The 471,107-nt window shown below is 41.5% G+C and overlaps 25 protein-coding genes, 5 long non-coding RNA genes and 2 other non-coding genes across 55 annotated transcripts; 11 read left to right on the forward strand and 21 right to left on the reverse strand.

Annotated features, from left to right (window-relative positions):
* Nucleotides 1-242: 242 nt before the first annotated feature.
* LOC105736923 (uncharacterized) lies at nt 243-1,942 on the reverse strand. Its single transcript, XM_012493721.3, has 3 exons — nt 1,830-1,942; nt 975-1,440; nt 243-841 (listed from the first exon to the last, which is right to left on the reverse strand). The coding sequence occupies exons 1-3, from the start codon at nt 1,839-1,841 to the stop codon at nt 543-545; spliced, it is 777 nt and encodes a 258-aa protein (XP_012349175.2). The 5' UTR covers nt 1,842-1,942; the 3' UTR covers nt 243-542.
* A 1,770-nt stretch (nt 1,943-3,712) lies between these two features.
* LOC100870489 (uncharacterized) lies at nt 3,713-6,266 on the reverse strand. Its single transcript, XM_012493732.3, has 4 exons — nt 6,200-6,266; nt 5,630-5,703; nt 5,358-5,563; nt 3,713-4,358 (listed from the first exon to the last, which is right to left on the reverse strand). The coding sequence occupies exons 1-4, from the start codon at nt 6,215-6,217 to the stop codon at nt 4,042-4,044; spliced, it is 615 nt and encodes a 204-aa protein (XP_012349186.2). The 5' UTR covers nt 6,218-6,266; the 3' UTR covers nt 3,713-4,041.
* A 2,087-nt stretch (nt 6,267-8,353) lies between these two features.
* Nucleotides 8,354-9,797, reverse strand: LOC105736391 (uncharacterized). 2 transcript variants are annotated; one of them, XM_086905206.1, is made up of 5 exons: nt 9,723-9,797; nt 9,410-9,649; nt 9,157-9,281; nt 8,684-8,921; nt 8,354-8,607 (listed from the first exon to the last, which is right to left on the reverse strand). In XM_086905206.1, the coding sequence occupies exons 1-5, from the start codon at nt 9,738-9,740 to the stop codon at nt 8,512-8,514; spliced, it is 717 nt and encodes a 238-aa protein (XP_086761332.1). In that variant the 5' UTR covers nt 9,741-9,797; the 3' UTR covers nt 8,354-8,511. The 2 variants fall into 2 exon arrangements, with proteins under 2 accessions (XP_086761332.1, XP_012346255.2); XM_012490801.3 differs by having other exon boundaries at nt 9,157-9,353.
* Nucleotides 9,798-10,273: 476 nt separating this feature from the next.
* Nucleotides 10,274-12,255, reverse strand: LOC105736162 (uncharacterized). The gene is made up of 5 exons (XM_086904925.1): nt 12,250-12,255; nt 11,745-12,159; nt 11,034-11,594; nt 10,535-10,963; nt 10,274-10,467 (listed from the first exon to the last, which is right to left on the reverse strand). The coding sequence occupies exons 1-5, from the start codon at nt 12,253-12,255 to the stop codon at nt 10,274-10,276; spliced, it is 1,605 nt and encodes a 534-aa protein (XP_086761051.1).
* A 1,306-nt stretch (nt 12,256-13,561) lies between these two features.
* On the reverse strand, nt 13,562-20,947 carry LOC105736937 (uncharacterized). 3 transcript variants are annotated; one of them, XM_086903510.1, is made up of 3 exons: nt 20,832-20,947; nt 20,706-20,754; nt 13,562-18,075 (listed from the first exon to the last, which is right to left on the reverse strand). In XM_086903510.1, the coding sequence occupies exons 2-3, from the start codon at nt 20,730-20,732 to the stop codon at nt 13,891-13,893; spliced, it is 4,212 nt and encodes a 1,403-aa protein (XP_086759636.1). In that variant the 5' UTR covers nt 20,733-20,754; nt 20,832-20,947; the 3' UTR covers nt 13,562-13,890. The 3 variants fall into 3 exon arrangements, with proteins under 3 accessions (XP_086759636.1, XP_012349240.2, XP_086759642.1); XM_012493786.3 differs by having other exon boundaries at nt 20,829-20,904; XM_086903516.1 differs by having other exon boundaries at nt 13,562-15,735; nt 15,814-18,075; nt 20,706-20,874.
* A 1,423-nt stretch (nt 20,948-22,370) lies between these two features.
* Nucleotides 22,371-27,009, reverse strand: LOC105736164 (uncharacterized). The gene is made up of 2 exons (XM_012489662.3): nt 26,896-27,009; nt 22,371-25,001 (listed from the first exon to the last, which is right to left on the reverse strand). Exons 1-2 carry the CDS (start codon nt 26,977-26,979, stop codon nt 22,776-22,778), a joined length of 2,310 nt encoding a protein of 769 aa, XP_012345116.2. The 5' UTR covers nt 26,980-27,009; the 3' UTR covers nt 22,371-22,775.
* An 812-nt stretch (nt 27,010-27,821) lies between these two features.
* On the reverse strand, nt 27,822-31,635 carry LOC100870602 (uncharacterized). The gene is made up of 7 exons (XM_012493663.2): nt 31,568-31,635; nt 30,611-30,850; nt 30,279-30,528; nt 29,944-30,182; nt 29,361-29,747; nt 28,459-28,661; nt 27,822-28,374 (listed from the first exon to the last, which is right to left on the reverse strand). The coding sequence occupies exons 1-7, from the start codon at nt 31,568-31,570 to the stop codon at nt 28,290-28,292; spliced, it is 1,407 nt and encodes a 468-aa protein (XP_012349117.1). The 5' UTR covers nt 31,571-31,635; the 3' UTR covers nt 27,822-28,289.
* Nucleotides 31,636-34,929: 3,294 nt separating this feature from the next.
* Nucleotides 34,930-37,036, reverse strand: LOC105736915 (uncharacterized). Its single transcript, XM_012493658.3, has 2 exons — nt 36,832-37,036; nt 34,930-36,719 (listed from the first exon to the last, which is right to left on the reverse strand). Exons 1-2 carry the CDS (start codon nt 36,841-36,843, stop codon nt 35,304-35,306), a joined length of 1,428 nt encoding a protein of 475 aa, XP_012349112.2. The 5' UTR covers nt 36,844-37,036; the 3' UTR covers nt 34,930-35,303.
* A 2,119-nt stretch (nt 37,037-39,155) lies between these two features.
* On the reverse strand, nt 39,156-41,326 carry LOC116414959 (uncharacterized). The gene is made up of 2 exons (XM_031918673.2): nt 41,187-41,326; nt 39,156-41,051 (listed from the first exon to the last, which is right to left on the reverse strand). The coding sequence occupies exons 1-2, from the start codon at nt 41,196-41,198 to the stop codon at nt 39,789-39,791; spliced, it is 1,275 nt and encodes a 424-aa protein (XP_031774533.2). The 5' UTR covers nt 41,199-41,326; the 3' UTR covers nt 39,156-39,788.
* A 3,513-nt stretch (nt 41,327-44,839) lies between these two features.
* Nucleotides 44,840-47,706, reverse strand: LOC105736167 (uncharacterized). Its single transcript, XM_031918818.2, has 2 exons — nt 47,528-47,706; nt 44,840-47,375 (listed from the first exon to the last, which is right to left on the reverse strand). The coding sequence occupies exons 1-2, from the start codon at nt 47,540-47,542 to the stop codon at nt 45,522-45,524; spliced, it is 1,869 nt and encodes a 622-aa protein (XP_031774678.2). The 5' UTR covers nt 47,543-47,706; the 3' UTR covers nt 44,840-45,521.
* A 1,325-nt stretch (nt 47,707-49,031) lies between these two features.
* LOC100867914 (uncharacterized) lies at nt 49,032-50,004 on the reverse strand. Its single transcript, XR_001112901.3, has 2 exons — nt 49,933-50,004; nt 49,032-49,581 (listed from the first exon to the last, which is right to left on the reverse strand). It is a non-coding gene; the product is annotated as an uncharacterized LOC100867914 (long non-coding RNA).
* A 1,873-nt stretch (nt 50,005-51,877) lies between these two features.
* Nucleotides 51,878-55,282, reverse strand: LOC100867791 (tRNA N(3)-cytidine methyltransferase METTL6). 4 transcript variants are annotated; one of them, XM_086903553.1, is made up of 8 exons: nt 54,179-55,282; nt 53,959-54,104; nt 53,728-53,871; nt 53,492-53,656; nt 52,973-53,024; nt 52,537-52,590; nt 52,200-52,252; nt 51,878-52,005 (listed from the first exon to the last, which is right to left on the reverse strand). In XM_086903553.1, the coding sequence occupies exons 1-4, from the start codon at nt 54,548-54,550 to the stop codon at nt 53,500-53,502; spliced, it is 819 nt and encodes a 272-aa protein (XP_086759679.1). In that variant the 5' UTR covers nt 54,551-55,282; the 3' UTR covers nt 51,878-52,005; nt 52,200-52,252; nt 52,537-52,590; nt 52,973-53,024; nt 53,492-53,499. The 4 variants fall into 4 exon arrangements, with proteins under 4 accessions (XP_086759679.1, XP_086759687.1, XP_012349037.1 ...); XM_086903561.1 differs by having other exon boundaries at nt 53,492-53,639; nt 54,179-54,751; XM_012493583.3 differs by lacking the exon at nt 52,537-52,590 and having other exon boundaries at nt 54,179-54,754.
* On the reverse strand, nt 52,665-52,750 carry LOC116415390 (small nucleolar RNA snR60/Z15/Z230/Z193/J17). The gene has a single exon (XR_004226010.1). It is a non-coding gene; the product is annotated as a small nucleolar RNA snR60/Z15/Z230/Z193/J17 (small nucleolar RNA).
* LOC116415391 (small nucleolar RNA snR60/Z15/Z230/Z193/J17) lies at nt 53,100-53,183 on the reverse strand. Its single transcript, XR_004226011.1, has one exon. It is a non-coding gene; the product is annotated as a small nucleolar RNA snR60/Z15/Z230/Z193/J17 (small nucleolar RNA).
* Nucleotides 55,283-55,834: 552 nt separating the features above from the next.
* LOC100868033 (D-beta-hydroxybutyrate dehydrogenase, mitochondrial) lies at nt 55,835-67,528 on the forward strand. Of its 3 annotated transcripts, XM_031919019.2 has the most exons (7): nt 55,835-55,907; nt 56,407-57,085; nt 63,853-64,080; nt 64,457-64,685; nt 66,340-66,492; nt 66,599-66,806; nt 67,120-67,528. In XM_031919019.2, the coding sequence occupies exons 3-7, from the start codon at nt 63,874-63,876 to the stop codon at nt 67,274-67,276; spliced, it is 954 nt and encodes a 317-aa protein (XP_031774879.1). In that variant the 5' UTR covers nt 55,835-55,907; nt 56,407-57,085; nt 63,853-63,873; the 3' UTR covers nt 67,277-67,528. The 3 variants fall into 3 exon arrangements, with proteins under 3 accessions (XP_031774879.1, XP_086759674.1, XP_031774882.1); XM_086903548.1 differs by lacking the exon at nt 55,835-55,907 and having other exon boundaries at nt 56,598-57,085; nt 66,599-66,835; XM_031919022.2 differs by lacking the exons at nt 55,835-55,907; nt 56,407-57,085 and adding an exon at nt 60,178-60,277.
* Nucleotides 67,529-68,240: 712 nt separating this feature from the next.
* CPR11 (cuticular protein 11) lies at nt 68,241-70,765 on the forward strand. Its single transcript, XM_031919451.2, has 4 exons — nt 68,241-69,245; nt 69,804-69,879; nt 70,017-70,244; nt 70,447-70,765. Exons 1-4 carry the CDS (start codon nt 69,231-69,233, stop codon nt 70,605-70,607), a joined length of 480 nt encoding a protein of 159 aa, XP_031775311.2. The 5' UTR covers nt 68,241-69,230; the 3' UTR covers nt 70,608-70,765.
* A 52,309-nt stretch (nt 70,766-123,074) lies between these two features.
* LOC116415098 (uncharacterized) lies at nt 123,075-334,559 on the reverse strand. 3 transcript variants are annotated; one of them, XR_015290817.1, is made up of 3 exons: nt 334,239-334,559; nt 332,866-333,012; nt 123,075-125,267 (listed from the first exon to the last, which is right to left on the reverse strand). It is a non-coding gene; the product is annotated as an uncharacterized LOC116415098 (long non-coding RNA). The 3 variants fall into 3 exon arrangements; XR_015290818.1 differs by lacking the exon at nt 123,075-125,267 and adding an exon at nt 231,645-232,034; XR_015290819.1 differs by lacking the exon at nt 123,075-125,267 and adding an exon at nt 286,433-286,820.
* On the forward strand, nt 152,653-155,679 carry LOC100870933 (uncharacterized). The gene is made up of 3 exons (XM_003690395.4): nt 152,653-152,718; nt 154,286-154,637; nt 155,254-155,679. The coding sequence occupies exons 1-3, from the start codon at nt 152,653-152,655 to the stop codon at nt 155,487-155,489; spliced, it is 654 nt and encodes a 217-aa protein (XP_003690443.2). The 3' UTR covers nt 155,490-155,679.
* On the forward strand, nt 215,101-316,459 carry LOC100870138 (cuticle protein 8-like). Of its 6 annotated transcripts, none has more exons than XM_086903592.1 (7): nt 215,101-216,238; nt 228,292-228,500; nt 232,472-232,700; nt 233,308-233,607; nt 242,336-242,460; nt 312,961-313,204; nt 314,803-316,459. In XM_086903592.1, the coding sequence occupies exons 1-7, from the start codon at nt 216,094-216,096 to the stop codon at nt 314,943-314,945; spliced, it is 1,395 nt and encodes a 464-aa protein (XP_086759718.1). In that variant the 5' UTR covers nt 215,101-216,093; the 3' UTR covers nt 314,946-316,459. The 6 variants fall into 6 exon arrangements, with proteins under 6 accessions (XP_086759718.1, XP_086759735.1, XP_086759727.1 ...); XM_086903601.1 differs by lacking the exon at nt 215,101-216,238 and adding an exon at nt 219,673-219,789; XM_086903609.1 differs by lacking the exons at nt 242,336-242,460; nt 312,961-313,204; nt 314,803-316,459 and adding an exon at nt 236,125-240,368.
* Nucleotides 329,018-333,080, forward strand: LOC147658823 (uncharacterized). Its single transcript, XR_015290812.1, has 3 exons — nt 329,018-329,202; nt 331,215-331,327; nt 331,748-333,080. It is a non-coding gene; the product is annotated as an uncharacterized LOC147658823 (long non-coding RNA).
* Nucleotides 334,560-334,730: 171 nt separating the features above from the next.
* On the reverse strand, nt 334,731-347,883 carry LOC147658824 (uncharacterized). Of its 2 annotated transcripts, none has more exons than XR_015291226.1 (3): nt 347,759-347,883; nt 346,756-347,527; nt 334,731-335,139 (listed from the first exon to the last, which is right to left on the reverse strand). It is a non-coding gene; the product is annotated as an uncharacterized LOC147658824 (long non-coding RNA). The 2 variants fall into 2 exon arrangements; XR_015291227.1 differs by lacking the exon at nt 334,731-335,139 and adding an exon at nt 344,526-344,642 and having other exon boundaries at nt 346,749-347,527.
* LOC100871173 (odorant receptor 49b-like) lies at nt 343,378-346,295 on the forward strand. The gene is made up of 6 exons (XM_031919639.2): nt 343,378-344,222; nt 344,301-344,707; nt 345,159-345,258; nt 345,364-345,465; nt 345,625-345,783; nt 345,871-346,295. The coding sequence occupies exons 1-6, from the start codon at nt 343,941-343,943 to the stop codon at nt 345,925-345,927; spliced, it is 1,107 nt and encodes a 368-aa protein (XP_031775499.2). The 5' UTR covers nt 343,378-343,940; the 3' UTR covers nt 345,928-346,295.
* On the forward strand, nt 347,148-349,580 carry LOC147658825 (odorant receptor 10-like). Of its 3 annotated transcripts, XM_012492633.3 has the most exons (6): nt 347,148-347,555; nt 347,635-348,041; nt 348,521-348,620; nt 348,926-349,027; nt 349,189-349,347; nt 349,454-349,580. In XM_012492633.3, the coding sequence occupies exons 1-6, from the start codon at nt 347,148-347,150 to the stop codon at nt 349,508-349,510; spliced, it is 1,233 nt and encodes a 410-aa protein (XP_012348087.2). In that variant the 3' UTR covers nt 349,511-349,580. The 3 variants fall into 3 exon arrangements, with proteins under 3 accessions (XP_012348087.2, XP_086761142.1, XP_031775506.2); XM_086905016.1 differs by lacking the exon at nt 348,926-349,027; XM_031919646.2 differs by lacking the exon at nt 349,454-349,580 and having other exon boundaries at nt 348,926-349,073; nt 349,189-349,277.
* A 3-nt stretch (nt 349,581-349,583) lies between these two features.
* On the forward strand, nt 349,584-352,418 carry LOC100871290 (uncharacterized). 2 transcript variants are annotated; one of them, XM_086905027.1, is made up of 7 exons: nt 349,584-349,711; nt 350,486-350,653; nt 350,728-351,134; nt 351,206-351,305; nt 351,644-351,745; nt 351,818-351,973; nt 352,049-352,418. In XM_086905027.1, the coding sequence occupies exons 2-7, from the start codon at nt 350,510-350,512 to the stop codon at nt 352,112-352,114; spliced, it is 975 nt and encodes a 324-aa protein (XP_086761153.1). In that variant the 5' UTR covers nt 349,584-349,711; nt 350,486-350,509; the 3' UTR covers nt 352,115-352,418. The 2 variants fall into 2 exon arrangements, with proteins under 2 accessions (XP_086761153.1, XP_012348118.2); XM_012492664.3 differs by lacking the exon at nt 349,584-349,711 and having other exon boundaries at nt 349,721-350,653.
* On the reverse strand, nt 350,974-352,780 carry LOC116415215 (uncharacterized). The gene is made up of 3 exons (XR_004225798.2): nt 352,645-352,780; nt 352,041-352,178; nt 350,974-351,104 (listed from the first exon to the last, which is right to left on the reverse strand). It is a non-coding gene; the product is annotated as an uncharacterized LOC116415215 (long non-coding RNA).
* LOC105736721 (uncharacterized) lies at nt 352,713-355,021 on the forward strand. 2 transcript variants are annotated; one of them, XM_012492655.3, is made up of 6 exons: nt 352,959-353,472; nt 353,537-353,943; nt 354,211-354,310; nt 354,378-354,479; nt 354,550-354,705; nt 354,773-355,021. In XM_012492655.3, exons 1-6 carry the CDS (start codon nt 353,179-353,181, stop codon nt 354,836-354,838), a joined length of 1,125 nt encoding a protein of 374 aa, XP_012348109.1. In that variant the 5' UTR covers nt 352,959-353,178; the 3' UTR covers nt 354,839-355,021. The 2 variants fall into 2 exon arrangements, with proteins under 2 accessions (XP_086761161.1, XP_012348109.1); XM_086905035.1 differs by lacking the exon at nt 354,378-354,479 and having other exon boundaries at nt 352,713-353,472.
* A 61-nt stretch (nt 355,022-355,082) lies between these two features.
* On the reverse strand, nt 355,083-357,992 carry LOC100871403 (putative cytochrome P450 12a5, mitochondrial). Its single transcript, XM_086905080.1, has 11 exons — nt 357,816-357,992; nt 357,473-357,751; nt 357,033-357,144; nt 356,831-356,953; nt 356,604-356,745; nt 356,274-356,524; nt 356,015-356,195; nt 355,774-355,943; nt 355,603-355,681; nt 355,333-355,533; nt 355,083-355,267 (listed from the first exon to the last, which is right to left on the reverse strand). Exons 1-11 carry the CDS (start codon nt 357,937-357,939, stop codon nt 355,157-355,159), a joined length of 1,773 nt encoding a protein of 590 aa, XP_086761206.1. The 5' UTR covers nt 357,940-357,992; the 3' UTR covers nt 355,083-355,156.
* Nucleotides 357,993-358,105: 113 nt separating this feature from the next.
* On the reverse strand, nt 358,106-360,479 carry LOC100871598 (H2.0-like homeobox protein). The gene is made up of 4 exons (XM_031919666.2): nt 359,958-360,479; nt 359,634-359,840; nt 358,472-358,665; nt 358,106-358,383 (listed from the first exon to the last, which is right to left on the reverse strand). The coding sequence occupies exons 1-4, from the start codon at nt 360,061-360,063 to the stop codon at nt 358,201-358,203; spliced, it is 690 nt and encodes a 229-aa protein (XP_031775526.2). The 5' UTR covers nt 360,064-360,479; the 3' UTR covers nt 358,106-358,200.
* Nucleotides 360,480-360,771: 292 nt separating this feature from the next.
* LOC116415210 (uncharacterized) lies at nt 360,772-362,578 on the reverse strand. Its single transcript, XM_031919669.2, has 3 exons — nt 362,155-362,578; nt 361,773-362,047; nt 360,772-361,658 (listed from the first exon to the last, which is right to left on the reverse strand). The coding sequence occupies exons 1-3, from the start codon at nt 362,309-362,311 to the stop codon at nt 361,515-361,517; spliced, it is 576 nt and encodes a 191-aa protein (XP_031775529.2). The 5' UTR covers nt 362,312-362,578; the 3' UTR covers nt 360,772-361,514.
* Nucleotides 361,501-363,830, forward strand: LOC116415207 (uncharacterized). Of its 2 annotated transcripts, none has more exons than XM_031919664.2 (4): nt 361,501-362,668; nt 362,758-363,011; nt 363,090-363,200; nt 363,259-363,830. In XM_031919664.2, exons 1-4 carry the CDS (start codon nt 362,593-362,595, stop codon nt 363,517-363,519), a joined length of 702 nt encoding a protein of 233 aa, XP_031775524.1. In that variant the 5' UTR covers nt 361,501-362,592; the 3' UTR covers nt 363,520-363,830. The 2 variants fall into 2 exon arrangements, with proteins under 2 accessions (XP_031775524.1, XP_086761178.1); XM_086905052.1 differs by having other exon boundaries at nt 362,413-362,668; nt 363,069-363,200.
* Nucleotides 363,831-363,901: 71 nt separating this feature from the next.
* Nucleotides 363,902-379,281, reverse strand: Cep164 (centrosomal protein 164). 2 transcript variants are annotated; one of them, XM_031919621.2, is made up of 11 exons: nt 378,933-379,281; nt 376,235-376,501; nt 371,806-372,558; nt 370,860-371,734; nt 370,344-370,763; nt 369,323-369,648; nt 368,244-368,680; nt 367,610-367,782; nt 367,287-367,518; nt 366,896-367,186; nt 363,902-366,767 (listed from the first exon to the last, which is right to left on the reverse strand). In XM_031919621.2, the coding sequence occupies exons 1-11, from the start codon at nt 379,009-379,011 to the stop codon at nt 366,385-366,387; spliced, it is 4,236 nt and encodes a 1,411-aa protein (XP_031775481.2). In that variant the 5' UTR covers nt 379,012-379,281; the 3' UTR covers nt 363,902-366,384. The 2 variants fall into 2 exon arrangements, with proteins under 2 accessions (XP_031775481.2, XP_031775490.2); XM_031919630.2 differs by lacking the exons at nt 376,235-376,501; nt 378,933-379,281 and adding an exon at nt 373,762-374,522.
* A 38,924-nt stretch (nt 379,282-418,205) lies between these two features.
* Nucleotides 418,206-468,283, forward strand: LOC100868741 (uncharacterized). Of its 2 annotated transcripts, none has more exons than XM_086905266.1 (7): nt 418,206-419,510; nt 430,709-430,750; nt 449,435-449,525; nt 450,708-450,831; nt 466,852-467,026; nt 467,345-467,596; nt 467,812-468,283. In XM_086905266.1, exons 1-7 carry the CDS (start codon nt 419,045-419,047, stop codon nt 467,973-467,975), a joined length of 1,314 nt encoding a protein of 437 aa, XP_086761392.1. In that variant the 5' UTR covers nt 418,206-419,044; the 3' UTR covers nt 467,976-468,283. The 2 variants fall into 2 exon arrangements, with proteins under 2 accessions (XP_086761392.1, XP_086761398.1); XM_086905272.1 differs by having other exon boundaries at nt 449,435-449,524; nt 450,701-450,831.
* Nucleotides 468,284-471,107: the final 2,824 nt, after the last annotated feature.

Raw genomic sequence — 471,107 nt, forward strand, 5'->3', positions numbered from 1 at the left:
ACGAGTGGAAAGCGTTCCTTCAATTCGACTTATCCGATTTCTCTTATATATTCGCAATCTTGACGAAATACGAAGCGAATCTCTCACAGATCGAGTACATAAAGTGCAATTATTCCACTCTATATAATTTCATCTTTGAAGATCGAAACATTGGAGGAGCGCAGGATGTGCCAATCGCGTACACGATAATTACGAAATTGTCTTGAAATCACAGGTGGTCGATCAACAGAGTATAAACAATCTTTTTTCCCAAATGTTTTTTTCTTTCTTTTTATTGAAAACATGAAGCAATAAAACAATAACATTTATATAAAATTATATAAAAAACGTACAACAATGATAACAATGTTTCACATATATACTATATACACGAAGAAGAAGGAAATAAAAAGGAAAGCCTCAAAGTTTCAAAAATTCATCGCATATCGATATACGGAGATCGTTCAATATGGAATCGAAATCCTTGAGAAAGCGATAAGAGGATGCGTGTACAACAGCCGTATCAGTCGTATTATTTTAAACAATTTAACAAATCTTAAATATTAATGCTTCTTCGCGTGGTGGTAGATCGTCTTGTACACGGGTATTTTGATGGGATACGGTTTGATAACCGGCACAGGCACGTGTTTCTCGATCGTGATAGGGATCGGCTTCTCGACAGGCACTGGAATATGTTTCTCAACTGGGAAAGGGACCTTCTTCTCCACAGGGACAGCCACCGTCTTCACCACTTGTACAGGGACCAATTTCGGAACGGGATGCGCTACCGGATACTGTTGAGGAACACCGACTGGCACCGGATGGGGTACACCTATCTTCAAGATTTGAGGAACTGGTACCCCTAAAGAACAAAAATTCAGTTTAAAAATACACGCGCGATCACAACAACGAAAAAACAATATCAATCAATCGAAATAGAAGAGTTACGATCGCAAGAAAGAAAAGAGAAGAATTCGGAGGAATGAAAGGCTCACCGATGTGCTTGACCACTTTGACGGGCACAGGCTTGGTCACCTCGACGTGCTCAGACACTGGAACGCTTTGCACTACACTGTGATGACCTCCGTCGAGGGAGACTCCACCCTCGTCTCCACCTTCCAGGCCTCCGCCACCTCCTCCAAGGGACGAGTAATCCGAATGGTCACCGCCAACCTCCAAGTGTCCTCCTGACGATCCCTCGAAGCCTCCGCCGTGGCCCCCGCCAAATTCGGCTTCGTGGCCCCCGCCGAAATCCCCCCCTCCGTAACCACCGCCGTATTCACCCGCGCCACCGTAGTCACCTCCGCCCCCGTAACCACCGCCCGTCGACGTGCCCAGACCCTCCTGGTCAGACCTTTCCACAGGGTGGAAACCACCGTGAAGCTGTGGCTGGAAGTGTTGGTGGTGGTCTTGCACGATCACTGGCGCGCTCGCGGCCAAGGACAGCAGGGAAAGTAGCACCTGCGTGAAGGTAAAGTTCAAGTTGGCGAATGGCGAGCGTGTTTGAATCGAGCGTTAGTTTGGAAAAACTACGTAATTCGAACTTCGATCGTTCGCTTCGTCTCGTCCAAAGGAATTGGAAATTTGTTAGATTCGGAGAGGAAAGAATTCTTTCGTTCGTTCCGAGAAAACGTTGTATGGTATCGTAAATTTCGAAGCAGGGAATTATGGGTATAAATTATGGTTATTCGATTTTGGAGCTTTCATCTGGTTATTCTCGATGCTTGGATCGTAAAGAAGAATCTTTTACGTTTGTACAGATACAGATGGTAGGAGTTTTCTAGTCGATTAGTTTATTCGTCGAGCCTAAGAATGGTGTGAATGTGATTATACTCGTATTGTTTACTCACGATCTTGTTCATGTTTAGAGTTAGTAGTTCGACCGTACACCTGGCTACTAGAAGTTTGCAGAAGTTTCTTCAACGACTGATACATCTTTGCTCATTGCTCGTCTTAATATACCATCGGGCCTTTCACTGTCGGCGATTTAGTTTAGTCCGTTTGCTCGTTGCGATAAATCGGTGTTCCCCCTGGCATCGGTTCGGCGAACACGTCGTAAGTATTGGCCATTCTTACCGCCGTACGAATTAGATATTTTCCTATTCGTAGGTGAGTGGCCCACAATACGTACGTTCACAATTTTCATCACCGCCTGTCACTCATAGCATCGTCGACCCGATCGATTCTTTATTCAAATCCTCTCGAGCACGAATTCGCTCGCTTTGATTTCGATGTGTTGGGTGCGTGTGCTCGTAGTTCGTTTCCTTTCCCGATTTATTCCATATTAAATTTATTAAATTTTCAATTGAATTTGAGAGCAAGAAGATTTTCTTCTATTGAATAATTAAGACCACTTCCCTTCACAGAGAGAATAATATGGTTTAGCGAATTTCCAATACGCCATGTCGCACGTGTGAAAATTTCTAATGGTTGAACACGTTTCGTGTGTTCCACATGGTAATACACGTGACATCCGATTTCCTGTAGTGCATGCAAATATAAAATGGAAAATGAAAAGAATATACTGAAAAAAAAACTAAATAAATAAAATAACCAAAAAATAAAGTAAATGGATAAAAAAAAATAAAAAAAGCAAGTTTAAAAAAATTGGAAAAAATAACCTAAAAATCTAATTTTAAAAATATATAAAAATCAACCCAAAAAAAAAAACAATTTGAAAATTTAAAAAAAACGAAAGACAAACTAAAAACAACTTTAAAACATATTTTTGAAAAACAAACTGAAATTCTAAATTCATATGGGAGCAATCTTTCGGTCAATTTTATCTCGAAAAATCAAAAAATTAATAGAATCTATATTTGTTAATAAAATATTCGTCACATTATATTATTATTACAGATCTTTGTAATTATATCGAAGAACATTATCTTTAAATTAAATTAAAAAGTTGCAAGCTTTATTAACTTCTTAATTCAATTTCTCTCATTTAAAATATTTCCAAATTGTATATTGTATTACAATAATACAATACTATTATTATTTTTTTTCTTTATTGTTACACTATCTCGTTACAAAGAATCTGACAAAAGTCGTTTCTGTTATTTGTTCAATCTCTTAATCGTCAGATGACAATCTTACGTACCAAGATCTAAGACACCTATAATCTAGTCCACTTATTTGTTTTTGAATTTAACCGAGCTTGTGGAGAGAGCATAACGAAGATTCACGAGACACGAACGCAGTTAGAGGAACGAAACGCGCTATTCTGCTCTGAGAAAATTATGATAATTACGAGACGTATAAAATGTATAATAGAAGGTGTCGTGACTCGAATCCCTTCGCAACGATTCTCTCTCGGAAATCAACACGATTTAATCAAACGGCTATCTCTTATATAAAAATGCAAGAATTATTATGCCTGGCAATTTGCACAGACGTAAATAAACCTTCGTATGCGCAAATATAGTTACGAACAACTTTCGATTATTCATCGCGTATCGAGTGCATGGAGGCAGCCAACTCTTAATTATATAATTTCTACTCTGCAACGATCGTGACACACTGCCATCACTCGTGGAGATCAATCAACGAGGAAAATAAATGAATCCTTCCTCTCGTTTCGAGACACCGGTAACAATTATCTGTTATTTTTTTTTTTTAATTCTGACGGATGGCTGTGGCTCTTCATCCAGAGAAAGAGGCTCGCCACGCGCGTAATCGATCAAGCAGCGGTGACTCTGTTACACAGAGGGGGGAAAATGAATAAACAGTCTCTCGATTAATAATCGATCTTTTATTTGGTACAACAAGGTAACAAGACAAACGGTCATAAATAGATAAACGATACCATGATGAACGAACGAATAAAACAGCTTCGAAAACGCTGTTTCATTCCCTCTTGCGCGTTGCGAATCTCATCTGGTCGCATCCCTTTACACTCGTCGATTTACACTCGAGCAAAGCGTCCAAAACGAAACTCGTTATCGTCGTCGAAGGAAGACGATCTATTCTTCTCTCGTAGCATCGAGACGCGAGTATATACGCTCTCGTTCTCCGTTCACGCGTAATATCCTTTTAAAAGATAAAGTCGGGACGTTTTATTTAATGGCTCCACCCGTAACCATGAGACTTGACCCGATGGAACACGTGTTTGTACACAGGCACGTGAATGGGATAAGGCTTTTCCACGGGGACCGGTATGTGCTTCTCCACCGTTATGGGCACGTGTTTCTCCACCGGGACAGGTATCACCTTCTCCACGGGGAACGGGACCTTTTTCTCCACTGGAATCGCCACAGTCTTCACCACGGGGATCGCCACCGGCTTCGCGACCGGTACGTGAACTGGAAAAGGCTGTGGTACTCCTACGGCGACCGGATGTGGAACTCCTATCGCCACTGGTTGAGCAACTGGCACACCTGTGGTCGCATAGAAAGTCCTAATTGAGCTGCTATTCGAGGAATTTTTATCGCGATCGCGCTCGAGACATCCGTTGCTCGTCGAGTTTCGATCATTTGAGAAATAAAAGAGAGATTTTGTTCAATTAAGCGTGTGATTAAGCATATAATCAACACGTTTGAAAACTGTGTACGTTTCGTACGACACGAGACAATCGTCAAACGAAGAGTACAATTATTTAATTTCTGTCACGGATTAGGTATACCCGATCCTTTCGACTAATCAACGAATTTACCGATATTTTTAACAACCGGTTTCGACACAAGGCAATTCCCAAATATGGAGTACAATTATTTAATTTCTATCAAAGGATTAGTTTCCCGATCCTTTCGATTAAGAATCAGGAAATCTGTACGATCGATCAGAAATTAAATCGAAGCATAGAACAAATTCACACGAGGCAATCTCGATTAACGAGTCAAAATTATAATCAACGAATTCACCGACATTTTTAACAACCGGTTTCGACACAAGGCAATTCCCAAATATGGAGTACAATTATTTAATTTCTATCAAAGGATTAGTTTCTCGATCCTTTCGATTAAGAATCAGGAAATCTGTACGATCGATCAGAAATTAAATCGAAACATAGAACAAATTCACACGAGGCAATCTCGATTAACGAGTCAAAATTATAATCAACGAATTCACCGACATTTTTAACAACCGGTTTCGTCGCAAATCCCCAAATGTGGAGTACAATCTTCTTTCGACTAAATAAATCATAACGAGTGAGAATTATAATCAACGAATTTACCGATATTTTTAACAACCGGTTTCGACACAAGGCAATCCTCGAATATAGAGTTACAATTATTTAATTTCTATCGAATTAGATACCCGATTCTTTCGACTAAGAATCATAAACTCGAAGTCTTTACGATCGATCAGAAATTAAATCAAGAAGAAATTGACGCGAGGCAGTTTCGATCAACGAGTCGGAATTATAATCAACTTACCGACATTTTTAACAACGGGTACAGGCACAGGTTTGGTAATCTCCACGTGCTGGCTGACGGGTATCGCCGGCGCGTAATGATGCTGGACGTGTCCCTCGTACAACCCGTGACCGATCCCACCACCGCCCCCATACGAGCCGTAACCGGACAACCCGTGCCCGACCAATTCCACCCCGTGCCCCGTTCCGTAGTCGCTACCCGATATCCTGTTGATTGAAAATCGAAAATGTAGAATGAATGCTCTCGACTCGAGCAACCGAACGACCTCTTACCCCTGCCAACCTCCGGAATTACTCTCAATGCTGCCTACCACGGATCGCGATGCGAGCAGAACCGCGACCAATACCTGGAATAATTTATTCAATTATTTCGCGAAAGGAGTCGCCATCGAGGTTAAACAAAAGACGTTTTCTTTATCGAACGAGGGTAGGACGGAGACGAGAGATAGAGAGAGAAAGAGAGAGAGAGAGAAATTCGAAATTTCAATCAATCAGCTGCCACTTTCTAAACTCGGTCAACTGATACCTCGCACTATATGGTCCACGCACGATCTCGTTAACTTCGAGTATGGAAAAAAACCGAGTATGGAAGCCGCACGATGAATCGCAAATAAAATACTGCCGCAAATAAATGGAGACCGAGGGAAATGGAGGGAAGGGTATTCGTAGATACTGCTGCTTCGACGGTCACTCTTTTCCACCGTATCGTTCGTGGCTGAATTCGAAAGATGCGCCAAACATTCACGATTCCCTCCCTCTCTCTCTCTCTCTCTCTCTCAGGATCCTCATACGCGATGTAATATCCATATTATTACGATGTTATCCCTTCCTCGATTTACTTACAGGGGAGCAAGGAAGCATGTTTTCGAAATGAAACAGTGGGTGTAGAAACGTATGTACGGATACTGCGAGAGCTCGTCCATGGACCGATCCTTTTTATACGCTTTCTCCCTACCCGGGAGGCGCGGATGATCTCTCTCCTTGGAAACCGGACTTGCATGCTCGTATATACTAAGAAACGTAAGAAACGTTTACGAGTCCGTATCGATATGGGTCGAAACTCGAAACGCGCTCCTTAGGCAACAAATACGTTACTTTACTTTCCGTGTCACGGGATTCGAAACCGCGACCGACCCGCAAGGAAATCGCAAGTTACGATCGATCGTTGTAACGCGCACACGGAGTTTCATTCAGTTTCTTTCCAAGCTTTCCAAGCTGCTCCTAACTAACGTAATTTCGTTTTTTTCTTTTTTTTTTTTCTTTTTTCGTAGCAAGAAACGATCTATACTATTTTCACTTTCCCTTGAATCAATATGTTATGACCAGGCGCAGGCAGAGGAGGAATTCCGTTGAAATGTATCGTCTGGTTTTCTAACGAACGCCCATGCGAATGCCAATCCTGATCCTGAATCCGCTCGTTCGGATCGATTTCTTTTCCTATTCGTAGATCTCCTCTCTTCCGTTTTCCCTTATTTGGCAAATGAAATTCTCTCTCTCTCTCTCTCTCTCTCTCTCTCTCTCGCATGGGAGCAACACGTGTCGAGCTGTGAACGGAATGAAAAACAAGAGGGTACGGAAATATCGCGCTATATATATATATATTTTCAATGTCATTTTTCTCTTTGTGGAAAAACGATAAAGCCTTAACGACTCCTTAACTTTTTGAAACGATAATACAATAGAAGATGGGACGCTTTCGTGACACCGATTATTAAAAAATTCGAGTTACGGCTCGAGTTTCACCGGTGGCGATCTTACGCCAAATAAAAAAAAAAAGAAAGGAAAGCAGAATTAAAACTAGGCGAGGTAAAAGGTATAAAAAAGCGAGTAAATTCCTCCTCCCCAAAAAAAAGCTGAATCGATGAAAGCATCGATCAGTTGAAAAAAGAAGCGCCTCGTTATATAGTAGTCGTGTTTATACCAATAGTTATTCCAATTTCTTTTTTTTTTTCTTTTTTGATGAAGCACGATAATTTTACAAGCTTAGTTATTATTATTCAGCACGCTCTCGTCGTCCGTTCCACGAATCTTTACTCGACGAGAACGAAAAATTTCTAATATTATCGATACAAGACCATATTATTAATCCATAAAATTTTAAGTTCCCTCTTTTTATTTCGACTCGAAACTAGTAAGAAAACAAGTTCTTTTTATTCGAAGATGTAAACTCGTTACATTACTCGTTTTACGTTCCAAACGCATGGCAAAGCGCAAAAATCCTTCGAAATGATTACGCGAAATGAATGGACGTCTCTCTCTCTCTCTCTCTGCGGTGACGCAGAGAATGAAGGTCCATTATCCGGATGAACGGTCAACGAGCAAATACGTATAAGACGCCCAAAGCCGGGAAAGAGTGACTTTGATCGAACGTTACTTTCTTCCCACGTAATTACTCGTGGAAGGCTGGAAGCGTCGTGGAGCGGTGAGAGAGGCGTGTTACGGGGGATATTGGAGAAAGAGAGGCGGGTGAAAGGAAATTTCCGATACCGTTCGTAGATTGGACGACGGGCGGTGACTTTGAGGGGAAAAAAAAATCGGATCGTTGTTCTCGATCGTGTGTCGGCTCGATCCGCGCGCCTCGACCGACGCACACCGACGTCGCATTCTTTGGTCAAAGAAACGAATCACCCCGCTTCCCGTCACTTTCACTCCCATTTCCGCGCGACAAACCCGATTGTCGATACCATTGTCTCACGCCAGGAGGAAATCTCGACTCGATGAACTCGAAACTCGGCCTCTCTCACCTCTGGCCCCCGCCGTTTGACCGCAACCTCTGAAAGGAAAGGAAGATCGCTGACCGATCTAATTCGCCGATCTCGCAAGTGTGTCACGATCGAACGTCGTTGAGTAATCTCTCGAGGAAACGAAATTCGAGGAAGGGTTTGAATAAGGTCAAACGGGTCGAACGGGTAATGGCTGCGAACAATGGTCGGTGCACAGATTTTTTTACGATTTTTCTCTATAGTTTAGCGGTGGATGATTAAATCAATCGATCGATTTTCTTTTATGTTATAACGAAATGTTTATTTTGCAACAAGTGTAAAAAAAGATTCCAAGAACGAACCATCACCGTTAACGTAACGAGGGAGTATCGAGGTGGTGTCTTATTGAAAGAAGAAAATTGGAGGAAAAAACAAAAAAGGGGGAGAGAGAATTTATCGACCCCAAGGGTGATGCGATGATTTTTGCAACGCCGCGAGTTGCACTGCATTCGCAACGGCGTTCTCCTTGGCCGCTATTATATCTTTCTCCTGCAAATAAAAAAGTTCTCGGTCGGCCTTTTGTCCACTCCAAAACTCAACGCGATTGTGAATATGTATATCGTACCTTCGCTTCTTGCTCGCTTCGGCTAATCTGCTTGTCGACATCCTGTTTTTGCAACTCGGCAGCCGTTGCAGCGGCGTTCCTCTGAATGGCGGCAGCTGCAGCCGCTTCCCTCGCGGCGGCCACTCGTTGGGCAGCTGCGACCGCATCTTTCAACGACGCCAATCTTTGTTGCAGGGCGACCAATTGTTTTGCGCTCGCTCTTGCCTCGGCCTCGGCAGCTGACGAAATTTCTTCCGACCTATAGAAACGACAATGGATTTTCAATTTCCTTGATATTTCGTTTCGAGTGGTCTCGGATCCTAGTTCGGTCCAACTCTCGAGAGATGGCGCTTCGGTACCGTTATTCGGGATACACCGCGTATATCATATATTGCTTAACGTATCGATAACGTTTCTTCTTTTCATTTAAACTAAAAAAAAAAAAGTATTATTTCTCGTTTCCAAATAAAGATTAAAAATTGAGGATCGAATACCTTGCCGCAGCCTCCCTCGCAGCAGCTTCTTTAGCAAGAGCGAGTTTCTGCTGAATAATAGTAGTCTGTTTTGCCTCTGCCACCTTTTGTTGCGCCCAATTTACGTTCCGATTTGCCTCCTTCGCCTGTTGAATAGCTCTCAATACATCTGGAGGATAGGCGACACTAGGGGTCCCGTCAACCGGATCCTTCAACGCCTGGATTCGACCGAGAGGAATTAAGAAAAAAACACGCTTCGATCGTTGATCCTTACCTGGATAGCGACGTCGTGTGTGGCTTGGACCTGAACTTGCGTCAAAGGTATGTCCGGTATCCCTGAAGGGTTCCAGGGAGCGGATCCAAACCCGGTGGGCGACCATGACCCGGTGGAGAAGATTGGCGCCACCCCAAAAAAGTCGTAGCCAGATGGCCCCACTACAGCCACGCTTCTTTTCCCCCTTTTCGATATCAATTTTGGCCTCGCGATACTGGCCAAAGCCAACACAAGGACGATCTGAAAGAAAGTTTTTTTCTTCAATTATCACCAAAGAAAGGATTTTTATTTTTGAGAAACTGAGACCGATTACCTTGTAGGTGATCTTCATATTGGAAGAATCGCGTGGAATCGTGTTATCGATGATACTGAATTGTCCGGCTCGAGGATTCAGTATATATAGGGATTCTCGTTTGTGAGTGAACGCTCGAACGATCGATTCGAACGTAACGGGAAGATTAATTAAGGCTATTAAGAGTGAATGTAAAAATAGGAGTGTCGCGACAAAGTTATATTTATTGACTAATGACAATAGCTTCGTGGTACAATTACGCGGCACGGAAGACTGTTACTGTTGAACGAGAAACTCGTAGAAATTTAATTAATCTCGAATACTTCCGGCCGGCCATATTCTTAAATCGAATATCGTTCGACGGATTATCGAAATTTCTTCGAATTGAAAAGGTATTCGCTTCACCGTGGAAATGCAAATGATCGAATGAAGATGAAATCGTTTATATTGTTATAACAGTAGATTTATGCGATATAGAAACAAACATAACGATATAATAAATAACATAACAAAATTGGAACAGTTATAATTGTAATAAGTATTAACGTACATCTTGATGAATCGTAGATTTATTAAAATACCGTGCGTCTTCCGATTATTTTATATCCAAAACCTCCTTCGTATATATTCGTTTCAGGTACTGAGCTATACCCTTCGGCATCTCGTGAATCTTTGTAATACCTGAAATTCCTTTGACTTCCTTCGCCCGAAGGATCTTCGACCTCGTAGATATTCCTCCCTCCTTTCAACGACCCGTATTTCACTTCTTGAATTTTACGATTTATTCACGTTACAAACCAATAACTAACTTGGATAAAAAGGAAGACGCTTACTTTGTTTCGGTAATTTCGCTTTATGCGACCCCTCCTCGTCGAATTCCTCGTCGAAATTTTTAGCCGCATTCTCATCGTCCGACGTTCCCTCGGTCTTCCGTCTCTCATACGACTTGTCCACGTCATCGTATCCACCTTCTTCCTCCTCTTGCCGATCGTGGAAAGCTTTCGAGGAGGAGGCCTCCGACCGATACTTGGTCGAAGGCTCATCGTCATCGTCGCTCGAATAATTACGATTCCTCGGAACCGACTTCTCATCCTTATCACGATTCGAATATCTGCCAAACTTCTCGTCGTATTGCTTGAATGGAAACGACGTGGAAGGCTTAAAATCGCCTTCCACCGACGGCGCCTTGAAACTCTTAGGCTCGTAATCGTCGTTGTCATCCTGTGAACTTGCCTCGTGCTGTCTCTCGGGAGGAGCGTAGCCTGAAACGAAATCAATTTTCTCGTCTCGTCGAAATTTTCTGAAGATCGATTAATAAATCGATCAACGAACCTTCGTCGTCATCGGTCTCGTCGCCGCCATCGTCATCGCCGCTAGGCGGAGGTGCAGGTTTCTTTTTGTCGATTATCTCCACGTCCGATCGAATTTCCTCGGATGGGCTGGGAGGGCGGCCCGAGTTGTCAACAGGTTGGACGTTTCCGTGGCCAAATTGGAATTGTTGCTGTGGCTGGAGGGGTTGATAAGCCGTGGTTGAAAACCCGCCCACGGTCGGATAAACCTCGATCGCCGCGCCTTTGTAGCGCGGAAACGGCGCGTTGTTGGCCAGCGTGGAAATAGGGACCACTTGGCCTTGGAAACTGGAAAGCGGCGACAGAAAATGCGAGCCCAATTGTTGAACCTTGCCCGTTCCCGCTCCGAAATCGAACCGATTCTCTTCCATTGTTGGCTTCAAAACGAGCTGGTTCTGAAAATTCGATAAGTACGAGGGAAACTGTTTTTGCTCTTGGAGAACCGGAAACGATGCTTTCCCGTTTGGAGGGAAAACTGGCGCGTACGTCTCGCCGCCTTTTGGTGGATAGTTAGTCTTGTACACTGGAATTTGTAACTTCGTACCTGTGAAAGAAGAAGGGATTAATCACGAAGAATCGACTCTTGGTTCAGATTAAATACGATGATTAAATACGACGAGGTCAAACATGAAAATATCTTCCATACGGGAAAGCTTTAAAGCAAATTTAATTTATCGTTAATTGGAAACTTTACCTGCAGCCACGTTCTGGTTGTATATCTTTGCTTGGTTTACCGGTTTGCCAAAATTGTCGTTTGCAATTTTGTAGCCGGCGGATATGGTAAATAAATTATCGGAATATGGGAGGAATGGCACGTTCCGAGTCTCGAACGGTGGAATAATATACGGTGATGATTGTTTAAATATATCACCGTACATTGGCGGAACATCGGTAGCATCAATTGGAGGAGGCTCCTTTACAATTTTGACATTTTTGTAGCTCGACGAGGATCTTGGACTACTTTTCTCCATTGATCGAGGTTTGTCGTCTCGAGAATCATCGTGACTCGTTTCGACGACCCCTCTTCTCGGTCTCGCGAAACTTGGAGCGAAAAATTCAACCCCTGTAGCAGAGTTGAGCGCCGATACGAGTAGAACGGCGAAAATAATCTGGAATTTAATCGAATGATTAGTATAATCACGGAATAATCGCTTTAAACGATTATTAATTATTTCGAATGAAATAGAAGAGAAACGTACCAACATGGCACCGCCAACACGATAGATTGTCGCCAATGTTACTTGTTAAATGGTTGCGACGCACTATCCCCGAGATCTTTTATATTCGGCGTTTAGCGATGCGAGACAACCGAATGGGTTTGGCTTTTCTATAATTGACAAAAAACCTTGTCGAGAAAAACCGAGTTAAATCTCGCGCTACTCTCCCTGATTCTCGGTGTTTAACCGGCGATGTCAACGACCCAGCTCCTCGTTAATTTATATTTCCTCGATTGCATACCTGGTGAGCAGTCGACGATTGTCACCCGTGACTCTCGATTTTTCGAAGAGGAAAGCGAGTCACAGCGTATCCTCTGACAATTTAGATTAAAATTACGTCCAAGTAGTTCGTTCGCTTCGTTTCAAATTCTTCTTTCTTTTCTTTTTTTTTTTTTTTTTTTTGTATTTCGTCTTTAGTAATCGTATCTCGACATTTAAGATTTTCAAAGAGCGAACAAAAATTATCGAAAGTTTTTCGACACTTTTAAAACTTGTTAAGATTTTTTCCAAGAGGTTTATAAAGTTTTGTTATTCAAGAAATTTAACGAGAGTTTCGAGCGACTGAATTTCAAGAGAAATAACGAGACGAACAAGCGTATCGAGAGCGTTGTTCGAAGGGATTTGTATTCGCGAGAAGAAGAAACTAGAAACTATTATCCTCTTTTGAAATTCGTCCTCGAAGGGATAAAGAATTTAGAGAAATCAAGATAAGCCAAAGTAACGATCAAGTTCACCGGAAGTACAATTAACCGATCGTTCGTTCCTTCTCAAGAAATTGCTCGACCATATTATTCTCAGCCGTGTCGCAGCCCGAAAAGAAAAAAGTTTCTAATTGCTTTCCAACTATAATTTCTAGTGAAAGTTATTGCAACGGATATATTCCAATGCGTGGTCTCTGTTTCAAATTGAATCCATCACGGTTGGCGCAACGTGCGCAGGAAATTGAAAGAAGAATCAGCGCGTCGATAATTCGCAAAAAACGGGAGCGTTAAAGATGGCGTCGATTACGTCATAGGGATTTATTTTCCTTTTTTCAGCAGAAAGTTGGCAGATCTTCGTTGAATGCGATCAATGGTGCGAAATCGTCGTTTTTTTTTTTTTTTTTTTTACAGATTACACGTTTCAACTTAATTAATCTAAGTGGAAAATATTTGTAACATTTTCTTACGTTCTTTTAGTATTGCGAAAGTTTCGAAAAACTTCTCGCACTTTGTTCCGATTCGAAGAGAAAAGTAAAAGTAAACCGAAGGTCGGAAAAAAGGAAGGTAAGATCGAATGTAAAGAAGAATAAAAGTAAACTCACATTTCTCGTTTATAGTAAGTAATATATACAACAAACGATAGCACCTTAAAAGTAAACAATTGCAACTTTTCTTTCAGTCTCAATTTAAAACTCTCTTAACTCCAATATTGCAATGATCTCTGACAAAAAGTAAATTTCATGTCGTTCGTTTCTTTCTCTCGATTCAATTTAACAATGAATAGAATACAAAAGAAAAATAATGGACAGACTTATTTCGTATCAAATTTTTGCGTATTTCATTATCTTACCAATTTCTACGATTAAAAAAGTACATTTACTCTACGACAAAAAAATTCTTTAGAATATTCCTTTGTACAAATTCAAACTTTCCTCTTCTCCGACGAAGATATCCGAGAATTGGAGTATCCCAAATCTGACATCTTTTTAAAATAATCCCTCAAAGCATCGTCGTAAAACTTTTGCTGCATTCGTTGCTTCTCCGTCTCGAAGAACTGCTTCAACTGATCCTTGTCCCGAAAATAGTTGGGGGTATCGCCGCCAGGCAGCTGCTTGTTCTTCATCAACATTCCGTAAAAATTATGCATCTTGGGATTGTTGTACGCGTTCTCCTTGCCCTCCAACCCTTTCAAACCAGTTTTGGAAAAATGGGAAATTTTCTCGCGGGACAAGGGCGAAGTGGAACCGAGGCGAGAATCGAACGACGAACCCTTTCTGAACTGTCTCGACTCGTGGACATTTCCATATTTGGAAAGCCCGTCGACGCGTACCGGCTCGATACTCGACCCAGAAGCCTCGATACCTCCCGCCTTGGAACTACTCCTCGGATGCGATCTTGGCATCCCATGATGATGATTGTGGTGATGATGATGATTGTGGTGATGATTATGATGATTGTGATTCTTGTATCTGCTCGGTCCAGGCCGTTTCTTTCCTGGTTTCTCGGTTTGGTGGAAATGATTTTTCCCCCGATGAGAATTGAACTGGGGCGGTGTCAAAAACTCCTTGGCAAACTTGGTGTCTCTGAGATCACCCGTCGCAACCCCCAAACCGTAATTGTCCTGTTCGTTAGGCCTGCGATGTCGATGAGGTTTGCTCGCACCTCCGTTAAAATTGTGCAAAGGATCGGCCGGGCTCTTCTTCAGCATCTGTTCCAACGCGGCCATCAGAGATTCGTCCGGCTTCAATCCGTTGAACAACTCCGTCGTCCTCACCTTGGTCTCGCTATGATCGGCATCGCCATGATTCTTCTTCTTCCTGGAATCCAACGAGGCCTTCAATCGTTGCAACTCGTTCCTCAACTTCGCTATATCGGAATCGGTGATGTTGTACCGATTGTAGCCCGCCTTCCTGTCGTTGTTCCACTTCTGAGTGTTGTAAATGGTCTTTAGAGACTCCTTGAACATCTGCTCCGCGTACGCCTGCAGATCCGAGGTGAGTTTCGGCTTCGTGAGAAGCTCGTTCTGGGCCGTGAAGCTTGGCTTGAAGAAGTTGCCACCCGGCAACAACGGAACGAGGTTCAGATTCTGTTGCAGAGGTTCGACCGCGTGCAGCTTACCGTTCAGGGCGTTCTGACTTTTCACCACGTCCACGTTGGGCACGAAGTTGAGCGGGTTGTACACAGACCTGGGCTTCGTCGGATCGTCGACAGGGCGCACCTCGGTGGTCGCGGTCGCCGCGTTGATCGGCTCGATGGTGGAGGACAAGAGGGCGGGTCTGGCCGTGACGAAGCTGGTCGTGGCGAACATGGGTATCGAGGTGGTCAGAACCGCAGCCGGATAATGCATCGTCTCGTAGGAATTGACGATCGAGGCGTCCGGTTTCATGTTCGGATTCACGATTTCCACGTTCCTGGTCCCCACGTGCGGTAGATGGCCATTGATCCCTGGCAAACCGTTCACCGTGTTGATATTGTCGGTGCTGTGACTGCCCGCGCTATCGATCATTTGATACGCGAGAGACGGGAATTTCACGTTTCTCAAATTTGACGCGGAACCGCCGTTATCCCCGACACCGCCCTGGTTCGGAAATCGTTGGCCCTGATCCCCGCCCGTGTTCCCTAGGAACGGTTGAGAAGTGGTGGACAGGCTGGTGTAGGTTGGCACAGGTTGCAACACCGCCGGCAACAAATTGGTCGTTTGAACGTAGGTTTTCGTTCTCGGTGGTGGAACGTTGAGCGCGTGGTGGTAGAAGCCTGCCAGGGGCACCTGAGGAGGTGGTTGCTTATTAACTATTTGCTGGCCGTTCGAGTTTCCCAGATAATAAGAATTGTCGTTCGATGGTACTTGGCCTTGATCGTTGTGGCCGACCGCCAGGCTGGCCGTGGCCAAGAAATTGGTGTCCGTGTCCGGAAGCAGGGCGTTCTTGCTTTGCGATTCAGACGTTATCAGATTGATCTTCGTAATCGGTATAGCGTGCGCCACGGTTGGGGTAATGGTGGGCATCGTTGGAAGCGGTTGCACCTGCAAATTACCATGACTAATAGGATTCTGGCCGTGCATCCCGTGAGGATTCACCTGGATATAATCGGCGGCCGCCGTGACAGGCGTTTGCACCAGCGTCGAGAGAGTTTGAAGGGTCGGCTGTGGAAGTATCAGCCGTGGCGGTTGGTGGTTGTTGGCCGACATCTGATTCGAGGGATCGATGCTCGTACGAGTCGTGTCCTGCGCCTCCTGGATCTGCACGTTCTGGAAATTGGGGTTAGGGCTGACCGTGAAAACGGGGGCTATCGTGGTAGACAGGTACTGGGGTTTAAGATTCTGGGGGGAGAATCTATTGCTCTGCTGGCCGTTCGTTTGCGGAAGTACCGCGTGCATCGAATTGCGAAAGTTGCCCTGGCCGACGATAATGTCCGGAAGGGTGGGCGTGGACACCCTTATCTTCCCCTCGTTCTCGCCAGAATTTATCGAGGCAGCCGTGTTGGAAACGATATTGCGCAAAATTGCGTTCGACACGTCGAATCCTTGACTGCTTCCAATCGCCGTTGCGTGGTCGAAGCTCGTAGGCACCAGGTTCACTTTGACGGGAACGATCAGCTTAGGTTTCTCGAGTTGATCGATCTCGATACCGCTCGAGTGCGAGATCTCCAGATTCGGGGATATCTGGTTCCAGCTGGTGCTCGGCCTGAACTTGGCGTGCCTCGTCTCCGACAATCTACCGTCGTATCTAACGTCCTCGTAGCTGTCCTCCTGCTCTCGATGCCTGTCTTCGTCCGACCACGAGCTCCCTCTCGTTCTTTGCCGATGAGCCTGCCTCGATCTCGACGAGTGATGCTTCGTTTTCCCCTTGTGCTCCTCCGCGCTGTCCTCCACCGAGCCTCGATGCTCCTTCGGCAGCCTCTTCGAGTTGCCGTTGGGCCGCCTCCTACTTTTCTGCTGCACCTTTCTCGGCCTCTCCGTGTATTCCACGTAATCGCTGTCGTCGGACGTGTCCCTCGAGTCCTCGTCGTTCTCGAACCTTCCATCCCTGTTGTTCATCGTGTAACGATGCGACGCCTCCGAACCTTCGATGATCCTCGAAGTTTGGTAATCGTCGAGATCCGATATTCCGGACGGTTGATCGAACTTGTTGTAACTTGTCGGTTCGGCGACCACGACGGGCCTGGAAAATTTGTGGCTGTTCGTGAGTTGAGAGGAGGAGGAGGAGGAGGATGGTGTCCCGTCGTTCTTGACGTTGGTCTTCAGAAAAACACCCTGGTTCAGGCTTGGAAAGGACGAGGCGGATGGCTCGTTCTGGCCGCCGTATCCCGTGACGTATCGCTGTTGATAATTGCCACCCACTTTCTCCCTGTCGTGACTCCTCCTTCTTTCTTTATCCTCGGCCGGGTCGGCAGAATAGTAAAAGCTGTACGAATTGCCCTCGTTATTTCCCGAGGAAGGCGAAACGACCATCCCGTAATTTCCCACGTAACCTTCTGTCTTTTGATCCTTCGTTTCACCTCGTTTCGACGATTGCTTGTCGAGAATATTGCCTCCGCTCGGCTCTTCGTACAAATTCGGATAATTGGCTATCTCCGGTGTATCGTTCCTAACTTTCAACAGATCGAAATCGTTATGATTGGCTTGATACTCGAACGATCTACGATTCGAGTTCAAATTAGAAAAGTTGAGCAGTATCCTCGCCTCGGTCGAGTATATGGGATCGTTTACGAAGTCGTCGCTCTCCCTCGTTTCCTTCGCCTCGTTCTTCCCGCCGTCGTCGATTCTGCTCGAATTTTCATTTTCGTTCAACGAATTGTTCAAAGTAACGTTGATCGTTTCTTGATCGTCCTTTTTCAAAGCGGAACCACCGAGTTGTTGGCGCGGGTCGAACGGCGGCGGGGACGAGGACACCAATATAGGCACGAATCCGTTCGAATTCTCGTAGTGGACGGTCGTGTCTATTATAGATGTTATCAACTGGTCTCGAAAATTATCCCGCCTCTGTTCCACCTTCTCCCCCACGTTTTGCGCCACGTTCTCGGACGCGGTTGCGATCTGATCGAACGCCGCTTCCTTCTTGTTCCCTGCGCCTGTTACGCGTGGCCAGCTCAAACATAAGAGAACGACCTGCGTCGAACACGAAATATTTGTTAATCGATCTTATTTAATCAAACAGTTTAACGAATGATAGAAACGAATGGTATAGATAAAAGTATAAAGTTTGATATTAAAGTATTATTAGAGGAGCATAGATTGAAATCAGATTTGTGAAAATTCTTGAAATGGCCAACTCAAAAATCGAGATTGATGCTATTTAATCAAACAGTTTAACGAATGATAGAAACTCAATATGGATAAAAGTATAAAGTTCAATATTAAAATATTATTGGGAGAGCATAAATTGAAATCAGATTTGTGAAAATTCTTGAAATGGCCGGCTCAAAAATAACAGAACGAAATATTTGCATCGAAATATCTGTTAATCGATTCTATTTAATCAAACGGTTTAACGAATGATAGAAACTCGATACAGATGGAAGTATAAAGTTTAATTTGTATTATTAGGAAAGCATGAATTGATAGAAACTCGATATGAATGAAAGTATAAAGCTTAAGTTAAGGTATTATTGGGGAAGCATAAATTGAAACGAGATTTGTGAAAATTTTTGAAATGGCCAGCTCAAAAATAAGAGAACGATCGAAATATTTGTTAATCGAGATCGATCCTATTTAATCAAACAGTTTAACGAATGATAGAAACTCAATACGGATAAAAGTATAAAGTTCAATATTAAAATATTATTAGGAGAGCATAGATTGAAATCAAATTTGTGAAAATTCTTGAAATGGTCGGCTCAAAAGTAACAGAACGACCTGCATTGAAATATTTGTTAACCGATTCTATTTAATCAAACAGTTTAACGAATGATAGAAACTCGATACAGATGGAAGTATAAAGTTCGGTTTGTATTATTGGGGGAGCATAGATTGAACCACCATATTTGTGGAAATTTTTGAAATAATATATACATATATCGGTTGGAAATCATAGTGTATCGAGTAACGTGTTATTTGAGTTGATACCCGAAATAATTTCGAATATCGTGATTTTTGTTTGGAATTATTTCGACGATTATTCCTTCCCGTTAAATATGGAATTTGTTAATTAAAGTCCTCAACGTTTGAAACGTCGTAATTTTTCCGAGCCGGGAGATTATTATTTCGACGATCGTCTGTTTCGTTGGTTCGGTTTCGTTGGAAAACGAGCGAGTAACAAAATCGCTCGTTAGTTGAAAATAAATTATTCCATGCAAATTAATATTCCATATATTTTCCGAATATTGAGAACACAGGTCGAAATATTATTTCGCATAATTGTTCCTCGTTTAAATTTCAAATCGAATTGCCTCGGATCTGATTAAATCGTAGATGATGATCGCATATCTCGAATTTTATATCCCGGCCGGCCAACACGACACGTTTATTTATCGCGTGAACGTCGATTATTCGTTGAATCCCGATTTAATCAAAATTATACGAGATATTTGTGAAATAATTATCCGAGATTCCTATTAAACGATCGTTACGCTCGAGGAGAGAAATTTTTAAATTTCCCGCTCGCCTACCCCTTCGCCTGCCCCGAATTTCGAACTGGAAGAATTACCGGATGATCACGGCGTTTAATTGCACGCGTTTTCTATTAAACGCGTCCTCGTAAAACTCGAGCTCGTTCGTCGTTGCAAGGACGCGCAACGATCCTCGAGAGAAGAAAGCGCTAAACCGATAATTGGGAATTTAAGGTAATACGAAACCGCTAAACGGAATGATCGGTGAAAATAAGTGGCAGCCAAGGGGACTGACCTAGAAAAAAACGGGCAGGCTGGGAAAAGTAAAATGCATGCGTGTACTATTATGACAATCAAGGACTGAATGTGCACGGGAGCAAATCCATAGAAACTTTCTCACCGATTTGGAAAAACAATTTAATCGAATCTTTTCCCATTTGGAAAAACGAATCATTCAACGAACGAAGATTTCGTTATACAACGAAAATTGTCGCGTATATGATCGAATTTAAAATCAACGATTGGTGAACAATATCGTTGTTGTTTTCTCTAGTCAATGATAAAAATAGGAGGAGATAGGATTTAATCGTCGAGAAATGAAGGGAAATTGGTTTTTTAAACCAATCTTAAGGATTTTCAACCGTTCTGTTCCACTTTCGAGGAAAATGGTCTCCTCGATATGCGCGAGATTTCAGCCATCGATTCAGCCGAAAGAAAGTAAGATCTTTTTCCTCTGATTGGCAGACTCGAGAGTACGCGAGCACCAAATTAGGGAAGATTCTGTCGAAATGCGAAGAGAGAAAGAAAGTGCTCCAATTACATACGATCTACGTGTCTGTTATTTGGACACACTCTATAAATTTTATCGATGTTTAATTTTTCGGGTAAATATTAAACAGCGTTACGTACTACTTTTTTATTAAAATTCCTTCGACGTGTTAATTATTTCCCCGCGTGTGTGTGTTTCTTTTATTCGAGAAAATAACAGAGCGAAACAATTGGAGTTGAATAAAAGAAGCGTGATTTATTAATTGCAATTCGAACGAATTCAAAAGAAAAAGAAAAAAAATAAGGCACAATTTTTAGAAAAAAAATCTTCTAACCATTCCGATCACAATCGTCACGCGAGATCGATAGATTTTACATACACTTGTACTCAAAAATTTTATGCATAACCAACGCGCTACTTACGAGATGAAAGAACATTTTCCTATCCATGGTAGGAGCACCGTTTGCCCCCCTAAAACAGAAAACCACGATTAAGATGGGCCGAATTTCACTGAGCTTCGCGTAGAGCACATCGATGATCGCGACCACGATATTTTACTCCGATCCCCTGTGTCAAGTAATCCGAAAAAGACGTTGCGAGGTGGATCTCCACGCGAGAACTGAGCCACATAGTAGACACGCGATTTTCTTTATACACTCTGGTAGCCAAGAGTGAAAAATATCGTTCTAAATATTATCCTGTACTCCACCATCAAGAGGATACTTTCATTCGCGACACGCGACCACCGTTGGAAAATTCTTGTCCATTTTTCTGCTCAGCATTTTATGCTACCGTCCATCGTTAACGCGCCAGCCATTCACCTAAAGAAAAGGAAGAAGAAGAGAAAGAAAATTTACGTGGCTCGATCGCACGATCCACGCGTTTGAAATTCGACAAAAAAACAAAAAGAAAAATTACCAATTAACCGGATCAAAACGATCTCCGCATACAAATCGATCCATCTCGTTACACGTGCCCTGCTCATCAAAGTTTATCGTGCCATTTAATCGCACGGATATTTCGGGCAATAATAATAATAATTTTTCAACGAGCGGAATCGATGCCATCAGATATAAGGAGAATCGTAATTGGATAAAGATTCGCCTCGGATGTGGTCAGTAGTTTCTCGACTGCGTTCTATGCGCTCTGAAACACACGCATTATGCGCCACCTCCTCCTAGATGCAACCGGGCTGCCACGATGGAAATGGCCTACGCCGATGATAGACCGAGCATTCTGCTCCTGCTTCTCTGCGTTCGCGACGGGCCGCTCACAATCGTCACAGTTTAATGCCTCGCCTCTAATTGCTCCTCGCTCCGGTGTATACAGCGGGAGATATTATCGTCGCCTTTCATTGTGAAAACGTGGAATTAAGCTCGCCCTACGCGACCATCCCAGCTTGCTTAACGGATTAACGGATAATTAAATGCTAATTGCCTTCCTTTCGCGAATATTTCAACAACGTCCCATCTATTTTCTTCTTCCTTCGACCGTTAACTGTCTTAAAGAGTTGGGGAATAATTTTTCTTTATCGCGTTTGAGATTTAGATTTAGATTTGTTTGTGCGTGTTTATGCATCGAGACAAGTTTGTTGTTGCTTCGATGTCGATCTTGATGCGAACGAGTTTCGAAGTCGTCGTTTATTTAGCCACATTACGAGCCTGCCTTTTTCCACAATGAGAAAATATGTAAGCGAGATATATGGGTGTTTTCATATTAGAAATTAGACGCGAGTTTTTACTTTTCTCGAATATTTTAGATCGACCGCTTTCAGGTTAATTAGATGAGCATGCTGAACGTCTATTAATCACAGAGATATATTGGGTGTTATCGAAGAAATTTCGATGGAGGTTGGGAATTGAAAGTGACGAAAAAGAAAAAAAAGAAAAGAAAAAAAAAATGATCTTTATCGTTTGGAATTCGCGACGAACGATGGACTCTTTTTTTTTTTTTTTTTTTTTTTTTTAGATAAAATGAATTCCGAATCAAAAGAGAAACTTCTTTCTTTAATTTTCATGGAATTGGTGAAAATATCGCAAGAAATATAACGTCGATCCAGATTTTAAAGGAGATAATAAAGGTACATATTTGATGAGAACGTTTATTCGATCGAAAGATAGGAATGTATACAAAAGCGTAAATCGTTTAGTACCAGATCCTTAATAGCTAAGTTTATAAGGTACCTTATTGAAGTGAGAAATTTGGTCGATCAGCGGCAACGATGCGCCAACTCTTCGAAATTTCGAAGGTCCAACTTTATTATTATTGCACAATCCCGAAATAATCATAAATACCATCAAACAACTATCCTTAAACCATATATAATATATATGTGTGTGTGTATATCAATTACATCTCGTTCTTCTCAATTTCAACAACGCAAAGGCTCCTTACAAAATAATAGATACATCACTCTCAGGTACATCTAGATTTTACATCTCTTTGCATCCAGAAATATTTTTCAAATTTCTTTTTTTCTTTTCTTTTTTTAATTAATTTCGTAATCTCGCGAATCTTGGATCGTCGATTATCTCAACGTTCTTCATCTTCTGCCTTCCCCGTGAACCTTCCACGTAACGACCGTTGACAAAGTTTTTCGATTCCTGCAAATTACTCGTCTCGTAGCTCGATTTCCCCACGTACGAGTTGTAAGTGGACGAGTGACGCGCGTCATCCTCGGTCAATCGGATCGGATCGAGGGCACGATTTTTCTCAAACCCGTCGAACGTGGGCCGTTTGGCGAGCGATCGTTCCGTCGTTCCAAAATTATAGGTGGAAGGTTCGGCCAGCTGTTGAATGCTCTTCGCGTACTGGACCAGGTATCGTTGCAGCAGAGCCTTCAGATTAATGTTCTCCGTGGCCTTGGTCTGGATCGGAGACGCCCCGTCCACCCTCAGTATGATGACCGGTATCAAAGAGTTTCCGGCCTGCACGAAAGTCGGTCTCACGTTCAATATGGACGAGGGATTCCTTATGTACTCCGATATGGACGGGTTGTAATTCAACAGATCCGAATATCGTAGATTGGAGTAGCTGCTCAAATCGTTGTTATCGAAACTTTGCCTCGACTCTTCGTTCAATACCTTGTCCAGGTAACCCTGCACCTTACTTGGCACGTACTTGGACGTCACGGAAGTGACAGAGTTGGAGGACGACGCGAAGAAAGGCGTGGTGGCGTTGGTAACGCTGGCCTCGGTCGTGTAACCGCTAGTGTATTCGGGATTCGGGCTGTCCACCATGTATCTCGACAAATTTTGCCGATAACTCTTCGAGTCGGGCCTTCGAGAAGGCTTGCTCTTGGCCAACGACGACGACGAGGAGGAGGAGGAAGAGAGAGAGTAGGACGAGGATGCCGCGTTGGCCTTGTGCCGTTGCGCGATCTGCGATCTCTGGCTAACCAGATTCTGATAACTCAGCCGGTACACTTGTTGCTGCGGCAAACTCGTGGACAAGGATTCCGCGGAGATGTACGGGTTTGGCTCTCGCCCGGTTTCCTCGGATATCGAGGGGAATTGCACCGGCCCCTGCGAGAGAACGCTGTTCTCCGCCGCCCGTTCTCCGTTCTCGTAAATCGAGCGCGAGTCCTGCGATTTCACGGGCTCCTCCGACTCGCGGGGATACTCGCGAGGGTAAGTGGTCTCGACGTAGGTGGCCGGTGGCACGTCCGACACCCTGCCGTCCGGATATTTCCAGAACACTTTGTTCTCGTAACGCACCCCGTTCTCCACCGTGTACTTCGGCTGGACGCTGCTGCCTTCATTCTGCTGCTGGAACGAAGAAGGGTTGTAGGTGAACGGGGAGGCGGTGGAGGAGGAGGCCGCGTTTTGGGCGAAGCCGTGAGAATTGATTGAATCGGATTGAACGTGATTCTGCCGGCCGACGTAAGTTTCCCCGCTGCGGAACAACGGGGGATCCTGTGTGGCGTAGGTGAACTGGTTCCTGGCGAAGTTGGCCGAGCTGGGGGTCACGTATCGCGCCGTGGTCGCCGCCCCATTGTCCCTCGTATACCCCGAATTTTGAATTCCCAACGAGCTTAGGGAGGCCGGTTTCGCCGTTGTGAAGAAGCTTTGGTAGTTCTCGTTCGTGTTTTGAGGCTTCGTGCGTAATCCGAACACGGGCTGGGGTTTCGCCGACCGATGGACATTCAGATAGGCGAAGTTGTGCCCGCTCCTTTGAGAGTTTATCTCGGAGAAAGTGGTGGACGTGGCGAAAGAGTTGTGGCGAAGCGCGTTGATCTGATGCGACGTTTTCTGTGGATCTGTTTGATGATTGTCGGGCACCCTCTCGATTATCGTTTTGGGTAGGAAAGGGCTGATCGATTCCTCGATGCTCACCGTCGTCCCACTCTTCCCGGCCGGGAAATAATAATTGTACCTTTTCGTCTGAACGTTGTTTAGGCCGTAACCGAGACCACTGTCCACGGTTCGTTTCGATTTTTCCTCGTAGCTGGTGTTCCCGTTCTCGGTGTCGTTCGCGAAGTCGAGCAGAATTATCGGCGGCAAAATCGGCATTTTATCTCGCATCCGATCCTCCGCTTTCGTCCCGTCCTCCAATTTCACCGTGTCGTCCAATTGGGAAATGGTGGTGGTGGTGGTGGTGGTGGTGGTGACGGTGGTGGCGGCCGACTCCTGCACATCCTCGTCCTCGTCGTCGTCAACGGTCAAAGGCTTCCCAGAGACGTTGGGCAGGGAGCAGCAGAGAGCAATTATGAGAGGAATCTGAAAGTGACGAGGCACGTGTGAGAGAACTCGTTTAACGCGTTATAACAACGTGTATAAGTTGATTCGACCGATCTTACTGGCTCGATGCTCCACTAATGTTAATGTCTTTCGCTTTCACTTCCCTTCCCTTTTGCCTTCTCACGCTACCCTTCTTAATTAATTCTAAAACTTGATTATCAACGAACGTTTAATGTTGCCATTATCGAGGGAGGAAGGAAGAGAGGAGGAGGGGAAAAAATCGTGCTTTCTCGTTGCGAGAGTTTTATCATTATTGGCGACCTTGGCAGGGAAAGAGTGGTGAATTTCTACAAGGTCGCAGCTGAGGCCAAACACCCGAGTACGACGAGTCAGGGGAATAACGAGTTTCTTGCCTCTCTTCTCCGATTTTCACCGCTTTCTTCGACAAATATACGCGCCTCGGGACACGTTTCGCGTTTAAAATTTATTTCCATGCGAGGAGACGATATATTCATTACGAATTCTTGTAATATTTCCCGTCACGTTCTTTCTTTCGTTTTTAATTTTTCTCGAGGACGAACAATTTCGAGGAAATTGTTTTGCAAATACGTGAAAGTAGTTTCGCGAACGAACATTCCGCCATTCTTCTTCTCCGACGGATTACCATAGTAATTGATTTTTGAAATCGTCCGACTCCTATATATATATATATATATATATACACGATTAATATCTGTGAAGGAATGCTGGTTTCGCGCCATTTTCATTCTTTCGATCGAGGAAATCGAACGGTTACCTAATAATAAACCGAACAGATTTTACGAGCAGATCTCGAGAGTTGCTGTTCCTCGAATACCTTCAAGGACTTTCACTGACTCGTCCAAGAGCATCTGCCGTGTTGTTACTCTCCGCCGGCCTCGCGTGGACGAATGAAAATAAGAAACACTTTCTCCATAATGACCGGAGAGCGAGAAGAGTCTGGTTTATCTCGTCGGATTCAGCTCTACCGGTGAAAATAACGGATCGTACATTTGTTTTAATCCAGCCGACATGAAACGAGGAATAAAGACGATTGTAAATGATATTATTTAATCGGTCGTTTAATTTTATTAATTTTAAGCGTTTAATTATTATTGAATATTATTAATGCAATTTATCCGCGAAGATAAGAAGCAGCGTTAAGAATTAGCAGCAGCTGTATCTCTCGCGAGATCTTCGCGCGAAATGGGGCGAGATAAGTTGAAGAAGGTGCACGAAGAACGCATACAAATAACAGTACTATTATCGTGAACGTTCGGAGCAACTAATAGGGATGATCCTTCATAAACGAGATAAGGGAGAGGCCATAGTTCCCGCGCACGTGAAACCATTATTCCTTTCCACGATTCGATGATTCGCGTCTTCTGAAAAGTGAATCTACGTGGATGTCGTTGATCCATCGGCGAAATAAAAAAGAAAATGAATAAACAAATAAATAACTAATGCGCGTTATATTTCAAATATATAAAAAAATATAAAATATATATTGGATGGATAGTGGCAAGTACGACACGTTCAATTTTGCAAACTGCAAAATGCACGAATGAATTTACATAAATTTACATTTATCGCATAAATAAGATCGCTGGTTTATTATGAAATCTGTATAGAAATATCGAGTTAATCGTCATCAGCCGCCACGTTACGTTTAAATGAAAAAAAAAAAAAAAAAAAAAAAAAAAGAAAAATGTTAGAAGAATATTTGTTTTAAGGTAAAAACGTTAAATTCCCATAGATTTAAAAAAAATAAATGACGAATGTTGATTTAGAAAATTGATTGTCAAAACAATTGTGACAAGTTGAATTTTCATTTCGGATGGAAACGTTAATAGCAAGTATTTATTTCAAAAATCAAAAAGAAAATGTCGAAAGGAGGAGAAATTCTGGTACTTACGTGTATCACGAGCATCTTCATAATGGCGGCCGACCTTAAACTTCTCGCGTTTATTTGGAACTGATGAAGCAGTGGCGGCAACATCCCACCTTATATGCCTTCGCTTGAACCGCGAGAGGGACACCACGATTATAGTTTCACCGGTGTAACACACTGACATTCCACGCTCGATACATATGGAAAGACACCTGCCACTAGCGTAGAGACGCACACGTGTGCTCATCCTCGGCCAATATTTCGTCACGAAGAAAGTTGGAGGTCACGATAATACCTCGCGATTAATCATCGTTGCTTTTTGCTTTGCATATCCTTGCCGATTAATTTCGTTCATCTAATTACCCTACGAGATTATGCTAGACAAGATCTTTGGGATTACGAAAATAATTGTGATATTGCGTCATTTGCGTGTCGACAAAATGGGAATATAAAAGATAAATTGTTTACTATTTCATATCTTTCGTTATCTTTTGGCTGATTATTTATTTTTTTATTCATTTCGGTGAAAATTATTTCTGGACAAGTAATTTTTCGAAAGCCTACACCATTGGACCGCTTCTTCAGCATCCGCTTTCTCATTTTGGTTTATGCGTAAACAAGTGTGCCTGCTATCTTATGTCAGAGAATCTCTATTAGAAGAAGCGATATCGATATTGTGACTAATTTCGTAATCGAGGAACTGAACTAATGAATTAATTAACGTCAAAGAAAGAGAAGACACGATTTGGATTAAAAACTTCTTAAATATTTCTACAATTATTAAATTGTATCGATTAATCGAATACTTAATACTCGATCTTTAATCTTATTTCTTCTGATATATAACCTTTTTAAAAATTTAATTTTTACGTACAATAATTTCATTCAAATTATCGTTCGACGATAAAACTTGCTACAGTATCAGAATTTGATGAGATATAGGACACGGGTTAGTTTAATAAGAATTTATTATTAAAAAAATGATATATAAAAGGTACACTCATAGGTATATGGAAAAGTGAAAAGAATAACAAAGTTAAACATAAGAAATAACGCTGATTTAACGATCTTCGATAAAAGACTAGATGCGACCACGCCTTGTACATATATAATATAATTAATGGCATGACTTCACTCGCTTATTAATTGTTTTAAATGTCGATGCCCCATGAAGAGGCTCGACGTAGAAAGATACGATATGTCATCTATTGTCATTTAAGTTTAGTCGTGCAATTAGGCAGATTTACATTTCTAATCGTGCAGCACGATCTTGAAAGTAGAAAGATACATCGAAATTAAGGTTGAGAAATCTTGAGAACATCGTGTTGCTCGTTCGCATCGAAGCTAACGGTATCGCTCATTTTACTGACCATCGTGCTCGTCGATTAGATAAAGAAGAAAATTCCGATGATTTTTTTTTACTCGATTTTACGCTTCTTGTAGAGAAAATTTTCTTTCGATGGAAGGAAGCCTCTTTCCAATTGTATGGGCCTTTCTTGATATCTGTAATAAAGATGAAGGATTTCTTGAAGTTTTTTTTAAAAATGAAAGATGTTGAATTATTATTTTTTGAAATTAATCTCGTACCTGGAAGAGTCGTGAGCTGCTATCAATTTGCTCGGAATGTACGAATCCAACAAAGATCTGGGCTCAGACGAGCCTACTTGATTCTGTTCAGGAATAGATTCTTCGTCTTGCGCAGGGACAGGAGACAGAGGTGTGGCGCCAAATTTGAAATCCTGCGGAGGCACCTGAGGTGGCACCAAGTCAGTGTTTGGTCCTTCCGAATCCTTTTAAATGCATATTTGTAAGTAAATCTTTTCGTCCAAGAGGAAATTTGCATATATTCAATATTTGTAGTTGAATAAAAGAAATGTATCAAATTCTATTTAAATTTAACCCTTTCGATAGTAAATTATCTCAAAATATAAGATTCGTATTCAGATTTATCTTATGAATAATATTTTCCTCGTTCAAAATTTTCATTTACACAACTAATTACCGATTACAGCATACTCGAAACGATCTGTAAACCTATTCTTTCAATAGATTTATTTTATAAATAATATTCTCTTCGTTCAAGATTCACATTTACATAACTAATTACCAATTCAAGAAAATAATATCTGCAAGATTCATACTTGAAATAATCCATACATAAATACAGTTTCTAGTAGAAAATGATTTTAAATGATAAATATTCATCTCCAAATTTATTAATACGAATAAATTTTCTTCGTTCAAGATTCGCATTTACCACAACCAATTTTCAATTCAAGTAAATAATATCTGCATGATCCGTAAATGTATTCTTTCAAGCGTGTACTTAATACCAAATTACATTAAACGATACACGCACGCTCTCGTCTCCAGAATGACGGATAATTTCTTCGTTCAAAATTCACGTTCACTGTTAATTAATTACTCGATTCATCTGGATAATTCACCTTCTCTCCATTCCATTTGATATTCAAGTATCGACTACGAACCTTGACGTAATTCCTAGTCACGGTATGGCTGCTTTGCTGCCCGAGAACTTGATTCGACAGGTCATCGACAACAGGCGTATGCTCGATCGGCGCTGCGTATTTCCCTTGCAAAGAATTATCCTGATCGTAGCCAGGTAGACGCGCGTAAACGTCGGTGTAAACCGGCGCGGCTTGCATGTAAATCGTGGCCGGTTGAGCGTACACTAGCTGAGAAACGTACTGAGACGGCTGAGACGGAGCAATGTACGCCTGTGTGTACAAAAGCTGTCTTCCTTGGGCGTACGATTGATCTACCGGCGGGGCGTAAGCTGAGGCCACGTTCAATACCTGGGAGCCGGTGAATTTCTTTGAAGAAACGGGTGCCGAGTAGACCGCGTTCTTCGTCACCTGAAATGCATAAAGAATATTAGGATGATTGGAAATCTTGGAAAATACTGCGACGAAATTCCAGAAAACTCGAAACACTTTTGCAATTTTCGCGAAAAATAATTTGCGATCTCATAGTGGACGAAAAATAGTATTCGAGAATTTAGAAATTCTTTTTTCTTCTTCTTTTCTTGATACTGTTTCGTTAGATATTGACCTTGGTTGAAGAAGCAGCAGGCACGGCGTTGTATTTCGGGGCGTACTGAATTTGATAAGTTTGCTTTACAGGAGTTGCCTTTTGACTTATGGTTGTTGCGTAGAGCGGAATGGAAATATGATTGGTCGCCGTTGTGGTCAATTGGGGTAGCAAGAAACCACTGTTTTTACCAGAATTCACGTCCAAATTCGGATAGTAAGTCAAAAGATGCATGGTTGGAATGTCGACGTATATCGGTTCTGCAAAATACAATTGATCGATCAAAGAGAAATTAAATTAAACCTTAGGATGTTAGGATATTACGATATATTGTACGAATATTTACGTATAATTACCTTTATTCACATTTTTCGCGAATTTTGCCGTGACCGTTTTTTGCTGAATCGCCTGCAATTGGTTTCCAACGTTCACTTCCTGTTGATAAGCCAATTGTTGCGATTCATAAATGTTCGGCGCGACTCCTTTCGAAGGTAATGACGATTGTTGTTGGTATTCGTTGTAATACCGCTGCGATGATTCGGGTAAAATATTACTTTGCTGCTGATACACTTGAGTATCCTTTGTGGCGTACGTGTTCGAGGGAAGCTGAACAAATACAAATCGTGCACGTTACTGGCAAATACATGTATAAATTGCGATATCTCTCTCATAAAAATCCCCTTTTTACATTTTGCACCGAGGATGGTGTTACGTATGTGAGTGGTGCACCGCTCGGTCCACGATACGATATTTGATACCGTTGCTGGCCAATTTCCGGCTTCGTGGGATACTTTGCCTCTTCAACCCGTGCAACACCGGTCTTCGATATACCCTCCACTCTCAAATTATCCCTCTCAATATCCTCCAAGTTGATCTTGTTCTCGCCTCTCACGCCGATGCACAGAAGACCGAGTATCAAGTAAACTTTCTGGAAAATAAACGGAACTCGTGTAGCAATCTGTAAATGTGTTTTTTATGTATCGCTTTGAAAAAATCGCTTAAAGATGTTTGAAATTAAAAAAATTTCATGCGAGTCGCGATCAAAATCATCAAATCAAGCTCGATCGTGTATTCGCTTCTTAACCATTATTGGTAAAAAAATGATCTTGAATCTTGAGATGTACTTTCACTGCTCGCCAAGTTCTGGGTCAAACATCCGGCAACGAGCACTCTTTTATACGCTCTACCTGAATGCTTATGGGGAGTGGTCCTCCCTGCAGGTAAGTATCTCATCACCGAGAGTACCAAAAGTAAAAGTTTCTCTTCCTGGTTCTCGTATTGATCGACGTTCAATTTTCAAACTTAATCTTAAAATCTTATCGAAAAAAACTTGATTCAAAAATCATCAAATCGGTATTCAAACGAGTATATAACTTTTTACCATCACGATTTCTCATAGAATTGTACTATATCAAAGAATAAAAGAATAAATTAAATCAGAATAAAAGGAATTATGCATAAAGTTTTTTTTAATTAATTTAAAAAAAAAATCCAGATCATCATCAACGGACGACGTCCTCTCTTATATCTTCTATTATCACAGTTTCTCAAAGAACTCTAGTATTCTCTAAATTTTCTAAAATATAATTAGGTCAGGATAGAGCAGTCGCGCAAAGTATGATTAACTGTTAAAAGGCACACTTACCATGTTGCCTTAATTTCAGAAGATATGACCGCGACCCGAAGATTCTAGCTCTACTACAAAGCCAAAGTAGATTCACCTTCTCTTATATAGCCTTTACCCCTACCCGGACTGTGTATGTATATCTTGATGGGGCACATTTCACTCGTGGATCATAGCGTCTTTCGTGGCCCTCGTGAACTACTAGGAACTACAGGAAGAATTCAGAATACGAGTGAAGGATACCGTCATCCCTTTCAGGATTAGAAGTCGTACAACACGAATACATTTGTATGGAAGGAGAAAGGAAAATAAAGTCTAAGAAATATGTGAAATTGCGAATTTTTACAATTTTATCAAATATTTTCTTTTTAACTGTTGTATGTAACCATCGATGTTTTATTAATTAATAAATATTAATCGTAAACTCTTCGAATAGAAGAAAATATTTATAATTTTCGAAAGGGGAAATGCATCGATACAATTTCGAGAGATATCGAATTTCTAGTTTCCCTCGTATAATAAAACGATATGCAATTCTCACGATACCGGCCACGATAATTACCGGCCATTAATCCGTGGAAAACAAGCTACGATCGTTTGCCTGTGAGAACGTGTCGCGAAAAGTGAATAGAAAGAAGGAGAGATCGGAAGTTGTTCATTAAACGGATCTTTCCATCCGGATTGATCCATTTCGAACGCATTGTCGAACGAAAAAACGTCTTAGAATCGATATTCTTATAAATCGTTATATCAAAGTTGTGTAATTAATTATTTCCGTCGATCGATCCGTCCATTAGTCTGATAAAGAAGTGATTTCGTTCCCGGCTCGTATTTTATTCGGCAGATTTTGCAAAGCACCACGATAAATATATATAAAACGCTGAGACATATAGACTTGTTTGACCCTGTTTCGCAAATATCGCGTGGATATGTAAATGAAGAGAGATGGACATTTATACGAGAATTTACGAATGAAAAATATAATTCGTTATATTTATAGCTACGCGAATAAACAAAACATGGATGGAAATATTATATACGGATGAATTTATGAATGAATGAAAAATATGGCGTTTTATTTATTTTTCACGTAAAATCGTAAGTTAAGACGCAATTGCGAGGGCAGAGCGTTTACTTTCCTCGAACAATTGAAGGGACGGTAAATGTATTCGCCAAGATTCTATTCAAGAAGGGATCGTAACGATCGTTGGAAAACTTAATGATGGCCGAGGTTGACTCCATTGTTTCGTGCATCATCGCATCAGTAAGAGGATTTCAACGAGACATTTACCATGAAATATTAAATTTGAAATTTTATTATTCTTTCGCGAACAATGTTACATTAAATTGATAATTTTATCAATCATTAGATCAATTAAATGATGAATATATTGCACGAAACGAACAGTTAGATTTTACACGAATGTATCGATAATAAAAGATTGATCATCCACGACGTTAATGCGCACGAAATTAAGAAAGGAAGGCGAGACGAAACGCATCGACTCGCGCAACAAGAAAGGCTTGCTTTTCGCCGTTCGAAACAACGCTTTTGAAAAATTTGTAAGCAATTAACGAAGGGAAAGGAGATCTCGGAGTGGAGTCCATCAATCTCTTTGTCAATCCCATCCCACCTGTACCGAACTCGCCATTGAAACTCGCGCGTTTCCGCAAACCCTTTCCATCACACGCGAACCAGCAACCGGTGTCCCAAGCAACGAGAGAGAGAGAGAGAGAAAAAAAACACTTTCTATCCGCATTCTGGGTGTGGAAGCAAAGAGAATGATCTAATAAACGATGACCGGCTCGCTTGTAAAATTATCCTCAATTAAGTCAAGGAACTTTCTCGTGCAACTGATGATGTCTGCTCAGTTTGACGATTTTTAGCATCTCTGTTTTGTGAACAATGCTCTGTAAGACTTTGCTTAAATTTACACCTCTCTCTCTCTCTCTCTCTCTCTCTTTCTGTATACTTGGAGTTCGCTTAAAAATTGCTGTACATCTCAATAACAATTTGTGTAAATTCTAGCTTCATCGTTTCGTACAATTATTTCTATGAGATCGCTAAGAAGTTGTACCGTGGCCGATGGGACACGAGAAAAATGAAACGAAACGATACGAACGAAGGGAGGAGGATGGACGAAATTTGGTGTTAAATTGAAAGGATGGGGGAGCGGGATTTCGAGGGAACAAACGGAATCGAGAATGTCCCCTTTCAAAGGTAAAAGTAATTAAAGGTGTAACGTTGAAAAGTTGGGGCACGGAATTAGTGTAAAAAGCAGAGAGGTGGGATGCGGGTAGGTAAGCAGGTAATGGCGTGGAGCTTTCGAGAGCGATCGTGTATATAAGGGATCGAGATCCGAAATCCGGCGACGAGAAAGTAAAAGGCTCGTCCGATTTTATTTATTTTTCGACCATCGTGCACTCTCGCACACTCACGCGGGAAAAATAAAGCAAAACTCTCGAACGCGCCACTCTCTCTCACCTGCCACGACGTATGAGCGATTCCTGCTGAATCGCGATCTCACTTCCCCTTTCCATTTACCGCGCCCAAACGATCCACCGGACGTTCTCCGGATCCGCGTCGTTCCCTTTCATTCGATTCGTTTCTCTTTCTTTCCTCGTGTGCACGTGTGTGTGTGTGTGTACATCCTCGAAACGAATCGAAAACGCGTTCGCCGTAAGTGCGACGACCTTCGAACGAACTTGTACGAGGAAGTTTCGATTATTGGAATAAATCGACGAAGAAAATCGAATCGATGTGCATTAAACGATGTGGATTATAAATACCAATGGCGTTCGAATGGAATAAGAAAAATATATGATGTCATCGTGGTTGATTATTGAAATGGAAAAGGTTGTTTATCGGTAATAAAAATGAGACAAAATTATTGTTGGTAAGGAAAAATCGATACACTTGATCGAATTGCAATGGAAGAAAATTTTTGTGCTATCAAATTGAGAATTGAATCGATATGCATTTATTCGAATGGAGCAAATTTTGGTATCATCGCTAATTATTTAGAAAGTGACAGTTTTGTGGCGAAATTGTTATTGACAATGAAAAATCGATTCATCTCGAGAGATCTTGAGTACGATCGTAATCTGTGATTGATTATTTAAGTAGAAAGGATATTAATTAACATTTGGCAAAATTATTATCGGTAATAAAAAATTTGTAATAAATTGGTACGTGTTCGTTTATCGTAGAATCGAATATGATCGCGATAGGAGGAGTATGAATATTACCATCATGTTCGAGACTAGTTGGTATTTAAATGGAAAGGAAATTAAAATAAATCGACATTTGACAAAATTATTATCGGCAATGAAATTCGATGCTGACTATAGGATATATAAGGAGAGAGAGAACGAAAATTCCATAAGAAACAACAACAAGATATTTTATTATCAACAAAATGAATACAGAATTTGCATTATGCGTAGGATGTAAAAGTGTGTGATACGTGTCGAAAAATATCATCGTCGCGATGTGTCGTAGGTTAGAGAAATATCGCTTGAGAATTGACAAACGACAAACAAATTAAAAACATCGTGTCAAGTATAATAAGAGGTATTTCGTGTGATAACACGTGTCTCTAAAAAAGAGTAACAACGATAAAAGAATATAAATATCCTCTCTGTCAACGTAACAATCTTATTCAACTAAGATTATAAAAAAAAAAAAAAAAAGAAAAACAGAAATAACAATTGTACCCATCGTACAAAACTTCCTTTCCATCTATCCGAAAATCCATCACGCCTTTTTCGTCTTGGCGCCAAAATTCACGCTATCTGGATTACTTTTGTACTGCTGCGTTTGTCTCTGAGCGATCGTCTGCGGTTGACTGTAACTGGTATACTGATAACCGCTATACCGAGGCGTTGCGGTTTGCGTAACGTAATTTTGATTCTGATAAGGCTGTTCCTCGTCGTAACTTTGCTGCTTCTCGGCCAGCGAGCTGTCGTAATCCTGATTATCCTGCGAGGACGAGCTCTCGTAATTCTCGTACTCGTTCGATTCACCTTGATCCTTGTCAGGCTTCTCGATCGTTGCGTACACGGTCGGATACTTGACGCTCTTCAACCGGGTCTTCTGACCCATGTTCCTTTGCCCAGCGTTCACCTTTTGCCTAAGCACGCTAGGATTCACCACGTAAGCGAGGCCAGTCTTGGCGATCGGGCTCGAAACAGGCACGTATCTCGTCTCCTTCCCCTCCTCGTTTTGACTATCATTATCATTATTCGCCGCGACCACACTTTTCCCCTCGTACTCGGGCCTCAAATTCTTCGCCAACACCTTCACCCATGAATCGTGGCTTCCCCTCGCGATCTCGTCCAATTGCTGAGCTTTCACGTAGGACGGTGGCAATGGGTAATCAGGGCCCACCGGTTGCCCGCCAACGCTGATCACCCTGTACGTGGTTCTCGGCAACGGGATAGGAAAATATTTCATCGTCGTCTGCGCGTTCCCCGTTGCTTGTTCCAACTGATTCTTGTACGTGGTCGGTTGCCCGTCCAGATCCTTCGAACTCGCCGATATGTAATTCGCCCCGTCGACGAACTGATGATGATGGTGATCCTTGCCCTCGCCCTGCTTCTTCTCCTTCTCTCCGCTGCCCTCCAACTCGGAGTATCCAGCAGCGTCGCCGGGTGTCTGATAATCGGCGACAGGCGGGGGGAGGGGTGGCGGTGGGAACAGAGGCTGGTTGTAGTAATTGGGATGATAATAATAGGGGGATTGGTAGTAATAATTCGGATAGGAGGAGGAGTAGGGAATAGGGGGTGAGTAAGAGGGCGATGGGGGGTAGGGGGGCATCGAGTAAGGATTGTAAGCGTAAGGATCGTTGGGATGGTATGGAAGAGATCCGTAGAACGCGTAACCGGGCGACGAGGGGAGTAGTTTTGAGTAGGGGTTGTAATTAGGGTTGTAGTAAGAATCTCGGGGATGATCGGCGCTGTAGCTGGCGCTGTACGAGTCCTTCGCGTCGACTTTCGGCGCGTATAACTCCGCGGATAATTGCGCCACGGCCTCCTTCTCCGTCCCCCTTTTAATTAATTTAGGGCTGTAAGGGTATACCGGGTATATCGGTAGAAAGGGCTCGTCGTTCGGGTCGCTGCTTTTCCCGTACCCTTGGACGAGAACCGCGGACGATGCTAGAAGAAACAGTAGCTGAAATTTTAAACGAATTTTTAACCTCTTTTCGTAACGCGCGAACACATTTTGCAATCTCGTGGTGAAGAAAAATGAAAACAGAGTACGCTTGTTGGCCACGAATACTGACCAAAAAATCCATCTCGAGTGGAGGATCCGTCTCTCATTCACCGCTCCTCGCTCACGTCTCGCCGTCTCTCGCTCGGGAAGATCGAATCGGCGCGCCGCCGCGACGTCTAATGATGCATCGGCCGACATTGAATTTCTCCTTTATACTCGGCCGGTTGAAAAATCGCGAGAACTAGTTTAACGTTTCTCTCGTTCTTATATGTAGATAGCAGCCGAGCCGAGTGCACGCCCGGTTCAGTGAAACCTGCCCGCCGCTAAAACACCTCTCCTTCGGCAAAAGATACCGAGACTGGTCTCCAAGGTGAAGGTGGGCGGTGATAGAACAGCGAAATAAATAGACGCGTGAAAGCTCGAACGAGATAACGAATAATTAACGACGTTTCAATATAATTCGGATCACGAAGAATGTAATGGAGGAGAGGTCGTGAGGAGGGTTTGACACGCGATCGACACTGGACAATTGGACAACAATTGGGCCTCGTCTCCTTTTGTTCGAGAGGCGGGGAGGAAAAAAGTGGAGAGAGCCGTTCGAAGAAACGCGACGGGATCACGGAAGTAAAACGACGAGGATGTCTGGTTCCGGTCGTGGTACGCCTTTCGAAGCGGACGTTCGTCCGAATCGGTCCACTCGCGCGTCCATCGGCTTTACTTTCACCATCCGTTCGACTTCCATGTTGCCGCGAATATTTGCCACGCCGGGCGGGGACCACGCCCTCGATCGCCACGCCGAATCGGCGCCGATCGATGAATACAGGGAGACATCTCTCGAGCAGTCGTGAATCTCGTTTCTCTTCGCACGAATTTACCTGCGGTTATTTACGGTGAAATTTTAATTGTGTAACGCGTAAAATTGCACGTTTCGAAATTCCAGATTTTCTTTTCTTTTCTTTTTTTTAAGAGATCCGAAGAGTAATCCGAAAGTAGCTTGCAATTTTTGAAACGTATCAAATTTAGGGAAAGTTTGACGAATATTTTTATTGATTCTGAAAAGATGTGTCTATAATTATTGAAACAGAAATTACTGAAGGATGAATTATTAATTAGGGACGCAAGGATATCGACACGATAATCGACCGTGTGTAAGATATATCTTGGGAAAGCGATCTTTCCAATATACTCCAACAGACTCGTCGGATGAAAGGAAACGCGTGTCGTAAATCTGATTTTCATTTTTATTACCCACCACGTTTATCACGTGGTGGAAATTTCTTCGCGCTAGAAATTGCACGAAATATTACAGAGATAGCGGTTGTTAAAGATGAGAGAGGAGTAAGAGGCGGGTTTTCCCTGTTTTCGCTCCAGGCACGTGTTCGATCGGCGTAAGAGTGAATCGCAAGTATGTCACTCGTCGAACCAGTCGGAAAATAGTGAAATGTAAACTTTCTTGCGATCTAGCCCGCTTCCAGATCGAACGCTTTTTTAATCGGACGATCCCCCCCTCCCTCGAGTCTCGAGTTGCTCGAGCTTGTTCCTCCGTTTTTTCGTTTTCTCGACGAGGATGCATGTTTGTCCATCGACCATCGTTGCGCACGTGCGATCGTTGAAAAGTGGGTCGTTCTTCCACGTTCGAGAACGATGTCCGCCACTTTCTTCTGCGGGGGTGTTGTTTTTACGCCACTCGTGAACAGGTTTAGCGCTACTCGTCGACAAAGGATATTATTAAGCTCGTAATCAATTTTATCGAAAATAATAATCGAGTATTTTAATAAATTTTGAAGAGACAAGTATTTATTGGAAAGTGAAGCGTTCATCCGAAAGATCGTATGAAACGATAACGAAAAGGGAGTCGCAGAAATCAAACGAGTGATAAGGGATTTTTTTCGAACAATTTTATTATTCACTTTCTCAAAGCTTTACGAGCGAGCAAAGTTTCTCCTCCGCTTACAAGTTTCTTGGATGCGCGTTTTCTTTTTCGAGAAGAATATTCTGATGGATTCAGGATCGAAACGGAATTACATTAAATTCTCTCACCAATTTAAATTTCATTTTTAAAGAAGAAAGCAACAAATTATTCCTCTCCGAGGCGAAACGAAAAGCAATTTGTTCTTTGCTCGAGTATTTTTTTTCTTTTTTTTTTTTTTTTGTAAATTCAAATTTTCTTTCTTTTTTTCTTGGAATGAAAATATCGCAGCCTAAATACCGTTGTCGCTGTTGTCATAGAAATAAGGGCAGATGGAAAAGAACAGTTTCCTCGTGAATCGTGTTAAACCGGTCCACAGTGGCTTTCAGTAGTACACGACTCGTCCGATACTTTCCCAAAAAGAACAAAAGTTTAGAAAGGAATTCGCTCATTTCGCTGGAGCAGGATTTAGAGTAAAAGTGATCTTTCTTTTTCTTCTTCCTCTTCTTCTTTTTCGTCATCTTTATTATATGAAATGATCATTCTTTTCTCGCGAGAAATAACTTTCACGGCGAACGAATAAAAAAGAACCTTTTAACGGCGACATTTTGTACAGCCATTGATAAAATTAATGATCAAAAAAGTATTAACAAACGTATTATAATTTTAAAAATTTATACGTGTATTACATCCTGTCGAGGATGTTTTCGATCGATTCGGAACGAAATCGATAATCAAAATTGTGAAAGCCGATGAATACACGTTTATACACGCTCGATTATTCTTGAAAGGAGTATACATACATATATACGGTATATAATGAAACGGTTACAAAAAGGAATCGCTTTATTACAAACAAGAGTATACGTATAAAACTATGGAACAAAAGCATCGATATAACAACGAAGGAATATCGACGGAACTCGTACAAATTAATTCGTAGGAATATAAATACGCAATACTCGGCGTTTTAAATAAAATAATTAATTCTAATAAACGCAAATATATAAATTAGCACACGTATATCCTATATCCATCCATGGATTCTACCTCTCACGGATTCGCCTAAGATTCGTCAAGTCGCGTTCAAAATTCCGCGTCTCTCGATCGATGCGACATTAATATTTCCCACTTGGACTCGAATACGAGATAGTGTCGTATTTGTTGCTCGACGAATCTTCGTAGCTCTTCGATACCCCGGGATACTCCACGTATCTGGGGCTCAGACTCGAGTACGAGCCGTGAGACTCTATCGGAGTACCGTACGACGTGGAAGGGGCCGAATAGGTGGGTGAATAGCTGCTCGATGCGCTGGAATAACCGGAGCCGGAATAGGACGAGGTTGGGCTCGAGTAACTGGAGACAGATCCGGAATAACCGGAAGCGGGAACGGAATAGCTGGAGGATGGACTCGAGTAGCTGGAACTTCCCGAAGAGTAGGAGGATGAGGATGAAGAGGAAGAGGAGGAGGAGGAGGAGGAGGTGTCGGACGAAACTGGTATGTAGGAGTGCGAGGTGGAGACAGACGAGGCGGGAAGGGAGTAGCTGTCCGAGGATCCGCCAGAAAGGCCTATGTGGCTCCCTATCGAGGATCCGGAGGAGACTGGCAGAGAGTAGCCACCCGTGGAACCGGAGTGAAGGGCAGAAATTCCGGAATGAGAGCTCGAGGATATCGGAAGAGCGTAGCTGGAGGAGCTGCCGGTGGACGAGCCTCCGTGAGAGGAGGAGAGGGTGTAGCTCGAGGATCCTTTTCCAAGAGAGCTGGAATCGATTACCAAACCCCCGCTGGCCGCGTAACCCGGCGAGATGGAATGGATGGACGACATGCCGTGACCCGTGGACGAAGCTGGTAGGCCGTAGCCGGATCCTAGCATCGACGAAAGGCTGATCCCGGTCTGAGAAGAGCCGCCGCCGTACAGTCCTGTCGCGTAGATCGGAGCCGAGGACGAGCCTCCACCTCCGCCGTGGATGCCAAAGGTGACCGGTCCATTTTTGGACGGCGGGCCGAACAGAGCTCCTCCGCCGCCGAGAGAGGCGAGACCTGGCGAGGAGTAGCCTCCGAAGTGTTGCCCTCCCAACGTGATCCCTTGAACGGCGAAATTGTGGCCCAGTCCAGAGCTCAGACCCAGTCCTCCGGATCCCAGGGTGTATCCCATCGAACCGCCCCCTAAACTTTGGATACCCGACGAGGAATGGCCCAACGAGTATCCGCCGCTGTATCCAGAGCTTATGAGAGGCGAGTTGTAAGACGACGATCCTCCGGAGTACTCGACGATGCCACGCTTCCCTTTAGACGGGACCAGTCTCAACGATCGTTTCCCTCCCTTCGCCTCTCTGCACGAGACGCTGGAAATGGCCACGGCTACGAGGATCAAAATCACCTACGAACAGTCAAAATCGGATAAGTATCGTTGGAGAATTTCGTTTAGAATCGGGATTCGAGAATCTTTCTCTCCGATCCTTTCTATTCGACGTAATTGTTAAGCTCGTATGTATGTATACGATAGATGACTTACTAACGATCTCATGTTGATTCTAAACAAAGTGTCTGTCTCGATAGGCTACTCGTGTCGTGTCGGTCAAGTGAGGAACGGGTATGTGAGTGAAATTGTGGTTCTCTGATGCGTTTGCTACCCAGAAGAGAGCTTTTATATACAAATCCCCCCTTACATGGTGAAAGAAAGGTCTAGGTGAAGGTGAATCTCCCCGCGTCGGCACTAGTGCACCACCACCTTCGCAACCAAATGTATTCGTTCGGGATACATTCGAGGTCTAATCCATCTGATCTCGACGTAAAATTTGCAAACGAGAGTGTCCCGGTAAAAGTGGTTAACTCGATCATATCTATCGAGCATTGTGCTCCTCGAGTAAACACGTTTCCTCATAACGAACTCGATCGTTTTTTTGAAAGAAGGAAGAAAACGATTATTGCTTCGAGATCGAGTCGGTGATAACGATACAACGTTAATTACCGTACGTATACACACTTTTCGGGAGATTATGAAACGAAAGAAAAATTGTATCGAAACTCGTGTATCCTCGTTAGACCGGCAAATTCTCCATTTGCTTAAAATGTCATCGTTTTCATTAATTTTTGCGAAATACACGGTCATCTTGAAAATATACGCACCTTCTTAAATATATCATGCTTCCTATTAATTAACTCTGAGATAACTCGCTACCAACGCGCGCGGATCTTGTTAATTAAAACTTCTTCTTGACAGATAATTAACCAACGTCGAGGAGACAACTATCACTGTGTTCCTCGAAAATTTATTAAGTCATCTCGTCCTTCGTCTTTATACTCTTTATGCATATATTATATATAAATGTATCGTAAATGTATTTATCGAAACATTTTTGCTTTTCCAAAACGCGACTGTGAAATACATTTCTTCTTCTTCGTTGGCAGGAAAATTCTGTGTCTGAAGTAATAGCTTATCATTAAATTTTCCATTTGTTATAATATTGTAATATCACATAAGAGAGAGAAAGAGAGATTTTCTGCGGAACGAAACGAAATTTCGTTTCCCGGAAAATGTTTCTTCGCGCAAGGAACAACAGTTTTTCAATAGTGTTTTGTTTTGTTGAAAGGAGCAGTGAAGGTGTGGTTGATTTCGCGAGCGTTCTCCTCCTCGTCGAAGCCACTGAGAGCCGATAATTTCGATGGTGGAAAGTGAAATAAGGACAAGAAAGGAAAAAAAAAAATGGCGAAGATTTAAATATCGTCGCGCTCTTTTCGGAGAATGAAGAAATCGAGCGAAAAAGAAATTACGAGAAGGCGAAATATACGATAAAATGTACGACGCCTTCCATCCGGTGTGTGTCCACTGTCTATCCAACAGCTGAAAACTCCGATTGATTTCGTTTTACTTTCACTCGTGGGACGAAGGAAGGAAGTTCGCCATCGTAATTCCCTGTAGGCGAACGAAAAAGAAAAAAGAGGAGGCGAATTCTTTGCCGATTCTCGAGCACCCGACCGGAGAAGAAACCAGAGCGAATTACGATTCGGGGGGGGAGAGAAAAAACTCGAAATAAAACCTCGAGTTTTTTGTGGAAAAAGCGATTATCGAAAAAACACGTATCGCGAAAGACACGTATTAATGAATACGTGTCGTAAATAATATAAATGATTAAATGGTCTGTGAATCATTTGAAACACGAGATAATAAATAATCCTTCACGAAAGTCGTTGAAGATATATAGATATATTCGACGGTAACTTGATTAAATGTACGAATGAATTTTGTAGCTTCAATTTTCTTTAGAGGAGACCGCATGGAAATGGTGGTGGTTGGAACGAAAAACATGAGACGCTTTCCCGGAATGGTACACAACCTACATGGAGTAACATTGTTTGCATGAAAAGTAAACGTGCTTAATAACCTGAAGGTAAATTTTCTGTCAACATTTTGCAAACGTGTACATGTGTTATTATTTAAATAACGTTTATTCGAGAAAGCTCGGTTGTCTATGGAAAAAAAAAAAAAAAGAAAGAAAAAAGAAAAGTTAGATACACCTTCGCACTATACTCGTAGTATACTTTCGTTGTACCAGATGATAATTTATTAACGAAATCGGGCAAAAAGCGTACGATATTCTTCTCTTCGTTTCTTTGCATTAAATACAACACGTACGTAGAAAGAATTCACAATTTCAAATCGTGTAACGTTAAATTACCGGCTTATTGTTCGAGTCACAATCGTTAACAAGATATTAAACTTGTTTACTATTTGTTCCGCTCATCTAGTTTCTAGATTTCTCGAGATATAAATCGTTTCTTTCTTTCTTTCTTTCTTTCTTTCTTTTTTTTTATATATATATATATAAGAATAATAATTCCCCCAGAACTGGATTGGACTCGTCCAAGTTGAAACGGTAAATGTGCAGGAAACGAGTGTAGTGCACTAAAACGAAAAGTAAATTGAGATTCGGGTCAGTGGCGGAAAGTGAGTTGACACCTGTGTGAATCGTAAAGCAGCCGCTACTCTATTCCACGTTTCTTCGTGACTCGTGCCCCTTTTTCCTTTGCCGGATTACGGAAAATGAAACGGCTACTTCGTAGGCAATTACACTTGTTCTATATTTGTAGAAATCTGGTACGTTTAGCGGTATAATCGTGTAACCGACCGACACACGATTCTTCGACAGACTTTGTGCCTGCATTGCGCCACAACCGTTTACCTTTTTTACCCTTTTACCGGGATAATATTTATTTATAGTTGCACGGGTCAACAAACCAGTCAGCCTCTAAATCGTAAACCCACAAACCCGTAAGCCTTTGCGAAATGAAAAATATAAACAAACAAACAAACAAATGCGCAATTGCGTTAAATGCGTTATATGCGTATGAATGTAAACGCAATCTTAGAGAAAATTAATGGTTATATTTTAACCACCAATTCCGTTTGAACTTTAAAAATAATATATGCGTACGGCAATTTTAAAATTAATATTTTATAATTACGCTGAGAAATGTGGTTAGTTAATCTTGGCGTAATATCGTTACAACTCGAATCACGTTGTTTACGTTAAACAATCGATCTCGAGTTAATCAAAAATCTCTGACGCGAAGAAAAATTTTAATCCGAAAGTCAAAATTGACTAGAGATTAGAATTATCGGATAACGAAAATCGAAAAATCTGGGATGTAATATTTTAATATTACAATGATTCGATTTAAGGTCAGTTCGATCGATCGTCCAAATAAAATTTGCCTAAATATAAACGCAACTCTGTACAAAATTAAAAGAGAAAATGAATTGTATTGATCGTAATACGTGGCCGGGTGAACTCATTATGCATGCCCGGAATAATCCGATTAATCTGGTCGAGAAATATATCGATCGTGATTAGAATGATCGAGCGACTTTTGAGGTCACGATCAAGCAGATCGATTGGACGCCCATTAAACTCTTCGGTGAGAGTTCTTTGGTGTAGGTTTACGGGCCGGAAATGGAGACAGTTGCTTTTCTAGGGTGTACTTTCTTTACCGGCGAAACGAGCACGCCGCCTGCAATTGAGTTTTTTTTCTCTCTCTCTCTCTCTTTTTTTCGATTAAAAGAATCACTCGACTCGCGACCAAATCTTTTATAAAATTAGTTTCTTTTTTTTTTTCTTCTTTTTCTTCTTTTTTCACCAACGAGCGTTAAAAAACAAAACTACTCGGTCAAGTAAAAAAATATTTATTCGATACAATAAATAAAATTTGGGTATGTACAAAGTTTAATCGAGAAATCGTACGCAATTAAGGTGGAAGCATCAAACGCATCGAAAATCGATACGACGTGTTAATTCGACATGTGTCGAACACGCGAAACATTACGCATTAACCTATATATATATATATATAAATAAAAGAAACACGAATAGTTTCCCGTTTATCCCATCTTCGTGCGAAAACCCTGTCTCTAATTATCCCTTACGTACCAAAACCTCGTACCAATAAGAATCGATAAAAGATATTCCTGATACTTCACATATATATATATATATATATATCTATATATACTATCTACTTATCCAAAAAAAAAAAAAAAAAAGAAAAAACAAAAAAACGCAGCGTATACGAATAAAAGAACGAAAGAGATTAAAATTTCAACCACGACGATAATAACGAGACCTGTCCTCTCTCTCTCTCTCTCTCTCTCTCTCTCGCGTTATCCGCGCGCGACCCAACAACGTTACCGCGAGTCGCCGGCCGCACAGTGCCACACTTTACTTTCTTCCTCCACAATCTCTCGGGTTCCCTTTTTCCGCGTGGGTAAACAGTCAGTCTCGGAAGACGAGGGGAGGCGAGGTACGCGCGATCGCAACCAGGGGCGAAGAGAAATGCGGGATGCGCGCGTCATTTACCATATTTGGGTCGGTTTCGCCTGGGTCGCGTAGGTCGGCGCGTAGCTCCACGGATAAGTGGGCAACGCCGGCTTCGGTACCTGATACGCGACGTTCTGGTAATAGTAGAACGGATAGACCGGTTTGATGGGCTTGTACAGGAGAGGAGGATTGATTACCGCCGTTTGCAATCCGTAGCCGGGATGCGTGGTCGGTGGGGGATGCGCGTGTGTCGCAGGAGGGAGCACCGGGTGAAGGGGTGTGACGGGGTGGAGGGGCGCGGGGTGAAGGGGAGGGGACGATGAAGGAGTGGTGGAGGAGGTGGGTGGTGCGGGGGTATGCCCGGCGGCGGGTTTGTGGTCCGTTGGTATGGGGAGGCCGAAGTGCGTGGGCGAGGAGGAGGGGGAGGGGGTGTGGATGGGTGTGAGGGGGGAGGCGGGTGCAAGGAACGCGGGTCCGTAGGAGGGGACGAAAGCGGCGGCGGCGGGCAGGAAGGGGACGAGTCCCCCGTAGACTTGGGGGACTTGGGGTAGGGAAGAGCCGAGTTGAGAGGTTCCATCGGGTTTGGCCGGCCGAGGGGGTTGCACGGTGGTGCTGGTTGTTGCGGCGGTGGTGGTGGTTGTCGCCGCGGTGGTGGTCGAGGGCCGAACGGTGGTGGACGGTCCGTAGCTAAGCGGAAACCCCGGACCGATCGTTGTCGTCCCTGGCAAAAAAGGTGATTGATTGAAAGCTGTATTTCCGGAAGCGAAGTTCACGGTGCCCGCCGCGTTTAGACCGTGAATCTTCGTGATTCGCTGCCCGATCGAAGCCAGAAGGTCTTGATTCTGGACGAAGCCCGGCTGATTTTCAGCGTACCTTCCAGCTACGTTTTGCGCCTGGGCCTGGGCCTGGGTGGCGAGCAACTGGCGCTGCAATTGGGCGATCAGCCTATCCTTTTCCAGCGATTGTATCTGTTCTAGGGTCTCTTGGGCGGTGAGGGTTCCAGACGCGTAAGACGGCAACGGTCCTGGGAAGTTTTGCGGGCTTTGAGACGTGGCCTCGAAGCTGGCTTGCAACTGGCTGTTCGGACTTTGCACTTGATTGTGCGCGTGGCCTAGGAATTGGTCGGCGTTCGGCGCGAAATCCTGCTCGTTCGGAGGGGCGCCGTAAAGCTGTTGTATGGCTTGAGCGTTTTGAGAGAGGAAAAGGGCCGCGTCTGATATCTGTCCTTGCGGCTGGCCGACGTCCCCATTTTGAAAATTTGCCAACTGTTGTTGCCCCTGGTGGACGGGCGCGAAGATCTGCGGCGTGGAAGGGCCGGGCAACTTTTGATTGTGGGGTGGCAAGTAATTGGCCGAATGGGCGGCGAACGGTTCGTCGTTTTGACTGGATATTGGATTCGGTTCGACGAAATCGACCTGTCTAATCGGGCTGGGCACCTCCTGCTCGAACGGCCCACCTGGACGGCCATCCAAGTTGCTCGAATGTTGATGTTGCCCGTGGAATTGCAATTTGTCTCGATGCTGTTGACCGTGCAACGAGGTCACCCTCGTCGGGGACGAGTTGTGATAACCTGGAGGACCGTATTTCGTAACGGGTCTATTTATTTGCGCGGGATGTCTATTAACTATGCGCCCTCCGGATTGTCCAACTTGGAAACGAGCTCTCGAGGCTAAAGCGTGGTGGGCCGGTCTCCTGTACGAGTATCCCGAATCCCTCTTTTTCTGAACTTCTTCCCCGTCTTTGGTATCGACGTCGCCCTCGCCCTCGCCGAGATCAACCACCTCCAACTTTGTAATCTCCGGCTTCTCCTCGGCATTCTCCTCGATTTCGGTTTTCGCGGTGACGGATGATGATAATAATAATAAGCTCGTAACCAGTAGACAAGCGAGCTAAAAAAAAAAAAAATAAAAACGAATCGCTTTTCATCTTGCTAGTAGCTCTTGAAACTTGTCAACTCGTAAAATTGCAAAGTTGTTGAGACGCTTCGTTAACGCGGATAGGAAGATTGAATCGCTTAATTTTCGAATCGTGGTACACTTACCAAGAGGAACTTCATGGTTTGTAATCCAATCGCACTGTATCACCGCACTAATCGGGTATTCCCTGAGCTAACCTAGTAACTGGTCTACAGGTTCCTCGAGGATCATGGAATCAGGGCAGTTGGGTTGGGGAAAAAAAAAACTAATTTCCTCAAGGATGGACAGGCTCGCACCGACTAAGACCACGGCCATACCTGCACATGTATAAATACAGTCGGGTCGCGACCATCCACGAATTACAATAGACTTTCTTGCTGGCTTTCATCGATCACACTTGGGCAATGCTGTTACGGATCGATGTTACACATATCGATGTAGAGTATCGTCCTCTCGTGACTCTTCGAATATATTAATCGGTTTCCAAAAATAAATTTCAATTCGATAAAAAAAGGAAAAGGAGAGGGAAGTGCGTAAGTTACTCGTATCGATCGTTAACACGAAAGTCTCTGAGAAAGACGCATAGCTTCCGTCCTAGCTTGAGATCGTCGATAAGGATACGAATACAATCGTACCCTTTTTCCCTTCGTCCCCCTCCTTCCTTCGTACTTTCTTAACGTAAATTACTTTTTCTCCTCGACGAAAGAAGCAAAGAGAAGCAAACGGAGAACAATTTCCGTCGTTTATGAAAAACGTCTCTGGTTATTAACTGGTTTCGTATTTCGTATTTCGAGCTATACGAAGTTAGGATACCATTCCCATCACGTATTTATCCTCCAAAGCCTTCAAAGTCTTCAGAACCTCAGTGAAAGTGGTTAAACTCATCAAGCCCCGAAGAAGAATACTGAACAAGAGTTCATTTATAGTAATATATTCCTGTTGTGTAATTCCCATTTACACGTAAGTCACGCGTGCTCGAATTCTCTGATGTCGTTTTTCAAATGTCCCCCTGTTCGTTACGCATTTTGACTCGTTAAAAGGATCCTCTGTTACATAATTACACCACCGTGACTTAGGTTGAGAGCGCGTCGAATTGGCGACTCGAACGAAACGCGAGAAATTTTATAAGATTTTTGCCATTTTGCATAATATCGGATCGTTGATCACGTTGCCTGTTCGTGCACACGTTTTATAAAAGCAGAAACAATGGGCCAATAGCCGACACATAGCAGGGCATAGCTTCTATTCCGATGACTTCATGCCAGCCTAAATGATCGAATTACAACGCGAAACTGCATCCGATGATGTCATCGTCGTGTCTCCGCTCACATCGCCATTCAACAGGAAGTCTAATGCGCGACAATGCACCAACGACAACAACGTAAGACCACGCTCGTATTAAAGATGGAACATTAGATGCATGTTTAATAATCTAATCATGAATAAGATACGTGAAATTTGCATGGTAGATAGACACCCTTAGATAGATACGTGATAAAATACTACCTTTCCTACAAATATTAGTAAATAGTTTTAAGTAGTAAGTTCTTCTTTCTCTTTGGTTTTGTATCGTGGGAAAAAACGTGGACATTGGACGGGGGAAGTGATATCATTTTGGACAGAAAGAAGTATGAGCTTAATCAATTTCTGTATTTAACATCGTGAGATACAACGGAACGGTGTATTAAGATTTGTTGAAAAAGTTGAGTTGATCTTCGATATATAATAAGTGCGAACAATAATTTGAGCAATTATAAACAATTTATAGAGAAATTTCATCCGGTTGCTATCGTTCTAAATTTACTTAAACTAAAGTAGTAGTCGATTAAACGACTCGGTCGAAAATCCTTCCAATTGCCGTATAATCATTTCCCTAGTCGTGATCACAAAGGTCCCTCGGTGTTATCCCTAATACCCCCTAAAATTAACCCAGATACGTGTAGCTGGGGTATGCGCGGTAGGCGTATGGCAGAGCGTAGCTAATTGGGGCTGCCGGGGCGACGTAAGAAGAGTACGCAATTGGTGCTGGTGCTAATGCTGCCGGTGCAGTGTAGGAAGCTAGTAACAGGCCTCTCTTATCTCTCAATGCCTCTCCTTCCACGGATGGTTCCTGATCGGGTTGGACAGGCTTGGGTGCCTGAGCGAAGGCTACAGCGAAGAGGCCGAAGAGAGCGACAAGCTGGAAATAAATAGCAATGGTCAGCTAGTATTTTTTCTTTTCATTTACACGAGTGCGATCTTGATATGGGAACAAGATGGAATGAAATAGAATGAAGGTGGTAAGTAAGCAAGAAATAATGTAAAATTTTTACCAATTGTCTTATTCGCTTCTTTTAGTGAAAAATTATTGCATAGGGTAGAGATTTAAGTAGAAAGCGAATTGTTATGAAACGAGTAATAGTAAGGTTGCAATAACAATTGTACAATTAATTGTAAGTATAGAGTTTGGTAAATAATGGTACAATTAGAATATAGGCGAAAGATTCGAGCAAAGATCGAACGTTAGCAAGAGATCGTAACGAGTACTTACAACGATGCACTTCATGGTTGATAGGTTTCGTAGATCTTTGGAGATCAGCTCGTGTGTTGAACTGGAGGTGAATGATGCTCTGGCTTTTTGGTGGATACCTTTATATACCTGGCGAGTAGATCCTCCTATGCGCGTCACTGGCCGATCAATGCACGAGGACACGCGTGTGGTGCGTGTAACGATTGCGTGTGTGCGTGAGCTGGTGGATGTTGCACGGGGTTGTTGCACGTCCTATTGCTTTACCGGAGACCATATACGCCTGTGTAAGTACGTGTGCCATCGAAGCTTTCAGGGACGACGGGGTCTGCTAAGCAATCTCGTTCAGGTATTCCTGAAGCAGATCCGTGTATAACCTCCAATGCATGGCACGCGGGTGAAGCAAGGGACCTTGGCAATCGGCCAAATACGAACGAAAGTGTTTTACCTCGTACGACGTTGTAACAAGTTCTCTGAACCTTAATGATCGTAATATATCGTTATTTTTTGATGAAAAACCATGAATTAAACAACGATTTTTCTATAAATATTGAGAATATTAGATGTCTCGATCGGGACGTGTCCGGGTCAGCAAGATATCGGTTGCTTTTATTCATAGATTTCGAGAGAAAATATCTTTCAGAGAGTACTTTCTGGAACATCCGGTTAAAACCAACCGCACCACCTGTGCTATAAAAGAAAAAGCAACTGAATATTTTATGGCGCTTAATCATCGTGACCTTGCGGGTATCAAGGAATGTTCTGGTTACGATTTTGCTCGTATTGTGATAGATCCAATTAATTGGAATTGCTAATTTTTACCATTTCTGCAAGGAATACATATAAATTTTGTATGCATGATTGTGGAGTGGAATTTCGCGTGAGTTTATATATAGTGTAGTAAAAAGCTAAATTTCGATCTAAGAATAAGATTAAAAAATATATTTTTCGCGATGATATAAGATGATCGATTATCTTCCATCGTAAACAAATCGATCGAATTTAAAATGGCTACGGTTCTGACGATTTGAATTTAAATTTTTTGGGAAATTTTGGCCATTACCTAACAATCCTATTCGACGCATGCGTATTGTCTGATTTTCGTCAATTACATACGATTCCATTCGTATTCCGAATTCGTTTAAATTTTCAACAAATAGTTTTTTATTTGGTATTTTTTTTTTTAATCTGTTTACACTCAAATCTAATGAAAATTCGATAAGAATCCAAATCAGCAAAAAATATCGCGTCCTTACAAGGTCAGTTTTCTAATTGTGCTGTTTGGATATATGGACGAACGATGAAATTTAACACTTTCCGATTGAATGAAAAAAATGTTTTGTGTATGTATTTTATCGGTTGACCACAATTTAAAACATCGGTGTAGTGGTCAGAAAAATTGAAATGACCTTCATCACCTCTTACTATTTATCTTTTAAGGAAATCGAAACCTGTATATTTTTTTCGATTTTAATTGGATCAAATGTTATATTTAAAAAAATGATTTTTGTCTACATTCAAAATTAATGTAATTTATTCGATCAGATTAGTGATAATAATTATTCATATATTAATTATGCATATGCATATATTTAATTCGATGCTTTTCATAGTAAAATCGTATTTTATGAATTTTACAAACATGTGTTAATATCTTGCAACTAGTCTGCTTAAATATATGTATCGATATTTTTATAATTATTAAAGAGTTAAAAAACATTGCAATCTATTTTTTAGATTTATCGTATATTTAGATATTGCGCTTATACAAAATAAATTAGAACGTAGTATATTCTTGCCTAATTAATAATCTCAATGTAATTTATTCGTGTTTGCGGCTTCGCTTTCAAATCCTTCTTAGGAACATGATATCTATACACGATATAATATTTTCTAAATTTTAATCTAACGAGTTTTTATTTTATTCATATAAAAGAAGTATAAAAATGGGTAAAAATGAAGATGATAATTAAATTGTTTCAAATTTTATTTATTATTAAAAATCACAACATCATAAATTATACTATACTATTATATTAATAATAATAAAATATATTTTCCATACACATTTTATATGGCAAAATTCTTCTTTATAATCTGGAACAGAAAAATGCATTGTTCAGCACTTATCTTTTTCTATTTTGTGAATAGAAAAACATTTAACTTTCAGATAGAGCTAATGGAAGGTAATCATTGAGTCATTGCAAATGTTTTACATCATTATGATAGAATAATTTAAATATATTTTTTAATAACAATACGTGATCTTTTAAAATGAAATAGTTATTTACCTATGATTGGAGATTTATATTTAATTTTTCGTATTTAAAATATTCAGTTCTTCCTGCAAAAAGATAACAATATTGTTTTTTACTGATATAAAGAATATCAAAATTTTGAAATATTATTTTATTTCTCAGCGGTAGTGACGAAATTCAATATGTATACATATCATGAAAAATCAAACATATTTACAGAAATACATCACTGATTTTGAAAATTCAATATTGACTAATAATCAATTAGTTACATATTTCAAAAAATAAAATTTGTAACGAGAAAAAAAAATTTTTTTTCAAAAATAAACGTAAATTTAATCATATATAAGCGTAATTAAAAAATGCTTACTTGTACCAGTATCCTTCAACTATTATTATAGTTTTAAATCCAGTGTTTAGCTTTCTATAATGAAAAAAAGAAAAAAAAAAGAAGGTAAAATAAAAAGTATAATATTTAAACAATATATTTGAGATTAAAAAAAAATTCAGATAGGAGCGAAAGACATTTTTGATGTATACCTCATTAAAAATCGGTTGAACTATGAATTCATCATAAACTTTTATTCTGAATCAAATTAGCTTCTTAATTTTCTATATTTTATGAATTGATAAAATATAACAAGATCGCAATTTTCGTTAAAAAATTTTTGTAATTCGAGATAAAATTTATGTGTACATGTTCGATGTTTAATTTTTATCTTTTTTAAAAATATATTTACTTGAACGACGAATAAATTTTAAGATCATGTTATATTTTTTTCCAGAAAAAAGAAAAAAATACCTACTAATTAAATAGCTGCAATAATACTTCAATTACTCCGATCCATGGAACCTTTTCTGAAACATCAAATACATATATTTTTATATGAAAAATCTTTTTGTATTTAATACAATTACATATTATTATTATTATTATTTTATCAGATAGGAGCGAAAGACATTTTTTAATATTCTTCACTACGAATCAATTGAACTATGTTTTCATCATTATATGCATCAAAAATAAAAAAAAAAAAATAGTAAAAATGATAGTAAGATCGAAAACATTAAGATAATATCGATTGATGGAGCCATTATAGTATACACTGCAGAAAATATAATATACGTATTCATTCAGCCTGTGGTCGTAACTATATATACACATATATATAAACTTAAAGGAGAGCTCAGAGTTCCTTATCTCTCCTAAAACGTCTCAAGTTACATGTTCTATCTTAAAACATAAATTCCTAACGCCTGACCGATTTTACGATCTTGTAATATTACTTCCGAGTTTTTTTTTTTTATTTTTTATGAATACGTACCGTTATTACTAGAATTTTGCAAATTTTCCTTGAACAAAAATTCTGGGCACGTCAATTTTTTCTTTGAAGTTTATAGTTCGTCTTTGTACATAATTACACGTTAGTACTTTAAAGCCAACTGATTGAAATAAATTTGACACTTCTTTCTCTGAAAAATAATATGTCCTGAAATAAAATATTAGTGTGATTTTGTACATATTAATTATAATAAAAAAAAAAAAATAAAGAAATCTTACCTGGTACCATCCTGCCTCATATAGAGATTTTCACTGATCTTGTGACCAGGTTTAAATCTTAGTTGAGCCATATCGTATAAACCATAATCTCTAAAAAGTACAATTCCTCCTTTATCGAGAATATTGTATAAATTCTCTACGACTCTGAAATATTACAGATCTTGATAATGGATTGCAAATCATTATTAAAAAAAATTATTCTAAAAAAAAAAAATATAAAAAATAACTTACTTCCCAAACTTTTTCGGATGAATAGCCGATAAAACGAATATTAACGTTGCGATGTTCACCGGGCAATCTACCTCCAAAAAACAATTTTCTGTCGTAATATCCGTTTGAAAAATTTTCATCTTCTCTGGATCGTACAACGAATGATTCTGCAAAGAATATAATTATACATATGACACACATGATAGCGTATAATTATATCAATAAGTAAGAAAATATATACCTTCGTTAATTCCACGGCTCTAGAAGAGAGATCGCACGCGAATATCATTTTAAATTTCAATCCATCCTCGATCAAGGGATATACAAAATTTCCAACACCGCAACCGACTTCGAAAAGGATATTTTGTTCATTTTTCATAGTCAAATCCAATAATTCGTTAAACTCTCTGGTAGTCCAATGTCTGTCCTTAAAGAATCTAGTATCGTTTCGTTTGTAAAATAGATCCCAATGTTTTTTCGCGTCCTTTTCCAATTGATTGGCTCGAAATTCGGGAACTAATCGCGAATTTTGCGCTTCCATCTTTACAATTTCTTCTTCGGTAAGTTGCTTCGCCACGTGGCTTGCGTATTCACTCTTTATTGATTCAGCCATTTTCTCGTATTACGTTGTTGTAATGAAAATTTAGCGAATCGCGGAATAAAGCAGGCGATTTAACGACCTTATCGAATATATAAAATTGTTTTATCGTAATTAATCGAAACATTTACGCGAGTACGAAGCAACGATCGTTAAGTATAAACCGAGAACTACGTTACAGACCAACCTCCCACCTTCGAGTTCCAAACGGAAATGGACGAGAGGAACATGCGTAACATGGACGCCGCCCCACCACGGCATGCACTATAGCAATGTAACTAGACTAGTGACATCAGGCTGCCACTGTATACCTATTAAAATCACTATTGATATTTCTATACTAAAATTTAAGCGTACGATAATATTTTAATACGTCCTGCAATCATAGAATAAGGAGAAACGCAGATATCGTACAATCTTTGCTTAAAATTATTTCTGTACGCTCTACATATATTTAATTTTAAATTTATATTTAACATCGTATATTATATTATATGGAGTACAAGTACTGATACCGAGCTATTTAAAATGCAATCACGCGATGTTTCATTTAGATAATACTTTTTAATTAGCATACCATTCAATCTCGGTAATTTAATTTCTTCAGGTTAATTTAATTTTGTAAGACACCGAATGTATCAGTATGAATTCCACGCATGAACTTATTCGATAAATTAATATTCGGCTCCCGTTCAAAACGAATATTTTCTGTCTGCGTACGGCATTGTCACACGATGACACAGTACTGAAAGGGGTTAGTCGTGACTGAAATTTTATTCAATGTTAGTTACTACTTTAGTTAAGATTCGCAATTAATATCTATAAAGTTGAATAATTCGAAAACGAAGATTCGTATTCGCAATCATTATTTACAATTATTTATATGTATGTATGTATGTATGCGTATATATATATATATATATAAATTGTGCAAATTTAATTGTCTATAAATAGCATCAAGCATGATAATAAAACGTTTCGTTAACATTAATATTGCTTACCAAGTATTTAAGTACCAATTGTTAATTTTCATAAAATTAATAATGAATTCTCTAATATTCCGTTGTTTAACTCGATAATTTAGATCTTCCATTATCACGTTTCCCACGTTTGTTTTATCGTATTTATCGTATTATAATTTATAACCAACCTCGTAATTTGCAAAAAGAAACGGGGTCAAAGTGAAATTAATCGATCAAGTAGTATGTAGGTCATTGCGGACTAGAATTTTGTAGAGGGCTTGACGGAAGATACGACGATAGATTAACTGAATGAAATGAAAAACACGTTTCGCAAGTTGCAGTCGTTAGTGTTTCTTCGAATAACGCATTTGGTGGCTTCTACGTCGTCATGGAACTTGCACAATTTAAAAGTGATCGATTCTCTTTTCCTTCTCTCTCTCTCTCTCTCTCTCTCTCTCTCTCTCTCTCTCTCTCTCTCAAGAGAATATTGTTAAAAACTTCAACGTTATTATCACATTTTCGTTTGAAAAAAAAAAAAAAAAAAAACGATTAAAGAAAAATTATATTTCGCTATAAAAGAGATCAAAGTATTGTGCGAATCTTTTCCATCTTTACAGCATATTACAACTTAAAGCTTAAAGCTTCCCCTATTATACGTAATTTCAAATCCTTTCGACGTTCTCATTAAGACTTAGCGAACCATCGTCTTTCTTCTCGTGAAATTGATCGCGAATTCATTTTGTCCGATTCCGCGCAAGAGAACGATTCCCGCCATACGTTCTCGTGCGGATAAAAGAAAAGAGGGAGGGGAGGGGGAAGGTCGGCCACACCTGTTCAACCTTATTATTACCTAAGTTTAACCTAAACCAAATTAAAGAAAATTAATATTTTCCCGGACATTTTTTACAGACAAAAATCTACAACTTTTATCACCAAGGGCTGCTGCATATTTCAACGTTTCAACCGTAACAAATGATTCCACGTGATACCTTCGCGCCAGCCACCACAGGCCCGAGAAATATCTTCCATAGTTCGTCGTTTCGTTCCATAACGGAGAGGGGGAGGAGGAGAGGGGGAGGTCGCATTTGGCCGCGTAATAATTTGGCCATTTGGGAGCTAATTCGAGCGACTCGCGATCTATCCGTAAAAGAATTCGAGGCACGTTAAACATTCACGTTCTTTAGAAATTAACCCGTGGGCATAGGCGTAGGCCAGCAGGGAACAGAAGAGGATCGTGGAGAGCAATAGACAAACGGGGAGCGTAATTGTAGGCGCGGCGAAGATGCTTCGGCCGTGCCTTTTCCATTTGTCGAGGCAGCAAGCGTCGAAGCATCTTATACCGTTCGTCCTCGTAGGCATTCCAACCGGGAATTCTCGAAAGCCAGTTGTGCCGTAGAAACACGCGTCGCGGCCTGCCGCTCGCCGCTACTTTCCAAGTGTGCTCGTAAAATCGCCGTTTCCCTCGCTTTGTGTCCACCCGTTTTCGTGTCCACCCGAATTTTTCTTTCCTCCAGGGACCGTTCATCGAATACCAAAGTGCTTCACCGTCCACTCGTCCCGAAACACTTCCGAATCAGCAATAATTCTCGTGAGTAATCCTTGTCTATCATCCTCGCGATCGACGCTTTAACTTTTTTTTTTTCTTCTTCTTTATTATCAACGATTTTCACATTATTCAACTTATCTTCTTTTTCTTTTTCCTTTTTTTTTTTTTTTTATAATAATAGTATCGTACGTACGTAGTTTTATTTATTATGAACCGTGGCCTAATGTAAATATAAAATCACGTTTGCGAGATGGAAGAGACGAGTGTAGTTTCGAGTGTATAAGGAATGAAATTTACGAATTAAGGAAGGGAAATTTTGCAGTAAAGGAACAGAAGTTGGACGAGAGTCACGCGAATTATCTTTTGTTTATGGCAAGAGTGAATTTTTACAATTGACAATTGGAATTCTTTTTTTTAACGATCGTCATTTCTAACAACACTCGGACGAGCAAACATATCGCCAGATAGGCTATTAAATTTTAGATTTAAATTACGATTAGTCGTGAATTATTATTTAAAATGATGCGAAAACGATGCGCTAATAGAAGAATTTCGCGATTAACATTAAGCTTATCGCATCGGTAATTGCAATGAAGCGATAAGTTAATTAAGGATGAATTAGAGCGTGGATCGAGAGAAGCTGAGTAATAGTGTAACGTATAAAAAGAAAAAAAAAAAAAAGAAAAATTACACGCCGAAACATGAATATTGAACGATATTGATTCGTTAGCAGATTCTTTACAGATTCGTATAGAATATTTTAATCGATTTAATTAATTACCTATCGAATAAAGTCGAGAAAGAAATTCTTGTTTTATATGCATATAACTCCTTTTCCAAATATATTCTTTAATCGAACCTCGCCAGAAATGGAAAATGGGAAGACAATCATCTCGATGGATAATTTTTAAACGCTGTTAAATATTTTACAACGTCGATCGATCGAGAATTTTATTCGACTATCTCATTCTATTGACACGGTTCGCCAGCAACGATAATCGGAAAGTTTCGAAGCGGAAGCGACGATCCTCGTTTAACAGCTAATCGAAGCAAACGAGTCGTTCGTGCAACGATACTTCCTTTCGCGAAAGCTCACACGATGCCTACAAAGTTAAGATCTTGCAAAACGTTAATTGCAAATTCAAGATAAGAAAAAATCTTGGAATTTTATTAATGGAAAAAAAAATCCGCAAGATTCAATCCAAACAAGATTAATCAATTCATTTAATCCGTGTAAACCTGCCTCTTACTTCGTAAAATCGTTCGATTGTTGCAAATTTCATGCAAGAAGAAGAAGAAGAAGAAGAAAAAAAAGAATCTAATTCAACGAAACAAATCGTACTCAACTTTCCAGTTAACTGAAAGTACTTGGCAACTTTCTAAGTACGTATCGGTAATATATGGACGAGATATCTGCGCGAACTCTAAAACTAAAATCGAGTCCAAGGATTCGCGTCAGTTATATAATATCGCGAGCGAAATCGTTCCTCTTCGCCTATCAATTACTTGCGTAACGATATCCCCCCCCCTCCGAATTCGTCACGATTTTTCGATCATCATTCCCGCTTCGAGGATTGTTTCGAATCGAAAAGATAAATTTTACGAACAAATATCCAAAATCTCGAATTTTGTTAAGCGCATGTTCGAGAATATTAATCCATTTATGCGAGGTTTCGCGGGGCAAAGCGCAACAGGAACATTCAGGGCGATAATTATCGTACGAAAACATTAATGGACGATATCCAGGAACCGCAAAGTATTTAACTTTTCCACACGGTCACTCGCGGTCAACGTGGAGTACCGTTGCACGTTTACTGTTGTGTTACTCGACGTAGTTGTATCTACGCAGTTGTTAGCCGCTGCTAACACAACAAGCAACGATTTCCACGATCCATGTGAGCGTTCGAACCGGAGTCAGAAATATCTCTGACAATTAAGACGATGAAGAAACGCGCCGAGAGGAAAGCTCCGTTAAATTTGCGCGCCGACCCATCCTCCTTGCTTTCCTTCGAACAATCATCGTTCGAAGATGGACTCGGTTAATTCTCTAGCGGGATTCAACCGGCTGCATAAAAAGTAGCGGAAGCCTCGATGCGTGTTAATTTGAATGTTTCGCGGTTGAAGGACGGGATAATAATTGCATCCGTCATCGCCGAGATTTTTTAATTGCGGACGATCGTTCAGATGTATAGTTTACAAAAAAAAAAAAGGAAAGAAAAGAATTTCTCGATGTTTTCTCGCGTTTTTAAAAAGATTTAAGAGCATTTGTGCGTTTCGTTCCGGATTAGTAATTAGTATATTATCAGACGTCTTATTATTATTATTATTTTTTTTTTTACTACGAATTGTTTACGTGTTATGAGAGCGATAAAATTCCTCTACGATGACGATCGAGTATCAATTAATAAATATTAGGATATACAGTCGCGTATGCACGATCGCGAATCTCGAACGAGTTGTATTAATCCTTCTTAACTCGTTAAGAATTAGGCGAGGTTGCTTAGAAACTGGAATAAGTCTATATTTTCCAAAAGGAGAAATGATATGAAACGAGCGAAAATTATTCTTATATTCTTGAAAAGAATATCGAAAATCGCGAATGATCCTAATCTTTCGATCGGTGTACAAGAGTTTTCATCCAGAATTATTTTAGTCGAATTTCAAAGTCGAGAGGACGATACTTTCGTTCCCCCAAAGATTTTCTCAAATTAATATACGATCAGTCGATTTTCAACGAGGATTACTTTAATCAGATCTGTGTCGGTCAGGTAATGGAACGTTGCAATGTTCCATCGCGCGGGCGCAGCCAGAGGCTGGGATTGTTGGGCAAGATTCTGGATCAGAAGGAGCGCACAGAGGAGAGGCCAAGCCTCTCCTAATCGATATTTCTACATTCCCGGTTGAAATTAGCACGGGCAAATAAACTCCCGCAATTCGATAATGCGACCAGGATACGTGATTCGTCCGCGCATACCGAAAGGAGGGCCGATAATATTACGATCGTCGCCGATACACATGCGGTTGGGCCACGTGTGTGTTACCTGCACGTATATGTAATCCGTGTAACTTCTAGCATGACAGCTGGTGCATGCCTCACGATGATTGGGTATTAGCGATTAATAGACATGACACAGGTAGTTGCTCATTGCTATGGAATCGCGATTACTGTTGTTTGATGGAGGAGGTAGCAAAGGACAGTCCTTTGTGCGATCCTGAAACTGTCCACGTTTATTTGTAAGTAATATCGTACGATGAATTAATTTTCCTCGACCTGTGTCTGCGCGATTAAAATATGTAGAAATAAAAATAAAATTGAAAAAGTGAAAATCTGAATGTAATAGTTGTAAAGTTAAGTTTCGATGTATTTCTTTTTTTTATTTTTTTTTTCTTTTTCCAAATTCCGTTTAAAATTCGTATCGATTTTTCTTCATAACGAAAGTCTTTCGTGGATTTGCGAAACGAGCTAGTTTTGCAAATAAATGTCAACACGACTCGCCTTTTACTCCGTTTCGCACGAATGGAATTGCAAGGGTGTAGCGTTATTAATGATATCTGGATTTATTATTTAAGGGAAAATAAATTGGATAATTTATTTCGCGCGCTTTCAGTTTTACTCTTAAAAAAAAAAAAGAAAAAAAACCTTTCTAAAACGAAAGATGTTCAAAGCTTCGCCTCTGCGCGTTTCTATCAATCGCAACACGATTAAAATAATTAAACCGTGCTTTCTCTCTCTTAATTTGGCGATATCTTGTAAGTTAATTTCATCAGCAAGTTTCCTTTCGTTTGAAAAGTTTTAAGATATTACGTATAAGAGAAAAAAAGAAAAATCTCTTGCTCTTAAATAAAAACAACGATCGAGATAATTATCGAACAATTATCGTGTAATGAATTAAATGTTAATTAATCGTCGTGAAACGCGATTTCAAAAAATAAATAAACGAGATTAACGACGAGCGTTTCGTCTTGGAGATTAGATCGAGAAGAAAAACGTTGTAAGTATTCGCGAGATCTCTTGGATAAGCTTCCATAATTTTGTGCCACCTGTCCGTCAGCTTGGTTTCTTTCTCTGCCTGCATTCCAGAGAAAGTTAACCGCCATGATTTGGCACGCAATCGAGACACGCGCACAATTATTCGTAGATACACACTCATACACGCGTGTTTACATTTGAAAACGCTTTCGACCGTTGCGCGTATCTATAAATAAAAAAAAAAAGAAAGAAAGAAAGAAAGAAAGAAAATCTTTCTCTAGCTCCTTTGCCGTAACGTAAAATTTATTGTAAGTCGTTATGTAAAATTTAATAATAAATTTTATTACGAATAATAAGTTTTATTCGTTGATTATTCGAAGAGATGGAATTTTCTCTCCGAAGAAAATGTTAAAATTCTGGAAATATCGATATTCCAATTAAGACAAAACACGAAATCAATTTTGCAAAAATATTTATATACTTTCTAATAAATGCATACGATAAGGAAAATCTAAAACTCGTCATTTTGAATGAAATGATTGGAGGTAATCGGTTATGAAATATAATGATTGGAGAAAAAAATTAAATCCATTTAAAGTTTTTATCGCGGTAATGTAATAAGTATACGTAACCGAGTGTCAAAGGTTTCGCATCAATTGCAGTCAATGGTACGGATGAAAGCGTTGAAACGATCACACGGTATTCCTTCTTGCGTTCAAACGGCAAGAACGTAATTTATCATTCGCGGACTTTCCTTGAATAATTTATATCAGGTCGTTGAATTCTCGTTTGAAATCGAAGTCTAACTCTTCGATTGAAAACAAAATCCTCGATTGCGACGAGCATCAACTCGATGTAATTTTCGATGACACGCTTTCCAAATGTATCGTTCGAAATAGGTGAAATCACTCGAGCAAAAGTAAGATTTTTTTTCGAATATTGTACCAAATACGTGTCGCGCTTCGTGATTAATTTCAATCATCGAACAAAAATCGAACGACACCCCGATCGATTTAAACGAAATTTATTTTCAAATTATTCCTATTTTCAAGACGAAAATTACGATTATCGTCGCGTAAAGTTTTTTCCAACTTTTACCGACCTTTCACTGCTCTCGCTTATTGCGGTTTCCAAACATTTGTTCAAATATCTTTGAGAAAAATCGATGATTCTTGGTAAAATCGTGAATATATAGTCTCTGTGCGATATTCGCGACAACGATGATGATCGATATCGGCCAGTTGCGAAGAAACAGAAACGGCCACGCCTCGCTGAGCCCAGATACAGTTTAGAAAGGCGAGCCGTTGCGAAAACCTTTCCATCACCCTTCACTTTTCGCGGGAAAAACAGAGTTTGCGATGCGTTGCGATACATTCGCGCGGCCGTGCCTCCAACCTTGCCAATTATCCAACGTTATCTCAATTAATCGGATTCGAGCCAACACTTTTCCATTCTTCGAAATTTCTTTCGAAACGTTCTTAAAATTGGAAATTCACCAAGGCAGGGAGGAATATCTCTCCACGGATGAATAATTTGGACGGGAAAACTCGTTTGTAAATTAGTTATCGGAATCGTTTAACGGTAAACGGATGAAAACTTGTTTCCCATCTTGGATTATTACATATTGAATAATCACACTCGATAATTTAATTCCGCTCAATTTATTCCCGCAACTTAGTTTCGAAGTGTTATTCCAGGTGCAGAAAACTTTAGGAAATTTTACGACGAGGCGAAATAAAGTTTGATACAAGAGCTTCTTCATTTAATTTTTGAAGGTATCGTTATCTTGCTCGTTACTGTCAAGGAGTTTAATTATAGGAAAATGTGGGGCAAACCTGAGTGTTTCATAGCTACATTTTCTTTTTTGTGGTTAAAAGAAAAAAAAAAAAAAAGAAACGAGAAAATATAAAGTTATAAAATAAGGCGATGAGAAAAATTGGGGAGCGAAAGATATTTTGTTTGAACGTATTCTATTTTTTTTTTTTTTTTTTTTTGCTTCCATATCATTATTGCTATACGACGATCGATCCAATACACGAATGTGTATTCATAATTTTTTATTGAACGAAATAACGCGATTCTGTGAAATACGTATGTGAAAGTGGTTGATTTGTTGTATCAACTATTTCGCAACAATTTCGTCGTCTAGGTTAAATATACTATATGCCTTATGGCATTATTATTGATTGATCGGCTGTCAACAGCATTCGTGCACAGAATTACGCTTCGTGGCGGATTTATACGAGTCGCGTGCTACCATTCAAACCTTGATACAAATAATATCGGCCGAGGACCGGGTAAATTCGTAGAAGAGCATTGTGCAATGAAATTGAAATTCTATTATCATAAAATCACGAAAATATCGGAGCGAATTATCGTATAAATTTTACAAAATTTGGGTGTCGTTCAGAATTTCGTATCGGAACGACCTACTAACTGAAAAGCTTTGACGCGCAAATAAATTTCACGAGTGTGCGTAAAATTTACTCACGATTAATTAATTCTCCGATGTAATAATTGTCCCCCGAAGAAAAGTTATTCGAGTATCTCGAGGCTAACGCGGGTCTTTTAAAAAAACACTTTTCAAATAAATAAATTTCGCGGAAGGAATATATCGAATATCGGAATATAATAATTTGAGAAGGAATAGTTAACAGTACAGGGTTCGAGTATGTATAAACGTATCAGCGCGCGAATTGAAATTTCGTAGCCGAAATTTAGTAGCAAGTTGTATCGTGACGGCGAGAAACCGTTTCAGCGCATTGCGGAAGTGGAGGAGTCGTCGTACGGTCTCGGTTGAATTGTGCCATAACAGAGAGATGTAACTTGTGCTTTGCAGATTGAATATTACCCAGGCAGGATGGATGCTGAAACTGGGGCCATTTTGGCCCTACAAATATTGGCCCTTTGTTCGATAGTCGCAGCCCTGTTGGCTTACCTAATGCGCCAATCGAGGAATGCCAACGACGAATACGAGACACGTACCAAGCGTCATGTACTGGTGACCAGCTGCGATACCTCGCTGGGCCTACAGATCGCTCTTGCGCTCTACGAGGCTGGTTACAAGGTATTGTTATTATTATCAACTCTCTTATGTCATTTCGTTCTCACGCTCTTCCTTTCTATATTATTCCATCGAATAAACCGAAGGCGCGCTTCTTTTTCTTTTCTTTTTTTTTTTTACAACAGTAAAAAAAAAAGACTCTCGTTCAATTGTCAATCTCTCTAAAAGGAATAATAACGAATTGAACCTTCGAATAAATAAACTTTTTGCAACGTGACGCGCACGATATTCCAGCATATATACGTTTCAATCGTGTTACAATCAGTGATAAGAGTCACGTTACTTTGAGATCGCTTTGAAAATTTGTTTCTCCTTTAAAATAGAAAATATTATGGAAACGTGTTGTGATCGGTTAAAGAAGAGATAAGTTGTGGTTCAGGTATTCGTCGGTCTGCTGGATCCTTGCGGGAATTCACCGTCGACGAAAATTTTGAGGGCGATAGAGCAGCAGAAAGAAAGGGAGGAGGATCCGGTTCAGAGGAAGCCGCAGGATCCGGAAGTACGTGCTCGCGGCCAAATCGTGCCATTGGAGCTGGACTCGACGAGGGAGGACAGTTTACGCGCTTGTTTGGATGCAGTTCGGGCGAAACTTCCGGCCGGCGAAGATGGCAAGCAATATCCCTTTTAATGCTACACCGGCCAAGATTGAACCATCCCGTTCCGTTCATTTTCCCCATCTTTTCTACCATTCTCTCCGTTCCAATTTCAATTACGAGATGCACGAATTTATAGCGAGCGTTCATCGAAGGCTTGAATTTTATAAAGAAGGGAGAAGGTTGAAGGCCCTTTTAACGAGCATCTCTGGGCGGATATCGAGCGAAGGGATGAGTTGCCTTATTTGAACCAAAAAACCGTGTTCCTCCCCAGGAGGAACGTTAATTAAGTTTTCGTTCCAGGTGTACTCGCACACTCTCCTTTCCATCAATGAAGAAAACTCAACGAGGCCCATTCATTTCGATTTTTAACTCTCGTTATCGCGTCTTTTATCTCTCGTCTTTAATTAATTATATACCAAATGTCTAAAGGCGCGTGGGAAATTTTCCAAAGAGCGAATGATCCGAAGAAAGAATTCGCGTAAGAAAGCGAACGAACGTCATCGATTCACGGATCGATAATTGGTTTTTGGCGATAATTCCGGCTAGTTGGTGGATACGAAGCAACGAGTTTCATAAGGGAAGAGAAGAAAAGGGAATAAGGGTTTCCCCGATACGTTCCCCGCAAAGATTCATAGCCGTGAAAACATTTTCGGTTTTCTGGGAATAGTTCGGTTAAAAGAAACAATTCCATCGTATTCGGTCGTTGATAACTGTTCGCCGAATGAAATGAATTTACTTTTATCGATATTTCTCGTTGTTTCCCGTATACCCGCACCAATCTGCACGTCCCTACGGTTTATAACGTAATCGTATTAAACTCGATAGTCGGCTATAAATTGTTTTCGCTTTCTCAATTTCGCTTTCTCAATTTCTCTCAAATCGAGGTAAAAAAAAAAAAAAAAAAAAAGAAAGAAAAGAAAATTTCAATTTCTATATAATTAAAAAACGCGTACAAATATTATATCAATATGTATGAATACATACTTTAGTATGAAATACCGAATTGCTAAATTGTAAATGTTCTTAAAAAGAAAAAATTAAAAATTTTGTCGTCAAAATCCACTCAGAAAATAGAGAAAATCGTGCCATTGAAAATCCATCCCGACATCTCGATCGGTTGCCTCGAAGTATTCTCCAGGTGTTAAAAAACAGTACAAAGATAATGAATGGGATCGCGCAGATCAATGACCTGCATATTTCCTGGAAACGTGTATTTGTGTCGTTCAGAAATCGCACGCTGTATTTTTCCAAGAATTACGTCTGTCATTCTTGTGGGTTAAGTCGATGGGAGGAGGGCGCGAGCGAGAGAGATTCGGGTAAGAAACAAGGATAGAGACGTTAAACGCGATTAAAAATTACGCTTTTCTTTAAACGACGATATCTCGGGAACCGGAAGTCGTATCGAGATAAACGAAAAACCGTTTCAAAGGTCAAGATTCCGTGCCTCTAACGGTCTTACATCCATTAACATGGAATCGCTATCCTCCAAGGTTTATACAGGTTTAAATTTTTCTTAATTTTAATAGAGTTCGCCATCTCTCCTTTACGAGATAATACAATCGTAAAAATTTCACGCAAGCCACATCCTCGTATCCATCACGTTATCCAAAAGCGACCACTTAAAGCACGCTTCGAAGTATCAAAGTTTCAACTTTGCTAACTGCAGGTCTCTGGGCAATCGTGTACACTGGCGGGCTGGCGTTACCCGGTGCCATAGAGAGACAATCGAGTTCGGCGTGGGAATCCATGTTGCGACACAACTTGGTGGCGCCACTTAGGACCGTCAGAATGTTCATTCCCCTTTTACGCGTGAAAAGAGGTCTGGTTTCAATATTGAAATTACATTGCATTTTTATTCGAGTAGCCGAACTGAATCGTGTTTCACGAAAAATTTTCTTTCTTCTTTTTTTTTTTTTTTTTCGTAGGTCGCATAATCTTTTTGGGCGATTCCACGACGAGTTACGGTAGCAAAAATGGAACAGGATTGGTGGCGTACAGCGCGTCGAGAAAAGCCGTAGAGGGAGCTGCGGAAGCATTAAAAAGTGAACTACAATCCTCCGGGGTCGATGTCGTTCTTCTTAGACCTCCACCAGTGAATCCTCTCGTTCTTTATAATTCGCCCGTTCTCAAGACGTAAGGCCTCATAACGTTACGCCACAATAGTAATTCTTTAGTTTTTATCTAAGGAGGGAAACACCTGGACACAAATATGCTGTGTAAATCTGGAAAACAATCGCTGGAATATCGCCATAGCTTATTGCGTCGAGCTGATAATCTACCGAATCGAATAGGCTGAATTTCTATATAGCGAAACTCTTGGGATATATAACGTTTCCAGCGGTCGTAATCCAGTCTGCACTGGATAGATGGTAGCTTTATATCGAGAAAATTTCGTTCGACGATCGATACTTTTGAATTTAACATGAGAAATCACGGTTATTTTCAGGTCTGACGTGGAGTCTGGAATAGTATCCTCGGAAGGGACGTGGACCGCGCCTGTATCTACGAATGCCATTCAAAATTCGTTAATCCCAGCGCTCACCTCACCCTGCCCTCACGTTTCTTACGACATGGTTGCTAAAACCAGACTTTTCTGTAGATAAAAATCAGATTCGAAAGAGTATTAGAATTAATTAATTAATTAATTAATTAATTAATTACGTTTGAGAATCGGTTATTCCTCGTTAGGCTAATGATGGTTAATTTTATAACGAATTAATACCAATACTAAAATGCGTTTAAATCTTTCTTCCTTAATCAATCTTAATTAGACGCATCAACACACGACGAGAGGCTTAACTTCCAATGATAATAAAATGTACAGTTTTCTAATTAATACAAATGTTAACCAAAAAGATTCGCCTTGTTATCCCTCGTCGTATCCCTACTTCAAGGAATCGCATTAATCGTTCGAACGAAGTTTCCACGAATCGGCGAACCAAGTCCGGCTTAACTTCTGTTCAACGAACTGTTCTGTTCAATGCACTTTACCGTTCCTATCGTAAATTATTTAGTTCCCCTGTTATATAGTTGGTAATCATCGGAAACTATGTATATTAGTTTCGGTATCCACGATGGTATCCATCGCGCGAGTTTCACCGTGTAATTCGAAAGCATTTGAATTAATAACGAATTTGCTTGTAAACCGATACGGAATTTCGCCGATTACAACTGGAGGAATTCGCGCGAACCTCGAATAAATATCGACACCCGTTTCTCGAATGGACAATTCGCTTTGTCAACCCGTGCGAATTAATCCCACGAAATCCGTCCGAGATTTCTCTCGCTTCTCCCGCTTGCACAACTCGAAGCGATGAAAAAGAAGATTGCTCAATTCCTTTCCACGACACTTTGTTTCAAAAAGTTGTGTCGCCGTTGAAAGGCGCGCGGACACGCGTGGAAACAATTTTAAAGGTATTATCATCGCGCAAAAACCTTATTCTAATTAATCATCGGACCGTGGATAATCTTTTTCCAATAGCTTGAACGAGAAACAGACGCGAGAAGTTGGACGGAATCGGGGAAAGCCCAAGTTTCACGAGTGATAAAGCAATGTAATTTACATAATGGGGGGGGGGGAGAAAAGTTTGTCACGTAATAAACGTTAATACAACGTTCTACGATAAATCCGTTAATAATTCACGAGGCAATCCGTCAAAAATATTTCATATTATCCGTTAGCAACGTGCAGTTCGCAGATATTATCATCGAATCAAAGAGATATATTTCTGGAGAGTGGATGGAGAAGGGAGAGATACGAGAGAGAGAGAGAGAGAGGGACGAATTGGTTGGGCGAAGAAAGAGAAGAGTGTTTGACTTTCCATCGAATCGATAGATTACAATTCAACCAGGAATGAATGTATCATGCGAGCGAGCGGCACGCGGAAATGCAATAAATTCAACAATAAACTGTATCGCCACACTGGGATGCGGCTATTCAGGCGACGTATTGACACTCGTTCGCTCTATCGTCGAAAACGCGCAATTTATTGCTCATTAATCTTGACGGTCTAATTTACAGTTACAGATCGTACATATGATAGGGACGGTTTCTTTAATGGAATCGAGCGGAACCCGACATGGGAATAATTGTAGCCCTATTACTCCCGAATTATCGCTAGATATTCACCCTGATTAAAACTGCTAAAGCATCGTTTCGCGCGTATACAAGCATATCTCGATAATTTCGGATGAATGAAATTAAAATCCTCCATTCGTATATATCTATAGGATACTTTGTTGTTGCGACAGATTTCGAAACCCTAAACTTCTCGGTTCCAATCGATTTTTGTCAACGATTTTACGTGCAATATTACCGATCAATAGGCTCGGCGAAAATTAGACCCAGTTCCGACGAAGAAGTTTGAAACGAAGTTGAAACGTTCGGTCGACCGAGCACCACCGCCTCTCTCTCACCACCTGCTCTCGAAATCGGTGACAAGCAATGACGGACAAATTAATGCTTTAACGAGCATTGTTTCGGTGGAACGCTGTTATAAAATAGGATTCTCGCGATCCGGCACAACAGTCCATCGGCGATCCTTGGCGGAAGAAGAGATGGAGTCGGCGAAGGTAAGGAAGAACCGAGGATCGAGTTATTTTTCTCGAAAGTATTGGACCTCTCCGTGAAAGGCGGTGTCGAAAGACTGGTTGGTTTGATCGATACGAGATTCGTCAAGAAACAATTAAACGAGGATTACAACCCTCGTGGAAAACCGTTCGCACGTTTCGAGGAAAACGGGAGAGCGTGCACGATCGATCGTTCCAATTTCGTGTCTCACGTGTTATTGATTAAAGAGGTGTGGGGTGGCCCACCTTCCCTAAAACGGATCCGTGACAAAGTATTACAAAGTCGTAATCGTAAAGCAAGAAGGGAGTGTGCTCGAGAGATCTTTATGCGATCGGGCAAAGCGATCCCCCTAACGTTCCGTTCTAACGACAAAGAATAATGGTCGTCCTGCAATTTCAACTCGAAGCCAACCCCGAGTCAACCCCACCGTCCATGATTGAAATTTCTATCGGCCCACTCCATCCTTCGTTTCGATTAATTCTCGCGAATATATTAATTATCGCGTTCCATTATAAGATTCTTCTCTTATTTTTCTCCTTTTTTTTATTATTCGATTTCAGAGCCTGCTTGTTTTTGCTGCTGTCTTGCTGCTCGTCCTCGTGATTGACGCGCAACCAACCAGCTATCAGGAATTGGGTATAAGATCATTATAATTATAATAATAATTATAATGTTTCGTGATAATAGAGTCTCGTTACCTTAAATTCTATCTGTGAAAAGGATTCTAAAACGATCTCACAATTTTCGATCGTAAAAATGATATCGATTTGTAGACAACGAAGATGCTGGCAGTGAACACGGACACGAAGGAGGTGGTGGTCACGCTCATTCCTTCCATCACTTCTCTGGGCCAGTGGTGGGCCATCACGAAGAGATCACCTGGAAGGACAAACACGGGCACCTTCATCACGACTACAGGGCCCATCCCAAATACAAGTTCGCGTATGGCGTGGATGACAAACACACGAAGGATCACCATGGGCAGAAAGAGCATCGAGATGGTACGTATAACAATTATACGAAACATTGAGAGCGAGATTTCGTGTTCTTCAATTAGAATTTCGAACAATTATAATTGGACAACAAAGCTTCCTCTTAATTACAACCACGAAGTTTAATTGTCAAAGTTTTTGCTTCCTTTCATCGAGACGAGAGAATATTTTAGTTTGGAATTTTTGGAAAATTGGTTCTCCGAAATTGCAGGAAAAGAAGTCGAAGGGGAGTATCATCTTCACGAGCCTGGGGGCAACGTGAGAAGCGTTAAATACCATTCGGATCCTCATGGAGGTTTCTTCGCGGAAGTTCACAATTATGGAGGAAATGATCATTCAGGTGGCACTTACGGTGGACATAAACACAGATAAACGACAAAACGTTTATTTGCTTCGAGATTATTGTTCTATCCGATTTATATCGTTGTTGAACTCGTATGTTTTATAATTAGATCGAAGTTATTGTTTTTATTGTTGTTGTTGTTGTTGTTGTTAAAAATAAAGCAGCCTATATCGGAAAGCCAATAAAATTTGATTTGATTAACTGACAAACACCGATAAAAAAAATATATTAAAATTCAAAACAAAGAGTTAAAATCGAATGTTCTCCGTTGATCTATTTTATTAATTTCAAATAAACTTCGATAAATTTAGAATCAAATTTGCGCGATGAATAACGTCTCGATCCGACACAACTTTTTACGATCTCTAAATTCTTCACGAAAATTGGAACAACAATAAAGAAAGATTTTCTCCTTCGTGTAATTAAAACGTTTTCGAATACTCTCTTTGTTGCGAGAAATTTTTCTTCCAAAGTTCAAATTTCGAATGAATTTTTCGTAAGGTGAGACGGGGGCAAGTTTTATAATTAATTAACTAAATTTATCCACAGCGAGTTATCGCGAAGTTTCTTTTTGCCGAGCATCGTTAAAAATGGAGGATTCGCGTTATAACGACGATAAAATTTCACGAGCAGCTCGTTCCTCGAGAATATAAACGCATAATTCCGCCTCCAAAGCCAAGATACACGTTAAAACTTATCCCTTATTCAAAATATGATATGTAGAACGCGTGCATGGATTCCCCACGTTCAACACACGTCGTATGCTTTCGCCTCGCCGATTCTTGCCACGATTAAATGTCACTCGAAGCTCGTTAAAATATAATTAGCTTATAGAAATTCGCCATCCTTACGCCATCATTCGCGTTTCGTCTGGATAATTATTTTACCTCTGTTCTGAGCTCACCCAGTTTGAAGGAGCAAGATAATAATAATTTTCTTAGTTCAATATTTGCAATGAAACTGGCAAGCGAAAATTGTTCGCTTTTCATATTTGTTATTACACTGCGTTTATTACAGTGGCGGTAATTTTAAAACATTTTTCAAATGATCGGGAACAAAAGAAGATATTTGTGTTGTGTAAAAACAAATACGTTATTAATAAATTGGTAAATAAAGAAACAAGATCTGCAACGAGGTAATTATTCCAAGAATCGTGTCGATTAATTTCCGCCATATCCTAATTACGTCATTGTTTTTCTCACTTTACACGAGATGTATGGGTTCGTTCCGTTGTGATGGAAACCGAATTCTCGAGAAACAAAAATATTATATTTACAGAACGTAGGTAATACAAGAACAGGCGACACATACATTTCGAATCGAACGAGAGACGATAATTTGTCCGATTTCGTCGAATCGGTGTCGAGAAATGCTTATTAGTTTGCCCTGTTATTGTGTTAAACGAGAAAGTTAACTGTTCGAGATAAATATTTCAATAAGGGGAACGTGTAAACGTGGGACGTGTGTAGTCCAGATATCCATTGGGTACACGATACGAGTCCACGCGCAAATGACGCGTATCCATCCCGTGTACGAATGCGCGCTGCAACGCGCAGCGCGGATCGATACAATCCTTACCGAAGTAAACGGATGGATTACGAGTCGACTACGCGAAATAACCTTTCCTCGGGAAAGAAATATGCCAAGGAAGTGGATGGAGTTGGTTGCTTGCTCCAACTCTACACGATCTCCCCTCTCGTCCACTATCCTCCTCCACACTTTCACACTCGAACGAATACACTTACCACAGATAAATATTTATCGAGAGAATACTTATTTTAATGAACTTTCTATTAATCTTCTGCATCCTCTTTTCTTTTTCTTCTTCTTCTTTTTTTTTTTTTTTTTGTATTAATGAAAAACGTTCTTTGCTTTCTAAATTGTAAATTTGCCTTTGTTGATTTAATTTTTGAAATTTTATTGGAAAATTATATAACCAAGAAAGTACGTATAACAATTTAATAAGATTGATAAAATTGGAATGCAGAGGATAAGATTTTTAACATTCTTCGAAGCAGACTATAATAGAAATTACGGCATCTTTATGCATTTCACACGTATACGTATAAGGTGATGAACGTGATGGTTTGAAACGTCTTCCTTTTTCGAGTTTCACTTCGAGTTTTAATTATTCAATTCTCGGTTAGTAACGACGATTTTACTTGCACGTATACGTGCTCGTATACGTTCAATATTTCAAACGAAACTTTTTACTTCGACGTATGAATAAGTAAAAAGCGATCCAATGAATAAACTTTCGTTTCTCACTTTGACAATTTCAAACTTGATTAAACGTTGCCTGAAACGTTGCGACGTTTGTACACATCAAGCTTTATGAATGCTCGATATTCTTGATATTCTTCTCTTTCGATTCTTATATCGTTGAATAATTTTAAATATTATACGCTCGAAATAGAATTTGCGTTTTATTGAATAATCTGCAACAGATGCATTGAATAAAATGCAGCGAGTGTTGATTTATTTCCCTAATTAAGAAATGCCATGGAAATTCTATTAAAATTCGCGAGAGTTTTCATCGGCTAAATGAATAAATAATTTCGCTAATACTGAAAACGAAGATAATGAGATTTGGAACGAATGATTCTCGGTACAATTTATATTGTTGGCGCGTTCGATCAATTGCCGCTATTTCACATCATCCATTTTCATTATGCTCCATGGAACAAACAATGAACCATGCAAGACCATGTTCGATCGAGAATCAATAGGATCGATTGTTGTTTCAATGATACATTCCGATAAATGGAAGATCAGAAGTGCATCATATTTTGCATAAAAAAAAAAAAAAATTGATCGATTTCTCATCATATCTCTTGAAATCACGTATCACAATCATGTCGTGTGCATCTCTATTTTAACATTCAATCGAAGATATTCTCATAATTGTGAAAATTTTTCTTAATTTTGACATCGATTTTTTAACAAATCAATACGGATAAAGTTGAAATTAGTAAATAATAGTATATTTTTACGTTAGACTTTTTTAATGCATTGTAAACATTGTATTAGTTTGTACACGAATTAGTTTGCATTAATTTCGATGATAGCTATTGCACATAGTGCAAAATGCATTATCAAGGCTCTCTTGCACAATAATTTACTAATTAATGATATTAATGAATTGACACGATCAAAGCGTGGGTAATAAACTTCTCTCTTATGATATTACAATTTCGACGTCAAATGGATATTATGGGTAATTAGATGGCACGTAATCTGTAAAATTCCAACGTTATAAAAATTTTTTGATTTCCAATTCCAGTTCCAATAATGAAGTCTTTTTCATTTTTCGCGAAAAGAGGACAAAAAAAAAAAAGAACGAAATTTCGCGCAAAAATTTTTCCAACAATAGGACTTATACAATATTATTAATACAAATAATATTCACAATGCAGTACAATATTTCCATTTTTTTTTTTTTAATCACTTCATTCAACATGGATTCAACTTTTCATTGATTTTCATTTTTAAATAAATTTGAATCAAACAGTTTAAAAAAAACAGATTTATTCGTTATAAAAATTGTAGCGGGATATAATGCAGAAATTTTATCGATTTTTATAAAATAAATTTTAATCAAATGGATAAAGGAATAAAAATAGTGAAATCATGGTGAACGAGTACATCGTTATAGAGCCAGGGAGCGAAGAAGAGGAGGATAACATAAAAATAAAATTGTGAAATATGACGCTCGTCTTCACGATAGATTTTTCGCCTACGTTGGCAATTCTGATGGTAATAATCATAGCGACGAGACTTATGGCGGGTATGATATTCACTAGATGGCTAGAGAAGCTGAACAGGTTCTGTGAAAAAAGTTTCGCTCGGACTAAAATTTAAATACTTTACAAGTGATTTGAAAATCAAAGAAAATCCATTTTCTTTCCTTCTTTTTTCTTTTTTTTTTTTCTTTAATTAAAATAGAAATTCATTCGTATTCACGCGTATTAATCTGTTTTTAATCAATCGAATATTTACGAATGACACGTTGAAACCAAATAAATTTGGAATTGATACTCTTATTACTCTCAAATTATCCTCTTGTCCTCGTTCTTGTTATTATAACTTTCGAATAATATATATATATATATATATTGTACACGCAATAAACTTTCGTCTCTGTTTTACTCCTCCCCTCGGTACTGTCAATGTATTTCTCGAATAGCGGCTTTTACGACCGGGAGAATTTCCAGCTGAAACTGAACAACCGAATCTACAGGTATGCATTGGTATGGTACGTACGCCCGTGAAAATATGAAAGTCGTAACAATCACGGTATCGCCGCAATAAAGTTATCTTCCAGTCATAGAAATATATAGGATTCGCGATATTTTTATTGACTTCCTGCGTGCACGTGTAAATTGTCTAATACGCCATTCCATTCGAAATTCCACCGCTAGTTTGTCACCAGGCCCCTCGTTATGAGAAATTTCTCTCGAAATTTTTTTTTTTTTCTCTTTCTCTTTTTTCTTTACAATCGAAATTCCAAAGTGAGAGATTCGCGCGCTGCTAGAATTCGATCGAGCTTGTGTGTACCCTTCGGGAAAAATAAATTCTGAAAAAAACGATAATCACAGGAACTGAATATACTCTATGGTAAATTGATCGAACTGCTTGTTCGAGAGACTTTAAATCCCATTAACCTAAAAAGGAGAAAGACAGAGAGCGAGAGCGAGAGCGAGAAGAGAGAGAGAGAGAGAGAGAGAGAGAGAGAGAGAGAGAGGGAGGGAGGAAGGAAATGAAGTTTTAATAAATGCGATTTGCCTGGTTTCTTTCCATTAATACTTAATGGTAATATTTAATGAATCTCGGGCAGAAGGGTGGAGGGGGGGGAGGGGGAGAGTTAAAAATTCTACGATACCGAGCCGTGAAAGGCTCAACCCTCTAATCGAGTTAAACGTTCTCATTGTAACAGGAAAGTGCATGTAATTCGTGTCGTTGCCGCATAATCCCCGGAACAAGTTCGTCATTATCGTTAATCCGACTTTGAATACTCGAACGACACAATTACTTATAGAGATATGAGGGGGGTTGGAGGGGTGTCACGCCGGATGTATAAATGGATGGATTGCGTGTAAGTGAAGTTAACTTGATAAAGGGAAGGAGCCTTGTTCTAAGCCTGGCTCTACACATCGGGTCACGTATTTTCAAGTCGATGCGCGGATGCTGTGACGATTTCTGTCCACGAGCAAGGGCTATATATATATATATATATATATTTATATTATATTAATTTTCATTCGTTCGTGATTGATCTTTTTTCCTCGCCGCGCGGAAAAAGGATCACGTTGCATTTCGAGATCAGAAATATATACCTTCCTAAATTCCATTATGGTGTCGTTGGTAGGATTTAATGGGATATTAAAACGATTCCAAGACGGGAATTGGTGCGTCTATTCTTGGATAAGATAAGATTTAAATTGAAATCTCCGAGAAAGATGCTGTAACGTCCGTTAATCTCTTATCGGATTACGTATTAAATTTTCGAATTACTCTATCTTCTGTGATGAGGAGGGGCTGGCTCGCGGACTTTCTAGATTAGAGATATTAATCGAGTAATTGCTTCCCGAGTTTAGAGATATTTAACGCTGGTATTGATGCAAACTTCTGCACAGGATTTAATACAAATGTTCGCATTGCTTAATTAAGTTCAGACGGCACTTAATCCGCTACTTATTTAACTGAGAATAATTCTCGAACACGAATTCGAGTTGCTTCTTACCTTTAAACGAACTTTCTATAAATCATTTCAATCGAAGAATAGACGGAATACGATTTAATTTAACTCAACTAAAATACTTAACGGAGCATTGTGCGAACGTCTCTTCTATCTTATGGAGAACAAAATTTTCCAAATTCCATGATTTTCGCAATTTACCGTGTAATACTACGTATAATTAAATCTCGCTTCGATCACCTCGAGCAGAAATTCACGATTCACAAATTTTTCCGGATATAGCATATCCACGTAACTCGAAACGCTCTACTCTGGGAGCACCCCATTTCTTCGGATAGTTGGCTCGTTTGTCAGCTAGTCGCGCCATTAAAGGAATTGTGGCGAACTTATGAACAGTTCACCCCGAAACTTTTCTTGTCCAACTCCTCGTTCACTCCTCCCCCACCCCTGCTGATAAACGAAATCGTCCAAACCTTTTCTTCTTTCACAGAACAGAAACAGACAATTTCCCAACCGATGCCGTACCGAGAAGGTAATTTCATCGAGGAGGAGGGATACATACGTTCCTCCTCTCCCTTTCTTCCAAGGAATATATAGGTGTGTGTATATATATATATATATATCTGGGAGACACGAACACCCTTGTACACCAAAGGCAACACCTACAGACCTAACCCTTGGTCTGTCAAGCGTGGCCACAATCAGGCGTAGGCGTGGAGAGGGGGGGTGGGCAGCACCGGTTGTCGGAAACAGGCGGCGGCAATAATGCGCGATGGACGTGATAGGGTGCGATCGATTTTCTCGATCTCGAGAGAATGGAGTCCTTATTATTCCGGCGAGGAGGCCGTGGAGGGTTCAGCTCGGTTATTCGATTCGAGGAGAGGTCTTCGCCTCCTGCTCCCTTTCATTCTCGTCCCTATTCCTCTTCTCTTTCTCTCTCTCTCGTCTCTCAGCCTGGTTCGTTGTTGGTAAAAATCCAATTCGTGGCTGCGCATCGCATGGAAAATAAGAAGAAGAGGCCGTTGAATTGGCGCTACGTAATGGCCGCTACCTAACGAAGCTGTTCGCGCCCCGGGCTGGAGGATGGCTTGGTTTTTTAAGCGGAAGGGGATAGTGGAGACGCGTGAGACGCTTTCTCGAGATCGTGAGATATCGCGCGCAAGCGATTAGACGACGTTTGCTAATTTCGAAACGTTGGAATCCAAGTGAATTCGTAATAAATTACTTTTCACAATTTTGAAGAAGATTGTTTATATTTTATTTGATCGGTGATAGATCTGTGTATTTAAAATTTATTTTTAGATCAGAATCATCGAGAATTATGTGGTGGAAGATTCGGTTGAAAGGAAAGCACGTTTGCGATAATTCGATGCGATGATATCGTATTCGAAGAATCGATACGGTCGATCGATCCCCGATCGATTGAAAATTACTCGAGCGATCGGGTGCTGTACGAGCCGTGGCTACGTTAATTCTTAACGATCGCTTTATCGTGTCTTATTTAATTCAACGTTCCATTTCGCTTTACTTAGGGGCGAAGATGGCCGGCCCCTGGGGATAATTAAAGTTTAGAGTATTTCGAAATGGTTGTACGAATATTAATGGAATTTGTAATGCTTTTTGTACGACCGGTTCCAGTCCACTTCGTAATCCAGTTTTCTTCTTTTATCTTTTCTCGATCCTTCCTGCCAGATTTAAAGATCCGTTTATCTTAAAAAAAAATCGGATCAAAGAACATAGAACATCTGCTGCCAAACTGCTTTTTGTGTTTTTATGGAATTGGGCGAAATATATATATATATATACACACACACGTAGGTTGAAAAATAAATCTCCACGCGAGAAGAAAGCTCAAAAGCTCGTTGACCGATCGTTATCTTTGACAATAGAACAAAGTGTATCCGTGACGCAAAAGGAAGAGTTCGAAAAGCTTTCTCTCTGGTAAACATATTTACATGGAAGAACCACGGTGAAAGCGGAGTCGCGATTCTCTCGCTTTTCTATTCTCCTCTGACAGGGTAGATTTACGACTCACGGGTTGTCAAATATTTTCGACGGGGGATAATTCAAGTATTTCGTTCTACTCTCTGATCAACGTCAAAATTATTCGATAAACGTTTGAGAAACCGCGACCGACGTGTTACCACCCGATTCCACGTAACGATTATTGTTTCAGGGAAGTTAGATTACACGCGACCGCCTTCCCGCCAACTTGCTCGTAATTTTATTTGCGGGGGAATGTCTGAACCGTAATTAATAATAACGTGAATGGAGTAATATTCCGGATATATGGCCACCGATCGCGATCGATCTTAACCGTGTTACCTTAAACTTTGTCCAAATCTAATCTAAACTGCTTGGAATCGTTTTTTAATAACGTTTTTTAATTAATAGTGAAGTATAATAGTGTAATGGTAAAGTGTAATAACAAAAAATATAATAACGGTAAATAATAGTAAAGAAATATGAACGAAATTAAATATTTTTTTCTTGCTTCGATAATTGAATAATAAAAAGAAATTATCATTAATTGCAGACAATCCAAACTTTGCGACGAATAAAATTACGTTTTTCTTTTTTTTGTTTTTTTGTTTCAATAATTCAACGATGAGAGAAAAAAAATATGATGGAAATATACTAAATTCCTAATTGTCCCGAATCTAACTGTCTCGTTTTTATACCTATTTTCATAAGATTTCCACGAGTACAATGGCGTGTCATTATCGACATGATTCAGGAAGCGGGCGAGCTTATCGCCTGTTGCCAGCCTAACTCATTCTCATTTAACTTTCGCAATACTGGTCGTCTAGCCGGGCGGAAGTGTGTCTCACGAACTTGCCGATCGTCCGCCAACTTTTCGTGAACCGTAACTGACTTGGCCTACAATTTCTCTTAATATTACCATTCGCTCCCTCGAATTTGAATATCCTCTCTAAAATCGACCGCCAGCCTCATTAACTATCTATTATTCCCTGATAATTTCCCTGAACTTCCGCCGTTCAAACTAACTCCTTCTGCGCATGTGTGTGTCTTTGGATCGACCGTTTGTCGTTTTTTAATGGAACTGGAACACACACACACACACACACACATACACACACGCACATCCACTTCCATTCGAGTCGAATACCGATAGAAATCGAATCTAAACATCGCTTCCTTCTCTTTCAACACTCCAACCGAGCTCGTGTATTAGCCCAATATTTAGTCCGACAATTTAGTCCAGGATAGCTCGAATAACGAAACGAAGCAGAACCGAGAAAAATTCTTTCGAGACGAAATCGACGAATCTGTCCCCTCCCCCCTTCTTTTTATCTCGCGATAAAAAGATCGTTCGAATCATTCTGTTCGTTCAATTATTCCGGTGAGCCGGATGAAGGATCGCGCGTGACAGTTTCTTCCATCCTCTGTTGCTCTTTTTCGCGGGAGAAAAATGACCGATTCGCGTGAGACGATTCAGAGTCATGGTAAAACTTTTTCGAAAGCAGTCTGGTAAGGGGCAGACGATAAAATAATGGAATTGAAGGCGAGGGGAGAGAAACATTCCGGGTTTAGACGTCGTGAAAGTCTTATACTATTGTCGTGAAAGGGAATGCTCACGGTGAAATTTAAATGGAGAAGGAAGACGGGGTTTATGGTGGTCGCTTCGTTTATTTAATTGCAGTGTCCCTCGGTGGCATTCCGCCGGTATTTCACAATGGAACGAACGATCAACGTACGAACGAAAGAATGCTAGGTCGGAGTATAAAATAATAATTGTTAGGAGGTTAAAACTCGACCCAGATTGAGGGGGTCAGCATATTCGCGGAGAAATATTTACCGTTAGATTAGATTAAAAATTGTAGCATGCAGCTCGTAAAATTGGATCGAAACACGAGAAATACCGATTTTATTTTCTCCAGATTTTTACTTTTTTCATTCTCACGATTTCCCTTTCACAACTATACGATCATTTCGTTAATAATAGAAGACTCTCCGTCTACACGAATCTGGATAAATCTGGAATAATACTCCCTTATAAATATAAATCTCAAATCACTCGTAATCTTGTATACATAATTATTCAAAAACGAAAAACGAATCTAGCTTTATCAACAAGTCGTATCATTCCTTCCAAACGATTCCAAAGGAAAAGAAACGGAGAGAAAGAAAGGGAAGAAGAAGAAGGAAAGGGGAAGGAAAAAAAACGGGAGGAAAAAAAAAGAAAAACTTCCTTTTCTCTGTCTGACAGCAAGTTAGGCGCTTGGCAGGCCGCTGTTAAGCAGTAAATTCTTGAGTAACGATAATTTCGCGATACCTTACTTGCCGTTCATCTACAACCGGTTCTCCTCGTTGCCGGATAACATTAGAGCTTTGGTACCGTGCCAAGATACATCTGCCAGCACTCAACGAACCTACGTACACGCTCGCCGTCTATATATATCCCTGGAAGCACGCTACTATTACTCAGAACTCCATGTTTCCAGCCCTAAAACCAAAACCCATTCGGGTCGTTCGTCCTAAACTTCCCTTCCTCCTCCTCCTCCTCCTCCTCCTCTTCTTCTTTTATTTCGTCCCTCCATTTCGACCATTGTGCTTCTAATTCGCGGAACGTCGCCCACCGACCGATCGATCGATCGTCCAACGATCTCGAGTCGTGATTTCCCGAGGCTTTGGGGCGTCTACGCCCCCCTTTCGTCGCGTTATTTGCACAATCGGCGCTCGTGTATCGTCGAAATTAAATTCTGCCGCGCCTCCCGCGGCTGGATATTCCTCAAAGGCCGTATTTACCGGCTCACAAGCTTTCCCTCGGAAACCTTCAATCTCGACGACCGTGTCGCGGATTTTTCACGGTTCAAACTCGCCTCGCGTTCGTTCTTCACTTTGTTACCCCTCCGAGATGGGTGGTTTATTTTCGACGAGGTTCGTTTCGCGCTAAAAGAAGAAGGGAGAAGGAATTGGTGAAATTGGTAAAATTATAAAGTTGGCAGAATAATAGAGATCGGTAATGGGAACGAGTAAATGAGTTTGTTTGACAGGAGATGTGATCCTGTGATTCGAATTATAAAAGGATAAATTTAGGCAATTATGAACATATCGATCAGTCAATGTATAATATTTAGCAGAATTATCATTCCGGTAATTTTAGATGAATAAAAATAATTCGATCGATAATTAAATAAAGAGAAACGATATTAACGATATCGTAATAATGAATTTGATACTGAAAAATTATTCCCTCGTTATCGTATCGGAATCGGGATATTTAACCAGAATTGTAATTCCGGTGAAATAACAAGTTTTTCAGATGTGAGAATAGATATAAATTTGTGAGAATTGTTGATCGATGATCTTAAATATCCCGATTTTTTATGAATCTAATATCGAACGATGGATTACGCGATCGCGTGAATGGGATTAAAAATAGGATTTTCAATGGAAGTAAATCCGCGTTTCAGAGTTTAATCAATGCGTATAAAACAGGAGATAGGAATGCAGGGACATATTCGACCCATTTTCAATGCGACTATTGTCAAACGATTTTGTTATTACGCAATAATACCAACGCTGCTACACTACATGGAGTCGCGATTTTAAACGAGTCCGATTTCAGGTAATAATGAAATTCCATTTTCACCTTTGTACACACTTTTAAACGATAATACGATGTACGCTTTTTTTCTTTTGTTTTTTCTCTTTCTTCTTTCTTTCTTTCGACACGACTTTCGACGATCCAGAATGAAAATTCATTTACCGCCGACTTCTGAAGTATAATTCATGCACGGGGAGGGAGAGGGAAGGATTATATGACCGGATATGAATTAGTAAAATGTTCGACTTATTTTTATCCCTACCTTAACGCTTTTTCACCGATTACAAAAGCTTCTCGCGCTTAAGCTCGGCTTAACGATGCATTAATTTTATAGTCGAAACGACTCTACCATTTTGTTTCGTTTTTCGAGTTCGCAGACTTTAATGTCTCTATCCGATTATGATGTTTTTTTTCTTTTTATTTCCAATAAATTTCTTCTATATATATATTTACTTCGATACGTAGATCCTCTTTCTCTAGAGTGCCCTGTAATAAAAATTTTTGTATCAAAATTCTAAACATATCCATATTTTGAAATGGAAAGATAAGAAATTTCAAATTTCACTTTACTTGGATCATCGAACGTTTACGAAGAATTTAACGGAGGATTCTAATTTCGAATACTTCTGGGAAGAAATTTAAATAAAGGTGATTAAAGTGGCGCGATAATTGTTCCAAAAAAAAAAAAAACATGGGGAACGAGAAACGCGAAGACGTCTAGCCGCGGAATCGATCGCGCTGACTCCGTTGATCGGTATCGACGATGATACTCGAGGAGAAGAGACGCGGCGGTATGATTAACGTGATGAAAACGCCGCTCTTTTTCTTCTTTTTTTTTTTTTCACCGACCGAATGAACCAAGTTCCCGAATGTGTTCGTGCCTTTTTCATCCTTCGCCTCTTTCTCTCTCCTTCCTTCTCGCGCCTTCATTCTCATCATCCTCTTCCTCGCTCTCGAGAAGGGCGAGCGGAAAAGTGAATAGCGGGAAATGTGATTCGTGAACTAGGACCGCGGCAGTGTAGAGCTTTGCATTACCATTTTGGCCGCCGGCCAACCCTCCCCTGCTAGCCTCTGAACCTGAGGAATCCCCGATAGAAGATAAGGCCTCGCCTCCTGTTCGCTTCGATTCGAGCGGGTGCACACCCGCTAGATAAACACACCCGTGGGAGGGAGGGTGTAACCGATTCCTGTCCGTGCTGAAATTCCCACAGATTTGCAGGATCCAATTCCTTCGTAATCGATCCTGTTATTATTAAACGTGAAATCTCCATCCACGAGAAATTTAAGAAAAATATGAATCGAAATATATATATATATATAAAAATTGTCGTTCCCTCGCAAGGATCTCGAGTCTCTTCTTAATTGGAAATATCGTGCGATCGAAGAAAGGCGGATGTTGACGTTGTTGTCAATCAAAACAGAGAGCGGAAGAGAAAATTGAACGGAGGTGGAAGAAGAATCAACTGGTGAGTCATCCTAACTCGACCAGATTACCCGATATCGGCTTGTCGACACGCGCGGGAATAAATTCGATTTCATTTCGTGGATCTTGGAAAGATCAACAGAATCACCTTCAACGTTTCATCATTATTATGCACGCCCGGGTGTATGAGGGGACACGAGCGAGGGAATGAAGCAGTGATCTCTATTATCGTAACCACCAGATTATCCCATCAGCTTGTCGACACGTTCCAATAAACGATTTCATCGATAATTTCGTGGATAATGTTGGAAAGACCAACAGAATCCACGATCACCTTCTCCGTATAATCCGAATAAGCTTCCCCTCCCCTCGAAGAAAGGCTATTAATCAAACGGGGCGCGCTAAAAGCGTTCTCTCCGAAAGGGAGGGGCCACGGGGAGGGCCAGGGCGGAAATCTCGAACGCGACGCGAATCCACGATTTCCCTTATTCTTCCCACCGAAGAAGCAAACAACCGAGAGTATTCTTACGATTTGCATACCGTTTCTACCCTGCCTCTCGTTGCACAATGTGTTCTCTGTGGCTGTGCGAGAGACCCGTGGGAGAGCAAAGATATCCGCCCGATTTTTAGGGGAGGGGGGGGGGAAGGGGATGGATCTTTGCACCCCGGCCACGATCGGGCCCGTGTCTTCCCACACGTGTCTATCAAATTCTCTCGCCTACGAAACTTTGTGTACGGGTACGTAGACACTCTTCTCGTCTGTGGAACGAGTTTACACCGAGTTTACTCGAAAAAGAGATAGTTTCGTATCGGTCTCCCCTCCCCTTCCTTCCTTCCTTTCGTCTCGTGAAAACTTTTCTCACGAGACGTATCTTGTTAGATTCGTGGCGAATCCGAAATCGCTTCGAATCCCGAAATCCTTATCCTCGTCGTCTTCCTTCTGTCTGCTCCAATCTGAAAGGAACAGAGAAATAGTTTTTTTAATTAGGATTTTGCCATTCGTCCGAGTTAACCGCAAATATTTAATATCAAGCTTGTTTTTTTTTTTTTTTTCAATGAAGGGATGACAGGTGAACGCAGAGTTCTTTCCCCTTCTTTTTCTTCAACTTCTTCTTCTTCTTCTTCTTCTTCTTCTTCTTCTTCTTCAAGGAGGAGCGAACCGGGTGAATAACGGTCCCAGAGAAAACTTGGTTGATTTCTAATTTATAAAGAGGTTTCAATTTTTGAGGATGTTATCTTTTCGCGCAATTTCGGGATAAATAAAGTTGGTCGCAACGGCGTCTCCGTTGTATCGTTCCATCGGTAGGGAGAGGAGGCCCTAGAGAAAATCGTGCAAACACGTTCTTCTCTTCCTCCTCCTCCTCCTCCTCCTCTATTCTCGCTCGTATTTCGAAAGTTACGCTTTCGAGAGAAAGATGAAGATGCGTCGTTCCGATTCGTATTCTCGGAATCGTGTCTCGAAATCTGTGTCAACCGTACGTAACGATGACGAAATACGCAAAACGATATACAAATCGTAAAGATTTATTCTTTATTCACCTTCCTTTGTCTTCGTTCCTCGCGAACTTATATATTTGTTGTATCGAGGAAAGAAAACTTTTCGAAAGAATTTTCTCTTTTTTGCAAAATTTTATCTTCAATCGAAGAATTCGTTGGACAGAAAAGTAAGCGGGGGGTCGAAAATTGAATGCTACGTGGCTGATCAATGCACCGACTCTCCCTCGAGGGAGTGTCACCGTCGTTCCGGGAACGTTCAAAGCTCGTGTGAAATTTAAATACGATTTGAACCCGACGTCAAATTATTTCCCTCCTAGTAGACTTGATCCTTCGCAAACACAGCGTCCCTCGCCGCTATGAAACTTGGAATCGTAACGAAAGTTTCTCGGTCCATCGAAACCTTTTCGTTAGTGGATAGATCGATAGCAGCACGATGCGTCTCTTGGATAATTAAGACAAAAGTTTTATTAATCGCATAGACGATTACACGTTTATTCAACGACTGATTCATCGCTACCCCTTCTTTGTCCGATCGGTGATTAATTGCTCGAAATATAATAACATCTTCAAGCAGAACACGTTTCCAAGAGAAAATTAACCCTTTCATCTCGACATCGATTCGATAACCGCATTCTAATTAATAAACTCTCCAATTCGTAAACTTTCAATCGATAATATCTAAAAATTACGTCGCAACGTAATCCGACCGATTTCCGTTCCCCAACGAAAGACAAAGGCAGACAATTCTCGATTCCACTTCCCCGTTGCACGAAAAACAATATTTTACGGAAGAAATGAATAGCGTTTGTCTTCCGTAAATTACGTTTTTGAAATAAATATCGCGGGGATGGTGGTGCGTTTATTATCGCTCCGTGTAACAATTCCCCGCGATAGTCGAGAAATAACGGATAGCTATCATACCCTATCTTTTCTTTTTATTATTATTATTATTTTCTCCCTCTCTCTCTCTCTCTCTCTCTCTCTCTCTCTCTCTCTCTCTCTCTCTCCCCCTGTAAATATTCCATTACGTCTCGACGCGGTCTCCTCGCGCGAAACAATCTTTGTGTTTCGTTCGTTCGTTCCCTGCTCGAGCTTAAAATATATAGGGACGACTTCCGTTCCTCCTCGACATCAGGATGCTTGTACGGCTTTGTTACCGTAAGATTAACGAGATCTCTCGCGGACCGTTTGTTTGTTCGTTGCACGCGAGCTTAATGGTAGCGTAACGAGATGCGTTGGCTGGCTCCGCTCGCGTAAGAGCCCCGCGCGGGGAATGCAAATTGCTGTAACGATTCGTCGAGGGCGCGTCAATTTGGCTAAATTGGGCGAAGGAGGAGACGCGTATAGCCGGGGAATAAATATATTTTGTCCTCTCGCCGATTCTCGCGGGAAATATGGAAATTGTCCAGCTGGAATTATATCTGGGATTATATCTTTTTTTTTTTTGATACGAATTCTAAACTACACGGTTCGTGACGTGAAAAATAATATAATATCTATCTGTGCGAGTGATTCGATCTTGGAGAATTGTTCGGAGGAATTTTTCATTCTCATTTTCATTGGATGTTATTTCAAGGTCATTTCGAGATCAATTCGTTTAATTTTTTCAACGATGATCGATATTTATTCATGCTTGATTTTTTTGAAATATCGCTTCGTGAATAGATTTCTAACCTCTTTACGTATAATCTTATGAAATGTAGAATAATCTACTATTAAAAGTTTTGTGATAATGAAATTAGTACAAGTGAAGATGAGTTTGATTATAAGAAATAACGAAATTATTTCTATTCGTTAAGGAATTGACGATAGAGAGAAAGGAAATAGAGATGTAAGAGAAGATGAAAAATAAGAATGGTAGACAGTGAACGCGAGAGCACGTTATTGGATCGAAAGCTTTGTGACGACATTTTATCGCGATACTTGGTAATTACTTTATTATTAAAATATCACACAATAATATAGACTTTAATATTCGATAAATTTTCCTTCTTTGTACGTAAAGATACGCAAAACATTAAAATATAAAAGTTTTATGCGTTAATTTTATTTGTGAAATTATCAATTACCTGAAGAAATTCACGAAAAGAAAATGGGGAAATCGTGTGGAGTTCGAGAAACGCCTCGAGTGGAAAGAGCAATTAATTCATCGATACGTTACAGTCTCTCGAAAACGATACGATTCGTTAATTCGCAATTATCCGCCGTCTCCTTATCCAAACTCTGTCATCCAAACTCGCTCAACTCGTTCGATCCGTCGATCGATTATTCAAGAAGCTTAGAAGTCGTCGCGGATCGTTTACATAATAAAATGCCCGAAATATCTTTTTCATTTCCCGAGTCGACGGGGCCACACGGCCGCTTAAATTCGCAGCTTGAGCATAATAAAATGCAAACGAGGCACGAAGCGCAATGTAACTAGACGCTACACTTTCAGAATCAGCCCGTTAGCATGGCCCTGTTATGGCCCTGTTACACCGTTTCGCACGCTCGTATGCACACCGATACGTATTCGGGCATGGCTGGCATCACGGCCCGTGTCATTTCTCCTCCCGCCGTATATCGGGAAAAATTATCATATCATGCAAATCCGTGGCGCACGGCCGGTAACACTTCCGGCCAAAGGTTCCCGTATGACGGCACCCGGTATCTCTGGGGGGAAAAAAAGGGGAGCGGAAAAGCGGACTCTCGAAACCAGAGATCCGCTCGAGCGTGACGCATCTGCGACGCATCCGACACGTAACTCGATGGAATATCATCACCGATACGCGGAGAAACGCGCGTCATCGTCGTCTTTGGTCGTTCGAGACATTAATTGATTGCGTGGAAAATTGAAAAAAAAAAGTTCGTAAAAGGGATGTTTACACGAAACGTAGATCCAAGGGAATCGAAAAAGGTATTGTTCTCGGCGAAAATATCTCAAATATCTTTCATAAGATGTGAAAAAAATATTCGGCAAGCTGAAAAATCGATATACGAAAATTTGCTCCAAATTTAATCGAAACATTCGTTCAAAATTAAAGAAAGAAAAAAAAATTCGTAAAAGGGATGTTTGTACGAAACGTAGATCTAACTAAGGGAATCGAAAAAGGTATTGTTCTCGGCGAAAATATCTCAAATATCTTTCATAAGATGTGAAAAAAACATTCGGTAAGCTGAAAAATCGACATCCCTTGCGAAAATTTGCTCCAAATCTAATCGAAACATTCAAAATTAAAGAAAAAAAGAATTCGTAAAAGGGACGTTTGTACGAAACAGATTAGATCTAACTAAGAGAATCGAAGTTTTTTTGGTTGTCTCTTAGAATCTTCTTAACGAGAAAAGGTATTGTGCTCGGCATCAAATATCTTTCATAAAAATGCGAAAAGAGCATTTGGCAAGCTGAAAAATGCGACATCGTCGCCTCCCTTACGAAAATTTGTTCGAGCCCCGATCGAAACGCTCGTTCATTCAATTTCACGAATCATTCCGCACACAGCGATACTTGTTACAAGATCCGACGCGGAAAATGAAAACGCGACGACACCGTAGCGAGAGAATTCGAAACATTTTTCACGCGCGTATTCTTCGCGCGTTTTTCTTAAATTATCTTTGCTCGACTTAAGCGGCCAAGTTTCATCAAAGTTCCATTATCCTGGAATCTCCGATTCCTCCCCTCCCGAGGAAAGACTACAAGGTGGTTGCTCGACGAGGAGAGAGAGAGAGAGAGAGAGAGAGAGAGAGAGAGAGAGAGAGAGAGAGAGAGAGAGAAAGCAAGGGGTAAAAAGGGTAACCGTATACCTGTGGAAGGGCGGAAACGTTGTTCCGCAAATTTGAAGCATCTCGGTGAATCGCTGCGCTTCCCCTGTGTGTGAACCATCATCCACATTCTCCGCGTTCTTATACCCGAATACCGTTCGTTCTAAGCGAACAGCCTTGTGTCCGCCGTATTTTGGAAATCTGCCAGAGAGAGAGAAGAGAGAGAGAGAGAGAGAGACATAGGAGAGAGTCACGGAAGAAATTTAATTGTTCGAGACTTGGGATTACCGTTCTCTCTCAAGCTGGTAATCCGATTACGGGTTCTCTCCCCCTGCTTCAATTATCCGCTCTCGGTCGGTGTAATTGTATCAAAGTCTATCGTCCATTATAATTTTCCGTCAGACCGGATGAAGTCGTTTTCGAAACGAGTCAAAGGCCACAATTTCGGGACGGACGATGAAATTTATTTTCATTCCGGTAAACGGAAATTCGCTTTTCATCGTTCCCCGTCAAAGGTACGACACAGTTGGAATATTCGATTATTTCGTTCGAATGGACGTTTCAAATAAATAATAAAATCGAAAAAATAATGCTGGATTCCGTGGAAACTCCATTTCCATCTCTTTTCGCTTTTTAATATCCAAACTTGCTTGACTCTGTTCTAAAAATGTCGTATGAAAAAAATTGTACAATTACGATATAACACGATAATTAAAAAAGGAAACGAGATTCGCGCGATAATTCCGTTCCAATTCCATTCAAAAGGGAATTTAGAAGATCGATGAACAAAGAGGCAACAATATCTTGAGAGAATGGAATTATTTCTCCTCGAATTATTTCGTATCCCGTCCGAAGAGAATGGAGAACGATTTCCCAACAAGTTCATCAGGTTATACCGGATAGGATGGCATGCGGGATACCAACTGTGTATCTGACATTAACGCCCTCGATCGACACCAACAGTTCGCAGACAGGGGCTCTAGATTCATGCAGATTGGCCGAATTGAATATCGGGATTAAATCCGGCCACGGTTCCCTCAATAAGAGAAGTCCCAGGAATTTCCACCGAAATCTCAACGGCTCGCAGCCAACCGAAGAGTCGGGTAATGAATTTACGCTATCCCACACGAATCTTGCGTGTCGCTACGCTTTCGCCTCTCTTATTACGCATTACTACACCGCTCTAAGCGCTAATTTGGCCGGAATCAGAGATAGCTAAGATGCACGATGATTAAATTTACCTCGGTCATCCCCGCTTTTTCGTGAAACTTCGTTTTGTTTGCGACACCTCACAGCTCTTCACTTTTAACGAATTGGGACAAAAGGTTTTATTTAATTACGCGTCTTATTCTTATGCTCTTTATATATATATATATTTTTCTCACTGTGAAAAACGAACGAAAGAAGACGCGAAAATAGCGCGCCACGTTTCAACCACGAAGAGCGTAAACAATAACCGGACGAGGGAAAGGGGAGAGATCTGGGAGAGGAGGAGGGCAGATTTTTAGTAGAATGGAAACTCGAACTGGCGCCATTTTTCTAATGGCCGTGCCGGCTTTTCCACGTGTTTGTCGAGGTGTGTGACCGCGAGTAAGATGATGAAGGGTGTCGTCTCTCTCTCTCTCTCTCTCTTTCTCGTAAAAGTTTCAAGTTTGGAAACTCGGGAAAAAGAGTAAACGGTGAGGGTGGCATTCGCGAAACACCGTCTCGCGGCTCGCGCCTTACCCTTAAAACTTGCCAACTATGGCTTTTAAGAATTTCAGCCGGCGTCACCTTCTTTCGACGGCACGCCAAAAATTCGAGGCTCGGTCTTAAAATACACGGAGGTGGGAGGGCTGCGTTAGTCAGGTTTAGAATTGTGGTTGAAAAGTTTTTTAATCAACATTCGTTTCCTTCCCGGGAAATCGAACGTTTCGCGTCGAGATTTAAGGGTGGCGGGGGGGAGGGGAATCGTTCATACAGCAGAACATGGAACATTTCACTGGTTTAAAATTTAAACCTATAATTAGTTTTATCCATCGATCGAGAAATATCGAGACTAAGCTAAAGTAACGAATAAAATCTCTAATAAAAATCGAACGTTTTAATTTGCTCGTTGTAAATTAATGAAAATAACTATGCTCGCGATCTTTATCTTACTTTATCTTATTGGAGAAATAGATGAGAAAAACGTACAACAAGTTGGAGAAGACGGGATATTATATGTATATAGATAGTTCGAATGAAGAAGTAAACCGTAGTGAAATGCCGAGGAACGAGGTTTTCTCAGGGATATGGAACTGATTTGATTCGGGGTTGATGCATAAAAGGAGGAGAGATAGAGATATCGAGGCAGTTGGACGAGAAGATCGCGGTTAAGTTCCAACAGGTATCCCCGAACCACGATTTAAAAGCAATCGCTATCGTCACGGGTCATCAAATTTTTCTTCCTGCTTGATTTAACCTCGTATGTTCGAATCATAGTTACGAATACTAAAAAGAAAAGGAGGAAGAAAAAAAATCTCTAATATCGATCGATCATATTCGCGCCCCTACATAATCCGATGACAAATCGTGTTCGAGTTGCTTTTTCGCGACGTTAAAGTTCGATATCATTTCGTACGATGTCACGAACGTATCAACATGTTTCTTGTTCGCGTTATGTTTCAACGTTCCAAGGTGGATAACGAATGATATCCACCTACGTTGTTGGCACATTCGATATAAAATTCTCCGGATAGCGTAACACCGAGCTATTCGCACAACTTGAAATATGTATGCTCGTGTGTTGGCCGTTCGAATCGAGCATCTGTCAATACGTTATAGAGCTTCGTTCGCGAATATCTAGTTCCAATATTAGAGTTGGTTCTTCGGAAGAAGAAGAAGGAAAACTCGCTTCTTTTTCGTTTTCTTCTTCTTCTTCTTCTTCTAATTTCTTGCCTAATTCACCAATTTCGACCAATATTCGAAATAATATCGATGGACGCGTCGACAACGCAACGCAATAATCATAAATAACATAAACTTTGAATATTTGAATATGTCCAAGGTTTCGTAGTAAACTCGAATTTCGCGTGACCCGACGCCATATTATATTTAAGCAGTTTTAACCACCCTTTCAAACTAACAGGAAGTCGTAACAATTTCCCCAAGCCTTGATGTTAGGTTAGGTTTAAATTAGCGTCCCTGCCGTATCTACCGTGTCAGCATTTAATGACGCATGACTGAATGGTTATTTTTCAACACGATGCATCTCACTTCTTTTCTACTTATTCTCTTTTCCATATAAATTTTCAAATCGTGCAACGAATTACGTAATTTTCGCGACCACAAATTTCCAATAAGGTTAGAGTCCGAACTTCTATTCCCTGCTGGGCAAAAGAACTTGTTGTCGTTCTCCTTTCAGAGACAGAAATCGTATCTCGATGAATCTAAGCGGTGTTCCAAGCATAGGATAAGACAGGTAACGAATATAGCTGAATCGAGATAAAAATATGGAGATGAAATTTTAGTGGAAAATAAAATTACCGCGAGTGCTATTTTATATCGATTCTTGTCAACCTCGTCCCACGTGAAACACGAGCGTAAATGTATCCACGAATTTTACGTTTCTTCTTTCTTTTCTTTCCTGTTTTACAATTTACAATCGTCGCACGAGCGGAAAATGCAGGAAGGAGATCAAGCGAGTCCGAAGCAAATGACTGGAAAAAAAAAAGAAAGAAAGAAACACGGAATCGGTGAAGAATGAACGGAAAGAAGGAAGCGTAGCGTAGTCGAAGCGATATTTGTCTCGAAAGCGTTGACAAAGCGTGCCACCTCTCCGCTGCATAGTTTAATTATACGAGTCGATACCTTTTTTCCTTTTCCTCGGCGAATCTTTCAACCGGCGGGGAGAACGAATGTATTTCTCTCCAAAGTTCACTCGGGTACAACGGTTCGCATTAACGCCGTTGAAGTCGGCGAAGATATCTTCCCGTCGCAAAGAGTAAGAAACGAGTAAAGGGAACGAAGGCTGAAAGGTATCGCGCTTCGAACAACTCGTTTCGCCAACTTCTATTTGTAAACCAGAGAGAAATTCTCGACGCGTTGTTAACCCGATGCTGTCATAACGAGACGACTGTTGCATAGTGAAAACGATGGTACATACAATAAGGTGGGAAGGGAAGAGTGGAGGGACTTAATGATGCAAAACGGTAATAGCAGCGCGACGAAGAAGCTTCGTTTCGAGGAAACGATTCGCTTGAAACGATCCGATCGCTCCTCGAACGTTCTTCGGTTTTCCATTTCGAAAATTTCCCATTTCGATCGACGGAGAGAAATATCCGTGAACGTGGCGGCAAAGGGAAGGGAGCGACGCGACGTGTGGATAAAGGAAGGGAGAGTGGAGGACGATTTCTCCGTGTCAGAAGGTCTCGTTTTACAAGTCTCGCGTAGCCTCCGCAAAATAAAGATTTGGAGGGCCATTCAGCGACAGGCAAGTGGCCCGTGTATTAAGGGAGTGTTGACAGGTGTGTCGAGGGGGAAAAAAGGCCGAGACCGGGAAAGAGCGTCGTGGAACTACAAGCGGAAGAACACAAAAGAGAGACGCGAACACCCTCGTGGCAAACTCTTGGTCGAGACGCGAAAAACGAGTCGATGCGTTCCCATCGTCTCGATTACTGTCGAGCCTCGTTAACCACGATACATTACGAAGGAAAATAGGAAAGGTTAAAATTAATTTTTAATATACAGACCTTCTATTATCCCCGTAATGGTTATATACAACAAAATTTAAATGTAATAAATACTTTCCTGTGTACGATCGGTTAAACGTAATCGTGTCGATCGAGTGTGAAGCAGAGAACGGTATCACAATGGCAAGTACAAACAAAAACGTGTAGTTTTAACTATCGAAGAGAAATACAAACAAAGTGATTAAAGTGGCGAAAGTGCAACGAGATTAGCTCACGATAAAAAATTTATGCGGCTGAAAAGATGCGAGACCCTTAAATAATTGGAGTTTAATAATCGTTCGGATACGAGACTCTCTCTCTACTGCACACACCTTTCACCTACTAACTGATAAAGCAATTGCAAAACGTCATTTAACGCAATTAAAAATTCTATCCACTGCGACAAACTCGATCTCACCTGCTTAAGCGATTCTTCCACCATCCAGATGGAGAAGAGATTCTTATTCGCAGATTTTTCTTCCCCCAAACGTTGGAGAGATAATCGCATCGGAGGAAGGAATAGCCGAAGGGGTTGGCGGGGAGTTGCGTATCGTTAGCGAGTTGGCTGGCTTATTCACAGCGCCTTTTCATCGGGACGCGGTGATTGATGAGGGCCCGTCGCGGCGCGATATTATTTCGAGTCGGCGCACACCTAACCTCGACCAGGCGAATCCCCCTCCGTTATCTATCGGCCCTTTGCTTCCTCCTCCACGCCAGGCAGACATCATCATCATCCTCGCCTCTCCTACTGCTCGAGCCCAACCCCTTTTGTTCCCGCGGCCTGTCGACGCTAATGGAAAGCACTTTTAACCGATGCTAATGGAAACGCGCCACCCCTCTGTCCGCCAGACTCTTCGGATCGCGGCCGAAAAAATTATCTCGCGGACCCCTGTTCTCGCGCGCGCAATTTTTTCAAGGCGAGCCCAGCGCGGAGATTGATGATCGCGATTATTTTTCCTTCGCCTCCTCTCTCTCGAGGGCCGATATAACCGATCGATTAATCGCCGCTTCCCAATTATTCTTCTCACTTTACTCGCCTCGAATCTACGATTGTTTTTTGCGACTAAAAGGATGCTCGAGTCCAATTTTTTTGTTATCATCTTGCGAAATAATGTTTAAATTTAATTTTAAAATGATTTAGACTTCACGGCTGCAATAATAAAATAAAATAAAAAATATTGTGTAATATTGTGTGGAATGGACGTGAAATGCTGTTCGACAAATGTTGTAACAAATAATGTACTTCTTAAAGATGTGATCATTATGAGACTCTCTTTTACAAATGAAGCTCGTGCCCTCGAAAAATCCCTGTCTAGTTTAATTGAGAGAATTTCAATTTCTCAATGGTCACGATAATAACCAGTAACATCAGTGCCTGACACTCTCAAGTTAGAGGAAAATTCTTCGAACTAATGAATGATATTGGTTCCCATTAAGTCGTCCGTATATCATCCTTGGAGATCCGCTCCAGCCATGCTGAACCAAAAAAATTAACCAAAAGCGACAGTCTTCTCGGATAACATCATTCTTTGTTTAAGCTTAATAGCGAGCGATAACAAAGGAAAAGAATTTCTAAGCATCGTTTGTCATCTGATAGACAACGTCCTGATCGATGTCATCCTGGTGATAAACTTTCCTTACGAACGATACGTAAAATATTCGAACGTAATCGCGAGAAGAGAAGTCTGGAAATAATCCTGGTTAAGAAGCGAATTCACGTCGCAATAGAGTGTTCACGCCGCATCAGTCTTTGTCTCGACGAATTTTCGCCTGTGCCTCGCTCGCCCCCTTAGCTTCGAAAATTTGTTTCCGTCTTATCTTAACGTCACGCCGCCTCCCGAACGAGCGCCGCACCTCCATAAATTCCTATCTCGTTCAAAGACAAACAGAGTGGAATTGATCCATTCCCTCTCGCGTCGAGCACGAGCGAAAAGAGAGAGAAAGGATCCGTGCAATCTGCGTTTTCCTTTCGGTTATCCAGCGACGACCTTCAACGATCTCCCCTCGAAAACGATTTATCTTCATCGCGCGATCTCCGTTGGATATCAAACGAAGGATCAAACATCCTTGGTGGTCGTCCAAAGATTCAAGAACAAGTCTTCCATTCGTCCGTTCAAACTTTTCACTTAAGAATGGAGGGGAGGATGTTTATCCGGTGAAATATCGAAAGATATACTCGAAAGGATGTAGACTTGGTCCAAACGACGTGCTCTCGACGTATCCAGAAATGGAAATCACGTTTTCCTTTCTAATATCGGATTTCCTAACAGTTTTTCGATCCTAATTATATATATGTAGAATCAGAAAATTTGCGTGAGTCTCTTTTAATTGGCTATCCTCCATCATCGGATAACGAAGATATCGATGCCTCTCAGACGTGAAAGAGAATAGAAGGGAATTTGAATTTAGCTCGAATTTTCACCCGGTTCGCATTGTACCATCCACAAAAAACGAGGTATACCTTTGATAGATTAAAATCGAATGCTTTTCTTCTACGATATCAGAGAAATTTGCACGAAAATTTATATAGTATATCGGTATAATTTTTTTTTTCAATTCATGAAAATTGAATAAAATTCTCAAAATAAAATATATATATATTCAATTCTCTCTTTTTAACGATTTTAATCGTTTTTTTTTTTTCTGCAAATATTCCGCTATTTAGGAACAGATGTGCGCATTATGCAGATCGTTGCTCGCTTACAATTCGTATATTCCAACATACACAATGGCTTTGCTCATCCATCATCCGATCATTCGTCATCCGCACGAAAAGAATTCCATCACTGTTCACATTATTAATTTCTATTCACTCGGTATATCAACTATTATATATCCTGACTCGTTAATGGGAGCTTTCGTCCAACATGGCTCAATTAATTTCTCAATTGCTCGATATATATATATATAGAAAACGAATCCGAGCTCTGCGCACGATGCACAGAGTAATCCTTATCGATGTAGATTTTTCGTGGGTAATCGACCGAATCTCCATCCCTCTCCACGACTCAATTGGATTCCCTTACATGGATCGATCGTGTCTCTATTCCTTTTAAACATATATAAACAACGGAAAAAATTGAGAGAAAAAAAAAAAGAAATTGAAAAGAAAAGATTCGCAGCATCGCTTCGAAGGAACGGAAGAATGGAGAATTTTCCTGCGTCCATCGAGGAGAAAAGCGGTTTCATATGACGAAGCGTTGTCCGATTAGTTTCGTTTCGAATGGAACCCGGAAGCATCGGGGATGGCCGAAGTTTTTTTCGTGACCCTGTTGCCCGTTCGGCTCGCCACCGTGAAACAAGTACGGATTGTAAATCCGGCGTGAGTTATCGCCGCGTTTCGATCAAAACTGTGAAACTGCAGTTTCAGCCAGGAGAACGTTAAATTTTTCACTGGCAAGTTCTTCCGGTTACATCGGTTCGCTGTTCCGTGAAAAATAGTTCCATTTTGTGGATGTCGTTCACCCACGGCTTTCTGCTACATATGTATCGAATGCGTTTCGATTACATCTCATCCGCATCAAGTAGACAGCTCGAAAAAAAATACGAAGACGACTTCTTTTCTTCTTCTTCCTCGACGAGTGGATTCTTAGATTATTGGTTCATTGGTAGGTGATATGCGGAATTTATTTAAAAATGTTCGATTTGTTATTAAATATATATACACGTCGTAGGAGAAATTTCGATTCCTACCGGTAGATGTCGTTGCGTTGTTACGACGTGGACGAGATTGGAAACTTGATCCTCGTTTAAATTAATTGAACGAAGAATTCGATTCGAATTAATTAAATGATTCGTTCGAGAAATTTGAATTCGAGCTAACGAAGGTTTAAAAGGGTTTAAAGAATGTCTTTCTCTAATCCAGAAATTTTAAGAAACACCGATTCATCGAAAAGATTCGACTGGCATTCATCATGTTCCTTACTTGACGATAAAAATGAGGAAACAAACTATTTAATTGGAATTTTATTTACGATTATTTCTTACCCTCTAATATTCATACTTTCTTTAATAAATATTTTTTCAAATATTTATTCGTATACTTAAAGATCAAGTAAAATATGAAGAAATCTGCGAATGATTGCCTCTTAATTTTTGTAAATGTATAAACAATTTACCTATGAAACGTCACTTCTTACAAATAATCAACAAGCCTTTCCATACTTTAATATCGATTGAACGAATATCAGTTGACGGATAGACGTTACATTTTTTTTCCCCCCGATCGAGGGTCATCGTTCTAAACGTGGCGAGCTGGATCGATGGTAATATTTCTTCGCGATATTCATGACAACAGTGTGTCATTCGAAGATACGGAACGGCGACAATGAAGGATACTCTGGATATGGGTTCGACGATAAGCTCGCGCGACGATTTTTCACGATGGCGACACCCGCGTAGAAGTCGAAGAGCTCTTAACGCGTCCACGTGGAAGTGGAAGCGTGTCCAGCGGGTCTGGAAAAGCCTGGAAAAGTCTCGAAGCATCGAGCGGAAAGTATATGAGATTTACGAATGGTTCTTAACGTGATGATGGTAGTGGTGCCACGACCGGAACTTCTTCTTCTTCTTCTTCTTCTCTCGGAAGCGAAGTGAGGGCGTGTCTCGTCGAATTCGCGACTTCCTCCATCTTTTCAACTTTTTCCAACCTCTTTCTTCTTATATTTATTCGTATACCATTTTCATATAACGCGATATTTCTGCCTTGTCTCGTGAACAGATATCTTTTATATTTTAATGATATTTGGTTGCACGCTTCTGATAATTGTTCCATTCTTCTTCGATTCATTCGATTCGAGGAGGATTTCAATTGTGATTATTCACGCGGAAAATTTCGGAAACGCGCATCCTTTATTTATTCGAATTGAGGTATAGAGACGCAACGGATGGAAGCGATTTAAAATACTGGAAAATATTAAAAATTCGCAAAAGCGACGCGCGTGTTAAACATTTTTACACAATCTTCATAATTTCCTACTTTAATATTTTATTACAATTTTTACCGATCCTGAAGAATTCATTCCCTAAAAAAAAAAAAAAAAAAAAAAAGTAACGTTACATTTGTTTTATCAATATCGCGTATATTTGTATTTCAACTTTGCTCGAATCTAAAGAAACTAAAGAAAAATTCTTAACAGTAAATTATTTTCATCTTAATAATCTGAAAATCTTGAATAACAAAGGAAAGAACTTTACAAGGAAATATCGAAGAATCCACGTTAACAGTTTATTATCGTGCATCTTCTTTCTTTCTTTCTTTCTTTTCTTTTTTTTTTTTTTTTTTTTCTCATCTTTCTGATATGAATATCAGAATGAGAATCGATACAGCATAACCGCGTTAATCTTGCCAACTTTTGCAGTCGGCCAAACGGGGCGCAAAATCTCCGCCACGGTTTATATCCGTAGTTTGCGCAGTCGAGACGAGGCGGGCCCGCAGGATATAAAAATTGTACAAAAACGTGGCTCTCGTATGCGCGCGTGTATCCCGCGCTTTTTGTTTTCTCGGGATGCACACATGCACCCCTCCGTTATAACTCGAATTATACCGGGGGAATTTTTAAGAGGATTTTCGTGCACCGCGTTCGCAAGTATACGCGGCTATAAACCTGCCGTTCCTCTTTTTCCTCCTCCCCCCTCCCCCCGCCGAAATACGTCGAAAGAAAGAGTTATTTCGGACAAACTCGCCGTTCTTTGTGCCAAGCGTCTGGTTAACGGTAAGAATACCCCGTATGATAATTTCGTTTGAAAATTTCGAAAAAATTCCTCCCCTCTCGTCTTGCGTTTTCTCGATTATCTAGACAATTCTGTACAATTCGTTCCTGAAATTCTTAGAATTCTTATTTCTCCAATTTTACGTGCCGTCCCCTTCGAATTCTCGCTCATCACTATCTATTTCTGAATTCTTTATTTTCTCATTCGTTGCTCGTATCGAAATCCTCGACCGAATAATCGACAACGAATTCCTGGAAATCGCTCGTTCCCTGTTTTCTGAATCTTTTATTTCATTATTACGAAATTCTCCGCGACCATGGAAATAATTGGTAACGAATTCCGTGAATATTTGCGTGAAATTTTTTTTTTTTCCTGCGAAAAATCTTTATGTGAGAAAGACAGACTTTGAAATTATAATTTTATCCGAATGTTAACTTTTAACTTCGTTCTTCGTCCATTTCCTCAAGGCGAAAAAGTTTTTATTCCTCGATCGATGTTCTGCATATCTGAGAACTCGTGAGAATTGAAGGCACAAGAATTAATTATAACTCCGTACAAAAATTGTACGATAACCCATCCTTCCTGGACGATCGATGCTTTATCTCGAGTAACGAGAGCTGGCAACGACTTCATCGCGAATATTGCTCAATAAGATATATATATATAAAGTACAGTTTACAGTTTCTTATGAATTTTAGATCGTACTTAACATCTTGATCATCCATTCTCTCAGAATCGATTGCTAACTCTTATCTATCCTCGTTACAAATTTATGCAACGAAATTGTTATACGATACAATTTTTGTTATCCATGCACTTTTATAATTCGATTATCCACGCACACTCTCTTTTCTGAAGAAAATCTAAAATGGGAAAAGATTAAATTTCGATTCTCGGGGAGAAATTTAAAAAAGATTCGTTGTAAGAAGGAATACATTCCTTTGGTGGAATAAACTACGATCCGCCACGCGATGCAAGATGATTATTTTCCAAAAAGGGATGCATTTTCAATTACCCTTCCCCCGATACGTACATCTCAAAGGGGTAAAAAAGAAAGGGCTGAACAATTACGAAATGGAAGGGAGAGGGAAAATTTTAATAGAATTTATCCACGCGACGTGGATGCTTGTGCAGGACAACTCGATTCCCAATTCGTTGTCGCGCCACCTTCGTTGAAATTCCAACGAAACCGATTCTTGCTCGACACTTACTCGCGAACATCGGCCGAACGAACGTGTTAATTGCCGTTAATTACCGTCCAAGTGGACACAGAGCTGCCCTATTTCATTATAGGCAATAGTCGTGCAGTTTTACAGCGCCGACAGGGAGGCTGGGAGGGGCGGGGTTGGAAAAGGGAGGGTTGAAAAAGTGCAGGGTAGCCGATAGGGCGAAAAGTCAATCAGAAATCGGTCGGAGGTTGTCGGCAACGCTGGATTAACTCCAATAATCCGTCGATTGGAAAGAAAAAGGGGCACCGCATCGGTGGAGGAGGGGGCGAAAGGGTGGATAGATAGGCGAATGATTTTGAAGCGGTTAGCGGAGAAATTTGGCACAGAGGCTGCCGTCTGGTGTTCGCTTCGCTCGCTAATCGGACGAAAGCAATTAAAAATGTTTAATCGAACGTGAGATGACGAACTCGAGCTTTCCGTTCTGTGAACGCTCGTTCCGTTCCTTTCAACAGTGGAATATTCGATCGAATTTGATTTAACGATTGATTCCATGTTGTATCTCGATTCTTCGCGATCTTTCAGAAAAATATGTGGATTCGAGTTATAAACGAATATTTTCCAGAAATAAAATGATATTTTATTTTATATTTCTATGGCGCGCGCGCGCGTGTGTGTGGTAACTCGAGTTCATATTTGGTAAAAAATTTCAGTTTAATATCTTCTGGAAATGGGAGCGGAGAGGATTTAAGTTTTGACATTTTAAAATAGGTTATTTATCAAATGATGTCAGAACATGTCTACGTGTATTTGAAGAAAGGAACTTGTAGATCAAATGCATCCAACAATATTGCTGCGCAATAAGTATTTTATAAATTTAATTTCTTTTCTTTCTTTTTTGTTAATTACCTTTTCATTTTTTTCAAATATTCATTTTTATTATATATAAACAATAATTTTCTTCGTTTCAAGAAAATTACACATAATTGCATGTTTTAATAATTTATTTTACGATTGAATTCGTTTCGATTGAATTTTATGATTTTTATAAGATAAATATTCACTTTTCATCGTAAAAAATATTGATTAAGGATAAGAAAACATGGCTTCACTTATATTTACTGCACACTCTACGAACCGTTATAAAAATCTCCTCTAAAATTTAGGTCAAAATAAATTCGCGTTTTGGAACCGACACAAAATTTGCCGTATTATTTTGGAGGGTAAAAAAAATTCTGTAAAAAAAAAAAAAAAGTTCTTTTTAATATTTATTATTCGCAAAAATTATGAATTTTTTTAAAAAGATTTTCCTTTTTTTTCCACGTTTCCGTTTTCAACAACAAAAAAAGAAACAACAACAACAACACAGAAATTTATTAAAATCTTCTTGTTGTTACGAAAATAATATAATATTCTTTCTGTCTTACGTTTATCGAACAAAAGAGTAAAAAATTTGAGAGATTTGTAAATCTTTTTTTGAAATAGCAAGATCAAAGAAGAATTTACTTTGTAAAGCAATTTGATAAATCGAATCAACCTTAAACGACAATAGGGGTTTGAGCGCCACTGTTAGCTGGTGCTTGTCGCACGAACCTCCAAGGGTTGTTTGCATTGTCCGCGAAAACAATGCTGTTCAGTAGGTAATTCGGCGTGGGTGTTGTACAACGAGATGTACGCAGAAAGCACGTTTTCATATAAAGGCCAAGCCGATTTGTCCAATCTTGTTTTACCCATTTTCGGCCGATCAGTATTTGTATTTGATGTAGTTACATGCACATACATTTACATTTTATACTGTCTATCGTGTTAATCGATGACGACAACCAACGGGTTAAATAATATCTCCCAATATCTTCTAACGTAAACTCGAAAACGGATATATATATTTATTTTATGCAATATGTCTCGTGTTTATCTTGATGAAATTTGTTCGAGAGAATATTAATTTATTTTCCATTCTATACAGTTTTATAGCCATTCTCTCGTATTTTTTTAAAATATTATTCCATTTAATTGTCGCGACTTTTTTCAATTCCTGCAAATTCTGATGTATGAAAATAAAGATGAGAGAAGTTTCGTCGTGTTTCGTCTAATAAAAATATTAATTTCAAAATAAAAACTTTGTTTTTTCCCCTCGACGCGGATAGTTTCTATTCCGAAGAAGCTGAAACAACGATCGCAAGTACTGTTGCCTCAAGTCTCGAAGTTTGCAACTCGAGAGCCTCGAGAAATAGCCATTAAGCTTAATTACAATCCGAAATTATTAACTGCTCAAAAATTTGGTTTCTTGTTTCTTGTTCACGCGAAGCAGCGTTTTACAATATTCTTTCGAAAGAAACTGTTTGACTGGTATATTAATCCGTTTCTGGCAGAAGAAAACCGTGAATAACAATAAAATACGATTTAATTATCAATGATTGTTATCATGAGATGTATTTCCAATAATTCTGTAGCCTCCATGTCGATTAATTTAAGTTAATTTAACTCCGAATAATTCATAAATAAGGAAATAATTCATTTAATTTCCCTTCCCTACATCTTTTTAATCTTTGTCAGATAACCATTTCTCGTTTAAACCAGATTTACGTTTCAAAACAATGAACATTTAATATCGTTGATATTCCTCTTTAATACCTCGACTTTTGCAAAAAAAAAAAAAAAAATATTCCTCCCCCTAAACATCGATCGTTTATCAAAAGAACAATTCCGACAAAATTATCATTCCTCGGAAACATTTTGCACTCCCCAACCAACAATTGTTCTTTACTCGTCATTACGATCCTCTTTATCCTCTTTCATCCTCTCTCCCTCTCGTTTTTAATAAATTCGATGATAATTTCGCGTGCAAGAAATTCGCGATACGCTGCCCCTTTTCTTTCTTCCATTCTTTCTTTTCCTTTTTCTTTTCTTTTCCTCGTCTTTTCCGCGCCTTTTATTATCTCGGTACGGAATGCTGGTGTCGGATTCCAACAATTTTCAACAGTCGGATCACGTGCGCGATGCAATCGGATAAAGAGACCTTCCTTTTTTTTTTCCTCCTCTCCTTTTTTTCTGGTATTATCAATACGTTGTCGCGTTCCCTCGGCCAACCCTTCCAATCGTGATAAACTAAACTTCTCGTTTCCTCTCGCTTCCTTCGAGATCGAGCTCGTTCGATAAAACTCGATCGTCGCATCCCTCCTCCCCTCCCACCAGGGTATTCATTCGATAAAGATGGTTATTAACGATGCATTTATCGAGTCCTTGAGACTCGAGGCTGGTCGAGAAGATCATTCGAGGCCAACTTGGGAACTCGGATTCGAAGCTATGAAGCGTAATTTCACACCGTATGACGCCAGTTGCACGGAGGGACGTGACGATGTCGCGACGCCGAGAGAATTTGAAACGTGGAGAACGTTAGAGAGCGCATGATTATCGGCCGTGCACGGATTGTCTTTGTTTCGCTTTGCGCCGCTTGGCCGAGTATTGCACGCTATAATAATAATAATATCAAGCATTCTGCTCGTTATCGAGTTAATCGTTTCCAACTCCCTGAAACTCCTGCTAATCTCTGAGATCAAGAAAGAGGATGCGAGTAGTGGAGCGAGATAGAATAGAGAGAGAGAGAGAGAGAAATAAAATTTCTCTGCAAACTCTGAAAAACTCTTTGAAGAGAAAGAGTAATGGAAATTTTCTTTTTTTCTTTTTTGAGAATTTTTCGAATTTCTGGCGATAAGGAATGATAGAAATCAAGAAAGAGAACGGAAATATTGGTGTGAAGATGAGGAAGAGAAGAAATGTTAAAATTGCTCTAAAAAAGAAATCTTTGAAATTCTGGTGATAATCATTGAAACCAGGAAAGAAAGTGAAAGTAATGCAGGATGAAGAAGAGAAAAAGAAGATTTCTCTGAGAACTCTTTGAAATTCTGGCGATAGTCATTGAGATCAACAAAGAGAGTGGAAACACTGGAGCGGATGAAAAATTTCTTTGAGAACTTTTTGAAATTCTGGCGATAGTCATTGAGATCAACAAAGAGAAATATTGGAACGAAAAAAGAAAGAAGAAAAAAAAATAATAAAATTTCTTTGAAAACTATGGAATTCTTCGAAGATCAAGAAAGAGAAGGAAAATATTGAAGCGAGGATGAGGAAGAGAAAAATTTCTTTGAGAACTTTTTGAAATTCTGCTGATAGTCATTGAGATCAACAAAGAGAGGAAATATTGGAGTGGGATAATAAATAAATATTGGAGAAAGATAATAAAATTTCTTTGAAAGCTATGTAATTCCCAGAAGAAAAAGAATATGGAAATATTGGAGTGAGAAGGAAAAAGGGAAAAAATAACAGAGTTTCTGAAGAGTATGTCAATCGACGCATTATCTCAAACAAACTGGAGAAGAAAGAAGAAGAAAAAGAAGAAAAAAAAAAGGAAGAGCTTATTTCGTGAGAGCAAGACCAACACGGCGGCACTGCTGGTCTGACAACCGAACGATCGGGAAAATAGCGGAGGATCGTGGATGGGAGGTGGGTTGGAAAAACATGGACAAGCGTGAAGGAAGGGAAGGAAGCGATGGTCGGTGGAGAGGCGTGATTGAGTTGAAATCGATTGGAAAGATTAGAGATTACGAGAAAATAAAAGCTTCAAAGCAGACGCGAGAAGAGGAAACCAATTTCGAATTAAAGTAGCCTCGATGGATTTTCTTCTTTATCCCCCTTTTGCACTTGTTTGCTTATTTCCTCGTTCCAATCGTGGATTTTCTTCAGGAAAAAAAAATTCATAAGAACGAATGGAAAGACGAACGATAAGAGAATAATTGATTTTTATATTTACAGAAAATAGATAAAAATATGGAGAGAATGCGAGTGAATCACATTTTCGTTCAAATCTTTCCCTCGCATTTACAAAAATATGGATTTCCATTAATATCTGTGATCATCGTTATTAATCATCCCTAATCATCGATAATAATAATAATTATTAAAGATTGTAGAGATTTTGAATTAGTTAAAAATTAACAAACTCAAACTCGATTTCGACGAATAATCACCGTTGACAGAAATAAATTTCGTAGAGAAAAAAAAAAAAAAGTAGAAGAATTTTCGCAAATTTTTCGGAAATTTTTTGCCTATGTAAATTCGCCTCGATCGTCGTATAAAGTCGCGTAAAATTTATTCAATGACGGTAAGGGTTGCGTCGTTTGCGAGAAGTAGTGTGTAATCACCAATTAGCCACGATCATAACGATTGAAAACGAGCATAAAATACCAGATCTTGCGAGCGATGTGGAAAGGTTGGGTCGTGAAATAATAGCTCGTAAATCCGTGTGCTGTCGGTACACAAAAGTTCCAATTAGTCACCGAAATATACGCCAAGAAATCTAGTCTTGTTTTTATCGCGCGTTAAACGTTTCTTAGAGAGATCGAACGAAAATGAACAGAACATTAAAAAGATAAATTCTTTAAACATCGTGATTCTCTTTTTTCTTTTTTTCAAAGAAAAATAAAAGAGAGGGACTAAATAAAAGATTTGCATTTACAAATCTTAAGATAAGACGATAAAGAACGGTGTCTATAAAGTTTTCCTTTATACCGATTTTACTGTGCCTTTTTCACTTACCTTGGAAATTTATCCAAAAGAATTGTGCATGCAGAAGGAAAGGGGAATCGTAACACCTTCTCCAAGATACGTATCTTATCTTGTCAAGTTTTACGAGCGGCTTCGAGTTTTAAGGGTTCGCTCATATGCATAGAGAACGATCCTTTTTTTTTTAACACTGGATGGGTTTAAACAGTTGATAAGCAAGCTTGGGGCACGTCAGCAACGTGGCGGTAACCCCATCTCAATTTAAAATTTTTTGATTAGTTTGTTCAATCCATAGCTATCAAATTAGGGCGGGCGAAAATTTTTTAACACTTTTTTTTTTTAGAAAAACTCGAAGGATTTGAACAAACACAGCAAAATTGGTCAATTATCAAGGTATTATTAAAAAGGTAAAATTTGAAGCGAAATTTGCCAACACTACGTCAAAGATGGTAAATTAATTAATTTTTTAAAAATATTTTATATCCAATTTGACATATTATGACGGATTATGTCGTAAACATAATAATAGTGGATTTAATAATGTCTAATAAAGAATCTCATATATATATATTTATATGCCAAGCATCGCGAAAATTTTCCAATTAATAAAGATCATTTACATATCATGATTACGAATTGATCGATGCTCCAAATTATCAGCAGCTTTTATTTATTACCTTTGGACAGGTTTTCACTATGCGCACTCGTTCTGCAAGATAAACACGACCGTGTCCCGATTCTTGGATCGTCAACACGTTTAAGATCCCATCCCATTGCGAAATTCGAAATGGCGCGAAATTTGAATAATACACGCAACCAATTGTATTTCATAATTACACAATTAATCGCATTTATAATTACATTCTTATCATTAATCACGCTCGCAATCTATCAGGAATTTTTATTTTTATGACAAAATAATAAATCGTTTCATCCGGGCGAGGGAATATTTTTGAATTATTGCCTGCAATTTCTAAATTACCGAGACGAGTATTCGGTAATTTTCTCGCGGGGAACGTAAGGGGATGGCCCGTTATTAATTGTAGAACCGAAGTAAGTAGACGAGAGAGATATGGCAAGTGGGAGAATAATGAGAACGAAGCGGCATGCTAAGTGAAAAATGACGTACTATCCCGATCTACCGCATAAACAATGCGAGCTTTCTCCGCTATCTCGTACAGGGCATGTGCAGCGGAGGACGTCGTTGAATTTTACATCGCTACTTACAAGTATGTATTAGACGCATTTGTCTCTTCGCCAGACCATTTTCTATGAACTCGGTTCTCCTTTTCATATTGTTTCTCCCTTTACGGAAGATATTAATCCTCCTCTATCCTGTTCCACGCACAACTTTTCCAATATATTATAGCGGCGCGTTCCTATAAATTTTTTCAAGTTTAATTTTAACGAATGTCGAAGTCAGCGAGGAAATGAATGTGGAAAAAAAAAAAAGTCTTCGAGACATTTGAGGAATTATGATTTAATTAGGGGAACCAAACGGGGCGAACATTTCACGACGCAACGTTAAAGGAATCGATACGTCGTTATTTTTCAACGCATCGATTCATCAAAGGGATAAAATAAAATTTTAAAACGATTTCTCATTTAATTTGCTAATAAATTTTTTCGATTCGACGAAAGCGTGTATCCGATGCGAATACTTTTCGACACAGCAGAACCGTCGTTTCTTAATTATCTTGTAAATTGGAAGAGAGCGCTGGCAGGCGTTCGTTTGCACACTTAGACAGCATCGCGTCTGAGCGATAAAAGGGTAGGAAGTCCTGTTCCCCTGAATCTCAACAAATCCTTCTGAACTTTTGAATAGAAATTGCCTTTGGAACAATAAGCATCGTCCGCTGAACGTTGAACGGAAATCGCGCTGTTTCCGCGCCAGCTACGGTACACGGGGAAGAAAAGTAGTTCTTTGGGCGTTGTAATTGCTTAATTATCGCGTATAAACAATCTTGTGATATTGCGACATTCACAAACAATTACAATCTTTCCGTCGATAAGTTTAAATCTTCGCGACAACAGATTATTTGCGAAGTCACGAGTGAAACTTCTCTTTTAAATTTTTCATACATATAAAAAGAATACGAGGAAAAAGTAAAAAATATCGTTATCCGAATAGTAGTTAGAACGTACGAGGAAATCGTGCCATTGAAAATGCTTTTTGATTCATTCCGATATCTTAATCGGTTGCCGAGATACGAGGATTCCAAGTTTCCGCGAAGCGGTTAAGACGGCGCGTAGATCGTGAATGGGATCCGGTGACCCGTATTTTTTTCCTGGAAACGTGTACTGTGTCCTTCCAGGACGTTGCATGCTACGCTTTTCCAAGAATTGCGTCTGTCACTCGTCTCGAGTTGGGATAGGTCGGTGAGAGAAGGCGCGAGCGAGAGTAAGAGATAAAGATATTAAACGATTAAAAAATTACACTTTTCTTTACACGACGATATCTCGGGAACCGGAAGTCGTATCGAGATAAATGAAAAAACGTTTCAAAGTGGAAGGTTCGACGTTTCTAACGATCGTTCATTTATTCTTTGAAAGTTAGTATCTTTGGAGTTATAGCGATTCAAAGTTTTTCTAATTTTAATAGAGTTTAATCGGGTTTAAATGATGATTAAAAATCTTTTTCTTTACGGGATGATATCTCGGGAACCGGAAGTCGTATCGAGATAAATGAAAAAGCGTTTCAAAGAGGAAGGTTCGGTGTTTCTAACGATCGTTCACCCGTTCTCCGGAAGTTAGTATCTTTGAAGTTATAGCGGTTCAAAGTTTTCCTAATTTTAATAGGATTTAATCGAACATTAAGATGAATTGCGGAATAAATATATTCATTTCTGGAAAAATACTGCTTACATCCATCTCATTAATGATATATCGAATTGATTTAAAAATCATCTCGAATCCTTTCTTCGAATAAAGTTGATCTGAATCATTATTTCCTTTATATTATTCGTTCTATTTTAATACCAATTAATATTCCTCTACTAATACTATTATTAATTTTATTTAATTTCTATGACTTCCTAAAAAAAAAAAAAAAAAAAAAACGAACGAAACGTATCATCTTAAACGAGGCTTGTCAGTCGAAGCTTGACGTTGCTTTACGATCTTCCTATATCGTAATTCTAAGCCAACGCACGAACGACGAAAATTCCTTTCCTACTGGAAAGATTGGCCAATTCGAAAGGTTCGTCAAACGTTTCTCTATCCGAGTTTATTTCCCTCGATCGAAGGAAATCGAAGTGGAACAAAGGAACGCGAAACATCTGCCACGAAGCAGGCGAAGTCGATCCGCCATTTGTTTGCCATTGCAACGTTACATATCCGACGTGTGGATTCGCGATCGAGCGATCGAACGCATAGGCGTAGCAGAGCAGGGGCGGAGTCCTCCCGGGAGTATCGACCTTCCTCCCCCACAGATTGGATAATGTCCGTGCCACTGGTTTCCCCATGGTGGTGGAGGGTAAGATTATAACGTAATAAAAGGGCAAAGACTCTCTCGTCCCTCCCGCTGGCCAACCATCTAGCCGCAGTCTTCCAGCAATTTTCCACGACGTTCTGGGTCATCCTCCTCTTCGAGATTTCGCCTTTCAATTTCCTTCGAACCGAAACTCGATTTAAGGCCGGGTATCGTCGCTTCGGAACCAGCCAGACCCTCGAACGCTCCTCGCCGCTCGTTACAGCTCAAGTACATGAACGTTCCTACGCTCCACAGATTGAAGAAAAAGTGTGGAATCGTCGATGTACGAAATTATTAATTCGACGATGCGACGCTTATATTTTTATGTGCCATCCACTTTTCGATTTTCCTCTCTATCGAGTCCCTATCGGGACAAGTCGCTTGCTCGTCGCGCTTCTCGCACAAAGAGAATTTTCTGTAACGTTCCAATTTTTTCTTTCTTCTCTTTTTCTTTATTTCTTTCTTTCTTTTTTCTTTTTTTTTGTTTTGTTTTATAACCCCTTCAACAATAACCAAACGTTACATCGTTTCACTTGCATATTTTTAACACAGAGATAAAGTAAATACGATATTATTTTTAGATCCGATTTTAAAGATTTTAAAGAAATAATAAAAAAAAATCGTGATAAAATATAAGAATAGTGAAAATAATATAAAAATACGTTCAAAACGTATATAAATATACACCGAACCTTTAACATTTTTCCGTGTAATAACATCAAAATGAAAATTGTTGCACACTTCTCGTTGCAACGTTACAACAATCGTTCGTTTTCCTTGCTGCTCAACAATTAATGTCCGTTGTTATTCCCGTAGTGAAAAGTATTTTTAAACTCTTTCGTCCGACAGAGATATTTACCTACTTTATTTCGATTTACAAAAGATTTAAAAGAGCGACATGGCTTATAATAACTGCAGTGTTACAATATCAATGATTTGCATTACAGCGTCATTTTTCTCGATATATTAAAAAATAAAATTCTATATTGTTACGACAATAGAAATTTATATATAACGCAGAACGAACAAAGATGTATTGCGCGCGAATATTTTTTTGCATCACAAGTTTTATTCTTCCACCGGTCGGTCTCTCGATTCTTTTATCATGAGATTTTTGATCGAATTTACGAACTTTCACGGGGAAAAAGCGTCGATTCCGAGCAAATCTTGATATCTTCGTAAAATAAGTGAACTTTGAAAACGCAAGCCAATTCTAAGCACTTTTTGATATTTGATTATAAAAGGCAGATAGTATACTTAGCAGAGAAGGAAATTTCTTCTCTATATTGTTTGGATATTTTTATTGCTTATAAAACGAGAATTCTCCTTACGAGAAGATCAGATAACGTTCCTTGTAGGTATAGTTTTTCAAAAGCAATTAAATTACGGTTACTTCACATGTGAAATCGAAGAGAATTCACCCAGTATATCGATGGTAAGCTAAATTAAAGTTTCTTGTGCGAGAATCTCGACGATTAAGGAAAGAAAAATGTAGGACGAAGAAATTGAACGATCAATTCTTGTTGGCCGATAAAAGGGACGAAATTATATTTGGCAAACTGTACATTAATCACGTACTTCCGTTTACGTTTATTTAATTCTCCAATTCATTTGTTCAACATATTATTGCGTTAATTATTGTAGATAATTAACGATTGCACAAATTCATGTTCATCCCCCCCCCCTTTTTTTTTTAAGTCTCATAAATGTAATTCGCATTAACATGATCAACAAGTTAATCATTTTAATAGGTAACGATTAAACATGCTATTTCGAATAATTTCTCGTATCCATTTGTCAATGTTTCGACGATATCCCGAGAAGAGCAAGCAATAAAATTGCAAAAGAGTGATTTTTTTTTTTTTTAGGAGATGGAGAAAATTATTATATTTCATTTAATCGAATCACTCGTAATCGAATGAAGAAGAAAATATTTGTTTGCGAGGAGAATGAATATAAAAGAATTCTCATTACGTTTTAATTATTTTCAATTTGGATTAATCACGAACAGATTGCATAATTAGAATTGCGATTGCAATTAGTATGCATTTTATCTTTCTTTCTCATTCTATTAAAAACTTGCTCGCTTAGGATTAACCGTTTAATTAATCCAACTAAAGTTGATCGTTGATTAATAAAACAAGTTCACAAAGGAATCTTGTGATCAAGTTGCACGATTTGCAAGTTTCGAAGCAATCCTTTTCAAACCTCTTCTCTAGATTCTATCATTTTCTAAATTTCACTCAACCTCGGAATTACAAATTACTTAGACGATCCATCGATCGCGCGTCAAGATATTGGCGTGTAGTGGATATCAATTTAAAAACCGATGCTGCGGTTCGACCCAGTTTCGCCCGGGGGAATCGGTGTATCAGAAACATTGGTGTCGCGAAAATAGTCCGATAGAACGATATCGAGTCGTCCTTTAGGACGATGCAGGTTCAAGCAGAGGGGGAGGATTTAATAATAATTTCATCCCCTTTGTACGGTGGGACACGGTTGCGCACGGAGGCCACGCCAAGATAATGTATGGTAATTGGCCATTAAAGAGCGGATTATACCGTTTAACACGCTCGAAGCGGTGTTCATAGTTTCGCAAACAATGTATTTTTGTTTCCTTCCCTCTCTCCCTCCCCCTCTCCCTCCACCACGCACAAACTAACAACAGTTGTGCGGTATTAAAGAGAGGCTGCGCTTTAAACTACTACACCCTCGGATTAAATTTGCATAATAAGAACGCCGGCATCTCGAGATTTCTTCGTTCAAAGCGTTCGAGCGCGCGACGAAACTCGAATGCGTTCGACTCGAGATTCGAACTACGATTTCGATTAGGCTGTTTTCGAGAGATCGAAGAGAGAGAGAGAGAGAGATTAGTTTTATAGAGTTTTATTACGTATTTTATATCGAGATTCGATTTTGATAATCTCGTTTGAATCGAGAAGAATTTTTTTCATGCAAATTTGGGAGAAGAGAAATTTGAAAGAGTTCTGCTCTCTTCGCCGAGGGGGAGGGGAGAGGACCAAACTCGCGACACAACACGCCGTTTTCCACCGATTTTCTTCGAAACGATCGCCTTAAATCCCATCGATTTAGGAGTAATTGCGGATAAATCACTCTGGCCTGGTCCACCGATAAACTCTAAACTTGAAAAAACTGTGTGTACACGTGAAATGGTGTTGTAACTTATCGTAATATCCCCGCGTGGGATAAAATGAAAATATATGTAAGGATCAAAAATATATATATATGTGTATTAATCGAATTGAAAACAACCAAAGCGCGAGCACAATTTATTAAGAATAAAATTATATAGTATTGTCGAACAACGACACGTCAGATTTTCTCCTATACGTTTTATACATTCGGGTGTATAAGAGGATGCCTCTAAGCTCTTAATCCCGTGGGAGTGGATCGGTCGGAATTCGACGGCGAATAAAGACGATAAATAAAGATAAAGCTTGGTGAAATACGAGGTTGGCCTGGTAAACACAGATGATGATCGGAAAAAAAGCATTCGAGTTTTTAATACCCCACACACGTGTCTATAAACCCACACGGGGGTTGAAACGAGTTGTATTCAATAAACGATCCTCAATTTTGACGAAGGTTCAAGATAAGCGTAAGATTTTCCCGATATCGGGGGGGGTGGTGGTGGTGGAAAAATATCTCGTTTCCACGGATATTCTTATTTTCTGAGATAAAGATATAGAGGATGGAAGAAAGTCGATGAACGATACTCGAGATATCCTAATCCTTGTTAGGCGGCCGATAACGCTCTGGTCACGAAGATCGATTCGTTGTACCAACGCTTCGGCTGACTCGAGCTTTGGGTATTATCTACGAGGTAATCGATGCCGACCAATTGTAAACAGCTCGATATCGTTTCATGACGAACGATCCTCCTTTGCTTCCCGATGAAAACACGATACTTGTTTGTCGATCGACTAAAATCGTCGATAGTTTAAATTGTTTCACGATGTTTACTTTGCCCGTCTTGACAATCTCGTTCGAATTTATTAAAATTGCAAGTAACTCGCAATATCTAAAACTTAGAAAACCAAAAAAAAAAAAAAGTAAAAACCTTAACCTGGAAAATTAAAATTTCTTTCTCGAAGAATCTTTGTTGATAAATAATTCGATGGAAATATTTTTATTTTTATAATAAAATTGTCAAATCAAGGTACAGAGAGATCAGATTAATGATCATTAATGGCTTTATATGTAATGGGCCAAAAACGATAATAAATGAGTTTTCTCTCGAGATTTGTGAGACTAAATTAATGATAGATTGGAACGTATTATCGTGGTCGATAAGAAAGTTAGAAAGCAAGGCGTTGCAACCTTCTACGAGTAGGAATTTCCTCTTCTCCTGGGGGCGTTACAGTTTAACCGGAAGATTCTATCTCCTGAGAACTATCTAGCTGCAGACGTGATAAGGCACGATCGGGTGTTTCGAATTTGTTTGAAATTTTCCTACTTACGAGGAAGAAAGTTCTAACGAGAAGTTCGTAACAGACACCGTTTGTATTCTTGTCTCCTCCAAATTGTCCCAATGTTGCCGAACCAACTAAACATCTACAAGCATCTATAAGCATACTTTCCCATGTAATCATCACTATTCATTCACTAAGAAATCAAAATTTTTGCTTCTTTCCTTCCTTCTTATCAAAATTTTTTAAAATCGTTTACACCTCGAACCACTATTTCAAAGTTTTACATATGGATACGTTCATTGACGAATTTTTACAATTCCATTTTTCCAAGGTTCATGCTTCGAAACGTCAACATCCAATCCACCCTGAAATCTCTTAAAATTCGCACCTTTTACCTGTATTACCATTATTTCAGAGTTTTACATGTGGATAGATTTACTGACGAATTTTTCGTACGGTCGAATTGTCGTTTTCAGAGGAAATCGAAATACTTCTACTTTTCTTCTACTTTTAAATTTCATTTTTCCAAATATTTCGAAACGTTAGCATCCAATCCACCCTCAAATCTCTTAAAATTCGCACTTTTACATACCTATACAATTTCCCACGCATTCTTCTATATCCCATTTCTCTTTTTCAATTCGTATTCCGAGATCTGAATGTCCCTTAAAATTCGCAAGCCACCTTAAAGCCCCCCTTCGTTTCTACATGTTTTCGGCGCAGTGAAGCGGGAAACGAGGATCGGTGGACACGATAAAACGGGTCAAGCAAGTCTGGGCTGGTTTTTTGTAAGTAGTTAACGCGGTTTTTTCCATAAGTGGGCAGCAATGGCCGGCGCATAGGGAAATCGTTCACGCGCGAATGTTCCGTTTGACGACAGTTCCGAGAGGGGAGGGTCGAGAGGTCGTCGGCTATCGACAGAAAAGCTGGAAAAGAGAGAGAGAGAGAGAGAGAGGAAAAAACGTAGAAAAACGGATTTTTCGCGGAGAGAAGAGTCGTTCAGTTCGAATTGAACCAGGCTGGAGCGTGGCGATGAAGGGAACCCTGAAACGAAACCGAGTCGCAGACCACCCTGCGAACTTTTATGACCATACTCGATTCTGGAGCCAGGCCACCTATAACTTTCGAAATCCGGTCCGCGAATTACCTCCGCCAAAGAGCGAGCGTGTACGAGATTTTAATACGTAGGCTGCCCTGTCGCGCCTCAAGCTGGCTCCTGAATTTCTGAAACCAACGTTTCATCCCAATGAGGGAGGAAAAAAATTCAGGAGCGCACGGATCCGTTCGATCGAATTTCTCCAGTCGTTTTATAACGAATTATAAGGATTTATATATGTTTAGAGAAAATATCGGAGCGTGTACGATTTTTGGATTCTTCTTTGGTGTCTTTTTATCTTTTATTTCAAAAGCTTCGTTTTATAGGATTAATCGCCCCGAGTCTTTTCGCTGCACTACGTCCAATCAATTCGTTGTTTGCAGAATTGTGTTTCCGAGCTTTCGACGATTTCTTGGAAAAGTTGTGACCAAGTTTTGCGAACTGAAGTTTATCGTAATGCGGAAAAGGGCAATGCTCAGGGATCTCGAACGCGATAATAAACGAATTTCTCTGTTGACCGTGTCCATTTTTTCCTCCCCTTCCCGCTATATTATTAAGCATCATTAGAGCGAACGCTTAACTCGTAATATACGTTACTTCCTCCCCCTCTTCCTTTTTCTTCTTCTACAGAAAAGAAGCCTGCGATATTGTGCACTCGAGACTCATTAAACTCGATCGCTCGTTTATTTCAAACGGCCTTATTCGAGCAAAACCGTTTCCAACGTGGAATCTCCTCCACGAGCGTGAAGGGAAGAAAGTTTTTTTTAAACGTTCGAGTCAGGGACGTTCGTCGTGCGTGTGTCGTCGCTTCGTATATATAAATTTAATATCTCGTCGAAACGGATCGAAACGAAGTATTACGCGTAGTACATACATATACTTCAGAAACACGTAGGCGAGCAGCAGCAAGTGTACTTCCCTCGCGGTGTGTAATACCGTCGAAATGAAAGTCATGCAGAGCCCCAACGTTTTCTTCCTTCTCGAACGTATATCAGTGGAAAAGGTTGCGTCTGACGTTCGATAAGCGAGCGTGTGTATACCCCGGTCTCCAATAATGAAAACGTCCACGTCGAAGCGTGGCGTGAGAACGCGTTGAACAAACGCGTTAAGGTCGTCGCCCATTTAAATAGCGCGTATCGTGTATTTTAATAGAGGTGTATCCACTTGACGGAACGGAAGTCGATATAAGGTCTCCTCTCGCCTGGATACCTCTACTTTTACAGGTATTGTCATCGAGCGTGATGATACGGACGATGAACAACGGGATGGATATACTGAACAGAACAACGATATCGGAGGAATTTTCGCACGGAGGAAAATAAACGCGACGATTTTTCCTTTCTCGAGAATTTTTGTTCGAAAGCGAAACGAATTTCGAAACGTTTTCGAATCTTGAAACGAATCTCTTTGTTCCAGAGGGAAAGGGAAGTGGCGAGACACAGTGGAAGGGAACAAAAGCGTAAGCAGTTTAGCAGCACCCCGGTTTGGTGTCGCTTTCTTAATCAGACTGCAGTGGGTATAATTTCATTTGTAAATATAATTAGAAAGGCCGCTACGGTGTAAAGCGGTCTTCCCAGCATTACTCACCAGAGACATCTGTGCGCTATTTCTTTAATTCCGCGAGGTTAATTGCGCCGAGTTTCCGGACACGCAACGCGTTTTGATGTATATTTAATTACAACGCTCGGTGTATCGTCCCTATTTCGCCAAGGTTAAAAATACCACGGTGAATCGGTGAAGTACAATTAAAGAGATTGGCGAGGATATATACTCTTTCTTAAACTTATCGAAATTAGTTGTTTCCCTCGTATTTATATTTCAATTTCCATTTCAATACGATATTTTAAAGAGGAAAATTTAGCTTCAAATATTTGGAGATTTATGGAGGTGATTAAAATTGGTGATCGGTAGAAAGTAAAAAAGATAATTGGATATCGTATAGATCAGGGAAGCACACGTATATCCGATTAACTCGAAACGTTTTCGAAAGAGACGATGTACACGATGCTTTTTCGCCGAACGTATAACTGATAAATCTACTTCTTGGATAGCCATTCGATGTTTTTCCACGTTTCTCGCCGGTGTATCCTCGTTTTCTTTCCGTTATCCTGGAAACGTTTGGTGGGTCGGTACGTTTGGAAAAAGCGCGCCACGACAGTAGTTCATCCTTTTCGAGATTGATGATACATGTTGTGGAAATCTCTGCCCCGATTCTTTGTTTGTTTTTCGAGTCGCATCTGTTTGTTATCAAGACTTACTTCGTATAGTTATGAATGAAAATGTCATTCGTATCTGCCATCTCGGTAACTTATACCGAAATTCGTCCCTTCTCGGCGGTGTGCGAAAGAAAATTGGCAGGGAAAAAAGATGGTGAAAGGAAAGTGGTCCCGAGGAAGCGTATATATATATATATATACGAACGGGTGGAAAGGTGATGCGTCACTGTCGAAAACGCATTCAACAATGATTCACGCGTGTATATATTTGATATAGTACGTTCACGTCCCCATCGACAAATGTCGAAATTTGCTGGCTACTATTGCTCGAATATCTCGGATTCGGATGCGCTAAGTATTATTTATGCGAACATCCGTGAATTCACTAACTCGATTGTCCATGCATCGGGGAAAAATAAAATTTTCAAACCATATTTATGTGTTTACCGTGGAAAAATGTTATTTCATATTTGTTTGTGCGACACGAGCCATCCGACTGAGAAGAGATATCGTATTCTATATATATAAACTGTAATAACGAGTGCATTTTCAAAATATCTATGATCTATCGAAAAAGAATGTGTTGAAAATTTTCTACTCTCTCGCTTGTATTTATTTTTTTATCGCGATTCAATACAAATTACAAATCGAAACAATTGGAATATCTCTAAAGATTTTGTAATTTTTTGATCATAAATTCTTAATAACATCCTCCAAATGTGTACACTGCATCCTACAATGTAATCTTAAGATGATCAAGTATATCTTGTATATCTATCAAAAAGTTCATCTACGAAATGACGTGCAAAAAAAAAAAAAAGAAGAAAAAAAGAAGCAAAAGTCGAGGATGATTAATAGGTGAAGTAGAAACTATTTTAAAAGAAAGCAATCATCCCGTCGACGTGTTGTTTGTCGTAACAGACGATGATGTCGTAATTATTTCGTGACACGCCACGACAAACTGACCTCTCAACGACGATACGATACGAACTCGAACAATTGGAAAAAAAAAAGAAAAAAAAATAAAAAAAGGAAAAGAGGTTTTCGCGAGAGAAACGTTCCGCACACGAAACATCGGTCGTTTCAATTTAGAAATGGGAATAGCCCTTACGATACCTGTGGCGGGCGAAAGGGAAGGAAACGGGGCGCAATATCGTGCGATGCTTTTCGAATCGTACCAGTTTGCGGTCGTTAGGAAACGAGTGACGAATTTACAGAGACCGCAAAACGTACGCCGATGGTCGACTCGTGCGGTCAACCCGAAACTGCGGAGTTTGGGACGACGTCGGGCCGCGACGAGGATCCGCCTCGTGTGCGGCTTTTCATTGAAATTCATCGAGGAGAAAGAAACAGTCGGCCTAACCGCCGACATTCTACGCGCTCCGTGCGAATGCGAGAGAAATTTACGAGAAAATCTTCCGAGATACTTCGATCTTTGGTTGCTTCGATATGTCTTCGTTTCTCGAAACATTTCTCAACCGTTTTGATATCCTTGGAATTTATTAATTTTTATCCATTGTTCTCGAATAGTATGCTTTAACAGATCGAAAATGGCTGGCATATTGAGCTGACAATTGTATCGACTGTGTATAAAAATCGGAGAAGATTTCTTAGAAAATTTTTTCCCTATTTTTCTCTCTTCTTTTGGAGAAGCTCGTGATTGTATTCGTCGATCCCCGTGAAAATCTCAATCGACGTTGCATCGGCGATTTCGTTAACCGGGAAAATTAGCATGGAACGGACGATGTCGCGAATAAAGATGTGGTTGATTGAGATACGAAAGAAAATTGATATATCAATTCGATTGAACAGAGTTCGAGGCCGAGATTCTTCTCTCTAAAGTAGTAGTTTCAAAGATTGGCGTATATACGTGCCTGGTGCAATGCGACAAAATAATGATTGCCGAGTCTTCCTTCTCAGGGTAATCTGTCCTTCTCAAATATTTACGGTGAAAATTCGTGCAGCCTCCTCCTCCTCCCCCTCCTCCTCTTCAGAGAGAGAGAGAGAGAGAGAGAGAGAGAGAGGATTCCTCCTCCGTGGATAGAGCTAAGCATCGCTTTGACGAAAAGCTGCCGCGCGCAAAGCTCGTTAACACGGAAACTCCACCGGTTTTCCATCGGTTTTTATCCCCTATTTTTTTATTTTTCTATTTTTTGCGAACGGCCCAAGATATCGTGTCGTCAGACACGTTCGTAAATCGTTTAAATCGTGCTCGGCCGTGTTTCTTTTTTTCCACACGTCCTCGCTTTTGTTCCTCGCCATCTATATATATAACGGGAGGATCGATAGGATCGATATTTCGAGGACGAGTTTCAAGAAGAATATCCATTGGAAATTCTTTTCCAACCACCCTCCTCTGGCCGTGGTAACAGTCCACCCTCTCGTCGTTATTCCGGCGAGCAGGTAATCCGAAACCGGGGCGGCGATAGAGTCAGCCATTTTCCTATCAGACATTGGAAAAACGTGTCTATCGAATCGGAATATATAACGCGGCCCGTGCTCCACAGGAGATCCGGAGGAAGGATACGATTCTACATGGTGATTTGCACGTATCATCTTCCCTCCCGTGCACACCGCCATCCTCCTGCAAATTTCCATTCTTCTTGTTTGTTTCTCTGCGTGTATCGATGCCGGAGAGAAAGGATACGAGTCGTTGTTTACGCTCGAGAACACCGCACTAAGGGACCGACAATTTTTGCGAAATGTGTTATACCTGGCGTTTTGCTTATAACTTGCAATGACGTGCCACTGTTAACTAGATAGGATACCGATTAACTGCCTATCAAGTGTTGTACGAAGCATCGTGATTGAATATTGGCACGTTTATATTAATTGCATATATATTTTAACGGCGCTCGTTCAAACATCGATATAGCATCGCTCAAATTGTTGCGCCAATATCGCTATATTAAGTGGAGTACAATAAGTTGGAGTCGCTAATCCCAAGAATAATATATAGTTATCAATCACTAATTGAAATATCGTCGAGTGGACAGCCTTGTTATCCACAAATCCTTCTTATTCCGACACGATCGGAATGATACTCGATTCCACAGTCAAGAGAATAGATGTTCGATCGAGTAGATTCGATGGAGAAGCGAGATCTTCTCTTTTCCATCGTCCCTTTCTTGACTAATTAGTTTGTCGCTGTTGGCACGAAACCGTCCTTTTAAATCACTCTTGTCTCCGTTTCAAAAATACGATTCTTCTTCGGCCGGGAAGGAGACGCCGGAATACGCGCTCAAGTTTCTCCCATTTTCTCTTCTCTCTCTCTCTCTATCCTTCTCCTTCTTTTCCTCTTTCTGCCCTCGTCTTTCTTGTCCGGGGCTAACTTTGATGAGACGACTGAAATTTGCGAAAAACTTTTATTAATCGGAATACTTATCATCCAACTTTACGCTCGCTTTTTATCTTATTACAAGTTTTTAAGCGCCATGCTGGCCGCAAGACGATACTTTCCCGTAATCTGCCTCGACAAACAGGGGGCTTCTGGCCTGTTAAGGTGTCTACTTTTTCTTTGGATAATCGTTATTTCTTACGTTAAAGAGGGAACGTAATCGTCGTTTTGATTAGACGCTATTTCACTTCTACATTATGAATTTGGACGATTGCGTTGTTTTTCGCATAACCTTGGAAGTTATGTTCGAAGCGAGACAAAAGTTTTCGAGTCGAACGAAATCTTTATAAAGTACTTTTTCGTCGTAAAACTTCTTTTCAATATATTTAAAAGATATAGAAAATTTAGTTGGAAATTAATCTGGAAAGACAGCTGGAAGAAGTAGGACAAAAACATACGTCGTAGAAAACAATAAAATGAATTTAAATGAAGTAGAAGAAAAATACGATCGAGAGGAAAATTTCTGAAACGAGTTTCTCCATCGTAATAAATATAAACACGAGTGCCAACGTTGGATATCGATCGGTCATTACATCCAATTTAATTTAGTTCGCGTTAAAAAAAAAAAATAAAAATCGATCGTCCATTTTAAATTCAATCGTTAACGTCAAAGTGACAACACGTTCCATTTTTCCGGACCTCAGAAAAATTTAAAAATCATCGAAATAATAAATTCTATACACCGTATATATATATATTTTATCCCACGCATCCATATATCCTTCAAACCTCTTTCTTCTTTTTTTTTTTTTCAAATTTCTGATTTCAGATTAATCTTGCCGGAAACAAAATTCGAGTAAACCGAAAGTATCACCGACTCATCGTTTCCTCCTTCCGAAGATACAATCTCTCAAACCATCCTTTTCAAATAAAATTCATAAACCGACGTCATCACCCCATTCCACCCACGACATTTCTAAAGAAATAATCTCGGCATCGTACATCTCGCGTGTCACGGAATTTCGCGTCTCGTACACGCGATATATTAGCTTCCACGTTCGAATAAAATATTTCCTTTCATCGGAGGAGGAGGAGGAGGAGGAGGAAGATCGCAATAACACACCGTTCCGCACACGCAGAGCAGAGCTACTTACTTACTTACCCGTCCCCCGCTCGAGGGGCGGCCGATCCCTTTGACAGAGAAGGATTTACAGCGCCTGATCCCGAATTTTTTCCCCCGATCGGGCACGGACAATCGGCCAAGATGCAACGCGACGTGCATTGATTGCACCCCTCCACCCGTCAGATTATGCGATCGATCCTTCCTCCCCCTCCGTGTGTTAGCAGCGGGTCACTAGCTCGAGTAATTCCCCGCGTGTCGACCCGTATCAGGCCCCGTTGTGTCCAGAGGAGGAGTCCTGTCCCCGCTTCCTCTGTCGTCGCGATTAGTCAGAGTGGAGAATAGTTGGTTGGACAAGGAATGTTTGGACGGAAAGCGTGTTACGCCAACTATCGTGACTCGACAAACGTTCCGCTACTGGAATTAATCGGTTTGCCGAACGCTGACAACCAGATGTGTAGTAATAATGGCTCTGGAGAACTTCTTGGCGTGTATGGATTTTACTTACTTGTTCGCCCGACTTTTAACCGTCCCGTGCCGACCGGTTATCGGTAGTTGATCATCTCTACGCGTGTTTTCAGAAGAAAATAAGAGGGGGAGGGGTGGGGGGGGAGGGAGATATTTTTGAGGAGAGACGTCTATCCTAGTTTATTTATAAATTTAATCTTCGTTTTACGTGGGTGAATGATGACTTTTTATTTTTACAAACGGCAGATTCTTGGAAGAAAATTTTTGTCAAGATAAGCTTTTATTATTCCAGCTTCCAGATTATTCTAATCTTATTAAGCGTTACAAATTTATAAATTTATATTTTTGTAAACTTACGATATATGGATGTGTTATAATAGAGATTTCGAAATGGATTGTGAAATATAAAAAATGACTGAGAGAGAGTATCAAAAATAATTAATGAATATTCCTCCCTCAAAATTCGAGAATATTCTGACGAATCGATGATAAATAATGGAGGGAATGCAGAAATGTTTTCTTTGATATGCGTTCCTCTTAAATAATGCGTTTCCCCGTTTACATTTATCCAAAATGTTTTCACAGCGGCGTGTGGACCACGTTGAAAATTTAATCAATTCGAAATAGCCTTCGATTGCGTCCTTTATTCTAGTAGCAGACCGCAGGGCTTTTTACGGGGGATGGTATTTTTCGAGCAAGAGGTATATGCGATATGTCGCGGTTAACCATGAAAAATATGGTGCTGTTTAAATGAAAAATATTTCCATTCCCAATAATGCATTGCTTTTTCAATTTCTTTTTCCTGTTTTTTCCCCTCTCCCCCTCCCCTCTCCGTGAACCGAAAATAAAAACAAATTTATCGAATCCACGATATAAAATGACTGATTGGGATGACGTTTCGAAACTGGATAAATCTTGAAACGTCGAACGAGTAAACTTTACCTCACGCCCGAGATAACGATCTCTTGCTTGGATGCAAAACGTTGTTACTACTTTTCTACAGATATTGACGAATTATCAACGTTTATTTCAATCGACCTACTCAAGAAGCATCGCTTGTAAGCTGTTTATTCTCTATCACGGGAGTGAAAATCAAGAAATTCTTGATGGACAATTAATACACTTATTGACGATATTCTTCTGATCGCCATTTAATCGAGACTACCGTTTCCTGTGTAACAGGTCATCAACATTGATCAACCAGTGCTCGATGTGTCTCTGATAAAACTATATACTATATAATAAATGATCGTGATAATTCAAATTTTGCCAAACATATTAATATTACACCGACACAGTTTCCATAAATTATTCCATTTCGTATATTTCGAAACAATTCGTGTAAACAAAAAAACAATTACTCAATCACGATCACCGCTCACATTCTAAATTGCACACACTGCAAGGAAGAGGAGGGTCGGTTTCCAAGCACGAAACAGCATGGCGCGCCCGTTAATAAATACTGGACGTGTATCTCGAATTACGAATCGAGCCCGTTTGCACGATGCATACGCGGAACGCGATAACGACTCGGTCCAGTGGTGGCGTTAAGGTTGGTTTACAAACTTGAGCGTTTGTAAAATACACAAGTATTATATCGCAAGACGGCCGCTCTCCCTTCAACTTTTGTTCCTGCATTATTCATGAACCCGCCATTTATAAACCGCGTATTATTGCGTGCGTCTTCCACCCTTCTCTCGAGGGAAGAAACGAGGCGGTCGAAAAATCCCAACCGTAACGAAAACTTTATCTGAACGGAGTCACGCGGTTAAGCTCGAATCCGGCTTTCCTGCTTCCGGGTATCGGCTTTGCGATGGCTGCTTGGCTACTTCCACCGCCCCTGTTCGACCGCTGTTCGACAAAGATTACGCGCTTACCAAGGATCGCTTAAATGGGACTGCACTTCGTTCTGCCCGCTCCGTAAGAAGTTCGGTTACGAAGGGAATCTTGGATTTCCTTGAAGCCTGTCGTCGAATCACGTTGACGATTTATATAAAATTCATTCACACGATGTTCATACGGTAGAATAATTACGATTAGTCGAACGGTTATTTGGTTTATATTTTATATTTCCCTTGGACAGGCATAATATCGACTTGTTCAAAATTGAAAATTGAACGGATGCTTCGTAGATGGAAATTGGTAGGTGAGAAAATTAGGCTGATCTTGGATTTCCCTGAAGCCTGTTCGACTTGCGTGATCGAATCGTTTCGTCGAATCACGTTGATGACTCGCATAAAATTCATTCACACGATGTTCATACGGTGGAATAATTACAATTAATCCTCAAAGAGGCATAATATCGATTTCTTCAAAATTAAACGGACGCTTCTTTTTCGTAGATGGAAATTGGTAGGTGAGAAAATTAGGCTCGATTAGGCTGATCTTGGATTTTCCTGAAGCCTGTTCGACTTGCGTGATCGAATCGTTTCGTCGAATCACGTTGATGACTCGCATAAAATTCATTCACACGATGTTCATACGATGGAATAATTACAATTAATCCTCAAAGAGGCATAATATCGATTTCTTCAAAATTGAAAATTGAACGGACGCTTCTTTTTCGTAGCCTGTCGTCGAATCACGTTGACGACTTATATAAAATTCATTCACACGATGTTCATACGGTAGAATAATTACGATTAGTCGAACGGTTATTTGGTTTATATTTTATATTTCCCTTGGACAGGCATAATATCGACTTCTTCAAAATTGAAAATTGAACGGATGCTTCGTAGATGGAAATTGGTAGGTGAGAAAATTAGGCTCGATTAGGCTGATCGATAATTCCTTTCATAAATGTCGCGCGATAAGGGACGGAATAACGGATTCGAATGAGTCGGTATTAACCCCGCAGCGGGGTGAAGTTGCACGACTTGCAAGAATCGAAAGTCGATGCGACGCGCGAATGATTCATATCGGATAATTCTCACCATTTGTCGAGAAAGTATGATATAGAGATTTCACCTGACATAATAATCGAGTCGTATTTCTCGTGTCTCGGGCGCAATTTTCTCGATCACGAGCGTGGACGATATTTCTCGTCGTTTCAAGGAACATTTCAAGTAAAATTTAACGTATCATATTAAGTTATTAATTGTGATTAAGCTTGAGAAACGATCTCCTCGATGCGTTTTTGTCAAATATATATGCAGCCGAGTATCGCGTTGACAATCGAGATTCCTTACCTCTATATCTTGCCTTTACGAAGCGGGTAATGCAAAACCAATGTAAGCAAATCTTGTGGCGTAGCGAACGAAAAATAAAAAGTGTCGCCCGACTTTCCAACGCCGAGTTTACGACGTGGTTCGTATATTAGATGTTCTATATCCGTCCCGCGGTGGATAACTTTTTACCCTCGTTTAGTCACTTTGAATATCGTTTCACTCATCTTTTAAGACGCTCGAGTACGCCGACCTCCGATTCTTGAATAAACCCAATTCACGAATTAATCATCCAATTCCTTCTTCGCGTATTTAAATTTCTTCTTTCTAAAAAATCGTATATACAATTATTTCTCGTAGATTCTTTTCCAGAGGAAAGAAAAATTTGAAAAAAATTATTATTTGATAAATTTCAGGAAGATATCCTAGAAGATGTTGCATTTTTTTTTTTTTTTTAAATTGGAAAATATCGAACGACTAGAAAATTGTGTCATTCAAAAAAGAAAATTCAAAGTCGTCGCGATAAGGAAGATACGAGGGGGGGAAAAAATGACGAGACGTGGAAGTACATTTCCTCGGTGGCGATTTCTTAGGATGCAGCCGAGCGCGCTCGCCAAGCAATTGCAAACATTTGCTTTGTTTATAAACGAAACAATGGCGCTTTCCTCGAATGCTGTACAAATAGCGAGAGGCTAGCTTCCTTTGAGCAAACGACGACGCGAAGATGTTGATTTACGGGGGAAAAGAGGCGGAAGCAGAACGTTACCTCGTTTATTAATACTCTCCTAGGAAGACAATCATTTGTCACGCGTACACGCTCCATCGCTTTTAACTTTGTAGAAATCCCGGCTGGAAAGTATCGAAATGCTCACGTACACGTGTAATAACTCGGCCACCGGTCTCTCAAAATTGTAGAAACGTGATTCGAATTACCACCGTCCAATATTACCTTTTCGAATTATTTAGTTCGTTCTGAAGGGAACTCCGTTCGTTCTACATTCATACTGGGGGATCTGTATACCCGCAGACCACCGTCATATTTAAATTAGTTCGGGTAATTTAATGGAAAAATGTTTGAAAGGAAAAATATTCTGGCGGGGAAAAAAAAAAAAAGAAAGAAAGAAAGAGCATTCGAAAAAAAATCGTACGTTTTTCAAACGGTGTTGTACATGTTTTTCTTCTTTTTATATTCGTCGAGTATAAAATAACGAATCATTTTAATTGGCAGATCGCGAAATACTTTTTATTTATTTGTTGTGACGTATAATCCAATATTAAACGGTATACACAGGCGATCAATCGTTTAATTATACGTCACAAATAAATAAAAATTAATTCAAGATTCGGGCAATTAAAACCATACGTATATACGTAATATAGCGTGCATTGGTTTTTTTTTTTTTTCCTTTCGTGTATCGTACGTCACAAATAAATGAAATTATTTCAATACGATACATGATATTGTCCACTCGAAACGGTTCCCTTCGAATTCGCGTATTTAATATTATCGCAATTTGAAAAAAGGAAAAAGGAACGAAATTTTCGAGGAATGATATTTACCGATCAACTTTATTTCCGTATAATATTCGTCTACTTCGTTCGTGTGTATTTAACAAAATGAAATAACAATAACACAATTATATCTCCTACAATCGCTGTACAATTAATTTACAAATATAAACGAACGAACGATTCGATCGGTATAAAATTTTCCTCCACGTTGGAGAGTCACAAGGAGGAATAATTTGAAGAACGGTAAGAAAAAGTAACGCGTTTCGATTCAACCAGTGTTAGATAAAAAAAAAAAAAAAAAAACAGAAAAGAAAAAAAAACAGAAAAGCGTGTTTAAAGCGTTATTCGCTTTATGCACGCATCTCGCCTTTTTTATTTTTTCTATTCTTTTTCTCTCTCCATCCCCACTCGTCTCCATTTTGCATCGCGAAGCGCGCCGCTCTACTTGCTTTAATATTCATACTATTAAATATGCAGATTCGCACATATGCTCACAACCGTATATCACCTTCGTGGCTGGGATAACTCGAGGAGAGAAGATCGATTTAACCGTACACACCTGGAACAAGACTCTCCATAAGTACATTTATATTCCTTCATTCGTATTCAGATTGTTTCGAATTAGATTTCAGTTAGAATTCCGCACAGTTTTGCATTTTCTACTTCATTTAATCGCGTTTCATGAAGCTTTCCCGCCTGATTTTACCGATAATTCAATTTCGCCAATGCTACGTTCTCGCCGTGTAATCCATATACAAGTAGTTTGACAAATATTCACAAAAATGTTATTATTCGAATAATCCAAGATAACTCTCCCTCATTTTCTTTCCAATTTATTATAAACATCTTATCGCGTTATCGCAGTGCGTTGTTCGCGGAAGCGACAATTCTTCCAAATTCCAAGAATCAAGAAAAATGCGGGAATGCGGACGAGAGGGATTCCGTCTCTCCTGCCTCGTTCGACTCGAATCGAGAAATGGTTGTGCGGTCGAGGGAAAGCGCCTTCGACGAACGAAAGCGAGGCGAGGCGAGTCGTTTTATTTGCAAACAGATATCGTCGCGAACGTTCGTTCCACGATTTATTTACGGTATTCGGTGTTCGAAAGTGCGCATCTCGACTCGCTATATACGTTTAAATTTCGTTAATTCGAAAGTATTGGAAAGAGAGGGGAGAAAAAATGCGATCTTTTATGCGTGCAACAACGATGCGACAACGCATTTTCACGTTGCTTCGGCAAAAAGTTATTGGTCGATCAATTTTCTCTGAATTTTTTCTGAAGCGGATAGACAAAATCATCACCTGTAGGATTCTTTTCCGTTTAATCGTGTGACGATTGATAAAACGAAACGGATCTCTTCGTTTTTCACTCGCGCTTTTTCAGAGATACGAGAGCAAAATTAGACTGTTCAAACTTTATTAATCATCTCAGCGTATCGAGGAGCAGAGGAACAACGAAGAGAATCTCGGCAGGGCTCGGGGGAGAACAATTGCAAATTAGGCTCGTCTTCACGACGAGCGGGTGATCCTCTGAACGTAGCGGCAAGAAAGTTGGGCGATGCGTGTAGCGCGCTGTAAACGCTCGAAATTGTTAGCCGCGCGATTAGCCGGCGAAAAACGAGCGCGAACAGCGGTGGCTGGCTGCTTCTATGCAAACCCATCATAGGTGTTGCGGCTGCGACTGACAAGCGGTTCGAGACGGTTGAAAGGATCGACTATCTCTGAATAGTCTACCTCGGGAGGAATATAGCCCCCCGGCCTGAATGCCGGAGTCCAAACAATGCGCGCACGTTTTTTGCGCCGAGAATGGATCCTGGATTCTCTCGCTTGTGGGTCACCGTCCTTTTCAGATTGCTGCCATTATTTTTAATTTAACTTTTATTCCTTTTCCCGCGAGAGAAATTTCACCCCCCTCCCTCCTTTATTCATTATTCTAATATCGTCGCATCGAACCGTATCATCGATCGGTTAATTCGCGAAATTTCTGCGAACTTCTTTTACAATTTTTCTCCGGATTATTCGTGAAAAAATCGTAGCGTTTTCCTTTTCACTGTACAAGCGAAGGAGGATAAATTCGGTCCATTCAACTCTCCACTATGGCGGAGAAGAAGAGGGTCATAAAACACGGTGGAACGGAGCGAATTGAAGGAACGGAGAAGGCACGGGGAAAAGCGCGAAAATCGAGACAAAGTAGCTCGAAACTCCCACAATTGCACGTGCACCCTAATAACGATACTTACATTTTTATAGAGCGAGAAAGAGAGAGAGAGAGAGAGAGTGGAAAAGATTTTCTCGATGCGAGATCACGCGGGGTGGTAAAAAAGAGGACGAGCAATTTCAAGTGTAACACAGGTACGCGGTGAATTAGCAGCTCGTCCAAAGGGGAGAGATGTTTGAAGATGTTTCTCTCCGCAAGAAAGAAAGGGGACAAGAGGATGAGGAAGGATTGCGTGTCCGCTTTGCAGGGAAGAGGAGGGGAGGAAGAAGAGGCGATAAAAAGGGGCGAGTAAAAGTTGGATTCGCGGTGGCTGGAATTCTCGTCGTCGTTATCCTTCGAGTTGCGAGTGGATAACGAAAAGTTTCTTTTAAAAAAGTAGCCAAGTTCAACGCCCCCGTAGTTGCTCGATATCATCCCGCGTGATGCTGTTGTCAGCCGTTCTTAATGACAGCCATTCACGATCCCTATTAGCCGACTAGTCTTTCTTTTTTTCCTTCTTCTTCTTCTTTTTCCTCCTCTTCTTCTCTTCTTTATACCGCGATGATATAAGTTTCGCGCACAGGGGAATCGGTTGATAAATACTGTAAAAGCTTTTCGAGGATGGCCTCGAGGGACTGGGTGGCTACTGGTAAGATGTTAAGCCATGGCTAAGCTGTTTGGACTATTTGCGTCGAGAGTGGCGGAAAATGGAGGAAATCTGGCTAGCTTCTGCGTCTAAATGTTAATAGGTACGCTCTAAGGTGCGTGGATATTAGAAAAAAATGATGCTTTGCAGGTAATTGTGTCACGTGAAAGCGCAATTATCGCATGCAGAAATTTAAATATTGGATAATTATATGGGCGCTTAGTTGTTCGAATCTTTCTGATTAAAAAAACTTTATCGAACAACTGTAATTCTGACCTGTAACGACGCTTTCAGAAGCAACCATAATTAATCTCTATCATGCGATTCGGGATAGATGGGTTACATGTACGCATTTCGGTAATGATGGACTGCTCACAGACAATGCTAACGCTGATACTGTGTCAAGTTTGAAAGTTAATATCCCGTTTAGAGTGACTTATGGAAAAGGTACAAATAATTAGTGTAGTGTAAATTGATAAACTTCGTTGTCATACGAATACATTATATAACAATTACAGATTTCTAATTTAAAATTTCTCTTTACTTCTGCCAATATTAAAATAAATTTCATCGAAGATTCTGTTTCTTTCTACTTTCACAAATTATTTATAGATACTAGATTTCGATTTTTTACGATGAATTTATTGCACAAATTGACGAGAACAGAATTCAATATCTAAATTTCAAATATTCAATTTCGAGTTGTCTACTTTGGAATTACCTTTTGCGATTTCTTTTACCCTTTTTTTTTTTTTTTTTTTTGTATTTGCAATTTCTCTCTGAACAACTAGAATTCCATATTGGCGAAACGCATATGGACATATTGGTATCGATGGCAGCAGAAGAGTATGCATTGTTCTGAATGTCGAGATGAAAGAGCTCCGAAATATATATATATATATATAAAACAATTGAAACTCAAAATATATCGTGTGTGCAACTGTGCTGACCATATGTCCTATTTCGCAGAAAGGGAAAATCGTGGAAGAGTTTCTTGAATAAGATCGGACTCCATCGAACTGTGAAATAATTAGAAGGATCGATACACGATGAGAAATCGTCCGGTTCCAAATTGGATATCGACGAAAGGAGAGAGAGAGAGAGAGAGAGAGAGGTATTTTACGTACGCGGTTGATCAAGATATTTACGTTGATCGAAGCGTCACAAGGATGAATTAATATGCAAGTGACTGCACAGGTGTGTTGTGCAAGAGTAAATTCGTGCTACGCCGTAAATCGATCGATAAATCAATTAATCGGGATCGATTAATCGGAGAATTCGATGCATGCTTGTTAAACGTCCGAGTTTCTCGTTATCGGTATATCTTGATAAGATTCTGTACTGTAACATGGAAAATTTTCTCGGTTAATTTCGCAGAGGAAGTCATTGGGTTTGATCCGCGTTCAGGGAAAATGTTTCAAAAAGTTCAAAGTTGTGTAACGAAACTGTTTGAAAACAGGTGGAATAGTTTATTAATCTTCGATCGAGAAAGATGAATGCACAGCTTGGAATTTCGACCAGGTATTCGAAATTCATGTGCAAACTTGTTGACAAAATCTGTATACGTAAGCCGTTATTATTAACTCGATACACCTTTATATTTTCACCGTTTCTAACACCGACCATTAAAAATGAAACGTCAACGTCAAAATCGCAAACCCTCGAAGCCACTTTCACGTAAGTGCACCTTCGAAGATGTTTCATTTAAATCGATCTCCTTTGAAACTGTTGAAATTATTCCAAACGTTGGGTCAACGAATTGGTTCAACTCGGTGCGAATAGATTTTCTCTCTGCGTCATAGAGGTCGCTCTCGTTTCGATCTCGAAACTGTTGCAAAATTGAATCGTCCACAGACGAGAGATTTTACGTTAAAAAAAAAAAAAAAAAAAGAAGAAAAAAAGACAAATTTATCGGAGTCTCGCGAAATTTAAAAATCAGCGATCTAATTTCGACCTAATTTTTTTATCATCGATAATTTGCTCGCTCGAACGGAACGACAATCCCCGCATAATTTCGCGGACGATCGTGAAAAATATTATTCCTCGTAATATCACTTTTCTAACGAGGGAACAACGAGAAACGAATACGTAATCGGGAATACTGCAGAGTCGTTAAGCGTAAGTAAAACACGGCGAAAGCGTGACGAGGGGAGGGGAGGGGATAATCCCATAAGCGACGCACCAAAATGGAAATGACAAGCACGGCTGTACAAATAGAGGAGTGGAACCGATGGATGCCGGTGTATCCTCGACGTGTGCGTGTGTATGTTCACTTCGCGTGCATTCGCACGCGTGTACACCGCCAAGTGTGCGGTGTGAGAGGGGGAGAGAGAGAGAGGGGGGGGAAGAGAGAGGGGCTTTAGAGTTCCTGTCGGTGTCCCAGGAACACGGTCCAGAACGGGAGACAAGGCTTTCGGTCTGTATCGTACATTTATAGAAGTACTTGGAAGGCAGCTACTAGCACGGCAGACCACCCGTGTTTCCACAGTTGTCGCTACAACGAATCGTTCGACCATCCATGTTCGTTACAAACATCATCCAACCCATTGGACGGAAGAGCTTCCCTTTACTTTATATTGTTCGCCTCGCGCTTTAAGCTCGGAGGATGTTTCCTTTTCCTCCCAAATAGTATTTTCAAGAGGATCGACGAGTTTTACGTTCTGTTATTTAATCTCTAGTTATATATATTGATGCATGTATTGGTACATCGATGGAGAGAAATTCGAGGATACTTTTATGCAAAATTTCTGGAGAAGAAAATTTGGTTTCGATGGATTTCGTTTGTAGATTGTACATTTCTCTTATCAATAATTCAAACTTTTCAATTTTTATATTTGTTTCGACCTCTCGTTTCGAAGAAAGATAAAAAAAGATTCTCACGAATTTATTCTCTATAAATTATTCATATTTGTCGATTTACACGACATTTATTAGAAGCTACATCGAAAAAAAGGTGTCGATAGGCGACGACCCCTTTTCATCGGGAGCAATAATAATACGTTGATTGCCTTTTGTTCTTCTTTTCCATACGATTCCGCGATAACAATGCGCGTCATTTCTCGTATTACCTTCCCTCCACACTTTCCATTTAGCAAACGATATTTGCCGGATCCTTGAAGAGAAGAATCGTACTAAAAATTGTGAAATCGTGAACACACAGACGATGATAAAACGTAATGGACTACTATTATTTATCGCGTTTCAAAATGAGAGGAGACGAATCAACGAATCGACGCTTTCGAGAGAGAAGAATGATCAAGAGGGAACGAAAGAATCGATCTTCGTACTCGCGTTGATCGAGAACGAATATATATATATATATATATATAGGGAAGATTATCGACTTCTCATTTCCGGGGTTTAAACGTTTCTCGGACGTAAAAGGTCACGGTTCTCGAATCACGGTGAGCGAGACTAGTCGGGGGATTCTTAAGAATTCCGTCAAGGTACGAATCAAAGGGACGGGGGAAGAGAGGATGATGAGAAGGGGGAGGGGGGAAGGAGGAGGGAAGAAAAAGATTTCACGAAATTGCGTGGGTCATCCTTTCCCCTTCTCCCGATTCTCCACGTCGTGGAGAATTGTAACGAGGCGGAGACACCTACCCCCTCGTCTTTCTCGCCTAAAAGGAGCAAGGAGGGGTGGTTAAATTAACCATACAACATCCGCCGTTAATATTCACCGTGACTCGTCCACGCTCGCCTCCTTCGATTCTCATTTTCTGCCGTGTTATGCAATTTTTAGTTTTATTTTTTCTTTTTCTTTTCTTTTTTTTTTTTTTCCCCTTTTTTCTTAAGACCCGCTTCTTACTCCATCTTAAATTTCCTCCACGTTAAATAAGAGAAACGTGCGGAGAAAACGTGCGGACGGGAGGAATCCAAAGGTTTCTTTGTACCGTTACAGGGACGTGGAAAAACTTGAAGTGAGTTTAAGAATGTGTCTTGTGAAGAGAAGTCCAGGCAGAAAGGAGCATGGAGGGAGGGGTAAAGAGATCGTGAAGATTCACGAAAATCGTGTCCAACGGCCACTGTATGGTCCATATAAGGTATTTAAATACCAGTGATGTTGTAAATATTTTTTCCCTACAGCTTTACAATTTTAAACAGAATTTTTGAAACATTTAGTAATTTTAATCCTTTGCGCTTTTTTTCGAATCAACAACTCGAGACGATTTTTCCGTATGTTCTAGTGAATTTCTTAACTTAAAATGATTTCGCGCACAAATTATAATACGATTGTAACAAAACTTTTATACTTTAATATTTTATGTATCTTTACATATAAAGAAAGAGAATTTGTCGAATATTAAATTCTTGTATTGTTGTTTTATGCGGTATTTTATCAAGCATTTTAAATATATCATCGAATAAAATGTTTTTTATCTTTCTTATTTCGTTGAGAGCAAACCTTATAATCCTTTTTAATCCCTATTAACATAATATGCTCTCACATTCACTTTATTTTTACACCTCTTACTTCGTCTATATCTTAATCATTATTTTCCTTCTCTTTATCATTATAATAAATAGAAGTAATTTCGTCAAATTCAATAACGAAAAATCAAACTTATATTTGAAATTATTATCACAAAAACTCAAAGACTTTAAAAATATTATTCCTATTCTAATTTAAAATAAGAAAATCTATCTATTTGACATTGCATTATTCTACACTTCACAAGATTATAACGAGCTTATCTGAATCTATTCATCAAGCGATACTCTTCTAGAAAAATCAATCAATGAATAAATATTGTCACCGTTCGAAAACAATTGGTGCTTGAGAATCGCCATTCGAGTGCAAAATTAATATATTCCTCGATCAAACTTTCGCTCGAAAACTGCAAAAAATTTTTTCTCAGAAATATTTATACGATACATCAAAGATCCATGGAAATTGTTACCAACTAGTTACGGATTCTAGTGTACCCTAGATAGAAGCCAAGTATATGCCGTCCAAGATACAGTGGTCAACTTTACGATTTCCGTCGGTTAACGTATTCGAGGCGTTACGACTCGTTGTTATCAACACGAGGATAACAGGATTAATCTCCTCCCCCTTCTTTATCGAATTAAGACGCCTGGTTTTATCGCGTCGCGATAAGGTGTCGTTGCATTGTTGATAAGGTTTCGAGCATTCTTCGAAACTCGATACAGAGAACAACGTGTAATTAGAAGAAGGAAGAGGATAAAAATAAGAAGGGAAAGAAGGTGAACGCGAAAGCAGACACGGTCGAGAGCAAATTTGTTCGATGGGTCGTTTTGCATAGAAGCGGGGAATTTGCATGCAACAAAGACGATACGGGGAGTGGAAGAATCGATTGGATGGAATTCTCTTCTACTACGAGGCTGGACCTGCCTATCTACCTACCTGTTCCGAGTCGATTCGAACTCGCTACTCGAGTTCCTTTAGAACCAATCTTCCGTTGTCCTCCTTTCGCGCTTTAATCCAGCAAATTCAGATAAACGAAGAGAAGGAACACCGACGCTTGCGAAACCTAATCGATTCGACGTCGCATAGACGGTACGAGAGCAAGCCAATCGAGAAAATTTCCGTTCCGAGAACACCAATTGGATACTTGCGAGGAAATGAGCGTGAAAAGAGCGAGGAAGAGAGAAAAAAAGGAAAGGAGGAGAGTGAAAATCTTGTGCCTATCGAAGAGATGGAGGAGGAGAAAGATTATTAAAATTAATCGCGCTGGAAGATACTTTCTTGTTTCAGCGGAAAGCAGAGGCGAGAGAAAAATTAGTGGCCCTTCTCCAACCGTGGTTAATTGGTCGACAAGAAGTTATTTATTAACAAGGAGCGATCCGTGCAACGTAATCAAACCTGTTCGCCCATTATCCCTGGTAATGCCGGGGAAACATTTTGGCATCGCTCGTGAATCGGCGCGATTCGGCGAGCAGAGTTAGCGGTTGTTTAGCATGCGCGCTCTTCTGATGCGATGCGTCATTAGCACGGTTGTACGCGTATCCACGCGATCGCTGCTTTGCGGTCTGCATCCATTAAGTCAGCGACTTTTCACGCCGGGATAAACTTCGGCCGCCAGGCAGATATTTCGGCGAATGTGCTCGCATTTGCTCGTGTTAGCAGGGGAGAAATAGTCCTCTCTTTCGCAGAGAATAATACAGCGTTTCACGGTTCTTCTAGAATCGCGAAATTGTTAAACCTCGCCTTCTCACCCCTCTGAAAAAAGTTTCCAGCCAAGTTGGCCACCTCTTTCAAAGCCACGCCTTCTCAAGCTTCCCTTTGCTTCGACTCGAACAAGATTAAAACAACGAAGCTACTTCCAATCACGACACACACATATGTCGCTTACTTATATTCCAATTTTTATCCTTTTTTTGATTCTTCTTTTCGTGATCTTTTCGTTAACAATTTCGATTCGTGCGAGGAATTCACGAGTAGATGGTTTAACTTTCTTTTTCTTAAAAAAATAAGATTTTAACTATTTATATTTGTATTTAAGAAATATTTTCAATCAAATAAGAAGAGCCCTCTAGAATGTTATATTATATTACATATAATTATATTATATAAAATATAATCGTATTATACGTATATTTATTAACGTAAATATATGTATAATAATAAAATATAGGATAGCGATTATATGGTGACATATAAATGCAAAGGGTTAACGATAATAGCGAAATAGCAAAGTGGTATCGTCGAAGAAGAGCGAGTCGATCCTTGACATCACGTCGTATTTCGAACGCGACGACGCCTTTCGCCTTACCCGGGGTAATCGATTGACCGAATGCATTCGGCGAGGTTACCTGGCGGGACGCATCGTGCCGGTTTATTGTTCGAGCCGCATGAATATTTCAATAGGGTTCGCGCACGCCGGATAAATGGACAGTTAGCCAGCTTTATTTTCGTTGGGACGCGATAATTTAACAGGATGGAACAAAGAAGCAACGCGAGGAAAAAAAAAAAGAGGAAAAAATTAGGTCTCCAGAATTTCCACACACGATTCGTCACGTTCATCGTCGCCTTTCTTCGCGCTCCTCGCTTTCCTCCCCTCCTTTCCTTCCGTTTGTTCCCGGCACGGTGGAAATAAGTCGGTGGAAACTCGGCTGATCGATATCGAACACATCCCATAATAACGGATCGCGCGATAAAAACGGCGGAATAATGAATAATGAAAGAGAGTGGGTCGACGCATATTGAAAAGGGCGACGTAACGATACACGTGCTCGTGACGAATACAGCGAGCGAAGTGTAATACGACAACGTGGCTGGCACGCAAACCCTTCGTGTCCCGTGAGCCCGGCAACGAAGAGACATTCGCGACGAGTGCGTTTCCGTTCGAGAAGCGTGCGAGCACACGAAGCGTCCTTGGTCGTTTAATTCGATAAAGTTTTTTTATACCAACTGAATTGTATTCCGTTTGGAGAAAGTGTGTGGGGAAAAAATTGTTTGAAACGTGTTTCTGCAAAATATCTTTGAAAATATATTTCTGGAAATATACCGTACCTTTCACCGTTTAATTTTTATATTGACTTTTTTGGGTTTTATATTAAAAGAAAAAAAAAAAAGGAAAAAAAGAAAATATTCGAAAAATATTAATTTCGGTGGATATTTCTTTTGCGAAGGATCGGATGAAAATTTTCGTTTTATTAGAGGGGAACGGTTCGTCCCACGTTGGTGCGAAACCGAAGCAATTTCTCGACCCTCGCCACGAGTTTCTTTCGTCCCTCGATGCGAAAGAGGGACTTGATCCGACGCACACCTTACAATGAACCGTAAAGAAGATGTACGATGCTGTTATTTTGCGAACGTTGTTGTATAACAATAATTAAATCAATCCCAACTACGGTCTTTATTGGAACGTATGGAACAATCTTTTCAGAAACTTTTCGTCTGATGGAAATTAATCCGAAGAGTGTTAACATATTGGAGTGATATTGGATGAAACGTATATTGAGAATCGTTGAGAATCGATACAAATTGATGAAAAAAATACGTACGTACATGACATATAAAATATAATTGCGAAAGAATATTCTTGCGAAAATATTCTTTCATTGTCGAGTTATCACACAGTCGTAAGTCATTTCCAGACATAATTTTCCATTGGAAAATTTATGGAACGAAGTAAAAAGCAAAGAATTATAAAAACGATGATAATCTCGAATGAAATTTCGTAACAAGAAAGGAACACCGGAATATAAAGCACGGAATATTTAACACAAATAATTCGCGCTATATTCCGCTATGAATGAAACGTTAAATCGATATTTGCATATGAAGATTAAAATTAAAAAAAAAAAAGAAAATTATCAAAATTATCGAAAACTAGTACGAATAATTTTAATAAAATAAAAAAAATCATCCCTTGCCTTGTTTTAAACAAGAATAATTACGATATATACTTTTCTACCAACCAAGCATAGAATTATACCGTAATAAAGGTATAAAAATCGCGTAACATTCGTCTATTAAAGTTACTTTTACATTTTACGACCACGATTTTACGATTTTGTCTCCCGGATCGTAACGTGGCCGCCAATTTCGTGCACGCTTCCGGGAGCTTTCATCGATCAGTCGAGGAACTCATTAAGATCGAATCTAATTATCGCCCCTGCGATTTACGTGGTTAATGCATGTCTGGGTACCCTCGTAAGCCTCGTCTGAGTCGACGTTTCATAGACCGCGAGGATTATTAAAGGATTATTACTTACAAGGAGGAGAAGCTACGAGCGAAGAAAAGAGAGACGACGACTTAATAGTCGCTTTGAACAATAGGAGGTGCAAAGGAATCGATTATCGATCTTCGAAATCGTATCGAATCCCATTATAACAAACCAAGAAATCGTTAACGAGTCATTTATTTTTAACCATCTTTTAATTTTTGCTTCTAGTTGCTGATGATGAATGAAAATAGAGGAATCGGTTCAAAGCTTCCAGAGATCTGCCAATTTTATTTAAAGTATCGAAATAATTTGTTGGTGTCGTTTTTTTATTAACACTATTGCAAATGAAAATCAATTCTAAAGTTTAAAATTTGGGATTAAAATTTGGAAAATTGGGAAGAAACGTTTGGTGAGAAATATAAAACTTGAACAGAAATTTTTATGAATAAAAATCCAGATTTTATAAGTATAATTATAGGATTGAGAAATTTGCGTGCTGGATGCAGGATTATCAGTGTTTTTACCGGGTTTAAATTAAGCATATTTTAATTGGTTAAGTTGATAAAGAGTAATTATAATATAAGTAATGGCATGTTTGGAAAACGTGTCACGAAATGGCACGACGATTTTTCTTCGAAGCAAAAAGAATTATCGCTGATAAGTATTTTCCCTCTTTCCTTATCCAAGATCAACGACTGACTCGAACCTCGGCCATTTTCATTCTTGAATATTGAATAATTAACGAAAATTAAAATCCATAATCAAATGAAAGCTCGAACGACGAATCGAGACTTTCGTATTCCTCTTCAGAAAGATTTACAAAATTGTTCGTTCTCGATCGACGAAGTAAAATATATAAATTTAGGCGAATTCCATTCGTAGAATCGTTTAATAATACACTAAGCCAGCTCGCAGGTACGAGAACTAGAGGTTGCGTTTCGCAGTAATGACAATGCAGCAACGTCAGGGACTAGACTATTGTTTCCAACCGTGAAAACGTAACACGAAATTAAGCTGAATACAATTACGGTATAATGAATGGTCGTAATAGCCCAATTGTGTCACATTCTCAGAAATGTACAAGAGTGTGTGGATTGCGCGGTAAGCCAAGAATTGCTCGCACGCTGTTGTAATTCATGAGGCGACAACTTCTAATTACGCCATCACGATACATCATCGTGACAAATTAGTAATCCTGACCGAGTCGATCCATCTGACGATTCGATTCCACTAGTCTCTACTAATTTCTCGTTAAACCCGACAATTATTACCCGACGATCGATTAAAATAAAAAAAAAGAAATTATTCGATCGAGTCGAAAGTGGAAAGTGGAACGTCGAGTATTTTCGTTCGTTCACTTTACATTGCAAACATTGCGCGAGACATTGTCGTCGGTGTTTAAATAAATCTTCCTGACCTTTTTTTCTCTGGAGAGAGAGAGAGAGAGAGAGAGAGAAAAGTGGAGAGAAAGGTTCTCCTCTTCTTTGAAATAGAAGAAATTTCGGGGACGTTCATTGTCCAACGATATAACGTATCTTCTTCGGCCATCCGAAAGTTTTCCGGATCTTCCTATTCAAGAAACAGGAACAGGGGGAGACGAATGCCGCTGTAATTTCACGGAATCTTGAAAGGTTGGTCCGGAAGCGAAGAGCGACCAACGAGATAACTTCTCGTTTCCATGGTTAAAAATTCTAACCGCACACGTTTTTCCACGCGAAATTTCGACTCATTCGGGACATTTGCGGTTGAAATCGTTGTTGACGAGAGAAAATTATTTATTCCGCCACTCGACGGGCACATGTATAATTCATACGTTTTAATATATACTCGAGAATATTTTGAATATTTTAACGGAACGATAAATTAGAGATAATCGTCACGATTTAATCGATACGATTTATATATTTTGTTATTCAATCCTCCACGCAAGATGGCGCCACAAGATACGCGTTAAAATAATCTCTTTTATTTGGTATATTCATGGAGTCAAAAATTCTGCGATTTGTGCTTTAAACTTTTTCGAAAATAAGTCCAAAAGATGTCCAAAACTACTAAAAAACTTCGATGCGTTTCCTTTGATTGATCGAGCTCCTCGAGGCTTTGGAAACTTGTTTGTGGCGCCACAAGATCGGCGATACGTGTTAAAATAAAAATCTCGTGTCGCACATTTGATGTATTCATGAGATAAAAAAATTCATCGATTTACGCGAATAATTTTTAAAACAAAACTATTTCGAAAAATAACAAATGGTCCTCCGTCCTATCACCGAGGAATAACCGAGAGATGTCCAACATCGGCAAAATTAAAAAACTTCGATACGTTTCCTTTGGTTAATCAAGGCTTTGGAAACTTGTTTGTCATTCCTTGGCAAAACATCGCGATCCTCTTCGATAAAAGTTTTTGCGCAGAAGTGGTAGAATAATTAAGGAAAGAAGAGCGACGTGATGGAACGAAGGCGAAGTTTTATTATATCGTGGAAGGAAGTCGGACTCCGGTGGCGCGCTCCACAAGCGAATAAGCCAGCCAGAAAAATGTAACGAACTCGTAAATTTTTCCTTCCGATAGAGACCGAATAGGAAAGTAATAAACGTAGACCTCGTTGCAACCTATCCCCTCGATTTATGATAATGTTTCGTGCCCGTGTGTGGCCACCGTGTATACTCGATATAAATTTTAAAATGACGGGTACAACGGCGCGGAAACTTTTTCCTCCTCGTGCTCGCTTACGATAATTACTTTCCAACTGCCGCTAGTACAAGATTCGAGATCTGGTTGCAATTCTTCGGTGAAAGGGCCGGTTCCATCAATCCTCGATTTCCAGAGTTTCGATTGCAGCCGACCGATTGACCGATTATCGATGGCACGATTATTCTTTCGAAGAATAAAAGTTTCTTCTTTACGTGTGGTATGATTTGGCAAAGAATTGGGATCGTTCGATTCTTTTTTTTTCTTTTTTTTTAACGTAGCGATGTATTTTTTCTTTCGACACGGGGAAAAAGTACGATGTAATGTTTTTTCGTTTGAACGTTCGTTGCTATAAAATATTGGTTAAATAATGTATTAGTCACGTTATCAGAAGAACGTAACGAAGATATTTTTCATATCTGGGTATGAAAAATATATATATATATATAAAAAAAAAAATGTTCAAGTATATTGCAGAAAAATATACATAATACGGTTGGAAATGTTTTTATATATTTTAAAATTTAATATCGCTGATCATATCGGTATCTGCATTTGCGTTTGATATGAAAACTAAACTAAATTTATCCGTAGTGGAGATAAAAGTAACAGAAAACAGTTTGGAAAAGTGGAAAATGGCGATAATGAAAATTATAAATTTGGTAAAAAAGGATATTCATTTGCGGTTTTAATGATAAAAAAATTTTAAAAAAAAGGAACAGAAAACGTAAGAATTATAATGATTTCGCATAATCGACTTAGGAATACACCATCGCTATGAGAACAATAGGGGGAATGTGTGATGAGAACGCAGATGGCCACACAATGGATAATAAAGATAATAATGAATACAATAACAAGCGCATACTATGACTATAATGAAAGTGATGATCGCGTATTATCGTTATAGATATACTCGAAGCCGATGGTAATTATGCTAAAGATTATTCTAGTTTCGCAAGTGATCACCATTACTATCATCGTAAAGTAGATCATGATTACGTCGACCGCCATCGCGGGTTAGTTTGACAATAAATAATAATAGAAAATAATAGAATAGCTACTATATCGCAATTACATAGAGTTTCAAAATCTCTCGAGACTAGTAATTAATTAAAGCAAGTTTATAAATATGAAACTGAGGCAGAGTATGCTTTCAGAATTAACGTGTATTTGATTTATATAAAAGTGTATCTGCATATAACGTAACAACCGAAAACTTTTTCACTCGTAATTCTATAAAAACTCTCATTAAACAGAGAGTTGCGCGTTACGTAAAATAGAGAAAAGGAAATTGTGTCGTTCGTTACACGGATATGACACGAGCGTCCTTGTATTTTGATCATTTTTTTTTTCTTTTTCTATTTGTAATATTCTAATTACACGTGAACGTATAAAACATTCGAAAAGAACGAATAAAATGATAGAATCAAGATATCGGATACGTAGACGGATTACATTTTTTAAAAAAAAAAAAATCTTTGATCAATGAAGAAGAACGATACATCGAACGAATTATAGAAAATTGGATAGATGCTTTCAACTGTTTCTAATCCAGCTAACAATTTCACGTGAGATCGACTACCGATCAAGAGTAACGAAAAGGTACGTTCATCCGCGGCGGAATCCATTATATTCCTTTGAATCCGTCCCGACATAATTTCCGCTGACGACTAACTTTTAACTTGACACGAACTATTTCCGCATAAATACAAGTTGAAGAGAATCGAGAAGAGAAGCAAGATTGAAGAAGCATCGAGGGATGGATAATCAAAAATTGATGCTATCATCCGCCGCGGTTCGTCCAATATCAGTCAGACAGGGTGATTGATCGGAGCATACGAACCTTTCATAGATAAAAACCGTCTAAAAATTCGCAAGGTTATGACGTTACGTGCGCGCATGCAAAAAAAAAAAAAAGAGAGAGAGAGAGAGAGAGAAAAGGGAGAATTGGAGCATAAAACGCTCTTTTCCTTTCGCTCCTATTTTTTCTCCCCCTCCCATTTTTTAAAACGATAAAGTTTAAAACGATATTTGTCGAAACAAATCGATACGCTCGCTTATTATCTCCTCTCTCGTTACCCACGGTTAAGAACAGTTATAGAACGAAACCGAAACGCGGGCTGCGTCGCGTCGGTGCATTAAACCAACGCGTTGATTAATTAAAACGTCGGCTTGGAATAATCGATTTCGCGGGAGGGGAGAAAGTGGCAAACATATTCCGCGATAATTAAAATCGAACCGATATCGAGAACGTTATTAACGCTCTTTCTTCCTCTCTCTCTCTCTTTTTTTCCCTCCTTTTTCTTTCTTTCTTTCTTTCTTTCTTTCTTTCTCTCGTTACGATTCCTCTCGCGCGATTTTGCATTATTCCAACGCGGTATTTATTCAACGATAAGTCGAAAACAATATCCGAGGCAATTTCAATCGGCGAATCGAGAATTTGCGCGAAAATTCTTTCTTTCTTTCTTTTCCTTTTTTTTTTATTCTCTTTCTTCTTTTCTTTTTTTTTTCTTCCCTTCCCTGAATTTTGACACCGCGCTTATATTCCGTAATAAATTAACGATCTCTAACGATGGGCGTGCTTGGCATCTCCATTATATCCCGCCGTGTCGAGCTGACCGAACCTATCCGAAATTTAATTAGACTCGGAATTTCTGCTCGTATCCGGGACATGGTCGAGTTCCTACGCGGTCCACCTGCTCGCAAATTGATTACCTTTTTACCCTCCAGTATCGTAATAACGGTCAACAACAATCGTTAATTGGAGGTTTAACGCGATGATCTATGAACCGGTGGCAATTTCGATTGTTCCAAGATTCCCGATTGCGATTCCCAGCCAAGATAGCATTGACCCTGTTTCGATTATGTATAGGGAATTTTTCGAATATTGCCAATTCGAATTGGAACCTCGCGCTTTTGTACAGAGAAAAACAGTTTTCCGTTCTAAAATATTCTCTATCTTCTAATTTCGCTGAAAATTTCACGATGATTCCTTTATCTTTCTTTATAAAAAAATATTAATATATATATATAAAAGGTTTGAGAAAATGAAAAGACGAGATGAGGAAGGGAAAGAAAAAAAGGAAGAAACGAAATTGAGAATTCTTGAGGTTATTGCATCGCTTCATTTACCATCGCTCGTTATTAAATACAATTTTAATAAACATCCCATTATGACCGAATTATGTTCTCGCGATCCAATATTCTCTCTTCTCGAGCAAGGGAGGGGATTTCGAGATATTTTCGAAACGAATGGAAGAGAAAACACCGTTTTCGATAGAAAAATCTGTCAAAAGATTTAATCAACGTCGTATCTCGATTCGAATAGAAATATCCCCCCCCCCTCTCTCTCTCTCTCTCTCTTTGAAGAAGAAAATCTTTCCGCCACCCGTGATTATTCCCAGTTTGATGATTAGATACGTCGCGTTCGGTGGATCGTCACCAATCAGAAGTTTAATTAAATGGGGAACTCGGCGGGTGGCCTTTGGGCGATACATCACGTAGCTTCGTACAAGAGGGTTGATATCACGAGGAACTAATATTACAACTTGCTTGTAATACGTGTACTTTCACGTACGCTCGAGTTGGTCATAATTCGAACCGGTTCGCGTGTACGTCACTATTCATTTATAACCGTGTGCTTTACCGTTTAATTCGAGCTGCGAGATACATATTATAATGCATATTCGAGATGCTATGGGACGGGAATAATCGCTCCAAGCTACTCTTTGATCAATGTTCCCTCCTTTGCGATATTAAACTCGGCAATATCGGGAAGAACGGTGTTATTTCTTTCTAAGTTCTTTTCGAAGAGGATCGAATTGGACGCCCTTCACGAATCGCGATCTTAAGTAGAACGATGGATGGAACGCACGAATTTGAATAAATTCTCCTCGATCGGATAAATTATCGCGAAGAGAAAAAATTTCTTCTGTACACAATTTCCTTTTTCCAACGAAAAAGGAATACGATGATGATCGTCGAGGAGGATACGGCTCGAGTACGATCGATCCTTCGTTGAAAAATATTTTCAATTATTTAGAATTGAAGAGCTCTAAAAAAAAAGAAAAAGTGCAAAGGAGGAGCAAATGCTCGACGATGGATAGTCCTCGAGAACGCTTTATATTAAAGCGTTATTTATTGTACAAGCATGGAGTAGACAATATAACATCGATTAAAAGGATCGATGAAAAAGGATCTTTCTTTTTTTCAATCTATTTGAATCTAATCGGATGAAATTAAGATTGACTCGAGCGTTCGATCGAAAATGGTCCGGTTGGTAGCTGTTTTCGTGGGCAACAATTTCACGGGGATTTCAATAGGCGAAATTCGGTGTGCAACACGCATCCACACGCGACAGATTCGAAGCAGTTTCACCGTGCGTCCTATAGAATTACAAAGGCTTTGATCCCCGACTTCGACAGAGTGCTTAACCGTTGCTGCTAGGATTACCGCAAGCGCAATGGCCGATAGGTAATGCGAGTCACTCGAGTGCATTAAGTCTCTCTCCGAGATATGCCTCGTGTTTACTCGAAATTTAACGATGCATCTTTGTCTTCCGACGTTGGACGGGTCGGAAAGCCTGGCCAATTTTCCTTCGTGACGCGACACGTTAGATTTAATCCGACCTATACGTTTAATCAGAGTTCATACAAGAAATTCTCGATCGGAGAGCAGATCGGCGGAAGAGAAGCAGTCCTCTTAATTGCAAATCGACGATTTTCAACGTTTTCCACTTAATTAAACGCGATATCGAAAATCTTTCGCTCGTTATCGATCAATATGATCGGTATAAAAATTTTAATTCACTCGTGGATGAAACACGTTCTGTCGAGATGATCCTTTTAACCTAGATTTTCCTTTTGCATCTAATTCCTTCTTTTTTCTTCCTTCTTTCTTCTGGTAGCAAAAGAAATTCTCAACCAATAATTTTTAATAATTAACTTCACTTCGTTTCAACGCTTCATCAGACATTAAATATATTTTTATATATCCATTAATCTATCGATCTTACGAAATTTACTTTAAAACGCGCCATTTTATTATCGTCGAAAATGCGCTTCGCCTCGTTAAGGAAAGAAGATAAAGAAGAGAGAGAGAGAGAGAGAGAGAGAGAGAGAAATGGTTAAAAAGTTTACGGAGAGAACGGTTGGACCTTTCGGTTCGTTAACGACACGTTCTGAAAACTTGTTCCTCCTTGATGAACGCATAATGGCCAATCCACGTCACACGTGTTATCCAGCTGGTAGCACGGGTTCAAGGATTAGTTAAGCGGCAGCAAATTGACATACGTGTGTCCGGGCGCGTGTGCACGTAGCCACGGAACGCGTGCACGACATTGTCGAGGGGCGGCCGATTGTGCCCGATCAACAGGTCTTAAGATCGAGAAGCGTGGCGAAAGTGTCGCGCTTGGCCAGGCAACCGTGGTTGGATCTAAATTGGTATCTTGAGCTTCGATTCAGGATGCACGCGTGAATCCATCCTTGGCGTTAATCTTCCATCGTGACGATTCAATATTTGCAGAACCGACCACGGCGTCCGAGATCGTGAATCATCGTCCACGGGAATGGAAAAGTTGGTTGGTGTGGACCAGCAAAGATTTCTCTTCCAACGATTGTCCGAGGAAAAACCGATTTCGACTCCGTTGCATTCGCTTGGAAACACGATTTATGCAACGATACCTGGCAACGACGCTCCACTTTATTACTTTATTATTCGCTCGGGAGAAACGACGAGGAACGAAGACGTCGAAGATCGTTTATGTCGCGATGAAAACGAAAATATGCCATGCGAAGAAAGAAAAAAAAGAAGCGAGGAAACTCTTTTCATCTTCTCGTGGAAGGAAGGAAGGAAGGATCAAGGATTATTAAGAGAATCGAGATCCGAGTTGGAAGGAAAAAAATATCGATGGATACGAAAGGAGGAAGAGAAGAAAGATTATCGGAGATGGAGAATGGGCAATATGAAGCAGGCAGCATGGGCATCCATGCCGTAATTGGCATCGAACCACGCTCGAATGGAATAGGAAATGATCGTTGGCAGACACCGGCCACTTCCGTATTTTAATAATAGAAATAGTAGCAGCGTGGATGCAAATGGATTCCGTATCCGTGCCGCATTGACCCTTAATAGCCCGAGCATTTTTTAACGTTTCATTGGTTTGCCGGCGAGTCACGGGGCGGGAAGCGGCTGACACAACCGCAATAACGCGAAAAGAATGGTCGGAATTGCGTTTCCTTATCGTTGCCCGGTTATTTTAACCTTTTCTTGGCTAACTGTTTCCCCGGGAAAAAAATTGCTCGGCGAAATTCCGTTTGTCGCACGGCCTCGCGGATGGCCGCCAGCTAGTGTTTCGGGGTAAATGAGAAATTTCACTGAGAATTTTAATTGAGCCACCCGACAACCCGAGGGCAATGAGCGTTCAACGTTATTTCGCCTCACCCGGCTCTCACCTTTCTTCCTTCTTATTCTCCTCTTATTTTTATTTTCAAGAGGTAAAACCGCGTGCAATCGTTGAATTCGAAATTGGGTTTATAAATAAATTTATAGAGGGATATTTCATATCGGATTGTTGAAATTTTCTTTTTTTCTTTTCTCCCTCTTTGAAATCGAAGGAAGAAAATTTTAGCTTTCCTTTCGCTTATAAATAAAAAATGAAGATGTACCTTTGCAGCCGAGTAAGAATAAACTTCTCAAAGTTGTATATTCATCTACTGAAATAATACATTTCCATCTAATTTTTGTAATTTCTATTCGTGAAAATCTATTCAATCTTTTTCTCGAAAATCCGCTATATTTAATAAACAACTTGGTTCATTTATAACAATGTTCGCCAATGTATTTTCGAAATTAAAGGAACGCTAGAAAGACTAGAATATCCGCGATGGGGTGAAGTTGAACGAAGAGATGACATCTCGCGTTTTATTTTCATGAATTCGGATCGAATCAGAAATGAGTGCAGCGTTGGTAAAAATATATTTGTAATACAACTTTAGAAATAAATCTTTCTCGCCTTACGACCCGATCAACACAATTTTACTAAATATATTTAAACTCGATATATTTTCCATCGTCATCAGCCACGCTTATATCCTTTCTGTTTCTAGTAAAATGAATACTCGCGGATACGAAGTATTGCACGCGTTCTTTCGGCTCGTATGTCACGAGGAACGAAACGTTTGTGCAACGTCAAACTCGGGAAAGAAACTCGAGGCACGCTGTCACCGGACCACACGTTGCTCCCCCCCTCCAACTTGGCGCATTCGTTTAATCGCGGAAAAAAGTACGACCAGTACCAGTTACCATCGGCTTGACCCAGATCACCTGTCCGCCGCAATTCGTACCCGATGCGCTTCGCCCGTGTAGCTTGGTATCGAGTATGAAAGCGGAAGAAAGTGGCATCGAAGGAATCCGCCCAGTCATCTTTTCTCTCTCTCTCTCTCTCTCATACCTCGGCACGACTATGTCAATTACTATGTCTTGGCTCTCTGGAATCTCGTTCGTTTCGAAATTCGTCGAACGAAGGAGGAAATATATTTTGTTTCGAGAGAGACCGGAAGAGAAATTGGAAAACGTTTCTTCGTTGGAAGAAAATGATAATTGGAATTTTATTATAGTTCTATTCCGCGTAAGAGAGAACAATCCTCATTCGAGTATCGAGATTCGATGAAAAATTATTTAAATCGTCTTCAATTATACGAAATTTAACGCAATCGTTTGTTGTTCGTCCCGTCTAACATTATCAGTTACGATTTTACAATGGCACGATTTAATTATTTAGTCACGAGATAAGACCAATTATACATTCCGGGTATCGGTATCAATAATTGCAATATTACTATATTATATGCTAGTTGCGAAACTACGATCCGTTATAAATCATATCCGTCGATTAATTCGCTCGGATTACTATCGCATTCGATATTTCATCACGTTTGTTTCTTGATTCGAGCGGATCCCGTGTACCCTTTACGAATATTTAATAAAGAGCGGGCATTTGCTACCGCTATATCAAGGGATCTGTTCCTTATCCCACCGTGGAATTTCCCTAGGAAAATCCTGGCCAAGAACGAGACTCGTTCCTCGTGATTAAAGAATTAAATTTCAGTGTGTAGCGGGGATAAAGATTGAAACAATCAAACCGCGTTATATGAAAAGCGAGTTAACAGCGGCCGCTGTGAAATTTTAACAACGGTCCGAATGAAAGAAAATATGTTGGAAAATATCGACGAGCCACTTTTTCCATTTCCATTTATTTATTTCGTCGTATTCTAAATTTTATCGCGGTTACGCGATCCGTTATATTATTTTCATCCCGTTATATTATTATCCTCTATAAAGGATCAGATAAAAAGATCCCGCGCTTTTAACGATACGGTGTTTCAGATATAAGGAGAAAAAAAACGTGACCGTGGTTTATATTAATGCATTTTTTTTCTTTCTTTTTTTCTTTCTTTCTTTCCTGCGAGCAGTAAAAGAGAACGGTTCGCTCGAGAGATAATACAATGTTTCAGATTGTCTGTAACTGTAGAACAACGTCAATTATTGAAACGAATTGCTTAATAATCGAAACATCGGTTATCTAAAGATCAAGTTTGTTTTAAATTTTAAATGCATAAGGGAAGAGAAGAAACAAAAAAAAAAAAAAAAAAGGAAAGAAACGAAGAATTCCTTCGGAACGGATTTCATTCTTCCAGATCAATTATTCGAAAAAGTTAACGGAACAAGTTCATTTCGTTGCTAGTTCGCAAAGTCAACATCTCGCTGTATCTTTCATTCGCGAAAGCTTATGCAAACTTCTCTTTCATCTTCGAATAAAATTTTCAATCCTTTCTTCCTTTCTTCCTTTCTCGACCAATCCTCTTGAAAACAGAAGAAAAGAGGGAAAAAACGAATACGATGTGTCACAAAGCCATACATACGTTTGCTCGAACGATCGTTGCATTGTTTATCGTCATTGCACCACGTTCATGCAGCAATTTCGCGTCAAAGATCCTCCCTGAAACGACTCGAGCGTAGACATTAATCCGTCAAAGAGAATTCTTTCTTTGACAAGGAGGGAAAGTTTGGCCGTGTTTTCGTGTCGTGCATTCCGAGCCACTCGAATCACATCTCAATTAGCGCTCTCGGTATTGCGAGCGTCGAAACCTCGTATCGAAACGCAAGGATATAATTGCCCCGGGCAAAGGTTTAATTCGAAGGAAAGACAGGTGTTGTAATTGGTCTCCTGAAGATGGAGTCTCTCTCTCTCTCTCTCTCTCTACGTGGTGGATCGTGAGGAATAATTTACGGTGGATGGAGGAAATGCAAATAGTCTTGGGTATACAGAATGCGGAACAAACGATCGTTTGATGCGAGAACGTCGACGAGTCACCCCTCCTCTCTGATGACATGTCGGTCTAATTGACTATGTTAAATCGTGCAGAAAAATCGTTCCAATTCTCCCTCCTTGCAGTCTATACAAGATGATCTGTAATACAGGAGATTTGGATATCGTAAAACATTTGTATTTTTTAATACGTCCTAACTCTTACGATTTGCTTTCAATTTATTTCGGTAAATTTCAAATACCAAAGATCGATTCGTTCCAAATTTAAACATTTTCGCTTCGTTCGAGAAGAGATTGAGAAATTTTCGTTTCGCAGGATTATTCTCAATTAACGCTTTAACTTCGTTATCATTTTCCAGTTTCGAGTTTCTCGATCAAACTTCTCGAGCGGTTTGACAAGATAAAATATCCTCCCTTTATCCCATTTACCGTTCCAATAATAATTAGTTTCCCTTTATCATTTCGAAGATCATTAAACGTCAGGATAAACAATAATCGTTTCGAATCCACGTTGTGCTGTTTGCAAAGTAAATCAATTAACGATAACGAGTAACGGGGGACCTTTTACCTTTGTATCGAGAAAAGTCGATGCTTTCTTTGTGTTGTTAATTTACAAAAAAATTTGGTTATTTGAATTAACGAGATAAAGGAAGAACAACATCCTTTAGTTCGACTGACTAGCGATCGATGACCACCGCCATATGTAAAAAACCGATTCAAAACCGATTTTCATTCGTCAACGAAAATACTGTGGAGAGAGGAAAGATTTCCATCGAATGGCGGCCAACTTCCGGTTGGCTTCGTTTCGTGAAAACGGAATCTTTTATGTACTTTACCTGGATTTTATCGAACGGTCCTCTTTATCGAATCCTTGGCATCGATCGGTCGTGCACGCTTTGTCCTGCGGAATAATTGAAAGCAAAGTCAGGGCTTTCGCTAAATGCCAACCTTATTCTACAAATTAATCTCCAGCGACAAGACAATGGCGGAATTCTCTTCTCGATTTTCCTTCCCACCTTCCTTCGACGCTCTCGACCGCTCGAGAGTTCTCTTCTCGATTTCGATCGAAATTGCAATTCGATTGCTTACCGTTGAAGAAACGCATACAATGAGACGGAATCAAAACGCGGTGGTCAAATTTGGATCGAGATCGAGGTAAATTGTAACGACGAGATAACGACGAAACCTTGATCGACGAAAAATCGGTATTGCTAGATATATTTTGTCAGGAAGCGGAAAGCAAAAACGATGAATTTAAATTAATAAATTGGAAACAAAAACGAGACATAAGAAAAAGAGAGAGAGAGAGAGAGAGAAATTGAATGGCGATAACGAGGGGATATTTATCGTCGCTTCAAAGTCGAGCAAACATCCGTATATATACGATTCTCTAACTTTAGTATCTCTTCTCGCGTCTACCTGTTAAATATTACTACTACTACTCTAGGAAATCAAGGCTTTTGATGTTACGACTTTGAAACAGGCCGCGAAACGAAAGAGCTCGGCCGAATTATATATTTCCGTAAATGGAAGTTTGAAAAAGGTTTCGTTGGAACTGGAATAATCGAGATGGCCCTGATTAAGAGGTGCAATCTCGTAGATCGAGGAGAAGCGGAGGATTGGGGAGATTAGCGCAATGGCAGTTTAAAAGACGCGAGTTGGTCGCTCGAGCACGACAAGGTATTCGAAAGTGGAACAAACAGCCCAATAAAGGAATTAAACTGCGCTATTAAATGAACGAGGGACAGAGGGAGGAAGATTCTCAAGAGGGGAGATAGAGAGAGAGAGAGAGAGAGAGAGAGAGAGAGAGAGAGGGAAAGAGAAGAAGAAAAAAATTGTCGGAGATCGAGGCATTTAAAGTGGATCCGACACGATTCAATCCAAACGCCCAAGGGTCTCCGGACGGGGTTAAGAATCCAAATAAATCCTGGCACGAACGGAGTAAGCGGATTATTCGACCCTGATGTCGTCCAGGCTTCTTCTTCGTTCGTCGAAAGGATGGAAGCCGGTCGATGCCGCCTTCTCTGAAAAGTAAGGAAGCCACCGTGACCAAGATTGGTCGATAATACTCGAGGGTACGATCTGCTAATAACTGCTTACGCGCCATTGGAATCGAGCGTTATCGGAGCGAGGTTGAGATTCACGAGGATACAACGTGAAACCCTGAATCGTTCTTTGTGCTATAAAAGTGGAAAGAAATTGGAAAAACCGATGATTTCAACGCATACGAGCTTCGTCGCGCGAATTCTACGTTCGTGCAACGGGGTCGACGCACGGTTCAATGCTACGGGGTTCACCGAGCTATCGACACGGATAACGTTGCGTCTTAAGGCCACTTGCTCGTACGTTAAAGTCAATTTTTAACGAATTTGATCGTCTTTGAAAAATAATCAAAAAAAAAAAAATCTTTTGGAAGATAGCTTCGAACTCTGCTCTAATTCAGACAGGAGAGAAACAATGTCAACACGAGTGAAATCATGAGAAGCTGGCAACGACAATCGGTTCCGTTGTAGCGGTTCCGAACGTGAAAGGTCGTTGCATCGGAGGCGAAGAGGAGAGGAGAGGAGAGGAGAGGCCCAGACCGGCCATGTCCAAGCGAAATTCACCAACTTGCACGCACGCGATGGCCAACTGGCAGATTCACGTATGTTTACGAACGACGTGTTTACAGAGTGCGTCGCGACGGTATAAAAGGCTAGGGACACATGCTGGAAAGTTGCAGTTCTCACTTGGTCGGCTTAAATACCGTGATGGGAAACACGAAGATCAAGGTAGAGTATCGAGGAAGAGATATTATCGGGGAAACGAATTTAAGAGAATCGCGGGTCGGAGAAAGGAGAAGAGAAAGGGGGAAGAGACGAGGAGAGAAGAAGGGAGGAGCGAGAGAAAGTGGCTATCGGAATTATCGCGGTTTATTTTCGAAAGCGTGTGCGAGGGAAAAATTGGAGAAAACTGTACGAAATGATGGGAGCCAACTTCTCTAAATAACATCGTTGTCATTCTTGGTAATTTGTTAATCGATATCCAAACGGATGAGCAGGTTAAAAGAAGCGTCATACAATAAAGGGAGTTCGAGATCGATAATCGCAAATTGTTGTTCAATTAAATAATTGGTATAATTACTCTTTCTTTTTTTCTTTTTTTTTTTTATATAAGAATATAGAGAAATGTAAAAAATTTTACAAATGGGTGAAATTGGTTCAATTAGTCTCGTTTAATTCCGATTGATTTATCCCTTTGGGCAAAAATAATGTAGCAATTTGATGAAACGAATTAATCATAAACACGTACAATGTACACGATGTTAACCGTTTCCTTAATGGGAATAAAATAAAAATGATCGCAACATTTCGATCGATCGAATAAATAACTACGAGGGAATCAAAGATGGCGGAGTACACGGTGCAACGATTTTGGAGAAACGTGTAACGGTCGTGTCGCGTATGGAAACACACCCGTCGAGTGCTTGTTATTCTGGACTTGTGTCGCGTAATTAAAACCAACTGCTATTCTTTTTTAACGTGATTTCTCTGCCTCGTGTTTGACACGTTCCAACAGTTGTTACTTCGTTACAAATGAGACGGTAATTGAAACCTGCGAATTACTACGGTTAAATCATGGGCAAAAATTACACGAGATTCGCGCGACCCATTTGCATTCCCGTTTTCATTTTTTATCTACATTTGTACGGTACTTTGGCTCGATATATTTTACGGTGAAGCCGTATTCAATAATTGCGTTTGCCACGGTAAACGAGCAAACAAAGCGAAACGCGTACAAAAGAAACGATGAGAATCGAATTTCAATCCATGATGAAACGCGAAACTTTTATTGCCTCGTATAATCGACCAGCTAGAGTCTGTTTTCGATACGATATGGTAAACGCTTGTGACAATAGACGCAATTGAAAATGGAACATCTCAGATTCGTGTTGTTTTCGTCCCTCCTTACCATCCCTATCTCAGATTCCATGTGTCGCTATATAAGTGCCCTAAACCATTGCTTCGATCATTATCCAACACGCTTTCTCACGATTTTCACATCAAATTATACACGAATAATTGAATTCAATTTTTTCGAAACACCTAGAAGTTACACGTGTTAATTATCCCCTTCTCTCCTCCTCCCTTCCCAAAAAAATAATAGAATCATCAGAGAAATCACGGGATCGTTGGAAACTCGATCCATTTTAAACGTCGCCTTTTTCCACCGGTCGATCGCCACCGGTAAATCTTTGGACGACGATTGATCTTCCGGAGATCTGGGCGGAGAGAAACGTCAGGTTACGAGGTAGTTTCAAAGCTGGCTTTTTCCTTTTTTTTTGCGCACGTGAAACAGGTCGGTATCGCCTTGACCATCGCGCTGGCTCTCGGCCATCGATCACGAGGCGGCGTGATATCCCTGGACGGAGAGGATTTCCACGAACAACGGGATCCTGAGCAGCATGATTCACCGGCAACCTCGTACCTGCAGTTTCACGGGCCTGTCGAGGGGCCCGTGTACCAAGTGAAAGTACCGTACTCGGTACTGAATCACGGGGACAACTCGAACGATTTGCACGGCCACGAACAACAGGGGGAGCAACACGGCTACTCGTTCGACTACGTGGCTCATCCCAAGTACGAGTTCTCGTACAGCGTGGAGGATCATCGGACGGGCGATTTTCACGGGCAGAAGGAGAGACGAGACGGTGAGCCGAGATTAGACGTCTCTCTCTCTCTCTCTTTTTTCCACCATCATCCTCAACCAGAAACGTCCATTTCGCGCTGTAAGGACGTTTCAGCTTCCCCTTTGAGACCGCGTTTCGTCTCGAATTTTGTCTCTGGCGCGATAGAAGCATCGCGGTTGGGAAACGGAGGCAACTCGACCGCAAAGCGTAATTCACGTGGTAATTCGCGTATCGCGAATACGTGGCCGAGGGATAAATAATTAAGGATCGTGATCTTTGATCCAGTATTCTCGCGAGTTGTGTAATCATCGATTGCCTACGAAACTTGCCTCGAGAGTCTTATTAGTGAAATTTTATTCGAGCAATTATAAATTGATCGTCATTATATAAATTCGATTCGACTGGTTTTGACAGAGAAAATAATAGTTTCGAATAAGCTCGATGTCGTTTCACTCGACTCGCTTTGTTCACCCAAGATCTTCGAGATAGTCCATCAGGATCGCTGAAATTACCAAAATTAATTAAGATCAAGAGAAACGCGGACACATTTACAACTCGGTCTTTTCGATACAATAATAAATAGAAACTGAAGGATCGATCTCATCGTTTCTGTCCATTCTGTGTTTTCTGTTTGCAGGGAGCAGCGTGTCCGGCCAATACAGCGTGAAGGAACCGAACGGTAGCGTCCGGGTGGTCAGTTATCGGGCGGACAAGGATGGATTTCACGCCGTGGTGCACAGTTGCGGGAAAAACGAGCACATCGGGCCCAGTCAAGGCCAGCCGAGGGTTCACGATCATAGCCAAGATGAGGCGCAACAGGAACAACACGTCCAAGATTACGTCTCCCCTTACTCGGCCGAGGACGGATATTGATCGTTGCCCGATCGATCGATCGGCCATCGTTTCGTCACCTGTTTATAAACACCTTATCGTTCGCCCGGCTTCTCCTCCTCTCCGTACCAAAGCCTTCCGTTGTCGCTTATCACATCGGAAATTGCGGTCAAGAACGTTTTATACATGTAAATATCGAATATGTTTTCTCAATAAACCGCAACGAGCGAGGCAAATATTTTGATACACATTCTTCCTCCGCATTTTATCACGGTATTTTCTCATCTTATAAGATGTCTTTCTCAACGATCCCTATTTTGCTTCCCTATTCTCTTTCTCACCTCAAGCTTCTTCTATCCACCTTCTACCTTTTATCGTCGATTAACCGATCGAGTTGGAAACCGACGCGTTTCGGAGATAGAAGTCATCTGGAAGAAGGGACATTTCCATCCTACCACGTTCGAAGCGAGGATAAAAAAAAGTCGAAAAAATTCGCGGGCGATTCGTTTCACCGAGCGTTGAACCCGCGGGATAAGATCTCGCGTAAGAAAACGCGAAGTGTTTTTCGGTTTTTCGAAGTGGTTGGCGGTGGTTGGACGGAGAGATGAAGCGCCACGTCATAATTACTCGCGATCGAAGTGAGGGGAGGAGGGAGGAGGTTGGACACGAAAGGAGGTCGATCGTGAATGAAGCGAAGCTTGGCTACACCCCGGGCACAGTCACACGCGGCACGTCGTTAAAGCGCGTCTCGTCTGATCAATTTGATACCAACGGAACGTCGTTATCACGAGTGGATAAAGACAAAAGGGGGAAAGGAGAGAAATGGGGAGGGGGAACGGAGCAGGAGGGAATAACAGGAGGGAAGATAAAAGGAAGGCTCGGCCGCGCGCTAACAATGCCTCGAATGCATGCCTCGATAAAAGAAGAGGAAAGTGGAAACAAAAAGAACAACGAGCGGGTTGGCGAGCAGATAAGGACTGGTATATAAGAGGGGCCCCTTCCCTACACCCCCCCTCGCGACCACGTTACGTCGTTAAATCGCTAACGATCGAATTGACTCGAGCTCTTCGAGGTGGAATATTCGAGGCGAGAATCGAGAGGACGCGCGAGACACGTCGTGTTTCATTACGTTTGGAGGATCCATTTCTAGAGAAACAAAATATCTTCTAGAAGGAGGAGCTGTTGTATTAAAAGGATACGTGTTCATTCTCGAACAGAGATGTGTTTGTTCCACGCAAGTATCGGGAGTGTGCATTCGAACGTGTTTATTTAAGGTACGCAATGCAAGCGTGATCGAACAAAAGCTAATAAATTATTCCAAGATTTAGGGATGAAGAAGGGTAGATTAGGAAAAGAAGAAACGTTAAATCGAATTATCGGCGTGAATTATCCGAAGCAAAACTTAAATATCAATATTTTTGTGCTTGTTTTCGCCTTAGAAAGGTGTACAGCGAATATACAGTGTATCGACACGTATCATACATAATTGTACGTAGATCGTTCGAGTCGCGTTAACTACTGTGTGGTACAAGATCTGATGATACTCCGGAAAACGATGTAATTTCCCTAGACAGGGTACTAATTACCCACGATATCGCAGCGCAATTACTCGATGATTCGATGGGCAGGTGATCAAACGTCGTTTCACGATTTCATCTGGGGAGCAAAATACCGGCTTTCCTTTGCTTTCGTGTTAACAACTGCTCGCGTGTTTCCCATCGATGCGGTTAATGAAGTGTCGATGAAGGAGGAAGGCGATCCTTTGCCTCGATCCCCTTCGGCCGAAACAAAACGTGTCGTCATCGTTAACGATGATTTTTTTCCACGAGGAAATCGAGGAAATCTCGGCCGATCACGTTCCAAGCGCCGATTTCAATCGAAGCTGCTTGAAATTTTACAACGCGCAATCCGTTTTTCGAATATATAATAATTTTAACAGCCAATCGTAATTCGGCGACATATTGATATCGAGTCGTTTACGTATCGATTAATTATAGAAGTGGACACGCGTGGAATCGTTGCACAAAGTTCATTATTCCGTGTCATTGTTCCGCGGAGAAAATTGGCGAGCGGGCAAATCGATAATCGCGCGCGTCAGTCGTATATTTGCAGAGTCTCGATTAACGCGAAGCCTCGTTTTTTTTTTTTTTTTTTTTTTTTTGATCGAGGAGACGCGACCGACAAAGTGTCTCGAAATTTAACGAAATTCAACGAACGAGATTGCGTTCTCGTAATGGGCGAATTCACCGTGGGGGCAGGGCATCTGACGATGAACCGTGTCGGTATCGTTGCGCGCAAATATTCGTCGAAACGCGAAATATCGGTCGCCCGATATTTCGAGAGAGAGAGAGAAATTTGACACCGCGTGTTTAATCAAAGGGAGAGATGTGGGTCACCGCGCGCGAGTTAAAATCGCAGGGGGCGGCGAGGAAAAATCGCGTCGCGTAAACACATTGTTCGTAAGTATTCATTAACGCGGATATCGATCGGTTAAATTAATAATGGAAAAGAGAAGGAACCGCAGAAATCGACGCGTTACGACGTTCCATCCGTTGAATATACCTTTGGATGTTTGGTATCAGGGAATAATTAGTTGAACGATATTCAATCGCGAATAACGATGATGATCCGGTAATGATATTCATCACGCGTGGCCCGACACGCGCGTGTCTCCGCGTTACGATTCCTCGCAATTGCGCGCGTTTTCGATAAATATTTTAACCGATCGGGACAATCGGCTTTGTGCCTCGTTCAATCAACGAGGATTGAAATTACAACGGATTCAACGTTCGATTGATTCGACGACACTTCGTTAACCTTGCCCTTAAATCAACCGAGCAAGATCACAGACTCATCGACGTTTTTAATAATCCAACGTTAAACGGTAAGCCACGCCAACGGATTGTCCGCGCCAAATATTCGCCCGTTTATTCATTTACTCATTCGCGTTCGTGAGAAATAATGGAACGATTGATAATTGGCCAGCCGAAACGGAAGCACCGTTTAAAAGCACCCCATATTCCCCGAAATCGAGAAATCGACAAATATTCCGAGAAACGAAACGAAATTAAAAAAAAAAAAAGAAAACAGAGAAAGAAGGGGGATTGAGGATGGAAAGAAAATGACGCGAAGCGGGACGATAATAGTTGTAAAGCGGAGCCGTTGCTCGAACAAGCGCGGCGTGAACAACCAACCGGCCGCCCATTTCGTCGCTGCAATTATAATGAATCAGCTAGCAAATGGACAGCGCGGTAGGAACGCGAGCGGATAATCAATAGGTTTGCTGCTATTGGAAGCGTGGAAACGGTCGTACGGGTGAGTGGCGTATTTCAATCGAGCGGAAACGTTAGGAAGCCATGGGCTGCGGCAATTTTGCGTTTTCTCCCCTCCGCGCCCACCCGACACCGTTAATTTGTTAACCGTTAATTTGACCCGTTCATCCCCCAATCGTATTTCGCCCGCGAAAACTTTTTTTTCCCTTCTCCAACGCCGCTCTCTCTTCTTCCTTTTTTTTTTTTTTTTTTCGTTATTTCAGCCGCAATAACGCCAATTATTTTTACACGGCCTCTCGTTTTCCCGCCCCTCTCTCCGGATAAATTTACCGTCCGGCCACGCGATTGCCTCCTACGCTCGCCGCGAGGAAATAACACGTTAATTCCTCGGTTATCGCCCGTGCCGTTGGCTCGCGTTTAACTTTTCATGCCTGCTTCGACCGATGCTCGCGGCGATTTATTAAATCTGGAAATGTACGAAACAACGTTGGAAGATTCGTTGATCGATATTTGCTGGAACAAAAATTTGATCGTTGGTTACGTATTCGTAAGTGGGTAAGGCGAGAGAGGAAGATGCGAAAGAAGTTAGTTGGCGCTCTCGGTTGCGGACTCGTTTCCAATCCCCATGAATGCAAATCGCTATCAACTTCAACTTTGGTGAAAGTTTAAAGTTTCGGAAGGGGTGCACGATTGCGGGAATGTAAATTTGTAACATTTGTAATATTTGGCGAGATACGAAGGGATTAATTCCTTATTCTCGGGATGCAAATCGCGATACCGGCGATTCATGAATGTTTAGAAGAAGGAACGCAAGATAGATGAATAAATTTTACTCTGCCGCTGTTTTCTTCTTCTTCTTCTTCTTCCTTTTCACGCGAATTTTCGAAACGAGGCAGATTATTCGGAAGAAGCGGAGAAGACCTCGTGGTTCCTTTCGTTTCTCTCGTTCGGCAAGTATCGAGAAGACGGAGGGTTTGTGAACAACAGTTTCGGGTTATAATTAAAGGAGAAAAACAGGGAGTGGAGTGGAGAAGGGGCGCCCGGGGGAAACGTCAAAGTGAGAATAACGTCAAAAGGAAGTAGGAACGATGAATATTGCCTGGAGTCACGTTCAAAAGAGGATCGCACTTGTGAGACTAATCGCAACTTTCTCCCGCGACAAAAGAGACATCGAAAGAGGATGGATTCGGAGTGTCGGACGCCTGAAAGCATCCCTCCTTTCCCTCTGTCGCCCGGAGGGGAATAGCTTCGTCGATCTTTGTCTTCACCTTTGTCTGCTAAACTCGTTATCGCTACGTGATTTTTCGGATCGAGGCTACTCCATGTCTCGAATGTTATAACACTAGTAGAAACAGGGAAGAGAGGAAATTGAATTACGCGAACACAACGATTCGATCTGATCGATGAAATATACGAAAGGATACGTACGTACGACAGGAATACGCGTCACATGATGTACTCGTGTTTGTTCGTCCTAGCGCTAAGGGTCAATCCTGTCATAAAACGATATGGGGGTCAAAAAGGGGGCGACGACTCGGAGTCGTTCCGGTTTATCGCGGCGCGTTAGAAAGCTCTCGACAATTTGCTAAAATTCGCGGTGAAATACGTAATTCCAGGGCGTATACAAGCAATCCGATAGGATCGGATCCGTGGAATTTATTTATGAAAAATGCATATGTGCGGACAACGAGCGCGCCGCAACCGAGTGTCGATGCAATAATATACCGTATACCTTCCACTCGTGGAACGGGGGAGGGGAAGGAAGACGATGAGAGGGCGAGCAGAGAGAGAGAGAGAGGAGGAAGGGATCGTGGTATGACCTATATTTTGGCCTACGGGTCGCAGGGTAGAGCTATTGATTCAGTTCGCTCTTAAACACAGCCTCCGTTTCATTTCATTCCCGACTCCACCATTTCGCGATTACCTTTCTTCTTTCTCCTCTCGCCACTCCTCGATCCAACCCCTTCGTTTTCGTTTCGAGTTTATTTATCGAGAAGCCTTGTTTCGACCATGCCCCGCCGTTTCTTTCCAAACCCTAATCCGCGAAAACTACTCGAGAGCGGTCCAAATAATCCGGAAGACGGAGCGACGGATTAAACACGAAGAAATCAATTCACAGAGTTGTTTCGAGTACAACGCGCCACTTGTTGTAAACAGTTTGCGTTATCTCGACCAATTACGATTTAATCGCGGCGAATTTAACTGGAATTAGCGAAAGTGTTTGTAATTCGTATGAAGGAATTCGTCGTGAGAGGGAAAGGATAAAAAAATTTGCCCTCCCCGAAATTTCTATGTACGTACAATGATCGATAGTTTATAAATTTTGCGAGTTTTCCTAGTTCCAGAGATAAATCACGCTTTTCTTTATACCCGTGTGGTGATTAACAGCCATACGAGTCTCAACGGATTAGTCGAAACTTCGCAAACTGGCTTAGCTGCGGAATGATAAACAAAATGAATTGCACCTACACTTTACACTTGCCGACGTTACGTCTCTCTCTCTCCCTCCCTCTCCTTTCGCCTCCGGATTGTATCATTTGTATTACACTCGGCTAAATTTCGTTCCGTTGAACTTGTGAAACTTCTCGACGCGATATTCTCCCTTCTAATTATTGTCTAACGAATATTTTCAACTTGGAATTCGTACAACTCGGAGAAGAGATCAAACTCACGAATTCGAGGTGTAATATTTCTCCGCGAATTCGAGAAAGGAAGGGGAATAAATAAATCCCGGAAACGCGTCTAACGTGTTCCCGTCTCTCCCTGGTGGAATTCGATTCGACGATTTGATAATATAGTCGGCACGTGACCACGCATATTCATCCACAATCCAGCCTTCACTTTCCATTCTTTTCGTCCTTTTTCTCTCTCTCTCTCTCTCTTCACCTCATTACCATTTTCTACCTTTCTCCATCGAGAATTTATCTACATAATCTTTGGATACGCGTCGAATCTTACCCTTGTGGACCCTTGTGTTATTCGGACATTTTATCGGATCGACCGTTTGAAGAAAACTGTGCGGAGAAACTTTGCGGGTATATGTATATACGTATACAGTCACCTTTTGAATAAGACTCGATTCTAAACTTAAACGTAAATCAAAACTCGATACGAACCCAAACCTAATTTGAACTCGCGTTCACGATCCCCAAATTCAAACCACCCTAGCTCAAACCTAATCGAACTCCTTAAATTCAAACAGAAGGTTAACCCAGACTCTTAACCCGATTCTGAATCCAATACACAAACTTCGATCAAAGTTTAAAACTAAGTTTTCGATTCAGGTTAGGTTTTAAAATTCCAATTTGTGATTATGTTTAGCTTTGTGTTTCAAGGATCGAATTTAGATCTGATACAAATTTTGCTTGCTTGTTTGTTTGTTTGTTTGTTTGTTTGTTTGTTCGTTTTAGATTAAATCTTACAACAAGAGTATCATCTCAACGAGTATCATTTTGCGATATAAGAATAAATTCGTGGTATTGCTAACACAACACCATTTTTTCCCCTCCAATTTTATTAAGCGTATCTCGGTGACTAATTTCACGGAACACGCGATAAAATTTATTGAAATTTATATTTACTCCTCGGTTGTTGTTGTTGTTGTTTTTTTTTCTTTTCAATTTTTATATACAAATTGACGGTGGATGATATCGAATTTCAGAGTATAACCTGTACGAGCCCCATCGATTCGGGCCAATTTCGTTTATTTACCAATGTCGAGTAAATTAATACCTCACCTTTTCAATCGATAAAACTATATAGATATATAGAAGAAAAAAAGGAGAGGAGGGGGGAGTGGGAGGGGGGGGGAGGGGAGGGGGAGGGGGAGATATAGAAACACGCGAGCTTTATCATAACGATGCAACATGCTAATATACAAATACGGATTGAAACGATTATCATAATAATAATAATAATAATAATAATAAATCATCGAAGAGAAGTGTATACGCGAACGAAACAAACGAAACGAGGAACGAATTCATTGGGAGAATTAATAATGCTGCTAGCAATCGTCTCCCCTCCCCAAAAAAATGGAAAAAAAAAAAAAAAATTGTGGGAGAGAAGCAAAATCCTGGTAGCATTCGTCCCCTTCGACTTGGAAATCGGCCAACCTGTGCCCGCTCCAGATAGGTGAGACACCGTAGGTATTCTCCTTTTTCCAGAAGCAATTGAATTTTTATATCCGTCGAGTGAGAAGCGGCTTGTAAAAAATGTCGAATGATTCCGAGAGTGGATTGGAGGAGGCGGAATAAGACGTAGCCGTGTCACGCGTTTTGCACGCTTTGCGACGCTTTACGATGAAAATTCCTCCTCCTCCCCCCTGCCTTGCTCGTATTCCGTCGGTCCATTCCGCTGCTGGCCTCTGCGTAAAAATGCAAAAAAAAAAAAAAAAAAAGAAAGGGAAAAAAGGAGAAGGAAGGAAAGAAGAGGGGAAAAAGGGAAAAAAAGGGAGAAATGTAATAAAATCGGGAAGCGTAAAGTAGAAAGAATCGCGGTAGTCGCGAAGAGGTCGGTTTCTCTTTTGCTGCCCGCGTTTGCTTAATTAATCTCGTCTCCCCCGAGTATTTTTCATTGTAACATAAACAATTCAACAGGCCAGAAGATTATTTACCAAATGGAAAAATGGGTCTTCCGGCATGAGAAAACTTGAAATATTCAATTGTAACGCGGACGGATAATGAATTTTAAAATGGGAAACGGGCACAAAAGCGACATTGTTGGATTACAATTATTAATGGGATGTAAAAGTAACACCTGTCTCATAAACCTGGTCATTCGAAAAAAAGAGAGGAGAAGAAAAAAAAAAGAAAAGAAAAGAAAAAAAGAAAAAGAATTTCGCGCACCTTACACGTCCTCGCTTTCTCGCTCCACCTTCCTCTGCTCACCTTCCTCGTATAGTCGTATATTTTCCCGAGCGAACAATTATTGCGAAAGGCCATTTATCAAAGCGTCTCCGGACTTGAGGATATTACGGGAAAATTTTCGCTGTTTTAACCATGCGTTGCAACCTCATCGTCACTTTTCACCGTCCTCGATTCGTTTTTTTATTTATTTTCGTCGGGAGATCGACGCTTCGAATCATATATAATTGGGTACACGACACGATCGTCGATTGCTATTTTACAGCGAGGGTTCACGGCGCTCGAGGAACAACGAGCCGAAGAAAAAAAAGAAAAGAAAAAAGGAAAAAATCATTCGAGCTTGCTACGGGATTCGAGGGTGGTTCTTTAAATAAATATTATTCCTATCTGGATGAAGAAGAAGATTCCGCAGAGGAATTAAATCTTTCCCTTCTTTTCGAGATCGAATTCGAATCCAACAAAATGATGGATCGAGGCGAATCTTCCCTGTTACGAATTATTAAGAAAGAGCGTTTATCGGCGTTTGCAAAACCGGTTTAATATTTTATATCCTTGAATTAATATTATTAATTTTAAGTATTGGAGTTTATTCCATTTTATTTGTTTGAAGGGTGAATATTATGCAATTATAATAGCTTCAATACGATTTAGTACCAACAATAACTTCATTTGAAATTAATTCTTAATTTTTAAGAATTTACTCTTCCTAAGAATTTAATAATTATCAAAATAATAAGTTTATTAATCGAATATAAATCAAAATTTGATTCGATCGAAGGTGAATCAGACTTAGTTCAAACTTCTGAATTTAATATCGATTATTATAGAAGAATGTTTCCTAGTCCACAGTGTTACAGCTCAACTTTATCCTTACGTGCAGTAAAGCGGCGAATCTTCGAGTAAATAAATTAGAAACTTGGGGTCAACAGATGCTTAACTCCCGTGTTTAAATAGGTGGTGGCGCGGCTGATGATAGCTCGAGGTACGCGCCGCCTCTAAACCCGATCTTATCCGTTCGCAAATGAATTGTATGCCTCGTACCTCGCGAGTGCCTCGATCGATCGCCACAGTTGATAGCCGATCGTCGAGTTACGGTCATCGTTCTTCGTCGGGAGCGCGGACGATTAATCGACGGAAACAACGAACCAGATTTCGTGCCGCGATATCGTTCATTGCTCGAAATGGAGATATGGGTTTGTTGATCGGGGTGTATCTATATATAAACACCGTTGTTACAAATTGCACTCGAATCGCCGATTCTCGTCGAAACGTATCCTCGATAACTTTCGCTCTCGAAGATCCGAGAGGATTTTAGCGATAAATTCGTTACGAAACTCTTATTTATCGCGGTAAACATCGGATAAGTTTCTAAGAAATCGTAGGAAGCGTGCACCATGCTCATCTCTCTCTCTCTCTCTCTCTCTTCGAGGAGAGAATTTTCCTCGACATTGACCTTCGCTCCACTTTCTTTTTCATTTACCGTATCCGATAAGATACAAAAGGCATCCCTCGACGAGACGAGGTTGGAAACTACTACTTTGTGAAACGGTTCGCGTCGAGATTAAATTTCCAATTCGATTCCATAAATACGCGGCTCGAATTCGCGATTTTCGAAAGATCCGAAATTTACATTCTACAGCTTCTACACACAAAGGCTCGAGAGCACAAAGATCGTTTCTGAGTTTACAATCGTGCCACGTCTGCATCGCCCTCAACAGTGGTGGTATCGCGATACGATTTCGACAACCGAATCATTATCGTATTCGACATGGTGGAGCACAATGTCGCGATTCTACCGCGTTTTGCCGCATCACGTTTCCCGAGTTACACAGGTTTTCGGCAAGCCAGCCCCCGTCGTCGCACTGTGAAAATCCACATCCACGAAGCAAGGTTGAATAAAGGACAGGGAAGACGGAAAACGATTCGGTGTGTATTCTCGTCGTAGTACGTACGTGATACGAAGAAGAGAGGATGCACGCGCGTCCTTTCGAGGGAGGGAGAGAGATTCGAGGAATTCCTAATCCAGTAACGAGTTAGCTGGATATGGTATATAGTTGCACCGATCCAAATTCAATCGTTAGGAGACGTACACGCAACACGGTTGAAGCAGGATGACTGAATCAACGCAGACAGACGTTGCAAATTTGCCGTATCGGGAATTGAAACGTAGCCGGTGTAACGAGGCCAATTTTCTCGCCTACGAAAGCTGACTTTACTGGGCGAGGAGGGATGAATAAAAGGGACGATGGAAGGGCTCGTAATTTATTCTCAGGGGTAGGAAAAGGGGGAAGATGAAACGTGTTCGACGTTGTTTCTTTCGTCTATCGTCGTCTAGCGAGGGAAATCGGGGAAAAATTATTATCGATAAAGCGCCTCTTCCTCTTATCGTGCGAATGCTCGTTAACCCTTCGCTCGGCATAAGATGCCGCGTATCGTACGATATCTTTCTCTGGAAACGTAGCATCGATATTCTGTTTTTATCATCAACTTTTTTTTCAATAAACACCGTCGAAGCAACTCAAATTGTAAACGCTGACGATATTTCTCGTGCATATTTCTGAGAAGTGGTTCGTAGCGATAGGGTTAATTCGAGATTTTTATCTCGAAATTTTGATCCTTTTTTTGAAAATTGCGCACAACTCGTTGGTAAAATATCCGAGATATCGCTTGCCGAACGATTATTTTACGACTTTCTCTCCTATCTCTAATTTGACCGACCGCGATTAATTATCCCGTGGCTGTATCTATCTCGCGATCTCTGCCCATGTAAAGTGCTTCGCTATCTTCGTTTCCCCACCCCGTTTCGAATTCAGTTTCGCGAAGCGAGGCCGGATATATATATATATAACTCCGTGTCGGTCAGGGAAGCAAAGTTAAATATTTCTTTTCCCGCGCGCGGTTTTGCATCTCATTGCGGGTTATATTATGAGATAACGATCGGGCGCCGTTCATTACGCGGCCGTTTATACGGTGGCGTTGCAAAATATCAGATCACGTGAAATATGGCACGCGATTGTTGTTCCCTTGATAAGCAGGAATTAATTTGTAGCGAAATGCACACTCGACGTAAGTACGAGAAGAGGGGAATTTGTCGAATCGATAAACAACGCGTGCGTTGATTTTCCTTCGATCGCATTGTGCATTTCTCTCCTCCAATCATGTCTCATCCTGTATTATTACGTACGCTAGCTCGTTTCGATTTTCTTTCGGATAATCGTATTTATTTTCAGGGACGAATTATCACCGTTATTCGTTTCGTTTTAGTTTCCTTCTCGAACGACGAAAATTGCGTTAGGTAATATATTTGAACAACGACTTCTCCTCTAAACTAATAACGGGGGATCGAGATAAATTTGAAACTCGAAAGAAAACGTGGAAAATGCGATGCTCCAAGTTTCTCGTCGCGCAGGCGAAGGTTTTTCAAGGTGATGTTCGAAGCGATTCGAAAATTTACGTAACCCTTTTGTTATTCGGAGGGAGAACGAGGTTACAGGAAACGGCGTCGAAGCAACGGTGCCGATCGGGCACAATGTAAAGCACACTGGACGATAATAATTTGGCGCGGTACCAAAGTTGGGGATTCTGTTAGCGGGCCGCCGCTGTGTGTCGTGGAAAAAATACGGTCGCCAAACATACGAGGAAATCCGAACGTCGCGCCACCCGCTATTCACTGCAACATTCCACCCCCTTCCTCTCGTGTTTTCGTATTGGAGGCTGGATTTTTCTCCCCACTCCTTCCCTTTCTTCTTCAAAAGTTTGTGCGAATTTTCGCCTCGAATAGAGCGCGACGATAAGGAATCGCGATCGTTAGAACGAAAACTTGAGTGCCAGCGATAGATTATCGTGAGATTTCTTCTTCTTTCGATCGATCGTTCGCGAAATGCGTGCATTTTAAATTAATTATTCCCCCCCGATTCATATTTCGATTTCTAGAGATTACTTGGAATCTCGAATTCGATTCTTCCACGATCGACGTTTAACGATGTCGAAATATCCTTTCTTCTTTCTCGATAAACGTTTCCTTTGACATCGCTGTCGATCTCGTTGTTGTCAGATATTCACAAATAACGTAACATCAAAGGAATCCAGTCGAGTTATTTACTACTGGCTTAGTTTATATCAAAGGAGAGCAGCCGTGTATACAAGGAGAGAGAGACACGTGCGCGAAAGGAGAAACGAAATATCGTCTACTAAATCTATCCAATAAAGTGTCCGTACATCTCCACGTGCTACGAATCAGGATAAAAACGAATATTTTTAAAGTCGGCGAGATATCTGATAACAGACTCTCATCGAATATGAAAAATACTTAACAGAAAGTGGAAACGGAGATGAACACAGTGGGCTGGGTACGAATCCGTGTAATCCTCCGTAAGGATGGTATGCAGAATAGTAGCTATCCCCCTTAGAGGATGGCCTTTAGGGGAGGACATTGGTTTTAGGCAAAGGGATTTTCGTTATCGGTGTAACGGCCCTCGAGTTCGACCCTCGAACTAGGGTTATCTTACCCCAAAGCTTCCACCAGCCAATTCTTGCGTCTCCGCCATATCGCTCGAATCGAAATCGCGGTTAATGCGCGCGATGATGGAAATTGCGCGATGGTATGAAATTAACCGATGGCAAATATATGGAATTTTCGAAACACCGAACCGGATACCGATATCAATAATATTTTCTTCGCGACTGTCATTTCGCAAATATAGCGCGAACTCTCTCTCTCTCTCTCTTTTTCTCTCTTCCTCGATATTTTCGAAAAACATTCGGTAGGCGATGTGTATTTAAAAAAATAATCGGTTTCCATCCGGTTTGCGAGCCAGAAAAACCGTTCGAAAATTCATGGGGGATGTTTCATCTTTATACGATAATATTGCCTCGCAGAGGAAAAAAAAAAAGAAAAAAACGTCGATCGCGTGTTATAACGTAAACAAACGTTGAAAAACATTGCCGATCAATGAAGTATTAATCACGAACGATGTAAAATGATGGTTTGGGGGGGTTATTTTTTTTATTTTTTCCTCTCTCTCTCTCTCTCTCTATTTTACACACCACCAATTTCTATACGAGTCGCGTCGTTCGATTTGTCGCGTTATTTTTCCCCCGCAAGGGGCTCTCTTATTTTTTTTTTTTTTTTTTCCCTCGCGCGTAGAATACCAGATGCATACACGGGGAGAGGAGGAGGAGGAGGGTTTAAACTGTTATAAAAAGCCGCGCTTGTCATGGGCGCGCGCATGCATATCTCGTGGCCGCGAATGGGAACATGCGAACATGCAAATACGGTTCACAAATATCACAGAGACACACCGTGACCGAGTACGGTGGTAACCGAGTCCACCAGTATTTAAATTCGACCTGACAATATTCGATACATTCCACTTTCTAACTAACATTTTATATCGAGAATTGAGCGTTTAAAGGAAAATTACCGGCTGCTAAGAAGTGGAGAGGCTGCTAACGTTCGGACTTAGCAGCCATAAAAATTTTCACGTTCGACGCTAAAACGCGAATATATGTATATGTTATATATATATAACTAACAAAAGAATATTGGAAGGGAAATTATGATCGTCCTGGCCAACCTCCGTAAAACGCGTGCAACTTTACCACGCCTGTGCGACACGGCGCTTATTCACGACGATGCATAAACCGTCTCCGCTCGTAAAGAATGCGTCTACCCGTAATATACGAACCCCCTGTAGCGGGCCAACTTTTCTACCCGCCGGAAATGAAATCATACCCCATTATGCGCACGGATGAAATACACTCTTTCGCATTCAAAACTATTTCCTCGCTTTCAATTATTCCTCGCCTTTGACGTGCGTGCTCCGCGATTCGAAAGCGACCTTCTATAGCGGAATAAATTGCGCCATCCGTACGTGGTATTATTAATAAAAAAAAAAAAAAAAAAAGAAAGAAAGAAAAGAAGGAAAAGAAAGAAGTTGGGACGACACAGTTCATCTAAGGCGCGAAGTTGGTGGAAGGGAAGTACGGAAACGGTAGGTCGATTTAAAGTGAGGGATAATATCGGTCGGAGGTTGAAGGTGGAATTGGAGTTGCCGAGTATGCCGGAGCGGATTCCAACGAACCGTCGCGGCATGACGGCACGCCCGCAATGTCTAATCAGTGCCAACTCAATTTCCAGCCGCGTCTATTGTCACTTGATTCCACGCGCGTCTCATTGCCCTTTGTGTGCGTGCGTATGTGTCGCCACCCCATTGTCGACCCGTGCACCCAAAACGCCTCGAATCGTTTCTCGCATACTCGGCGGCCAAGATCCATCAAATTCGAACTTCAATTTTTCGCCAGAGATTAAAGATTCGTCACGATCGATTCTTCCAATTTCGATTTTCTTAAATGTCTCTCTCTCTCTCTCTCTCTCTTTTCGAACGAGAGATATGTCCTCCAAGTTCGTCGAAATTTCTCTTCACGAGCGTTTAAGTATGCTCGAATCGGAAAGACGGTATAATACGCGTTCAAACTTGGAATCGAACAAGATCTAGTATTTATTAATACCGCGTGTCCCCACTAGTACCCTTCCAACTAAGTTTTCCGAGTCATCTTACGGGCAAAGTCTCGGAGAATGCGGCAAGTTCGAAGCGAATGCACGAACTTGCGTCAAGTACCGTATTCATTTAGACTGTTAAACCGATGGATTCACGGATGGTCGAGATTCTTGAACACGCGTGCTCCCAACTTATTCGTCGTAATGTATTACTTGACGAGTTTCGAAGCTACGTATCGAAAGATTAGTCGAAAGCCGACTCGGTTTAGAAATCGGTTTATAATTGTAAATACGATACGATTAGTGAATTTTTATGGAAATCGCGATGTATTTTCAATTCGTTTCAACAGAAGCTTATCCGATGGATTAATTAAGGTAAAATGCAAAGGGATGAGTAGTTTTCCTTTCAAAGTCGAATTACGATTATAATCTTCTCTAAAAAAGAAAAATCTTTAATTCGTGACTCGAGTTGTCTTCCACGTCGACTCTTCTCATCTCGTTCTATTTTTATTTACATCGCTCGCATAAATAAAAAATCGATATTCGAAATAACTATTGGATATTGGAAATTGGGAAAAAATTTACAATTCGTCGTCCCTCTTTATCGTTCTCGTAACGTTTCGTTACTTCCGATTCAATTTCACGCCAAGACACGCATAACCTTTAATCAGTTCAGACTCGATTTCACCGGTATGCGTTCTATTGGCCGATTTTCCACGCGGAAGTTTCCACGATGTGCGTGCGCGGAGGTGTTTGCGCCTCCACGAGAGAGGATATCGAGGACTAACTCGGTCGTTTCTAGCCAGCGAGGCTCTTGAATCGCGTTACGACGCCATCTAATATCTTTGAAAAGCTATCTGGCCGCGGGAAAAGGTTCACTGGATTACGCGTGCCATCAGTTATTTACGATTCCAAGAGGAATGCTCGTCCCTTCCGCTCTCTCTCTCTCTCTCTCTCTTCCACCAAGATTTCTAGAACTCGTTTTTGGTTGGTTCGTCCTTTACGACGAGTTATATGAAATTTCAAATCTCCTGCGAGCCACCTAATCTCGGGGATGACAATAAAAGTCCCATTTCTTTCACTAAATCATGGAATAAAATTCGAGATTTTTCCGAACTCAAGAGAAAAGATCTCCACACAGTGTTCTAGGTGGAACATTGAAATTCTCGAATTGAAATTTCTTCTCTCCGATCATCTCCAAGATTCCACGTAACGTAGGAAATTTCCCCTGATAAAAATTTCCATCTTTGGTAATTCTCCTCCAATTTTGCCCAAGGATCGAAATTACAGTTTTCGATCGCCTCTTTTAACCAGTCTTGTCAGTATCGTTTCAAAAATTATATCGCGATCAAAGTTTGTTTCCAGAGTTTGGGGAAATAATACAGGGACGTTAAGAGAGGAGAGGAACGAATTTCGGCATCTCGAAGTGCATCTCGTGGATTGATAAAAAACACGGTAATTTTAAACAAAGGATCAAGATGGCCAAGGATCGACGGTGGAAAGTCGAGAGCGAGAGAAACGAGATCGCCGAGATTACTTTTGACCACTCGTCCTCCTCCTTTTCCTCCTCCTCCTTCTCTTCGCATTCTATCAAAGCTACACCAAAACCTATCTGTGCAATATCGTGTCGAAAATAAGCCCGATATCCACGCGTAATTTTCGCGAGCGAAGAATCACCGTGTCTATAAGGTGCGAGGAGCGAGTTTTATCGATGACATTCTCTTGTTTTTATCGATAATATAGAACAATCTCTCGTTTACGACGCGAAAAGGAAAGTTAATACCCGCAACAGCTTACGTTGTTCCACGAGTATGCTCGACAAACTTAATCGGGTGTGCGTCCTCCATACGGCGTCGACCATAAATTCCAATGGCAGTAGCACGTCGTGGCGGCTGATCCACATCGTTAAATCGATACGCAACCCCCGCTCGTGATGCGGAACTCGTATCGGGAGGCTAGTCACCTGCCTCGAGACCCCTGTGTAAAAATTCCGCTTACAATTTTCGTTATCTACGCCGGATGGATTATCGATCTACCACCGAACAACGACTAGCAGAGAAATGTAACCTCCGCTGAGTTTCCTTCTTTTCGAGAGATGATTAACATAATTTGGCTTTCGAACGAGCCCAAGTGACTTTCCATGTACGTATTCACCAAATTATCCCAATTTTTCTTTAAATTCTCTTTGCCCTAGAATCCTTCCTTCCCCGAGATTCTTCACTTTTCGGACGGAAGTGAATATTTTTCAACGAAAAAATCGATTTCCAGGTGTATATCCATAAAAAAGGACAACTTCTGAGAAGGAGGAGGATCGATCGAAGGTTGCTCGCAAAAGCTAGGAAAAAGATAATCGTTATCGAGTTCGTTCGAAAATAACGACGTATGTTCGTTCATCAACGTCAGAAACGACGAGAGGCAGAAGAATGTATGACAAACGCGTTTCGACGAAGGAAGCGCGAAATTACGGCAAATTACCCAATATTACCGGGGAACACGCCAACCGTGCTGACACACCACCTAGGCCAGGTGTGTGCCTAACACCCAAGTGTTTTCCTGCGTGGTCGGAAGCGCGCGGTCTTAAATCAGCGCGATTATCTCGTATAGGATATATCCCATGGCCTGCCCTGCTACGTCCATTCGTCCATCCGTTGAGAGAAGCGAGGAAGTCGGTCATTATCGTTATCGGGGAACCGAGGAAGGATAGAAAAAGTTGGAAGTCGATTCTTTTTCTCGCATCAGATCCCGATATCGGGTGATCGCTTCGTTATCGATCACACCAATCATTTGTTACATTCGCGTAGGATCCCTCATCCTTCGATCTATACATCTCCCTCGAAATAGGACTGTTATAGAGTATAAAGTTCACTGAAATTTTGTCTATAATTTTATTATCGAACGTTGCTAGCAGTGTTACTATTCTGTAGTTGGTACCCTTTTGTTTGTCTTCGATACACGATCTTCAGTTGTTATTTTGTAGATCGACACTCACCAAAATATATCCATTCAGCTAAATCCGTATATTTCTTATTTATTGTTCACCACTGCATAACCAACCAACAGGGACGAATGGAAGTTAATCGTGGCACACAGTTTTCTTCTCTAGAATGGTTCTTTGTCGAATTGTCACGATTGTCTTTTCGAGTCGGTCGGAGTTGAAAATATCACTTCTCCGTCGAGCAGTAATATATCAAAGAAGTGTATAAGCAGCGGGGAGAAGGTTGAAAAGGGGACGATAATTGTAGCTCTCCTTCCGATGAAATATGTCCCCGGGATAATTGTTGACGTCGAGATTTAATTGACTCCGCTTTCTTCGATCAAGATTTTCTCTAAGGGAAGTGGATGAAATCCCTTTGGACAACGTGATCCTCGATTGAAAAGAATCGAGAGAGAGGGGGAGAGGAGGAGAGTGTAAATACCGTTGCGGGAATGGATTTTTGTTAACTAACTCGATCTCGATTCTGTCGCGTGTATCATCGTCCCGTGTCTTCGTGTATCGATATTTCCCGTGAAAAGACAAGGGATTCCACGAGGCGGCACGAGTTGTCCGTCCGGTGCGAGCAAACTTCCGTTTTCTCTGACGAGTACTGCTCGAACGAAAACGTGTTTGGTTTGCCGTCCTTTGGTTGAAGAACTTGTCAAGATTGCCGGAGACAAATCTCGTAGGACAACACGATATCAATTCTCGTTTATTTACAGATCGTTGCGTTACGATTGTTTGGAAACTGGAACTGGAAAATAAAGCGGAAGGTGTCGCCTTGTTACACGGGCGAATGGATTTTGAGAGGATTTCGAGAGAGATGGTAACGAAGATGGTTTCAGTTTGAGGAGGAGTGCAAAAAAGCGATAGTTCGAACTTTTATTCGAACGTACGTGGTATTTCGAGTTGTTGAATAATCGTATATCGACGTATCGTTGAAACGTACGAGATTCTATAAAATGATGTGATTCCAAAAGAAAAAAAAAAAAAAAAGAAAAATTTAGCCAAATCGGTTCACTTGTTGATGAATAACGCAAACACGAAACGCATCCGATGAATACGATGAGGTTTGCCTTTTATTAACGCCGGTTCAATTATTCATCATTCGGATGTTCATGCATTTATGGAGAATTCGAGTGCGCAAAAATATACAGGATGCAAATGGTATGCAAATATAGCAGAAAATATATCCAAAAGTAAAGTACACGCTCGTTATGAAATTTAGAGGATGAAACAAATCTCTGTTTAGACTTCGCCCCTCCCCGTCTATTTATAAAAAAAAAAAAAAATATATATATATATATAAATTCGCGTGGACCACGCGACGGTGGTCTACTCCACGATCATAAATTATGCATTCCTCTTGACAACAAGTATTCTTACCGTTCCAAATTTAGCACAATTAGCATTTCAAACAATCTTAGAAACATAATATTATTCACAAGCGTAACGAGTTAATAACAAGTCTCAACAGTCTGAAGGCATACGTAACACGTAATCCTTCGAGTAACAGTAATTAGATGCAATTCAAACTTGTATAGCCCGTAGATTAGTTGCCAGTCTGAAGTTTAAATGAATCCTTCCTCTAATGTTTAATTTATTTCTGCCCTCGCTACCGCGCTTCCCTGAAAATTCTCCCTCTTCGCGATACTTAACAACGTATAAAAAATACGTGATCAAGAAACGTTTATAAAAATCTTGATAATTTTATTCTCAACTATTTTCGAACGATATATAATTAAAAACGTACCTCGAGAAGGAAACTCTAGAAAAATCGCGCTAAATTACGCTACGTGTCGAGCGAAAAATTGAAACTCGAAAAAAAAAAGAAAAAAAAAGGATTTCGATATACGGCAGCGGTAGTATTTAAATCCCAGTGTCGAAACTCTGGAACACGTTGTTGCACTCGTTGTAAAAATATTTAACGGCTTTCTTTTATCTCTCGATAAAGCTTTTTTTGCAATCCAGCCAGAACTTTTGGGACGAGCGGGATACACGCGTACGTGTACGCGCTAATTTCAGGATTCGCGGACACTTTTTAACCGAAGGAAGCATCCTGTGCAGTTAACGGTTACAGTTTGGACTGCTCGTCGGTTCTTGTTCAACGCGGTGGAGCTCGAAAAACAGGAAATTGTAGCGCCCCGTGAGAAGCAGCTCGTTTCACGGGGCGCGTGTCCGCCAGGTGTGTATCAGCGGACAGGAAAATTCGAAATTCTTTCGCCATTCTCGACGGCCACGAGGCACGGCTGCCGCGCTAACTGCGAATCGAGTGCATCCACGTTTCATTTTCATCCACGCTACGGGGAAAAAAAAATGTGAGTTTTCAACCGTTGCAACGAAAAATTAAATTTTTCGACGGTCTTTTTTGAGCCGCGAAAGAACGCAGCTTTGCAAATTAAAAACTTCTCGAATATAACTTTTTTCTTATACGTAAAATTGAATTATAAGTATTTAAGATTCTTTTATTTAGGGATAGAATGAAATTTCTTTCACTCGTTCTTCTTTTCCTCTTCTTTTTTTTTTTTTTACATTACAGTAAAAACTATAAAAGCTGATTAATATTTTCGTTCCAATCACTTTATCCAATGCCATATTTAGCATAATTTCATACCTCTACGAAATTACGTAGAGGTATGAGATTCTTACCTCTACCCTATATATAACAACAAACCTTCACGGTATTCGAAGCCATAACCTCTGACCGGAAGCCAAAATTCTTCGCCCCCTCTCCGCCAACGATCCCTCCTTTCCTTCATTTTGTTATTATAGAACGAAAATTCTTCCGTTCTCGCTGTTTAATTTCGAAACGAGGAGGTGAAATCAATTAAGCTTCGCCCTTCTCTACATCCTGAACTATGTAGAGAGATGGATTCTACAAGATCAGACGTCCGCATCGTCTTTTCTCATCACCGTTTCGCAGAACGAGCGCGTTCGAACAGCGATGCGGCGAACCTCGCGTGCACAACGGGTGGCGCTTTTGTTGATCGTAGTTGCCGAACTGACGTCTAGTGGCTAGGCATACGGCAGATGTTGCGTTGTTACGTCGTTACGAAACGTCCACGCTGATTAATCGCGAACGACGAGGGCCCTTTGCGTCCGTAACTGTCGGCTGCAATCGGTTCTACACGCTCGTTGTCACAGACGCGGTCGTCGTGGTCCCACCGATAAATTGAACGATCGTGCTTCGCTGTTTCGTACCTCGAGTCCAATCTTTCCAAGCTTTTAACATTTCTTTGATATTCGTGAATCGATAATGGCGAAACGTGGATACGCATAGCTCTTTTCGTATAGCGAATTTGGCGTCTTTCGGAATATTAAAATTGATATTAACGAGCTCGCGATTTCAGATTAGCGAGAAATTAATGAAACTCGCGAACGATAATCAGAGATAATAATTCGAGCCACAAAGTCGATTTAATATTTCAAAAACTGGATACCTTTCGCAAACAAGCCGGTAACCCGATGAATTTTAATTTACATCAAAAGGATACCGAAGGTACCCTTCCTCTCTTTATGCTAATGCCGATGAATGCACAAAAGAATTATTCATACCAAGAGCAAGTGTTATCGTCTATCGAGACTAAGTCAGAATAGTTCGAATAGTTTATTAACTTTGGACGGAGAGAGAGAGAGAGAGAGAGAGATGCAAATAAGAGAGATACACGTAGATAGCAAATTCAGAACAATCTCACCTATTCTCCGCGTATTTATTGTTTGCTCGTCGATATATTTCACCCCGAAACATGTAAACGCCATTGAAGAGAAATCGTTTCAAGGAGAAAATGCGAGGTCTGTATTTTCTTCCCTTGCTCTCTCGATCAATTTTTACAATTCATCAACAATCTTGAACGCACCGCGACGCGAAATAGAGAATATCTCCCTCACCTCGACTTCCACCGCCAATATATCTCTTTCCATTCTTCCGAAGAATGGCCAAGAATCAAATAAGACAGATAAAGTGATTCGTGGAAACACTTTCCCGAGAGAAGTACGACGTATCTCTGGCGAGAATAACGCTCTCGAATTCCTCGATATCCTCCCCCAATCGTTTCTCAGCGTTAAACGAATAAACGAACCGATATAAATCATCGGCTTTAATCGTCCCTATCCCGCGAACACGAAAATACTTGAGAAAAGAAAGGAAACCGAGCCGCGTAACTGCGGATGTTCCGGCGGAATATGGATGGATGGGGGCCGGTATCGCAAGACGGTAAAGTTGATATACTGGCCGAGGTCCGACCGGTGGCTCGCGTTACAAAGGATAACACGAAGCCGGACAAAAGTTTTGGGAAAAGTGCTCGGGGAAAAATTATGGCTCTGTTTGTTCTCCAGACGCGTGCTGCCGTTTTCCTCGCGAAATGATAATTCAACCGGAAGAGGGGCAAAGAGAGAGAGAGAAAAAAATTCTCCTTCGCCCCGTTGAAAAAACTTTCCTCGACACAAATGAGCGGAATGAAGTTGCTATCGTGGCGAACTCTTTCCTGTTTCACGCGTAAAAGTGTGTAGAGCGGCGCACACGTATAAAGAGAGGATGTTACTCGACGATTTATCACGACTATTCTCTCGAGATTATTCCTCTCGAGATCTGGAGGGTGTAAAAAAAAAAAAAAAAGGGCGGTGGACGAGGAGGGTTTAAAACGCCACGTAAACACGGCCCAATCAAAGGTTATGGGCCATTAGGCAAGAGAGAAAATTGCGCTGCGTATGCAAGCGCATGCGTCCGTTTGCTAATCGGCCGCGCGAGCCCGCTCGCCCGACCGTGTAATCTTTTCGCGTCATTGGTCGCTGAACGCGTATAAATCACCGGCGTTGGTCGTCGACAGCGCTTTCCACTAAGTTACCTGGGAATTACACGGATCGTTTCCACGGTGTATCGCGACGGTGGATGGCGCCGTAGCCCGTCGGAAAAAAATGCCAAACACCCTGGAAAATGTAGCGGATAGGCTGCCGTCCCGGAGGGAAAGGGTTCCACTCCTTCCTAGTGCTACGTCGTTACTTCCTTTCCTACGTCGAAACGCTTCCCGTCCAATCGTGGAGGAATCTTTCTCGAATTTTATTCTGCTACTGTTTCCGGCAATGGAAAATTTGTCGCTAGGAACGAGAAGTGGATCGAAGTCTAGAATCATCGAAATAGTTTCGCGAGACATGAAACTGACTAAGATATTTTAAAATAGAACGAATCCGAGAGAGATTCGAGATATTAGAAAATCGAAAGAGATAGAGTTATCCAGGCCGTTCGCATGAAACGCGGGTATTCATCGCGACTCTATAATAATTCTCCCTATTTATTACCTCCCTATTATTATTGGATAAAGTTTCAAATTGTGTCATGGCTGTTTAACAACGCTCTCATTAACTAACGTGGAAAAAGTTTCTTTCCCTCACGATCGGGATACTTGTGTTGTGTTCCAACCGATTCCTTCCACTCGTATAACGATATATCCGAAACGGAGGAGATTGGTAGCCGATAATAATGAAGATAGAAAAAGAAGAGGGGAAAGAAAGAGGGAAAAAATTGGAAAGAAATCGTCTCGCAGACAATCTCCATGAGGAAGGAAGACTCGCGAAAAAATAGACTCAGGAATCAGAAGAGAAACTTTGTTACCTCCTAGTTCCCTTCCTTTCCTTTCTTCTCTTTGGTTAAACAACGACCCGCCATCTCCTCCCCTTCGTCTCCCTGTTAACAGGGACCCGCTCCCATCACCCGCTGGGGAACTTGTTAGCCGTGCATTCTGCACTCGGAACTTTGCACTTGGTGGCGGCAACGTGCACGACCTATATCAGCATCCTCGAAACTTTTCGCGATGAATCGATAAACAACAACAATGGGCAATGGGCAACTTTCGAGGTTGAAGATCAACTTTCAATTATCGCGAAAATTTCGAATCGGTAAAAATTCTTCTACTTCTACGGCAACTCCTAGTGGAAGTTGAAGTGACTCTTCGAGGAACACTTTGCGAAGAGAAGTTTTCGAGGGAGGACGAGGAAGGCCTACGTCGTCAAATTTTTCCCCCGAACTTTTATCGCGGATCCGCTTCGAATCGTCGAATATTTCGAAAGGAGTGATTCATATCGCGTTAAACATTCGTTCGATTCGTTCCGAATAATAACCGAGCCCGAAAATTGCGAATTCTAGTCTTTCGAAAGGTTAACGCTTGTTCCAAAACCAGGGACGAAGCGGCGAGGAAATTGTCGCGAACATCCAGGGCCATTATCTCAGACCTGATCGAGGAGCGGAAGCGTGAGCTTCACGCGCGTCCAATTAAGGAACGGTGGACGACGAGCGGGATAAATAAACGAGGATCGAAGGGTGGAGAAGGACGAGGATCGTGTATTTACAGGATTTCATACGGCCATTAAATTCCCATTATAACCATCGATCGCGCTACTTTCTGCCGCGGAACCATAATTTGCGCCCCAACCTTGCATCCGCCCAACCCTATATATATATATATATCCGTGTCGACAACGGCGCCGACAATCCTTGGAATCGCGTTAATTGAATTATCACCGGCAAGATTGCATTTCTGCAGACTATCTGCGACTATTACCCGCATCACCAGAAAAGATTTCCGCTATCTCTCTCGCTCTATTACCCGCGCAACGAATCGCGTGTCGTTGAAAATTGATGGGGATCAATCTGGGAGGGGGAATTTTTTCGGCACAGTCGTGGCTAGACGATTTAACAATGGCCACGTTAACGCCTTCCAAGCGCAGATGGATTATTATAAATTGGAAAAGTACGCTTGCCAACCAACTAAAGCGCCATTCTAACTTCCTATAAGTGGTTGGAACGAACCTAGAAGATGGCAAGCAGAAAAGTATCATTGCCGCCACCATTGTTTAATATCTCCTGCCTTCCATACGTACTTTTAATTGATCGTATTTATTATCGAATCAAGAAACGCTTGGAAGCATTCGTGTTCAACTTGGAACGATAACCAGAGTGTTAACTATCGATAAAATGTATCCCTATAATTCACAAGAATTCTCTACGCGCGCATGTCGTGCTAAACACGCTCCTTCTGCCATCTCGTTTCGAACGAGATATATATACTCTTCGCTCTAATTATACGCAGATTACAAATAAAATGACACGATATTCTCGCCGATTTTAATCCGTGTCATTGGAATCACGCGAAATCGCACGACAGAGAATACAATACTTACGGTTTTGCACCGTCGATATACGCGTAATTATTGTAACGTCAAGATTGCTGATAAACGCGACGCGTTTATTTTCGTGATCGACGAGGCTTGCGCGGCAATAGCGAGAAATAATCAAATCTCATTTATAGCAGATCGCTGTGAAATCGTCCATCATACCGGTCGCGCCCCACCATTAAATCGAAATTCGGGTTATAATCGTAAATACAGGCCGCGCACGGTTACGGATGTGAAATCGTGTTTACGCCAGTCCGCTTGGAATTTCCTTCGTCCGATATTATTCGGAGCGAGCGCGAATGCAAGAGTCTTCCCTCCTTCGTTTACCTTCACGAATTTCTATATCCCGTAAAATAGAAGCAAGTCCGTGTTGCACGATTTCGAACTTTGTACTCGAATTTGTTCAAATTTTATCGATTGCGCGGAACGGATATAGAGTGACATTAAAACGAAATTAGAAGAGGAATAAATAATTCAAGATAAAATTAATATACTTTCTTTCGAATTAATTCGATACCATTTATTTATGCAACTTTACGAATAATTATATTTTCAAAATTATATCGAATTCCGTCCTCTAAATAATTTATCGTGCCAACAATAATATCGCGGTCGCCCGATTGTGTGTGTGGGAGAAAACGAGAGAAGAGAAGGGGGAAAAAAAGAGAGATAATTCATTTGGTGCAAACAACGTTCGTGCCGTACAAACAGAAATTCAAACCAATTCGAATTGTCCAATCAATTTCCAGCTAGGAATGAAATACGCGGATGATAGTTGGGGTGGAGGTGTATTGGTACGATTAGATGGCCGGTGTGTGTACGGTGAAAAGGGTCGAAACGGTTGGAAAACACGAGCGATAGTGGTGGATACGAAGTGGGTGGGCATCGTGTAAAATATGGTCGGAGGGGTTTGTAAGTGGGGGAGAAGGTTTGGGAGAAGGGTGGCGTGGAGGGCCAGCCAGGAGTTACGCCGTTTTGACAGCTGCCACTCCGCAGTTAATCGAGTTTTCATGTTAATGGTCGGCGAACGGAGTAACGAAACGAGGCCGATTTTCAACGGTGAAAATACCGATACAATGGGAGGCGAAAGGCTATGTAAGCAGATAGATATGCATCGTAACCGTGCAAAAACCCAGATGGAATATTAAGTATTTTATATTAAGTATATATATATATACACACACGTAAGAGACTAGAGGTTCTGTGAATGAATAATGGCAAATGCGATCTTACCCATTCAAGCGGTGGCGACTGGTCGAAACGACCGCTTCAATTAAGGACTCGAATGTTTATAAGGAGGCAACCCCTCGAGCACGTAGGAGGGTTGTATCAGGATGCGCGTAATCCCCGTTGTCGGGCCAAGAGTTTCGGGATCGCGCGCGTTTCGATTGGGTGGATCGATCGTTCGTTTCGATACCCGAGGATACGATAACGCACAATGGATATTACGCGCGACGACGTAATCACCGTCTATCGCTAATGAATTAATCGGATTATCGGCGAGGCGGAGACGCGTGGTGGGAGAGGACGTGGCGCGTTGAGATGTCGTCGGATGGACGTAGAGCCTCAGCTCTCATCCCTGATTACAATCACGGCCGAGGATCGCCAAATGGCTCGTGTTCCCCGGATAATTTCTCTCCCTGCCTACCGCATATTTGTCGCAAATGGGATTTTGCCGGGATTGCTTATTGCCTGTGACCGGCCGTGCTTTATCGTCCAGGGATATCGGTAACGCGAGGGTGGACAGATTTAAGACGCAATCGTGATTTAATAATCACGTTATTATTACTCAACCAACTAAATTTCGCACGAGTAAAAAAATTGCAGAATCTCATGCGAACTTTATTTTGCTCGTGACCTTTACCACGCTTTCTATTCATCATAATTATTAGCAGGGTAAAAGGAAGTTGTGTCTATAATTAGGAGCGAAGTAAAGGGAAGAAAAAAGAAGAGGAAAATACCGGCGACGCGATACAAAAGCGAGCGCGGACACGCATACTTGTTTCGCGCGCTATCGATCGGCGCAATTTATAAATATCCTCGTAAAGCACGTGGCGCGCGTTAGCATGCGAACAACCCCCTTGTTTCCACGCTGCATGGGAATCTGCAATGTAAAAATATCCTCTCTCCGCGGCGTTTCGTTGTTCCTTGCTTTCCGCCCCGGCCGCTTTAACAATTATGTTTCAAAGTATGCAAACGAAGACGTCGCGAATTATACCACTTTGTCGTGGTATAATTTCCTCGCATTTTCGTGTTTCGGAAATAAGGAAGGTTATATACAGTCGATAGTCTTAAACCGTTGAGTTTCGATGTTCAAGGAGAGGATATTGAATATTCAAGAGAAAACAAGGTTGTTGGAAACTTAATAGCTTTTCAATTATTTCACTTTTATTTTCCGCCCGTTATTGCTGCTCTCTATGAATCGCTCAAATACGAAGCGGAGAGACGCTTGTATCGTGCTCGACAAACGATAAACAATGATTAAATCGACGTTCTTTGGAAATCGAAACCAAGATTCCTCTCTTTAAAAATTGAAAGAAAAGAAAAGGGAAATAAGATTTAGAAATCCGTTTCGGCGCGGAACCTCTCGAAAATTCTGCAAGGACGAGAAATCAAGAAAATTAAACCACACGTAAAAACTTCACTTCTGAAAAAAAGTCAGAAGAAAGAAACAAGCTTACTCGAAGTAAAGTTTCGAATTCTCGCTGTGACGATGCACGTGTTTCACCGTCAAAGAGGAGAGAGAGAGAGAGAGAGAGAGAGAGCTCGTACGTGACCGATCACAGTCTCTCCTAATAGTACGCGCACCTGCACATGTCAGACTGGTCTCGAACAGGAGTGTATCAATTCGATGCACTGACCAGATGCCACTTAGCGTTTACGCGGTCAGTCGCCGCCACACCAAGTTACCGCTCGCTACGTTCGATGCACTCCGGCGCGAAGCCAGCCCGAAATAATTGCGCGCGTCTATTAATTATGTCGCGGTCTTTAAATGACCCGGCCAGAAACTTATCTCCACGCGTTCTCTTCCCCATAACGCGCCACTCGATCGCCATATCGCCATATCGGCGTCGTTGTTCCACGACGGGGAACAAGATCGGTCATTTTCGGTTCGTTTTCTCCTCGTACAACTTTTATCATTTTTCATGCTCGCGTTTTATGGAAATCCATTAAAAGGGTAGAAATTGGATGGATATACGCGATGCGTGCACGAGCTCGAATCGATTCTTCGCGAATTTTTTTTTCCTTTTTCGCGTGCAACATTCGAGCGTGATTTCTCTTCTTTTTTTTTTTCCAAGTGAAAAAGGAAAAAAAAAAAGGTTTACTTGGAATTCGTCCTTGCGTTCATTCACGTGTTCCTTCGCTCTTAAATTCTCGCTCGAATGTGTCTGGCACACGTCAGGGCTTATCGCGACCGAGTCAGGAGCAGAGCGATGGAAAATCCACAGATGTACGTTTTTTTTTTTTATTTTTTTTTATTTTTTTTTTTTTTTTTTTCCTTTTTGCCCCGGTTGCGAGAGCAATAGCCTGCAAGGCTGCGATTAGGACTTTTAATTTACACGCTTTGTTCTTGCTGACAAATGGCGAGTAAACAAAGTACGTTGCTCGCCCCGCTGTATTGATAAAAGTTCAGAGAGCGCGCCGCCCGATCCGGAACTTCGTTCTTCATGGTTCGCGTATTTAATCTGCAACGCGAATGCCGCTTCGAAATCAAGTACAAACCTGTACTTCGCAGCAGAGTGTCAAATTAATATCGTGAAATTAACGTTGAATGGTTAAATTCCTCGTTGTGTCGCGAAACAACTTTGTGCGAAATTTTCCTAACATCGATGAAAGTTAAATAGAAAAAAAATTATAACGCGTTAATTATCGCGTAACGTTAAATTCGACGATATTCGATAATTCGAGTATTCAATTTTATTAAAAATGAATTAAATCTTCGTTCTCACTGTCGCCCGAAAAAGCCTCCAATTAAATCTTACCATCCGACACATTTGTACAAATGTTTTTGCCAGTACAATAATTACGAGCGGAAGAAAATTTCCGTGGGCGGCGAGAGTGTGATTCGGTCGATGCATCACCGTGCGAGGGTTCAATAAAGGGTGTCGTGCGTCTGGCTGATCCGAGCCATTCACCGAGGCAAATTCGTCTCAAAGCGTGATCCCGGCCGATTCGTCTCGTTGATCGTGACTATTATCTATTTCCGTGGCGGTGTTCCGTGCAAACCACGGAATCGCTCGAATTCACCCATCCACGGGCGCGAGCGTGCTACCACTTTCCAGCGAGACCCCCCCGCATAAATAGTTTTCCTCCACCAAATTGCGCGATTTCGGCGAATCCTCGATTTCGTTTCCTTCCTTCAACAACGCCGTTTGCGACGCATCTGACTCGAGGGGAATAATTTCGCATAATTCATCGTTGGAGAACAATAATGATGGAACGGTTTGATCCTCGCTGCGGGGGAAGTGCCCCTTAAATAATCCGACAAATTTGCCCTTCATCGAGATTGGACCTGTTGAGGGATGGACGCAAAGATACAATGGTGTATAGAATGTGTGTACGGGTCACTGTTGAAAAGAAGTCTCGCGGGACGGCGCAGGAGTAAAAGGGACGCTTCGCTAGAACCGTCTTATCTTCACTTTGACAACATTGTTGACGTCATACGCTACGTGGAAGAGTTATAATTTGAATATTCAAATATATCGTAAAAATTATTTTTATTTGTTAGGATAATCGTTTAAGAAACTATTAATTATTTTGATATGATATTAATATAGATGTATGTTATATATACAATTATTATCTCAATTACTCGAGTACAAAATTACATGTATAAATTAAACTATCGTTACGAATCGTAACTAGCATATTATGAGACATAAAAGAATTTTTATATTCTATTATAGCTGTACTAATGCATCCACAAATCGCCATTTTGAATTAGCGTATGTGACAAGTATTATCTGTGCAGTGCTTCTCTTTAATATTTCTGAATGTATCTTAAATTTAAACGAATCTTTTTTTTTTCTCGAATCAAGATTACAGATTTATTTTAATTGAAAAATGTTTAAGAGAGAGCGCGGTTCTTTGAATCTATACTCGTATTTATCGTATAATAGGATAAGGAAAAAAAACTAAGAATTTTCTCGTCAAAATCCATTCATAAAAATAGAGGAAACTCTAATGCCATTTGAAAATGCTTTTTCATTCATCTCGATATCTCGACCGGGACTCGAAGTTTATATAATGCTAAGACGGTGAGAAGATTATGAATGGGATCGTGACACAGTGGCCTACATATTTTTTTCCACCCTTGAAATCCCGTCTGCCACTTGTCTGGATAGGTCAGTGAGACGAGGGAGAAGCCCGAATAAACGAGGAAGATGGTAAACGAAAATTACCCCTCCCCTCTCCTTTTAGAATTCACGCGACGATATCTCGCATAGGGAATCGGAATGCATTTTAAAAGACAAGATTCCACGGTTCTAACGATCGTTCATTCGAATCATTAACTTCGAAATTATAGCGAATTAAAAATTTTTTCCTAATTTTAACAAGGCTCGATGAAGTTTTAAATAAATTGCGCGATAGATACATTTATTTCTCGAAAAATATCGCTTGTATCAATCTTATTAATATATACGTTAAAGACTTTAAGTCGAAAAGTCTTTTGATCGATCAATCGATTCGATAAGAGAATTTTTCCAGAATTTTTCTCGACGAACCCCCTTCCTCAGAATTTGTAAGCTTAACCCTCACGGCGAAGATCGCGAGTACGAGTTCGAGAGGAAGAGGGGAGGGAAGGGGGGGAGAGAGAGAGAGAGAAGGAGAGAAAAGAACTTTCGCCAGAGGCGAGTGTACGATATCGTGCCGTTTATTGAAACTTGGTAAAAAAAAAAAAAGAAAAAAAAAAGAAAAAAGAAAAAAGAAAAAATACCAAAGTTTGTTCCCTTCCCTGAAGCGGAAGTTACGTAAATGGATTCGCATTTATTTCAACGACGTCAAGTTGATAATTACCCGAGATAATCGTTACCGTTTCCAGATCGTATCGAACCGTTATCGCGACCGCTGGTAAAATCGATTTTACACGCGTGCCAACCCATACCTATTCTATTTTTGAGAATAGTAACGATCTTGTTTCTAGCAGTTTAAAGTTTGCGGCCAGCTTTCGATGTCGAAAATTTATTTAATATTTAATTCCCTCTCTATAATTATTAATTATAATTAGTTTTTGACGTAAAATTGATTTATCGATTTATCGACTCCCGCATAAATTTCGAATATATCGAAACGAGCTAACGTTTCGAATTCTATGGATATTTCGTGACACCCTTCCATAAATAATCGTAGGGTTAATATTCATATAGGATCTCGGAGACAATAATTTATGAAAGAATTCATTCGTTCTCTTTATTCATGCACGCTCTGATCGATATACCGTCCTTATTTTATTTCTCGTTCCACTATTGGCTCCCTCTCCCTCTCTCTTTTTCTCCCTATTCAACGATTCTCCGTCTGGCGCATAATTCACCGATACGAATCGTTAATAAAACATAGACGATCGAAAATGATGGTCGCAATGATTCCACTAGAAATCGAATGAATATCGCGCGTTTAATGGAAACGATTAATACGCAAGCATCTCGATACGCAGAAATCGTTATCAATGGTTGGTGGCATAAAGTCCCTAGGTAAAATTCAATGTTTGATACAGGCCGACGAGGCAGGCTCGACACGGCCAGCACACGCTCGTGTAATTTGGTTTTTATGCAAATTCACTTGACGTGTATAGTTAATGGGATATGGAACATTATTGGTCACCGGGACGGTAAAAATACGCGACAACCGCGGAATCTCTAATAATGCGGAGAGCCATTTTCATGGTCATGCGAGGGGAACTGTATTAACTCGCCGTTTTCATGGCGTATTATTCAACCGAATATAATAATAATAATATCGAGATAATCTCGCCGCTATTCAACAGAGATTATTTTAAAACGTTAATATCGGTAAAAAGAGCGATTTTTAATATTAAAATCCTTTATCACTTTCGAATCCTATAGGAATCTATTAAAGAATTTCTCTTTTCATTTTCATTCCATTCCATTTTTCCCCTCTTCACTTTTCTCATATTTATTCATACTTTTAATATCCTATTTTTTCCCCCCACTTCCAATTAGCAAAACTTAGTATTATTTAATTCATAATATTAATTTAAATATTAATTTCTCCAAAAATTTTTCACTCTAAAATTCATCGTTTATTTAATTCGTTTTGTACTCCTTCCTCCCTCCATTTTTTCCTTTCTCGAGCACGCGACTTTTGATCAAAACAACGTCGAAGAAGAAGTTTACTTTACAACGAAGATGCGTGAGTTCAACTCGAAGAGTATAATCAATGATAATAATCGAAGTTCCTTTTAAACCCGTCCATATTAATGCATTCAAAGCGTGGTTCGGCAAATTCAACAAGGCAAAATTTTCATTCTCTTATGGAACCCCACAAGATCCATCGTCGATACTTAAACTTCGACAAACGAAATACATATATATATATACGTATAGTATATCAATCTATCATTTTAATTGGCACGTCGGTAGGAATGTTTAATCAACGATCCCCAAACTTTCTCTATCGAGGATCAATATTATTTTTAATAATGCTTCGAAGAATGTTTTAATTTCGCTCTTTCGCCTGTTCATCGAATGGAATTTGATTAATTCGAATGAAATCGATAAATTCAATTTTATCCCCGCCTAAATAAATTCCACCTTCGGAAAGAGAGACGGGGGGAAAAAAAAGAAAAGAAAAAAAAGAAAAGGAGAAACATTCGTTTCGAAGTTTCTAATCCATTCGCGGTATAACGAACGATTGGCAAACAAGCAGAAGAAGTCTCGTCTCCTCTCGAACAGGTGGAAAGCTCGACGCGGCAGTCGACGCCTGGGGCGTGGAAATTCGAACGTGGAACAAGGCACGAATTCGAGGAAATTTGCCTAATACGCGGAAAGAAGGAAAAGTGGTTGTAGGATGGAGTGGTGGCAGAGATAGACGAGGAGGGAGGCAGACGGACAGCCAGACGGAGCGAGGAGGGGCCGAGAGGGAAAAGCGGGAAAAGCCGCGGTGGCCCCGCTCGAGATTTGCAATGCTAACCAGGGACTGCATTAAACGGGAATTAATTTCTTGCTAACCGTCTGGAGTAGCTGCAGGGCCTCGCTTCCCCCTCCCCTCCCACCCCTCTTTCTCTTTTCTTCTCGTCCCCAGTTCGAACGAAGCTCATCGCGACCGCACCACTCTGCCACTGGATAATCCTGCCACGTTTACCGAACTCCCTCGGGTGACCATGGTTGGAAAACCAAGGAACGGATTCGTGCGGCTCCTTTCGCCCGCCAGAATCATCCAGATACCTCGAGGGAGATACGACACATTCGCACGCGACCGATCGCCCTATCCTCTTTTCCTTTGAGAACTCCTTTGTCAATTTATTTTATATCGCTGTACACCTCGGTCATTTCGCTGCAACGAAATTCTTTTTTATTATGGTACTTTTTTCGATTCACAATGTTTCGTTATATGGCCAAAAAAAAAAAAAAATTATGTTATTTTATACGAAAGATTGAAACAGATCCAATTGAATTTGTATGGATTTGTATCAAAATAATTGATTCGGCCAACTTTTCCAGAAGATTATGTAAGAATCGAGGTATGAGTGTACCTGGCTATTACCATTCTCACGTCTCGATGTATTCTCGAGTGTGAAGGGGAGAAGAAACGGGATGGTCCACGGGCTTTCCACGATAAAGATTTAGATCCTCGATTTAAAGGTTAATCGAGAACATAGCTTTCTCGAGTTGGCCGTGTTTCACCGCCTCCGTGGAGGACGATCGCTTTTTAATCGAAGGATTTCAACATTTCAATTTTTTCGCTACTATAGTCGCTTTGCATAAAATATCGTATATTGTACGATATGACGAGCGATGGAGCGATTACTGCACATCGAGTTGCTCTGGAAACGTAGCATCGATATTTTGTTTTTATCGTCAATTTTTTTTTTTTTATTCAATAAACGCCGTCAAAGACTCGAATTGTAAACGCGATCGCTGACGATCTTTTTCGAGCGCCGTGTATATTTTTGCTGTAACGGAGATATTCCGCTATTAAAAGGTGTTTCTCAGCGTCCGTTCGTTGACCGTTCGTTCGAAGCGCGAATTCACCGTGTGAATCAAATTGAAGAATAAGTTTCCATTGATTGACTTGACCTGATCTAATAAATTCGCTTCTTATATGAATTTATGGATATTTAATTGATTCTAGGAAAGAAGAAATACCATAGTTCGAGATCAAGATGAATATGATGGCGAACGATGGAAAGGATGGCGCGTGTTGGAAAGGAGTTAAGCGCTCGTTCCTGAGCGCAACGAGACTTGTACAACGATCGACGCGTAATTACAGTGGTGGAGACAAATTGAAGACTGATTAACGCTCGACTGCCGCTGACAATCGTTTCACGCGCGAGGCAAGGGGGTGGCTCGACGAATGCAATTCATCCACGTATCGAACTTCGATACTTCGCGTCAAGGAGTTGAATCGACGAAGAAAGAGAGGCTTTCGTTACGCTTACGTTTTAGTCCAATAACTTTTACGCGCTCGTTTATCTCTCTGCCTATTTGGGAATATCGCAACGTACCTGTCTCTGGAATTGGAAGGAAATACTTTCCATGATCCTCTTCTCACCGTTTGAGGTGCAAAATTTAATATCGCGACAGGTAAAACTGGATACGCGCAACAAGTAAAAAAAGAAGTAATCGAAAGAGAGATTTCTAAACTCATCTTCTTTAAATTATGTATTATTCCGAACATCGAGGAGGATACGATTTTTAGAAGATCAAAGTAATAAAATTGAGAAACGTTTGATTTTACAGAGCCCTCGAAGCGGAAGATTACGTTAATGCGTAAAATATTTTAATCGGTCCCGTTACCGGTGATGAAAAGCGTTCATTAATTCCGGGGAATTCATTTAATTAACGCAAATTAGTCGAAGCACCACGATACGAAAGCCAATCGATGAAACAATCAATTGATTCGATCGAATTGCCAATTAAACGGCTGTTTAACATGAATTAATTAAAAGTATCACGCGCGAAATTAACAACCTGCGCCAATGCCAATACCGATCGCTATATAACGCGTTGTTAAATCACGATCTTAAACCGGTACAGAATAATCCTCGAATACCAGGCTTTATTATTTCCAACTCCACTTCTCTCTCTCTCTCTTTCTCTCTCTCGAAAATTTAACGTTTTATTTCGAGATCCGGGAGAAAGCTTGCGCTTCGAGATTTATGCTACGTCGTCCGTAGAAAAGTAACTTGACAATAACGGATCTCCGAGAATCGTAGCACGCAACACTTCATTTGTTCAAACCTATCCTCGCCTATCCCCCGATTCCATCCTGTTATCCTGGAAACAAGCATTTGCAAAAGAAGCTTTCCACAGCCTCGTACCGTGACACTGCCATCCACCTAGCTTCCGATTTAGCCAGAAAAGTTTCGAACCTCTCGATAGTTCGTTAAAACTGGCAGTGTATCGATATTATTGTTATAAACTTTCGTTCCACGACCTCGTATCATTTCACGTGAAACGTATTTCAACAAATACGGCTGTGTATATACACAAAGCGATCAGTGTTATCGATAATCTTCGGGGAGGAAAGGAGAGGAAAATATTATTGACGAACGCGGAGCGAGCGTTCGTCGATCTACGCCGCGTGGACAGACGCGTAGTATCAGTCGCGGCGGCTTTGGGAGAAGAACGATGTAAATACGCGGTGAACGAGCAAGGAATATCGGTGCGGAGAATGGAGCGAGGGGTGGGGCGAGGTGTGCAGTGCGTCTTGTGCAGATCCACCCCCGTGAAGCCCCTGGTGGTCGATACGTGGGTCAGCAACATGCTTCACTGACAGTGCCAATGAGCCAGTTTGCGAAATCCTCGAACGGTACAATCCGACTACGAAGTATCGCCAGGTGTCGGCGATACCGGTGTATCAAGATCTCGACAACGAGGATAATTAATAACGGTTATCGATTTTCGTGGAGAAGATAATCGAGTGGCCGGCTCACATTCCTGCGAATTATATTATCCGAAATTCGGATGATATGTCGATTTGGAGAAAATCTGGTTCGAGGCCCCTCGATGGACCCGTTTCCTTCGGAAAGGAGAGCTCGATGGAAACTACGCGTGAAAGGAAATATCGAGGTGATTACTCTTGAATTCTGATTCTATACTCACTGTGCGAAAACGCGCGTTGAGAAAATTTGCGTTATAGAATTATAGACTCGTTCGAATCGAATGTCGAATAATTGTTATACGTATTCGTGAGAAATGTGCGAGTGAATTTTTTATTAATTGGAACAATTTCCCTGAACGAACGCGCGACATTTATTGTATTGAAAAATTGAGCCGCGATCCGTGCAATGTTCCCAAATATGTCTCTATAATAACAGGCGAACAATTGCAATTAATTAATCCGCGAATCAATCGGTTTGTTATACATTTATGGGACGAATGCTTTTGCTCGAAACGGTACTATTGCTCGCACGCTACTTGCCTCCGTAATCCACAATCGGATCTTAGGATTCATCCGACTTTACCGTTCGACAACATCGATCCATCGAAGCCATCCCGGGATGAAACGTGATACGGTTTGTCATTATTAATAACCGCTACGTCGCTCCCCTATTATTCAAGGCATGATCGTAATTCACCCAAGTGTTTGCCTGTCCGTTTTAATAGCCAGTGTACCAATCTCGACGTTTCGGGATCCCTCTGTTCGAAACAATACGCGACCACGGTAAATCTTCTTAAAATGGAATCTCGATTTTAGAAGGAAGATCTGAAAGGGTGGAAAGGGCGGTGGTACTTTCGAAAAATTGCAGTCCAGGCAATTTCGAAATCCCGTGGAAAATCGAAATTCTTCTCGATTCCCTCGAATCTTCTCCCCGCTATTCTTAACCCTGAAGCTATCTCGTCCATTTTCTTCCGGTTTGAAAACCAGACACAGCAATATCTACCCATTTCCTTCCTATCGTTTATTCGATTAGCCAACAGGGGATCCCGATCTGTTCAGCGGGAAGTGTATTACGCCAATTTCGAGGTTAAATAGAAGCTTGCTTTGGAAACAGACAATTTTTTCTCCCTTTTTTTTTTTTTTTTTCCCTCTCGTACGTCCGCGATATTTGCACGAACGAGTGTACGATCGAGCCATCGAATCCATTAGACAGATTGCAGTTCTGCATTTTTAAAAAATCTCGCGCTGCTTGTTCCAATCTATTCCTCGCGCCCCTTTCGTTTCGTTGTTTCGCGTATCTATCTGTTTTGAAACTCGACGCGTATCGTTTATTTGCGTTTCATTCTGTAACTATTTTTCTTTCCACTTATTTCCCTTTCCTTTTTTCTCTTTATTTTCTTTTTCTATTTTTTTATTTTACTTTTTGTTTTCATGTATTGAACGTAACCTGTTAGACAAAGCTCGTAAAAAAGATATTTAAGATTTTCGTCTCATCGATCGATTAATTTTTTTTCCTCGAATATTTCGAACGAAGACGCAAACGTTGATGCTCTTTAAATAAGTGAAGTAATTCGACACGGTTTTGATTTTATTTGAGGAAAGAAAAATTCGAATGAATCAATAGGTGGCGTTAATGGAAAGATTTAAATCCAAGTTTTTTTTTTTATCGCCGAACGTAAATATTTGCGTTAATTGGTTGCTTCAAAGCTACTCTTTTTCTTTTTTTTTTTTTTTTTTTTTTTGCGACATGGAAAAGTCAGCCGCTTCTCCGCTACTTTAACCGTTTCGTTTTGTTTGCAATACACTCGACGCGGAGTTGGCCTCTGTTAAAACTGTAGTCAATCTCGGTTAATTCAAAAGATACTCGAAACGCTACTCGAATATGTTTGACCAATCGACGATAATAAATACCGACCCTTCCAATTCTTCGTTTCCACCTCGCGACTTTGAAAACGGGAGAATTTTCAGAATTTCGAAGTAACATCTGTTTCCTCGCCGCGATAATTGTTAAGAAAGTTAGCTCTTAGTCCATTAGAAAGATTGAAACTCGCGTTACCACGGAGGAGTTCCACGGAGATCCACTTTTGTCGAATTCTTTAAGCGCGATGTTACTTTCCCCATTTTTCACTTTGCCACTTCGTCAAAGCTTCTTATCTTCTTTCCTCCCCTTCTTCCTCTACCTCATCCATCCCGCTCTACCATCTTATCTCTCCTTCGCCCCTTCGAATCTACCGGCCCGCTCTCCTCCTCCTCCTCCTCCTCCTCTTCGAATCGGAGCGGAGGAATGATGAAAAGAATCCCAACCACGAAATCGACTTTCTCGATACATAAAATTGCAATGGATACCCCCCCCCCTCCCCTCCTCCCTTCCTATACAGTTTATCGATGTCCTCGAGAAAAATATACAATCTTTGTATCTTTGAAATATCCACCCTATTGCGATGATAGGTCTGTATCGAGATTGTATTTCGATTCTTACGAAATACAAGAGATATTACGTGATCGATTCATTCGTTCCTTCGTCGAGACTTTGGTGCACGATCTCAATCCGAAAATCTTTCGTGATTCGACGACACGCTTATGTCGATCCAATTAATCGATAAAAAAAAACGTATACATATTTTAGGATTTGGGACGAGAAATAGGGTTGAAAATTGGGATCTTCTCAACGTCGTGTGTCCCGTTTATTCAATTGGCCAAATAATTCTGTAGAAATAATGGGCATAAGAAAAGTCTGTTGGATTTATTACCACCTATATAGAGAAAGGAAAGAGGGAGAAGAGAGATCTCGTTAATCTTAATTAATTCTTCTTTCCGAGGATTAAGTTCACTTTGCGCATCGTCGTCTAACAACTCGAAGATTGATGCGCTCGAACCGGCCACTTTTACGTTCTTCTTCCATTCGAAAGCAAACGCGATTCTCCCCGAAACGTAGTCCCCCTCCACGTCCCTTTCATTCGGCCGCGCTCGTTCCGCCTCGATGAATTTTGCCTGTACATTTCCGGAAAACTTTTATCGTATCGCGATTCGAGCCGTGTGTAAAAAATTCTCAAATTTTCGATTGGAAAACGCGAGGACACGGTTTTTCGAACGTTGCCGGATCTTGGAATATTTAAGCGCGAGAAGAAAGCCCGAGGCCGGAGCCCCGTCCATTTTCCCGTTTTTCGACTCTCGGCAAATCTCCTCTCCTCCTCCTCCTCCTCCTTTTCTGCGCTTGCTGTCCCATCTTATCTGGTTCGTGCCGAGTCAACAGCGGGGATTCTGGCCGCGGGCGATCGGAAATCGATTCCCGACGCGAAAGTAATTCGTAAGGAGACACCCAGTTCCGGTTCCGGGCGAATAAACGTCCCTTTGTCTCGTTACAAACGGCCTCGCTGAAAGCCCACTTCCACTTTTCCCCTCACTTATTCTGAAATGGAAACTGTTGCCGCACTCCTGGGACCGGATGTGTGTTCCAATGCGCCCGAATAAAGATCGGTTTTCCGCTGAAAGCTCCCGCTTATTTTCCAGTTTCGCATTCGCTTCTTGAGAAAGGAGCGGGGAAAAAGAAGAAAAAACAGAGAGAGAGAAAGAGAGAGAGAGAGAGAGAGAGAGGTTTAAAAAAGGTAGCAACGTTATTCCGGACGATTTCGAGGATTAGCAATTCGGCCAAGCGAGGGAAGGATTTCTTCTCCCCTCCCCCTCCCCTCCTCGTCTATTTCGGTATTTAATTCTGCTCGATCTCAAAGTCGAGTTTATTTCGCGGGGTTAAACCAGACGCGTTTAAAAAGAAAAATTCAGAGGAATCTTTACCGAGTCCGAGATAAGGAATTTCACGAGTGAAAATCTTTATTCTCTCCCTCCTCCTCACCCCCTCTCCCCCATCAACTCCGTTTCCGAAAGAGTCTTCTTCATCTAGCTCGATGTAATTTCATAAGAAGGGTTGTCGTTTCGCTGGAAAGCTAATGCCAGATTGCGGGAAGGAATTCTGCAGTCTGCTCCGGCTATTCGCCGTCTTCCCTCGATTCCCTTGTAAATTATTTTTATGCCTCGCCGGTTTTTTCGTCGGAAAAAACCCGTAAAACGAGACTCGCTCGTTCCTCTCGTTTCCCTTTCTTTCTTTTTTTCTTTCTTTTTTTTTCTTCTCTCCAAACTTTCTCGACGAATCCGAAACCGAAGTTGCATCTCGCGAACAGAGAAAGAGAGAGAGAGAGAGAGTTAATCAGAAGTTTAACCATCGATAATCTGACGTTTGATCGATCGAGGATCGATCTTCTTTCCCTTCCGCGCGCCATTCTCTCGCGCACGATATCGTTCATTGTGGCTATAAGCGTTGGGGCTGCGCTAGTTTCAACATCCCAGTTGCAACTACCTAACCCGCTCAACGGATGGATACCGGTGCCTAGAAACCATTGTACGTGTTTCTGGTACAGCTGCGAATACAATGGGGTTTCACGGCGAATGAACGTCGCTGCCCTTCACGGAAGATGTACACGGAAAATAAAGATAGATCTGCGCGATGTGGCTATGGAAAACGAACGGAACCGCAATGTTTTTACCCTCTTCCCTCCTTGCGTTTCGAAACGCACGACGATAAGTGTATCGAATCGCGAGAAAACGCGGTGATTGCGCATAAAAAGGAACGATGTTTCTCGAAATTTTAAGTATACATGGAGCAACAAACCGAACCAGCCTATTATATCGTGTTACAGAAAGAAACTATTTTCCTTTGACAAATATTTTTCTTTTTCCTCCCTCCCTCTTTACTTTTGAAGGGTAAATTTTCAAAAGTTTCTCCCGTTTTTGTAAATCTTTAAAAAAAAAAAAAAAAAAAAAGGAAAGAAAAAAAAATACTGTAACTTTTATTCAAATGATGGAAGATTTAAATAGAAGAGACGATTCTAAAGATCCTTCTTTTTTTACGCATATCTTTTTGCGAGTCACGGGTTCGAAGGTTGAGAATAATTAAGAGAAATTAAGGTTAATTCGAAAGCATGGAATTTTGTTTCCCTTTTCATGCGAAATGGCTCGTGGAGCGTAGATATTATTTCACTGTTCGCGTGTCTGATTACATACGTACGCTCATTCCACTTTCGAGCTCGCCATTATTCCTATCCTCTATAAACGTTACGATTCTCCACATTTCGCCAACCATCTCCAACCAACAACAGTTTCCTCTTAAAAATTGATCCCCTTTTCAATTACAACGTCAAATGTTTCTCGCGCCTCGAAAAAGTTCGAAATTGAAATACTATTTTAATACTAAATTTTATCATCCCTTTTCTCCACCTTTATCTTCGCTTGTACACCACCGTCTTTGAAACGCCATTGTATACAATACGACCCTGTTTCTAATCTAAATTCGATTACAGCTGGATAATAGCTGTTGATTACCGCTCGTTTGAATGAAGTGCAAATAGAATTAATTCTCGCTTAACATTAGGAAAATTTCGCAATCTGTTCTCGGTTAATGAAAAAAGAAAAAAAAGAAAAAAAAAGGAAACAATTTCGTGAGAAAATAATTAAAATTGTCTCTCTGACCGTGAACGAAGCCATCTGTTCCCCGATGTTAGAATTTTTCGTTACGAATAAACGTTTACAAGATTCATTAAAATCCGTTTATCGCGTTAATAACAGGCGGATAATTTGGAAGCGAGCAGTTTTATACGATTTTAGAGAGAGAGAGAGAGAGAGAGAGAGAGAGTAACTGCTACCGCTTCTTTTCAACGTACCTTCCCTTAAACTTTTTCTCTTAAACCTCTGTTTACTTTGAGCCCCGCTGTTAATAGCAACTTTCAAAAACAACCCGGGGGCAACGCGCGCGCAACCTTGTTCCATGAATAAATTTACGTGCACGTTAACGTTCGTAATTATTAAACGAAATTTGAAAAACGAATTCGGAATTATCATTTAAATTATTATGCATTTTATTAACGTGTTTTTTAATTGGGCAACGAAATTTCGCAATTAAAAATAAAGAAACGCGTCGAATTAAATCTTTGAGCATAAATAACGAGATATACTCAATAGAATTATATTATAAAATCACAAGATAAATAGATTCCTTACCATTCTAATGATTAAAAACTCTCTAATCTTTTCGTTACAATTTTTCTTTCTTTTTCTTACGAATATCCCAATATCCGTAAACGTGAGGATATATCCACACGCTCTCCATCGATCTTCTCCCTCCCTCCATTACGCCTTTCCCGTTTCATGATTCCCAAGTTGAAAAACTTTCCTCGTTGCAAAGTACCTTCTCTCCTCCACGTATTCGTCCGCAAACGTTTGCACGCATCCATTTTCGATTGTTCGTTGTTTCGTTCGGCCACTAATTCGAACGAAATTAGGGCGTCTAACCGCGTTGCTAAATCGTGTCAAGATGCAGCCCGGTGGAACGACGCGGTATTTCGTCCCATGGAACGTGTCACGAGTGTGCACAATGCCATTGTAAAACACGAGATTCGTCAACCTAAATTATCAAAATGCACCGTGTTCGTCAACCGTGATTCGAGCGACCTGGATTATTAAAATCGCTATATAATATTATCGAGTGAAAAATCGCGAGCTGTATATGCATAGAACGAGTCGACTTCCCCCCCCTCCTCTTTTTTCTTCCTTTTTTTTTTTCGCGGATCACGAGATTCGACGAAAAGCATCGTATTTTCGCGTTCGCATTCATTCGATCCGCGCAGTCCCCTTTTATACCCGCGGCCATAAATTTTATTACTTTCAATTAGCGACGGTTAATAGACTAGTGGGCAAATTGCAGCGTGTGTATATACATATGCAAGGGGGACCTTGACTGCGCGGTTTATCGATAATTAGCGATAAATTTATCGGTAACAGAGGATAACCAATATATTTCAATCGCGATTCGGATATCAACGATTCGCTCGTTATTACAGGGTCCTATCCGTTGTGCCATTCGTGGCCGATTCGCCACGATTTCGTGCAAATTATAACGTATTAGATAGAATTGGACGCGTGTGCCGGTCACCGAAAAGAAATGTGACGTCCATGGTCAACTAGCATGGGGAGGGGAGAAGGGGAGGACGGAGAGACGAGACTGATGAAAATTTCAGCGCCGGCGAAAGGTAGCCGCACCAGTTTCCCTGAATATGGGGCAAACATCGAAACGCGATCAAAGACTAATGGCTCGCTTCGAAGCGACATCCTTCGGGCTGAATTTTTATTCGACGCGGAATATTCACCCGTATATCAGCCGCGGTGGTGTACATCCAGCCGAGGAAAAGCTCCCTAAAGGGATTAAACCGTGATAAAGATTTTACGATCGACGAGATGGCCGCGGCGAGATGTCAGTTGACGTGGAATATTTTTTCCTCGAAGGATCGCGAAGTAAGGAACGGAGGAAGTAGTTGGTCGAGGAGATACGTAACCGGATAGGACAAAGGTGTTTCAAAAGATAACCGGTTCTGAAATACGCCTTTCGAATATCTTTCTCGTCTTACGAAAATTTACTTCCGCGAGACGTTCCATTCGTTCAAGATTCATCTTTCATCTCTCCCCGAGAATTTTTCTAAAAATTATCGAGTGTGGCCGCGAAACGTATTTCCCAAGACACCGCAGTTAAACGAGAATTATAAAGCGGTGATCGAGTTAGGCAAGTTTGAGTCCGGACGCGAGGCAAAGGGATTCGGTCGATTATAAGTTCCGGTAAATTGCGATTCGAGGTATGCGGACCGGTAGAATTAATCCACTCTCCCGGTAATCTCGCAATCGGCATCAGCGTGTTTCGAATCTCCTCCTTCGGCCACCCCTTCTCGTCCAGATTCTCGAGAACTTGGAGGACGACAAGAGAGAACGACGATGCGAAACGTATCGGCCGTGAAACAAAAATAAAAATTCTTGTTGGTTGGTTATGCAGTGGTGAACAATAAATAAGAAATATACGGATTTATGGATATATATTTTGGCTATACGTGAGCGCACGTGTCGGGTTACAGAACAACAACTGAACAACTGAAGATCGAAGATGGACAAAAGGATGCCAAGAATAGTAACACTGCTAGCAAAACGTTCAATAATAATATTATAGATAAAATTTCAGTGATCTTTATACTCTATAAAAATTCCACTCGCTCCTTCGAGTTCCAGAACGATAATTGCCTCTTGGAGGAAGAGATCGAAGCCGGCGAAACGAAAACATCCTCCGGAGAACAATGCGGTTGCGCGCAGGTTGGACGAGTTAGCACCGGTTTACAAGCGTAGCTTTAACTTTCGGTTGTAAAACCGTTTACGAGTGTATTATATATATACCTGGTTGGGTGTATCGCGTCACGATCCTTGTTCCGCGGAAGGAGAAATATGAATACGCGTTTTATATAGGAGCCTCATAAACGATCCGCTCGGATAATGCCTGTGGAGATCGGCGGATAAGCCCGGCCGCGATATCCGTCTTTTACAGCCCTGATTCCACGCAATGGCATCTCTCATATTACGCTTTTATTTCGCCGCGCAGCGATCGAAAATCGACCGATAATCGACGCTCCAGGAATTTTCTATCCGGCTGTGGGAACCGAGCCTGTGGGGCAAATATTCTTGCTGCAATCTTTCCTCCATCTTTTCTCCCTTCTACTCTCCGAATTATTTCGCGACGGCGATATATTGAATTAGCGATCTTACGATCGCATTTGACGGGTAATCGCGTAAATATGTGCTCGCCTTCCTCGTGATCACTTTTAAACGATCGCATTTATAAGAGATCGTTTTATAAGATAAACACGAGGTGGGGATTGACAAAGCTCGTTACATAAGTCGATACGGATTAGATGCTCGAGAATAAGAAGAAGAAGAAGAAGGGAATATTCCTTTTCGCGGCTATAAAGTTATAATCGTTTTTTAATATATATATACTCGAGATCTTTTAATTTGTAAATTGGAAAATATTCGAAATAACGAGGAGTTTGGAAATTTTTTTACGGGACGACGATAAAAAAGTTTCAAGCGTTAAGGATACTTGGCTATAGTATAGTATATCGATGGAAGGATTAATCGAGCTTCAAAACTCGATATCTTAAAGTTAAACCAAATTATCGCGAATATTTTCCTCGGCCCCCTAGTAAAAATTACCTCTCGACGAGAGAGAGAGAGAGAGAGAGAGAGAGAGAGACGATTCTTTCAAACGCCTCCAAATTTATTCACTCCTCTCCCCCCTCGCGGTGTTTTTAAAACAGAATAGTCCGACTGCGTTATAGTTACGGACTCTCATCCCCTCCTGGGAAATCTCAATTTAGGTCAGCCTTCTTCCCCCCTCGTAAAAAGCATCGGTGTCGATTCAACCAACGCCGAAACAACTTGATCTCGTAATCGTATTCCGCTTCTCTGACATATACGATTCGATTATTCCTCTCCCTCGTTCCATATCCTCGTGTTTTTTAGACTTCGGCGCGAGACAAAAGGGGAGCTTAGCCGAGATGAAATTCGCGAGGTTTAACCGCGAAACACGCGTCGAGGAGCGAGTTTCACCCGATCTCGATCGATTCTTTTCGATAAATAGCAGTGGGTGGGTGGAGTGGAGTGGTATGGGAAAAAGCAGGACGGCGAGATAAAACGCGGTTAAAGAACGCGGGCAAGGAAGCGGAACGAGTGTTAACTTTCAACTGCAGCCAACCCACTCTCTCTCTCTCTCTCTCTCTCTCTCTCTCTTTGTTCCTCTCCTCTCGGTCAACGAGATTTATATGTTTACGCGCTACCATGGCAACTTTCTATTTTCTCCGAGTCGCGACTACCCTCGTTTTATTTTATCCACCGCTTCCGTCCGCGCGCGTCTTCCGCGATCGTTTTCGGGCCGGCTTGCACGCGGCGCGAGAGAGGTTCAATTGGCGAACGGCCAACGCCGGTCCAAACTGTTTTCGACAGAGCCACCTAAACGATATTTTCCCGTTTCTAACGCGCGTTATCGTTCTTCCACCCCTCGTTTCGAGTGCGTGTCTCCGTTCCAATATTTTTTTCTTCTTCTTCTTCTTCTTCGTTCCAGAAATTTTCAATCGAGTTCAACCCGTTCACGACTCGCGTGAATTGTGGTTCGAAGTTGTGGTGAAGCGTGTGAAACGAGGTTCGATTTATTTATTTTGCGATTCGGCTCGAGAAATTTTGGGATCAAATTAACATTCTCCACCACAAATAAGTTTCTAGACGTTCTTGGATGGAGAAGAAAACGCCTCTGGTCCGGTAACGTTATGCTCCGAATAGGAAAAGGGGAGGGGAAAGAAAGAAAAGAGAAACCAACGTGTGTAAACTAAACCGCGCTGACTGCACAACTCATTCAAGCCTCCTCTCTCTTCCAAGTTGAAGCACCCACTGAGACTCCTCGTTTCTCCCGTGACCTATCCCCTTTCCGTTCCTCCAGGATCCTCGAAAGCGTCTTAAACCGTCTCGAAGAGGCTGAACCCGCCGTTATTCGAAGCTCCCCCCCTCTAATCGAAACGCAATAAATTCCAGACCGACCTGCATCCTATGATCCAGGAGAGAAGAACCGTTTTGCGCGCCATTTACACCGATTTCCCCATGACGACCACGATGACGAGGCATTGCACCCTCGAGTGGTATTTAGCGCGAACCCGGTTTCCATTTTTCCACTCGTTCGCCCGAGTTAACGTGAGCGTGGCGGGTTAATAACCATCCTGCGATTTCGCTGACATCCGTGAACACGAAGGGCCACGATTTAATACCGGATTCGATGGGGACGACTCCTCGATCCGAGTTCGCGCCAAGTTTGAGTTTCGGGGTTTCGTGGTGGACGAGCGTTAATTCACGCATTGGGAAGAGCATTCGAAACGGTGAGTGAAATTGAACGCCATTCTCGACAGTTTCTCGATTTATCGATACACGTTTATTGGATATGTATATATACAGTGGCGATCATTTATTACAAATCGTATATTAATTTGAGAATGGAATGTAGCTTGAAAACGTATCTAACTTGTGTTTTCACGCGAAAAACCGACGCAGGAACCGATCGCATTATCCATAGCTTATCAGATTTAAAACAGGTGCGAAAATTTATAAAGAAATAACGCCAAATTTTGACAAAAATATCAGTGTAAGAACGGTTGATTAAATGAATTTGGATTGAAAGGAAGGACTGCCTGCTGTTCAACATGAAATATTTATAAATTTGTTAAATTGTTGAAATAAATGAAAACTTCTCGAATATGTGATAGATTAAGACTTTGAGAAAAGATGATTTTTACTGTCTTTTCAAGAGACTACAGATGGATTAATCATCAAAATACTACGTGCACGTAAATATATGACTGCCACAGTATATATATATACACAGTGGAAGGTCCTCTCGATACCGTCATTGGATTTCTCGCAAAGATTTCGAGGATGATTCTTCTCGAACAATTTTCTCGTTTATAAGAACAATCCTTTTCGATTGTGAGGCGTTGATTCCTCGCGAGAAGAATTCGAAATAAAAGCGAAAAATAAGGGAAGTAGTATAAGGGAAGGGAGAAAACTCGACTTATGAAGCTTTGCAAACCAACTTTTCGTCCGATACTTTCCAAGAGTTGACATTAGGAAAGGTTGGTAGGTAACAAGTGTAACGTTACATCGGTGTTCCCAACTCTCCAACTCTCGAAGGTTGGCCATTGATAAATCGTATTGCCGCGATGAAACCAATCGTTTGAAAGGGGGAGGCTTCGTCGATTGCCTTTTGAACGAAGAAAAAAAAAAGGGAGGGGAAATCAATCGACCAATTGCCCGAGCCTATATTCACGTCCCATTATTTTTTTTTTACAGAAGAATGCAAGCTGCATTCGGATCGAATCAACCGTACGAACTCGCGCGCATCAAACGAACGCTTTCCTTTTTATTCCTCCTGCTGCTATATTTTCCAAAACACCACCAGAGGAGGAGACGAGGTTCCGTTCGATTCGAAATAGAAAACCGTGTATAACCCTATCGACGAGATCGCATAATTTTCTCCCAACTGTCGCGCAATTACCGCGTCTCATGCGTGTGCACGCGCCACTCCTGCGCGCTACGTCCATTGAAATTTCGGCCGCGCAATTCTCCCTTTGAACGCACAAAGCGAAATGGGCGGGAATTCAAAGCGTACTTGCGCACGCAAATTTTCGAGACTGTTTTGTCCGCAGGACTGTAGCCGGGCAGCGGCACCCGTGTCGAGGGTGACGACCAGGAGAGGAGAAGAGAGAGAGAAAAAAGGAAGGAACGGTTGAAAGGAGAAAGAGAGGAGGAAGAGAGGAGGAAAGAAGAACCGGTCTCTGTTTTGTTCCGTGTAATTGCGACACGTACGGAAGCGTCAAAGGGTTTTGTACTCCGGTTCCACAGTTGGGTAGCGTTACGTGGATTGCTCTTCTCTGCTCTTTTCTGCGCGAGCTTTTTCTTAATTGATGGCCGCGTGAATCGATCCTGCTACCTCCTCTCGAAAACGCGTGTCGCCTCCGTTCCTCCACTTCCGCCCAGCGCGACACGCGGCCAATTTAACGTTACTGGCGTTAACGTCGATGAGAAGGCGTCGTTTTTCCCTCTTCCTTCTTTTTTTTTTCCTCTTCTTTCCTTCCTTCCCTTTTTTTTCTTTTTTTTTTTTCCCCCTCTTTAGACTCTCCACTCTGTCATCTCCAGTGACTGGAAGTGGATGCGGGAGGGGGGGAAGAGGGCATTTAGCGAGCGAGGAATATTCCCATCGGTGGAGCCGTGTGTGTAACCCGTGTATCCTCGCTTCTTGTCGAGTTATGCTAAACATCGCGGGCCGCTGTTCCGTGGAATTTCCCGTGGCACTTCTCGTTGCTTAGACCCCCACCGCCACGCGTTTATTTTTGCCAGCTTGCATACAATTCTACGTAATTTTGCCCCACTATGTATATTTTGTTCGACGCGGCTCTCCTTTCCTCGGAATAATTGAGAAGGGGAAGAAGAAGAAAAAGTTAATTGCATAAATTGCAAGTTTTAATTCCCGCTCTAATTCCCGAACGCGTTTATTATTATAAAAATAAAGGGAACTCGAACGAGAAACGAACTCGCGACTCGGATTTCGCGTAATTTTAAAATATCGAGCCGTTACTCTCGTTAATTCGTGCACAGAGAAATTATTGTTACGATTGTTGCGACGAAATTTCGGGGATAATAAAAGCGAACGAAAAGAAAGAAGGAGATAAAATTTGGATCGATTCTCGCGATTCACCGTCTTTCGCAAACGATTCGTAATTGTTGGACGAGTAAAATAAAAGCTGGATGATTTCCAGCAAAACGAATACAACGGGCGTAACAATAATTTGCAAGCAAGCTGTTGGATCCAATCATCGGATCGATGCGTCGGTGGTTGAACGATGTTTGGTTTATCGATATTCTTTATTAATTATTAACCCATCCTCGAGGATGCACGCATCGATCGAGAAGTTTTTAATTGTTTGCGCGATGCTTGCGCCTACCTCGCGTCGGTCAATCGATTTATCGCGACAGAGCAAACAACGTCAACGTTTCGTTACTTTAGCCGCAATTGTGTTTGCAGAAAATTTTACCCCATCCCCGACGATTAAGGAAATTAAGGATTTCCACGCTCGTCCTCGATATATAAAATGTATTTGTCTTTGGTTGGAACGAATCTAACGATTAAAAGAAGGAAGAAGGAGGAATCGAGGAAGAAGGAGATTGGAAAAGTGTGCTCGGTCGCGTAAATACGAGGCGAGGGAGAGGAGCGAAACAGGAGCAATATTCCGCGATGGAGCGTGGAGGGAAAAGAGAGATAAGAGATAAAGTCGGTGGAAGAAAACTGGGAGCGCATAGAGAGGGAGTGTAAATGCGCGTATCATAGAGAGAGAGAGAGAGAGTGAAACTCTTTCGAAGGCGTTGCGCAGATTCTTTTATGTCGCTGCATTTCCCGTGTCTCTGTCCGTGTGGCCAAATAATAAGGGAATTACGTTGTAAAAATCTCTACTCTAGTTTCAGGAAGCTATACCGTGGAAATACGATTCCCCCGAGAATTTACGAAAATACGGGCCGCGAAACAATGATGCGAGCCGACTTTTCACAAGATTCGGCAAACGTTTGGAAATTATTAAGTATACGTATCGCCGTGGACTGATTGCCGCGCTCGTTGACAATCGGTGTTTATCGGCGGTTAATCGATCCTCGAAACGAACTTGGGATGAAATTGCATCCTCGGTTACTTTGGAGTATCGTGTTCTAATTACTCGCTTCGTCGTAATTGCATTTTCGGTATTTCCAGGATCAAGCGAATGCATCACTGATTACATCTCGTGTATCGTGGGGGAACAATTAGCGATTAGGCTTGTTTCGGGTAAACTTTATCGAATATCCTTCTATTACCAGACACCAGAATTCCAATTTCGACGCAAGCTCAAAGGCTTGCTTCGAACCCGCCTCGTCTTCATTAAATCGCGGCGGAATATACAGGTTTTGATTGCCTTTTGACCTTGTTTCCACCACACGATCAATCATTTTTTTCGCGGATAAATAAAGTATCTGAAAGATACTTTCAATTACTTTTATGATCCTTTAAAAAAAACCTGTCGACGTACATCCCTGTAACAAAACGCACGAAAGACGGTGTCGCATTGTAATCCCTTAAGCAGCGTTACAAATCTCCACGATTAAATCTCCACGAGCGCAAAGAAACGAAGACGAGACTAGATTCGAGTCTCTGCTACTACTACTACCCTTCTCGTTATGCGATCCGCATTCGTTGACAATCCTGCCTTCCCCGCTTGTTTTGTCTCTCTTTTTTTTTTTTTCCTCCTCGTACGCCGGAAATTCCAGCCGCAAGATCGATAAACCAACATCGAGAAGCCTCGGCGAAGCGGTGATCTCGAGCAATGGAAAATCGGATTATTCAACGGAGCGGAGGAGGAGTCGAAGCGAGGCGGGAGAATCGCGAGAGCACGGGCGAGAACAAGGATTCGTTTCCCTTCCCTTCGTTTGTCACGCGTTCCCCTCTTTTGTTTTCCGTTGTTACGTTCCCTCTCGTTTCCGGCATCGCGCGTAATTCTATCATTAAGCGGGGCCGTTGAGTGCCGTCCCTTGGACCAGACGGCATATTAATTCAATTTTGCTTACGTAAGGCACCACCAGCCTTCCTTCCTCCGCCGAAGACACTAATTGCGATTTTTAATTAAGGCACTGATTCAATTACCGTCCCTTTATCCGCTCTAATTATTAATACCGGCACACGGTAAGCGAGCCTACCCCTTCCTCCCTCCCCTTCAGGCGACTGATGAATGGGCCACAATTTTCAGATGCGAAGGAAGGGTGGTGTTGTGCCCTTCGTGTAATCTCGTTCGCGCGGAATTAATCGATCCCGCCTTCCGTTTCTCTTCCTTCCCGATTTTTCAGAGGAAAATTTTGCAAGTATTTATCCAACTTATTATCGATTATTTCAAGATTTTGCTCCTTCGATCTTGGATATTTGACGATATAAGATAACCGAGAACACTCTCCTCGAGATTCGATGCACTAGAATTTATGTGAGATGGATTCTCCAATTTTTTTTTTTATTGTAATTTTATTATATATAAATGCATCGATCGTGGTGCAGAGACTCGATGTTTCAATTCGAACGAGAATTCTTCTGTTCTTCCTCTCGTGTAAAATGGGATAAATTGGGGTGGCCAATGAATTGGAAAATAATTTGAAGGCAAACGTATCTTTCTTGTCAGGGGATCTAAGAGGTTAGGGTAGGATGGGTGGATATTCGGGAGAAAACCTTCCCTAGAAATGTCGAGGCGGAAGCAGGACGAGAAGCGATAAATAAGTGTTCGTCGAAACAAGTGGCGAAACGAAACGAGACGAGACGAGGAAAAGAGGAGGACAGATCGACGAATAAATTTGTCTGGAAATCGTCTCGGTAATCGTCAAGAATTCGACTCGCGTCCGATTCACACTTTTCTCGCGCGCGATGTAATTTATTTTTCTATTCGAAAAAAAAAAAAAAAAGGAAAGGAAAAAAATTTAAGATCGAAGAAATAATGATAGAATGTATCGTTTGCCTCGATGGTGAATCAAAGTTGTGTCACATCAACGACAATCGAGCGTGACAGAGTCTCAACAATTCTCTCCCGCCGTATCGGGAAAGCAAAAGTAGGAAGATGGGATTAAAAGGGGTGGGAGGAAGTAAATTCGTAAAATGATAAATTCACAAGAAGGGGTGAGTGGGGGAGAGAGAGAGAGAGCAGAGCGAGGAGAAACGCGGCAGAGGAAGAAAAATGCGGCCGCGGTCGAGGGAGTTGTGGGTGACGGATATATTTGTCGTGTTCCAGTGGATCCAGATGCCTGTAGAAAATTAATCAAAGGATGCGCGACTTTAGGCAAAGGAAGAAAGGAATGTTGTACATCTCTGACTGGAGATTTTTCAACGAGGTCGCGAGAAGATAAGGAAACGTTTCCATTTACGAGAAAAATTGCACAAACGTTCCTTAGAGAAACGAATGCAGTGCTGCTTGCTGATCATTGTACCGTTTAAAGAGATTCTTTCGTTCCGCCGATGCCTCTTAAAGCGTATTGTTTCAAGTATGGACCGTTTCGCGAATCAAAAGAAGAGAGAAAAAAAGAAGAAAAGAAAAGGGAAGAAGAGGAAGAAGATTTTTAGCAACTAACGATTCTTCCGCGTTAAATGATTTCGCATTAAAAACGCGTAACCTTGTCTCGATTCGAGACAAAGAGTGGTCGAAAAACTGGTGGAACGATGAAAATTTCCACACTGTGGAGGGAGAAGTAACATTGGGAATAAAGCAAACTCGAGCACTTGATCTGCGATAAACACGGTCACGAGAGAGGAGGGTTGAAACGATGATCGAAGGAAGAAAGACGTAACGGAATAATGCAGTTTGTTTACGCAATTTGTTGAGAATTTGAAAACTTGGTTAATCGTGGCGATTTTCGCTCGTTCGGGAACGAGCGTCGTATTAGCTCGAATCGCGCGTAGAAATTGCGACGAATTAATATAGACGCGAGTTCATTAGCATCGTGGATTATATTGACATTGGGAACAATATACACGCTCGTCCTGCGACAACTTTATGATTAATAGTTTACGCGAACACGGTGTTTCGTGGCGAATGTCGATACGCCGCATTGTACGAGTGTATGGAATACTTTGCGCTACGTCCAATGAGAATCGATCAACGGTAGCGCCCGCGTTACATGTTTGTGGATTCCCGTAAATTTGCACCGCGTCATCGCGTTACGCGATCGCGGCCGGATCGAATAAACGATCCGGTTCGCGAGATGAACGATCTTCCCCTCCCCACCCAAAAAAAAAAAGAAAAACCATTTCAAAATAATTGAACTCGTTGAAATGATTTTACACGATATTAAAAAAAATATATATGCGCGTTTAATTTAAACTTCACGTTTCACCGATGCGTTTCACCAAATTCACGTAGCAAAGTTTTATATTCGATGAGTGAAAAAAGCGTTCCGAAATTCTCGGAAATGCATGTGGAAACGGCGGTATATCGGAAGAGTTTTTCCAAAATATCTGCCGTGCGTCGTTCTCGAGATTCGCGACACGGAAGTAAAGTCTTTTTCCGGGTTGGCGAGGACGATTTATGCGGGTATTCGAGAAATATCGATTCGTCAGAGTTTCGAAAGCTCGTTACGTTTCTCGAACGAAACGATAAGCTCGCTCGCTCGCTCGCACGGGATGAGCTATTCGCCGTGAACTTCGGGCAAACTTTATCTTCGCGAGGCGGTTATCACGAATCCGGTGGAAATTGTTCGAGAACTTGAAACCTGAAACAATTTCACCGCGTTTAAACCGGGTTCAACTTTGCGCTGTGCACAGCCAACAGGTGTGATGATAATTCGTTAATTCTCGAAAACTCCCATTCAACGAGGGAGAGGAAATTATTTCCCGTTTATTCATCCCTCTTTGTCGCGTCGAACTTTAAGTAAAGCCTCCCTCTCTCTCTCTCTCTCTCTCTCCCCCTTTGTCCCGTCGCCTTCGATTATTCTCGCGAGAGTTCTCCTGCAAAGCCGAAGATACCGCTTCGTTTTTCGTGCTTTCGATGTCGAAGGAAACTCTCCGAGATGTTGAACGCCGGAAAGAATGAACGGTGGAATTTCACGGAAGAGAAATATCGCAGGAGTCGGAATTGCAAAAATCGAGATAGGATGTTATCCGGGCAACCGAACGTTCCAAATCTATGCGTAACGATCCTTCTCCTCCCCAACCCCCTTACGTAAATTCAACCTTTAAAGATTTCCACGTTAATTTTCAGTTAGCTTGCCGCGGCCGCCTCGAGTGCTCGACGACGAGCATCACGACGAGCCGCCCCATCCAAGAGCCAAGTACCATCCATGTCGGAATGCAACGGCACAGGGTTGTTAAGTCGAATCTTAAACTTTAACCCAAGTGCATTATCTTTTTAGAGGAGCGTGAACAGATAAAAAATTATTACTTTTTTTTTACATACCCTTTGGTATCGTCTTCTCTTTTCCTTTGTTTCTTTGCAGATAATTTACCATCCACTTGGTTGGAACGTGATTTTTCGCCCACCCCTTCTCTTCACCCCACGAAATTACGAGAGTATAGCGCGCCTAGTATCCAGCGTTATCCAAACTGCCGGTGTATTATTAACTCCGTGGAAACTAGAGTGCGATTGGATCGGGCAGCTCTGGTCCCGAGTTTGCCGAGGTCGGGAGAAGTTTCGTATCGAAACGTTTTCCGTTTGCACTTCCTGTCAGCGGCCGGATGAAAATCTTTCGAGGGAAAAGCCTCGCTTTTCGAAACCTATCGAGGGAGGGGAACTTTGGATACTTAAAAGTTGGCCGACTCTTGGTTAATAGAATTCCCGTGTTTAAAGCGAACGACGAATGGGGCGGTTACACGAAGTAACCGGGCAGATAAACTTTTCGATTTCGAGAGAAATCGTGGTAGTCGGATTGATTCGATGTGGCCGGCCAACCCTTTGGACAATGTCCAAAAACCTGGGAGGGGAAACCTTGGATGCGCGTAACCCGAAAATTTCCATCCATGTTTTGTAACGTAGGAATCTCCATATTGAGCAAGATGCATTCTCTTATGCAAAGATTCATGGAAAAGTGAATAATAGAGTAGGGGAGCGGGGGAGAAACTGATCGTCGAAAAACACGGGAGCCGAATTCGAATTTCTCCGGATGAAATTTTTAAACTGGTGGATTTTCGTACATCCGCGTAAACGCGAATTCCTTCTCCTCTTTTCCTCGCCGCGAAGACAAATTTCATTTTGACGGACTATTTTCTACGCGTGGATATAATAATTCGGTTAACCGAATGGCGTTAAAGAATATTACCTCTGCCGCGAATAAATTTAAAACTCGAAGGGGTTGAAAAATACACACACACACACACGCAAGTTCGTTTACGAGTCACGCGAGATCATGAATTTTGTATGAGAATATTTGTTCCAACTTGCTTAAGATAAATATACAACGATTTCCCTCCCAACAGCTTTTTAACTCGAGAATTAATAGAAAAAAATAAATAAATAAAATAACCGACGAATTCGAATCGAGTTCTACAATTCAGCAGAAAGGAATAATTCGGATCAAATACGATGGAATCGCGAGGGGAAAAAGCGGGAGGAGGTCAATGATCCGGATAGAACGAATTTAGGTGGACCGTTTGCAAAGTTCTCCGCTCGGTTAACAAACTGAATACCACCGGCAGCCTTTTTGAGTCCGGTCGAGGGAGACCGAAAATCGAAGGGACGACGAAAACTGTTGGCCGATATCGGCGATCCTTACAACCTGCGTATTTTACAACCACGCGAATATATACGAATATGTACGTGCACGTGTATACACGGAACGAATCTATCGGAATGCAACTTTGCCATCAATCGAGGCCTCGCGCTCCGCCGCGAGCCGCTCTTTCATTTCGAGTCGCTCGGTTGATTAACAAGAACTCGCCTCGCCCTCCATCGACCCCGTTTCCGCGCGAGACGTACTTGGTTTGGCGGCGGGATTACAGTCTCCGGTTTCGGAGATGCGAGCGGAACGCAAGACGAAAGGGAAAAGTTGCGATTGCTGCGCCGTCGACTGAAGTTTCGAACGAGTATCGATGAAAATTATAAGGTGAACGAGCCTCGTGGAAGAAAACATTTATAATAGCCGATTGGAGCGTGGCCAACGCTAGTTTAAGTATCGTATCATACTCACAAATTTTCTCTAGGAATTTTCATCGCCGTTTTTAAAAATTCCACTTTGCATTTTCTTGGTTATTTCCTTCGGGATTAATAGGACAAGAAGCAAGTAGACCAGCTTTGGAAACCAGTTGCGAGCGATGAATCAAACGTATACTCGAGTTCGATTTTATCCTCGTTCCCCTTCCACGATCGATTATTATCAGGGAATTAATTGCACCGTGGGTGGAAAGAAAGGCAGGAAACAAGTTTACTTTCGTTTCTTCCTATTCAATTTCCTGGCAAAGTGTCGAAGGGATGCCGTTCCGCTGACAAACACCGCGCCCTCCACTCGGAAAAAATCATTTAAAAGCGACGAGACGAGATCGAATGCGAACCATGTCGTTGAAGAATTCGCGCGGGTAACGTGAACCCAGCTGCGCCAGCCAGGCGTGTTTTTCAATTTCGTGCGGAAATGTTCGTGCGTCGCGCCGATAAAATAACGCGAGAGAACTCTCGCGAGGAGAGAGCTTGTTATCGGCATCAATTTCGAAATATCGAAAATCTTGGCGTGTAAAAAAAACAAGGTCGAACACTTTTTTTCCACCGTGGAGACAAACGTTCGCCTCGACAGGCCGCTAATCCGCCTCCTCCTCGCTTCCTCCGGATTTCGCGTGTACACACCAGGCCACCAGCTTCGTTATCGCCCGGTTCATCGAACCTCGTTCTCCCTGAAACTTATGCACGACCCTCGTTTCCGCAATTTGCCTTAATCGTCGCTCGCGACGGCGCACGCGCGTTCGAAATTAGGAGTGTCTTCTCGCTAGGGAAGGGAGGAGGAGAGGGAGGATCACGGGATCGCCTACTTTCCGAATAAATAACTCTCTCTCTCTCGGTCGAATTTTATCGGGGGCGAATTTTATCGTCCCGTTAATTTGCGATGCGTGGCCTCGATCCGGTGGTGACCGACCGAAATGGAATGGGATTGGGGATGGGAACGGGTCGGGGCGAAGGTTTACACCCGTGTTTACGGCCGTTGGACCATTCGTGGAAAACGCGATAAAAGTCGCGGGACGTTATGTAGGGAATTGTGAAAATCTTTGACGAAGAGGAGGATGATTAAATCGATTAGGTGTCGTGCGTGATGTTTAATCGCGAGAACGGAGAGGACAGAGATCGAGATGAAGTTACACACCGATGTTTGTCGATGAATGTCGAGGGAAAAATTGGACAGAGATTGGATAGAGAGAGAGAGAGAGAGAAAGAGAGATAAAGGTAGGAAGAGGGAGTTTTTTTGTACGACAATTAAGAACGTAAAAGGGATCGATCGACCAAGCTTCGTTTCGTTTTGTTTACTTTCCATTTATTTCCCGTAACTGGCAACTGGTAGACCCCTCCCCCTTCCGAAACCGATGGAACGGATCGAGAATCGACGAGATTCGGCGACGAGGCGACTGATTCGCGGTTACGTTCGTCAGGCAGCCCCTTTCATCGACCGATCGAGTCTGCCTCCGGTAGGGCGTCGTTATCGGCGAGCTCACGTGCGAGGCGTTGCTGATGAATGGTCCCGCGTCTGCAAAGGCACGCTCGTCACGCAAAACGTTATTTATAACTTTGGCTTGTACGTCGCCGAGATTTCCTTCGCTTTTTCCTTTTTCTATTTTCTTTTTATTCTTCGAACGAACGCCTCGCGATACGAATTTTATTAATCTCGAATTATATTACACGTTATAGGTTTGAAAACACGATATCTTCTCTTTCTTATATTCCAACGATCCATTCCAAAAATCTTGTCCTCCCCTCAACGATCATTTCTACTCGAAAAATTTCGACAGAATTAAAGTTGATCAACTCGATCAAAGAGAAGAAGGAATCCTTCTCGGAAACGAAATTTCGATCGTCCGAATGAATTACAGATCGACATCGGTTCACGATTCTCCTCGTGAACGTACGTATTCATCGCGTGGAAAGCAAAAGTTATTACGTCCCATCGCAAAATTCCCGTGGAAATATTTCACAAAGCGGTGGATCACGAAGTAAATTCCATCAAACTTTAGATGGTCGTTAAGCTCGAGACACGCACGAGATAATGTCATTCCATCTTTGTCGACGAAACGTTACACCCGCGAGGATGTATACTTGCACCGTTCCACGATGCGTGGGGATAAACCGCGCCTCGACCGATATCCGATCGCGCGGAAAATTAGAAGATGCAGATTTCTTTCTTTTTTTTTTTTTTTTTTTCTTTTTACCTACCTCCTTTCGTTATCACCTTCGTTTCAACCTTGAAAAATCGGCCAAGTAAAAGAGAAACTCGAACGGGTTGAGCGGGTTCGCTCTCGATCTTCGACCCGCTCACAGATGAGATTCTGCGCGTGACGTCTAACCGACGCACACGCGGTAATATTCATCGATCTTACGATGATCGATCAGCAAATTGGATTCGACAATAAAGCGTACACCGTTTCGCTTTATCTACCCGTGAAATTATTTTTACGACAAATAGATAGTCGAGCGCGGCTAATCACCGGTATCGCGTGTAATTCCTATCCACTCGCGTGTTCCGAGTTCGTATACCCGCCCTAATGACATGCATTAATAACGTGCTCGATGATCGGCCGCCACGGAAGATTTATGCGATCGAAAAACCGGGGAAAACACCCTCCACGTTGAAAAATATCGCCGTCCCTGTCCCTCCTTCCTTGCCTTCCCGCTGTTTCGACCGTTTTTTTCCTGCCCTCCCCCTCCCCCCTCTCCCTCAAGTAATCAATCTCGATGTCGAGGATGGAAAACTTGGAACGAGTTGGTTAAAAACGGTTCCGAGTATTTCTAAACGAAAGAAAGGAAGCATTTACGAGACTTTCGGTCTTCCTCTCGGGAGGGAGGTCACTATTCTCGTCGCAAACGAAAATAAAAGAGCGAGACACGCGGAAGAAAGTTGGACACGCCAACAATTAAACCGGTTTACTTATTGTCCCTAACATTATCCTATATATATATATGTATATACAACGAAGCGCATTAGCATATCGTGATAGCGATGGCGGTGATGGTGTATAGAAGGGAGGGGAAGGATGGAGAGCAAGAGAAGTTGGACACGCGAGCGAATCTTCAGAGCCTGTCTTCTTCTTCCTCTCGTTCCTCTCCTCTTCCCTACTCGAAAGGAGTATCGTAGAGAGATTTGCACGATTTTCGCTGGTAGCAGCACGCCCTGCCACACACTTTCCGCCCGTGACACACAGTGGCGGCGTACGTCGCGACGCGTCGTGGCCGACGCGAGCTACCCCTTAACACTACACCCACGTTGACCCGGCCTCGTGTCGGTGAGCGAGCGTTGGTGCATGTGCCACGCTCCGTGTGTCGCGAGACGACGGTTGTACGTGTGCGCGGACCCTGTCCGTGGACCCTCTGCGCGTTTCCACCATCACAGGAGGTGGATCGGAAGCGCGCATGCTCCCACGGCCAAGAATCACCCCAGTCAGGGTGAATCTGCCACCGAATCAAGACGTGGTGCGTGTCGTGTCGTCCTATATAACATGTCGCGCACATAGACGCCAAGGTTTCTTCCTCCTCTTCTTCTTCTTCTTCTTCTTCTTCTTCTTGTTCTTCTTTTTTTTTTCCCTTCCCGCCCCTCCTCCTCCCCCCCTCCCTCCCTCCTCGCGGAGGAAATTCGCTCGCTCGCTCGCGAAATATCATCCCTCGGCGCGGCGAAATGAGGCGAGACGGAGAGAGAAGGATCGTACGTGGAACGTTCCCTCAGACTCGGCCCTCGTCGTGTGAATAGTGCTCGTGTGTTCGTTGTCGATCGGAGGATCGAGGGGGAAAAAAGGGGATCTGGATCGCGGATGGAACGATCGTGGAACAGATATGGAACACGTGCGACGACGATGTTGAAATTGTTCCACGACGGGAAGTTGTTGCGCCGCGTTCCACGACGGTTGATCCGTTAGGCCCTAAACGGAGGGGGCCCAATACGGGGCGAACGAGGAAGAGAATCTTTTCACTTTCGACCGATTGAGCGATTCGGGAAGCTTCGGCGAGTCGTCCAACTTTCAACATGCAACGATATCGAGAGGAGGAAGGTCTGGAACCATGGTTAACGACGTTCTTCCCGTCCACGCTCGGTGCGATGAACGGCGCCCTCGTTTGATCGTAGCGCGTCCCTTGAAAGGAATTACGAAATACCTCGACTTGTCTCCGACATGGAGTAAAAATTGTCGCCCTTCCACCGTAAATTTCGCCGCCACCCTGCTCCACCGAAAGTGGAGGAGGTGAACGATTTTCAAGGATCGATACTCCCGATTGGAACTCGGTGCCAGTTACCAGGCGGTAAGAAGAGATCGGCGGATCGTTGGATCGGAAGAACGTTCGTTCGTTTCCGACCCGCCTTTTCCTCTCGCGCCTCTCGAGAAACTTGACTCGCCGTCGACCGTCGATCCGCGGCGCGTCCTCCTCCGTTTCTCCTTCCGTTTATTAATCTCGCGGCCACGTTTCTCATCCCACCCATCGAGCGGGATGCAATTTTACGGGAAACGTAAGCGAGGACGAGAGGCGTGATTCGAAGGGCGGCGATTGAAACGGAACTCGAATAATCCGCGCCGGTGTGCCCGTGTTCATCGTGGACAGTGTTGTTGTTGTTGTGGACCGATTTTCCCGCGATGTCGACGCGACCGCGATAAGGATTACCCATCGCGGTATCGACACGTCGACGGTGTATGCACGACGTGGTGTCGTCCGACGAAGAGGATGTGAATCGCGCACTGTATCAAAGTGAACGCGCTTATCAAACAATCGCGGACATGGCTTTGAGGTGGCAGGCCAGGCTTTCCATTGCTGCCATACTCTTCATGTGTACGGAAGGTAATTATGAAATAGCAATCGAAAATCGAATCTAATCGAAGGTGGAGAATACCCGCCCGGAGCTATTGGCTCGAGATTTAACCGGCCGATCTAACGGCCGGCTAGAAGTTATTCGATTGAAAACGTAACATCAATCGGGCTGCTAATGGAATTACCGGCGTGCACGGGTGCGTGCGACTCGAATTCATCGTATGCATTATTCATAAGTCAGCTGTCTGTGTTGGCCCTAGCTTGTTGGGCAACGGTGGACAGGGAGAGAGAGAGAGAGAGAGAGAGAGAAGTACAAGTTTTGCTTCTCGATGGAAAACGAGACACGATGATGGTGGTCGTCGACTCGCATGGTGGTCGAGTCCCCCGTTAATATCGATCACGTTAAACTAATTACGCGAAGTGGCGCGACGTGGTGCGCCTCAGATACGTATACGGAGAAGCCAAGCGCGATCCTCCTCCTCCTCCTCCTCTCCGGAATGAAGCGCGACCGCTATTCCTCTCTCGACGCCCCCCGACTTCCACCGACTCGACTTCCACCACTCTACGTTTCACACACCCCGTTTACGTTATTGTCGACGGTTCACACGCGTTCACATGGCTGGATATTGTTCCAAGTTTGATCTTGGAGGATCGTCGCGTCGTGACTGTGGTGTTTTCGCAACAGTGTTTTCGCTCGCGTGTTTCGTATTTGAAGAAGGATCGTTGGAAAGAAAGTATATTTCGTCGAACGCGATTCTGCACTCGAGTCGATCGTGTCGTAAGAATTGCGGCCCCCCCTCCCCCACAATTTTTACAATTCGAAATCGTGGAAGAATCGGTTAAGCTTTACAACTTTACTCCTTCGTAATCATTGAATTGGGGATTTGTGTTACGTTGTAACAACCGGAACGAAACGAGTTAGCCGGAAATACGGAACCGGCGTTAATCCGCTGGGTATTAATACGTGTGAAAATGGTTGAAATTAAGCCGCGCGCATTCTCGGTTATGAAACGGCTCCGCGGAGGGTAACAAGTTTTCTCGATTAGTCCTTTCGTTCAGTTTGTCTTCCTTGCCTCGTGAACGAGCCCGCCACGTTTCCACGACGCTAATTTCCATCGTAGGAAATCCTCCCTTATACACATCCCGATTTTAATACGCGAACGTGCCTCGCCTCGAATGCATTCGCCGAAAACGCGAATACATTTTGCGAAAGATTACACGCGTAACGGGTAATTATAACGCGAGTCTTTCTTTCTTTCTTTCTTTCTTTCTTTCCTTTTTTTTTTTTTTTAATCCAAAAACGATTAATAGAGACGAGATCTCGACGTCATTGTCACCTTTATCAAAGTAAAAACTCATTAAACTAATCCCTTTCCTCCCCCTCCTTCTCCCTCTCTTCACCCCTCCCCCCCCTCCCCCCTCGTTCCGTTAATTCGATTACTTTGCGGGTTCATTGACACGTTCATGATCGCGATTTGATTAAATTCACAGTCGAGTTCGTTTTACACGGTTGGCTTTAATTACAATTAAAACGAAATATTATAGCGGCAAACTTGCTTGTTAATTACGCCCGGTTATCTCATTTTACCGTATTTTACCGTATTTGACGAGGATCAACTATCGTTATTACAAAGTTGTTGCAACTAGTTGTCTCGTCTTATTATCGTCGGGATCGGTTCTCGGCTAAGATCGTACGAGGTGGTGATTTGAAATAAAGCTAATAATCCGCGTGCTCGGATTCGATGCATTTTAACGCGTCCCGTTATTTTTACGCGCCGATTTCGAGCGGAATCCATCCGTAACCGGATAACGGAACGGCATTACGCGCAAGGAAAAAAATTTTTTCCATCGGTGTGATGAGAGGGGAGACAGAGAGAAAGAGAGAGAAACAAAAAATCCTATTTTCAAAATTATATTTCCGGAATAGAATCGTAGTAGAATGCGAAACGTGATTTCGAAAATAAGAGAGAGAGAGAGAGAGAGAGAGAGAGAGAGAGAGAGAGAGAGAAAGGGAATAACGGATAATAACATTTTTCGCCAGGAGAATCAGCTTGATGTTTTTTCCAGTAAAAACTAAAAGCTGCAAAGTACTAGAGTTTCGCAATAATTGGAAGCAACACGAGAGCAAATTGAAAACTGAAGTTCGATAAGCAGATTTCCTGGATAATTTTGCGTGGAAAATCATCAAGTCTGTGTGTTCGTTGTAGAGAAGCTTGACCTTTCGTGCAAATAAAATTTTGTATTCCGCGTTCCGCTTTGAAAAGTAACGAAACGGTAAAAGAGTAGAACGTGTGTAGGAACGTGTGTGCGTGTACACGTATATATTATATATACATCTCGACGGAAAAAAAAAAAGATTTTTTTTAATTCACTTTTCTAAAAGTTTCCGCTGTCAACGTTTTTGTATTTACTCGCCAACTCTTCTCATCTCCATGCGACGACTTCCGCTCTGACTATTTCCTTTTTACACGGATCCTTCACCCTCCTCTACGAGCGTATATAACTTTTGGAAATCTTATCTTATTGTCTCGCTTCGTCGCCGCCGAGTTTTCTAGGTTTCGAAGCGGCGCGATATCGAACTCGGGAAAAGAAACCCATTGTGATTTCTTTATCTGGATGATAAATTGGCCTATCCTCCGATATTCTTTGCTCGACCGTTCTTCTAAGGATACCGATCGTCACCGTCGTATCGCGCGACCACCAATATCTCGATTCAATTTTTGAGTTCGAGTCGAAGGAAAATTCATTTACGAAACGGAATCTCGCGCGTCGAGTCTTCTGTTCGAAAGGATAAGAAGAGAAATCGCAACGCGTATCGCGAATTTCTCGCGTGTTAAAAACTCGACGGAACACGACGAGACTCTTTCTTCTTCCGATCGCTCGATGGAATAAACATTTTTCAACGAGGAAAAAAAAGTAGGGAAACTGAGAAAAACAGAACTGGTGGAGAGGGAATTACACGAAACGCTCGACACTGTGGACTCGTGACGCGTAAAATTATATACGCGGTTCACTTTTCTCCAGCGACAAAATTATAAATTCGTTAGCGGAAAAGTTGGAACGTGTCGAACACCGGGAGACCGAGAGAGAGGACGAAAAATAGTCGCCACACGAACTTTCCTCTTTCGACGTTCATTTTCGACGCGTGTGCTCCGGCTACTTCTCATTATCGGCATAATTTCACCATCCGTGCCGAGCCGAAACTTTTGAACCGGGCCGCTCGATCGCGTGTCATTATTTTAAAATAACCTCTCCTCTCCAATCTTTCTTCATCCAAGAACCTTGTCTATTCCATCACCCGAATCCCGCCCGTAAAGAGAAACTTCGTTTCCTTGGGATCCTTCCTCTATTTTTTTTTTTTCTTTTCTTTCTTTTTTATTTTTATCTCGCCCAACTACTCTCGAAACCCGGAAAGTACGACGAACCTTGAAATAACTTTTCGCAATAATAAAACGCCGCTTCCTCGGACGGAAGTTTGGGGAGTCTCGAGTCCCTAGCTCGGGGCGGTGCTCGTTACTCTTACCGGATCTTCTCTTCCCTCCGAAGGAACGTGACCGACCAATAAAGGAATAAAGTAGCTGGTAATTATTTTCACGCCTCGAGAGAGTTTTCGTTCGACCCTCGTAATTCCAGAACAGGGAACCGCCAACCATCTCTCTTCCTTCGAATCGTTTCTTCCTTCCTCTTCCCTCCTCGCGCGTAATATAAACGTGGCGTATTTAGTTTAGAGAGCCGTCAGAATTTGAAGGAAGGCCTCCTCTGCCTTGGGGGGAGTTTGGCGATAGCATAGTGCGCGCGGCACCTTGGCGGGGGAGGGCTTGTTAATTCGAAGCCCTCGTAGAGTAGGAAACATTAAGTTCCTAGGCGCGTTTTAATTACGAGGCTAAGCGCGAGCACCCTCGACCCGTTTAAGCGTGGGATTCTGGGTGCTGCTGCTGCTGCATTTCCGCGTCACGTGACGATAAACTCACAAAATCATGGCCGTTCCATTATTCCGCGACGTGGCCCACTTGTCCCATAATGGATACGTCGCGTCGTGTCGCGTCCCGTCGCGTCAGCTCGCCTCGAAACAGCACGGACCTGGAATCGACCCTTTGCGCACCTTTCGATTTAATACGGAGAAAGGAAGGAAGGAAAAAGAGCGAGAAACATAGAGCGAGTCTCTGGGCGTAGAGGAGGGAGAGGGGAAAAAACGGGACGTTTCGAGACTTAATTAATTGCTTTTATCATTGGCTACTCCGTTCGAACCTTCTTTATCCCCCCCTTGTATTTTATTCTACGCTTTCCCTCCCTTTTTTTTGTCTTCGAGCAAGAAGTGTAAAAGTATATATATATATATACAGGTATGGAAGAGCAAGGGGTCGCAGTAACTCGTTCCGACGGAATGAAGTAATGAAATCTGATCTGACATCGTTAACAGGTCTAATAGGGCTGATATGGCGAAGCTTATACGTCGATAAATTGCAAGGGTGTGTGCATTGGGACGCTCACCAACTTTGCCTTGCCTGTCTTTGCACCGATGCTGCAATTTATCGTTCCGAGTGCTCTTTAAAAACAGATTCTTCTCTTTTTGTTTTCTCGTGCCGCGTATATTCTTACGCTTCCCGTACAATGAGAATTTCGTTCTCTCGCTAATCTAAACTAATCGAGTCGAGAATTCGAGACAGCAAATTTAAACATTGGAAAGCGTAAATCCTCGTTTGTTATTCGTTTTGGGAATAATAATTAAAAAAAAAAAAAAAAAAAAAAAAAAAATAGCTGGTAAAATTTGAAATCGTAACGCGATACATTGTTGCTTCATGAATCGGGCTTATATATTTTTGTCTCCGATATTTTTTTTTTTTTTTTCTTTTTAAAGTAGCCACGCAACAACATCGTTGCATAACGGTGAATTTGTTTATTCGTTGGAGCTATAATTGCCCCGGCCAACGGAAGTTTAAAAATGTCAACGAAACAAATATCGTGGTTAGAAATTGCGTAGTGATGGTTCACCCATATAAATTAAAAAAAAAAAAAAAAAAGAAAAAATATCGCGTCATTGTTATTTAAATTTTTTCCAGTTGATTTTTCCTTTCCATTCGCGAAACGGATGGATTTTGTACGAACGTATATATATATATACGTTCGTATAATTTTTATTACTGCGATATAAATACACGATCATCCTCAGATTTGTAAAATTCATTTTCCCATTTGATATTATACATTCTTTTTTTTTTTTTTTTGTAAATCTTCGTGAGCTTTATCAAAGATACGTCTCAACGATTTAACATTTCCTCTCGCAATATTAAAGTTCATTATGTATCGGGAATATCACAATGGCTTTCCGTTGGCCCGAGGCAATTTTACAGAGCAAGCATACGTGTTTTCCATCGAACGTATAATCATTTTAGCAATGAGAGCCGAACACCTGTGATAACTCCGAACAACGTTATTTATATATATATATATATTCATAATCGGCGAAAATAAATTTAAATCGGGTTTCATTTTATAATACGTTTCAATACGCGCGATTTAAATTTTATTAAATAATAATAACTCTTAACGATCGATCGAGAATTCATCGTTAGATTCATGCCTCGAGAGATTGCCACTCGTTTCGAAGAGACGACAAAAATTCCCATTCTCTGGATGCCAAAAAAGTCGAAGTTTATCGCATTCTAATTTTCTTTTCTTCCTTCAAAATATCTCGATATTCCGTGATAAATCTAAAATTTCCAAGGAATTTCTCGCGACGATTCCTTTCCACGATATATTATTTCTTCAAGACTTTTCACTCTCTCCACGCTTTCCCACGCCACGGTGATGACTCACGTGTTCTCTCATCACGGGGAGGAATAAAACCTCGACACAATGGAAGGAGAAGAAACGACGAGCCGTTAAAGAGGCCGGGGAGGGGGGAAAAAAGCACACGGTTCTTGCGGCAAAAGAACTCGAACACAATTATTAGCCGCGAGATGGCGTTATCGCGGGGAGGGGGAAAAAAAAATTACAATCCGTGGCAAAAATCTCGATCAACGCGGTTAACAACGTTAACAAATCAGCCGGTTGGTAAACGAGTCTCGTTCGAGCGAGCGGCCGCCGACTTATCGCGTCGCATATATCAATATTCCGCTCGTTTTGCCCGCGTCTTGTGTGCCCACCCACAAATCATCCCCACGCCGGTGCACGAAAGTTATGCCGGCGTGCCACGTACGCGTACACCGGGCTATTTATTTCTCGCAATCTGTGGCGACCAGGAAAAACAGAAGAAGAAAGAAAAAAGAGAGAGGGAGGGAGAGAGAGAGAGAGAAAAGGAGAAAATAAAATGAAATAACACCACCGCTCGACCACCCCGTTCTTACGACGGTTGGTCGTAGAGACAAATCCGTGACATGGTCACGCGACCGACCGACCTCTCTCCCCTCCCCTTCCCCCCTCCCCCGCCTGATTAAATTACATTGCCTATTTAAAAGATAAGGAGAACTCCGTTATCGAACTTATTTATCGGATCCTGGCCAGGTTTACGGCCAGTTAGTCGGAACGAGACCGATGTGTCACCCAACCGGTTACACCCAACCCCATTTAATTCCCTGATTTACATTAAATACGCACGTGAGCCGTCGGGATAATTAACAGCGCCCTGAAAAGAACAAGCTTGTATTCATTTTTCGCGCGAGAGAGCGTATCCCGCGCGCGGTTGATCAGGCGCCAGTTTTTTTTTTTTCTCTTTCTTCTTTTTTGTTCTCTCTCCCCCCTTCTCTTTTTCCCCCCCTCCCCCATTGTATAGATTAATTAAATCCGAACAGAGAGAAAACTCTTTCGCCCGTGGAGAATGGAAGAGGGATGGAATTCGAAGCGAAATTGCATCGAATGAATTTTTTCCTGGAGATTTTTTTCCAGGGAATCAAAGCGAGACTGGAAGCGTACAATATGTTTCGACAGAGATCCCTTTGCTTTCGGAGAACGCCACTTTCATAGCCACGGGCATTTTCTTTCTATTGTCTTTTTTATATATATATATATATATTCCTCGATAATCAGTCGACAAATTTTTTTTAGATTTAAACCGCTCGTTTTTCGTCGTAAATATTACTTATTTTCGTACCTCGAAAGAAGGTAACCGAAGTTGAAAGAATAGAAAAGTACACGGCTCCCATCCAAAGTTTTATGCAATCTCACGGTACACGATATATGTGTCGCTCATTTAATTCCTGGAGGAGCTAGTCGACAACGTATATTCAGAAAGTACAAGTTGCAAGAGCTCGAGATATGATCATAACTCTTAGGAAAACGATCTCTCCCTCGAGAGGACAGACCTAAATATTCAGATCGCCGCCCCAAAGACGAAATCCTCTCTTTCCGCCTGGAAATTGCGGCAAAATGCGAACAGATTAAATGCCTTAATCTCGCCGATCCTTTTGGTGCCAAGGTGCCAACGTTGCTCGGATCAAGAATCTCAAAAACAGAATCGATCTCATTATCTTCTCTTATCCGAGTGAAGTAAAACGTTCTTTCTGAAGGGGAGAAAAAAGAAAAAAAAAAAAAAGAAACGATAAAACGTTTTATCAAATTTATCACCGAAACCTCGATATACTATACTACTGCTCGAGAATAGGTTTGCATTTCAATTACGTGTGATTGAAGATCTCGCTCCGGGGAACCAATTCTCCTAGAGTTCTCCATCCTCCTCACTGTGCATGCACAATGATATTAACATTTTAACTCGCAAACAGGCCACGTTTGAAGTTCACGCCAGACTATAATAGGTCTTGCAAAGTTAATTCTGTCAACTTGTGCATGAAATTAATCGAGTCGCGCCGAGGCATACCCTTAAACTCTCCCTGACACAGCGCAGTCGTTACGCCGTATTTTTCCAACGACTTTCCGCATTAAGTTATCGCGAATGGTATATCGAAGATGGATACGAAGGAACGATAAAGCCTATTCGATCCGCGAGGTTTCAATATCCAGAGAAATATCATTATACGCTTTCTCTCTCTCTCTCTCTCTGTTTCTATCTACCGGTACATTTTACGATACTGCAATAATCGCTATGCAATATCCATCCATCCATCCATTTTCTCGTCAACCATTTCCAACCACTACGCGGCCGTTCCTTTTTCCCCTCGAAAACGGAGGATTCTCGTTTCTCTTTGAGACGGATAGCGAACACTTTTCTTTCTCGTCTGCGCGACTTACTCGACTAATTAGAACGCTCGAATTCCTAGGCATCTTCGCGACGACCGTCGTAATGGCCGTTTTTCCTGTGCAAGCGCTTAGCTTCCTCTTGCTAAAAAGTGACTACGTTGGTCATCCAACGTTGGGCTTCCATCTAAAAAGTGGTTGGTTAAGTGAAGAACCTGTTCAGACAATTCCCCGCTCACTCCCATTCACTTTCTCGCGGCGACAGAAATCCTTTGGGGAGGCCGAGCGATGCGCGTGAAAGAAATGGATTCGAATTTTGGATAGATAGATAGATAGATATTCTCGTTCAAAATCGATACGTGTTCAAAATCGTAGCCAAACCTTTCTATTGTGCTCTCGTTGCTTCAATCGATGATACAATTCTCCCTGATAGTGTTGATTCGCGTAATCGCCGATTACGACAGCGAACGAAACTTTATCCATCTCGATCCATCGACACACGATCCTTCTCGCGCACAATTATTCTTCATTCTTCGTTATTAACTTTGTCGCGCGATCGGCGCGACATATCGGGATAACAGCGTCGTCATAACGAGTGCCACCGACCACATGAAACGGCGCGGCGGTTTGTGACGCCGAGCTCCAATTACCAGAAGTTAGAGAGAAAAGAGAGAGAGAGAGAGAGAGAGAGAGAGAGAGAGAGAGAGAGAGAAAGAGAGTGGTCGGGAACAAGCGCGACCGGTCGAATCCCGGTTTTTTCTCACCTGGGTGAAAATGAATGGGTCGCAATTTGTCGCACTCGTCCATAAGTCATTGAAAAATTGTCATTGCAATTTATCACGAATCCGCCGGGTGTAATTTTATTTTCAACGGATGGAACTTCCAACGAGATCCGCCGTTATTTTCCATTAGGCGCGATTTACCGGTGATAAGGAATGCTAACCGCGTTCAATCATTCTGGCAATTACGGCCATCCCGCCTCGACTCGCCGCGAACTTTCCTCGTCGAAGGGAGGGGGAGAGAGAGAGAGAGAGAGAGAGAGAGAGAGAGGAAATAACTGTGAACTTTACTCGTCCCAGTGTGAAATATATCTTTACAAGATATAAATCCCCGTATTATTCGTACGTCGGATATTCACCGAGTCGCGTGAATCACGAGTACGACAAATCGATTTGAACAAAGGTGAATACATCAGGTATTCGTGTCGATGATTCTTTTTTTTCTTTTTTTTTTTTTTTGGTAAATCTTATTTGCCAAAATTCTCCAAGATTTGATTACCGATTTTTAATAATTCAAAAAATAAAGGAGGGAAATTTTTTCACCTTTCCTTTACTTTCGTCCGCTTCTGCGCGAGAAATTTCTATTGAAATCGATTGCTATCCGCGACGCGTGAATCGATATTACGATTCTCTCCCCATAAAACGTACGGACATTTGTTTGCGTTATGGTCTGAATTTTATAAACTGATACACTCGGATGGGGATAGAGAGAGAGAGAGAGAGAGGTCATAACATTATATGGCTGTCATACGTCAATAAATATTCATGAGGTTCTGAAATAAAGTCCGGCCATCACGCGTTCATCAAGATAAATGGAAGTATCGGCAGTAAATCGTACGTGTCGCGAAGAAAGCCCGCGTCCTTTGTCCGCGACCTGAAAACTCTCGAACGAGATTCCGTGTTATTCCATGAATACTGATCGTTCCGAGCATCCGAGAAACTTGACCGGGTCGACGAAATTTTCATCGTTCTTAATTTATTTTGCCTCCCTTCCTCCCCGTAGAGAGAGAGCTCCAACCACGACCAAGAAGAAGGGATGAGGCGATAGTTAGCCTCGTAATACGTGTTAGCGCCACATTGCCAGAAAATTCGAAACTGGATTCTGGTAGGGTAAAGCGTAAAGCGAGAGGCGGAAGAAAGATCGTGGAAAGAGAAGAAAAGCCAGAGAAAGAGAGAGAGAGGAGAGAGAGAGATTGCAGGAACGAGCGGAAAAGCTCGTTATAAACTCTCGCAGGTTGGTCGTTGCTACAGAATTAATTAAAGCGGAAGCGTGGCAAAGCACATATAAAATATCAAGAAGTGTCGACGACGGGGAAGGATTTTGTTATTTTGTTATTCCATTGATCACGCTCGATGCGCTTAAATTCCATACCTCGTTTGCCGATAATCCGCTATCCTTCTTGCGTAAAGAGTCGTAATTGAACCTAGCAAAATTGAAAATTAATTATTTGCTTTCCGAGAGGGTGAGTGAGACGCGTAACGTAACGCTTTGACGTTATATGAAAATCGGGAATTTTCATAAAAGCGACGTTGATCGAGCCTTGGGCTTTCGAGCAGCCCAATTAAAGGTTAGATCAACATGCAAATTGCGATGCAGTTGCTTTGATACGGTGAAGGGGAAGGGAGAACAAAAGTCGCGGCGTTAAGGAAGAACAAGGCGAGCAAGGGTCTTGGTTTCTCCTGCTCGATTGAAAAAGTTACTTTACTCCAAGGGGAATGCACGTCGAGGAATTAGCATAGTTGGAACGGTGGGTGGACTCGTGGCTCCTGTTTTATTCATGTATATTAATAAGTAAGCTTATCGCATACGCGTCGGACCACTGTATCGGACCGACGACGATTTCTTTCTTTTCTCCTTGATGGATTGCGAGAAAAACAACGATACAACCCCTTCCTGGTGGGTGGGGGGAGGAGAGACGTTTCTCTGCCAACTCATTCCACGTCTAATTCACTCTTAAGCCGAAACGTAACGAGCTCTGATCTAATCTAATTCCATCTAATCTCTTCTTCCCCGGCTATACTACCCCAGCCTGGCCTACCCCAGCCTATTATGTTTCTCCGAGCTATAGAAATCTTCTATACCCTTTTTTCCCTATTGAACCTTGTGCACCCTGTTCTTAAAGCTTTCCCTTCTCCCGGACAACTTATTTAACGACTTGCACAAAAGTTATCCCCCTTCTGTTATCTCTTTCCAAATATTTTCTCTTTCTCGAGGGTAATAACTGGATAAATAACGGATAACACGTATACGTAATAGTAATTCACAAACATTCGCATTTATTGTGTTGTTGAGAATAGGAGAAAAGAGGAAATTCTGTTTTTTTTTTTTTTTTTTAAATTAGGTTGAACCGAGACGATAAGTTCGTCCGCATCTTCGTCATTCCTCTTTCATTCGTATCCAATTCCGGTCGATTTTCTTTAACTTTCGAGACACGACGATATTTCAGCTAAAAATTACGAACTTTTAAGGATGCACGCGCGCGCCAATTCGAGGTAACGATTACCATGCGAATGGAACGTGAAATAAAGGAACATTAATATTCGATGTATGCGATAATAAAAGAGTTACGATTCACCACCGATGTTTGAATTTTTGGGGGGGAGGAAAATTGAGGACGCGGTAACTCGCGTTTTCATAAACATCCTCGGCCAACGGTATTGAAAGAACAAGCAAATTTAATACGCGAGTCGAATACGAAATCTGATTTCCGACTACCGCGCAATAACGTGACAATTTAACCCGTCACTCCCCCCTCCCCCTCTTCCCATCCCGTAAAACTAAACGGAAATACACGTACGTACGTTCGTTCGTTCGTTCGTTCGATGCCCGAATTTAAAATCAATTATTCGTGGAAACTCGTGGACGAATTTTCACGTGCGCCAAGGGCAAAAATTATTTTTCGACGCATTCCATTTATTTCACGGCCCCTATTATGAAAAAACATCCATTCGTTCAATTTCGAACGCGTATTTGAATCGCTTTGAGAACGAAAGGAAAGAAGATAAAGAGAAAAGGAAAAAAAAAAAAAAGGAAAGAAAAGAAAATCGTGCACGCTGTCGCGTATATATTTCTATTTACGAAAATTGTTTTCCCTTCGATCGAGGAGACGATCGAGGTAACGTTGTTGGTTATTCGACTAACCGATTTTTTCCCCCCTCCCCTCGTTGTTGCAGATACGCTGAGCTTAGGAGATCGACAGACGATGGACAACATGGATCGACACGGCGGTCAGGGTAGACCACGGAACCAGATGCTCGATCCTCCCAACATGAAACTGAAGGTGGAGCCTACGTTCGACTACTCGCAGAACACGAACGTGACAGCGCTGATAGGGAAGACCGCTTATCTCACGTGTAGGGTTCGCAACTTGGGCGACAAAAGCGTAAGATCCTTCATTTCCTTCATCGTTCGTCGTCCCACTTCACGCCACTTTTCCTCTCTCCTTGGACGCAGACCTCCCACACTACTTCCTCGAACATTTGTTTCTATTCGAGACCTGTTTCCGAGTTGGAATACGGATATTGCTCCGGGATAACGCGGAAAATTGTTCGAGACAGGTTAATGTCCCAGAAAAATGGTTACCTACCTCTATATATATATATATATATACTAGACTTCTCTCCATCCAGTTGCTCCATGGGGTTTCGACAAATTTGTGGCAGGAAGGTAATCACGACAAAGGCCTGGTACACCGTTGACTGAACAAGAGAGCCCGATCTTCGCAAAGACGTTAGGAAAGCGATTTGCAGGAAATAATCGAGTTGCTCGAGCTCGATTGGACGTTAATCGACCTTCGAGGCAACTGAAAACTCAATTTTATAGCAGCTCGCGGTCCCGATGTTAGGTTATAGGTATATATTCCGAGGTAGCGGGTGGGATAGTACTCGAGTAGTACCTTGACGGAGTTATAAGCGATCGTGGTTCCGGCATATCTTGACTTGATCCGGCCATCTTCTCTTTCGCCAACGATTTTCTCTCGGCCGCAACACACGTAATGTGTTAAGAGGATTCGGGACGTGGTTCGTTAGTATCTTAGCCTCTTACGTCGAGATTTCGTATTTTGGTAGAGCATACGGTGCCAAGCGTGATGATATTTTGAGATCGTCAGAAGAAATACGAGATGGACGACGAAATAGAAGACCGAATAATTTAAATATCATCGATTTTCAGAATCGAGAATTAGATTAGACAGGTTAAGATTTCCAACAGGTCGAGAAAATCCAGATAAATCCAGTTGAATCTATTTTTCGGTCAGATTTCGGTCCGCCTCCCTTTGAAATAAAATTAGTACTACTTTATCGTTCTTGAATCTCTTTCCTGCCAAGTTCCGTGTCGGCGAATATCTCTTCTCTAGACGAAAACACGGGTTTGATTAATATCTTGGTGGAAATAAAGTTGGAGCGAAAGAAGGGAGGGGGGGGGGCCGAAACAAAGATCGCGCAACGAGATTGTTGATGCGGATACGGGGATGGAAACAAGGCCGTTCAATTTCAGTATTTCCCAGTGTGTAAACCGTATTAAGTAAATTCATTATACGGTGGAGGGCCGACGTACCTTAATTTCATTCGTTGTTCCGCGTCACCCGTGAAATTCCATTTGCTCCACGTCCGAATTGCTAGGTCATACGGATTTCCTCGATACGTGATTCTCGCCGCTTTCCACTCTATCCGGGCGGACTTGGCTTCTTTCGTCAGCGTAATATTCATCAGCGAAACGAAACCCTGGCTCTCGTATTCATCGTTTCATAGAAAGATCAAAAGATCGATAAACTATAACCGCGCAAATACGATTACTTGAGAGTAACTCTTTTCTTTAAGAAACGTATAATTTTTCCAGAAAAATTACTTTCCGCGCGATTCTTCGCGTGCAAATTCGAAGAGAAAAAGAAAAGAAAAAGGAAATTAAGAATTGATTTACGATACAATCGAGGAACGAATTTTCAACGCTTGGTGTAACAACTTGGAATTTTAGCCTCAAAGGTATTCGCACGTTCCCAGACGAGCAAACAAGGACTCATTTGCAGTTACGTTGCTCGCAAACGTTGCTCAACGTTCGACATTCATCGTTTCGCGGAAGCTCGGTCGACTCCCTCGGCGAACCGTTGCCTCGTTTCGATTGCCAACCTCCCCGAGAACGAACTCGTCGCGCAGGGCGGAGACGTAAACTTCTTCGAGTAAATACGCTAAGTAGCGCCAACACTCGAGCCGCTCGAGCAGCTTCGCCTGGATTCGAAGTTGGAGGAAACAGCTGCCTTTTCCGGTTTACATCGAGAGATGAATTGCGGAGGATATATCGGAGAGAAGATTCACAAGCTTTTGGCGAGCTTTCTCGCGCAAATGACCCAACCCTTTTGTGCACCAACTTCCAACCACCGATTATTAATGTCTTGTTGCGACACCTATTGTACACCCGTTTTGTCGGGAGTCAAGCGCGGGTCGACGAACCAATAAAACTCGTTGTTTATGCCCGCGCGTGATACCACCACCTTTTACGACTCCAATTTTATCGCGGACATATACTTTTCAGAAACTACAAGCGTCCCGATAAGGCCACCTATTCTTTTCTTCTTCTCTTTCTTTCTTTTCCTCCTTTTTTCCCGCAAAATTAACCCTTCGCGAACTCGATTGGCCGAGAAATATATTATGCAAATTACCAACACTCTTTGCGTAGCTGTGGAAAGAAGCAAGTCCGATAACGTTAACGCGATGAGCTACGACTCGTACACATTTTTTTCCCCCCTTGTCACGATATATATACATATATATTACGTTTTTATATCAAATCTTTTTTTATCGAAATAACTTATCCGTTAATAAAATTTTCGTGATACAATATTTATATTATTTATAAGAAGGAATTATTCACCACCTCCTCGTTCGAGATGCAATTTAAAAGAATTTCGAAATCGAGGCCGACGATAGAAAAATAAATTTTATTAATGTTCGATCGAACGCGAAAATCGAAGCAACGGCTGAGAGCAACCGATTTTCGTCGACCGATTCAGATTGGCCAGCCCAGAGCCGGATCAGAGCCCCGGTCATCCGATTACCCTTCCCCTCTTCGCGCTCCTAATAGCCCTCTCGACGGGAAACTTCATTTTTCGCGCCAATAGGCTACAAAATAATTTCTCCCTCCGATTACGATTTATCTAAACGAGCTGTCTCTCTCTCTCTCTCTCTCTCTCTCTCTCTCTCTGTCTGGACGAAGCGGCCGGTTCAAGATTTCCCCCGGAATTATCCTCGCGAAAAAAAGACACAAGCTCGATCTCTCGAAAATAGAACGAAAAAAGGCGCATGCTTCGAATCGTTCCCTGAGCAGCATTACTCCGAGAACGAGGTTGAATCGAATCCCTAGCGAGGAAAGGAGCATCGCTAGATTGAATCGTTCCATTTTCGAAAGGAGTTTGTTCGTATACTCGGCGTGCATTTTTGAAAATTGCCATTATTTTTACTTGCCATTACTTACTCCCTGCTGTTCCCTCCCCCCCCCCTTTTTTTCTCGCGATCATTGTCCTCTGCCCCCTCCTTCGAAGAGAAGAGACAAAGTTCGCGCGTGGAAAGAAGAGGGGAAGGTTCGATTCGGTTTTTCGGGGATTTCGTAGCGCGAAGCAAGTTTCTTTCGGCCAAAGAGATGGACTCGATGGTCGGAGTTTTGCTAGAATTGCTTTCTCGTTTCCCCGCAAGAGGCCGTAGGCGAGCACATGTACCCGCCGGTCTGACGAAATTACCGCCGTCCCCGAAGAACGCGAAACTTCACCTCGACTTCACCCCGAACTTTAAATGTCCCCATCGAATTATGTATTATACGCTGTGGCGCGGAAACGCCGCTGTTCTCTGTTTCCTCCGCTCCTTTTCTTGGCCTTGTTCTTCTTCTTCTTCTTCACGAAATATTTATCTCACGCCACGACGATACGAATCTGAAATATTGATCGGCCGTGATTTTTCGAGAATTTTTTTTTTTTAGAAAATTTTCCAAATTTTTTGGATGTTAAAGTAAACATTTTGACGTTTAAGAGTATTTTCTTCCCTTTCGTATTTTATATTTTTTTCCTTGTCTAGATTATCGAGGAAAAATTCGAAATAAAGTTGGTAAAAATTTTGCACGAAGAGGCATAATCACTTAAATGGATCGTCGGTTAAATTTTCAAATACCGGCGACGAACCCTTTCCTCCCCGTTTACCGAATCTGCATAAAAGTCTGGAGGATAAATGGTTTAAAGTCAGGTGGGAATCGTACGTCATTATCAACGAAATTCAGTCAATGATCGCGTCTATTCAAACCCCTTTCCCCTACTACTATTCGATCTCTCTCGATTACCATCATTGACCCCACTTTGAAATTCCGTTTGCAAAGGTATCCTGGGTGAGGCACAGAGATATTCACATTTTAACGGCGGGGGCGTATACCTACACGAGCGATCAGCGATTCCAAGCGCTTCACAGACAAAATACAGGCCAAAATAGCGAGTGGTCTGAATGGACTCTTTGCATAAAATGGGCGCAGGAGAGAGACCAGGGACTCTACGAATGTCAGATCTCAACCATCCCCGTCAAGTCGCATCAATTCCGCTTAAACGTCGTCAGTAAGTCTCCATCATCACGTTATTATATATATATACTCTCTATACAAACAACCGACAAACAACCGAGTTAACACAATTTTTTGTACGAACAAAATCAAACTCGAAAAAAAAAAGAAAAAATTCGAAGGAAAATTTGTTTGAAAAATTTCTTGAAACTCGCTCGATTCTCTCTATTCTCACGACGCGGAAGAGCGTCGAGTGCCTACCGGTCGTCACCTTGAAACCAAACCCCCAACCGCTCACTTTCTCGCGTAACAAACTAACTCCCTTGTTGTGCGTCGATCGTACTCGAAACCGTTTCGCAAATTAACGATCCGAATGTATTATCCGGATCGACCGGCCGCGTTCGAGGGAAGGCTCGTTGAACCTAATTTTGGAGAGCGCGAGAACGAAGCCGGGCCTCGTTATTTCAATCATTCGATGGCCTTGGCTCTCGATGAAGAAAAGTTTCGGCTCGTTAGTTGGCGCGAGATCCGGTAAAGCACTCCTCTTCTCGAGAGGTTTCTTCGGCCTCGAACGAAATTTCCCTGCGACCTTTTTCCACGCGCACGTGGATACTTTTGGGAGAGGAAGGAAAGGAGAAAGAAAGTGGTTGTTTTTATCGCAGTACCGACAGCGACGATACTCGGAGGTCCAGATTTGTACGTTGGCGCGGGAAGCACGATAAATTTGACGTGCGCCATACACTTCAGCTCGGAGCCACCAGCTTACATCTTTTGGTACTACAACGACCATGTTTTGAGCTACGACAGTCCCAGGGGCGGTGTCTCGGTGATAACCGAAAAGGGTGGCGACGTCACCACGTCTTGGCTCCTTATCCAGACGGCGCAACCCTCGGACTCCGGGGAGTACAGCTGCAAACCGAGCAACGCCAATACGGCGTCCATCAAAGTTCATGTTCTAAATGGTGAGTGTTTACAACGCGCGTAATCTTACAACGCCGATCATCTCTCGATCATGGATATAACCTTCTCGCTTTGCGAAACGTAGATGGAGTTCAAAAAAAAAAGAAAGAAAAGAAAAGAGAGAGAGGAAAAATGGAAATAAACACGCGTAATAAGTGGGACAAAATATGAAAGCGTATAACATTCGCGTCCGCAATAACGAATTTTTCCCTCGATCGAATATTTATACCGATTCTCCGTAAAAAAAAAAAAAAAAAAGAAAAAAAAAAGAAAAAAACAGAGCAACATTTTTCAAACAAACGGGTGGTTCGACTTTTATAACACGCGGGGTTATTTATGGCCCCGCACATAGGCTCGAGCTACGAGTACGAAATTGCGCGCGATTTTTGCAAGCGAGTCGCTAGGAAAAAAAAAAAAAAAAAAAAAAAAGTGAAACCAAATAATTTCGCCGTTGAAATCATCGTCGACGTTAAGCAAAATTTGTCGTTGAACGAGTTTTACGATCACCGCGGATTAAATAAAAAAAAAAAAAAAAAAAGAGAAAAGGATCGTCAAGTTTCGATGACGATATTCGAAATCCCCGCGAAACGGGGGGACGTTTCGTTTTTGCATAAACCGTGCACGCATCCGCTTTACCTCTTAATTTTCTCGTGGAACCTCGTATATATTAATTCGCGCGTTTGTTTCGGTTCGGCTGGCAGCTGGAAAATTTGGCCTCGTATCTCGCGCACCTGTCCTCTCCCAGATTCGAGCCGGCATCTGGGTCCTCTCGCAATCAGCCTATCAGAACTTGGCAATTACGCGGCCGCCAAGTTTTGCATGTTTATTCACCGATCCTCGCCACGGAGCAAACGAGTTTCACTGTGGCGAGAATGTTTGCCTCCCGTACCCTCTCCTCCCTCCTTCCCAACAGGATAGGCCAGGAGAAAATACTTTCGCCTTAACGCGAGTTCGGAAAACAACATTTTTTTTCGGAATTTTCATTAAATCCGTCCTCCTCCCTTTTTAAGTATTTTTAATAAAAACTCGGTTTCGATCGGTCGTAGCTTTCGTTTTTCCTTTTTTCCTTTTTCTTTTCGTCCTCTCTCTTCTTTGTTTTCTCTGTTCGCTCGAAAAATTTTTATTCGGGCGTAAGAGCGAATATTTACTTTGGTCTCGAACGAGATTATTATCGATATTAAAAATTCTTGGTGGAGTCGTAAGTCGAGAAGAACGTATGGGGGATAACGGGAAGGATGTCTGAGCGCGTATGCAAATGACGAGAGAATTTCGACGGATCGTTGGAAGAAATTTCTGCGGAACGAAATCGAGCGGAAATTGGATCTCGGCAAAAGTGTACAGTTGTATCTTTCCATTAGCATTCGCACGAGGAGGAGGAAGGAAGCGAGCGAGGAGATAGATTTTTGTTTTTCGAAACTGCGTTGTTGGTCGAAGTATCGTTTGCGAGAAAAAAAAAAAAAAAAAAAAACGAGAAAAAGATATTTCCACGACATCGTTTCTCGACTCGAACTATTAAAAGTACTCGTCCTCCTCCCCTTCCCTTCATTTTCGTCTCGTCTCTTTTCGAACGCTTCTCAAGCTTCGAATTCGAAAACGTCGCGATACAATTCTATCGGGTGGAATGAATAATTCGGATTATTCTTCTTTCGAAATATACCTTTGCTCCACGAGGAACGCGAACAAGTCTCGCCAACTTTTATTCCCTGTGAAAGTGACGCCGTGAAAATCTTTTTTCCTTCCCTGAAAGCTTCCTCAAAGTCGGCCGACCGAGGCGTATTGAAAATTTCCGTGAATAGAAATTATATCGAGGAGAAAGGGGAGGAGGGGAAAGAAAAAAAAGAAAGAAAAAAGAAAGAAAGAAACCGTATGATTTATTTATTAGATCGGCGCACGTGAAATGTCAATGTTTTCTCGAACGGCGTACTTTAACGGCGCGTACAATCTTCTTTGAATTATACCGTGCAACGATAAAAATAACTTTCTCTACGCCGTTTTCCTTTCCTAACGAGTTTCATTGTATCCGAAACGTGGAAAACAAAGGATCAAGAGGGATAAAATTGAATTTAAACTTGAGAAAAGTATTTCCACGAGAGAATATTTTATAATAACTCGCGCTAATTAACGCGATATTTCGTTATTATCAACAAATATCCCGAAATAAACTTACTTTTAATTCGGATTGAATCAATAATTCTAAACGAAACTGCGTGCGCAACAAATCAGAAAAGAAAGAAAAATTTCGATCCAATATCGAAAGTGAATTTAATCCAACGATACGTGATACGTTTAACCCTTGATTCGCCGCGAGCTGACTTCCAGGAATTCCAGAAACTTGCGATATTAATTTAATATCAAGGGCGTCGCGAGAGAAGATCGAGACAAAGCGTGACTGCTACTGCTTTCAATACAATAGCTATATACATAGCTCGGCTAATAATAATAAATAAAAAGGGTTGGATTTGACGAAAGAGGATGGCGAGTACGGAGCGGATGAGAACGAGATGGCTTGTTTGTTGCAGGCGAGCGACCAGAAGCGATGCAGACCGGAACGGCGGGACCTATTTTATCCTCGAGCTGTCTTTTGGTGTCTCTGATCATTTTGTACATATCCTCCTCGGTGTAAACGTGGAACGCGGTGTAACGAATCGTCGCTGTGACGCCTTATTTTCTTAGAGACGGGCCACCGACCGGGTCCGTCGCGAGAATCGCGCGAACAACCAACGAGGTTGGAGGGAATCGACCTCGAGTCGAGGCCACGCACATCTCCGCGAGAACGAATTACGTACATACTGCCCAAAACTCAACGGTAAAAAGGAATTACACATTTACGCTACGATCGAATCGTGTATACATATTCGTACCTGCCAGTGAGCTCCGATGTTCGCGAATTAATCTCGATGAACGATGCAGTTTCGTTCTCGCGAAACGAAACAGATTCGACGAGATTGGGCGTCGAATGGAAAAACAAAAAATATGGTGCGCGTGTTTCGTCTCGTTGGATGAGCCATTGGAAGAGAAACGCGCAGACGAACGATTCGTCCGAGAATCGAGATCGATGTGTGTGCATGTGAGAGCGTACCGGAAGGTATCGCGTCTCGGTCGAGGAAAAGGAGAGAGGAGAGGAAAAGAAAAAAAAAGGAAACGTTTAAAGTTAAGGGAACGTCGACGCTAATACCGAAGATGGGTCAGAAATTTCTGGTTGGAGAGGAAGGAGGGGTGGTTCGATAATCCGTAGCGAGAGGAACCGATTTACGAGAGGCGTAAAAGCGAGAAACAACCGTCTCGCGGTACGTTTTACGATCGGTCGAATCTTGGAAATGGGGGATGCGCGCGAGACAACGGGAAATAAAACGTGACTCGACTCGTAGAAGGATCCTCCTCGAGCTTTCTTGGAGGATGCACACCCAAGTTGGTTAACCAAAGAGAAAGATCGGTTCCGTTGGTCGATTAATCGGCGAGAAAAATCCTTCGACCGATTTTCATCGAGCGCGAAAACGTGGACGCCGTGCGTCACGTGTCGCGATACGAATGTTAAATATTGCGTTACGGCGACCACCAACCACCAGCACGGTCGGGCGTGCATCATTGTCGAAAAACGGTCGCGGCAAATCCCTTCCACCCGATTAACACTCAGAAATGCAAACAGAAATTTCACCGATTGAAAACGATTACGGGAAATTATTGTTGGCGAAAATAATCGGTCGCCCTACGACCGGCCGGGATTCCCGCGCTCTAATTTTCCGAATGTTTACGATCGTTCCGTTTATCAAGCTTATCGATTCCAACAGGGCAACGGAGGGGGGCAAATATTCGACGAATTTCATGATTTTTAGCTGCCCGGATTGGTTTCGTGATTGGCTTTCATACAAATTCGTTCGCGTGATATCGCGATATATATCATCGATCGAGCGATTTAAAGCCGCGGTCGAAAGCCGAATTACTCTAATCGTCGCGAAAATTCAGGGGTAAGGTGGAAAACTGGCGCACACCACATCGCGTAGATATTCATTTTTCTACATCGTTACGTTTATTCGTTCCATAACCATAGCGCGTACGGCGTATTCACTTGTATAAAATCGTGCATACATTTACACCGTGAAAAACGCTTCCTGTAAACGATGCAGCCACGTTCTCCACCTCGCGCGCGCGCGACTCTTCGTCTTGCGCGACGATTCGAAAAAAAGGAAAAAAAAAAAAAGAATGGAATCGAGAAGTTAGAGGACGTTGGCAAAGGCGGTCGAAAGCTAAACGCTAATTGGGCTGACGTTGGCGCGCCACAGATCTGTCCGAGCGGGTATTAGCGTCGACGGCCAAACACGGGAACCTGTACATAGCGTCTGTATTATAAATTGTGGCCGGGTGATGATAGTTACACGCCGTGTAATGCGCGGCGCTCCAACTCTCTCACACCTGAACACCTGATGTGCGCTGGATCTAGTAATCGCGTTTGCCGCGTGGAAATGGAGTTTCGCGGGCGGAGTAGCATCATCCCAACGATCCCTTCGACGCGGATCGATAATCGAGCGCCGGATCATGGCCGATTCTGAACGAGGCACCGGTCGTGGAAGGCGATGATCCCGCTTCGAGCCAAGCCTCGTACAAACTCGCCGTTCCTCCTGTTCGATGATCCGCGAACCGTGTACGAACGCCAAACCTTTTCGGGGCTGTCCTTTCTCGAAAACGAAACCTCCTCCTTTTTACTACGTATCTCTCCTCCTTCCTTCTCGAAATCGCTTCCCATTCTCTCTCCACAGTTTCTCTTCTTTTCTTTTCTTCTTCAAACGGCGTGTCGAGGTTCGCCGATCATCGCGCTGGATCCACCCCGTCCGCGGAATTGAAAACGACGACGAGTTTTCACTTTCTATTTGTGTGTGTGTGTGTTTCGATGTGATCATCCTCGCAGACATCCCCGCGAAAGTATCGATCACGCGTCCGATCGAATCCTACCACTCCCCACTCCCCTCCGTCACAACACACTCTTGCGTTCCTATCCATCCGTGGCGGTTCTTTCTTCCAACTTTCCGCTTGGATCACGCGGGCGCGAACAACGGTCGAAAGGGATCCAGAGAGTGGCAGAGGAAAAGGAAGAGAAAGAGGAGGAGGAGGAGGAGGAGAGAAAAGTAGCGTATAACCTCGAAACTCGAGCCAGTCAACGTTTCTCGGCGCAAGTTTCTCGAGGATGTTGAAACGAAGTTGAAGGAAGTCGAGTCGCACACGCGCGGCCGGAACGGTGGGCAACGACTCGCGCCACGGCTCGAGAGAGAGAGAATAATCGGAGGGGAAAAAGTTTCGGGGATTTTTCGATTCGTGAAAACTGCGCGAAACGTGGATAGGTCGTGGTCCATTAAGCGGAGGGATCCCCCGTTACGGATTCGCCTCGAGGATCGCTATTTCTGCGTTCGCGCCGATACACGATTACGTTTTTTTTCGTTCCTTTTTCATCCGTCACCGATCGAGTAGAGGCGGTTTTCCAAGCTAACTCGAATCCCGTTACCGAGCTCGTTCGATAAATCTTTCGAAAACGAAGAGAATGCATCGATTTTCCTCCGCTCCCGGTAAAGTTGCGACGAGATCGGTCGAGGTTAATAGAAAAGGAAAGGAAAAAAAAAAAAGAATAGCACACATTCCCACTGCCGAAACGGAAGTTTAAGATAAGTAGGACGAAATAAAGTATAATATAGGACAATAGTTTCTCTCGCGCGATAATAAGATTGAAATCGAGGATTTTTACAAACCGTTTTTCCTACAAACGAACAATTTACGATAAGTCCCGCGTTATTTATCGAATAAAATCGTTTTCGAAAGCAATCGTAAACGCGAAACGAAAAGAATAAAAAAGATCGTCAAAGGCGAACGGCGCGCATCGACGTTTCTCGGATCCGTTTCTCGTTCGTGGAACGCGTGAGAGAAAGGAAAAGAGGCGCGTCGAGCGAAACTCTGGATTTCGTTCGTTCCGGGCGGACAACAACCTCGTCGCGAATCGAATTCCGGGGCTGCGAATAGAATTCGATTCGGGTCTTGTCACAGTCCGGTGGCCGGCTTCGATTTTGAATCCTTCGACCGTGCACGAATCGCTTTGCCCTTCGTTATTCGTGGTCTTTTCTGCTCCTCCCCGAAAGAGAAAGTGATATCCTGGCCGCGAAAAATCGTAGGAAAGAAAGACGAATAAGAAAAAATAAGAGAAAAAAAAAAGAAGGGGAGAAAAAGCGATCGATTCATTTTTCTCCTGGCTCTCTTTCGACGTTCGTTCGTTTCGCTTCGGTTTCGACGAACGACGCCATGTTCCTCCTGCCGCGTCGTCGACACGCAACAGACTGGATAAATAAACGGAAAGTTCAAATGTCACGGTACAGCGGAAACGGAAACATCGAGCGGTGCGAGCGATTACCAAGAGAACAAATGCGCGAAGAAGAGTAGGAAGAGATTAAATACGAAAATGGCTCGTCGTATTCACACGCACGCACACACACGCACGCACACATACACACACGCGTACACAACACACACACACTCGGAAGTCTGTAACTCCTTTAATCGACGATGCCAAGCGAAAGAGAGAAAAAAAAAAAAAGAAAGCATTCACCACGCAATCGAACGAATCGACGAGAGGGAGAAGAAATAAAAAAAAAAAAAAAAAAAAACGAAAACCATGGAAGAATCTGTAATCGCAGTGATATCGTTAGATTAGATAGGTATATTATTGTACATACTATAACATATTACGATGTTTAATAAATAAAAAGAAACGTTGAAAGGAAGGATAGAATGGAGAGTGTGTGTTTCGAGGCTTTTTTAACGAAGCTACCAACGACGTTACCAGCTGCCCGTGTTCCCTCGCTTTCAGATATAGATTCTTCGACGCTCTCTCTCTCTCTCTTTCTCTCTCATTCTCTCTCTCTCTCTCTCTCTTTCTCTCTCTCTTTCTCTCTGTGTGTTCCTTTGCCGCAATTTTCTATCTTTCAGGTCGGTTCGGTGAAAACGAGCGGATCCCGGAAGACAGACGGTAGCTTTTTCAACGCGTTTCCTTCCCGGCCTGCCTTCTTTATTCGTACTTACCTCGAGGTCTGTGATGATCCTTTATCGCGGCCACCCTCCTCCCTTTGGATAAGTAACTAACGAGCGTCAAAGGACCTGGTTGACACCCTTTCGCATTAATGCCACCCCGATGCATCCCTCTCTTGTTAACGGCCTCGGTAATCAGAAACGGGTCGAGACGAGTATCGAGACGAGCCAACAACGCTTCCTCGAAATTAACGCGTTTCAATTACGCGATTATTCCTCGACCTCCACTTTTCTTTCTCCCTTCGTTTACCCAACGCGGTCGTCCTAGCAATCCGAGGAAGGGCCAGTAAAGGTCGGTAAATTTTATCGATCGCGTCCCTCGTTAACTGGAAACTTTTAAAACGGTTGGAAAAACTTGGGACTTTCATTAGCCCGCTGGTTACGCTACGACTAACTCGTGTGGCTCCCCAATCAACCACTCGACCGTTTCAACGAAGGAACGCGCGTAACGTTTATAATCACTCCGATTAACCATTGGTCGACACGATTTTTTTTTTTTTCTTTTAACGCGCAAACGTTATCTCTCGAAAACGATATTGTTAGTTTAAACAAAGTCAGTCGAATCGAATCGGAGTAGAAAATACGAAATCGTATCACGTAAGAAACGTTGGTATGAAGATTGAACGAAATATATTTAGAAGGACGTGCACATACTTTTTAAAATTGTTTATTATCGAACATATTGGACAAACGTCAGAGACAAAGGGATATTTCGATATTTTCATTTGTATATTCGTGATATCATTTTTGGTAGTCACGTTGTCGAAGGAAGGACACGGAGAGAATTGAAAGTTTAAACGGTCCGCGATATGATCCGTCGGTTCTTAATAACCGTGAACTGGCCGCGCTCCAAATTAAAGCTAACTGGCCGCGGACAAGACATCTTTTCCCAAGTTTTACCACGCTTGAAATTCACTGCTCTCGGCATTCCTGTTCTCAACGGGGATAGAGGATGGTGAAAAACCAGGGGAAACTGTGTTTCCGGGCCAATTCGAGCAAGGAAGTGGGATCACGAACAAAAGAAATGGTAAGTATTAACGAGCTACCGAAGTTAACGCGCATCGTTCGAATTGAATCGAAGGAGAGAGAAAAAAGCAAAAAAAAAAAAAAAAAGAAAAAAAAAGAAGAAAAAAATTTCGCGACGCGAGTTTCGACAAACTTTTGTTCCAAATTTTTTTACCAACGATTTCCTCGACCACGTGTCAAAACGCTCGTTCACGTCGTATACATTCGAGCGTCCAATTCTAAACTTTGACTCCCCTGTTAGGGGTTTTTGTTTCACGCGTATAAATCGCACCTCGATCCCTGAAACTTTTAGTACAGGGACGCTCGAGCGCTCACGAGTGTCTATTACGCTCTTGTGTGTACACGTGTATTTTCGCGTGTATATATTTTCACCTTTTTTCGATCTCATCCCCGACGCAAGAATCGATTAAAAATTTCGCAATTTCGTTGCTCGTTCAATGCGTGAAACGAGAAGAATTTAATCTCTCTCTCGAAAAAAAAAAGTAAAATCGCGAAGAAGGAAGAAAGAGGGGAAAAAATGTGAATAAATAAATATCCGCAGAATTTCGAATAAATTTCGCGAGAATTAATTGCCACTCCCGTCGTTCCATTATCAATCTCGAGTACTGCATTTGTAATACCGCATCTTTTTTTTCTCTTAAGAAAAGGTGAAGAAAACGAGAGAGAGCCGAGGGAGAAGGGAACCTGTGTGCGTGCACTCTCGTGCTCGTATTGACCAGGTTTGCGAGAAGCCGACATGCAAACGCATGGGGCGACCAGCTTCTAAGGTAGGTTTAATACGAGCCATCGCCATCAACGATGGATACACGACCGCCCTTCCCGTCTAACTGTAAACCAACGAACCAAGCTTGCTCGTGGAGTTGCCATTCTGTCTGCCATAGATATACCACGATCCGAGGTAAGTGGTATACGATACGATGTCTCTCGTACTTGTCCATTATCACCACAAATAACGAAATTTCATCCACTCCTCTCAACACCAAGCGACGTCGCACACGTCGTTCTATTCTTCGTTCCAACTCGTTCGAGAAGTTAGAGTGTTTTCGTTCCGATTGAAATTTTCTTTTTCTTCTTTCTTTTTTTTTTTTTTTTTTATATAGATCGTTCTAGATTATCACGAACGTATCACGATACTCGTTCGATATTCTCCGTGTTAATCGTTTCGAATTTGAGTTCCAACTTAGATCGTTTGACGTGAAATAACAACGATACATTCGAGGCGGAACGTGAAGAAGGGACGCGAAAATAACGCGCCTCTGACAAATTCTCGAAATGTGAAAAATATTTCGCTCCAGGTGAAAAACGTTTTATATATAAAAATTCCCCTGTATTTTTTTACTCCTCTCTTTTTCTTCTCGTAGGTTGAACACGACTGGAAACGTCACTTCTATTTTCCCCGGGAAAAATAAAATCTAAACCGGTTGCTTTAAATTCCATTTCGAAAACGAGACTCCGCGCCGAACATCGATGATCGTTAATTGCTACACGACGCGGACGTCGCTCGCTCCCTCTCTTTCGAGAGAGAGAGAAAGAAAAAAAAAAGAAAAACACGTATTAAATTTCGGAAGAATTTCAGACGAGCGTTGCCAGGTCTCGATACAACGCAACGATTCATCTCCATCGGCGTCCCGTGGAAAATTACCTTATCGGTTCAATTATCGTATCATTCTGATCGACGTAGAACGTGCAACGAAGGTTGGAACGACACGCGTGTTTCAGTCCTCCGGTTAAATGGAATTTCCGACCCGATGACAACATCTCGTGACCAACAAGCGTTCTCTCCGAACGTATCTCCCGTTTGCACTTCGGACCTTTACTCGGTTACACACGAGGCGACGAAGGGTGAAAACCGCCAAAGTGGTGGAAGGGACGTGATGGAGGGAGAGAGAGAAAAAAGCACAGCATGGCTCGGCGTTATTGTGAAACGAGCACACACAGGTGTGGATGCAGGTTGAAAAGGAGGAGACAAAGAGGGAGAAGGAGAGGGTGAAGCGTTTTATAGTCTCGCAAGCTAGATGGCCCGGAACGTGGTAGGGAAATAAAAAAAAGAACTGGCGGAAGAACGTGGCGTGGAAGAAGAGAGAGCGCGCTGGACAGGGTTACGGATACCCTTTTTCCATTATCCCTTTCTTGACACCGAACGAATTTACCGTCTTCTCGAGAGAGGATCGGTTCGAGGCATTTCCAACCAAATCGCTCAACGAATTACACGTTTGTTTTTTTTTTTTTTTTTTTTACAAAGAGGAAGAGGAAAATTCGTGGTTCCTCCTCGAGAGAGAAACGAGAATTTCCTTTTCCCGTTTGATCAGAAACCGAGAGAACGGAGAGGAAAGGAAGTTTCGGGTTGGATCGTTAACGCGGAGGGAACAGGTCGTTACGCCGCCCGGTGCAGACGCGCCCCCTCCTTAAATCACGCGATTCACACGGACAAGATAATCGAGGAATCCGATAAATAATCGCGTGGCAGCGATTAACACGCGAGTTCGGGTGTTAATCGGCGATGAACCAAGGAGGAGATCCCGACGAATTCCCGTATTCGTATAAATCATCGTTTCGAGGCGGAACCGTTTTTCGAAAATTATGCGCTTTAATTATGCACGAGGATAATTTCGAGGGGAATTTTACGTCTCTGGTGTTTCGCATCGGTTCTCTCTCGTCACCTCATCGTCTAAATCTTCCTCCAGCTTTTCCTCGGTAACGAGTTCGGGGAAACGGAGAGATCGTTAAGATCTAATAACTCTCTCTCTCTCTCTCTCTTTCTCTCGCTCTCTGCTGGCCGGAAGTTGGCGTTCTAACGAGACATCGCGATGCACATGTGCGCTACCGCGTGAACAGATATCCATTCTCTCCTTTCGCCCGATATTCGTCGCCCCAATTTATTAGTATCGGCCGAAATTTCCATTATTTACGAACTTGGACAAAACCTTACCGATCATCCCGATCACGAAGATTTAATTTACGGGATCTCCCTCCCCTCCTCCCCTTTCTTTTAACACGTAATACCGCGATAATTTACAGTTAAGCGGATCCAAAGTCGGCTAAAGTAGTCGGATTACAGGACGGTATCCCCTCCCCTTAAATCCGGCCAGCGGATTAGAAATGTAAACAGTTATCGTTCCCCGACCAAAATTCAATTTCCACTCGGGGATGATGCTCGCTTCGCGTTAACTCCGCGCCGAGGGGTATCCGTTTTATCGGAGCACTTGGAAAATTTACATATTACCGTAGCGTAGGTATCCCTTAAAAGTAACGCTGATGATGTTACTGCTGTGTTACGTACGTCCTGCATCCGTTTCACTCAACGAGATTGCCTATCTTTCCGCCCCTACCGGTTGAAAAAGAACAGCTCCGAAAATGATAGATCCAGTGGCCCCTATCCAATAATGGACCCGCGTTCCATTTAACCCGCGATATACGCGACAAGAGGAGGCAAGAATTATAACCGCATCCGTTGGAATCTCGGGCTAATCGACGTTTCCACCGTCGTGGAGGAGGTGACGACGATTACGCGCGAACGGTAATTAACTGTGGATAATAGAGGGGGAGGAAAGGTAGGAGGATGGTTCAGCGATTAAGTTGTACAGACATACGTGTACGGATCGCAGGGGAGGGGAATCTATTCTACGACGCGGCGGCGTAACGACGATAAGCGGTTCCAATTAACCGTTCGAATCAACCGTGAGAAATTGGCTCGAGCATCCGCGTACGATCTCTCTGGAACCGATCATTCTGCGAGAGAGAGGATTATAGGGTGGAAAGAGAGAGAGGGAGATAAAAAGAAAACGGTTCGAGGAGAAATTTGTCTCGAGTTTGGTTATGGGCCGAGGGTAAGGTTAGCACACCGAATGGGAATCGATACATCGGCCGGTCCGTGACCGGGGAACTTAAATTACGGATTAAGTTGGAATGCAGGCTTAACGTTGGCGCGCACGCCTCGAAAATTTATTCGTTTGGAAGTTCGCCATTGGCCTCTCCACCATCCTCCAAGATTATTCGCCTCCAATGGAGAATCACTTCGTCGCCTGCCTTCCAAACGGAGATCCCCCCTTTGTTTGCCAATATTTGCATTTTAAACAATCGATCCGACCCTCTATATACGCGTATATATATATATACATATATACAGAATATACTGGAATCTTACAATGCCCGTACTACGCAGTTAAGGGTAATGAGAATGCCCGTTTTAATGCCCCGTGTTAGGCGGATCGTCGTCGGCGAAAATTCATTTCGTTCTCTATTATCAGATTACAGGGGCTCGGAGTATAACTCGGGATGTATTCGCTCAACTTTGCCAATATAGATTAAACGTTTCGAGTCCAAGTTCGACTGGATCCCCGTTACTTAAATCAGAGGTCGGGGAAAATTGATGTCGGATGGAGAGGGGGGAGGGAAGGAGAATCGTTAAAATCCTTAGGTAATCGTCGCTGGTAATACAATCGAATTATCCTTCCTCTCGTTATAACGTTCTTCTACGCGTTTCGACGATCACGGTATCAAAACGGTTTCGTTATTGTCGAGAGAGACGTCAGTTCATCGTCGAAAACGGTGAAATTTTATCGATCGACCGTCCCACGCGATCAAAATTATTACTCATCGTTACACGTCGAAGGAGAATGAAGGAACCAGGAATAATATCGAATAGGGGAATAGGGTTAACTAATACGGTTTGTACTCTGTCGATTCGATTCGTCGATGTAAAAATTTTTGATACATCTCAAACATTTCCGATTCGAAGCGCGCGTGCACCAAGCGCGTATGAAACAATTTTACGGAATTTGTGTTAAACCTGCGGATTGAAATTTCAGAAAGAAAACGTGCGAAATATTTTATCACGTTCCAAATCAGCGATTAAGTTTGTTAGCTTTTCCTATTCGCTTCGAACAATCATTTTCGCGTTGCCACGAAAAATCCTTCAATTTTGACAATTTATCGAGCAAACTAATGCTACATATATATCGGTACGCGTGTTTGTCGTCGCGCGTGCACAATATCCCGGACTTTGGCAAAGGAAAACAAAAGTTGAAAATAAATGGAATTAAAAAGTGCTCCGCTCCGAACGAATTTTAACGAAAGTTTGAAAAAAGATTTTTCGAATTTCGCTTCGAATATTCCATCTTTTGCTTTAAACTCTTATCATCTTGTGCGTTTGAATTAAAATAGTAATAATAATAATAATTACAGGATGTCGTAGAGACAAGTATCTCTAGAATTGTCTCACGCGGTTCGAAACGCGGTGGAAAAATTAAGCTGGGTATAAACGACCCAGTTTATCTACGGCGCGAAAATATACGTTTACTCGGAGAGAGTTGTGGTAACGCGTAATACACTCAACAACGTAATAGCATGAACACGTTCATTCTATATGATAATGCGTTAAATATATATCAATGAATAAAGAGACGCGTTTCGTTCAAGTTTTATGTCAAAATTATCGGTCGTTCCGCATCGAATTGAATGAAATTTCATATACATATATATATATATAGTATATACATTTATACAAATAACGCGTAACTGCAAATATTTGAATAATATTCCACAGATTCCATCAGCGTGAAATCCATTTCGAGATATAGGATCGTAAAATACATATGATAAATAATAAAAGATATATGAAATAATCGAGGAAGATGATGATTTATTACTGGATTTTATAGATTAGCTGAAAATAGTACAGCTAAACGCTGTCCGCCGACATCCGATCCTTCACGAGATACATGGATAAAAAAAAGAAGAAACCGTTGATAAACAGTGGGACGTAGTAACAAGCAATAAAACGATATGCGCGGAGTATAATCCATCAAGAGGAGCGATTTGTCGCCGCATTAGATTAGCGTCGTAAGTAGTACGGATAAACGGTACGAGCGACGACGTCACTTTTCCCCTCGCGATGTCTCGTAAAAATATGGAATTCTTATTCTTTGCGAGAAACAACCGGTTCAATTTAACGTTAAGACATCTTACGCGGATAATAAAAAAAAAAAAAAAAAAAGAAAGAAAAGAAAAGAAGATTCGATACAACTACGATGGAATTTTTTTTTTTCTTTGGAAAAATATTAATTCGCGCAATTTCGCGTGAATGTTTCTTCATCGCACCATCGTCCAATTCCAATTTCCAAGGAATTTCGAACGAAACAAGGAGGAGGAAATTAGGATAGCTGGCACGAAACTAATAATTCGACGATAGAAAGTTGGATAATACGACACGAGGTAGACAAGTATGAATTATTCGGTGGAAATGGCGAGACAGTTGGCGACTCGAGAGATCGGTCGGTTGGTGGAAGACGAAACGAGGCGAGGCGAGCACGCCGCCGCATCGCTGTGGTTCTCTTAAATGGGCCGTGCATAACGGGCTGAGAAATAGCATTGTTTTGACAGCCGACTGAATAGTCGGGCGCGATTCGAAACTAGCGGCTCGATTGTCACCAACCGTAATTCCGCATCCACGCACGATCGCTAGACGACGACGCGTAATTGCCGCGTCGCATTATCACCTCCCTTCCTCTCCCTCTCTCTCACCCTCTTCACCGCGTTGAACGCGATCGTACCATCTCGCATGCCTCATTTCCGAGCGATGCAGCGAGGGTTAATTAATTGCAACGCATAAAAGATGGTCGGGAGATTAGAGGGGAAAGTAGAACGTGAAGGGTGGGGTGGGGTGTGCATCGAAGTTGGATAGAAAAATAGGGTTGGTGGCGCGTGTGTGGCGGTAGAAACGACTTTGGTGGAAAAGTTTGTTCGCCAAGTAGACCATTAAGTGGCATTCTATCCGCATGGTGTACACGCTCCCCGTGTAAATGCACAGTTCACGAAGCACTCGGTGCAATTACAATCCCTGCCGTGTCAGCGCTTTTTATCGTGAATACGTGTTTCAGATTTATGAGTATAGCTAGTATACTCGCTGCCCTCCCTGCCTTGTATTTCTCCATCCATCGCCGGAACGAGAGGGTTAACGCGCATCTCCGCCATTTTTCTCCTCCTCGCGTCGAAATCCGAGTTTCCAAGAGAATTTTCGAACGAATAGAGCGCCCGATATCCTTATCCGAGAATGCGTTCGCCGAAATTTCCTCCCCGATTTTTTATATTCCACGAATGCGTCGAACGAGGAAATTACACCGGCCGCTCTTCTATCGCGCCTTATCTATCGTTTATCGCCGTTTTAAACGGATATCCGGTCGGCGCAATTTTAAATCGAGATTGAAATTTAAGTAAACACCGATAAATCGAGCGTGCGGATTTATCGCGCGCACAAAAGCCTGTAATCAGAGCGTGGCCGGCACACGGGACACGTACGTAGCCGCGGTGCATATTTTTCGCTTTGCTGCGATCGCTTTCATGCGACGGTGACTTTTTTTTTTTCCATTTCCTTTTTTCCTTTTTCTCCTCTTTTTTTTTCTTTCTTTCTTTTTTTTTTTTATCCTGGCTCATCGATATCGCGGTAAGCGTAGCGCGTGGAAGCAGCCCCCCCGTCACGAATTTTCGACACACGCGTTTCCGTGCATCGAATTCCATTGTCGGTGCTCGCCCTCGCGAGAGTAATTTCGTTTTCAGCCTGTTAATCGCGTAATTGGACGCTCGATGACTTTCGGTCGATGATCGAATTGGTTTCGGGCCATAATTTATGAGGGCCATTCCACGATGCGCGAGCGCGCATCTTCCGTGAAAGCGACACGCAGAGGTCGGAATAAACGGGATCATGGTCACGTGGAACCGATGTATCCGCGATGATTTTCCGCTTGGCTTTATTTTTTCTCTCTCTCTCTCTCTCTTTCTCTCTCCTTGTTTATTGATATATTCCATTAATGCTCACCGATTGGCTACGCGACAATGCTTTTACGCGTTAAATCATCGCGGTCACGCGCCTCACTCGAATAATCCCTTGCTGTTTTTCGTTGTCGTTATTACGCCGGTCACGTTATTTCTGTTCATTTGCTCGCCCGTTTTTCATTCCCACCATTGTGTCAATTGTTTTATTAATGCATTCTGTTTATTTGTTCATCGATGAAACCATTTACACCGTGCCCTTTGTTGACGCATTCCGTGCCACGGATAATTTTGGAAGTGCACCGGGACAAATTTCGAGGGAACAATCGAGAACCGATAAACAAAACGGGAATAATGAAAATTGCGAGTAAATTGCGTTAAACGGCGTCAAACAAAATATTAAATCTAAACATATTTTTCCACCCTCGATCATCGTTAATTTCATAAACCTTTCGTTATCGTTTTCCTCTGTCGACAGTACTGTTTGTCGCCCTATCGTCGCGATAATTCTTGGTATCCTGCCAATAAGAGGGGGGAGGGGGGGAATAATATTGGTTGGAAAGAGCATTCCTTGGTAGGAATATTGTCCGTAACATTGATATCCGTATTTATTCGCCGCACGAACCTTCGTTTCTTCGTTCGAACTTCATACATTACGGATGTTATCGTTGTTGTATCGTGCATGGATAGATAGAGGTGTGTGTGTGTGCGTACTTCCTTCGGCCACAAAATTCTTTCCGCTCTCTTTTCTTCCTCTTTTCTTTCCCCAACTCGACCCATTGTCCATAAACTTTCGGCCAACGGCAATGGTATCTTTTAACAACGCGCAACGCCAACTTCTCGGAATTTTAAGAAACCTTATTCGGGGGCCGCAAGTTATCGCGAAGAATGGAAGTGGCGAAACGGGAAATGGTAATTGCGCTGTAACACTCGGTGATATCCAGAACCCGTTATCCACAAACAAGGACGGAGAGGAAGGTGTAGAGGAAAGAATCGAAGAAGTTTACGCGATATAAGCGGAGTCCGTGATCGCTCTGTCCTTTCCTCGGAAGAACGAGTTTACGCGGAGTTCATTTTTCATTTGGATGCATAGGTATCGATCGAAATTATTTCAAAGTTTTTCACAGAAAATAAGATCGAAGTGTAATTTTATCGTTATTTTCGAAAATAGAATTCTCGAGTATATCTATTATATCGTAAACATTAAGCTAAAGGATGATATTTGCATATTAACCGAACTTTGACTCTTTTAAATAAAATTGCCACGCTTTGCATAAAATTATACGGTGCTTTCACGTTGCTTTTAAAACTCGATATTCTCCATTATAAGAGATTAACGGGGCGAATATTTTGATAGCAATTAAACTAGTCATCAGGAACGCGCATAAAATGATACATCGCTTTATACTACATGCTCGATATTAATTTAAAACGCAAGCAAGTTCCAAACATCGCTTGAATCCGAATTAAAAATAATCGTTTTAATAATATAACTTTCTAGAGTACTTGTGATGATCTAGTTATCCTTGATTTGAGAAAAGGAGGGGGAAAAAAAAAAAAACAACCAATGGTAGCTTCCTCGAAAGGTCAATATTTTCAGAATACACCAACTATTCGGCATCGTCGTTATCCTATCCTATCCCAAAGTTTCGATGAAAAGACCGTTCCTCGATCTGTATGGAAATCAAGATTAATGGGTAGATTTTTATCCATTTTATTTCTCCACCGATCTCTATTCCACGACTCTTCACCTTCGGCCAAGAACTCGCGATATTCCATCGCGCTCTTATCCCTCTTTCTCAACCCCGAAAATCGTAGCGAAATCACGAGAATACACGTTGGTTCGTTCGAAGGCGCGTCGAGCTCGACCACCCACGACATTATTGGCTCGCCCCGCCGCCATCCTGCCTCTTCAACGCCCCGTGCGAAATTCAATTTCTTCGGGTGCAATCGATCGAACCTATCCGACACTTCGTATTATTTCGCTACAAAACTGTACACGAAATTTTTCTTTCCTTTTTTCCCACACACACACACGCTTGGTTGTGTCTCGTTCATCCCCGTTTCGAACCCTGTTCCAATTGTCCGGGATCCGGGAAAGAAATTACCGAAATTCCGATTTTTATCCGATCTTTCACCTCGAAAATTCAATCGTATCTTGTTTCGTCCGAATGGTTCACGCGCGATACCAGCGTTCGGATCGTGATAGAGCTGCTGCGGGTTGATTCTTCCGGTGAACGATTTTTTTTACGATATTACACTTATCTGTCTCTTCTCTGTTTTATTTGTTTGGAATTTTAGTTTTTTTTTTCTTTCGTTGCTTTTGAATAAAAATTCACCTAAATAATTTTCGTTCTTCTCTCGCCGTTGCGATCTCTCTGGAATGCATCTACGCAATAGGGAAACTTAATAAACTATCCAACGATAGTGATTTATATTTTCGAAAATTAAACCTGCGATATTGAATTGTTCGTGTACCTTAATATCGTTTGGAGAGAATTGTTTTGAAGGCATCGATGCGGATACATCGAATTTAGCGGGAGTACGATCTCGCTGGACCAATGTGTGCGCGCGGAGGAGTGTGTGTATCTGAGAGGATGGCACGTTTTATCCGCTCCGAATCCATAAATTACTTTTTAGGAAAGCTGATATACACGTACACATAGAAGGGAGGAAAGAGAAGATATGGAACCAGGAATAATTCCTCTCGAAATCACGGGAAGAAAAATACCCTTCGCTTCGGAGAAGCTTGTCGCGGGACGACGCTTCTAAACGGCTGCTCGAAACTTTCAGCTCGTGAAAGTGGGTCGCGAGAGAAGAAACTTTCGAAAATTCTATTTTATTCTATATCATGGCCAACTGTTCGACCTTCTTTTTTTTTTTTTTTTTTCTTTCAGCTTACCACCTCTTAAATTGTCGCGGAGAAAAATCGCGTTTACGTAACGAGCCTTCGCGATTTCGAACCCGTACGTTTTGATCTGCCTGTCGTCGCGTCGTCTCGAAAGGCCAATCATCGAGTCGAACGTTAAAGTTTCTTTCGAGACGAAAAGAGAATATCGATTTTCTCGTTCGCCTCTGAATATTTTGGAGATATAGTTTTTATCGAAATATTTTTGAAAAAGTATTTTACAGCGACGAAAGTTTTTTATCTTTTGAAAAATATCTGGCTATGATACGCAAGCAATCGAGCAATCGTGAACGGAATAACGTACGAGCTCGAGAAGTTGTGGCACGCTATCTATACCCCTTTATTTTCTTACTTTTTCTTTCTTTCTCCTCTCTAATTCCTTCATAGTCTTGTTATCGTCTCTATTTATCGATCCTTTTCATACTTTCTTTTGTCAACATTCAACAATGTCATCCCTCGATCAATCGTGCACGTACCAATAATGTTGTTTAACATTCCGCGAATATGTATTTCATTTAACTTTAATGCAATATAATAGAATTCGTGATATAACGAAACGTATTGGTTGACTAAAATTTCCAATGCTATTTCCATTGTGAAAAGAAAAAAATTGAAGAATCGATACGACGATATTACCAACGATAAAAATCAGAAACGAAAAGCTTTCCCTTCTCTCTCGACGTGTTTGTTCTCGAAACCTTCGAATTTCCCTGTTTTCTTTCGTCTCGAACAATCTCCACGTTTTTTACGATAGAAAAAACTCGTATGTACACACGTGGTTGCACGCGTGCAAAACCATTCTTTCCGCCTGTATTGAACCCGGCCACGATCCCCCAATAATACGCAAACGTTTGGAAAGGACACTTCAGAACGTTATTGCGAGCTTTTCCTCGTTTCTGATTTCTCCCCGTTACTTTTTCCCACAACGCCCATCCCCGTTCAGTCAACACGTTATTCCAACAACATTCGCACAAAACCAAGTGGACATCCAATCCGAAACGAAGGAACACGTGTACAACAACCGTATACACACCTTCCTTACCGGTCGTTCGTGTCAACTCGTTCTCCCGAATGGTGATCACATTTGTTGCGGAAATCTTATTTCTTCCATTCGTTATTCCATTCGTTTACACCCTTGTATCTTTCAAATAAACCGCACAATCCCATATTTGAAGATCTCCACAAACACATCGTACATTCCGATTTACTCGTTTCGAGCGATCCAAATTCCCAATTTTTCTTTGTTAGTTATTCGAGTTATTCGTTTCCCATCTCTTTTAAAGATATACGGATCGGATCGAGGAATATTCTTTCTTGCGCGAAAGTTGTTAGATCAGGTGTTAAGTTAAAAAAATGAAAAAACAACAGAATTTTCGACAAACGATCGTGCAAAGATCGATCCGAGAAGATGATCCCGTTACGAACGCTCAAGATTCAATTCGGGCCGCTAATGTCTGTCGAAGGAACGAGCTCGCATTCGAAACGGATGTGTGGCGGGGAGAAAAGTTTCCTCGGCCGTTGAAATTCGGGCGGATAGTTTATAGGAAAGGGGAAAGGTGTTTCAAACAATAGCACCCAGGAGAATGGTTTAACGGGAGGAGTGTTCCACTTGTTACCAAGGTTGGGAAAGATGCGAGCGCACCCCGGAGATTCGGCCAAGTTCCGGGCAGCATCCAAGTCAGCACGTCACGGAAGATTAAGCTTGTGGAGGGGTTGCAATGCCTACAGAGGCGGAACGGATGATGAAAGCTTGGCCGCCTCCGATCGCCTCCACGGAAACCCATGCCGGCCAATTTTGTTGTTTGATCTCGAAGGTAAACGGGGAAATTTAGAAGTTTAAGGCGGCGTTTCAAGCCCTACCTCCTCAGTACCGTCGAATTATTTCACCTATTTTTAATATAGATGAGAAATTATCGATCGGTTACTTAAATTTCACGAACACGGGCGGGGATGTGCACGTAGAAGAAAAGTGTATTGACTTTGAATAATTTAACTTTGAGAAGCGAAAAATAATCCCCCTTTGACCTCGATAAATTCGCTCTTCGATCTTGGTTGCGAGCAATCAATTACAGGAGGATGACGGAGATTATTAACGCGTATCGACGTATCGATATCGAATTGATTCGCTCTTCTCGAAAATTTTTCGTCGAAAAAGTTAAAAAAAGAAAAAAGAAAAAGCACATCGCTTTCCAATCTCGTATTTACTCCACGAATCTGTAATTATAATCGGCGCGGTCCTCTTTCCCCAACGCGAGATACCTCTGTTCTCTGTTGGTTACTGGATACCCGAAGGGAAAGAGGATTTTGTCTGGCGAAGATTGGTCCAAGGGAGGCGGAAAAATTGGAAAAAGGAAAATTCGAGAGGTAAAAGGCGCGGCCACAATAGTCGAGCAGGGACAGGAAATCCAATTTCGCCCTTAACTCCGGGCTAGGAGGCGGCGTTTGCATCGGGCTTAATAGAACCGAGTCGAAGACAGAGAAATCACGTTGCACCTTTTGTCCGGCTCCCTTTCCCTCTTCCTCCTCCTCCTCGAGGATCGTTGAAACGGATTCGTTTGAGGATTCGTTGTCGCGCCCGGCCAATTCCGCGTCGAATTAACATTAACGATCGGCCGAACGATTGTTGCGATCTCTCGTGCCGCGCAATTTGACGGGCAAACATCTTCCCTCTCTTCTTATATGAAATATTCTCGGACTACGTCCATGGTCGAGATCCAATAGGAGGGTGCGTTTTCGATCGCGTGTTTAGAAGGCGCTTATCGGGACGAGAAGCGCAATTTGCATGGAACTTTTTTTTTTTCGTTGCGCCCCTCCCTCGGATACAATGACGATTACAGTCTCGACGGATGTCTCGAGGGAGCGTTAATGCGACTCGAGGCAGGCGTAATTATTCATTCTTAATGCCTCCCTCGAGCAGCCTCGGGGACAAAGTATCCGCTGTGCAGAGCACTTATCGAAAATTACGGAAACGCTGTAAGTCGTTGTCTACAACGGCCAACAATCCCGTTTAAACGCGGCTCTTCCCTCCTTCTCTCCCTTCTTTTCCCCCTCCGCTTCCGCGAAATTGGTTTCAATTAAGTTCGAAACTTACTTATCGGAATAATGCCCGGAGACGTTGTATCGGGGAGAGCGTGGATGAATCGGGGATGGTCGCGAGGAACAGTCCTGGGAAGATCATTCGGGTGGATGGCCGGAACGAATCGAACGGCGGGGTTCAAGAATTGGAGGGGAAAAGGCGCGCGCGTTGGTTAAACTCGTTTTCGTGGAGGAAACGGATGCGGAATTTTGGCTCGGCTTAATAGACGTTGGTGGACCGCGAAGCAACGGTTTGCACGGATGCTCGAAACTATTGACATAAACTGGGAGGAGGAGTCGAGTCGTGAAACTTTTGAATTGATCGGTCGAGTTGGATACCAAGAGTGGTATTAGAGGAGACGACGTCAGTTACATCGTGTGTGTATCTTTTACAGAAATTGTACAGCTTCGACGAGCTACCTTGCCGACCTCTGTTCCGCAGTAGTAGTTGCGTAATAGTGTCTAACGGAAACAGTTTGCAACAATAATTGGTCTGGCGACGATCCGTTTAAACCAACCATTTTCCACGATCGATTCGTTCCAATCGATATGATTATAAACTCGTATCGCTACGAGATACGAGAAAACAAGGCTGGCCAACTTCCCAGGTAAACGTCGTCACCTCTCAGCCATTGAGCGCGCGACATTTTCAGCATAACTTAATGGAATCAAACGGTTTCATTGTGTGTACCGATGTGTCACGGCGAGAGGCGTTGACGCAAACTGAAATTCGTATGCGGTCGCCGTAAACGTTTCTCGGTTGACATTGACATATATATATATATACTATATACATACATACATACATACATAAGTATAAGCTTCGAAGCATCGAATTTTCCGGCGAGTCCGGCGAAAAAGCGGATCCCATTTCGGGGACGAGCAATCGCCCTTCGTTCTCTCCGTCCAAGAACTTTGCCCCGGTTTCCGGCAACCGTCGTAGAATATATCCTGACAAGCCAAGTGAAAAAACGGCCGCCATAGCTTCCCAGTTTATGGAAATAATATTTTCCCCGATTGCCGTCAGTGAATGCCGGCCCGGCTTTTTACGGGAAACATTTCCAACTTTGTTGAATATTTTCCCTCTCCATTGAAAAAAATATGATTGAATAAATAAACGCGGAAACGCGGTTCTTCGACTGGTCCAACGTTGACCAACGAGTTTAAATTATTTTTTTCCCGAAAGTACAAAGAGAGAAAGAGAGAGAGAGAGAGAGAGAGAAAGAGAAGAAAGCATCAAAGCGTAAACTCGGGATAATTTTCATTCCCGAATAATTGAACGCCGTTTGCGAACGTCGAAGAAAATTTCCACCTTTGAAAATTTCAATCGTGAAACTTTCCAAATTTCCGGGACTATTTTCTCTTTGTCTGTTCATCTTGTCTCGAAACAATGAATAAGTATTTCATTAGTTGGGGATCATTTAGATAACACGGCCACCAACTTTCTGACCGTTCTACGAATCCACTGGCTCGCGAATAATTAATCAAAAAATGCTTGGGGTGGAAAAGCCGCGTGCAAGCTCGGATTCAACGAGGACCAATCAGGCCGGGTACAAACCCGATTTAATTTAATTCCACCTATTGGTCTATCTCTCTCATCGCGACCCGATTAACTCGGATATTTTAATTTTGTTCGCGGTGATGTAATTTTTCTAGTTAAATGCGTTTAGAGGATTCTTTCGGGTCGTTGGAGAATATCTCGAATATCTCTTTTAAACTTTTCAAGATACGCGTTCAAGATACGTGAAATTGCCCCGTAAAATTTTAAACAATAGTTAATATTAATATATCGTTCAAAGATACGATTCTTCGCAATCGAGGTCGCTGAAAAGATAGAATCGCTGAATATTAAAATTAATTATACACGAACGTTAAATCGTCGTAATAAGGATTAAAATCTTTTTATTGTGCTTGATATTGTCTCTCCTTCTTTCTTCCTTCTTTTTTTTCTTTTTTCTTTTTTTGTTTTCTTCTTTTCGTGAAATTGGAGGATGTGAATTTAGGTCGATGGAAAATGAAGGAAGGAAGGAAGGTAGGAGACCTCGTTCGATCTTTCAGAAAAAACTTCGTTAACCTTGGTTGGAAAGATCCGAAAGAGGATCGTTACTTTATCGCGACAGAGAAGATATTTCTGAGCGAAAAAGTTCGGTATGTCTTCCAAATAAACTTCGTTCCTCGCTGTTCTATATTTTGTGCCGGGAATAATAAAAAAAAAAAAAAAAAAAAGAGTATCGAATCAGGAACGGTATCGTATCGTTTTGCCACTGATATTCCTCGACAACTTTTCCTCCACGTTTCTTCGCTACTCACCCCTCGATAGTATCTTGAATTCTTGCGGACCTAAGTTTAAACCTAATATCTGCAAGAATCACTCAAGAACCTCATCCTCTTTTCTTCGAGAGATTTAAGATTGATTATCGATCGAACTCGTCCAACTTTTCGACTCGTTAAACGCGTCGCTTTAATCGCGATCCAAAAATGACAAAGTTTCAGAGAAGACGCTAGAATCTCGAGTGTCGGACTCGGAGTCGAGCAAACTTTCGAGCAAACGTGGAAGAGCCGAAAGAATAATTTTTTTTTTTTCTTTTTCCATTCGACTCTTTCACCATGTTCCACGATATTACGTAATTGGTCCAAAATTTCTCCGGTTCGTTTTCTTTTTTTTTTTTTTTCTTTCTTTTCTTTTCACAAATTACGATAAAAGCTCCCGCGACTACTTCCTTCCGCCCCGGAATTATTTACGCCCCGTTCCAATTCGTAATACGTATCTCGTAGTGGATTCAGGTCAAACGACCGAGCGATCGGTGTTTCCTTCCAGCTCTTCCCTCTTCGTTTCTAAATAATCCCGCCGCATAACTGGCGACCACACGTATACACGGTTCGATGGCTCGGCTCGAATACGCGAGGCGTTAGCTGGAAAAAGGTGGAATTTCCATATCGCTCGTTCACCTTTTTCTCCGTGGATCTCCGTTGGACGGCTCTCGTGCGCCGTCCAACAACGCTCGACACGTGTCGGCGAGCAAAAAACATTATACAGCCCGAATAGAGGGCAAACATCGCATTTCAATTGCGACGTATCGATTGCTCGATGCAAAACGAGCGTGCCGCGCCGAGAATACTTGCGACAACCAAGATCGAAACAAACAACTGCCCCTCCTCGCGTTACGCGATTCATCCACCCGTATCTCCTCCTCTTTCTTTCGTAATATACGCGCCATTTTTCTTTCGCCCTTCGCAAATGCAAACACGTCCTCTCCTCCGGGGATCGTTTATTGATGCTCTCGTATCAACCGCGAGATTCAAACTTTCGTTCAAACAAGATATTGTTTTCTTTAGCTCCACGAGATAATTTCCCCTTCCGCCTGGGAAAAGTTTGCTGGATGTTGGTCCGTTGTGGAACCGTTTATCCGTGTAACTTGCCACGGATAGGTTAACCACGTGTTGTCGAATTGTATCGTGGTTTATTCGGTCGACCGATCTTGTCGCAACCGTGACTAACGTTATTTATTACCTGGTTATATTTTTCTTACTCGCAAGAAACAATAGGATCCAACCGTAGGATCGATATCGATCCATGGTTCGAGAGACATCATCGTAACGTATTCGCGATATCGAGCGTTCTTTTTTTTTTTTTTTTTAGCCTGTTTAACTGATCGACGAAAAATAGAACTCGAACTCGAACGTCATCAAGTCACGAACGAGAGTAATACGGTAATAGTTGCGATGATGAAATTTAATCTGTGTTAAAAGCGATTTCGCGTTCGAACACAGCGGGCATTCGCGGATTATCCGCGGCGATAACGTGGACGGGGATAATTACACTTCCCCTTTATTTTTGACATTTGACCAATTGTATTATCGCCGAATAACGCTGCCATTATCTCGACGAACAATTCGTCGGGACTTTACAATTTTCCAATGGTAGCTGTTACGTGTACGATTCACTCTCGCGATATTTAATACCGAGTATCGTTTTCACGGGAGTGGGGGACGGAATATACTGTTTCTCTCCTCGCCTCGATGGGATCGCATCGAATCGCTATTTTCCTCGTTTGGATCGCAAAATCAAGAGTGTAACCGAAGAGAGACCCTTTTGTCTCGCGAGACCCCTTTGTTCCTCGATCGTTTCCTTTGCGGCCCTTCGTCCGTACCACAATTCGTTCTTCAGGAACCCTTTTCTCATTCTGTGATCTCACCTCTTCATCACTGGCCGACTCGACTCGACTCGACTCGACTTTGCCCGACCCTTCCTCTTCTTCCCGCTCTCCCCGGGGTGAATACACTTTGCCCGAACAAAAAAACTCTTAATTGCTGTGCAGCGTATTACGAGAAGTCGTTAGGAGCGAATAGCGGGATCTGCCGTGAGAAGCTGGCGAGGGATTGTTCGCGTGATAATGGAGGAGCGATGCCCTTTGTATATTTGTATTGTTATTCCGTATTTATATTTTCGGCCGAATTATTTACGACGTTTTCGTTCTAGGCGAATTATTCGCGAGGATAATTGATTCCCTCGCCCACTCGGAATTTCCCCGTTTGAAAAATAGGGGAGAAGAGGCGAGGGTAATTGAATTTTATCGAAAAATTGTAGAAGTAGGGATTGAAAACAGAGGGATCCTTTGTTTGAACAGAGCGCGCGGAATATTCGATTGACAAGAGGGAATTTTTCAGAAACCGTGCCACAATTTAACGCGTTGAAAATAATCCCGAGGTGATAATGGAATAAATTGAAAATTTCCAACCTTTGTGATATATATATATATATATTCTTTTATGAATTTCTTCGTAATTTGAAAATCGAAAAAAAAGAGAGAGAGAGAGAAACAATTAGCAAGCGCTCGTCGATGCAAATGATACGATAGATATTGTTTCGCGATCATTGGTAAATGGATAAATCGTAATGGCTTTATATTTATGAATATCGAGCGGGAGCATCACCTAGCCTGATCGAGTTTAATCGGATTATAATCCATGTATATTGCCGACTAATTACCATAACAATTTTCACGGGAAATTCGAGTTCTCGTTTCGTGATTCAGTTCGAATAATAAAAAGAAAAAGAAAGAAAGAACGCATAAATCTTGAGCCCTCGTTAGAGGTATTCGACAGCCAATTACGTTATCGTTGTCGAGGGTTTTTGCGGACGTACACTTTAATCGTGGAAGCGTTCCAAAACCAATTCTCGAAGAACATTTACGGGTCACCTAGTATAACACATTCAAAGGGAGATCATCATTCGTCGCTGACGAATACTACTGCTTCTCGATCACTCCTCGATACATATTGATAATCGATAGATCAATTTGCCCCATTATTATCCGCCCTTTCCTCTACTTTTCCTTATCTTTGCTCTTCTGGCTTCGATATTTTTCATTTGAACGTAGCTCAAATATAAATTATTATGATTTATTGCTCTTCCTCCATTCTAACTCTTAAATGGACGAAAAAGAACTTGTATTATATTTTGCGAACAAGTCTGTTCGAAGCATTTCTTGAAAAAATTTTTTTACAGACACACTTGTGTTTAAATTACTCGTCCCAATCTCTGGCACAGGCCAATTTCCAAAAGTCTTAATCAAAAGCTTAATACGCGAAGTAATGAGTCAAATCGAAATGAACTCGTTCGAAAAGAACAAATCGAAAATTCCAAAGAAATCGAAGGCACTCTCTCTCTCTCTCTGTATCTCGTTGACGAGTTTCACCTTTAATTTATTCGTTTTCTTTGCCGGTGAAACAATGGACGTGGTTCTAAAGGCGAGAAAACAGAGAACGAGCTACAAGTTGGCTACTCGTAAATTTCACACCGCTACTTAAATCGTTCGCCCGGTTAATTAATTAAATTCACCACCTTTGCGCCGACTTGCTAAATACATCGGCAGTCAAGCTTTACCCTTTGCCCTTTATCCCTAAATATCGAAGCTGTTTTCGATTAAAATTTTCGAGTGTATCGAGTTTTTCCAGCCAATTTATAGCAGTTGCTGTAATTAAACTATCGATTCGAACTTCAAATTCCCACAAATATATCCCAAATAATTTTTCTCTTTTTCAAAAATTAACCCTGCTTTTCTACAATTTACAATTCTTCGTATTTTTTGATCACGAAGATTCGATGGAGTTGTAAATTTTGCGAAAACTTTCGAAACAAGAAAAGTAGAAAAATTATGGAATAAAAGAGGAAAAAGGGGGGAGAAGGCGATGAAGAAAAAGAAAAGTTAAACGAGATAACGCAATAATCGAGGTATTTGTTTAAGAGAGAAACGAAGAAGTTACGGCACGAGAGCCGAGAGGGGATAAGTATGAGGGTAGAGCGAAGAGGAGCGGTGAAGAGGCTGAAGTAGCAGAATTATGTCCGAAAAAAAAAAAAAAAAAAAAAAAACATCGCTTCACACCATTATACCGGGAATCATAGCCAGAGCCCGCTTCAGAGCTTAATATTTCTTAATGTTTCCTCAGTCGACATAATTAATTTATGCCTCGAGTCTTGGAACTTCCTAATTAAACTTCGCTCACATTTCACTTCGTCGAATGAAACATGGAATTTCCAACGATCGCCACCCCTCTCCATTCGATTAATTGTATTTCGGATTAAGTGATTTTCCGTTACATTAATTACAAACTCCGCACCCTGACTTTTGTTTCGAGCTTATCTTTCACCGTCACACCGCACGTGTGTCACGGTTATATTTTGTCGATACGTAATTAAAAAAACGTATCAACAATCGTTCAAACAGAACAGTTTTAACGCAGGAAAATCGTACAACTGTAAAATTTACCTTTTAACGCGAATATCGTTTGTTCAACTCGTTATTCTAAACATCGCGCATTGCAATTGTTACGTGATTTTTGCAAAAACAGAAAAGGATAAAGAGAATGTTTTAATACGAGAAACTTTCGGTTGATGAGAAGTAAAATTATTAATCCCGTTGAGATACACGGAACCTTTGAATCCAAGTTCAAAAGTTAAGTCAAGTTATTCGTTTGTTGAAGCATTGCGCAATATATTTAAGTTTAATTAAATACGTTTCGTAAGTGATTCGTACGAAATTTTTATCTCGATTTTTTCTTTTTTGCAAAAGAAAACTGAAATCCTTTCGATACTACTCCATCGAAGGATTCCACGGAGCGGAGGATAATTCTTTCTATTCGATCAGTAACGAATTTAATTGTAGTGGATCGTTTTACGCGATACGGTATCGCTAATAGACTTATTAACACATTAACTAGACTGCGAGCGGGTAATTAATTTTCGTGGATCCGACTACGTATTTTCACTATGGCCATTTATTACAATACTTTTGCACGAGGCTCGCCGGAGCACAATTAACTTGTGCGAATGTTATAGCTCGATAGCCTGTAGATAATTAAATCGCTGAAATGAAGGGCGCGCGCACCCGCGCGATGCATTTATATCTTATTATTAAATTTTCAAACTTGTCGATTACATTAGAGTCCGATGCTATGAGGCGCGCAATTAATGGGGTGAATATCGTTATTAAAACATTTTCAAACAAACGGATATTTTGCATGTTGTAAAATTAATCGTGAGTGAATTCGTTTAAGTTACGATTGACGCGTTCGATTGATCGTGCTTATTGATCGCATGTCGTTGACAAATGGCACGAACACGGAAAACATCGATCGAGAAATTTGAGAAGAAGAATTAAACCCTTTAAAACGAGTTGATCTTTAAATATAAACTTCGCATTACTTTGAAACGATTTTCGCGAATGATCTACAAATGACATTTAAATTATATCTTATCCAAGATCGATAAATCTCTTTTTTCCATTTGGATGCTCTTAAAATTTTTTTTCAAAAATTTATTTTTTCACGGCCTTTAAAAATTAGCTAACTCATTCCGTCCACTTTTTTCATTTATTTTATATGTTTGGCCGTGTAAGCACTCAAATACTTGGAAAAGTTCAAAGATTAATTTCTAACGAAATGTTATTTAATAATATTTGTAAATTGATTCTAACTAAGAATTATTCAAAACTATTTCCTTATTTGGATAGAAGCCAATCTTCTCGTGGAAATCTTTCACGAAAATACTTTCATCCTATCGATACTTTTCAGAATATCCTTCGCTATTCTTGTCTCAGTTTCACGCCTATACGTGGAAATTATCGTTCACGAGCGATCGATAATCAGCTACAAAGCGAATACTCGGCCCGATCGATCGTCCATGCCATGAATACGCTGCACTTTTATGCACCTCGTGTGTCGTTTTTAAGCAAGACATATACGGGTGAAAATAAAGGGGGGTTGCTATTGAGACGCGGTTTTTAATTGCTACACCGTAAAAAAAAAAAAAAAAAAAAAAAAAACAAAGGATGAAAAATTGCATCGTTTCGTCGATTGCAGAGACAAATATCATCACTGCTCCAACGACCACTTCCCGCTTACGGATCAAATTCGTCGCGGGAATTACTTACCACCCCGCATGTTATTATTTATCGAAGCGAGACTTCCACGTTCACGGTTCACTCGTCGCATTTTCGAAACGTCGATACGAGTGTATGTGTGTGAACGAGCGTACGAAATCTGGAGGAAAAATGGAACGGGGAACGAGTTTCATAGATACGTTATCTATGAAAAATCACCATCTCGAATATTCGAGATGGATGATCGAAGACTTAGAGAAATACGAGCATTATGCGAGGTGAACAATGGAGCGAGCGGTACGAGCAACGCAAATGATCCGCTGAAAACAGAGATACCGAAACGTGTCGCTATCGGCACCGAAAGTATCCCCCCGTCAATGATTGATTGACAGACAATGGCCGCCGCTTATTCCCACGGCGGAATATGACCATTCGTCCAGCGTCCGATAATCGCGATCGGCTTTTTTTTCCTCTCCCCTCCCTCCCTCCCTCTCTTGACATCGATAATCGATGCCGATTGGCTCGGCCGAGGAAACGCGAGCGCGACGACTCGGGTTGGTTGTAGGTGGTCGTAGGTAGGTGTCGGTATATTTGCGAAAAGTGGAGCACTGGGTTTAAATTACGGGAGGAGAGAGGAGGCGATTAGCGATCGAGGGGGATCGCCGTCTCGATTGGTAAGTGCTATGTGGTAAATGGCGCGGTGGCCTGCCGGCAGATTGGCTTTGGAAAAGTTTTGTTGTTTGATGTTTCGATAGCCGCGCGGCGCATCCAATTGGCCCCCTGTTCCGTGCCCGTATATACGCGTATATACCTGCATCGGGGGTAATTTCGTTTCGAGTGGATTCGTGTGACGAGGTTGGGAGAAGCGGGCAAGGAAAGGAGAGAGAGAGAGAGAGAGAAAGGGAGGGAGGATAGAGGAGCAGTAAAATTTCATCGAGCAGATAGAGAAACGGTATCCATATTGATCCTATTACTTAGTCGAATCTAAATGGAGGAATATATAAAATTTTCTGGGGAGAGTGTAGGGATAGGAGGGAGAATGGATGACACCATCGATGGTGGTGTCGGCGAGGAAAGCATCGATACGATATCCATCGTGTAGAAATTCATATTCGAGATAGAGAGTTGTGTTTTTCTCGGTAATAAATATTTGAAATAATTTCCTAGATACGCGGTATTCAGATGACGGAACAATCTGGTCATCTTTGATCTCGCTCTGCACATTCGTCACTGTACCGTGAATTTTGTTCGACGAACGTTTTTAACGCGTGCACACCCGTTTGTGGAAAATAGGGAATTACGAACGCGTGAAATTGACTTGGCGACGACGCAATGCTCGTCGTTTTATTTCGTTTCGTTCGAGGAAGGTCGTTAATATTAAGTGAACTTAACATTTCTTCCGAATATTTTCACCAAACCAATTACACGTACTAAAGCAATTGGTTTTTGGTTTCTACCTTCGTTGTTGTTCGATCAGATCAATTGTATCAATAAGCGAAACTAATGCAATTCTCATATTATAATCGGATCATCTGTAAAATCTAAATGTCTCTTAATATATTGAAAAAAAAAAAAAAAAAGAGAGAGAAAGTTAAAAATTAAATCAATCTCATTCTTACGTACATATGTGCGTATACATGCAAGACTTTAAAATACGATCGATACGAAAAAATATCACATGACTGCATTATCCAGGAACAAAAACGTGTATACACGGTTGATGCCGCGGGAAAATGATGAAAATAAATGTGGTGCGCGTTAAATCGCGGAAAATGGCACCGCGATAGACATCGACATTTCGTTTCGCCGAAATTATTCGACTGATAAACTAATACTCAAATTTTTGACACGAAGCTAAACGCGACGCGATAAACGCGCTCGAACGAACAATCACGTTTCGTTAGTTTGCAAATTGCTAGAACGTATCCGCTCCATTTAACATTGCCTCTCCGATCTCTATAACGATATGTATATATTTCTTTCTTAAAAACATCTACGAGGCATTAAACCCCAAAAATAAAGTTTTGTTAAAAGTAATTCTCGATTCTTCTACTTTATCTATCACGTTGAACTTGCGACTTTTACGTCCACCACGTGCAGATCGAACGAGATGCAGACGGATCGAGTCACAAAACGGATCGAGTCGAGGAACCGGTACAAAAAGAAGGAAATGGAAGGAACGAGAAGAGATGCACTGGCGGATATACCAGTGTTTAATGGGGATCGTAAAAACGTTTAATCGGTTTCCCCTATCCGAATCCGTCTCGTTGCAAAGTGATCGCGTAATTCACGAATACAAAACGATTTAATTAGGGAGATCGATCGTTGGCGAGATTACTTTCCTGGCTGATTACGGGTCGAATCGATACGCTTTCGCTTTTAAGCAATTACAATGAGACACGGCGAAACAAAACGGAGGAACCGTTTTGTCACCGTCGATTGAACCCTTTCAAATCCCTTCACTCGTGATATTTCGTCCCTCGTTTATCCACCCATTCTCTTCTCATTGATATAGCCAAGCCGTGCAGATAAAAAGCTTGATATCGCACGGAAACTCTCCGTTTCGTTTTCTTTTTTTTTTTTTTTTTAAATTTCAAAGTTCAAAAACGCGTTTGAAATATTAACTGGTAAGTGGATAATCACGAAAATAATTGAAGAGAATCGAGGATAGAAATATTTCTTCCATAACATTATATTTTTCTTCCGTAACATATACCCGAGTCTAATAACAGAGTTTTTCGAGGAAAATTCAAAGCTATTCCATCGTTTCGAAAGAAAGTTTCGTTAATCCTTAATGCGACGATTTATCATATTTTAATAGAAAATTTATTATAATCGAGGATCAAGAGATTTGTGTTTGTACCGCGGTTATTTAAGCGGCATATTCCAATGGAGAAACGTTGTGCGAAAGGTTGTTAACGAGCCCCACAGGCATCGTTCGAACATAACACGGTAATAAGTGCTTTCGATTGCGATTATAAGGAAAATAGGTGGATCCAGATAATAAGTTGAAAATTTCTCGATTACGAACTTGTTCGCATCGAGTTGAAACGACAATTGGAATAATCGTGATTACATGGTGAGAATTATAGAGCATGAAAACGGACGTATACATTTTTAGAAGAACGATCATATTTGACCACGCATTCGCATCTCGTAATTCTCTGTTGTTTCGTTAATATTCGGTTAATTTGAGCGTTGATCGAGCTTTGAGCAGCTTCGTGTTTCGAGCGCAACAAAGTGCTGCGACAAGCGAAACGCGAAGCCGAGCGTAGACACGGGGGGAAAGTGTATGCAAAATCGATGCTGTCATTCCCGAAATGGATTTCAAAGACGTTTCAAACTTGCATAAGGATCCTTCACTCCGGCTATCCATCTCCTCTTCTTCTCCCTTTTTTTTCTCAATCTAGCGGAGCCATCAGAGAAAGTTACAGAAGTAAAATATTGTAATGCACGGTAGGCCTTTCAAAGTGAAAAGAAAATGAAAAGGTAGGGTAGTTAAATGTGAGTACATTTCAAGTGGCAGAAGAGAAACGGGGGAGGGGGGAAAGAGAATAAAAAGAGCTCGTCGTCTCGTGTCACTGTCGATTCTGGGATTACAGTCTCTCGCTTGACGACCCTTTTCACCTTTTCAAAGTTCAAAAGAGGGGTCAACCCCTAAAGCTTTCTAGAGGTCATCGAATTCGCCTCCACGGTCGCGAGTTAAAGCTGCGGTTTCAACGGTAAATCTTGAGAGTTTTCTTAACCAAAGCTCCATTCGTTTCTCCAACATGGTTTTCAATAGTTGTTTCTTCCTTTTTTTTTTTTTATAGTTTGGGGGAGGGGATATAGGATATTTGAACGTTTTAAAAAAAGCTTCGCCATTATCGTTTATAGGTTCGGTGATTGATTAAAGAAATGAAAGATAGAAATACCGTTTGTTGGTCCCAAACATAATAAAATAATAAGACGTTTATATAAGACAGGCAACCGGACAGAAGACAATTCCGCGTGCAGAAAATTTGATGTATAATTTCTTCGCTTGGGGAGGTGGAGGGAGGGGGGCTCATTTCCGAGAAAATTGAGTTTGAAAATTCGAAAAGTACACGCGCAAACGCGCAACAACCAAAATTCGATTAATGTACCACTTCAAATCTGATTTTCCTCGAAAATCTGAGGCCTCGAGCGAAAAAATTTTATTTCGCGTTTTCAATATACATATAAAGAATAACTTGCCAAAATATTTCGTTCGTACAAGAGCGTGCACATACACTTTCTCAATTCTCAAATTTGATCTTCTCGAAAGCAACGCTTCGAACGAAAAAATTTTATAGTTTACTTCCACGGATGGAAATCACTCTCTACGTCCGATTTTATTATACGCCATCTTACCACGTTCTCTCTATATGGCGAAAGTGAAATTCGCAATGGCCCTTCTACGATTCAAATTCAATTCGTTCCATTCCATTTTGTTACTCGACCAATCGTATCGGCACGTACGCACGTGATCTCGAGTTGGCTGTAAGATTTACGACGAATTGAAAATTGGTGACGAGTTTTCACGAAAACTCGAGTCAACGTTTCCGCTCGCATATCCAGTTGCTAGGCGTTGTCTCTCGCGAGATTGTCTTGGAAAATTAATTTCGTGTCAGCGAGCGTCGCAACTCGCGACCAGGGTAACGGAAGCGGTGCACATAACGCTCGGGCTCGCTTTGCACTTTGGAGGAACTCGCATTCGCGGGGCAGATATTTCAATTCATCTTAAAAACCCCGTATCAAGTCCCGTAAACTTTTCTTTCTACCTACCATTCATCATTCCTTTTTCCAAATTTCCAACCACTGACGCGAATCGTTAACGATCAAGTTAGAGCGACGTGATCGAATTACTCGAAACGAAGGAATCCTCGAAATTGCTTCGTATCGAGAAGCGGAAACGTGTGTGGCGCGAACAGCGTGTCAAGATCAATAGCAAGTTCCGGGAACAGCCGTTCGAATTAGCGAACGAGCAACAGGAAACGGGATCCCGGCCGACGTTCAACCGACCAGAGGCTGGGAAACGCGCAACGTCGAAACTTTGTTGACATCCAGGTGGCGGTTTAGCAGCCGGTCGCCTAACCCTGCTCCTCGGATTCCCGTCGTGCCCGAAAGGCTAGCTAGCCAAAGTCCCCGAGGCCAAAGATCGCCGAGTGTCGCGCAAGAACGTTGCTCGATCGAGAGTCGAGCCGCCCTTTCTCCTCCACTCGCGTCCGCGAAAGTTAATAGAATTAATTCGAGTCCTTGTGATTTGTGCGCTCCGCGTGTATGGAACAGGTCGAGAGAATAGAGGGTGGAGTGGAGCGGTTAGAGTGGCGGAAAGCGAGAGAGGGAGAGAGGATGGAGAGACGTAAGAGGGCGTGTGCTGGCGTGGAACTGGGCGCGAAATCACAAGTTGCCAAGAGGCGTGTAATGTCGTCGGATTTGCAATTCCATTACCGGGTGGTGGCGTATAGGTAAAGGGTGAAAAGGGTGACGATGTCGGGTCTCTCGTCCCGGTTCTCCTACTACTCCCTCGTTCCAGATCGTTTCTCTTCCACCTTCCAATGCTCGTTCCAACAAACGTTTCTCTCTCCTTCGTTCTCCCTCTCCCCCCCTTTTTTTCGTTTACCTTTGCGTCCTCTTCTCAACCTCTTGCGCTTCTTTTCTCCTTTCTCTACCGCCCCCCCCCTCTACCTCCTCCACGCTTCATCGATACGATTATCGTCCATCTCCTACGTCTTTTTTTTAATCCCTTTTACCGCTTTTCACCGGACGATGCCGTTGTATCGATCAGCCTGTAAAACCGTAGGCTTCTTTCAAGGACGATCCCGAGGATCGGCCAATCGACGAATCTGAACAAGGTGGGCGGACACGACTCGCAATAGGAACAATTTATCGCGTTGCTTACGAGTTTATGATGTCTACTATCTCCCCCAAAATTGTCGAATCGATTTTCGTATCACGAAAATAATAAAAATAATTTGAACAATAATTTTTGCCGATTAACGATGTAAAGAATAGAGTTCCTTAAACGTCGAATATCCGGTGCGTTAAACTTTTCATCGATGGAAGTACGATTATATATAAAATACGCGTTTAATTAAATTGCTATATACGAAACGAAGGATCTTGCACACAAGGCGACTAAACTATCTTGATTTTCGTGATTCGTGAACAGGCTGTTCATTATCCGTGTTATTAACCGCACTCGCGATAATAAGCTTGATTTGCATTTCAAACGATGGTCGATCCGTTCGACTTTAACCTTCTTTATAATCCATCCTCGACCGATGGACAGTGTTCACAACTCGTGTAATGGAAGCGATATCGCGTATCGATCTTGCTTAATCATCGGAAATGCGTTGTTCGAAACGCGTAAAGTTTCGTACCCCGGGAATTTCGTACCCGGTTAATTATAACTCGCGCGCAATTCGGACGGATCGATTTCGGTGGGAACCGTTTCACGAAAACGCTGGCCGATTAACCGTGATTCAACGGAGGATGAAGCGAAACGGGCGAGCTTCGAACAACGACCGACCCGCTCGGTTGTTTATACACCAAAATCCACGTGTGGATCAGTTTTCAGTTGATTTCGAACTCTCGACAACACAGGGGTGGTGGATGCGTGATCTCGAATGCGAGTAATTCGAGCAGGCAGAGGCGGTGGTTTCGATGGAGGACGGACGTAACTCCGCCAGGGTGGAGAGAGGGTTAATTTAACCCTCTGAGGGTCGTGGCAAGGTGTGGGAAGTCAGGGGGTGAGACACCGGTGTCACGGATGTATGCTAATGGAGACCTCGGGAGATGTCTAACATCCACCATCCTGAATTGCTTATACGCAACTAACTGCGCTTCTATGCGTGTGTGTGTGTGTGTATAGATCCTCGATCCGTAATGGAATTTAGTCGCGTTTCAAATCGCCAATTCCAAATTTATCGCGTCCATTCCCAAGTTCGAACGTCCCCCTCCTATCGCACTTTCCAACTGTCGGCCGAATCGAGGCGTTTTATCGCTTTTTCGATTTGGAGATCGTTCGCCAAGCTTGGCCAAGAGTGAAGCAAGAATGAACTCGGCGATCGGAAACGTTGAATAATAACAGTAAGTAAAATTAAACAAGGCAAATTTCTTAAAACTTTTTCGTTTATTTTTCGTTACTTTTCTCTCTACTTGACTTTTTTAAGTTTGAACTTCAAGCTGATTCGAATGGAAATCTTTTTTTTTTTTTCTCGTTTGATTTATACATTTTCATTATTTTTGAAAAAAAAATATCTGACTTCTTCTTCTTTTCGTTCGCACGACCATCTCAAGATTCAAACACTTTTTCCTTTCGTATATTCAAATCGAATATTCCTCACTCGTCGCTTTCTCAATTCTAATTTCCATATTATCGTCGTATTATATTGTTATCTTTCTTCTCGAGGAAGGAGTAATAGAAATTATTATTTAAGAAACGAAAATCGTCGGCGGGAAAAAAAAATGTGTTCTTTCAGGAAAAAAAGAAAAAAAAGAAAATAACTCAATAGGTGGAAGCCACGCGAATTTTAGGAGAATAGGTAGCTTGGGACGAGCATAATGGAGGAATCCTTTGAAAGAGGAATCTAAAAAGGCCATCGTTAATAATGAAATTATGTCTCGCGTAAAGGGAATATGGAAAAAGCGTAGGAAACGGGACAAGACACGAAATATTACAAAATAAAACTTGAGGAATGAATAAACTACCATAATGAAATTATCTTCTCTATCTCAAAGAATTCTAGTTTTGGCTAACCGATTGCAATATATGAAACGAACGAATATAATTATTCAATCTTTCGAATATTCTATCGTTACGTTCCTTTATCATCTAAACAATGCATCGTATGGATATTTATGCAAATTACTCCGCTATCCCGCACTTTTTCAAATATAATTCTTCATAATTCTTAATAAAATTTGCTCAAGAAGAATATACGTATAAGAAAGAAATAAGAAACGAGAAGGAGATCAAATTATTTACTAAAATTGGATATAAATTTGGTATTATCTTCGTGCATTTATATATTTCAACATTACGAAATAAAGTTTAAGTAAGTGAGACGTGAAATGATATCGTTCAAAGTCTCTCTGACAATTTCCATGCTAAATGTTTGCGATAATGCGATGAATTTTTAAGCGAGTGACTTCGCCAAACCGAGCTCTGTTTCTGAATCATTTTGAACGATAATTGCTCGATAAGACGACGATAAAGGATAATGCGATTTTCGTAAAAATCGCTGATCCACGTAACTCAACGCTACGTGTCTAAAATATCGGCGAGTCGAAAAAAGGATAGTCGAGAAAACTCGTGAAATTTTCCTTTTTGGATGTTCCTTCGCTCGATGTCCGAACAAATTCGATTGTTCGACCAACCTTCGAAATAAGAAAACCAGAAAAGTGTCGCGCCGATATTCGAACACGATTCACGCTAAATGGAAAAGTTCGTGTATCGTCAATCCTTAAGTCGAAAAGAAAAAATCTTTCTTTATATTCACTTTATATTTATGAATTTTAAACTTCAAAGACTTTTTACTATTGCTTTTACAAACTCGAAATGCGCTGAAATAATATAAAAAAAAAAAAAATGTGCATAAAACGCTTTCCTTTAATCTGTCTCATTAAAACTTTATCAAATGATCCGGAAGTTTTTTCACAAACGTAGTATATTCTCTCATTTTCTCTTCGATTCGTCCATGAAAGATCCATTGATATTTTTCGCCGATATTTCTCTCTCATTGTCGCGATACTCTTGTTTTCCCTCAAACAAATTCTCGAGTTCTCCTCGAATGAAAAATTATACCGAGAAAGAGAAAGAGGAAGAGGGAGAGAGAGAGAGAGAGAGAGAGAGAGAAGAAAAAAGGACGATCGTATCGATTGAAATAGCATGAAGCTTTTAATAAGTATTTCCGCTATTTTTAAATGTTTCTCGAAATTACCATATCGCACGGAATTTGCATTGCATTTACATTTTATGCGACCAGATATCGAAATTATACAGTAACTTACGAAGTTATTATTGAATTTTGAAAATGCAAAACGCAAAGAAAACACAACACCATTATTCGATTCGGTGTATTCACGGCTCAAAATTCTACACTAATAAATATTGGAATAATATTGAAATATTTTTCCACATAACGCACGAAAAATACGTTTTTGTGATCAAATTATTGGCAATATATTATTAAAAAACGTATTTTTAAAGAAAAAACGTCAATCTGTCAAATAAAATTTCGCATCGCATTTGTTACCTAATATTAACTTCAACTTGGAGTTTTTTATTCGATATACATTTCGTACATACATTTTCCGGATAAAATAAATTGTATCTTTATATTCATTAATTTTTAACTCGACGCTCTGCATACAAAGTATTATCATTAAACGTTATCCCTCCTGTTTTATTTACAAAATACAAAAGAGCAGGTTTTTTTTTTGTAATTTAACGCGAGATGATATTAGCCATAGGCGAAAAGTCAACACCACAATGGCACACCCCCCGTTTATCATTAATATCTTGATACAGGAGCAAAAAAAAAAAAAAAATGCGGGGGAAAAAAACGGGGACAGGTCACAAAAGTGTCAATGTCCCGCGATCAGTGATTTTAATGGAATCGAGGTCGCTCTATTGAATTTGAAATTTGTGCATGTTCTCGGCTGCGTTTTGAATGGCTGCGTAGATATAAAGACCAAAGGGCGATGATTGGAATTATGCGAAAAAGGCTTTTCGTTCTACGTGAAGAGAAGTGGCGAATGAAATACGTGTAACTGTACTACCCTTAAAAGAGCAATAGTACTCGTTGCCCAAAATATTATTCTTCATTATCAATCATCCGCAAAATAATCACCGAATAATACGATCCATAAATATCTCACAGCGGATGGAAATTAATTTCTGGAAAATTAGATAAATAATCGTGTAAAAGAATTATTCGATTATTCCGAAAGTACGATTATATTCTTTGGAATGGAATTAAATAAAATATTGAATGATTCATCGATGAGATTCGCCTCCTAAGTGGCGTCGATACGCGTCAAAAAGAGATTTCGTTTGACGATGATTCGCCGATTGGTTAAGAGGAGATATGAGCGATAAAATTGAATTCGCATTTTGTGTATCGCTCGTTTTGTGTACACCTCGGCAATCCTTTGAAAGAACTTTCGTACATGATATCTCGAGAGAGATTTCAAATAAATTTAACGGGGAAAAGGGGAAACTCAGCTAAGAAATTTGATCGCGAATTATTTCAAACAAGAACAGGGTAATTTTGTGCGTAATTTCGCGAAAATTCTCGAAACGGATTCTACGTGACGTCATTTCGAATGCAACGCCGAAAAAGAAAAGTGAACACAGCGTTTGTTCGAGCCAAGTTTCACGCGAGGGAACGTTTTCACAAGCGGGATCCTACTTTGCTCACCTTTGCCTTTTACGCGAGGACGAAGGTCAATCTGATGAGCTCTCTCGGTGTACCCGAAAAAATACGAGCCACTCGCCATCTCGCGAATATATTTCACGCTCTTACGCTTGTAAAATAACCTCTTTACCGCTCGAAAGACGAACCACAATCGCGAAACACAGTACGTACGACGTTTTTGAAACGTGGCCCGACGTTCAAAGTGAGTTCCAGGCAAAAACAAAGTTTAACTAACGATTCCAAGTGGTTTCAGGATCAAACGAAGAGAGGGGAAAAGAGAGAGAGAGAGAAAGAGAAAGACACGGCTTTCTTGTTTTTCTCATTTAGAAGGGGATTATTCCGGTCCAGACTTCTCAAAGAATCGACTTTTCTCCTTTCTGTTACATTTTCTGAAATTACAAGCTATCTAAGCCACATCCATCTTCTTTGAAAGAAGGAACAATCCCGAAGAATAGACTTTAGAATAGATAGTAAAAATACCACTTTAAACTTCCGCTCAACGCTATTTCTCTTCCGAGATAATTTCACGTCTACGCAGAGGACGTTGGTTGGATTAACCGAATATTGAATGCAAACCACGAGATAATTACGATGGAAAATTAAAAGAAATATCGAAAGTTCGTTTCGGGGGTCTGTGCACGTCGAAGCACACGCAATCGGGCAGATTATAGAGCGGGCAAAGGGAAGACAGGAAGAAAGGAAGATTGGCCGAAAGGCAACACGGAGAAAGGGCGGCCTCGAGCCGATGGAGGAGAAGGTTTGCCAGCCGGGACGGGCATATACCAACTTTATACGATGTTTTTTGATGCGACAGTACGAGGCCACGGAAATGAACACGAGAGTACAGCTTCCTATCTGCTTTTCAACCTCGCGATGGAATGGACACAGAAGAGCACTTTCGTACTCTGTAAAGCTCGGAAATACGCGCATACCATTTTCATAGGAACCGACTACATTATGAATCGACCGCCTTCATCTCGTTTCCCTGATCACTGGTCGCACGCCCGTTCCCCGTACTTTTGCACCTCGCAAATGATTGAAACATCCGCCAACTATCCACGTTTCCCGTCTTTTGCTTCTTGCTACAGAATTATTTCGTACAGGAGTACAGGAAGTCTCCGCCATTGATACCCATTTCATAAATATCCCGATCAGATAATTGCTCCCAGTCCCGTGAGATGAAGCGCGTTATATTTCGAATACGTATAAAGAGTAACGCGGTTTTTTAAATTTCCCCTATTTGAAGGAAATTTGTTTTCCAATTTGTTCACGTTGTACGGTAAGTCGGTATCGCTAGGAGCGGTTTTCTCTCGGGGGGGATGAAGTTATCGTTACGTAACACGACACGATGCGAATTATTTACCAATATTTGTATACTACAATGTTGACTTGTAGTAAATATTTCACGAATTTATGCGAATTTATTTGTACGAAAAAAAAAAATATATATATATACGAATTTAATAACGCGGTATTAAATTGTAAGAATTTTCCTCGTAAAATTGACATTTTTCTCGCGAAACGATGTTATTATTTATTCGAAATGAAAATATTTTCTCTTGTTTCGAATTTTGAATAACGAAATATTTTATTTTGAAACAAAATGAAGGGAGGAAAAGGAGAGGGGAGAATTGATTAATCAAATGATTAATTTCCTCGGGAAAGTACAGCCGTGTGTAGCCGTGTGCACGTTCGATACGTGTATTATTCTTTCACAGGCAAGCCTGGTGATTATAAAATATTCCCACCTAATTTATATTCCGTGGAAAAAATTAAAAATTTTCCCAACCCGGCGGAATATCAACAATCCTAGCTGACAACTTCACAGCAAGTAAAAAGTCGATGAGAAAGAGCGAGCAACCTTTCGACGCAAAGAATTTCCATCGGTGACGGCAGATTGCAAATTATGCAGTCGCGAAATATTAATAGGAAATGCCAACACAACGTGGGAATGTATCAAAATTTCATACGTTCGTGAAAAAAAAAAAAATTCGTTTTCTCCCGAACGAATTTCTCAACGACGAGAAATTACATTTTCCAAGATTGCCGCCGCGTATTTTTCCGGTACGAGGTTGAATTACTTTATAAAGCGAGGATTCCTTTTTTCGAAACCTTTGACGGAATGACAAAAACCAGGTAAGTTTTAAAACGTGGAAAAAGGTTCTGAAAGGAACCCTATATGAGCTCATTAAATTACATTTATGCATTCATGCCGGGAACGAAGGGAGAGGGGGAGGGATTGCGCAACATTTTAAGGAAAAGAAAATTTTTTAAAAAACTCTCTTCGAGGGAAAAACTTTTCCGTCCGTTTGTGTTAAAAATTTCAGATCGACTTGTTTACTCGTTTCATTGAATCATCCCCCCCGCCCCCCCCTTTCTTCGAATATCGATATACACGACATTTTCTTGAAAAGTTGCGTGTTTATCGCGTGTATTTTGTTGTATTTTATCGTCTTACTTAATTAATCGTGCGATATTTTTATTACTTCGTCTCAACGAAGTAGAATGGACTAAGCGGAATAATTCGAATTAAAAATTCAGACACGGCTGGCCTTTTCCCGGTCTGAGTATGATTTGACTGAACTCTTTGAGTGCTTGCATCTAGCAAATCCGAAAATCCGATTTAGCGTGGCAGGTAGTCCAGAACAAGGGCGACCGAAAATGCAATTTTGCGAGCTTTTATCTAATATTACGACCGCGTACTCGTGCCTAGCGTATTTCCAGAAAATATGGAAAGAGGAGTTTCCATATCCTCTCTGTATAACTTCACACCGCGAAATATAACTACAGGTCTAACGGACGCAATAAAATATGCTTATCGTAAGGAAACACGTGGACAATGTAACCGATATAACGAACGAGGAGGAGATATTAATTGCGAGGAAATAATTTTAATTAATGAAATAATTCGATTCAATTTAGAAATAACGTTAGGCGGAGAAAGGGGATGACTCAATTGTTGGGATGATCTCGAGTAAATCGAGTAACTCGTATTCGTACAGGGCGAAGGGTGAAAGATGCGGGGGCGAGATTTCACGAGGCGAGGAATTTCTCGATCCATTTTTTTTACGACATCTTAACAAAACTGCGTTCTTGACAAAAGTAGAAGCGCGGATGTAATATCGGAAAGTGGCGTTAGATACAGGAGGGTGAAAGAACGTGAATGGGATCGCGTGCCTCGCGACGGGGGGCAATCTACATGAAAAATTTTCAATTTCATCGCATCGGATGGGGATCGGGAGCAGGATGGAAAAAAAACCGTGTATCGATATTCAGAAATCAAGGATTAATTTTTCGAGAAGGTATCACGATCACTTTCTTTGTTTTTTTTTTTTTCTTTTTTTTTTTTGATAATTCAAGTAAGATATCGAATATTTCTGTATTATTCTCTTTCTCTCTCTCTCTCTCTCTCTTTGCCTTTTTTTATATATTTATGCGCACGATGAAAATTTTCTAAACTAATTTTCTCGTTCACCCGATCGGTAAACGTGAATCAGTTGGTTTAAATACGCGCGTAGATTAAACTATTGTTTTATATGTTTTCTACGAAATAACGATTTAATGAAAATAATGGATGGAATTCACCAGTCGTTCAATTATCGTGTACATATCGATATAGGTGGAAAGATAGAGTAAATGGATGCATCGTTTATTAAATTCCTGCGAGATAGTCGTTCCGATAGTCCTTCGGTAATATAAAACGGAGAGAAAGAGAGAGAGAGGGAGAGAGAGGAGAGAGGGAGAGAGAGAGAGAGAACAAAAATCTTTGGATATTTTCATAGAATCTCGATAGTGCGAGAAATATGACTATAATGATTTTAATCGAATGGAATAATAATAATAATAATAATAATAAGAATATAATTTAATTTATAAATTTATAAATACATCCTGAATATCAAATCGATGAAAGTACATCGACTATCGATAAATACAAAACAATTACAATATGTGAACTATTTATTATTATTTCAATGATACCGAATATCAACGATCGTTCCTGTATCTATTATGCTATTAAATAAATACGACGACCCCTACTATATTTCTGTAATTAAGATTTTCTTCATTCGTCTCGTTTCGTTTCTCCAACGAGGTTGTGTTTAACTATTCCTCGTTAAATTACAAACACCATGCAGCAGAAGGAAAGTTTATGGATCGTGGTACTTTCGATGGCACACGGTGACACAGTTGCTAGATCGTTTTTTTCGAACGAGAAAAGCAAGAACGAACGAACGAACGAACGAACGAACGATATCCAGCCCCCATCCAGTTGCTAGTTTCGCATTCAAGAGGGCGCAACGAAATTAAGTTGAAGCTATTTACGAATGAAGTTTATCTCTCACCCCACTTCGACCCGGCTCTTTGTACCACTTGTTTATCCTCGTGCTTCTGACGGCTGGCGTTTTCTTTCCGTCTCCCTTTTCATTGTCCATGCAAACGCTATCAACCGTCTTTGAATCGCAGCCCCGTTTTCGCGACCAGACGCCGCGCCATCCTTTCAACTACGGCCAACTGTCATTGAAATTTAGCGCTTCGCAATGAGAAGAGAAGAAGCAAAGGACGATAACGATCCCGTGGATCGAAAATGTGTACCGAACTCGTCCCTCGATATGTCTTATAAACGTATCGTATCATGATCATATAAGTTCATAACGTGAATTTTAAGACTAATTTTGCTGCGTCGTGTCGATAATTTTTGTATCGTTTCTTTGAAAATTGGAAAATTTTTTTAAACTCGTTTTTGCGATAACGTTAAGTTTGATATTCCTTTCTCTCTGACGATTTTCTTTGAAATTCGTAGATAGAATTATTTCCACGAAAATAATAGTTTTTTATACATCAGCCACGAAGCTGTATCGATCGTGAAATAAATAAACCGTTGGATGCGGCATTTTTATAAAAAGTGTTGGAACATGATGTTGAAATTTCTGTTGAAAAAAAAGCCTCGTTCTATGACAATTGTTAAACGTTGATTAAATATTGCAATTTGCGAATGCATATTTTTTAATATCGTTTACCGACAGACAAAATGTCCAAGACAAATTCTTTGATTTCACGGTTTACAATCGAAGCAACTTCCGTTTGAAAATTCTCGTAGCGATATTTGGCCAAATGCAGAATAAATATCGTAAATGTCAAATGCAAAATATACGGCGGAGCGAATGATTCATTCGCGAAATTAATTTAAAATTCTTATATTGACAAACGATAAAATCTCTTGCGTTAAAAATTTGTATTGTATTGTATTGTATAGAATATTGTATTGTAGTTAAAAAAAAAAAAAAAAAGTAAAAAAAAAAAATTACAATTCCCTTTACAAATTTTTATATATTTCGAATACGAACGAACACGAATCATTAGCTTCCGTTGCATTTTATTGGCTTCGACGTATTTAAGCATAAATATAATTCAAGTATCATTTACCGTATTGTAAAGCCGATCCAAATGAAAACGATATTCCGAAATTCTGTACATTGTGCGTAATTCACACAAATTTTATAAAATATTCCGGTTTTTTCGTTTTTTTTTTTCATTTTTTCATTTTTTCATTTTTCCAGTTTACTGATAATCATCATCGATGGAAAACTCGTCACTGTTTCCAAACCAAACAGAACGGAATAACGAGTAGTAGCAAGGTGATCGCGCAAACGCATTAATCAATAAAACTATCCGTCTATCGATAGATACACTCCGACTATTTTCATTTGCGTGTTCTTCACGGTTTCGTAATCGAATCGTCCCCCATTGGACCTCGTAACGATCCATGGCTCGTAAAAAAAAATTGGCACCAACAGCACAGAGTGGATCCACCAGGATCACCCCATCAAAACGGCGCAATATTTGTTTGGACAGACTATACAACTCGTTTAATAAATATATGTAGCCCGTATATACGTATATATGATAGTCTAGTCTCCTTCAAACGATCGGTGGATATAAAGCCGGGCAATAACTTGGCCAAACCTGGCTATTAATTACCTTAACGACCATGCTTATACGCTTATCCAGTTCCTCCTTCCTCTTGGCCCTTACCACCCGAGCCTCTGTGTGCATTAACCAATGTGCACTTTGTACACGCTCGATACGATTTCCCTGTGTCGACACTTCTTCGACACGTATTTGTACATAGTCGATGGTTGGATCAAAAATCACGTTAACGGATAAAGATGGTTATTAGAAATATGATTATTCGTATAAAAAAAAAAAAATCAGACGTACATGCATTTTTCAAAATGGATTCGCTGAAAAATGAGACGATAAACGGAGAGAAATTCTATACTATTCGTTTTTTATTTTTGGGATAATCTTCTATTATTCGTCCAATTCTGAATTATCTGAATTTCGAGTATATTCGATTTATCTCGTGTATCTCGAAACGATCGATTTTATTTCCGGGTAATTCTTTAACCCCGCCGAGTGAGCGTTGCGATGCGCCCGGCGATGTTGATTTCGCAAACAAAGCTCTCGAGGCTTTTAACGAACATTACTTAAGGGATCACGATAAATAACTCGAGTATAGAAGATTTATGCACTCTCCTGTTCGAGCATCGTTGTAATCTTCGTCCTAGAATTACTTACGTATCTACGAGGGAAACGTTTTCGTGTCGTTTCCAAACTGTTGTTATCCAATCCAATACGTTACCCCTTTGTCTTAGCCTTGGCGTAACAAGCGAACAATTCGGACCGCGTCAAGCGAAATAGGAAACCGACTTCGACAGGCCAGACCAATATCACCAGAGAGAATGGCCGATCCTTTCTCGCGTCCTCGTTAATTTCATTGGAACGCGCGCATTTTTCCCCTCAAGTTTTTCTCACAGGGAAAAAGAGAGGAAAGGAAAAAAAAAAAAAAGACGGAGAAAATGTTAACAATCGAGGTTAACGGTGGAAGGCATGATACATAGACACGCGCGCGCGCGCACACATACGCAGTTGCAGTGGTAAACAGAAGGGGAACGGGTATTGTCGGGGGTGCGCGTTTATGTGCACGTGAAACCGGAGGAAAAGTCAGTCGGATAGAACGTGATCGGTAGATGAGCCTTCGGCTATGTAGAACGAGCACCAAATACCACAATACGAGATATTTGAATTTCAGGGAACAATCGCTTTTATCAATAGCCTCTGGCTTCCTGGTCTTACCTCTTTCGGATAAACCTCTTATGGATAAACCCCTCTCTCCATCCAACAATTGATGATGGAACATGTATTTTACGTATTTGGTCGAAATGTTTAGCATCGAGTGTGTATCTCCATCGGCGATAACCATCTATCCAACAAGGATTCGGAAACTTTTTTTCAAAGGTTTGAAAATCAACGAAGGAAAGGGAAAAATGGGCTTGCTTTAGTGGAAATGTTGTTTCTCGCGTATTAAATCAGATTGGAGAAAGAAGAGGAAAAATACTGAATTGGAAATCAACTCGTTAAAAAAACGTCTCGCATTTACAACATGTGATACCATTAACGAAGCCGTCTTTTCATATTGACAATAAACACAGCTGATCGACGAAAAGCTCCTTTCGATTGAATCAAGTTGGAAATCGGGACCCAAATCAATCCGAAAGCAATGACGTCGAACATTCTCTAAAGTTACAATCGGGTTTACCACGCGCTTCGTTTACCGAAGAGGACCGTTTTCAAAGTTGCCAAAGCTTTCAAGGTTTTGCCTCAATCGCGTTCCATTCGCGTTCATCGATACCGCATGTGCGTTGTTTGCCTCGACATCGCGCGCATATAAAATTTCACCGCCAATGGAAGTTAATGGAGATGAATCATCTCCCGCAAATAACGCTGCCAAGATCTGTCCCCAAATAATCTCCACCATAGTTTCGTAGTTTTAATTTATCTACGATCAAAGATCAGGGTAACAGCATTCACGGAATATTCGGTGACTGAACGTGCCCGAATCATGTTTTCTATTTATGAAACGCAAACGAGTCATCGTTATGAAATTCTCTCGAGAGATTTCTTCGCGACCTCGTTCGTCGAAAGAGAATTTTTTACAAGTCCAACGACGCGAATATATATATTTCTTTTTTGTGCGCGCGTGTCCGTTTCGACCAGTTTCGCAGGGGGGAGAAAAAAGATTTTTATTATCTGACTTTCCATTTCACGGACAAATCGAATGTCTCCCCTTTTTCGAGGAGCGACAACTGTACACATACAATCTTTGTTAACAGACGGCGGCGCATTAATCGGAACCCCTCCCCCTCCAGATGTGGGGGAACAAAGGGGAGAGGCAAATAGATTGCGATAGCGAGGCACGAGGCCGCCAATAGGAGCCGTGGAGTGCTGTGTCAGCAAAGCGCGAGGACGGTGAACAGCGCGGTGCAACAACGATTCCTAGGTGACCCTATCGATGCGGTTTAGGCGTGGAGCGCGCGGGTGAAGCGATATCGATTGACACTTGCTTCTTTTTCCCTTCCATCCCGCCTCTCTTTCGTCGCGCGACGACAGCTGCCAACTCTTGGAATATCGATGCCAGGACACATTTTCGAAATGGCAAGCCGAGGATACGTCACCAGCCGCATCTTTCCCCCTCTTCTCGTTATTCCATTTTGATATTGTTACGACAGGCCGAAGGAGAGGGGGGAGAGGCAAAGAGGAGACGAGTGGCTCGTTTCTTAGATGACAGGAGTCTGAGAGCGGAGTCTCTCTCTGAACTTAACTGAAATAAAAGGTCTCGCGTTTGTATGTGTGTATGATTCTCCGACTTTCAGTCGGAAAAAGTTTCAGGGAGAAGACGTTTATTTTCCTCCGTGGAAAGATAAACAACATTGTTACCGTGCCGGCGAACCAGATTCCTTGGTTGCAATCTCGTTAAGTGGCGGCCTGCTATTAAGACGTAATGATCTCTAAATGGATTTTTCGAAAAGTGGAGCAAGTTGGAATATTGACGTCCTGTGATTGATGCGCGGGAAATGGAACAAAAAAAAAAGAGAGAGAGAGAGAAAAAAAAAGGAGTCGCCCGTTGTTGTTTTTCTTTCCTGTTTTATCACCGCGTTTATGAAACTGGATATACGATTGTTTCAAGTTTGAATAATCGATGAAACTATCGGGAAGGCCATCGAGTTTTGAAACTATGCGACCATGTAATTATTATAGCAGTTGTTGTTACGCCAAATTACCACGGCTCGTACCCTCTCGGATGTATATCCGAAATTTTTAGACGAATTAATATTCGATTCGGATAGAATATTTATTCGCGAATCCACATTTTATGTATATATTTAAAAATTTTCGTGACGATTCTTCGAAGAAAAATAAAATTGTGCCAATTTTGTCAAATGAATTCGTTAATTGTACGAATTACGAAACGAAAGAAATATAGATGCAGGAAAATTGATGGAAGTGTGTCGTTTATCGGCAAAATGGATCAGCTTTAGGCCGCGACAAAGGGGATCACCACGATCGCCTTAGAAAAGGTTAAAAACATAGACTCTTTCCATCCACGCGGCGGCCGATCCACGATAATGTTATCCCATCCGAATACGTACTCTCCTCATCCATCTTACCTCGTTCATCTACTATACCGTACGGTCTGCTGCTTGTTTTCTCGCGTGCCTACCAAATGAATTCCACGCGAGGTGAAATTCACGGAGGTGAGATTACCTTAACGTCTTTCTATTTCGCTACTTCGGAAGCCGTTTCGCATTTATAACTTCCGAAAGGTAACGTCTCTCTTCCGTTCCAATTCACGTTTTCAATTATCCCTGTTCGTTGAAATTTTTAAAATACGAATAATAAAAATAATAAAAAAGAAAAGAAAACTTGCGATCTCTTTTATAAGATTACATAAGACGAAATGTAATAAGCTCGAAAGCACGGATGGATGGATGGACAATTGGGGGAAGAAGAAAGAGAAAAAGAATTGGATGTCGATAACGATAATGCAACGACGTTTCTTTTATATATAGCGCACGTGTGAAATTGAAACGGTGAAAACATAAATATACAGGTTATTTCGTATTATGTGGGACACCTTTTATAAGTGACAAAAGAAGCGAGAATAAATTCATAGGTTGTCGAGGAAGCTCGATAACAGTCGATAGAGAGGGAGATATCGAGAATATCGAGTGCAATGAATTTCCTGTCGTGGAGGAGAAACCGCGTTGTAGGACGTGTAGTACACACGTGTACGATGTTTCGAGTTTTGGTTTAATAAGAACGACGAGGTGACAACCACTCGGACGAGTCCGAAATACCGTTCGTTTAGAAAGCACAGAATTTGTTTAAGCGATGGAAATAAACCGCGTCGCTACGTTACGTTTATATCTGGAATTTACAACGGGCAGAGGCCGGAATCGTGTTTCAAAAAATAGATAAAAATTGTGTCAAATGAAACGAAACGAAAGAAATAACGTTGGATATATTTTGAATATCGTTCCCTGAACGATTTCTTATTTCGAATCGCTGTTATTTTCTATATATATATGTGCACAAGTTTCGCGTGCAAGACCTTTTTATTTTAAGCCCGACAAAGAACTTGAATGTGATGAGATGCAAATCGAAATAAAGCAGGAGAAAATCTAGGGATGTAATTGGAAATGCGGTGTATAACGGCGTTATGAATATATGAATACTCGATACGGTTGACAGAATATTAATTAGAACAATATTTGGCGTCCTTTATTTGTATATGATTAATGACTTGGACGAAGGTTTCCGCCTGTATCAATATACGATATTTAAAATACTTTCATCGACTGTGAATTCGGATGAATTAATATCGTATCGGCAAATTAAATATGTTTATTTTATTAATAAAATATCGAAATTGATTTGTCACTGTCGTGCATCACTGGATCGTAAAACGGTATCATATTTTATATCACGAAAGTTATAATTGATAGATATTCTTTATCTCTCTCTCTCTTTCTCTCTTTATACGATTCGACAAGTATCTTTATCGAGATTAAAATATTTGAGAAACGTGCCGCGTGAGAAGAATCATATCGCTATAAAACTGGTCGATGTATTTTTCATCCTTCCTATCGATTTCCTTCTTCGTTCCTCCATCTTTCCGCGAGATAAAACAATGTTCCATCGGTATGTATATATATATATATATATATATAGTGTGCATCGTACCAGCTTTATCTTTGATCAAACAGGATTCTTCGAGTTGACTTTACACTCGAGATGCGTTTAAACATCGCCGCGGAAAATTTAATTAACTCTCGTATCATCAAGATTCACTCGTGGACGATCGCTTTGAATATCCATACAGTCGTGCTTGTTATATCGAGGAACAGACAGTGGGAAGTGGGAAACGTCTTTCGTGTGATATTCAAACATTGTAATTTATCGTATCTACCGCATTATTATCATCCATGTTAAATTATTCGTTAAAAAGGAAAATCAACAACTCCTTGTTTCTGTTTATTAAATCGATACGATATGCTTTTTATTTTCATACGTATTAAATACGAAGAAATAACATTTGCTTTGAGAGATTTACTTTGATTCTAAAATAATCAAATCGAACCGAGTTATTGCACACAAAATTTACCTTTATTTCTCAAAGTTTAAAATCTTAAAAGTAAAATCTAATTGATCATTCGTATCATAATCAAAACCGCTTCTTCTCATGGTAGAAAAAAAAGAAAGAACTTTTCAAAACTTAAATCTACTAAGTCAAGCCTAAGCGGAGTAGAAAATCTGTTCGTCAATTTTCCAAGGATATCCAGTTTCTTCGTTTCGGTACATTTACCGAAGATGATCGATTTTTAAAAAGGCAGCAGAACTCCATTAAACGATAAACCAATTTCGTGGGTTCTAAAATATCGAGGATGATGCGCGATCCAGCATCGAGTGGAAATCGAGTTAAATGGCTCGAAATGAGGTAGAAGGTAGAATCGTAAAAGATGAAATTCGCAACGGTTCCAGATTTTGACCAGATTCCCGAGGAATTCGTGAGGAATCGCGAATTAATAATTAATTGACGAGATGTTCCCTGGAAATTTCTACTCCGCTTAACTCGATATTTTTCACGGTAGATTTTGCCTGTCAGAGGTGAACGATAATGACCCAGGAACGGCGAGAAACAATGCTGCTACAACCCGTATTCCATTGTTCCGGTTTTCGCGACGTTGGCTTTTAACCCGAGAACAATTTGCCGCTTTGAAACGACGTTCTCCTTTAGCGTAGTACCCGTTGCTTCCTCCAATTTGACGAACGTCGTTAACGTCGTCCACGCTATGACGCTAATAACGCTTTCGTAAATTCTTCCTTCGTAAATCGTCAAGTTACGAGTCATCGTTGACCGTAATGCCGATTCTCATTCAGAGCAGATATTAATGGAGATTAATATCATCTCGAGGCGATCGTTTCGTCCGCATCGATGTCGAGTTTTTTTTTTGTGCCGATGGTTATCACCTTCTTCTTCAACATTATAGAATTACGTTTTATTATTTCTGCAACTCGGAACGAAAAAGAATCCAGCAGCAGCTCGAGAGACACCAAGTGGCGGCATCTTGGCGAAAATATACGAGCGGAACACTCGTGACAGGCGAGTCGACAGGCTTCGTCAGAATTTTTCCCCGTTTCGCCCCTCGTCGCACTCGACGAAACATCTGAAATAACGCCGACCTCATTATCCGCGCGTGCGGTTAATTAATTTTCCACTTTGGTCGCCCGCGAAGCTCAACACGTAAACTCGAAATACATATATATATGTATATTGCCGGCCGTTGCAATAATAATTATTGTAACCGTATTTAGGAGCGTGGCACGTGAAACGTCACATGGGAAATCTGAAACTGCCCCCGTTCAAACTACCCTCTCCCCTCCCCCCCATTACAAATTTATTTACCGACGTGTATACGAATTTTGGCGCGATTTCGAGTCGATTAAATCTAAACTCGCGCGCGTTTCATGGAATAAATAAGAGGGAGGGGGAAGAGAAAGGAGAAGAAGGATCGAAAACGCCTTCTGCTACCAACAGATAATAACTCGGGCGCACCCCCTCCCGGCTGTCACACAGCATTCGACCGTCTTCCGCGAAACTTTCTTCGCCGAACTTTGTCCCCGAATCCTTCCACGACCGAGCTGGAATATATACCCCCGCGCAAGTTGGGCGAGGGCATGAATCCCCCGGTGAAAGAACGAATTGGGGAGACGTCTTGGAGAGACCTACTTTAGCCTCCTTTGTTGCCGGCAGTCATCCAGGATTTTCTTACTTGTCCGGCTTTTCATTAGTAGCCTTACGCTTCGAAGAGCCAACCGCGTTATCCGAACGAACGGCAACCCCTGCGAGACTAATTTATCGGCCGTCGTTTCTTTTTTTCCCCAACAAGATTCCTTCTTCCCGTTACACCACTGTTCTTAAAAGTAACGATAATTAATTGCAAAAGTTCTTCTTTTAGCGACCGGCTATTATTATGGAATAAATTATCGTCTTCTACTTATCTCGCTTCCTCGTTGTGTTTCGAATTCGATTCCACCCTCGCGAAAAATCAATTTTTTCCATTCTCTTCTTCTTTTTTTTTTTTGTCGAACGCATCTCGAAGAAAATGTTTCAATTTCCATCGAGTTGTCCACTTTGAGACTTATATCGAGGAGAAGAAAATTATTATTTCCTTTCCTCGAAGGATTACTTTACAAATACAAAATTGCATCGGCATAAATACTTGGACGACTCGTCGATTTATCGGGCGCAATAGTTGCTTAAAATCCTCCTTAAAGCGGTAAATCGCGTCCACGGGAGAATAGATCTGCCGTAAAGCGCAACCTTCTATTCGTGGCCTTCCATCGAGCGATGTAACAAGGACGTAAACCAACGCCGAGGAGAAAGATTTATCTTTCCACTCCAAGTTTAACGATTAAAGTAAACTTGTTTTATCCGTCTCCACCTGGCACATTTTTCTTTCACGGACCTCCTCCTAGCTCGCCCCCTCCTTCAGCTTAGATCTGTCCTCCCAACGTCGACGCCAATCTCCTTCAACACCGGTGAGGAATGATCGGCTGTCTTCGGGAACATCGTTCCGGGGCGACGCCAACAGAATTACTACAAGGCGACGCGTATACGTCTTCCACGGGTAGAGAGATTCAATGGAACTAGGATAAATGCCAAAAGCAGCATTTTCAAGATTACAATCTCGACCTTTTCTCCTATACGCGTAATATTATTCGACCAAGTCAATCTACCTCTATTCCGACTTGGATTACGGGAATAGAGTCGTCCTTAATGCGTTTCCTTCGTGAAAAAAAAAAAGTTTCTCCCCTCCCATCAGTTACGTAACTGAAGGTAAACACGAACACTTTCGAGCAATTTAACGAGCGTCCAACGAAATACGAGGACGAAAGGAAGGAAGGAAGGAAGGAAGGAAGGAAGGAATTCCTTCCCTCGTATTTACCCCGGTAAAACTCGTGTAACGATGCGCATTTTCACGAGTAAAACGGTTACGAATGCGGCTTGCAATGAGGGCTTGCATATGCGATCTACGAGATATACCAAGAATTGGGAGTATTCGTGGAAAATGAGGAGGGGAAGGAAATCGACTCGTCTTCGTGTTCGACAGTCCCTTCTGGGAAACGACTTTATTCGATGGAACTTTTTTCGAGCAAGAGCTGGCGGTCGGCCAATTTTCACGCTACGAGAAATTAACGCTAGATTTACGAGGTGTTACTCGGGCAGGATTTACGTATTTGTTGGCTCGAGACTCTTTCGATCGACGGGATCGTTTCCACCCCTTTTGCTCCGGCCCAGAAATTCGAGCAGGCGTCCATCCTTGGATGGAAAATAATAATCGCTCGAACGAATTTCAATCGACAGACAAACGTATTAAAGGATATTTTACACACGAGTGAGAGGATAAAATCTTTTCTTACGACTCGGGAATGAAGAGAGATAGAGAAAAGATCGTAAAGGGAATAAGAATTGTTCGTGTTTAAAATGTAACGCGTGAGAGAGAGAGAGAGAGATCGAAGTTTTAATAATTGAACGATATTGGCAACGGTGCAGCAAACGGTTGCCCGATGGTAGCAGCATTTTAAGAAATTAAGTCGAGCTCACGGTAAATCCTCGTTAGGCGACATTTCGCCGCGAATTTATCGTACGAGTTTACCATTGTCGGTTCGTTATCTTCCATTTGCCCACGATATTGCCAGCCTTGAGGGCGATCGCGCGAATTTCTCTTACTTAATCGCGTTAAACGAATCAAATATATTGCCCCTTCGAGCTACATGTTAATATCCAATACTGCGCTATTTAAGAGAAGTTAATATCGGTGAAGGGTATTTATAAGCGGAAGTAATCTCGGTTTAATCTCGGGGAAACTCGTCGGAGAAAATATCGGGGAAGAATCAATCGCTGAACGTATCATCTCGTCATATTCGTGTAATGTTTTTGATTTTAGCAATTGGAGAGAAAGAGCTTAAAGATTAACGTTAAAACACTCGTTAATAATAATGAGAGCGAGTTTTCTTTTTTAGAACGTGGAAAACGTGCTTCTCCAGGCTGTGTAAAAATTCTACTCGACGTTTTATTCTTCGTTTTAACGGTATTCGCCAATTAATTTTGATATCGAATTCGAGGGAACAACTTTTACGTCGAATTATCGATATTTCTTACGACTGGAATCCAAGCAGCTAATCGAAATCTACAACGAAAGTCGCGAATACTTTGACGCCTCGTTTCCACCACGAATCTTTTCCCCTGTGTCAGCGCGTCTAGGTACGCGCCGTTACTCATAGATTCCGTAATCTACTTACCAACATCGCATCGTTTACCGAATCGGATCCAACGATTTAGCATTCCCTCGTCGAGAAGAGAACGCGGCCCCGAAAGAACGTCGACCCTTGGTTCGTTTCGAGAGGCTGCTCGAGCAGAAATGGTATCCATTCGTCTCCGTTACTTTTTGCACGTCGCTGATTCCGCTCGTTTATCCGTGGATTCTGTTTTTCGCCCGGATCGCTATTCATTTATTCGAGGAGCAAGTCGATGATTGCGCTCCATTCGAACCGTAAATACCTAGTCAAATTTCATCGCGCCTCGCACAGATTCTATTTCTATTTGAACGAAGCGAAAATAAATAAGGAGAAGGCCGAGAAAGCTCGCGCGCCGCCAATTTTTCCGTCGATCGAGCCTCGGCCACGATGAAACGAACCTCTCGTTATCCGTGCAGAGAGAGAGAGAGAGAGAGAGAGGCATAGCCAGCCGACAAAGCTGCGAGTCGAGCGTGAATTCAGGTCGTCGAGCTGGAACCCCGAATCGAAACGCCTGATATTCCCTCGCCCTTCGAGGCGGTTCCGTATCCGGTAAATCTCCGTAGAATCGAGCGTAATGAATTCCTGAATAGGCGGAATATATACGCGGAAGTAAGCCGATTCACCGATCCGCGCACGGCACCGCACAGACTCTGTGTCGGATATTAGACCTCCCCCTCTAGTACCTGGCCTGTTGACAGTCTGAATAAACAGCGTCTCGACGTTGTTCAACAACGACGCACCCAACTGATTCATGGTCAACCCTAACAAATAGAAGGACAATAAATATCGGCGGGGGCCGCGCATCCGATCCACGCTTCGCTCGATCACGTTCCAATATTCCCGATGGTTTATGCTTCCCTGATACACGATTAATTTCTCCTATTACGAGATGCTTTTACGAACAACGCGAGTTTCTGTCGAGGATTCTATCGTTGTCGCGTTGACCATCAACGTTCGTATATCATCTCGATCCGTTTCGTCGAGAATCGAAGTTTGTAGTAACGAGCCACGTCGAAAGCTGGATCGCATTACGAGTAACGACTCGTAACGATTCAACTTGTTCGGCGTTTAATAAAGCTGGATACGCGTGGTGGATACGCAACTACATTATCATATGGGTTTAATAAGTGACTGCCGTCAAAATATGGGCGAGCGTTTCGTAATTGAATGTAGGCATGATTAAATTCCCAGAGGAGGCAAGAACACGGTAGTATGCCGCTTCATTTGGACAATTGGTATTCGGACGGTACGCGCCGTGTCCGAATTGAATTTGGGATCGATGTACGCGCACGAATCGAGAAAATATCGAATCTATCTTTTTTTATCTCTTCCTCGATTTAAATTTCGAACAATCTTGTAAGGAAAAAACACGCGCGAAGAACTCTTTCGAGGCGTAGAGAGAGAGAGAGAGAGAGAGAGAGAGAGAGAGTGGAGACAATTCTCGAAACGGTTATAACTCGTAGAGATTCTCAGCAGGCGGTGTGCATGTTTCTGAACCCGGTATATTACGCGAAAACGAGTTGCGACGAGTATAATAGAGCAGTGGATACATCTCAACATATGCGGCCGAGTGCTTATAATAATCGTTAAATGAAATTGTCATTTTCCCCTTGAAATCGTTTACATTTGAATTGATACTCCTCTATACTAGACACCTTGCTGCCTTTTTTCTTTCTCTCGTTCTTCGAAAACATTTTCCATCCTTCTCCAACTCTTGCTCTCTTCCTTTTATCTTTAATCGGATCGAGATCACACGCGTTTCGTAAAATTTAACATCGATGCGATGCTTTTTTTCGTCTTTCGGTCTTTCCTTTTTGCGAACAAAGTTCGTGAAAGTATCGAAGCCGTGAAACGAACGAGAGGCGCATGCATCGCGAATGTAACATTGTTCATGGAGCGCGCGTTAAAGCTAGATGATCCCCTGTGTACGACTAATTAATAATTGTTATTCTATAATTACTTCATGCCTTGCACGGTTCCAGGCTCAATTGACATAATATGTTTCGCGTGCACGCGTTGCCGCCCATTTATACTCATTAAACATGGTGGATAGCGTTTACTAATGCTTCGTTTAGCCGGATAAATCGGCTAATGCGTTGCTTGCGAGCAATTAAGGGATTCCAGAAACGCATATCGCCATTGTTCTCGACATCGCAGAGGCCACGCTCGATTCTTTCGTGCTTTCGACGCTTTCGTGGATCCCAACGAAAATTGTATCAACATGATACGATTTACACCGGTGAGATCGAGGAGATGAGATTGCCGAAGCAATTAGGCGTAATATGAAAATCAATTCTAACGTGGAAGACGGCGTCGTGAAGACGAAGGAAATTTGCATACGAGCGCCGCACGATTAAGCTCACGATAGATCTTTAATCTACTACTTTGTATATATTCGCGGTTGTTTGAACGTTAAAGACGCCTACATACGCAAAATTCTCGATGGTGTCGTAAAGACTCTCTCGAGACGATAAGTCCTTCGACCTTTGATGAAAGAAGAGGGAAGAATGATCCATTATGAATAGCCTCAAGATACGAGAGAGATTGAAAAGTTAAAGTACGTAACATTATTATTATTATTATTATTATTATTATTAAAGTTTTTCAGATATTCTTTTATTTTCCTAGAAAAAAAATTCAAAATTATTACCCTTTATACCTTTTATAGAGGTTTTATCAAGTAGCCGAATAATACCGGAACAAGGATTATCGTAAATTGGAAAATTATTATAATATTTGAATTCTCGTTTGCAAAGTATGGCATCATTTAAACGAGATACTTTGGAAGAAAAATTCAATCGAGAAAGAGGATGGAGAGAGAGAGAGAGAGGGAAAGAGAGTATTTGAAAAGCGGGAGCGAAGGGGGCTCGAGAAAGAATGCAAAACAATGAAATCGTTTAAGGGAGATATTCCTTTTCAACTGCTGATAAATCTTACCAGCCATAAATTTCGTCTCTGCCAGGCCGAGAACAAATATCGAATTCCCTTCGATATAAGTGGTAATAACCAAGATCTGTTGTGCTCGATAAAGAGTGGAGACGAGTATATACAAGAGAGATATTTCGAAAGGTAAGAAGAGCTCTCTCTCTCTCTCTCTCTCTCGAAGCTTTGCCGAAACAAAAGAGTGGTAACGCGCAAATGAGATTAACAACGAGCAAAGCCAATAGCAATCTAACAAAGGCGAAAATCTTGGGCGCGAGTAGTTTCCAGTCACACTTTTTACCTTTGTTTCAACGATCTCGATGGATCGTCGAGATTCTCTCGCGCTTCATTGCGTTGCAAGAAGTACTTCTGTTGCGCCGCGCTCCTCGTCTACTATTATCGTTTCGTTCAAACCAGTACTCGGTAGTACTTTTCAAGTGGTATCCGTGATCTTGGTTATATCGAAATTTAGGTCACGAAGATTCTGTTTGGTCAATCGAGAAAAGGAACGAGCCACTTCGTATCCAAGCTATCCGCTATAATCCTCGTTGACCACAATTTTCGAGTTATTTTCCGGAATGGAAAAAAAAAAAAAGAAAAGAAAAGAAACTAGAAGTACGACCAGATGGAAAAAAAAAATATTCGATAGATGGGCCAAGAAGGGAAATATTCCTATTGATTCCATAAAGATTTCTCTTGAATCACGGAAATCACTCGTGACGTCAACTTGGGGGAAGCGGATCGAAGCAGACGGGTTTCTCGCGACGAAATCGCGAGAACGATTTATGCTCTGTGTCGCTTACTATGGATTGTCGTCGAACAGTGTCGAGGAAAAGCGGTGATTTCGCGTATTTCAAGATTTTTCTCCATTCTTTTCCGAGCCAAAGTAGCTTTTTAACGGCTTATCCGCAGAAATTTTGTTACTCTTATAAATTCCACGCTCGGTTGCTAACGCTCTGTAACTTTTCGTTTATCCCCCCGACATAAATGTGCATTTATGGCCGCGCCGGCCATTACCAACTTTCCATCGTTTTTTTCCTTTTCGCGCCACTACGAATTTTCGTTGACGAAGAGAATTTTCTCGCGCATTTTATTATACGGACATTTGAATCGTGTGTATCCGTATCTGTACTCATACAGAACTCTTGGAATTACTTTCAAGTATAAAGGTAAAGCTCGATAATTAACCTAGGAACGTGCACGAGAGACGAGATCTTCCCTTCAACGACCAACCGTATCTCTAACAGCGTTCCAATCTCTATCTCAATTTACGAGCAGCTAAACATTCTCGTTACGGATGTAATTAGTTGGCATGATCTTTCGCCTCACCTTAAGAAGAAACAAATACCCGTGGAGCATATTATAAAGCGAAGAGAGATGGTTGTAACGAGGCTCTGTATCGAGAAGTGATTCCTTTTCTCCCGACGATTCGTTAAGATCGATGGATAGAAAAAAAAAAAAAAAAAAAAAAGAATCCAGCTCCCTCGATGTTTGATCGAAGATCAAACGTCAAAACTAGGGTTTCTCTATTTTTCACATCTCGATTCGACGCGTCTGTCAGTCGGGCGGGTGTACGAGCGCCATTAAATTTTTCTCGAACAGACACTCCTTCACGAGCGTTCACGGTGGCACCTGCCAAAATGTTTAATCGTTTCGATCGAATTTAGGCCGCGTGAAATATCGCGGGCATTACAGCGACGCGAAATCGGTGGTTGGGCCACGAGTTAACGAGTCGAAATGAAATTTGTGTTCCTGTTCGGAACGTTAACGGGAAACGGGGCCACAGAAACTTTCTCATTTTACGCCAATCCGGTTACTTTTACATTAAATATTGCATCATCGCCGAGAAGCTACATTAAATTTAATTAAACGATCCCCCCTCCCCACTCTCTCTCTCTCTCTCTCTCTCTCTCTCTCTCTCTCTCTCTCTCTCTCTCTGTATAGAGCCATTTCGAACGATTCGTCTAATTAGATGGCAGGGAAGAAGTCGTTGGAACGACTTTGGCAACTTCAACTTCTGTATAACTTTCGTTGCCGACGAGTAAACTGACTCGATAACTCGTTTGTCGTAGCGCCAGTTGAAATAGAGTAGGAGGAATATTATTTCAACGGCGAGCTTCCACCCGCTCGGTTAGAAGAAAAATATTTTTGCTGCGGCAAAAGCGTCTCCCTCCTTCCACCCTTCGTCACGTGGGAGTCGAAAAAAAAAGGAGGAAAATTACCAGGGGTAATATAAAACCCGGTCGACCAACTTCAAGATCAGAATTGACGTTTGACTTGAATACAGTTTCGCGAATCGGCCGGTATAACTTTTCCACCATTGCCTTCCACTTTCGCCCGGCCGACCGACCGCCGTACACTAACAAAACTCTGCAAACCCGTTTGCGTTTAAAAAACTTCTCCCAACTTCCCGTTTACTTATCCACACGCGTATTTACCGAGCACAAATATCAACGGATACATTTCACGTCTCATTTAAGCTCGTGAAACCGAAACCAAGGATTCGCGTGAATATATATATTCGAAATAGTATGTTTAACGGATGCAATAATTACCGATTATCCACGTCACGGGGGTTAATATTAGTAAACCGAGGGGAGAACAGGCGATGGAAAATTATTCTTAGTTCCGGCTTGGATGATATCGGTCCAAAGAGAGAGAGTTGGTGGATGGGTGGCCGCATCCGGTCGCCGAACCTTTCCATTCTCCGATGGAAATCATAACGATCGGCCCGTTTCGGGGGCTGCTATCGGTCGGTCGAGGCCCGTTCCATTTCATTAGTAGTTCGTTAATTGTTAATGGATTATAATGCGGCGGCCTGAGAGCGTTATCTCCAACGCGGCCTGCATTTATTAATCGTCGTCTCGCAAAAGAGATTTCGTTGTGATCCGTTTCGTTGTTTTGATCGTCTCAGCTCGCTTAACCTTCTCCATCCCGCTATCTCGTTCCGATTATTATAAAATGAAAACGCGTCTGCGCTGGCAATCGTCGATAAACGTAATAATTCGAGTCATCCAGAGTGGTGCAATTCGATCGATAATGTTCGAAGATAAAACTTGAAAGCGGATCATCGCTCGAATGGGCTAATTTCGATTTAGTGCGACGCGATCGACGTCGAGAGAGGAGAAGTCTATTCCGTCTATCTTTCGTTCCGTATTTTAGACGAGGAGAAGAGGGAGGGGAGAAATAAAACGGGTAGTGAATTTCCTGGCCGCAAGCTGGCAGGTGAGGTAGGCATATTGGATTTCAATTACCCGATGCGAGATAGATTGCTCCGATCATACATGAGGAATGTGCCGAATAATGTAATCCTTGGACCCGGAGAAAAAGCATCGAGAAACGGGAGGGAATGACAAAGAAGGGAGAGGAAAAGTAGAATATCTGCTTTATTACAGCCATTTTTTCCATCCTCGCTCGATATCAATATTACCATAACTTTACATTCATAATTGGTTGGCATCTTGCCAGACTGGCTTAACCGATCGCCTCCCTCCCTTCCTTTCTTTCTTTCTTCCATCGAAATCGTTCGTCTTTTTCTTTTTTCATTACGATTTTTCTTCGATGCACGCCTCGTACTTAAATTGCACAATGATCGTCGAATAATATTCGACATTTTGTATCAATTGACGCGTAATTAATAAAATAATATTAAAATGTTTTTATTTTGAGAAAATGGCAAAATATTTGTAGTAGACGTATTTTATACGTTAAAAATTGAAAAAAATCAAATAACACGTTGTTATATTTCGGACGTGAAATTATACCGGGACTACGGATTTTCATATAAATACGTATTTTTTTTTTTTTTTTTACGTATTATATATCTTTTGCATATTTTATATAAATGACATAAATAAATTACGCGTCTAAAAATTACGCAACCCATAAAATTCACTCGATTAATCAACATCGATCAAAAGATTTTTTAAATCTTTATAACATGAGTTCCAATATATCATCAACATTAAGATTAATGTAAATAATATTTTTTTAAAAAATAAACGGGTATTTATCGCGTGATTTATCTTAAAAATTGATTAAACTCTAAAAAAGATATTATAATTTCCGAACAATGAACTAATGATCATCATCAAAACGTTGAATCCTCTTCTTTGAAACGGTTCTTGCTTTACCTCGATACGATTCCAATTTCAGAAATATCGTTGTGTAAGAAGAAGAATAATTCTTAAACGTTTATTATCTCTGTCCTGATTCGAATCTCTCGCTCACACTTTATCAATCTTATTAATCCATCTCAAGTTCAAGACGAGTGACACGCGAGAAAGAATATAATATTTCCAAGAAAAAAAGTAAGTAAATCACGACGCCATTCGTAATCTTTTTGGATCCCAGCTATCTATTGAAATATAGAAATAACACAGAGAAAGCAATTTCATAATTTTCTTCTATTTACCGAGTGGATTTTGATGAAAAAAACTTTTTTAATTTCTCCTTCTTTCGTACGAATGTAAAGCTGTTGCGATTCAAAGTAGATGTAAGCAATTTACATTGCATAATCTATCCTTTGATAATCCTTCCATCGATCGTTACGTAAATATCTTTACCTTATCATCTGGCTACAATTGAAGATAAATGCGACAAGAAGTTGAGGGATCGATGCGCCTGTTCGAAAAAAAAAAAAAAAAAAAAAATCAAATTCTCTCCATTTCCCTCCCCCGTTTTTCTTTACTCTCGCAACTTCGCCCTTCACCCGAGCCCGGTTTCCCCTACGCGAGCAAACCCGCTCATTTTTCCTCTTTGTCCGCGAATAAAGGTATTGTTCGACGAACAATCGTCGCGTCCGGTGTCCAATGACTATCGGTGACTGGCAAGATACGTGAGACAAATGCCCAAGTGTACTTGGGCCACTTGGATCGGGTGGAACGCACGCGTTTCGAGGGAGGAAACTAAAAGGAACATCCTCTTCCCCTTCGATCGAGGATCATCCTTCGAGGGCTCTCACGTATCCGCCAAGAATAACCATCTTTTTCTTCGCGAGCACAGGCGAGCACGAAAGTGGCGAGCACGAGTACTCCAACCTATACTAAATGGTAGACAGCCAATGAAATGCGTTGTACGTCGAGCATGGGTATATAGACGGGAATCATTCGTTTTCCCCCTTTTTCCCCCGCTCTCGAATCGACGATGGCGCGCGTGAAATTAACGGGGCGTCGAGATGAAAATAACAAAGGGCAATTATCGTGAATAATAATTAGGCTTGGCGTATGTACGACCCGATTTCAACTACTGATGGCGAACCGTGGGGGAGAGAGGAGGGAGGGACGGGGGGGGAGGGGGGTTAATTTAAACGGTACAGTGGCGCGTTGAAATCAAGGCAAATACGAAAGTTAAATATAGGCAGTGCAAACTTTTGCGTAGGTGTTGACGTCAATTTAGCAATTTCTAACCATTCCTGTTGTTTTTTAGCCTGGATATTTCCTTTATATATATGTATATATATCGTTGAATCGGTTTATCGACGGGACGCGGATAAAATCATGGAAAATTATGCTTTTAATTTGTTTGCAAGGAAAGCAATTTTCGAGTTTTTTAAGTTGAAAAAAAGATTTTCTATTAAAGAGGGAGCGTGTTGGTTCACTGTTGGTTAATTGGATACGATTTTCTTACTTCTCTATTGAACTGGAAATAAAATGTCCCTGTGTAATTAAGCGTCTTCTTGTTAAATAATTGATTACGAGACGAGGCAAGCTCGAAAGGATTGAAAATTGATGATGATCGATTGAATTTTCAAGGAAAAAATGAACCAAGGGATTCGAAGGATTCAATTCCCTTCAGCGCTGAATCTTTTAGAAGGTCTTTCACCGTTTCAATGGGAAACACGATTTAATCGGAAAGAATTTCAAATTGGAAAGTTTACGAGAAACACAGGCAAGCGTCGAGCTCAGGCTATTTATACAGTTCCCTAATTCCACAAATTGTGGAAATCAATTTTTTGAGATCGAGAAGAGAGTTTACACAAATGTTGACCGTGAATTTACACCTGCTCCTTTGACAACGAAATTTATTACAACGGTATTAATTTCATCGTGCATCGGGTTTAATATTTGTACTTATTTAACGACAAATTGGCGATTGAATTTTTCCATCGATTTACAAATATTTGCTCGTGAAAAATGTTTAATCAAATCGAAATATAAAAATTTTATCGATGTGTAGAAAAAAATTTCATCGCAACGAATCGTAAAAATAAACAATATTTATTTACTATTAAATGACGTTGATAAAAAAATAAACCGGGTTTTTTTCGACGAAATAATTCCAAGCACCAATTCCGATCACCCTGCGACCGAATCTTTACGTTCGAATAAGAATGGAAGAAACATTGATAACTTTGAAATACGACGATTCGAATATCATCGTCTTTGTGCTCCTTTTTTTCGTTATATGCAAAAGAGGGCTGATAGCGGGAGAGAATCAGCCCCGATATGACTGTCGGTGTTGGAAATAGAATCCAATCTATAACCGCATAAACCGATATGATGTTTTGATGTGGTCGTTTCCTAGGATCAACTGAAAGTTGATCCATCGTAGCTCCCACTGGGAGGGAAATTCCAGGACGCATCTCTTTGATTAAAAATCGGATGCACTTTAATACATCGAATACAAGTTGTGAATATTTATGTCATTCAAGAGTATTTTTTGCGGACAGATGTGTTTTTGATTCCAGAACTGGTTCACTTGGATCGAACTTTGGAAAGGATTACCGATTCTGTCGCTCGCGAAATTTACATTATTAAAGGAGAGAGAGATCACGATTATCGTGGGAATTATTTTCGTTTATTATCGTTAGAGCGATTAAAATTATTTCTATCGCATTCGAGAAATGATAATGGTGTTAATTTCTTTTTTTTATTTCCTCTTTTTCGATAAACTTTTAACTTCGCGCTTTTTATACCATTGATTCTACGATGACTTTTTTGCCTATCATTTAATAGACATTCAGATGTATTTTATATTGTGAAAAACAAATGCTTTACTTGTAATAAAAAAAAATTATAATTATATTATAGCGGTCCAGTCTACGGGCACGCACAGCTCGAAGCTACTTAATCGAAGTAATTCCAGATCGGACGTTTATATCCGAGGAAATATAAAGTAATGTAAATCAAGATAATTGAAATACACGTTTCACATTCCATTTAAAACCCAGGGTCTCTCGTTTTATCTAACATACCCATGATGAGATTAACGTGGCGCGAGTTCTCCATCCACTTGCCGTTCGCTAATAAATTTGAAATCCTTTCGATGTATCTCGCGTTAAACCAGGCACGATTCCATTCCGTTGTCATCTATTTTTCAAACAAGATTAAACGCGTAAACCGGCTGCCTGTTCCCTCCCCCGTTTACCAACAAATTTCGAATCCTTCGAACATATTTCGCCATATCCATTTCGCGCACATACCATTTGTTCGATAAATAAGCTTCTTAGTTTCCAACAATGTTGCGAATATTAAAATTCTCTTCTCTCTCTCTCTCTCTCTCTCACTCATTCTTCGTTTCGTTGAACTGCTGCGACGACGATGCATAATTTTCATTAACTTTTAATTCCAATTTTAAAAGTTGGACGATTATATCATTCTACACGATTGTTCCAACTTTACGTTTCACCGATTTTCCTCCACTCCTGCTTAATTTTGTATTCTTAAAGGAAATCGTATATTCCTGTCATAGTTTACACGCAGATTTCCTCTTCGATCCGATACAACGTGATACGAGCCTCCACTCTGCCGTTACATACTCGGGCAAAGTGAGTTTCCTTCGACGGATGAAGGGCGGGGGAGCAGTTTCCTTGGATGGACGCAAGCAAATTCGGGTGGCGGAGGTATTTCGAAGGCGGCGCTCGAATTTCCGTCGAATGGATATCTTGACCTCGGTGTTTGCCAGTGACGAGAGTGGAAAATTCGAGTGGCCCTCCCGCGAGCTCTTCACCCCGTCTACTTTCACCTTTATCCAAGCTGCTGAGCATTGTCGAGACGGTATTCAAAGGAAGCCAGCCAGTCTCGTTCCGAGCGGATCAGCCAAATCTTTGCTGTACCATCTGCTGCTCGATGGGGGCTTACCGGAATCATCATAGAAGACATTGAGTCGATCGAAAGCATAAACTCGAAAACAGATTTGTATCAAAAATATTTCCTCTCTTTCCTATCGGGAGATCATCTCGCCATATTTGCCCCAAGCCTTTCTTTTATTCCCGCCCCCTGTTTTTCTTTTTCTTTCGTTTAACAACGTTTCAAAATATCCTTTTTTTTAACGTTTCAAGTTTCCGTTTAGAAATTTTACTTCTTAGATACTGCCTGCCTCGAAGAACAACTATCTTTTGTTTCGGAACAAAATACAATAAAACAAAGGACAAACACGTAATATTTAAGATCGCGAGTATCGCGATCGCAGTATCGAATTTGCGAAAATGTCAACAATATGAGCGAATGCGAGAAGAGGGTTGATCCGATCGGCTTAACTCTACGTTCAAACCTCCACGATCCAGCCTCCACGCAGTTCTAAATTATCGTCACATCGTTGGCACCAGCGTTGGTCCAAGATGTAATGAAGGATCTTGCCGGGATGGACTATAAACGCGTTTTGATGGGATAGCGCGAACGAGGCCTCCGCAGCGAGATAAGGTCGTCGCCCCGCAAATTCGCCGGCTACAAACGATCGTTAGCGGCCGCGATATCGATATCTCTCACGGACCAACTCCACCTTCCCTGTTACGTGTGTATAAATCGTGGCCAATTGACGCGGCGGAAGCATGCACGCTCGACGCGGCACGTATCGACGACGGCACCACGTTCCATACGGACGTGATCCACGACAACTTGGAATAGAGATGGGAGGGAGACTGGTTTTTTTTTTTTTTTTTGAAACGTACGTTCCAATGGAGATCGAAACAAAGTTTTGAATAAGCGGAGAGACGGTGATACCTCCGATTACTGATATTTCTCTCGCGGAAGAAATGGCGAGGTATAACGTTATAGAAAGGCGAGATGAGAGATCTCGGGAATGAGATTTAAATGCAGGTAAAATACGTCCAGGCGGAGCGAGCGAGTTCCTTGCCTCTTGAATTCGTAAACGTCTCGACCATAGATAAGACCACTCGAGAATAAAACGAAAGGAGCCTCGACAATCGAGTCTGGGATACCCGGGGTTGCTTGGAAATTATTCAAAAATCAGGAAACAGAGGAATTAAACTTCAACGATTTTTCATTCGACGAAATAGATAGACAGATAGCGTTGAAGAATAAAAATTTTAATCGTTTTAATGTCGTCAACAGGAATGGTATTAAAAACGGTTAATTTATTATGAATGGAATAATACTGGATCGTCCGTTCGCTTTAAGAAAAAAAGGAGAAAGAAATTTCCGCACACGATGAAACACTTTGAATTTCTAGTGTTTTCCGTTATTCAAACTTTATCATGGCTGTGCATTTACCTCCTCGCGTCTTCTCTCAAGACCCAAGACAGCTCGTGTATGGCCGAGGTAAAACTAGCACTTCCCTGGTAAATATTTGAACTACCCATTCACCGCGATTCCTTTTGTTCCCTCTATATTTAAATAAACTCGGGTAAACTAAGAATAAGACAGACGCGTACCGTTCATCGAGATTTACGTGTTTATCCCTTTCCAAATAAACCGTAAACCTGTCGGATGAAACTTGAAGGATTGCCGGGAGTAACGATATGGAAATATAATACGGAACTACCAATGATATTCAAACAAGTATTCATCCCTGAGAACAATATTCCTAACAAACGAACAGGAATTTCGTTTTATAGTCTATTTTATAGTCTAAGCGCGAAAATTTGATTGGCCCCAATTTCATCTACACACCTTGTGTCAATTTATTTTTACCTCAATATAACTTTCGTTGTTACGCATACGAGAAGAATATTAATATTTTCACAGATACGCCGTAATGATCGATTCGAAAGGACATTATTTGGGACTCGAAAGACAAGAAGACGGATTCCTCGTTCATCGATCCATTTTCCGTGTTCAACCATGGGAATATATGGACAGTCGGAAACTTCTCAAGGATAAATCCAAGGAAAATAAAACTACTTGCCCGCTAAACGGGGCATACATATCTCTTCGTAGATTGCGCTCCTTTGCGTCGAGCAAATTTTTATAGAACAAGAACGGATAGATGTTTTCCCTCGAGCGACCAACTTCCTCAAAAACGTAATTCACCTTGTCCGAATGATGAACGAAGATGATCCCTCGATGAACGAGAAACTTAATCGCCAAGACTGTTGTCTCGCACCGAAAGATCGGATCCGCCGTTCCCATCCAGTCACCGATTAAGTGGAGTGCACGGAACGGCAAAAGTTTCCAATTCCTGAAAACTTTCTCCCCTCCTCCCCCCCTCGGTTTGTTACACGGCCGAATCGTAGCGGAACATCGCGGGAACATCGATCGTCGGGTTAAATGGGCCCAAACCGTCCGACCGAAACCGAACGTTCAACGTTTACAACAACGCGTATTACGTCGATTACGTTTCTTTCTGAAAGTTGGCCCGTTCGCTCGCGAGGAGGAATTATGCAGCGCGAGTTATGGGGTGAAAAACGTCGAGGCTATCGATGATTGTGACGCGCAAAAGCGACCCGGTGGTGATATAAATAATAATTCATTGAGCGGTCGTGAAAAAAAAGAAAACAAGCGACTTGAATTATTATTCGTTACGAATAATATCGCGAGAAGAAAACCAATCGAAAACGGAGAAAATGAATCGAAGTGCAAAAATCGGAACAAGGCGGGAGGGGGGGGGGCGATAATAAAGCACAAATCATGGTTTTATGAATATTCACGATGTGAAAAGAGATCGATCGGCGGCATTTCCTTCCTTCCTTCGTCGTCCTTATGCCGTTTCAAGCTCGCCTTATGCAAATGCACGCCACATCCTCACCTCCCTTTAACCACGCTCCTCGCCCCTTCCACTTTCTCGGGGAAATCCTGTCCGACGTTGGAACACGCATGCACGCGCGCGATACTTCACCATATCCGCCACGCTAAATGGATTCAGACAGGTTGTCGGGTAAAGGCCTGGCCGACACAATGCCGACTCCTTATTCCTTGCTCGGTGTGCAACTTAATTTCGACCAGCCTCGTTATTACATCGAGCGTGAGTGGAGGATGACGCCGTGTCATGCGTCGCGTTATACGAATAATTTGAACGATCGTGTCGCGATAAAGAGGGATACGCTCCCTGACAAATAGACACGAGTGTTGATATACGCGCGTAAAAATTTATTTCGGGCCAACTCGATCTGTGTCGTCAAATGTTGGTGAAGAGAGAGAGAGGGAGAGAGAGAAGGAGCGAGCAAAGGAAAGTGGCAAATAACGATCTTTCGCTCGCGCCCGGACGAATCGGAGAAAGATCAACCTACGTGATTCCGTTGAGGGAGAATAAGGAGGAGGGATGATTGTTGGCTCTCCTCTCGATTTATCCGCCGGCTATAGGGAATGAAATTACGAGACTTGGCGTGAAACTTTATAAGGGTGAAAATAGATTTCACATCCACGGCCCAAGTATCTTCGCGCGCGTTCATTTTTTTCCCCCTCGATCGATAGGATACACACACACACATATATATATATAGATGGGACCGACTGACGAAAAGTTATTTCAAACAATTACGAGATTTATCGTGGAAAATATCGTGGAAGAAGATTTAAAAGCGACGAGTATTTCTTCGAAAGTAATTCTCAACGACCGAGTTTGGCGGAAGAATTATCGCGGGGCAATGGTTCTGAAAATTCTCTCTTCTATAACACGTAACCCTCGGTCGAAAGTAGAAATTAAATGTTGGGTCACATAGCGGTAGGCGTAGAGAAAGAGACTTTTAACGGTTTCGAAGAGTTTTAAAGGTGTTAGTTGGCTGCGAACCTGTGGGAGTCATAACGCTTGCGAAAGTTCGTAGATTTTTCAATTCTCGACGAAATTTAAAACTGTGTTTCCCGTGTAATGGCCCCGTGTAAACGAATCGTTCGTTTAAGATCGATTCCGGAAAAGAGAACAAAGTACAGTTGGATCCAGTCAGATAGAAAAATTTGTAATTCTCGAATAATTTATGCCCAACGTTTCGCCACATTTTTACGCCATTCTTGATTAATAATTTTTCGTCTTCCTCGCGATTTATCAGTTCGTACACAGCTATACAATACAATTCTCCGATTTAAAGAAAGAATCATCGTTTTTTATTTATGAATCATCGCCTTGGAGAAACTCAAACGAACGTAGATCGCGTTTAAAGATTTAAATTTCACAATTCGAAACTGTTTATATTTGATATAAGAAACGGAAGGAGATCGATGCAAAAAAAGAAAAAAAAGAAGAAATATCGAAATTAATTCACTCGTGAGTGAATATTTCGTTCAAAATCATGGTGAAATTCCCTGGCGAATTCACGGATCAGTACTTAGAGTTTTTCGAGCGAAAAAACCTAGGAAGCAATGGATATTTGTCACAGGTTTACAGTCTCTTTGATCGCGAGAGAATCTTTGGTAGCGGGACGTATAAGATCGAAGGATCCTTTCGTGTATCCCTCGAGGCATCGAGCAAACTTACGATATCCACCGTGCGTCCGCGGGAGTTCACAGGTTAGGTAAATAATGCTCCTTATTTTGGACGTCGGCAGATAACGTTACAGGGTGGGCGATTTCGTTCCTGTGTCAGCGGATTTTCGTGCTCCAACCTAAAACTGGCTCGAGTTTCGGATATGAAATATCGGTGGCCGAGTTTAACATAGAACTTTCATGGCGGCTCGGATATCGGATATCGTGCAACGAATGTCAGATCTTCGTATTCCACATCGGCGAGATCCTTCAAAACCGTTTCATCCGATCCACCCGGGGAGAAGATAAGACAAATCCGAGATGCAACAATTTTTTTCGGGATGGAAACGAGATGGAAGCGTATTGTAAGCGGGAAAATTCTGCGTCGATTAGAACGGAAAAGGAGAATCGCGATATTCAAATATTTGTTTAACCTCTCCGCGTGATTCGAGCATTTGGCTCGACCTTGAGCTTTCAAGGATAAACATTTGTTCAACACCGTGACGAAGACGGAAAGCTTCCGGTTTAACCTTGAGCTTTTAAAGTTAAATATTTATTCAGCCTTCTCAACATTTAAACTTTCGATTCGACATTTAGTTATCAACGCCGCGTATCTCTTTTCCTAATTTCCTCAACTCGTGGCTCTCCATTTTTCTCGTCGTGCCGTGACTTGTAAGTTTGCGCGTTTTGTGCTTTCGTTTTGCTCCTCGTTCAACTCTATTCTCCGTTTCTATCGTATTTCTTTCTCTATAGTAGTTTACAGAAAGAAAAAAATAAAAAAAGAAGAAGAAAAGAAAAAAAAACAGCGGAAACTTTTTCGATCAAACTTGCGGTATATATATGATGCGGTGGTGTATTACAAGGCAAACAAGTGATAACGTAGTAACCGTACGTTTTACGAGATATTATATCCAGGAACTTTCTGCTTTTCGCTTCTTTGTTTGCACCTTGGCTAGTTTCTTCCGCTTGTTAAACATTTTTTTTTTTTTTTTTTTTTGCGTTTAATATGATATTTTTATATCTCTTCGTTGAGATAAAAAACTAAGTATCTCTGATTTCTCCTCTTGTATTGTTAAACGAACTTGAAAACTGTACGTATTATAAGAAATCAGATAATTTAACACAGACAAGAGAGGAGCAAAAAGCTTTATTACCCGTTATATTATATTTCGTGTCGTGATAAAATTAATAAATTGCTTTCTCTACTTTCTATATATAGATCATTTCACACCGTTCATCAATTTTCGTGTATACATCTTGTAATACTGTCGGATCAGCAAACTTTCTACGGTATTCTATATTAAAATTTGTATATATATTAACAACGTTTTGAAACGAGAAAATACGAGAATTTAACGAGAAGGATAAACATTACGTGTAAAGAGAGGATAAAAAAAAAAAATTTGCAAATAAATTAAACGTTATTAAACTCGGACACGCGTCTAACGTAAATAAAAGAGCTCGCGTTAATTTGAACGCGTTCGATGCGCTAGGAAAAAAGAAAAGTCGACTCCGCTCGTTTTATTTTCGCAAACATCTTCAACCGCGCATAAATAAATTACAAGAAAGAAAATAACAAATAAAATTAAATTACACTTCTCTCTCTCGTGATCGTAAACCCTCCCTTGGAACGTATAAACAAGATGAAAAATCTTGTATGAGATTCATCGACGAAAGAACAGAATCGAATAATCAAATTGAAGGGCGAGAAAATTGTAACGCAAAATTTATGGTGGCCACTCAACGTCAAATCATCCCGATCGACGAAGCGTCGTCGCCCGCTCTCGAGTTGCAGAGTTCTCATACCCGGAGGACTTGCCGGAAACTTGTTCAAAGAGAAAAGCTGAAACACCATTAAACGGTTGCAAGAGAGCAACAATGATCGAGACGACAAAAGTGATCATACCTCCTTTCCTTCCTTCCTTTCTTTTCGCAGTTCTAACCGAAAGCTAGAAACGAAGGGGCAAGATCCAGCCGTGTACACCGTGGTGCGAGTATCAATTAAAGCGAGCGACTCCAGTTTTCAGGAAATTCGCGTAGTAAGTTAAGGGATTCGTCTGGATAACGAACAATGCACGCAGGTTGACCGTTTTTGCATTTGCATATGAATTGGCTAGGTTGCTACCTCGCACCGACCTTTCGACCGTCCTCCTTCCTCGAGTTATCCTGTCCAGCGGCGACGAAAACGCGGATGTACACCCCCGAGTTTAACGGTGGATAGTTGGAATTACCTCGATGTTGAAGATATTTTCTCAACTTCTACCCATACCCTTGCTCGTTCGCTATTCCTCTCACCGATCGTTGGATCTTCGTTTTTCAAATTACGCCTCGTTTAATTCGAAAGGATCGAAACTCGATGGCCCTTCGCGCGACCACCCTCGATAGAAAGGAAGAAACGGAACCGTCTTTCGATATCGCCGCCGAGAGAGCTACCACGAAACTCAATTAGAGGGAGCGCGAAGAGTAACGAGTTCGAGGAGATGGAAGGACGGGTAGATTTATTACCCGGACGCGCGAGTACGGGTACTGCTCCAACGTGGAAATGTCAACGCCGACCGACGTCCTTCGAAATGTATATTGAATACGATTGGGGCGAAGGTGGAGTGGAAATTAGAGGATACGATTATAGTTGCCTTATGGGGTAAATTTATCCTTAGTTTCGGGTTACTAGAGGACCGAATATCACGTATTATTTATGAGAATATGTTGGAACGAACCGTTTTTTTAGTTTCCCGGCGAAACAGAAACTTTTACCGTTCGGAGAAAAGAGGAGTTTTGGAAAAATTGTGGTCGGTTTTACTCGGAAAAATTCACTCGGGAATGGGATTTAAAAAACAAATTTATTAAACCGAAACTCGTCCTGCGCGAGAAAAATTAAAAGATACAACGTTTACGAATGTTTGCCGTGTCGATCGAGAAAGAATTTGATTTTATTCGACGAAATATCTGAATTATTTTTCACCGCATCAGAATTCCATGTAAAATAAACAGATAATATTCCATCGTAATTTCGAAGCTAACTCGAGCAGTTCTTTTTTTTTCTTTCTTTTTTTTTAGGATACGTCCTAACATCGTTATCGGAAAATGCAAAGTTTGCCAAAAAGAAAAATCGGGAATCGTTGGATACCTAAAAGTTTAATAGCCCTTAACGTGCGTTATGCATCCACAACTCTTGTACTCAACGTTCATCGATTATCGAACGCGTTGTAATTTTATTCCGATAACGAGACTTATTTACGTATAAACCGCGACCAGTAAGGCACGGGTAGTAAATGCTTCTTCATGCATATGCACCTTTTCGTCAGATCGTTGAATCGCGGCGATGCACTTTAAAGACGATAAACGCACGCCTCGAGAGACGAACATCCACGGAATATGCAGAGAAGAGTTTACCATTCATTATTCGAGCATGGTTCCGTAATATCCGTGGAATCCTGACAGTGATTACAACAGCGACTAACTTCCGTTGTACCGTGTCCCGGATGCGCAAGTTTATCGTGCTTTCGGATCAGCCAAGGGGAACATGCATCAACGCGGTACACGTATTCGCAGTCTACTCGCGCGAGAAAAATTTATCCCCCACCTTTAAAACCGTGGCGAGTGTTGATATTTCCGTCCATCTTCTCCGATCATCACAAATTCGATTATTATTTTTTTCACAAAACTGATCGTTACATTCGACACGACTCGACGTTGGACAATTTCCAGAATTACGCGCAACTTCGTTCCAACGGATCGCGATTAATCTCCGGAATTCTCCTATTTTTCAACCCGTTTCCTTCCCGCGAGCCAGTTAAGTAGCAACGGCACGAGAAGGATAACGACGCGAGGGGCGCGAAATCGAGACTTCTGACCCTTTCCGCGGCGAGACAGCGGCTGTTTACAGGCCACGGTAATCCAACTCGGGGTATCCGTAACTTCAGCGCCGGCATGAAAACCAATTAACCCGGCGACATCAGCGCGGGCGTAGCGCCGGCTATCAGCCTGTAATCGGAACACTTGGAAAATTAGCAAGGTCGTGGAAAATGCTACGGCTCGTTAGCGAAGCCGACACCGTAATAGATGGGATGCTAAAATATCCGAATCATATCCGCGATGCGGAGAGACACTGGGACGCGATCCAATTCGTTGCAGTCACGCCCAAGTCCTTTTTCTTTTCTTTTTTTTTTTTCCTTTTTCTTATCCCGTTCCATTTTTGAATCGCGTATCTCGATGGAGAAAAGACGACAGGTTTCGATACGTTTCAATTTTCGAGGAAGGGAGAAGGCAATTTTAGGTAATTTTTCGAAATAATAGACGAGACGGTTCGATCGGGCCGCCAAGGGACGCTAGATTGAAACTGTAATCATTGGAGACACGTTACGCCGTACCATTGTGAGAAAAGCGAGAAAGAGTTTCTTCTAAACGGTGACAAGCGGTGGAGGGAGCGTGGGTGAGTTTGCTGGAGTTCGTCTTCGTTGTTTTGGAATTCCAGACCGCAAATGGAGGTCAAGGAGGAATTGTGGATAGCACGTTCGTCCCAAAGGCACGGAATAGATCGTGACCTATAAACGAGCAGAGGTTCTCGACGCCCTGGGAAGCGAGATGGCGGCGAAGGATACGGACCGCTTTCCCACCGGAAACCGAAAAAGAAAGAGACGGTGGAACGTGGACGGAGGAACGAGGGGCGGGGAGGGGACGGAGAAGAGGTTGGGTACACCTTGAAATTCGCAAGGCAAACAGAACTATTCGTCTTTCTCTCTACCCAGAACTATCTCCTTGGAATTTGTCTCGGGGATACTCGGGGAACGTAGTCATCATCCTATGGAACGTTTCTTCTTCTCGATGGACTCTCGTGTGTGTAGTTTTACTAGTACAAAAGAGAATAACCACCACGTTACGTAGGCAACAACCACGCTATGTTAATCTCGAGATTTAGATTTTTCTCTTCGCTTTCGCTATCTTTCCATTCTATTTTCCTATGCTGATGTTGACCCTCGAATTATTGATATACGCGTAAAAAGCAGAAATTCCACTCGCCCCTCCTTTCTCTTCCTTTCTCTTCTTTTCTCCAAAATACAACACGAATATTTCGCTGTATGATAAATAAGATTAAGAAGTTGTACTTTTTCTCTCCGACGTTAATAGTGTGGCTCGATGATCGATACGGGGAAATCGAACGGAAAGTTCTCGAATCGTTTCGATCGATCTATTCCGAATATTAATTAATATCGACTTTCTCCGTGGAAGGTGGAGAGATTAAGAATCATCGACGAGTTCACGCTTGAGAAGGAAATTGAGCTTTCGGATAGACTTCGTTTTAATTAAAATAGTTGGACCATGTACGAAGCGAAGGGAAAGTCATCGAATCTTTCGTATAAATTTTCCAATGGGGATGGAATCTCCTTTGATTGAATGTACGAAGAAAAACGTGTATAAAAAATTATTACCATCATGACGAGAATAAATAAAGAAGAAAGTAAGAAATATTTGGAAATCCATCGTGCATAGAGTGGCATGATTTATCGTGTAAGGGTACCAATTCTTCTCGTTCGTCGAGCACGAGTCGAGGACTTGTATTCCAAGATTTCGTCTCGAGGGATCGAAATACGAATACGCGTGTTTACGCGTATGATAGGAATTTCAAAGATGCAACGTGTGCCCCATATAACGACAGAAAACGCGAATCGACGAAATTGACCGTGGACGGATAAGTATTTCTCGATACACGTCGCGATACGATTCTTACGCCGATACTATTTCCTCGAGTAGTATAAAATGAAAAATTAAAAATAATCACGCTTCAAGAACGAATTATAAATGTTTCTGGCGAAGATATAGGGGGAGGGAAAAATCGAGCGGTTTAAAGGACGATTTTCGAGCCGAAAATTAGCGATCGATCACACGGAGAAAGACGATATCGAGACAAAGTAAACCTTTCCCACCTCTCGAGCTGGACCGTTCCTTTTATTTCGCTAGAACGTCGCCGGCAAATCTTATTTAAGGCAGATTTATCGCCGGCCCAACCCTGAGATCGAGCCACGATATTACGAGCCGGACTCGGATGCGCCATTCACATCGCGACTCCTCGACTCAAAAAGTGTCATAACTCAAAAGCCGAGCGCCTCTTCGAGCACTTCCGCCGCTCCAGCACATCGTGTGCCAGAATCCGTCCTCTTCTCGTCCTCGCTCTCCCGTTTCTCAGCCGGGGACCAGAACCATTTCGCTCCGCGACAGAGCGGATAGAATCCTGCACTTTTTGTTAATAACGCAAGGATCGCTTTCGCCCGGCGGATAAAAAATTCGATATTATTTCCAAGGACTATCTGGACGCGTTTCACCGTCCATTTTTTTTTTTTTTTTTTTTTTTACTCAACCATATAATCCATCGAACGCGAGAATGATACTCCTTTCTTCCCCGTATCCAATACTCTCGAGAAATAATACAATCCAAAAAGCAGCGTAATCTCGTGAACCTTTGCCGAGAAATTGAAGAAAGCATCAAAAGAATCCAACATCTGTATCATATCGCGAAATCTGGCCGTGATTTTACACGTTGACGTGTATACGTACGAATCTCGTGTATATATATTTATTCAGGATATAACTCGTTGCACTAACTGGAAAGTTATTCTCGTTAGGGGATGCGTAACGCGAAAGCACGCGTAACGAAAGCGGAGACAATTTCCGACACCGAGTTACGTTAATCGCGTTTCCTAAACAATTGCAACGTAAGACGGGAATCCGGGACGAAATGGAGCATGCGATCAGCCGAGTGGAGAGGCGGCGTTCGAGAAGAAAGTGGAAACTTGTAACGCAATTTTCGGGATCCGTGGTGCATGACGATCGATCGATCGATCGATCGATTCCACGATCGATACGCGTGTGTCACCTAGGAAAGAAGAAACAAATGCCTTTCCTGCGTTCCATTTTTTCGCCCTCTTTCCCAACCAACTCCATTAGCGAGCCAGGATTGGCTAATGTGCGCTCGACCGAGCATCGCGCCACGCTTTTTGCGGCCCCGGCCCGCTTGAATAATTGTGTTTTGCAACGTCTGCACCGGCAAAGTTCCGGGCATGGGTCCAAAGAAGAATTAAGCCGAGGGAAAACTTTTAAAGTGGACCTATAAAAGGAAGAATATCGGCCGCCCCGGCCTATTCAGTTTTCGCCCGATTCTGGATACCGATCGTCCTTCTGCGATATGGCTTTTAAAGTGAGTGTACGCGCATATCGACCATTTCTCCTCATTTTTGCTCTAACCTCGCGAAGTTGACGAGCGACCGATCGATCGTCTCCTACCATTTAATTATAGATTGGGACGGTCCACCGCGCTAACAGAATCCTTCTGTCCGAGTTTGCCCAGCGTTCTATCGATTTTCCTCCTCGCGTCCTGTGTTAATCACTTTGCGAAATTAGAAATTCTTCCCTACGTTGAAAACGTTCCTCCTCCTCCCTTCCTCTCAAAATTTCAGTAATCTTCTTTCGCGTTTAGCCACGGATGGAAAATTAACGCTTTTTCCCCCAATAGTTGGTAGCACTTGTTCTAGCTTCGTCGGCCCTGCTCGACGGAGGGAGAGCGGAGGGCGGCGGTCACGCGCACTCTTTCCACCATTTCCACGGACCTGTGATAGGCGAAGCTCAAGAAGTGAGTTGGAAGGACAAGCACGGCCACCGTGATCACGATTACGTGGCGCATCCCCATTACGAGTTCTCGTACGGCGTGGAGGATCATCATACTGGCGACTATCACGGCCAAAAGGAGCACAGAGACGGTACGTCGGCCATAATAAACGTCTCCCCTTTAAAGGAGAAAAGATTGATGCGACTTGTATTGCGTTAGAAAGCGAGCAGAGGGGGATGATATAATATAACTCGTGGGGTTACGTTAAGAAAAATTGCGATCTGGAAGTAGTGGACAAGTGTCGACATATCGAGGACGAATAAAAGTGGCAACGTGATCTTTGTACGCGGGAAAGTTGTGATGTGAATATCGGGGAAGACGTATCGTGGGTGGCATCTCTCGAGAGTTGAAGCTCTGTCCTCCCCGCCGATTCCATCCTTGGAAAATTTCTAGAATCCTTGCTCCTCTTCTTTTTTAATTAGTTTACCGTGATTCGAAAGGCGTCCCCCTGAGCGCATAGAAAACGCTTTCGAAAGTCGTCTTCGTTTGCGCACTCTTTCGAACTCGAGGGTTTCGTGCCGGCGAGTCTCCTAACATCCAACCACCTTCCTTCTTTCCACCTTCGTTTCTACGTAATCGGCCTAATTAAAATCAGCCGGTGGCCTACATTAATGACTCTTGAATCTCGAAAAGGAACTCGTTTCCACCAGGATAGTTTAAATGGGCATCGTAGAGATAATTTTGAACGGGTTTGATTTTTAAATTGTTCCCGATATATTGCCTCGAGAGATAGCGGGAACCAATTTTCCCGAATATTTTATGTTTGGAAAAATAATAAGTTTGCCTTTCCAATACCGATATTTTTCTCATTACACGAATCTCGTTTACGTATCTGTGATTAAAGTACGACTCTCGAATACGCTTAACGAGATCGTAATATCACGCGAAAGATGTAATTGATCTTGATTTTCGAGGCGCGAAATATCAATTTGCTCATGTATCGTAGCATACGATAAGTAAGCAAATTTCAAAAAAAAAAAAAAAAAAAAATATGGAACGCGAACGTGAAACGAAATAAAAGAATAAAACAAATATTACAAAATTTTACCTTCGAGATTTTACCTTCGAATTTTCACAAAATGAGATATGCGCGTAGTTTCGATAATTAACCGAGAAAACGTATTTACATTGAAAATATACATGTATGCGTGTGATGTTGCCACTGACGAACCTATATATTTCCAACTATATTCATTAACTAGCTACACCTTACCTTACGAATGCTATTTGTGCATGAGTTTGACATCTCTTCTCTGTACTTTAGACACATGTCTTGAAGTTTCACAAACAATTTCGAGGATGGTATAATCAACTGGATGTATCAAAACGAGTATATATATTTACATATACATTTCAGGAGAATTATTCGAATTGACTGTTGTTGACGGAAACATAGAAATTCGATAGATATCAATTTTTGTAAAGTAATTAAAATATTTGTCCTCTCTTTTTCTTTCAATTAGATTTCAATAAATTGCGATTAACTTTCGGTTGAAGAATCTTTGCTTTAAAAAAGGGAAAAAAAAATATAATAAAATAATTCTCCCCAATTAAATCGGTTTGCCACTCGCGATAACGAACCGGGAAAACGAGGAACGAAAAATTATTCGTTGCTTCTGATTACTTCGAACGCATTAATTTCACATTCGATTTCTAATTCTATTTCTTGTGTATGCTTGTTCTTTTCAGGCAAAGACGTTGTCGGTGAATACACGATAAAGGAGCCCGGTGGTAACATTAGAACGGTGAAATATCGGGCAGGGAAGAATGGATTTTTCGCCCACGTTTTCAACAGCAATGGCAACGACCACGATGGAGGCCATCACCATTAAGCGGGGCGTCATCATCCGTTACCAAAGATTTTCTCGTTACGTTGCGATTGTTGTTGTTGTTGTTGTTGTTATGCAACCTTGATTGTTTCGTTTTTGTTGCACTGATTAAAATAAAGGAAAAAAAAACAAGAGAGAGAGAGAGAGAGAGAGAGAGAGAAAAAGATCGATCGAAACATTTGCCAGTTTAATTCGTTCCAAATCACTTGCCCAATTAGCAGCGGAAAGGCATCCGATCGCAGAAATTCGTAGACCGAATCGAAAACCGATGTACGCCGGGAACCAATGAGCGGCATCGTGATTCCACGGCGAGCCATGTTTTTAACGGAAGTGACGTTTACTGATTGACAATCCGATCGTCACGGACATATGGATCTCCCCTGTGATTACGTATCCAGGCTTACCGGAAACAACAACCGGATGCGATGCGTGTAAATCGATCAGAAGCTTTTCGAAATTAATGAATCTCTCGACTTTAAACAGCGTTACGACCCTTTACGATCGTTTCGAACGAAATAAAACGAAGGTAAGAAAAATATCCTCTTCCGTTCTTCGTCGAAATAATAAAATGATCGATCGAATCGGTCGAATTGTGACTCTGTCCTATCGTAACGTTTTTCAATTAGTTGATCAGTATCAGTGTATTTATTAGTATATTTTCAAAATGAGGCAAATTATCGTTTTATATAATAAAAGAAAAAAAAATATATATTATTAACACCAAGATTCGAACGTCGATATACTCAGTTCATTTCAATGTAAACGTCGCGAGATATTTATAGAGTAATTTGAATGGGAGTAATTAAGCGACATAGGAAGGAATGTCGCGTAAATGGGATCTAATCGCGGCTAAACTCGAAGAACAGGCGGACACGGTTGAAATACCGCTCATTAACGACACGCGAGCCTAAATGTGGCAAATCGATTCGCGAACAGGTAAACGAGACGCACTTAATTGCGTTTAGGCACAATACCTTTCAACCGCAACGTGTCACGGGTATACACGCGTGTGCACACAGCGTTTACATAGTGACGCGAGCGCGCTAATTTCGTTCACCCGTTGTTCCATTCATCAAGTTGAAAACACGCGACAAAAGAATCGCGCAGGAAACTCTTACCATCGGACGAGCTCCCTCGCTCGACCTTTGCATCCGATGCATCCACCCACCGGATCGCTCTATACGTATCCTCGTAAAACGAACGGTTATGACAACAACGACTAGGACGACGACGAAGTTTTTCACGGTTTTTTCCGCCGGTGTCGCGTGCGTTTCCGTACTTAACATTTTCCCGTGCAGCATGAAACTAGATTACGCGGTGCGCAACACCGTCATCAAATGGAAACACAACAATAATCCGGAATAGAGCGATAAAAATGTTGCTGTGTAAACTAGTCGAGAAATGGCAATCCACCGGTGGTAACTGCCGTGTAATCTTCCCGAACGGATATATGAAAAAGAAAAATCAATAAAACATGTGTTGTTATTCGATACAATAAAAATATTATTTGACGCGCACTATGGCAAACCTACTGCTTTTATTTACAACGGATGTTACCGATACCGGGAAGGTTCCGCCAATTTTAATGAAATTTAGTTGGGTGGCGAGAGCCTATATGCGCAATGAATATAATCCGAATTTTAACCGCAGATACATCCATTCACGTTCAACGGTCGGAAAGTTATGGAGAAAAAAAAAAAAAATGAAGTTCGGTTGAACAAATGGAAATTGAAAGTATCGTGTTTGCCTGTGTATCGCGCGGTTTCCAATAAAAAAAAAAAAAAAAAAAAAAAAACGTTAATAGGTCTATCTAGAGCAGATATACTTTTATAATTATAAAAAAAAAAGAGGAAACGCGAAATATAAATAGAACGTCGTCGCATCGTCTCTCCGAAGCGATAAAATAGCAAATAACAGCAGCAGCAAGCATTTCGTTTCTCTCCCGACGCTTTAATTTCATCTATCCATCGTTTGAAAGTCAAGAATATCTTCACCTTAATTCGCAATTGCAGTAATAACGTAATTTCGAAATACCCTTTCATAATTCTCTCGCGTAATAACGAATATATTCGTTAACCCTTTCAGCTATTTTTTTTCTTTCTTTTTTTTTTTTTTTTTCATTTTTACGTAATTAACAGAAAACTCACCGTTGCAATTAGTAGAAACGTTGGCCAAACGTTTTAAGAACACCCTGTACTGCGAACATACGTATTTCGTTGAAATAGCTTCCATTCTCTGCCGGTAAGCAAAGATATTACCGCGAACCGGTGGTTGCGCCGTATAGAAACGCGGCAGGGATGGTGTGTGGTGGGATAATCTTATACAGGCGCGGAAGAACTCGGGAGGGGCGGTGGGAATTAACGCGGACTGAAAAATTTACGACGCGAGGTATTCAGCAAATTGAGAAACACGGATATAATAATCGTGAGTGAAACGAGTCGAGCTCATAAACGAATAATATTAATTTAATACCCGGCCAAAGTAAGTAAGTACTTATATAATAATGAGATACCGGCGGTGTAACGAGTTTGAATCGAAACGGTGATTTACAAAATTAATTATTCGACGCGCGCCGATTCCTGTAAACGTTACTCGGACGTTATATACGGATTGTATAACGCGAAACACGTTTCGATTCCTTGTTACGCAGGATTCTCTTGCATAATGTAGCCACTATTGTTGAAACGTTGAAATTTTACGAGTTATAAATTACGGAATCCCGATAAATTCTATTGCGTAACAATCAGGAATTTAACGATAGAACGAACGAACGAAGCTTTAAAAATCAATTTTAAATGGTCCATTTCGATTGGTTTTGTCGGACGATAAAATTTCTTAATTTTAAAAAGAGATATGTTTCGTTCAAAATTTAGATAAAATTTGTCTCTCGTCTGTATTTAGATTAATCGATGAATTGCTGCACGGAATAGGACACAGGAGTTTAAAATAAACGATAGAACGAGATAGATTCGATAAACCGATCGAGCCGGCGGGAAATATTTTTGTGGTAATTTCGAATTGAAATTTCTCTATTCGTTGGTCGGAATCGAGTCGTGATATTCCTATGATTTCAATAAACGCCCGTCGAGATTAATGGACGATTGTTATCGGTAATTAATAGTGTTCATCCGTATTTGACGGCCCATTGAAATTAGTTATCATTGTTCCCCTCTCTCCTTTGTTTTATCGCTCCTTCGCGCACGGAATTTTCTTTGTCACGGTTATTCCGAAGTTGTTGAATAATCTTCACCGGGCTTCCCCGGATAAAACAGCAACCCAATGAGGCGAAAAGCGGGAGAAAACGAGTAGAATAAGTGTCCTTTGTTTCGGTCTTCCGAGTTGTTCAAATAAAATATCACGGGAATTAATTTCTTTCTGCAAAAGTATCGTTGATATAAGTGTCGGTGTTGTTAATCTCGTTCGACCATGGATACCAAATGCTTTCGGGACGGGAAAATATTAAGACGTGAGAATTGAAAATAATCTTTTTCCTTGCTTCTTTTCTTTCGTGTTTTATTTCGAAACTCGGTTACAACGTTTATATATATATATGTGTGTAGAGAAATTCAACGAGCTTCCGAGATTAAAGGAGAGAGGGGAAAAAAGCACCAGTTTTTCAACTATCTCAAAGTTCACGGGGAAAAAGAAACGAAATATTCGATATGAAAAAGTGATGCAATTAAAATCAAAAAATTGTTTACAACGTATCTTGATACGGCTGTAGAAAAAAAGAGAAAAAAGTAGAATTAAAAAGTATCTCGGGGAAACGAACGGAGATACGAATTATCACATGTACGTGGATGTCGCGAATTCATCGCGTGCATCGCGTTGCCAACTTATATTTTACGCCGATGCGATTCGAGGCTTCGTTAAAACCCTGCCCCACCGTCCGATGTAAGCGCTTTTACCCCGTTGTTCCGTCGAACAAAGGCGAAAATTAAAATCAAAATATTTCAACCGGGGAAAGTTTATTCAGAAACACGCCGTTCCCTCATTTAAATCATAGAGATAATTCGTAGGATGGGGTGTATTGTGCTTTCCTCCTTTCATACGTCGTTGTAAAAATTCGAACTTCATTCCGAGTTATTGTGCCGTGCTTTCTTGCAACTTTAAACCTCTCTTGATTTACCGATTCTTCAGTTTTTTCGAGCTCAGGCGGCCGAAGAAGATTTGTTTATAAAGGAATGAAACGCTTTATTGTTCTCGTTTCACGCGATATCCCCGGACTATGAAACCAACGGGGGGGAGGGGAGCTTACAACGCCGCGTCTCTTCATCGCTTTTAATTCCATTTCATCTCGCGCCCAATCCTCCCCCGCTAATTTTTCTCCTTTTATTTTTTTCACATGTACAACTTCGACTTACAAAAAGAAAAGCAAGGAAAAAAAAGCGAGAGAGAGAAAGAGAGGGAGAAAAAGAAAATGTATCGAAATGTCGTACAATAAATCGAAACAGCTACCCGTAAACTTTAGACACGCGTCTCGCTCGTCAAATGCAACCCCACAGTCTCGAACGATTCGACGAAGTACGATTTCCGATTTATGAAGTTTTCCAGATTCTCTCTCTTTACCTTTCGCCACCAACAACGAAACTTTGACCTGAAATTTTCGAAACGGTTTTATTGTGAACGATAGCGTAAACGAACGCTGGCAAGCTTAAACTTTCGAAATAAAAATAGTAATAGGTCAACGTATAGAAAGATGTACGAAGAATGACGAATACGGAGGCAATGGATTCGTGAAAAAGGATTCGAAGGATTCGAATTTGAAGAAAATACGATTTCGAGGCTGTTTCGTTTTCCTCCTTCCTTTTTGCACCAGATTTATCGAACTAATTAGACGATAATCACGGGCGGAAATTGCGAAGCGCAATAAACAAAGAGGGTATTTAATCGTGCTCGTTGATGTGAAATTGTTTAATTTTATCATTTAATTAGAAATCTCTATTTGTGCATCGTGGAAAATTAAAACGGCGGAACGAAAGCTTTATCGAATGTTAATATCGCCCTTTTGAAACTATGCAGCTCTCTCTTTCTCTGCAAAACAAATTTTAATATTTTAATAATAATCTGAAACGACGCGCTTACGTCAAATATACGAAAGTGGTTACTTCCATTATTGAGAATTCCATTTTACGATTTAATATTTCCACGTTTTATACGAATATTCTTTCAACGTTTGGACAGTATCCGGTAGTTAAAACAAAGAAAAGAAAGAATCGAAAAGAAGAGGAAAAAAAAAGTTCCGACGCTCCTACGATCCTACGAACCTTGCCCGAGGAATTACATGCGAAACACGAGTAACGTAACAAAATATTTCGTGCCACTCGAGCGATCGCACTTTGTTCCCATATTTTATCCATTCTTCCCATTTGCGCGCGATTCTCGTTAATTATACATTTCTCTTTGCACGTAGAAAAAACATGGGTGATATTTCAAAATATCGAGAAACAATGAAAACGGGCACGATTATTAGATTTCCGTTACCTCGAAACGAAATTATCGAAACCAATTTATGATTACTCGAAATAATAAAATTATCACGAAGCTAATCAAATTAAATTAATTATTTTGATGCATTCGTCGTATATAGATATATATATAGGCGGATATTTCGTCGTTCGCATTTTTCTCGCATCAGAAATTTTCATCACGTGTAAATAATAGAATTCGTTAAAATTAAACGACATATCCGTTAAAAAAAAAAAAAAAAAAAAAAAGAAAACGAAATTAGCCCTACAAAAAACAAAAATCGCTTACAATCTAATCGAAACATGGAAATATTCTCGGGAGTAACAAGTTTGAAGAATATAATCCAAAGGCTCGAACGGGACACTCTCGTCCAGATATAATAGAAAAGCTTAATGAGCAGAAATGAAATGGATCGAATCGCAATAGGACGAGATCGATGTCAGATAACGAGCGGATCACCGAAGATATCGGGTGAGATCGAATTTCACAAGAATCCTCTCTATCCATCTATCTATCTACATCCAAGCTCGCTCCAAGCTCGAAATATCGTTCCCGCTAATTGTCGGTCATCGAGTATACACGAACGGATCAACTCTATAAATAAATTATTGTTAACGGACAGAAAATCGATGATGAAACGGGATGAAAAGCGTCGTGTCCTAACTCGTCGCCTACCGATTGATGTCTGCCTTGCCAGAAGCGTTCCGCCAACTACGAGAAACGAAAGCGTCGCGAAACAGGGCGGAGGGAGGAGGAGGGGGTTGGGGGGGGTGGAATTGGATTCCGGTGTCGTGATTGCAAATGCGACTACACCCTCCATCCGCCAGTGATTTCTGTCGTGCACTTGTCCGCGCTCGCAGGGCGCCTCGGTTTTCAACTTATCGATCCGAACCCGGTGGCGGGTTTAATTTTCTCCGAGCGTCACGCTCGTTCCGCCGTCTTGGCGTGCGAGACCGACGTCCGAGCGCATCCCATAAATACGTTACGACCACGATGAAACACATTTTTCTCCGTTGACAACTCACGTCCATTGATATTTCGACTCCACTCCGCGGGGAGAGGTCACCGGTCACCCGTTTTTTTCGACCGTTTATTCGGGCCACGCGTTACATCTGTTAAAAGGATCGATTAAAAGTGGGACGTTCAACGTCGATACCTGTTATTTTCATTCTTGGAAAGAAACTTTGGTTGCGAGATTCTTCTCCTTCCCCTCCCCCCTGAAAATTAACATCTAATTTGATGCAAATGACGATTCCCTTCCATTTCAAAGCGATCACGAATCCTGTAAACGCTCGAGCGTGCCGGAGTTATTCAGCCGAATCGTCATCGAACATCGAGTACGTACACAAGCTTCGAAAGAATAATCCAATATTGCGGGTTTAAAGCGGGAAACGAGGTCAACAGAGATACACGTGTTACTTTTGAAATTACGCTTTCAAGTAATTTTCATCCGGGTCAAGTTGAAACTGGGTATACGGCAGAGGTACGTGCGTGGCTGTTTACCCAAGATTTTCGGCCCCGTCGGTTCGTCCGAAACTTTGCCCGCGTTGCAATATTTCTGGTAACGTTTGCACGAGCCAGCCGCCAAGAAACCAAGAACCGTAGTAGTCCACTTTGCGAAATTACTCGTACATCATAAGAATCGTTCGACCATGGAACGCCTTTACGTCCAACCCGTTCTTCTTTCTCGACAATTATCAAAAAGGAAAAAAAAAAAAAATCATACCTTTATCGATCTCGTAACCGTGACAAATTTCCGCCACGTGAAAAATCTAATTTAGAAACACTTTCTCCGCGTATATACATATATTTGATATTTTCCAATTTCCCTTAAATTTGCCAAGCATTTCGAAATAGTAGATCACGATTTAATTTATTAAACGTAACATAAATTACATCTGCTCTAATCTGTTACGTAACTATTGATTCAAGAGCAGCTGACTCGCCAGTTTCAAGTAACACGTTCACGAAATCAAAGTTTTACAATTTTCCAAACTCTCTTTCGATCCGATGGTCGGAAATTGATGGTTGATTTTTTTTTTTTTTTTTTTTTCCCCTCTCTCGTCGTAATAGAATCAGAAATCCGATGCAAGAAATTTGTTTCCATCGGATAATCCGTGGAAATTAATCTCAAAGTTTGTATCGATATGAAAGAGAAAAAAGAGAGAGATAGAGTGAGAAAAATAGAGGTTTACGAAGAAAGTACGTGGAACGAAGTGATTCGGTGAGAAAAATTGAACGAGCATCGAAAAGGAGGCTGAAAATAGGGCGAGGGTGCGAGTCTGGTCGCAAAGTGAAACAAATTGCCGCAAACGAGCCTCGATTTGCCGACACAGTCGTTGATTCTTCTCCTAATTCCGCCATAGAGAAAAATCCGCCAACTTTTTAAAGTCCAGATCCTCCAGGTCTGTCCTGCTCCCCTTTCTCTTCGGCTCTCGAATAATCTTCTTTCGTTCGTTCTTTCGAATTGTCGAGTTTCGTTTCGGAGAACCGCAATTTTCTACTCGATGTGCCACGTCCGGAGATGAATGTTTGGGGCGCGTGATTTGAAAACGGGAAACCCGGCCACGCCCCGCGACGGTTTCAAAAATCTTGGGAATCACGACGAACGGTTTAATTCTCGGTTTTTCAACCGTGCTCCCGGCCGGTTAAAAATTGCCGAGAAGGCAATTAAAAGTTGCAAGCTGTTTGCCGGCGGACGAGAAAAAGCCGTGAACGGGTAAACAGAGAATTAAAGTTTCCGAAACGAAACGAATTTTCCCGTTTACCGATTAACGAGGGGATATCTTTTTAAAAAAATATATTCCATAATTATGAGAGCTTACATTACGAACTCGAACCAACTTCTATCGCGTCACTTTTCATCTTTTCTGTTATTAATTTAATTTTATACGTATAATATATCTCGTGAATACGGGGAGGAATTTGTGAATAAGCGGGACTTGAAAATTTACGAGCATTACGTAGATAGTATTACAAGAACGGAAATACTTTGAATTAATTTTCCCTCTTTTTTCTTTTTTCTTTTCTTTTTTTTTTTTTTTTCGCCAGATAAATTAAAATACATTCTCAATCAAGTTCGCAGTTTACGAATTTCGAAATAATTTCCTTCCATCGTTCGATGCACACCTCGAACGAACGAGTTTTGAATTTCGAGTAACACAAACTTTTACGAAAACTTTATTCCGTCACGTTCGATTCATTCCTTTCCGACATCATGGAATCAGAATTACAACGTTTAATTGCTTCTCCGCTCGGCTCGGTTTCGTTCCTCGATTAAAACACGGGGGAATCGATAGATCGTTTGGCAATCGCGGCCAACTTATTTGCAGCAAGAGTTTTTGCGCGTGGAGGCACGGTGTCCAACCTACCGATAACGATCGGATAATGCACCATCCGTGGCCTGGAATCGAATCTAGAGTCGGAAGTTCGAGATCTTAATCTACTTTTAATATCCTGCGTCTGAGAGGTCTCCACCGGCTCAATGATCGCGGATCAACGCCAAGGAATGGAAAAGTTTGCTCGTTCGACCGGTGAACCGAGAGATACCGCTCGTTCATTTTCTCACGGAGATTGCGATGGAAAAGAGAGCTCATCCTCCGACCGGAAATCGAAGTTAACTACCGGGATCGCGGCTATCCAAAGGGCCAACGAGGAACGTCGCCAAGGTGAATCTCGTGTCGAAAACTCTTCGCTCCATCTCGTCTCTCTGAATTCGGTCGAGGTCGGGCAAGAAATTCATCATCGATCTTCGCGCGGAGGCTTAATCTCGGGATCGTGCGTTTCTCTCCTCGTGTCGCGACCGTCATATTTCACCGGACTTTCGATTCAATAAAGGATACGAAGGATACTTTCGATCCGAAATCTTATTAAACGGTTATTCGTCTTCGGGTTGATCGTTCTTCCGATATCGTGGACGGATCGTTCCGCACGATCGTTAAAATATCGAGGGTCTTCGCGATTAATACGAGCTCGTACGTATCAGAAGTGGCTCGAATTAATTACACGCGCGTTGCTCCGATTCTGTGATTCGATGATTAATTATTCCGGCCGATGAATTTCACGCGAATAAATACGATAATGCGGTGAAAAGTGTGCCCTTACGATCGCGGATATCGTCAAACGATAACGCTTCGATCGATACGCTCTCTGCCCAACGAATTCGAAGATTAAACACTTTTCGCGGAAAGGCTAATTCCTCCGTTCCGAGGATGAACTCGATTGCTTTTCATCAAGCCTCGTCGTACATTTTTGTTACGTCGTCGTTTCGAAAGCGTGCGTGATGTGCGCTCGAACGAGCGCGATTTTTCTCGTCACAAGGAGGGGGGTGAAAAAGAACGGTACCTGTGTTAAAATATACACTGGCCTCGCGTAAAACATAAATCGTAAATCAAACATCGCGTCTAAACCGTGTGCATTTTAAAGAGCTGTTAAACGTTTTCCTTCTTTTCCCTTTTTTTTTTTTTTCTTTTTATACGGTGCCGGAAATTTAATACATCTTTGTTCTAATTACGTTCCCGTTAAAGTGCCACTTATGCGCTCTTATGCGTATCGTTGCAACAACGCTTCAACATTTTCCCTCCGTATATTTTTAGTTTTTTCCCCTCCTACATGTTTCTCCCGTACCGTAAGTTAAATTTTTCCACGTGGAACTCGGGGAGTAAGGTAAGGTGAACCGTGTGATAGGTAAAATGATAAAATAATTCATTTCCTTAATTTTCTTATTTTCTTAATTCACGAGACAGCATGGCCTCTCGAAACAAATAGAATTTATTAGAAGGAAACAAGATTAAAAATTAAAGTAACGACTAAATTCCATTGAAAAAAAAAAAAGAATCAAATCATCGATCGATTTAGAGGCGAAACGCAAGAGAAATTGCATCATTAATTAGCGTACCGGGATCGTATTACAAATTGTTTAATAGCACACACGATATTGAATCGCGACAGAATGCTCTGTGCTTCGATTACATTCGAGAGTAAGCAAATACCTCGTCTGCTTACTACCTACACTGTATCTGCTTACCGGGGGATCCTCCATCAGTTAAATTCTGCGAGTGTTTGACTCGAAATGTGAGCAACCAATCCCTATTCACGAGTTTATACCTTCGTCCAAAATGGTAACACGAATGAGATAAAGTGACTCGCGTATGTTGCAAAACAAATTTTTAAGAGAAGTTATGTCGACGATCTTTCCACGATTATATATATATATTTTTTTATAGATGAAGTACAGCTTTAAATCTTGATCCAACTTATAAGAATCTAAGATTTTAATTCGATACAATTGCCATTCATCGTAATACAATCGCGTAATTAGAAACGATCGCAAATCCCCGCCAAGCGATTTTAAAGAAGAGATTCTCGTTCGACTTCAAGGATATCGGCAAAATCTATTTTTAATTTTTCTTTCGAAATAAAGACTCGAACTTTGATTAATCGGTAACAATACGTACGAATTCTTACGATAACGAATGATATTAATGAATAATCGCAACGATAATCGCAGCAATATTTCCTCGATAATAGTATCGAAACTCGTGGCAAACTTTCGAGGGACGAATCTAACTACAGGCTTAACCGAATTAAGGATAGAACAAGGGAACTCGATAGATAGGTTTAGAAACCTGTCTCTCTCTCTCGAGAGAGAGAGAGAGAGAAAGAGAGAGAGTGGCCTAGCAAGCGTTGTCATCGATACGAGCCCGCTATCGACTAACTCGTGCCATCTTCGATTCGCGATAACGGGAAACTCCCTCGGGTATTCCCTCCGTACACCGACGTCTTACTTTATCAAATTTTATGGAATGAAAAGCCCGAGTATTTTCTCCGTCCGCTGGGCAAGCGGCTCCTCGAGGGGATCGGCAAAACAATTTGTAATATATCGAGAGCAACAAACGGCAAGGAAACGTTGGATTAAATGAAATTGATAAGTGTCTCTCATCCCTTCCTTTTCTCTCGAACGGCCCCTCCTTCGTCAGAGAAGCTGGCCAACGTATTTGCCCCGTGATCGTGTTGCCAGTCCTCGAAGAAACCGCTGCATCTCCAGAGACGTCGCAGGAAATCTTCATTACCGGTGTATATATATATATATATATGGAATACATAGTATGTGTATATATAGATGGAAAGAGAAGAAAATCGGATGAAACGGTCGAACGACGAGCGAGGTCGGGGCAGGTGTGGAAGTTTCGAATCGAGCGGGAGAAAGATTGCGTACACGGGTCTTGCATCAGAGCGTAATAAAGGCGATGAGCGTTCTTTCATGAAGGGAAAAAAGTTTCGTCCTGTTTTTTTGGTTCCGCGGCGCCAAGGAAAATCCAGTTTCGTCCCCGGGATGAATATGCAGAGATTCGGGAATGGGGAGGATATATAGATATCGTTTTTTTAATTGGACGGCACGCGTCGGTGTTTCTCGGTCGGACAAGTGGGAACGGGAGGAGGGAAGGAAACAGATTATGAAAACAAAGGGCGAGGAAAGGCAATTTCGAAGAGGCAATAGGAAGATTTTCGATGAAATAATTCGAGTTCAGACGAATACTTGTGTACGATGAAAGGTAGAAAAAGAGAGGCGGGAGGAAAGGAAAGGATAGGATAGGATAATAATATTTTTCAAACCGATGAAAGGGAGAAAATAAGAATTGGAAATGGCAAAGCGTTCTCCGCACGTATTCGTCCGCTAAGTATTTTAATTTAATCTCCAGTTTTTAGGAAAGTGGGCAGTGTGCATAATCCACAGGGGAAATACTGGTTGGCGTTTACCCTTGCCACGTTCCTTTCTCGCGCGCGCTCCCTTTATCGGTATTCTCCTAGTTTTATTACACGTGCACGTAAATGCAAACGTATATCCGCGTAACTACAATCAGAGTTTTTTAAAGCCGGAAACGTGGAAATATTGTGTTCCTGGCATTTCCACCAGCGGAAACGTACCGGCTTTTTCAACCTCTCCGACCTTCTCCCCCACATATTCTGTCTTTGAGTTGGCGCGCCAGCCGGAATATGAGCGCACTAGACGCGTACATTTTGCTTAACTTTACATATCGTTTTTCTCATGCAACCTCCCTCTCTGCAAGCGAGGAAACTTTTTGCAACTTTGCAACGATACAAGCGAATTTTATTACTCTTTCATTAATTCAATCCCCTCGAATTCTTTTCGCTCGTTCCAATTTCACCCGCTCGTTCAATCGAACATTCTCCATCTTTTTTGAAATTTTTCAACTGCAATTTTCAAACAATTTTCAAAGTTCGAGTATGTATATATATATATCTTATGTAACAAAGTGCGAGATTTCATTCACGGATTAACTATGAACTCGAGGAAACGCATTCTCATCTTTCCTTATCTGTTTTCTGGTCCAAGCATATATCTAAGTCACGTTCGTATCTCGTCGAAGCTCGTAACACGGCAATGCACGCTTCAACAGAAGTGGTTAAGGAGAGAGAGAGAGAGAGAGAGAGAGAGAGAGAGAAAGGGGGAAAAAAAGAGTCCAATTCACCGATTCGTCGGTTATTCCATTAGCTTTGGTCAGTGAGCAGTAACGAAGCGAGGCTCGATAGAGAGGGCGATGTAAATTGGCGGTAAAATAAAAAGAGAGAAAATTGAGCGGGATATGGTAGCGGTAGTCAGCGCGCGTATGGAATTTCCGGTGATGTCCTTTGAGCCTTCAGTGGTGGCATGAGAAGCAAAAAATGCCGGAAACAGATGTATCCGTACAGTTTTCGTTTTTTCCCGCCTCTCTTTTCCTCTTTCTCCGCCATCCCCCTATCGATCCTCCATTTTTCCCTTCTTTTTTCCCCTTTTTCTCCTTTTTTTTCGTTTCGAAATTTCCTATCGACGATGGTGTCGAGAGGATGCATACGCGCGATAGTTTACTTTCTATCGTGACAATAACGCTCGCTTTTCAACTTAAATTACTTACAAAAAACCTATTTTAAAGTATAAAAGTTTATCTCTATAAAAGAATCTTAACGCTTTCTCGTTGAAGGAAAAAAAGAAAAGTTATCGATCGATCGAAATTTTTTACCCTTGCTCCATTTTTTCCTTTTTTTTTTTTTTACAAAGATCTGATCTCGACAAATATCAAAATATTCCGATTTCAGAGTATTCGCAATGCGTAAAAATTGTTTCAAAGAGTTCGTAAAGGTTGGGCTGAAACGAAAAAAACGATTGCTTTTCCAATTATATACAATATAATCGGCGATGATGCGTCAAACGATCCATCGTTCTCGATAAAAAGTCGAAAGCGGAGTTGCGAACGGGCTCTCTTGTTTGATTTCAATTATTCTCGAGAAATATAACTGGAGAGATATTTACCCGGCAATCCAAGGGGCGAGTTGTATGCGGAAATCTAATAAATGTAATTGCACGATACGAAAGAACGAGCCAATAATGCCCGTTTCTCGAATAAACAACGAAAAAAAACAAAAAAAGATCGTATACCATATGATACAATAGCTTTGCTTCACACGTGAGAATATCTTCTATTTATAACCACGAAATATATATATTCGCGTTGATTCGCACGCGAAATTACATCCGTGTATCGCACGTAGATGCGTGCGTCGCATATAGTTATTTGCACCAGATAAGATAATCTTTCCACGTCGACAGAGTTGGCAATAAAATCACGCGTAGAAATGGTCGATTCGTCAATCGGTCGAACTTTTTCCACCAGCGTAACGTACAGGTAGAAACTTTCTGGCTCTCTCGTTCTTTCCGTGCAAAATGTTTTCGCGAGCCGTCCTCTTACTTCTGCTCCCCTACGTTCTTCTCTGTCTGGCGGAAAAAACCACGGTACGTATTTGCACATCTCTAACGCGTCCAATTAAGCAACGTGATAAGTGCAAATATTAATTACACGCTACTTCGCTAGTTTGTTGGTGTTATACTTCGTCTTCTTCTCGTGGCTCGATATTGTAGCTACGTTGTTGATATTATAGGCGAAATTAATAAGTTAATGAACGTATCGAAGAAATTATAATCTTTTAACGATATCTCAGTAATTATCGAGTATTATTGTTGCGTTGTATATATCATGTTGTAGATCATATCTTCTATATGTAATTTAAACAAATTCTTAATAGGATTTGACGTATCACATATGAAATCGTAAAGCGAGAGATCGAGTTTAAAAGTTGCGGAGAAAAGTAGTTTAATTATTCATAAATATCGTTTCAACAATAACTTATCGGAATTGCTCACACTTGTCCAGAAAAATATCGAATAAGCCACCGATCGATCAATAAGATCGGACGAAGTCCTATTACATTTAGATCCTGGCAAATAATCTATTTATCGGTGTATCCAAAGTGTTGACGAAACTTGCAAACTCTCCTAGTCGAACGAATTTTCGCCAGGTTTCCATCAAGTGCGCGTAGTGGTTTGGAACGAACGAGGCAATTCGCAACGTCGCGAAATATTAGTCGACATGTGAACGCAGGCTGACAAGGAAAACGTATCGCCGAGCGAAACGTTCCAGACACCCGTCTTAACCCGAGATACGCGTTAAATTCGAGAGAAGAAATTCGTAACTAGGCGTGGAACGCTCTCCTCGGGGGAGAAGGTTTCTAAAGCCGAAACTTCATCCGGTTCACATTCAATTTCGCTCACGTGCACTATCGCCCGAATCTCGTAAACTTTTCGAAAATCCGCCGCGTGATTAAGCTGTTTACGCGGCCGACATTGCGTTTCCGGGTCGCGCGACTCGGACGAGGCGAGTCGAACAATAAGAGCTGGCCCTGGTCCGGCCAACTTTTAACGAGAACACCGGGACAAACGGCCGGCCAATGAAATTAACTCGATTTCGCAGAGAAATCTCGAGGTCGTGCCTTATCTTCGATACCGAATCCTCGCTCTTCGTAGAAATTACGTTACGAACGAAGGGAAATGTTCTCGAGGAATTAGGTTTCTCCCGCTTCGAATAGGGAAAAGATTTGTTTTCAGATATTGAAATTTAATTGGATGGAAGTATCGTAGCAACGATGAAATAAGTTATCGAACAAATTGATAGAATTATCGGATTTTTCCCGTCGAAGAAATAACCCGAATATATCTTTTTAAACATAGACGGTAGGTTTATGAAAACGTGAGGTGCCGGCCTAAGCCGGGAGATTTCAATTTCGATATTCGTTCATCGAGCTTCTCTCGCTCGTTGAAAAAAAAAAAAAAAAAAAAAAGAAGAAAAGCAAATATCCACGTTGGAGAAAGTTATTTCGTTATTTCGATGCTTTAGGGAGAATTCACGGGAATTCATTGGATTTTTACGATCCATGGGAGACGTCTTGTTTAACGGTGGCAATTTCTTCGCAAAACTTCTTCGTGTTTACATTCTAACGAATCGACCTTTACGAGACGAGAGAGAGATATAAATCAGAGAAACTCAGGGTTAACGTGATTTCGGAAAAGAGAATTCTTTTTTCCTCGAGTTTCAACATTGGGGAGAATAAGAAAGTTTGCCTTGTTCGATTAATTACCGGCCGATTCTTCGGCAAGAATGGGCCAATGTTGAAATTTTGTTTGTCTCGTTAGTTCTCGCATTTCGCTCCACGGAATAAAGGCTCGAACTTTGGAAAATCGAGGAAACGAAGGGACGAAGACCAGGAGAATATTTGCATTCTGGAAAGGTTGCAAAGTTTCGTCGCGTTATCGCTACTTACACGGATTAATGTTTCCTTATCCGACGCATGTTGACGATGCTAACACGACTACTCGTTGACACTTTGAAACTCGATCGAGGAAGAAAAATTGCGCTTAACTCCGTGTACTTGGATTATTTTATAGATTGGAATTTTTACGCATTGTTGCAGCAAACACCCACAGTGATAAAGACCGCCATGTCCGTCCCGGCGATTCTTATAACAGTGACGTTTTGCGTTTCTGCGCCGGTGTTAATTATACTTATACCCACGCTTCTCTATTAGTAAGTATTTCGTGAGAAGAGGAGAAAGAGAGAGAGAGAGAGAGGGAGGGAGAGAGAGAGAGAGAGGGAGAGAGAGAGAGGGAGAGAGAGAGAGAGAGAGAGAGAGAAGAAAAAAAGAAAAATATGCTTTAGCTATTATAATATAATATATTCATTAATTATGAACAATGGAACAATAGAACGTGACGTTTCGCGTTAATGAAAGAACGTGTTCTCGAAAGTGATAATCGTATCGTATCGGTTATTAAAATCTCTGTCGCCCCTCATTTCTATTTTATCGATTTAATTTTTATCATACGCGATCTATTAATCCGACTATGTTATCTCATTTCGAGTTAGATAATTCTTAGTTTCTTAATTTTATTGTAATTTATTAAATGTCGTTTCGTTATTATATTTCTATCTTCTCTTTTGCTGCAGTAAATTCTGTGGAAAGTGGCTGAAAGACGAGGTCGTCTAGAGAGGACTGCTCGGAATCGAAACTATCGGAATAAATGTGGACATCGTTGTTGTGAAATCGTTATTTATTTATTTAAATCTATTTGAATAATTTCGTGATTGTACGCGCATCCGTGAAAAAAAAAAACAATTAATTGGAATTTTCAGACAAAATGTTCAGACGAAATTCCATATTGTTAAATTCAACGAATCGAGCAATCGAGCTCGGTCCAATTGTAAATATTTATTTAATTGGAAATCTCATAAAATGAGACAACAAAATGTACAATGATCACAAACGCACATTTTTGCACACATTTTTATACTCTCATTACGGCGATGGTTTATGTACTTACCGCATAATCATTTAGAATAAACACGCACACATCGATCCGTTGTTGAATATTTATGAATGGCGAATGAATCACTCATGCTGTTTTGACTAAAATTTTAAAGCTGAGGAATAATATCTTTTCAACGTCATCGTGTTGTAGCCGGGGCAACGATAATTCGATACCAATACGCGTTGTTCGTGTGCAGGCCGTATCCACGTTCTACCTCCGCCGATAATTTTACGAAAATGGAGAATGTCGGTTTGGATAATTACTAGAGAGTATCGGCATGTGTTTGTTAACGTTAGCCATTGAATAATAATTTTACCTGGCTAGCCACGGAATCGAATCGAAGGGTTCAAATAAAAATGTCGATCCGTGGTTACCGATCACGACACTCGCGTTTATTTACGTGGAACGTGTCACTGTTTCGTTTAATAGAATATCCATGCATGGGTCGACAAATTGATCGCAAAATTTATCATATTATTACGGAACGATGGAAAACGCGACGCTTTCCGACTCGTTTCGTTACGACATCAAAATGAAATTGTTGATAATATGTTTCATCCACGATTCAATCCACGCGCACTGGCCATTCGAAAATTCCGATAAAATTTTATTTTTCCCCGAAGTTATTGTATACTATTAAGTCTTTGATCAATAGTCAATTTGCTTTTCGAATTCCTTTTTTATTCATGAAAGCAATAACGCTTAGCGAAAGTAAATCGTTTCGAAATTAGATTAAAGGATTAAAATTTGACTTACGTTTTATCGTTGCGATTCAATTTTCTCCAACATCATGACTCATTCATCGTTACATCCATCCAGATGTAATCAAATTTTATCACCATATCACCAATTTCATAAGCACTCGATTCCGTTTCATAAGGAACTATGTATCATTCTCGCATTCTGCAATTTAATTTGTAAAAGTATACTTTACATTGGTATTTGTAATTATTACACAGAGTTACTAAAAAGAATATTCTTATATTTACTTGTGAAACATGATATTCATCAAATTTCAAAATTTAATACACAATGAATTGGATGTAGTAATTTTTCAAATAATAAGAATTCGAATAAACTGTTGAAATTTTTAATCTTAGAAAAATAAGTGAGACAAGTAGAAGCAATCGAGTAAATATTAAAATCATTTATGGGACTATTAAAATTTCTCATCAAATCTTGCAAAGCAGGTATAGACAAAGAAAGTGAGCACAAAGAAAAGAATAGGAATATAAAAATTGTGAAATTAACGCAATCTGCATAGTGCGGCAAATGAAACACATAGAAAAAGGATAGAAGATAGAAGGAGCAAGATAGAGAGAGGCTTATAAAATTCATCAGCGCCATCTATTGAATGTCAAAAATATTTCTTTAAAAGAACAAGATAAAAGAATTGAACATCTTACCTCTTGAGTATTAAAAATATCTTTTAAAATATTTCTAAAATTAATCGAGAGATGGCGCTGAATGTTAAGTCTATCGTTTTTGATGCATTAGTGTAAAATATAAAATTAAATGATTATGTATAAAAAAAAAAAAAAAAAATACAACAAATCAGAACGAACATAAACTTTCAATTTCTTGCAAATACAATTTTATATACATTTTTAGAAAAAAAATATGCATCATTTAAATAATTCGGTTTCATGAAATAAAATTGATTATAACAAACTTTTTTTTATTTTAATATTGCTAAAAAAGCAATAGAAAACCATTCCTCATATTTTTGTTAATATAAATAAAACTACTTACTTGTTTTACAGAAAATCATTTGATTATTCGACTTATATCAAATTTATTAATAATGCATTTCTAATCGTTATAAATCATTACGACAACAAAATCATTCTGACAATTAAACAATAATTTATAAAAATAAATATCAAAGATATAAAATAAATGTATAATATTAAAATTACAATAAAGTAATATCCAATTTCAAATTCTGTTTCGAAATATTTCGATATAAAGAAACTATTGATGACGCAACAGATAAATGAACGATCGAAGAACAAAGAAATTTAAAAGATTAATTACTTTCGTTCACTATATTCAATGTATTAATAAATTTGATAATAAAGTTAATAATAATTGATAAATTTGGTAAGAATAAAAATAAAATAACTTACCCCGTAAACCAAGGTACGTGTCACGAGTCAGTAATGCGTCACGTTGTGAGAATTTCCAACCGAAAAATGACAGGATCAGCGTCATCTAGAAGCGCTCTGATTGGGTAAAGCAGAATGCTTTCTTATTCGTTCAAAATCGCGCCGAAAATTGAAATATATAATATATATTAATTATTAATATCAAAGTTTTGCAAAATTTATATTTAAAAATATAACAAATTTATTAAATTTAATTTAACAAAATTAAGTATAATTAAGTAAGAAATGTTATAATAATAAGTTGTACAATTTAATATGAAGATTAATAAATCTAAAGTGAAACATAAGAAAGAAATTTAACAGAAAATATTTATAAAAAAAGAAAACATAAAAAAATTTAAATATATTTAAAAAAAAAGCTAAAGAATAAAAATAATTAAATATAATAAAATTAAAATTTAAGAATTCAATTTTAATTGTTAAATAAATTATAAAAATCTGAAACATCTGAAACATAAAAAAATAATATAATATAAAAATCAATCAGTTAAAATTAATACATATATATATATATTAAATATATAATAACTTTCCTCTTAATCATCATTTTTCTTCTTTTGTCACTATTTTTTGAAATTTCCTTCTGATTTTCTTTCATTCCTATTTTCATCTTTTACTTATCATTATTCTTTTTCTTTGCCATTTTCCTTTCTCATCTCTTGCTATCCTTTTTCTCCCATTTTCTGTGTCCTTTTTCTTTATTATTCTTTGCTTTTTTGCTATCTTGTTTTGTTATCCATATATACCATCTTGTTTTGTATTTTTCTTTTCTTGTAACTTTCTTTGATCAGTCTTCTTGCTCATCTTTTTTGTTATTACAATCTTCTTTGTTATATTCATCTCCATCTTCTTTGAAATTCTTCTTTTTACCAAGAAAAAGAAAAGAAGAAATTAGAAAAAAAATAAAAAAAGATAAAAATAAGAAATAAAAAGAATTTGTAAAAATAGAGAGGAAAAGGAATTGATAAATGAAAGGAAGAATTGGTGAAATTGAAAAGGAGGACAAATTAATAAAAAAATAGAAAGACAGGAGTTAATAAAGAATGATAGAAAGAGAAATCTATAAAAGAGGGGGGAAAGAATTATAATAAAAGACAGGAGAAAAAGGAATTTATAAAAAAGGAGAAGGATGACAAAGAACATGAAAGAGATGGATAACAAAAGAAAAAAAAGACTAAGGAAGAGAAGAGAAAATGACAAAGAAGATAACTAACAAAGAAGAATGATGATAAAAAAGGCAGAGAATGATAAAGAAGTATGGAGAATAATAAAGGAGAGAAGAGAATAAAAGAGAGAAATACATAAGGATGAAAAAGAAAGAACAACAAGTTGAAGCATTTAAAAGTAATATAACATAAAAATTAATTAAATCAAAAAACACATTAGAAAGAATTTGAATAAAATACAAAAAGAAAAATATATATAAGTTAAATAAATCCAAACAACATGCAAAAAATAATTGAATACATATGTTAATTATATTGAAAAAATAATTATTAAAAAAATATAACATAATAATTAATTAAATCCAAGAAAACTATAACATATAAGAAAAAAATTTAACATTATAATAAATAAATAATAAATAAATATAAAAATATAAAAAAAATCAATTATTATAAATTAGAGAAAATTGTATATAAATGCATAAAAAAAGAATTTAACTTAAAAGTTAAGAATTTAACTTAAATCAAAAGAAGTCAGAACATAAAAAAAAAGAATTTAAGACAAATATTAATTGAATTATAAAGAATATACAGAAAAATAACTATAACATAAAAATTAATTAAATTTAATAAAACTGCAACATGTAAGAAAAGAATTTAACTAAAGAATTAGCAATTTAAATAAATTTATAATGAATAAATATAAAAATATAAGTAAGAAATGTAAGTTATAACTACAATTAGAGAAAATTAGAGAAAAGTAGAGAGAAAAGAGAAGCATAGAAGAAGAACTTAACCTAAGGAAAGAAATCAAAAGAGATTAAAACATAAAAAAAGAGATTAATTCAAAATTAAAATAAATGTTAACTGAATTATACAAAATATACATAAAAGAAAAAATTTAACATAAAATTTTCAATGAAAGAAAAATTTAATATAATATAAAATTTGTAAATTGTAAATCAAAAGTTATAAATTGAAAATTTATAACTAGATTAAAAGTTAACAAACTAAATATTATACACTTTTATAATAATTATTGCTTAAATATCTTATAAAAAAAAGAATTAATAATTTATTAATTGTTATAAGAGAAATTAAAGTTGTAAAGACAAAAATATACTTTCAAACATATTGTAATTTAATTTGATTATTGTGATTAATAACATTTATATGTTATGAATATTTAATAAAGAACCTTCTCATTATTTCAATCTATCTTAAAAAAATTATAATTTAAATTTCAATGTTATATGATAAAAAAATAATTTTTTTGCTATGACTTTCTGATTTATTTTTCTATTTAGTTAATTTCTATGTTCAATGTCTTTATTATATTTCAGTCTTATATTATTAAAACAGCTTTAAAGGAAAATTTTCAAATCAAAATTTCCAGAACAAATATTTAACTGTATTATAAAATAATTAATAAATTTTATGCCATATTATATTGTATAAAAATTTAAAAAATTTTTAAAATGTGAAATTTTGAAATATTAAAAGTATGAATTAAAGATTATGTAAGAATTATATATTATATTTTTAAGTTAATATTTGATTTGATAATAATCAACTATTTATATTTGATTATTATTTATTATTATAATTTAATTAATGAACTCTATTTTAGATATTGATTTGAAATTTGATTTCTATATAAATTGATTATTGATATTGATTATTGATATGAAAACAGAAAAGTTTCAATATGAATAATAAAACAATAAAGTTTAATTTTTTGTAATTAAAATATAATTAAGATATATTATGCAATATTTATTTTAATTTTCGCGCGGATTTGAAATAAGGAACCGCGCAGTTCTAGCCAATCAGAAAACTGTTAAGAATTAACCATAAAATGAATTAGTGCGCATTGTAGTGCGCATAGCATCAGTCTACAGTTGAAAATTGTGGTGACAGGTTGTGTTTTATCAGTTAAGGTAATTACGTGAAATTTTCATCTATATTATATTATTATTAAGTTTAAGTTAAGTAATTGTGGATTATTAAATCTTATTTAATCAATACGTGCTTGTTTATTGTACCATAATTGAACAGTGTTATGATAAATGTACGTTTCCTTCCGACTATTCATTTATCTATTAAGTCACTAATAGTTTTTCGTATCGAAATATTTCGAGAAAAAACTTGAAACCAGATATTATTTCATTTTGATATTAATTATATTTATTTTACATTGATCTTTATTTTTATCTTTTTAATTTTCTTTTATTGAAGTAAAAGAAGTTAATTTCATTTCGTAAGATCGAATTATTTAAATGACGCATTTTGTTTCTAATTATATATATTCCTATGTATAATAGTTTCGCGTATTGTTTTCTTTTGTCGACATTTTGCTCGAGATTGAAAACATTTCTTATGTTATGCTTTCAAGAACGTGGCGTATCCCCTCTCCAATTTGTCGTTCGAATCGAGTCGCGAAATACCATTATTTGTCGACAAGTCGTGATGATTAGACGTTTGAAATTTTCTCGTGATGTGTATTCAATTCGTAATTTTCTTATCGTTCATGCTTTTATTTAATTAATTATTAATAAATTATTTTGATTTCTTCATTTCATCATACAATTTGATAGAAATTACTTTAATTTTATATATTTTCTTCGTTTATTTCGAAGTTTTGATTTTCTTTTGCATAGGTTTAATTGTAGTGTCATGTCTCTCGAAGGCGGGAAAAATTCCAATATGGACGTAATATCTGTTCTTGGAGATGCAGTAAAATTTGACATTTTGTATGTATATACTTTTATTTTATTAGATCATTTGTTATTAAATAATTCATAATGAACTTATATTTTAATTAAAAGAAATAGAAAAAACTAAAAATTTATGAAAAATTTTGATAGTTTATTACTAGAAAGTGAATTTTAAATTTTAATAATGAACATTTTAAATATTTATAAAAAATTTTCATAAATATTTTTTATTTATAATTCATTAATCAATTAAATTTAAAATAAAAATTTTAGAATACATATTTTTAGAATACATATTTAATATTGGAAATAAGAAAAATATTACTTTTTCTTCTATCTTTCATCTTTTTATTAATTTAATATTAATTTCAGAAAATATCAAGACTGTGTGCAATGTGAATCAAATCAGTGTTAAAATTAGTATCTTTATATATCATAGTTAGTGTTTTTTTTAGAGCAAATTTCATTAAAATTTAATCAAGGTACTCAAATGCAAAAGTAGAGTCAGTGTTTAGTAAATTATTTTATAAATTAATTTTATAAATTAGTAAAATCAGTGCATGAAGAACGTAAGATCATCCATCACGCGAAGAGGTAAACTATCTTTTATTCTTTTTAAATTCTTAAATGCTAAATTTTTATATTAAAATTTTAATTTTTATTTTTATTAGAATTTCAATATTATATCATTATTACATATTGTAAATTTAGTAATTTGATATTTAATCATTTCAATTTTTTCAAATAATCAGAATGTCTTTTAAATTATGTTATTTTTGTTTTGTTACAGATTTTTGCTAACTTTCATCCTTCTATCTGATAACAACTTTCTTCTCAATAACTTCTGTGCCATAGCAGTGTTCGTCGCATCTATTGGTGAGTCGCATGCATTTATGTTCCTCCGGTCATTCAATCATGTCGTAGGATGAAAGAATCCGAATCGACACGGGTGATTGGTTGTATACGTAGATTTTTGCACGAGCACAGTGACCATTGGTATTTATTTATAATACCAGTGAGTAATAACATTTATTTCTTCTGTTTTATTTATTAGTTCAGGCCAGGGTCTTCTTGTGCTTCATTTTTTTAAATAATATTATTAGCAATTTTCTAATAGTAAAATATATATATATATTAATAAAATACAATAATTAATTTAAATATAATTTAAAATACAATTATATATGAATAATAAATAATACAATATAAATGATATAATGAATACTTAACTTGCTAACTTGAATTTAATAATGGAAAAGTCGGATATCCACCGACTTCATTACAATTATTACATGCACAGTTTATTATCATTAATACGATAATAAATTATTTTCATTTTTTTTGCTCAATAGTATTTATATTCAGTTATTTGATTATATAATGAGTTTATAATATAACATACCTATATGTAGTAAAGTTCAATTTTTTTTGTATAAATATAAATTAAATTTTATGCACAAGAAGACATTTCGCGACAGGTAGATTTCAGAATCAGAGCAGTGAATTTTGAACATTATTCTTCGAAAATATACTCTGATGAAGGAATCGCCTGAGAGTATTTTCATTAATGCTTACTATTAGTAAATTTTAAATAAATAATAATTTTTTTATTCATATATTAATATTATAATTTATCAAATATTAATAGAGTAAAGTATATATAAAATATAATCACTATAATTTGAAATATAATAAAAATATAATGCAAAATCAAAGAAAATTAATCCGTTAGATAAAAAATAAATTAATATCTTTTTAGCTTAGGATTTTCAGATTTAATCCTTCCGTGTTCTTTGCCAGGAACTCATCCACGTGCCCAGGTGCTACTTGGGTGAGAGAGAGGCATTGGGCATGATGATCTTAATTTATAAGTTAATAAAAATTTTTCAGCGACTGACAATGCGTTAGTGTATCGTGCACGACGTACTTTCCACATTGTGGTGTGTATGGTTAGGCTGTGGAATTGCGTCGTTTCAATTATTATTGTCCTTTATTATTAATAATTCAATTACAATTTACAATCAAAATATTATACACTTGCAATTAAACAATGTAACAATAAATAATAGTATTTCTAATCTTTAATCTCAAATTATAATAATATAATATAAATTTAGTATCGTTTAATTTAAAATACAAGTATTTTCACCGCGTTTCACGCAATGGTCACTAGCCATCGTCAGTCGATTTCAGGAAAACGGTACGTAAACTTAGAGTGTGAAAGATGTGTGCCAAGCTCGGGTGTCGGAGGTGTCCCGGGACGCTTTCCCTAGTGTAGGCATTTGCGCCCGAGTATTATGAGTGAGAATCGTGGAACGAGTGTGTTGGTATGCCTGTTTTGCCATATTTTTTAAATATAGGGCTAGGTAGGATAGGTAGTATAATTCTGGTGTGATTGTTAGTCATAAGTAGGCAGGGCCGGGCAGGTTGTCACAGTCTCCGATCGGGTAGGCGCGTTTTCGCGTGGCAACCTGTTTCAGGAAATCAAATTTGAAAAATCGAGGGTGAAGCTGAGACGAATGGACAGTGCCATTCGTTTCTGGCTTTGCTCGTCGATATTTCGAATTCCGCGGTCGTGATCGCGTGAAATAAATTTCGAAACGAACGTTGCGCTCGAGATTCTACACATGTACGGACAACGATCTTTGCGATCGTTGGTCGTCCATGTGTACTTAGCTTTCGCGAATTAGTCCTTTTTTCTATTATTTTTTTTCTTTTTTATTAGCGATTAGGAAATCTCGAGCCTAGATTTAAGTTTCAGCGGGCATCGCGCCCGAAGAGAGAAGACGAAGAGGCTCGACAAACTGTCACGAAGAGGGCTGCAACGAATGGTTTCTCATTTTTTGAATCTTTTCTTCAAGTTCAAAGAATGGGAAGTCATTGTTATTACTTTGTCACTGTGCTCGTTTTAGTAGTATGTAGTAATTGTTGTTGTATCGTATGGCCATTTTGCATGCTGGCCCATCGGATCCAGTTATCATGGACATCGCGGTTTTGCATTAGTGTTGCGTTTATAAATCTCGCGTTTTGAATTAGTTGCGATAAAATTATGATCGCGTTGTTCTTTTTAATTAGTTTGAATTTATGAATTAGTCTATTTTTTATTACTTTTTTTTTTAATTTAATTTTGAATCTATATATCCTATAATATTATTTATAATATCGAGATTTTTGAAATAATTTTTCATTTATATAATTAAATAATAAATTTTATTGATTAATATAATAATATTAAATTCACTTTAAGAATTAGTGTTGCGTTGATAAATGATCGCGTTTTTTATAGTAGTGTTGCGTTCAAAAACTGTCCATATTTCTTCCACTTGAACTGTGAATGTGTTCCTGGTTCATCTAATTGCAACTAAAAGAGTTGCACAAAGGTAAGACGGTAGCCTTTAATATGGCTACAATGCAATTAGTGTTGCGTTTAGTAAAATATGAGTGCATAAAGTAATTTATTAAAATTTTTTAAATAAGCATTATATTAAGAATATATGCTTTCATGAATCTTTTATTTTTATTTATTTATTTTTTTTTACTTTTTTTGTTAATTAAGAATAGCATTGCAAATATAATAAAGCACTCTTCGGGTTTTCTTTAAAAAGTTCAGTATATTAGTGTTGCGAAATAAAAAAAAAAATTTCACGGTTTGTTCGGGTCTACAATTATGGTAACTCTTCTAGTTACCTCTTTTTCTTTTCAGCATTCCTTTATTAAAAAGTATTTATTATTGAAAATATTGTTAAAAATTGTTAAGTATTAAATATTAAAATATTTTTTTTTACCGGTGAATGTCTTTTATTTAAAAATTATGAATTACTTAACAATATTTTAATAATTTGAATTTTTTCAATAATTAATATTTTTTTTAAATATAAATTGTTTTTAATTACTAATTAAATAATTGAGTTTGTTACAGATATGAATTTGAAAAAAATTAAATAAAAAGGAAGAAGTATAGTTACGAAATGATATTTGATCTTTATTTAAATACTAATTTTATTGAATTTCATTAATTCTGTTATATATTCTGTTTTAGAAATTTCTTCAATGGAATAGAATAAAAAGAATATCGTCTGAAAATTCTTTCATTTCTTATATTAAATAAGATCAAATATTTAGGATTTGATGTATTTAATGTTCTCCTTTTCCTTTTAATAAAAGACAAAATTCGAATAAATCCTTATTCGAAACAATCAAATCCTTAATACTTGATAGCTATATGACTTCGTTCATTAGTCATCATTAATATATCCTCATTTGCATTTTCTTTGGCCACATGTGATTTATATGATAAATGTTTTCTAAAAGAATTAAAATTCTTTTCTTTTAAAAAAATTTGTGTCGTCTGCATGGATGTTATGGATATTATGGATGAATTATGAAAACAATTTGTCAAATTTTCAATAGGCAGACGTTTTAAACAAAATATTTAATTATTATGTAAGTAAGAATATAAAAATAATTTTTAGAATAGATAGAATGATTGAAATATTTTAAAGTGATATTTAAATTTGTTTCAGAGTTCTTTACAGGAACAAAAATCATAAAAGAATATTGAATAAAATATATTTAGAATTAAGTGCATGCATTTAGAATTAAGGATGTTAATTAAATAGATAAAATAATTAATGGGCAAAGTAGTGCTTTGTAGAATGCTTATTTCGCTTTTTTTCTTTCTTTTTTTTTTTTTTTTTTGCGCTTTTAACTATCAATTATTTTTCATTTTCATAATAATGAAAATGTAAAATATTGATAGAAAATGTCTTAATTTAGATTTTATTTTCAGGTTTAGTCTTCCACGTTGGTTTTCTTTATAACTTCTTTTACTTTTTGTATCGTATAATGATCAAAAGTTTGAACATTTTGTAAACATACACCAAAAGAAGTATTTATTTGAAGATAAATAAATATTCACTCAAAAGGATGGGTGGATGGGATGTCGTGATTAGAATGGGTGTTTCGCAGCAACCTCCAGTGTAGTGAGACTTAGGAATTATTATTATAATATATAACCGACCGAATTCATGGTACAAATGAAATTTGGAAAAGACTATAATTGAAAATAAAACAAAAACTAAATAAATCACATTGAAAAATTTATTTTTTATAAAATATACACTTGGTTAATGGATAATATGATCAAAAAAATTGCGTTTTATAATAAAAGAAATAGATTTTTAGTTAATGGATAATTAAACCGTAAATAAGGTTACCTGGTATCAGTAGATGATTAAATATTTACACATAATAAATTTTGATGCTCAAAATGTAGCAAAAATTTAAATGTATGGCCTGGAAGATCTTGAACTTCAAAGATTAGAATCAACAAAAATATCATCCAGTACTATAAAACATTTTGATACCAACAAACTTAAACTTTAAATCTTACGGTGTATTATAAACATAGCTACGCAATGTTACGATTAGTATACATAAAAGGAACTGAAAACATCGAATATAAAATATATTAGATGCTATTATTTGCTTTCTTCACCTATTCTCTATAATTTTTATATTCGATAATTATATCACACAGATATATTCTAGAATCATATAAATGTTACAATGTGTAAAAGAACCCTTCATCCGAAAGAATAATAGCCTTGTTTCACACGATACATTGCGTGCAATATATAATGGAACTATCGTAAATATTTAATGAGGGAATCGACTTTCATCGGTATCTACTCCATAAACTTCCATAAGACAGATTGCTATTTTCATTTGGTATATTCTAACTTCGAAGAACATTCGATGAAATAAGTATCTTCAACAACATGAACATTCGTCAGGTACTTTACATTCTAGAACTGATAGGAACATTCACGTGTACTTGGCCAATTAATCCGAATATTAGTAAAAGGCGAATTATTTTTCGTAACATTTTGTGGGTATTCTCGATATTGAACGTGATTTTATTAATGACATCTTTGATGCTTGCTGTTGTTTACTTTCGAAGTGATATACTTATGTCACTGAAAACTGCCTCCGAGATGGCCGCTTTGCTTGAAGTCGTTTTGGATTTGATTCTTTGCAAATGGAACAACAGTGAACTGCAGGTTAATCGAATTTAAAACTAAAAAGATATTCAATGTAAATGTGAAGTCACAATTGTAATAACTTTTTGATCGATCTAGATCTTGATAGAAGAAGTCAAATCGTATTTGGAAATAGCCAACGAATACGAAATTAAAATACTAGAGGGATACATAAATCGTTACAAAAAATTCTTCTCAACAGTTTCTATGGGATACATCTCAACTGCGATCTCGTTCAGTTTGATGCCTTTGTTCTCAGCCCAAGAATTACCCGCAGATGGATGGCTTCCATTCTCCACCGAACCATTCGGAATATACTGCATAGTCTATGCCAATCACGTTTATTGCATTTTACAAACGGCATTTTGCATTTTTGTAGATTTCACGATTGTCGTCCTCTTTAGTTTTCCCGCTGCCAAATTAGACGTATTGCGGTCGAAACTACGGAATGTAAATAATTATGACATGTTGGTGAGCTGTATCAAGGAGCACCAAAAGATAATAAGGTAAAATATATGTAAATTTCTAATTAAATATTTCTGAAAATTTGTGTAATTTTAATTTGATTTTTGAAACGGTAGAAAATATTAATCATAATTTCTATGCTTTTATAAAATTCTTTTAAAATTCGTAAGAAAAGATAAAATGCATTGTAAAAAAAATAATAGATTATTGATAGTGAAATAGACTAGATCCAAGAAAACTGATTTGATCCCTCCTTCCTTTATTTACATAATTTTTATATTATTTTATATCATTTCAATCGTCAAGTATCCATGGAAGCAACCAAACATTAGTGAAATACATATCTATTTTTCTCTTTATGTAGTCAATGTTATTTTAGTGCGTTAAATGAAGACAGTGCATTTTACTGCATTTAAGGATATAGGATAAGCTACTTCAATCGAGAGTTGATTCTTTACCGAATTAAATAAATTAAGACCGTGTCATGGTTAGATTTGTGGAGGATACTAAAGCTACTGTTGAGACTTTATTATTCAAAACGAACGTCACGATGGGAAGCACTGTGATGTGCGGAGCTTTCCCATTGCTTAACGTGAGTTTAGAAAAAAACTTTTCTCTCTAGACAATTTGTAATGCAGCAAAATAGACGAGCAAAGAATTGATCGTTTCTATTATACGTTTCTATAATAATATTCAGAATCAATCGTTGGCCGCGATCAGTCAGTTTCTTCCTCTGGTGTTATCAGGCATCTTGCATTTGTATGTCATCGCTTGGCCAGCAGATGATTTAAGAGAAAGTGTAAGCTAAATAAATAGTAAAAATTCGACAGAACGTCATCTCATCTTATGCACTGCTTCTTTATATATATATTTTTTCAAATTAAATAAAATTCCATCGTCCACTTTCATCTCATTTCCAGGTTTTAATTTGATAAAACATGAAAATTTTTATTTTCAGAGTGTACAATTTACAAATTCGATTAACAATATTCAGTGGTTGGATCAACCAAATAAAATGAAAAGTTGTGTGATTTTCATGATGATGAGAAGTCAAAAAGCATTTCTCATTCGTATGAGTAATTTGCTACCACCTCTTTCTTTGGAATATTGTTCAAACGTAAGCTTCATTAAAATCGTTTATATAAGATAATTCAATTTTAATTTTTTAAAGATCTATATAAGTATTGTGTACAATAATTTATAGTTTATAACTACAGTATCGTCCTACTTCATGGCAATGAGAACTATGATTGAATCATAATTATCCAGGCCTACATTATTTAAATATATATTATATTATTGAAACATGTAATAAATTTATCGTTTAAATAGAAAATTGTGCATACGTTATATTTTTCTGGAATGAAATATATAAAAATTGTAATATCAGCGCCATCTCTAGAGTATCGTAAATGAGATTGTTGTACAAGATAGCGAATAATGGATTAGAGATAGAATGAGAATTGACTGTCTTCGCCATCTTTCGAGTATCAAAAACATTATTCTAAAAAGCACTTAGAGGGACAGCATTTAGGATCAATTCTTATTCTCTCTTTAACTCTCTATTATTTTCTATTCTTAGTGCATTATTCATATATGATATAGAATATCAATATATTAATAATAATAACGAAAAAAGAATTCTATTTAATTAATTAATTAGTTTCATAATGAATCTATAATAGTTTCTGAAACAAATAAAATCATTAAAAAATTTATAAAAGATCATTTACTTATATTACATCAAGTACTTATCAATTGGTGTAAAACTTAAATATTAATTTTCTAATATTTTTCTTTGATATTATATTTGAGATGTTAAAAAATTATATATGATAAATAGCACGAAACAAATTTGTTATACAAATATAGTCAAAGAAAGAATATAACTACAGAATAAAACAATAATATCAAGAGTAATAAAATTGTATTGGAGACTTTATTTTTTAAAAAATCAAATTTATTATACACATGAACTTGAAAAATAATAATATGAATAAAAAAATTGAGTTTTGTAATACAAATATAATTTTTTATTGATGAATAATTTTTAGTAAATGAAAAATTTGTAAATGAAATTACCTCATACCTTATACCAATAGATGATTAAATCCTTGCATTTTGATGCTCAAAACATGCCAAAGATGGTCTGGAAGATGTCTTAGACCTCAAAGATTAAAAATATTATTCAGTGATAAAAGAACATTTTGATATCAATCTCTAAATCTCATGATACATGTTATGAGAATAACTACAACAATTATTGTACATGAAAGCAACAGAAGACATTATCAAATATAAAATGTATTAGATGCCATTATTTACTATTTTCATATAACTTTTCTCTATAATTTTTGCTACCATCCGGTAATTAAATTACACAATAACTTCTACTGAATCGTATAAATGGACTAAGGAATCTTTCATCCAAGAAAACTTAACACATTGCGTGCAATATACATATAATGGAATTGTGCTTAAATGCTTAATGAGGAAATCGATTTTCACTGGCCCCTATTCCATAAACACTTCCGTAAGACAGTTTGTTATTTTCACTTGGTATCTTCTAACTTGGAAGAAACATTCGATGAAATGGGTATGCTCAATATAGACATTCGTCAAGTACTTTATATTCTGGAACTGACAGGAACGTTTACGTGCACTTGGCCAATTAATCCGAATGACAGTAAAAAATATATCATTATTCGTAACATCTTGTGGACATTCACGATATTGAACGTGATTTTTTTAATAATATCGTTGATGCTTGCTATTTTTCACTTTCGAAGTGATATACCTAAATCGATGAAAACTGCCTCCGAGATGACTGCTTTGCTCGAAGTCGTTTTGGATTTGGCTCTCTGCAAATGGAACAACACTGAATTGCAGGTTAATTCAATTTAAAACAAAAACAGATATTTAAAATTATAATAATTATAATTATAATAAAATTTCTATCAATCTCTAGGTTTTGATAGAAGAAGTCAGGTCGTTCTTGGAGATAGCCAACGAATACGAAATTAAAATACTACAGGGATATATAAATCGTTACAAAAAATTCTTCTCGACTGTTTCGATGGGATACATCTTACCTGCGAGCTCGTTCATTTTGATGCCTTTGTTCTCAGCCCAAGAATTACCCGCAGAGGGATGGCTTCCATTCTCCATCGAACCACTTGGAATATACTGCGTAGTCTATGTCAATCATATTTATTGCATTTTACAAACGTCATTTTGCATTTTTGTAGATTTCACGATTGTCATCCTCTTTAGTTTTCCCGCTGCCAAATTAGACGTATTACGGTCAAAATTGCGGCATGTGAATAATTACGACATGTTGGTCAGCTGTATCAAGGAACATCAAAAAATATTAGGGTATGATATATCTATTTTCTATTTAAATATCTGTGAAATCTCTTGTAGCTTTTATTTGATTTTTATACAAACATTATTTATACAATTTGTATGTTTCTATAAATTTTAAAAATTCGTGAATTACTTAAAAATAGGAAAAATAAAACGCATTGTAAGAAAGTATCTCTAAAAGTAGATTATTGATAATGAAGTAAACTAACTGTAAGGAAACTGAATTCTCATGTTCTCTATTTACATAATTTTTATACTGTTTTATATCATTTCAACTGTAGGGCATCTACGAAAATCATATCGAACCATAAATCAAATGTATTATCTTTTATTTTCTCTAGTTTTTCTTTATGTGATCAATGTTGTTTTGATACATTGAATGAAGACAATGCATTTTAGTGCATTACATCGTTCAATATAGAATTAAGCTACTTCAAGAGAGTTGATTCTTTACCGAGTTGAATAAATTAAGACTGTGTCATGGTTAGATTTGTGGAGGATACTAACGCTACTGTTGAGACTTTATTATTCAAAACGAACGTCACGATGGGAAGCACTGTGATATGCGGAGCTTTCCCCCTGCTTAACGTGAGTTTGGTCGAAAACTTACCTCTCTAGCACCATACATAGTGTAACGTAATAGCCGAGCAAGGAATGCTTAATCCTTCAACCACTTGATTCCTTATAAATGAAATTTAAAAAATGGCATAGAATTCAATAAAAATGTAATGTTTTTTTTTTGTGATGACTTCCTTTATTGTAAAAATTAGAGATTAAATTCTAGAAATTAGATTAGAAAACTCATGAAATTTTCATGGAAATTGTGGCATGGAGGGTTAAAGTTCATTGGATGATTTTCTACAAAATAAACATTTCTGTGTAATAATATTCAGAATCAATCATTGGGCGTGGTCACTCAGTTCCTTCCTCTGGTATTGTCAGGCATGTTGCACTTGTTCGTCATCGCCTGGCCGGCGGACGATTTAAGAGAAAGTGTAAGCCAGCCACTAATAAAAATTCGATAGAACGTCATCTCATCTGGTGTGCACCATTTCTCTATATTTTTTCTTTCAAATAAAACAGATTACCATTGTTCATTTTCATTCCATATTCGAAAGATTTTAATTCGATAGTATATAAAAAATTTTATTTCCAGAGTATACAATTCGCAGAATCGATCAATGATATTCAATGGTTGGGCCAATCAAGAAAAATGAAAAGTTGCGTGATTTTCATGATGATAAGAAGTCAAAAAACATTTCTCATTCGAATGAGTAGTTTGTTGCCACCTCTTTCTTTGGAATATTGTTCGAACGTAAGCATTTTCAGTCATTTGTCTCGTGTGTAAGATAATATTTTAATTTTTTTGAAGACCTATATATATATATGTGTCTGTATGTATTGTATACAATGATTTATAGTTTGTAACTACAATATCGTCCTACTTCATGGCAATGAGAACTATGATAGAATCATAATATATCCTGGCTTGTATCATTCGAATATTATTGCAACATGTAATAAATTTATCGCTTGAATAGAAAGTTATGCAATCGTTGTGCTTTTTTTAAAATAAAATATATGAATGAAAAATCTTACTCTGGATCCAATACATTTTTGCAATAGTAATTTTTTCTCCTTTCGGATGGCAACATAAGAAGATCATTTGCAATCTCTACGTAAGCTGCATCTATATCATAATAAATAAGATATTTATATATTCCATGTTGAAAAATTCTTCTTATAGTAACAATCTCTCGAAGATCGAAGATTTTTAGAATATCTTCATCTCTTTGTTTTATAACATTTTTACATTTATACACACATTTTTCATATTTTGAAAAAATATTTAATTATTAGAACAATTTATATAACAGAGAAAAAAGTAAAAAGTCATTCAATGCTAATGACTTAATTTACGATATCTATTGTAAATTGTACTAAATATACATACGCAATGTTTCTTCCACTGTCAAGAATACTATTGCGTGATAGCCATTCTTTGCACCTGTCTTACGCTATATAATCATCGCCGATCTATAATGCAAGCAATAATTACTATAAGCAAGAGAACAAAGCAATAAAACTCTTCCAGAAAATCTGTATCCTATAAAAGTTGTTTTTAAGAATAATTTTGAACATGATTTATTAAATTCCTCGCACGTGTAAAATATTCCATACCACGAGCAGTGTGTGCGAACATTCAGTTGTTTTCTAATACGATGTAATTATATGCTACTTTCTGGCAATTTCTCTATTTATCGTTCTTTCGACCCCGATTAAATTTCATTTTATTCGATTCACGAGGCAAACAATTTCTTCCAATAATGTCGAAACGAATGACACCGGAAACAGTGATTCGCATTGCTTGGCTCAGCGTAGTAATAACAGTCTGTTGGCCACTTCCTATGGGTAGCGGCAGGGGTCGAATACTTGGCTTTAAAATTTTACAGATCGTTAGCATTATCAGCGATTTCATGCTGCTCTTTCCCATGATATATTCGATCTATTTGCATTTCGACGATATCATCGTTTCTTCTCAATGCGTTTGCATGTCGATAGCTTTGACTCAGCTTATTATACAAACTTTTATATGCTTCGTCAATCACGATTCATTGCAAGTAAGTCCTTATTCTCTCAATATTAGTTTGATATAAGAATGATATATTTATTTTAACTGTGTACAAAATTGCAGCGTGTAATCGAAGAAATGATGACATGCGTCAAGGAAGCGAATCAACAGGAAACAGAAATTTTTTACAAGTACATCGAGAAATGCGGTAGATTTTGTGGAGGTTCCATAGCGTGGATGTACGCGACCGCGATATGTTTTTCGTTAGGACCTGTAGTCTTACCGATCACCTTTCCATTGAAAGCTGAATATCCATTTCGCGTTAATTACGTACCCGTGAACGTTATCGTGTATATGCATCAAGCTTTTCTCAGTTTTCAAGGTGCTGCGCATATATGCTTGAGCATGATGGGCGCGCTTTTACTATGGTTCGCAGCGGCGAGATTCGAATGTTTGGCCGTGGAATTGCAGAATTGCGCCAACATGCCTACGTTGATCGTCTGCGTTAAAAAACAACTGCGTTTAAGAAGGTAAATATAAATTTTGTTGAGCTGAAATTTTCATATTTCTAATAATAAATTTTTATCGTTTTCTCCTTTAGATACGCGGAACAAGTGATCGATAATTTTCGATTTATTGTACTTTACGCGATAGCAGTAAGTACGTTTGCTCTGACTCTATGTGGGATTATATTGATCATAGTAAGTAAAATTTATGATATTTCTCATATAAGCGGATAAAACCGAATTTTTGTTACATTTCTTATTTTAATGAAATATTAGAATAAGTGCAAAATAAACTTTTGAAATTTTTAAACTAATCGTACAATTACAAATTAAGCATTTTTCTTTTCAAATGTTGTTTAATTGTGATATTACAAAAAATATATATCTCAAAAGTGATAAAATATTTAATTTTCACTCGAAAATTGTTATTTTTGTGTTTTAAAACATTTTCTTATCGTGCATACTCGGTTTTATCTAACGTTTTACTAAAACAACATCGTATTAAAATTGATAATAATAAAATTTATACATAGAATGTACCAATACTTGTGAAAATGCAGTTCATAACCTTGTGTTTTACCGTGCTCACGGAAATTTATCTTTACGCGTGGCCAGCTGATTACATAAACGACATGGTAAATGAAATTCCATTATATGCGATTAATGAGTTGCATCATTTTCAAATTCAATCTTGTATTAATTCTTAGAGCATGAACATTTCACAAAGTGCATATAATTCTGTGTGGTACGAACAAACAATAGAATTGCAAAGAAATTTATTAAGCGTGATAACGTATCAAAAACCACTAATTCTCTCCATCAAATGTATATTATCAGAACTTTCTTTGCGTTATTATTGTTCGGTAAGTAAATTTTCGAATGTCAGTTGAAACGAATTAATCGAAAAATCTATAATCAACAAATTTATACCATTTCAGTACTTGTCTAATACTTTCTCCATCTTCACCGCTTTACGTGTCCTTATAGTGAAGAATTCATCATAAAATGAATATTAAATATCATTTTAAGATATTTATCTCTATATTCGTCCGTTTGAATTGCAAATTACTGAAATCATATTTATAAAACAATCATTTTGGTTTTTTCCCATATTTTTGTATCCTTTTAAAAATTTAATTGTTAAATAAACAATTTTTAAGATTTCTTACAAAAAAAAAATACAAGCAAATTTTTCAAAATTATAATATCGTATTAAAAATATTTATAATAATAAATAAAATTCAAAACGTGAAAATTATAATATTTTTCTTTTTTAATAAATAATTCTTCTGTTTAATGTATAAAAAATTCTTTTTATGAATGATTTTAATGGAGAATGGAAAAACAGTCAAATATTTTAATCGTATTTTAATCGAAGAAATCTTATTTTAAAATTTTAGCAAATACCCGATATCACTCAATGTATATTTTTTTTAAAAAACATATATACATATATATCAAGATTAAGAAACTTTAATAATATATAGATATGTAAATATACAATACAATGTTATTCTGTATATTGTAACGTTACTTGTAATTATTCGCAACTAGCAACCAGCTTTCCTTTCGATTGATGTTACTTTCACATCCCATCCTATAGATATTAACATATGAACCCTTCTGGAAACTATTAAGCACTATCTTTATTACTCGAGGTATAATGTAAGCACTATCTGTATCATTTAAAGTTTAACAGATTTGATCATAAGAATCATTTAAAATATTCAGTGCTATTACATTTATGTTTAATAAGAAATAGATTCCAAGGATTCACTAATTCACGTTCCACATGCAACCCTTCCCACAGCACGTAACCGCACGTAAGAAAATAATTGCACGCATAAACGGAAAGAGAAACTCGAAGTCTATTATTAGTGTTACAACAAACGCAATATTTTATTTCTTTGGCGTCGAGACGATCGTCGAAGAGCATCGTCATTATTTCGGCATACGATCGAATCATACGAGTTATTTCTCTTTTTTCAATTTTCATCAATCGAATCGAAGCAAACGGTTGCGAAGAAGAAAAAGATGTGGTGAACATCGGTTCTAAATTTACGTTACCATGTTTGGGAATGCAACGCCAGAAAAAGCGATCGCATTTACCCAATTTATCGTGAGTTTATCCTGCTGTTGGCCACTTCCATCGACAGCCACCAAACTTCAAACACGTTGTTTCAAAATCTTGAGATCTTTGTTATTTCTCAATTCACTCCTACTTTTCTTTCCTTTGTTGTACGCGGTATACGTGAATCGAAACGACAATACGATGTTCTGTAAAGCAATGTCTTTGTCACTAGCCGTTATACAAGTGCCCTTACATTCGTCTTTCTGTATTACTCAGTACGATCGATTTCAGGTAAGACATTCTTATCCTCCGTTAACACACCACAAATCTCGGTGATTGTAATAACGTGTTTCAGCGATTGATCAAAGAGATCAAGTTTTGTTGCGAGAATGCAAACTCGTACGAGAGACAAGTTTTTCAAGGATACGTGAAGAACTATGCCATTTTCTACGGAATTTCCGCAATTTGGTTTTATTGGTGCGCTCTTATTGTTGTTGTGGGGACACTGTTCATATCCGATCCGTTCCCAACTAACGCGGAATATCCATTTCCCGTTGACTTCGAGCCCGTGAAAAGCATAGTTTTCGTGCAACAAGCGCTCGTTGGTTTTCAATGCTCCGCGCATTTGTGCATCAATATATTTTGCGCGTTGCTCTTACTCTTCGCTGCTGCGCGCTTTGAAATTTTGATGAACGAACTCCGCGCTGTTGAAAATATCGAATCACTGATAAAATGCATAGAAAAATATTACGCCGTCAGAAGGTATGATTTTGTGATAAGAGAGAAAAAAAAAAAGGGAATCAAGTTGAGGTGAATCGGAAAAAGATGGAACATAAAATTTGAATTGTGTGTGAAGTTTCGACGAATATCGATAGTTTCAGTTTCTGAAACATAACATTATTCGTAAAAATTTACGAGTACTATCAATATTTTTTAAAAAAAGTATTCCAACTTTTTCGAAATTATATTATTATTATTTTATATATGTATCTGAAGCAAATTATACGATATTGTGTATTATTGTATTAGATACGCAGAAGAAGTGGTAAGCTCGGCTCGATATACAACTCTAATTACGTTATGCATCTGTGGCGTCGAAAGTGTGTTTGGTGGTATCATTTTTATCGGGGTGAGTATTTTACATCTTATACTTCTACACGAATTAAATTAAGAAGTTGCGATTAATATTGTTATAGCGGGAACCGTTTACCGTGAAATTTCAATTTCTTACCGTGTCTGCAACTACTCTATTAGCAGTATTTATGTGCGCGTGGCCAGCCGATTATTTAATGGATGTAGTACGTTTTGATCAACTTTTGTATCGACTGTTGCAAAAAAAAAAAAAATTAAACGTGTCTCTATTCTCAGAGTGAAAATACGATGCGAATGGTTTACGAATCGAAATGGTATAAGCGATCTTTGAAAGTACAAAAATTTGTATTGTTTATGACGGTTCCACAAACTCCAGTCATCTTAAGAATCAGATGCATCATTCCAGCTTTCTCGCTCAATTACTATTGCTCGGTACGTGGATAATAATATAAAATCATACTATATCGAAAAATAACATTTGATTTGATTAATATTTCAGTTCATCACGAACGTGCTTTCTATGTTTACCGCACTACGAGTCCTGATGTACAAAGATGAAAATTAAATATTTAAATAATATTAATTCTATAATAATGTAATAAATACGTTAATAAAATAAATACGTTGCGTTCAATCCAATAAGTAAAACTAATTCAAGGAAAGAGAAAATAATTTAATGGACAGGTAACGATATTTTATTATTTTCTCTCCATGTAATCAATATTGAATAAAAGTGAGCGACAAATTACAACTATTGTTATTTACTTTAAATTATGTATCGCTGTATCTGAGGTACTAACTTAATTAACAAGAAATGAAATATATTTCTACCTACACCGCTCGCTACAATAATCGGTGCTTATAACTAACTATCGCATATGCTCTAATTCCTATTCACGAAACGGAAACGAAGAGGTTTATTGGGTACATTCACCATCATAAATCTACTTTTGATATCAGCGTAATCGTATTCAATTCTGAATTGTCGTACAAGCTGCAAATATAACGAAGAGATTAGAAGATTACACGATCGAATAATGATTGATTAAATTCGTATACCTTCGCAGTCAGTAGCATCATTTTTGCTTCAGCCATATTTTTCCCTAAGCACGACCTTATACCGTAGCCGAAAGGTAAGTAGCTAAAGTGTACGTCCTCCTTTGAAGAATTGGACAACCATCTTTCAGGCCAGAACTTGAACGGATCTTCAAAGTTCTCCTCGCGTTGCGAGGTAATTTGATTTGCCATTATGACAAACGTCTGCAGAAATTTTATTTTTCAATAAGATGGTAATAATTTTTAATTCCATTTTATCTGTTACACGCTTACCCCTTTAGGTATTGTGTATCCATGAAGAGATATAGTTTTTGGTAAGAGTCTTGTGATGTACGGAATTGCGGGATGCAATCTTTGAATCAAACGATTCGTTTTATATTAATTGTACAATTCTTATATATATATATATACACACATTAAATTCATTGTTCTCAAAATTAATACCTTAATGTTTCCTGAATGCAGGCTTTCAAATATGGCATATTTTTCAACGACTTCTCTGTGAGAGAAGAGTTATCATTCGACAGAACGGATATGATTTCATCGTAAACCTTTCTTTGAGTCCGAGGATTCTTTGCCAAGTGATATAACAAAAACGCCTCTGAATTTACTGTCTGAAAATCACACGAACGTCATGCCAGAAAATTTGGTCGAAATATCAATATTTTATTTATTTATCTCTTACCGCTTGTATACCCAAAATGATCATATCCATCAGCATCGTACAGATATCATCCGGATGAATACCCTCGTTCACGAGTAATTTTTCCAAAACGGGTGAACGTTCGGTCATTGAACTTTCTTCGCTGTGAGATTTTCGAATTCGAAGTTTACACTGGGCTTGACGAACATATTTTCCTATGACACTGAAAGAAGACGGAATTACAAGAAAATTTCTTCGAGAAGTCCAAATCTTGGGAAAGAAATTTCCTGGATCAACTCACTTATCGAGCACGTCACAAGCCTCGAAAAGCTTTTTGGCGAATGGCGTCAAGAAGAATCGCCAAACTTGAAAGCCAGTTTCACAACGGCTCATGTACTTGTGAGCCGTCGTTAAGGCGTTTATAAGTTTCGATGCCTCGGACGATGAATTGTAACCTACCGGCTCCAGAAAGCCTAGACGTTTGTTGAACGTTAGATCGCAGAAACACTCCATGGCCCAACGAATCAAATCTTCGTAAAAGCTAACAGGCACCTGCTCGCGCAATTGATTTATTAACGAAATGATAGATGATTGATATCACTTGGAATTGAATAAGATTTAATAGACGAACTTCGTTTTGTCTATTGCGTATTTTGCATATCCTAGTGATAAGCTCGTCGCAGCACGTGTCGATTTTAGTAAAAAACGTCGAGGAAATTTGATTGAAGGTGTCTTCTACTTTGTCCCTGATCTCCAACCATTCTGTACCCTGCCTGAATATAATTCAATAAATTATATTTAAGTTTCGATTTCACGAACTTTGTATAACTTTATATAATTTTCCAGGTATTTACTAACATGGAGAACGGTCCTGCGAGACGATATTTACGATAGTTCAACCGATAATGTTGCAAAATATCGATCCCACTTCGTATAGGTGTATCACCTTCCTGTTTAAAGACCTCCGCTATGTGTTCGGGTCTACAGCAAGGAACAAGGATAATAGGCCAAGATGTAATTAGGCGAGATTATCGAAAATTATTACCTGGGAAAAGGTTACCTGTGAATCATGACAATATCTCCTGAAAGAGGTCCATTAATCCTCACGATGCAACCATATTCGTTGAACAAGTATTTTAAAGGTGTGATATTGCGATTCCACGTTAATCGTCCTGAAAATGGCTCAATTGAAATTTAATAATTTATCTTCATAAAAAAAACGAAACTATTTCAAAACTAAACAAACGAGTTTCACGTGATTCTTTTTTTTTTTTTTTTCTTTTCTGATTAATCAAAAATCGCGTAATTCGAAATCCGAAGAGCAAATGAAATTTTCTTCTTAACTTTTCTATCGATCATTCTTTATAGAAGATTTCTTTTTTTTTCTACTTTTCTTTTCTTAAAATCTTTACGAATATATATATATATATATTTTTTTTTTATTAGAAAAAAGACCGGGCTCTTCGCATTTCTACCTATCGATACTTCAACAGATCGTACCCTGGGTGAATCTGTTGATTAGCAGACTGGAAAGCAGTTGCGTACCGAGGAGCGGCACGTATTTCCAATATTTCTCCCAGATCTTAAGAATCGCCGGTCCAGGGATCTCGTCGAAGGGCAATGGCGTTTTGTCAAAGACCTGCGTATCGACCTTCATCGTGGATACCTCGAACGTGGTCGGTGACACCTCCGTTGTCGTTGTATGATCCAACAGAGGAATCGTGTCCGTGCGTAATGATTCGTCGACGGAAGCCGTTTGAGATTCCGTCATCGATGCGGCTAAAATTCGGGGAAAAAAAAGAAAGTTGAATAACCTAATAACAGTAGGCTGAAACATACTTACAAAGAATATCGGAACTTTGAAGGTTCAAGCATTTCTGTCCCTCGTTCGATCCTAGAGACTTCGATAACTTCATCACTGAGTATTGTCGAGAAATCGACATTAAACTTGGCAACAATCGTTGCATTTTAATCGGAGTTTATTAGCCACAACGTTGCGTTTTGTACAAGAAATAACAGTCTAGTTGCCCTGGTAACTGGTGGAAAAAAAATTAAATATCGCGTTTGCAAATGGCGACGGGATGCGCGATCGAGACGCGTGTCGATTTTCGAAGAGTGAACGGAAGAGTGAAGTTGTTTACGTATAAATTTTATTTAACATACGAATATATCGTTACAAATTACAAAACTAGATCGCGTCAAATATCGTCAATGTACATTTTCAAGGTTCACACATCAACCTCGATCTCGATGTCCTCTTCGTCCTCCGAGGCAGTCTTTTCACTCTTTGCGTTATCCTTCCCTAATTTCCTAGACGAATCCTTCTGAGAATCAAGATTCGACAAAGCTGCGCTTTCGCTCTCTTTCGTATGTCGCCATTTCATTCGACGGTTTTGAAACCATACTTTTACCTGTAGAGACGATACAACATCGTTCCAATTTCTTTCTGATTTCTTTTTTTTTCTTTTTTCTTTTGTGTTTTGTAATTTAAAATTATACTTGTGCATCCGTAAGGCCAAGAGTGGCGGCAAGTTGCCTTCTGTCCGGTTTCGTGATGTACTTTTGCAAGGAAAATCTCCTCTCCAATCCCTTTCGTTGCAAGGAACTGAACACAGCTCTCGACCACGACCTCTTTCTTCTGGTATTGGATTCTGATTGATTGGTGGGTGTCGAGGTAGTAGACGATATCGGAACTGTAAATGTTTGATAATTAAAAAGAAAAAAAAAACAAAGTAGAGAATCGAAACACTTTAGAAATTTCTAAGTAAACAGCGTAAGATAGATTTCATTCGGTGAAGCACAAGTTAGAGAATCTCTGGACGCAAGTGCAAGATTACAAATTAGAGGGAGACGTGACACGATGTAAACGATAGTTCTTAGCTGGATGGGTGTCTGTTTCAACAGATCCTATCCCGAACAAGAGGCCTCCAAGATTGGGTACTTCTGGCTGATTTACAACCCTACAGAAGTATACAACATGTGTACGAGTTTAAACAGTGCGGTTCTCTCTCCGGTTGGTACGGTCCTCGGCATGAATTGGACAGTGTGTAAGGTCATACTTATTTCTGGAACTTTATAATACCGTTTGAAATTGCAACATCTATTGATAAATTCTAGCGAATTCTTTATCGTTTATTATACTTTTGAATTAATTGACCGTGCTTTTCCTATCTAATAATTTTCTCGCGCGATCATCTCTCGATGATCTCTTTGATATCGTTATTTTTATTACGTATATAAACGGCTCGAAGAGGAACGAAGGAGATCTTTCGACTTTTTTCACTAACCAAGAAGGGGGTAAACCGCTGTTTACATCGTCTATAAACGAATGGTGGCACTTAAGATGTCGTTTAAACACGAACAGGAAACACGAGAATACACTGGCGCGTAAATATTTTGCCCTACTTGCCGTCGAGTATTCGGGAGACAAGACAGTGGTCCATATGGTCACATTTGTTAATGACGCAACCTTCGTGAGTCGAGGTTTTTAGACGATTTCCGCTAAAGGAATCAAAACGATCGCAAACGAGCAACTCTTGAGTTAATTATCGATTAACCAACGTTATAAAGCTCTATTAGTTTCTTCGAAATCATGCTCGAACATATATATATATATTGGGTAGAATATGATATACTTTTATTATCTTTTTCCAATTCTCACCTCTGGGGACAGGTCGAAGCGGAGCCGGCCGATAAATATTCGTATAATTTTCGATGTTTCCGTGGTTGGTGCTTCCGTAACTTGCGGAAATGGAAGTTTGAACGTAAGGAAACGAGGGACAAATTCGAAGAGCTTCGCATCTGACGCAACTTCCGGGACAAGGGCACCTCACCATCGAAAATTGTACTGGAAGTGGCCTGAGTATGTCTTTTGAAACACATATGTTTAATCAAAATTGTTGATCTCGTGACGATTACTTTTTTTTTTTTTTTTGAAATCAAATTGATTCGAAGATCGCGTTAAATAGAGACGGTATATTCTTACCTGTTTTCTTCGTGGAAATTTCATCCGACAATATCCGTTCCACTCCAAACTTCAATTGCTTCGAACAATTCGTACCATTCACAACACGAGTTTTCACTTCGTTCATTTTTCGCCTTTCAGTTGAGGGAAAAAAAAAAAAAAAAAAAAAATAATCGCTTAACGCAATATTTTAATTATCCTAAAATTTTCCGTAGCACACATTTAACCGTTTACAACATTTTCCAACAATGCTCCACTATTAAAAATCGTAACTAAAATAAATTACGCGCAACATTTGCGTACACTTGACCGAACATCACGGTTTGTGTCATGATTAAAAGTAGACGCGCCAGTGTCTTTTTTCGACAATAGTTCGATTCTTCTTCGGATCGCGGATAGACGATGCTAGAATCGACGTTAGATTACGATTACGACGATTAATAGTTAAAAATGTTAAACAATGACTTTCACGGAAGTGCATCGGAATGAATGAGTGAAGCAAGAGTTCCTGCCATGTTCAGCACGGAATTTGGTTTAAAAAAAATCACCGGAGCTCGGTGCAATTTCGTACGTGGGATTGGTCTACACGAGAGTTGTAGGCGTGGCTCTAAGAAGATTGGTTCTTGAAGGACGATGAATCTGGTGTCAGACTCGATGGAGCATTGGTCGGAAGAATTCCCGATTCGGTGCGTTTTTCCCGAATAAATATTTGCAAAACACGTTCGACGTGCGAAACGAGCGAATCGTAACGGAATTTGATGGATGGTTGGTTTAATTATCTGGAAAAAGTAATAAAAAGAAAATCGTTGAGAAAGCATTGCGACGCACAGCTGAGTTGACGTTTATAGTTTAATTTTATTTGGATATATTTTTTATTCTTTTTTTTATACAGATTACATTTTTTTTTCATAATCATTTTTTCATAGAAATTATATACTTTCTATATTTATCGCTATAATTAACTTACTACTACTAATCGTTAAATAAATACGCTTACGATCGTAGGGAATCGTAGGAACGAAAACGTAATCAGTCGTACGTTAACAGAGAAATAGGGAGGAGGAATAAAAGTTGGAAAAAAACAAAAATAGATGCTATTCGGGTTATACGTATCTGTGGAATAATAGCATAGAGACGTATGGCTGATGATATCTCTGGAAGCCATATGGTTATCTTTGCATGCAGACTTTCGGAGTATACAGTCACTTAGGTGTTTATTTGAAGAGCCATGTTTGAAGCAGCCTCTACCCACATGCTAAGAATATTCTTCGGGATATGTACACACCGTGATCCTCTATTCGATTTTATTAGGTTTTAGGATTTTCAAGAGTCCAGCGAATCATGATAAGCGAACCCCTAATTGAGTTCGATCACGACCGACTTTTATCGCCGATCTCTCATATTCTCGTGATCAATGCTCCGATACATCGATTTTCAAACGCGAAACGTACATTTTTCATCGTCTAAAATTTTCTAAGAAAAAATTCTGCCAAAGATCTAAACGTCTAAAGATAGGAGGGAAGGGGGAACATAAATCTTCCGTTTCAACTACACTTTCCGGATCCGTTAGACAGCTTTTTATGCATTTTTATACATTGCATAATATTTCGACAACAGGATCATCCCCCGATATAACTTTTCAATTTCTAAATTGTTCTCTAACGATTCGAAGGCAGGCACGTCTCTTTTAGGACGATTATACGCTTGCAAACCCTGCAAGTTCTGAAAAATTCCAGGATTTCAAGATTATCGACAAGATTGTTTCGATTTATCTTTCAATTTTATTTTTTTTTTTTTTAATCCATCGAGTAAATGAAATATTGTTCTGAAACTCACCGAGAGCACTATAACATTTCCATTGCCCGTATTTCCTTGACGAATTCCAGTTATTATGAGACAGAGAAGGTAGCCACCGAAAGCAAGGAAGGAAAGCGCCGTCACCGATAATTGAAATATCTTCGAAATTTTCGTATCCTTTCCTTTCTCCTCGTAATGATCCTCGTACCTTCTCATCGGTTTTCTGTTTGTTCTTTTTAGGGGTTGCGCGACAGGCAACGACGACGAAAATGTTCTGCTCGATATTTCTTCCGGTTGCTCGTCTTCCTCGACATCTGTACGCGATTCGATTCGATTCGTTTTTTTTTTTTTTTTAAATTCTCTCTCTCTCTCTCTCTCTCTCTTTAAATCGTATATTTTTCTAAAGCGTTAAAAAGTTTACCTTCTTCATCCCCGAGAGTGGACTTTATTTGGATCAACTCGCTCATCGGCAGTTCGCTCAAACAAAGTACTTCCTGCGTGTAAAAAGATGTTCGATTTGCCAATGTAATTTTCGAGCCGAGAAACACGAATAAAAGCGATACCGTTACGATATTCATTTTAAATCGTATTTTAACCGAAATTGTTATCGTTTCGACCGAATTTCGACTTCTCGACGACAATGCCCGATTTATACTAATCCAAGAAATATTGTCCTAAGAGTTGTCTCAAGAGATTTCTATTCTCGTGCTTGGTTGACAAAGCGAGAAGAATCTCGATCTTGATTACCAACGAGGAACAGGGACGTCGCGATTCAGCAAGGTGGAAACGAGTAATTAACATCCGTTATAACCGGGTCGAGTGTGATTCTTAGTGTTGGAAAAACTTCGGTCGCGTAACGATGAATTTTCCGTGCGTATTCCTTTACATCTCGACCATGGTGATCTTTGCGTCCAGTTCGCCTCAACAGGACGATGGTCGGTCGTGAAAATGAATTTTCGAATTTAAATTCAATATTCAACATCAACGAACGACAGTTTTCTAATATTCGTAAAATTTGTTGCAGGTGTACTCGACAAGATAAAAACGGGTTTCGAGTACGCGTCGAATTATCTGGAAACTGCAAAGGACATTGCCGACTTGGTAGCGAGTAGTTTGGGCAGTAAGCAAAAGGAGAAACGAGGTGAGGACGAAGATGCGAAGAATAAGGGAAGTTTTGGCCCTTCGACCGTCATGTCTGCTTTCTTTCGCCTCTTTGGATTGGATTCGCAGAAAGTTACAGCGATTGCTGTGAACAGTGTCATATTCCTCGCACAAATGGTACTTGTTTGTTATACCTATCTATATACGTCGTTGTCTTAATATCGAATAATTAAGAATATGATCGATGAGATGCAGATAAGCTCGTTGTTCAATTTGAAGCCGAAAGAGAATTCTGGTAGAAGTTTGGAAGATGAGAGTGACGCTTGGAATCCAGCGAGACTTATTACGGAGAGCAAGAACGAGAGAGTGAGTCCTAAAGCAAAGATCGAAAATTAGGAGATATCGGAAGGAATTTTCTTTGCAGATTCAAAATTTACTGGAACAAGCTCGAGACGAGAATCTAGCGAGTCGATTGATGGACAGGTTGGATGGCGACGATTCATCGTGCATCAGATTGCTCGTGTGCAAAATTTCACCTGTTATCAAGGCGGCGCAATATTCTTTAAAGAACAAAACTCAAGATAAATGGCATCGAATGACTTCTTGGTTACCGAGCAAAGACCAGTTCGAAGAAAACAGCGACGAATGCGAAAACACGCATACAGATTGCAGTTTATTTTTCTAGCGGTAGCTATTGAATCGGCCTGTAGTAGTTTATTTAACTTTATTTTGCTACGAACATGGTCCGGGAAGAAATGAGAATTGGCTCGAAGAATACTTTTTCGATTACTTTGCACAAAATTGAACGAACGCTTTGAATTTCATATATATATGTTTATATATATTATATATAAAAATCGATATGGAAGATATTACTTGTAATGAAAATTCTATGCATGAGTAACTGTGTATAATGGATATATTGCTACGAATGAAAGAATTGGTTTGCACAGCATATATATTTGCGTCCATACAAATATATACTATATTACAGAATATACAAGGTATACGAAAATTAATTTCTGCGAATCGACGAATGAAAAAGAAAAAAAAGCAGTGAATCACCATTTTCCATTTTGGAATATGCACCATTTATTTTAAATAAACTCCTCGTGAATTAAATTTGGCAATATACCCTTTTCTTGTATCTCCAGCCATCTCCAGGATGGCCGCGCTCGCGCTCCATTACACCAAATAAAATTACTATTGCTTCAAATCGTTCGATCTTTACAGACAACGTTTGCCTCTTGTACGTTGAACAAGGAAATGCTTTCGATAATATCGTTTCTGAAATAGAAGCGTTTCCTTTAAAAAGTAATCGCATTTTTAACGACGATTTAAACGCGTTTCCTCATGGATATTTAACGAGGATTTTAACAAAAAAAAAAGAAAAAAAAATGATCGACACTTTTATACAAAACGCATTGTGCGAAAAATATAATATCCAGTAAGAAAACTGCGCGATCGAGTTATAAAACGAATTATTTATGTGAACAATTGCACTGTGAACGAAGCACCAAAAAAAAACAATCGCAGAATCATTGGACGTAACTTGTTAACGATTTACCAACATCCGAAGCAATAAACGTCGATACGTATTTTTCACATGGAGGAAGAGGAAGGTTTACTTATATGATTCCTTAAGGACGGTGCTAATGAAAAATCTCTACGCTTCGAAACCTTCGTAAGTCGAACGATTTTAAAATGACTTCTACAATTTCGAATATCCGACTCGAATCTCCTATTAATCACCATTATATAATCTTTAATACGGATATAAAATCAACTATACGTATATATAGTTTCGATCCGTGTTCTCACGGATATTATACGAACGTCGATTAATATCAGGATTGATCGCTAAGTTAAACGAAAGTAGAATGAAAATGTCGATGACGATATACAAAGAGATCGTAATAGGAAAGAAGGAACCATTCTCGAGTTCAAGTCAGCTACGTTGAAACAAGGTTTCACGCGAAATTACCGGGACAATATTCTACGTTGCGTCAGACTTTACAGTTCACTCTGTCACATTCCTCAACGTGGAGATTATATTAAACGCTCTCTCTCTCTCTCTCTCTCTCTCTCTCTCTCTTTCTCTCTACGCTATACATCTAATGAGATCAGAATTATTGCGAGTTATATGATATCCGGAATTGTCGATTGAACGCCTCTAAAAATGAATAATAATAAATATCGATGGGAGGGGTAATTAGCTATTTCTGGTCGATCGATCGATCCAGAAACATTTCCTACTTTTCCTTTACGGTAGATATATATATATATCGGTGATTCGGTTCTCGAGAAAGTATCTCGATAATTACGAAAGTTTGGCATTTGAGAGACACACACACCGCGTTAAACACGCAACACGCGCGTACAAGTTCGAGGCATTCGAAGAAGTGGCATTCGAGAAAATACTAGCTCGAGTCGTCTATGAATCCCTTGGTTGTTGCGTCGTTACGCTATTACACCCGACTTACAACAATGCGTATACAACGATACGATTAACTCGATACAAAAGCTAAGTCTTTCCGTTGACAATTTTGATTTCAGATATATCACATTTACGACCGTGATAAAAAGTAAAATTTGAATCGACACTTCTCGTACGTCGAAGATCCACGCGTCCAAGATTTTATCACACATCAAACGTCTCAAACGCGATTTCCAATCCGATTCACGCGAAACAATCCCAAATATTACATGTATATTACTAGTAAATAGATGTATATGATATATATATATATATATATATATATATATATATAGGTGGTACGCATATTATACATTGTTACATTCACGGAAAAATCGATCTCGAAAATATATATAAAGGTTCAACAGGCTGTCGGGAAGAAAGGAACCAGATTGGATTTGTATCGAGCGATACGGCTATCGAGAAAAATTCTTATTTACAATAGAGAACTTGGCCTGTTTTTTCCCTCTGTCTCTCTCTCTCTCTGTCTCTCTTTCTCTCTCTCTCTCTCTCTCTCTCACACACACACACATACACACGTTTGATTCGTTTCCTCAACGACTCGCGAGAAATTTGCACGATGAGATCCGTTCGTATTCCCATTATGAAAGTGTTCCGTTTTTTTTTTTTTTTTTTTTATACATGATTATCAGCTATAACGTTGCAGTTACCGTTAAAAGAGCAGCGCCCGTCAAAATTCCTGGTAACGAAACAATAATTGTCCAGCCACCCCGAATAAAATCGTAAGAAACGTCGACGAGCGTTTTTGAAAATTGTGAACGCGGCGACAAAATTGCAAAAGTTCGCATCTCGAAGCTCGTATTCGTTTCGATCGAACGGCTCCAAGGCCACGATCTTCCATTGCGTTGCATCGTGGCTGGATGCGCGTCCAATTCGACGCAGATTCGGCGCGCGACAAAACGAATTTGAGCTCGATAGGAACAAGCTAAGGGAAAGTTCTTAAAACGAGCACGTTGTACATTTGGCCATGGTAGGTACATTTGGCGAATCTCTCGATCGAAACCCTCGCTTCCAAACGACTATTCGATTCCATCGGGTGGAATGGTAATACAACTAACGAAAACACGTCTTTTTGAATTGGTTGAGAAACACGTGTAGATACATGGAGTCTACATCGACGAAACGAGTGCTGGAATCGCCTAACGATTGTCGTTTGGAACCAAATTTTTCGACGGATTGCGGGCTGCTTTTTATAGAGTCGTTCGACCTGGACTGATCCGTGCCCTCGACGCAAGCTTGTCTCAGCCAATCCCGTAGATTCCACGTTCTCTCCATCAGATTCGAGGAATGTTTCTCAACGGTACAAACGCTGGTTGTGAAACCGCTATTGGGACCATATTGGGCGATAATGTTTTGCGTGGTGGGTGTCGGTGGTTGGGTCACCGTTAACTGGGATAGGATGTTCGACTGAATGTTTGGAGTTGGACCGAACGTTCCTGCAAAGTACACCGAGTTACAGACTTTGAAGATTTGGAGAATCTTTTTTATATATATATATATATTAATATCATTCGTTATCCATACGGACGAGAGGAGATTGCTCGTGCGAGGAATTTCTCTTCACCTTGTATATTATTCGATTCGGCGGCAAGATGATGGAAACGCAGCCATCGCAAATACGAATACATCAAAGTTGGGGGCGGTGGTATGTTGGTGTCCTGACGTTTATTCAGCACGCCCCATATCTCACGTATTTCCGAGTTTAGGTTTTCCAGACTTGCGATGATTTCCGTCGACTCCTGGTAGTGATCCGGTTTGTCTGAGTACGAAGGATCAAGACCACGAGATGGAAAATAAATTCTTGAGTGGAAATAAATCAACGAAAGGCGGGATTTCGAAGTCTCGAAGAAATGAACTTGAAAGAAAATTAAGCAACAAAACAGAGAGAGGATATATAATCGAGAAACAATCGACGGCAGAATAGAAAGAGAGTCGATTACATGGAGGGGGCTCACCTATGAACGTGTCAGTTCCGAGATCGGTTGAACTGACGCCGCTGCTCACGCTCGACATATCGCTCAACGTCAATTCCTCGTTTTTCGTCGCGTTCGCGTCGTTCTCGTTCGTTTTCGCGTTAACCACTCTCTCCAAAGATTGCTCCAAATGCCTCAGATGGATCACTTTCTCGCCCAAAAGGCTCTTGGTTCGATGCAAATTCACCTCCATGTCCGAAAGTTCGCGTTCTTCCTAAAAATTGAATTGAACGAACGTACGAAGAGATGCGACGGATTCGAACATAAAAAGAATCGTAACTCGACGAAAGAGTTTACAATCGTACCTGAAGCAATTGTTCGAGGGTCGCTTTGACGCTACGCTGCTTCCAAGCCCTCTGCCTCCCTTGGAACACGTTCTCCTGATGTCGAAGCGCCTCCCGTGCTCTCTTCACTGAATCCCTTTCGACGTGAATTCGGTGCCGGAAGAACTCCAGCTCCGAAGAGGCGTTCGCCGGTGCTAGAAAATCGAGCAGAATCCTTTCCGGTGTCACCCGATGAGCTCGGACACGAGCTATGCTAATGAAAGCGAGCGTGCGAGTAAAGGGATAATCAAAAAGAAAAAAGAAGAAGAAGAAGAAGAAAATTAAAAACTAAAAAATTCTACGCGGGAGGATGAAGGAAAATAAAAAATATGATGGTGCACTTACGAATAGGTGAGGGAGAGTGCAAGCCGCTAGTTAAAGTAGAGCGTATAGATGCCTGGGGAAAGAAATAAAAACGAGGACGAATAAAAACGACGAGTGTAAAGAAACTTTACTCCGAATTAAAAAGCGATTAAGCTGTAATCGATATAATATTTGTAATGATGGAAATATCTGTCTCAAACTACGAAGATGTAAAAATGTGTTTTTTACTGCTTCTGGAACACGGATTTGATTACTTGGACAACTAAGAAGCCATCTCTGTGGAGAAAGTTACCTTTGTCTTGGAAAGGATATCGCAATGTGTAGGCCGTTTCGTTGCTTGGCAATTGATCACCGAGATCCTCGAGCTTCTCCAACTGTTTTCTTATATTTTCGACTGGATTTTCGAGATTGTTGTTATTGTTGTTAATATTATTGCCAGTGGTTGAACTCGGTTTGGCTTGGATCGTCGGTTTCTTGGCGAAGTTCTTCTTGCCGGTTGTTACGTTCGCGTTCGTCTCGCTGGCGATGCTCGTTTCGTCGGAATGGAATCTCACATTTTTCGCGTTCGACGTAGCTGCGCTCTTCTGAAACCCCGAGTTCGCCTTCTGAACCGAGTTCTGTTCGTTCGGATCGTGCAATTCTTCCGACTGCTCGTTCGTCGTCGTCCGAGTCTCGGGCGGTTTAGTGTTCGTCGTCGCCGAGCTCGAGTGCGTGTTTCGTAATGGGATACTGCGAGCACGATTTAAGGCCTATAGCCAGACATTAGGACGAATCGCATGAACATGAGGGAGTACCTTCACAGTTTGCGCTCGAAAGATTCGAAAGATTCTCGACGAGTATCGACAATCGATAATCGCCATTTGCGCGGAGATAGATAAATATTATTCTCTCTTCTGTTCGGATCAATGACGAGCGAACGTCATTCATAGAAAAATTACGCGCGTACGCGTGATAAGATGGGAAATACGATACGCGCGCAAACAAGCGTCACGTTTAACCGTGAAGGTACTGGAATTGGTGACGTGGAGGATGGATGTGCAATAACTTAATCAACTAGTACAGTGAACACTCGATCCAAATATAAATATCGTAACATATCGTGGATAAAAACCGTGCTTCCGACTGATTTTGTTAAAGTCATGGCACGTACAAGTGGTTCAGAGCGCGATCCAACATGTCAACCCTTTGCGATTCAATTCGTTTCTCTGATTTCACGCGCCCTCCTCTTGTATGACGCCGCTACAATGGCGCGACATCCTAAAATATTGCAATGAAATGCCGAATGTTTGCTGCAACTATTATTAATGGAAAAGCAAACGGTTGACCGGAATGAAAACTAGCGAAATGACACGTTTAAACGATTAAACTCACTTTTGATCCGACGACTCGGTCCTGTCGGTTCTCGTCCTCGTCGACGTCGACCTCTCCGTCTCCGAGGCGGTCGTGTATCCCTCCTTCCTCCTACTCCTCCTCTCGATAGCCGAACGAACCTCCTTCTTCAATTTCATGTATTTTTCCTTCAACGCCATGTACTTATCTTGGAGCAATCGCTTCTCGCACCTCATCTTCTCGAACTCGATGCTTTCTTGGTGAATAGCGCGACCCGTCTGTTTCTTAGCCTCTTTCTCAGCGTCGCGCGAGAAATCGGCGCGAATCTCTTCCAAACACTGCTTGTACATCTTGCGCGTGCGATCCTCCTGAAACACCATCTTATTCTTATTCGCGTGGAAATGTGGAAACGCGTGTATCTTCCCTCCTAAGTCTTCGTCTTCTATCCTGTTGAGATTTCGTTTCATCGTTTTTTTTTTTTTTTTTTTTTTTTGCATCGAAACGACATACGTGTATGAATAAAAGCAGCATGCAATGCGTGTGTCTAGGTCGTAAAGTAGTATAAGGGTGCTTCTTTGCGATAGCATACACTGCCACTTTATTATTATTTCTTCGTATAGTATAATATCTTCTGAATACAATCAACTTAAAAGAATAATCCTTCGGATACAATGATCGTAAAATTTGTGATTTGTCTTAATAATATCCTATATAAGGCGCTTTAGACTGGACGGTGTCGTACAATATCGGGCCGAACGTGGAATTATATATCGCACATCTAATTTACATCTAATTGTAAAAGGAATCGATAAGCGAATAGCTTTGTTGCGTTCGTAGAAAAAAAGTGACGTTTAACGAGTTAATTAATCGTTGCGTAACGCTAACAGCTCGCACCATACGGATAACATAATATCTTTGAAAGGAAAATCGTATAAAATGCTATAAATCGACGAGATCTAACTAGATCTTCGAAAAAATAGAAAAATTACTCTATTATGCGTCGATATAATACAATATAACTAGCTAAAACTACTTATAATAATAGACACCGTCAGGTACTTACATTGACTCTAAAATCGCGTAGGATTTCGACAAGACGACTCTCGTGTTCCTCCGTAATTTTCGTGATATTTTCCCTTTGCTGTGCCCGTAATTGTTTGCGCAACTCGTCGAACTCTTTATCCAATTCCTTCTTCATTGTTTTGATCCTCGCTTGGTGTTGCTTGCTCAACTTGATCTCGCTGAGTTTGGCGAGCTTCTCCTCGTCCAAGTCGCGTTCGTGTTCGTTCTCCAATTTCCCCATCTCCTGATTCCTCAGCTCCAACAATTCTCCCTTTCTTTCGTCGAGTTCGGTCTTCAAATTCGCCAAGATCTCTTGCCTCTCCTTTTCGTAGCAAACCTCCAATTCGGCCTTTACCTTTCTCAGATTCTCCAACTTGGCCTCGTCCATTTCGGCGATTAATTTTTGAATTTCTCGTTCCTCCTTAACGAATGATAAAAATTGATAAAAACGTATAAAAAAATATACATATATATACGTTATAAGGTTAAAATCGTCAAAGATGAAGTAGAAAAATACCTTCTCGACCATCTTTCGCCTCATATCCTCCAACTTGTCGCTCAGATTCTTCTCTAATTGCTTCTTCTGCTCCGCAAAATTCTCCTCCAATTCTTTTTTCATTTGTTCCAGCTTGTCCTTGTACTCTTTCCTCAACGCCTCGATGTCCTTCTCGTGCTCCTGACTCAATTTCGCTTTCGTCTCCTCCAGCTTCTTGCTCTGATCTTGTTGCTTCGTTGCCTCGTTGGCTTCCTTTCGCGAGATATCGCGTGTCTCTTGATTGATCTTAGAAAAATCCGAAGTCTCGTCGTCGTCGGTCTGCTCGTTGCGCGGGAACTCCACTCTCAATTTGTTCTTCCGCCTTAGTTCCGAGTCGCTGTAATCGGTCTCGCTCTTCGAAACCAGATCGATGTTCTTAATCTTGTTGAATTTGTTGGTGAACGTGTAGTCCAAACTGCTTTCCCTCGACAAACTCTCTCCGGACAAACTGTCCCTGGTCATTTGCATACGGTGTTCCTTCTCGGAAGCGTTCTGAGGGGCGAACTTTTTACGAAGTTCGTTCTCAGGCACGTTTCTTACGACGAACCTTTTGCCCACGATCTTCCCGTTTTGCGTCTTCGACGCTTCGATCCTTTCCGACGATAAGCTCTTCTTGATACATCCGTCGATCTTGTCCTCGGGATCATCCTTGCTTTCCTCGCCCGTGAATCTTTGGCCGATTTTCTGCGCCGAGGGGCTCCACTCGGTGTCTCGATTCGAGAGCATAGCGAGCACCTCTTGCTCGTCAGATTCGGATTCCGACTCGTATTCAGACCTGGAGTAAGTGTACTTGATATCCACTTCCTTCTCTATGTCGAAACGTACGCTTTTCCTCTCCTCGTCCACCGGTCTGTCGTCTGATCCAAGAAGATCGAATCGTTAAAATTCGACGCGACGCGATAATAACGCGATAGAGAATTCAACTTACCGTCCTCGGATTGTTTCTCCCTGAGAATCGACTTCAACTTGTCCCCGCTGTCTTTGTTGGTCTCGTCCGGGATCGACGAGATACGGAACTCGTCGAGTTTACCGGTTTCGTGGATAGGCGTGGTGTCCCTGCTCCTGTTGCTCTTCAGAAACATGGTCCCTCCACCGCTCAGAGTCAACTCCTTCTGTTGGCCGAATTGGCTCGGATGCTTCTCCTTGTCGAACTTGTCGGATTTCTCCGACCTGGCCAACGTGTTGATGCTAAGTTTATCGATGTCTATGATGTTCTCCTCGGAGCTAAACCTGCTTGACAACTGCTCCCAATCCTTCTCGTGCCTCGGGCTGAGAGACTCCGATCTCTTGAGCACCTCTTTCAGGTCTATCTCCTGCTGCTTTGGGCTGGTGGTGGTCGTGTTGGTGGTCGACGGGGCCGTCTCCAGAAGCTTGGGACACTCGTAGAATCTCGGATCTTGGAACTTGAGGTTCGTGTAATCCCTGCCGGCCCTGTTAGTCGCCAACGGATTGTCCTCCCGTTTCGATTGTTGCTTCTCTTGGCTCCCGCCGCCATCCTTCTTCCTCGTACCGTCGATCTTGTCCAATTTTTTCAACGGCGCCAGCTTCGTAGGGATTCTGGTAGGTGGCAGATTGTTCTTGGCGGATTGCTTGGCGGATTCTTTGGACGAAGATGTTTCCTTGGGCAGAGTTGCTTCCTCGTTGGACTCGAGCTCCTTGGCCGTTGTCTTCGAGTCCTCTTCTGTCGATCAGAGGCAGAAAGCAAACTTTGTGTAACTTGGTGAAGTTGTTTCGTTGCGAGTAGACAGAAAGAGAGAGAGAAAGGAGGGAAAAGCTTGGAAGAAGAGGCAGGCACGAGTCGATAGTCGTTCCAAGGATCAGAGAAACGCGCGCAAACATTTCCCCGCTCACGATGACCCTCTCGAGTGAAAAGAGGCGACAGTGTCAACGTTCCCTCGCGAGCGAGTCAACGACTGTTTTCCACTCTTTTCCCTCCTCTTTTTTTACACTCGGCACAGAGATAAGAGGAACAGCGATGAAATGGATAAGAAAATATGCCTAAAAGCCGAGAAGAGTGCAGAGGCGATTATTATGTAACAGCGAGGAGTAGAGTTGTCGCGTATAAAATGTCATGCATTTTTTTCCAGCTCTCCCCTTCACTTATCGAAAGAAAAAAAGAAGAAGAAGAAAAAAGAAAGGAAAATGAGAGATGAAAGAGAAAATAAGTCTTTTTCGCGAGCAAAAAAGATAAAAAAAAAGTATCGGATTTCATGAATCGATTTGTAAGATTCTGTGGACTAAATATGTTATTTCGTTTTCGTCAGTTAGGTTTGCATTGAAAAATTGATAGCGAACAAATTCATGCATATTCATGATAATATTTATCACCACGAGTCCCGAGAGAAACGGACCAAACAAATATTTTTACAATTATTCAAAATCCTCTTAACGTAGTTGTCGTTCTAAAAGAAAAAAAAAAAAAAAAAAAAAAAAAATTCAAAATCGTATTTATAAAATAATCCATCGCGAGTTTCGTTTCCATTTACAGAGCGAGAGGGAGGATGTTATTTCATAACCACCGCTTCAGAGAAATCTACGATGGGGTGGAAATTTAAAAAAAAAAAAAGAAAAAAAGAAAAACCAACCCAACCTTCAGAGCGCGCCTTTAATCTTCCTCTTTATCCGATGCAAAAACGAGAGAGAATATATATTAAAAAGACGGAACTATCAACAAATATTGACTTTTCGCGCGTCCACAGTTCTCAGGTCTAGGCCGCAAAAACCACAGCATGTTGACACGGCTTTAAACACTGCTTTCGATCTCTGACTAACGATAATCGATACTCCGTATAATTCGATGACAATATTTAAAATAAAGAAGAAAAAAAAAAAAAGAAAAAAAGAAGAAAAAGAAGATACACGTATTATTTCGGCAAATGTTTACCATGCCCATCGTGGAATCGTGGTTCGAAGCTCATATCGTAATCGTCTTTGTTGCCTGGTTGCCGAAAGGGTGACAAGTGTATCGAAATTCTAGTTCGTAAACGAGAGAGCCAATAAATTCACGTGAACGGCAATTGATCGTGTACCCTTTTGAGATTGTGTCACCACCGTTTGGACGGCATAGAACCGTGGCGAAGAACACAACGACACCGACAACGACAACGATGATCCGCGTTCGATGGACGAGGACGCGATAATTGGACGGATCTACGTTCAAGCAACTATTACGTACTTTCACGAACGAGTGCACCGACACGTGAGTGCTGGCTTAACGAATGTATCGTTAGCACGGTGAGGAAAGACTTTGAGGGGTTCTCTGTTCTCGCAGGCAGAGGCGAGTCCGCGCGCGCGGCCATCACCGAGGAAAATCGCGCGACAAATCGGCGCGATACAAGTTTATTGTCCTCGAGCCGATTGCAGTTTGAACTTGCCGGCCTTTAGTTCACCCGGTTCACTCGATCCGTTTCACTTTCTACGAAAACAATCGTTTCGTTTTTAACGGTCGGCCCGCTCGACGAGATACCCTTTTCGCGATGAACTCTGACGACGACGAGGAGCAATTTAATTTACTGCCCGTATTTTTCGAAAAGAAAAAAAGAAGAAGAAGAAGAAGAAGAAGAAGAAGGAGAAAAAGAAAACTAAAAAAGAAACGATTATCGATGTTTGTTACATAAAAGCGAGGACGCGAGGGAGAGCCGCGATAAGATTAACAACGTTACCGCAATCGATACGCACGTGTTCGTAAATAATTAACAAACGAAACGAATTCGGTACGGTGTGCCGATTGTGTCGCGCTACGCGAATCGCGAAAGGTTACATAAAACTCGCGAGACTGACTCCGTGTGGCTATGAACTATACGCCGCGTTACGTAAAAATACCGAGCCAATAAGTGGAGGCTATTTCGTTGCCGGCCGATCTGTGGTCATTGGAAAAGAAAACGAAGCGGTTTGTAATTGTACGAAGTCAAGCTTCAAGGTCAAGCGCAAAAGAATATTCCTACTTTACGTAATTGCTATGAATCCGTCTGAATATATTGTGCGACCAAATATGCGATGAATGATTAATCCAGATTTAAAAAAAAAAAAAAAAAAAAGGAAAAAAAAAGAAAAGGGAAAGAATAAAGTGGAAAAAATTGAAAGATTATACGGACAAAGTTTCGTTGAAAAAATTTAACGAAAAGCCAAAATTCCGTTTCAAAAGTTTGCTGAACCGACATAAACATATATATATATATATGTATAAGTGTCTGTGTGTTATTTAATTTTGACGCGAATCGTTTAAATTTTGGCAATCGAACAAGAGCAGAGAACAGACGAAAAGCGCGCCATCTAGCGAGGCTCACGGGCACTCGTCCAATTTTCATCATAATAAAAATTAGGAAATAATCTTTGATTTTTAAACAGATCCCGCTATCTTATCTTGTTTACTACTGGAATTCGTATCGACGATTCGTTCGAATTAGAAAAGAGATAGATACGGACGAATTGTTATCGAAACATTGTTATCGAACGAAAATCAGATTCTCTGAAAAGAGAATGGTTTCGCTCGGCGAAGCGTGGGATCGTCAATTTCGATCGATCGAGAAACGAACGTTTGATTTCACGTTTGATGGGAATGAATGTCGAGCAAAGTGATAAGTGAACGTTCACGTAGTAGTCTTTTCTTTCGGGTGCGAGGTTTAACCCTTTGCACGACAACGTTGACAGCACAAGATGCAAAGAAAAAAAGAAAAAAAAAAGAATCATGCGATTGCGATTCCATGATACGAATATAATGCTTTATTTATACACCATGATCTACATACATGTACAAAACGCGAATATACGTTGTATATCGATAGTAACCTACTTTCGTCATCAGTAGGAAACATGTCGGTTGATAAAAAAATATTATTACACATCGTGTTTTATTCGTAATCAGTCTTCTCCTCGATTCTTCGCGTTCTACGAGTCGTCGATAAGTGACGATCGTAGAACGGGGCAAATACAAATGAAAAGCTCATAATTATAATAAAGATAATCCTTATTAATTCTTTTTTTTTTTTTTTTTTTTTTTTAAATAGTAAAAATATTCAAGCATCTTTAAGCATTCGTAACGTAATACGTTCACGGTGTACATTATCGCGTACAATTTCTACATCCGAATTACTTTGGTGAACTGTCGCAATTGAAATTGAAGAAGAATCATTTTATTTACTTACGAGCCTTTCAAACGTGCGATTGTATCATAATACACGCGTTCTACCTCCAATCTAAACTAACAACGGTGCAGCAATAAAAAAGGAATGGATGATGCATCGGTTAATCAGTCTTTGTCTCTATTAAGCGCAAAGTGCAGCCAAGTGATATCAGTCCAAGTGCAAAGGGTTAATCCTATATTTTCCATTCAGCCGTAATGACGAGGCAATCCGTACCGACGCTGATCTGCCTGGCGTTAACAGGCTTGGCATTGCTCGCAGCTCTGGCCTGCTCGACCATCTCCTTGTACACGGCGTCCAGGGGATGTTGCCAGGTGGTAGTTCCGGTGGAAGCTTGGTAATAGTACCAAGCACCGCTCGTTTCGTGGAAGCATGGTAGCCAGCCCTTGGGGAGGGCCGCCATCAGGCCCTCCCGAGCCAAACTCAGGAGGTGTGGTTCTGTATCCGGGTCGATTCCCAACCGCCTCGCATATTCGAGTACCTCTGAAAAAGCACACGTGCTCCATTAGCTGATTACAAGCCGGCCGGTGGACCGTGAGCTTTCGTTTCGTTTCGGGGTGTATAGGTATTAATTTGGCTGGAAACAAGTGTTCGCCATGTTCAAATGCGTGCACATCGAACGTCTTGTTTTTTTTTTTTTTTTTTTTTTGAAACGAGGTCAAGGATTCGATCAGGAGAGAGAACAAAGAAGTTGTTCGGGTTTCTTTGGATTTAATTTAATTTCTTTCTTCCCCCAACTATCGTTCGTAAGATAAAATTCGATGATGTTGAAGTTTTTTTTTTTTATATCTCGTCGAAGATTAGAATTTATAAACTATCAGATAAGTTATAAATATACTCGTCGATAAGTAATAAAGAAAGTATTAATAATCAAGTGAAACAAGTAATTTCAAGGTTCCCCGAGCCATTGTATATAAAAAGATAACGCAACGCAAGGTTCATCGATTGTAGACCAGGTGGAAGTACACGTGGCGATACGCGCAATTGTTTCTGTAGAGAATTAGAGGGACGTCGAAAAATATTCGTGCATCATAAATTCTATAGTGATCTTATATAGGTACGAAAATTAATTTTCTGAAATCATTAACCGTGAAACGAAAGTTCGAGTGATCCGCGCATCAAACTTCAATTCAATTAGTGGTAATGTTTCACAGAGAGTTTCACGTTCGTTGTATTCATCTAAATAAATTTTCTTTGATTGATCCTAATTAGGATTGTGTCTAAATTAATTTCATATTTACGGATAAAGTAAGATAAAATAAAGATCTGCAATAAAATATCTACGATATTGTACATATCACTATACAAAAGTCACAAAAATACGCTTAAAGATGAAAAAAAAAAAAATGAATCCATTACAAAGTTAATTTCACCATTCCGTTTAATTAAATATCTCATTTGTTGCATCCCATCGAATTTCTCTTATAAATAATTTATCCTCGTATTAAAAACAACAACTTTTTCCAACGAAAATTGATTTCATTTATGACGAATAAACTCAAAGTTTTTCTCCAAGGAATTTCTTCGTTTTTTCATTATTATCGAGTATCTTTCGCACGAAAATTAATTCTTGTAAACGTGAAAAGAGCGAGCGAAATAATGCATCGAGCATCGGAAATACCGATGTCTAAGATCAAACATACGATTAACGGCAAAGTCGGCGAATAAAGAGTCGTTTGTGCCTTCAATCAAGGATGTTGAAAGGTTTACACTTTCTTAGGAAACTGAAATCGCGACGACAGCGCTGCAAAGAGGACCGATTTAAAATTCCATCATGGAAGTCTTTGACAGGTGGCTCCGGGTACGGGGGAAACCGCCACATCTGTCTTCCTTGCGGTGGCTAAAATTTCGTAACCATCACACTGGTTACGCGCAAAAGTTTCACCCGTTTTGTGGACAATCGCGCGAAACGAAGCGGTAGGACGAATTCTGCCCTCGTTTTTGGACCACTCGATGCATTTTGACCCATGGAAACTGGCCAATGGCACGGATACCAAGGTGGGAGGTCCTCGAGGCTTATGACAAAACTTTCGCCGCACTGCGGATTCTATTGATTTTCCTCGCCACGCTACGGGTACGGGCTCAGTGTTCCCGTACGAGCAGGGTGTAAATAAACAAGAAAACTCACCTCCGAAATTATTCAACTCTGTCATTTTCTCCATGACTTTTTACCATTTTAATCCCTTGTTCCTTTATTTATTTAACAATTTTTATCCGATTCTTCCTCCCCTTAAGTGAATTTACCAGTTGGCCATTTTCGAATATAATTCGAATTTTTGAAATATTTTAATTTTCGTTTTCTTTTTAGCGTCTTTCTAAACAAAAAAGTAATTAGCTGTCGTCTCGAAATATTCGTGTAAGGAGAGATATCTATTTAATCGTGCCTTTTCGAATGTACAACGGTGGTTCTATCGATAAAGATTAAATTAAATCCAACAAAACAATATATTCCTGGGACAAAGAACCCATATCTCGTTCCTCTGAATTACAAGCAATTACGATATATATTCATGCTTTCTTTTTTTTTACGTAACGTATCGTTGAATATTATAATCGAATACTCGATGTAGATTATTTAACCTTTGATCAGGCTAATTAACTGTTTCGCGGCATGATTCATACGATAATTCAGAGGAAGCGGAGAAAAGGGTGAGGAAACGCGGCAGGATGATAGAAATCGCGTACCCGAGGCACCGATTCCCAAATCAATCACCCTCTTTTCCAAGGATTAAGAGGGAAGGGGAGAGAGAAAGAGAGAGAGAGAGAGAGAGAGAGAAAGGGAGCCGGAAGTGTGGATGACAGTCGCGAAGAAAACCACCCCGTGCTAGATCGATCGTGACACCAAAGATGGAAGGATGGGTTGGAGGAGGCTGGTGGCATACGGTGGTTTTAAATTCGTGGTTTTTCCACGTACCTTCGTCTGACGGGTGCGAGACTCCGTCGAAGATCTCCTTGCACACGATCGTGGCTGCGCTTTCCTGAGAAATACTCATGCTAGCACGAACAGCCGATTTCCAGGTGCAGGAGGTTCACATAACACGTCAAACGTGGACGTGCCTGGGCCACGGACGATCAACGGAATAGCCGCGTGGACCGATAAACGTCATTTTACTCGCAACGACGAGACGCGTGCACGCGAAACTTTCGCTCCGCCGACGAGGCCTGTCCGACGACAGTCAATGTTCAGTCCGACTTGAATGTAGGCGGTGGAAGGAGGAGCGAGCACGAAGCGTGCAGCGCCCTCGGTAGCCTGACCTCGAACTAGGCCAATGATAAGGAAACGAGTCACAGCCAGCGGCAACTGTCTTATCGATTAACCGAAAAAACACCGATGCCGTTCTTGTTGGCATCGCCGCGCGGGAAATATATCTCGATCCAGGATGCACGAGTTCTGATCTCTTTTTTTTCTTTCCTTTTTTTTTCACTCCTCTTTTTTTTTTCCCCCAATATTCTAGGTTGATTCGCGTCAAAGAGAATTGGAGTGGAACGCATCGCTTCTGTGTATGGTCTAGGGAATGGAACGATGAGATGAAGATGACTCGTTTGTCACTTTGACTTATTTTTGTCGTTTAGTTTGTCTTTTTTTTAAATGAAATTTAAATTATTATTATTATTTTTTTTTTTTTAATCAATGGATCGTCACTGTACATTATTACATTACGATATTTTAGAATCGTAGAAATGAATCATATTTGTGAAAAGTAGGTCTCATTATTTGGACCTGAATGGTGTTAAAAAATAAAAGAGCTTGTTTTTTTATCGGTTTAACGTGATAGATATTATTAAAAATCAAAGATCCAATATAAATATATTACATATAAATGAATGAATAATGTATCGTTGCACCGACATTTATAAATGCAATCAATTGCTATTGGGAGAATGGATGATACGTATTTTTAGAAATGAATAGAATTATGGATAGAAATCTATATTAATTTTTAAATATTCGATATTTATATTTTATCAATTATCGTCTAAGAACTAGTAAGAACGATCGTAGCGCCAATATAACCAACACTAAACTTCTACTAGAGAATAACAGATTTCTTCTTTGTCGGCGGTTTATGATGTGGAAGTTTCCCCCTAGACAATACGTATATTCTTAAATAAAATAAAAAAGAAACATTCTAATTATAGAAATATATTTTTTCTTTCTATCAATAATGCATTAATATTCATATTACTCGTTATACAAATTGCAAAATTGTATATAATCGAATCGTTATATTTGACCGTTCACCGTAGAGATGGCGCCAACGTATGCTTAAATATCTCTAAAATTCATCTCTTTTACCGTAGATTACTAACGACCGTCTAGTAAATTATTTCATTACCAAATGCACAAATTCTATAAATTGCATTAAACTTTAATCACGTTCATTCAATGAATATTCAATTTTTGCATATTTAAGACGTTTAACTATTTATTTATGCAATATGCGATATTATATTTTGACTTCGTTATGAGAAGTACTTAAATATTTTTTAATATCATTATGCAAATGCATACTAAACTTTGAAACGTAAAATTTTTATTACGAAAACAGGAAAATGTATAAAAAATGGACGCATATTAGTATCGTGAAATTCAATATTATAAATTATTATATTTAATCATTCAATAGAAATTACATATTAATATTCATATTTTTTTAATTTGTGAATTAAATTTATAGCGAGAGTTTCTTCTTAAATTTTAAAGCAATATAGATTTATAAAATGTAGATAAAAATTTTACACTAGAAGGGCAAAATTCTGAACAATAAAATCCATAAAAATTAGCAATAGAAACAACAAATTGATCGTAATAAATAATAATTTTATAATTCAGATATCGATAAATATCTGTATTTCGTCGATTAATAGCAAATGAAAATCATACAATTTGAAACAAGAACACGGATAAATCATTAATAAAACAAAAAATTCTTTCGCTGAAACACAATTCACTTAAACGCATAAAAATCACACAAAAGATAAAAGAAAATCATAAAACTACAAGAGATAATCTATTTAAAAATGAATAAAAATTTCTGTTTTAAGAAATGTTTTTCACGATACTTTTATTATTCAGACACGTCTTGATTCCGTTTGACTTTACTTAACTTTAGTCTCAAACGATAAATCGTTACGGTGCAATCAACTATATCCAATCTTATTCGCCTGTATACAATAAAGAAGAACCGTAAGGATGATTTTTCTCGAAGGATAGATCGTTTCGAGAAATAAAATTGACTCGAGAAGACGTATCAGACATGCATTGATTCGATGGAAGACCGGTATTTTCAATATCTTTCCCCATTTTCTCCGCGGTACCAGTTACGCGAGAGACTTGTCGCGTTTCCAGCAACAACGAAAATAATGATCGGGCATCGATTGGGACATTTAAATTTCACGCTCTATAGAAAACAACGAAGACCACCGAATCACGGTGTTAACGTTAACGACGCCAGGATTCGGAAGCCGTTTCGTCGAACGCGAAAATTAAATGATAATGATATCCTACACCGACGCTGCGCGAAATACTTATTCGACTCGAGAACATTTTATTTTTTCTTCTCTCTTTGCCCTTTTTCGTCATCCCCTCTTTCTCTCTGATTTCAACTGAGAAACTTCACGTCCTTTTCCTCTTCCCTCCCCCCTCCTTTTTTCCATATTTTCGTCTCAGTTCTGCGTTCGTTTGGTCGGTGCGTTTTTTGTTCTGTAAAAATCCTCGTTAACTCTAATCACGACTCTCGCGTATTATATAGAGTCGGTACCGACTTTTCACTTTTTCCCGGGCTAAATAAATCGTTAGAGGTTGGTTGATGGTGGCCGAGCGCGAGCTAATGGCGCTCCTTTTATTATTCTTTCTCGGTGTTCCCCGACGAATCGTACTATTAATCAACGTTCGAGGAACAATCAACGGATGACACCGTAAAACGAATGTTTAATTGACAGCCACCCCGTGATATCGTAGTTCAAACGAGGCGTTTGTCTTCCCTCGATTTTGCCGGGGACGAACAAAATGGCTGATGAGATGCATATCATAACCGACAAATATTTGCTCGATGCGGCGATATTTTCTTCTCCCTACTTCGATAACGATGTCACGAAATTGAATATTCTCGAATAATATCTCATTGTGTCGTAACATTATGATAACGTTGGAATAACGATACGATAGAGAAATCGTACGATTTAAATCATTTTTCTAACTCTGAAATTTCTTTTTCAGGGTTCTTCCCAGAGAGAGAGAGAGAGAGAGAGAGAGAGAGAGAGATCGAAATATTGCGACAAAAGCATCATTACGATTTCTTCTAAATCGTAGCTCGATATTTGAAAAAAAAAGAAAAAAAAAAAAAAAGAAAGAAAGAAAAAAGCACACAATGGAAGTGGGATCGGACGTGGAGAAAATCAATCCCGTAGCCATCATGGGAAAACGTAACAACCGAAAAATCACGTACATTACCCGTAACAATAAATTCTATTGGTCGTTAAACCCTCGAACTCGCGCCAGGGGATCCCCTAATCTGACCTAACACCGTAATGTCGTTACCTTGTTAAATAAATGTCGCAGCAGGAGGGTTGCTCGGGGCTGGCCGGCCGGTTTACAAAAGACCAACCCCTAAAAATTGGGCCAACGTCCGCCAACCGTTCAAAATGGTGGACCTATGCGCCGATTGAGAGAAAGCAGAAAGGCACAAAAGGAGAGTGACGTCTCCCGACCGACTGCAATCTTTCTCGGCAATGGCCGATTGCAACCTAACAACCCCCCGACTCGTTTCCCGTTTCAAACACGAGATAATCGGGTGTTGATGAAGTGGAAGCGGCCGCGATTCACGATTTCCAACGTGATTCCGATCTTACGCCTCGTTTGGAGAACGTCGCCCCTTTTGCGCCACGCAAATTTTCATTGGGCGTCTTTTTAAGGTACGTGAATCTTTTCAATTCGGGTTTCGGCTTGCGTGTGTGAGACATATGTTATAGTTGCGCAAGGATTGCTCGAAATGGCTGTTAACATTTTTGTTAATTTTGTTCTCACGATGGAGAGATTTTTAGAAATAGATTTACCAGAAGATTTATATAATCGACTTGATTAACGAATTGCAGCATTTCGACGATTATACGCGTTTTCATTAACAACGGATTAGAAAATAGATAATTACAGGAAAAATTTATTCGTGCTTTGCAGAAATGCAGAATTACGGCAATTTATTGGCAATAATATCAAGTTGTAGAAGTTAATGGATGTGTTCCGTATATTGTTCCTTGTTGTACGATAAAGTACAATCGGAATGACGTGCGTCTGTATCAATAAAAATATTAAAAATGTCCCTCCTAAGTGTTTAACGAAAACGCTTAAAAGTGGAGAAGAAATGCGCCATTGCGACGGCAAGCAAATTCCGTGACTGTTATCTCTCGAATTTTATTCCATTCCTTGGTGTCTCTATTTAAAATAAGTAAGTATCGTATAAATTTATATATCTAATAATGGTTGTATTGCATAAATTAATATCACAATCATTATACATAAATCGAACTGTATTAAAAGTAACTCGATCAAAATTTGTTATTTGATTTTTTGAAAAATGTATTTACATACTTTTGACACCAACATTTTTTTGAGAAATAAAGTAATAAGTATAAATTTATATCTATAATAGTAATTGTATATTACATAAATTTAGATCTAGTCTATAACTAGGCGATTTAGAACTCAAACCGATCAACTTTATTTCCAAAAAAAATTTTGATGCCAAAAGTATGTGATCATTTTTCAAAAAATCAAATGATAAATTTTGATCGAATTACTTTTTAATGCAGTTTTAAATAATTGTGTTAATTGTTAATTTTAAAATGATAAACGTTCAAATGTTTTTCATAAAATATTCGCCATTATACGTTCGTAAGTAAAAAACTTTCCATTTTACCCGTGAAAAATACTGTTTAGCAAACTCATTGCTCACGTGTCTTCACAACAGTTTCAACAACGGCGTGAATCGATGATTATCGGCGATGACAGTTTTCACAGTTGCGATATAATAACGCAATTCTTCGTCATCCGGTTGAGATGTTTATCCGAAATCCACGTGCACCTGGTAACAGATGTTCGTTTCTCACGTGAGTGACAATCGAGATTTCTATCTATCGCCCTTTGTTTGACGAACAACGTTTGATTTTCATTCGATAATCACGAGATGGTGGACGTTTGAACACGGACTTTATTCGAAAGCTTAGCGATTACACCGATCGACATCGATCGTTGGACTCGATGAAAATAACCCGTAATTAACCTAAGAAGATCGTCGAAGAATCATCACGATGAAACATGGACTCATCTAGCCTCGCGAAGAAAATTTAATACAGAAACCTGGAAGGGTGTTTAGACGCCGGTGGTCAAAAAATCGAAGCTCGGTCCATTGAAAGCGATCGCCCATCCAAGACCGGTGGTCGCGAATACCCTCGGCTCTGGTCCTCCTCCGCTCTGAAAAAGACTCCGAGCCTCTATCGTCGATAATCACTTCCATAGAGCCCATTTGAGCCGGGCCTCATAGCATAGACGAGAAACCGTGGCGGCAATTACGATAGCCAGATGCGAAACGGCGACACAATGAGGAAGACGACGGAGAAAGAAGAGCTCGCGGGCGTCAGGATTCTTCTTGAAGCCGTCAGGACGAGATTGAGACCACAGGAAGGCCATTAGCACCACCGTATCGTCGGCTCGCGGGGAGCCTCGGTTCTAGCCTTTAAGCGCCATTTTGCTTTTCAATTTTCAGGCCGCAATGCCTCCTCCGCGCCACCCCCTCGACCGAGAGAATCGGCCGTCCGCCACTGTCACTAATTCCTCAATGTTCTTTTCTGCGGGGTCTAATGCCAGCTGGAGGCTACGCGGCTGCCAAAGCCGCCAGGATATAATGCGAGGAGGAGGAGGAGGAGGAGGAGGACGGGAGGGTAGGTGGTTACAGAGGGTGGAAAACGCGTGTGCCGCGGCGTGTGGACGTCAGATACGACGATCTCGCTCCCGCGTAGTGACATAGGGGCAACGCGCGCACAGCGAGGGAAAGAGAGAAAGAAAGAGAGAGAGAGAGAGAGAGAGAGAGAGAGAAATCGGCGGTCGAGAAGAAATTTTACAGCGCGACAATCCACAAGGTACGAGAAAATAATTACAAGTTCCGTGAGCGACGTGAGCGCGAGGGAGGTTCTCGGGACCGGAGGGGAGTGGAAAGGAAGAGGGAGAGAGGAGAGAGAGAGAGAGAGAGAGAGAGTTTGGAGCGGAGTTTTCTTGCCGCAGGAAGAAGCATCCGAAGGGATGGAGGAGGAGGAAGAGGAGGAGGAACCGAGCGGAGTAGCGCAGCGCGAGGCGCGTTCAGAGGTTTCTGGTGCGTGCGTGGAACAGAGACGGAGAGATCCAATTAAAAATATTACACATTACCCGCTACACCGCTAAAATGTATTTACTGTTTAAAAGCGGCAGAGACAGAGGGGGCCTGGCTCTCGCCCACACTCGAGATTCGCGCACATAATTCTTGGCGCGCTCGCGCCTTCTTCTACTCGCGGCTGAGCGCGTCCGCGCGCGCCTTCGCACACGCACACGTGTGTCGATGGGACGCATTATGTGTGCAGTCGCCTGTTACCGCCTCCGGTGATGCACGCTCGCGTGTGTGCGTGTCTGTGTATCAGGGTTTTTTCGCGACAAGGACCGAAATCGCGAGGGCGGATTGAAAATATTAATTCGCTCGGCGAACTTCTTCGACCAATCTTGTTAGATCGAGTAGAACGATACGATTCTTTCTTCTCAATCTTTATCAGCCTCGTTTCGACAAATTGCAAATTGGGTATTTTTTTAATACTCGACGATAGAACAAAGATTGTCGCGCGGATGACGATATCTGTAACGATCAAGTTTGGGGAAGAAGTTTCGTCGCCTTCGTAGAAAGACGATACGCATTCGAATGTTTCAAGTGTAAGTGTAGATTGAGAGTAATGAAAATCCGAGTCATGTACTCAGTCATCATTAATTCAACACGAAGCAAAGTGAATTGGGAATGCGAGCTTCCTTGGAGACACGTTGCTTTGGACGCTTTTCTTTTTTCTTTCGCGACATTGTATTGTAATACCGTGGAAGTAGATACACGCTTTAAATGACGAATCTGACGTCTTTTTTACATTTGTCGTCGTATAATCATGCTTACTCGTACGTCATTTTGGAGATTTCTCTCGCGATGAGCGATCATTTGCATCAGTCGAACTCGATCAACTCGATCTTTCGTAAATTTGATAAATTTTAACGGTAGAACGTTCGAAATAAAGATTTCGAAGCCTCTTTTTTTTCTCCTTTTTTTTTAATGTCACTTTTATGCACTTCTACGAAAATACTTCGATATGTCGGAAGAAAGATAAAAAATTCCAAAATATAATCATTTCAATCATAAATTTATTTAACATATTTTTTCCTTCGTACGTAAATCGTAAAATTTTTAGAAATTAAATGATATATCTTTTCCGCATGATTTGCATAATAATAACCTCGGAAGATAAAATTTTTTTTTCGAATAAAAACGATCTTATTAGAGCTGTATAGATAGATATATGCACGCGCTAATTTTCGAACATTTTGCAACGAATTTATACGATCGATTATCAAATAAATTAATTCGCACTGTTCACACTACGCATGAATTTGCGTATATTAAATTTGCGTCGTTCAATTAACCGCGTCCAGTTAATCGAAGTGGAAATTGATCAGGTCGTCAATTGATAGTAAATTATATCGCTTACATATCAGGAATCGAAACAATAGAGGCCAAAAGTGAAAGACGATAATCCATCTGGTAAACGCGAACGATGAAACGTCAAAGATCGGCGCGACGTTGGTTAAATTTTTAAACAAGAATCGTTCCGCTTCTCGCTTTAATCTTCCCAATAATTTAACGAATAACGAATAAAAAATACTCGAAGCCTGTCTAAACACGATCGAAAGCTTAAAAGATCGGCACATCGAGGAGGGAATAAGAAATCCACACCGGAAGAAAGGATGACAGGAACAGGAAGATCGGATCATCGTGGAAAAAAAAACAGAGAATTCGATCGTAAACCTAGAAGAGCCAATAAAATCGATCTCACCCCTTTCACCATTCCTCCATCCTTCTCGCCTGATCAATTTACGGATTATTAAAACCGGAAACAAACAACAACAACAACAACAAGAAGAATTGGTTCCCGATATCTGTCAAACAAGAGAGAGATTGAATTCGACAAGAAGACAACGATCTTACATCCCATGGTATTCGTTTCGATATCGAGACGCGAAAGAAGAAATGGAGGAGGATGATCGCGTGGAAAAGATCCGATCCGGTCTCTCTGTTGCACGTCCAGCCAGTATCGGATCGATGGCCAATGCCGATATTGAAGGTGACATGTTTTGAAACACACCCCTTTCATCGGTGCTCATGTCTCGGTTTCTATGAGCGTATTTAGGAGACCGTTTCTTCCCACGTGCTTGCCAAGAAGGGATATACGTGTCGTGTTACCACGGTGTACTGTTTGCCGCGCAAACCGTGCCCACCGGAAGAAATTTTGACCGGTGGAAACCCGAAACTTCGATGAATTCTTGTTTTTTCTTTTTTTTTTTTCGATTTTCGATCCCGATACGCGCCATTTTCGATCGGTTTTCGATCGGTCCGACGTCTACTTTTAACACCGTTATTTTTTAACAATCCGTGAAAATAGCGATAAATAATTTACGAAGGATTAAAGAATCGGAAAGAGTTGTAAATCGACGAACGCGATTCCAACAGTATACGAAGGCAAGAACGAAACGTTGAAATTAGAATCGAAAGTTCGTCGCGTCTCGTATCGATATTCGCGCGATAATCCACGTTCGAAGCGTGGATCCGGTTATGGGGCCAATGGAAAGTGTCGGTGATATTTCGTACCGGTTCCAATAGTTCCAAAGTTTCGGGATGGTCGTGCGACCTGCTTGCATGTATCCGAAGAGGTCTTTTTAGACGTCTCTCTCTGAATGTCCGCGCTCGGTGACATTACATATCCGGCGCGATATCGTTTGAATAAGTTAATTAAAACAGGTACGGCTTTCAGTTTTAGCCGAAAACAAAGGGGCTCACTGTCAAACCAAACCAAAATAAGAACCATTCACCGGTGTCCGTGCTGGTTCGTGACACCCACACTTCGTTTCGGTACGGAAAGAACCTCTTTTTCTCAATGCGCGTCCACATTTATTATTTTCCTTCGAATACCGCCTCGCCATCGCGTTCATCGAACCTGACACGCGCAAGGACGTTTTTTCCATCATTCTCGGGAGGGTAGCCCTAGGTTTCGAGGTACCACACTTTACTTACTTAGAAAAGTAAGAATTCAACCGCGCAAGAAATTTAATCCGATTCGAGTTTTTAGGTAGATGGCGTAGAAAGAAAGAAAAACGATTTTACAGCAAAGGTATCTCGAACAAATTATCAATCGAACGATTCCACAAATTTATAACATTTCGAGCGTTATATCAGATTAAAATCGATTCGTGCGAAAAGTTGCAAAAAGATAAAGAAAAAATTATTATAATTATTATTATTAAATTGTTGCCAGGTTTGAATTCTTACGTTATGTCTGTTGTCAACCATCGAACGATGAATTGTACGGTTGATGGAAAGATGGAATAATAGCATTGGACGAAGGTTGGAGGTAGAAGATTGCGAAACATCAATTGCCCCAAAAGGTGTGTAATTTTCGTATTGCCTTCGTCCTGTTCGCGATCGTAGGAAGGCAACAACGAGGCGCGGTTTGAATAGGAAACATGTCTCTTCTGGCACACGCACGCCATTTTTGAAAGCGAGGTGGTGAAGTGTTCCATGGGGTGTCGGCCTAAGACACTCCTTTTTGCATTAATTGAAAAAGCCGATGCCACGAGACACGCGGCCCCCACATCAAAGAGAATGTTTTCGTACGTACGGAGCCATCGTGGCAAACGAAATAATAAACAACATCTCGCTCCCGTTTCTAATGGGATGGCTGTTTGTCGCCGCGAGGATATATATATGTGTACGTCGTCAGAGATGCGAGAAACTTTCTCGCATTCGGTTATTCATCCATAGCTCTGCCTGCGTCTAGTTATCTCGCGTGCGTAATTGCGCGAGCTTTCGTTCTTCGAAATCTTCGACAAAGCGTACGAGGCCGAAAGACAATTGCAGTAGGAAAAAGTAGAACGAGTCAATCGTGTTCTATTTTCCCCGCCGAGCGAATCACGGCCTAAATGCATTTCCTTGGGTTTCCTTCTCGTTCGTTTTCACCTCGAAACCGGAAGAGTATCGAGGGAATCGGATCGGATCATCCCGATCCTCTCCCCTCGGAATCTTTACCATCGAATTTTTGCCTGCCTACTGTTTCTCTTCACAACGGACAATGGACAATAATAGGAGGGCGAGGGCGACAAGGAGGAGAAGGAAGAGAGGGGCGAGGCCGTGTCCGTCGGCGGAGAAAATTCGCGTGTTGGAGGCTGCGACGAGACTGCATCGAGGTTGCATCGGCGAGGTTGTTTCGAGGCGAAGACAAGGGCGGGCGGGGGTGTAAGGCGCAATCGAGATTCCTGGGTGTTTGGCGTCGGGCGGTTCACACGCTCACCGATGCGTGTACACGTATACACACGGCCGGTACACGGACGCGAGGATATATCCACGCGTTTCAACGTGTCTTTGCATACATTATCTTCCGTGGGGGATGAGGACGGGGAGCGGCGGCTTGGCAACCCCCTCGGCAGTGATCCGCAGCGAGCGAGCGAGCGAGCGAGCCAGCCACCCCGCGCACTCTGCCGCGAGCCCCTTTCCGCGGGGCGAGCAGAGAAAAATGCGCGATATAAAAGGAAAAATTTTTCTTTGCCCTCTGATTGGCGGTTGCCGTGGCAACACCCGGGCCACCTCGGCCTCTAATTATTTCCAGACACTGAGAATCGAACGAGCTCTCCCACGAGCTGCCGGAATAGCCCGGCACACACATTTTTCCACCGTATCCACCGTCAGCATCGCGTGCTCCGCGCGGGGTGGAGCAGGAGAAAACCGTTCTCCTCTCCTCCTCCTCTTCCCTCTCCTCCTCATCCTCACCCTCGCCCTCACTCTCACCCCCCCTCTCTCTCTCTCTCTCTCTCTCTCTCCCTCGCTCGCTCCTTCCTCCGTCTCTCACCCCTTTCTTCTTCTTCTTCGCTCCCTCTCGCCACCGCGTTCTGCTCTCGAGGGTGTTGATTGTTGATAGTCGGTGCCACTACGCCACGGGAGCGAAAGACGTGGGATGGGAAGAGTGGAGAGAAGAGGGAGGGGGTTGTTGTTGGCGCGGGCCTGTCATCGGATAGACGGATGATAGATGATAGATGCGAGGCTAGCTGGTATTTACCGCGGTTCAACCGCGAAAGATAATCGAATAAGAGGATCGAATTGCAGATGAAACCGCGTCGAGAGACGGTGGAGACGTTCTTCGCTTGATCTTGATTGGAATTGCTTGGATAAATTGGTACATATGGTATGTATATAACCGGTCGATACGAGTGATTACGGATTCTCGCTGCGGCTGAGTGATTCGAGATCCGTTTTTCCAAAAACGTGTCGATCGAGTCGCGAAAAGGCGAGAAATATCGATGAATCCGTGGTGAGTTGGAGGACGAGCAGCGGGTGGTGAGCGAGGAGGGTACGTACCATGACGCGTGGTGGTTCTCTAATCAAACGCAATTTTCCGCATCAAAGCGGGCGCGGTTGAAAGTCTGGGAGCGCGCGTTAGACGATGTTCGTAAACGACAGAACGTTTTCACGTTGCATTTCCAGCTGGCACATCAAAGCCTGTTTTGTCGTTCCTCGTCTCGTCGCCGGTCAAGTTAAAGCTCGTGCATGCAACGCTCTCTGCGGGGAAATGATCAAGGAAACCTATATTCTCGTGACAAAAGGACGCGCCGAGTCGAGAGTTTTAATGGACGGCACGGTCGATTTAATGAAAAATTTCCCCTCCAAACGAGGAAATTGTCCGATGACCCAACCTTACCAGCCTACCGAAACATCTATTCTTCCCGAAAACGAAATTGCGAAAGGGAATATTTTCAAAGGTGAAATTATCTCCACGATAGCCTCTCGCGATCGAGAGGTATCCAACGCGCCTTCCTTCCGTGTTTGCGAACTTCCTCCCTTCGACGAGGAGGAGTAGTAAGTAAACGAAGTGCAACAACGGCGTCGTTGTTTTCATCGTGACGTACTCGAAACTGTTGCCTGCTGTTGACGCGAGAGTGCACGAAAGGATTTGCGATGCGTAGGAGCGAGGAGAGGATAAAGGAAGAGAAGGAGACGCGGTGGAAAGGGCGAGCAACGGAACGAGGAAAGAGTGGTGGACAATGTTATTTTGTCGACTTAACCGTGCAAACGGGCGAGCATTGTCGGGATTCTATGCGAATGGAACGGATGGCGGCGAGACGCGTTCAAGTTCGCATCTAGGTAATTTTCTACGCAACCGTGGTGGCCGCATTGTGCCGGATGAGAATGTCGAAACGCGGGAACACGAGTTTCCACCCTTGCGCGAGAATCGCGGGAAAAGATCCCTTCGTCCCGACTTTTCAGAACACACAGTGGCCGCACAGTGCCACTGTTTTCGATAGGCGATGCTAGTTACGGGGGAGGGTTCCGCCTTTCTTCGCGCGCGTGAAAAACGAGCCGAAGCGCGAGCCTATTCACGCGCCTCCCTCTCGCGATGCGAATGTAGCCATGTAGTTGTTTAGACGAAGACAATGTTTTAGGCAAAAGGAGTATCGTTTTTTGTGCGAATACAAACACGAGAGGACAAACACGCGATATTCATCAGGCAGGTCGGGCGGGCAGGCCATCGATGTATAAAATTGTCCATCAATGGCGAACACAAAAGAAGAAACTCTATTTCTCGCCTCGCCTCGTTCTCGTCGTTTTCGTGTGCACAAAAGGGGATACGATATAAATGTTTGATAACTCGGCGCCGTTGTAGAAATGCAGGGAAGGGAAGGAGAGGATCTTTGTGCCCATAGGAAAGTGGTCGAAGGGCAAGGATTCTCGAGAGAGGGGCGGCCGAATTGAAAAAACATGCGACTCGACACCGAAGACAATTTCGAATTTCAAAATATCCCGCAAACACGATGGGTCAAGCGTGGATCACAATGAAAAGGGGCGTCACGGGTGGGGGGGATTGAGAATGGAATGGTGTAGGAATTGAAGAAAGCATGAAAAGACTGGCTGACAAGTCTTCGAGGCGCGGCTCCATGGCTCCACGGCCATGTATCTCAAATTTCAAAACTCGATTCTTCGACAAATTAGCTCGGACATTGAGGAGGTGGCAGGGCCCTGACGGGGGACCCTCGTTTTCATTCGATTATTCGCACCCGTGGGACGCGTTCGGCCGCGTTTTTACGCGTCGCTCCGCGACCGGCTCTCGAGTGGATCGGTGGCTGAAAACGGACGGAGAGCACACCTTGTTTCCAACACCTTTTACCTGACCGATGGATGTATCTTTGTGCATATTCGCAAAGAACCAGATACACTTGGAATAACATAATAACAACTTTGAATCGAGTTCTCACGCGTTTTTCTTCGCGTTATTCCTGATTTTTTCTCTCTCTTTTTTTTTTTTTTTCTTTTCACCTGGGACTGTCGACGAGGATTGTCGAAAATTTTCGAATCATCTTCGCCGATATTTCGACTCGAAAAGCAAAGTAAAGTAATAGTAATTTTCTGTAGGAGGAGAAGAAGCGGTGGAGAAAGCGATAATACGCGAATGAAGAGAACGATTTCTCCCCGATTCTCGGATGATGAAAATTGAGAGCAATGGATGTCGCGTCGCTTCGAGGCGATGCGTCGACGAGGAAATTGAAAAATTAGATTGCTGACGTGCAACGTCGGTTATTCTCCGAGGATACAGAGGCCACTTTGGAGATCTACGAGCGAGCGAGCTCTTCCTTATCGCATTTATCCTTGCTCCGTCGCTACCAGCGTGTTTCAACGTTTAATCTTATAGAATAAAGGAAGAAAGAAAAAAAAAGAGAGAGAGAGAGAGAGAGAGAGAGAGAGAGAGAGAGAGAAAGGAAGAAATTCGTACATTCGAAGAAAGGCGTATATCTCGGGGAGTTTGAATCGAGGAAGGTTGAGAAATTGCACAAATTACGGAATATCAGAGAATCAAAGAGCCCGCTTAAAGTCTAACTCTTAGACCGTTAATTGCAGCATCAACCTCTTCTCCTAACTGGCAATCTGAGAGAATCAGAATTCAGACTGGAAGGAAGTTGAGCGTTATCGGTATCTTCCACGGCGAATACAATTAAAATCGAATATTCCCGTAATCGTTCGCGTTGCCAAGTAAAATTGGAATAAATCCCGAGAAATTGAGACTTCTGAGTGCCCTCGCCTAACGATTCCTCAACAGGACAGGTGCTTTCCGCTTTTGAACAGTTTCCGTAACGATCGCGATTCGCGCCAAATTTGCTCGTGTGTCGTAATTGGCATGTCGATTCTCGACGAAAGGAGGAGAGCGAGAAAAACCTGGACGGAGAAAACCTGGCAAATCTTCTCGTTTACGTTAGTTACGAAACGAGTAACGACGAGAATGATCATTGTCGTTGCTTATTGCGTTATTAATTTATCTGCCAAGTATCATTTACACGTTGTTATTATTTTTTCCTTTTTCTTTCTATTTATTTCCTTCCTTCCTCCCTTCTTTCTCTCTTTTTTCCTTTCTTTCTTTCTTTTTTTTTTTTTTTTTTTTATTTTTACATCTCTTGTAATTTATTCGTTTTAATTAATCTCCATCGCGATAGGACGACGCGACTACGTACAATTCGTTACTCTCACGCGCATTATACGATGCAAATAAGCATATAAATAATGAAGTCGGCGATGCGCAACAATTTAATTACAACGTTCACGCGGATTTCTTCCCCCGAACTTACACGCGGTGTTCCCGCGTTGGAACCGTGTAGGTACATCAGTAATTACGACAAAGACGCACAAGTGCTGCTAATGAACTCTTCATTCAGGCCACGACTACAAATAATTTACATCCTCGGACGGAGGAGATGTAATTTCTATCACAATACAGCTTCTCGCGAAAACTGTAATTCCTTGCCCGCCCGTAAAATCTCGGGGATCCCACTGAATAAACATTCATTGCCGGACTAATTGCAAACGAAGACGAAGGGAAATATCGATGACCGGCGAATTTATTTTTTTTCAACGAGCTATGGAAAATACGTCGTCTCTGTTTTCAAAAAAAATTTCAACTGTTCCTCTCCGAGAGATAATTCGAAGGATATTACTACGTTTCCAATTTTCGTTTTTTCGATTTCGAAAAAAAAAAAAAGAGAGAAGAAAGATTTTAATTTATTCAACGATAGAAAAAGATATTTAATATATTTGAAGACGATAGAAAATTTCTTTCTACAACGTCAAAGTTGAATTGTTAACCACCCAATTTGAATTGTTTGTAACTGAATGTAATAAATAAACGTGATATCAATATCACGAGACGAAGAAATAGGTAGGAACGATAAATTACAATTTTGCAATTTCCGTGGGTCAGACGGGAAATTCTACTTAAACAGGAGGCGAGATGGGCGCACGAGTAGTAGGCCTACGTGCCGACGGATCGCGGCATCCGTCGCGTGGCAAACGATCCTTCCATCGAACTTCGTTTCCACTTCTCTAAATAAGGTATGCTCAATTTGTCGAGAAACTTCGTTTAGAGAGCGTGCAAAGAAAAGCGAGTGGAAGCGACCGCAGGCAAGAAAATTTTCCGCATAAACGTGGACGTGGAACGTGAACGTGATTATTCGATTCGAACGATTTCGAAAAAAAGACTATTCTATTCTCCGAACCGCGAATCTCTTTCGACGAGTAGGAAAAGATAAAATGATTATAAATCGTATTAATCATTTGATTGACGGTGTTGATGGAAAAATTACGCGAATTTACGAGCCTATTCCACGAGCATCGTATAAAACCATCCTTAACGATTCCCCAAGGCTGATTCGAGGGAGAATCGAATTTCACGAGTTTGCCTCGACGACGGACCGTTTCTCAAAGTGTTCGAAAATTTTCGTATTTGCGACGTATTCCGTTATATAGTTGGGAGGCGACCGCATTGAAATCCCACTGGACAAAAAGTTGTGTGCCGCCGTCGAACGTATCCAAACATTGTCGAGCGCAGATGTCCCAGGCTTTTTACAATAAGAATATATCCATTCGGGATATACGCGCCAACTTTTCGTAGCGAAACGTAGCGAAAAATATTTTATCTGGGGGTCTGGACGTGGACAGTTTCGATGCTGCACGCGAAGCTTCGCGCCTCGTTTCCAACAATTTCGAAATTGTTCCACGAATGTTTCCTGGACGATTCTGATAATTGTACGTTACGCTATATTCGACGCGTATAAAAATTTCGACGAGGAAAATTCAAACCATGCTGCGCTCCCGAGGATCAACGCTCCTCGACTAAATTTGAAATCTTCGTCAGAAAACCCGTGAGAAAACGCGTCAAATCGTGAGAGAAATAGGTTCTACGAGATATATATATATATATATAATATAAACTGCGGAGAAGAAAGAAAGAAAGAAAGAAAGAAAGAAAGAAAGAAAAAAATAAAAAAGAAAGAGAAAGAAAGAAACGAGCGAAATAAAAGAATCGAAATCAAATGGAAAGAAAACAAAAAAAGAACAAAAAAAAAAAAAAAAGAAAAGACATACCGATGGAAGGATCCTGGTTGTATCAAGCGTCGATCGACGTGACCCCCGTCCCCGTTTGGCCATCATCCGAGCAAAGAAAAGAGATAAAAGGGAGGAGTAAGGAGGCGATCGGGAGAAAGAAAAAAAAAAAAAGCGAATATCGGACGTGTAAACTGCGTAACCTGACGCCACGCACTGGTGGCAAAAAACTAAACGCAGAAAAGGGCAGGAGGCTGAGTGGTCCCCGTGTCGGTGGCAGCGATCGTGAACTATTTCGAAAAGCATGCCCTGTGCTCGTGCTCTCTCTCTCTCTCTTTTGCTTACCACGCTATGCTCCTTTACCCTATTGCTCGTTATACCTCTCTCGCACTCGAGCCCCCTATCAGTTGCCTCGCCTCGCCTCGCCTCGCCTCGCCACGCCACGCCGCTGTTTCACCGTTCTCTGCGAATTGGTATTATGGTTCGGCCCTCTCGAGCGAAACGGAGATGCAAGTTCGATTCACGCGCGTATTTACGCGAGACGCACATTTGCACTCTCGATGCTCTCGCAGTCCCGTGAGTGCAACACGCGCGCACTAGTATACACGTACACGGGCATCGATACAGATGCGGTAATGCATCGAGAAGGAGGCGGGAGGAAGCGGCGAATTTCGACTGAAACAAGAGAGAAAGGGGATTGCGGGGGGGGAGGGAGGGAGGGGTTGACGAGAGGATCGAGGGGGGTAAAGAAGGTTCGGAAGGTTGCAAAGGTATATATAGGTGTGTATATATATATAGAGAGAGAAAGAGAGAGAGAGAAAGAGAGAGATAGTGAGAGAGAGAGGAAGGAGAAGGTGGAGGAGGAAGAGGAGGAGAGAAGGCGAGAGCGAAAGAGAGAGGATCGAAGGGCGATGGAAGAGAGGGAAGGGGGATGATGGTTGAGAAAGAGAGAAGGATACGCGTCTGCAAAGGAGAAATCATTAAAAAAATCGGAAAACAAAGGAGAGGGGGCGTGCCTCGAGCCAAGATGGCCGTACTACTGGCGGCCCGGAGGCAGGAGCTTTTAATTAATGCAAAAAAAACGAGGGGTGCGCGGTGGGAAGGGGTGGTGGAAGGTAGCGGCAAGGGAGCCACCACGACGCCTCCCGATTTCTCCAAGCCTCTCCCCCTTCCACCCACCCCTTTTTTGCCGCCCACCGATGCGGTTTTCGAATAAAGTCGAAAATACCGATCGGCGATGCTCTCCGTCGTTCCACGTTTTATATATACCTGGCCCTCGCCACGCTTTCGTCGTCGGTGCGAATCGACCAAGCACGACGCCTCGTCTCGCCTCGCCTCGCCTGCCACGCCGATAATAATCTCGCTCGAAAGGGCTGCCTCTTTGCGCCGACTGTACCGTAATGGGGTAGATGTGTGCTTTGTGTGCACCAGCCCTTCGGGAGTGTTACAACGGGTGGGGATATCCAAACAGGAGGTGGGGACATTCGTAATAACTCGGGATAGAGTCCCTGCCGAGCGAGAGACGGCCGAATCGCCGTCTGAAAAAATTTCCGTCCAATTTCCATCGTTTTCGAAAAATCGGCCTCCCGGCGAAACTCGATCACCGATCGCGGGACCTTCGATCCCGGATCGAGCGGAATTTGGCCAAGTTTGCCAGTTGCTCGGAAGAGGGAGCGGTCTCTTCGTATACAGCCACCCTTCTGCCCGCACAAAAATCAACATGGCAGGGAGAGAACGCAGAGATGGCGGCCGCGGCCCGACTCTCGACTCCCGTTTCGTTTTCTCTTCAGCCCCCTCCGTGGCTGGGAAACCCGATTATCAGATTTAAATGTGAAATCACGCGGGCCGTCACTTAACCAGGCCCGAAAACTAAACGCGGGGACCGAGAGGAAGCCGTTAAATCGCCGTTAAATAACGAGCTAACGAGCCGACTTGCGGGAGAATTCTTCGCCGTCATCGGCGAACCAACTGACTCCGACAGTCGGATCTCGGAAACCTTGAAATTTGCATCGAAAACCGTACCCTAATGCGATCGAGGCCGTCTTCTTCTTCTTCTTCTTCTTCTTCTTCTTCTTCTTCTTCCTTCGAGAGGGTAGAATTCAAGAAGAATTATCCTCGAGCCAAGTTTTTTGTTATGCATGAGCTAGGGATAAACGTTCTCCAGAACGAAAAGGAGGGTGCTCGGTGGAGAGAGTGGTTTGTAAGCTAAATCGAGAATTGTACTTTTCTTTAAGCTATCGATAATATCTCGAACGTAAACGATTCTTCTCGGGATATCCAATGCGCGTGTCGATAAATTTCGTCGACCAATATTCCTTATCGTTCGACATCGCATCGAAAACGCGTGGTAAATTCTCTCTTTTCTCTCTCTCATCGATCTTCTTTCTTGGCGATATATTAATTGATAAAATTTAAAAAAAAAATCCTATAGAGCGCGCATCGCTCTAAACTTTTACCGTTTTAAATTGATTGCGATTGAATTTAATTTTATCTATAAAAAAAAATATATATATATAAAATTTACGCAACGTGTCGATAAAGAGAGAATATAAAAATATTAAAACCTTATAAACCGAGCAAGATGTCCGTTCGATATCAAGAGAAATCATTTTAAAATTGCCGCAAACGTTTCGAGAAAAATTGGAAGCATCGGTACACGCGATTACTTTGAGATTATCTACAAATTTCGTCGATTGTGATGTCGGTGGAGGAGAGAGCATTAAGAGGAGAGAGGAGAGAGAAGAGAGAAAGAGAGAGAGAGCGAGCCACGTTTCGGAGGCGTTCCGTCGTCCTCCATTTTTCTTTCCTTCCGGAGGAGAACGCGTTCGCCGCACTGTGCAACCCTCGGTCTAAGCATTTATCATACGACACACGGGGGTTGTTTTCACGTGACCATGTTCAATTACTTACCGAGCATACGTACATCGACAAGGGAAAGAGTCCGGGAGAAAGGCGGCTGCGTCAAGGGGTTGATAGACCGGAGCCATTAGTAGAAAAATATTTTCCAAGGGGCTATTTCGAGTACCACCGGTGCTATAAACCCTCTGGGCCTGCTGCAGAACGATGGGGATTTTAAACGATTTATGTATCTCGATTGAACGCGTAATGACAAAATGGCGACCGCGCCGAGACAATTGTACAGCGTAAGATTATTCTTCAACGACGATAAATCAATTTTCGAAACGATTTCGATAATTATTTCGAGGAATATTCTTAAAAACGCGTCCCTGTTCCAAAGATATATATATAAAACATGTAACATCCGAATTTTACACAAGGGAGAGATTTATAATATCGTTAATAAATCATAATATAGAATTGTGACGCGGAGAAAAGAAGAAATTGACGTTCGATACGAAAAAGGATAAATTTTTGATAATTGTTATGTAAAAGAAAGAAGATGAGAAATAATCCCGTAAGAAATAATTCTTTCGCTCTGTCGTGATCGCGAAACTACACGCGTGCCTCGTCATCATCGATTCGCTCGTTTAAATCATCGGCGACGATGTAAAATTAAGATACCAATCGCGCACCACCCCTCTTCGAGCCTTTGGCTTGTCTTTTTTCATCGAAGATCCGTCTTTGACGTCCCTCGAGGCATCGAAAACATAAAGAAACGCATGCATAAACGATGATCACACGCGATGAACGCACAGCGTTCTCAAGATGGCGACCGTCGCGGCTCTCGGAGTCACACCTCGGAGGACGCCTTCAACGCCGAACGGGGGAGGATAATCGAATGCAAAAAAAAAAAAAAAAAAAAAAAAAAGAATAGGGAGTGTGGTGGTCGGGTCTCGATGAAAATTTCAAAAACCGTACTAGGTTACGACGTAAGCGCGCAATTGTTGCAGATACCATTAAACGTTAAACCGGTCGTTCCTGACATCGTCCCTCGGAAATAATGACGGTAGCGTACTTAACATATGCGCATAAATCTATTATTAAAATTCACCGCCTTTGTGCGTGAATCGTGTCGACATTTTTATTTCTGGACCCTAGCTCGTACGTAGGCGTACATATGGAGCGTTCGTGGAATCTGAGAACCGCATTAAAAAAAAAAAAAAAAAAAAACCGCGCCATCCATATGCCGTTGCGACTCTAATCATAGCTATTATCGCGACACCCCCGCCATTCACCCCTCCTTTTTTAACCCGCCATCCCATTCTTCTCGCAATGCACGAACGTTATATAAAACGTTAATGACTCGAGGTGCGCTATCGTTGGCGAGAAAAATCATGACCGATGGCGGTTTTCAATATTATAGCTCCCTTTTTTTTTTCTTTTTTATTTACCTTCCTTTTTCTTGCGTCTACGCTGAATAACGTACGAGATGATTGGGGGAGGGGGGGTGGATGGAAGTAGGGATGTTCGCGAATTCACGAGCGAATACGAGTTCTTCGTGATCGTAAATCGGATCGTAAGGCGACGAACGAGAGAGGATTTTTTTCAAGGAAGGATACGTTTCCTCCCTTTCTTGCTCCTATCTTGAGAAGGATAAGATTTTTATAGAATTTCATCTCGCCCCAAGAAGAAGTTTTAACGCCATTACACTTTATTCTCGATCGCCCAAAGCGATATCATCATCCCCGTACAATTACGTATCTACTCGTTAAACGAAGAAATCGGGAATCTGGTCGGAAAGGACGAGGAAGGAGAAGGGGAAGAGGAAAGAAAGGTTGGTTCGCCAGATATCGAAGAGTACAACACACAATTTTCTTCGAACCACTAACTCGCCACAAAAGATGTCTTCTGGTTCTGACAAGCATTCAGTGGAAAGGTAGTCAGTGAAAGAGGGGGACGCGAGGGGTGAAAAGTTGCTCGTGGAAGCGAAAGGACGTCGTAAAGATAGCGTGCAGGACGACGACAGTGCCTTTAGGATTCTTCTTCGAGGACGAGGGCACTTGACAATGGCCGGAACGAAACGACTTTTCCGCGTCGGACCTTTGACAAGGCGAGCTTCTCTCCTCCGAGTATATCTCTCCGCACCACCCTCCCCCGCGTTTTATTCTCGGCCTTCCGCCTTCCCCATCGGCCTTTTATTCCATCGGCAGGACTCGCTCGCGAAATTGCTGATAGAAATTTGAGCAATTTTCCAAATGGTTCCTTTCTTGTCGAAGAAATCGAGCGGTCAATTAAGCGAGGAACGATCTTGTTCACGAGAATGGAAACTAGGATGATCCTTCGTTCGAGGATGAGAGTATTACATCATACGAGTTGTTCGTCTTCTTCGATTCGATTTTCATCATCGCGAAGAAAATTCTATCGCTTCGATCGAGTGGATTTCCAATTCTAAGATAGTGGGATTCGATACGCAAATTTCCTTGTTGGAAAAATATTTATCCGTAAGATAAGAGGTGAGAAGATAAAGTCGCCACTGTGAAATAATAAGAAGCGAAGAAGGATATGGGGAAGTATATTCGGACGGCGAGTGGAAATGGATTCTCGATATTGTCGAAAGGAAGAGGATGAAAGATTGATAAGGGGAGAAAGAAAGAACGGTATAGTAATGGCTTTACTATTTGCAGCCAACGGAGCATACAGCCATTTTCTATCAAGAGTTAGCTCGTTAGCGTTTAAGCGTAATTGCATCACTCGTAACTGGTGTACCCCGAGGGGGCCGAATCGCCTTACAAAGTCGCGTGAGTCATTTTGATTGGATCGAGAAATTAAGGGTGGTAAAATGGCGGCCGCACGAAACTGCCGTTGGCAAGAAACCAGAGAGGGCACGACAATGCCAGCTCTCAAATATTACGGCCGTCTTGTATCTTTTCTAATTGCGACCAACTAACGAGTAAGCCAGATACCATCGACGAAGATCTCGTCCTTTATAATTTATAATTGTCTTCGATATCATTGTTTCGATATCTTTGTCAGGAATTTCGAGGATGATCAAATCAGTCGGAATATGATAACGATTCGATAAGGGTCCGCCAAATTTCACTTCACAGCGAATATAACCAATCGATTGATCGTTTTGAATTGGGATCGTAGATTCCAACGATTCTTAAATCTAAAAGAAACTTAAAATAACGATCCCTTTTTTCTGAAATCGCGCAACGAATTAATTTCGAAGAGTCACGAAAACGAAAATATCTTGTAGATCTGTAAAATGGAACTTGACTTGAGGGATAACTGGTTTACACACGAAAAATTAATTTCCGATTTAAGATATTTTTCAGGCGGGGGGGGGGGGGAGGGGAAAGAAAAAATAGATAAACAAACGAAACGAAAAATATCGATATCCGTGATTATCAAATCCCGATATTCGTTCCGATACTCGAAGAAATTTGTCAACAAATGCAGAGGGATGTAAAAACGGAAGAGGAGCGGTAACGAGGCAACGGTAGAAATCGGCTTAAGCTGCTTCCGATCTTGCCCCGTTGGCGGGCAATCGAGCGGCGAGTAATTCTCGAATTTAATAAGGAACTCGATCGAGGATCGTTAATAAAAGGTGGGGTGGTGGCATCCGTGGAGTTAACGGCGCGAAATAGAGCGAAACGTCGGCAAGACGATTCGCCGATATCAACTGGATATCCTGGTATTTTATCTCATTCGATTATAAGGCACGCGGACTCGGCCCCGTTATCGAATTTATTATCAATTTTCGGGGAACGGCAATTTCCCGGCGGTGGCGGTGCGACGCTGATTTCCACCCTTTTTCAACCGGGGGGACTCCATTTCTATCTCCAGTCGACCGGAAGTCTTGCGCGAATGGCTGCTCAGCCATTTCCGCACGAAGAAGAAATCAAATGAGCGAACGATGGAACCCGCCGGGTATTGGAAGGGGACGTTAGGGTGATGTGCCTAAAAAGACATGCTCGAAGGAAGGGATAAGGGTCCCCTTTCGCCACACTCCCTGTACCCTTCCAATAATTTTAGAAAATGTTTCAACCTTCTCTCTCTCTCTTATCATTCTTGTACTTTTCCCCCTTCGCGCGAGGCGTTCTTTCGCGTTTCCGTTCGAATCTTTTCTTCCTCCGCCGTTTAAAGGATAAACGTTCACTTATTTCTGCGAAAAGGGCGTTCTCCATACGCTGGACACGCGAGAGGAAAGGGATCGCGCTGACTGGACGGTGTGAAAAAAAAAAATCACTTGATACAGTTTCCACAATTTTTCCTTTCCAATCTCGCTCCCTTATGTTATTGTATTCGAATAACATTATATTCTAACGAAATATGTGTTTTGAATTTTTCATTTTCGATATTGACACGTTTTTTCGTGATTTAAAATATAATCAGTAAGTGAGCAGCGAGTTGTTTTTGATTATTATTATTATAGCGTGAAAATTATAGATAAAAAGGAGAAATTCTATTCCGCGAACGAGTTGTGTGAAAACGAGAAGATATAATAATAATAATAATAATTTTATCTTATGATTTATGATAAAATTTTGAAATTTCTTAATGGATATCTTAATTTAAGTTTATAAATTGGATATATAAAATATATACAGAAGAGGTAAAAATTTTAAGATATTCGTTATTAAGATTTTCATTGTTAAAATATTATTTTTCGGAAAATATTTTGGAACATTCTTTCGTATGCACGATATTATTGCTTTAACTTGCCAATAATATAAAAATAATTGTACAATTTATCGAGGAGATAAAAATCTAAGTTTATTGTACTTTTAAAGTCTTTTCCACGTTCGTTTATAAATTCTTGTCGTGAATATTAATGAGAATAAGCGTGTTTTTCGAAGAAAAGAAGAGAAGAAAATTTACAAATTTCATTCATTAATACCTTTAAGAATAAAATAATATAATATTTGTAGATTAGAAGTTGGTCGTGTCACGGGTGGGGAGCATCGAGAAAAATAAGCGTGTATATTTTATCACTTGCGTGTTAATCCGTGCTGATTGAAATCGTGCTGAAACGTACTTTGGTAATTTTCCAATTGCACCGTCGAGCACAATATGAACATAGTTATCCAACTAGGATGTCCTCGACTAACAACAAGTTCTGAATAAGCTACTTCGAACTAGTTTTAACGAGAATATCACGTGGACGCGTTTAAATAAAAGTCATTAGAACGGTCCGAAGTTGTCTTATTCCTTGTTTATTTCCGTTGAAATAAAATTAAGCAAGTTCTCGTAGTCTGTTAAACTTGCAGACAATATCGCTCAATTTATTACGAGTGTCGTTCGTCATAACGGAGAATGCTTCTCAACTTAAGTTCAAGTTAGAAATTCGATGCCTACTTGGATCAATTTTATTTCATCCTTCACCTTTCCTTTATTTCCACGACTCGCTATTTCAAATTAACTCGACGATCCTTCCTTCTTCCTCTTTTTCTTTCCTTCCCTTCCTTCTTCTCTCTCCAAAAGAGAGCCTGGTATCGGTATCCTCAATCACGATCGACTCGAAACTCGAACAACAAACCAGGGAAGAACTAGGATTCACGATCGAAGGAAACGCGCTGTCGTTCGAATAAAAAAAAAATCGCGAACAAAATACCTTGTTGATAGATTATATCGAAAGGAAGCCGAGGTTTGCTTCGTTTCCATCGTAGCCGGGATCGAGCCACCGGCTGTATCGCGATCTCGAACGGTATCGAGAACCGTTATAGGAAGAAGCGATCGTATTCCCCGTTCCTTCCTTCTTTCCTGTATATATATATATATATATACAGGATGTATATATAGCCGAGTTACGGACAAGCATGAGACGAAAATGAGAATGGGAATGGGTGTACGTACGATTCGGTGACGTACACAGGTGGATGTACATAAGTGCGCGTAAATGACACACGTGTATAGGCTGGGTCCGGAAAAGGGGGAGGATTTCTGGGAGGGTAGGAAGAGGGACGGCGTTGCGGGACGGTAAGGGAAAACCTCGCGAAAGGGTGGTTCGACGGATACGAAGGGGAGTAGGGAGGGGTGGTCGGCGGTGCGGTTGTATGCGACGGCCTGTAGCGAGGAACAGGAATATGAATATTCGTGGTGTTGGCACAGCCTGCGGGATATATATTCAGAAGCGAGTAGTCACCCCGCCCGCGGAAAAAAAGTCGACAATGCACCGAGGGGTTGCGATTTAAATGCAGTCCTCGGTGATTGGTGAACCCGCGGGGTGGTGGGCGTGGCCGTCGTGCCTTATGATTTTATATGTAGCCTCTTGATAGCTCCAGCTGTCCTCCTCCCTCCCTCCCCCCCTCCCTCCCTTCCCTCTACCACCGACTATCCAACCCCCTGCCCCCGCAGCGGCGAGCCTTCTTCCTCCCTTCGGCGCATCAGCCCGCTGCATCCGTTCGAATGCATAAAATACACGTAAGTGCGAGAGCTCGCAGCCTCTCTCCGGCTCGAGTGTAACGCGCATAATAGATGAAGAAAAGAGTGGAAGCCTTTCTCCTTCCCTTCACCTCCCCCTCTCCCCCTCCCCCCCGCCACGTCTACGTCTACGAGAGGGAAAATGGAAAAATATTTTTCCATTTCACCCTTGTACGCGATGGGTACAAGCGCGCTCCTTATCCGCCGCTCAGACGGGCACACGTGACTTCGCTCCCCCCCTGCTACTACCCCCTATGTCCGACCCCTCTTCACCCCCCCCCTCCGCCCCCCGAGGGTCACTTCTTTTGAGAGACGAGGACACGGATTCATTCTCTCCCGGGACTGAGCTCTCTCTTGTAATGAGAAAACATTCAATCGTCGCAATCGTTCGGATTTTCCAATAGACCGTTCCTTGGTAAATTCTCACCTCTTGGAAAGAAAAAAAAAAAAAAAAAAAAAGAAAGGAAAGTAGTAGCGCGCGCCAATACCACCTGCCAATACTCTCTCGTATCAAAATTAATATCCGAGGATCGAAAGAATTTACCGTAATGAATTTTTTCTTGGTGTAAAAACTTCTTCTTTTTCCTTTTTTCCTTTCTTTTTTCCCCTTCCTCGGATCGTTCCTTCCTTCCTTCCTCGATGTTATCTTCGATGATAAATTCGGGGAAGAGGTGACGACCGCGTGGATGCAGATCGCGGGCTAAGAATTAATAGATAGCGAGTGTCAAGGCGCTCTTTTGCTTCTTGCGTTTAGCTGTTTCAGCACATTAATATTCATACGATCCCGGGCCCCCTGCATCGATCCTCCTCAACCTCGGCAGCCTCCTTTTCACCCCCCGACTTTTATCACCCCCGAGGTAAACCGTGCATCGTGCATCGCTCTGTCTCTCTGCGATTGCAGTTTTCGAAACTCGGGGTTGGATGGCCGGCCACGCACAAACATTTTTCCCTCCCTACCTGAATACATCGTAAAAATCGCTGGCCTGTCAAAAAGGGGCCTGCGTCAACGCGCGGCATGCTCCACGCTCGAGAACTTCTCTTCGAAATCATCCTTTCGTCGCGCGTTCGTGGCAAACTCGAATCGAGAAGAGTCGAATAGAGCCGAGTCGACTTATTATCTTTAAACACGAAACGAGCGTGCTCCGTCGTATCCGCGAAAAGAAAGAGAATAGAAGGAAATTCGCGCGTGCCGTTGAATCGGTTAATTCGACGAAAATTGTCGTTGAAAAGGCAAAAGTTCGAGGAAAACTTCCCTCCCGACTTTGCATTCTTCTCGTCGTCGCCAGACGTCGTCCTCTCTCCGAGTGAGGGAGAAGCAGGGGCGAAAGAAGAGTTACTAGCCTAACTAGCGTGCTTTCATGTATGGTACTACACGTGGTGAGGCCACTAGAGCACAAGTGCCAGAAGATTCTCCGGGTTTGTTAGCAGAGGCCTGTTGCATCTTCGCTAGCCTCGGGCCAAGTTGAAAAATCACCGGGAAGGTGGCTCGCGAGGAGGAGGAGGAGGAGGAGGAAGAAAATAGCGAGAAACGCCAAAAGCTACAGACTACTTCTTTCCCCGTTTGGAACACTCGAGACGCGCGTCATCCAAGATTCTAAACCGCGATACCAACGGAGCTATGTTCCCCTCTGCGTCTATCTCTAATATCTCGTTTCTTTGGAAAAAAAAAAAAAAAAAAAAAAAATCTACTTCCAAATCTATGTATACTCTCTCTCGTCGTCGAGTATCGAGTTTTTAGAGAAAGTGTTTAGAGAAGGAAGAAAAGTGATTAATTATTTTCGATACTACGAAGAATAAAATTCTCGGATAAACGACGTCCCTCAACAATTTACCGATCGGTCGAATAATAAGAGAGCTGTATCATCCGGTTGCGAACGAAATCTTTCCCCGTCGTAGCGAGCTCGTTCACAAAGGTATCTGTCACTTTCTAAACCCGCGTCGAAAGCCTCGAACGTTCGGTAGATATCGAAAACCGAAGAGAGTGGGTCTGGCGTCGCTCGGCCGGCAGCTCGGCTCTCGGTCGTCTTTTAAATGACTAATCAAGTAGTCAACCGTAATTATGTCTTGCCATACCTATTAGACGAGCTATCCTTCCCTTTCTCGATCGAATCGAAGGATGTCGATCTTCGCTTTCCATATGCTCTCGACGTGCTCGTCGACAGCCCAAATTAAAGTTACAACCAGATTCCAATATCTCTTGTTTTGAGCAACGAACGAAATCATTTCTCGTTACTCGAAATCGCGCCACAGATATCCCGTTTATCTTTCAATTAAAATTCGAGTTATATAAAAAAAAAAAAAAAGATCGTGGAATAAATTCGCGATTGAAATTGGAAGAGAAGAAATCTATCTTCTATCGTCTATCAGAGAATCAAATCTTTGATTTGAGGGGGAGAAAAAAAAAAAAAGAAAAGAAAGAAAGAAAGAAAGAAAGAAGAAAAAAATTCGACTCGTCTCGGAGGATCTCGAAGACGTCAAAGGCATTAAACGACGTTTCTCCTAAAATCGTCGTTTCTCGCGAATGGGAGAAGGAGGAGGAAGAGGAGGAGGAGGAGGAGGAGGAGAAGGAAGATCGGCTCGATGCATCCGCGCGTCTTTTTTTTTTTTCTCGAGCGAGCGAACGAAAGGAGAAGGACGCTGCTCTCGCACCTGGCTCCCTTGGACTTTGATCTTGGAACAAACATGGCTGCTGTAATTTCGTCGTTAAGGGGGCGTGGCACGTGTGATACCATCGTGGTTGCGATGGGGGTCGTGCAAACAAGAAACGGCGGACTCTTCGGGGGTTCTGTGCACCCCTTAGCAGAGAAGGAAGGTCCGAGCGCACAAGGGAGAGAAGGCCAGTGTTGGTAGACGTGGCTGGGCGGTGTGTAGGTGTTGGTACCTGCGCCGGGCAAGCATAATTATTTCTTAGCGGTGGCGCGGCCCATTGCTGCAATTAAAATGCCGAAGAAAAAAGAACGAGATGCGGTAATGAGAGCGTTTGGGGTTGTACGCGCCGTCCCATTAGATATTTCCATGTGTATCCGCGGGAAAATAAACCGAAATCGTTACGCGAATCATTATGGCCGATTCTTTTTTATCAACCGCCACGCCTTTGCTCGCTCGATGGGCGCAATATGGAAAATAATATCGCTTTCGATTCTCGCGCCCGAACGTCGAGAGAGGGGGGAGACAAATTTTTCCACAATGGGAAAGACAACGTTGAAATCGGATCGATAGATTGCCATTGTTGTTGTTCGTTTCCCACGAATGAACGATTGGATACGAATCACGAATCTGTGCTTCTTGAATCGAAATGAAGGAATAGGTAAGCGAATTATCCTAATGTTCGTTCAAATTTTATCTTCGAATAACTCGGAGAGGTGGTTACGTTTGATCGAGTAATCGAATCGCTCGACGAAAATATCCGAGCGAGAATAACGCGCTCGATTCAACGAGGGTGGCAAACCCGTGAAAATTAGAATTAATCTCTTTTCGTTCTTCTGATTCTTTCATTTTCACTCGATATCGACAAATCGGCGGGTAATTCGTTAGCATCGAAATAACAGATATTTTTAAGGAGAAATTGTTTTTTGAAACAACTTTATCTGCTCGTTTCGATGGATGGATTGGCCGACGAGCGAATTTCGAGAGAGCGAAATCGGGGTAAATCGGGGGGTGACAGTGGTGTGATAAACGAGAAATCGTGACTGTCAAGGAATCGGGATCGAATGATTCCGAGCCATTAGAGCCCCGAGGCGCCAATGGGAACGCGTTGTCTCCGAATAGGGCCAATCACATGGACGGAAGGACTGTGACTGTTGCCGTGTACCAGTCGTGCCTTAATTGGATCGTATAATGAGCGAATGACGCGCGGACCCGTGGCCAATACCGGACGTGCTTAGACCGAGATTTGACACGTCGGATGACAAATCGGGCCAATTTCGTTTCTACGCCCCGTGAAAATTTCACTCCCTTCGTTCGTCGCCCCGATCGAATTCGTATGAATGAAATGGCCCGGATGATGCAAAAATTCGCGCAAAACGAATCGATGGACATGTGACAAGTACGAATAGCGAGCGGAGCGTTGAGAAAAAATTATCAACAACGCGAGACGAGATTGAAAAACGGAAAATCCGAATTCTGTGAATTCGCGTTTTCTCGGCCATTCTTCGAGCATCCCACTCTCTATCTCCCTCTCTCTAATCTCTCACGAGACGAGAACTCGCGATCCACGCTAACGCGTAATAAAGAGCGGAGTGAATTGGCGAATATTTGGACAATACGCTTCAATCAAGTTAGGACAACCAAATCCCCATTGTGCGTGTCCCGAGGCGAAAAGACATTAAAACGTTGCAAAACTCGGCGAGACACCCTCGAGCATCAGTCAATGCGTTAATTTCTCTTTCACACTGGTGGTAAGAAGGTGAGGACGGAGGAAGCGCGAGCGGAGGGGCGTTCGGGGGGCGGGGGAGGAGAGACAAAAAGAGGAGGCTCTCGCAGCAGAAACTCATAAGTATTTCCTCCCTGGGTGGTTTACACGCCGGATTGGCATAATCTCGCAAATGTCTCGTTTCCAACGATCGCGAACGATGTCGTTACGAGAGAGAAACGAGAGAAGGAGGCAAAGGAGGATGGACGGCCGTGTTAGTCTGTGTGTTAAACGCAACGGTATGCGTACATCTCTCTCTCTCTCTCTCTCTCTCTCTCTCTCTCTCTCTCTCTGTCTCCGCGACAATGCTCTTGGTCTATCCTTGGCGCGTACAATCGTAGGCAAGTGTAGGTATTTGCGCGTCTGTGTTTGCGCGCAAAGTCGACGGAGCTTCTTCGTGGAAAAGCGATCCTTAAAGTTTAATATTTAACGAGGTCTCGCTTTCTCCTTTCGCCGTTGTAGATAGACGGTTGTGTTACCTCGCGATCAGCCCGTTAAAAAACTTGTATTACGTAATTCCTTTTGAAGTCGTATCCGGTGCACCATTAAGGGCAGCCGACGCGCGACCGCACTTTGATAAATTTCCAGAATATTCTCGAACGACTTGCGAGTCGTGGTGGGCTCCGATCCCGGAGGCCACGACCGATCGCGAAGCTTGCCTCGCCGATCAAAGGATCGACACGCTCCGATTTCAACGATCCGTGGATTTTCCTGGATTTTTCCTGGGGGGAAATGGTATTTGCGCGAGGCGCGAGTGGTAAAAGGGAAACGCCGGTTGTCGAGCCGAACCTAAGATAAGAACGCGTTGCAAACGAGGAACGGGACAAATAAATAGAGAAGAATTCTCGGCGAAGGAACTGCGCTTATTTCTCACTTTACCGGTACGCCGCTACCACTTTTCTCTCCGTTTCTCGCGTCTGATCGTGAAAAATACGAATTTCTAAACGAATCATCTTGAAATGATGAAAAATGAATGGATGGATCAACCAGTTCCAATTCCAACGTTTATAAAGCACGCACGAATTCGACGGCGTACGAGATATCGTCTCGCCAGATGCGAATATTAAACGCGAGAAAGCTATTTTTCAATCAATTTTGCGACGAAGAGGCTCGCGTTAAAAATGGGACGATTAACGGGACGAGGATTAAGGAGATCTGTGTGCTGATCAACGCGTCTTTTTTTTTAATATCGCGAGATAAATGTTGTATCGCCAATTTACGAGACAAACGACGATTTCATATCGTGAAATTCCATCGTCTGTTCGATCGAGATAAGTTGGATTTCATTCGTTGGAAAGGTATTCACTCGAACATTGAAAGGGATGTAAATTCGAGCGATTTCTGGCTGGAAAAATGCTCGCGCTCGCGGCACGGAAGCGAGTGTCCTGTGCGAGTGTTTCCGTGCACAAAGGGTGCGTGGTGTAATTTGACGGTATTGTAAAGCCGCGTTGCGACGACGCGTCGTCGATCTTCGCGATGCAACCGAGTACAGACAAGCAAAATGGAGCTCCCGAGGATTTCAGGGAATATTATTTTCCCCCGTCGAGGGGAGAAAGAATTGACCGGAATTCAGTTCGATCCCCGGCGCGCAGACGGCAGCACGTTCAGAATTACCGACTAGATGTATGCTGCCATCTGTCGGAACCCATCAGAACCTTGAAATTCACCAGACATTTTGGAAAAAGTAACCACGTTTTTGAAAATACTGCCTCCTAACGAGCATTGATCGTCGTTGCATAATTCGTGCGATCGTTGATCGTGATTGAGTTTAATCCCGGATTGTCCAATCACGTGTTTAATCACTTTCGTCGAGACAATTTCGTGAGTTTCAGAAGAGAGATTTTTAGAAAAATTCAATATCCAATATCGAAATATTCCTTTGGAAATTGAAACAAAGTTATTCGATGCGTATATTGATAATTATAAAAATGCGACAACAAGAATGTATCGTTTAAAGAAGGAAATTACTCGTTGAAATTAAAAGTTCGATGAATGAACAACAATTTAAAACATTTTTTTTTTTTTAATGTATCGTGGAATACGTAGAATGAAAGAGGTTATTTCCTCTTACCCGTCGTCGGATCATCTTGTTCCTCGTTTCAGAGTAGTTCAGAAATGCGCTTCCGCGGGTCATTTAGACGTATTTAACGCATCTATCCGAAGAACTAGAATGAGATACGACGGCGCCGGTCAAGGCATTGTGAGAAGCTCGAGTGGCCGTGGATACTTAAGGGCTCATGGAACGAATATTAAGAGAAGGACTACCAGTTACAGGCGATGACTGGCTGACTTTTTTGAGAGGCAGAAATTATCTTGTCGTCTTTCTGACGAGCCCTGGGTGGTCCACGTTCCACCATTCGAAATACCACGAAACACTGTGAACCGTTAATAAGTTGTCGAAGGAGATATCAAAGAATCGATCCTGCCTCGCAATTATACGAATTTTTTTCGAATAAAGATGCAATTTGCCGCCGATAGGGGTAGTTTGGAATCTTTCGATGGAATCTCGCACGAATTATTTACGCATCTCTCACGCGTTGTAAGAACGCGTATCAACTTAACAAATAATCCACCAACATACGACGAACGTGGAACGCGGTTATACGAAATGATGCAAAGAGTAACCCGAATAAAGCCTCGTTGGTTCGCCCCTTTACGAAGAACAGATACACTTCTTCGATTCTTCGATTCCTCGCCCAAGAACTACTCGATCCTTTCATTCGTCGTTGATCTCTCAACGATGCCTCAACCCCCTTTCCCTCGAAACCAATTCGATAACCAATCCAATCGAAAAGAGCCTTTTCCCGGGATATTGCGCGGGATGATAATTTTCCATCGAGCAATAATAATCCGCGTACGGTACCACGGAACCTATCGTCGGCAGAATCGAGATCAGCAGATTTTAATGGCGTCATATCGTTCGCAACAGTTATTCAACTTAAGAACAAGCTAAGCCGAAAGAGATCCAGCTCGTTCGAAGACGTTGGCGAGGGAGAGGAGAGGAGGAGGGAAGGGGGGACGGAGAAGGGAGGGGGGGAGGAGCGTCCTTCCTTCGGAAAAGGATACTTAGGATTAATCAGGAATGCTGTAATTGAATTTAACGTCCGAATTGAGTATTTTCGCTTACAAAGAGCCGAAAGAGAGCGGAGCGAAGAACGGGGGGGGGACGGGTGGTGGGGGCGAGGAGGGGGGTCGGCGAAAGGAGAACGGTGGAAGGTTCGAAGGAGAAGCGGACACAGAGAGAGAGAGAGAGAGAGAGGGAGGGAGAGAGAGAACGAGGACGGGCCGTGTAATTGGAAAAGCTTTGGATTAACAATTTTGCAGGACTCGGCGAAAATGTTGGCGAAAAGAGGATTGGCGGAGCAATGAGATCCTTTCGCTCGTTTGTTTGCAGGTAGGGAACGCGGCCGACCGAAGGGCACCGTCGCCGATCTCCGAAGAAGTGGGCCTCTTCGGAGGAAACCGGGTTTCAGATATTAATTTACCGGCATTATACATCGATCGGCCTCGAGTCGAGCGTGAGATTGTTCGGATCGTTTTCGGGAAGTTTTTGAATAAAATTACACGCGAACTCGTGAACTTCTTGTTAGAATCACGCGTTTAAGTTTTTGTTTCTCTTTCTCTCTTTCTTTCTTTCTTTCTTTCTTTCTTTCTTTCTTTCTACCTTTTCGTTCACGCAGTCGAACGCGCGAGAAGAGTAAGAATAAGTTCGAGTAAGAATCGAAGAAGGTAAGGTTTCGTTTTTTTTTTTTTTTTTTTTTTTGTTTTCTCAGAAAGATCGAATCGATGAATTTTGTAAAATTGCGCGTGCCCCGTTCGCCACGATCCACGCTATGAAACGAGAGATTTCGAGCTTCGGTTACATCGTAATATCACGAAATTTCGAGGTTCCTAAAGCATTGCGACTAATTTCATATTTCCCGGCGGCGCTCGTCTCAAATTTCCTCTCGTGCGGGGATAAATGATCTCGACTACTATCGTAATTAGATAAATTAACAGAGCGTGAGTTGAGGCAGCCCGGTTCCTGCGCACACACGTTACGGGGAACGAGAGCGGTTTGAGGTCTAGTTATCCGGAACTAGGATCGTTGCATAGCGCATCGACTAATTGTAAATAGCGCGGCCCACGAAATAAACGGCCCCGTTAACGCGTTAACAAAAGGAATTTCATCAATTTTCCCGTTCGCGCGCTCTATTTTTCTCCGTTCCCCTCTCCTTTCTTCGCTTCCCTCGAACGATTCGTCGAAATAATATTTGTTACGATCGACGATAATACGATTAACATCACCGTTTACTTTTATTACGCGTCTCGTCGCGTTCGATTCAATTACTACGCCGTATCCGTATCCGCGAGAACGTTTCCCGCGAGAACATTTTTGCCAAGTTGGCGGACATTAACGAGCGGCAAACTCACAATTTGCAAATTTTAAACGAGGCAAACGCGACGAGGACGACGAGAAGGAAGAGCGGCGCGGTAGATGAAGTTTCGAACCTGGATTTTCCAACCACGTGAATATTGCAAATTATCGCGACGCGTTGCCAACTTATTCGATCCTCTTGTGAATGATAAAAAGAGAAGAAAAAATTGTTGGAGCGTGTGCCCACGCGTGTCAATCCTGTTGAAGGAGGCTTAAACGCGGGGAGAGTGTTCTGACCCGATCAAGATATTTGCGCTTCTGTGTGAGAACGATACGGTACGCGACAACCCTCGCGCACAATGCGCTGAATTTAGAAAGTACAATAATCGGTTAAGTTAAGAAGTAAAGCGAGTGATTCTGATGTCGTTGAAGTGCGGTGGCAAACGAGGGCCCCCCACCCCCATCCCCCTTTCCCGTATTCGCGATATATACTCGAGTTTAAGCATTTTTTCAAATCCTTCGAAATTCCCCTGGCGACACGGAGTAATTGCAATTTGAGGGATCCACCGGATTTTCGAGCCTCGCGCTGTTGAGCAACGCGTTGGGAAACTGTGTTCGCGCGAGCGATGATGCGTGCCGCACGATCGCCATGTATTTCCAATTTCGAAATTTAATTTCTACCGACCATCTTGTACGTTTCAGTTGGGATATTTATTGAATCTCTATTGAGATCTCGGGAGAAAAAATTCAGCAAATTGAAAATTTTAATTTCATTCATTCTTTGAAAATTATATTTGAAATATAATAAAGAAAGAAGCGATAACGAAAACGTAAAATGTGTAATACGTAAATGCTTGGTAATAAGAAGAACGAAGAGAACGGTGTAAAGATGTAATGTGAAACAAATACGATATACGTAATAATAGCAATGATAATGTCATTTTGTTGCGGAGGAATTTGAACAATTTAAAAAACTTTATAGGATTAAGTAAACCTTTTTAATTTGTCTTTGAAATAATTGTACGTGATGTTAACATCAAAGTAATCATTGTAATTTTTGTAAGAAGACCCGTTCCATAAAAACGGCTGAAAACGAACAATAATTTCTTAATATAAAGAACAAACGAATGAGACTAGAAACGAAGAGGCCGTTCTTATACCTCTCCTTAGCTGAAGAGATGAACGCAAGAACTCTGAGATATTTTATCCGAAACAAAGCTTCGAGCACAAAACCTTTCTCTTTCTCACCCCGCTTTTTGCTTCTCGCCCTCGAAGAAGATGCGCGAGTTTTTCGCCGATAAAAAGACCATCTCAGCATCGGTATTACGCTTCTTTGGAGTTATTGCTGACAAACGTTGGACGAACACGTAAATGTACACGTATCCTCCGTACTTTGTCAATTCTTGGAATACAATTTTTTTCACTTCTTTCGCGTATTTCAATCACATTCAATCTTCCTTCTCTTGATTTTGCATCTGCTTAGAAAATTATCGAGCAAAACGAGTTTACAACACAAAGTTACAGATCTGTCAGCCGTTATCATAGATTCTCATTACTAAAATCTCATTATTTTTCAAAATTTCAATAAAACTGGAATTTGCATTCAGATATTTGTTCTCGGATACTTTTTTCTCTTATTCGCAATAATTCTTTAAATTCTTTGCACGGTATGAAATTAAATAACGAAATTTATATCGAAGAAAAAGAGAAATTTAAAAAATGGAGAGAGAAGGAAAAGAGAAAGAGAGAGAAGGAAAGACCTCGTTTTCGAAAAATAGCTCAATTTTGAGATCCGACCACGGGGCACAGTAGTCTTTTGAAAAAATTCCCTCCCAACATTATCGGGAAGCTGGCCGGCGAAGATCACGAGTTTCCACACCCTTTCTGTGTTCCTAGGATCGCGCCACCCCCACCGCACCATCCACCACCACCGTCAACGCCACCAACACCACCACCATCCTTCTCAAGTGGAATTGGCGGTGTTGAGCGTCGCGGAAGGTATCCGAGGAGAGTAGACCTTAAGTCGGACGGCCTTAAGGGCGTGTTTCCCCTGTCTACCGTGGACGAGTTGAGTGATAAATCGATTTACGTCCTGGCCAATGAGGGTTGAAAGTGGCGCTTTCTGATTGGCCCGTTCTCAGACCACTCCCCCTTCGTTAATAAAGGTTCTAGGCGAAAGCCGGTTTCACCGTACCGCAATTTTTGTCCAAGGATCTTTGCTCCAACTTACTCGAGTAAAGGATCTTGAAACTTTTGCTTTCCAAAACTTTGGCCTGGGTTAAATTTTAATTAATTGTCCCCTTCTCTCTCTTCTTTCTCTACCTGTCGATAATATCGGGTCGGGAGGATTGAATTGGAAAAAATTAAATCGCAACGAGGCAATTGAATCGATCGATCGATCGATCGATAGACCGAATTCAATAAGATCACCGATACGAAAGAAAAAGAAAAAAAAAAAAAAAATCTCGATCCATCGTCGATCCATCGTCGAACGACACGATGAATCGGGAAATAATCGGCAATGAAAATTTCCGATTAGGAACGTAGGGAGCGAAGCGAAGGTGTACGAATGTACGCGATCGGTTCAGAGTCACGGTCATCGCGTTCGTGCAAAAAAAAAAAAAAAAAAAAAAACGTGCGATCGAGACGCGTACCCGTTCTCGCGAAGTTGGGAAGAAACGTATGGGTATCCTGAAACGTGGGCCAGGTTGGAAGGTCCGGATCGAGATCTTCTTTTCGAGGCTGTGGTAAACCGGTCTGTCGTAGGCGTAGCCGGTTGAGGCGTTGACATCGGTAGACCCCACCTTCCCGTTGGTAACTAGGGCTATGTCTACCCGGCTGGCCGTCTCAAAAAACCGACCAATCCGCGATGCGAGACGGCCACTGTCGGCGCGTAAAGTAGCGGAGGCGCCTTTGTTGCGAGGGGTCGACGAGTGTTGAAAAGAAGGGCCGGGAGTGGGGTTGCGTGTGCATCCCGGGTAGAAAGGGAGGCAGGCGGTGACGAAGGGGAAGGGATCGCTCTTCGTTGGACGGAGAGAGCGGATACGGTGCGGGAAAGAGGGAGGGAGAGGGAGAGAGAGAGAGAGAGAGAGTGGGAGGGGGGGTGGGTGGGGGAAGGCGACGTCGGAGGGGGTGTGTGGGTCGGGTAAACGCCACCCTCCGCGAGAGGGTGTGAGTGTGTGCGGGTACGTGTACGGGTGCACAGCCGCCCCCGGGGGTTTCCCTTCTTCGTTGGCTGGCGCGCAGTCGAGCAACCCTGTGCTGCTCGCCAGCTCAGTTGCCCATCGCCGCGACGACGACACGGTTGCGCCGCCACTACCAACACTCGGACGTTATCCGTACCGGGACTAGCCCTCGAGAGTAAACACGTTGCTTCTCTCGTCTTTGGCCACGTTACGTTTCCTTCGTTCGGCTCGAGTTTCCAGATACCGATAGATAGATAGGGAGGGAGGGAGAGAGGGAGAGAGAGAGAGAGAGAGAGAGAGAGAAAGAGAGGAGAGAGAGAGAGAGAGAGAGAGAGAGAGAGAGAGAGGAAGGCATACAACATACACGACCACGACCCGGTGAAGAGTTTAGCATCGTATACTTTACTTCGGGTCCGATCTTGGGACCCAAGCTGTGGTGGTGCTGTCAGTGTTATCGGCTTGAAGCCGACGACGAATCTTCGCGATTTTACCGGTGTGCACGAGTTGTCGAGGAAAGGAGAGGAGAGAGGGAGAGAGAGAGAGAAAGAGAGAGAGAGAGAGAGGAAGAGGAGACGCACGATAGAAACACGGTGAGAGGATCGGGAGAAGAAAGAATGGAAAAGGAATCGGAATCGGACGTTGGACGTTGCTCTTGATCTCCGTCCTAGGGATATTGGCCGTCTCGTCTCGTATGAGATACCGGCGGAAGAGTCTCGGTGCACGAGTGCCTTTCCTGTCGACCGAGAAGGATATAGCGGAGGCGGAGGACGGAAGACTCCGTTGTCCTTGAAATTCGATCCCAGCGCGAGGAGAATGAAAGAAAGCGGTTCCACGAATTTCCATGCGCATCGTTGAGAAGGTCGAAGGAGAGTTTTGTTCGGTGGCGAGGAGCGATGAATAAACCCGTCACGTGCTATCTCGAGGTTGAATAGAGAATTCCTGGACACGGAGATAAGGCCCTGATTCTCTTTGGACGAGTCTCTCGGTTTAATGCTCGAACGAGCGATGAACCCAGGAATCCGTACCTGATCACAACGAAACCGCAATTCAACGAAAACAGACTTAGGCGAAAGTGTGAGGTTAATAAACGCGTAGTTTTCTAGAACAGTAGATGTGTTTAAGTGCGAAACGAAGTAATACGAGATAATACGAGGTCGCGCCTCGTACGAGAGAAGCCGATTTGTTTCACGAGTCGTCGCTCGCAGGTTGCCGTCGCTCGCTGCAACTTGTCCCGAGTGTTTCTCCGTTCGACGGATCGCCGGCTTCTCCGTCTTTACAACGAAGATAAGTTAAATTTAACCGTCACTCGTAAACAACCCTAGCAATTCCGATCGACGAACGAACCATCATTTTCAACACGCATTTTCGATGATGGAGATCTATGAAAACACTTAGAACCGATGACGGGTTGTTCCCCGTGAGTCAGTTTCCTCGACTTTATCGTTGTTGACATTTTACAGAAAATCAACTTTGAACCGGTCGATTAGCTATCGTTTCGTTCAGCAAGCCTATGCGGAGTAGAGATCGGTTTCCCTTCTATTCTCGAGTCAAGATAGAAAAATATTCGCGAAAACGATGCGAGTGCTCGCCGCAAACCGTCGGATCTCGAGCAAGCGTTATGTCAAGGCCTAGCCACGCCGATACCCTCGTTCTTTTCTATTCCTTCGTTTCACCGATCAAAGAAACAGAATCCAGTTCCACAATTTTTGATCGTTCGTAAACACATCGAGCACAGTTCGAACGAAGCTCAACGAGAGTTCTTTCTCCGACATCTTACGAATCTTAAAAAAGAAGAAAGAAAGAAAGAGAGAAGAAAACAAAAGTTCCTACGAATCGAGACTCGATACGAAAACGGCAACGAGAAAACAACTATTCGAAACTATTCGTTCGAATAGGTGGCCAGGCGAGAAACAACGATCTTCTTGAAACTTTGTTCTTTCGAAACGAGTCGACGCTCAAACATGCGCCACTGACCGGGGGAAAAGAAAAAGGAAAAGAAAAAAGAAGGAAAGCGCGAAGAAGGGATCGAGATCGTAGAATCGCGCTACATTTGAACTAAAAATCTCCGAGAATAATGAAATAATGCCGTTTTGAGACGCGATAACGATCGAGAAAAACGCAAAGATGCCGCAGCGGTCGCCGTTCGCGATCCAGGAGCTGCTGGGGCTGAACGGTACCGGAAACGGAAGCGGTACCGATCGCGGCTCGCCCCAAGGATCACCGCCGGCCGGCGTCTCGGCCGTTTCTTACGCGCCCACGGCGCCTCATCACAAGCTATGGGACTACATGCCTAGCCTGACCAATCATCTGGGCAATCTGGGGAATCTTGGGAATCTGGGCAACCTCACGGCCTCGCGGATGGCCTATCTGAATGCGCAGGCGGCCGTCGCCGCTGCCTTCCTGCCGCCGCCCCACCCCCACCCCGCGCACCACGTACCGCATCATCAGGTACATCAACCGGGACAACTTCCGGCCTCACCGGCCGGTGTCAACGTGCATCCGGGTGCACACGCGCAGCACGTACTTCCGGGTACCGCGGTCACCGCGAACCATCATCAGCACAGTCCGAGTCAGCACACGCCACCCCATGGTGAGTTATCATCCTTAATATCGTCCATTCTTTCTTTCGCCCTCACATTCGCATGAAATTATTCGACGGAGCTAATTTAATACAGTATTTCGAAATAGAAGGTTCGAATAGAAGATCGGATGTTGTACGGTTGTTGCAACAATAGCGTAATAGTTTCTCTTTCATTTTCCAAAAATTATGCATGCGTCGTGTGTTTATACGTGAAATTTATTTAACGCGTACAATCTTATTAGACGCGTACGATCGACCATCACCACAGTGTCACGATTGAAAAATATCACGATGGAAAAGAATTTTGATTACTTCGATCGATGAATTGGCCGGGCTATTTCATTATTAAGTTTCATTAAGATTAAATCGTTAAAAAAATTGTTAATATCCAGGTGGCTAGCTGCGCGCCATTCAACGATCCCTTAAGAAGGAAAGTGTAGCATTTTCCACGGGGGAAATGGCGAATTTCTTATTGCTCGTTCGTTCAAATAAGAGCGTGGACCGGTGGAACAACATTGAGCCGCGTGGCGAGGCGACGTTAATGCGTCATTATCATTAAAACTTGCCCCGTTTATTTATAGATGACGATTAAGATGACATTGTTTCCATCATTCCATCGTTTCGCTCGCGAGCCCGTGCCCCATTGTACTTGGACAATTATAACCGTACCATTTATTCCACGAATGGAACCTCTAACTGTTTCATTTTCATTCGGTGTGCACGGAGGAGGGGCAAGGGAACGAAGAATTGATAATTAATTTTACACAACAACCGTGCGCGGGTATTGTGACCGGGTAACAAGCGACCACTCTTGGTTCAATCTTAACACGTTCGTTAAGACCTACATCTTGGCCGTGGGTAACGCGCGGATGCTGGAAACGCCGGATCCCCGTTCCACAAGGAACAAGGATCTTAGCAGCGTCGTTACATCTCGCCTCTCTCCTCCTTACCTGGACGCGAATTTTTCACAATAATAGCGAGCTGAACTTTTGAACGACGAGAGGAGACGTGAACGCGTTTCGCCACGCCGCTATACAAACCGCACTTCCTTTTACGACACGGTTGCTCCTTACACCGGCGTGTACACACACCGGGGTGTACGTGGAAGAGAAAGAAAACCGAGAAACCAATTAAAAAACCGCGTTGCCTCGATTCCCGCTCCCATTGATCCCCCTGTTCGCCAACTGTTAACGAACGGTTCGCAACCGATTCGTTCTTCTTCATCATCATCATCATCATCATCGTCGTCGTCGTCGTCGATACGTCAACGTGGTAATAAAGCATTGATCGGCAATCAGGGGGATTGCTTTTCAACCTTTAGACAAGGATGAACCCTCACGTGTCGGTCGAAGTAAATTAATAGGCGTATCGTCGTCCCACCGTGAAACGAGCACTTAACGTGCCACTTACGGATATCATTTAACAGAGAGCCACTCAAGATCGTGTTACCGAAAATCGACGAGGCGACTTTCCTCCTCGTGTATCCGAGCAGACAATTCTCTTCCTCTCTCTATTGTAGTAGTTTGCCAGTTTTCGCCTATTTTTGGGAAAAAGGAACAGCTGACCATCGGGGCTTCACGCCCCGAAATGAAATCATTGCGTCGAGTTGTTTTACGGTACAAACAACTCGAGGTTGCTTGACCAACAGCTGCGACCCACCCGATAAACTATTCTTCTAACAACGGTTCTAGTAATAAATTGTACCGAGAATTGAAATTTTCGCGAACACGGAAAGGTGGGAGGAGAGTGTTGAGCGATTGGCAAAGAAATCGCTCAAATCGCTCGTTGTTTTTAGGGGGATCAACGTCAGATACGTTAGATGAGTCGGAGAGAAAGAATAAGGCAAAGAAAGAGGGGTAGTACCGGGGTGAGTGCACTGTGGGAATTGAATATTTTTGTCAGAATAATCCCCAACGTTATGAATAATTAGTGGTATAATGAGTTGAGTGTTGGGCAGACCTGCAATGTCTCACCAAAACACAAAGAACCTCGACAAAACGTAAAAATGGCCGCACTCGAGCAAACTGTTCTCAACTTGCACGGACGAAACCTCACGGAGTTTCGTTTATATAAGATTCTTTCTCTCTCTCTCTCTCTCTCTCTCTCTCTCCTTCTGTTTTAATTATTATACAATCGCTAGCTTTTAAAATAGTACTCGTGTTCGCGGAATCATTCGAAGAGGAAGAATTTCGAGAAGAATTAATTACGTTCGTTACAACCGGTTGAAAAAAAAATTGTATCTGTAAAAAACTCGATCCAATACTCCAACTCTTCAAATAATTTAGAATTAGATCGAAATAGAAATTTTTGATTTTGAAATAAATCGAAGAATATCGAAATACCGTTGGATATAAGGAGTGTAAAAATTGTTTTTTTCGTCAAAATGGTATTGCGATAATAAACACGATGGTCGGAGCAGCGAGTAAATTTTATCCGTATAACGAATTTTTTGAGAACGATTTTCGGGTGTCGGGTTCCCGGTGCAGCACAAAGGATCTGCCCTTCCATTCAAACGTCACTCTAGCACCTCGTCTTACAGTACGCATTTATTTGGCGCACTTCATTCGTTCCTTTTTGTCTTAAATCTTGGCCAGACTTAAAGACGAGAGCACAGAGCGGGCAACCGCTCGATTCGTTCCCGATAATAATTATATCGATCCTGTTGTGAGATCGATTACGCGAAACGAAAGTTTGAAAATTTCGCATCGATCTGTGGAATGGCCCTCGTCGATTCTTCGGCCGTCGATCAACGATCTTTTGTTCCTCCCTCACAGATAGATTCTTCTCGAAAATTCGTGGTACAAATACAAAAATATCGAACGTTGTTGATATTGGACGAGAATTCAAAATTTCCAGATCGAGGGAGACAAAGACGTACATTATACTCTTATAAATAAGAGATCAATCTTTTGCTTTCCAAAGAAGAATCTTTTTAATACTTATTCGAAAACGCGTGGTTAATTAAGAAGAAGTTTCTCCAATGAGAAACGCGTTCGTGGAGAGAGAAATTACAACGAGACGCGACTAGAAGAAAATTACCGATACGTGGGTAGTATATATTCGGTTGTAGGTACGTGAGGATTAAATAGGCGATAGTGAGGAGGCGACGAATGTCGTTCGGGGATGGTAAATGGCGTATGATCGATTCGCTTGGCACCGCGTTAATCGGTGGTGGTGGAGAAGGAAAGGGGGGTCGGAATGCAGGAACTGTGCGGATCGCATTGTCTAAAAATTCCGAGATTCGCGCCGGTTCGAGGCTTTGCCTTTCCACCGGCTTGTACACCACCTCGTCTCTCCTCCTCGCTCCGCTTTTTTCGGTTCGTTTGAAGTTGGCAATCAACTAGATTGCCTATCAACGCCTGAGAAGTCTCCTTGCACGCTCCCGTCGGTCCACTCCTTTTCTTGCTCCCACACTCTCTCCTCCTCCTCCTCCTCCTCCTCCTCCTCCTCACCCCTCTCTATCGCACCCTCACACACGGCCACGCGACAACACGCGTTCTTCTTCCTTTATTCCCTCCACGCTCCTTCCCTCCCGCACCACCTCGTCTTGCTTTCGCCACGGCGCCGCCTCGATTCTTCTTCTTCTTCTTCCTCTTCCTTCCCTCTTTCTTCCACTTTCTTTCTTCCGCCCCTCCTTATCTCGCCTCCCTCCCTTCCTTTCCTTTCTTTCTTTCTTTTTTCTCACGCTTGATATCGTCCCGGTAACACATCTCCGCGAAACGATTCCGCAAAACGTGGCGCAATCGGTCCTCCATTGTTCCCGCGTACCCCTTTCATCCGAGGGACTGGGAAAAGTGTGCCGAGTTTTTGCACACCGCCTCGTCGAGGATTCCCCCCGTCGTAATCGCCGTTGACCCGTTACTTTGCGTTACCATTCGATAAATTGGAAGAGTACAAAGAAGAGATTCGAAGAGTATCGAATCGAATCGAGTCGAGTCGAATCGAGTGATTTGCGAATCGGAAACGAAAAGTGGAGGAGGAGGAGGAGGAGGAGGAAGGAAGGAAAGAAGGAAGGAGGGAATTGGCGGGTTGATTCGTCACGCCTCTGACGGAACGGAATGGCTTCTGACGGAAAGTCGAGGAACGAGTGGAAAAAAGGGAGAAACAGCGGGCGATCGGAGGGCTGGCGGGGGAGTAGGAGGGGGTGGGGGCGGGTGGCGATGGTGGAAGCAGGGGATAAGGGGTGCGGCCTGTAGGCGCAGGTCGATACTGATTAGTACTTCAAAGCGGCTTGAACGCGAGCCCCACGCGCTCCAGCATCGACGAGGTGGATTTGTGACAAAGCAAGCGCCGCCACTCGAGCAAAAAATCTTGAACAAATTAGCGGATTATGAATCCGACTGGCTTTGTTTCCAGGAAAGTGGTTGCAGACACGTACAAGAGACTCGCGACACGAATACGTAGCGAGCCCTCTGTTCCTCCTGTATTTTTCATCGCGTTTCGCGCTCCTGTTTCCTCCTACGTACGTGTACGTGTTGCGGCCGATTTTGCGCGATCACGTGTGCGTAAGAGCCGCTGCAATTCAAATTAGCCCACTAGGCTACACCTCTCTTCAAACCGATACCGTGCGAGTACGGTCGAGAACGGGAGGCGTGAACGCTTTTCTTCCTCGACGCTTCTTCCTACCCGCGACGCCTCTTCAAACCGCTATTCGAATATTCGAATATCTTCTCGTCCCGCTCCTTCTCCACCTTCTTCATCTTCTTTCTAGCGCAGTAGAAACGCGACTCGAAACGGATATCCCACGCTTTCGATCTCGATCTTGTTTTTTTTTTTTTTTTTTTTTTTTTTTTCTTTTGATTACGCCGCGCCTAAACGAGGGAAGGAAAATTGAGAGGGGAGGAAAGATTGAAATTTCGTGGATTCGACGACTCGAGAATTGATCGATTCGCGTCGAAGGGAGGGGGCGAAAAAAGGTAGACGCGCTGGCTACTCGTTCAGTGGCTTATGCAACTGCGAATGCAAATTAAACGAAATTAAACAGTTAATTAAAGTAGCGGCACCCCTCTCCCTCCCCCCCCTCTCCCCCTCCCTCCCCCGGGGAGAAGTTAATTGAGATTCTTGGGAGATTTGTCGCTCGGAATGTCTTAATTTAGTCCCTTAAGCGCCCTAACTCGCCTTAACAACTTAGAATAATTGGATAACACTGGCAGGGCGTGCTCACCGTCAGAAGTAGGAAAATTCAGTCTCTCGTCCCCGAGAGGCTTCTTTTTCTTTTTCTTTCTCTTTTTTTTTTTCCCCCTCCCCCATTTTTCTCTCGTTTTTCTTTCTTTCTTTTTTCTCTTTCTATTTTCCGCTTAACGTATCACGTTTCATACGCTCACAACGTATCTCTTATACATTCTTCTTTCCCCCTTCGCCTCGATCCGTGCAAATTAATCGTCTCACGATCGCGAAAGTCGGTTTCAACGCGATAGAAATATCTATATATATCGCGATCACGGTTCGTTCGTTCGTTCGTGCGAAAAAGCGAATTCTCGTTTTCCCATCGATCGTGCGGCCACAAATTTCCCCGATTCGGTCAGAAACGAGTTTATCTCATTACACTCGGGCCGCGGTGTCAATCATACGACCCTCTCCCGTCTAATCGTGTAATCCGCTCGAACAAACCAATCCGGGAATGCGAGGAAAATCTCTCCCTCCCTTCCTCCTATACTTCTCGGCCGATTACCCGCGGAAAATACGAAATGGCTATTCGATACAAATCCAAAAGTGGTCCGTTCCATCGTCCTTCTATTATCCACCACGACGATCGCGAGAAAGAAAAATCTTCTCCCCTTTTTTTTCTTTCGTTCTTTATCGATATTAGATTCTATCGATCGACTTGATGACTCTTTCTCTTCTCTTCTCAAAGAATCGAACGATGAACGCTTTGCGCTTCGAAAAAATGTGTCGATCCATGAACAATTTTCATCGCGAGAAAACTGGACACGATTCGACGACTGAGAAGGAAATCCCCTGATGCGTGGTCGATTTCGTTGCTTTAATTATTTAATTTCCCGGTAAGTAAATTGGATCGGTGCTGGTCTCCTCCTCCTCGTTCGATGGAAAATCCGGGAACGGGATTATCGACGGACAAACGGTATCGATCTACCGCCCCACCGTACAAAGTCATGCGCGCTAACAGGCCGGGTAAGCGTGTTTCACCATACCGTAAACTCGGAGGGCATTGTTCGAAGGTGTACGCGTAGGCGATGGTAGGCGACTATCAATCGGCCTTTTCGCGGCTGCTACTCACCTCGTAAATTTTCACCCTTTGACACGCGCCTAATACGGGAGCCCCTCTGGGGTCTGCACGAGGCTCGAGCCGCGTTACGCACGGCAATACTGCGTCGGCCGACGTCGCTCTCTAACCCCTCGGGAGTTGCGGGACGTTAATGAAATAACACGGGAATTAGTCTCGGACATTACCGGCAAACTATGTCCATTACCGTACACCACTTTGCCTCCAACTTTCTGCTCCTCGATATTCCTCGTTTCGTCCACCATTCTGTCGATCGTGGCCGATCCCACAGTGGGATTAGTCGTTAATTAGTAGTCGATCTGTCGTACTTCTTCTCTCCGGGAGGGTTGCTCGATCGATGCGCAACCTCGCCCAAATTAAAGGAAATTGAAGGTAATTGTAGTTATCGAGGATGAGACGCGACGTGGTTAGATGGATTGCCGGTCGGAGATCTCGATATCGATGGAACGTTAACGTCCGGTGGTTAACACGGTCGAAGGTTAGCCGCGAGTTAAGCGCGAGACGAGGGTGTGTGTGCGTGCGTGTGTGTGTGTGTATACATCACTGGGTCAAAGTAATTGAAAATACCGTGCGGGTTTATGCGAGGTAGAAGTCGATTACGCGAGCCTCGTCTCTATGCCGTATCACGTCCCTTTCCTCCACGTGCACGTAACTAATTTCACACTCCGGGCGGAAAAGTAGGAGGCGGGTGTGGAGACTCGTCAACGAGCCTCTTTTGTCCCCGCCTAGGTCCCTTCAAGAATTCTAGTGTAAATCCCGCCACGTCACTCGGTTCTTTGTAATTCTTCTTTGCTTTCTACCTTTGCTTCGGCCACCACCACCACCGCCAGGAAAAACGCCGTGTAACAGTTAAATATTCGCGAACAACGGAGACCGCTAATTGCTATCTTCTTCAAAATTATATACACACACGTGTCGCTTTAAAGGCGAAGAAAATTCAGCGGACGAGAGGAGTTTAAGCGCGGATCGGTTGACCTCGAAACGAAGGAATAAAATGGTGGTCGGGTCGAAGGGACGAGGCGTCGACTTAACGTATCGCGACGTCTCTCGATGCCTGCGTAAACGCGAGCACGATCGTCGTGTATATACGACGTTGGATCGTATATATATATATGTGTGTATATATATATATATATGTATATACGTATATATATATGCACATATATGTATATGTGTATATATATATATATATAGCGGTGTTAGCGTGTAACCGGGCTTTCAAGCGAACGACCGTAAGTCGCTCAAATTGGTATGGATTTCCAGTCCAACACCTCGATTGTCCCCTGTGAAGAGTGCTTCGCGAGCATACATGAATTCACGCCTCAAACACACGCGCGCGGCCGTAGTCCTCCGCTTTCCCTCCCTCCGTCTCTCTTCCTCTTCCCCGATCCCTCACCCTCTCCCGCTTAGCCAACGTCAACCCCGTGCTTTCTCCTCTCGCTCTTTCACCCGTTCCCGGGAATCGGTTTCGCTTTCTCGCACCGAGAGGAGTCGCGAGCGAAATCTTACCGCTATGAATGGGCGACGAGAACACGGGCGGGTTTCACACGCGTGTGGACGCGTGTACGTGCACGTAGCGGCGGCAGCCACGAGGAGTCTTGATTGCGTGCCGGTGAATGCGTTTCCACCCGTTCTCTCTAAGTAGCAGCTCATTCCGCGATGCTTGCTCTCGCGACTTGGAAAACGAAGGTAGCTTCTCGTGGTTGAGCCTCTTCGAGCCTACGAGTGCGTGCGTGCGTGCGACTCTGTGCTTCGCACACAGTCTTTCTCACCCCAACCACGACCAACCACGAATCTCGCGATAGAGTTTATATTTTTAGCTCCCGTCGACGCGCTCTTTTCACAGCCCGGCGTGGATACTTCTCCTCCTCCTCCTTTTTTGCTATTTACGCCGGTAATTATTTGTCGTTCAGTTGGCGAGCCCGATTACCGAGTGCTCGTTATCTGGAGCATCAAGAAACGCAACGGGCAACTCGTGCTCGCGAGGGCTAATTACTCGTCTCGTCGCGTCTTTCCTTCAATTTGGATATCCGTCCGTCGTGGTAACAGCCGGCCCGTGAGAATTTTTTCGACGAATTAAAAAAAAGAAACGAAAGAAAGAAAGCGAAGGACGCGAAGGAGTTTGAACTCGGCTCGACTCGACTCGACTGAAATTGCCGAAGGAAATTGCGGTGCGTGTTGGAGCCGAGACCGAAGGGAAACGTTCGGTTTCGGGGGTAAGAAAGAGGGCCTGAGAAGGAGGAGGAGGGATGGACGTCTCTTTGAAGGAGTAACCACAAATCCTAGTATAATACTAATAGGCCCATAATAGAGTCAATAGGGCTTAGCCGCGCGACGACAATGAGATCCTGTCAAAATACAGCGGGTAACACGAGACCTAGGAAGTGGATTTTTCTCAATAGAAGGCCCCTGTCTTGTCACCGGTGGCGCGGGCCGTGCCGAGCATTGTCGTTTTCGAAAAATCCGAAACCTTCCAGCAGCGCGCGCGATTGGGGTTTAAGTTTCACCGGGATTCCGTGAAAGAGAAGGAACGAGCGGAGGAAAACCGGGATAATACCGGAATATAATGGCCGGTGACACGCGTTCCTTCCATACTTCCAAGTGAACAATCATCGCTCTCTGTCGCGATCCTCGCTTCCCTTAAACGTATCCCGTCCAATTTCCACCGCTTTCGTCGTTTTATAAAGTATACCTACCTCGTCGTATTCTCTTATTATATACATATATATATATTTATAAAATTTCGAAACCATTTCCCGAAATTCACTCGAACGAACGACTATTAAATGTAATGGCCAAGTGTATGGAAAAGTATATCAAGGAATCCGTGCTCCACATTCGCCATCGAGGTCTCTCTCTCTCTCTCTCTCTCTCTCTCTCTCCTCGACTTCTAAGGCTTGTTAAGTGTTCCGACGTTGGAGCATACTTTTCTGGGTTAATTTATCAAACAAACGCGCAAACTCGGCGCAAGCTCGGCATCCCCATTTTAAGACGGCGGCTCGTTAAAGTCGTTTGAGGGTGGAGTTCCGCCGCCCCCGGTGGCCGCCAGCCACCGCGTAACTACCACCACGGTAGTGGAACGTCGGTGTCGAGGCGGCAGCCACTCTCACGAACCCGTGTTCCTGAAACGCGAACTTTGCCTTCCCTCTCGCCCCTCCCCCATCACGCTCTTTATCGCTCCGCCGACCGGAGGCGAGCCCTAACCTTCTTAGGAACGCGGGAATCTTTTTCAACCCCTGTTTTTCACAGCCGTCCGCGGCAACGAACGACGTGGGAACGACGGCTTTATTAGAAAATGGCCGTGGCGTGCGAACGTCTTAATCCCCGTTGGAAAACTTATTTTCCATCGGTGGAAAAGAGGGATTGTATCTGTCTGTGTTGCGCGCCTGCCACAACTTTCACAGTAAAAGCGTAAAAAGCGGTCGTGGCGGGCGTGGCGGGTCGACAAAGTGAATCAGAATCTCGGCGCGCGATTTTGTTTTCCGTGCGTTGGGCAATTAAATCGCACGGCCACGGCTACGCTAACGAGTGAAATGTGGAGCGGGGCGAACGAGGCGCGCACCAACCACACCGAACGCCTGCGCCTGCCAAGGATCGCGCGCTTTTCAAAATTGCCTTTAATTACGAATATCGCTGTTGTGGCACCGTCGTCGGGATACTCGTCACTCGTTAAACGGCAAATTATGGAAACGCAATAATTAAGATCGCACGCGTTTTCTACGATATTATACGCTCTGCAACTACCGCCACCGCCACCATCACCACCACCACCACCACCACCGCCACACCATCATCACGTTTCGTCCAGCCTGTCTTTTATCACTATCGTCGACGACGATCAAACTTCTAATCGAGATTAACTCGGGAACATTCGACTTTGGGTTAAATTAGAGCTAAACTCATCCGATATTAATAACAAGGTAACCTGGATCGTGTCTGCTCCCATGTGGAATGGATCGTTGTGTTGTTTCTTTTTTTTTTTCTTTTTATCACGAGATTTTAATTAATTAAATTACAGTTAATTCCGATCGAATCATTAAGGGTAACGCGTTCGAGTCGACTGATATACGTACATACGCGCGCGCGCGTGTGTGTGTGTATCTCCCTCTCTCTGGATCCCAAAGGCCATTCAGATCGGATGAAAAATGTCTTACTAGTCGCTAATGAAATAATTGTCGGGTTAATTTCGCGATGTCGTTAATCAGGGTCGAGCGTCGAGGCAGCCACCCTTTCGAACTGCGTTCTACAGAATTCTGGTTAATTTTTAAATGAAATTTCATTTCGCGAATACTTAGCCGCAATACGTTCGCGTTATCTTTTCTCTCTCTCTCTCTCTCTCTCTCTTTCGTACACATTTTTAGAATCTTTCGTATACACTCGTAACGGATTATAATTACGACGAATATTTTTCCACGATAATTTGTGCAACCTGAAATGTTATTCGCCAACTAAAAAAATTCTTCGTCGAATAAAATTTTCGTAACTCGTAATTCTGCTCTGTATAGGGCAATTTCAATAATGTCGTGTTTTTACGAGATATGAAATCCTATTATTATTATTGCGGCCATATTCTTATAACCGATGCGGAAAAATCGAGAGATTCGTATGTGAACCGTTCTTCAGGATTATTGTTAATAATGTGTTTGAATTTGACATAGTTGGTGGCGTTAGCATCGCCTGTACGATCCATCGATGGATATGCGTAGCCCGTTTATCTTGAATCGCGTGGTGGAGATCAATTGTCTATTGTGCCGGTATGGCCGGCTTCGAAAGCACTTCGTTGTGCTAACTAGAATCATAGCTACTCGTTATCAACGTTAATTTAAATAGCGCGTATCTCGTTAAACGATAAACTAGTAGACGTAAACGTTGACCAAACTTTGGTGGAAAGAATGCACGAATGTTAAATCCATCTACATTGCTGCGCCGTTGTATAAAAAGTATGCAATTTTTGTTGTTCCAGGTTTCTCTCAGTCGAAGAGTTCGTTCTCAAACACGAGCCCAGGTAAGCTTTGTTAAAATACCTCGAAAGTGCGCGTCATTGAAACGACATCTTTGAATTCTCTCGTCTCAGAGATTCCAAATAACCGGGAGGGAGGGGGAAACTCGGTTCTGTCCATTTTCGCCGAGAGATCACTTTTCAGAATTTCGACGAGGCGAATCCATAAAGACGCGCAAACGACCGTGCAGAGGTTACGACGCTTTTTCGCTCGAGTTATTCGCCGCGCTCCACTCTTGCCATCTAACCTAGCTCGATATTTATCAGGGGTCTTGATGCACTTGAAAGCAAACAAACGCTTGCTCCGTGAATGGACCGTTCGCGATTTTCATTTTGAATCGAGATGGAAATTGAGAAACGTACTCGCGTGTAACTCGTCGATGCTCGTCGAAATTTCGACGAGTCGAAATTTACGAGACGAAAAAAAAAAAAAGAAAGAAAGGTAAAGAAAACGAAGTGTCGAGAGCAGTGATGGCTTGCAAATTAAGATACGTAACGAGTATCTTGATCGTGATGACAGGGGTAGCATCGTTCATACACACGATGACGTCATATGGGACTGGAAAACTGATTACGTATTCATGCCTGCGATGATTCCGATTTTTCCGAGCCATTAAGCCCCGCTCGCTTAACCCGCAAAACGATGTCGCTCGAAACAAGGGACGACAGGTTGAAAATCATCTCGTTGGACCGTATCGTAGACGGGGCTTGGGTCGCGCGCGTATTTCTTCCCCTGTGATTAACGCGTATTTCTCCACGCGAAAATGCACAATATGAATCTGGTGTGCAGCGCCAGATTCTCAGGTAAACGAGCAATCGTGAATAATTTCTCAGAGTTTTTTCTTCCCTCCACCGACCCTTATATTGAATTTCTTGTCAAAATATTTCGAGAAATCGAGGATCCCCGCCACACCCTCCCCTATTCGAGCGCTAATCGGTAACGGGATACTTTCTCTTCTCCTCTAGAAACTTGATTCTATCTCCACGCCTACCGTTAAAAATCTAAATCGTTGCTCTTTGAACAACGATTCCATTCTATTCTCCTCTTCTTTCTCTGCCTAAAAATGCCTCGCGAGATACCGGTTCAATTACGCTTCGTTTCTCGCGGTAACAACAACAACAAAAATTGGAATGCAAAGAAGATGTATGGTACGAAAATGAAAAATGAAAAAGAAAAAAGAAAAAAAGAACAGAGAACAAAAGGAAAGAGAAGTGGAATCTTCCAATTACGAGAAATATCCTCGTTTCCTCGTGTTGAAAGTGCGTCGTTAAGACGGCATCCCTGGAAGACAGGGATTTTATTGGCCGGCATTTCCGTTGCGTCAGCGGAACGGTTTGCCATCAGGATTACGAAGGATTCCGCAAGGAACGAGAGAAAGAGAGAAGGTTTTCGTAACGAGCAGCTTTCCGACAGAATTGGTTGTTTTAACAACTGCGCGCCACTTTGAGCCCGCCAAGAGGACCCGTGTCGAGGGACGTGGAAAAGGATAGGAGGGGAGGGTGGAGAAGGAGAGAAAATACGCGGTTTTCGCGAAGACACGGCGCCGAGTCTACAAGCCGCTACCGTAATAGTCCAATTTGCCGGCAAAGGAAAATACCGGAGGATTCTGCGAAAGGAAAGAGAGAGAGAGAGAGAGAGCGGCGTGGCTTCCGGGCTGGCAACGCTCAGAAAAGGCCGGGAGACGGAAAATTGGAGACGCGGCGAAACACGGAGCGTAGAGGGGAGCCTTTTCGTGGAGGACAGTTTCCGCGAGGATGCCATCATACTTTTCCAACAGCTCTGCTTCGCGATAACCAACACCGTGTTAATTACACGTGTATATATTTTTCTCGATGGAAAGGAAACTGAAAAGGAAAGGAAAGCGTTCGAACGTTTTAGTTTCCAACGAGAGTTTTATCGTACTGGAAATTTATCATCGAGGACTAAATCGATTTGGCGGGATGAACGGCGCCTAAAGTATCATCCCTCTCGATACTTTCGTCGCGCAAGCTCGAATGGATCGAAGAAGGGAGAAAACGAAGGGAATTTTCTTTTCGGAAAATTGTATTCATTGATATCTCGAAGTTTGATGGATCGATGTCGTTCTCGTTTAACCTCAACGAGAGGTTTTTTTTTATGTTGAAAAATAGGGGAGAAGAGGAATTTTAACTTTTTCTATTTTATACAGATAAAATGCATTCTTGATGGATAATTCTCTACGAGACTTGTAAAAAGATTAGAAATTGTAGAAACTTCGTTTCGGTGTCTCGGATGCTTCTCGGATTATCCCAATGTCCGATCTAATCATCTTATTTCCCTCGATGTAATTTCACCGTTGAACGTCTGACAGTTGGCGAATCGACGGAAGGAAATTGAGGAGCGCGAAGGGAAACTTATGTTAATATTTTGAAAGGTGAGAAGCTCGGGAAAGAAACCGACGAGGAGGAGATTAAAAGAGCGAATATTCGAGCGTGTTCGTAATCAGAGGCAGGCGGAGAGAGAAAATGGGTCAGAAAATGCGAATTACTTTCTTTCATGTGGATGAATGAGATAAACCTATTAAGTTGATGGATACGATCGATCGATCGATCGATCGAGACGATAAGCTAAAAATAGCCGAACGAAATAAATATTCGATACGGAAAGCGAATAATAGAAAGAATGGGATGAAAGTCAAAGTTAGTAACAAGAAGAGGGGGGGAGAGAGAGGTTTATGGAGAATATTTTCCGTGGATTGAAGAAACGATGTGCAGCGAGGCGAAGAAGGAACCGAAGGTAGTCGATTAATAGAGGCGCTCGAGTGGACCGGTTTACAGAGATTTTTGTGGTAAAAGGGCTCGATTTCAAAGAGGCGGCACCTTCATTCAACGACAGGCGGAGTCGAACGGTTGTTGACTGTTCGCGAAAATAGTAGTAGACTCGTTCGAGAGAGCTGACTATTACGATCGAAGAGTATTCCTCGGTGAAATTCCTCGGAACGGAACGGAAAATTTTCGAAGCGTGGATCGAGAGAAAAAAGGGCGAAGAGGTGAGAAGCGTTGGTGGCCGAATCGCATCGACACTCTCTTTTCCACTTCGAAGGATGGAAGGTCGAGGAACCGTGCGTTTGTGCGGTTTGTTTCGTAATTAATTGTCACTCGTCGTCGTTCAGAAGAAGCGAAAGGAAGCTCGAGGAAACAATTTAGGTGGTGGCGAGAAACTGGTGAAGGGAGTGGAAGTGTGAAAGAGGGAAGGAGAGAAAAAAAGGAGAAGAAAAAAAAAAAGAGAGAAAGGAAGGTGGAATCGCGCGAGGGTTAAGCGCTACAAAGGGGTTAACCAACGATTCCTCGATTCGTCGCGTAAGAGATATTCTCCGGTTTGAAACGGGTGAGCGGTAAATCGGAGAAACGGGCGCGCTTCCTCCTCCGCGGTCCTTTCTTGCTTTTTCTTTCGGTTCACTCTCGTGACCGATTGTACCTATCATAGTGGCTCGAGATGCGCGTGTGTTCCCATACATCTCCTTTCATTCGAGAGACTCGAGAGAAGAGAAGTGGGTGGACGATGCCTGGCTGGGGTGTCGCTAAAGACAGACAAAGAGGGGTGGGTTGAACAGGCGCGAGGGAAAGCGAGAGAGAGAGAGAGAAAGGACGGAGCGCAGGCGAGGAGAAGAGAGAGAAAAAGTGAGAAAGCGTGGAGGTGGTGGCGGTGGTGGTGGTGGTGTCGGAGAGAAGAAGCGGATGGAAAAAGAAGGGGGGATGAAAACGGGGTATGAGAAAGGTGAAGAGGGAGAGAACGAACGAAGGAAGGAACGAGAGAACGAGCGAACGAGCGAACGAACGAACGAACGAACGAACGAACGAACGAACGAACGAGAAACGGGTGGTGGCGAGGGCTGCCACGTCGGAGGAGGCAACAAAGATATTAATTAAGAATTAACACGCGTACTGAAACCGCCCTTAATTAGTAACAGTCAGTGCCTGGAGCAGCGGTTTGTCTGCGCGAACTTGTAGCACCGGGTGGTGCAGGGTAAACATGGGGAATGAATTGTAATCAAAAAACATGCCACCAGATAACGCGTAGTGTTTCGCGAGAAAGAAAAAGAAGGAATAAAATTTATTTAAAAAAAAAAAAAAAAAAAAGAAGAAGAAGAAAAGAAAAGAGGAAAAAATATTGTGGCTGGGGAAAATGAAAGGGAAAATGAAAAAAAAAAGAAAAGAGAAAGGGAAAGGAGAGAACGAATTTCCTTCGATCGCGCGCGATCAACGAGCGTGTACGATGATGGCGTTTACGTTGAAACGAAGTTTAGAACGCGAGGACAAAAATAGAGGCGAGCGCGAGACTCGCGTGACGAAGGCCAAACGACGTAAAAGAAAAGCCTTCAAACGGTTTTCACTCGTGTCATGAAACATTTGCTTTGATTACGAGCCGGAGCTCATTAGCACCGTAATAACGCGAAACGCGGGTTTGAAACACCGTGAAGGAAAAAACCTTAGAATCGGAGCGTATATAATACCGAATGGAAGAAGAAGAAGAAGAAGAAGAAGAATTTCTTCGCTCACGAGCGGAGCACGTGGTGGAACCATACTTTTCCATCGATTTATCTCGCTCGATCGATAAAAAAAACGCGATCTCTTTCTGGGAAAAAAGAATCGTAAGAGTATGATGATGATGATGATGATGATGGTGATGACGATGAGCGCGTAGCTCAGATTTTTCTTCGCTTCGTAAGTGAACGAGGAAAAAAACGCGATGATCGATTCTCCGATGATCGACGAGACGAACGAGCTTGGTTTCTTTCCGGGCGCGAGGCTGGCTCATTTTCAACGGGGCGCATTTAGAGGACGCAGCGGCGCTGGTCGAGAGGGCGTTCTACTTCGAATTTCTCTACCGCTACTTACATACATTCAGAACGCAATTATGGCGGGGCATAATGAAACCCTTTCTAATAACCGGTTAAATTCATCTTTCGAATTGAATAACTTAGAGGCTGAATGAAAGGACGCTTATTTTTTAATAGGAACTCGTTACACACGTTCTTGCCTCGCGTGGATTTAGCAGTAGTCTCACCAGTTTTTAGCGAGCCAAACTGCGTTCGCACTTTTAACGCCGCGTTCTGAATAGAGGTCATTAGCTTCGCGATCGGCTCGTCATCTCGACCACAATTTTCTTCCCGATAGAAATTTTTTTGGAAGCGTCCCTTTGTCCGCTTTCGTGGCTATTGGCCGGGACGCCTCGAAACCTCGAAGCCAGGATCGATGCGTAGTGCCTATTGCGTGTGGAGCACGTGAGTTCGTGACGTCATCGACCGGAGGCCATTTTGACTCAGCTGGTCCCGACAAAAAGCGGGACGCCATGTCCTGCGAGCTTGACAATGCAACGAACAATGATCCGTGCACGCTCCACGAGCACACGGGAATTTCACGTCACACACCGATTTACACGCTCGTACATTTTTGTCAGCGGGCAGCCACGTAACGTAGAAATTTCGAACCCTTTCCCGATCGAACGCCGATCTACGCCACAAGAAGAATACTAGTCGAAGAAAGAATAGAGTAGTTATTCGCGACGGATGGAGCGGGAGAAATGGGACGTTGGCTCCGTAACTTTGGAAATATTTTGACAGAAACGGGGGCGTGGTGGTGGTTTAATGGACCCTGGCAACCATCCAATAGGGCAACGTTTCGACGATCAGAGAAATTTTGTTCTTTCCTCGTCGAGAGGAGGATCTGTATGTATGTCTCTGTATGCCGGCTCCCCGTGAGAGAGGGTTTTCGGTTTCATTCGGGGCACCACTTTGAAGCGATACAAACCGGCGGACGAATAAATATTATGCGGGTGAAAAATGTGCTTTCGTGAACATCCAGGCATCCTCGACTCCTTGCGGTAGGATTGTGCCGATGAAAAGGGGTTGGGGGTGGCGCGCGAGAGGAGAAGCCCTCTCGCTGCCGTTCGTACAGATACAGTGGCTACATTGTGGGTTTAGAGGCCCATTGTGCGACGCCAACACGGGCATTGTCGTCCTTTTTCGAGGGCCGGAGATTCACACCTTTTCACCGCTGCGATTTTCCACGATGGGCGCGTTCCATTGAGCGGAAGAGGGCGAGCCTCGTCCCGTTGGTAGGGATGAAAGATCGGTGGAGGGAAAGGAAAGGAAAGGAAAAAAAAAGAGAGAGAGAGAGAGAGAGAGAGAGAACGGATAAGAACTAATGCCAAGGAACACGGAACCGCGTAGGATACTCGCACGAATTTATCACGCGGCACGATGGGGTTACACGAGGCGTCTTTCTTTCGACCGACGTCGATGGGTCGGTTGAAATGAGAAAGACAATGGTCGCTGTTTAAAACGGGGTGTTGAGGATGTGAGAGCTCTTCTGGATTAAATTTCTTATGGTTCTACGTTTGAAAGACAGCTTTACCAGTCTTGCCACCGGGTTGTTGACGCGTTCCTTCAATTAAAGAAAGAGATCATCGTTGCGTCGTACGTTGCGTCGATGACACGATGCGTGACGCGTCGTGATACAGATTTCTGGATGAAACTGCTTCGTGCTGTTTTCATTTTTCGAGCTTCCCCATATTTTACACAAATACGGTGGATACTTACATAAACGTTATTCGATAGATCGTAAATTAATCGATGCACGGATCGATATCTTAACAGCTCCGCGTTCTCCCGTCCGTGGATCCTCTGGAATCCGTTAATTGCACTAATTTCAATAAATTTCCTTCGAGGAGGTGTATTTCCCGGGATCCTTATGAATTTGTAAGCAAAGAAATTTGAAAGATTGCCAAGTCTCTCTTCTGGAAGGGACAATTAGACTCTTCTCGTTGACCTTGAGGGGAGTCAACGAGATGGTGAGGACCGATCGTTAAGTTACCTGGTCCCTTCCTTTCCTCAACCTTTCTTTGTCACGATTAGACAACTTTCCGCTCCTTCGAATAATGCCTCCATTTACCAATTCAAACTTGCCGCCATATACACGAATATTTAATTTTTTTCCTTTTTCTTTTCTCTCTCTCTCTCTCTCTCTCTCTCTCTCTCTCTCTCTCTCTCTCTCTCCCTTTAATTTCCATCCTCTTCGAAAATCTTTCCTCTTCGTACATTATTCATTCTCTAATTAATTTTTTCGTTCTTTATTTTCCTTATCTTCTTTTCTATTTTCTTCGAATCTTTTATCCCTTTTAACGAGAAATATCGACCTACGAGCCAATCGAGCTCGATGGAAAAAAGAAAAAAGGAAAAAAAAAAAAAGAAAGGAAGGAAGAAAGAAAAGACGACAGTTTTGGAGGTGACAGTGGAGGAGACAGGGCGAAGGAGTAGTTTAGTCGAGAAACTAAATTTAGGTCGACATGTGCGGACGCAAGTTTGTCTGGCGCCAAGGAACAAAATATGTAGTTCGGCTACAAAAATATTGGGTTACTTCGAAAACAGTCGGCAGTCAACACTTCCCTGAAGCGTTGCATGTGTTTCCAGCAAGGCAGCGACTCGGCTCGGTTTGCCGAATCGAAAGAGGGCATCCCCGAGAGATTTTCTCCATGGTGGAAAAACTTTTCTCGTGGCCGAAGCGGGACGAGCGCCGTTTAAACGCGATTCGTATCGGTGGTCGCGTCGAGCAAGAAGCGGAACAATTTGTCGCGAGACGGCCGATTCGGCGGACAAACGCAAAATGTGACTCGCTATTGAAGATCTGTGAAGTCTGCACAGCCGTGGGACGATTAATTGCGCCATTGAGCGTATCGCATTGCCGGTATTATTGAATCGAGCGTAGCCCGCCACTCGGAGAATAATTATGAAATCATTCACTCGTGGAACAATTTCAAGCCGTAGCTCCGCTTTTCATTTAATTCCCGATGTTTAGTCGTTCTATTTTCAAAGGGTGCTCGCACGCCATTGTTAACTCGTGTCACTGAATCGATTCGAACCGGAGCTTCCTTTATCTCTCCTCGCTTTTCCTCCTCTAAACAGAAAATTGTGTCGATTATTAAAACCGACGACGATTCAACCGACAACGCGTAATTTGTCGCCGTTCCCGTCCCCGCAGGTGGGAAACAATAAGTAAGGGAATAAATATTGCAAAATAGAAGTGGTAAATGTTGGTTGATAAAAAAAAAAAATTGAAACGAAACACGCGCGTTATATCGCGTTCCCCGATATAAGTGATATTTTTGTCCAAGAGTGGTGGAACGCTGGAGCTTGGCGCTCTCCAATTATTAGAACCCCAAGCAGTGCTGTAACAAGTTTGCGACCCTCGCGTCTCCATCGAGAACGGATTTGGAAGGGGTTGACTGAAAGCTCGCCTCGTACTCGCTGCCACCGTACATGATCACGCGACTCTTATGAATACCGTAAATTTTACGCGATGTTGCCGACAATTTCGCCCGATCATCAGCATAAAATCCACTATCCCCGCTCGCACGGATATTGCCAACCCTCCCTCCATCCGCTCAGAACGCCCGCCAACGCCGGGATTTAACGCGGCTGCGCGGTGCTCGCGGACGAGTTTGCGCCGATCCCGATCCATCTCGCGTCCGATCGAAACGGATTCGTTTGTAGCCACAGTTTTCGGGCGGACAATTATTCACAGAGTGGTGTTTCGGCCACTTAGTCGGAGCGCGCACCGAGTTTTAACCAGCCAGTTTTCGTGTCCCATCGTGTCTCGGATTCTTTCGCCGTTCTCTAATTAAAAGCTCGTCTACTTTCGCGAGCGTTTCGCTCGTTTCGAGAATTAATTCGTCCCGTTATTTTCCGATCTCGAGAGAAAAAAATTGGATTGGACGAAAGAATTTCTGGAAACCGTGGAAAGAAAGAAAGGACGCGTTATGCGTGTATTAACAGCAGTATTGGATACCACCGTTGTCCGGGAAAATAACGCGGGAACGAGGGGCGCGCGCGGTGGTGGTGGTGGTCCGGTATCGACGTCCCCATACGTCTGGGTCGGAGCAGCTACGGTAAATTTTCCACGATGCTGCCGGCAATTTCAGCAGCGGGTCATCGGCGTAAAGTCGATGCTCATTGTAAGCCCCGGCCTGGTTCACGAGGATGCTAGCAGACAAGAGCACCACCACCACCAGTGGTGGGTGGACGGGAGGAGGTTGGCGAGGGCACGAGAGAGGAGTTAATGGGGACGAACCGTAGAAGTGGCTATAGTCTAGAACCGTGTTAGGGCCAGGGCCATTAAGCTTAATGACATAATGAAGTAAATGGCTGTGCATGCCATGCCACGCCGGAGACTATAGCTTATAACCGCCGGGCCTCCACCCCCGCGCAATATACCGCATGCCAGGAATTCCTGACTTATGCCGCCACTGCCCAGTCGAAAGGGGTAGCCCGGCATGGGGGCCTCCTCCCATTTCTCTCTTCCCTCGTCCGTTCCTACTTCGATCTCTCTTTTCTTTCTCTCTCTCCTTTCAACCCTTCCTCGCCGAGGAGCGCTGCCTGCTGTTTCTCCTCCCAAACTCCTTCCCTCGTCGCGTGTGTCGCTAGATTACGTAAAGGGATTGCCGTTGCGACGCAAAATCGCGCGACGCCAACTTCTGTTTTCCCGGCAATCGCCAACAACGTCTCTCCCTCTGCTCTCCCTCCCTGCTTTTCCGGGAGACGATTCGGCAAAAACCGCGCAACCTTCTCCTCCCCCCCCTCCCCCGACCCTCTTGAATTTCCTGCGGAGGACTCGTAATTATGCGTTTCGTGCGCCGGCCGGGGTAAGCTCGTGCGCGCGTTAAGTATTTAACGTAATTTAGCAAAGGCTCGGCCGAGATGCAGAGAGCGAGAGATCCGGCCGCGTGGTGGATTATCCTCGGTGATATTGCGCGACTCATCTCTCTTGTTTGCCGCCCGCTTACTACACCTTTTCCTTTCACTACGGCTACGTTGCCCGCCAGCTTTCTCAAAAGATCCGCGCGTGGACCGCGAAACAAGCCTAACGCGCCGCTTCATACCACCGGCAATTCTACTATTAATTGGACGCGTGAATGGACGGCCAGCGAGTTTCGCGTTCGGAATCTGTTCACCATTCATCGTGACGTTCGTCTATGTTCGGGAATAGTGTTTTCGATTATTCTCGTTTTTACACGAAAATATCGGATATCCCGAAAATCTCCGTAGATGGAAATAGAAAATACTCCCCTCCAGAGTATCGAGAAGATGGACGAGAGCAAAGAGGAGACCTTGAAGATCCTAGGACGGAAGACTACTTATTTGTGCGAGCGAGTCGTGGAACAAAGTACGCTCGTGTAGGTGAAAAAAACGCGTTGTTTTCGGACGATCAACACTTTGCCCATTGTCCCGATCTGGCATTTGAATGCGTGGCCATCATAATATTCACACCATTCGTAGAGGGTCGAATTTCGAGCATGGCCGCACCGCGACCCACGGAGAATGGTACGGAGACAAACGTCGAAAGAAAACACGTTTCTGACCACGAGGTGTGAAGCCCCGTGGAAGAAAAAGAAAGTGAGAGACCCGCGCGGGGTAGTCGAGGGTAAGAGAGTCGAGGCGCTTCCGAGAAATACGCCCACGAATTCGTTATTCTACTTTTTTTTTCTTTTTCTTCTCTCTCTCTCTCTCTCTCTCTCTCTTTCTTCTTCTTCGGCCGCGTCCTATTCATTAATTATCGCCATTCAAGGGGGCCACGGCCTCCTGATTGTGAGGCCCGAGGATCGATGAAACGCGTTTCGCAGTAACCGTGATTAAGCCGTCGAGTTTTCGCGAAATAACCTGTCGGGAACTAGTTTTACCCGAGAACTTAATTACTGCTGTATTATGTACGCTGGATGCGCGAATCGGTGGCTCGAGAAACAACGTAATTCCTGCTGCTTAAAAGAAAACTCATCTCTCCTCCTCTTCCTCCCCCCCCTCCCTCCTCCTAGCCACGCTACCTACCTACTGAACGTTAATTATACGTCTTCGTTACCATTGTCGGACGCCTCGAACGAATCTGTATCCGAAATAATTAAGATCCATCCGAGATCCTTCGCGTGGATCCTCGCGTCGTGGATTCCCAACCTTGTAATTCGAATCGGTGATCATCGATCTCGATCGTGCGAGATGAATGGAGAATACGTGGACCGGGAAAAAAAAGAGATGGAGAGGGAGGGGAGAGAGAAATTGGAGAGAGAGAGAGAGAGAGAGAGAGAGACAAAAGACGCGAGTCGAATCGACTCGAGGTCTCGAGGGGGCGAGCGATCGAACCGGCCAAATTAATTCGACCCCGAAAACATCGTGGAAGCATTAGCAGCTTACCACCCTAAGCCGCCTCCCGGTCTGTTACAAGTGTTTTACAGCGTGTTACATGGTGCAGCAAAACTACCTAACGTTGAGGGTCCCTAATCTACCGAAACATCCCGAGGGATGTATCCAAGCATCGACTGCACTCGGATACGCTCCATTCGCCCTTTCGGCTATGTAAACGACCGCGCGTACATGTTTCACGCGCGCGATAAATAATTCTCGCCACGATGCATTTTTCATACCGGTTCGCGCCGGCATTTCGCACGGACGCGGTCCGTGCTACGAACGTTGGATACGATCAGTTTTTTCTCTTAGATTCCGTTCCCGCCTCCTTACGCTCGATCGTTTATTTTTACACAGAGATAAATCTTGTCTTCGATGGGTAAAAAAAATCTATATGTGTACAGTTTACAATCGAACTTGGATCCATTCGATCATTTCGTGAGAGATAATGTATTTTTTACTAATTGCCAATGACGGATTCGCCGAGCATAAGCGAGCATTTCGCAACGCGAACTTCGAAATAGAAAGAATTGTCACGATTTTATTATTCCCCACTCGCTGATTCACGGAAGAAGGATAGAGAGAGGAACGAAGCGGAGGCAGCCGTATCAAATTGACTCGTAACGTAGTTTTCACACAAGATGGAAGGGGGCAAGGTTATTTCTCATCGCGAATTCAGTCACAGGCGTGACTTGTGAACCGATCGATGAAAAAAGATTATTACATCCTTGCGTTACTCGTAATTCCCGGAAACTCTGGTTGGCCGAGAAAGATATTTATTAAGAAATTAGCGATCTTCCTCGAGCGAACGCGAGATATCTAAGTCGGTAATTAAATTCTCGAAAACAGTCCTATTGACGAGATTTACCCTCCCCCGGTCCTCGACTGTCCATTGCCACCGGGCGAATCTAATTTTTCACCCGATAATGAACACTCCCCCGGCCCCCTTCCCTCCCCCCGATACAAGGAGCGAAGCAACGACAAACTAGCATTTGTCTCGTTAATCATCCGGCTCCTTTCACGTCCTCTCCGCCCCCCCGTCTCGTTCCCGTTTACTTTAAGTTTCGTTTATAAAATGGCAGCCGAAACGGGGAAATCGCGCGTCGCCTCGGAGGCGGCGGGTCGTCTCATTCACCCGGCGACGAGGTAATTTCTCCCGATGAATCCACGAAAAGGCATTTATCCGTTCTCCGTGCCGCGAAAAGGGGCGGAAACGAATTTTCAATTACGAACGCACAAAAGGCCGGGTAATTCTCCGGGTTTAAAACGTCTTCTCGCCGGGTGCATAGCGGGCACCGATGGGAGGTGGGGGGTGTGTGGATAAGGAGAAGGGACGAACGGTGATGCCATGAAAAGATTTTCAAATTAAATTTCGGGATTAGTACCCTGGTTTAATACGGACAAGTGACGGCTGAAGACGTCCCAGGGGTGTGCTACGTGCTACCTTCGCCCGTCCCCCTCCCCCTCCCCCATGGGACAACATCGTATACACTGTGTAACAACGCGACGACGTTTCCTATCCCATCCCCTGGCCCTCGTCCCATCGCCTCTAACGCTTTGCGCCTTTCCATTTGCCCGATCTAAACTTGTTCCACCCTTCTCTCTTCGCTTCAGGCTCGTCGTTAATCGGGTCGCGTCCAGTTGCTCGCTCGTGTCCGAAACTGAAGAAAAACCAGCCCGAAGCGTGTCCGATCCAATTTCGATATTCCCGCGAAACAGCCGTACGGGATTAATCCGTGGAATAAAAGGAAGTGTCAACGCTTAACGTTTCTTCTCGAACGAGTCGTCGAGAATGATTCGCTTCGTTCTGGGAAAGAGAGGAAATAGGGAAATAAACGCGCGTTGGCCATGGTCGATGAGCATCGTTGGAGACGATTCGAGAGATGGTGGCGGCGCGGAGGCGGTGTCAGGGAGGATTAGAATATCAATTATCGAAGGAACACAGGTTTCTAAGAGGTTCTATTAGATGCAGTTTGGCGCGAGGCAGGCAGCCGGGCAAGGCCACGGGTTTAAGGTCTTAACAGCTACTAAAGCAAAAGCTCCTTCTGTCTCGCTCTTAAGCACGGAAAACAAGCCGTGTTAGACGAAGGGGTGTATTGAGGGCCGCCATTGGCTATCCACGCTCCTTTATTGCCGGTTGCCTGGTAACCGGCCTGCCACCGACACACACCGATGGCAACCACCCTGCAACCACCCTGAAACCCGACAGCGCCGCGCACACCCTCGCTTAGGAACTCGCAACCACCACCACCAAGTACCCGTCACCGTCTCTCCTCGCCACCCTCTCCGCGATGCTCCACGAGCCGATGCACGCACACACGCGTACGTGCACGCGCGCGCCCGCATTGGCGTTTTCTCCGTGTGCACGCACACGCGTATCCAGCGTCAACCAGCGTGAATCCAGCGTGGGGATGTGCGATGGAATCTTGGTGTAATCGGCTAGGGGTTGGTTTGTATTGGTGCGCGAAACAACCCTGCGCCCGGCCTCGAGGTGTACGTACGCATCGTGCGAATATATTTAGCCAGGAAACTACCACTGTTTTCACGCGAGAGAGTGTTTCGAGAGCTGCCTCTCCGGCTGGATCTGTGTGCGCGCACAAAGTCTCTCCTCTACTCCTTGCCGAGTAGACCGCAAAGTTTTCTCTGAAGTTGTTGGATTTCTTCCTTTTATCGCAACGGGGTTCGAAGGGGGGGAAGGAGGAGGAGGAGGAGGAGGATACTTTGGCGGATGATTGTGTTCCGCCGCTCCGTAATCGCAATGATCGGGGGACGAGGGAAGGGGGTTGGCTGGGCGGCGAGCTTCTTCGAAGCCCCGGTTGAACGCAGCTCGTTTGATGTGCACGCCGTTTCGTTCGTTTGGACTGGCAACTTTGAAATTGATATACCTTCCCGTTGGAAAATGGGGAAAGTTTGGTGGTGCGGGAAAGACTTTCGAATGGGGAAACGAAGAATTCCGTTACGATTCTATTCTAGCCATCTTTGGATCAAGTTTGAAAAATATTCCATTTAAGAGCGATGCGCGTACGAACTCGTGCAACGTTTCGTCTCGTTCGAAAAATCGATCGAATCCAACAACAACAATAACAACGGTCTAATCGACTTCTTCCGATCCTCGATATTGAATCGAATAAAGAGCGTTCACGGAGTGTCGGTCAATTCGTACGAGGACGCGTAATCTTGCGACGAGTTCTCTCGTCGAGAAGATTAAAAACAATTGATTGTGAAGTGGCTGTATGCGCAAACACGGCGTCTCCCTAGCTTGGCTCCCGAGGGAGGTCGCGACATCCCACGATATTCGAGGGCACTACGAACGGATTAGATCCAGGACAAATTAGAGGAGAGAGAGAGAGAAGCATCGGTCGCCAGGAAGCCGGGAATATATCAGGGTAGAGGGCAAACGTGTCCCGCTGGTCCCGTAATAGCTAACTGGATTTGATTAATCGATTCGGTTACAGCCTCCTACTTAGCCATCCTGACGCTTCCCGCCGCGTCTAATATCGATCATTCTCACGCCAAGGATACGCCACGAATCCTTACGTGACGAGTATAAAAAATATTCGAAACCTGGCCTTCCTTTCTTTTTTTTTTTTTTTTTTTCTTTTTCACGAAATATGCGAAACAATCGTACCACTTCGATTCGTTTTCGACTGGAAGATGTGTTCCAGAGAAAAATCTATACCGATCAGATATCTTTTTCTACTAAAAAGTTACACAACGCCTATAATAATATTTCGATGCTAAAACTGTTAATTTTCCTAAATTTTATCAAGATTTTTATCTCCTTTCCGATTCTTATACGAATCGGTCAACTTGACATTAACTTGACTCACCTGAATCAATTGTGAATCCATACTGATTATTGTTGTTATATTGTGGAATAAGCACGCGATAAGAAGCAATATCCACGACGTTTTCTATTAGTTGGGACTATTATGTCGCAACACCATTTTCTTCGTGTTATTAGGATCCAGTGCGGTTACTTACTACGTCGACGTCCTCCAACGCGCAAAGCGATTGGTTCGACGGCTTGCGGTAAATAAGCGTACTTAAAAAGCCGGGAGCAGGAAGCAACGCGGAGCCGGGGTGGTGTAAAGAGGCCTCTCTACGATCTTGTGAAACAATGCATCGCGCGAACTCCATGCTCGGTGTCTTAAGCTGCGCGCAGTCGAGCCTCAAATATTTATTTTCCATTCGGCTCCGCCGTTTTTCTTTCTTTCCTTCTTTCTTTTTTTTTTTTCGCGTAAATCGGCTTTCGGCCGTGTGGAAAAATTTTCCAATCGACGGGAGAAAGAAACTGGATCGAATCTCTTCCAATATTTTCTTCCATGAATCCTTCGACGAATCGTACGTTTCATTTCGGTCGAGTGGTTCTGCTTTAAAATTAAAATAATCTCGACCTAAACTTGATGACCGTCACGGTACCCCGTCCAAGTCGCTTTTGACTAGATTGATAGAGTAAATAGAACGAAATTTGTTTAACGGTTGGAAAAGGCGTCGCTCGGAAGGCGGTTACGCGGTATAGAGAGGCGCGTGTATGCGCGAGGAAGAAATGTTGGATAAAATTAAGCCGGCACGCGAGAAATTTGCTTGAATCGACTGAATACGCCCGACGCTTCCTCATTAAGTTCTTCGTCTTCGTGACGACCCGGCACGAATACTTTCCTTCGCGTCGAGCGGAGTTAATACGACTAAGTAACATCGACTATACGTTTTGGTTAAATAATTACGAACCAAGAATATATGCAAAACTCGAAAGTTTTCTTCAAGAGAGGAGCGGTGTCGATACGATTCGTTTCTGAAAAGATTAGATAATCTCTGATAAACGGAGAGAGAGAAATTATTTCAAAAGGAACAACGTTGCAAATGTTCCAAACAATACATTTTACTTTGGGGGATAAAAAACGATACTCTTTTCATTCCTGACGTTCTTTTTTCCTCTCTCTCTCTTTTTTTCTTTTTTTCTTTCTTTTTTTTTTTTTTTTTTTTTTTTTTTCACCTCTTTCGAGCGAGTTTCGCCAATGATTATAAAGCTATTCCCTCGTTTGACTTTGGGGAAGCGTTTTGAAAAAGCGGTGAAATGCAGCGCGAGTGAAAGCAAGAGAGTAGCAACAGTGGCGCGGAAAGAAAAAGGAAGGATTAACAATGCATTTTAAAAGCAGCCTCCGCTATTTTCGCATGCCATGTGTTCTATGTCGCCCACCGTTTACGAAACTGTTCGACTCAAAATTCGTCGGAATTCCTCTCTTTCGCCTTTCTTTTCACACAGACTTTCGTGGCATTTTCGGTGCTCACACGTTCGGAAAACTAGCTCTTTTTTTTTTTCTTTTCTTTTATTTTCCTTTCTTTTCTTTTTTTCCAACTATGGTGAAGGACTTTATTTCCCGCGTCAACCGCGTGACAATTTATCCAAAGCAATTCTCGGTGTCAACTTCAGCTGCGGATTTGCATTCTGGAAACGGTTTGCACGACAACGCTGAAATATCAGCGTGCACCGGGAAAAGATTTTTATAAAGGATATTAAAGTCAATAATAATCCCTTATCCATTTCTTTTCTCTACAAATTTCCATTACAAATTCTCTCTATAGCGTGTCTCTAGCGTGTCAACAAATATCATCTGGATTCCTTTTTTATCATATTTTTCACGAAACAAATAAAGTTTTCTCTCCAAATAAAACTAGCGATTAATGGTTAGTCTGCTATACCATAGCGGGATAGGATGAAAATACAGGATTACTGGCAGCAGGTAAGGGAGGAGGAACCTGCGATAGAAATAATTTGGCGGAAAGAAGTAGGACGATGGGGGCGGAGTAATCGTATCCGTGCAGCCACGTGACGTCAGCAATGTGTTTCGTGGGTCCAATTAGTCGAAGAACACGTATAATTGGAATTAAGCTCTTAATTAATAGTTAATTAGCTGCCGGTAGTAGCGTCACCAGCGACTGGCAGCAGTAGCAACAACTGTAGTAACGAGTTAGCCCCGGGGAGAGAGGGTTTCATTGTGGAAGCGGCGCGCGCCACGGAGCCGGTTTTCGCTCGTTAATTCGAAATTAATTTATAATTGATAATTATTTTCGGGCTATGGGTCCTATCCGCTTGCCATCTCGACCAACCTTTCTAATTTCCTGCCTCTCCTCGCCCGTACAAAATTGCCATTTACCCTGCAAAGCACGCACAAATTGTCGAGTCACGAGTGGGGTAGAGGAAAAAGAAGAAAAGAAAAAAAAAAGAAGAAGAAACAGGGAGAAAAGAAGAAAAAAAAATGAAGAAGAAGGGAAGAAATTTTCTTTTCTTTTTTTTTTCCACGTGTCGTTGACGTGTGCACGCGCCAGATCGGGCAATCTAGATTTCTCAGACTGGAGAAAATCCATCTAGGATCGTCTGAGGATCGTCTGGTCAACAAGATCTCTCGATATTCTTTTTCCTCCCTTCGTCTCTTCCATTTCTTTCCTTCTTTTCTTTTCTTTTTTTTTTTTTTTTTTTTTGTTTTCGACGTGAATTCTTCCCTCTCCTCGAGGGAAGAAGGCAGTTCGAGCATCGAACCATTCGCAATTCGGTTATCGGTAATAAATTTACCGGAATATCGAGTGTCAAGTCCGCGCTGCGACAGTCGATATCGCGCGCGTGGAACGTAATTTCCACGCGCGAGTTTTCCCGATCGAAACGCGCGCGGTGTACACACCATGTCCAATGTCCACGTTAATTGCGTTTCTTTTTTTTTTTTTTTTTTTTCCCCTTTCTTCTACCACCGAGGAGTGTAGATAATGCTTTAAATGCGACGCGGCGAGTGGTGGACAAAGGAAACGGGCGATAAATGGAAAAATAGAATCGCGTTTTGCGCTTCTTAGCTGCGTGCCGATGCTTCAAAGGGAGAAATTGGAACATGAGAAACGGTTACGCGAATTTGGGTTGCTCCGAATCCTTGTTCCGCGTCTTTTCATCCACCCTTCATCATGCCGTGCCGTGAGGCAATTTCAAATTTTTTTTTTTTTTAATTATCGAGAAACGTGTTGCTTTTTCTTTCTTCTTTTCTTTTCTTTTCTTTTTGTTTTTTTTTTTCTTTTTTCGTGTATCGACAAACCTCGGTCAAAAGGTGAAAGATATTCATTCGAAATCGATATTTTCGTCGAGTTATCGTAGATCGTCATCAACTATTAACCAAGGGAAATCGAAGAGGGGTTGCGTGCACTCGTAGACCACTCATTTGATACAATTTGCGTGAATACGCGTGGTCTCGATTTATTGGAAAATCGGATATAATGGGTAATTTGATCCCCGATGTATGCGCGCCGCTTCAATTCGGGATCGAATGGATTATTGGTTCGCGTTAATGATGATTTTTTGAAGGAAGGGGATACAGCCGCAAATTATCCAAGCTTATTTTATCCTGACGTATCATGCGTTTGTTTAACCAAGATATCGTTAGTTTTGAAAAAATGTTTTCACGTATTATCCCCGCTATATTTTCCCCGAGATTAAATAAATTTAACGATCTTGTTACAGGTGTCGGGCACAATATAGAATCCGGGAAAGACTTCACGGTCGACGGTCTCTCCGGTTTCAGCAAAAAGAAGAAGAAGAAGCGTCGTCATAGGTGAGTGTCTCACCCGAATCTTTTTTTTTTGTTCTTTTTTTTTTTTTTTTTTTTTGCTTTTTTTTTCTTTCTTTCTGGTTCGATGTACAATTTTTTTTTCTTTTTACTTTTTTTTTTTTTTTTGTTTATTTATCGTTGCATCGAATTTTTTCGCCATTTCCGAAACGAATTCGCCATTAATTCAGTCTGGCGCGCGCATTGTAAAAAAAAAAAAAAAAAAAAAAAGGAAAAAAAAAAGAAGGAAAAATGTTGATCGACGCGTAATGTGAAATCAGCGTGATAGAAATACGCGCGAATAATTAATAACCAGTGGCAAAATTTTCGACGCAACGTTGAGAGCTATTCTTATGCATTTTCGCTTGATTATACACGGTCCCCTCCCCCCCCCCCCCCCGAATAGACAACTTGTTCCGCGTTTCAGTGATTTTCGTTCGTCGATAATGATAAATTTATTCCAAACGAATATATCATTTTAGACTTTTCATCGTGTAATCGACGAGTACCACCCCCGATAATGAGTTTTCAGCTATTTTCAAGTGACAGACAACCCGAATGCAATCACCGTTCCGCGATAATTGTATACCAGATGGACGAATTCACGGGCTTAAATTGATCGTTAAAAGATATATTTATTCGGTGTTGGATCGATTCCATTCAAACGTTCGATATTACATCACGGCCATGTAAGATTATTCCCACGGTATTATCAAACCGTGGAAAGGTTGAAAAATTGACGTTGAGGGAGGCCTTTCGAAATTGTTTCGGAACGAAGGAAATTTATTATAACCCTATAAATTGAAACGTGCGCAAATTAAAATTTTTCACGACTCGAATGTTTCATTGTAAAATTTATGAAATATGTTTTTAAATAAATTCGCCCCGCACAAAAGATAGATTTATCCATACGTTGATTGATTCCCTCGAAATTCGTTTCGGGTGAAAATGTATAGAATTTAATCTCGTTTCGAGCATTGCGAAATCCACGTGAAATTGTTTACTCTCTTCCTCCCCGATTATTCGATAACGATTCAACTTTTTGTCCCTAGCAATTTTGCTTGTGAAATATTTCTCATTTCGGCCCCCCTCCACATCAGCACGTGAGCTTTTTCCTTCGAGTGTAGGCTAGCTTTAAGGGAAAAGCTGTAATGGCATATAACTAGGTTCATACGGTTGTTGCTCCAGGACGATCTTCACGTCACAGCAGCTGGAGGAGCTGGAGGCAGCGTTCAAAGAAGCCCATTATCCCGACGTGTACGCTCGCGAGATGCTCAGCCTTCGAACCGATCTGCCCGAAGACAGGATACAGGTGAGCGAAAATCAAAAGACCTATGAAATCCGACCTTCTGACCTACCAATCGGACGGTAGCTTCGATACCATACCATTTCCTTCTGATATTCGCGACTCAGCCGTATCGAGTTTCCATCGTGCACGTAGATTCCATCAAACGCGATGCAATTGATCAAAAGCTACGACTCGTTTTCTTTGCCTCTGATATTTTGGAAAATCCGTTAACAACTCGTTAATAATTTGACCAAAACATTTTTCACACTTCGAACACTGACGGCATCGAGCTTCGAGATTTTTTTCTTTCTTTCTTTTAGCTTCCAATTTGTGTTCTTCTATCGTTAAATGTCTTTTTTTTTTTTTTTTGTTTTGTTTTCTCTCCATTGAAAAAGATTTGAACGATAAAAATTATCTGTCGGTGAGACGTCAAAAAATGGCTTTGTTCGTTGGATCATAAAAATTCGAGGGTTGTAGTTAAATTAATTTGTAATGTAAAAATGGAAATAACGACTAGATTGTTGGTGTGATTAAACCGAGTGTGATTTTCACTCGCGCGAAAATCACTACGTGTAAATTGAAACTGGTTGTTTTTCAATGGAGGGCACGACGTATCTTGTGCGCGTTGTTCGCACGATTTATCTATTAAATTAACAGGTAATATGATTCTACTTTATTCACCAAATCCGATTGAAAAATTTGCGAACTACATTGACAACGGCCAGTTTCATTTTTCGTCACGTTCACAAGCGTTTTCGTTTCTTGAATAATTTTCGAACGTTTCGCGGAAAATTTCGCCTATAATTCGCTATTAAAACCACAATCTGCTTTAACGATAATTTTGTTCATTAACGGGAATTAACAACGTAACGTACTCTTGGAAAATTTAACGTGCTGCCCGTGACGATTATACGGTATAATCAGTGGAAATATAAAGCTCCAATACGTTTTCATGCAATTACAACGGGTGTCGTTTTATCGTTGAAAATTCGGGCTCGGCGCGACAACAACGCGCGACGACTTTACAAACAAATTTAAAGCGCGTTCGTTCGTCAAAGAGAATCATTATCAATTAGCGAGTATTCGGTGTTAGTTACATTTCTACAAATTACCATCCCAGCCAATTAATTCCACAAATTCATACGTTATTGACGTATAATAACAATAATAATAATAATAATAATAATAATAATAATAACAACGTAACGAAGATGCCGACCTAATCGATCCCTGTTTGCGTATCAACTCCGACAAACTGAAACGAAAAATTGACAGGAAAGTAACGTTGTTTAACGCGAGCAACGAAATTCATTACGTTTCGTTCGATCGTTATTTATCATAAGGCGTTTACATTACGAAATATCTCTCTTTCTTCTCGAGACATTGTCTCGAGTTAAACGAAAAACCGATATTCCCCTCCGATAGATGAAAAATCAATTTTATCCAATATTGAACAATTGCATCGAACGAATTACTCGATGATCCTTGGACAAAGTTAATAAAAAAAGAATTGGAAACAATTAGGCGAATTACAACGAGCGACATTACCCGATCACAAATGGCAACTCATTCGATGATATCGCGCGGAATTATCGACAGTGTGCATAAAGCGGCGAAAGAACAGTCAGAAATGAAAGTGGTAAGGGGTGCGGCGCGTGTGGAGAATGGCAAGTCGAAAAGGCGCGACTATAAAAGGGAGAATTTTCCCGGGCTGACGGTTAGTTACCGTGGACTCGTCGAGTACCAGGCTGAGATAGTTTCCGCATCGCGGACCCGGGACAAACTTCCCTTTCTCTCCTCTCCTCTCGTCATTTACCCTTCCATACGCCCGAGTCTATCGTCTTTTCTCTCCTTTCCACCATCTTTCGACATGTATCTGCGCGTCCATATCTTTCACGATAAAGATTCCAGACACTGTTCTCGGGAAAATTCTCGGGACAGGGAAAGAAAAGAGAATTGGGATTATAACCTCTGGGAATATAGCTCTTCGAAAGCATTGGCACGTGGACGTGCGCGCGTGCTTCACGCGTGCCTGTGACCAATAAATGACCGATAAATACACTAACGCGCATGCTGTTGAATTACAAGTGATACAAGTACGTGTAATTAATTGCTGAAACTTAAATTGCGATATTTTTTTTTTTTTACATTGTACTATTATACGTTTATCGTATTTTGGTCTCTAGAATCAACGCGTCCTACGAATATATATACACCATATAATTTTGATATAATTCGAGAGACAAATTGGATGATAGTGGTCCGCGCAACAAAGGGGAGGCAAAGGAATGGCAAAGAGAAGATAAGGGAGCAGAGGTGGAAAAGAAAGGGGAGGTAAGAGCGAGGGAGATGCATCGATTAGGTGAACGGAGAAGGAGCGTGAGACTGCGAGAGAGAAGGGGAGAAAGATTGCGAGAAAGGGGAAAGGAAGAGTAAAAAGAGACTCGAGGGAAAGGGGTAGGCAGGCAGGCAGGCAGGCAGGCAGGCAGGTAGGTAGGTAGGTAGGTAGGTACAGTCGAGTCGCGATTCACGGGGTTGTTGAAGCTTCGTGGCTGAAGCGTACAGCCGCGTATGCAGAAGAGAGAGGGGGGAGGGAGGGAGGGAGGGAGGGAGGGAGGGGGAGAGAACGAGAGAGGGAGAGAGAGCGAGAGAGAGAGAGAGATGAAGAGAGTAACGGCGCCGTGAAACGACAAAGCGGCCATTGCAGGATGGGTGCGGTCCCGCGGGCCAATCAGAGAGACGAGTCGCGGACCGGTCGGCCAATCAGGCCGCGCCTTCCACCCGTCTTTTGTTTCTAAATTTGCGCGCGCGGCGGGGACACAATATAACGAGAGCGCGGGACGAAAAGAGGGGTTGGTAATCGTTAACGGTGATATTTTTGTGTGGGAGTGCCGGCTTTCTTCGTCTTTTCTCTACCTCTTCTTTCACTCCTCTCTCTGCCTTTTTCACCCCCCTCGTCGCCAGCCTCGTCCCACGCTCCTCGCGATCCCTCCACCTCTCCTCCCCCCCCCTCTCTCTCTCTCTCGCTCTCTGTCGAATTCACGTTGCCGCGTGAATTTCCTTCCGCTTCTCGATCTGGCGCGCGTCTCCATCGAGTTTCTTCGTCCCTTGCTCTGTTCCTGCCTGTTCCGCAACCACTCCGACCCTCTATTTCTTTCCTAATTTCTTTGTAGCTCCTCTCTCCGGCCCCTTTGTCCCGCGCGTTTTTTTGTTTCCCGCGCGCTCGTGTGCGCGCACGCCGACGCGCGTGTCGCAAAACGACACGAGGAAGAGCGCCGCGCCGGCCAGTTTTCATATCGATTAGGGGGGAGAGGGGAGAGAGGGGGGGGGAAGAGAGAGGAGAGGAAAGCATTTTGTGGCGCTTGATGCGCTCCACGACAGAGTTTTTCAAAATACTCTGTGAATCGCCACCGTCGAAAATTGTTCATCCAAATCTGTTCTGTACAAACGAGATAAATGATTCTCAAAGGAGAAGAGAAAGAAGAAAGAGAAAGGAAAGAAAGAGAGAAGGAGGGAATTTTTTTCCTCAACTTCCATTCTCGTGAATTCTGGTTGGGATAAAAACTCGATAGGTTAGCCGCTCGTTCGAACCGTAACGAACCGTTAACCGTCGAAAGAAAGAGAAGGCCGGAAGGGACTGCTTCCGCCATTCGAATGAAATTATCGTGTCCAGTGAGCGATTTGACAACGAGCAGTCTGTCAAGTTTCACGCGTTGAAGTATTCGGCTTGATTAAATGGATGGGGTTCGGTTAGGCCGTTACGCGTCGGGCAAATTAATTAGTTATGCTCGTTGAAATTGTACTCGAGGCAAACAAAGCATTCGTAATACCAATTTCATCGCGTGTTTAAGCGATTTCTCGTTCTCGTTCGAAATTCTTCGTATTTTTCGGATCTGGAGGTCGTTCCATCCAGGAAGATGTATAGAGTGCGTTCTCTTTGACGAGACGCTTCTTGATTTTTGGTATCGAGAAGCTTTCTCATTTCGAAGCTGGACAAAGGGATACAAGGGAGAAGAAAAAGAAGGATGGGGGAGGGGGGAAGGGATGGAAAGAGGAAAGCGTGTTCTTTGAAGAATGGAAAACGCTAGGAGCATTTCTCTCTCGTCTTCCTCGTCGCGAGCGGCGAAATGAGAAAGACTTGCAAGACTTTTTCCATGGTATTCATTTCATGGAGACAATGGTTGGTTCTCCAAAAATACACGAGGACTTTAATATTCGCCCCGAATTTCTTTCAATGGCGTCCCCGATAAATGTTCTTCGTATCGGGAAGGATCGCAATAATTGTCAATTCTCTACCCCTCCGATTCATCGTGCCATTTCGTCGAAACCAGAGCTTGCAACCCCGAAGAAGAAAGAAAAACCGGAACTCTCCCGCGGTGAAGTTAATCGAAATGTCTTCGACAGACCTCCGTCCCGAATGTTCGCGTAATTGTGCACGCGTGAATCGCATGCGACGATACAATTGTCGAGTTGCTGCTGCCACCGATTCTACGTGTATATATATATATATATATATCCCAACGTTTCTTCTCTCCGTACTCAGAACACTCCAAACACTTTTCTTTTCGAGTATAAAAATAATTCTCGTAACTTTTTAAAGAAATCGATCTCTCGACAAACGATAACTCTAACTAAAATAATTTTATCTTCGATGGGAAATCATATTCTCAATAGTGGAAAATTTGTTTTTACATTCAATCGCTCCGAGGTCTAAATAATTAAGGATAATTGTTTCAATTAATTTTAATCATCATGAATCGACGCTGACTCGAAGTTAGTTTCGTTTTTTAAAAAATTTTGTTTCACCGCCGGGGACACGGATTACTTCTATCGACGATCTAACTCGAAATACTCGACGGAACTCTTATCGAGCGCCGGTTGGATGAAAGAAACGAGGAGGCTCGAGGGAGTTGGTTTCCAAATTCACCCTCCCCCCCATACCGATCGACTTGACTACTCGTTATCGCGATCGCTCTCGTGCTCGCAATGAGGCTGAGTCTGATTGGCGCGCAGAATCGCGCACAAACGGACGTAATTTCGGTGGCCGGAGGGTTACGGCTTCTTATGGGGGTGCGAAAATTACAGGCTGCCTCGCCACACGTCCTTTCACCATCGTCGATAATACATACGTACGTACGTACATATTCGGAAGAGGGTTCCACCTTGCCAAGTGTTTTGGACAAAATGACACCACGAATCACCGTTCAATTACCGTTTAATTCCTCCAACCCCGTACGTGTCGGCGTTTAATAAAATCCTGCCCCAACATTCAGAACGCAGACTACACCACCCGCCAAACGTAAACCCTCGTTTCATAATCGTCCCTAATCTAAAGTTTAGAGATCGCGTATACCGTATACCGACTTCGATTCGCCGCGTAACACGCGTTACAACGAACTCGTAAGCAAGTAATCCCGACGAAATGACGAGACAATCGCGATTCTTTCTTCCGTTTGACGCGCGTTTAGTGAGGCTGCTAGTACTCGTCTGTAACGGGCCAGCTCGAGTGTACAGAGTGGCGAAGAATATGGACGAGCGGTGGTCGAAGGAAAAGGAGTCGTCTCTCTCGTGCGGACAGACGGTTTCCCGGTTGAAGTTATCCGGGTAATGAGGCTCGAGACTACTCCCACGGGCTCGTTCGAAAAAACAACACACGCGTATCCAGCCATAAGCGGCCCATTAGCGAAGAATTTTGACGTTGCCTCTCGCACGATCGCGCGAGGAGGAGCCGGCTGTTGCCGAGGGAGGGAAGAAAGAAAGAAAGAAAAAAAAAGATTGACTTGAAGTAGCGACGAAGCGAAGTCGCGAGACCGCAAGTCATCCACGGACGCGGTCTGTGGAGGGTTCTCGGCTCGCTTCCACGTACGTTTCTTTGACAAAGGTGGGTCTGAAGGAAGCCCCGCTCCTGACAACAGGGGCCCATTGTCAGTCCCGCTGGTCTGACCAGCGTCCAGAGGCGCCATTGAGGATTCGTTAGAACGGGATGTGCCAGGTAGGGAGAGACTGCGAGTCTTCGACGTTCCGATCGTGCACGATCATTCTCGATACATTTCATAGTACACACAGTGATTACAGCTTGGACTGCTTCGTGGAATGCCATCGTCCACTTTGGTAATTGAAACGTGACTCGAGATAAATAAAATTTCGACCGAGATGATATTTTCTTTTTTTTTCTTTTTTTCTAAGAAAATTATGAATATTTTATCTTCGTTTGTTACGTTTGTTACGTTCAATTTATTGCAACGAGAAGATAAAACGTTCCTTCTCGAGTTCCTTTTTCGAGCGTGGAAGAAGAGGGATAAGTATTTTCGGTTTTTCTCGCAAACACGTTCATTAATACGTGAGTTGCCGCATCGGTGGCTACGGAAGAATAACTAGTCGGATCCAACAAAATGGCGTTCCTTTCGGGGTGTTTCAACTTGCTCGTTGTACGTAACGTAAAACATCGTCCATAAAAGCCGGGCTAAGAGGCTCGTTCGAATTCGATCTTGATCAACAAAGATCCTCGATTCTTTCCGCCGTCGTCTCCGCCGATAGTCTCTTCCACTGAATTATTCATTACACGGAAGATTGACCTGGCTGTAAACGAAAAATTCTTTTCTCGTTTGGAAAAGAATGGGACGATTGATCGATACGATCGCGAAAATGAAAAATAAAAATACTTGGATCGAACTTTTCGATTCCCTTTCCAATTTGTAATCCGAATTAAGAAGAAGAAGAAACACGAGATTGAGTGTAGAGAAAGCGGCAAACGAATTTCTCTGAGAAAGACGAAGCTCTTCCGGAGAAGGAAGCTCGAGGCGACGTATAAGAAGCGGAAAATTAAGTGCGTGATTCGAGGAGTAAAAGTAATCGCTGAAATGAAGCATAATCCCTTCCTCCCCGGACATTACGAATTTTCATTTTTAATCCACTCGTATCCGCGCAACAATTTGCGGGGAGAGTGGCGCATTACCGCGCGAGACAAGAAGAAAACGCTCGGCTCCCTCTTTACGCGCTACCAAAATGGCTCGCGACAATGACGGCGGTGTCGTCGGCGAAGTACGGACGGCGTTGTCGCATCGCCGGGATCGGTCGATTCGAGGGTCCTAGACCCGTGATTCGGTCGTTTAGACCGATGAACAGAGGAGGAGGAGGAGGAGGAAGAGAAGAGGGAGAGAAAAGCTGGAAAGTTTGGCTCGTTTCGAGGATATAATCTACCACGCGCGAGGAGAAGAAAGTAACGAGGAATCGAGTTACGTTCTCCATCCAACCCTGCCTCCTTCCTCCTTATCCTCCTCTTTCCTCTTCAACCCTCTTCCGCTCTACTTCGATCTCTCTTCGGGACTCCGTCCACCCCGTGGATCTCTCCCGCAAAGAAGCTCGGCTAAGAAAGCGTAATGACGCGGAAACGGCTCAAATGACCCGCGAATTTTCACCGGACTCGAAGTCGTCTCCTCCTCCTTCTTCTCCTCCTCGTCGTCGTTCTCCTCGTCGAGCTCGTGTTTAATAGGCGGCCACCGTCGTAACTCGGCGCAAATCGTGCCGAGATATTACCATTTGCCGGGCTGGATTTATGGTAATTTTCGATCCGACTCTATGCGATTCCGCTCTATCGTGTCGTATAAACGTCGTTCGTTGCTACGATTTCAAAAGATGATACCCTCCTCTCGATGAAATTTGATTTTTCATCGAGACGCGAAAAGGAGGAACGGTTTTTACTCGTTTCCTTTATTCGTCGCTCGTTTACGGAACGAGCGATTTGTAATGGAAACGGGAGATTAATTTCTTCCCCTTTGAAAAATTTTTGTTTGTTCTCTCGATTAACGGCCGACCGATCGAAATTCATCCGTCCGTGTGAAAAGGAGGCTGTCTGTTATTTCGCCCGGGAGGAGGAGAGAGAGAGAGAGAGAGGGGCGATCGTGCCAGCTCGGTGTTTTCTGAAAAATTCAATTCTTCCCTCCACGGACGGGACGTGACAGGTGGATATCCTGGATAAAGGAGCGAGAAGGACTCCGGTTCGAGTACCTAGAGAAGACGTTAACACGTTCTAAAGGCCGCGCTAACGCTGTGTAAATACCGTTCACCTCGGAAATTAGCTCTTCTCGGTCGGGTAAAATAAATATTTTCGCGTCGGGCCATCGTTAACGGATTATGAAAATCCTTCTTCTTCTTCTTCTTTTTTTTATTATTATTCTACTCGGAAGCTCGGCAGGTGAGCCGATCGAATAACGATTCGAATCAACCGTACCACGATCAACCGCAAAAACCGATCCGTGAATCGTCAATTCGTATTTTTCATCGACGTCGTCCGATCAAAATTTAACGACGAGCGTTCTTCTTCCTCGAAGAATCGAAGAGAATTCTCGATTTTTATTATACCTGATCGACTATATGATATATATATATACACACGATATAAGAATCGAGTAACGTCCATAAGGCGATAAATCTCGCGCAAATCGGTGGCGCGAGGGTCCGAGCGATTTAATTAAATTTTCCCCGTCCGCAAGGACAGTCGTCCCCTCCCCCGCCCCCCTCCTCTCCTCCTCCTCTGAGAGCGGGTGTTCGACTCCGGGGCCGGTGGCGTGATTACGCATAGGCCTCGGCTAGAAAATGGTCGATAGGAAATTTCGAGGCTTGGTCCCTGCCCAATTATTGATTTTGTCTTTTCGATGGCCACGAAACGCGACAGGAAAGCGATGCACGCGCACACTCGCCGCGGAACGGTTCTACTAGCGCAGGGAAGGGTGTGTGGTTGCAGGCCGGAGGGGTTACAAAGCTACGAACGCATTAAATACTCGAGAGCACAGTGTCCTCGGATGAGCTTTACGTACACGGACGCATACACGCCCAGATTGGCGCGCACACAGGGGCGGAGGGCGGGATGCACGCACGCACGCGACACGCACAAAGGCACAGGGCTAAATTGATTGCGTCTAAAATCCAACGAGCTTTCTCGGCTTTTCGTTTCCAGCCGCGAACCGCGTGCAAACGCGAGCACGAAGATGGCGAAGGTACAACCTTTGTGGCGGAGCGACGAGTACGTTTCACAAAAATATAACCTTGCAAAGAGGCTTTCTCTTTTTCCTCCCTCCCCTCACACACTCTCTCTCTCTCTCTCTCTCTCTGTCTTTCCCCCTTTCTCTCGCGCTTTTTGCCCCTTCATCCTACTCTCCCCTCTCTCTCTCTCTCTCTCTCTCTCTTCCTCTCTGCGCGTGGATGCACGCCTCTCTGAAAACGGATCACCCTCCCTTCCGAGGGACGGAGAGCTTCGTTTCGCGTCTCGCCACCACAATAAATAAGTTTTTTTCCCCGAAAAACGTCCCGATCAAAAGGAATTTTTCACGCTGCTTGCCCGCTACTAGCTGACCTAATGGAATTCGATCGAACGAGAGAGACTTTTTGAGAAGGCGGGAAAAAAAAAACATTGTCGTGTGAAGCACGCTCTTTAATATCTGCAGGGAGCAAGGTTTTTCTCCAGGAAAAATATATAATTTCATCGAGGCCGGTTAGAGAGATGGATAGAGAGAGATGCGAATCGAATTTGTTAACGATGGTAAATAAGGCTGTTAGCAAAAACATCGAATTTGTCGATCGGATCAAAAGAAATTTTCAACGCATCGGTAATCGTAAATCGTGAAACGAGTGGAAAAATACGCGCGCTCAATGGGGCGCGTAATTTGACCGGGAGGGGGCCGCTTTTTAGATTTCGAACCGGTTTTTACCGGTATAATGGCGAGCGATTACGCGACAATTCCAAACGTTTTTCAGCGACGCAATGTTTTTCCCGAATCAATCGATCGCGAGGACCAATGGTGGAAAAAGATTCGCCCCTTGTTGCGTTGGACAACCCTCTCCCGATTCCCATTAAAACCCACTCGTGGCTCACGTCCTCTCCCTTCTCCCCCCGTCATTCGCATAATTGTCAATTGAACGGGATTAAACTCGAATTAGAGGATTTTCGCGTGTGATTCAGGGGACAACGATTCCAGGGAGGTGGGGAGGATTCTAATCCCGTCGTAAGAAGCGCGGCCGATCGTTCGGGTATAAAAGCGAGCTGCCGGGTTTATAGGAACATCCTCGACTCACCCGGATCCAATAGCCCGTGGAGCGAGCTCGCAACCCTCGTAATAGGGTTGCGGCTGGCTGGTGACGACGACTCGGAGCTCATGAATTTTCTATCGCCCGATGATTAAATGATCTTCGCCGATGAAGGGGGCACCCTCCCCCTTTGACTTTTGGCCGTCTATGCCGCGGAGACTGACAAGTGGCGGCGTTCACCCTCCACGAGGAAATAAACATCCCCGCAGAGAGACGTACGCACGATTGTAGGGAAATAGGGAAGTATATTTTCCGAATTATATATCCCTCTCCTTCTACGAATCGTGTTTTCCTTTTTTTTAATATTTTTAACAGAGACGCGTACAAACGCGTATTTTCCCCGATCGTCGTCGTATCTCGATAAAATGCGAATATATAAATAACGCGGGGAGTAGGGGAAGAAAGTGTCGAGTTGGAGACGGCGTAACGTAAACGCGCGACTGGGAGGAGGATGATTCGGAAGGCTCGTAAATCACGTCGATACGTTCGCGCGTCGGCCGACAATTTAGCGTACGAGCGAGCGCATCGGACAGTTTCTTAGCTCGATTTATCCTCGAAAATCGAGAAAGGAGCCACCGGTCGTGGCTCGTAAAACCGGCTGCAAACAAAGCGATGAATTCCGGTTGGCCGCGTTCCACCCCAAAAATTGACCAATAACGCCGCGACGGTCTGAAGTGTAGCCGGGCAAATAAATAAGGGTGTCCTCTGCGCGGGCCGAAATCGGGGCTCGCGGAATATCCAGCAATTTGGGCGTAGCGGGATTGTCAACGGTGCCGCTTATAAATTCTAATAAACCCGGTTGCGCCGCGGCGAGATCCGTGGAGGGAGGGGGGTGGGTGCGGGTGGCGGAGCAAGGGGGACGCGGATATAAATCTCGACTAACCGAATTAAGTTAGAAGCATGGACCGAAGTTTCGCCACGCCCTCGTCGCCGATGAAACGGTATCGAAACGGTGGCGGAGTCTGCGTGGTGAAAATTCCGTCGCGAGGAAAATTCGAAGAAGAAACTTTGGATCTCGAACGCTCGATGTCGATGTTAATTAATTTAACCGGCGGATTAGCGTTGCACTCGGACGAGTGGAGATCTAGGTTGGGATGGTCGTTAATGCCGCTCCGCCAATGCCCTCTCCCCCGGCGCCGTGTTCAAGGACGGAGTCTTCTCGGTCGAAGGATCCTCCCGTTTGGCGCTTCATTCGTTTGCATCGACTACTGCGCGTCGCGTAGTTCTCGCGCGATTAAACACAGAGGCCATCGCGAACACCGCCAACGAAACTAGAATAATATTGTTGAAGCGTGCGGCATTAATATTGTTGAAGTGGCGCAGAATCGATCGTCTTAATCGAATCGGGCGATTATCGAATCGATTATCCGGAAAAAATTAAAACAACGGAAGATGGTGTAGCGGTGGTGTAGTCGAGATCGAGATTTTCGAGACGAGAAAATTTGCGGGAATAACTGATATCCACGCGATATCCGCGTGAATTGGTCGTAATCGAGATCCGATCGATATTAATTCACTCTCCTCTCCGCGATCCTTTCTGGTTGTTGGGGCCAAGTCGTGATTAAGGCTAGGGACCCTTCCCTATGGTCCTTGGTCCAGCAAGTGTCCCACCTAATGATGTTCCGGCGCGTGCCACTTCACAGCACGGGGTCTATATCCGAACCCCACGCTAACCGAACTATTTGCCGGCCGATGACCAACCAGGCAGGCCAACGGTCCAGCGTGCTTGTTCGCGCATTATGCCGCAAACAAGTGATGCATTTTTCGGGAGTTAATGCGGATCCATCGCACGCGTTACTCGTTGGAAGAGATTAATTGGCTTACCGATTGCCCGCGGCTTCGCTCGTGGGAATCTAGATAGGGTGTCGTTATTCGCTCCGTCGATCATATCGTATATCATTTCAAATGATCCGTGAAAGAATATTAACAGGGTGATCGGCTCGATGCGTTCTATCTTCGTTTCCGTGTCCTCGCGTGTTTTTCTCTCTCTCTCTCTCTCCTTTTCTTCGAACAAAACGTGACGAAAGGCTACTCTCGTCTCGAGGATTCTCTTCTGGTGACGAGAAGCGGTGAGAAGCGATCACCTTCGACGCGATGAAAGAAGACGGACGGTGGAAGAGTGGAAGAGGATGCGTAGAGGATAGGAAGATAAAGAAAGGAAATATATAAAGGAAAAAAATAAGAACGATTAATAAGTACGTAACAGGGATCTAATAGTACGTCCCGGGATTCTCGGTTTGAGTTTTGACGGTACGAGCGTCGAGCAGGGGTTCGGGAAGGGATCGCGTGGGACGGTGGATGTGCGGCGTGGCGAAAGAGGGAGAGCCAGAACTCGATATCTCATTATCGGTCGATCGTAAATTGAAGTTACCGGTGGGGAGTAACGAGATCTCCAATTATCCTTGGGACAGTATCAGCTCGTGAACCGTGTATATATATATATAGATATATATATAGGTGTTATAGCGTGCGGTAGTAGCGACGATTCGGAAAAGCCCGGCGTGTAGGCATTCGCCTTACCTCGTCCCCGTCTGGACAGGAATGCTCGGATTGCGAAAAACAATGCCGACCGGGGTACCTAAGATAAAAATAACGGGCTCGTTTTCTCGCATTTCGTTGGCAATTTCGTCTCTCTCTCTCCCCTTCGCCCTCCATCCACCCTCTCCCTCCCCTTTCGTCTTCTACCACGTTCATACGCGGTACGTTGCCTGGCTGCCACTCTTCTCACGGCGGAAAATCAAAAAGCTTTCGGTTAGGTAGATCTTCGAGGACCCTCGTCCTGCTAGTACCTGACGGCAACTCTTCAGCCTCAGTTTCAATACATCGGTGCTGGCATCGAGCTCGAGTGTTGCAGCAAGAAGCAGGCAGGTGGGTGCCGTCGACTTGTTCTCTCTATCTCTTCCGTCTTCCTCTCTTCTTCTCCTCCTCCTCCTCGATACAACTATTCCCCACCTACCATCTCGTAGAACCGTCTCTTCCCCTTGCTCCTCTCCCTTCCTGCAGCGTCCGCTTACACTCTTTCGTCCGATCGTTGCCGACTTGGCAATTGTGTATCCTCGCGTATCGATGTATCGGTAATCCATAGCGAGTTACCATACCGGGTCCCTGGTTTCTTCTGCTACCGTGGCCGCGACCCTCCTTGCACCCTCCTTACCTTTCGCCTCTCCTCTCCTATCTCTTTTTCTCCCGTGCCAACCGACACAGTACCAACCCAACTCCTAACTTAGACACTCCGCCAATCTTTCCCTCGATCTTCCTATCGATGTCCTTTTCTCCATCTCCCATCGTATCGTTCACCGCGTCTTCTTCCCTCACTCTCGCCCTCTTTCTCTCTTTCTCTCTCTTCCCGTCGCACACTTTATATATCGGTCGCCCCCCCCCCCTCTCTCTCTGTCTCTCTTTATTCCCATTCCCATTCTCATCCTCTTGTTTTGGTCCAATAGTCAGTCGCCGGTCTGATCGATGATACGCCAACAGCCAGCACTGCGCATGGCCGACTAAATACAAACTCACTCCTTATTATACCGGGTGTGCCAATAAAGGGGGTGGTGGCGGGCCAGAGAATGGGAGAGGAGGAGAAGCCCAACTCCGCCGGAGTTTCTCGCTCCTTCGAGTCGACGAATGCCACCATAAAGGATCCTCTCTTCCTCCTTCTACCTCCGCTTCTACCTCCGTTGCTTCTGCAATGCAGGACCCCTCCTCCCCCCCCCTCCCTCAACCACCCCTGCCTTCTGTATATCCTTTCTTCCTTTACTTCGTACTTCGATCTCTCTGTCCTCTCTTCCTCTCCTGGCTAAGCTATCCCACGATATGCCGTCCAAGGATAATTCCCGATCCTCGAACATCCACCTCCAACTTCGATCCAACCAAATTTTTTTTCCTCCCCCAATCTCGTTTCACGCGCTCGAGGGGAGTGCGTGTATATCGCACTTGCGACAACTTTCTCGGTTCTTTATCGCGTTCGCTCTCCGATCCTATTACGAGGACCAAAACTTATCGATAGTTTGTTCCAAGCGACGCAAACGAGTTGACAGTTTGTTCTGCCATTCGCGGAAACGACGAATGGCTTGGCTCTCCGTCCAAGAAGGAAAAGATCGAAGTCGAGAGAAGGATAGGAACGAACGATGGCGAGGGAAAAGTCGTTTAAATTCGATTCTCGCGTCGGTCACCGTGAACGGGCGCCGGTTATCGTCGTCGTCGTTGAATGCAATCGCCGAGCCTCTTGAAAATCGAATAACAGCTTTATGATCGCGGCGCACAGTCATTTACGCGTCAACGAATGGGACGACGACTGGTCACCGAGAGATTTCCCCTCAGAATTTTCTCCCGTCCCGCGCCGCTATTACCATTCGCGCTTTAATCCATCCACGCACGTTTCTCCACGACTCTCCTTTCTTTCTTTTTCTCCTCTTTTCGGATTATTACGATTCCGATTCTTCGCGAATGAATCGTGCTCTCTCGATCGATCGCGTCGAAGATAAATTCTCGAGCGGATGGAACCGGTAACTGTTTGGAAAATATTATATGCTCTGAATATGCTTAGAGTTGAGTCCTTAGAGATGAAACAATATCGGTGATGTTTGCGCGAGTATTTTTAAATGGAAGGGAAAAAAGGCCCCGGCCAGCTTGTTCGGAGGATAATTTCGGGGTGGCGGCGCAAATTGACAGGGCAACGCGTTCCCATTCATTCGAATTACGTTCCAATTCTGCCGGTGACTTTAGCATTGTTGCCACAAATTGGTACACGCCCTGGCCCCCGGCCCGGACCACCCCCACGTCTGTACACACGTTTTGCAAATGATGCGTGTGCGGACCTTTTTAAATAACGTATAACTACGAACGATCACGTATACCGATCGCGGATTACGGGGAAAGAATGTTGCTGACGGGGATTGAATGATGACGAACGAGACGAGTTTGAAACGGCGAATAGCCTTGGAGGTGTATATTCTTTCACCATTATTTATATGACTTCGTGTAAAAAATAAATAAAAAATTCTCCGAGAATTTTTACGAGATATCGAGCTCTTAATTTAAAATATAGGGTATTAAAAAAATGCATTTAGGCGCAGCAAAAGTAAAGTAGAAATTTATTATACATCGTGATATTAAGGTATTCGTAATTTAAACAAGAATAATATTTGTTCGTTAACAACGCGAATATAAAAATTAAAAAAAAAAAAAAAGGAAATAGAGAACATTGGATGCCGAAAACAGCCGATCCACCATCGGCAAATTGCATAAGAATATCATTTTCCAGTTGCTCGATATCACAGCCAATATCGAGAGCTCGGTAAAACACTGTTTCGAATTGCAACGAACGTAAGCGTTATCGGTAAATAACGGAGGGAGGGAGAAAGGGAGGAAAAAATTCATCGTTTGTCGACGAAACGCAGTGCATCTCGCACACAATTACTAATTTCTCGCTTGCGATTAGTTTACTCGCCTAAGTCGAGGGTGGGTAATGCGCGAAACTTGTTGGAAATCGAGCTCGTTAAAGTTGAAACTCGGATGGAAGCGTGACCGGAGGAGGCGACACGCGTCTCCTCCCTAGGTGGTCCGGTGATCAGAATCGTTAACAAGTAGTCTAACGGGATGCCGAACCGCGAAAAACAGGATAACGAACTGGAAGTTGATCGTTTAAGCGGAATAGTTAACTACGAACTACCGTGGAACCGCACGCATGAAACTGATCGCACGTCGCGCTCCTGGCGTCCCAATTAGAAGACAATGATCGTTAAACGGACAAGTGGGTCTAAAAATATGGGCGGCGGAGGCTTCTCTCTTGAGATTTGGAAACTTCTGTCAATATATAACCGATCTTCCGCTTGACGTGACTTTTACGCCTTCTTGTTTTTCTCAAGCGTCGCTTCGATTATTATTGTTAAATTCTTCTTCGCGTGTAAATTGAGGAAGAAGTTTGTAAATATAAATTTTGGAAATTTCTTCTTCTTCTTTCAGGTCTGGTTTCAAAATCGAAGAGCAAAATGGCGCAAAACTGAAAAGTGTTGGGGCAGAAGTACCATAATGGCGGAGTACGGCCTGTACGGAGCGATGGTACGGCACTCACTACCGCTTCCGGAGACCATATTGAAGAGTGCCAAGGAGAACGAGTCGGTGGCGCCATGGTTGCTAGGTGAGAATCATTGAAAACATTCCGAACGAGAGATAAGCATTAAGTTTTGCTTAACTTCGTGGACGATTTCTTAGATTTCCCCTCTCCCATCTTTAAGAAACGAGAGTCACAGTAGGTAGCTCGATGAAACGCTAAAATTCGAGGATGTTGTTATATTTTTATTACATCGTGTCCGTTATCGTTGTAAAAAGTAAAAGAGAGAAAAAAAGAAAGAAAAACTGTTGAAGGGGAAAGCAATGCTTAATGAAGAACGTGGCCCGCCACGCTCGCAGAAAATATACAAGTCTCGACTTTGTTTTTTATGTTCGTCTCTGTCAGCTCAATCATCTAAGACGAGCAGCTTTAGTCAAGATATCGAAAATAATCAAGAACTGATTGACTGTGGCCCCGCAGGGATGCACCGGAAGTCAATCGAAGCAGCGGAACACCTCAAGTCAGGCGGAGAGGACAGTGGAAACGATCATAATGGAAGCGGAAGCAGCCCCCATCATAATCATCATCAAGGTGGACCGACCAGTTCTGAGAGCGGACAGGAGAGTCAGGACGGTATGGGGCCTTCTTCGTCGACAGGTAGAAATCTCTTTCGATGATCTTTCATTCTCTAGCGTATTCCGTGCGTCCTCCATAATCCTCCTCTAATTCTCCTCTTCCTCTTCCCCTCCCTCCCCTCTCTCTCTCTCTTTCTCTCTCTCTCTCTCTCTCTCTCTATCTATCTATCTATCTATCTACCTATCTATTTATCTAATGGAAACTAGAATTAACTTGGTGAAACTTGTGTTGATCAGGAATCGTTCAGGACACGGAGCAGCTGAGGAACGAGAGCATCGCCTGTTTAAGGGCGAAGGCTCAGCAGCATCAGCTGCAATTGAGCCTACAACCAACGGCGGCACCCACCAGCGCCTCGTATCCAACAGGCCCACAATCGAGCACGCTCCACGCCCCCGTTTAATCATCGTTTCATCGACATTCCTTTCACACGAATCATCGAAACTAGGAGACGTTCGACTTAACTTGTAGAGAACACAGCCACGTTCTAGAAACTTCGTCAACCACGTCACGTCACCCCCCGATAACAATAATAATAATAATAATAATAATAATAATAATTTCGCGAATCATCCACGCGAATCACCAATATATTCGACTCGGGGTATCACGAGATATCAATGTTCCCGGGAAGATCAGGCGCTTCCCGTCCGAGATCTTTCTTCCCGATCGAGAGAGGAGAACAAAAAAAAAAAAAAAAAAAAACAAAAATTCTTCGTGTTTCCGACATATAAATATATTATCGAGTCTTCGATTTCAACGAATCAGGGTAAACGTCTATAGGAGATACCTATCGCTAAGAGAGAGAGAGAGAGAGAGAGAGAGATGTACAGACGGATACACGGAGACCGCGCGCGTATTTACGTCACATTACACAGCACAACGAAAAGAATACGAGTCAAATACTACTCGATCAGGCTGAATCATCGAATAAAACCGGTGATCGATAAACCGCGCCAGGGCCTATACGATTCTCGCGTTTCACCTTCGAGATACGAGTGGACGGAAGGAGGAGGAGGAGGAGGAAGAAGCGTCGAAGGGGGAGAAGCGAGGAAGGAGAATTACTTGGTGCCGGTCCTCATTCATTCAACGAAACGGTGGCCTATGGACGGCCAAGTACAATGACGAATCATCGATCGCGGTGTGACAATGCTCGCCTCCACCCGTCGACACCGGCTCGTTCTCGCGATTCGCTGCGTTCCTCGGGGGCACGCCTCGAAAATATTCCTCGCGCCGTGTGGACGGCGTCATCGAGTGAAATGCGGGAAGAAATCGTTGGAGCACGATCCATGGATCCCACTGGAACGAGTCGCGCCGGTGAATCGACGGTCCGGGCGAATCGACTAATTAGGAATAATAGCCGCTTTAAATAGTGCGAGTATAAATATATACATATGTATGGCGACGCGTGTATGATGCGACGTGATTATGTCGGAGAGAGAGAGAGAGTGCGTGTGTATGAAAGAGCGCGCGAGTATGCTTGCGTTACCTTGAAACGAAGATTTCGCCTTTAGGAGATTATTGCCGAACGATTTGCAACGAACAACAAGATAAATAAATTACCACAAGTGAGACGAGTATGCGTATATGAATTAAAATATCGAGCAAGATACATCGAAGCACGAACCTCGAGCATGTCCTCTTAACCGACCTTGTTTTCGATGGGATCTGTATCCTTCTTTCCAGTCAGGGACAAGCGTGTTGGAACGCGTGAAAATTCGAACGGAAATTGCAGGAACCGCGGATTAATCGGTCGTTAATTGTGTACACGGTGAAAGTTGGTTGATACAAGGCGAGAGAATGAGAGTGAAGATGGGAGTGGAGGATGTTCCGCGGGAGAGAGTGCAACGGAAAATGTTTATTAGCGAACACTTCCTATACTCAAGTACTTAAGACGTAACTGTTGTCAAATGTGCAATATATCGGTATAAGTTCTAGATCGGTAAGGCATTACATACTTTATTTACGGATACGCAACTACGTGAGGTGTGGTTTGGTCTAGGTAATGGCGCCTTGACGGACGGGCGGGGAAGGTCCACAGGCTGATTAGTAGATTGATCGTAGGATGCAATTTACGCGGCGTTAACCTTGGAAATTTCTACTCATTGGAACATGATTGGGGGAAGGGGGGATAAAGAGGATCGTAGCAAGGACTCGTTGCGCTCGATACGTACGGTAAAAAGGTAAAATATCGTTTTCTGCTAATCTTAGAGGTATAGAGATTCGTTTGAAAGAGAAAAAAAAAAGAAAGTGTAAAAAATTCTTTGGAGAAAATTTCCACTCGCCCTGCATCCTACGGTTAACGCAAAGCAACTACCGAAGTAAGCGTTGTTTCCACAAATATATTAAAATGTAATTTTTATTCTTCCACTATACGAGGCCGATTTTCACGCCCCGTTGGCGCCGTTACCTTACTCCCGCCCACTGTATATAAATATATAAATACAAAGTTATATATATATATATATATAAAAATATATATAAGGAAAAAAAAAATATAAATGCGAATATATGTGGTTACGAGACACCCTAAGTCGGACGAGTCTCTTTGCGTTTTTTTGTGTTCATCGTCGTATCGTGTTTTCAATGATATTTGCTTCTTCTAAATCGGGTCACACTTTTTCGTCGAGTTTCGTTTTTTTTTTTTTTTTCTTTTCGATAAGAATGGTAATAATTTCTCGATCTTGATCGGAACGAGGATGAATGATTTTTCGGAATTGGCAGAGGGTTTCGTTCGTCTTAGATCGGCCGGACCATAACACATAACGTAACGCACTATAATTTAAACGAAACAATTACGAGGGATGATGGTAACCACACATGCTCCACAGGGACAAAGGTGAAAAAGAATGGAAGTAACGAAAGGTGGAATAACGCTGTTGTTTGTGAGATAACATTTAACAACGCGCTTCGGATCTCAAATTCGAATTTCCCTGTATCCGAATGCCCCAACGCATGCATAGTAGTCGGCTAGTGTATGTAATAAATAAAATTTCTGAACAAAACGATACTGCCTTGTTATCCATTATCTTGTCTCACCTCGATGCAAGAATATCTCGTCTAAATATTTTAGATACTACGCTGGTGGTATCGGCGTGCAATTAATTAAAGGCGGGGACAATGATTTCTTTTGTGGTACTTGGAAAAACTTGGAGCAAGTTGCGTGGAAATAAAGGGTCGTGACAGTAAACTGCTTTCTGCTTTCGCTATATTAACGATGCGGCAAGACTTTGTTTCATTAAGGCCAACAATTACGTCTAATGATGCCCTTGGATTTTTCAGGGGACGCGTTGAACTGCACTCGATAATTCTCATTTAAAAAACGAATTATGGGCTTCGATGTATTGTGAAATTTTTTTCCTCCTCGCGGTAATGGCACCCGATATAGAAAGTCCTTTGACGCGAAAAAATAATTAAAAGTTTATTAATTATCGCGCAGAATTTAGATTGCGCGATATAAAAATAAGTTCGCGGCCTAAATTTTTTAACGAATGTCCGAACATTGTTAATACGGTTAGAAATTTATAATATATAT

This window comes from Apis florea, unplaced genomic scaffold (assembly GCF_048593485.1).
Source record: "Apis florea isolate Af1SG1 unplaced genomic scaffold, ASM4859348v1 contig_1615_pilon, whole genome shotgun sequence".
In the NCBI taxonomy this organism is placed as follows: domain Eukaryota; kingdom Metazoa; phylum Arthropoda; class Insecta; order Hymenoptera; family Apidae; genus Apis; species Apis florea.

Bases quoted from the DNA above. Each gene is read 5' to 3' on its own strand.
- LOC105736923 (XM_012493721.3), bottom strand. The intron at 842-974 runs GTGAGCCTTTCA...TTTGTTCTTTAG, and splicing joins CAAAGTGGTCAAGCACATCG to GGGTACCAGTTCCTCAAATC.
- LOC100870489 (XM_012493732.3), bottom strand. The intron at 5,564-5,629 runs GTAAGAGGTCGT...TTCAATCAACAG, and splicing joins AATTCCGGAGGTTGGCAGGG to GATATCGGGTAGCGACTACG. The intron at 4,359-5,357 runs GTAAGTTGATTA...ATGCGACCACAG, and splicing joins ACCCGTTGTTAAAAATGTCG to GTGTGCCAGTTGCTCAACCA.
- LOC105736391 (XM_012490801.3), bottom strand. The intron at 8,922-9,156 runs GTATTCGATCCT...TCGTTTCTATAG, and splicing joins GCGAGGGAGGCTGCGGCAAG to GTCGGAAGAAATTTCGTCAG. The intron at 8,608-8,683 runs GTACGATATACA...TTTTATTTGCAG, and splicing joins GAAGCGAGCAAGAAGCGAAG to GAGAAAGATATAATAGCGGC.
- LOC105736162 (XM_086904925.1), bottom strand. The intron at 11,595-11,744 runs GTAAAGTTTCCA...CTTCTTTCACAG, and splicing joins CAACCAGAACGTGGCTGCAG to GTACGAAGTTACAAATTCCA. The intron at 10,964-11,033 runs GTTCGTTGATCG...ATTTCGTTTCAG, and splicing joins CGAGACCGATGACGACGAAG to GCTACGCTCCTCCCGAGAGA.
- LOC105736937 (XM_086903510.1), bottom strand. From the start codon at position 20,732: ATGGATAGGAAAATGTTCTTTCATCTC. The intron at 18,076-20,705 runs GTAAGTAGCGCG...TGTTCGACGCAG, and splicing joins GGAAAATGTTCTTTCATCTC to GTCGTTCTCTTATGTTTGAG.
- LOC105736164 (XM_012489662.3), bottom strand. From the start codon at position 26,979: ATGTTGCCGCCACTGCTTCATCAGTTCCAAATAAACGCGAGAAGTTTA. The intron at 25,002-26,895 runs GTAAGTACCAGA...CGTCACTTTCAG, and splicing joins TGAAGATGCTCGTGATACAC to ATTCCTCTCATAATTGCTCT.
- LOC100870602 (XM_012493663.2), bottom strand. The intron at 30,183-30,278 runs GTAATTATACGT...TGTATTTTGCAG, and splicing joins CGCGAAAAATGTGAATAAAG to AACCGATATACGTCGACATT. The intron at 28,662-29,360 runs GTTCGTAGTCGA...TGCATTTAAAAG, and splicing joins TGACTAGGAATTACGTCAAG to GATTCGGAAGGACCAAACAC.
- LOC100867791 (XM_086903553.1), bottom strand. From the start codon at position 54,550: ATGGCTGAATCAATAAAGAGTGAATACGCAAGCCACGTGGCGAAGCAA. The intron at 54,105-54,178 runs GTATATATTTTC...TATTCTTTGCAG, and splicing joins GAGCCGTGGAATTAACGAAG to AATCATTCGTTGTACGATCC. The intron at 53,657-53,727 runs GTAAGATTTCTT...ATTTTATTTCAG, and splicing joins ATGAGGCAGGATGGTACCAG to GACATATTATTTTTCAGAGA.
- LOC100868033 (XM_031919019.2), top strand. From the start codon at position 63,874: ATGGATGCTGAAACTGGGGCCATTTTGGCCCTACAAATATTGGCCCTT. The intron at 66,493-66,598 runs GTCTGGTTTCAA...TTTTTTTCGTAG, and splicing joins CCTTTTACGCGTGAAAAGAG to GTCGCATAATCTTTTTGGGC. The intron at 66,807-67,119 runs GTAAGGCCTCAT...GGTTATTTTCAG, and splicing joins AATTCGCCCGTTCTCAAGAC to GTCTGACGTGGAGTCTGGAA.
- CPR11 (XM_031919451.2), top strand. The intron at 69,880-70,016 runs GTATAAGATCAT...ATCGATTTGTAG, and splicing joins AACCAGCTATCAGGAATTGG to ACAACGAAGATGCTGGCAGT. The intron at 70,245-70,446 runs GTACGTATAACA...CCGAAATTGCAG, and splicing joins GCAGAAAGAGCATCGAGATG to GAAAAGAAGTCGAAGGGGAG.
- LOC100870933 (XM_003690395.4), top strand. From the start codon at position 152,653: ATGCTGGAAAGTTGCAGTTCTCACTTGGTCGGCTTAAATACCGTGATG. The intron at 152,719-154,285 runs GTAGAGTATCGA...CACGTGAAACAG, and splicing joins TGGGAAACACGAAGATCAAG to GTCGGTATCGCCTTGACCAT. The intron at 154,638-155,253 runs GTGAGCCGAGAT...TTCTGTTTGCAG, and splicing joins GCAGAAGGAGAGACGAGACG to GGAGCAGCGTGTCCGGCCAA.
- LOC100870138 (XM_086903592.1), top strand. From the start codon at position 216,094: ATGCACGACGTGGTGTCGTCCGACGAAGAGGATGTGAATCGCGCACTG. The intron at 228,501-232,471 runs GTAAGATCCTTC...CCGTTTGCAAAG, and splicing joins GCAACTTGGGCGACAAAAGC to GTATCCTGGGTGAGGCACAG. The intron at 232,701-233,307 runs GTAAGTCTCCAT...TTTTTATCGCAG, and splicing joins ATTCCGCTTAAACGTCGTCA to TACCGACAGCGACGATACTC.
- LOC100871173 (XM_031919639.2), top strand. From the start codon at position 343,941: ATGAACATTCGTCAGGTACTTTACATTCTAGAACTGATAGGAACATTC. The intron at 345,466-345,624 runs GTAAGCTAAATA...TTTTATTTTCAG, and splicing joins CAGATGATTTAAGAGAAAGT to AGTGTACAATTTACAAATTC. The intron at 345,784-345,870 runs GTAAGCTTCATT...AATAATTTATAG, and splicing joins CTTTGGAATATTGTTCAAAC to TTTATAACTACAGTATCGTC.
- LOC147658825 (XM_012492633.3), top strand. From the start codon at position 347,148: ATGCTTAATGAGGAAATCGATTTTCACTGGCCCCTATTCCATAAACAC. The intron at 348,042-348,520 runs GTATGATATATC...TGTCATGGTTAG, and splicing joins GAACATCAAAAAATATTAGG to ATTTGTGGAGGATACTAACG. The intron at 349,348-349,453 runs GTAAGCATTTTC...AATGATTTATAG, and splicing joins CTTTGGAATATTGTTCGAAC to TTTGTAACTACAATATCGTC.
- LOC100871290 (XM_012492664.3), top strand. From the start codon at position 350,360: ATGTCGAAACGAATGACACCGGAAACAGTGATTCGCATTGCTTGGCTC. The intron at 350,654-350,727 runs GTAAGTCCTTAT...ACAAAATTGCAG, and splicing joins TCAATCACGATTCATTGCAA to CGTGTAATCGAAGAAATGAT. The intron at 351,306-351,643 runs GTAAGTAAAATT...ATTTATACATAG, and splicing joins GTGGGATTATATTGATCATA to AATGTACCAATACTTGTGAA.
- LOC105736721 (XM_012492655.3), top strand. From the start codon at position 353,179: ATGTTTGGGAATGCAACGCCAGAAAAAGCGATCGCATTTACCCAATTT. The intron at 353,473-353,536 runs GTAAGACATTCT...AACGTGTTTCAG, and splicing joins CTCAGTACGATCGATTTCAG to CGATTGATCAAAGAGATCAA. The intron at 354,706-354,772 runs GTACGTGGATAA...TTAATATTTCAG, and splicing joins CGCTCAATTACTATTGCTCG to TTCATCACGAACGTGCTTTC.
- LOC100871403 (XM_086905080.1), bottom strand. From the start codon at position 357,939: ATGCAACGATTGTTGCCAAGTTTAATGTCGATTTCTCGACAATACTCA. The intron at 357,752-357,815 runs GTAAGTATGTTT...CCCGAATTTTAG, and splicing joins TCAAAGTTCCGATATTCTTT to CCGCATCGATGACGGAATCT. The intron at 356,954-357,032 runs GTAACCTTTTCC...TCCTTGCTGTAG, and splicing joins GATATTGTCATGATTCACAG to ACCCGAACACATAGCGGAGG.
- LOC100871598 (XM_031919666.2), bottom strand. From the start codon at position 360,063: ATGAACGAAGTGAAAACTCGTGTTGTGAATGGTACGAATTGTTCGAAG. The intron at 359,841-359,957 runs GTAAGAATATAC...GTGTTTCAAAAG, and splicing joins AATTTCCACGAAGAAAACAG to ACATACTCAGGCCACTTCCA. The intron at 358,666-359,633 runs GTGAGAATTGGA...AAACATTTACAG, and splicing joins GCTTCGACCTGTCCCCAGAG to TTCCGATATCGTCTACTACC.
- LOC116415210 (XM_031919669.2), bottom strand. From the start codon at position 362,311: ATGAATATCGTAACGGTATCGCTTTTATTCGTGTTTCTCGGCTCGAAA. The intron at 362,048-362,154 runs GTAAACTTTTTA...AATCGCGTACAG, and splicing joins CACTCTCGGGGATGAAGAAG to ATGTCGAGGAAGACGAGCAA. The intron at 361,659-361,772 runs GTGAGTTTCAGA...GGAATTTTTCAG, and splicing joins GAAATGTTATAGTGCTCTCG to AACTTGCAGGGTTTGCAAGC.
- LOC116415207 (XM_086905052.1), top strand. From the start codon at position 362,593: ATGAATTTTCCGTGCGTATTCCTTTACATCTCGACCATGGTGATCTTT. The intron at 363,012-363,068 runs GTACTTGTTTGT...CGAATAATTAAG, and splicing joins TCATATTCCTCGCACAAATG to AATATGATCGATGAGATGCA. The intron at 363,201-363,258 runs GTGAGTCCTAAA...TTTTCTTTGCAG, and splicing joins CGGAGAGCAAGAACGAGAGA to ATTCAAAATTTACTGGAACA.
- Cep164 (XM_031919621.2), bottom strand. From the start codon at position 379,011: ATGAGTATTTCTCAGGAAAGCGCAGCCACGATCGTGTGCAAGGAGATC. The intron at 372,559-376,234 runs GTACGGATTGCC...TCTGATCGACAG, and splicing joins CGCCAGGCAGATCAGCGTCG to AAGAGGACTCGAAGACAACG. The intron at 369,649-370,343 runs GTAAGTACCTGA...ATGGTGTTTCAG, and splicing joins TACGCGATTTTAGAGTCAAT to GAGGATCGCACGCGCAAGAT.
- LOC100868741 (XM_086905272.1), top strand. From the start codon at position 419,045: ATGCCGCAGCGGTCGCCGTTCGCGATCCAGGAGCTGCTGGGGCTGAAC. The intron at 450,832-466,851 runs GTGAGCGAAAAT...TTCTTCTTTCAG, and splicing joins TGCCCGAAGACAGGATACAG to GTCTGGTTTCAAAATCGAAG. The intron at 467,597-467,811 runs GTAGAAATCTCT...TGTGTTGATCAG, and splicing joins GGGGCCTTCTTCGTCGACAG to GAATCGTTCAGGACACGGAG.